The 442,992-nt window shown below is 36.0% G+C and overlaps 3 protein-coding genes, 1 long non-coding RNA gene and 1 other non-coding gene across 5 annotated transcripts; 2 read left to right on the forward strand and 3 right to left on the reverse strand.

Annotated features, from left to right (window-relative positions):
- The first annotated feature begins 24,319 nt into the window (after positions 1-24,319).
- On the forward strand, positions 24,320-223,010 carry LOC150105514 (dual oxidase-like). Its single transcript, XM_090394863.1, has 31 exons — positions 24,320-24,620; positions 90,065-90,157; positions 94,026-94,187; positions 95,837-96,024; positions 108,161-108,365; positions 108,496-108,662; positions 114,298-114,358; positions 114,837-114,933; positions 121,035-121,113; positions 121,220-121,316; positions 127,603-127,775; positions 128,883-129,061; positions 133,587-133,705; positions 135,642-135,776; positions 135,919-136,020; positions 139,548-139,753; positions 141,304-141,489; positions 141,586-141,808; positions 141,902-142,174; positions 145,924-145,966; positions 160,141-160,304; positions 160,424-160,654; positions 163,896-163,989; positions 166,889-166,938; positions 185,936-186,096; positions 189,404-189,524; positions 192,758-192,987; positions 201,059-201,223; positions 203,759-203,914; positions 209,133-209,261; positions 222,311-223,010. The coding sequence occupies exons 1-31, from the start codon at positions 24,542-24,544 to the stop codon at positions 222,434-222,436; spliced, it is 4,494 nt and encodes a 1,497-aa protein (XP_090250989.1). The 5' UTR covers positions 24,320-24,541; the 3' UTR covers positions 222,437-223,010.
- Positions 201,111-428,688, reverse strand: LOC150105515 (uncharacterized). The gene is made up of 5 exons (XR_016548487.1): positions 428,582-428,688; positions 385,471-385,535; positions 351,300-351,432; positions 257,730-257,829; positions 201,111-201,212 (listed from the first exon to the last, which is right to left on the reverse strand). It is a non-coding gene; the product is annotated as an uncharacterized LOC150105515 (long non-coding RNA).
- On the forward strand, positions 304,940-367,229 carry LOC150105516 (dual oxidase maturation factor 2-like). Its single transcript, XM_090394864.1, has 9 exons — positions 304,940-305,030; positions 331,977-332,170; positions 335,631-335,688; positions 342,926-343,060; positions 347,423-347,485; positions 349,980-350,133; positions 362,048-362,259; positions 363,579-363,966; positions 366,728-367,229. Exons 2-9 carry the CDS (start codon positions 332,003-332,005, stop codon positions 366,807-366,809), a joined length of 1,260 nt encoding a protein of 419 aa, XP_090250990.1. The 5' UTR covers positions 304,940-305,030; positions 331,977-332,002; the 3' UTR covers positions 366,810-367,229.
- Positions 320,315-321,411, reverse strand: LOC150105517 (26S proteasome regulatory subunit 10B-like). The gene is given in 3 exon segments (XM_090393906.1): positions 320,315-320,534; positions 320,537-320,691; positions 320,694-321,411. Coding segments are annotated over 3 exon segments (1,047 nt in total). The 3' UTR covers positions 320,315-320,360.
- TRNAD-GUC (transfer RNA aspartic acid (anticodon GUC)) lies at positions 372,107-372,178 on the reverse strand. Its single transcript has one exon. It is a non-coding gene; the product is annotated as a tRNA-Asp (tRNA).
- Positions 428,689-442,992: the final 14,304 nt, after the last annotated feature.

Consider the following 442,992-nt stretch of genomic DNA (forward strand, 5'->3'; position numbering starts at 1 on the left):
TGCCGAGTTTAAACGTGGCCGTACCAGCCATGAAGATGATCCTCGTGAAGAGCGTCCAAAAAGTGAAACAACACCAGAAATCATTGATTATGTGCACGATAGTATTGGATGACCGGCAAGTCAAAGTGAGCGAAACTACTGAGACCATAGGCATTTCAAAATAATGTATAGGATATATTTTGAACGAAGAATTGCAAATGAAAAAGCTTTGCTCAACATGGGTACCATGCTTGCTCACAGCAGATCAAAAACGCACTCGCATGAAAATCTCTGAACAGTGCTTGGATCGTTTTAACAAGAATAAAAGTGATTTTGTGGGTCGATTTATTACTATGGATGAGACTTTGATTCACCATTACACATCATAATCCAAACAGCAGTCAAAACAGTGGACAGAAGGCGGTTGTTCAGCGCCAAAGAAGACAAAGTCGGTTCTATCATCAGGAAAGGTCATGACATCGATGTTTTGGGATGCTAAAGGCATTTTGTTTATTAATTATTTTGAAAAAGGTAAAACAATAACCGGGGAATATTATTCCGATCTTTTGACAGACTAGACGAAAATATTGCAGAAGAAAAAAACCATGTTTCATCAGGACAATGCACCTGCCTACAAAGGTGTTTTGGCAATGGGAAAATTAAGGGATCTGCGCTCTGAATTGTTGGAACATCCACCCTATTCCCCAAATTGGGCTCCCACTGACTTCTGTCTCTTCCCCAAACTAAAACTCTTCTTCGCTGGTCAGTGTTTTTCTTCGAATCAAGAGGTGATTGCAGCTGTAGAGAGGTATTTTGCCTATCTTACTGAGAACCACTACAGGGACGGAATAATGGCGCTGGAGCATCGCTGGAATAAATGTATTAGTCTTAAGGGAGATTATGTTGAAAAAAAAAAACTTTTTGAAATTATAAATTTGTTTTTTCATTGTTAGGTCGAGAACTTTTCAGACCACCGTCGTATTTCACAACCTCTCGCATTTGGGTCAATAAAAAATGTATCTTTCTAAAAAAAAAGTTTCATAGTTACATTTCTGAAACTAAAATTTCATAAAAAAAAAAAATCAGCTAACGCCTATGTTGTTCCCGTATATGGAGTAGGCGGGATCGTTTACCCCTATCTAACCTTAGGAGACTGAGTGGGCAGTTCAATCTCCACTGGTAGCCAATCAGAGAGATAGCTGGCCCAAGGCTATCACTGATTCATCGGTACGCAGTGAAGAAGGCGGCAAGCTAGTGCCGCCATCTCGTGGTCTCTAACCCTAACACAATATTTTTAATGTCTGAAAATAGTGTGGGTTCTACGGTCGAATTTCTTGAGTTTACGAGACGAAAAACCCGAGTTTCCGGGAGAAAAAACTCGCTAGCCCGTGCCAGAGATCGACTAACTCGGGAACCGGCCGAAAAAAGGCTTAGAAAAATTTCCTCTTGTCGGCGACTAGATTTGAACCACCAAATCCTTTCTTCGTGCGGTCAAGCGCTGTAGTATGCAAACGCCACTTCTACTGAGTATATTTTTATTAACACTAAAGCATCTATGTACAATCAAAATAAATATATATACAACTATTTACAATATATACATTTGTGCATAGAATGCTTATTCTAATTGACATTTTGATTTACATTTCTTGAGGCTACTTCTACTGAGGTTATTTGTATCAACAACAGCAGCTGTGTACATTTAAAAATAAATATATATACAGCTATTTACAATTTGTACATAGGCTGCTAATTCTATTAGGCATTTTCATTTACTCGTTACAATATACTTATGACACCTGTTTTACAATCACTGTTTAAATAAGATACAACATCACATGCTCAATTCTATTTTCCTTATTGTCCTATTGAATTGCTTGAGCTGTTATTTTTGTTGGTATATGTTACATAGTGATTTCGGTCTATAAGTTCCATTATCAGATCAGTCTATTCTCATTTATATATATATATACATACATACACACATACATACATATACACATACATATACACCCACACACACATATACATATACATACATATATATGTTAGCATTGCCATTTTCCATATGTACAGTTCGTTTTACATATATCTTCATTTTATATCTTTGTTCACATATTTTGGAAGACTATTTTATTAACTTAATTTAAATGCACATCTTATTCTTAAAATACATACATTGCTTATGTTTTTATTTACATTTATATATGCATATATTTTGGTAGTATCTCTATATCTCATGTAGATTTTATTTTTTTGTAGGCACTCTTATTTTTACAAAAAAGAATTCCATCTTGCTTTAACATTATATTGTTTGCTTAACTTAAGAGGTAAATCTGTAGTTTCTTATATACAAAGTTTTCTGAATTGCAGAATTAGTTACAGGTCTATAAATGGATAATATATCCTATTAACATTTTGGGTTATTATCATGTTATGAACTTATGTTATCTGCATTTCTTACAATTGACATTTCTACTGTCTTTGTGTCTGTATATACAAGAACATATACATATGTCTGGTAGTATATCTTAATCTACATATTTATTACTAGAGTAGTATTGACTTATCTTAAGGAGTAATTTGCTATTTACTTTTCATTTTTTTTTCTTACACAATTAGATATACATATATATATATATATATATATATAACATTCTTATCCCTTATATATAGGCGTACCTATATATTATTATTAATATTTTTATTATTTTTTTAAACTTTTACTTATTTATTTATTTTAATTATTTTATATACATATATACTTTTTTTTAAATTTTTTTATTTTTATTTTATTTTTTTATCAGATTTGATATCTTGTTGTCATTATTCCTCTCGTTGTGGCGAATGAGCCTACGTTAACAGCACCTTTGTCTGGGATTATGCTTTTTGTTCAGATAGTTATCGTTATTGTCTACCACTAACTACGGGGGTTCCATTATCGGTATAAGTTTTATTTTTCCTTCTTCTTCTCCTTCTTCAATTAGGCCGAGTTTCCTCCATTGCTGTGTTGTTATGCTTTTGGTTTGTGTAGTGTTTATGATAATTTCCTTTAAATAATTGTTAATTTTTGCTAGTATGTCTGGTCTGGTGTCTCTTCCGTGTATTTTGTCACATCTATGGGACCATATTGCATACATTGTTATTATTATGATTTCTACTGAGCTACACAGGCTTTACGAAACTAAAATTTAGTTTCATTAAAAATTAAATAACTATGAGGTATTTTGCTTAACGAAAGTATATTTTTTTCATGCAGATTAGCATAATGTACTGAAATTATTTATACTTACATTTATATAATGTATTTATTATTTAAATTATATCTGATTTACATGCGCGACTCCGTTTTTTTAAGTTTATGAACTGAAAAATAGGTTTCTATTTTTTATGTACAGTTCTTATTTTTTATTATATTTTAGTTTTGAAATATTAACTGCCGGAAATTTTCAACGGATGGCGAGGTCACCGGTCTAATATGGAGATACAAATCCCGTAAGAAAACCCTGACATGTCAGTTTTTTTTGTTTTTTTTCCCCTAATGGAATCTTTTTTTTTTTTTTTTCACCCATAGCATGCAATCGAGTCAGAAAACACATGGAATTAACAGCAAACAACAGGAATAAGGCTAGCCATCCCGTTGCGTTGAATGCCCACGCTTAGAATGTCCATGTGGTTTTGGGCATATGCGGATCTAAAACTATGATAATGATGATGATAATAATAACCCAACACCCGAGGAGTTGCAAAATCTATAGCATATTAGTGTCGTGTGTCGAAAAGGATCTCACTGACGTGTTTCTTGAAAAGTTTGAAGTTTTAGTTCCTTGTGAAAAAAAAAAAAAAAAAAAAAAAACCACCGTGCGCGAGATTGTTCCAGAGTAAGAAAGGTAGATAGAATAAAACAGAAGGATGAAACTTACTTTGGTCTGTTTAGAAACTAATATTGACCAATAACTGATCTTGTTTTTAATAACTTATCTTTTTATAACTTTCAGGCTTAGAGTAAAGAAGACAAATGATGGAACCTGTTCATCAGAACAGCGCTGATGAAATAATTTACGATGAAAAAGGAATAAGGCAGAAATAGAATGTCTGTGAGAAATGAGTGTCTATGTATGAGTGTGTTCATATATTTGAAAGAGAGAGAGAGAGAGAGATAAAGGGAAGGAGTGAGGTTTGGAATTATGCCAGAAGTAAACAAAGCTTATGAGGCCAGTATATCGTGTCTATTGATTGCTTATGTTCTTTTTTTAATTGGTCTGCCAGCGAGATGCAAAACTCGAGTTTCCGAGGGGAAAATCCCTGCTACCTCCGTATGCGACAGACTGTCTGTACTATTTCTAATTCACTTTTAGATTTAAAAAAATCCTAATAAAGGTTCTTTCTGTCCTAGAAAGGATTTGAACCCAAGTCTTTCCAACAAAAAGACATCGTCGGTATTGACTAAAGTGAGAGAGAGAGAGAGAGAGAGAGAGAGTCAGTTTTAATCGTATATTTAGACTTTAAAAAGTTCCCCAAAAATAACTGAACATTATATATAACACGACTATTTTTTGGCAACTCTGCACATTTTTTTAAGCATATTCAAGAAGGATAGACACTTCCTTTGATTAATTGATAATATCGGCTATTCAGGTGATTGAATGCCCGAATAGACATCTTCTCTGCTTTGCTACCAACAGAATGAGTAGGTAAATATCGCCACCTTGCGTATGGAGTAGCTTGAAGAAGTATTATATTTGGTTTCTAGAGCAGGATTCTAAGTTTCATACTCAGCCGTCCACGGTATACTGCATGCATTATATGTTTTGAACTGGTTTTGTAGTTGGGTTAACATTATAAAGATGGTCTGTCGAGTGGAAAAAATGTGAGGTCCTAATCTACGACTAAAAAAAAAAAAAAGAAAAAAAAAGGGTTTCAAAGGCTTTTGAGTAGTATCAAGTTAGCTAGTATATATCATCACTGATAAAACGGACGTACCAACGTGTACAACGTACGAAACCGCCTACAGAACATACGTTAAATTATCTTGGTGCTTCCAAACTTAAAAATATTTTCTTGGATCAAAGAAATTACTCATCTGATAAAGAGGCAGTTTATCACCTCGAACATTTGGTATCATTTAGGAGAGAAACTTGCCGATTTGTGAAATTAGTTGTAATAACAAACTGGGGAGGTTTACCACTAGCCGGAATCTGAAGTTTCTTAGACAGATCCCATGTTCGATCGCATGGTTTCCTAGGCATGAAGCATCTCCTTTGTTACTATTTAAGATTCTCCACAAACTCCATCAGTGACTGAATTTTTTCAGACTTGCTCTCCTGAATCTACTGAACCTCGTAAGATTTTATTCTTATATCATTCTAGCAACTAAGGATAAAATACGTGACTGTGCTATGGCATCAGATTCAAAAATAACTTAACGTGCAGTAAGACTCCATTTCGTCTTACTGCACGAAATGGTTAGAATTGAGAGATACAAAACAGTATCTCTCCATTCTAGCCAAACTCGAAATTTTAAATTAGTTGGGGAACGATATTTTGCACAGCTCACAAATATTGTTAGTCAGTGTACAATAATTTGTATTCTTGCTTTCGTTCCTGTTATATACTAGAAATTTACCATACGCGAAGCTCTAGTATATAAAATCGTAAAGATAATAAAATTTTAGGTAACCGGAAAATTTCTCATCCCGTTTAGATTTCTAATTAAAGTGCAAAATTATTAATTATTAATTATTATTAATAGTCGAGAAAGCATGGGAATATAACAAAGATCTGTTATTATATTCCCATGATCAAAAGATAAGTTTTGTCGATTTGGAAAAGGCATATGACAAGGTGCCAAGAGCGAAGTTATTCAATACGCTACAGCTATATGGTGTCAATGGGGCATTATATCAAGCAATACTTAGTCTTTATTTGAGTTGTAAGTCAGCACTTAGAATTGAAGGAAGCACAGGAAGATGGTTTAATGTTAAATCTGGTGTGAGACAAGGATGTACATTATCCCCTCTGTTATTCATTATCTATATGGATCACATTATGGAGGAAAGTGGTATTAAACATGATATCAAAATTGGAGATGTTAATGTCAGCTCTTTGCTTTATGCGGATGATGTTATACTTCTAAATAAATCCGCTACAAGTCTGCAAGATTCTCTGACTAAATTGAATAGCTATTGTAATAGATATGGTATGAAGGTCAGCAATAAAAAGACAAAGACAATGAAAATAGGCAAAATCATTGAAAATGTCAACTGTATTGTGAACGGAGAACCTGTGGAACAAGTAAAACATTTCAGCTACTAAGGCACGATTTTTACTGAAGATGGTAAATTAAATATAGAAATAGACAACAGAATCAACAAAGCTGGTATTGTGGGAAGTCAATTGAATAAATTCATATGGAATAAGAGAGAAATTAGTCGGAACACTAAATTAGCTGTATACAAGACAGTGTTCAAACCAGTTTTAACTTATGGATCTGAGAGCTGGGTCAGAAGTAAAACACTTGAACAAAGACTAGAGACCGCAGATATGAGAGTCCTGAGAAAGATTAGAGGCGTGAACAGATGGCATCAATGGCAATATCATATTAAAAATTAGGATATTAGGAAAGAACTTGACATTGTCAGCATCCAGGAATGCGTTAGCAGAGCTAATCTCAGGTGGTATGGTCACTTAAATAGAATGGGAGAGGAAAGATTAGCAAAACAAGTGTTCTCTGCAGGTTGGCAGGAAAACGACCCAGAGGAAGACCAAGATATAGGTGGATTGATACGGTACAAAGTGCCTTAGAGGATAGAAATATAAGATCTGATAATGTTGTAGTCTTGACAAGTAACAGATTGATTTGGAGGAAAATTGTAGATAGGAAGTTAGTAATGATGTAATTTTTTCATGTAGTACTGTCATATCCTGTACACCCCTTGAGGGCACATGGCAGGAATTTGATGATGATGATAATTATTAATTATTACTTAGTATCATTATATATGCCTATATATATTAACTGACGAGTAGCCAGTTAATTAGGTACAACTACGTAACAGTGAGATCCTCCTCCTCCGTAGCTCAGTCGATTTCGAGGATGCACTTTGGTTGAAAAGACATGGGTTCGAATTCCATCTACGATGCGAAGAGCCTTTGTCAGGTGCATTTCAATTGAAGGTGATTTATCCGGTCTCATATGGAGGTAGCAAGGTTTTTTTCTCCTGGAATCTTGGGTTTTTCATCCCTCAAAACAGGCCAAGCGTCAAAACATGCAATATACAGACATAGGAGACTGCGAGAATAAGGACTGACCATCTTATTCCATCGGATCTGGTTTCGAATACCTGAGTAAGCGTAAAACACAGCACTTAGCAGCGAGTAGATACACTCTTTAGTACTCGGAATATTCTGAACTCGTCGAAGCATGGACTGCATGTGATGACAAAATCGTGTCACATCAATGCTGGCGTATGTATGGGGACCCATTCGCATCGTGTAGTGTGCTCAGATTGAGCTGTGACATATTACTACTGTGAACAGATATCTGCAACAGTAATTCACAGCATCATCCCAGAATGATCCTGCGCTTTATGATATTACTCGTTATTCTGCTGAAAGTGACTATTACCAGATGGATAAACTGTGAGTATGGAGGCATGCATCTGATCAGCAGCAATATTTAGACGAGCTGTCATTCAGATTTCTCTCCATCAGGATCAGGGAACTTAATGAGTATCAAGGAAACATGCCATGTCATCCATGCTAACAGTAGCCGGCACTGTTTCCACCTGGCATGATGAGTTCGTTGAGTCTTACTGGTATGAAACAAACCGGAACCATGACTCGTCAGAATATACAACCTTTTTCCACTCCCCAGATATACACTATCGGTGTTTTGCCCCTATTCGTAGCTACTTGCATTTAGCTTCGAGAACGTGAGCTATAAGGTAGTCTGCACTGTACATTCCATTATACAAGTTATTTTGCACATCACCGTAGAAGACTTGTTACAAGAATCGTGCAATACTACGCTGTAGTATTGCGGTGCTTTGACCGATTGCGGTTTGTCTTTTAGACAGCACGATTCTTGTAACAAGTCTTCGGTTCCCATATTAAGAACCGGGTCCTGCCACAGAATTAGCTGACGGTTTTCTGGTTTGTCGACTGATTCTTAGTACACTCTAGACACCGCTGGGCATTACTTACTGCCAGTGACGTAGCGAGGGTATGAAGCGCCTGTAGCAAGTGTCTAACTTGCGCCTCCCCCTAACCCAAAAATGTTATACGTTTTGCGCCCCAAACCTAGTGGCGCCCGTGGTGGGCGCCTCTTTCGCCACGACCTCGTTACGGCACTACTTACTGCAACTCTTGCACGGTGGACGTTTCCTTGATACTCATTGACACATCTTAGGCTACCCTGGTCAAAGATAAGACTATGCGGTCAGCTCGATGCGAGCTGTTGCCTCATCGTCTCGTTGGCTTTAGAGACCCGTGCACTAAAGCAAGCCTGAACTGCCTTTAACGAGATTAAACAACTAGCCAACGACAAGTGAAATTACTTTTCAGAAATAAAATATTTTTAAATTGGTTAAGTCAGCGATATTTAATATCAACATGTGTTTTTCGGTAAATTTTCACATTGTTGTTTGTTGTTGACAAAAATTTCTGTCAGTATGAGATTCGTTACGTCCCGATTGCTATAGCTTTTTTTGTTTTCTTTCTTCTTCGACAGATGATACATCAAGAAACTCAGTAATGTAAATCACTTCCCTAAATGAAACGACTAAAAACCTGATTTTTTAATAGACCACAAGTTTTTTTTATGATTTCCTATATAATTGCAACCCTATTCCAGCATCGGGGACACAGTAATAATATACACAATAATAATACTTAAAAAAAATCACAGTTCTTCAGGTCACTGACTCCAGCTTTCAGTGAATCATGAAATATCTCCATTTTAAATCCTTGAACATCCATCTTACTATAATCAGGGCCTTATTAATTGTCTGTTCTAGTTAATCACTCTGAAACTCAGCTTCGGTATTAATTCGAGATTTTTGAACCTCATAATGGGACATTTAGTCAACTTGCATGAGCATAAGGCTTCGTTTAGGGTGAAATAAAAGAAACATTGTGCAGAAAAGCACTTTTGAGACAAAATCTCTTTCTAAAAATAAAATATAATAAAGAAATAAAGAAAATAAATAAAAATAAATAATAAAACACAAAGATTTGCAACACTATTATTGGAAAGGAGTATTATCATATATTTTACTACTTATAAAATTAAATAGAATAAAATAAAATTATATGAATAAAAAAACGAACAACGTCTTCTATGAGTGAGGTACAAACCCCGTGTTTTCTAGTTGGGTAACTTAATTGAGATAAGTGAAAAAAAATTTAATTTAAATACTTCAAACATTGAAGCTTACTAACAGGAAGGATCCGCCCATGAACTTGAAAATTTAGAAAGTAATCGAATGCCTAAGAAGATAAAAAAATGTTATTCGACTAATGTAGTTTGCAAAACGTTAATTATAAACTATAACCATAAAATCTTAACTATAAAGCAGAGAAGACATTACTTTTTGCTCATTGCTTATGCATTATACATGAGTTATAAGAGAAAGTCGTCACTACAACGACAATTTCTACGACTACGTCTGTATGTTAATTGATGTCGTTCACCACTCTATTTACAATAGAAATGGGACGAATCACCACGATCACACCAACTGTTTTCGACTATATACAATCGTAGAAATGTCTTTTATTAGCAGACAGTTATGGCCTTGATTCCAGACGTAAATAGAAAAATGCTTTGAAGTCCCCTTAACAGCTTGCCAAAGTTAAAATTGGCCGCGCACAAACCTCAATACAGTTAATTAAACGCACGTGAATAAGAGCAGTTGTGAAAGAACGCACGCAGCCATTGAACTCTCTGGTTTAGAAAAGGCGGGGTTAATTAACCTTCTCTACGTTTGCCGACGTAGCCTTCCCCATTGTATCAGGGTTCGCAAAGTCGACACTTAATTGAGATTGACAAACGACCAAGTGGCGTAAGTTTTGATAGTCAACAAACTAGCATTTGGGACATCATCCTTGCTGAATTAGTTGAAACGTCGCTAAAACAAATAGTAAAACTTCTGCTTCTGTTAAATTTTCATTATTCTTATCTCCATTTTTTCTCCTTGCAATTTACTGTGTTTACTGTTTTTATTTCGTATTTGCCTCATTCCTAATCTTATCTGTTATATTTGTCAAGAAGGAAGAACTTGGAACAAAATTCCGGTTCTTCTATCAAGCAATGAGGAACTAACTTTATCAAATAATGTATCTAGAGGTGTGTTATCTACTAGTTTTGAGAATTGTAATAGATGCGGAATGTTTGGGTGTAAGATCGGACGTGTTGATAACAGTTTCAGTCAAATTATGAAAAATGAATTCGTTTAAATGCAATCGTTGGGCTTTTGCGACTACTGTAATTGGGAAAACTTTTTTTTTTTTTATTACGCCACAAACGTAGTGGAATAACACGTGAAGCTAGTCGCTTGGGAAGTGAATAAAGATTTTAATGCTTGTTCGATGTTTGGTTTGGCAACAAAAGACAGTCATGTGTGTTTGCATTTCTCTTAATACAGGCTCAATGTTTTATGAAGTTTGCGACACGAGTACGTCTCTCTCTCTCTCTCTCTCTCTCACACACACACACACACGCACACACACACACTCTTTTTAAACTGAATAATCTTTTGCGAAATCTGATTTATTTGCAAATTTCAATTTTTGATATTCATCAGATATTAACACCAACTTAATAGCGTCAAGTAGGTAATTTCGATGTGTGTACTGTTTTCTTTCTTTCTTTTCTTTTCTTTTTTTTTTTTGGTCATCATACTCCACCCTGTAGTAATAAACCAAAACACGACGTAATCTAATAATCATCTGAGGCAACACTTTTTTTTTTTCCCTCTAGAGTTCCTCAAGTGAAGTACACGCTTGCACTTATCTTCACACCTAGTTTCGCCATGGCAGCTTATCGGCGCTACCCTCGTTTTCACATCACTGAACTCGGACAATAGACAATCACTCCGTAATAATCACATTTTGCGTGTCCATCAGATAAAAGCGTGCGCCTTCTAGGGAGCTTGTAGACAGAAAACAATTTCTAAATGCAAAATGGTTCTTTACTGTCCGCTCAATCGTCGATAAAATTATAGACATTGGAAAATCAGATAAGAAATATTTCACCTTCCGTTCTTTCAAAATTACCAGCTTATACTAAAATCAGTGTACCTCATAACCACGAACCAGGGCTTCAGGTAAACGAGTTAGGCTTAATTATTATATATACACACACTGAAACCAACCAACAAAACGAAAAATAACTTTTTTTTTTTTTTTTTGTTACGGATAATGTAAGATCTGAAGCAACAATGTCATTAACTGAGCTTAATGGTTAGCCAGGGTTCATATTTTCAAGAACAATACTGTGAACTTCACTTGCTGGATAACTTAATCTCTGTTGCTAGGAAAGAACAGCAAATAATGTTATAAATGAGCAATCTCTTTTCAAAGTAATTTTGTTTTGTTTAATTCGTTTAATTAAAAGGATATAATTTGCTACTTTGCATTGTTGAATATAAAACTGCCACTAGGGTGCTCTCAAAACTATTTTGCAAACTATGATGTCTGAATTTTTCGAGTTAATTTAAATCGTAATGAATAGTAAATTCTATTAAATGCTATTTATTGATCTGTACTTAAATGTCTTCAAATATTTCAGTACATTGTTTTTAGTGTAAGGCAGAGTTACAGTTTTCCAAATCTGTTCTTCCCTGGTTCCCAGCAGATATTCAGTTCCTACAACCCGTTTTGCATTCCTGGAAGGCGGTTCTGCACATCTAAAGCAAGAAAGTAGTATTTCGGCATTGTTTTTTAAAAGGCTTTCCTGAAAAACTACTTATATCAATATCAGATGAATGCGTGATCACGATTCTATACCACCTTTCCACCTTTTTGTTTTATATTTTCTCATTATTTTTGGCAATAAAAACACCATTTTCTCCATCTACAGTTCCAGTTTCTTCTCTCTCATTACGATTAAAATGTATTTCGAACTTGGTGTTCTGCAATGTTGGTACTTGTTACGAATAAAAATAGTGCTCTTAGTAACGAATGCAAAACGACTAGCCGCAATTAATTAAATTTACCAAGAAATTATATACTTTGTTTAATCCTTTATCCAAGTGTAAGCAAACAAAGTTTGCACCTGGATTATTTTCAGGACTGGTGCAACTCGTATATTGAAGCTCACGAGTTCACATCACTTGCCTTAGTATTCCATAATGAAAAAGCACATATCCTTATGGGTATGTATTATGCTATGCATTGTGGGAAGGGTCACTATGCAGAACGGTTTCGACCTTTATTGAGGTCTCATCAGTGGGAGCCAGACCCAGACTAGCTGCCCAATATTTACTTGCTCTTCAGCTTCCGGTTAACTTTAACTACCGCTCTAACGTATGTTCCATGGATTCTTAATCATTTACTAATTTATTTATTTTTACATTCACAGAATCGCATACCGTAAAAAAAAAAAAAAAAAGATGCTTGTACATGTGAAAATTACCGCCTTACTTGTGATCCTCGCTCGCTTAAATTCTAACCTAATTGTCTTTATTTCCTAGCTTTATCTAAATCGTCAAAATAAGCCAGTCTTTACCCGCATAAAAACAATATCTAACGCTGTCTGCGAAACATCACATTGAAATAACTGATACAGCCAGTAAGCTTCACGAAGAATAAACTTCTAGGCCTGTGGAACTATCGAATACTGTAAGAGAAACAAGCCATTCGCTGCTGGCATTACCATTCTAAGTTACATTGATAGCTAATTTTACGTGCAAATTAAAATATATTTGGATCATTCAAATATGTTGTGTTTCTTGATTCTTGAAACCTAGGTAGAGGGAAGCGCGTCAACTTGATTGCTGTATTTTTTTTTTTTTAACCTATTGGGCTTGTACATAAATGATATATGATGCTATTTTCTAGATTTTTTTAAACTTCCTTTTCCTTTATTAAAACTAACACACAAAATAATCTCCCTCCTCAAAAAGTGCATAACAAATATACATCCATCCTTTGAAATGTACATAATGCGCAGTTCAGATTCTACATTTTCTAGCGTCTGCTTTGTTGATTCCTTAAACAGCTTAACTTCGACAGGTCATTCGTAGGTTTAAAATATTAGTGATAGTTTAAATTTTAAACTCTCTCTCTCTCTCTCTCTCTCTCTCTCTCCCTCTCTTTTCCGGAACTGCATGAGGCAATTTGCTAAAAGGTTAAAACTATATAATATGAGAAAATCATGAATAAAGAATTTGTTTACAAACGTAGAAGTTTAAAGTATTTTCATCCAACAAAAATCAAACTCGAATCATTAGTTAAATTATTATTATGAAAGCATTGCTGTTTTTATACGTAAATTATATATTACGCCATTTTCTAGATTATTAAAAATTTTTCGCTACGATAAAAGAGTGGAAGCGAGTTTGGTTTCGTGAGTATGCGCATGTTTACTTGCTTACTGTTCTTGGTAAGATCGTCTGCTGCTTTTTAACGTGCATTTCAGTTCACCGCTGATTTCAGTAAAATGTTGCTGAAAAAATTATTATTTTAAAGTAATTTTTAAGTGATACTTTGCTATAGCTATATAAATGGCAATTTTCTAGATGAATATGGGCTAACAACGAAGATACTGCAGAAAAGAAAAAGACGGTATTTACGCTGCGAATGGTAGCACGCAATATGTAGGTAAGTTGTTATAATTTAGCAATGACAAGCAATTTAAATTTCAGTTATTTAGTTGGAAGCAATTATCGTCACATAAAAAAAAAATAATAAAAGAAAAGAAAACGATTGAGCTGATGTTAGGCACGATAGGCATTCTTTTTACTTCAAAAATAAGTATTCGAGTTAAAATAGTGCCATTCCATTCCTTTTGTTTCTTGAGGTTGTTTATTTTAATGAAACTTATAAATGGGCCATGATCGTTAGGACACTAAGAGAGTAATAAAAAATATCTTCATATCAAAGAAATGTTGTTCTTTCCGATCACTATTAAAATTTCAAGTGCTACTGTTTTAGCATAATATTATTACTTTCTTTTGTGCATCCAGACTAGAATCTTCTCTTGGTTATATTTCTATAACTGTTCATTCAATAATGGATTTGGAAGAGAAGAAAAGTAGCCGTATTCATACTTTCACATAATGTCACTCGACAAGTCATTGGAAAGTAATTATTGGTTTACTTGCGATTATGTAAATGACAGCAAGGGACATTGAAATTAAGATTCTAGAAAATGGAAAAATATGTCAGCTAGATTACTATAAGCATAACAAAACTTTATGAAAAAGCAATGATAGATGTGGAGGAACAGTGTGGGTTTTATTTCATTAATCTTAATAAATATCTTGCATTAGGAAGTACCATAAAATAAAGTGTTATGTGGCTTTTTAATCATTCAGAATTTTCTTCTTGCAGAGCTGATATCTCCATTTTCCTTACTCAACAGATCGTCGGTTAGAATTCCACTATGACACGGATGTCTTTTGAATACCCTTAGTTAGTAAAAAAAGAAAAAAAGAAAAAAGAGTTTCTTTGTCCTGTTGGAGACAAAGCTTTGCTTATTAGAGGATTGAAGTGATTTAAAAGTGACACGTTTGGTTTCTAAAGCATGTTTTTGAATTATCCAACGCTTGACCCACCTACGGTATACAGATGTACGACAGGTTTACAACCTTCCATGAGTGAGATTATCGATTATCATAAAAATATTCAAATTGTTCATATTTTACACACTCTGAATGCTCTCTGAAATAATGTAATGTTTTGCAGTTAAGAACTTAAGAATTAAGAACTTTTAGAATGTTCGCGTTGTTAATTAAATCATTAATTGTCCTGCTGTAAAGAATTTTGATTTGGAAGAGCAAGATACTTTGCTTCTGGCTACTATGGCAACCCAGTACTGCACTAGCATTCCATAAGTAAATTCGAGTACTGATCACAATGATTCAGTATAAAAATTCTTGCTTTGATCACGATCACACTTCCATTCTTTCTGAGCATGCTATTTACCAATCTATGGTAATATGAGTCGGCTATTTTGGACCATTTTTTCTTCCAACATGTTTCAACAGGTGTCGGATACACACTGATCTGGCCTGCACCCTGACATTCTAGTTTATATCTAAGGTGTTATGTCAGGGCAAGATCAAGATTCTCTATAAACCAGTCATATTTTTTACGTCATTTTCCTCATACCATGTCGCAATACCATATTTGCAGTATGACATCGCTCGTTTATGTGTTCTCGAGAACTGCCACAATGTAAGCAAATATTGCATTATCCAGAAGGTGTTTCATATCTGCTGGTGTTTATCCTTGTATGCAGTACACCGAAGGTCCACTATGCAGTATACACTTCGGTATACTGAATATCGGTATATTCGGTATACTATCGAAGTGTACTGTATAGTACACCATATATCAGTACACCGAAGGGAAACTTGAGTATAAGACGCTTCTTATGCATATGTATTTGCCACGCCCACACTTGACCATCGATCAGATAAAGGGTGTACTGTGATTTGCGTTCCATATCAAGGACTTCCAACACAGTAGGGTTCACGTCACAGCATTCTTGATTCCAGTTTAGTCTACGCTGTTTATTTCCATAGTCTGTGTTTGGAGTGCAGCTACTCTTCTGTAGAAAAGTCAGAGTGTGTGTGGTATCACTTTACGTAGTGTCCTATCACTAACCTAAATTGCCTTTAGACTCCTTGAATATCTCCTTGAATGTTACCACATCAGGCTGCCAAGATTTTCGTACTACCTTTCCAATCGTCCTTTGGTCTCTTTTATATTAACTTCCAGCTTTCCAGACGTTTCTTGGTCGAAGGTGTCACACTTCTACTGTAAAGTTGCCGACAGCTGATTTTGGGTGTGATGCAATATTTTAGCCATATCATGAACGAATAGGTCACCGACAGAGCATTCTACGATAGCACGTCTTTTAACCACGCTACCGTTTAGACGTATATATACCTCTACATTTCCATGGATGCGAAGTGCATATTAAAATTGTAATACCATTGATATTACATTGAAATTTGTGATGGATACGAAGCTTTTGAGGGTGCTTATTTGATCTTTAATGGCCGATAAGGTGGTTAAAGCCCGTAAGTTGTTTCCGCATGTTATTGATACTATCCGTGATGATGAGTATTGAAAATTGATGAATATTGCTGGTTGCGAAAACATGGAGATGCTGGCTAAGGATTTGTGGACACTCACGGCTACATTCTAGTGGTGAATTTTCTGTACCATTTTATTTCCGAAAGGCCATTTGCGAGACCGAACAAAAACTGCACCAAGAGAAGTTTGATTATAATCACACAAAACATGAATAAAAAAAAAAAAAAACACGAATCGCAGTGTCTACAGAACCATTCCCCAATAATTATTGGAGGATGGTTTTGTAGAGTGAGATTTGTGTTATTATTATTATTATTATATATATGGAAGAAAGGAAGAAATTCGTGATGCTGGACTACTGGAATCAAAGAAAGCAATCAGCATCGCATTAATATTTAACAGGGTATTCGCTTTCTTCGACCGACCATGACGACGGTTTCTTATAGTTTTATGGCTTACCAAGTTTGCAACTGAACTTAATGCACGCATGTTGTTCCATCAAATGAAAAAAAAAAAAAAAAAAGCTTGCGTTCTAGATCAGCTCATTTATGACCGAGTTAGTTACGGATAAAACGGCTTTAGGAGATTGCCAAATATTCTACATGGTTGGCAGTTCGATAATGTCAATAGTTTCACTACAAATAAATAAATAAATAATAAGAGCTAGAGAGAGAGAGAGAGAGAGAGAGAGAGTTGGCTCGGATAATTTTCATCAGCGTTTGTATATAATGCACATAACGCATATCTCTGAATTGCTGTCCTTTCGGTAAGGAGATATTTAACTGTTACAAATCTTTTTATTTGTAAAATGCCATCTTCAGTATCATGTCTCATTGCCTGCTGTAATAGCATGTACGGATAACACATTTCCATCGTTTAACGACAATGACGTTTGCTAATCGTACACATCACAATTGCAATGTAAATTATGTCACATCGCTGCTTAATAACTGGTTGAAAATATTGAGAATGTTATTATGCCGTTCATATTTACGTCACAATTTGAAGAGCAAAGTATATATATATATATATATATATATATATATATATATATATATATATATATATATATATATATATATATATATATATATATAAACTTTTATATATATATATATATATATATAAACTTTTATATATATATATATATATAAGTTTATTTGATTGTTGGACTCTTGCTGTGTAAACACATCATTCACTAGAATATTATTTGAATATTCGGCACTGATTAATAGTTACGATGTTGTCGTCATGGATTTTCACCGTATTCAAAAAATTTTAATATATGTTCAGTTCCCAAAAATAAGTGAATAAATAAATAAATCAAGCTTCTCACATTGTCGTCGAAGAGAATTTTGGCAACTTGAGCAGTGCTACTAAACACATTACTCGAAGAGCACTGTCTTCCTACTTGATTGTCAACATCTGGAATCAGTATTGCCCTTTAGCGCTCTCGTACCTTTGCTTTCCCGAAACTTCCCCTTCTTGTATTCTTTCCATATTTGTCATATGTCTTTCCCATCAATCTATAATACATATTTCACTGTCGTAAGTTTATTAACGATATTCGCTAAGAATATTAAGAACGATTAATACTGTTCATATTGCGAATGAATGTATATGTATTCTGCTATGACATGAAAAGTTGGCCATTCAGTAACCAGTGCCAGTTACTGAGAAATTATTAGTTTTTCCGGTTTGTTCTATAACTTAAGAATGACAAGTATTTTATTTAAAAAATGATTCAAAATCAGGGAAAAAAAAACAATTTTTATAAAATTAAAAGTTATTCTAGAGAGTTGAAAGGCCCATTTTATACGATGCGAAAGCATCGTAGCTTTTGTATGTCACATTTTTGATAGTGTATACGCACTTTTGAAGGGGAGGGACACTTTTCACCGTCAACAGAACTACATTTAGTTTCGATACACCTATGAATGTTTACAAGCTGATAGAACAATTACGTCTGTAAGCTACAAATTGATATTTCTGTTAAAACAAGTCTGTTTATGATGTAAGTCTATTTTTTCGCCATCCCTTGCGTACATGATATGTTTGTAGCCATCAAGCAGTAGTTGGTAATTAGGTGATTATTCATCCAAGTCACGAGAAGAATTAAGTATAAGCAGGAGGCCGTAAGCAACGTGAAAAATGAATAAACAAGAGGAAAGCTGAAAGATAAATCACGAAAGAACAAACTCTTCTATAATTGTTATCTGAATACGTGAAGAACTTGCGAATTCAGTGCTGAAGACACTGAATTCGCAAGCTGACTAGAGTATTGTCAACTTATACATGTATATCTTCACCAGCTGAAGGAAAAATTAGGCATCTAGGTGGTATGACTTTCATTAACCGATAAAACACTACCATCCTGCTTACTGGAGGCATTAAGTGGCTACTGCTATGTTTCGTTTCCAGATCTCCAGTTTCCCTTCTCCCCTTTTCTTTCTCAACTTCCTCAGCACCTTCAGGAGCCAGTACCTTCAGGATACAGCAGTAAATCTGTATCTGCAGGACGGCCACCAGATATTCCACTGGATATTTGCACAGCTGATTGGGGAAGCTGTCGAGGCCATGTTGGCACAGGAGTTAGGACATATCGATAATTCCCTTGTGTGGGAATTATCGGTAATAGTCCCTCACGTCTTTTGCATGCCCTCGCTCTATACGTTTCTTGGACTAACTCAGCCATGAAAGATAAACATATAAATACCAGTGTAACTGTGGATATAAAAAATGTCCAAAAAAACAACAACAAAAATAACAAAAAATTAAAAATACAACAAAAAAAATTGCAGAAACAACAAAATATATATAAAAAAAATCAAAATAGCACCAACATTTCAACCAACAAAAGACACTTCTAAATCCATTTCACTAACACCTGTGGCTCAATACAAACAGTGATGTACACTACTAATTACAAGCATCAAAACTCGATCTGCTTTTCCTAACCGAATCCCAATTAGTCCTTCGCAAATGCAGTCCATTTCAGCTATTCCATCTTCATCTTGCATGATGCCTTCCATAAAAAGAGAGGAATATACGCTTTTGTCAGGTCAGACATTCGTTGCCAAAAGTTATCAAACCTGGAATCCTTGCTTTGCCATCTGCTCTGGCTCAAGATTGACTTATGTAGCTTTATAGTTTTCTATAAAGTTATAGTTTCTTTATAGTTTCATTTGCTATGCTGCCTCTGTATCTACTCTAAAAGTTGATTTCATTCCGCCTAATTATCCAAAATATGAGATTATATTCCTAGGAAACTTAAACATCAATATCACAAAATAGTTTTTTTTTTTTTTTTTCAACTTCACAAATCAAGCGGATAAGCAAGCCGAATCATTTGCTGTCAGCAAATGATTCGGCTTTCCTATAATATTTTTTTTTATAATTGCCTATAATAACGAATTTCAGGTAATCGTTATTATACTTTAAATCGTAGACCTTTTCTTAATCAGCTCTTCCTCCAAATATACTGTAGACGTATACTCCCTTGGCAAATATGACCATGACCTTATCTGAGTCCTCTTTTCTACAGATCAATCTCGTTCTGATCAATCTCGGCCTCATACCCTATGGCACAACCTCTATTCAAGTTCTAGTTATCTAAAATGTGTATTTTCTCTCTATGATAAAAATGCAGCAGTTAGCAAGCTGAATCATTTGCTGTCAGTCATGATCTATCTCAAGTGGCTCAAGTAAAAAAAAAAAATTCGCACTCAGCCTACACTACAACCCGAAACAAGTTTAAGAAAGTCATCAATAAATCCAAAGAAGACTTCGTAAGGGTCAAATGCAATAAGCATTCCCCTGTTGGAGTAATTTCTGCCCTTCCATATTTCGGTACCTCTCTCTCACCTAAAGACATAGCATACGTCTTGGCATCAGTCTTCTTACAACTCTTGTATAGACAACCCAGGCAAATCACCTCTTACAACACGAGCTGCTCATAGCATACCTCCTCTGATCTTTTGCTAGAAAGAAATCAGAAAAATTTCATTAGTCTTTATGCTGATAAGTTTCCTGATCTATATAGTATCTCGCCAGTTTGTGCTCAAACTTGTGTTCAAGAATTAACACTCATCCTGTATGGCATTATAAACTGTGATACTCATCTAGCGTCTCCCACTGCATGGAAGTAAGCCTTTATCTAGCCTCCCCCTAAATATGGAGATAAAAGTCAGCTATCAAACTATCGTCCCTTTGTCCTAACAAAGGGACGATAGTTTGATACTCTCGAAAGTGATGAAAAAGATCACGTAGTGAATTCGCTTCTTCGCTACCTGGGGTTGTTTAATTAGTGATCATCAATATGGTTTCCACCATTCTCTTTCTACAACAGATCTCGCTAATCTTACCCATCTTTGTATACAGGTCGTGGAAAGAATTGGAAAAACTCACGTGGTCGCTCTTGATATTTCCAAAACAGTTGTTGTTTCTGGCATAGAAGCCTTTTCACCAAGCTACTATCTTATGGTTTCCTTCCGGCTCTTTGAGATTGAATTGCTGATTTCCTCTCTGGTCGTTCACTCCGTGTCATGGTGAATCACTTTCTCTCATCAGATTTCTTTATGAATTCTGGTGTCTCCTGAGTTTTTACTTGTGCCAACGCTGTTCTTCCTATACATCAATGATTTCTCTCTAACTTAAAATATTATCGATAGTTTTGCTGATGACAGTACTCTCCATTCCTCCTTCTTTCGAGAAACCTTTGTGTACTCGAATGATTCAAGCTTCAAGATTGTTCATAAATGATGTCCTAAACACTAATCTCTTCACCATCTCAAATCGAATGAAAATAATCTAGTGGACTTCATTGCCGGCAAACACAGTCCTCTGTTATTATTACCCAGGAAGATTCTTCATTCTTTCTTAGTTTTGATAATGTTCCAATTACCATTAAATTCAGTTCTCGCTTTTTGGAATGACTTTCACATATAGTTTTCCTGTAAACATATGACTTCCATAGCCTTGTCAGCCTTAAAAAAAACTTGGTATTATTTTTCGTTCAAAACACTACTCTCCTGCACACTTTATAAATTCTAGATCGGATCGAGATCTGGGATTTATTGAAATATTGTTCGCACATTTGGGACAGTACACCCAAAACCATTCTAAAATTCTTGATTGTATACAGAAGAGGTCAGACCGCTTAATCAATGATTCCTCTCTCACACAGCCTCCCTCCGATCACTATCTCAAAGATGTTCTGTTTCTGCATTATATTTTCTTATAGGTACTTTCGTGTGTGTGTGTGTGTGTGTGTGTTGCTCAACCGAACTGGTTACTGCCATTCTTCTGCTTCCTCTAATCATGTGAGGACACCAGTAGCCACTGGTGATCATCCATCCATCTATAGGTCAGCTACAAACATATCGAACAAACTTCTCGTCTTCCTCTATTCCATATACTCCTCTGTTCTTTGGAGAAGTCTTTTTTATACTATATCTATTAACGAGTACAATTCCCAACCGTTTACTTGTGAATAGATTGTTTTTCTCTCCTTAACCACTTGCTCTCACATAGCATTGTTATAGATCTTGCGACCTATCGTGTGCGGTGTCAATAAATATAATAAAACAGAAGATGATTTATAACAGCTGCGGCTTGCATTAATTTGCACCCAGTTTGGGTTTGGGTTTGGGAGAATATGTTGAACAAAATTTGTTTTAAAGTGATTCTGATGTTATTAAAATGGTTTGGTTAATCAAGTGGATAGAGTCTCTACTTTCCAAGCTGTGGGTTCGATTTCTTGTGAACTTCTGGGACACCTTCACAGAACTGAGAAAAATTCGATACTAGGTTGGATTTGTAAAGGACACACAGTGCTTAGAGTGATAAAAAATGTCTGGAGCTGAAGAGAAAAGCCAGATAAAATTTTGGATGTAGAAACAACTTATAGTTGCGATACGTTTATATCAAGAGATGCATGGAGTATATTGCATAAAACGATGTAGAAACCTGAAGATTAGTATACATCAGTACAGTTTGAAATTTATAGAGATATTGTAAATCCTGATCATTCACGACATAATTTTAGCTTCAGCTTCACTTAGTCGGATCTGTGCCATGCACTGTTGATAAATAACTTTCACTTTTAACATGCGCGTAGACACGGCGTTAACAATTTTGCAAGAAGGAAGGAATAACCCAGAGTGAAGAGAAGTGTTTAACGCAACTGAAACATTACTGAATACAATATATTTTAATTATGTGATTACTGTTACTTAATGATATTGTCATAATTCTTACCCTTGAAAAAAAAAAAAGGAGTAGGCATCATTCAAACAGTTAAATTGCAGGAGCCGTTTTCTTGTTTCATCAAACGATTTATCCTGTTTAAAGAATATATCTTGGTATATTCTTTATATATTATGTACATGTACATGTACATATACTTGCGCACTTTAATAAAGTCCTGGATTCCAATTACACAATAATAATCTGCTCAGTGACACCGATTATAGTTTGTTACATGAGTCTATTCCGGAATCGGTCTCTGTGAACAAATATTGAGGGAAGAATTAATTTGAAGTATGATATATTTTTGTTTTATAATTTTAATCACGCCTTCGGATGAACACATTCAAGTTTGAAATGTTTTGGAAAAGATCCAAGGAAATTTAACAATCTTGCCATTTACTTTATTCATGTTTCAAAGATAAATTCAATTGATTTGACCGAGCTCTCTACAACTGTGGAACTACTACCATATGAAAACAAGTGTGCTCATATATACGATATCTTTAGAATGAGTTAAAACGTAATAAGTTAAAATTATGTTTTTAGTAATTTCCAATCCCCCCCCCCCCTGGATTGGAAATTACTAGAAACATAATTTTTTACTACTTGAATTATTGATGTTCTCTATCATTGCTAGAGAACTCTTTCTCTAGCAATATCTGCACATTGTAGCTTATTATTGTCTCCTTAAACCATATCTTTAATCGTCGGAGAGGTGGGACAGTTACTCGGAATAGGATTGGAGAGTTAGTACAAGTTCCGCCATCCGCTATCCTACTATATTCCATGGAACATGCAACATCCAGGTTGCATGTTCTGTGAGATGAAAAAACTGTCTTTTCTGTATAGGAATGACTGTTTATAGTTGTCGAACTTTTTGAATAAATGTGAAAACTGATCCAATTATGGATCAGACAAAGTGTACACCAATTGACAAGAAAGTTATTGATAGGAAACTAGTAATGATTTATTAATTGTGTTGAAATGTCATAATATCTGATGAATCTGTTGAGGGTATATACTAGAAAATGATCAAGATCAATTAATAAATTTATTTATTTATTTATATTTTATTTGAAGGGAGCAGATTAATTTTGGACAGAAGGAAATATCTCCGAAAAAGTCTGAAGATTCGGGACTCCCCGAATTTTTAAAAGTTATTTTTAAAGAGTTAAAGAATAGTCTGTTTGTTTAAATTAAATGTAAATTATTCTTTATAATTTTTGTACTTATAAACATTTCAAATATTTTATAATCATAAAATTATAATTAATTATCTAAGCTCTAAGATAATTATCTAAACCTATCTGATCAGCTTAGTATACGTAAAGCATTCACCCCCCCCCCCCCCCCTGTAATCTTGATTTCTTCACGCCAAATATTTCCCATATTGATTCTGATACTGTGTCCCTTTAAGTTTTTTCATTTAGACACACCCACTGCTGTTTGAAACCAACACCTAATACAGTATTTGGTATTCATTTGCTATCTACGATTCTATAATGATAACGTCCTGTAGATGGCGCTGAGAAAACACCGTTTCAAGATTTCATCCTTTTTGATGTAAGAGCGATCGGTGATAATGTAGGTAACTATAGCGCGTTTATCATGAACAGACAAACAACGTATCCCGCGTGTTTCTAAGTATTTCCTCACTGTTTCATATAAACTTAGTCACCGCTGTCAATTTAAACTTTCCGCATAGACATGCGTATTAATGTACATGACGTCACAAACACAAACATCGCTGTATAAGACAAGGCTGAGTAGCCGTCTAGGTCACAGAAATAGTCTGACGTCTAGTCCTGCAGAATAAGCAGAACCCACTGCACGTATACGTACAACGCTCACACCTGTTGAGATATTGGTTAACGTTGGTATCAAGTCCACGCGCTTGTCTGCGTACCTACCTCCCCTGCCTGCGTGCATGAAACTGGTTTTCTCGTGCCGACACAGCGGAATATCCGTGTTTTCGGGGTAGAATTCTTTTTATCGGAGACCCAGCTTTCACGGGTCGTCCGTCAGTTTTCAATATTTTGCTAATATGATGGGGACCTTTCATGGATGGACGATGGTGGCATGGATGTTCGTATACTGCCTACTTCTAGTCAAAGGTGATTCAGGTAAGTCTTATAATTAATGTTTCCATGTTAATGTGTTTGTCTCATTTTCACTCAGTAATATTTTTTTTCTCCGATAATATTTTACAAGAAGTTGGATTCAGTGCCTCAACTGTCCCGATCTTGCTTCCATTACGTGAAATTCTACTAATTTTTGTACCATTCACAACATGGCTGCAGCTTAAGACGATAGATGGCACTGAATGTTTATATATTAATGAGGATTAAACTAACCGAAACTACTATTTCGTTTTGATTTATTTATTATTTTTATGTGATCTTATTAATTTGTCTCAAGCATTGCAGGTTACCCATATATTTTGATTTATAATATGAGCAGTTACTTGTCATTGAGGTTGATTCTAAGAGAAGGTGTTTCTGTTATAGGAGATATTATCTGAGAAAAACAGAAAATATGATTTATGATGGAGAGATGGCTTACGTAATGTCTTCGTAGATACTAGCAAGTTTAGCAAACATTTCAACAAGTCAAATGTTAACAATATTTAATGAGGGCAAAATATGGGCGAAGGTTATGTCGAAAAAGCTATGAAAATTTAGTTGCTAAACGTACCTATTAAGGGTAAAGAGTGTTGGGAATACTGCCTAACATAATTAATATGCGTTCAGACCGGCAGAGTGAAATTAGCCATTGTAATATTTATTAAAACTAAAATAACATTTAGATAATCGATTGCACCAAACCACAATGGATATTAAAAACTACCATTAATTCTTGAAAACCTATTTGCTGACAATTTCTAGGCCGCTCTAACTTTTGCATTTGTCCCTTGGTAAGGGACATTTATAGAATGCTAATAAATTTTCACAAGGCTGACACGTGTTATTTGTATCACAGATTGCTGTGATGAATTCTGGTAAATCAATTTTTTTTTGTACATTTCTAATTAGTTCTTAAAATTTTCAATGAGTTAAACTCCTGTTGTGATGTCAGTTTTTTAAATTACCTATTAATATTGGGTGATCGTAGTGGAAATTGGCAGGAGCTAAGTGAAAGTAAAATTAAGTTAATCATTATCGCTATTAAATTATTTAAATGATTTCATCATAAAATACATCTTATTTGTAATACTATATTGAATACTACCAGGAATTGATTATTATCCTGACTTGACTCATTAAAAGAAAGTTATCGTGGTAGTAATGTCCTATATGTTCCGTAACCTCTTAGAAGCTAAAATAAATAAATAGCCAATTTGTGCAGTCACGATCTCTTCGTGTTAGTGGGGCTTTTCGCTTGTGACAGATGGGTGATTGAAGAATTAGGTAGATAAGATGAATGTAATATAAATCAAAGTTTTGTGTGTGACGTGATCTCTTAATTTTTCAGATGCTTGCCAGGAAGTTTAAAAAAAAAAAAAAAAAACCTTTTGAACACAAACGTTACTAGAATAGCTCCAAGGCTTAACTTTACGCGCACAAAGCCAGAACAGCTGAAAGCGTTATACCATACCTTCAGTGAAAAGGTCATAATCGCAGTCGGTGACTAGTCGTACATCCCAATTTTAATAAAGTATGGCTGTAGTTGAAGTTGTCGATTCTTTAACCATTGATTAGATAAATTGTTACAGCATTGACTCAATTATTGAAAAATAATTTGAATTTTTTAAACTAAAAGGGGAATTAAGTGAAGGTGTTTATTCATTTCATTAGGATGAAGAATTATTCGAAATGACTTAACTGACTCCTTTTTTATGAAGCATTCTTCCCCCCCCCCATCATAAAGATGGAGAGGGTCAAAAAAATTCCTATTTACATACGTGAAAGCTTTTTGCTGTCATTTATTGTATAATCATGGGGGTAAGAGTTGAAAAAGCGTTGGCGCACATGCTAATAACAATGACGTCACAGTTCACACTTGACACGGTTTTTAATGTCATTTAAAAACGCAACAGCAGCAGGTTCAATCCAAAAGGCAGGTTAGGACAAGCAGTTAGAGTAATAGGAGTAAAAAAAAAAAAAAAAAAAAAAAGCTAGTAGAAGGCTCAGCATAAAGTGCCTGCAGTTTGCCGGTTTCTATTGGGGTTACGGTCAGAAAACTACACATTTTTATCTACGAGATTGCGGGCTTGTGTATTAAAGTTCATGGACCGAACACACACAAAAGGGATAAAAATGCAGGAAGGCCATGGGGTATTAAAACACTTCTGTTCTCCTTGCATTAAACATACATTAAAATTGTAATCATATGAATTGTTTATCGAAAAGGTTTCTGCATTCTTTGATTCTTTCTCTATTTATTTATTTTTCTTTTTTTATTATTTTTTTAAAGAAATCATTAGTTTTCTACATGAAAAGGAGACTGCTACTGGATAGCTATGAGAGTTTGCTTTCTATTTCGATCAACAAATATTTACTGTTTACATCAGTTAAGCCTTTTTAAGCATAGAATTTTCAATATGAAATAGCCATGCTTTTTTTTTAAAAAAAAATAGAACAGTTATTTATTAATGGTAAGGCTTCAATATGGCGAAGCACAAATAATAACCCCAAGTAACAAGATTTTTGCCACTTTGAGTCAACATTTGGCAAGTATATGCCAAATTGTTCTCAGGGATTTATGATTTATTCATTCTGATTTAAATTGATTATTCCTTCTAAACAATTAGTAAAATCTGATATCCGATCAGCACTGTTTTTTGTTTTCGCAATTAAACTGATAGTGATTACTCCATCTTTACCCATCTTAACTTCGTAGAGCAATCGCGACATTTGTCTTTCGGTTGGAGGGGATTTGGGTAGGAGTCCCATCCAGGAAGCGGAGACTCTTCATAAGGACTTTTGAAATGAAGGCGAGTTGGCCGATCGCATAAGGAAACGAGTTTTTCCCTTGCAAATGATCCATACTGGTCGGAGAATACAACGAAATTAACAGATAAAATTCACTTGCTTGAATTGCTTCGGTCGTAATTCCATCTAACTAACTCCGACTATTTGGATTGAAGATGAACATTATGCTTCGTTCATACTGTTTACGTTACGTTACGCTTGATCGGCGAGTTATTCGCCATGGAATTGAATAGTGGCATATAAGAACTATGCATATATAGTTCTTAAATGTATATAATTTAGTCGATTTCGACGATTTCCTTTCGCTGGAAAGACCTGGATTCGAATGCCGTCTAGGACGCAAAGAGTATATAAGGGCTTTTCAACCAAAAGTGAGTTAGCCGGTATAATGCGGGAGTGCAGGGCAGTACTTACTCTATTCCAGAGGCGCTAGAGTGTCCCCCCACAGTTTGGGACCCTTACATCGGCTCTAATTTTTCTGGGAGACCAGTTAGCACCTGTGCATAAGTATGGTCCTGCGAAAATTGAGTTTCTTCCCTGCCAGAACGTGGTTATCGGACATTTTACACTGACCAACAGTAGCTGCAGCAGCAGTTCAACCATCTTGTTAAAGCTAAAATTTTTTCTCTACAGAATGGGTATGTGAAATAAGATGTTGGCCAAGAGCGCAAGTTTAATCCTTAGAGATGCGCGTCACAAAATGAAGACCCATAGTCTAGCTCCAGAATTTGGGTTAACGGTATAAGTAACCTCGGTTTTACGTTATATTATAGATGCTTCTGAACATTTATGAACCAAAATTTGCACAGATAGAGAGACCACTTAAAAGTCAGAACCCAGGTTGTTGTGACCCCTGGGCTCTGACTTTTAAGAAGTCCCTCTACTGTGTAAATTTTTAAATTATCTATACCGAGTTCTCTTGAAATGTGATGCACCCATGCTGTGGCTTGGCTAGCTTATATGTAAATCCGGCCCTGGATTTACTTACCATTTGGAGTCTTACGTTGCTGCTTTGCTTTTTCACTATAAATAATTTTAGGGCCAGGTTTTGTATGGTGAGACATCAGTGCAATGGCATAACTGCCGTCTCTCTAAAATGCAGGAACACACAGAGAGAAGAGGCCTATTAAATCTTGTTGCAGGAATGGAAAACTAGAGTATACTAGGCAGTTCAAGAGATTCGATGCAATAAGAGAAATCGAATCTGAATTGAAACTCCCGAAACATTAAACCGTTGTACATAATTTGTTCAGAAGTCATGAATACGTAGCTATGTACGAGTAGGGAGATAACGGATGACGTATAAAACTTTCCTAGGAATCTGCGAAATAGCACTTACTTTCGTATGTTATCATTTTAAGTGTTTTATCGAAACAGTAAAGACGGTTTCTATGTTAAATTGTGGTTTACTATATAACGCTGAGTGATTACTTAACCTCTCACTAATGTTGGTTATACTGCCTGTACTCCGGAATAAATCCTACTTTTTAGTTTTCTAAGAACTGGTCTACTTGCAAGCATCAATTCCTTTGCCAAAAGTTTATTGCGTAGGGAAGGTCATATTAGCAATTTAGCGTAGAGGTCTGACTCCTGAAACCATAATTATCTAGCTAGATTAATCACCCTTCCCTGCCGCAGTATATGAACGCTATACAGGTGTCTATTGTGTCGGAATGAAGCGGGCCCTGCAAGGCCACCAGTCACGGCTACACTGCTAACTTATTAGTCTCCTCTGGCGGACACTTCGGTTACCTTGACGTTTACAGAGGGGGAACTCCCAGTGACGTCATTACCTTCATCTTACTAGTAGGCTACCAATAATGGAACCCGCTCCAATGGGCTGGGTGAGGTGACCGATGAGAAAAACCCGTATATCCGATGCTGTAAAGTGAATAGGAAAATAATCCAATACCGCAATGAATGATCCAGTCGGATTTTCCATTCATTTGTTAATAGTTCACGGAAGTGAACTTTGTAAAGAACAAAAGACATTCTTAGCAATTGATAAATAAAAAATTTACATTAATTTTCATGCTGAACTAAACAGATTCTCATGATTCATTTAAGTTAAAAATAATTCCAAAGTATGCCTTCTAATATTTAGTTTGACAAAACTGCTTTCATAATGGAAAATACAGTATATACATATCTACCTTTTTTAGAAAAAAAGAAAACGACTGTGTTTAGTGCTAATAGCACATTGGTTTAGACCAGCGTTCGTCAACCTTTTTTACACCTACGGACAGGAGAAATATTTCGCGGACCGGCTGACGGCTAAGACAGAAACATAAACTAATGTTGATAATGTAGATAGTATTTTATTTATTAAATCCAATGTTATAAAATTAAAATTTTTAGAACAAGGGTTTAGACAGTATATTAGAAGAGGGAAAAAAATGAAATTTTCAGTTTGATATTTTTGAAGCCCATTAAGTATAAATAAAAATGTTAAACTACAGTAGTATCCTCTGGTAATTATAACACACCTACAGGTTAAGTTGATGGTGAGGGCTATAGATACAGACTTGAACGCCCAGTCAGTTATTTAATGTCGTGGTTATGACGCACAGAGCGCAGTTCCCGTCTGGTGGTTCAACATTGGAAGACTTAAGGAAAAATTAGACAAAATTACAAATGAATTCGTTTCTTCGAATCTATATTAACTGTAGGTTCACAAACATATTTAATCGATATGTTTCTTAAAGATCTATAGTTAGAAGCGCGTTCTATGAGCACATGATATACTTCAGCCTCGAATACCAGATTTTGAGAAGAGGGGTGCCACCATTTCATTTACTTCGTAATGGTCATCAAAATTTAGTCAGTAAAATAAGATTAAGTTGCATTTAAAACTTCTTTTTAATAAACTCATTGGTATGAATTGGGGCTTTAGTTTGACAACATTGCATAAGGCTCCCAAACGTCAGTTATGCACGCTGTAGATTAAGTTATTGACTTTTAAGCGACGACATCTCCAAAATAATGTTAAGACATCTATTCGCTCTTGTATTTTACTTTGTCTAGTGTTTGCAACTTTTGCTGCAAACTCATTCCGGTTCAAGTGCTTGTGGCAAAATGTATCTCCAGGGGAATTTCAATGAGTGACTAATTATTTTGTCACAATTCTAACCTGCTAGCCTAGGGGTCAGCATCCTTTCAAAACAAGCGTCTTTTTTTTTTTATTACAAAATATTTAGAGCACATGCGTAAACATGATTTATATTTCCTTACGTACGAGCTCCAAATAGTTTTTATAAGAACGAAGTAGAAATAAATCACTAAACACACTCACATATCCAAACCGTTATTACGTTGTTTGTTCTGTAAGTGGCTAACAAAGACTGTTGGAAGTTCTGTTGTAAAAGACTATTTTTAAAATCGAATGTAGTTTTTGATCAGTACGCTTTTTCTATTTATTCTCTCAGTTTTCCCTCAGTAGTATGCTCTTCTGAAAACGACGCCACGTCTAAACGGCTCATACTTTAATGTGATAATGTTTTTATTATTTTGGAGGCTTCATTATGCCCCCTACGTTTTATCCTTTTCTGGTGTTTTAAACTTTGCCCATGTATTTTTAATCTCACTTAATTTTAAATTATTTAAGGTTATCGGTTTTTAATTCTTTTTTTTTTTTTTTGTAATTTATTCTTTCATGGTGTTCAGTTTTTTGATTCTAAACAATTTACCGATCATGAATTATCCCAGTTACGTTCCAAATTATAAATTTCAAAGTTATGAAGATAGAAACGCGAAGCATTCCATTCCAGCCTACTCCAAGGTTTGTCTCAAAATACGTCATAATAGTTTCTCATTAAATCGCAGGTAAAAATAAGCACGCTATGTTATATTCATTTGTAATTAGAGGAGCTGCATGAGGAATTTCTCAAATAATATAGAATCTATAATTTTTGATTTTGTCAAATCTTTGCGTCCCTTTCTCCAGTAATTTTTACTCTTTAGGAAAGTCTCCTTCGTTGATCAAAGAAAGATCTAATAGTATTATTCAAAGATCATACGACATATCTTCAATTTTTTTTGGGGGAAAAAAAAAGTATGACACGTATTCCAATTTTATTTTATTCTGAATAGAAAAATTCACATTAATTGCGTAAGTATCTTTATTTTGTTCTGAACTTATTGTTCAGAGACCATATAAAGTTTTAAGTATCTTTGCGACTTTTTTTTTCAATCGGAAATTACATTTATTTATTTTGGATAATATTTATAAAGAATTATAAATCGTGTACAGTTAGAGAAGCCGATTGCCGATCCTTGTACCTGCAAAGATGAGTTCGAGTGTTGCCTAGGGCAAGAAGAACCTTAAGGACTATCTCAGGATAAGTTGGTCACTTTCGGAAACAGCAGAATCTCCCCCCAGAAAAATTGCATTTCTTTTTTTTTCAAACAATCCAGGTCATGCGTAATTAATAGACAAAATTACACTGGTTTATCACTTTCTCGCCATGTTTTTTTTTTTTTTTCTTCATACAGTCATCTGCTTGCATAGTTTGTACTTCTTTCTATAAGAATAGAATTCTAATAAGTGGGTGAGACATACGCAGGCGCAACATTTCCGCAGATTTACCAGCATGGAATTTATTAAGGATAGACGACACTAAGCCGGAACTGGCCATGTGTTGAGATATTTAAATAGCATAAGGAGGAGAAAAAAAAACTTTTGGAAAACTGGCCTATTTTCGAATATTTTAAATTATTTAAGTAGCCATTTTACATTAAAAAAAAACCAGTTTAAACAACTGACATTTAACTAGTGAGAATTTTCATCGATTTTATTAACCAAAATGTTGCGTATTATCATACAGTTCTCTTGTGGTACTACTTAAGCAGAAATTTGAGCGTCTATAATATTAGTGAGAGCTTCCCGTAACCAGTATGTTTTGACAAAGCTTTTTAGTTGGACTTAATTCCCGTCTAGAACACGAAGATCTATCAAGGCTTTTCAGCTGGAGATGATTTTACCGATCTCATACGGAGGTGCAGGTACGATTTTTCTCCTGGAAACTCGATTTTTCATCCCACAACTAGGCAGAGAACAGGCGCAGTTTACACACAAAATAAATGCATAAAACTAATCTCCTTAACTTATAAAAGCCAGTCTGAATAGGATGTGGGCCTTAAGGTCCTGTTTAGGGTGTATAGATTTCTTTAAATTTTTTTTTTTTAAATATAAATTAGACGATAGGTAACAAGGACTATATATATATATATATATATATATATAACAGAGAAAGAAACATTTCTCTTTCGGGTATACAATAGAGAATGCAATAAATGAATTCAAAATTTATAGTTCAGTTTCAGTCTGACTTATCTTTATTGTTGTCGTCAATCCAGAAGAGGGTACCAGTTGAATTTCGCGACAGTTCTTGTTTCTTTGCAGTACTCAAGTTCCAATAAAAGCCTGCTTTTTAGTTTCCGACGGAGGATATACATGAGGGTTTGTGCAGTTTCAGTGATGGATGGGTGCTGGTTATTTCTTGTCTGTTTTAGGTAGAAGCTATAGATGACGGCCTTAGCGCAGATGAAAAGGAAATTGCATGTTCTGTGTCTGTTTTCTTCTGTGTGGACTAAATTCCAGAAGTCTTCTTGGCTGTGTGCGTAGTTACAGGTGCTAGAGGCAGTATTCAGGGCATAGGTGATTATCGCTTTGTTTGTGGGACAGGTTAGATGTGTGTTCCAAGGCTGAAACGTCACAGAATAGACACAGATCCGTTTCTCTTAGCTGAAATTTGTAGAGCTTTGAAGGAGTTGGCAAGATGTTATGCCATAATCTCCACTGTATGTCGGAAACTGGTTTGGCACACTTCGATTTATATGGCGGATTCCACTGAAAACTGAGTGGCATATGCAGCCTTGTAGATGAGAGGGTTAAGGATGAATATAAGAAGGGTGAGGTTGGAGACACTGACGTGAGGAAGTGGTATATTTTCTTGTAGTTGGAGGGAAGAATTGGAAGTGAGGCTTCAGATTGTACAAGATGAAATATCTGCCCCGAGCTGTTTCTAGAAGGAATACGAATTTCCTGAGGTATAGCGATATCTGGATAGGCTTTTATAATGGAGGCTTGCAGCTGTTGATATTGCTTTTCAGTTTTGGGGTTCTTCGTTGGTAGGCTTGTGAATGCTTTCCACTTTAGGGTCTGGGTTAGGAGGTCCCCTATAACTCTTATTCCTGCCCAATTCCATGTAGGGAAAAGAAAGGGCTGGCAAGTTGTCAGACTTGTTATGTTTCTGTTCGAAAACAGTGGTTCTGTAAGTACAGCTGACTCTGATCCAGTAAGTGTGTGACGAAGTCCTGTGTTTTAACACCGCTGTAGAGCATCTTTTGTAAAAATGAGGTAGTTTAGGAGGAGATGGTGCAGGACTGGCCATTCGGAGGATTTTGGAAAGTGTAAGTCCTCTGGTGGATGATTTCGTGATGTAATCGAGGGTGGTTACATAAGTGTGATTGCATTGAAGTGTCTTTAGGAGGAGGATTATCCTGAAGGATCTAATCTAGTGTTCAAGGGAAATCAGGCCTTGACCACCCTTGCTGAGTGGCTTGCAGAGTTGAGGGTATGTTGTCCAGTGAGTTTTGTTCCAGAGGAAACGTTTGATTTCCTTTTGAATGTGGTAGAGAAATTCTTCAGGAGGTGTGAGTACTTTTGAGGGTATGCCATAAGACACTCGCAGCCGTCTGGTTAACTATTAGTACTCTTCCTCTAAGCGAAGACATGGAACGAACGCTGTTCCATTTACTTAGCACCTTTAAAACAGTTGTACAGCTGCGTCCAGTTCAGTGTATTATATATTTTGGTGTTGCCAAGGTGTACACCTAAGTATCTCTGCCCTTCGCTTGACCAGGTACATTCGATCGGAGAATCATTTCTAGACTTTCATCTGCCTGACCACAAGCCCGTGGTTTTTGCAGAATTTAATCTGGCCCCTGAAGCTTGTGCATATTGTCTGTGTGCTTCCTCGGTTACTGTCATTTCCTCATCATTTCTGACTATTACAGTGACGTCATCGGCATATGCTGATAAGGTAATTTTTTGATGTCGTTCTATTATGCTGGTTCGTTTGGAGATGGTGTCGTCTACTCTTTTTAAGAAGGGTTCTATGGACAGTATGTGTGTAATTGTCCGGAGAGGGGGAAATCCTTGCATGATCCCTCGAGAGTATGACAAAGTGCGAGTGAGCCTGTTGTTGATTTTTAATCAGAAGTGTGCATCTCTGTAAAGCAACTGCACTCTTTCAATGATAAGAGGACCATAGCCAAATGCCTTTTAGAACTACATAAAGGTACTCGTGCTCTACCCTGTCGAAAGCCTTCTCCTGATTAAGGTTGACGAGTGCTGGGTTTTCATGTTGGCTGTTTACGATGTGGATGAGATCTCTTATTAAATGGAGGTTATCATGTATTGATCTTCCTGGAGTACGTTTGATATTGGCCAATAACTTCAGGCCCATTATTTACCTGCCTAGACAGATAGCGAGCCTTAAGGACTGATTATACAGAATAGGTATTCTTAGAACAGATGGTCATCTGCATAGAATTTAATTTTTAATAAGAGAAAAGAAAGCGTTGCTAAACTGTAACCTGTATTCTAACTCTACAGGTAAGCTACTCAAGAAAGCGCTTAGACTTAATGAGGTTATCGCAGTTCTAGTGAGATTTCGACAGCCTCTTCTATCCTGCAATAAACCAGACAAGCATAGTTGTGTGGTACCTTATTTGTTCCTCGTCTTATGATTTTTCATAATCTACTGATTGCGCATACACCATTGTGCTTTATGAACCTGATTTGTTTTCAATCTTAATCGAAATGACGCCCTTGACAACTTTGTATTTGTTGGTCATCGAGGAGACCAGACACATGGGCTGTTGCCTTTTTCCCAAACGATAAACGCCTTCCATTTCTTGTTTGGGGCATGACTAACAAGGAGAGAGCGAAACAGCAAAAGATCATTAATGACTTATTGAACACGGGGGGAATGTTGGACAACTAATTTAACAGTGGAAGACAGTATAGCAAATAATAGTGATCTGTTGCTAATGTCATTGACAATGGTATTAGTTCTATAAAATCTGTATTTTGTAGGACTTCTTCTAAGAGTATATGCAATATAATCCACTAACGCCTTTTATTTTTCAAAAGGAGCAGACGAAGCCGTTTAGAACTCGCTCACTTTTGGATTTTGCTAAGGCCGAATACAGCATGGAAGACTGCAGAAATTGGAGAATATGGATTGGATTATAAAATATCAGCGTGAATAAGAGAGTGATTGACTGACAGATATCAAAAAGTGGGTAGTATAATGTATGTGAGTCTACAATGTTTAAGGTTACCAGTGGTGTACTACAAGGATCAGTTCTTGATCCATTGTTATTCGATTTATACCTTTGCATCATCAGCAAATAGCTGTATGTTGCATGTCAAATCTTTCTCAATGTCATTAATGTAACGTAGGGTAATCACGAATGCTGCTGACATGCAGTACTTGCAGAATGGTTTGAATAGGCTGGAATTGTGGACATAGAAAAATGGATGTCAGTTAATGTAAAATCATGCACGTCGGTATGATTAGATATCCAATGTCGTATTATATTGGTAGAATTATGTTAGAAACTGATCAGGCTAGGGGTCTTGGAGTGTTAGTAGATAGAATATTGCAAATACAACTCAGAGGATAATTGCAATCCCGAAACGAACTCTGACATGTAAATATAAGGATGTCGTTTTGCCTCTTTAGAAGGCCTTGATAAGACCTCACTTGGACTACTGCGCATGGTTCTGATCTGGTCTTCTGGTTTTCATGGTGATTCTGATACAGTGGAGAAGGAGAGAGAGCGCAAAGGAGTGTGTTAAAAAAAAATTATATCAGAATTGTGGAATACTTATTATGAGGACAGATTGAGAATTTGTAGGCTGCAAACAGGAGAAAGACGGACGACATGTTTGAGACTTATGAACTCTGAAAGGGTCATACAGGATTTCAGTTCATGGAATTTTTCATTTTACTGAGGATGGGGAAAAGACGAGAAGGCATCCTTGAAAGCTGAAGATGAATAACATCAAAGTGTTGATCTACAGTTTTCTCTCATAGTGGTGCGTAATTGGAATGCATTGCCATTTGTGTGTGTGCAAGGAGCGTGAATGAATTCAAGAACGAGTATGATAGCTGATGTATGGTCCCTGCCCCCCCCCCTCAATGAGTTTGACTCCCTGGACTCCTTAATGTCAGAATTCCATTCTACTAGCATGTTCGAGTCTGTTTTGCAGGTATTAAAGTTTTTAGCTCATTGAATATATTTATATTGTTATGTAGTCTACTTTAAATTACATAACAAGTACGATAGATAGTTTCCTTTCTCGTTACATGTTTCTGTTTAGGATTATTCTTTGTGCTGGGATCAGCAAGTTCCACTCTGTAAGTTAAGGATCCTAGAGGATCTCATCGGTCAACCGGTGTGAACACAAATTTCTGATATTTTCGTTTCATAGAACTTTCTGTTGACACCGTTGGCCAATCACAACGTACGGGACTGATTTCGATCAGTTATTTCCGTCATTCCTTTATCTACTCCATCTAAAGAAGTAATGAACAGAGGGGGTTGGGGAGAGAACTGGTACTAAGTAAACGGAAAGTTAGTCGCACTTCAATCAGCCGCTTGGGCATTGTTTGAGAAACCAAATAGCCCCTTTTAGTTTGTAACCATCCGCCTAATTTTTTGACATACAACTGATTTTAAGGCGAGTTTCGCAAAATGCTTAGGCTTGTTAACAGTTGTCTGTCCATTCTTAAGCAAATTGAATAGTTAAATCCGATAGCCTCAAGAATAGTTGCACTTAAATCACCCGAGATTCTTTCAGTGGTAGTCCGTGTGCCTTGTTACTTCCATCAGCTTGGACATATTAATTCCTACTTGCGAAAGGAGCCTCTACTACATCAGTAGGCCAATGCTTTTTTAGAAACTAAAAACTTTACTTTCAAGCCTCCAACAAGCGGGCAGTGGTCTCGCACTGAACAAAAATTCATCTCCCACCTAAAGACAACCAACATCCATGCTCGCAGATCCTCTGTGGTTAGCATTTTCGCTCTCCAACCAACCAGGCTGGAAAATGTTTTCAAACTTTAGCCATCTTATATATTATAAGAGAAATGGAAGGTTTGTTATGCAACAGAACTGCTTTCAATTATAAAGTTCAAATCCTTCAGCTCAACTTTTTTTTTTTTTTTTGTCTAAAAAAGGCATCACTGTCACATAACACTCTCAAAAATATGAAGCCAGGATTTTTTTTTTTATTTCTAAAAACACATTTTCGTTCTGAAGGTAATAAGTTTACTTAATTATTAGATCCAAGCAGTTAGATTGTTTTAGATTAAGCGATCTTATTCGATGTTTGTTGAATTCCTCATAAATACTTTCGTCTGATTTTGTCTATAATAAAATTTAAGTAAATTATGATAGCTTCAACTTTTGTAAGGATTCCAGATAATTAATGTCAATAAAATCCAATTGGCTGGAGTTCACGAATGAGTACAGGCCGACCAACAAATGAACCAAACGGGTATTTAGGGAATTCGCCTTTAAAAACTGAAATTTTAATTAATTTTGCAGTTGCACATTAAATCTGATTTTCAGTTAAATTATGCAGTACGTACAAAACTCCAAGCTCGCAAAACCAGTTATACATGAAATAAATCCGCTAGCATCTCTTTATACGTTGAATGCCAGTAATTATAAGATTCGTCATTACCATTTACTAATAACGGTTCTTGCAAAGTGTCCACACAAAAATACACGTACAACTTATGGAAGGGTTTTTTCGTTGTTGTTAGAAAGCAAATTATACTTGTCAAGAAATTATATTCTTGTTTGATCCTTTATTCAAGGATTTCGACCGGTTTCGACCTTCATTGAGGTTTCATCAGTGAGATCCAGACCTAGGAAAATACCAAGACTGAATTAATGGAGAAGTCATATTTCCCATATACAAATAAAAAGGTGTATTCACCTTTTTGATTGAAATAATGAGGATCAGAGATAGTTGTAAAAACTTCGGTATTTTCCGGGTCTGGCTCCCAATGATGAGACTTTAACGGTCGAAATCGGTCTGAGTAGTGATCTTCCCTTATTGCACGGCATTACACACTTTTGAAAGGAAGTGTTCTGCATTATGGGATACTAAGGCAATGGATGTGAAGTCTCCAGGACAATATAAGTAGCCTAGTCGTTAAGATAGTTTATGCTCAAACCTTGTTTGCATACGCTTGGATAAAGCATTAAAAGTTTATGCTCAAACCTTGTTTGCATACGCTTGGATAAAGCATTAAAAGTTTATGCTCAAACCTTGTTTGCATACGCTTGGATAAAGCATTAAACAAGAATACAACATTAAAGCCTAATACTTCACATGCAATTCTTTTATATTTTATGCATTTCTTTAAGCATTAACTTTTGTGGCTATTTGAAATTCTTGGATACGCTCCTCTTCTTGATCATGTCTCATTATTCCTTCAGTCATTGCTACACTCTGTAGCGCTCACTAGTAAGCTCCGAAATATAAAGTAACTTGCAGTAGGTGGCGAGTATTGTCAGATGTCTTGTGGAAGAATTTGAAATCCTGCATTTTCTTCTATGAAATATTTATTGATCTTCTAAGAAGGCATAAATTAATGATTCGGCAACCTTGGCGTCACCAACTCTTAATTCTTCCGACATGTGTAGTTAATCTGGGTTCTCCCTTTTTATTAATCCGTTTTCATGGTCTCCCAAGAAACGACACTGTTTTTTGGGGGGCGGAGGGAGTAGGAAGAAATCTTGTATGATCAGCAATATTGATTTTTGCGATATTGATATTCAAAAACAAATTTTTGAATATCAATAATGCAAAAATTTATTATCTAAGAAATGCGTTAAATGAAAAATGGTTTTTGACGCACGCGCTTAATTATAATAGTCTTCTTTATATTTATCTTTCTTTTGCATGTTCCTCTTTCTCGCGTTTTCGTTTTGTTTTCCTGCATCGTTGGTTGCAAACAACCAAGGAAAAACTCGCGTGCCAGCTGCGTTTTTTCATAGTCCAGCAAGTAAGAAAAATTGCGTTTTTAAGAGGCCAATGTCGAACAGTCTTGAACCCAGTTAACTATAACGTTTGAAAAATATCTTAACTGGTAGTTTGCGAAAGCCATCGCTAATCAGTTATCCCCTACTTGTTGCATCAGGCCAAAGCTCTGCGACCTACATTCGTTGATTTAGGCCTATCGGAATGATGCCCAGTAACACCTTCCTTGACTCAATCGTACATCAGCCTAAGGGAGGCGATGAAAAAAAAAAAAAAAAAAAACTGTAGTGGTTCAGATATCCCAATCCAGCTGCCAATATTCATGTTCAGTAAGTTTTTCGAAAAGATAGGACTGAATTCTTAAAAATCAAAATCGCCAGTTATCGAAATTTTTGCATGCAGAAGAATATAAATTTCACTGAAAAGATTCATAATCAGATGCTGTGATTTCTGACCGCTTAATGTGATTGATTTTAGTTTTTGTAGAAATGAGGAGACTTCGACTAAGGTAAATCATATGTAAACTTAACTGAAATAGTTACGTAATATACCATCAGATTTGAGTGTCTTGTAACAGGAATAGATTACATCTGCAGATGTAGAGGATGTTTTGAGATGAAATTATCCTTGACAATTTTTTCAATTTCCAAAAAATTGAGTAAGTTCTTTATCTGGCCATCGTATTCCTTTCCATTATGTATAATTCTTTTGCAGTCTTTTACAGAAGTTTTAAGTCAACTTTTTCAAACCGCATTGTGCAGATGTAACATTGCGCCTTTATCTTTTGACATTGTTGAAGTAAATCGTACTTCTAAAGACTTTAAATATCCGAAGTGTTCCGATCACCCCCCCCCCTCGAATATGGAACCTCCATCTCTCACTGCGCTCTCGGTATCAAACTAGTTAAAGAATGTTGGTATCCCGGATGAAAAAAACGTTTTTCCTCTTCCTTTAACCATCTTCCCTTAACTGAGACGATTCGATCCTATAGTAAAATTAGGTCATTTCTTCACATGGGACGGAAAAATGGTGGGGGACCGAAATTGTGCAGATGGAACAACAAGGAAGTGGCACAAATTTTAGACCTTATGTAACTACAGGTAGATGTGTTTAGTCTCCGAAGAGTGAAGTCATGTATCTTTATGTTAAGGTCTCGAGGTTTGTTGCCCTTTCTTTTTTCTATACAGGTCGCTATCAAGTATGCAGAGGAAGAGGAAATGTTTTTTATTTTTTTTTATTATGAGATCATTGGCATTCAAAAGTAATTAACCTTCGTTACTTACACCTGATTTATTTTTATTTCTTCAAAGTCTTGTAATTATCGGAAACATAAATACATTCGAAAAATCCTTTCTTAAACTTTTCCTTTTTCGAATGGCTAGTACAATCCATGACTAGATATTATTTTAAAATATGCACCTAATTAACATGTAATCTTGTTTCTTTTCATAACGTATGCAGAAACAACTCGGGAAGCATGTGAGTTGTTCTTAATGCATAGTTTCACCAGTTTGCATTGGTTTGGAATTATGGCAGGAGAAACTACGAGACCAGTATAAATTTGTTAATTTCTTGCATTCTTTTAGCCAGTGCTTGATTTTGCACAGTGAAAATCATTGCTGTTAGTAAGCGCCCGAAGGCTCATTTCGTTTGGCAATTAAGTACCTCTTAAATTTATGCGATGCATAATGCTATAACTAATGTTATATTTAAGTTTTTTGTTTCGATAAAGTAAAAACAAGGATTTCCTCCCTCACTACCTAAATTTATAAGAAATACTGAAAATGTATCGATTAGATTTCCAGTTGTCCAGATTCGTTTCACTGTAAGCGACCACGCAAATACTGTATTTGCATATGTTAACCACACGCTTTTCACTACTTCCTATTTCGCTACGTAGTTGTGCAGGTAAAGATGATTATGCTGTCAGTAATTTCGAAACAGAAGTTGCAATAATTATATCACTTTCAGTAACTTTGCTCATGTTTTTTAAATAAAATTAACAAAACTCCTATCAATCGATCCTGGATCTTAATTTGTTCGAAATATTTTTTTTTTCTTCAGGAATTTGATCCCCCCCCCCCATAATCGCAATAGTCGCCTTTTAATTTTTGGATAATTTGTCTTTACATTCGATAATTAGATAAAATTCGCACTACCATATTTTGAAATCATAAGATGAAACGGGTACTGGATTATGTCCATACTTAGGAAGTTTAAATGTAACCTTTTTTTAATCATTCCACATTTTTGAAATGTGGAGTGTTGCTTTTCTTATCATGGAAACATTTGATATTTCTAAGAAAACGGTCTGTTTTTGATGCGACCTTATGTTATAATATCCCCTTTACAATTTCTTTTCAGATCCTCCTTTATTTATTATTATTTTTTTTTTTTTATCTATGCATTTGAGTTGTAACTGACATTCTTCATAATTTTTTTTTTAAATTGAGCAAATTTTGTGTTTTTAACTATTTTTTTTCTTGGTTTCATTTCACATGTATTTATCTGTATTTTTATTATTTCTATTCATGTTTCTCATAGTTAGTATTGGTCAGACTCATGATTTGTGTATTCTTACTTTTGTTTGTTATATGTGCCCTTCGACTGGAAAACACCTAGGTTCCATTCTTGTCGTGACGAGAGAAATCTTTTTTATCTGTTTTTTTTCCTCAATTGAGTTAGCCAATCTCATACGGAGGTAGCAGGTTTTTTTTCTGGAAATTTGGATTTTTCATCCCGCATACAGACAAATCGGCCTTGAGAACACACGCAATTTACAAACAAAAAATCCTAGTGGTGATGGAGAATATTTTCATGTTAACGGCTGCATATCTATTAGTACTTGAATTATTACTTTTGGAGATTATCTTCATTTCTTGCAAGTAATACTGTATCATCTATATATCCAAGATTTAATTTTTTTTTTTTTATTCCGCTTAATTTGTTTCTACATTGTGTTATTATTTCGTCCCTAATTATGTTAAATAAGTATTGACTTAAGAATCGTCTTGTTTTGATTCCTTTCCTTATATCTAAAATTTTTGTATTTGTGAAGTGATATCTTATATACACAAAAAATGAATGGATAATATCTTTTGATTCGATAACTCCTGAAGTTAGTAATTTCAGTCAAAAGTGTAATGTTTGTCAAAAGCTTGTTCAAACACAAATATTTGGTTTGTTATATTTGCTTCATAACAAATAACAGCATCCGCCCATGACTTACGAAATCCCTGTTTATCATTAACTTAGTCTTGATTCTAATTCTTCTATACTTCCAGTACATATTTTAGGATAGCGCACAATGAGTTTATTTTTTTGATCTTGGAAACTTTAAAGAGAAACATTTTAGCTAACGGAAGGTACATTTGGACAGAAGTAACAAAGTAAAACAATTTTTTTTTTTTTTTTTTAAGAATATATGCAATAAAACTAGAACAGAAGAAAGATTTATTACTTTTTTTTTTTTTTGTATACTGTATATAGAGATAGGGTGTTGTAAATCTGTTCTGAGCATTTGAAATGAGCTGAGCTAGAATATAGTGTAGATAACAAGGGGAAGCCAAAAACAAAAGTAGGTATTTCTCTAAAGACTGAGGGCAAATATTAGCAGCTGTAATTTTTTTTTTTTTTTTATATTAGAAACTTCAGTTCTAAGAAGTTCGATCTTTTTCAATCTTTCAGATCGGAGCAGTGCACGTGGTGGAAATATCGAAATATAACAGTTGCTAAAATGAGGATACATAACAATGGAAGTATGAAGAAATATATACAAGTATATAAAGGGGAAAACATTAAGAAATTTAAGATGTCGTCATGGCGGGGAAAAAAGCTTGTCTTTTTCATGAGTCATGACCAATCTGAATTTTAACCATTCTTTATATTGTAGTAGAAAATAATCGTATATTTCGTACTACCATATAAAGCAAAGAACTGTGGGGAAAATGCCATGAAATAGCTGGAGATATTTAAATATCTCCAGCAAAAAACAAATATTTTTGCAATGTTTCTCACATTAGGTCATGTCTCTGGAAGAAAATCTGAAAGATGATTGCACCTATCTCTCTATGAATTATTATTCTAAACACTTGTCTGTCCTCGAAACCATGTCACATGTTTCTATTTTTTAAATTTGCGACACAGGAACGTCAGACAATGACTATTAATTTCTTAAAATAAAAATAAACCAGTAATTTGTTACTCCTCGAACTAACCTGGCTAGATGTCATCCAGGATGCATTCTAACTAGGCTTAAGATCTAATTCCTTTCAAAAGAAGGAGACAATCCACAGCATTGTTCTTTCAAGAAGGAATGACCTTTGTGGAGCGATCTTATCTATTTGCCTGGGCATTATTCGACTTCCTTAGATGCTGTTGTTCGAGGTGACCTTGCTAAAGACAAAAGAGGGCATTTGTTACACCACGTTCATATTATGAGATTTAGGGTTTTTTTTTCTTTAATTACATTGAGTTCTCTTTTTCTTCGTTGAAAATACTACTCTGCAAAGAGGCATATGAAGATAGAACATTGAAATTGTGCTGAAAAAGGACAATTGTATATTATCTTACTCTTCGTCGTCACCATACTGGCAATCGTTCAATGCAATGACCAAGTCTGAGATAAAGCTTCAGTGAAATTCAACCAGGTATGAATTAATTGGTAACTGTATAAAGAACTCGTTTTATTTCTTTTTGACGGGGAAGTGGTAAGAAGTGATGTGTAGGGCATTATAAAGATTTTGTTTTGCATAAGTTATCAAAAATTAGTTGTTGGTCTTGTAAACAGGTGAATCAAAACGTATCTCGACATGAGAATTCTTGCCATTCTGATGTATTGAATCATTGGGGTTACACCCTCCATACAGGCATGCACCCTACATTACTTGAGCTAGTAATGAGCTCGTTAGGGTTCCAGGTGCACTCTTAGGAAGCTAATGCGTGTGCCCTCTTTACTTTGGGTATCATTTTATAAGCTCTCGATTTAGCAATGCTATAGCGCAGAATTAAAATTTTAAACCATAGTTTTACTCATTTTTTTTATTGTATTCTTATTTATTTTTTGTTACATACTCGCTTTGAAAATAAGTGGAAGGGAATCTACATACTTATGTTTACGAAATATAGTACTATTTATTTATAAATAAATAAAACTCTCCGTATTTTACGGAGAGAAGAGAATGAGGATGGCTTAAGTGCTCTTAAACCTAAAGCGGAACAGTGTACTACTGTATAAATTCAGCCGTCAGAATATTGAACTCTTCTTGTGAGTTCCTTTCACACTTTCCTCTTTAACATTGTACTGAATTTACAAATATTCTGTTTACTAAGTTACATCTTGCAATCTACCTATACCGCTCTGAACTTGCTCTACTCTATGCTGTCATCAAATAAGTATAACTGTGCACGAGATCGTTCTGTACTAATATCTCCCAACATCTTTATTCATAGAAAACTATCAATGCACTATATAAGATTACCTGAATAAACTTCAGGTGATAGTTAGCACACCAAATGAAAAGGTTTAAAGCGGGGGGGGGGGGAGTTTGAGGGTACTGAGGTTATAATGGATATATAGCTGCCAATCCCTAACTAAATTTAGATAAGGAAATATGCCGGTTATAATATTGAAAAAAGGTCAGGAAAAACTAGTATGTATAATAAGGATGCGCTTCTAGTTTTTACAGACTGAGAATGTTTTATTCTTCAATTGAGATCAACTAACAGGCTTTCCGGAAAAAAATCAAAAGGTTCATCAATGGACCGAATAAATTTCATGCTATAAATGTCATTTATTAGTAAGTTGCTGTGTCGGCGTGCGCACATACTACCAGGGACGCTTTAATGTTTTTTTAGTTGAAACGCTTGTTTTTCATTACAGAAAACTGACACACTGGTAGCGAATACACGAGGTAAAAGACAACATGCAAGCCTAAAACCCTTCTTTACTTCAACCATAATTCTAACCAGTTCATCCCACCCACATAAAATTTTCTACATATTCGAACTGACTGGTGGATATAATAATCATACCAGCTCATTTAATCTGTTTAGATGGGGAAACAATCGGCTTCCCCAGGATATGCAGCTAGTAGTTCTTAGCGTCGACAGTGCAAAAATATGAACAGCAATAAATAGACATGGAATATATCTAAGGTTCAAATCTTTTGTAATAAAAAAGAATCGATATATATATATATATATATATATATCTAATTTGTGAGATCTCTTGCACATCTCGCTACTATAAGCAGCATCACCCACTTCTCTACATGTCGCCATGGAAAGGTTAGAGAACCTTTTGTCGCACTTCAGATTTTCATGTTGATAGGTTTTAGCATCGAGAGCTTTTCAGCAAATTGCTACCTTGTAGTTTTTCTTCCAACGTTGTGATGGGATTGACGACGTTTCTCTCAGCTGTATACTGCGAGTTGTTGTGATGGAGAATGTTTACTTCTCGGATTTTTTAGAACTTATTTTACCCACCCTCATCTTTGTAATATATATATATATATATATATATATATATATATATAATATTGTACATAAACCACCTTCTCTATAACGACAAACCCTAATTTGCTGATCTTTTATTACTCCTATTCTATGACAAATCTGGCAGTACTGAAACGTTTCGGACTTCAAGATCTATCAGTACCCGAAGTACTGAACTTCATTCGATGGAGTGATAAACTAGTCATTTTTTTTTTCATGCTTGCATAACGCAATTTTCCTTTCTTCTTTTTTAGCATAAAGACCTTATCCCCCTCCCCTCTCCACACGCACTCTTCTCTTGAACTGGACTGACCTCTAGCCTTTCCTGGAATAACCCCATATTTACTCAAGATGTTACTTTTCATTTGTCTATCTACTAGCTTCCCCCCCACACACACACTTTTATTATACAACAGCACTCAATGTCCCTTTTACAGTTAAATTGCTGCGTTGACTGGATATGATAACTATTCAGTTGCTATGACGAAACCTTTCGCTCTTCAAAAAAAGAATATCAACAAATTACTTTTCTCTTGACCCGCGTACACAGGGCATTTATTTGCTATAGCTTCAAGATCTTCCTCTTGAATATTGGGGAATGGGGAAGAGAGTAGGGATCACAGTTAAGATAGATCAGTTTGCTTACACACTGATCTTGGGTTTTTAAAATTTTTTTAAATTTATTTTTTTAAAGTTAGACATCATTATATGATGATCTGCCTTTAGAATCCTACTGCTGGGCGAAGGCCTCTACCAAGATTGGTCTGCATCTTCCATGATGACCCAATTCATCATGGGAGAATGTACTTATTTTTGTATGTATAAATGTTTGGCTACAGAGTGGGTACACTACCATTCGGCCAACGAGGCCTGTGGATGTATAATTTTGCGCGTGCGCACGCACACACACACGTCTGTAAGGCTGAATAAATCCTAAAAAAAACTGAGAAGAGCAAGGCAACATATCCCAGGAGATTAATTTTTTTATAAATTAATACTCATAAATTTTTATTATGCATTATCTGCACTGCAAAATTAGTTTTTAGAATAAAAATTATGTTCTTCATACTTCCCTTAAAATACGGAGAATGGGACAAATTAAGTTTCATAATGGCGCACAAATGTTCTCTGTTAATAGTAAAACTAATTAAATTTTAAACCTGGTGACTAATTTTCATACCTCTTTATATAGTCATTATTACAGGAATAAAAGCTGTTTATCACGTACATCAGCCTTTCATTTTCTTTTGGTTCTTGATTTCTAAATTTTGTTTATGGCATTTATTTTCTTAACCTTATTTCCTGCGAAACATTTTAATTATTCCATACGTTAGCATTCTTCCCTTCTTGAATGATATAATGAAGAACTTCTGAAAGTTCTAGTATACTAAAATATATTACAATTTTTTATATTAATTGTGCTTGCAAGAATTCTGAAATATTACGCTACAGTGTTAAATAATATTTAGAATATTCTCAAATTCACCAGCCGAGCATATGCTCTTATTTTTCAATCTAACCGTGGGATTCGAGCTTTGGTTTCGAATCCCATTTGTTTGATGGATATTTGTGAATGCCCTATAAGGTGGATGATTTCTATAGATCAGTATGAGATCATTACTATTTTGCTTATTAGAATGGTTCCAGGATTATCTAACCCTTACTCTACCCCTGCTGCAAATTGCAACCTTTTGATGGTAATGTTATTAGTATTGTTGTTCAATGATGAACACTGGTCAATCGTAGTTTACTATCCTGTTTTGTGTATCTACCATATACAGAGAATACATTGATGTGGTATTTAAAATAAATTTAAAAAAGTCAGCGCCTCAATACCTACGAAATCTTAAATATTCCTGCGCCATACCTCGCATGCAAATACCACAACTTCTTATCGAAACACTTAAATTGAGATAAACACGGGGGAAAAAAATCTGTCCGTGTGTGCGAGCACGCGGGTGAGCTGCAGGATATGATTAGGTGTTTCACGTACCACACGTTCATTCAGCCTCGCGAAACAGGTCGCGTGGACTATAAAGTGCCAAAGACCTTGGAAAACCTGTCACCGCCTGTAAGGAGATAGTGTCTTGTATTATCCGAGTGCTCACCCCCCCCCCCATTCGACTTACCAGTACATAGTCATTTTTGCTGACGGTAGTTGTGACATCTTGAAGATTGCATTTTATTTGATGTGTATTGGTTTTTAAAAGGCACGGTAATGTGCTGCAGTTCTATAATCGCATTTGCGTGAGATTAATATAAAAACGTATTTTGGATTTGAAGCTTGATTTGGAAACAACCCTCCAATTAAAAACTCGATGTATGAATGGATGCCGAGCAGAATTGCCATAGAATGTGTCAGTCTGGAAACGATATTACTGCTCTTATGCACGTATTCTATCTTGAATGCCGTTTTATTTATTTTTTTGTAGAATGTATTAGAAATTTTTGCAGAACATAATCGCATCTAATATGGTTTTAAAAAAAAATCTATTCGTCACTTATTTTTTTTTCTCTCAAAGTAATATATACTTCCGTAGTGTAGTTGGAAGAACAACGGAACATTACCCCCATCTCGTTGGAAAATACCAGAGTTTGATTCTCGGCATGACAGGAGGAATCTTAATGGACTTTTTTTAAAAAAAAATTATAGCAATGCGAGTTAGCCGATCTCATGCGGAAGTAGCATTCATCCCGCATGCTGCAAATCGGCCACAGAATTCACACAATTTAGACAACCAATACTATCGGTGGACGGGAGATGGCGTTGTGTGTTGGTAGTTAGGTTGTTTTGTGTAGATAGTGGGTTGCGTTGAGTGACCTCTCGTGATTGGGCTTTGAAGGTGTCACGTAATAATGTCACATCTTAAGTTTATTAAGATCTTAATTCTTACTTGACTGACAAATGTGTATTACACAGTGAAGTATACGGACACGGTCGATTGAATACCTTCTTCCAGAATTTTAGAAACAGTCCTGTCTTTCTAACGTTCGGGGTAGTCGTAGGCGCAGAATAACTTCCACCACAGCAAGGTCTCCGTATAATATGCTCGTTAACACATGTATATTATTCGATGGCAGACGTTACTCTCAGCAAAAATTTTGTATAATATTACATTATATGGATGATGATCTCAAAACCGAGAAACTTAGATAGTTGCCATAACTTTGTTTCAGGCTCAGAGCTCCAGCTGGGAGCTTGTAATAAGTCACCCTTGCACACAGTGTACGTAATCAATCTAAATATTTTCTGGCTTCGTGGTATTATTGGTTACCATTGTCACAACACCAATCGCTTCTCTGCCCGATTGAATCAGTGGATTCTGTGTCCTCTTAAGATTTTTGGTTAATAGGACCTTATTAACCAGTCGATCTCTCTCTCCCGTCTATTACAGACGGATTGTGTCTCCTCTTAATGAGGAGTCACGGCGAAATAATGCAGCCGGCACACCACTCCTCTGCTGCATCCCTAATGGAGGTATTCATGACTGTAGTACGTGCGTGTTCACGGAGCCGGTTTGCCTGCTTGCGAGATGAAAAAACCCCAGCTAAACTGGGAAAAAACCCTACTGCTCGCGGCTAACTTGGCTATGGCTGAAGATCCTTGAGCTCCTCACGTCTCCGACGGGAATCGAACATAGGACACTCCGTCCCCCAGGCATATGGTTGCGAAGCGCACAGCCACTAGGCTAACCATGCGGACCGTTAACCAGTAGATATGTCTATTTTTCAGAAAAGTACGGTTTTTGAGTGTGGACGAGAGTCTGCCTTATAATTGAGTTTTTAGCTCACATGACTAACTAAGCCTTGACTGAAAAGACCCAGAAAAGTTCGTTTCCTTGGAGATTAGAACCTAGGTTTCTGCGACCATGTTCTGAAACTCCTGTTTTCGGAGTGGACAATTTTAATTACAGATATTGCCTAAGGCTAAAAGAGCATCATTAACATTAATTCTATACGCTTCGTGTGCTGATCAATCAGTTTTCGTCCTCCAAAGAAAATTCAGTTATTTTTATTATTAGATAAAGTGCTTCCTTCATTATTGATCCAGTGATTCCAAGGTACTCGATATAACCTCAGCAAGGTTGTTCAGTATAGCTTGGTTTAAGCGTATTATAATAGGAGGCTAATTACTATATACGTGCTTAAGTTTTTTTTATTCTAGTAGTCGAGAATTAAAAAAAAAAAAAAAAAAAGTTGAGGGCTTCGTAAAGTAACAAAATTCAGCCTTGTATGTTTTGTTAAATATTTTCATGTCAGGAGGACGTATGCTTACTCGGTTTCCGTAAAGTCGCCTTCAGATGGGTCATTTTTTCCAAAAAAAAAAAGTATTATTAGGACTGTAATAAAGATCTAAGGATAATCGACCTGGTATTTATTTTTGTGTGTGCGCTCTGAAGAATTTTGACCTCAAGGAATAATGAGTATAATTAGAACAAAGTTAATTTGTTATTTTTTAAGAAAAAATAACAGTAGTGCCCTCTAAATCTATAATTATTTGCTGAAAAGTACCTGATATTAAAACACCGAACAATGACAACTCTCGGAAAGCAAGGGCGAAAAAAAAAATCCAACTTCAAATTGGGGCAGTTTAATTTGAGTAACGCCAGACCAAGAAACTATTCTGTGCGTGTTTGTCGGGGGAAGAGAAGACAGAACCTAACGAAGGTTTTCAAAGGGCACATCAAAAGCTTATTGAGAAGAGAAGCAAATATTTTAATTACGCCACTAAAACTGAGGTAGATTAAACTTTACACCTAATTAAGTTGGTCACTTTAAAAAATCGAAATAAAAGTGTGTGTGTGTACGTATATAATAGTGCAGTAGCCGCGGGCCGCTTCCTGGGAAAGATTTTTCGATCAAGCGAATGTAGTTAATTTGAGATCTTTTGATCGATCATTGAATTACCAGCTAGTTTTATTTTTCATATTAATTTGGTTTAATTATGTGTTGATGTTAAACCCATATTTCTGCTTTTAATATTTAAAAATAAAAAATAAAATCGCTGTTGGTAGCCATTAAATTTTTTTTAATAATTTAAAAGAAAGTTACTTTCTGATTAGCTAGTATTCAGCTCCCGTTATGAACCCGGGTGCGAATGTGACCTGTAGATGCAAAACAATTTTCTGCCTACTGTTTCTCTGGAAAGTTAAATACACTGTTTAGTTTTCCTGTAATTTAGGAAATGTACCCCCTAACATCCAAAATACGCGCTTCGATTCTTGGCATTCTAAATTGAATCGCGAATTCCAGAACTTCAGTAGTACGATTATCACAATATTCTTGGTTTATTAATTTTAAAACTAATTGCTGAATGATATAATTAAGACTTGTGATTCGAATAGTTCGGCTTCATTTTGAATAACTTCTGATGGAAATAAAGTTATCTTAATAGACTTTTGGGCTTGGCTAAAGCAATGAAGAATGATTTACTTTTTTTTTTCTTCAATTTTTTTGTAATGTTCAGAAAAGCCATTCGGGTTTTTAAAAAAAAAATCGTAAATTTGAATTGTCTGAAAGGTAAATATTTAATCCCCATATTTCTCACCGAAGATGAATTTGGTTATTTCAAGACTTTCCTTCTGGACTCTGCCTATTTGTGAGCTGAAAAAAATTAAACTTGCAGAGAATACATCCAATTTCTTGACATACTGTGGACTCATAGCCTTTGTACATTGCTTCGATCGCAATTCCATCAACCGTAAACTCTACCTACGCTAATTGCAACTTCCAGCAAAAATATTCACTTTAATACGCCTTCCAAATTTGAATGATTATTTGTTAAAAAAATTATTTGTTTTATACAATTTTTAAATTAAATTCGAATGGTGTAATTATGAAGTTAGGAAAAAAGGTACATGCAAAAAACATTGCATTCTCGTTGCCAATGTCAAGGTATGCAACCTGACTAGGCTTTAATTGAGCAAAAGGAAAATACTAGATAACGTTTTTTTGGAAGGAAAAAAAAAATAAATCGCCATCCCCAAAAGATAACTGCTCTGCATTGTTCGTGGTGTGTGTGTGTGGGGAGGAGACCTTGGAAACTAAAATTTCATCCTGTAAACTTATAAGAATGCGCATCATTAAAAGGCATAGTACACTGGCCTCGGCCTTAGTTGCTTTGGTGTCTTAATTCAAAACAACCAAACATACAGAAAGGGAACTTAAGTTCTTAGATGCTGAAGAGGCGATATTTTGATGAGTTTAGGCAAGAAGGATTCGAGAGTAGAGTAATCCGAAGTAAAGACTCATCTCATTTAGAGATCTAAACATTATCAAAAGTAAAACTTGTGGAAAAGTTTCCCTTACGAAAAAATAAGGGAGGGCTGAATTGTAACCTTGAAATTAACAAGGCTGTCAAATCTCCAATTAAAGAATAGTTTGGAAATGAAAACAAGGCGTCATATCTTGAAGTTTCGGTTATTTATGTAGCGCAAGGTTTGTCAAATGAGAGGCAGAGTTTTGTCATCCGCAAAACTGCGTATTTGATTAGCGAAATGGAGAAGGTCGTTGATAGAAAGAGTACGAGAAAATAGATCTTGTGGAACCTTAAGTATTGGTTCCAAACTGAGGATAAAGATATCTCCACTATTACACATGGGCGCTCAGAAGCTGACCAGCCAGTTTGCCGAAGTCAAGTAGACAATTTGACCTAGACCATGCGAAGTAGTTTGAGGAAATTAGTATCGGTGATTTCTGCACCTCTCTAATTTTTTTAGAACGTATAATTATTAGCGTTGCAAAGTTCAATCGAAACTCGCAGAACAAATAACTTTCGAGAATAGACTCGCAGAACTATATTGTCTTTGGAACGTGCGTGTTTCGTAAATTTAAGTTTAGTTTAATTAATAGGCCTTTGTGCCGAACGATGATTTTTAAAGATATCAGGAGCAACCACTTGGGATCCCCGCAACTCTTCCACAACGTTTTTCCACAGGTTGATTGATATTATATAAAATAAAAATCCCTTCTCGATCGACAGTGGCAGAATCTATGCTGCCAGTCGTTTATTGTAGAGGTTTTCAGGTAGCGGTTTTAATGGTTTTTCCATTACTTTGTTTAACTGTGTTAATCCCCGAATAACTGCTTGTTACTCGGAGATTAACACAGGACGTCGTTCAAGTTGATCAGGTGGCAATATTTGGTTTATGTTTCTATAATAACGTGACAGCAATGCCTCTGTATTAATACCCACTCACATTTAAAGCAACTGTTGAGAGTCCGCATTTTCTAGTTGTCGCGTTCGTGTAGTAAGTTAAGTTTGTTTGTGGAATGTGAATCTTGCGTTGATCTTATATCAGATTGTTTTGAGTTAGTCATTCGAGTTGACTGGCAACTTCATTGTGTTGAGGCGATGTTTCGTTGAATATTCAGAGACGTCATATAAATGACATTCAAAATAATTGAATAACTTTGACTTACTATCGCATTATCTTATTTTTGTATATTATGTTATATTTCTTATCAACCGACCGCGTACCACCTGCGGTACGCGTACAATACTTTGGGAACCCATTCTAGAATCTAGAGCAGTGGTTCTTAACCGGTGGTGAATAGGTTTTCCGCGAGAAGTTCTGGAATTTGTGATTTGTAAATTAATTTTTCAGCACAAATTAATTTAATGATTTAATCGATGTTTAATTAATTGATTAATCAATTATTGATTAATACTAAAAAATCAGCTAAATTACCAATTAATTATTAATTTATACATTACAAAATAACCAAGGTTTTCCGTGAAAATTTCGGGATTTGTAAAGTGTTCCGTAGTCGAAAAAAGCTTGAGAAACACTGATTTAGAGCATCGGTTCCCAACGTGGTACGCGTTGGGAATGTAAACTAATTTCCATTAGTCTACATAAAGATAGGCACTGAACAAAAGTGTTAGTATTTAAAAACGGCTATTTTAAAAACAAGGGGTACAATTTATAGAAATGGGTACAAAAGTGGAAAAAGATTGAACCACTGTTCTAGAAGATTACGTTGTTCTTAGAAAAATTTGGAGTAACCAGAAGAACTAGACTGTTTCACTAATTACTTGTGAAGCCCACTTTGAAGTTGTCTTCACTCGTAATTTGTGAAATATCTTACAAGGTCTGTTTTTGATTTGTCAAAATAACGGGACTTGTTAAGAATTTCAGAGTGTTCTTCCAATATGCGGTTGCGAATTATGCAGTTTCAGTTTGTTCCATTTTCTCATTTTGTCAGTTATGGATATATTTCAGGTGGTTTTTTTTTGTCTTAATTTCTTACTCGTGTAATTTTTTTAAACTCCACCTAGAAACCAACGTTTCTGCGACATTCCTTTAATACCTTCCCCTTTTTTGGAAAGGTCTTTAGCACTCTCTTCCGTACACTACTTCATTAATTTTTAGATATCTTGATAGTAATTAAGTAATTTTTTATTATTACCGCAAACCTCTAGGCGCTCAGGAACTCATTGAGGGAGGCCTCATGTCACCCAAACAAGCTATTATGCCTTATCTTTAATTCATGCAAATATCCACTCACCACCTTCAACGCCAAACTATCGTAATCTCACACCGCTCAGAGAAAACTCTAGCCGTAACCCATTTTTAATTGCATTTATTCTTAACTTCCACGATGTCCTTTCCGCCGAAAAATTGTATCTACCTGTATCCTGTATAAATCTTTCAGGAATGAGGCCTATCATTTCATTTATTTCTCCTGTTTTGTTAGTATATGCAGTCTATTTTCAATCTGTTCTCAAATTCTACATTCCGCAATCCCGATATCATTAACACTTCTTAGCATCCCTTCCACCGTATCTGCATTCGGCTACATTTCTATGAGATTTTTCCGTCCAGTCAGTTTTCAGATAATTAGAAACCCATTATTACTCGTTTGGAGATGTATGCTGTCATCAACTAATCCACTAGGTGTTTGTAACAATGCCCTACCATGTATTTGATCTTTTTATACTCCATCTCGCACTTGGATATCTTCACTCACTGCTTCATGGATTTAACAGTGTGCATTCTTCCCTCTCCTATCATGACTGTTATTCCTACAAATACTGTACCTTCATACTCGATTCCATTTAGCGTATCGTTATCCAATTTTTGTATTATAATCCGTTTATTGATTCAAGATCATCCATAACTAATATCTTAACTATTGGTGTCTTTCTCGGGGGGGGGGGGGGAAGATTATATGAGGATAATTTAGTGAACGTCAGCCTTAGCTAAAAGCTTTTTTCAAGGAGGGAGTGAAAGATTTCCATAAAAAATTAACTAGATAAAATTGTTTATCTAGTTAATTTTCACTTTCTTGCATAAATTATCTGCGAATAAAATGTTGACAGTCTGTTTCAGTGGCGGATTGAGATTTTGGATTTGGGTGGAAATTGAAATATTAGGAAGGGTATTGACTACATATTAGGCTTTTTCTTTATTTTTCAACAATAACATTTAAAACTTAACAATGACTTCATTTGCTATTTAACTGAAATAATTTTTTTCCTCTAATTTCTGAAGCAACAAGTCTTCTCCACGCCTTGTTATACTACTAATTCATTCTGGATTTGCGTCCTCCCCTCCATTTTTTTTTTCCTTCAGATTGTTTGTGTGTACATGATGTAAAAATACACAATGTATTTGAATGAAAGTGCAAGAAAGAGTAAATAGTTTCAGATGTAACCGAAGGCTCTGATTTTTAAAGCGTACGAGTATATCTTGTATTTAAGGTAAGGTGTTCACAAAATGAGTGAAACTTTTGCAAGGAAATTTTAATTCGATTTAACTTCCTTAGACTTATGATTAAATTTTTTTTCTATATAAAAAAAAGCTTAAGGAACAAAAGTTCAAGACGTAGATTTGATCTTATTTATGCCTGCTGTTTACATTTATTCCTGGTGATTTTCATGGCAATCATATTTCGATAAATTAGTCGTGTGGGACTTGTTTAGAAAACAAATCCTTCAATCTTCGATATGTGAAATTGAATATTCTTTTTTGGTGAAATAAAATCCTCTCAAATAGGATCTCGCATTTCTTTTGCAATAATAAGAGGGGGGGGCGGTTTCCACTTCCTACATCGATACATAGTTGTCTTCATCAAAATTTTCAATTGCACCCACAGGTTTTGCGGATTTCTTCTTTATATTAAATTAACCTACAATTTCCTCCTACAGAAATCAAAAGGATTGTTCATCAGTTATTCTGAAATCATATTTGAAATTATAAAACTACTTCAGAAATACTTAATTTAAACAAGTGTACTTTGAGTACAGAAGTTTAAGGAGATTAATTCTTCTAGACAAGATTTTTATTTTAGTATGAAAGAAATAAAAGAACTTTACAACTAAACGTGTTAGTCGTTCTCATATGATGACGTTCTTCTTTCCCGAATTGTTAGGCTGAACATTTAAGTACTTTTCAACTGAAGATGAGTTACCCGATCTAATACGGGAATGACAAGTTTTCCTCCCAGAAAATCGTTTTCTGTATCACAAAAGAAGTAAATGGGACTGGAAATCAATGCAATTAAGACATAATTTATTGGCCTCACTTCATAGCCTTGGTTCTTTTTTTGTGTAATCTGAAAATAAAAACCAAAAACATCTACCTTTTAAAGTGAAAAGTTTTTGAAATCCAACGATCATCCTCAAAGTTATTCATATGCAGTATCTCCTGTGCTATTTGGGTACTGCTTTCTAGTGTAGCTATTGGTGTCCCCCCCCCCCCCGAATCATGGTCTTTTATCGCTTCATTTCTCTTCCGTTTATGTTTCACTTCATCTGTTTGGTGAACAAATATTTGATATTTTAATTCCTCCCTCTCCCCTTCCTCTCGAGTTGCGAATTAAGCCGATTGGAGGACGGGGAACCCCAGCGGTCAAAAAGTGTTTATATATGTACATGCTACAAAGAGAACTAAGCTTTACTATAAAAAATAAAAAAAAATAAAAAAAAATTAAACACACTTATGTGATTTAATAGTTTTATTTCAAAACATTGCAATAAATTTTTCTTTATAATAATATCAAGCATAAAATATTAAAATTGCAACAAAATAAAATATTTTAAGAAAAAAGATATTTAAGTTGGAGTAAAAAGTTAAATACTTTTTTTTTTCTCTAGAATCATCAGTTATTTTCGAAGTATCGATGTTATTTACTACTTCCTGTTCCATATACACGCCATACTGTTTAACCTTTCTTTTGACATCGTACTTCTTAGGTAGTTACTACACTTTAAGAGGAAGATCTTTCTCCCGATGAATTGGAAATAGGAATAGTCGAAAAAAATTTTTAAATAATTTCTACACTTGGAAAAGTTGACACCCTTTCGAAGATCCCCTCTTCCTCTAACATTTTTAAATTTTAATTTTAACATTGTTAAAATTAAACTTTAACATTTTAATTTATTATTAAAGCGTTACAAGTCTCAGCAGAAATTTAATTTCAAACAATATCGATCTATGCAGTAATAAAGTTTTACTGTTTTGATTTTAAAGTTCACTCTTAACTTAATTTTCCGTTCAAAGTACAGATGAGTTGAATGTGTAGGCTTATGTAAATTGCCTAGTTGCTATACGGAAATTCAGTATTTAAGAAATTCCAGTTGTGCTTTCACTTAATAGTTAAAAACAGAAATTGCGAAGCAAAAAGTTAAATCGCCATAGTATACTATTTCCTTAAAGGATGGTAGAACGCGAGGATCAGCTGTATTGTATTTTTTTCGCAGTTAATACGCAAATTTTAAAGCCCTTTCAATAACGGATATTTAAGGCTACTTCGCTGATGAAAGGATCCATTAGTTCTTTAGTTATCGAGGAAAGTGTGCCACTTCCTGACGAGAGCAGACACTCATCCGCCATGCACCAATGTTACGCCCCATAAATACGGAAATACTAAGCATTGAAGATTAGTTTCGGCTCTTTGAGCTGTTAATTATGCGGAAAAATCTCACTTTGACAGCAGCAAGACGAGAGCCAATTAAGTCAACCGAACACATATGACTGTTTAGTTTTGATTCTAGCTTTACCGGAAAACCTATTTAGATAACATTTACCGCTGCGATATTTTCGGTTTGTTGAAAATCACAACTGGAAACGAAACGCGACCAAGAAAAATTGTTAAACAACAAGTTTGAGGGCATTCCACTTAGAAAGAATGGCCTTAAATTTGTTCCAACGTGTATTTTTGATCCTGGCTCTTCGAGTTTCTGTAGGTATTCTTCAGTGTATCGTTGATTAATTGTTACACTGACATTTTTCTCGTATTATGCTCCGTCTCTTTCTGTGAAGATACCAAACACCTACTTAAAAAGATAGCAAACGGATAGTAATGAGATCACTGACCTGAAACTGAGGTAATACGTTTAAAACAATGTAGAGCAAAATGAAAAAATCGAACTAATTCGTGATAATTAAATCTATTTATCATCGTAATCAGAAGTTTTCTATCGGTCTTGTTACTGAATGCGGCGCATTCAGTATTGGAAAACATTGTTCAAAAGATCTGACTTACACATGTCGTCTGTGGGCTCTTTGCTGATGGCATTTCTCCACAGAATAGCGTATACTAATTGCTTTCTGCGGGAAAAGTGTAATAGGTGTGGATATGCCTCTTAGATTACGGTTAGGTGTGATGAGTGTTTGCTGTATTGAAGCCTATGAATTCATATTTTAAACGACCCAACAAGGTTCCCTGACAAACGATTAGTGCGTCCATTCCAGTCAACAACTGACAATATCGAAAATTCTACACCGAGGACTATTGATCTGACTCTCCAGCTGCAGGTATTTGGGATTTTTAGTCGCAGTTCTGATTTAAAAAAAGCATAATTTTGCCAGAGGTGAGGGAGGCAATGTATACGTTGTTTTTCACTAGCTGATTTTTGCAGGTATATGGAAGCTAATGCCAAGCGTATTGAAAATGAAAGGAGCTATATATATTCTGCATTGTTATGCTTTAGTTCATGATTTATCCTCGAAAATTTAGTTTACATTTAGGCCACGTCTCTCAAATACAAGGTGGCCTATGAGTTATGGAACATTTCGTAGACAGGGCCTCCTTTGTGAAGCCGAAAATGGAAGGAATTCACATGATGTAGTTTTTCATAACTAATTTAAAAAAATCTTACGTTAAACTTGTGCAGTTACTTCACAAAGATGGGCGCTTTCTACAGTATGTTCCTCGACCTGTGGGGGCTATCTTGTATAATCCCAAATACGAAAGGTCGTTTGACAACTCATACAGTAATAGCTTGTTATTATGAATATGGCCGTCAATAATCAAAGATTAAAACTGCCAGGATTTGGTTCGACAATTTTTAAGCGTGAAAAAAATATCATTTTATGGTTTCCTACAGTATAGTTGCAAAGTGTAACTATGCTACACAATGACTACTTCAATAATTTAAAAATCATGATGTAGGTCAACCATAGCTTATGACTATCATTCGCCAGTTGAGCGAGCATTTAGTCAGTCATCGTGTATGCCTAATAATACTATTCCTTTTAAAGCCCTTTCGGATCTAGAATTGCCAGTTATTTCAGTATCGTCCTATAGGAAACGGAGGAAAAGCTTTACACAGGAGTATTACAATGTAATAAAAGCCTCCTCGTGAATTCGCACAATTAATTCGATGTCTCTTATTTGGCTGAGATATTTAAACGTGACCAACACGGACTTTCGAATGGAACTAGTCGAATTATTATAAATTGTCTCGATTTCGACGTGATCAGTGGAAATAATGTGCGAAAATGTATTGCTGCTGGAAGTAGCAATAACTGTTCGTCCCTGTTTAGATTTTTATTTAAACAACACATTTTGATAAAGATATTCTTCATTAAATTAAAGTTTTCAAGAGCAAACGATAGGAATTTACTGATTGAAATCTTTACCTGTTAGCAGCTCCACTTTATGCTGAGTGTGATCTTGGAAAATGAAATTTCTATATGGAAAAAGAAAACCGCAAAGCATTGCATTTACAGACGTTCCTAATATAGCACTTTTATTTAAGCAAAATTTCTTTTGAATTAATATTGCTTGTAATAAAAAAAAAAAAAAAATTCACTGACGTAACATTGTTTCACAAATTTGTAGTTAATTTGTTTTACTTCCTTTTGCTTCAAGCTTCTATGACACATGAATAGCCTGAAGAGGGAAAATTTCAATATTTTATCATGTTTCCCGTGTTTGGTTATTATTATTATTATTTTTTTTTTTTTTTTTATCAATGGCATCAATCCAGTAATCTATTAGAAAGATCCATGTGTTCGAACACCATGTAAGATGTAACCAATATAAGAACTTATCTTGGTGAAGGTGAGTTAGTTTGTCTCGTATGGTAGTTGCTTTGGCAGTCTGTTAATCAACTCAGCAAGCCAAACTGCTAAATGTTTGTTGCAGTCAAATTCCTTCTTCGTTCCTCCTATGACAGCAAGAATCGCTCAGTGGGCTCATCCGAACTTACTAAATATTGAATATTAACCGTCAAAGTTACTGTTTAGTTGTGAGAGAGAGGATCGATTCATAATAATAATTACTTGTTTTTTAGGCAATTCTTCCGTTAGTCTCAAAAGTGGGGATAGTTGTGCATGATGGTTTGCAACAAATCGGGCTATATCTCTACTAAAATTATTCGGTTTCATCCGTAGTCGTCTGCGTTTTGATATGTTCGGCCTTTTTTTTTTAACCAACTGTATTATAATTTACCCGAAAGCTCCCCTATTCGAACCCTTTTATAATATATCAATCCTTTTAGAGATTCCCCCCCCCCCGTTGTAAACCGTGATTTTAAACAGCTGTTGTATGATTGTCTCTGTAGTGGAGTCTACAGGAAATGGACATTTTAACCATCGATCAGAAAGGCGTAGCTCCAAACTGAGAAGGAAAAAAAAAACGTGCACTCAAAATAAGGTTAATACCAACTAAACGAAAACTACTCGCCCATCTTTAAATATTTTTAAAGATGACAGGAATATTTACTATTATAGCATATCTCTAACATACAGCACAGAACTTATTTAGGAAATTTTCATTGTATTCTAATACTGTATTAATCTCATACGAGAGTTTGCAAAACCTACAGCGCATCGGTGTAGGTGGTTAAGAAGAAAGAACCTATTGGTATTTCTTGAACAGCTGGAGGTAGATGTCCTTAGAGAAAATAATCTGAAGGAAACTGGTCTCAGCAGATAGGTAGACGAAATGAAAGAGGAAGACGTAAAGTTCGGTATGTTCGAACGACTGTGAATAGATGTGACGAGCACTACACTTGTTTTTGACAAGCTTATAGGAACGAGGAGGAATGATGGAAGCTAGTTCAGCAGAACAGCTCCTATAAACTATTTATAAAAAAAAAAAGAAATAAATAGTCTTGTGAAAGGATCATCAGTTATACGGATTGCATACATTTTGGATAACAAGCAAATTTTTTAGGAAGGTGTATCACTCAAATGTGAGAATAATTAGCATTCTAAGGTTTTAACGGATATGCGACACAGAATTAATAGCTGGACAAGTGAAGTGCCTTGAGTGAAACTAATTACTGCTTTTTAACGGCGTTATTTTCCACTCAAATAGTCACTTCACACTAGCACATAAGCCTCCTAAAAGGTGGCTAATGTGATGTGCTAGTGGCAGGAATGGTGAAATAAGTCGATCCAAAAAAGTTATCTTGCCTAGAGATTAGAGTATTTCAAGGGTAAGGCGAGGTGAAGCGAAACATTGTTTTGTGAGAAATTAAACTCAAGAAATAAGATTTCTAATTATATAAGATAACTTATAAGGTAGTTTGACAGCATTTGGAGAGAGAGAGGCGGGGGGGGGGGGGAAAGTATTAGGACTGTAAGGATTACCTGGTATTCCAGTAGATAGGCACAACTTTTGTTTCAGGTTTTCGCAAATTTTTCTACGTTTCTTCCATCGTGATCATGATAAGCGCAATTGGAAAGGGAAAGCGAATTTAAGTTGAGGACATTGAATATTTGAACTGCAGAAAATCTAGCTTCAGAGATAAATATTGAAATACTCGGGAATGATCATCAGGAGAGCAGTAAAAAGCAAATAAATACAAGACTAACGCTATCATATGTGTATACAATGCACATGAATTGAAATTGTATATAATCTTATTTTGTGATCAGATGACGTTTACAAGTTTTGATGCTTTGATATACCAACAGGAAGCCTAAACTTCTCGTTTGAGAGGAAAAATCTTATATTATGATGGCAATGTAGATATAATAGTTTTAAAATTTAGGCCTCTAGTATAAGCTTAATGTTCTTTTCTGCTTTGGTCCCCGTTTGCTAAATCCAAAAGCCTGAGGGAATTTCTAGTGTGTCATCACCATTAACCGTGTCATAATGTTTATCTTAACCCCCTCCCCTTCCCGCCCACCTCGATGCAACGAAGTTGAAAATTAATGAAATTCTTCCAGCTCTGCAAAAGACTTATTATTTTTTTTTTAATCGCAATTTCATCTTAATGTTTCCTCCTTCAAAACTGTGTCATTTCTGAAGGCGACCTTCCCTTAGGAAAATTAGGAAACCAGGTCAGTGATACAGAATGAGCGGAAAAAATCTCCAGTTCTTTCTCAATTTCCGTTGATATCTGATTGATTTATAGGTGATCTTTTTAAGAAGCGCCCAATGAACAGGTTAGTGAGTACTACAAATCAAATATTCGTGTTACTGTAATATTCATATAACAAGATTGCATAAAAACAAAATTAAGTTTTCATCTGCCTAAACATTTTTCCTAATGGTTGCAAGAATGATTTGGTAATGGCTCGAAATCGAATAAATTCAGAATGGTGTAAAGCACTTGGGATCAGTTCATCTTTTAAGAATAGTTTTATTTTGTTCTTTATGAACAATAGAAATGGATTTTTTTTAAGTGGGAGATTTCGGTTTTATTTTTTTTTTTAGTTGTTCATTCCTTAACTTTTATTCTGTCATATATAAATTGCTTCATTTATAAGCAAGGAAAGTTTCTGAAAACAAATTTCCTATTCCTTCCTTCAAAATTGTGAAAGTGGTGGGTCATGCGTTTTCATGATGGCTTGTCAGAATAGGAGGGGGGGGAGGAGAATGGAGCTAATGATGACAGTCGTTTTGACATACATGCATCTACAGCTTCGGCCGTGGAATATCCCTTATTCCGTAGTGACCCTTGGTGACTGTCTATATCCACTATGACGACCTACATTCCCTCACTCGTAGTTCCTGTGACCCTTAAGAAGATTTGGGGTTGGGTGGTGTAGCGTGCTGTGGCGACCTTTATAAAGAGGGTATCACTTGTAAATAAACTCTTAAATCGTTAGGCCTTTATTTTTTAGTAGACTTGCATAGTGGTGAGGGATGATGCAGCAAATGCTGTTCATTAGTTATTATTATCATAACATAAATTTTGCTTTTTGTATTTGCAGTTATACATGTCTTAAATTTAACATATTAACAATATCTTAGTTGCTTCTACTATTTAAACATGGGATGAAAAATGAGCATACGGAAGACAGAATACACTGTAATATGACAATTTAGGGTGGTTAACTGCTTTTAAACTTTTAAAAACTAAACAATTTTTAACAAGTGACGTAAAGATTTTAAAACAACCTAATATTTAGCAGGTTGACGTGTCTTTCTCGGAACGTTGACACTACCATTGTTTCAAGGATTAATCGTGATAATTGGAGAATCAGCAGTATTAATCTTCATTACACCAATATACATTGAGAATGTGGATATTTTATCTGGTTCTTTCTTAGTATTACCTGCATTTAGAAACAGATTTTTTTTCTATTATTTAGGCAATTATAGACTTATTGCAAGGTGCAAAACTTCATAATATATGCAGGTCTTTACTTGCATAATCCGATATAAGGCACTAAACCCCCTTGTGTGCTCAGGTTATGGCCCTCTGCATAACTTATATCATAATCCTGATTGTATGAGGTCTCATGAGATTGGAATAACATTCTGCTTACGTTTAATCATGTAACGATTACAGAACCAGACTGAAAACGTTGAAACAATGTGGCTAGGATTCATTACTTTAAGCTACTATGATTAGGAAAAAAATATTTCTTAGTTTTTATTGCACTTGTTTATAATACTATCAAGGAATACCCTCCCTCTACCACCTTCTGTTATCAGAATGTTGACAAAAAATTAGTTCACATCGAGGATAAGAGAAATATTAGCGACTTTATAACTGTCATCTATTTCTGGTGTTTATTTGGGTTAATTTGTTAGATTACGGAAGACATTTTCCTTTTGTTATCGTTGGGAACCAATAACATCTCATTTGCTTTTTGACGTCATCCTACGGTATGCGAGTTTTCTGCCTTGGGGGACCGTACTATGTAATTCTAGGATACATTCAATGAAGAATTAGATGAAGTCATTTGCTACTGTCGTTGCAATAGCTTACTGTGACGATTTTCTTTTTCTACTGACCTGTAGTTGCTCTTATTCTACCATATGTGAGGAGTCATTAGACCATGTGGGAAGTTGACATAACTCTGAATACAGCTCTTCTGTGTGACAGCCGACAATACTTTCAAATACAAATAACACATGCATACACGTTAATTACACGCGACTCCCGCGCTGTGATAGCAACAAGACATGTCAGTACATTAGCATTGTTTCATTTGATTGTAAATACTGGTAAGTAGAGCTAGTAGGCCATTTCTCTCTGGCTACTGTTTTTCTCTTCTGTATCATTAATTTTGATTTTTTTTTCTCTCCCTCACTTACAAGTTTTCTGTACGTATATTTAAGGTGTTAATTATACATCTAATGTTGGAATATTCTGTAATTGCTCGGTCTGATATTCTCGCTTAATGCAGAAACTGTTTTTTTTCTTTCTTTTCATTTTCAATTAGAACTAGTAATTTCAGAGATACTTGTCAGGTAAAATAAGCAGTTGGTGCGCGAGTAGTTTTTATACATGTGAAATATGAATTTCATTCGTTTTAAATTGCTCTTATTGTGCGTCTCGCATAATATTAATCAAACGCTTTACTTTTTTTTTCACACTGTTCTACTGTCCGGAATATCAATATTGAAATTCGGAATTGATTTATTAAAATTTGACGAGTTATCTAAATTTTGGTTTCATTTAAGCCATTTCAGTGCAAAATTAATATTCATTGTAAAAAAAAAAAAAATAGTTCGGCTGATATGACAATAACATCACTTTCAGAAAAATGCTACTGCAAAATGTGCCTTTTTATTATATAGGATGATTTCTACTTCTTTCTTGGTCTAGTAAGAGCACAGCCGACTTTAGTGGCGCACAAATATCAGTTTTTGGTGCATGCCATATTTTCTTCATTTCATTAATTCATAAATATATATATAAAATAACTCCCCCCCCCCCCCCACACACACACCCTGGAAAATGTGGACGCTTCACATATTTACGAGAGAATTTGGCAGTTTACTTTCAAGTTTTAAGAATAACTTAACTAGAGAACGCGTTTGCTGAAATCACACGGAGACCCAATCCTTGTTGACTGAGATTCGAGACCATTGTCTTGTAGATGTTTTCTGCAATGCATGAAGACAAGAACCCGTGTCTATACTTTTTATGGAGCAGACTGTGGTACAGACCATCAGCTAGCAAGAGCCAAAGTAAGACTGATTCCCAAGTCAGGCATGTTCCCCTAGACCAGGTGTCAGAGTAATAGGCAAGAAGTCAAGATTGTAATACAGCATACAGCCAAGAACTGTCTCTGCCCAATTCAGATTCAACATGGGGGTCTGATCGAAAGAAGGCAGTTGGAGAAACAAAGATACAGGAACTGAAGAATACAACAGATTACATAGAGAAGTTCAGAAGAACCATCAAGCAGTACAAGGCAATTATTATACTAATAAATGCGAAGAGAAAGTTCCAGATGAGGAAGCCCATTTATAAAATGGGTGTTTCATTTAGTTCGTGATCTACAGCACACACTTAAGCTCAAATTGAATGCCATCAAAGACAGGAATGGAGCAGTTCTAACAGAACTGGAAATGAAAAACAGATCTGAAAGTATACAGCAGAAAAGACAAAGAAAATTTGGTGCCCTTTCACCAGGAAAATTTAGATTTGGAACCTCCTCTACTAACGTATGAGATTGAAAGAGCAGTTAAACAGCCTAATAACGATAAAGCCCCAGGTACAGATGGAATCCCAGCGGAGTTAATTAAGACCACAGGTGATGGAGGAATGAGTGTTTCATAGATTGATTGATTACAAGGATATGAGAGACAGTATCATGGCCTAGAGACTGGAAGTCTGCTTTCATACCACTACACAAGAATGGGGGATATGAAGGATTGCAAGAGCTATAGAACTATTAATCTCTCATGCAAGCAAGATTTTATTAAAGATCATTCTAAATGGGATTGAGGCAGATATGTCTAAGGAACAAACAGGTTTTGGGAAAGGTAAGGAGGATCAGATCCTTTGCCTTTTAGATAGACTACTCTAAAGCTTTTGACTATCTAAGAAACACGTTACCATATGGAGTCTAAATTCTTTATACTTTTCGATTATGAGAAGTAGTAAAAATAATGGGTTTTCCTCAACATACTATCAGGTTGGTAGCTAACTTGTACAGTGAACAAGAAGCCACGGTAAAAACAGGTGTTGGGTTAACTGATTGGCTTCAGGTCGGAAAGGGAGTTAGGCAAGGATGCCTACTTACTTTCTCCTCACTTGTTTAGTATATATGTGGAGGACATCATGCGTGAAGCATTGGATAAGCTCAAGACAGGAATTAGGATGGGTGGTAGGTTGATCAGTAATTTGAGGTATGCTGATAATACAGTAGCTCTGTAATGACAAGGAAGAACTAGGACAAATTCTTCTTCACAAAGTTAACAGAGAACTTCAGCTCAATCATAGCAACACAAAGATTATGGTTCTCAAAGGAAAAGATAGAGAAGCTACTGAAAAACAAGGGTACATCAATGGAGAAAGAATTGAAGTCAGCAAGTTCGAGTACCTGGGATCCATTATTAACATTAATAATAACAATAATGGATCCTATCAGTGGAAATGATCAAAACAGTCAGCTTGTCTAAAATCTGGAATGATTGTTCTCCATAGGAACAAAGTTGAGGATTTTGGATGCGAGACTTTGAACCTAATCAAGTCTGATAGGAAAAGGAATTCTGTGCTTTGAAATGTTATATGATATCCTCAACGGTCTTCTGTAACCTTGTTACAGAAGACCGTTGAGGATATCATATGCTGAAAGGCGAACAAATGGATGGGTGTGAAAGAGGATCGGTAGAACTTTAATCACGTAACCGACCATTATGGATCAAATACGCATCCTCATACGCTTCGCATCCATCATATATTTCAATGTAATATCAATGGTATTACAATTTTAATATGCACTTCGCATCCATGATAACCTTGACGTCTTGGCCGGTAGCATGGTTAGTTAAGGCTCCTTAAGGACACTGACAGAAGAAGGTTGAAATACGTCGGACATTGAAATGATGGAAGGAGGACTTCTGAAAACAGTAATAGAAGGTAAAATTCCTGGAGGAAGAGGTAGATCCAGTGAGATGGATGAATGTCTGGAGCTTCAGAGTTGAAGCCTCTAGAAACGCTTACAATATGACCACCTGGCGAGGACTGGTGTGGCTCATCACCGAGCATCTGAGTGACGAGCCACATCTGATGTCCAACGAATAAGAATGGATGAAATCTGCAGAAATATCCTGGATGACAGGTTCATTTCGCTTTACTATTACTTGAGGATTAAATTTTATTAAACTAGTTCGTTTAACAAAGTATAATTCCTTTCTGATGGACTCCATTCCAAGATCTGTCAGTAGGATGGACAGTTTCGTGGAGAAAATTAAATGTTATCTTAATTTATCAGAAATTTTTGAAATAATCCCCGAATGATATCAAAAATTCTTGTATTACCTTGATAGACTGAGAAATATCTGATTAACATCAGTTTTATATTTAATTTCTAATTTGAACTTATAGTTAATCAAAGTGGCCTTTTTATGGTGTACGTTTCTGTACACCATTAAAAAGAAAAAAAGTTTATCTAGTTGACCGAGTGGATAGTTTATCCGCTATCCAACCAACCGGCTGCGGGTTCGAATCTCGCCGTGGGGACCACGCTAGAATTCCTTTTACGTCGAGACGAGGAAGCATTCTCTCACGAATGCGAGGAAATTTCATTTATTGGAACTTTAAGTAGAAAAATTCAATGTTTAGGTTCTACAACAGGTTTTTGGATTTTGAGTAAAAAAAAAATAATAAACTATCGTGGGTGAATCGCATAACAACAAAACTGAATGCAGCACATAATCCTTATGGGAATATCTTTTTCCCCCATTGCTGCTACTTCGGTACAAGGAATTCTACCTCCCTTCCCCTCTTCACGTATTACAAAAGTGGCCTCTTAATGCTCTCCTGCATTTTGCTACTTATTGCAATGAAACTAATTTTATTTTTCTTGTTTTCTTCATTCTTCTGTTTTAACGGTTGACTTCCTGAAACACGATTGCTACACAGTCAGGCGAGTTCCCACCGATATTCCTTTCCCTCCCCATCCTGTAAGGTCAACAATCTCCTGTATAGTGTAACAGAAAGTAGGTTTGAGCCTACAGGCAGAGAAGCTGTAACCGATCTGGCAGAGACATCAGATGTACTCGCTTCACACAGATGAAAGTAATACTTTTTTTTTCCACGCTACTTGATTCGTGCCATCTGGTGTACGTGAGCGTGCTGGCCATGCCCACTCACGTACCGCAGAAATGCTAATCATGATTCATTTACAATGATCGTTTCCTTTGTCTTCGTTGCGGATTAAAGATAATTTCCACTTGTTTATGGGCTATAATTTTGAGAAATTTTTCCAATACTTTCGTTCCATAGGAACGAGCGAAAGAAACATTTTGAGCAGTAGGTGATTCTCAACATAAATCATTAGTGTGGTCAGTATTAGTGAACATTTAAATTTAGTTGGAATTGACATTCTCTATTTTAGGTTAGCCTCTTGATTAACTGACAGATCACTAGGAACAGTTCCTGACCGCTTCCAGCTTACCACAAGATAAAAGCCTTAATAAAAAATAACTTTACCAAGTAATCAAAGTTCAGTTTAGAAGTTACTTTACTTTAAAAAAAAAAAAAAAAAAAAGTGGATATTAGATCCAGCATTATTTCAAAGCCGAATATAGAAACTATAAAAGTTTCGGCTTTAAAATAATGCTGGATCTAATATCGACTTGATTTTTATAATTTTTGCACCGCCGAACTCTTGGCTCTTTATTTTTTAAAAAATTACTTTACTTTGAATTTTCATTTTTCTACTCTATCCGCTTTTATCCACGACTCGCAAACGATAAGTTTGTGACTTGGCAGGTGAGTAATGAAGGGTTGGATACAGTTGGCGATATTTTACTTTATATATGTGAATGCTTTTGTGGTTTTAAATTTGATTTTTCACGTGTCTCTGACTTCTAGATATTTAATTTTTATTTTCACAACTGTCAGTTTTTACAACAGTGTTGCCTATAAAGTTGAGGAAAGGGGGTTTCGTTTTTTTTATTTATACTTGTAATCGTCGAAGACCTTAATTTTCTCCAAATATTTGTATAATCGGGCTCTTATGATATTCAAAAATGCTGAGATAATTTTTTACAGCATGCCATTCTTATACTTGTGTTTCGGCAGGTGAAAAAATTGGGCAATAAAGTGCTCGGGGTGGATTTTTTTTCTTCAAATGAGGACAATGCTGTGCGCATAGAATCAAATCTATCCTCAACTCATTTTACGAGACTTTTCCTTCAAGCTTTGTTAGCGAGTGACTCAGTTAACAAAATCATTTTAGTTTCCCTTCATAATTAAGGTTAACAGTGTAATTAATAAAAACACGCATCTGTGGATATTTTTCCTGTATCGGATTACGACTTGACCCAAGCGATTTTAGGTATCCCTAATAAACGGAGTTTATTGTTGATAGCTAAACTATACAAGCAAGTGACTTATGATAAGAAAAACTCAACTAAATTCCATTGTTTCCGGTTGATACATAATTGAGTACTAAATAGTTAAGTTGACAAAGTTTTTTATTTAAATAAAATGTGCCCTTCAGCTCAATGAAGCTTTGCTTATAGCAAAGCTTCGTCGATCACTTCTGTAATCAGTACTAGGGCATGTTATCTTGACGTAACTCATTGTTAGAAAGAGAGAGATTGCAGAAATACATTAGTCGTACTAGTAATGTAATTTCTAATCTGTAAATTGTTAATATATTGTTAGTGCAATTTTAGTTCAGTTAATATATATTCTGTAGTGTGAATATGACCCAAATCCATCATTCACAAGAAAATTATTTAAGATTTGCTCTACAACTTCTTTAGCAAGTCTTATCTTAAGATTCGAGACAAAAAAAAAGTCTGCTCTGCTATTTCTTCTGGAATTTCTTGGTATAAATACTTTGAACTACACGTGTAAAGCAAAACTTGCAAACGAAATTGTTACAAAGATAGAGGTGACATCCTATTGTTCAGTAAATGACTTCATAGGAGACGTGGATACTTCACGATGTGTGTATCGCATCAAGACAATTAATTTTTCATCTTGCAGAACTCAAGTTTCATACAATTTCTCATGGTTAATGGCATCTCTATTGTTATAGCTTCTCAGCAAGTCCGATCATAATGGAACTTCTATTGTTACAGGTGAATTGTGAATGATATACATCATTACTGAAATTTCATTGTTGCACATTACACATAACATGTTTACTCACGGTACACACGAATTAGAAGAATACCTAATTCAAAAAGTTGGTCCTTAATGGAACAATTGGAGCAACGGGAACAAACACTTACACAACCGGTCCTAAATGCATTTCAAAGCTGTAAATAAAAAAAAATCTTATGCAGTGATCCTTTCTCTGGGACTTCATCATGGATGACTTGCTCCTTTAATCGCGCGCAGGAAAGATTTTTTTTAAAGACATTACATCATGTATTGCCTACAGCATTTCCTTCTTCTCATAGCATTTCTTACATACTTTACTTTCTTGTGATTAAAGGTGTCAATGAGAAGACCGTTTCTTTGCTCCCATGGCAACATAACTTTTTTCCCAGCAGGCACAGTATCTATTATTATAATGATTATAAATTTTTCCTTGAAGTTGTACAGGTTATGTTTTATCCACATTCCAATACGTATGTTTGCATGTTAATCTTCGGGGATCTGATATATCCGTAATTAATTACGCGAACAGGCATTCTGGAAATATACTGCCGTGTATTAAACAGGGAAAGTAATATTGAATAATTTAGAACTTTAATTATTTTATGCTATTTCCATAGAAGTAGCATCAATTTCCCACAATGAAAGAACCAATGTCTGAGAGACAGCAGCTGGAGAGAATTTAGATATGAATTGTTAATTATATGAACTTTTCTTTTGTACATCAAGAATTTTATGGGAAGTTTTTGGTGCACTACCCCAAATGTGAAAGGAGTAGTTTTAGAATTAGGTCGATTTGTAGAGTTAGCATCTTTCACCTGTTCAATTGTTATCTTGATACCAAATTTTTGAAGACTAAGGAAGCTACAAATTTTATTTTGCTAGGAAAATCTATTGAAACAGATCTGATCTTACCTGTGAGCTGGATGTTATCAAAAGGCTAGGGAAGACTTTTTATTTTTTTTTTAAAGACTACTATATTTTATAGCATTGAAGGCGACTAGACAGAGTTCAAGGTCACTGAAAGGACATCGATGTATATGAGAAAGAACATGGATGGTACACTTCTATTAGTAGAGAAGTCCAAGGGAAAAAAGAAAAAGACGCTACTGCCCAGTTACAAGGGGTGAAAAGTAGACAAAGAACAGTTTGTGCAGTCCTCTCTGTATGCAATAAATGTCATCCTAAATCATTTCCTTTCCATGACATGTCCAGAGGTGGACCTAAGGAAATCTACTTATTTCGAGCGGTGAAATCCGTAATCGAATCACCAAATTAAGTTGACAGTTGCAACCTTTATTTTAGGAAGGACTGATGTGACAGTTGAGCTCATTTTTTTAATTCTTAAAATGGCTGAATATAAACTTCCCTCGATGTATTGAGGTAGATGATGAGAGAGATGAACAGTAGAAGTTGACCTAATGGGTTCTGCAAGGGGTAAGACAACTGTTAATGTTGCCGATTTTTTGTTCGCATTGAATTTTTTTATCAAAATCGGATTTATGTATAAACGATTGTATTGCTACTGTTTGGCTTCTTTGTAGGCTCATAATGAAGGTGCAGTATTATCGCAACTGTTCTAAGCCAGTTGCGATATGCTATTTTTTGACTGCTTTGTCACTCTTGGTAAACCAGCTTTGTATGTTTATTGCGAATGTTGAAGAATGAGGAACGAATACCTTCATTCCAACACGAATTATTTCTGAGCCTTGATCAGAACGAACATTTTTATCTGTATAGTGAAAACCGTAGTCTGACCATGGAGAGGGATAAGTCCGGAGATCTTCCCATTTGAAGCCCTTGTAATGCTAAAGAATACAGAGGAGAAGTAACGTCATTGAATTGGAAAGGATGGATTCAAAAGAGACTTAATGTTGGGCCAGCAGGGCCGTCTGACATTCAGGTAGTTAGACGGATGATGCGTTGATCAGCGAATGAAAAGCTGAGGCGTTGACAAATACCTCGGCTTATCTTTCAGCTTGGTCAGTGGTGCTGGAAAACGGGACCTAGTTGTAGACAGTAAAGAAGATGATTTTGCTTTATCTAAATAATTGGACTACAAGAAACGAAGCTTAAAAGATGTCAGTAATTTTCAAAATTATGGAAGATAGAACATGAGTGATATACAACGGGCCAATGAAACCTGAAATCAGAAGACGCAAATAAGGAAATTAAAGAGGAAAAAAATTAAAAAAATCGGAAAAAAATTGGCAAAATAGCTGCAGAAGTGTTGAAGTCTTAAATTTTTGCTAAGATATTTATTATGATTTAACTATCGTGGTGGATTTTAAGTTACAGCGAGGACGTGAAGTGCCAGGAAATACTCTTAAACGTCTCCCATACAGACAGCATTGTGCTACAATGTGACCTCGTACTTGCCTTCAACACTGTCTCCCTGCAGACACTATCGTAAGTGGCAGCAGGATTATGCGTTAGCTGATCGGGAGTCTCCCATCAGGTTCTGTATCTCGTGTAGGGCAACAGGCCTGCGGAATCTCTTTATTGCCTTGAAGGACTTCACTTGCATCGCATGTTGAAGGAGTTCGGGGAAAAAAGAAGCTGAAATTCCTGCTCTGGAGACCATACATGGCATCATCTGTCATTTCCAGCTTACCAATAAACAATGTAATGTCCTTATTTACTGGAAATTCAATAGTCAGTCATAATGTGAGTGTTTAGTCAGATTCTGGCAATGCAAATAAATTGCATCGGCATAAAATGGATTGAAATAGATTTCATCCGACTAGCTGGGACTATTCTATGATCCTATTTGTAAGTGAAGGAGTCTTCTAGACTTTTTAAGAAGTTTAAGGATAAGACTAGTAGCTAAGAGGTCAAATAACATTTTTGAATTCCTTGTTCTCCTCTGTAAGCGTCTTGAATATTTCTGCTCGTAAAGTAGTACGCATTGGTGTGCTTTGATATTTAACTCTGCTACTACTGACAGCAGTACTACAAGGATGAAATGTGCGGATCCTATTAGAAGAATATTTCGTTCTGGCAGAAGTTTCAGAAACTCTTAGAAACTAAGAAAGCTTACTATTGGATATGGTCGTTGATACTATAATTTGTCAAAAAAAAACTTTTTATGATTATGGTGTATTTTTTTAGAGTATAATTTGCTTAATTGTACTCTTTTTAAACTAACTTTTGTACTAATTTCAAAATAAGAGGCACAAAAAAAAAAAAAAAACGTTTGCAGGGCCGATATAGTAATTGTATGATACGAGTACCTAGAAATATTTTGTTTTGGGGTGAGTTCTTATCGCCTTATGTCATAAATTAAAACGACTTTTTATATAAATAAAATTAGTACTTATACACGTAAAATTAGTACAAGTTCGCGCATAATTCTTCATATGCGTTAGCAGTTTGGGAAATTTCTAGTAGAATAGTTTAGGACTGTTTTAATCACTCATAAAAATTCTTGATTTTTAAATAATTTATTTTTGCAACCTTTTATTTTTTTTTATTTGAAACATTTTTCTCGATAGAACAGAGCATGCATACCTGCTGTAAGCAGGTAATCTAATCATGTATTATAAAATTACTTGCAAAGTAATTTTTTAATAAAAATTTATAGAAGAAAAAATTTATAACTTTTTGTACTCTGAAACGTCCAGCAACTAATAGGTCATAGTGATAAGCAAATTTGTACCGCATGTAAACAAAGCATTCTCTTTAGTTATTTAAAGGTATTATGAAACATAATTACTAAGTCAGCCAACTTCGGTTTCAAGTTCCGCTATATAATAAAATAAATCTTTCCTGTCGTAGATGTTTAAATACTGTTGGTTACATTCTTATTCGTTTGAATGTCTTATTATTATTATACGAGCATCTCCATGGAGTCGGTAGATTCATCGCGGGAGACCCAAACTATCCACACTATCTATGATACCTCTTCTTGAACTCATTGGCAGACGAAGCACTCGCAACTGAGTCTGGCAACGCATTGCATTCATTTACCACTCTGCAAGCGGGAAAAAAAAAAAAAAAAACTAGTCCTCACACCCTTTCTAACCACACTTAATTTCCAGGGATGACCTTTCGTTTTTCCACTACTAGACAACTGTTGAAATATTTCTCCATCAATCCTGTAAAATCCTTTTTGGTAACTTAAATGTTTCTATCATATCCCCCTCCCCCATTTTCGCCTATCAACCAACTTCTGTAATCCACAAATTCTCAATCTTTCCATGTAGGGAAAATTTCTTACATTACTCACGAATTTGGTCACTGGTCTCGGAATCTTTTCTATCATTTCTTAATTTCCAAGGGATCCTGGCGACCAGATCTGAGCACAGTAATCCAGACGTGGACGTATAAACGCCTTATGGAGAAGAATGATAACTTTATCTCAAAGTTAGTGTGTTCTTCAATAACCAAGCAATCCTATGAATCATCTTGAGCTACGAGTTATTCCACGCATGTGGAATAGCTGTTAAAAGCAACGGCACGTATAACTGTCCCTTGGTTGCTTATGTTTTAGGAACAAAGATGATATTGAGAAAGCCTTACCACCTCTAGACATTCTTAAACAAATTCAAAAAATTATATTAAATTGTACATAAATCCTATCCTCTGCATTTTTTAATGTAGCCAAATAAAATATGTTTTTATTTTTATTATATATATATATATATATATATATATATAGAAAAAATGCTTTCCTGTTATGTATGAAAGAAAGGCATTGATTGTTTGAAAGAAGTATCACATTAAATATGCTATCGATGCTGTGTACGTTCGCGACAACAGCAAAAAAAAAAAGGTAGTAACCAAATTTTCGTCCTTATCTACTTTATGAGGAAGGCTTTCGATGTAGTCTCTGACCTTGAATGGGACAATTTTTTTTTTTTCTTCTCCACAATATATTTGATGGAAAGACTGTGGGTTAACTGGATGCAAAATTGACTTCCTTCTTGATTACGAAGTCTTGAGTATTTAGCACCGATTTATTATTCTTGTGATAAATAGCAAGTGTATAAATAAGTTCGATCTAACAATTTGATTTTGTGAAACTTTAAAATTCCATGTAAAGCTAATTTCTTATTAGCTCACTAAGATTGAGCTCGCTCTCTCTCTCTCTCTCTGTGTGCGCGCGCACACACACTACTAGTATTGCAGTGTTTGATAGTAATGTTTCTAAAGATAGGGAAAAAGAAACTATTTTAGAGCTTCAGGCTAATTGCAGTTTATTTTTTTCCACTAAGCAGAATGGAAACCCAAGGGTGTTTACGAGAACGATCCAACAGCAAACAAAGTTTGCATAGAGAAGACTAGACAAGTTTTAGTGTCTTGAGGGTGTGATAATCGTATTTGTTTTTGACATTTCGTTTCATGGACTTATGGGTTACGAATTCTTTCCCAAGGATCAGCCTGTTTTTAAAAATGTTAAGATGTCTGCGGAAAGAAAGCATTTAGAAAGTGATCAGAGAAGCATACAGGAAATTGGTGCTTCCGTGCGAAATGCACCCACTCGCTCTGCTTCGTCAGCATTGGAATTTCTGCAAAAAAAAAAAAAAATTATTATTTTTTTTTTTAAATATAAAACTCGACTTGAGATTAATGGGAAGAAAATATCACTATTTACAGATTAAGCAAAAATCGGACGACTTTGCCAGGTTTAAAACACAGGGCTACTTGCAAGTGTTAGAAAGGTCTAGTTTGCGTTACTATTTATATCAAGTTACAAAAGACTACTTCGAAGGAGGTGCTCTGGTTAAAAGTAAGGAAAACTTGAACATGCTCACCACTAGACAGTTAATCTCTGCAATTCATGAATCACCTCTAATCTGAAATTTTAAATATCATGGCTCTTGCAAGATTTTTTTTCTCTCGAAAACTTGGATAATTCTTAAAGTTGCGAGAACAATCACATAATAAAATTTTAGAGTAGAGGTCGTATTTTGAAGAATTCCCAAACTAAATTTTTGTGTATTTCACTTCGGTCATTACACTGACAAAAAAAATCTAACGCTACTGATATTACAATCTTGTTTTTCTTAACGACAAAATTACCAGTAACATGCAAATACTATTCACAACATCTGTATTGTGAGTCACGACTTGCAAACCTTCGTAATCCGATTTCCAATGGAATGAGGTAATGTTTGTCGAGAACTACGTGAAATACTATTCTATAGACGTGTATGTAATTCTGCTCTTTGGTTCTCCTTTACTTGGATAAATTTCACTTGTAAGAACCATTATCAGATAATAAAAATCTTAAGTAGAGGAATGGTAGTTTGAGGACCGTATTGCTTCTAAAACAGGGAGGGAAGAAAATTAGACTGGTCTCCGAATGATCGGTATGCTACTGTAATAGACGATTAACCACAATCGGAGCATGAAATTACCCTTCTCATTACTATTAATTTCATCCCCTCTGTTTACAGTTCGCTCCATTACAGCTGTCGGATACATTTTATATTGTACAAATAGCTAGCGGTATCATGTACATTGCAAACTGCACCTTGATATATTACTTTAAGATAAACGAGATCGAAGCGTTGTGGTCCATTTAATTTAGCCGAATAAGTAAAATCGAATGTAAATGATATTTTACGCAGTACTATGATTTGAGTGAGTGTATCTGCACACGTTAGCTTCAAACAAGTATTGTGCTAATGGAAAGTGTTGCGGGAATGATTTAATGGTATGTAGAATCATTAAATCATTCTTTATTAAACTAATTGCTCATTCTGCAGTTCCAAATATTCCAACTCCTTATCACATATATTAGATTTTTTTTAGTTTTAGTGTTATATTTTAATGGATTAGTAATAGCCTCCATTTCATAGAGCATACTCAGTCAAGAATTCGGATTATTTTCTGTAATTAAATTTTGGAGAGATAGGATTTGTTCCTTGACGGCAGTTTCAATTGTCCTCATTATTTCGGTTCTAGTACGCACTAAAGACAGTTGTTTTGTGAATTAAGGATTTTTCAAGGGCTAAAAAAAAATTCCTCTCTAAATTGAATTTTTCTATTTTATGTAATTAGGCTTGTTTATTCGGAATCTTGTTTAGATTCCGATTATCGCAAATGGAAATTAAAAAAAGCCTGTTTTGCGAAGAAATTTTTATTTTTTTTTTAAATAAAAAACAATTGAATTTAAAATTATATAAATCAAGTGGTATTCGCATTATTTCAAAGCCGAATGTAGAAACTAATGAAAGTTTCGTACGAAATGTGATCAGAGAGAGCTTACGGGAATACACTCGCCGGTATTTACGCGTTTTCCTAGCGCGGACCTTATAGAAAACATGATCGCTTGAACCGTTGTGCGTCCATATATTCGCTTTCTATTGATCTATTTTGATAGGGTTTCACTGGCCTGACCTGTTTCTAACTGGTTGATTCTCCTCAGAGACCAGGCAGAAGAAAAGTGGAGATGGGAGCAGGTGAAACAAGTGAATATTGCAACTATTAGAAATAATATTAATAGTTTTTCGTTTATGACATAATATATCGAAACGGCAATTAAAATCCATAGTTTTATATAGTGCTACATTTAATTATTTCGTTTACTAATTAAAGTTAAAATATCGGCATTTAAATAAATAAGGTGCACTGAAATCAGTATTTCGAATATTATTTGGAAATTGGCCAGTTCGGCGATTATTGAGCAGTAACATTCACAATATACCAGAGACATGCTGAGAGATTTTTTAATTTCCAAGAATAATGCCACATTATTCCTAAATAGAGCTTCCGTCGGTATAGACCACTGATGGCGAACCTTTTTTACTTAGGTGTGTCAAACATTTTTTTTTTTTTTTTTAAATATTGACGTTGATGTGCCACTTGCATACATGCATTATAAATTTAACTACATAATCATAGATGGTAACTTATACATATCATATTAGGCTATTTATTTAATAGGACATTGATATAAAATCTATTAATTCATATTATACAATTAATTTAATAAAGTGAAATTACAAACTTACATTACATTTAATGACTTTCTGTTGCTGAGTACTGGTAGAAAGTTGCTTTATAGAAGGGCTATAGTGTGTACATTTTAATGCTACACAAGCAGCGCTCAAATCATTGCTCAATCTATTTCTCCCTTTCGATTTGATATTATTTAAGGCAGAAAATAGAGTTTCACAAGAGTATGTAGAAGTTGTTACGCTAAGTTTTTATATTATCATATGACTGCAGAAATTATAATGATTAAGAAAGAAAATGTAAACTTAAAACGCTCGTTGTTTATAGGCTAGTTATGAAATAGAAATAAGCTAACTACAAAATAAAATAAGCTAACTACAAAATAAAATAGGCTACCTATAAAATATAATTCTTTCAATGAACCGAAACCTACCTTCGCCTTAACTGAGAGCGATCTCACACGATTTATCGCAGCTTTTTTCATCAGAATACCAACATCTTTCAACATCCAAGGTGTTTCATCTGAAACCCTCAAGTTAACTCACCTTTAGTTCGACTAAAGGTGAGTTAACTGGTCTCATACAGAGGTGGAGGGTTTTTCTCCGGTAACTCGAGTTTTCATCCCGCAAAACGGTCCTGTGAACACGCATGGCTACAGTCATAAATATACTTACAGCAAGGAAGGTAACGGGAAACCACCTAGCTTCATAATCATCTTCCTGATATAGCAGCGTATTGCTGCCCCACCACCCAATAGGATGAAGGGGAAAAAATTCCTAAATAATATAGTTTAGTATTCGTTTCTTTTCACAAGATCGTCACTCCTCAAGTTCTCAAGTACTTATTAGGGTAAACTTAATTTAGTGGACCTTATTTGCCAGTCAGGTAATAAGGACCATGTTGCTATCTCTAGGTAATTTGCGTATTTACCTAGAGTTCGACATGCAGGATATATAACCTGCATCTTGAGGTGAGGTCATTCTTTACTCTTTTCCTCATACTGTTAAATTGCCATATGTTACTTAATAACAGTAATATTTTATTCTTCTTAATAGCTACATATTCCATTTACCAGACACAAGTCAGTTATGACCTAAGTAGCTTGAGGTTTTTATAAATCTAATTTTAATAAGTTAATATCTTCACGGCTGAAGACATTGTGCAAGTTTTTCCTCAGAAAAACAGTATTGATATACAAATAATAATAATAAAAAACTTTGCACGAAACATGATTCAACTCAATGAAACAACCTTTATGCTTCTACTGAAAACGAAATACTTGCCTTACTGCTTCAGAATGTAGTTTGAAAAGTGCTGCTTCCTTCCCTCACGAAATAGCATTTCTTTGTTTTTAAATATGACAGTTTTCTCCCTGATTCTTGCATGATTCTGAAGTGTTTTTTTTTCTTCTTCCAAATTTGATTTGATGTATGTGTTTAAACATCCATGACAATAACGTACATCATATAAAAAATATTAGCCGTACCAAATAAAATCATTTCATATCTGTTTATACTCACAATTTTGCTTTATATTCTGGAAACAACTTAAGTAAATATTTTTATGAATCCGTGCTTTTTGTAATGGCGTTTGTTCCATAGCGACAGTAATTAATTAGCGCTAGACTGTGTCATAAACACTGAGAGAAGTTAATTTGTGTCATAAACAGAAATTAAGTCCACCATTACTATTGTTATTAGCTTTGCTCTTTTCTACATATCCCCCCCCCCAAAAAAAAAAGTTACATATTTGGTACTTTCTACTCTGCTGTTTAGATCGGAGGACCAACTTTTTGTCAGCTGCTTCTCTAATGCCTCGAAAAATTCTTCCATAGAACCTTGTGCAGGACTATAGGCATAAATGTCTAGTCGCAGACCAGAACTTTTTCCAAGCCTTTCTTTGGCCGGTTCACGAGTTAGTCCATCTTTAGCACGTTGAAATAAGAAATTTTCCTTCCTGGAAACTAGTTTCTAACCCAGCCGCTTAAAAAGAAAATCGTAAGCGCTCGCACTAATTTAGACATATCTACCACCACATCGTGGTTGTACCATTCCAGCAGCGTATCAAACGTAAAATTATTTTATTTTGTTTGAGAATTAAAACGACTCGTGTAACGCTTTTTTTATTCCCAAAGTTGGAGTAGGCAGAGCTCCCTTAATGCTGACTAACCGCTTGAAGAATGTTGAGTAACTGCTATCCATCCTTGAGTTATCAATGATAGAGCTCGAACTATCAATCAATGGAGACTTTCTGGAAAGATTTATGGTATACAAGACAATAAAATATGCCTAATTACTTTTGGACCATGAAATGTGTATATATTGCTTGAAATACTGAGTTCTACTGTTTTTTATTTAAAGCCCAAATTCCCTGAAGAGAGAACTTTGCTTGCCTGTACCAAAGATCAACTAACTTGGAAAGTAGTAGTAAAGCCTAGAAGAGTTCTAGATAATGATTAGAATCGAACCTATAATAGTTTTTCTCCGGATGGTCGAGTGCTGTGCAAGCGCACGACACAGGGCTAAACCAGCGCACAAAACTTTATATTGAATATGATTTCTGAAATACTTGCTTGTTTTAACCATATTTTGAATTACATGGCACATTAAGTTTTTATTGTTGTGACTTATTGGAAAATAATAGTAAATGTGTTTATCTGGTTTTATATGCTACTAGAAAGGTTGCTGCATCCTTTCGTGTACGTGACGTTTTGGCAATTGCTAAGGGTGCTAATGGCAGAATATTTTTCTCAGTTATCGAAATTGTGACCTATCAAAGGCGAGCTACGAATTTGCCAAGGGCGCGAAAAGCTTAGTTAAGCTCTGCTGTGTATATAGCCGTACACGTATTAATACAAGATAATGATTTGGCATTTTCGTGAGATAATTTAACTCAACCTGCAGCTTAAAATATTTTGACTGTTTTTCTAGTAATGATTTCAGACTTCATTCAACCGGAAAGTTACCATTGAATACTTCATATTGGAATTTATGGGAATAGCCGGATAGAAGGTTAGAAATTGGAAGCCCAAAGAAATTCTGGTCTTATCATCGCCGTAGCAATAGATGTGTGAAACAACACCCGTGTTCTTTATTCGAGTTAGTTTGCCCTCTTGTCTTTAATAGTCTTATGTATACTTCGGTTAAGTTGCCCTTTTTTGACGTACAATTTGATGTCTTATTGGTTGCGTAATTACTGGCGAAATATCCCAGAGACATTAGCTGTATGTACAATGTAGTTCTTGAGGTAAAGTCTGATAAATAATAGAATGGACATCACATACTTCCTTAAATACTTATTTAACTTCAGAATGATTTAACATGCTTTACATGAATCCCCATTTTTGTGGTAAGATTGAGCTTCAGAAGCTCGCCAGCAATATGACAGATAATGGGAAAACATTCGGTGACAAAGCCGTTAAAATTTTTACTGGAGATGGGGCGATGCTCATATTGATAATAGTGGATATCAAGGTCTACCAATAAGATCTACGTCAGCTGCTGTCAGAGAATAACAAGGATTCTTATTCCAAACATAGGCTTAGATTTTTCAGAACGGTCTTAAAGTTATGAAAAGCTCGTGGATATTTGTAGCTTACTCTTGTAATCACTGGCAATCCGGATAATCTTTTCTCACTGATATTTGTAACTTCCATCTGCAGAATGACTTTTTTCACTATTCATGACGATCTTATGCTAGTGCTTAAAACCACTTTCCTTGAAGAATTGAATTTTTGGGAAAAAAAATCGCATAATCAGTGTTCCAATGAATCAGAAGTTGCTGAAGTTCTGCTATACAGCGTCCTCTGCCGACTAAAAGATGCACCAGGAAACAGTTCATTACGACAAGCTGCACCTGTCGCAAACTATACATTTACTTTTACACTATCCACATATCAGTAGTGGTGATTTACAGAAATATTGCCAATACTTCCTTTTTTTATTTAAAAGGATCAAAGTGATGGCAATATTTTCTTACACGGCCATTTGGGTAGATATTACTGATGCTCTCTCTCTCCATTTCTAGTTTCTAATAAGGAAAACGAACTGGTTTCCCTAACCAGACACAAACCAATCTGAGAATGATAGCCAGCTAATTAACTCTGTCAATAACACAACCGATCCACTTTGATATGTAGTTGGCTCCTCCGGAAAGAAGCCATCAGTAATGTGTTAAAATTCTTGTGTAAGAAACTATTATCTTTTAATTTCTGGCCTTACAACTATGCCCTCTCTATAAACCTTACTATAATTCTTCTATGATCTACTCTTTCCCCTTTCAATATACCCTATTCCTCATATGGGTCTAAATTCGGAAAAAGGCTAGTTCAGAAGCCTTAAGGTAGCAGCCCTACCACTGAACTATTCCATCGTCAGGCTAGTCCCCTGACATAGAGAACATAATTCTCCTTGTAAGCTGACAGAAAAAGATAATCGGATTGAATCTATAGAAAACGACCCTGGAATGGAAAACGTAAAACAAAAATGGAAACGACAAAATATAATATACACAGCAAACTGGAATGTAAGAGGAATAGCATATAAAGAAATAGAATTAGACCAACTATTAAATGAAAGAAATTTTAAAATGACAGTAATCACTGAAACAAAGAAATTAAAAGGAACTATGAGAACCGAAAAGTTTAATGTGATATACAGTGGAGTTAACAGAGACCAAAGAGCACAAGCAGGAGTATGATTTGGATTCATAACTTCCTTTCAAAACAGTTAAAACATATAAATTATGGAATGATGAAAGAATAATAGAAGCTAGAATAAAAATAGATAGAGGCTATTTAACAATAATTGGTTTATATGCCCCAGAAGAAGGACGAGAACAAGATAATATTGATTTTTATAATCAGTTACAAAACATATATAATAAAATAAATAAAAATGATTACGTAATTTTAGCAGGAGACTTAAATGCAAGAATTGGAAACACGAAAATTAATAATAATATAGGAATACATGGAGAACATACTCTAAACAGGAATGGTAAAAAGTTGATTGACTTTGTAGTTTATAATAACCTAAAAATAATGTCTTCTATAAACATAAAGACATACATAAATATACTTGGGCAGCAAGAGGATGGAAATCAATATTAGATTATTTTATATTAAATGAAAAGACATCAAAATTTTCCCTAGATGTTAGAGTTCACAGAGGATATGAAATAAGCAGTGACCACTACCTTGTTAAAATTTAAAATTACCATCTAAATGGCTACAAGTAACAAGAACAGAAAGAAAAATTGAAACATTTGTTTATAAAACTAGACTATTGAATGACACAAATGCACAATGGCTATATGAACAAAGAATTAACCAATATCTAGATAAAATAAAACGAAATGAAGAAATAGAAATAGAATGGCTTAATATAAAAATGATACTAAATGCAGCAGCAAATGAAAGCTTAGGAAAGACCAAAAAATTCAATAAAAGGGAAAAAAACGGAAGATCTGGGATGATACAATCAAAGAAATAATCAAAAAGAAGCCTATCACAAATGGTTAAGCAGTAAAAGATTAGAAGATGAAATAGAATATAAAAGAATAAGAGCCATAGCTAAAAGAGAAGTCAGAAAAAGACAGAGAATCATGGAACAAATTTGTTTCTAATTTAGAACATGATTCTTATAAAATAAGACCCGATGTATATAAGATTTTGAAACACTTGAACGCAGATACCAAAAAAAAACAACATAAAATTAAACACCGAATTAAAATTAGAAGAATTTCTAAATTACTACACAGAATTGTGGACAGATAAATCTTTTAAAAAAGACACTGGCAAACAATTAATGAAAAGGAAATAACTAAAGAAGATTTAGAAATCAGCCTGAAAGAAACAAGAACCGGAAAATCACCTGGAGAAGATAAGCTAGGTTCAAAACTATATAAATATGCAGGAACAAGATTCAAAGAAAGACTCTTATTATTTTAAAATAAAATTTATTCAACTGGTAACCCCTCCCCCCAATAGAATGGAAAAAAGCAATTGATTCCTACCTTTTAAAAAAAAAGGTAATAGAGATGACCCTAAAAACTATAGAGGTATCAGTATACTGAATTCCTGTTACAAAATATACAGCAGAATTTTAAATAGCAAACTAATGAAATATTCCGAAAACTTTGTTAGAAGTACAGAATGGATTTAGAATAGGACGATCATGTATAGACCCGGCCTTTTGTCTAAAATTAATAATAGAGAAAAGAGATTACAATTTAGAAACACATATTGCATTTATTGACTTTGAAAAAAGCATTCGACAAAGTTAAACATTTTATTTAACATCTTAAAAGAAAGACAAATACCAAATAATATCCTAAAAGCTATCGCAAGTATATATGAAAATAATCAAATACAAATAAGATTAAATCAGGAGCTATCATATACGAGAGAGATAAGCCAAAGGGTCCGACAGGAATGTGTCCTCTCAGCAACTTTTTTTTAATATCTACTTAAATGAAATAATAAAATGGAATAAAAATCTACATCAAGGAATTAAACTTTCTTCTACAGTAAACTTAAACACTCTCCTTTTTGCCGACGACCAAATAATAATTACAAATTCTGAAGATAACTTACAGAAAGTTATTTTAGATCTAAATAAGATATCCAAAGATTATGGTATGATAATATCAACAGAAAAATCAAAAACTATGGCCTTTAAAGGACAAGATCCAGCAAGAACTAAAATAGTAATACATAACAAGAGTCTAGAACAGGTGAATTCATTTAACTACTTAGGATGTATGATCACATATGAAAGGATATAAACGTAAAAATTGCAAAATATTTAAAAATAACAGGTGTAATTAACTCTATATTTAAACCAAACCTAGTTCAAAAACAAATCAGACTAAAGGTATACAATACATTAGCCCTACCAGTCTTAATGTATGGAAGCGAAATCTGGACAATAAAACAAATAGACAAAGATTAATAACAGCAGAAATGAAGTTTATGAGAAAAACTGCAAAGTATACCCTATTTGATCACAAAAGAAAAGAAGAAATTATGAAAGAATTAAACCAAGAACCAGTAATAGAAAAAAATTAAAAAATATAAACATAAATGGATGGAATACGCTCAAAGAATGAAAACAGAAAGATTATCAAAACAAGCTTTAAAGTACAAGCCATTAGGAAAAAGAAAACCAGGATGTCTTAAACGATTCAACGATGACTTCTAAGGTCGGAACAGGCCATGCTAGGCCTAAATCCTTGATACGCATGATGATGAAGAAACTATTGCCAATATATTAGCAAAATATTGTCAACATTTTATGTAAGAAAACATTAACAACTCTTGCAAGGGTTTCTTGACCTTATGAATATACTGGAATCGCTAACGAGATGAAGTCTCCATATATGGAGTCTATCCGGCAATACTTAGCTGAAGTTGTAATGGGGGAAAAGAGGGGAAGAATAAGAAAATTGCAAGTACTGTTATTGAAAGCATTGAAGATGCGTTCACTCTAGAATCTCGCTGTGAAATGCACTCTTCTAGTAATCACCCGGCAATTAAACAGCACGAAATAAACCTTTTAATGTTTGAAAAGTAGAGTCAAAGGAGAATCAATGAGGTAAAACATTGATTACTCAGCTGATTTCTTTGAACCGCATAACGTGTTTTGACTTCAAGACTTATTTGACACAAATACTAAATTTCTACGTTCTAAAGCTATGCAATTAAAAGTGTGAAGTGATTAAATTTTGTAATGAACTTCCTTCTCTTCCTCTTAGCACACCTACATCTCAATTATCGATATAGGTAAACAGGAAAAACCCTGTCTGAAATATCCCTTCCCAAATCTAACAAGCAATGCATGGCTGAATATTTCTATACCGTTATCCTAGATATTCATTAGTTAAGAGGGATTTATTATGTAACACTTTAAAGTAGCATGCAGATAAATATTAATAAATTTGAATATGTGCTAAAAATTTAAAATACCGCTTATTAGTAATCCTATATCAGTTAAGAAGAAAATGGTTATAAAACTGAATGATTTACGAAACTCGCTGTGATTTAGTTAATTTCACGATTGTTCATCCTAATTTTTTTACAAATCTCCACATATTTCTGTGATCAGAAATCAAAAATCAAGATTAACATTGTTTTAAACGATAGGAAGAATTCAAAAACAACTAGTTTTAAAGTTGTTGTTTTTTCCCCATTATTAGCCCATTTTTAGAGCAAAAATATTTCCGTTCTTAAAAAAAAGTCTTGTTATATAATTTTTCATAACGAGAGGTTGCAGAACCATTGCAAAATGTGTGTGCGCTGGTGTCAACAAAAAAGGAATTTAATCTTTTTGAACAGATTAAGGTCGTCATCTTTGGAGAATATGTTATGGGGGAAGACTGTTCCAGACAAGAGATGGATTCAAATGTGGGAGAAGCAGTTTGTTGGATTAGAAATTTAAATTATAAATGAATTTTACTCTAAACGTAGTAGAAATGGGCCAGCTTGGTTGGCCGAGTGGTTAGCGAATCCACCATCGGTATGAATGTATGTCTTTAGGCGGGAAATGAATTTCATCGATCGGTGGGAGACAACCTCCCCGCATCTTGGAGGCTTGAAGTGGCTTGAAAAAAGTTTTATGTAGAAAATAAATACAAAAAAAAAAAAAAAAACACTTAGCCTCACCCACTGTATTATGTACTATTATTCTACAACCTTTCGTGGATGGAAGTTGTATATTAAAAAAAAAAGCAGGTACAAAGTTCTGATGAACAGCGCCATGACATTCACTTTAAAAAAAAGTGAAAAGAGATTCAGTTACTGCTGGCTGGAGAGAATCTGAGAAAGGGGTTGACAATTAACTGCACTGCGATCTTTTTGGACAGTATTAAGAATTTTTAGGTTTGTGGTGTACCACCTAATATTTTACAGCAGTATTCTAAAGTCAGACGGACTTGGATAAGTGAAAAGGAACTAATTAAGCAAAAAAAGATGCCACGTTTTTGAAGATGATACAATAGACGTGATATGTTTGTGTCATTAACGACTAGAGGTAAGTGTCAGTTCAAGAAGAGATAGCTGGTAAGGAGATAATTTTCGATATAATTTTCAAATCGTATTTAAAGCAATTACAATATGTAATTGCTTTGAAAGTGACTAGGTTGGTGTTCCCCCCCCCCCTCTCCATTGACGGATGGTATGGAGATCGACATTTAAGATACTGACTATACTAGATCTTGAAGCTTGGAATATTTGACTGCAAGTTTTGTCGTATGAGTAGAAGAATGGAGTGTTGTCATCAGGAAAAACTATATAGCGTCTGAGGTCAATGAGAGAAGACCTCTTCCTCGTTTATGTCTACGAGGAAGAGAGGGAGAGGAAATAAGATCCCTGATGAACATCTTTGTTAATGGGGAAAACATTTTTCCCCATTATCAAAGAAGAGAGAACGTTTTCCATTACGCGTAGTCAAATCTCAGAAACTGGAAATCCAATTTAAAAAAAAAAATAGAAATCACGCCTTAAGAAGACAGGATTTTGCTGAGAATTTCTATTAACCATGCCCTATCAAATTCCTTTAAAATGAAGCGCAACAACAAAAGTTTCTAAGAAGCTTTCCATGGCATGCGTCCCAAGTGATATTGTTGACGAAAATATCTGCCGTGGATCTTGAATCTGTACTGGCAGTCCCTCCGGTTGATGAAACTAACTGTTAACGTTTCCATTTTTCTTTAGACAGCACTGGTATTGAGAGCAATAAGATAGTTTATGAACATACTTCCTTTTTTGGAAGTTGGCTGCTTATGGCTTTCTTCCATGCTTTGGAAGCATAAGTGAGTATACGTTGTAGAGATGGTTGAGAAGCACATCTCTTAAGTACAATTCGGAAATATCAGGCCCAAAAGAGTTTTGATGTTCAAGGTTCTTAGAATGTGTTTCTGACAGAAGGCTACAGAAGACATGAATTGATGCGTTTGCTGATGCAAGTAGAAGTTGGAACAAAAGAATGATGCCAAGAGATCAGCTTTAAGTATAGTAGCAGTTCTGCCATCTGGATGAGACGCAGGAGCACAGATGGACAGAAATTGCACCCAAAGGTCGGTGCAAGGGATCACTTATAAGCTTAAACTATATAGTAATGCTTTCATAGGCCCTCCACTCTTAAAATATAAAAAAAAACACAGACTTGAAAGCATGAAAAATGATCATTTATTGCCCCTAGACACGAAGCTGCAAAAATCATTACGGTGGTTTTTAAATTTTGTCTCTTGTATAATGCCTATTGTCTATCATATATGCGAGATGTTTCATTGAATAAGCTTTCTGCAGAAGTCAAACTTGGACAACACAGATTTCCTCATCGGTTTCTCGCATTTGGAAAGTTATCCGAAAGATGAATATTGAATGTATTGTTCTTAATGTCTTTTATACCATATTGAAATATTAGAGTGCTCTGATAAATAGAGCTGTTTTTTTAGCTCTAGAAACCACACTCGACACAAGCGTTGAGTGTAGTTTCTAGAGGTGACCTTCCTACTTAAAGGATTTCATGAAATTTGATAGGCGATAGCTAAAAATTTATTAACGGTCGATAGCGTTTAAACTGCATTGGCCTTGCGTATCTGGTTATAAGGGACAGATTTTGACAAACACTATCTTTTTTAATAATGTGCATCACCCACAAAAAAGCTGTAAACCACACTTAGTATCCTGGTTTAGCCGAAGGTTAGATAATCACGAATCCTTCTCAAGAAATCTATTGGCTTGAAAAAGTTCCAAACAAGGAACTTTTCCAAGCCACTTTAGACGTCTCCATTAAGCAGGGTTGGATTCTTAACGTACAGATAATTGTTTGGAGAGCGAATACTCTGCCAACCAGGCATTCTTGTGGGACGGTTGCTAAAATTTCTTACGAAAACAGTTTAAAAGGCTATACAAACTTTCGCATCAGCGTTGTCCATAAGGAATGCAATTCGAAGACGTGTATATCCAATGTGTCTGCTCTTCCAGATCTTTTGTGACGACACATTGCTTCCGCGGGTTATATTTGCATAAGCAGTTCTTCCTTTTATTTAGTATTTAATCATTTGAAAATTTATTTTTCAACCAAAAAATAAACCAGTAAACTCGATTTGGATAATTCGATAGATACGCAGTCTCAGTAGGAAGATTTCATTCTTAGTCGTAGTGTGCAGTAAAAAAAATCTTTCATATTTAATACGTACATAATTTATGAACTTCTCAGTTTAATAAAAATTAATGACGTCAAAAGCCATACTTTGAACCAGTTTTTAAGCATAACTCCATAAAGTGCTTAAAATACAATACAAAGGTCATGATGCTGGGTATCAAAAGAATAAAGGACAAAAAAAGTATGGAGTTTTGTTAAGAAAATATTTGTTTAAATATTTATATTTTTATTTAATTTTTTTTATTCTTTGAATAATCCATATCGTTCATAAATTTTCTTTCAGATTCCGATAAGCTCCAAATGTACACACACACAGAAAAGCAGAGATACGATGGATGGTATAACAACTTAGCACATCCTGACTGGGGATCAGTTGGTAAGTGCAAATTTTTAGTTATTATTGGCCATAGATTGTACTGGAAACTCCTTAAGTAAACAAACAACAACAACAAAAAAAATATTGCCAAGAGTTACCCTAGTTACAAGAATTCAAAGGTTTGTGCGTGTAGTACATATCGTAAGTGAAACACCGATCTCTTTGAGGTACTGCGATGAAAAATTCTACTCTTTATCAAACGTCTGCTAACTAAATGCTACTAAGCGTGAGCCATTATTTCCACAGCATTTTACGGCGTCTTCACAGTACCGCCTCTGAAAAAATATTTTTGGAAATAATGCAATATGATGTTTTGGAAATATTTTTCTTTTGCAGCGATAAGACATGATTTCCGCATTCCATGGGATAGAATGCAGCGATCATTATTTAACGATGGAATGGAACAGTTCTGGGTTTTATTGTTCCAATGAATTGCAACTTTCACAATACGTTCTTTCTTCTTATCCAACGAGAGCATGCTTCGTCTGGGCGAAACTATACATATCCTGATGCGTATACCAAGCTTATAAAAGCTTAGGGAACTGAACACGTGTTCTAATTTGTTTGAATGCCACTTTCATGCCAACTCCTTTCGATCTTGGAAACTGGAATCCGAAACATGGTTTCGAATTCCAGTCACCTTGAGTCATATTGCGAAGGGTTCTTGAAAATTACTTTTGTATCTCGTAGTAGTTCATCCTCGAGAACGCATTTTTGACTACTTGGAATACTTGTTCCGGGATCCCAAGGATTTAGACAACCTGGTAACTCTATTCTAGTAACCAAACATGCAAACTTTCGAGTCCCTTTTGAGGCCTCTCTAATAAATAAGGTGGTCTCTTATAGGGTGAACTTCATGTACCATCTGATATTCACACACACACACACACACACCCCTATATCGGCAAGAGGGACTACTTGGATAGCGAAGCGATTCTCTCTCTCTCTCTCTCTGTCTCTCTCTCTCAAAACCAACCAAAAAGCTACTTCACTATTCGTTTCCTAATGAACTAATTGACACTCCAAAGAGGATATCCATTTAGAAAAATGCTTTCTAAAGAGGATATCCATGAAAGAAACGATTACTTCGTTCAACTCCATTTATAAATAGGACAGTGCTTAGTGTATATTCAGAAAGTTTAGGTGCTAGGATTCTTGACAGATATTTTGTGCTTCATATACAGTTTTATACGCAAAGGTAGCTTTGCTGAAAGTTGCAAATAGGAGCAATGGGCTTCGTATTCTGCAAAGATCTGCTATAGTTTACTATAATCATAATACGGTCAGAATTTAACAAAGCCGTGGTTTCTCGATCGTTTCGGCATTTGCTGTGCATTAACGTAGCAAATGTTGGGGATTTCGATTGAAATTTGGGGAGAATGCGATACAACTGTTTATAAATATCCAACCTGGAGAAAGATGATTTAACCGAGGTTGATGTAGGTTTACACTGAAAGGTACGATTTCTGTTTTTTAGTTAAACGATTGTTAATTTTTACCGTGTTATAAATGAGTGTGAGAATTTCAGTTGCAGTTATGACTGCATTTTTTTTTTCGCTTACAATGATTTTATATTACGCAGACCACATTGACAATAGTACATCATAATTATTTTATGTCGTCTTTATTAGAGAATCATTTTACACGATTTTAAACAAAAATCGCCGTTTCATGTAGTTTCGTCAGAATATCACTCATTTTTTAGCTTTCCTTCCTAGAAAATAGGAATGAAATCATTAAAAACAAGCTTTTAATTTCTTTATGGTAACAGAAATGGGATTACAACGAACTTTTATACAATATTAAAAGCACAACTGTTTTACATATGATCTGAGACCCCGTTTTTAAAATTACTTTAAATGAAATGTTCCGTGCACTGGAGGAGGAGGAGGAAAGCGGCAAGTCCACAAGGCTGCTCTATATGTTGACACATTCTTAAGGAAGGTCAACCAACTCTCCATCTTATGATCTTGGAGATAAACATCACCTGTCTCCCCTGATTAACTCGTACCAGTTTCCAGGCTCTAATTGAAGGAACAGCGATGCACCACGTAGCCCTTACTGGTGGAATATGAAGCAATGGGTGTTGGCAGTGCACGTGTTATGCACATTTAATGTCTGTAAAAGGAATACCGACCTCGTAATTTTCAGGTACTTTCAAATGCAGTCGTTTTTTTTTTTGAGGTAACTACCACATAAAAATGCAGGAATCTAGGTGTCCCCCTTTTCCCTCATGGCTTAATAAATCGCCTGTTCTCAGCTATTTTGACTCCAGCACTTTGATATCATTTATGAAAGTGTTATTAGTCAACATTTCATGTTTAAAACCACATGGACAGAAATAGAAAGTTGATTTTTCTGTATAAAAAGCAATTCAATGTAGTTTAAATTGAAATATTCATTAAAAATATGTGTGTTCTATTGTTTGTCAGGCCTTATGGATTTTCCAGGTTCCTGAAACTTATGAAAAATTATTCGGCACACACGAAATAAGGCAGTGCCTTGACCCGGAGCTAGCCCTGATTACGTTGATACATATTTGGATCTAGGTTTTTTTTCGTATCAAGAATCGCGATTTCTGGTATTCATTCGCCTGACGTTATTCACATTCATCACGCCTACACATTAAAAGCAATGAATATTTGCTGTCATGAAGATATATGGTGCTTATTCGTGCATTCATATAAAAGATGCCTAAACAATCAGATTACACCTAGTTGCGATGTCAGTAAATGTAGTGACTTCACTATATACACCCACACCACGCAACAAGAGGTCAGAATTATTTCTTAAGTAATCTCTCTCTCTCTCTGTGTAACTTACTTCTGTTGATGAATTATTTGAAACGTGCTTGTCGGAAATAAAATTTTAAACGAAATCTGTGGAAATTATCACTGAACTTATTCCTTACGGCTAGATGGAATATGTCTTAGGAATTAAGGATGCATATTAAAATATATTCATAATTTCGTTTCGATTTCAGTGAAATCAGTTTTATTAACAAAATGATTCAAATTAGACACTCGATAGTTGGAATTTAAGAAATTATTTCATTTATTTTATTTCAGTATAGACGAAGTGTAATGTACTTGCACCCGTTAACGTCGTCTACTTGGTTAACACTTCGGACATAAAGGACAAAACTTATTCCTCTTGTGTCTTATAATATCTATTTGGGGTCGGCCTTCTACACGATACGACTTTACTCATAAAGGTTCCTAACGTCACTGACGATAATCGAATCCAGGTCTTTTCGACCAAAGGGCTTCGTCCATACCGATTGAGCTACGGAGGCTCTTTCGTTCGTACAGGACAAAACTGAATGGCATTAATTTTTATTACTACTACTGAAATGTTACGGTGATTTTTCATCTTGTATATATAGGTTAAGTCATTTGTCTTTCGCCTTGGCATTGTCGAAATTTTCTTGTTTGTGGCCAGTGTACTGATACTGCTTTATGAGTGAATAAACCAACAAAAATGAACACTTTTTTTTTAATTTTTTAATAATTAAAAATACAAACGAGCATGTTCTCCTGCAAAATGTCAAGTTCAAATGATAGCCGTTTTGGTTCCCGAATATCCTCGAAATCTTTGTTTATAAAGCAATTAAAGTTTAATGAAAATTCTCATTATTTTTGCCGACATGTGAAATTTCGGGGGGGAAAAAAAATCGATAACCGCGTGTGATTTCCATGTGTTGAAGTTTCATAGTACCTCATGAATGTTTTACGAAGACCATTATAGTTATTATTGCAAAAATATAGCTGCAGGAATTACTTTTTTATAAAATATTAAAGCATTATTTTAAACATAAATGCGAGTTGCTATCTGAAGTATTTGAAACTTTTTTCCTTTTTATGTTCAGAAAGTCAGCTTACCCGAAAGGCTCCACCTTCGTATGCAGATGGTGTGTATATGCTTGCTGGTCAAGATAGGCCAAGTGCTCGAGCAGTCAGTCAAACGTTGATGAAGGGAAAAGACGGAATGGCCTCATTAAGGAACCTCACGGCCGTTTTTGCTTTTTTTGGTAAGTTTCATCCCCTACCCTACCACAATGCTGGCTAGCATTGAGTTCATTGATTTTTGTTAAATGTTGTCACCGAAGTGTTTTTTATTTTATTTTTTCTATAAGTTTTACATGACAGTATAGAATTTGGACCTTCATCATACCTAAATAGCTCAAGAAAAGCGCAAAAGTCATAGTAATCACCTTGTTATTTAGACATATCTTGATATGTAATCGATATTGCTGGTATTCGATTACTGCTAAGAATAATTATTTAATACGTTCAGCACACATTAAAAAAGTGTAATGTTAGTAGAAAAACAATTTCATTTGTATGGATTTATTCCAAATGACCAAGTTATAAAGAGGTCAAAGCGCCAAAACTTAGATTTGTAGTAATAATATAAGTAATCAAAATTGTCGCACTCCAGACGCCTTTCACCACGCGTATTTTTTTTTAAGGGTTATGAAAAGTGTAACAATTGCTGAAAGTACATAATCAACAGACTGAACTTCGAAGCATGTTGCTAAATTTATTGTTATAGTTCGCTTCTAAAATCACCAGTATACGCATTTTCTTCGTTACCACTTCATTTCTTCTAGAACTAGAAGAAATTCTACGTTACGATGCAGTTTTTTGTCGAAATATCTACCGACGAGTTTACTTAAATTATTTCTCCTTAAAATTTATTTCCCATTTAGTGTTGACTTATTCTAGGCTGCATTATGTGATTCTGTGACAAGTCAACCCTCCCATCTCGTTGCTAATTTGCAAATACTGGCCTGTATTTCCTCTGATTTAGTTTTGTTTGGCAGCAAATAATTGCTTAAAAACACCATGTGAGTTACATTTCGGGTCTTGCTCATCGCAGGCTATCGGTAATTCAGATTTGTCATAAAGTTAAGAGCATCTTATTAATAAGTTAATAAAATCCAGACCCTTTACGGGCCAGTACGGGTCTGGATTTTACTGTCCATTAACTGGATCACAGTCCAGTAACAAACGTATCTTTTGTTTGGCTAAAGCCCTTTTCGTTCTATCACTGTATAACAGTGATAAACACATTGCACTGGTTATGTAACAAATTTAATGCAGTGTAGATAATTTAACGAATTTAACAAATTAGAACTTATCTATAACCGCCAATGTTTTTATTATAAAGTAGCCTTTTTTTTTTCTTATTACGATTATTTGGTTAACTAGAACTCAGTCAAGAAAATTGAGTCATTTCATTTACAAGATAATCCATGCTAATGCCAGCAGCTAAATGTACACATCGAATAAATATATAATTTGCATGAGATAGTAATTAATTATCAGACTGTCTCTAGCATCATTTATTACCCACTACAACAAATTGCAAGCTCCACTATTAACTGCACGTAAAATTTGCATTAATAGCGAAACATGCATTTCATGCCAGAGGCACATGCAAAGCAGTGATATTGCACTGAGTCCTAGATTTAAAAGCCATATAATAGCTTAGAGGTAAAGCGGTAAATTACACGCCTGCACAATAATAAAAACATAGTTAGTGAACAGATATTGTAATATGCTTCATTAAAATTAGTCAATAGCAACTTAGTCGTTGCAGGGCATGACTGACGTTACTATTAATAGGTTTTCCATCAGGTTAATGTGATTTATTGTTCATTACATACTTTTGCAGGTCAGGTGGTTGCCTCTGAAATTCTAATGGCTAGTGAATCAGGCTGCCCAATAGAGCTACATAAGATAGAGATCGAAGCCTGCGACGAGATGTACGATAAAAAGTGCAAAGGGGGCAAACAGATGCCCTTTCACCGAGCAATGTACGATTCAAGAACTGGTCAGTCTCCTAACAGTCCAAGAGAACAGGTAAGTACAGCTTTTAATGAATATAATTTTAAGGCTCTATATTAAAAACCTTACTTGGGAAAAGAATTGTGGGTGTCACGCCGGCCCAGACGCCTTCAAGATGCCATTTAAGGTCAACACGTCATCCCTTACACATCCCTTTTATATTAAGCATAAAATAGTTAATTGAAATTCACAGCCAAATTTAATGTATATTTCTTTAAACTAGAAGGCAATAGTTGGTTTATCTTCAAGTATACATCAGTGAAAATGGATTGCACAGAATAATAACAATTTAGATGGCTGTTACAGCTTTAGAATTCCTGGCTGGATTCTGTTCCCTTTTCCCTCTTTAGGCCCATGCCTTTGTACTTAATGGCCGTTAGTTTGACGGTGGCCTGGGGATGTTGCGGCCCCGTCACCTCCTCCTCCGGTGAAAGCATGCAAGGTTATCGACTGAGCCATAACAAAGAATGTAAACGACCTGTCAAGGACACCGCTGTCAGGTTTAGTGAAAGGCATGTCCTGCCCTTCATGCAGTGGACGGCTGGTAAGACAAACAAGAGGAGACAACACTTCCACGATGAGTAGTTAACGGCGGCCTTGATGAACTTAAGAATGTTATGTCGGCCGATGAAATGCTTGTCATGTAAGGAACCGTTTCACTAAATGAGGATTATTTGTTATATTTATGAGTTCTTTTGTTTGTTATATCTTCCACCTTGGACTAGAAATGGAAATAAGTAGCTACGAAATGGTCCTCCAGTTCTCTTAGTACTACGATCTTAATGCATCTATCATATAAGACTTGCTATTGTGGAGAGGAGAGAGGAAAAAAAATTAATAACAAAAAAACTAAATGTTCTGGACTAGTTAAAAGCCTGCTTCTTCATGGTTACTAGTTCACTAGGGAAAGGCCATAATAATACTAATAAATATTATTTGTATGTGGAGTGTGCAATACAGATATACCCTTGGAAATAACCTACCATTAGTCGATTTCGCTTTTTCCATTCCCAATACTCATTTATTCAAAACAAACGTCCAATTAGAATACCGGCAGTAAGAAATGAAGTCATCATGTCGAAACGCTGTGGGCCAACAGTTGTCCTGCGCGATGTACTCCACCCAGCTGTCTCTAAAATGCCCTTGGTCTGTTGGCCCAGATTGATGCTCATCTAAGTAATGTGCTTACCAGATTGGGTGGGGTATTCTTTCGTGACTGGCTTCTACGGTTACGAGCCTACACGAGGAACAGCTGAAATGTAACATCGAAATGAATTTAATTTTCAAAATGAAGTACGTTGTTGGGTTATGCTTTTGTAATAGCAACCGTACAATAGCCACATATATGCAATGCACGTGAATCGAAATCGCGATAAAATTAAATAAGTAATCGTACATTCCTTTATCGCTCAAATATTCGCTTCTCATTTAGAACATTGTCTTAACCTCAATGTTTTTCTGAGCAAAAATGATTTTCTCGTTTACAAGCACTTACTGAAAACACAATTTTTGATGCTGTTTGTGCAAAGTATAATTGTTCTTGTTCGCTGTAAGGCATGAAGGCGATTGAAGAGAGGAATAAGGATACGCAAGCACATGAAGATGTAGATCAAGAGGTGTGCATCACCGTACTCATCTAACGCACTTGGTCTAGCATAACGTTTCTTTCATTGTGACCATTGGCGAATAAAAGTATCACCTGGTTGTTATGCTGCATGACTGCTTTTTATTATGCACCTTCATGTGGTATTATGCTCCCTAGTGGAGCCCTTGCATTTTCAAAATGATCGAGCTGAACTACCAACTGTGACTCGCGATCCGTTTAAGATGGACTACATTTCAGAGTAGCTAACCACGTAATTCATGGGAAACGACCCATAATATGTGTGACTGAGATTATTCGTATTCTGTTCACGAAACAAAACAAATCTTTATTACGTATATCTTATCTTTGTTATCGATTTTTACAAAAAGCAAAACAAATGCAAAACTGATTAAGGATAATGCATTAGCCAGAATGGCAGTGGAAAATCTCCTCAGGACTTGTCAGGAAGGAAAAACCATCAGAATTATAAGAACTGTTAATAAACGATGGATGTTCTTTTGAATATTCACTTCACGTCCAGAATGCCACTGTACTGAACGGGAGAGAGCGCGCATTTTTGTGTTGAGATTTATCTCAGCAACGCATTCGACGTCATTGGTGGATGACATTCCATTATTATGCCATAAACTTGGGATAATTACAGGGTTGGCTTTCCAGTAAATTTAGACATCGGATAGCACGCACGTTACCGCAAGGCTCGTCCTTTTTATTTACGGAAACACGTTGAATGTCTGGTATGGCTCCGAGGAAGAAAGAATGACTGCATTACCTCTTATAAATAAGCATTTTTAGTATTGATGGTTTCTGCCCAAATAGTTCTTTATTATATGCTATTAAATCTTGGTCTTTTGATGTTTCGTTACTACCTCTATTAACAGATTATTCAAGCTTCATCCTTCTTTTGATCCCTTTGGGTAAAAAAAAAAAAAAAAAAAAAAATGGTCTCAATATTACGTCTGAAAAGAAAGGTAATGAGGGATAATCGTCACCGAGAGGAAAGAATGGGGGAGGGGAGATTAATCAAGGCGTGAGTATGTTCAGTCTATTCGAGTCTTACATTCTGCCAATAAAAAAAAAAATTATAAATATTTCTGAATTTCACATTCCTAGTTGATTTCTGCCAATATCTCGATGGACTAAACAGTGTTTCCTAACGTTTCAGGGGTATAAAGAAATGCTTTCACATGATTACTTCTGATAGGAGAGTACGAATAGTCGAGAAACTGCCGTTATAGTCTCGGATGTTTGCCATGTCGCGTATCATTTAAAATATATATTAGTTCGATTGAGTTCGAATATTTTGTGCTTCGTTCAGTTAATTTTCTTTTCCCAATGCAAAATCATTTAAAAATTCTGTTTTGAATAAATTTAAATATTGTGCTTGTCCATTCCACAATTTCTAGTATATCACAATCTCCCCTAACAAATGAGTTAATTTATGATCTCATGAACCGCCTTTATTAATTTTACTCTTAAAAATAAATATCGCCATTAATGGTTAAACGAGCCCCACCTCCCGTAGCTCGGCTTCAACGGAGTCATTTGGTTGGAAAGACCTGCGTTCGAATCCCGTTTATGATCGAATGAACTTTTCTCATGGCTACTCAACGAAAGGTAACTTAGCCGGTCTCGTGTACGGGGGGGGGGGGGGGTTCATCTATCAAAACAGGCCTACTGACACCTCTATAGACATAAAATGCTGTTGGGCAAGGAAGGCAACAGGAAACCATTTTGTTCTATAATCACTATTTCTTCGTAAAATAGCATTGCCAGTCTTCGGACTGACGGATCCAAAATAAATACATGATTAAATAATGGATATAAAGAATTGGTCGACTGCAGAAAAAAAAACAAAAACTTGATACATTTTATCCTGATTGGCTTGAATATATAGCATCTTCGCTCTCCTGCCTAGACTACCTGCCATGATAACGTAGTTTACAACCTTTCGTGGGTGGGATCCACGTAATTATTTTGTTTTTTACCTAGAGAACAAATTTACAGATTACACAAATATACCACATAGCCTTGGCCGGTGAGTGGCTAAAAATAACAGGTCAAGATTATCCAGAAACAAATGCTGACCTAGTATCCGAGTTGAAACAGCAGGGTGGATAATGATAATTCAATTTATATTAATGAGAATCCTCGAGGCTAAATACAGTAACCCAAAATGGTTCTGCATCAGTCGTATAAAATCTGAAATTCGAATTACAGCCACAGTAGCAGTCAGTTACTCTGACCATGCAAGCAAGTTTTTCTTACCGTTATTATGAAAGGTTGAATTATTCATTTGGTTCATGAAATGAATACTCATTGGACCACATCCAAACCTCTAACATTCCGAATAATGTCCGCTAACCACATCTTGAGAAAACTAACTTAACGGTTCAGAGAATGTATCCGGGAGTTCTCTTTATCGGAAACCCGGAGAAAAATAAGTCATTTACCATTCTGTAAATGAAGTTCGATTTGTTTGATAGCTAAGGGGAATGTTTGATATCTACTACGTAAAACATGACCATGTATTTGGGGTGTGGTTCAAGATGAATTGAGACATGTAGGACGAGTTATTTTCATACTTAAAAGAAATTATGGACCGCAGATTCGTAATATAAACCGAAGTCGGGTTTTTTCCTAAAGAAAACAAACGACTTCTATGGCTGAGAGAAGGAAATTGTAACATCACCAGCTTACTAATCGTTATTTTATATAATCTGGATCGTTATCTATAAACATGAACACGTGCACGCAGTCAAAAAAGCGCACTATTTTGTGAATAATCACCGAAAATTATATGGAAATACTCGCAAGATATGATCTTTGTATAAACACTGCAGCTATTGTCATGGCTTAAGAGTGCACGGTATTTAAGTGTTTGCAAAATTACTTATTATAACACGGCCTCCTTTTGTTTTTTTTTTTCTTTATGTAAATCTCGAGCTGACAAATCTCGCTATGGAGAATATATCTTCCCAGAAACATTTCGCATAAATCTCATGAGTAAAAAAAAAAAAAATCGACAATGTTGATTACTGGTATGAATAAAGTCGTAAACAGATATTAAACAGGCCAAATTAACCTGTTATCAACATTATAATATTATCACATTTTATATTTCTCTTTTTAGGTACTTTTTTTACTGTATAATCCATCTAGATCTTGGTCCTCTGGGCCGTTCTCTGTCATCCAGACAGAGAACACTTGTTTTGCTAATCTTTCCTCTCCCATTCTGTTTAAGTGGCCATACCAAAGATTAGCTCTGCTAACAATGAATGCCAAGTTATTTTCTAATATCCCCATTTTTAAAATGATACTGCCATTGATACCATCTTTTCAGTCCCTTAATCTTTTTCAGGACTATCTGCTCCCTCAGGTATTTGATCAAATGTTTTATTTCTAACCCAGCTGTCGGATCCATGAGTTAATTGATTTAAACAGTGTCTTGTATGCAGCTACTTTGGTGTTTTGACTAATTTCTCTTATTCCATATAAATTTACTCGGCTGACTTCCTACCATACCAGTTGCTTATCCTTGTCTATTTTCATATTTAATTTGCTATCTTCTCTAGAAAAAAAAAGTGCCTAAATAGCTGAGGTGTTTCACTTGTTTTATAGGTTCTCCATTCAGGATGCAGTGTTTTCAATGTTTCTGCCTATTCTGTCTTTTTTTAATGCTGATTTTCATGTTGTATTTGACACGGCAGTTATTAAGTTTAGTTCGGGAATCCTACAGACTTGTCCTGGATTTATTTAAAGTATAACATCTGCATAAAGTAAAGAGCTGAGATTAACATCGCCAATTTTCATATCAGATCGAATATCATTTTGCTTCATAATGTGATCCGTATATATGAATAACAGTGGAGATAATGTGCATTCTTGTCGCACACCTGATTTAACATCAAACCTCCTTCAATTCTAATTGCTGACCTACAACTCAGACTAATTATTGCTTGATATAATGCTCCATTAACATCATACAACTGTAGCATATTGAATAGCTTCTCTCTTGGCACCTTGTCATATGCCTTTTTCCAGATCTACAAAACTTAAATACAGATCTTTGTTATATTCCCATGCTTTCTCAACAATTTGTCGTAAAATGAAAATTTGATCCTGACAGCCTCTATTTGACCTGAATCCAACTTGTTCTTCACCAAGTTTTTCTTCCACAATCCTTCTCAACCGTTTCTCAAGTATGCTTGCATAAATCTCATCAAGAACACTTAGCAGGGAAACGACTCTGTAATGATATTCAGCTTTATTTCCCCCCTTTTTATGGAGGAACTATTAGAGCTCTACTCCAATAGTCTGGAATTCGACCCTCTGACTAGACTTTCTTAACTATGTAGTGCAGCTACTGCAAGACTTTTATACAGCCATACTTGAGCAGTTCTGGTCGAATCTCATCTACTCTAGCAGCCTTTCTGCATTTCAGGCTTTTGATGGCTTTTTCTACTTGAAGTATGGATATGTATTCCTGATTGCATGACTGTCGGGTGTTTTTTTTTTACCAAGGTGCTGTCGCTGCTTGATTCATTTAGCAACCTCTCAAAGTAATTATGCCAGACATATAGAATAACTATCACCTCTGATTCCTTTTACATTTTTGAGCTCCATTTCTGAGCTTTTTTTTTCAGTCGCCTTCAGAATATTTCACCGTCCTGATATTTATTTTGTATGTTATTATCTAAGTCTTCCCATGAATTTTGCTCAATTAGTTTCACACATTGTTTAGCTGTCTTACATTTGTCTCTGTATTCTCTAAGAGCACAAGCTGACTTATTTGCCAGGAACTTTTGATATGCTTTCTTCTTTTCCTTCACTGCCTCTTTAACTTCCTGTGTCCACCATGGAGCTCCGATTTTTCCATTCTTGCACACAACCTCTGTGGCTGAATCAATCAGTGTTTTCTTCAGAGCTTGCCACTGAATCTCCAAGGTTTGGTTCCTGTTCTCAAACTCTTTCATTTTTTCTTCAATAATCTTTGTGTATTTTAGTCTACAGTTCACAGTTGAGAGCAGCTCAACTTTTATTCTCTTTAAACATTTCTTACATGTTCTTCTTTTTAATATGAAATTCAATTTTATCATGCTCAAGACTAAATGGTGATCACTTCCAATTTCAAATCCTCTGTAGATTGTGATGTCCTGCACCAGGGAGAAAACATCACTATCAACAATAACATAGTCAATGAGACTTTTCTTATTCCTTGCATCTTCTCTCCATGTGAATTTATGCATATTTTTATGTTGGAACATGATGTTAGTAATAACCAGTCCATGTCCTGAGCACAAATCCAACAGATATTTGCCATTATTATTAGCTTTGCTCTTTTCTCCAAATTTTCCCAAAATATTTTTGTATGTTTGACAATCATTTCCTACTCTGCTATTTAGATCCCTAACAAGGACCAACTTTTCCTTTTTAATTGTCAGTTGTTTTCTCTAAAGCCTCAAAAAAAATTTCTCCATTTCTACCTTAGTAGAACCTTCTGTGGGACTGGACAAATGCCTCATTGTCCAGTCCCTATTTTGATCGTCTTCTGTTCAAGAAGATTATCCTCATAATTAGCATTGAATACTATGGCTACTTCTTTTTCTCTGGTTATTATTCCTCGCATATAACATTGCATTTGTTGCTTAGAAACATCTTACTTGGTTTTGTCTTCTTTGTTTCGGTAACACCTATTATGTCGATCTGGTATTTATCCGATTCCTGTGCTAGTTCCATTTATTTTCCGTTGATACTTCTTATGTTGATTGTGTCAATCATGATCTCTACTGACGTTGAGTGGGACTTGTTCAAGTAACTGAGTTTTCGCTTTTCGTCCTGGTTCCCTGACGAAAACAATGAGTGTCGTGTTTACTGGGCGATGCCTTAGCCAGTGAAATCCTGTCATGTTGTACCATTATTTTTCATTATGGTTTCAGCCAATAAGAATACAGTTTGGTCGGCTAGCTCTGGTCAGTTCTCCGCATTTCTTAAAAGGCTACGTGGTCTTCTCCCAGTTATCCATAATCACTTCCGATTATCCAGAATTCATGTTAGTTAATGCTTATGGAATATTTGCATTGATAGCATATGACGATATTTTGGTAATTAACTAGGGTTCCAATAAAATCTGGAATTCATATGAATAATTTTAAAGGCATTTTATAAAAGTTGAGAATTGTTTGTTTTCTATTTTGTTAAAAGCAGTGCCTCTTTCTAAATTCATCTAAGAAGCCAGCTGGAAGAAATTCTGCGTAATTATTTGACGTTATTACGTTTACAAAGCAGGTATTCCTTTGACGATATCAGGAGTTGAATGAAGCTGATGAGGAATCAGCACCGACTTTGGGGGAGAAGATATATTGCAGTTGTCGTTCTTTTAGTGAAGTATCGCATTTTTAAAATGCATTCTTATCGGATACTTGATCTGTGTTTTTCATTATCCTGGCATCTCCCTAGAATCAAAAGGCAGTGATGCTTTTTTTTTATTCAAAAATCCAGGATTGGTTCTGTTATAGTAAGGAACATTTTTTATAAGGACGTTTCAATTAAAAGTTAGTCATCTAGTCTCGTACAGTAACCGAGAGCATCTTTTGTAATATCATTTCATCTAATATTCAGACTTGGTTGCCCGAGTGGTTAGCGTATCCGCTCTCCAACCAACAGACTGGGTTTGAATTCCCCCAGGGGGCATGGAGTTTGGCTTGAAGTTCCACGTTACGTTTGGTCTATAGAACAGGATTTACAGACAATGTAAAAAGTAAATAATAAAAATACAAAAAAGTTATAAACTTCATTAAAAATATTAAAATATGTGCCAACATTTTCAGAAAAAAGGGGGAGACCTAGTTTTCTATATAATTTGACATTCACAACAGGTCCTGGGTTTTCAACAGTTTTCTTTCCATTAGTAAGAGCGTGGCGGGGAGAGAGAGACTATGTGGACCAATAGACTTTGTTTCGTATAATTAGAGTTCAAATTCCCAACTTTTCTAGTTGAAAATTTGGTTACGCGCACACAAGCTAAGACCACCGCCCATGGCTGACCTGCATTCTTTTCCCTTCCAATGGAATCAAGGTCAGATAGTTGTTGGACCAAATAGCATGTCTAGAAGTCATTTAACCTCAGACATACAACAAAACCCACAACTTTCCCGAACAGCCCTTGAGGCCGAAGGGAGTTTTTCATTTATTCGTCAAGGACGTCCTTTCTATAAATTTATAGGTAATTGTTCCAAATGGACGGACACCAATCTGCGAGGGGAAAAGTGCTTTGGGATTTCCCTTTTGATGCGGAGGGAATGAACTCAAGGTCGCGATGAATCATGCAGTTAGACAAGGATTTAATGGGTAGATTTTTACAGTTGAAAATGCCAGCGGCAATAAGCATAGACGGTCTGAAATCGCACTCATAAGATACGTCGATTAAATTAAACAACATGTATCACAAAGGATTTTATACCACTCCCCATCAACCTACTTAAAGAATAGAAACTATAGATGGGCATTCCTTTCTCTTTACTCCTAGTTGAATTAAAATGAAACAAAAAAAAAATGCTATTAAGGTGGTTGTTTTGCGCATCTCCCCCCCCCCCGAAGCAAAAAAAAAAAACTGTGTACATGCATACTTCACTGCTTTGACATACTTAGTGTTTTGTGTTGGAACTATTCCTGTCATTTAGTACTATGGAAGTCTCAATCAAATCGGGCACCCGAGAAACCGGCTGTCGTATGTAAATAACCGTAATAAAAGCATCTGCACTGAACTGCATTACTAAGTTTTTAATTCGACAAATGGAATGCAGTGCAGCATACAGAAGTAGGTGTACGTAGTGTTCAATGAGAACATGACCCGTTGTCCATATGTGGAAGGAGGAGTGGTGAGCTGTTGACAGGCCTCCCGCCGGTAACATGACTACGTCAAAGGCCGATAAAGATCCCAAAATAGCATTAATGTCCGTAATATTCGAAGATACCGCATTATTAACTTAGAAAAGAAAAGCTGTAATATATAATTTAGACAATATATTTCGGTAACTTGATGTATGCTTGACTACTGAAGTGGCACCTGGTGGAATGCATAGAAACCAAGTACGACTTTGGCCTACATTTCAGTACTGACGACTCTCATTAATCCGTTTGCTCTTGAGAGAGATTAAAGCTCTTTACTACAGAGACATTTTTGGCACCATATATTTATAACGATTATTGAAAAGAATGATCGCATAATTTCCGTCTGACAGCTACGCATTAAGCGGCTACATTTCTTAAACGAATGATAGCAGGACAATCAGGAAGATTAAACACATCAAAAAGATCTGACCTAACGTCTCAATAATTAACCAAGTCTACCTTGTTCCATTTTAAGTGCATTTCTCGTTTCATTATTGCACATAACACGCGCGTACACTCACGAGAAGCATCAGGTCAAAGACGCGCCAACTCGCGAATGTGTAGTCATTGTTGCGAGTCCAATTGCACAAGGAGACGTTTTACATAAACACAAAGTGTCCAGCACACAGAGCAACTTCTTGCTTTTGATGAAAGCGCGTCTAGGGTAGAGGAGGATGCATCATGCTCGTCCTGCATTTTTAGGTAAAATCAACTTTCCGGTTTTCATATCTTTTGTGATATTTTTTGTTGCATAATGAGGTGCGTTTGTGTGTAAATAAAGCTTGTTCTTTAAAGTGTGATCTCGGCAGAATTTCACGATTCCCCACTATTTATCTAAGCATTTAATTTAAAATGTAGGAGATCGATGGATGACTAGGCTACGTTGAGAACTAGGTCTGGGTTGGTTTCTGATAGTTTTTTTTTTCGCGTACTAACTCTGTCAATGAAAATAAATTTAACTTTCCTATGTCATTCAGATAATACCAGGGGGAAAAAAAAAAAAAACCTATTATCACAACCTGAATAGAAAATCCAAAGAGATGAAATTATTCATGGTCTGAGATGCCCAACTCCAATTATCCCACTACTCGATTTCTGTTGCGTTTAGTTCTCTTTTCAGTGACCCCATTCGTTAATACAAGCGTGCATTCCACCTCCTCATTGAAAGTCGATCACGGACACTAGAAGGAATTAGAGTTTCTTGAATGACCACATATCTTCCGTATGTGGTTGTTGCTAGGCCTTCTACATCCCTGCGGGAATATACCAGTTCTAGAGACTGTTCCAGGCTCGCTACTCATTACTCAGGAGTCTGCTCAAGAAGCGTACGCGCGCACACACAATAGGAAACTTTAGTCAATTGATTGACACGTTCTATCCTAGTAGAAAAGAGGTAGAAGCTATTATCGATGGATAATAGTTCCAGGAAAGTTATTTTACTTCTTTAAGATGTCAGATTTTTATTAACAGACTCCAGGATTTTTTGTTTTGTTTTGAAGTTGCTCTGTGAAGAAAACACTTAAGCGAATAATCGCTATAAAAATCATCTTTATTTTAAAGTTAATGTCATCTGTTATTTTTTTTATAAATTCTTCCATTTCTATTATCCATACATTAGGATTGCCTTTGAATTGCACATCCGGTCCTGGAAAAAAGAAAAATCACGTTCTTGAATTCGAAATGAGTCAAATGTTAAAACTTGTACGAGCAACAACATAGCGTGAGCCGCACGTGTCTAACAGGAAGCCTCCGGTATTGTGTATCTGAACCACGTTTTGCGTTGGTGGAAGACAACAATGTCGTTACGTCATACCATATTCAAAGCTATTTAAAATGCTACAAACGATAAAATGCTGTACTTTAAATGTATCAAGTGGTTTTATTTATGTTTACGTTCAACACGTAGAGAGGAATAAATTTTATGCTTATGTGACATTTCAGAAAACGTGTAAATAATTATTCGCTTCACAGAGAACTCATAAACTTGATACATGTCGTGAATATTAAGCATGCATTTTATTATTTTTAGCAAAGGAAGTCATGATACAAACTCCCACTGAGAGCTAGTATAGAATTAGAATCATAATAACATTTACTTTTCCTCAATTTGTCAGTGCGAAACTGTATTTCGAAATCGCGAAGGTCTCCTAAATAACCATATTCTTATCGTTTATTTCTCAATGATTTTTCAAAGAAGTCGGTTTTTATTTAAAAAAAAAAAGGGGGAAAAAACATAAGAGATACAACCGCGTGTTATACCGTCTGAAGTGATCGGATAATAGAGGGTCAGGGAGAGCCTTCGGGCGGCTGCATCTTATCCAGCCTTTATAAAAGGGTCATGGTAAGAGACCATATGCTTAAGGCAGTAATCTTCAAGGAAGGATAGACTATTTACGGATTCCAATTCATCTGAAACAAGTACTCCCACATGTGATCAAGCAGCTGGGCTATTTGTATGTGATTTTTTTTTTCTTTCCCTCTGTTTTATTTCTTAGTTTCTGAAGTGATACTTCTGCCTCATTTTTAATAGTGGTTTTTCTTCCCTGATTATACAAATTCTTTAGACTTTAAGCTGTCATATTTATTCCGAATATAATTGGGAACTACACTGAACTATTTAAAACTACTGAAGTAATTATTTTTTTTTAATTATAGATAAACCAGATGACGAGCTGGGTAGATGCTAGCTTCGTGTACAGTACCAGTGAAGCTTGGGTCAACAGTATGAGAAGTTTCGAGAACGGAACTTTTCGCGCGGGTGCTACTCTAAAATTCCCACCAAAAAATTACGAGAGAGCCCCTCTAATCAACTATCCTCCCGCTCGGTACCTTGGAATGCAAAATCCAGAGAGGATGTATTGTGAGTTTTCCTTTTCCCAAACATTAAGTTATTTAAAGCGAGTATATTTAAATTTGTCTTTAGCGACTGTCAGTTGCTAATTTCCTATTACTATTGTGAACTGCATTTCTTTTTTTTTTTTCCGTTATAGTGCTTGGAGATCCCAGGACCAATCAGAATCCTGCCATTCTTGCATTCGGAGTGGTTTTCTACAGGTGGCATAACCTCCTCGCGCAAAGGGTACAGGAAGAACACCCAACATGGACTGACGAGGAGATCTTCCAAAGAGCTAGAAGATGGGTCATTGCCAGCCTTCAAGTGAGTAAACGTCTTACGCATTTTCACTTTTGTGTTAACTGTGGCACTGAACTTACTTCTGGGTCAAGAAAAGGGCGGATTCAGATTTTTTTTTTGTAGCTCTTCCAGCTGGTTAAATTAGGTCGAAAACGGCGGTATTTATTGGAAATATAACAAGGATCAATTTTTATATTTGAAAACTTGGATCTTTATTCAAGCAGTCAAAAAAAAAAAAAAAAAAATACTTTTCTACTGACTTAAAGCAGAATGAATTTTGCTATAGACATTATTGACACTCGAAGATGACAGCGAATAGATGATGCTAGAAGTATATTAAAACGCTACTATAAATCAAGAAAAAAAATAAATAAAAAACGTGAATATTAAATTCGCAGATGGTCATTCGGCATGGATTTTTTTTTTTTTTTCTTTACTGCATCTAATAACTCCATAGTTCAGTAGCAACGATGCCCTTTGGCTGGAAAGTCCAGGTTCGAATCTGTCTAGGAAAACGATTAATTTAAAAAATACAAAAATGTTTTTTTTTTAGAGTAGGTTTACAGCCGTTTTGTGTTTTATTATTGTGTTGTATTTTTCATATATGGGAGTCGCATAAAAAGTAAAACTACTACATAATTGTAGTAATAATGCCCTGGTGTTGCACTACCTTTTTAGACTTGAACTACGTTCAGGCGCAAACTCAACTGTTTTGCTTACTTGGGAGAAGGAGTAAAAAAACCAAGTTTATAAAATTACTTGGTATCCTTAATATACAGGGTGTTCGGGATAAATTTGACATATTTATAATTATATTTTTCCGTAAGTTACATGTATTAACACACACTTCTCTTCATTTAAAAGTTTGGACCCTTCTTCATTCATATACAAGATGTCAGAAAGGATGGATAGCTGGAACCCACCTGAATCATGGAAGAGAATAACTTGTATCATGATGATTCGTGCCCGCCATCAAAATAAGGATATTACGACTGCTGCCCAATGCTCCCTGAATACAGTAAAAACAATCAGGCATGAACTAGAGACTTGCAATGGTGACTACGAGGATGTAGCAAGAAGAAAGATCCCTAGCAGACGATCTGATTGCGTTCGTACAGCAGAATTCCTCGCAAATCTGCAGGAACAGGTGCTGAAGAACCCTGGCATTGGAATTCGGGCTTTTTTCGTGGAGTTGCTAACTGTAGTCAAGCCCTGGATAACAATGGTAGGCCGTATGTATGGCAGCAGGATTCGGCCCCTTGCCACACCTCTGGGAAAAGTCAAAAATGGTTGTCTGAAAATTTCTACGACTTCACCAGTCCAAATGTTTGGCCTCCAAACTCCCCAGACCTTAACCCCATGGATTATTTTGTATGGGGCGCAGTTGAAAAAGACACCAATCGCACTTCCAGTAATACAAAAGCCCAGTTAATGGATAAAATTAAAACAGTTTTTGCGGCCCTTCCCAGGGAGACTGTAGCATCAGCTTGTTCAAGGTTCCGAAGCAGAATTGAAGCTGTGATCGATGCTAATGGTGGTTATTTTGAGTAAATCTTGTTGATAGTATTGTAATTAACTCTGCCTGTAATGTTTTTTGTCAATTCATTAAATTTAATAGATACAAAGAAGATTTTCTTTTTCCTTACGAAACTGTCAAATTTATCCCGAACACCCTGTATATTATCCCCAAGGTAAAAAAACTTTTGATGTATGTATATATATGTAGAAAATTTTTTACCTTGGGTATAATATATGTTAAAGATACCCAGTTATTTTCAATATAAACTTGGTTTTTTAAAAGGAGTAAAAAACCAGGTTTATATTTAAAATAACTTGGTATGTTTATACACACACACACACACACACACACACGCGCGCGCGATCATAAAAACCGCATCACCTGGTGTAACCATTTTGTTTGGTACTTAAATTTGAATAACTTTGTGAAAAAGGATAACACACAATTTTCACAAATAATGAAGGTAATATAACATTTTTATTTTTGATTAATATTTGGCTCTTTTTTAGTACGTGATGTGACATAATTAAGAAATGACAACAAACTTGACAAATGTGCAAATATTTCAAAATGGAGTGGGCAGTGATATTTTCCTGGAAAAACAAATATCGGTAAATACGCCCGGTATCAAAATTTAGTTCATCTACAGTTTTACTAACATTCAAAGCTAAAAATTCGATTTTTCACTAGTCTAAAAATGGCTATGGCTGGAGAAAATTATTATAATTCTTGGTAACTATTATCAATGCACTCTGTGAAACTTGAGCTGCCACAAGGTGAAAAATATTTTGATCCATAGTATATTTCGTTCGTTGGTCCTCCGCTTGCCTTTTATTACAACTTGGCATCGGCAGGGCATTGACAAAAACCCATTTCCTGACGGATGCAACTGTTCTATACCCTTATAATGGCTTCTTGTGGCATCCGAATTGTTTTTGGCTTCTTGTGTATTTCAGTCTCCACTTGCTACCACAAATTCTCAACGTGGTTAAGATCTGGGCTGTTTTTACCTGGTCACGGTAGTCGCCGAATCGAGTGTTCATTGAGCCTTATTAACCTGCAACAAAAACTCAAGCTTCTTTAATTCTAAACTAAATTCGTATGGTATATTTTAGGGTTACAATAGCATTACTTCACCTTTTTGCCTTATGACAAGGGGCAGAATCATCCCGAAAGATGCAGTTCGTCGTTACAATAAAGTGGTCTCAGAGAGTAGGCAGCAATTCTAAAATTTTCTGGTACACTTGTGCATTCACTGAACCTTTAGTAAAATGCAAGCGAACAAAACCATGATATGAAATGCAGTCCCAGATCATTTTCCTGGCTGAGAATTTTGACTGTTGACATCAGACAGGACAGTCAGGGTTGAATTTTTCCCCTGACCATCTTCGAACTGTCTGCCTTCCGCGACCTGCAGGTTAAACTTTTTCTCGGCACAAAAAAAAAATTACTCTTTTCCCACTGATCCAGGGTGCATTTGGCATGCTCTTTGCACCAATTTAATCGAGCCAGTCTCTCTCTGTCTCTTTTTTTTTTTTTTTTTTTTTTTTTTGTTAACAAGTACTTCTTTTTTAGGGCGCCTGGCTATCAATCTCCGTCGAATGAGTGAGTCTTCTGATAGTTAGATTTCCACAGCTCCCATTTGTTCTTTCCAGTCCCGTTTCAGTTCTCCGGACGATTTTTTGAGGAAGAGCCGCCTTTCAACTTATTCTTGACATAGTGTAAACAGTGGCTTGAATCGCACTTTTCCTGCAAGGTGTCAACTGCACGTAAACTAGCTCTTGTTGTCTGTTTACAGCATAAAAAAAAATTCTGACGTAATAGCTGCAACTACATTATACAGAAACCTGTGGGTTTCTGTATAATGTAGATGATGCAATATAACGAAATATCAAATTATAAACCAATGAAAAGTACCATTTAACTACTAAAAACTATTTATGTAAGGTGGTGCGGTTTCTATGAACGTGTGTGTATATGTGTGTGTGTGTGTGTGTATATATATATATATATATATATATATATATATATCAGGTACGCTCTTAAAAATGCTTCAGTAGATTGAAAGTACATAGAGGCATAGCCTGCTACTCTTAATTCGAAGTACGTTTTGATTGCTTGCACCGTTTGGCTGGCAAGTACAGTTTTAACGAGAATTCCCAATTAGCATTTAAGTACACATTTTATTTTGCATATCGCCCCGATGTTGGTAGAAATGAATATGTACAAAATCTGTTCTAAAAGTTCCGGGGCGATTATTATATTATATAGAAACAGGACAGGCTAGTGTGTTGTTTGTAAGCTTTGATGAATGACCACGAGTGTTTTTGGTGTTACTATATTAGTAATTGATGAACAGTTTGTGTGTCAAGTTTACGTTAAACTCGGGGGGGGGGGAACCACTTTTCAGATGCACGAAACAACTTTCGGGGTATTGCCTTAGGCCACTCAACGACATTAGTGGTTCAAAAAGTTTAAAGATAGTAAGCTTCGATTGAAGATGACTCTCGCTCTGGACGATCATCAACATACAGTCTGCACACATGATTTCGTGGCTCATTTTCGTGAAAAGGTCAACATTTCGCGTATGACTGTTAGAGAGCTAACCTATGGAATAGAAGATCCAGTTGGATCTCGCCACCAAATTTCTTGCAGACGGAAGATTTGGAAATGAGGAGGATAGCTGCAAAGTTTGTGCTGATACTTCTCATTCAGGACGATGAGTTCCTGACCCAAGAGAACATCACAGTTTTACTTAACCCACCAGATTTGCCTCCGGTGACTTTTATTCCTTTAAACTAAAATCTGTAGAAGACGAAGGTTTCAAGAAGTAAATGAAATCAAAGAGAAAGCGACAGAGCAACTCAAAGCCATTCCTTTTAAGTAGTTCTAGAGATCCTTCAAGTAGGAAAAATGCTGGGAATACCACATTGAGGTTGGAAGGGGATGTGTTCTTATAGCTCATAAGCTTTTGTATATAAACTGACGTGGCTAGGCATCTTGGCGTTAATGGTGGATAGAAATTTGAAGTTCAAAGGTCACATAGCATGTAAATACTTACAGGTCAACTGCTATGTTGAAGTGAACCTTGACATGTAAGTATAAAGAAGTCATTTTGCCTCTTTACAAGATCTTCATAAGACCGCATCTGGACCACTGTGCACAGAATTGGTCTCCTGGGTTTCAAGGAATAAAAGTTGTACAGAGAAGAGTTAAAAATTATATAGGGATTATGGAATTTCGATAGAGGGCAGATTGCGAGTATGTGGATTACAGGAGAAACGGGGGGGGGGGGTTGATATGATAGAGGTCTACAAACTTCCGAATGGGTGGTAAAGGATATCGTCGGATGGAATTTTTCGTTTTCCATGGAAGTTAACTTTGTTCGCAGTTAAGAAAGTGGTAAGCTAGATTTTTCTCTTACAGAGAAGTGAGTGGAATAATTTGCGTGGTGAAGTAGTGAGTGTATAATGTAAATTAGTTTAAGGGAAAGTATGACAGCTGGTTTGGGTGATGTGCAGCCTCCCTCGATGAGTTCGAAATCCCGGAACTGTTTTTTGAACAGACCACGTGTATTGTAAAACAGTACTTTTTGGAGTTACCAACAGTACTTTCTCTATTATTGCTATATTTTTATATACGAGTATATACAAGAGTAGAAGAAGTCTGTTAAAGAAAATAAAAAGAAGAAAGGGAAACTGGATCGACATATTCTGAGAGGAAATGGAATCATCAGGGATGCCATCGAAGGAAAAATAGACAGGAAAAAACCCAGAGGAAGAGTAAGGAAAACAGTGCTAGCTGACCTGCTGAATAGAGGCAGGTACACAACCTTGAAAGAGAAGGCTTCAGAACAGAAGAGAGTGGAAGGAAAGTTTTTGCTACTAAAAGAAGAACCTGCTCAATTGCTGAATACTTAAGAAGATATACATAGCATAGCATACGTCTGCAATAACGTTATCAGGATAGTAGCGACGTTAATTCTTAAAATATTTCTTAACAATTAACGTTACAAATCCATTGCTTTTCGCATGCACTTCTTCTGGAAATTGTAGTCTATTTATATTAAATTATAATTTATTCCTGACTTACCGTATAATTTAATAGATGGAAATAATATTTGTTTGGTTTTATTTTCAGAGTATTGTGATGTACGAATATTTGCCAAAACTGCTGGGAGAGGAGCCTATTCCGTATTCAGGTCAGTCTCTTTTTATTTTATAAGGACGATCATTATCAATCATAATCCGTACCACAATGGATAAATTTTGTTATTTTTCGGACTCTTAAGTCACCGAACTTATCTAGTTCAGTGACTGTAACATTTTTATACAGTCACCGCGCGTAATATTTTACTGCACTTTGCTTAGGTTGTAAACACGAATACGTATATTAATACAATTATCACACACGAGTAGTCGACATACACGCATCTTTTAATTGTGTCGTTTTAACACAGGGAAGGGACCGACAAGTAGTCGGACTACTTGCCGTTGCTTTCAGCGAGTTTCTTGTGCTGCTGGCTGGTTTAATAAAACGCCAGGGCGACATTTCTAAGAAAGCAATAAAACTAGAATTGATCTGAATTTGTACATAGCTCACGTGTGCAATTGTGAATTACTAAAATTAATTTAAAATACTGCTTTTTCTTCATTCTAATCGTATTTTTAATAAAATAGGTTATAAAGCAGACCTACATCCCGGAATCTGTCACGTGTTTCAGTCTGCTGCCTTTCGGTTTGGTCATACTCTTATCCCACCAGGTCTATACCGAAGGTAAGTAATAGCTCAACATGCGCTATGGCCTGTTTTGTCGTTGAATATTTATTTATATAAAGTTTGAGTAAAACTGCAAAAGATAGTGTAACAGCTGTATACTTCTACCTCCAGTATCTAGTTCAGGTGGACTTCAATGAAGAACTGCAAAAATACGCACGTTTTCCACTGTTCCAACAAAATGACTTGACGCAATTACGTGTTGTCACTGAGACCTGATAATAACTCTCCTAACTTAAACGAAACTTGATTGCCAAGTTTTAGAAATTGCCTTAATTTAATGGTATCAGTATGTTGATAGTAACGCTCAGCAACGTCGTCAATTATCGGAAGGCAAAACGAAAAGCTTGTACCGCAAAAATTTATGCGCACATTTGCATCATAGCGAGATTTTTGTCTTTCGTCTCAAATCGTTCGTTTCGAGTTAAATTTTCAGAGAGAAAACGATTATCAAACCTTGTCACGCTTCCAAGTTTGCATGCCTTACACGTGAAGGACGCAGTGAGCATGTTACTGTGACCATTAATTGCCTATTTAGTTGTCAACATCGTGGAAGAGCAAAAAGCTTGGCGATTAAACATCGCAATTGAGGAAAACGCGAATCTTGTGAAAGTCAAGGAGACATTTCGCACAGGATGAAGAAATATTTATTTAGCAACGAGAGTTTTCCTTTCTTAAGAATATAGGTTTAGGATAGTAACTGTACAAGCGTTTATATATATAAAAAAAGAGTAGTAAAATGTACAGCACTCTGTAGAATTGAACGTAATTGGCAAATATCAAAGCCCATTTTGATTGTCTGTTATACGAAGTCGGCATTTATCATCGAAATAATATTAATATTTTAACTTGCACGAGTTAGTCTTTTAAGTACTTAATTCTGTTGTAAGGACGTAGAATCCCTATACCAGTGCTGAGCTCATCTCTCGCTGAAAAAAAATTTACCTATAACGCAGTAACTTTAATTTCTAAAATGCTGCATCACTTGTGTGTGTGCGTAAGGCAGAGCAGATTTCACTTCGTCAAATTTAGACATTTATTTTTAGATTTCGAACAATGAAAGTCTATTTTTAAAATTGCCAACATTTTTGAAGCTAAACGTTTCGAATCCTTTACATATGTTTGCAAATACTGTAAGCTTTTTGTGGAATCAAAATTTGTTTTTCCTTGAAGTTTTTCGTCTTGCTATCAGTTAGTTTCAATAGACTACAAGCAAATAAATTGAAGACAATTTTTGATAAAATTTCAACTCTCTCCGATTTATTAAATTACTGTTTTTCCTTGTTAAGGACTTTCAATTATTATTCTGTAATAAGTTATGATTTTTACCCATTTAAATGGATGTGAATTTGTAAAACAACAAAATTCCAGTGAAGTTCCCACTATGACTTCATTAATTTCTGTATCGGAGAAGTTTACGTATACATACTTGCGTGTGCCATGTTGCATGACGCATGCAAAGGGCCACTCTTAGGAGTGTACAGATTTTTTTTTCCCACATGAGGAGGTCGGAGAAATAAGTTAGGAGAAACTTTACCTTGGTAATATGAACAGTGGAACTAAACCAAATTTTTAATCCTTCGCATATGTTAAAAAATACTATACTTTTCTGTCCTTCCAAAATTGGCTTTTGTGATATTTTAAATTACATCCATGACTGTTAACAAAAATTAAATGAAATGCTTGCTTTGTACCCTGCTCTAGAGACCAAACATGGCACTTCTTTCGAGCCATTTCAGGCTTCCAGTAAGCAGAATGGCGGTCTCTTACCATGCGATTAAACTTCTCCGCCACCTAGAAAGTTCACAAATCTATTCCAGCCCACAACCTGTTGGATAAAAGATTCTATTCACTTGGCCAGTCGCATACACGCTGTATGATATGCAAGTACTGAAAATGAAGAAAGGAAACTATTCCCAAAACAAGAATGGCAGCGGCATTGTAGCAAAGATAAGTGGCTGCTGGTTCCAAGAGGTCTGTAAATGAAGGTGACAAAGGGAAATACGGTTACTGGAGAGAATTCGCGTAATCTTTGGTCAAACTAATTTACCGGATATTTAACTCAGGATTGCTACAATCAATTTAGAATGCGAAGAATCTTGTACAGAATGAACTGCAGGAATCGGAAAGTAGGCCCAGTACAAGTCAATCGATCTAAAACGCTGACCATAAAAGAAGGTTACCAATGGCTGAATGTGTCGAGGCAATTAAAACAGCAAGAAGTTCGTGTACTCAAGTTGATTTATTTTGCTTGAGGTAAGAAATCCTTTTCGTCATGCAAGTGAATCTTCAATGAATTTATATTGAACCCTTCTCTGAAACTTGGTACAATGAGTAGATTCTATAAAGAAAAAGTACACAAAAAATTAGTAACCTTACCGATATCAATTATTTGAGAGGGGAGAAGTTGAATTTTAAATCGGCGGAGTGGCCTAAAGCCATCATACTTTTCCCAGCAAAGCGTGAACAGCGCATATGGGAGTATTATCCCTTACAATTTCTTGAGTTAGCAGGTTTTTCTTAAGAAGAACACCTAATAGACATAATGTGCTGGCTTCATGGTTTTAGTTATTCTGAAGGGTGAAATTCCTCTTCGTAAAAGGAACCCGATTTAATATAAATGCATTAGACGTGCGTGTGTTCGCCAAAAGGGAAAAATGCGTTTTTACTTTCTCTTTGTATGCAGCTTTCTTGACTGCGGAAAATCCAGAAAACTGGTTGGAAGCTGTGTTTTATTGTTCGGTGATAAGATGACCTTTGTTTAAAATTGGGATAATTACTTAGGCCTAGATGACCATCTACACATTGTAATACTTGAACTGTGTTTACCTTCAGTGTTAGCTATTTACTATTAAACATAATTTTTATCATGAAATTCATCAAAGGCTGACACATTTCTTTAATTAGTATTAAGAACATTTGAAAACCAAAGGGGGGAAAAAAAAACTTTAAATTAAATTAACCTTTTATCTCAACAAATTTCATCTCAAAATATTTAGAAATAAAATTATTCATTATTTTTTTTTTTTTTTATCTTCAAACATTTTGAAATATCTTCATAAAATGAGTACCTAATTAACCAACTCGTGTATTTTTATAGTGTAGTGCTGACTTTGTTGCGCCCGGACAGGTTCTTTTCTCCTCGCCCTAGTTGAGTACTTGTATGTCATACAAGTATTGTTCTCTACACTTACCAATGATTGGTATTTTCAAGTTGACAAATTCAAACACTGACTTTTTACTTACCCTATGCATCGGCATTTTATTTTCATTTATTACTTTGTTTTTGTATATTAAATTCTCTTCGTAGAAATCTTATACATGTGCGTGAATCTACTTGTGTATAAAATTTCAGCGGGAAGAGAGAGAGAAAAATGATTTAATTCAAAATGTTCGTTTTTGAATAACAGCTAACTTATTCTCACACGAAGATTAAACTTATCCCGCATCCTGAATGGAACGTGAAATTTAAGTCGTACTAATGCTGAAATGGATGCCCCGTCTGTTTTTAACCGGTAGATACATCTCACGAAGGTATTTACAAAATATTAAGAACACAGAAAATTCTGATTACTCAGGTTATGTTGAAAACGAGTTTGTGCATTTCTACTCATATATGGTAGACATTGCAATTTTTTTTGAAATGAAGTATTACCCGCAGTAATACTTTTTTTTTTCTATTTTTTACGTAAATCGGAAACTGCTTCTGGAACTTTTTCAACGTACAGTATTCTCAGACGGTGAACTGGTCTCACACCGAGCAACAAAATGCATCTCCCACCTAAAGACATTTACAAAGACTATTCGGACTTGCAGTTTGCTGGTTAGAGAGCGGCTATACTAACCACTAGATCGGGCAGCTTTAATCAAACGTACTATGCAAGATAATAGTTTACGATATGCTTCTGTCACACCCCGCTGATTTCTTGATCGAACTGGAAGAATGGGAATAAAAATCCTCGCGAACTAATCGTTGTAAGTTGGCTTCGTTCGATAACTACTGAAATAAGTCGATTATTTACTACGTTGGAGGTTTACAAAAAAAAATGAATATCCCCCTCCCCCATCCAACATGGGTTCATTTAATTATAAGTTAACCTCGGAACATCATTTAACAATGATGCTCATGCTTTAATTAGTAATCCTATTCGAACATGCGCTTTCTATGAAGTACATCATAGAAAGCGCATCTCCTTGTTGGAGAGGCTGATCTTCTGGTTCTGTTGGCAGTTAAGTCGGGGAAGCAGAGATAAAAAATCTTCCATCCATTTATATTCAACTGAATGTTTCAATCGAAACATTAATTATTTTTCTGTGTGGATTTAATGACTGATTCGATATCGTGCAACCGTTATATTGCCCCAGTTCTTCAATAACCCCCAAGAAGAAAGTGCAGTAGACTTTGTAGGCAATCTTGTGTTCTTTCATTATAAATGATCGCAATCAGGCTCAAAAGCTAAATGAAGTATCAAGCCATATACCCCCGTACACGGTGTATATGAAAAATAAGGAATAAGCTATGAAGCTGGCAAATAACAGTTGATTGTTAATAGTCCTGTCAGTTTTGAAGATTCCACAGAATTTTCTTTTGGGGCTTTTCACCCTGATTTTGTCAATTTATTGTTACTCTGGATGGAAGAGTGAGTGGTACATTGAAGTGGTACTTCAGCACGAAAATCTTAAATCATAGAACATTGTATGAAACAAATTGGGGAGTTGGGAAGGAGACTATCCAAAAACGCATTCTTTTCTTATTATAAGAAAAGATGCTAATCCTGAATAATCACTTGAAACATTACTATCATCTAGTTTACAATTTCAAATGGAATATATTGTTTCATTACTAACAGATGAAACAGACATCAGACCTGAGCCAGGGAGATAATGTATGAAGTCCAGTAACGATGATAGAAATTTTTATTCCGGGAGTTAATTTTTACAGATTTAGCATATAATAAATTTCTTCTGCTCAATAAAATATATAGGGAAAGGTAACGAACTCAAGTTCGGATTAAGGAAAGATTTTGGAGTGCAACTATGGCATGAAATCTTCACTTGAGAGGTGTTGACTCACTGGGGATACTCTACCTTTATTTTCCTAATATATATTAGGAAGTCTTAGTTCCCTATTCACGATTTGGCCCAAATTAGTACTGACCAAATCCATCTATTAGGAAAATGAGTGGAATGTTCATGTGCATTTTTTTGAACTGATATTTGTTCACAGCTGTCACGTAATAATTTTGTTTAGAAACTTCGCATGGATCTTGCCATCGAATGCTAGCAGAAGAACTCATTAAGCATATAGTCACACGATTCATCCCACGTAATTTGCTGCCGGAGCAAAAGTCACATAGACATCACGACACGGGTGCAAACGTGAACGATGATCTCACATGTTATATCGCATGGTAACTTTTTTTAATGTGCACCGCTGAACCTGTTCGATAGAAACCAAGGCCGGAGCTTATTACTCTTTTAAACCTCATCCGAAGAAATGCTACAGGGATAAGTGCACAAGAAAAGCAGTGCATTTTTAACGCCAAAGGCAATGTAAGCAGGTACAAGTTACTTCCTCCAAGGACAGACTGTCAGTGGACAATTTTACTTCGCTGTGGTGGATTGAGTGATTGATACTGCTCGTCACAAAGGTTATTACGGGTCCCATTTCTTCTTTCAAAACAAGACTTGGTAGGTCTGTAGCACCACATCTGGCGCCTGATTATCACCTCTTTCACAAGGTGAAAGAGGCCCTGAATAAAGGGCACTGGAATTTTGAACCTGCCGATGGAGTATGAGTGAATAAATATCGACCAAAAAAAAAAAAAAAAAAAAGCTGTTCAGGGAACTGTGAGACGGTTTCTTGCTTTGAAGACACTAAACTTAATTTTTTTTTATTTTATTTTAATGACTGGGTTGTGCAAGTTTTTTGTATGTAAAGGTCGATTTAATTCCAGTTAAGTTTCCTTGATATTATCATAAATATCGAAATGTGATTAAATGACGCAGCTCATTACCGAAATGACGATAACAAGCTTGTCTGTACATTTTACTTTGCTTTACTGCATATGCATAACTACAATCTCTTTTAATTATTGCAGGGATGCTCAGTGCAATTTCACCTGGCCCAAGAGCGGTTACAAAGCGGTTAGGTTATGCTCCACCTGGTGGAATTCAGAGGTAATAAAGTGATATAACCGTTGCAAATTGAAAATATTAAGAGAGATTCCTGAAAAACAGTTTCTATATATAAATTATTTTTCCTTTTAATTTTTTTTTTCTCTAGGAAGTGTTGGAGGAATCTGGCGTGGAGGAATTGTTGATGGGAATGGCTTCTCAACTGGCCGAAAGGGAAGATCATGTACTTTGTTCGGACGTTAGAGGTAATTTAATTCTCGAAGTTAATATTGTTTATCTTGCTGTTCTCTTTGAAATAGCGGAATGCAAAATGGCTTGCAGCTTTCCATAATTATTTCATTTAATGTTCCTCAAGAGAAAAAAAAATTTTTTTTTCTGTTTATAAAAAATAACTTTTCAGGTATGTTTACATATAAATATAGTGAATACTCTATGGAAAGGTTGTAGCTTTGTCACGTGCTCAGTAGGAGGGAGGGCACTGTTAGCAGGTAGTCCGTCATTTGCTGTGTTGAGGAGTCAAGGTATCTCGTGCAGTAAAGCCGTTCCAGAAGTGGGTCGGCAAACAGTGAAGTCATTAAGCGGAAGCCTAGTGTTAAAAGGGTTTTCGTTCCCCCCCTCCCCATATTTCGATTTCTTTTTCTTCCTGTGTATTGCTGTTAGTTACTTGACTGTACATTTTTTTTTCCCCTTCAAATCCCTATCTTTGTTTCTATACTGGAGGTCGTGCAAACACTCACATTCTACCATGTCATGAGTGACAGTTGTAGTAGCACCTCCCTGTCTAGAGGGGACCGTTTAGGCATGTCGTGAAAAGGGTGGATTGTATTGAACATCGGAAGCGTTCATTATCAGTGACGTACTGGAGGAAAAAAAAAAAAAAACACCTGGAGGCAGTGAAAGAAACATTGACTCCGGTAGGAAATTAGGGGGGAAAAAACAACGAATTATCTCTTAATTATATGTAAAATGTACACTTATTTACAGCGAAACTACCCAACTTCGCACGGTTATTATTTTGATAGTTGAAATATGATGGTTCTTGAATTTTTGCACTTTACTCCAAATTTTTCGACATTTCGGGGAAAAAAGTTTCTTTATTTTCCCGAAATTTGTGGGGAAATAAGCTTTATGGGGGAAAATCCCCCCCCCCCATAAAGTTAGAAAATTGACAAAATTTTCTAACTTTATGGGGGAAAAAATCACAATGTGACATTTTGAAAACGACAAACGTGTTACCATCTTCCACGCACTTTTTTTTTCCTCCTCTCCATCTTTTGTTCTTGGTGCTGATGAAAAATATTTATTGATCTAAAATAACAGATAAGAAATAAATAGTACCAGTCGGTTCTGCAATTACTGATAATAATGAGCACAAAAAATCGATTTATACAATAGGTTTGAGCTTATTTTGGAGTTGGAAACACAAATTCTCTCCCACTGCAACTTTTGATGCAGTTACAATATAGTTAACCATGAGTGAGGTAATCAAATTTTAGATCGGGCTACAGCAATAATTTCGAATGATTGACATTGCACTTTATGATTTGATTCGGCGAATGCTGACCAACATAGAATTTGCAACCTACGAAATGCAATATCATTGGTCATATTTCGATACATTAAGTGTCTTTTCGGTCGTAAATACGAGAGACCTTTACGACTTGATATAGGAACGTATTGGACAAAATGAATTACTTGCACGCACCATAATGAATATCAATTAACCGTGAAGGATAATTAAGATTATTTATACTCTTCAAGTGGTGCATATAGCATCCATTGGAGGGATGAAAAAAAAACAAACAATTATTTGGGAAAAGCTCTTTGAGATACTCGTTTAATGTATTGGCAAACTTATGATGACAGAAATTGAATTATGATGTGGATTGGGGAAGGGAGAACATTCTATACCAATTATATAAACCTTACCGGCACACACTCAAGGTCTCAAGACTCGAGCATATTAGTACTGTATGCGTGGGGAAAAAATTCCGTAGAATCGGATGGGAACCACCGACCTATGACTTCTGAGATTCAATGCATGTACAAAAACATTTTTTTTGTAATCAGCATGAAAGCACTTCAAAATCATTTGCCATTAAATCTTTGTAAGATAATTTTCTTTGCTTTAGATGGCGCCCCTCGGATGGTTAGGATTAACAACTATCTAGTTGAAGTCGGGATTTTAAGAAGGAACTTACAGGCAAAAAAAGGGGGAAAAAAACTATTATGGTGATGGTAGATAGCATAGTGTGAATAATCTGCTGTATAGATAGTGGGTTGTGTGGCGTAGGGTGCCCTCCTACGATTGAGCCCTTGGATACGATGTTGAAGGTGCAAAAATATATTAAGTTTGGGTGACTAACACAAGTACCCGCCAAGGGGGGGGGGATATGTATAATAATAAACTAAAAGTTTAAAATGCTATGAAATCAGTAATATTAATTGAATTATTTGCTTTCACTCAGACTTGAATCCATCTAGGATGGACGGTATGAACATCGTGAATTGCTTAAATTCATATTTACATCACAACATTACTTGTAATAACTAGCACATGAGTTTACTAATCTGTTTTTATATTTTTGAGGTTGAAAAAAAAAACCTAATCACATTCTTATTAATCTATATTTTTACTTTTTACATGCATATTTATAATGCATAACAATACCAGCATGTTCAAAATTGCTAAATAAATAATCAATTTTCTTATGTACCCCGAAAGGTGGTATAGGATGCCGTGGCAGTACTACATGACTGTCTCCTATTAAATTTCCATCAAATTCTATCGCTTGTTAGCATTCCAGTATTATCAATCGCATATTTCTGTCTTCTAGGGCACCTCTGACCACATCAATCCATCTACATCTTGGGTTTCCTCTGGGTCTTTCCTCCACTAACCTTTATTCTCCTATTCTGTTTAAATGACCAGACCACCTGAGATTAGTTCTGCTCACACATTTCTGAATACAAACAATGTCTAGTTCCTTCCGAATATCTTAATTTTTAATGATTCTGCAATCTATACTATCTGTTCATTTCCCTAATTATTCTCAGATCTGTAAGTTGGTTTAAATACTGTTCTAACCAAGTGTTCTCACCATATATCAGTGCTACTCATTTTCTCTATTTCCATATTTAATTTGTCATCCTTACTAAAAATGTGCCGAAATATTTTACTTCTAGAAGTTTCATGTTCCTGCCTAAATTAATCATGTATACATGCATACAAGTTCAACCGACAATCACGGATATCTGACCAGATCGAATATCTTTCTACTCCAGATGGCCGCCCTGAGCATAAATTGCTGCTTTATTCCAATCCTGTTAAGGTCATGTTTGATATTGTCATTCTACCTCATTTGGGACCTACCTCTTTTTCTAACACCTTCTGGATCACAGAATCTTGGTGACCAACTGTGAATGTCCTGACATTACAATTTAATTAACATCCTCCAATCACAGCTATCTTATTCCTGCTTAAAATTACATATAAGTTCAACGCTTCTACTAATGGTGCTGATAGTCATTCTACACATTTTCAACTCCACCAGAATGTGCTGTGTATCTTATTTATATGCCTTGAAATAATTTATAAACTATAATATCTCTCCGTCTCCTGTTATATAAATTCAGATTGAAGCTAACCAAGAGATTCTCATTATTATCACCATATAATCTTTTACACCCACTGATAAATCTCCTGAATGTATTGGATTATGTTGATATCCGTTAATAACCTTGAATAAAATTTGAACCATAATCACCATTGACCTGACCAGACTTGTATAATGGTATCACAATTTCCTTCTTCCTACAAAGGACGTTTCTTTAAAAATGCAGTCTTCTGGGCTTCAGTAATATGAATCCGAACATAAGTATTAATAATATCGGCTGAAATAATACTCAAATTTTTGTTATAAAACTCTTTTTAAAGGCCACCCGTTCAGATAATATCTTCTTACCGGATCCCTATATTTGCGTCAAAAGAAATTTCGCGTGAACACGTGCAAGTATTTGCAAATCCATGTCTACTTTTCCAATATTTCAATATTATCCTGGTCTTGGATAATGTTTCATATGGAGTCTTCATACGAAGAAATGACTACTTTACCACCTCCACATCAGAAATTATGTGAAAATTTTCAGTTACATATGCAGAAATTATATTATTTGCACTGTATTAACAAAACAATGTTAAATTTCTTTCGTTTTTAAATAATGGTCTAAATTTGTCAGTGAGAACAGACACCGTTTTTACACACACACATACATTATATATATATATATATATATATATATATATATATATATATATATATATATTAAATTAACAGCCTATTTTTTCTACCCATTGCAGGGTGAAGGCCTCTCCCGTTGCGGGAGATTTTGGGTCTACTACTTCCATGGTGACCCGTTCTATATTGGGTGAGGACAATCACAAATATCCATGTCTATATTGGTCTAAATTTGTCAGTGAGAACAGACACCGTTTTTACACACACATTAAATTAACAGCCTATTTTTCTTCCCATTGCAGGGTGAAGGCCTCTCCTTGCTGGAGGTTTTGGGTCTACTACTTCCATGGTGACCCGTTCTATATTGGGTGAGGACAATCACAAATATCCATGCCTATGCGGGATTCGAACCCGCAGCCTCTTGGCTGGAGAGCGGATACGCCAACCACTGGGCCAATCAGGCCGACACACCCACTATACACTTCAGTAGCGCACTCGAGATTTAATCTTAGTGGTGTGTGTGTGTGTGGGGGGGGTCAGTAGACGATTTGAGAATACACATTGCATACGACCTATGACTGAGCATCTGCAGTGATCGCTAATACATGATACCCGTGATCTCCTCTGGCCCGGCTCGGTCCGCCTGAGAACTATGTCGTTCGCCTTGAGTTCACAGCGGCCCTGATTCCTGAGAGCTATAGGGTATTCCCACCTTATGTGACCGCTAATTCATAAGTAGTATAGAAATAGAAGACACGGCACAACATTAAAAAAAAAAAATGAATTTTAATTGGGAAAAGTTGTTGGAAATTTTTTTAGTGTTTTTTCCTTTTTCGTTTTGGGGAACGGGCCCCTCTGGGTGCGCCACTGATACTTAAATTCAAGGTATTTTAAAGCATGAATTTTATTAATACTCTAAAGTTTTTAATTTATAGTATTAATTATAATCAAATGCTTTTTAATATCTTGAGTTTGAACAAAACTCAGGTCTGCCATTTTTCTATCTTGACATGTTTTTGTTGAAATAACATTTTTTTTTTCTTCTTGAAATTGCAATGAAACCCAAAATATTTGCATTCCTTAAATGATATATACATTATTCTGAACGTCAGTAAATAAAATATATTCCTCAGGACTGGCTTTCTTGTTTGCGATGAATCAAACAGTCTTTTAGTTTCTGATCCATTCATATTGGGATTAGTATGTTCACAGCTAACAACTCCCACCCCCAACAAACTTCCATTATATCCTTTCGTTGGCTTGATTACAGAAGAGAGGTATCATCTCTTCCCAAAACCTTTGACGAATTTTTAGCCAGTACGTCTGATTCTTCTCTAGTGAATAGAGAAATAAATTTTTTTTTTTGTGTGTATGTGTCTAGAATAGTGTAACGTATTTTTTTAAAAAAAATTTTATCTCTTCCCATACGAGCTCGAGCTGGAGAACGTTGAATCTCCCTGCCGGTCATTATCAATCCATATGATTCGTATTTGCAAGAGTAGTTAGTAGTCACAGGAGGTATCACTGTTGCTTCAGTAAGTATAAAATAAGCCTTTCGGCGTTATTAATTAGTGCCCTATTTTAAAGCTGGTTACCCAATTATGCCAACTGCCGTCCAGTAAGAGAGACATCTGATGAAGCATTGTTAATCTGAATCGAATCAATGCGTTACGAGGTGACGTGACTAATTTTGCGTTGATCATTTGACCTGTTGCAACGAGACTTGCCAGATGAGAGAAAAGAACTTATTAACTCTTTCTGGAGAAGATTTAATAACCTCGCACAGATTTAGTAACCTTGCACAGTAGATGCAGAGATGCTTCTAATATGTAGAATATAATGTGGGTCATCGGTCACTTCCAGGAATTCAAAATTCGGATCCACTGATGTCAATATATTTGACAGCAGGCCTTTTCTGTCACACCATCTGCTACATTGAGCTGCCTGGGTTTACTCAGTTAAAAGCAATTGCTTTTTTGCCGCAGGTTAGGTCCCACCTGAATAAATCATTGTGTATGTAAAAAAAAAAAAAAAAAAAAAAAAAAAAAAAAAAAACCCTCTCCTGGACGAACAAGAGAACCATCTCTTTAGTTTTTTGAGTTATAGTTTTTAAGACTGTTTCATTTGCGTACCATATCATAGTTGTTTAGACTAATATTACAGTTAAACAGCGCTGTCCTATATTTCCTGTACTTTATTAATTTTAGCGATAATCACTCATATGGTCAATGAGAAACGATATTCCTTGACTACAGCACTATTGTGTTATCATTCTACCAATTTCTCTTTCCAGATAATTTATTCGGTCCTATGGAATTTTCCAGAAGGGACTTAGCAGCTCTAAATATTATGCGCGGACGAGACAATGGACTTCCAGATTATAACACAGTTCGAAGATACTTTCAGTTGCCCGAAGTGAAGAACTGGAGCGACATCAACCCTGAACTTTATGAAAAGAAACCGGAGGTAATAATTTAAGCGTATTTGAGTGATTAGTTTGTGTTATGTTTAGTGCTCGCAGTTTATTCAGTTAATAAATCAATTAACTGGAAAGTGAAAAGCTATAAACAGTGTAGAACTTGTTTGGCGATGGTTAATCACATAGTAATAAACTACTTGTAATGAATGCAGTGCCAAATATTTAATTGCAAATATTCCTAATACGGAAAACATTTAATTTAAAACGGAGCTGTGGGTGTTTGATTAACAGTAAAGTCACGTATTTCTATTAATGTTAACATTTCCACGCTTCGGTTTGTATTAGTGCCATTATCCTGATTTTTCTGCCATTACATGACGTCAAAAAAGAGTCGTACAATGCAATAAATTCGTTTTTTATTATTAACATAATGTTCAAATAAAACTTCGTTTTGTTCCTTGTGTTCTAATAATTATAAAAACGGCAAAGCAATAAAAACGCAATTTCGATAAATAAACAACGACGATATATATTTGTAAAAGAATGTTTCAAGGTAAGATTTATTTAGTTAATAAGTGTGGCTGCTAGTTCAGAAAGAAAAGGGAAAGTGGCTTGGTGAACTGAAAACTTGCCGGAACAAATGATATGCAATTGTAGTCCTAGTTTGCCTGCAATTTGAGCGAAGCTCTGAGAGAGAGCCAACAGCGTGTTGATCTCATTTTATTATGAACAAAGGATATGACACACCTGGGATAAAAATGAAATATTCTTGAGCCAACACGTACTTTTATCTTCTAAATTTCTCTTTTTAAGAATTTAATCGTTTTCAATGGGTCTTAAAAACCCCTAAGTTTTAACATTAAAACTTAATTTATGTATACGTAATTCTGATTTAAATGCTTCTGCAAGCATCGATGTTTTTACATTTCTTTTAAGTAATTTTTAGTTTACAAATGTTAAGAGTAGAGTGGTGTAACGGCAAATTTTCATCCTCACCACCCCCGTCAAACCATTTCATTAAATTGCCCCCCCCCCCCCACACACACACCGTGGGATTTTACGGTATAACAGTTACGCCACTGTAAGAAGATGTTAAGTAACGGAAGTCAACATATTGCTTACACTTGATTCCAATTGTTTATTGCTTCTCATAGCTGTTTGACAGTCTCAGCCAGCTCTACCAAAACATCAACAATATTGATCTGTACATCGGAGGAATGTTAGAGACTAGTAGTGATGGCCAACCAGGGCCACTCTTCCGAAAAATCATTCGGCAACAATTTGAAAGGATCCGAGATGCCGACAGGTTCTGGTTCGAAAATTCTCAGAATGGGTAAGTTTGCAGTCTGAAAGAAATTGAAAAATTATTAACTCCTTAATTTATATTTGATGGTTTATATAATGATAGTACAACTGGATTTCAAATAGCTCTCTTCATTCCAATTCCAGTTTTTATATTGCTGTAAGAAGATTGGATGTTTGTTTTAATATTTTATTGGATATCTGGCGATACGATAAAAATGAACTTGCAGGGTATTATGAGTGATATATTCAATATCTTGGCATGAATTAATAAATGGAAAATACAGACGTAGTGTCGCTTAGGATAGCATGAATACTAGATATTGGTCTAGAATTGTCTGTTCAGAATATTGTCCCGTTTGCCGCAAGTTTGATTGGGGGAGCTTCAATCGCTGTATCTTCTCTTACCGATTCCACAAATGCTCTGACAGGGGTATTCGTTACGTCGCCTACAACGGTGACGAAGCGTTTATTTTTAATGAACGGCATTATTTCTTTTCTTCGAAATGAACATTGAACAATATCTAGCGAAAAGAAGAAAAAAACTCAGTGTAGGAACAGACGTAAAAAAACTATTCTGCAAAGTGATACAGAATTGAAAGCATCATTACTCAAATTTTTTTAAAATTCATACCATTAGTGTTTTTTATTAGAAGGAAAGCAAACTTGAAAATAGCATACCATCATTTGTCAACTGGTCTGTACAGTCTTCAGACCAAAAGTTGGTTAGCGAAATAGTGAGAACGATGCAGATCCTTATATACAGTTCCGCATCCCACTTTGCTGTTAGTTAACAAAAAGCAAAGCAAGCGGAAGGGGGGGGGGGAATTGAGAGATTTTAACGAAAATATATATATATATATATACAACCACCTCATCGAGGAAGGCAAAAAAGTAAGATGCGTACTAACAGACATCTATCATCTTTAATTGATTCGACGTGCGATCACTTATCACTCTTCGTGCAACAACAACAAAAAAAAGTCATGCCCCGATCTCTTATGCACCACACCTTTTTATACATTTTCCAAGAACGATTTCGTCCATATCCCCTTCCCTGCTTCGATCCTTTTGAAAACTATCCTTAGTTAACAACTTTCTCAGTCATATCATCCCTCCTTCGTCTGTTTACCCAACTCTGCAAATTGCATTCTCTCAACCTGCCATCATAGTTAATATTAAAAAAATCCGATACTGCTTTTTTGTTATCTTCCACTGAATTTTTCCTAGAGCTTTCTTCTCTCCTAGAAATCTATGCGCGGCAAACCAGATGTGGTCTAATCAAAACATTGGAATGATCACATCCTTATATTTGTCAACGTTCTTAGTATGACATTTCTTCGTGTCGTTTTTATCACTCCTGAAATATGTCCCTTGAACTTCAGTTCTCTGTTCACCAATATTCTAAGATTCCTTGCTTCCTCCATCTCCTCAAATACAATGCCTCCAATGTGATATACAGCGTTGCATTTCCAAGTTCCAAAGTGTAAAACTTTACATTTATTGGTGTTGAACTGGCATTCCCTACTTGTCCACACACATAGCCAGTCTATTCAAATCGTTCAGGAGTAAAAGTACATCAGTATCATTCCTGGTAGTTTTGACTAACTTTGCATCATCAGCAAATAGTTGAAAATCTTCTTGCAAACCACTCAATATCATCAACAGCCATGACGTGGCATTGTTAAGGATTAATTTAAAATAAAATAAAAACAACCATCCTGTGTCGTCTACCACAAGCCAGCATTTCCTTCCTATAAATTCTTGGGTCACATCAGATGTAAAGAAGTGTTTTAAAAACACTTAATGAACCAAGAAGGACAAAGCATTAAATGTATTTCTGGTATCTGGCTGGATATTTTAACTTCCTTTCATTTCCAACCTTCCGAAAATCTGAGAAGTGGGATGCATTTATGTGTACTTAATTATGCACAAAAATGCATTGAACTTTTTATAAATCTTATCATAATTAAAATGATTATCAACGAAGTGAACGGCTTATTTTAAATAAATTGGGAACACGTTGATTAAATGGAAATTTTGGTGATGAAGAGTCGTCGTTACTTTTCTTGCTCCCACTCATAGTACATTAGTACCAGGGAAAGGGGGGGGGATTAAGGAATTTTTATTATTTTATATTTATTACTTTTGTATTTTTACAGTCCAAAAACCCAGCTCCTGAGACCAAAGCTGGAACATTTTCAAGCCACTACCGACAAGAGGTGGTTGTCTCCCACTGTGTAATAAAAATTCATTGTCCACCGCGACATGTTGGTTGGCGTAGCTGGGGGGGGGGGGTGTCAACGCCCAGGGGACCTTCTCACGTGAGACGCAATTTTATTTTTAGACTACTTTTATTTATGTTAACTTAGCAATTTTTATTACTTAATTAATAATTAGTTTTTAACAACTATACTTACAACTAAAATAAACAGTGTTTTAATTTATTTCCCCTATACGTCATTTATCCTGCGAGCGGTTAGCCTAGTGGCTATGTGCTTCGCAACCATGTCTGGGAAAGGAGTGTCCTAGGTTAGATTCCCATCGATGACGTGAGGAGCTCAAGGATCTTCCTCAGCCATAGCCAAGTTAGTCGATCTTGGGCGTGGACAGCATGGTTCTCCCCCCCCCCCCCGTTCATCTGGGGTTTTTCGTTCCACAAACAGGCCCCCATGAACACACGTGGATTATAGTCATGAATATCGCGAACCGGCTGCATTAATATGCCAGTAACCCCTCATTAGGAGGGCTCAATCAGCGGGACCTCCTTTTATCCTTCTTCCGATAGGAGGCCTGAACTTTGCCTCCTATCCTTCTCGTCCATCCTAGGATAGGAGGAGGAGGAGGATACGTTGTTTTGACTTTTTGTAGTATTTTTGGTGTGCATTGAGAGGGGCAGCAAAAGCTTTAGCTACGCCACTGATTTAGCCAACCAGGCTGGCACATGAAACAAAGCTTCAAATTCCAGGCAACTTAATAGAAAAGTGTAACTTTCTTCACTGCCATTCACAACTAGTAGTGCTTTATTTTTCATGTTTTAACTGTTAAATCGCTGTGTTGTTTAATCTCTCCCATCAGTGGCTGTACCAAAACAGTTTCAGTAAACTAAAATTGATCTTAAACTTAAGATCAAGTGCACAAAACACTGAAATATGAAGGAGATGGAATATAAAGGCCCCAGGATATGCAAAAAAAAGTACCTTCTAGTTTTTATTTTTAGTCAACTTGCAAAGAGAGAAGTTCAGTCTGTTCAATTCAAAGCTTTGCAAATTGGTAATGGTTTACAAAAAATTTCCTAGGATAAAAAAAAAAATGTGACAGTGTGTGAAATTATGGTATTCAGCAGAAGGAAATGCTTCCTTTTTCTTTAGCTTTTATTCTTATTAGATGCAGCGCCATAACAAGGGTGTGGCGAAAGAGGTGCCCGCCATGGGTGCAACTAGGTTTTGGGTGCAAAACATTAAAAATAAATAGATTTAAAAGTCCACTATTTTATATTGTATTTTTAAATTTCAGCAATATGCTGCTTTAGACACACAAATTCTGCAACTCATTTTGATGGGGTTAATAGTAAGCATTTAACATATCGCATTTAGTAAAACTTAACTTGTTACATTTAAATTTTTATCATTTTTGGGTTGGGGTGGGTGCAAGTTAGACACTTGCCCCAGGTGCTTCATACCTTGTTACTGTACTGATTACATGACACTTCCAAGGACTCAGAGAGAGAAAGCACTTTTACAATTATTCATTTACACCACATACTACAGAACCCGACTACCACCATCATCATAAACACAAAACGGCATGTACTGCCCAACACCATCTAGTATTTCATCATCATGCTTGTCCTCAACAAGCATGATGATGATGAACTTAGAAGTTCAGACCGTAGAAGTCATTGTTGAATCTCTTAAGAGGACGGCCTGGTTCTCCCCCCCCCCCCAAACGGTTTGTAATTTAAGGCTTGTTTTGGTAATCTTCCTGTTTTCATTGTATTCTATCCATTTATGTTTAGTATTTTTTGTCTATAAATTGCATGTTCTCAAGGCCCATTTCTCTGTATGCGGGATAAAAAAAAACCCTGAGTTTCTGGGAGATAAACCCTGCTACCTCCGTATGGGATCAGCTAACTCACCTTCAATTGAAAAAAAAAACCATATAGAGAATCCTCTCGTCATGATGAGAATCTAACTTGCTGCTTTTCCAATTGAAGGACGCAACGTACTGTCATTCTTCCAATTGCGCTATGGAGGCGCTTCAGTTTGAATAGCACAAACAGTTCAAATTGCCAGAGTTAAACTAAAAACATTGTGTTTCTTTGAGTCAAATCTCAAGCATACTTAATACTGTACTGGTTTTCATTGTTTGTTATTGGCATCTACAATAACTGCATGCTAAGAGTGGCATTACTGGACTTGGCAAATGCTCCTGAATCACATAAGACTTATCTACTCACATTTTATATATATATATATAATTTTTTTTATTTTATTTTAATTATAAAGTCTGGAGTATTAGCAACTTATAAGTACAACTACATTTTTTTTTTCCAGGATATTTACTAAGGAAGAAATAGATATGATTCGTAGTATTCGACTTTACGACATTCTTGTCAATGCCACTAATATTGGACCTGATGACATACAAAAGAATGTTTTTGTATGGCAGGAAGGTGAGAACATTTTTCTATTAATGTAGATTATCTGGCTGAAGTTATAAGAATTAAACTTTTTTTATTTATTTTTTTAAAATTCTTACTAGGGTTGTACTAAGGGTAATAGGTGGCCAGGCTGGTTTTTCTCTTCAATATTATCTCCAGCTTTATGTTAATGACATCCAGGGGCACGCTGGCCATATGTGTAATGTGGCACCAGGATAGTAAAGGCACCAAACAAGAGTAATTACTTTAAAAAAACAAAACAAAAAAAAAAACGTTTTTTCAAAGTGATTTTTTTTATTTGAGGGGGGGGGATAGGTTCGCCAACTAAAGTTTTGCACACAGGTGCTGGACACTACTGGTGTGCCCCTGATGACATCCAACACTACGTCGGCAAATCAAATGGACTTGACCATACAGCTGGCAACCAACAAACGGCCCAAAATATCTGAAGCATATTTGGATTCCTTCCTTAACTAAAGTAGAATGTAGTAATTTTTTAAAACCAACTTTTGACCATAACACCGTATTTTGTCTTAACTATTAAAATTATTTTATTTAATCTCAAATTGTCTGGGTGCAATGGTGTTGGCTGACAAAGTAGATCTTATAAGTTACAGATGAGTGTGAAGTTAGTAAATAAAAAAAAAAAAAATTCTCAAGCAACTAATAGTTATCAGTATGATCTAGGCTGGTAAAACGTAAAATCACTAATGAGTAGGTCAAAGATTGGTTCTCTCTCTTTTTTAATCAAAGTCAGCAAAGCTTGTGATTTTTCGTAATAAAAGAATCTAAAGGTAATCATTTTTGTACATTAAAATGATCTTATAATTTCTGTATTTTTTTTAAATTGACAATGATAGCAAGTGCTTTTTCTTTGCAATAAAACCTTTATTTCTAGTATCCAAAAAATTATAGTTTTTTTACATACCAAGTGCTGATAAACAAAGAGAACATGAAGCTAGCTGATGCTTAGAGTACTCTTTGTTCCCTTTCTTCTTGACCCAAGTGTTGGGTCGTACAATCTAGCAAGAATTTAACTGATTTTTTTATTTTCTGTTCTCACCATGAGCTGTTCAGGTGAACAGGCTGAGTGATACTACTCTATTTCTGGATCTTTTTCCCCCTCCCTCTCTCTCATGCACATCATATATGCTCAACTACTCATAAGGGAAAAATTAATTCATTTCCAAAGGATTTTAGAGTCCTCTCTCCCAGACTAGGAAAATCTTTACATCATGCTTAGGTGCACATTACAGACAACTGGTATACTTTATTGGTCAATCAAGTAAGCATTATAGGTTAGTAAAAAAAAATCAAAAAAATCCCAGTTTAATAGATATTACATGGCTGCCTCAGATTCCTTAAATCACTAAACTACAGATGGAATGAAATAAGATTTCTGAAAGAGGTGACTAGAGGTACAGAAAGTAATCAGTAGTAAAAACAGTAATGTATACTGCTTAAATATACTTTTTTTTTTTCCTCTACGTTATTTCTAAATTTTGAGCTGAATCTAATACTAATTGACCCCCTGGCCATTAGTTTTTAACAGAGGGAACTTTTGACATTGCACAAGGAGATGAAAATCAGAGAGAAGAAAGATCAGAATAAAAGTGAGGGTGGGGGGGAAGGGTTAGTTACAAGAAGTAGCTTCTAGATGTCCATACATCGCAGTGAACCCAGTAGTGGAGGAACAGAGAATGAGCCACTTTGCTCTAAAGTTTCTAAACTACTGCATGATTTAATGACTGATAACTATGTTACATTTTATATGTGCATTTTTGTTTAATATTAATGTTTAAAATATTGATTTCATGATATTATCTGACTGGTTGCTGTTAGTTGTGAAAATCAGCATTTCTTATTTTAGTTGAGTTGTATCATTTTCAAAAGGTGTTGAACAAAATGTATGATGCTTCATTCTAAGGAGATTAAATTTATCTCCTAGGTGACCCCTGTGAAACAAGCCAACTGGTGAGCTCTGAACTGGAGCCATGCACAATGCTCAATGGATGGGATTACTTCCATGGCAACGAGGTAGCATACATCTACTCCTGCATGGCTTTAGCTTTCATTCCCATCAGTAAGTAAAATAAACTGTTCTGTGTATTTTCTGACAGTATCTCCGTAATTTCAAAATGTACAGAGATATTCATGTTTCATTTATTTTCATAAACGTATCCTACTCTAAACAATGAGTGTTACCAATATTTTTTCTTTTCAAGTATGTGCTGGGATGGGCTATGGTGTTATCAAACTGGAAAACCGTCGCAGGAGGAAGATTAAGCTTCGTCAGATGAATGTCGGAAAACATTGTGAAAAAGTGGGTTAGTATTAATTTTATTATCTAAATAATATGGTTAGTTAACGTAGTTAAATTCAGTTGTTAGTACTGAAATGTACAAACTACTTTTCGATATACTAACATTATTGAGTGACTGTAAAATTCTTTCATATAGGATCTCTGCATATTCAGTATACTTAAGCTTTTAATGCCAAATGTCTTAAGATTTAAGAGAAGCTGTACAGGTCCTGACATTTTGCTGTTGGTGATGGAAGATCGCTTTTGTAAAAAGTCATTCACAGAGCTTATTTAACAAACTCTAATGCCTCATTGATAAAGTGGACAAAGGACTTAAGTGGCTTTAAGCATGCAATTATCCTGCTATAACAATTGAATGCTTTTCATTCCACAAAGAGAGTAGAATTCACTTCTTAGAAATAGGGTGGCAGCCAGTCATCATCTCTGTTGTTGTTGAGACTCAGTGCATTACCAAGGCAAGATAGGTAGCAAATGTTATTCCTAATCCTACATCTAAATGTGAGTTCCACCCAAGAAAGGTTATAAACATTAGTACTGTGTAGAGCTAAGCAGCCTGGAAACAACTTTCCAAGTCACTTCAGGTGGTGGTTTTGCACTAGGTGATGAAATTCGTCTGTTCAAACCCACAGCCTCTTGGTTGGATAAAACACTTATAATCACCACAAATTCTTATCATAATGAGATTCAACAACTTATCTTGCAATAAGTTTTGCATTGTTTCAAGTAAAAAAAAATCAGAATTTTTGGTATATTACTTCTTTGAAAAATTAGTCTTGTGCATTTTAGGAAGAATCTAGTCATCATAATGTCAAACTGATAAATGACCTATTTGACCGAGGACCACCTGTTGTGCAAATTATGAACCATTCTTTTCAGATAAAAATTGTTTTTGATCTGAAGAAAATAATTTGGCAAAGAATTTGTCAAAAGATAATCTTGACTGCAAAAGATAATCTTGACTTGATTGCAATCAAGATATTAAATTCACATTTACAATTAATAAAATTTGCCATTGTATGGCAGCATACAACAAATTTATCTTCAATATGTATAGACTAAATTTATGTATTATACCTAGTTTGGTTTTTGAGTTTTCACATTTTGACTTATTTTAGGAAATAGTGATACATGTAACAAAACAATGGGGATGTTCCTGAAAACAATGTCTGGGCTCCTTCAGATAGTTAGATGATTTTTAAATGTTATTAACTGATTCAGTAGAGAACTTTTTATTTGAAAAATATCGACACCTACAGACTTTCAAAATGATGTACAAATATTTATTGTGATAAATATTTGTACATCATTTGAAAGTCAAATTAAGTGTACAAAATAATGCTAGTGTTTTTTTATGTAATGAAAAATATTAATCCTAAACCAATTAAGGTTTTATTTATTAATATTCTTAGCTCTGTATTCAAAATATTGCTGTCTTGGATTTAAAAAAAAAAAAAAAAAAAAAGCATTAATGATAGTTGATTTAGATTTTAATGAAGCATAATTATTATTATTATTCAAGCCTCCATAGAGTCAAGAGGCTCATTGTGGGAGGTCCTTAGGAAACAGTCTATCATACCACTCTTTGAACTCATTGACCATTCTTGCTCTCACCACTCTATCAGGCAATGCATTCCACAGTTCAACCACCCTCCACACAAAGAAACCACTCCTCACACTCTTGCTCACAGTTTCCTTCCATAACTTCCAGGGATGGCCCCTTGTCATCAATACTTGCAGCTGTTGCACCAAGCAAAAGAACTCTCCAGTGTCCACCCTGTAACTGCCCCTCAACAGTTTAAAAGTCTCAATCGTATCACCTCTCCTTCTATCTATGAAACTATGCAGTCCACATTCCCTCAGCCGATCCTCATAACTAACATTAATTTATCTCCTTCAAATCCTGGGGACCAAATTTGAGAACAATAGTCTAAGTGTGGTCTGATTAGGGTCTTATAAACAGAATGATAACTCTTTTATCTCTGCAGGTCAGCATCCTTCTCAGTATTGCAGCAATCCCCTGGATTACCTTCACCACCTTTTGTAATATGCTCCCTAAATTTCAGTTTTCTATCGATCATAAACCCCCCCCCCCCCCCAGATCTCGTCTCTCCTACTTCCTCCAGTACAGTTCCTCCAATCGAGTATGCAGCCTCCCATCAATTTATCCCGAACTTCATGACTTTACATTTTTCTGCATTAAACTGATAACCCCCCCCCATTCATTCGCTCATCTGTCTAGTTTATTCAAATCCTCCTGTGGGGTGCTGCCACATCTGCACTATTACTGATAACTCTTTCCAGCTTCACATCATCTGCAAACAACTGAATATCCTCCTTGCAATCCATTGACAATGTCATTGATATAAAGGTTGAACAATACAGGTCCCAGGAACCTCCTGCTTCCTTGATATTGTCTCACCATACCCAACTCGCTGATAAGTATCAGAGTTGATACCCATATTTGCTGGCCTGGTTAACCAAGTGGATTGCATATTTTCTCTTGAAATCCATAACCCACTTCTCTGTTGTATCCAGCCATTGGTATGAATGTCTTTAGGCAGCAAATAAATTGCATCACCCAGCTTTGATACCATTACCCTGCTTACTGAAAAATTGAAAAGTCTCTTAAAAAAAACAAAACAAAAAAACTTCATGTTTAGTTCTCTAGAGTAGTTTCTGGATTATGTAATCCTTAGCCGATCCATTATGATACTAAAATGTATTGAAGGACATTAATATTAGTCAATGGGATTCACATTTTTATGTGAATCCACCCTTCTCCTTAAACCAGTACTTTTTTAGTACTGGTGTTAGGGTGAAGCACATTACTTTAATTTGTGATGCCTATCAAAGTATCTGCCTTATTGTTGCCCTGAAAAAACCCCAGTAAGTTAAATTGGAATAAAAAAAGTAATCTGAAATATTAATCTTAACAACTAGAATGAAAGATATTTCATGCTCAAGACATTTGGTCAAAGATTAGCTTTGTTTTTTCTTGTGTGAAATGCAATAAAATGCAACAAGCTTTCATGTATTTTGTACAAGAAAGGTTGCTACTTTTATTTGTAACCTAGATTTTGTTTTAGTGGAATGTGAAAATGTGGGACATATTTATATATAGTAATAGAAACAGCTTATACATTATTTTTTTTGCTCATGATATTCAGATACGACCTTGCCCTCACCTCATGCTGTGAGCCTTTCTGCTAAGCACTACTTCAAAGTACAGTAACATTTGATAACCATAGTATATATGTGCCAACACTAATAAGTTTTCTGTGTTGAGAATTTTTTTTTTCTTACAATGCTAAGAGGAATCACAATATGACAAACAGTCATGTTTGTCATATCAACAGCTTCATTGAAATACTCAATTTGATGCTTACAAGACTCAGTACTTAATATGAGGTACTTCTCCCTATTTTGATAAATGCTTAAATATTTACATTCAGATCTCATGCCAGTTGTTTGAATTCAGTTATAGTGCTTACTTATTTTTCAATATTTGAATTTTATTTATTATTTTGACAGAAGTGAAAGAATGGCTTCACCAGAACCATAAAAGATGTGTCAAAGTGAAGATTGGCCCTGATGAGTCTATTTCTACTGTGAACAGGAAAGGTGAAGTGTTACGGAAAGTTGACTTTGGATCTGTAACAGCTGTGGTAGTTGAAGTTACTGAAGATACGCACAAGAAACCAATGGTACTTGTGAGATCGCCCAGAGATCATGATCTGGTGAGTTTAAATTTTAGTTTAGGAATATGGAAAGATTTAAATTTCTGGAATGAGTATTTTAGATTTTCATTCTGGTAAGTGAGATTTGTAATAAAAAAATCTTGCATTTGTCTCCTATGATCATTTATGAATATAACAGCTTTAACTTTTAACAGTTGTATTAAGCAAAAGAGCACACTATTTTGCAATGTTACATGAATAACCTTTCGTATGCCTGCTTTAATATTCCACTATTTAATGAATAATGTACACGTAGAAAATAAGAGAATAAACAGGTGAAACTATTACATAAAACAAATGGCGTAGTTTAGTAACAGACTATGAATTCACAATATAGCTTCAAGTTTATTGTGAATACTGTCTTGGAAGGTCAGAACTCTTTAGTCTGGAAGTTATTGATTCAGGCCTCCATGGCATCAAAAGACTCATTGTGGGAGGTCCTTCCTAGAAAACAGTCTGTCATACCACTCATTGACCGTTGATGCTCTCCCCGCTCTATCAGGCAATGCATTCCATGGTCCAATCACCCTCCATGCAAAGAAATCGCTCCTCACCCTCTTGCTCACAGCTTCCTTTCATAACTTCCAGGGATGGCCCCTCACTCCTTCCCCCTGTTCCACCAAGCAAAAGACCTTCCCCGGTGTCAACCCTGTAACTACTTCTCAACAGTTTAAGTCTTGATCATATCGCCTTCATATCACTTCTTATATCTACCAAACTCTACAGTCCACAATCCCAGCCGATCCTCATAACCAACACTGTATAGCCCTATCTGCCTCTGTACCCTTTCCACAGTTAATTTACCCCTTCAAATCTTGGGGACCCAAATTTGAGAACAATAGTCAGTGTGGTCTAATCAGGGCTTTATACATTGGAATGACATCTTGCATTGTAAAATTGTTGCACATAATGGGAAGTTCTTTGATAGTGGGAAGTACATAATGGGAAGTGCCTTAATTCTTTAACTGCTGATTCTATATTCTACTGACATTGTCCAATGTGCTGAATTAATTTTTTTTTATACAAACAGTCGACCACCGCCAACCATACATATACAGGCTCAGCACAGCAGGCATGTATTTCCGAGCCCGTAATAATATGTTCTTAGCAGTTAAAGGGTTAATTATATAGAATAAAAAAAACAAATGTTTAGGACTGATCAGCCTTATTTCAAAATAGGTTTGTTTACTAATATTCATAATTTTGAGTTAAAGAAAATTTTGAACTTCAAGAAACAGCTTTTAGAGGTATGAAATCCATGGAAATTTGTATACTTCCTCTTGTCCTTAGATTTCTTTTCATTCATGGAATGCAGCATTAAAACAATGCAGCCCTAAACTCTTCCATAATGCAAGCCCTTTCAGTGTGGCACCATTCAGTAATGTAAAGAGAAGTGTATTAAATAACTTACAAAAATAGAGACCATTATTTTATTTGATAATCCATAGCTTTAAAGCCATTTCGTTTATTAAAACTTGTGTGTTAAAAAACATTAAACAACTAACATATCATTAAACTTTCATTCTTTCTTTTCCTCTCTCTTCCTCTAGGTGTTACAGTTCGATAACATTCAAGCCCAGAAAAAATTTCTTAATAAACTTGAAACATTTCTTCTTGGCCGAAAGAAAACTCTTGAAGTATTGCACACATTCAGAGATATTATGTTAACCAATGCAGAAACTAAAGAAAAGAGACAGAAAAGACTTGAACATTTCTTCAGAGAGGCATATGCCTTGGTAAGCTGTTCCAGGACTTTCTGGAGAATTTAAGCGAGTCGATTAAAAATATTGTAACTTATAACTTGTATTTAATGACTATTGTTCTTGTTCCAGACATTTGGACTCAGACCAGGGGAAAAAAGAAAATTAGAAGATGTGAGCAATGATGTGATAATGGTCATGCGCACTTCACTGTCAAAGAAGGAATTTGCTGAAGCTCTTGGAATGAAGCCAGATTCATTGTTTGTAAAGCAGATGTTTAACTGTGTTGATAAAGATAAGGATGGACGGATTAGTTTTCAGGAGTTTTTGGACACGGTTGTTCTGTTTTCCAGAGGTATGTGCTGATTCTATTTTAAATTGTATTTTTTAGTTCATTTCCCAATTAATGAATCAGACTTAATTACATGCTCTTATTCCACTCCCACAGGTAAGACTGAGGACAAATTACGTATAGTGTTTGATATGTGTGACAATGATGGTAATGGAGTTATAGACAAACTGGAGTTAACCAAGACACTTCGATCTTTGGTTGACATTGCAAAAACAAATTCCTTGACAGAGCAACAAGTGATGGAACTGATCCATGGTATGTTTGCAGCAGTTGGTTTGGAAGACAAAGAGGAGTTGACTTATGATGACTTTAAAGTGATGATGAGAGAATATAAGGGTGACTTCATAGCCATTGGCTTGGACTGTAAAGGTATGTGTAACAATAGGACTTAACATTTTTCATAGTACAAATGAGTCTTGCTATTTTCCTCACTCTGTTTTCCTAGCTAAATAATATTAGCAGTATAGTTTGATTAATGCAGCTATCACAGCTTTGACATTTTTACCGAAATCAAATGTGTGATAGCTCGGTGGTTAAATTCTAAAAGAATAAGCCCCAGGGCCCTTAAAGTAAGGATCATAAATGTGATTCTATTGCTAGATTGTCGCAACATTTTAAAAAAAAATTTATTTATTCTGGTGGAGTTAAAGCCATCAGGCCTTCTCTTCCACACCACCAGAAACATTAAATACAAATAGAAATCCTGTGTTTCTGTGGATTCATTAGACTTCTTTCTCTTCAGTAACTACACAAATTGTCATTACAAACTCATTTTGTATTATCACTGTCATCTGAGCTATTTTTCCGTTTAAAGAAGGTACCAATGTATTTATCCATAGTTGAAATAGTAGGCCTTCATAAACACAAAAATATTACATTTTCTTTGTGCTTCTTACAATCATGAGCTCTGATAAACAAGTGCTAATCTTCTGTTGGTTACTCACTGTTGCCAACCAGAAAAGACAAAATATTGCATGAGTCTGTCAAAATTCCACTACACTATGCTGCAATAATGTTTGCTTGTCAATTTCTGCAAGATAATGCATTACAGGAAGCTTCAAACCTCTCCATCATTTTCATCATGCATTCGTAATCAGGCAATTGTTGATATTGACTTTATATACACATTCAAAACTGTAAACAATTATTGAATAATAACACAATGTAGGCATAATTACCGTAAAGGGAGAAAAGTCACAAAACAAAAAAGTTCCGGGCCTGGTGCATAAAAAAAAGTTCCAGGACAGGGCCCTGGCTGAATTTAACCACTGTGATAGCTGCATTGAACAGTGATCTATGCCTCCCCACCACCATTCCAAGTGCTCTGTGTGAGTATTCAAGAAAAAAAGAATGCACAGAAAAAAAAAGCTTATATGTGAGAAGGTAAGTTGTAGTCCATGGAGCACTAGTTCCTGAATATAAATAGTTCAAACATAATGCAATTTTTTTTATTTGTTCTATTATTTCTTCTTTTACAGGTTAGATCTGATGTTCTGTTATAGCAAATTTGATTTTTGGTGGTGATAGGGCAGTTACTCCTATTCTGTCAGTTGCATATATTCTTTGGCTAGTTTAACTTTTCCAGAAGAAACACCCAGGGTTTTATGGCTACAGAATGAACTTAAGCAAAAATATATATTTTTAAATTTCTTAGTGCCTCATGGCACATAAGGCAGGTATTTGTTTCTTCTAGATATCCAGACAGATATCTAGAAACAGATATCTAGTGTTCCTTAACCCTCTCATCTACAAGGCTGCATATGCCACTCAGGTTTCAGTGGGATCTTCCATATAAATCAAAGTGTGCCAAACCAGATTCTGACATACAGTGGAGAATATAGCATAACATCTTGCCAACTCCTAAGCTCTACAAATTTCAGCTAAGAGAAACGGATCTGGAGGTTTCAGGTACCTTTTGGAACACACATCTGTCCTGCAAACAAAGCGATGATCATGTATGTCCTGAATACTGCCTCTAGCACCTGTAACTATGCACACAGCCAAGAAGACTACTGGAATTTAGTCCACACAGAATATGCAATTTCCTTTTCATCTGTGCTAAGGCTATCATCTACAGCTTCTACATAAAACACACAAGAAATAACCAGAACCCATCCATCACTGAAACTGCACAAACTCTTGTGTACATCCTAAGTCAGAAACTTAAAAAGCAGGCTTTCACTGGAACTTGAGTACTACAAAGAAACAAGAACTGTTGCGAAATTCATAGAGTGGATCCAACTGATACCCTCTTCTGGATTGAAGACGAAATACGCTTAATCTGAAAGATAACTAAGACTGAAACTGAACTGTAATGCTGAATTCATTTATTGTACTCTCTATTGTATACCTGAAAGGAAAATTTTTCTTTCTCTGTAATATATATACTTATAATATGTAAATAGTCCTTGTTACCTATCGTCTAATGTATATTTTAACAAGTTAAATAAATAAATAAATAATAAAATAAAAAAAAAATAGAAATGTGTTTAGATATCTAGAATCTTCTAGATATCTTAACATTTTCTTTTGAAGATGCTTTCAAAAGCAATGTTAAGGCTGTATTAATATACGTTTCATGGATTTCAACCTACAATGGCCTGTTCCAGCCTTAGAAGTCATCATTGAATCTCTTTAGAGGAGATTTGTTGTAGTATGAATCAAAGGCATGGAAACTTAATTAAAAACAGGAAGTCAAACTGAATAGTTTCAAACAAAATGGCTGTAGAATATTAAAAATATTTTGGTTCCACTGCATAACATATGATAGTTTATATAAATTGGCTGAGCAAAAATAAGTATCAGCAATTATTAAACAAATAAAAAAAAAAAAAAAACACTGATTTTTATTACTTAATAATTAGTTTTTAACAACTATACTTACAACTAACATAAACATGTTGGAAGTTTTTTCCCATTTGGTTACACTATAATAAATTTAGTTTAAGCCTTTATCCAAGTGTAAGCAAACAAAGTTTGTGCCTGAAGTATCTTCAGGACTGAGGCAACTCATGGTAAAGGTGGACCAAGCTCTCATCACTACTTGTCTTAGTATCTCCCATAATGCAAAGCCATCTCCTTGCAGACATGTATAATGCTATGCATTAAGGGCCACTACCCAGACCAGTTTCAACCTTTATTGAGGTATCGTCAGTGGGAGCCAGACCCAGAATTGGTGATACTAATGTGGGAGCAATGGAGAAGTCATATTTACCTATGGAAAAAAACTTCCAACATCTTTCTCTAAATCCAGAGTAATTTAATAATAAGGTGAGACATCTTTTGGCAACTCGTTTAGGTAAATGTGACTACTCCATTGGTTCCACCTTGGTATCACCACCTCTGTGTCGGTCTCCCACTGAAGAGACCTCAAAGGTAGAAACCAGTCTGGGTAGTGGTCCTTCCCTTAATGCAAGGAGATGTGCTTTGCATTATGGGAGATAGTAAGACAAGTCGTGATGAGAGCTTGGTCCACCTTTACCATGAGTTGCCTCAGTCCTGAAGATACTTCAGGTGCAAACTTTGTTTGCTTACACTTGGATAAAGGATTAAACTAAATTTATTATAAACATAGCATTTTAATTTATTTCCCTATGTCATTTTGACTTTTTGTAGTATTTTTGGTGTATATTGAGAGGGGAGGCAAACTCGGGAACCGCCCCGGCTGACAAAAGCTCTAGCTACACCACTGAATATATGGCAAGTAGTTGGATAATGATAGAGGAAACCAAAATTATTCTGTAACAGGATAATTATCTTCTGGAATTATATATGATATGTTTTTGCTTATAACTATTTCTGAATAACTAACAGTGAGTGTATGTTAGGTTTATGGTAATATTTAAGGAATATTTGGTTTTAAAAACATAGTTCATTTGCATAATACAGTATCAAGGTAATTACAGAAGCTGCATGACTCGAGGGATTTTTGTTTTGGTAGAAATCATGTTAGTTTGTCAGTAGTTTGAAATTAAGGGCAAATACACAAATGAACAGAACTTTTATAAATGGATTTTAATTTGTCTTAAAGACTATGTAACATTTTAAAAAAATTTATTTAATCTGTCTTACATTTCAACAGATATATATATTTTTTTATTTTATTTTTTCTCTTTTAGGGGCCAAACAGAATTTCCTGGACACATCAACAAATGTTGCAAGGTAAGTGGTGGTTTCATAAAACAATAAAATACCCAGTACAGTACTTTCTGAAAGTAGATTTAATTATATTTTTCCAACCTATGAGCTGTGGGGTTTGAATCTCACTACAGAATGAAAAGACAATTCAGATGATAATCTTCATTCACTTTCACAATGAATCTACCATTCTGCTTACTTTACACAGCTTAAACAGCATTTTGTTTCTGGAGCAAGGTTTCCAGATTATCTAGCATTTAGCCTGCTTCAAGCTTTTGTAGGTTGGATCAAATTTTTATATATAAAAAGTCTCTTATACTGCAACATCAAAATACCAGGATCAGGGAAAGTAGTGCCAACAATCTAAGACTGCATGTGTGGCATATACTATATACTGCATGCTTGGCTTTATATTAATGCCAGGAGTATCTGGAATAAGATAGAGGAATTGGTGGTGCAGATAGCAGCAGCCTGGCCAAAAATTATTGGGATCACTGAGACGTGGTTGACAGAAGAGGATATAATAACAGGAATAGAAGTCGCTGGGTACAGCATTTTTCGGCAGGATAGGAAGGGAAATCATGGTGGTGGAGTACTGCTTATAAGTGGCGATGTATGTCCTCTAAGAATGGAGACTTTGGAAGGCAATGACACTAATGATTTTGAAAGCATATGATGTGAGGTAGAGGTGGGCAAGACATATTTAGTGGGGTATTGCTACAGACCCAGGAGCACAGAGGGTGTGGACCAGGAGATGTTGAGACAGTTGAGTTTGGCAAGTGCAAGAAGAATGATTGTTATGGGAGATTTTAACTGCAATAGTATAAATTGGGGAGAGGAAGATGCATGTAGCAATAAGGGAATGGAATTTCTAAAATTCTAGAAAGCTCTTGCTCCCTCTATTCCATGTCGTAGGCAACATGGAATAGAGGGAGAAAGAGGTTCAACAGTTTTGGATTTGGTTATAGCATCAGAAGAGTTGATAATAACTGAGATGACATCTCTCCCACCAGTTGGAGAGGGTGACCATGTGGTTTTGACTTGGAAAATGAATAGACATGGAGGAGTATCAAAGAGACGGGAATATATGTTGAATTATAAGGCAGGTGATTATAATAGTCTAAGACATCAACTTGGGGAAGTTTCATGGAGGGAGGAATTGGAAGGCCAGGATATCATTAGCGCATGGGAAATCATGAAAGAATATTTATTAGCAGCAATGGTAAGTTGTATACCATTGCTGCTAATAAATATTCTTTCATGAGATTTCCCATGCGCTAATGATATTAGCGCATGGGAAATGCGCTAATATCATTAGCGCATTTCCCATGACTCCAAAAAAGTGTTAAGTGAACAAGAGGACACAATTTCGGGTAAAGTGGATGACAAACAATATTAAACAGAATTGCATGTGAAAAAGAGGCTATGGAGGAGATATAAGGAGATAGGTGAAGAGAAGATGCATGAAGAGTATAAGACACAGGCCAGAAGAGTGACTAGTATGGTAAGGAAGACGAAACTGGAATATGAGAGGAGATTGGCCCTAAGATCCAAAGAAAATCCTAGGGAATTTTTTAGATATGTGGCTAGTAGGAGGAGAAATGACAGTGGAAGAATGATATTGGTGGATAAAAATAGGAATAGAGTGACTGATGCAGAGGACATAGTGGAATTGTTCAATGAACACTTTTTTGGAGTATTTCATCCTGGAGGAGTCGGTGTTAATGCTAGAGGGATAGGGCCGGTTCGAGGTTTAGAGCACAGGAGGAGAGTGTGTTTCAAATACTGAGTGCTCTGGATGTCAGTAAAGCTGTAAGACTGGATGGTATTCAAGAGTTTTGAGAGAATGTGCTAGAGAACTGACAGTGCCTTTGACTTTGCTTTTCAATGAAATTCTGACTTTGGCAAAGGTGCCCATGGAATGGAAGGAAGGTAAGATAATGCCATTGCATAAGGGCAGTAACACACTGTTAGTGTCTAATTATAGGCCAATTTGTGTGTCATCAGTAGTTAGTAAGATCTTGGATAAAGTAGTGAAGGACCGTATACAGCATTGGGCAGATGAGGGTAATGTTATCTGTGAGAGTCGACATGGATTTGTGAAAGGGCACTCTTGTTTTAGCAATATGCTAGCCTTTTATGATAGTTACAAGAGCATTAGATGAGGGAAAGGCATATACTGCCATTTTCTTAGACTTAGCAAAGGCATTTGACAGGGTTCCACATGATAAGCTGATATTTAAGTTGCAGCACATGAGTCTGGATGTCAGATTGGTCAACTAGATTCAGGATTGGCTGTCCGATAGGTATCAGAGTTGTGTATGGTGGAGCAATATCAAAGAGGGCAGAAGGTTACAAGTGGGGTCCCACAGGGCTCAGTACTGGGACCTATATTGTTTAACCTTTATATCAATGACATTGTCAATGGATTGCAAGGGGATATTCAGATGATGCGAAGCTGGAAAGGATTATAAGTAATTGTGCAGAAGCAGCAGCCCTGCAAGAGGATTTGAATAAGCTAGATAGATGGGCAAATGAAATGGGGTGTCGGTTTAATGCAGCAAAATGTAAGGTCTTGAGGTTTGGTAAACATCAATGGGACACTGCATACTCTATGGTAGGAGTTATACTGGAGGAAGTATGGGAGACAAGAGATCTGGGATTGATGATTGATAGAAACCTGAAATTTAGGGGACATATTGCAAAGGTGGTGAAGGTAATACAGAGGATTGCTGCAATAATGAGAAGGACGCTGACCTGCAGAGATAAAACAGTTATCATTCCGTTGTATAAGACTCTGATCAACCACACTTGGACTATTGTTCTCAGATTTGGTCTCCAGGATTTGAAGGGGATAAATTAACTGTGGAAAGGGTACAAAGGCAGATAACAAAGATGGTTTCAGGACTGTATAATGATAGTTATGAGGATTGGCTGAGGGAATGTGGACTGCAGAGTTTGGTGAATAGAAAGAGAATTGAAAATATTTAGACTTTTAAACTGTCGAGAGGTGATTACAGGGTTGACACTGGGGAGTTCTTTTGCTTGGTTGAACAGTGGGAAGGAGTGATGACAAGAGGCCATCCCTGGAAGTTACAAAAGGAAACAGTAAGCAGGAGGGTGAGGAGTGGTTTCTTTGCATGGTCCGTGGTTGAACCATGGAATGGATTGCCTGATGGAGTGGTGAGAGAGAACGGTCAATGAGTTTAAGGAATGATATGATAGACTTTGTTTCTTGGGGGGGGAGGACCTCCCCCTCGATGAGTCCTGATAGACTGTGTTTCTTAGGAAGGACCTCCCACGATGAGTTTTGACTCCATGGAGGCCTGAATAATAATAATAATATAGCTGTCTGTTGTATGATTTACATTTTGTTGAAAAGCACCATTTGTAAATCTAACAGGTGCAGCATTTTAAATTATTTCAGTGGTCTATAACTTTTTTGTAGATTGAGTGCCATTTGAACAAGGCTGTAATGTTGTCAGATTTTTTTTTTTTTTGAGGTTTGTGACTTAAGTTGTTAGATGGAATTGCATGCAGAGGTGTAGTCTTACCTCTTTTTGAATTGATGGACTGTCAGTGAACTTGAATACTGGATATGGTAGACAGCAGGGGTGAATGCTGATCTTGAAATTCATGCTTGCTCTTGTTATCATTCAGGGAGTGAGAGGTGTGATTGAAGTCGGATTAGCAGAATAATGAATTGCTGACTATTTAAAACTATATATTTAGAAATTTATGTACATTTTAATCATAGAAATACAAATCTATCTTTTTCAGTTTAGCTACTTGAATACAAATTCTACCCTAAGGTTCTTTTTTATGAACTGGTCAATAACATCGTCATAAAAAGTTGGTTGTAACTTAATTTTCCCAAGCAACACGCACACTTGTAAAGGCTGGCTAGAGCTAGGTTGACTGCGTATGGCCTGTGTTTAAGCAACAGAGCGAGACGACGTGAAATGGCTATGTGCGTGTATGAAATCAAAGTGCTGCTGCGAGGACTTGGAAGCTCCCACAACCGACCAAGGTAGCTTTGACTAGACGAGCATGCATCGGCCTTCGATACACAACGCAAAGCTCAATTATTGCCGTGCAAGCTTAAGATGTCTTCTGTCTACCAAAATAAAAGCCTAAATGGAATGCTTATAAATGCATGCATTTATTAACAAATAAATATTACTTCTTTCTCAATTAATGAGCTTGCACAGCAAGCACGGAGAATTCGCCGCTGGTAGACAGTCAAGCACTTCTGCATTATTCTACAGTTCTTGATGTTACTTGAAGGATACACTGTACAACATTTTTGGTTAACCACTTGACCAAGGGGGGGGGGGGGGAGTGGTGCTCTTATACTTGCAAGGTTGTGCTTGGATCAGTATTACAGAGAAGTTGCATGCCAATATAAGGACCATGTTTATTACACCTCATTTATTATATTATAATGCACAGTTCTTATCCTACAAATTAGAACTGAAATGCTTATGTAAAGAGGCATCAGATGATGCCGCTATCATTTAATGGATAGTGACAGAACACAGTAGAAAATATTCAAGGAATGCAACTAGGAATATGTGATCGGCACTTGGATGCAAAAAGCCATCAGATACTCGAAATGCAAAAAATGGCTGGAGTAAATAAGAATGTTCAAATATGGAAGTAAAGGACAAACCTTATAGCGGTTGCACTATATAATTCAGAAGGCATGTGGTGAAAGTAGAATTCCAGTTCATTAGAGTAGAGCTCTCATTATACCCATTCATAAAAAAGAAAATAAAACTAAATGTGAAAATTCTAAGGATTTCTATACTGAGTGTTCTAGGTAAAATTTATACAAGCCTATTTGAAGACTAAGAAAAAAACTGAAAGAAAACATGAACAGGAGATGCACACACTATTCAGTCCTGGCAAGAGAGGTTGTCAAGCTTTCACTTTAAGATGGATAGTTGAGAAATCATGGAATATAAAAAGGGTCTGTATTTCAGTTTTGTAAACAAGAAAAAAAACAATATATAAGTTACAAGGGAAATTCCTCAAAATGATATAATGATAAGTAGGGCTGTACTTAAACTTTTTCCTAGGCTGATAGGGCCTGAGGTGCTTTGGAGGCCCCCTTCCTCATTGTTTTTGAGTCCTTACATTGGCCCTGACTTTTTGGGCCCTCCAGCTAAAGCTTCATGGGCCTATGCATAACTATGGCCCTGATAAGGTGTGAATGGAATACCAAGCAGTACCTAGTTCATTGGTAGCCAATCCCAGCTCAGTGATGAATGATTAGTCATTTTGAAGAAACAGAATTGTTGGGAGTTAGACCCTTGCAGAGGTTGCAAACCAATCGCTTTACAACAACTGAAGCTGCTACTGCTGTTGCAGAGCAGGCCATGAATAACAACTTAGGTTCTTGCAGAAAATGCTGTTTCAAGACACATTCATGTGCCTTATGCAACAGTTTGGAAAATTCTACAGAAGATTCTGCATTTCTACCCATTCAAGATATTTGATACAGGAGTTGCACCCACAGAACTTTGAAGGTCGATTGAACATTCACTTTAACATTCTTTGCATGAGTGGAGCGGATGCTGCATGGACACGGGTGATTTTGTGGGGGAGATGAGGTTCACTTTCACCTGAACGGAGCTGTGAATATGCACAATTGCCAGGTATGAGCTACATAAAACCCTTATGCACTCCAACAAATTCCTTTGCACTCATCCAAAGTTACTGTATAGTGTAGTTGACAGTTTTATCACTGGACCATTGTTCTTTGAGGACATTTGCCAGCGGGTCTTGTGGCCTGCTTAGTTATGCTAAGAGATATGATATAAAACAATTTTGTTGTCACAGCTACAGTATCACCTGTGCATGGATTCAGTCATTTTCATGCAGGTTGGAGCCTCTCCACACATTGGTCGATCCATAGAGGAGGTTCTTCAAGAACATTTCATGGAAGCCAGAGTGATCAGCTGTACATTTCCACTGCATGGCTATGTCATTCACTTCATTTGATCCTGTGACTTCTGGCTCAAAGACAGGGTTCATCAGGATCATCCTGATAATTTGCCAGGCTGCATAATACACATGCTGCATTATTATCCACAGCATAATACAGCATGTATGCAACATCAGTCTTGATCAGCTGCATTCTACCATTGAGCTCACTGTGAGAAGGATGCAGTTTGTGGCATACCAGGAAGGGTAGCATATTGAACAGTACGGCCCTGTGAATGGATATGAAGTGAATAAGAATGTGTTATGTTTGTGTTGCTTCCTCCTTCTTACTCTCACACACACACACCAAAAAATTACTACATTCGGTATACCATCCTGTGTCCCTAGTGATGAATTTTGGAACTTTTTTTTCTCCCGAGATATCACTTCTGCATGATGCACAATGTATTCCTGTAAAGTCTCGCAGCATTTGGATCAATGGGTGGCATTCCGCAAGGTCTTAAACAGGGATACTTTAATTTTGATCACCCTGTATACAAATATTTGTGTGTAATCTTTCTCAAGTGGATTGCTTAAAAATGTGCATGTCTTATGATGTATGGTTATAATAAGAATGCACATTTAAGTGTATTTGTAAACACACACACACACACGCACACACACACGCACATATATATATATTCAAAGCATAGCCAAGAAAATTATCTTATACTTGGAAAATTATAAGATAATTTTCACCTTCTCCAATACATTCTCATCCCACTGTAAAGCAGGTGATTAAATCTGTGCACAAGTAGTCCACATGTGGCCTGATTAAAGTCTTATACAAGGGAACCATAACCTCTGCTTCTCATATGTCAATGTCCTCATTATTGTCATAATTCATTGGCATGTTCTGACAATTGTAGCAATGTGACCCCTAAACAAAGTCTGTCCACCATCACTCCAAGATCTCTCATCTCTTCACCTCCCTTAAAATTTCTCCATCAGTTGTATACCCTGCATCCCAACCTTGTCTACCACATTTCAAGACCTTGCACTTTGCAGCATTAAATTGATAGTTCCATTCATTTTCCTGCTCACAGTCTATTCAGATCCTCTTGCAAGGCCACATCTGCTCTACTTCTGATGGTCCTTTCCAACTTTGCATCTCCTATTAAGCCGGTTCCAGTGTTATTAGCATACCAGTTAAACAATAATGGTCCCTAAACAGATCCCTGTGGCACTATACTATTGACCATCCCCTTTTTTTTGGGATACCACTCCTCTATATACAACATGTTGATACCTGTCCGACAGCCAATCAGCTATCCAACTTACTAGTCTGTTAAGTAATCCTGTCTGTTTCAATTTAGCTACTAGCTTTTCATGTGGCAGTCAATCAAAGGCCTTTAAGAAATCCAAATACATCACTGTATATTAGGCTGACCACATGTACCATTTTTGGACAGGACTACCATTTTTTCATATTTCCTGCCCATCCCATCATTTTAATAAAAATGTCAATTTTGTCCCATTTTTAATAAAAACTATAAATATACTTTAATATTGGTCAATCATAAATTATTATTCATAACCTATGATCGTATATCAATATCATGGATAGAGAACAATGCGACTCCATGGTAATTTGTATAACCATGGAGTCGCATTGTTCGATACTAAATATCTATCTACAGTGATTGATTAACAGAAAATAAAAAAATACATGTTGGCAATACTTGCATGTCTCAGATGCACCGTCTGTTCTGCTGTAGCATTAGTTTTTGTTTTGCCTGTATGCCGACCTGTGGCATTTGTTATTCAATGCTGGTGGTTTAAATCTCATATTTTTTAAAGATTTAAGTCTATCCTTGCAATGCCGAAGAGGCAAAACTGCAGTTTTAATGATGATCTCCAGAAAGAATTCAAATTTATTAAAGTAGACAAGCTGCGTATTGATGGAACAAAGAAGTATGCCAACACTGTAATGTCCATTTTTCGATTGCTAATTGAGGCAAAAGCAACATCAACTAACATCTACATAGCCAGAAACATAAGGATGTTGAAAAGACTCTGACTTCAGTTAAAATCATCAGCTCGTTTATGGTGAGACATGATAGTGAAAGCAATAAAATTGCAACAAGTGAAGCTCTTGTTGCTTATCATACTTGGTCCCTACCTGTTTGTCACGGCCAAAGTTTTTGCGCAAATGACTGCTTGTTGACATTGATAAATAAAATTTATGAACCAAAATTTTCTTCAGTACATACCAACTCAGAGCAATAATTAACATTTCATCACCATACATATTGGGCAAAGTAATAGAGGATTTGAATAAAACAAAAAAACATCAGTCAGTTTAGATGCATCAAACAAAAAAAAAGACATCATCAAACTTTTTCCAATTGTTGTGTGACACTTTGCCAAATTGTGGTGTTCAAGATAAAATTATAGACTTTCCTTACCTGTTGAAACATTTGACCTATAGTGTGCTATGTTGAAGGAAGTAAGAGACAAATTGGCCTTACAAAACAAAAGTTGCTTTGTGTGCAGATAACACGAACACTAATTTTGGTGGTTGCAAAAGATTTGGCAAAAATAATCTGTGGCAAAAACTTAACTGAATTGAAGAGGCAGATTATCAGTATCAGTGTGCTGTCGACTGTTTACCAATTGATACTGAATGTTTTGCAGTGAAATATACAAATACTTCAATATATACATAGTCAGAGTTGAAGAACTGAAAAACTTTTGTGACTTTGCAGGAAACAATTATGCTGAATTGTTAGAGCATGGAAATGTAAAGATTTTTTTTTCCTTGGGTCCATCAATTGACAGAATTTTAATTATGTTTTGATGGGCTAAGTTCTTATTTTCTTTCTTAAGAAAAAAATGCCCTGTTATGTCACAAATTGTTTGAAGATTCCTGTTTGAAATTGTGGTTGTTCTTTGCAAGAGATCAAATGTCTGCATTCCAAACATACATTAGCTTAATTGAAAAAGATATTTCGGCTACAGAAGTAGCCATGAGCACTGAAAATCTTGTAAACAATTTAGTTCAGAAAAAGTGAACTGTTTGTAACTACTGATGTCAAAAAAACAACTGAAAATGTTAGTAGATTCAGGAGAAATTAATAAGGCTAAGTTTTTTGAGGTAGTTGAGAATTTCTATGAAACCAGCTTAGAATGTGTCAAGTAGAAGTGCAGTTAAGGAAATACTGAGAAGTTCCAAGTGGGTGCTACTAAGGAAGACACCTGAATGGAAAGAAACACAGGACAGCCTGAATGAGGAACTCGTCACGTGCACAGAAACAGAAGAAACTTGTGTATTTGATCAGTGGACCCTCATAATTGAGGCAGTTGAATATATAGAAGAAAGAAAACATTTCTGTATCTGATAGATGGGTAGGTACAGATTTTTTCTGAAATCAGCAAAAAAATGCCTAGACTTTCAAGACTTTTGTAATATTGAGAATTTATTCTTTATCTTCCAGGAAGTACAGCACCTGTTGAGAGAATATTTTCTCTTGTGAAAATATTCTCAAGTATGTGATCAAAGGAGAAATCTAGATTAAGTGTTGACAATGAGGGCTATGTTAGTTGTAAGACAAAATTGTGTGAGAAGTTTTATGATAAGGTGTTGAAAGACCAAAATTTGCTGCATAAAATCACTTTATCGGAGAAATATTCATGGTACGATCATGGTGAAATACAGTCCCCCTCTGTCTAAATAAATTTTGGTATGGGTTCTGTCACTGAAGAATAATGCTAAGCTCAATATGTTTATGTAATAAAACTTTTTATATAGTCTTTTTCATGAATATAGAATATTACATAACCTCATTCCCATTTTTGTCTCAAGGAAATATGGTCAGCCTACTATATATGCATCTCCTTTATCGAGTGAATTTGTCACCTGTTGTAAAACATAAGCAGACTGCTGAAACATGACTCCCCCTTAACAAACTCATATTGCCCATCATAAAGAATTGTTATCAACCTGCTAATGAATCCAAGTCCTCAACTTCTCTAATACCATAATAACTCCCCTCATATTGGCCTAAAATTTGTAGCCTTAGTTTTATCCCCCACCCCTTTTATAAAGTGGAACAATTTTTTCATTTTCCATTCCTTTGGGACTTGCTCTGTTGCAACATTCATGTTAATGTCACCTTTCGCACAACTATTTAATTCCATAGAGCATTCCCTCAAGATGTGATATAACAACTATTTAATTCCATAGAGCATTCTCTCAAGATGTGATATACTGTCAAATCCCTTTTGCCTTTATATTCAGTTTACTTAAATTCCTCATACTCCCACCTCATTCACTATCAGTCCCTCCTTTGCCATACCTTCTACACTCCAGCTTCTCCTGATGTTGCCATCACTAGGATGAAATACACTGATAAACTGATCATTGAATAATTCATCTATATTCTTTATATTGGATACCAATCTGCCTGTTTCATCAACTAGCATCATCCTTCTATAGTCCTTTTTCCTTATACTTGACACATCAAAAGTGCTCCCCTAGGATTTTTCTTAGCTTAATTGGCTAACTTCTCATATTGAACTTTTGCTGCTTCTACCAACCAAGTTACCTTCCTAACCTGCTCTTTGTGCTCTCAATGCAACTGATTATTATCAACATTCATCTTGTGTGGCTTACACAGTGCCTTCTTACAGATTTCATGTGTAGAGAATGGGTGTGCAAGAGGAGCAGGGATATGGGGAGGCTCAGGGTGGACAAGGGTATACAGCATGAGAAAGGTGGATGCTCCAAGAGGAGGTGAGCATGTGTAGAAAGGAATGGGATGACCAGGGATCAAGAGGAAACGGTTGGAATTGAAAAGGGTTTTAAAATGAAGAAGCAGAAAGGGAAATGGCCCCAGTCGAGCATGGAGAGATCACATTGAGTGAGTGGTATCAGTGGAACTAGCTGTAGATCCAGAAATGAGCTGTTGTATTTGTATACAAATGCTAGAAGTATAAGAAACAAGGCAGATGAAATGGTTGCACTAATTGCTGTTCACCCAAAGATTGTCAGAATAAGTGAGACATGGTTGGATGAGGATGACATCCTGACAGGAATAGAGATGGAAGGGTATGATGTGTTTTGTGAGGACAGAAGGGATAAAAAGGGAGGGGGGAGTGCTATTGATGATAAAGTATTAAGTAGAGATGCAAGAGGGAAATATGCTAGTGGTTTTGAGGCAGTATGGTGTGAGATAGAGGTGAATGGAATCAAAAACTTGGTGGGATGTTTTATAGATCAGGTAATGTGGATGGTGATGATAATGACATGTACAATCAAATTAGCCAAGTAAATAAGAAAAGGGTGATCATTATGGGTGATTTTAATTATGGCAATATAGACTGGAATGAAGAGATTGCAACTAGAAGTAAAGAAAATGAGTTTTTGAGGGATAACTACCTCAGACAGTATGTAACAGAGGGTCTTGGATTTGGTCATCTCATCAGAAGATGTAATTATAAATGAGGTGTCAAATCATCCATCAATTGGTGAGCGTGACCATGAGGTGATTACCTGGGTGGTTGCCAGCAGTGTGAGGACCTCTGTGAGAAAAGGGTATATGTGGAACTACAAGAGGGGTGATTATGAAGAGCTAAGGAGACAGCTTGCGGGGGTAACGTGGAATAAGGAGTTAGCTGGAAAAGAGATCAATGCAGCTTGGGGATTTTCAAAAACTGTTTAGTAGATGCAATGTCTAAATGTATTTCAAGGGTGAGAAGTTTAAATAAGGTGGGTGTGAGATGGATGAATAAAGAGATTAAGCATGCAATACAGAGAAAAAGGGCATTGTGGAGGCAGCATAAGAGAAGTGGAAATGACCAATTCCATGAGGTCTACAAAGACAATGCAAGGAAGGTGACTTGGTTGGTGAGGGTAGCTAAAGAGAGGTATGAACAGCAGGTTTGCTAATGAAGCCAAAAAGAATCCTAAGGAGTTCTTTCGATATGTAGCCAGCAAAAGAAAGAATACTTATGGAAGGATGATATTGATTGGAGAAAATGGTATAAAGACAGCTGATTCAGAATGTGTGGTGGAGATACTTAATGAGCAGTTTATAAAGATCTTTCAATCTTGCGAATGTGACTTCATGGAGGGATTGAGAGCAGTTGATGATGGAGAGGAGAGACTGACTGTAGGTGAGCAAGAGGTGTATGGGGAGTTGAGTAAACTAGATGTTAATAAGGCTGTGGGACTTGATAATATATCACCACATATTCTGAAAGAACGTGCCAGGGAGTTGACATTTGTCTTGACATATTTTTTTTTAATGAGTCTTGCACTCGGTCAAGTTCCTAAGGAGGGCAAGTTTGTGCCACTTCATAAAGGAGGTGATCGAACTCAAGCATCAAACTATAGGCCTATCTGTGTGTCAGGCATTGTTTAAGTTGTTGGAGAAGCTTGTGAGAACTATGATCCAGAGTTGGGTTGATAACAATGGTATTATCTTTGATGGACAGCATGGATTTGCTAAAGGGAGGTCATGTTTTAGTAATCTACTTACTTATTACAATAAAGTGACTGCTTCCTTGGACAGAGGAAAAGGATACAAAGTAATAGCCTTGGATTTCACAAAGGCTTTTGATAGAGTACCTCATGATAGGTTGACAGTCAACCTAGAGCAGATTGGGTTGGATATTAAATTGGTGCATTGGATTGGAGGCTGGCTATCTGATAGGTATCAACAAGTTGTGTATGTGGGGGGAGCGATATCTAGGAAAAGGAAAGTCACTAGTGGAGTGACTCAGGGGTCTGTTTTAGGTCCATTACTGTTTAACTTGTATATTAATGATATAGGTGAAGATTTGGATGGAGATATTCAGTTGTTTGCAGATGATGCAAAGTTGGGATGAACTATGAAGTGTAGTGAAGATGTTGTGGCCTTACAGGAAGACTTGAATAGATTGAGTGATTGGGCACAGAAATGGGGATGTGAATTCAATATTGCAAAATGTAAGGTTTTAAAATTTGGAAAACAAAGATTTGATGAATGTATACTTGGTGAGAATATATTGTTGGAGGTGAGGAAATAAGAGATCTGGGGGGTGATAGTGGATAAGAATCTAAAATTTAGGGGACACATCACCAAAATTGTGAAGACAACACAAAGGCTTCTGGGAATGATGCAGATGACACTGACATGTAGAAGTAGGGAGATTCTTGTTCCGTTGTATAAGGCTTTGATTAGACCACACATGGACTATTGTGCCCAGATTTGGTCACTGGGTTTTCAGAAGGATGAAGAGATGTTGGAAAGGGTTCAAAGGAGACCGACTAAGGTAGTTTCTGACCTCTGGAATGTCGAGTATGAGGAAAGATTGAGAAGATGTAATTTGCAGAGTCTGGTGGACAGGAGGAATAGGGGGAGATATGATAGAGACCTACAAGTTAGTAAGGGGGGCTGTTATAGGATCAATGCTGCAGGAGTTTTACAGAGAACAGTTAAAACTGGTGGTTTGTTGGTTGGAGAAGTAAACACACACTGAATCCACAGGCTTGTTAGTTGGAGAGCAAATACACTAACTACTCAGTCAACTAGGCTAGTTGCTATTTCTGAGTATTTTCAATGTGGTTGTCTGCAATTTATTCACTAATCACAGTAACTTAGACATGTACCCAACACTAAAACTGCACTGTAAAAATAGTTGCTGAAAGTTGACAAAATGTTAATTTGTACACTTTGAGAGGGGAGACTGAAAGTTGTGTATTGTATTGATTTCTGAAAAATATACTATTGTAAGATTGCACTGCAGGAAACTGAGCCTAGAGATTTAGGGGTGAAGTTAAATGAGTAGTTGAAGTTTAGGGGACATGGCAAAGTGTGCAAAATAATGAATCGGCAGCAAAACTTTCTACAACTATCTCTGATCTTGAGTATTTTATAATATGATAAACTATTTCTTTATTTGTGTAGAGAAAATTACTTCAGCATTGAAGTAATTATGGTAGAAATTTAGGTAGTGGCCCTTCCCATAATGTTTTTACATTATGTTGATACTGAGGAACTGATGCGAAGTCAACAGCCTCTATGTACAAGCAGATTAGGTGCAAAGATAGTTCTTATGCAAATTTAGTTTGCTTACACTGGGATAAAAGATTAAAACAAGAATATAATTAAATATAATATATTAACAGTAACTTTATAGCTAATTTAAAAAAATTTTTAGTATGTGTATGTATACAATTTTTGTTTTTCTGATATTCTGAAATGTTTTAATCTTATTTTTTTCAGAATGACTAGTTTTCAAATTAACAGGCCTGCTGAAGAACCTCAAAACTGGTTCACAAGGAAGTGGAATCATGCAGCCACATTTTTGGAAGAATATCGTCAACATATTTTTTATTTGTTTGTGTTTTTTGTGATTACCATAGTACTCTTCTTGGAGAGATTTATGTGTAAGTAATATAAGATCATCAGCAGTGTATGAAGATTACATTTCTGTCAATTGCCTTGCTTTATCTTTTAAAATAGCATTAATACTGATTTTATAAAATTTAAAATCTTCTCTTTGTAGTCTATTGCTATTTCGCAGAACATATGGATTTACGGCATATTATGGGACTTGGAATTGCTATTACCAGAGGATCAGCAGCTTCTCTATCCTTCTGTTATTCCTTGTTGCTGTTGACTATGTGCAGGAACCTCATTACCAAACTACGTGAATTACCTATTCACCAATATGTTCCTTTGGATTCCCACGTGCAGTTTCACAAGGTTGTTGCTCTCACAGCTCTATTTTTTACTTGTAAGCAAATCCTGTCAATCATATTATGCTCTTTTATTTAAAAATTTGATTTACTGCATTTTTGAAACTGACATTATTGTTAGTGCTCTATGTAACTTGCAAGAATTATTGTTGTAACTGTCCAATTTGCTATGCCTATTAAGTGTCTCCTTAAATTTATTGAACATAAATTTGTTTCATCCTTTCCAGATATGCTTAGAGTTTGGTGAGTAAATGATTACTGTTGGTGTATTGATTCAACCATCACCTCTTGATCACATACTTGTTGGAAGTCTCCAGTGTTAGTCTTATTCTGTAACTTCCATCTCCTCATACGATTTTATGAAAATTCTGTACACTAATCCTTTCATCAACCTGTAGAGAAATGTAATCATATTTATTCTGTCTATTCTCAGTTATCTGGATGGATATAAGTAGATATGAGATAGTTTGCATAACTACAAAAGATTAATTACCTGCTTGTCAGTGTGCTTGTTGTTATTGCAGTGGTCTTCCTGAAATTCCTTGTCCATTATGGTCTTTGTTTCGTCTCCACTTCTATAGTGTGTATGATATAATACCTGCTCAAAGTGCAATAACTTCAATTTTGCAACATTGAACTTACAACTTAGCAAGTTTGTTGGTTGAATGGATAGTGTTTCTGTTCTCCAAGTTATAGGCTGTGGATATTGAAATCTCATTGTGCATGAATGTTTGTGAATATCTTCATGAAATCACAATCCTGTTTTGTTATTGGACTAAAGTAATTTGAAATAAGTCCATGTTTGGTTTTTGGAGCAACTTTCATATTTAATCCTCAACCCTCTAACATTAGGCATTTACTATAAGTTTCTGGTCTTTCATGGGTGCAGTTGACATTAGCTGGTATAGAACATTTAAGTCTCCCCCCCCCCTTTAAAGTCCTAGCATAATTACCATCTTTATCATCTATATTAATGATATCTCCTATGGAGGTCGCAAGACATTTTGTATTGAAATTTTTTTTTTCTCTCTCTCTCTCTCTCTCTGTGTTCTAGTGACTTGTTAAATACTGAGCAAAGAACCAGCTTCTTTATGTTCATCCCTCCTTATAACTTCAGGAATGACAATGACTTCTCACTGTCCCTCCAATCTGTGAATAATCCCTTCTGTATGAATGGAGCATAAACCCTCACCAAGATTATAATATAGTAATTCCTGTAGGATTTGAATCAACTAACATTGTGGACAAAAGGTCATTTTTCTAAATTGAATTTGATAAAATGTTAATTTGTACAATTTGCAAGTTGTGTAGGGTATTGATAGGATTGCATTATAGGAAACTGAGCTTAGAGATTTTGGGAGGGAAGGTAAATGAGTAGCTGAAGTTAGGAGACATGGCAGTGTGCAAAATAATGAAACATATGATATGATTGAGACTTTTAAAACTGTTGAGAGGTGGTTACAGGGTTGACACTGGGAAGTTCTTTCGCTTGGTTGATCAGCGGGAAGGAGTGATGACAAGAGGCCATCCCTGGAAGTTACGAAAGGAAACTGTGAGCAAGAGGGTAAGGAGTGGTTTCTTTCTGTGGAGGGTGGTTGAGCCGTGGAATGCATTGCCTGATGGAGTGGTGGGAGCGAGAACGGTCAGTGGGTTTAAGGAGTGGTATGATAAACTTTGTGTTTCTCAGGGGGGGACCTCCCCTCGATGAGTCTTGACAGACTTTATGTCTTAGAAAGGACCTCCCTCGATGAGTCTTTAGACTCCTTGGAGGCCTGAATAATAATATTACTCGGATGTTGAAAGATTGAGAAAAGTCAGAAATGGAAATTCTCTTTATAAGGTTTTGATATGACTGTAGTTAATGTTGTGATCAAATTTGATCACATGTTCTTGGGAATGGTGGGGGGGGGGGTGAGACAATCCAGAGGCTAGTGACGAAGATGGCATCAAATCTGCTTAAGGCTTCATGTGAGTGGAAGAGAGGGGATATTTATTCTATAAACATGGGGAATTTAGAATGTGAAATTGCCTTCTGAATTTGAGTGAAAATAATGGGACTAAATTTTGATTAGAGATTTGGGGGTGATGGTAAACTTCAGTAGACTGAAGTTTAGAAGGCATATTGCTAGTGTTGCAAACGCTGCACATCATCGTACTGCTATAACAAGAAGTACTCTAACATCTGGTCAGACCACACTTGGAATATCTCAAATCTGGTCACCTGGTTTTAAGTGTGATGTGGAGACATTGGAGAGGGTCCAGAGATGAGTGACTAAGACAATATCAGGATTTGGAATGCTGGCTATGGAGAGGGGCTGAAGAGATGTGGATTGCAAAGTTTGTGGACAGAAGGAAAAGAGTTGATATGATATAGACATTTAAGTTAGTGAGAGGATTTTATTGGATTAATCCAGAGGGAATTATAAAAAGAGGAGAAGGCAAGCAGGGAAGTATCAAAGGCCATCCATGGAAATCATGTAAGAGTGTGGTGAAGAGGGGTGAGAAGTAATTTTTTAGATAAAGAATTGTCAGTGAATGGAATGCATCACCAGAATGTGTTGTTAATGCAAGGAGTGTTAAGGATTTTAAAATTCTATATGATAAATATGTTTTCAGTTGAATGAACCTCCCATGATGAGTCTGTCGACTCCATGGAGGATGCAATAATAATAATTAAGAGTGGAATGGTTTGCTGGAAATGTTTTCATTGTCATTGAATGAATTTAAATAGAGATGATAAACATCATGTGAATAATGGTTAGTTGACCTTCTGTAATGAGTGTTGGGAACTCAGACATCCAGTTGATAACATTGAAGTGGTAACTGAAACAGTATTCATATTCCCCATAGATAACCTGGAGAGCTATAACAATGCATCACTTTATTCTGCCTAGTTCAGCATTACCGGAACTACTGCATATTCTGTATTAAATCTTACACAATATCATTAACATAAGTTAGTAACACTAAAAAAAAAGTACTCCCTGCAGCAGAAATGTTGTGTATATCTCTTGATAAAATTAAAAAGCTTTTATGCTAAAAAAAAGTTTTCAAATGTTAGAATGTTTAGATGGTGAGCCACAAAAATCTTCATGGATCTGGTCATGGCTTACCACCTTAGCTCCTTTTTAACAACTCCTTCATTTCCTTGTCAGCTTAATAGGTTACATAGCTGAGATAACATAGGAAATAGTTACATGTAAAGTAGTATGAATTTTGAAATACCAGTTTTGCTTTGATCTAAATCCACAACTAGCTAACTCGCATTTTTTTTTTCAGTAATCCATGTCATAGGCCACTGCATCAATTTCTATCATCTGTCTACGCAGCCAGTAGAACACCTAAAATGCCTTACAAAGGAGGTTCACTTTGAGTAAGTAATCTTACTTTGTTTTATGTATCCTATCCACAAAATGTAACAACCTCTTTGTTCTTAATGTAGTTAATTGTTTCTAGTCATTTAGTGTATATAACTTTTGCTAGTACCTTTAGTGACATACAAAAAAACTTGTATGGTTATATTCATTTTATTAAACTCTTTATTTACCTAAAAACATGAGGTCTCAATACCTTGCTGCAGAACTACTAAGGTATCCGGAGAGTTCATAGAAAAACAGTTAATCGAAAGACAATTCATCGAAAATGCAACTCAGAAAAAAACAATTCACTGAAAATTTTATGATAAAAGTGATCCATTTAGAACAAAAACTGAACCATGCAGAGTGAGATAGCAATTCTACTTTAATAGGAAATAATTATAGAACAGTATGGTTTCTTATTATCAAATCTGGTCACCTGGTTTTAAGTGTGATGTGGAGACATTGGAGAGGAGGATCCAGAGATGAGTGACTAAGACAACATCAGGATTTTGGAATGCTGGCTATGGAGTTATCGGAGAAGAAAGACTATTTCTTGTCCGATAACTGTTTCATGTGTGTTCATGGGACTAATTTGCTTGTTTCTGGGAAGAAAAGCCCAGACACAGGCTCCATTATTATTGTTACTAGTAGTAATGTGCGACTTCAATACAGCAATTATTATGGGATGAATTTTACTCAGATTCGCTATTTGAAATTTTACAAGAAAATGTTGAACCGTCCCAGTTTTCAGTTCATCTATATTTGGGGCAGCAAAGAAATAATGTGTCCAAATTATGTATTACAATAATTCTCTGACTTTGTGGAATTAGTAGAAGTTGTCGGTAAAAGAAGTACTGACAACTTCTAATTCCGCTACAAAAACTGAACCATGCAGACAGCTTCTTGCTATCTGCATGGTTCAGTTTTTCTTCTAAATGGATCACTTTTATCATAACATTTCAAAAAAGTTTCGAAATGATATTAGCAATTCCACTTTAGCAGGATCAATTTAATGAAATTTTAGTTAAAATTTTCAGTGAATTGTTTTTTCGATGAATTGCATTTCCGACAAATTGTTGTTTGAATTTTAATGGAACCAACTGCTAAACCACAGAAACTTACATATTCATTTAGTATAACTGCATTTTTAATAAAAAATGGTAGTTGCAGCTACACCTCTAATTATTAATTCAGAGAACTATTCTTGAAACGTCTGAGACAACCACAACTTTTTTTTAATATTAAGATTTGTAAAATTAGGCATATCTATAGTGCTAATCATTCTAGAAGTGTTGCATTTATGAGTGCAGAAATATAAGGCTGTGGATTATATTGAGGTGCCATACTGCAGGAAGTGAATGAGACTTGGGAGTGATGGTTAACAGTAGACTAGACTAAAGTTTAGAGGGTATATTGTAAATGTTGCAAATACTGCACATTGTAGTGAAAGTACTCTAACATGTAGGGATAAGCAAGTGGTTGCATCACTGTATGAAAGCACTGGTCAGGCCACAGTTGGACTTGGCCACCTGGTTTTTAGCACAATGTGGAAACATTGGAGAGTGTCCAGATATGAGTGACTAAGACAATATCAGGGCTATGGAAAGAGGCTGAAGAAATGTGGATTACAGAGTTTGCCAGACAGGAGGAAAAGAGGTGATATGATAGACATTTAAGTTAGTGAGAGGATTTTATTGGATTAATCCAGATGGGATTATAAAAAGTTGAAGGCGAGAGGCAAAGAACCAGGGGCCCATCCCTGGAAATCATGAGTGTGGTGAAGAGGGATGTGAGGAACAATTTTTTTTTTTTTAGATGAAGAATTGTCAGTGAATGGAATGCATAACCAGAACGTGTTGCTAATGCAAGGAGTATTAAGAATTTTGAGATTCAGTATAATAAACATGTCAGTTGAATGAATCTCCCACGTTGAGTCGGCTGACTCCATGGAGGGTTCAATAATAACAATAATCTTCTATTATTCAAAAAACATAATGAGCAAACAGGTAAGAGGAAAGAAGGAATCTGTCCAGAGATAACATTGTTGTATTAATTTTTGCATCCTTTTGTGTGTAGGATTGATTTAATGAGGGGGGGGGGAGGAACTTATTGACTTTATTATTATTTGACACCTCCAGGGAGTCCAAAGACTAATCGAGGGAGGGCACCTGTTTACAACTGTCTCCCCACTCAATCCGTCAACTAACTGCCACTGCACCAACACCACCTACTGCTGACCACCACTATTTCCACAGACAATCGCCAACATCCATGCCCACGGTGGGATTCGAACCCCACAGCCCTTTGGCTGGAGAGTGGATACGCTAACCACTCGGCCATCGAGGCTGGCCAGACTTGCTATAGATAACTCATAAGCACCAGGTATGGCTTCCTTTAGTTAATGTTAGAATAGCAGGTGTAACTATGGAGCTTTCACGCAGATATTTTTTGTAGTTTATCATAGCAAGTGAGCTTGTGTAATGGTTATTTTCTCTGTTGGAGTTGACTGTATTTAAGTCTTATTGCAGCCAGGGCCATACTTACACTTTGGTGGGTGGGTGGGGTCCCACCTCATTGTTTGAGGCCCTTAAATTGTCCCTACATTTTTGGGTGCACCCCAGCTAGAGCTTCATCTGCCTGTGTATAATGCTGGTCTTGATTGCAGCCATATTGTCAGGTATTCTTTTGTATATATGTTAGATGAATTCTGAAGGCACTGAACATTATTAATCAGTAAAGGAAAAAACTTTATGAAGTCAAAAAGAAATTGCTAATTTGTATACATATATAAAGCTTAAACTAAAAAAACTGGTTCTGTGTCTTAACTCATTTATTTCATAAAATCAGTATTAACTACAGTAGTCACTAGTTAACTAATGTTATTGTATTATATTCCTGTATTTATCTTTCTAGTTCAGACTTCCAACCAACTATAACTTACTGGCTCTTCCAGACGGTTACAGGTAAACTATAGTGATTACTTGCTCTTGTATAGTTTTTATTTGTTTATTAGAGTAATAAACCATAACTAATCATTAAATACCATGCTACTATCAAGGCACTTAAGAACATTTTTAGCTTAACATATTAAATATTATTATGATGTTAATGGAATTATGTAGCAATAAATAATTCTATTATTCAGTATATTACAAATGTTCAAAACTTTTCTCGTATTTTTGTCAACTGCACATTTGCCATTAATACAGACCACAGAGGAAATCTTGAAGATGGCAATAATTGAAAATGAGGATATTCTGGATGTCTGAAGTAATTTTTTCATAAAAAAATTACATGAGGTAATAGAGGCATTACAGAATTTTAATTTCCCACAGAATAGACAAAACTGCTTTTAATTCTAACTTTCAGATATTTGATAGGCAGTTGGTCTCCACCCTCAGTCATCAGTAGTAAAGCTAGTTTCTACCAACAAAATTATAGCAAACTACTAGTTTGCATTCTTAATCCTAACTGGTATTGTCTGAAGCACAGAGACATAGCTAGGGGAGGGGCAGAGGGAGTGGTCCGTCCCGGGCGGCACTTTGAACCGTTTTGAACTTTTGCCGTTAATTCTAAAATGCAGTCTCAAACTCATTTCCAAATATTGTAATACTACTGCAAATTTTTCTCACAATTGCTGTAAGTGTTGCTAGTTGTGAGGAGTTTTTCTAAATAAAATTGATTAAGAATTGCCTACATTACTATGAAATAGACTTCGCCAACAGAAAAGTAGGAAATATAACGTTTTAGAATGTTGAAATTAAAGTTTTACTTCAAAAATAAACAGCGTTTTAATTTATTTCCCTATACGTTGTTTTGACTTGTAGTATTTTTGGCATGTATTGAGAGGGGTGGCAAACTTAGGGACTTCCCCAAGCGGCAAAAGCTCTAGCTACACCACTGCTGAAGCAGCATGTTATGTTTTCTTCTTAGTTGCAGAGTTATTTTTTTTCTTTCAGAATTTCTAGGAGGGGAAAACCCTATTCACCTTGCATCAAAGATCATCTAACTCAAGAAAGTGTTGAAAAAAAGCTTAATGAAAGTGTCTAGTAGTTGATGAGAACTGAACCTATAAACAGCATTGTTTCTGCTGATTTCATATTATCTACGTTACCATGAAGCAACATGGGCACTGCTTTAATAGAACAGTGGTAGATGTCAAGTAATGCAGTTTAATATAGGAAGATGCTATTCAAACCCCAAAATGTGGAATCATGAATGGAGGGTGACTGGTGAGTATAATTCATTGCCTGATGAAAGTGTGGTGATTATGGAAACTAATTTTCACTGTATAATTTAAGGAAATTACAACGTACTAGGATATACATTAAAATAAATTTTAATATATTTCAATATTTCAGCAACGTCACGTTGCCATTTTCAAGAACTTAAGTACAAGACACGTGCATGCAGGCACAACAAAACAGTAAGTGAGGAAGAAGTAAAAAGCTATTATTTCTCCTAAAGTCCTGATGGTGCCCTCTAGTGGGCTATGTTGGTATTCTTGGGCGATTGGGCTGAAGGTCTTCTGATGTAGGTTTCCCAAATTTAAGGAAGTCTCAGGCAGCCAAATTTGTTGAGGTTAGGATCGTTTCTTAGGGCTGAAGTTGATTCCATGAAAAGCCTTCCATATCTGTATTTGCTACGGTGTATTATCATGGCTTTCTTCCAACATATTCTATGGCAGGTATCCAGAGCATGGTCAGCAAGACCAGAGTGACTGTATTGGTGAAAACTGATGTACTCCTTGTGTTCTGAAATTCTGATATTTGCTGTCCTGCCTGTTTTGGCCAAAGTAGGACAGCTTACAGCTGCAAGGGACCTGGTATACACCAGGTAGGTCTAGGGGGGGGGGAGGTTGGTCTTTTGTAGAGCAGATAAGGGATTCCAATTTTTTTTTGATTTCTAACAAGAAGTTATGTTTTTTAAGGATTTTTGTGATTTTTTTCCGAGGTGCCTCGGATGTAGGGTATGGTGATGGATTTAGAGCAATCCTTGTTGTGAGGGGGGGGGAGATTGTGGTTTACTAGTTTCAATATTTTTTGGATTTTTTTGAGGGGGGTAGCCATTGGCTGAGAAAGTATTGAGAATGTGGTTTAGTTCTGTGGTTAGGGCACTGTCATTTGAGCAGATAAATTTAGCCCTGTTGTGTAGTGTCTTAATGACTCCATATTGTTGTGAGGGGAGGGGGATTGTTGGTGAATGTATCTGCCTGTATGGGTGGGTTTTCTATGCTTTCTATATACTGAGAAAACCAAGGTTCCCTCAGGCTGGCAGGTGACTAGTGTGTCTAAGAAAGGAATGCAGTTGTTTTTTTCCTCTTCCAGGGTGAATTTGATTCTAGGGTGTTGGTTGTTTAAGTGTGTTAAGAAGGAGAGGAGTGCATCGGAGCCATGTGGCCAAATAGAAAATACATCATCTACATAGCGAAGCCAAATGGTTGGTTTTTGTGGGGCAGAGTTTAAGGCTTTCTCTTCAAAAGTCTCCATATAAAAGTTGGCCAAGGGTGGGGAGAGTGGAGAACCCATGGCTGTCCCCTCTATTTGTTTGTAGAATTTTCCTTGCCAAGCAAAATAGCCTGAGTTCATTGTGAACTGAAATAGGGCTGTGATATCAGGAGAAAATTTAGCTTGGATTAGCTCTAAGGATTCTTTGAGTGGGACGTTTGTGAATAAGGAGGAGACAACAAAACTGACCATTATGTCAGTGTGTTTGAGTGTAAGGGTTTCTATGCTGGCTTTGAAGTGGGCTGAGTTTTTTTATGTATGAAGGTGTGTTGCCAGTATAGTGTGAGAGCGCTTTAGCCAAATGTTTAGCTAGTTTGTATGTGGGGGAATCAATGCCATCCACTATGGGACGTAATGGCACATTTTCCTTGTGAATTTTTGGGAGTCCATAAATACGGGGGGGGGGGGGGTATAGAGTTATATAGTTTTAATTTGTTAGTGATTTCCACAGGCCAAGAAGTGACCTTCTTAAGGAGCCTGTGGAGTTTTCTAATTTGTGAGATTGTACTCGATAGGGAGGTAATTGGCCCAATCTAACAATAGAGATTTCAGCTTACCTGTGTAATCTTTTTGGTTAAGCAATACTGTGGCATTCCCTTTGTCAGCTTTGGTGATTATTATTTTCTTGTTATTCTTTAATTCTAATAGACATTTAATTTCTTTACTGGGCATGTTGGTTTTAGGTGGTTTAGCTTTGGTCAGAACACAAGCTACATCCAGTCTAATATCATTGGCGACGTGGCTTGGAAGGTGTCTAATACCGTGTTCAATCCGTATCATGATATCCTCAGCAGGTATTCTTCTGGGTGCAATGGTGAAGTTGTGGCCACATGTGAGGGCATTGAGTGCTTCAGGTTTCACACTAAGTGACGACAGGTTAACTACCGTTTCGGTAGGAAGTTGCGGTTTCGAGATCGCATCCTTTTTTAAATTTTTTGATGTGTTGATCTCATACTTTTTTAAATTCATTCTCCGCTGCAGTGCACGAGATGTCGTACAAAATAGACCAAATTTCATGGCTTAAGGTGCTTGAAAGGTCATCTTTGAGTGCCTGTATAGCTGAGTTAGCTTCACTCAGGAAACGGCGAGTGGTGGCAATTTGTTCTCTGAGTAAGGCTTGGCTAAAATATTGAAATATATTAAAATTTATTTTAATGTATATCCTAGTACATTGTAATTTCCTTAAATTATACAGTGAAAATACATAACCAATGTCTAAGCCTTTCCATGAGAATTATGGAAACTAAATGGGTTAAGGCATGATGCAATGATCTTTTTGCAAAAGAGAGAGTATGGACGATCTCCTGTGATGAGAGTCCTCTCACTCAGTGGAGGTCAGATATTAATATCTAGTGTTTGTTGATGATACAAAACTAGGGAGTGTGATAGTTAAGAGATGTAAATGTAAGTGTGTAATAAAGGTGATGTAGAAATCTAGTAGGATCTGAAGACTGATAGGTGAAATCCTACTGAATGTTATATTCAGGCAATGTGATCAAAGAAAAGGAGTAGCAGTAGCATTTAACATCAAACAAGAAAAACTTCTTGATTTGGTTGGCAGTTTCAAGTAATTGCATGGGCAAGTTTCAAAATGGAGAATTGGTCGGTGAAACTTCTATGCCTGTGGTGCCAAAAAGCTCTAAGAAAGAAGAGGAGGAATTTTTCAAGTCCTTAGATAAGGTAGCTAATATAAATGGAAAAGCAGGTCCTTGTTGGAGATCTGGAAGTGTTATAGGAGTATTTTCAGAAAAATTGGGAGAAAAGAGAAAAGCTAGTAATGATAAATGCCTGTTGGATTTCTGTTCAGGATACAGACTATCATCATTAACACTGTCAACATAAAGATGTGCACAGATTTACAAAGAAGGCAGGTCTTACCGACTATATTACCATTGACAGTTGCATCTTCACACTGGTTCAGGATACAAGTGTACAGGAGATTTGAAATTGGAAGTAATCATTGCCTAGTTTTATTCAGAATAAAAATGAATATCATATTGAAAAGAAAAATATTTAAGACAGTGTAAGGTTATGCACATTGTGATGAAATGACTACAAGCTAATATGCTGATGGAAGTGAACTGCAGGATATTAAGGTTAGGGATTTGGGGTGATAATGGGCTGGGAGTTGGTGTGCACACTGCAAAAAAAGTAGATATAATACATCAAAGGATCAGTTTGATGGTGAATGAATTCTCTATATAAAGTTTTTGTTATATCTGGACAATTGCACACGGATTTTGGTCACCAGAAAGGGTAAGGTTTAGTTTTAAGGATGTCTTCAATTTCAACAGTTGTGTGTTGTCTTTTACAGACTGGCGATCATAAGGATGTTTTAAAAGTGGCAAGTATGTTTTGCCTTCTCTTTGATATCAATAGATTGCTGTCTCTTGGATGCTGGTTCTTCCAACCTCTTCAACAAGGACTATCTGCTTATTGACTTGAATGTATAAAATCGATATTTTCAACTGTCGCAATCCAGGTCGAGAGTTAGAAAATTAGAAAGATTGAATGGTAGAGAGTGACGCGAGATTTGGAAGTTGAATTGGATTGGATGAGACAAGAAATGAAATGGTGCGGAATGAAATTAAGAAAATTAGAGTAAAAATGACTAAAACAAATTGTGATGACACGAAAGAGTTAACTAAAGACGAGCGAGTGGCATTGTATGACGACTCCATTATTAAAGGTGTGCTGGATGATAGGATGTACAAGGTATGTTTTCCAGGTGGTAAAATGAGTAGAGTGATTAAGGCAATGGATATGAGGAGGGAGCAAGCAAAGGAGTTGATGGTTTTAATAGGTATGAATGATTTGACAGAGGACAAAGAGCATGCCAGAATGGATATTAGGAGGCTGCTTAGATGGACAAAAGAGAATAGTGTGACAGGAAGGTAGTAAGCATGTTGCCTAGGTATGACTGTGGTGAGATGAGGCGGAGAGTAAGGATTATGAATGATATGTTGGCTGAAATGTGTGAGGAGAGGGGAGTATAGTTTGTTAATGTGTGGAATGAGTTTAAAGGATGAAGTGAACTGTATGGGAGCAATGGACTGCATTTGATTGGTTATGGTGTGAGTCACTTGGAGAGACTGCTGTTTTGAAGGTAGAGAGAATGAATCAGATCAAGTGGGAAGTGATGTGGAAGAGCAGGAGAGTAAGACAAGAGAGATCGAAGAGTTGGTTATGAATGGGGAAGTGAGTGGCATGAGTATAGAAAATGAGAGAATGGGTGTGCAAGAGGAAGAGAAACGGAGGCTCAGGGTGGACAGGGGTACACAGCATGAGAAAGGTGGATGCTCAAGAGGATGTGAGAGAATGTGTAGATAGGAATGGGTTGACCTAGGATCAAAGAGGAAATAGTTGTAATTGAAGAGGGTTCGAAAATGAATAAGCAGAAAGGGAAATGGCCCCAGTCAAGCATGATGAATGAGTGTTGTATTAGTGGAACTAGCTGTAGATCCAGAAATGAGCTGCTGTGTTGGTATACAAATGCTAAAAGTATAAGAAACAAAGCAGATGAAATGGTTGCACTAATTGTCTGTTCACCCAAAGATTGTTGGAATAAGTGAGACATGGTTGGAAGAGGACAACATCCTGACAGGAATAGAGATGGAAGGGTATGATGTGTTTCGTGAGGATAGAAGGGGGGTAAAAAGGGAGGGGGGTAAAAAGGGAGGGGGGGTGCTATTGATGATAGAAAAAGGGTTATCTCCATACAAAGTAGAGATGTAAGAGGGGAAATAGTGCCAGTGGTTTTGAGGCAGTATGATGTGAGATAGAGATGAATGGAATCAAATACTTGGTTGGATGTTGTTATAAACCAGGTAATGACGATGGTGGTGATAATGAAATGTATGATCAAATTAGCCAAGCAAATAACAAAAGGGTGATCATTGTGGGTGATTTTAATTATGGCAATATAGACTGGAATGATGAGATAGCAACTGGAAGTAACGAAAAAGAGTAAGTTTTTGAGGGATAACTACCTCAGAATATGTAACATAGGGCACGCGAGGATTGAGGGTCTTGGATTTGGTCATCTCGGAGGATATAATTATGAGGTGACAAATCATCCACCAATTGGTGAGAGTGACCATGAGGTGATTACCTGGGTGGTTGGCAGCAGTGTGAGGACCTCTGTGAGAAAAGGGTACATGTGCGGAACTACAATGGGGGTGGGGGGGGGTGATTATGAAGAGCTCAGGAGACAGCTTGCGGGTATAGCATGGAATGAGGCGTTAGCTGAAGAAGAGATCAACGCAGCTTGGGGGGATTTTCAAAAACTATCTAGTAGATGCAATGTCTAAATGTATTTCAAGGGTGAGAAGGTTACATAAGGTAGGTGTGAGATGGATGAATAAAGAGATTAAACATGCAATACAGAGAAAAAGGGTATTATGGAGGCAGCATAAGAGAAGTGGAAATAACCAATTCCATGAGGTTTACAAAGACCAGGCAAGGAAGGTGACTTGGTTGGTGAGAGTAGCTAAAGTGAGGTATGAACAGCAGTTAGCTAATGAAGCCAAAAAGAATCCTAAGGAGTTCTTTCGATATGTAGCCAGCAAAAGAAAGAATGATTATGGAAGGCTGACATTGATTGAAGAAAATGGTATAAAGACAGCTGTTGCAGAATGTGTGATGCAGATACTTAATGAGCAGTTCATAATGGTCTTTCAATTTTGTGAATGTAACTTCATGCAGAGATTGAGAGCAGTTGATGATGGGGAGGAGAGACTGACTGTAGGTGAGCAAGAGGTGTATGGGGAGTTGAGTAAACTAGATGTTAATAAGGCTGTGGGACTTGATAATATATCACCACATATTCTGAAAGAACGTGCCAGGGAGTTGACACCTGCCTTGACATATTTTTTTAATGAGTCTTGCACTCGGTCAAGTTCCTAAGGAGGGCAAGATTGTGCCACTTCATAAAGGAGGTGATCGAACTCGAGCATCAAACTATAGGCCTATCTGTGTGTCAGGTGTTGTTTAAGTTGTTGGAGAAGCTTGTGAAAACTAGGATCCAGAATTGGGTTGATAACAATGGCATTATCTTTGATGGACAGCATGGATTTGCTAAAGGGAGGTCATGTTTTAGTAATCTACTTACTTATTACAATAAAGTGACTGCTTCCTTGGACAGAGGAGGATGATACACAATAATATACTTGGATTTTGCAAAGGCTTTTGATAGATTACCTCATGATAAATTGACAGTCAAACTAGAGCAGATGGGAGTTGGATATTAGATTAGTCCATTGGATTGGAGACTGGCTATCTGATGGGTATCAACAAGTTGTGTATGGGGGAGCAATATCTAGGAAAAGGAAAATCACTAGTGGAGTGCCTCAGGGGTCTGTTTTAGGGCCATTACTGTTTAACTTGTATATTAATGATATTAGTGAAGATTTGAATGTAGATATTCGGTTGTTGTTTGCAGATGATGCAAAGTTAGGATGAACCATGAAGCGTAGAGATGTTGTGGCCTTACAAGAAGACTTGAATAAATCAAGTGATTGGGCATGGAAATGGGGATGAGAGTTCAGTGTTGCAAAATTTAAAGTTTTAAAATTTGGAAAAACAAAGATAGGATGCAGAATTTATGCTTGGTGAGAATATATTGTTGGAGGTGGAGGAATAAGAGATCTGGGGATAAGGATCTGAAATTTAGGGGACATATAGCTAAAATTGTGAAGACCATACAAAGGATTCTGGGAATGATGCAGAGGACACTGACTTGTAGAAGTAGGGAGATTCTTGTTCCATTGTATACGGCTCTGATTAGGCCACACATGGACTATTGTGCCCAGATTTGGTCACCTGATTTTCAGAAGGACAAAGATGTTGGACAGGGCCCAAAGGCTAAGACTAAGGTAGTTTCTAGCCTTTGGAATATCAAGTATGAGGGAAGATTGAGAAGATGTAATTTGCAGAGTCTGGTGGACAGGAGGAATAGGGGGAGATATGATAGAGAGACCTATAAGTTAGTAAGGGGTTGTTATAGGATCAATGCTGGAGAAGTTCTACAAAAAATAGTGGGAGATCAGGGGAGAACCGGAGGTCATCCCTGGAAACTGTATAAAGAGGGTGTGAGTAGGGGAGTGAGAGGCAAGTTTTTTCGTGCAGAGTTGTAAATGATTGTAATGCCTTGGCTGAGAGTGTGGTGTCTGCAGAGAGATTGAGTGTGTATGAGACACGGTATGATGAGCTGTGTATGTGAAAAAAGGACCTCCCAGATCAGTCTTTGACTCCATGAGGTCTTGGTAAGAATAATTTCTTTCTCCTTGCATTATCCAAGGAGTGTAGGAGATCCTTAGCTACTGTCTGGTCTTCTTTTTCTATAAATTCGTGATCAAGGTTGTTGCTATCACTATTCCAACCCAGAATATATTATTTCGTGTAATCTCTAGGGATAGTTTTCTTTTCAGCTCCTTTAATCATGTCTATAAATCTGCCATTATTGCTAGGTATAGGTTTTATCCACCTAATAGTGACATCTACTTGTTCAGCAAAGTTCTTCCAGTTTGCCTTATTGAAGTTCCATCTAGGACTTGGGACAGACAATCTAATTGTCTGTCCTATATATGGGAATTCTATGAATTCCCATAGAATATAAGACTGGTCTGTGCTGACTAGTTATTATTATTCCGGGCAACTCCAAGGAGTCGACAGACTCATCGAGGGAGGCCCTAACATGTCAAGAACAACTATTCGACATTCACACAGTATCTATCATACCTCGCCTTGAACTCATTCACAGTCATAGCACCCACAACAGACTCTGGCAGCTTATTCCACTCATTCACCACTCTCCAAGTAAAAAAAAAAACCTAGCTCTAACACCCTGCTAACCTAACCACATTCTTGCCTAGCTTCCATGTATGGTCCCTAGTCCTCCCACCACCAGTCCTATTCTCAAAAATATCTTCTGGATTAATCTTATAGAAACCCTTCAGTAATTTGAATGTCTCAATCATATCACCCCTTTTCTGCCTGTCGACTAATTTTTGCAACCCACAAATCTTCAACCTGTTCTCATAAGGTTCATTCCACAGACCTGCTATCATCTTGGTCACTCGTCTCTGGATCCTCTCCAACTCCTCCCCATCAAGAAGAAATCCTGGCGCCCATATCTGGGCACAGTAGTCTAGATGGGGTCTTATCAAGGCTCGATACAGAGGAACAATAACTTGTGTGAAGGGCCCAAGGACGTTTTTATTTATGCTGAGACTTTGATGATTATCCTTGCCTTTTGTAACCAAGGGTCATCATCCTTGCCTTTTGTAACCAAGGGTCATAATCCTCGGTTACAAAGCAAAGATCTGGAGTATATCCTCTATGCCATCTAGCTGAAAAAAAGGTAGAGATCTTTAGCATCGTGTATATATATATGTATATGTATGTATATATATATTAAGTTAAGGTCCTGGTCTTCCATCCATTTCACCATTACTATCATTTAACCCCATAAATTGTGATGGCTATTAATATCTCCCAACATCACACATGGATATTGTAGATTGGTTAGGGGGGGGGGGGGGGGGAGAATCAGGCCAAGTGGCATTCTGAGGTTTATAGATTCATCAGCTATTTGGATAGTTGCTGAGAATATGTTGTTACTCGTTATCATGAGTTTACAACTCCCAATATCTTCTTTTATGTAGGTTGTAGTTCCATATTTAGGATGATTGAATTGAAACAATTAATCTGAATCCTTGAATTTTTCCTCTAGACTGCAATTGTTCAGCATTTTCAGTATGGATTTCTTGAATAGCTAGAATATCCATTTGAGTGGATTGATAGCATTTTAGAAAGAAATTCGCTTTTTGTTCTAGTCAAGCCTTCAATATTGAGTTGGCATATCTGAAGTGAGCGTTCTATTTGTCTGGTAGAATGAAATAAATTCTTCTCTTTTTTTTGGCCGGGAACTTTAAAGGGGAAGTTTGGCATCATCTTCGCTGTAGATTATTTGGCATTACCCAGGGTGCGTCACATGGAGGCAGTCTGTTATCCCCCCCCCCCTGAATCTATAGAAAATCAGTGAATATATTACTTGTATTCATCAGTTTGCTATGTTTGTATGCAGGGTTAAGAGAGAGATGAAATCTGATCTTTTTGAAGAGTTGAGGGTTGTAAATTTTTCATTACAAAGGCTATTGCAGTATGCAGATGCGAAGTTTTAATGCTAATATTAACCAAATATAATAACATTTACAGTAAAAAAAAAAAAAAGTTTATTCATACACTCGGCCAGTTTTGTGGAAAAAAAGTTTCACATTATGCGTAAATAGAAATATAGTGAATAAAATTAAGCTGAAAAGCAGGTAACGATCACAATGTAAATATTTGAAAAAGGAAAAAAAAAAGACTAATAATGCATTGCACAAATACATTGTGCTACGTAGACTGGTTGGTGGAATTATGTGGTAGATGTTTTATGAGAGAGAACCATACTTGTTGCATTGCTATGCAGTTTTACCATTTCTGCTGACTTTGAACACTCTTAAATGGAAACTAATTTATGGATCACTGTAGTTTGCTGCCACAATAATTCATGTTTGGTCTCTGTTGTATGTGCCACCAATTCTAATTAGTGTTTTTTTCCTTCTCTGTTTCAGAACAGTGGAACTTTTTAAGTATTGTCAACATATTTTTAAAATTCCAATAAGAATTTTTTTGAACAAAATGAAGGATTCTTAAAGGTTTCTCTTTTGTCTTTGCTGCTAGCAAACGTGTTCATGGAATAGTTTGAAGGGGAGGGGGAACCCTTGGAGCACTATGGAACACAATCTGAAGTGTGGCTACATTATGCTGGTATTTTTATCATTTGGCCAGGCTCTACTAACCAACTACAAGAATTTGTAATGCCTAAACAATTTTCATCCTAGGATCGAATTCACTTTTAAATTAGAAAGTAATATATCATTAGCATTTCTAGACATGCTCAGAGGTATCCAAGCAAATCAAACAGTTACTCATTTTATAAGAAGCCAACTAATACTGGACTATACTTGCATGCCACATCCCACTGCCATCTGGTGGAGAAAAAAATCGGCATTATATGAGATGGAGCATATAAAATCTCCAGCAATATAGAAAAAAGAAACTGAGCATGATTATCTCTATTTCATCCTATTCTACCAAAGAAGGTAATAACAGTATGTTTGTCAATAAAATCCTACATTAACTTAAATCCCTCGTTGTTTTGTCAACAAGGGATCTAAGTTGCATTCATCTCTCCCCAAAAAATTTCTAATCTCAGGCCTCCAAAACCTTGTCATCTACCCATTTAAAACTGGTGTTTACAAGTTTAATCTTTAACAGTAGTAATGGTGTTTACAAGATCATCTGTACCTGTTGGTTATGTGATGTTATACAGACAGACAAGTTATGAGAGATATGCATGTCCAAACACTTCAAAGATGTGGGAAGGAAATAAAACACAAATCAGGATTGGTAGAACATACAAAGAAGAAAAACACGAGGTATTGTGGCAGCAAACTACAATGATCCAATTTCTACTCAAGAACATTTACTCAACAGAAATTTATAAAATATCCACAACACTGCAACAAGAAACAAGGCATGATATTACCTCAAGTATAGTCCTTTCTCATAAAACATCTAGCACACATGGAAACTAGTGGTTTGCATAATGCCACCAGCCATCAAGTGTCCACAAACAAGTGTGCATTCCATTATTAGTCTTTTTTTTTTTTTTTCATTTATTTACATTATGGTCATTACCTGTTTTGCAGCTTAATTTTTTCTTTATTTTATTCACTGTTTCTCCTGATGTGAAACTGTTCCCCCCCCCCCTCCCACAAAACTAGTTGAGTGTCAGAATAATTATAGTTAAGGTTTATTCAATGTGGTTTAATACTGGTATTAAAATTTCATCAGGCTATAGTCTTTATTGGAATATTTCATGGCAGAGGGCTGTTCCCGAGAAAAGACAAATGGGGTTAGCAGTTAACCTGGTGACTGTAAATGGGCATTTAGCACATGCTAAAGCAATTTTATAAAGGTTTTATAGGAGGATGAGTGGATGAAAGCACAGTCTTAGGTATTAACAGAAATCCAAAGGGGGGGGTGGGAACCATTCAACAATATAAAGAGTGCATTACCAGATAAGAAATTTAGCAACTTAGTTGCAAAGGAAACTAGCTTTGTAAGCAATGTTTTATATTACATCTGGTCACTTTTCTTGGGAATTGTTTACAAACCTTTGTTGGCTTGTGTCCAAGGTGTGAATAAGATTGGCTATGAATCCACATTGGTGATTTAATTAACTTAAATTTAATTATTGATGGCTAATGACCTTTTCCATTTGTTTTTGATAGGAGTAAGATTATTATGTGACACCTCCAGGGAGTGTAAGGACTCATCGCAGGAAGGCACTCTACTTTAGTAAGCTAAATACATCTCACCCTCTCCATTAATACTTAATTCTCCTACTACGACACTACTATCATCTAAGCCAAGATAACAAAGGGATGATAGTTTTGCTGCCTGACTTATTTCCTTTTTAGAGGAATTTGGATTTAGGTTTATTTTTGCTGATTCCAGATGAGTATGATAGCCTATGTAGAAACATTGAGATGTTCAGCATATTGAAAAATATCAATGTGAAAATAGCAATAGGACTGGATGGCATGTCTGCTTGTGTACTGCATGAATGTGCAAAAGAATTGGCATTGCCCCAGATGAAGTAGTTCAATCCAAGTCTGAGCTCTGTCAAGGTAAGATAGTTTCATTACATAAACATGGCTCCAAGACAGAGGTAGCAAACTACAGACCAATTAATATATCGGGTGGTTGTTAAAGTATTGGAAAAGTTGGGTAGAAGTAAAATCTAACAGTGGGTGGATAGGGATATGATACTCTATAATCAGCATAGTTTTGTGAAGGGTAGGTCTTGTCTTACTACTTTATTCACATTTTATAATAAAGCGACAGCAGAATTGGATAAAGAAAACAGCTACACCACAATACTGCTGGACTTTGCCAAGGCATTTGACAGAATACCACATGGTAAACTCCCAAAAGTTGGACCAAATGGAAATGGATATGAAGCTAGTAGCATGGATGGGGGAAGGATGACAGATACCAGAGAGAAGTATATGGTGGAGTGGAATCTAGAATGAAGGTTATTAGTGGATTATCTGAGGGTTCTGTACTAGGGCTGTTAATCTTTCAATGCATTACCATGATGCAAAACTAAGGAGGGCAATAGTTGATAATGGTGATGCAGGGCAAGTCCTCCCCCCTCTGGGTGTGCCACTGGTGTTAATTCTAGAGTGCAAATTTTGGGTATAATTTGAATGCCAACTAGATTAGAAGACATTGGTGTTTAGACTAATAAGGATTATTCTATTTTTCTGGCAAAAGATCAGAGGTATGCAGGTCATAGGAAAGAGTGAAGTGATTTTAAACTTTCCCACTTGCGACCCCTTTTTGCCCGAGAAATTTTACGTGATCCTGGGTATATAGGTATAAAAATAGGTATACAAATCAAACATTTACTGATAATAAATCATAAAGAAATTTGTTTTAAAACCAATTCTTTGGTATACATATAATTTTACCATTTATATAAAGATTTACAATACAATAGTCTTGAATCTGAGCCGAGCTGTTTCTGGCAGCGTTCGTTGGCATTGCAAACGAACGCTGCCATCATGCCACTTCACAACAAGTGAAGTGGCATGATGGCATGCTCAGTGCAAAGTTTGAATGTTGTGTGTTCAGAACCAATGCTGCAGTGAAGTAGCATGATGCAACACAGGCAAGTGCTGCCAGAAACACCTCGAATTCATTACACGTTTGATTTTGAATTTTTGGTCATTTCGCATTCAGAAACCTTTTACTGTTGCCAAATTTTTCGTGATCTCCCCCACATTTGGTTACATGACTCCATTTGGAGTCACAAATTGCAGTTTAAGAAGCTCTGATCTACACAAAATCTGGAGGCAAATATTGATGCAAAATTCAGCATCATTTTTGGGTGATGTTTAGCATGTTCCAAAACAAAATAGTCTAATAATGTTTTAATGTTCTTATTTAAAAGAACAGAAGGATTAAAGGATCATTTAAGTAAGTTGTCTGCATCTGTTCCCCTCCAAGTTTATTTTCCCTTTTAAGTACAGATGCTAAAGAAATATTTCAGTTAAGGGTTGCATCTGGAGAGAGCAGTGTAAAAGTATTCTTACCATGGAAAAGAATATGTAGAAATCTTTGTCACCTAACTAAGAAAAGATTATGTTGGGGGGGGGATATCCAATATACTGGTTGGTAGACGTATGGTGGTTGCTATTAGATAATTAATAACAGCTAATACTTCATCTCTTCCAGCTTGATATGCTAAATTAGAAAAGGGGGAAAACCAATTTGAGTGATAAAACACTGAAGTCTCCATTTAGGATGAGCTTGCTGTTTTGGTAATTAATACTGTAGAAAAACAACCTTCACAGATTTTTCCAGAAACAAAGAAATCTAATCTGCCTTTGAAAGAATTGAACGTAGAACTATCTCCACTTCAAATGGTAGTAGTCTTTGTTCTTTAGATATCAAGTTAGTGCATTCCACTTTTGCTTTTCCATCCTTCTACCTCGCACACATACAGATTGTACTATCATAGCATTGCACAAAGACTGACTTTCTTTCATTATTCTACTACATCTCTTGCATAGATAATGAAGATAAATTAATCCTACAAAACCTAGAGTAGTTCACTGCATGCCTCTCCTGTTTTTTTCAACACAGATATCACAACAATCCTGAATATCTTGGATAACAACTAGTCATCCGGTTATGATGGTATTCTCCCCACCACTAGTTGTGCTCCAGAAAACATACCCACTATACAAGGGGGTCCTCGACATGTGTCATTTCAACTTTACGGGGGGTAATCCCATAAATAATTTAAAAAAGAAATTTCGACTTGAAGCAGTGCAACGTAAAATTCAAACGTAGCGGGCGAACTTGTTTGTGAATGCGGTGGAAGAATACGCCGTTATGCGGCGTTTGTTTGGGAGAGGTGGCATCGCTTGGGTCCCAGCATATGCTCTATGGGTACTGCGTGCTTTGTTTACATCCACTCACTTTTGTGTTTGTTTTTTTTGCGACTTTTTACCCTTCAATATGGCTCCCAAATGTAAGGCAGACTCTTCTGATGGCAGTGTGTCGAAGGAACGCCATTATATTAGAAGTGAAATTAGACATTATTAAAAGGGAGAAACGCCAATGAACATCGGCCACACATTGAACTTAAGTTGTACCACAGTTGGGACTATTATCAAGGATAAAGTTTGCATCCTTGAACACATGAAAGGATTGGAACTAATGAAATTGAGTGTGATTACGAAAAAAACATAGTAGGCTCATGATTGAGATGGAAAGGCTTCTTGTTCTTTGGCTGGAAGACCAGAATCAATGCCGTATCCCAATTAGCCTCATGTTAATTCAAGAAAAGGTGAAAAGATTGTTTGAGGTAAAGAATTGTTTTCATTTTTTTTTTTTTTTTTTTTTTTTTTTTTTTTTTTTTTTAATCACCTGTACAGAATGTACAGTTTCATTTGTCATTTTGGAGATTGTTCTCATTTTTATGTTTGTTTTTTTTATTAGTTTCATTTTTGTCATTTTTCTGTACTATACAATAATTATGTTCTCCCTTTCATTTTCTTATGGCCTAGTTCTGTTTCTTGATATATATACATATGACTTTAGGGTGTTTTAGGTTAGGTAAGTAACTTAGGCAATGGTAATTCTGACTTGCATCAAAAATTGCCTTATGTCTGTCCGTAGGAACGGATCTCTGATGTAACTTGAGGACCCCCTGTATATCATATTTACCCTCTTTTCATAGTTTGCTAGCATTTTTCATATAGCATGGAAGTAAATTTGTATTCACCCTATCCCAAAAGGGAGATAAATCAGACAAACTATTGCCTTCCACTTTCATTCTCTTGGAAATAATGAGGCTCATCAACCAACTTTTTTTCACCAGATCCACAATAGGCAATGTATATTCCACCACTGTAAATCTATAGCATATCTCATAGCTGATTGTCCACCTTTTGGAGCAAAATATGGTTTGTTAGAATAAGTTTACACATAATCACAGTTGAATGGTTAATTGACTAAAGCCGATTAAAGTGCAGATATTTTGGTATACATGTGTAATAACCTGATTAATATGAAGGGTATTCTTCAAGTGGATGAAGTTTGTGCATTGTGTGTGTGGTGGTGGGGAGGAACTAGAACATCCTTGGAAGATATATAAAAATGCAGCAAAGAGTAGTTTATGTGGTAAATGGAATGTGTATATCATACAAGTGTTATAAATATGTAGCATTAATATCTTTAATGTATAGTATGACTGACAAATGTTAGTAGTTTATTGGATTTCCAGTGTTCCATCAACTTACTACATGAAGTTTGTTAAATTCGGAAATGCCTTATCTAGCTTACTCATATTTACTGAATCTAAAATATTTTTAAAATCTTACTGTATGTTTTTCCCTCTTAGTTATACTATAATTTAATGTGACAAAATATAAGGTTATGCATTTTGGAGTGAAAAGATTAACAGCAGTATACCACATTGGTGGAACTGTACTCCAGGAGATTGAGGCCAGGGACTTGGGAGTGTTGGTGGATAGGGAGATGAAGTTTAGGGGACACATAGCAAAAGTGGCTAAATCAGCTCATCAAATCATTTGGTTGCTGAAAAATACTTTACGAGCAGAGACAAGCAAAGCAAGTTATTGTTCATCTGTACCAAGCCTTGATAAGACCTCATCTCAACTACTGTGCCCAGATTTGGTCACCTAGATTTCTTCTTCTTGATGGGGAAGAGGTGGAGAGGATCTAGAGGCAAGTGACCAAGATGATAGCAGGTCTATGGAATGAACCTTATGAGAACAGGTTGAAGATTTGTTGGTTGCCAAAATTGGTTGATAGGTAGAAAAGGGGAGATATGATTGAGACATTCAAATTGCTGAAGAGTTTCTATAGGATTAATTCAGAGGATATTTTTGAGATCAGGACTGGTGGTGGGAGAACTAGGGGACATCTATGGAAGCTGGGCAAGAGTGTGGTTAGAAAGGGTGTTAGAGCTGGGTTCTTTACTTTTAGAGTGGTGAATGAGTGGAATAAGCTGTCAGTCTGTTGTGGGTGCTATGACAGTGAATAAGTTCAAGGCAAGGTATGATAGATACTGTGAGAATGTCGAATAGTTGTGTGGACATGATTTTTAAGGCCTCCCTGGAATTGCATGTAATAGTAACTTAAAGATTCCAAGAAATTATGCACTTGGTTTAATCCTTTATCCAAGCGTAAGCAAACAAAGTTTGCACATGAAGTCGCTTCACAACTGTGCTATTTGTATATAGAGGCTAATGACTTTACGGGAATCGCATTCGTATCCTATAATGCAATGCAATGTAAAACAAATGCATAACATTATACGTATCCTTACGAATATGTATAATGCTACGCATTATGAGAAGGGCCACTACCCAGACTGGTTTCTACCTTTATTGAGATCTCATCAGTAGGGAGCCAGACCTAAAAGTGATGAAGGTTGAAGTAATGCAGAAGTCATATTTCCATAGGCACGCATTTAAAGTATAACCAAGATCTCTAATCCAGATTATTTTATTATTATTATTATTCAGGCCTCCATGGAGTCGAAAGACTCATCGTGGGAGAGTCTTCCTAAGAAACACAGTATCATTCGTGACACCTCCAAGGAGTCTGAAGACTCATCGTGGGAGGACATCTACTGCACTCTGTCTCCACTACTACACAGAACCCCTACTACCAATCATCTACATCTTAGTAATAAGGTGTGATACCTTTTTGGCTACTTTTATATTGAAATATGACTTCTGCATTACCTCAACCTTTGTATCACTTCTAGGTCTGGCTTCCACTGATGAGACATCAATAAAGGTAGAAACCAGTCTAGGTAGTGGTCCTTTCCATAATGCATAGCATTATACATGTCTGTAAGGATATGTACATTGCATTATGGGATACTAAGGCAACTGATGTGAATTCATTAGCCTCTATATACAAGTAGCCCAATTGTGAAGCAACTTCATGTGCAAACCTTTTTTTGCTTACGCTTGGATAAAGGATGAAACTAAGAAAAGAACATTAGAGGGTATAAAAATATAAGAACATAGATTTATTTTAATAAATCTACTATTAGTATTTTCTTTCTTGTGGTTATATCAGTTGCTTTAATATAATATTTGTTCTAGGTGTTTATCAGAACTCCCCCCCCCCCCATAGATAGTGTATTTAAGATATACTTAACATATACTGAGGCTACATAAGTTTGCCATTATGCATTATTCAGATTATGTGCAGTGATTTAATTTTAAGAGATATTATCAGTAAAGTAATTCTTTGTTCTTAACCTCACTTTTATTTCTAAAACCAGGTATAACCGGAATACTGCTGTTCATCATTGTTTGTGTGATTTATATCTTTGCATATCCTCGCATTCGTCAGAAAGCATACAGCTATTTCTGGTCAACTCACAGCCTCTACGTTCTGCTTTACATCCTGAGTCTGATCCATGGTCTTGCAAAGATAACAGGGGTAAACAAATTTCATTGCCATATTCAATAATTGAATAGTGATTTAACATTGAAATATTTAGATATGCAGAAAATACCCAGACTCGAGCTTCTAATATATGACCTAAATATTCAAAAAGCAATTTTAAATATTCTTAATATTAACATTTGATCTCAAGGGAATCAGAGACGCATCATGGCAGATACCCACTATCACACACAAAGCTCATCCAACTATGCCTTAAACTGATTCAACGCCACATTCACAATGCACCCCCAGGCAATGCATTCCACTCGCCAACCACTCCTTGTAAAGAACTTACTCCTCTGCCCACACCCTCCTTATACAGTTTCCAGGGATAGTCTCTTGTTCTCAAACCCTATTCTATGAAAAATCTCGTCTATGTCAACCTGCTAACAACCCCTAACTTATGTCTCAATCATATCCCCCTACCACCTCCTCATATTCACGAGGCTGTGCAATTTATTTACATTCCCTCAATCTGCTTCCTTGTACTTCACATTCTTAAGACTACTGGCAACCTTTGTGAATCTTTTCTGTACCCTTTCTAACATATCCTTGCCACCATGAAAACCCAGTGACCAATCTGTGCACAATAATCCATATGAGACCTGATCAAGCCCTTATACAATGATATAACTTCTTTATCTGCATATCAGGGTCCTCCACATCATTGCCATTATCCAATGTGATATCTTCACAACTTGTGCAATGTGGCCTCTGAATTTCTGGTCCTTGTCCTCCACCTCTCTTAGATCTCACATCTTCACTACCTCTAAGTTTTCCACCAAGCATATATTTTGCATCTTATCATTGTTTAGCAGATTTCAATCTGCACAATGACCAATCTGACCAATCTGTTCACAATAATCCATATGAGACCTGATCAAGCCCTTATACAATGATATAACTTCTTTATCTGCATATCAGGGTCCTCCACATCATTGCCATTATCCAATGTGATATCTTCACAACTTGTGCAATGTGGCCTCTGAATTTCTGGTCCTTGTCCTCCACCACTCTTAGATCTCACATCTTCACTACCTCTAAGTTTTCCACCAAGCATATATTTTGCATCTTATCATTGTTTAGCAGATTTCAAAACCTTACATTTTGCAACATTGAACTGATATAATAAAATTAGTTTAATCCTTTATCCAAGTGTGAGCAAACAAAGTTTGCGCCTGAAGTATCTTCAGGACTAGGGTAAAGTGATACAACACCAGGGCAACTCGTTGCAAAGGTGGAGTGGCCCTTCCTTTAATGCATAACATTAGACATATCCGCAAGGAGATGTGTTTTGCATTATAGGAGTTACTGAGTTAGGAGTGTTGGTAGCTTTCTCCACCTTTGCAACGAGTTGCCCTGGTGTTGTATCACTTTACCCTAGTCCTGAAGATACTTCAGGCGCAAACTTTGTTTGCTCACACTTGGATAAAGGATTAAACTAATTTTATTATACTCTAACCAAGTGAAAAAATAAACTTTCAATTGAACTGATAGTTCTGCTTACCTGCCCATTCATGCAATCTATTCAAGTTCTCCTGTAAACTATAACATCTGCTTAACTCTGCATTGCTCTCTCCAATTTTGCATCAACTGCAAAATAGCTGCATATCATCAGTTAAACCATTCCCAATATCATTAATACAAAAATTGAACAATGGTCTTCAAACTAACCTCTGCAGCACACCACTAGAGACCTTCCTCTTTCAGAATATTGCACCCCCATATATAACTTTCTGATACCTATCTGACAGCCAGTCATGATCCTTGTCATGGATAACATCTTATCCACTGGATTTCTTCATTTTGTACTAATGTTCATTATGAACAAAACATTTAAATACAGAATTTTATTTTGATTACTCTCTAAAGCGCTAACTTTTGGACAACGGTCATTTATTCCCTTTTTAAAAGCAATTCCATAAAGCAATTTGGGAAAGGGGAAGGCAGTAATAAGAGATTGCCAAGAAAATTTTAATTTTCATTAAAAAATTATCATTAAAATATAAGGGGAAACTTATTTTGAATAACTTAGAGAGGCTAACTCTTATTCATGATGAGCAATGTTTGTATTTCTAAATGCTAGGAAAGAGATGAAGCTTTCTCTGAAGTTAATTATTATTATTATTATTATTATTATTATTATTAAACAAGACCTCATGGAGTCAAAGACTCATCTAGGAGGTCCTTTTATCTCACACACATCTCATCATACCGGGTCTTAAACACATTCAAACTCCCTGCAGACACCACACTCTCAGGCAAGGCATTCCAATCATTCACAACTCTGCACGAAAAAAACCTGCCTCTCACTCCCCTACTCACACCCTCTTTATACAGTTTCCAGGGATGACCTCTGGTTCTCCCCTGATCTCCCACTATTCGCTGTAGAACTTCTCCACCATTGATCCTATAGCAACCCCTTACCAACTTGTAGGTCTCTATCATATCTCCCCTCTTCCTTCTCTCCACTAGTCTCTGCAAATTACATCTTTTCAATCTTTCCTCATACTTGACATTCCAGAGGTCAGAAACTACCTTAGTCAGTCGCCTTTGGACCCTTTCCAACATCTCTTCATCCTTCTGAAAACCAGGTGACCAAATCTGGGCACAATAGTCCATGTGTGGCCTAATCAAAGCCTTATACAATGGAACAAGAATCTCCCTACTTCTACATGTCAGTGTCCTCCTCATCATTCCCAGAAGTCTTTGTGTTGTCTTCACAATTTTGGCGATGTGACCCCTAAATTTTAGATCCTTATCCACTATCACTCCCAGATCTCTTATTTCCTCTACTTCCAACAATATATTTTCACCAAGCATAAATTCTGCATCCCATCTTTGTTTTCCAAATTTTAAAACCTTACATTTTGCAACATTGAACTCACATCCCCATTTGCTTGCCCAATCACTCAATTTATTCAAGTCTTCTTGCAAGGCCACAACATCTTCACTACTCTTTAATATGGCCCAAAGGTTAGTCACCAAAACTTGCACTTGCTGAATTATTTTGTGATGAGTTGCTGTACTTTATTATTTATGATAACAATTACTAGAAAGAAAAAGAAAAATATTTAATAAGAACCAAGCTGAGCATGTGAGAGAGTTGTGAACTCCAAAAATTATCCAAATATCCGATTTTAACTTGAACTAGAAAAGTAAAGAAATAGTTATACAATGCTGCCACATCTAATCACTAATTAGATGAGTAGGTCATATGAGGGCTAGGAATCTATTAACTGTATTTAAGAAAATTTTAATATTAGAATAATCAAATAACTAAACTTTGTGTCCATTTCAGACTCCTCGTTTCTGGATGTTTTTTCTTGGACCTGCTATTGTGTTTACTTTGGACAAAGTGGTCAGTCTTCAGACCAAATACATGGAATTAGACATACTCAACAGTGAACTTCTCCCTTCAGGTATGCATATCAGCTGCTTTTTCTGCAATATTTCAATAATCTGAATGGGGAAAAAAACGATGCAGATGTTCAGTGCTCTGTAAATGACTTAACTATCTTTAACAATATTAAAGTATTATCAAACTCCAATGTATTCTCATGTGATGTATTATCTGCCATCACTCCAATATTGTCAGATCATATTTTGTCAGATCATATATCTTCATATTCCTCTGTCTTTCTGGCCACCTTCCAATTAACTTTAAATTAATTTTTTTCCATTTTGTTTAAGTGACCATACCACCTTAGATTAGCTCTGTTGACATTCTTGAATGCTAACAATGTTAAGTTCCTTCCTAATGTCTTATTTTTAATGATTCTGCCATTGATGCCATCTCTTCCACTTCACCAATCTTTCTCAGAACTCACATATCTGTGATCTCCATTCTTTGATCAACTATTTCTAACCCAGCTCTCAGATCCACAACTTAAAACTGGCTTAAACACAGTCTTGTATGCTGTTAACTTGCTTTGCTAATTCTATTGCCTATTTCCATATTTAATTTGCAATTTTACTAAAAAGTGGGCTACATATGAAATGGTTCACTTGTTTTATGGGTTTTCTGAATTCAGATGAAGTTTTCTATGTTCCTACCTATGTTCATTTTATTAATGATTTTCATGCCACATTTGTTACACTGACAACTGATCCCCCTCCATCACGTGCCATGGAATAAGAAGCTACAAAGAAAGAATGTCAGTCGTGCATGGGAAGTAGTCCAGGATTTTGAGAGAGCAATATCAGACTACATACTCAGGGGAAGGAGGATAACCAGAGTTGGGGATTGAATGGATGAGTAGCAATTCATTTTATTTTTTTTTCTAGGGGGAAAAAAAAAGCCAAATGTGAAGGGAATATAAACAAAGTTGATCAGCATACTCATGAGCAATACAAAGTGCAGGCAAAAAGAGTGACTAGTGTCATAAAGCTAAATTAGATTGAAAGTTGGCTAAGCAGGCCAAAGTAAATCCAAAAGTTTTTGCTATGTAGCAAGTAAGAGAAAGAATGATTATGGAAGGGATAACTTTTAGATGGGAGATGGGTTTCATCATCTAGTGAGAAACCACCACCCCACTTATCAGAAGTCTGAAGTGGGTTGAAAAAGTTCTATGTTTGGTTCCTTAGAGTATGGTTTCCAGTGGTTAACAAATACCAAAAAATATATAATAATCAATAAAAAAAAAAAAAATAGAAAAAATAACCCCCCCCCCACACACACAGTATGAATGTACTATGGGTTCACAAATAAACTTTTCGTGGGTGGGAGCCACATAAACACTGTTGATGATAGGAAAGTGACAGTAGCTCAATTATTTCTTCTGCTTCTAAGTGATAACTTTGCAAAGGTGTATCATCCAAGTGAAGTAACTAACATGAGAATTGAGATGGATGAACTGGATATACTCAGCATAATCAATGTGAATACAGCAGTGGAACTAGGTAATATGTGCAAGAGAACTAGCATCGTCTCTGAAGCTGTTTAATAGAAGTCTCACCTTGAGCAAGGTTCCAAGGGAGTGGAAAGAGGGTAAAATAGTTCTATTACATAAAAGCAGTTCTAAGATGGGAGTAGCAAATTACTAACCAATCAGTATCTCATGAGTGGTGGTTCAGGGCAGTGGCTGTTAGGCATCTATAGTATGTGACAGAGTGAAATCAAGGTAAAAAAAAAAAGATTACTAGTGGAGTGCCTCACAGCTCTATACTAGGACTACTATTTAATTTGTATATTAATGATATAGGGAATGATTTAAGGGGAGATTATCCAGTTTGACGATGCAAAACTGCAAAGAACAATCTTTGATAAAGGTGACGTAAATATCCTGCAGGATAGTTTAAACAAATTGGCAGTATGGATAAGGAACAATGGTTGTCAATTTAATGTTGCAAAATGTACTGTGAGATGAAAATAGTATGTACTTTGTATCATACTGATGGTACTGAATTGAGGCTAGAAATTTGGTGGTGATGGTGGATAGATTTGAAGTTCAGAGGGCATATTGCAAAAAGTTGGCAAAATGGCTCAAAGGGTTAGATGTTGAAAGGAGAGTTTTTATTTTTTCATAAGGCCACCTGAGTTTCTTGAAGATCAGGAGGTGGTGAAGAGGATTCAGAAATGGGTTACCAATCTGGTGAAAGATGTGTGGAATGCTCCCTATGAGGAGAGATTGAAGATGTGTGTGTGGGTTGCAGAATTTAGTTAACAAGTGGAGGAAAGGGGAACATAATAGAAACTTATAAGTTACTGAAGGGATTCTATAAGATTGACAGAAAAGAAATTTTTCCTGCATGACGAGTAGGGACAGAACAAGGGGTCACCCCTGGAAGTTGTGTAAGAGTGTAGCTAATAAGTGGAATGAATTATCAGAGGTAGCTGTGAGTGCTCCAAACAAAATGTTCTGACTTCATGGAGATACCTATATAATAATTTTGTAATGAGTTTAAAAATTCCTGCAATGCTTCTTCTTTAGTAGATGCTTCTGTTAGATCATAGGCACAAATAAGTCACATTATCTAATTCCCATTTTGATGTTTATCCACATCACTACTCAATATTACCTGCCATTCAAGATTATCTTCATGGTTGATGTTGATGCTGAATATAATTCAGGTAATGATGACAAATTTTCTAACAAACCATAAGATGGATCATGTGGTTTGTTAGAAAAATGTTTTTTTTTCCCTTCATTTTGGTGACACTAAAAATGTTGATATGGCACTTTTCCCGATTTCTTCTGCCAGTTCGACTTTCTTTCCATTAATACTGCTTATCTTGAGTTTGAGTTTGTTCCAGTAGCTGATTTCTCACTGATCTGATTTTCCTAGTTCACTGACGAACATTGAGAGATGCCCCAGCTAGCATGAATGTTATTTTTTAAGCCTGTGAAGAATAGTTTTGTTGGCTAAATCCAAAATTGCTAGAGATTCTCATGCATTCATTCAATATCTGGGTAGATGCCTACTAATGGATGCATCACATGAAGGTGAGAATTAGACATTAGGTCAGAAGCCCTGGATGGTCCTCTACATTCCTTAAAATGCTACACAGAGATTTCTTTTCAGTTATCCGTCTTTGACTCTTAAGCAACTGTTAGTACTACAGTGTTTTCAATATCAGTATTTTCAATTTCATTAAATCAATTTTTTTCCCTTTATTTGTAACTGCACTAACCTTACTGTTTATATCCCACAGATGTGACAAAGGTAAAATTTTCCCGTCCTCCCAACTTCAAATATCTCTCGGGTCAGTGGGTGAGACTAAGCTGTACAGCATTTAGACCAAAGGAGTATCACTCTTTAACCCTTACATCAGCACCACATGAAAACTATTTATCTGTGCATGTGAAGGCACAAGGTCCATGGACGTGGAAACTACGTAACTATTTTGATCCTAATAACCTGAATGGTGGAGCTTTGCCAAAGGTAGGTAAGACAAAATGCTTCAAACCTTAGTGTTATATACAGGATCAAGGGATCAAAACAAACTTATTTATTACATTTTTTTTTTTAAATATTTGTTTGAATATCTATTAATCAAAGATGCAAAATGTACAACTGTACCTGTACTGATGTTACTAATGTGCATACATAATATACATGTTTCTTTGATTCTCTGGGAACATTCATTTTTTATCCATTCTGGGTAATTGGTAATCTAGTGTAGAGATCATTAGAATTCTGAAATTTCATAAGATTTTCATGTTAATAAATTGTAACCTTTTTAATTGGCCACTTTAACACTATGGATTTTTAGGTTGTAATGTTGTGACTTAAGCTGTAAGTAGGGTTTAGTTAATCTCAAGAATGTAAATGCCTGAGGTCCTACTCATGTTCATCACATGCCACTAATTCAATATTGGTATGCATATGGATACAAGGGCAGCCCGATACATGTGGATACCGGCACGGGTCTTGCATGAAGCGGCTAAGGAATTATCAGTGCCCTTGACCATGTTGTTTAATCTGAGTCTCAGGTCTGGTTTAGTCCCGAAGGTTTGGAAAGAGGGGAAAATAGTTTCACTGCATAAAGGAGGATCCAAGACTACGGTTGCAAATTACCGACCGATCAGCATATCAGGAGTCGTTGTCAAGGTCTTGGAGAAAGTAGTCAAGGGAAAAATACAGGAATGGATTGATGAAAATGCGATACTGTACAGGGGACAGCATGGCTTTGTGAAGGGTAGATCATGCTTCAGTAACTTGCTCAAGTTTTATAACAAGGTGATGGCTGAACTGGATAAGGGAAATGGGTTTACAGTGATACTGCTGGACCTGGCAAAGGCGTTTGACAGGATACCACATGGAATACTAATCCGTAAACTACAACATATGGGAATGGATATAGGATTGGTGAGATGGATAGGTGGTTGGTTGATGGAGAGATATCAAAGAGTAGTTTATTCAGGAGTAGAGTCCAAAAGACGACCTGTGACTAGTGGTGTGCCACAGGGTTCTGTTCTTGGACCACTGCTGTTTAATCTGTTCATTAACGATATAGGGAAGGATCTAAGTGGAACAATTAATTTGTTCGCTGATGATGCAAAGTTGGGTAGGGCAATAGTGAATGCAGAAGATGTCAGTCTTGCAGCATGATTTAGATAGATTGGAGTTCTGGGCTAAGGAGAATGGATGTCAATTTAATGTGACAAAATGTAAGGTTATGCATTTTGGGATGAAAAGATTAGCAGCAGTATACCACATTGGTGGAACTGTACTCCAAGAGATTGATGAGGCCAGGGACTTGGGAGTGTTGGTGGATAGGGAGATGAAGTTTAGGGGGCACATTGCAAAAGTAGCTAAATCAGCTCATCAACTCACTTGGTTGTTGAAAAATACCTTGACGAGCAGAGACAAGCAAGTTATTGTACCTCTGTACCGAGCCTTGATAAGACCTCATCTCGACTACTGTGCCCAGATTTGGTCACCTTGGTTCCTTCTTGATGGAGAGGATCCAGAGGCGAGTGACTAAGATGATAACAGGTCTATGGAATGAACCATATATATACAGGTTGAAGATTTGTGGGTTGCAGAAACTAGTTGATAGGCGGAGGAGGGGAGATATGATTGAGACATTCAAATTGCTAAAGGGATTCTATAGGATTAATTCAGAGGATATTTTTGAGATCAGGACTGGTGGTGGGAGAACTAGGGGACACCTATGAAAGCTGGGCAAGAGTGTGGTTAGCAGGGGTGTTAGAGCTGGGTTCTTTACTTTTAGAGTGGTAAATGAGTGGAATAAACTGCCAAAGTCTGTTGTGGGTGCTATGATGGTTAATGAGTTCAAGGCAAGGTATGATAGATACTGTGAGAATGTAATTGCATAGTTGTGTGGACATGATGTTTAGGGCCTCCCTCGATGAGTCTAAGGACTCCTGGAGTCGCCCGAAATAATAATAATAATACTTGAACAGCAATGATAAAATGATCAAATACACTTGGAACTTTGTTTTGGAACAAAGAAAAATACACAAGTGCATATTACTTTTAATGCACTTAGTGGCATGCCTTTTAATGAGGGATGGTGTAGAAAGGGGGGGGGGGAGAAATTCTCAAAGTTTCCAGAAGTATGTGACAAAAGAATTGCATTAAATGTTTCTGTAATAACTTTCATTATTATGTTTTTGTATAGTAAAGGTTTTCTTTGCATTCCACAAAAGAAACATTTAGGTTACAAATAAAGGAATGAAGTGTATAGCATTTCTTTTTACTTCATAAATCAAGGTGCTATAGTGTTTCTCCAAGTTTAATTTTTCTTTAAATGTATATTTTCTAAACTCTAGGAACTAATCTGCAACAGCATTCTTTCTTGAACTCAAAGTTGTAAATTAATCCATTTTTTGAAATTACATTAACCATTTTTTATTACATGTATGTATAATTAGTATACTTGTATGACCACAATGAATATTATTTGTAAGTGTCAAAATGTTTAATTACTTAAGCATACATATATAACAAGAATGTAGGTCTTCATGCTTGCCATAATCCATAGTGATGTTCTCAGTTTTAGCAATGTGGCCCCTAAACTTAGTCTATCCATCATTACTCCCAGATCTCTCATTTCTTCCACTCCTTTAGAATTTCCCCATTAATTGTATACACCTACCAAATTTCAAGACCTTGCACTTCATTTCAACATTTAAATAGTGGCTCCACCTACACAGTATGTTGAAATCCTTCTGTAAGGATAGTTGCTCTGCTCCTCAGTTCTTCCCAACTTTGCATAATCTGCAAACAGCAGTCTAGTTAAGCCTGTTCCAAAACAGACCCTGGTAGCACATTGCTAGTGACCTTCCTCTTTTGGGGACCACTCCCCTATACATACTCACTGATGCCTATTAGACATCCAGTCACCTATCCAAACTCAGTCTCTTACCCAGCTCTAGCCATTCTAGTTGAGTTATCAGCTTGTCATCTTGCAATCTATCAAAAGCCTTGGACTTTTCAAAGTATATTCTGTATATGCATCTTCCATATTCAGTGAATTTGTCATCTTGTTGTAATACATAAACAGATTACTAAACATGACCTCTCCTTTACAAACCCATGCTAAGCATTATAGGAATACTGCTGTTATCAAAATAATTCTGAATCCTAGCCATCACAAACCTCTCCCAACAACTTAACTACAAACCTGGAATTGAGATTAGCTTGTAGTGTCATTTTTTTATATCACCATTCTAAAGTGGAGCAACTTTATCCTCTTTTCACTCCTTTGAGACTTGGTCTGTTGCAAGATGCAAGTTAAAAAAAAGTAAGTATTCCAAGGGTGCAATTAATTTTCTGGATTATTCGCTTCCTGACATCCGTGATATGTTAAGTCTTGCTGCTGCCTTTTTTAATATAAAGGTCACTTACTACTTCATACCTCTGTTTATCTACTCAGTCCCCCCTCCTCTCCACCACCACCATACCTCCCACATTCAAGCTCCTCACAATATATTCAGGAGGATGAAATACCTTGATAAACCTCTCATGGAATTCCTCAACTATATTCTTTACAGCAGTTACCAATCTATCATTTTTCAATCACTAACATAATCCTCTCGTGATTATTCTTTCTTCTTCTTGCTACATACTGAAAGAACTCTTTTGGATTTTTTTACCCAACTCCTCTTTACATGCTATAGCACCCATTTATCTATTATTTTCTTCACCTCCATGAACTGATAACTCGGCATAAGAGATCAACGCTAGTCAATACAAATTCTGTTGTACCACTCAAGCTCGCACACTGTTTGCACTTTCACCATGCTCGTACCATCTTCCATCCAGAAAAAACTTACTTCTTATCCACTCACTACCTCCTTTTGCAACTTCTAGGGATGGTGCTTATCCTCCCTAGTTCTACCACATGAAAAATCTTCCTGGTGTTATTTCAATAATCCTTCAATAGCTTAAATGTCTAATTCATATCCCTCCCCCTTGCCTTCTATCCACGAAACTCTGCAGTCTGCATACTCTCAATCAGTCCTCATAACAAAAATTATATCAGACTGTACAATGTTAGTTATCTGTCTCTATACCTGCTTCCATGTTATTTCATTCCATTCAAATCCTGATGACCAGATCTGAGCAAAGAAATCCAAATATGGTCCCATTAAAGCTTAATACAATGAGACCACCACCCTTATCTCTCATGGTCAATGTACTCAATATTGTGGCAAGTCTCTGAGATGTCTTCACAACCTTTGCAATATATCCCCTAAACTTCATATTTCTATCTACATATCACCATCACCTCAAGATATCTTTTTTCCTCCACTGCTTCCAATATAACTCCTTCAAGTGAGTACAAAGCATGCCACCTGTGGATTCCATATTTCAAAACCTTGCTCTCAGTTTCAGTAAATGAACATCCCCATTCATTCGCCTACCTTTCCAGCTTATTTGAATCCTCATGTAGAGCCAAAACATAAGCACTATTACTAATAACCCTAGCTTCACATCTGCAAACAACTGAATATCTCCCCAGTCCCATGACAATATTGACATAAAAATTGAACAGTAATGAATCCTGTGGAACTCCACTTGTAACCTTCCTACTGCCCATCTCCTAAATTTTTCGCTGAGCTACAAGGCAATTTAGTGACTATGACAAATTTAGGAGACAAATGGATGCTGCAACATGGAACAAAAAGTTGGATGGAAAAGAGACAAATGCTTGGCACTGATTAAGAGATATTTTACAGCAACAATGTCTGATATAGTCCAAAGATGAAAAGGCTAAATAAAGTAGGAGTAAAATGGATGATGTTATTAAACATGTAATCTGAAAAGAAGGCTTTATGGTAGGACAAGATGAAGGATAATAATCAGTTACATGAGGAGTACAAAAAATAGGCCAGGAAGGTGACATGGTAAGGACAGCAAAAGTTGCAGTATCAGCAGAATTTGGCCAATCAAGCAGAGATAAATCCTAGGTTCCTTCAATATGGGGCAAGTAGAAGAGTGATTGAGAGAATGATGTTAGTGGATGAAAAATGGTAGAATGATAACACTACTGCTGAGGACATAGTTTGAGTCAGTTCATCCTTTTCTCACAGAAGTTTAGAAAAAAATCTCTTTACAATTACATCTTTTATCATTAGATGTATGACAACTCTCATGTGCCCTCTGTTACATATTACTTAAGACAGTTGTTCTTCAAGAAATTCATTCTCCTTATTTCCCAATGCTTTCTCTTCATTCTAATTAAAATCACCCATATAATGATCATCCCTCTTTTACTTATTAAGCCAATCTGTCTATAAATTTCTCTTCCCTCCACATTCCCTGGCCTAGAGCAACAGCCAACAAAATATCTCATCTTATCAACCTTAAACTCATGCCATACCCACTTCAAAGCCACTGCTCTATTTTCCCCCATTTATCTCTGCCTTGTGCAGATAAAATTCCCATTTTGTCAGCCTCACTACCTTATTACTATTATCATTAACACCAGATCCTCATGGAGTCAAGACTCATCACAGGAGGCAAACCCTGTTACATACAAAGCTGATCAAACCATGCTTTGAATTCATTCAGCATATCTGCATTCATCATGTCAGGCAACCCATTCCACTCTCCAAAGCTGCAAAGAACCTGTGACTTCTGCTTCTGCTCACACCTTCCTTATACAGCTTCTAGCTATGTCCCCCTTGTTTCACCCCCTTATCCCATTCTGTAAAAAAATTTCTTCTGCATTAACCTAGTTACACCCTTTTACTAATTTAAATGTCTCAATTATATCCCCCCCCTCTTGCTCCTATTCACAAGGCTTTGCAAACTGCATTCTCTCAATCTATCCTCATATTCCACATCCCAAAGAGTCTTCTCTTTGGGATGTGGAATATGAGGAATTTCCAATATATTCTCATCATCATGAAACCCAGGGAATCAAATCTGTGCACCATAATCCATATGAAGCCTGATCAAGGCCTTATACAATGGAATCAGTACTTCTTTATTTCTACACGTTAAGGTCCTCTGCATGATTGCCAAAATCTGATGCAGTGTCTTCACAACACTGTGCAATGTGACCTCCAAACTTTAGATCCTTGTCCACTACCACTCCAAGGTCTCTTATCTCAACTTTTTCCAAAATTTCCTTGCTAGGTGTATATTTTGCATCCTGTTGTTGCCTACTAAATTTCAGAATCTTACGCTTGGCAACATTGAACTGACAGTTTCATACTGTTGCCTGCTAATACAATTTATTCAGTTCTTCCTGTAAGGCTACAACATCTACTTGATTCCTCATCACACTCAGAGTTTTGCATCATCTGCAAACAGTTGAATATCACCAGTTATACTCATCCCAATATCATTTAACACACACACACAAATTAAATAAACAACAGTCCCAAAACAGACCTCTCAAGCACACCACTAGTGACTTTTCTCTTTTAAGATAGTGCCCCTCCCTGATACACAACTTATCCAATCCCATGTGCTTCAGTTTAATCACCAACTTGTGTGGCAATCTATCAAAAGCCTTTATAGAAATTTAATTATACCACTATATATATATATCTTTTCCGATACATTTGTCACCTTGTTATAAGTACATAAACAAGCTGGTAAAACATAATTTCCCTTTAACAGACCCATGCTGACAAGTACAAAGAATACCACTTATCAGCCTGCTTTTGCATCCTATCTCTCACTAACCTCTTCAATACCTTTTTACTACAACTCCAGATATGCAGAATGGTCTATAATAATTTGTTGCCTTAGCCTTATCACCCTTGTGTGAAGTGGAACAATTTTACCTTCCTTCCACTATTGCAAGACTCTTAAACAGATAGGTCAAGGCTGATGCTAACTCCTTGAAACATTATTGCTTTTTCTTTCCTCATAAAAACATTGTACCTTCCATGTTTATTTCTGTGAAGATATTATTCAACCATGACCCACTTATTTCAACTACTTCTGTGCAATTAAACTATCAGTACAACAATTTTATCACCCTACCCATGTTGCCCCTTATCTTTGACCTCTCACCACTTGCTCCTTTCTGTGCTCACCTTTATAAACCTTTATCCCATATCACTACATACCCAACTACTCTTATTTTATAGTTATTTATATATACCAATAAAGTGCATGTGTGATAAAAGCTGAGGCAGCTTTGTTATTATTAAAATACTCTGGATTAGAGATAGTTGGACCAACAACTATCTCTGATCCAGAGTATTTTAATAAGGTGTGATGCCTTTTGGGTACTTGTATAAGAAATAATGACTTTGGCATTACTTCAACCTTAGTATCACCTCTTGGTCTGACTCCCACTGAGGAGACCTCAATAAAGGTCGAAACCGGGCTGGGTAGTGACCTTTCCCATAATGCATAGCATTATATACATACCCATAAGGATGTGCTTTGCATTATGGGATACTAAAGCAACTGATGTGAAATCATCAGCTTCTATATACAAGTTGTCCAAGTCCTGAAAATACTTCAGCCACAAACTTTGTTAGCTTACGTTTGGATAAAGGATTAAACCAACTATATAATTTCTTGGTATCTTTAATTTAAACCATCTTGTGCAGCCTCATCCTCGATCACACTGCTAAACTTAACACATAGGAACTTTCACAGAATAGCCTGTTGCTATTCTGTGAAAGTTCCTATGTGTTAAGAATAAAGATGTGATGAGCAAGAAAGTTTATTTTTTAACTTGAAATGAGAAATGACTGGTGAAGTCTACACTGGTTATAGTAGCTCCTGTGATGTCTTCTGACTACAGTGACACCAATAATGATAGTCAGGAATCTTGTATTTATATATAAATACTCAATGTTGTCAAAATACTGCACTATTATTCCTGTTTAACTACCTTATAGTGTACTGACAGTATCACAGAAATTTGTTTGTACAGCTAGAACATATAAAAATTAATATAAAAGTACTGACAGTCAAAATAGTCATTTAAAACTTAGTTTCAAACCTTAAATTACTGTAGATCAATTTACTTCATTTGTGAGAAATTTATAAATCTTTTGTCTTACAGATAAGACTTGAAGGGCCATATGGGGGTGGTAATCAAGACTGGTATAAATTTGAAATTGCTGTCATGATTGGTGGAGGAATTGGAGTAACTCCTTATGCTTCTATCCTTAATGATCTAGTCTTTGGCACCTCGACAAACAGATATTCTGGAGTTGCTTGTAAAAAGGTAAGTAGAAATAACCTTAGGTTAACATTATAATAATTTATAATTGAGATTTATATTCCTAAAGGAAAATAAAAGTGTAAGATGCCAGGAATACTTCTTAAAAATATCTTTAAGATTTAAAAAGAAAAAATTTGTTTCAATGATAAAAAGGCATTAGATAATAAATTATATAATGCTCTTTTTCTCCAAAGAGCACAGGTGGAACTCTATTAACCCTAATTTAAATTCATAGGGTCTTGTAAATGAATTTCTTGTAAAAGATTCACCTTTTCATTTAATCAATGTTTCCCAGGATAAGGATAGCTATTTGTTAATGGTGATGACTGAACTTTTGAAAAGGAGTAGTGGAGCAAGATATCAGCAAATATGAGTGGGCTGCTACTATCATTTGATGCAGATTAACATATCTATACACAGAGTTAGCTTTGCATTATGAACACCCACCTTAATAACATGTTAGTCCTCTGAAATCACAGCTTGCAGATACCTAGGAATAATTCCATAAGTGTCGAACATCCTACATGCGTAACTTGACTCATGTCTGCTGCAGCAACTATCAGTTCATGCTCATTCCATGGAGCAGGATCAGCAGTTCTCACACCCTGTTCTAGCATGTCCCACTGATCCAGACCTCCCAGATATGACTCCTCCATACTCCCCCCCCCCCTCTTGGCCATTCCTCTATCTTAATCCTTTCTTGCACACACATCCCACTCCTAAAACCATCATCTACACTTTTCACGCAGTGTCTCCCCATTTCCCTGTCCATATTATGTTCCTTATCTCTCATTCTCTTCACTTGTGTACTGGAGTCTCCATTCGGAAACTCTAATTTGATATTAATAAGGGAAATTAATACATACATATTCACTATTATAATTAATGTGAATAAATGACTTGTTGGTTTGTCTTTTTATATCTTGTTAACTATTACCATGAAACTGCATAATTGAGGCAGCCCCTTAATTGGCCCACGTGTTGCAATTATCTGGAATCTACTATATTCCTTCTCCCTCCCTCCCCTCAAAAAAAACAAAAAAAAAAAAAACAGTCCATCTGAATTATTTGTACAAGCAAGGTCAATGAGTCTTGCAAGTGAAAGGAGAGTAGGATAGTACCATTGCATAAGGGTAGTGGTAAAATGATTTGAGTTAATTGGCCAATGCAACTAAGCTTATGAGACTAATGTATTATGCTTGTTTATTGCATGTATCCTATTTCCTTGGTGGTATGTTTGTTTTGCAAGATGAAAAACCAGTTGCTAGTAGGAAGACCTTTATTTGTAGGAGACTGGCTAACTCCAGATTCAGTTGAAAAGCCCTCAAAGGTTCATTATATCCTAGAAACAGACTGAAACCCAGATCTTTCCAAATTTTAGACCAGTTCATATTTCTTGTGTGGTTTTTAAGAATGTAGAAAAATTAGTAAGGCTAACATACAGAATTAGCCGGATAAGAATAAGATTTATGGAAACATTTGAGGGGCTGTCTTGTTTCAGCAATCTAGTCAGATTTTATAAGTAACATGGATAGTCAATGAGGGGGAATGTAGACTGATATTTCTGGGTTTTGCAACAGCATTAGAATTACCATATAACTTAATACTTAAAGTTACCAGGAATAAGTGTATCAGGATAATGGATGTCAAAGTAATAGGAGTTTGTTACTCAAATCATTAGAATTAAATCTATAATTATGTAAACCATATTGCAAACATATTATAGAGAGATTGTTTGCTATGTGAAATTGCAAAAGATTATTAGGAACAGTGATGTAGTCCTCGAAGGACTGAATAGGCTAGAAAGGCAAACAAATGTAAATACCAGTTTAATGTGGCTAAAGAGAAGTTTTGAAATTTGGAATCCAGAGATTGCAAGATTGTGTGCTTTCTATAGGTGAAACTATCGAGAGGAATTAGAGGCATGCCATTAACCCATGACTACACTGATGTTCAGAGGATGCACTACAATAAATAAGACGATCAGAAGTTTGTAATTCTGACCTGCAGAGGTAAGGATATGGTGATGACAGTGTTAAAAGATAATCCACATACAGATTATTCTTCATAGATCTGTCTAGTCACCTAGATTTCAAGGTAATGAGGCAATTTTTCTCATTATATCAAATATAATGAGAAAAGTTAATATATCAAATATATCAAAACTGGGAATATATCAAAATATATTATATATTAAAATATATAATATATATCAAAATTAATATATCAAAACTGGGAACTGCTGGCTACAACTAAGAGATGTGGTTGAGGCATAAGTTCTTGAGGTATTTACAAGAGGGACATAGGAAGATTTTCCATAGAGTAGAATAGAGGCATTTCAGAGTTGTGCAAAAATACTTTGCACATACAGAGTAGTGGGTGTATGGTTGGACTGCATTACCTTTGTGGTGCCTGAAAAGACTAGTCTTTATTCCATGGGGAGCCCATAATAAATGTCCAGTCTTGTAATGTGGTTTCTTTTAAATTTTTTTCAGAGATACTGCAGAATTCATTTGATAAAATTTATCTTTTGAACAGGTGTACTTTCTTTGGATCTGTCCATCGCACCGCCATTTCGAGTGGTTCATTGATGTCCTCAGAGATGTTGAAAGGAAGGATGTTACAAATGTACTGGAAGTGCATATATTCATTACTCAGTTCTTCCACAAGTTTGATTTACGGACAACAATGCTGGTAAGCCCATAATTAGATTTGTTTGGATTAATTCAAAGAAATATTTCTACTGGGTCTTTCTTAAGAAAAAGACATTTGCTTTTGTCGTAAATATTTACTGAATTCATGAAGTATAACTATAATAGCCGGAAAATAACTTGCAAACTTTTTCACTGGAACTGTAAGGTTAACATGAGAACAATTGAAATTTAAACTTTACTTTTTGCTTTGAATTCTAATGGTATACTGATGGGGAAGGCCCTCATATTTGCAACATGCACTTCATTGTTTTTTAATTATGTGAGAATCTTATTTTAACCTTACTGTACATTACATTAAAACTGGTTGAATTATTACCAAAATGTTTTTTAAATTTTATTATTATATTTTTTATTACATCTACCACTTAAGTCTGAATCTGATATAATATGTGAAAGTGGCAATGCTTTCTTTTGCAATTACAAATCTTCATTCATAAAACAGAACCAGATAAGATGGCTTGCACAATTCAAATGTCATATGAATTTTGGAAGCTGAGGTCCTTGAAAGTGTATTTATTATTAAATATTTTCAGTATAACACTTTCATTTCTGGCAGAAGGACCATATATTTCCATGTAAAAAAAGAAAAGTCAATCCTGCACGATTCAGTTAAAGCTGCAATAAACCAGTTAATAAACAGTTTGTTACAAGAATTGCAGCCAATAATGAAGACTGTCATTGGCAAGCAGTTCTGGGAAAACTGATTAAATATCAGCATCTACTTATTTTAACCCTTTAACTGCTGATTTTATATTCTACTGACATTGTCCCATGCGCTGAATTAATTTTGCAAAAAATTTATAAATAAAATCAATTAAAATTCTTACTGAAGTAAGACGTCTGGACAGCATCATACATTCTTGATACACTTGTTCACTCACAAAAATGGCAATAATAGTGTTTTATAAAATTTGCATAATCAAGGGGTCTCCACTTGATTAAGCAAATTACGCACATTCATTTATGTAGATTCACCAGGATCTTCCTCATCTGAAATACATAATTCACTTAACTCAGACAATTCTTCTCCCATCTCATTTATTGTTAACAATTCATCAATTTGATCATCAGTAACATAACGTGGATATTTACTGGTAGACGCCATATTGTGAGATCACAGAAATCCCAGCAGTCATGTGGTTTATGCATCGTGCTGCATATTATTATTCGTGACACCTCCAAGGAGTCTGGAGACTCATCGCAGGAGGACACAGTTGTAAGAGCTACTGTACAACTTTTTCTCCACCCGAACCTCGACTATCAATCATCCACATTAACGCCATCTACCGCCCTCCACCACAACTAGTATTTTTTGTCTGTAAATTGCATGGGTTCTGAAGGGCTGATTTGTCTGTATGCGGGATGAAAAATAGAGTTAAATCGATTTTTCACCGATCGAGTTAACTCGATTGTAGCAAGGTCTCCATTTTTTTCGCGCTCGAGTTAACTCGACCGTAGCAGTTAAAGGGTTAAGAGTGCTGCGAATTGAACAGGATTATTTGAAATACGAAATGGTTATGCATAAAATATCAATCTAGTGACTTTCCCTCTTATCACACAGAACTAGTTGGAAGAGAACTACAGTGTTGTCAAAGTTAAGTATTTTTGAAGTCGGCAGCAAAAAAAAAAAAAAGCACTCTTCAAATGTCACAGAACTATAGTCTCAAAAATTATCCACTGCAGCCATTTTTATTCATACGATCTTAACTTCTCTGCCCCATTTCCTTAGGTGAATCATTTCGTCCTTCTGATACAAACTTGAAATGAACATATCACTGAAGCAGTTTTTATTGGTATGAAACATTTATTCCTCATTCATACTGAATTCTCATCCTTTATGTAAGTCTTGGTTCCTAAAATAGCTGTAAACAAACTATCAACACATCCAAAATCCATCTTGAAAGAGCTGAAAGCAGGAAACTTGCATAGATGGTTCTGTTGAAATTCTGTTTTTTTTTTTGTTTTTTTTTTATATAGGTAAGTCTCAAAGTTTCTCTTTTAAAATGCAACATTGATGTTTTTTTGCTAGAAAGAGTAGCAGAATGTTATCCAAAAACTTACCAATTCTAAATGGCATTTCTTCATTTGTTTAGAAGATTTGTATGCCAGAGTCAAGGGGTGAATTTTCGCTTTGCTTGCTGAGCAATCTCATTACTTGAGAAAGAAGTAATATTTATTTGTTAATAAATGCATACATTTATAAGCATTCCATTCAGGCCAGGCTTTTATTTTTGTAGACAGAAGACGTCTTAAGCTTGTGCTACAATAATTGAGCTTTGCATTGTGTATCGAAGGCCGATGCTTGCTTGTCTAGTCAAAGCTACCTTGGCTTGCTTGGTTGTCAGAGCTTCCCGGTCCTCACTACAGCACTGTGATTTCATGCGTGCGCATAGCCATTTCCGCTCCCTTCACGTCGTCTTAAACACAGGCCATATGGAGTCAAAGTAGCTCTAGCCAGTCAGCTTCAGCCAGCATTTACAAGTGTGCATGTTGCTTGGGAAAATTAAGTTACAACCAACTTTTTATGACAATATTATTGACCAGTTCATAAAGAAGAACCGTAGGGTAGAATTTGTATTCAAGTAGCTAAATTGAAAAAGATAGAATATCATTTGTAAAATAAATGTTGTATTTGTATGATTAAATGTAAATAAATTTCTAAATATATAGTTCTAAATGAATTACTGACCATTTTTTAAATGGTCAGTAATTCATTATTCTGCTAATTGATACACACCCTGAATGATAACAAGAGCAAGCATGAATTTCAAGACAAGCATTTGCCTCTGGCCAGAGTTGACTATTGTTCTGCATTCTTTTATTATTATCTTAGGCCTCCAGGGAGTTAAGGACTCATCAAGGGAGACTCTATATCATCCAAACCAGCTGTCATACCTTCCCTTAAATTCATTCACAATAGATGCCCTCACTAAAGGTAAACTATTTCACTAACTCACTACTCTATGGGAGAAAATCTCTCTTATGCCTTTCTCGTCTGCAAATAGACTTAACTTACATGGATGCCCCGGCACATTGCAAAGGTATTTCAGAGAATTGCTGCAATATTGAACAGGACAGTGACCACAAGAGATTAAAAAAAAGGGGGGGGAGAGCAGTCTTTTATTGTATAAAGATGTAATGAGACTACATTTGGATTTCTGTGTTCAAGTGTGAGATTTGAAGAGAATATAATAAGTTTAATTTAATCCTTTATGCCTGAAAGTATCTTCAGGACTGAGCTAAGGTGGTGCAACTTGTAGCAAGAAGTAACCTTGGAGTGGGTACAGAGACAGATAACCAACATTGTACAGATATAATTTTTGTTATGAAGACAGATTAAGGGCATACAGACTGCAGACTTTGGTGGATAGAAAGCAGAGGAATGGAGGGGAATGCGATAGACCTTTTAAGCTGTTGAAGGGGGGGGGAGTCATTATCAGATTACACTGGGGAAACTTTTCATATGGTAGGACAAATGGCCATCCATAGAACTTGCAAAAGGAAGTAGTAAGTAAAAGGGTAAGAAATAAATTTTTTTGCATGGAGAGTGGTAGGAGCATGGAATGCATTGCCTGAGAGGGTGATGAAATTTGCAAACAGTGGATAAGTTCAAAGGGTGGTATGATAAAATTTGTATTGACTAGCATTGACCACCCATAACAAGTCTTCAGTTCATGGTAGTCATGAAAATATTTGGGATCGTGCCCATAGTAGCGCTTACAAAAAAAAATACTCGACTCAGTACAGAAGAGCAATTAGGTTGGATTTTCTACAAACACTTCCATGAGCACTCTAAGAAAACTGCTATCGATAAATGGCAGCTATTCCACACTCTTTGGTGTTCAACTCCAAAGCCACAGAATAAATGTTCTCTTAATTCATTCCTACTGCTGTTGCTTTGAAAATATAATGGTAACAAGCTCCTTCTCCTGAACCTTCTGTCCATTTACTCATGTTCTTACATGCTAAACAACCTCTTGGTTGTTTAGCAGCCTGGATTAGTTTGTTTTGTAATTACCATAACAAAACAAACTAATTGCTTCTTGTGTGCATTGCAAGAAGTTTTTATGTTCTGTGTTGGTTTGAAATTTAGCATAGTCTTCTTGCTATTACAGCAACATAGCTGCAACTGCCTACTTAACATTTAAACAAGTTTTACATATAATGGGATAAAGAACTAGGATTAAGCTAATTAAGCATTAGTACTTGCCAGTACTTAACAATAACTGATGCAGCAAGTAAAGAATGGGTTCCATGTCATATATCAGTTCCAATTTTTCATGTAATGTTGAAAAAATGACATCTTACTTGTTGGACCTTGTTCCACATAACTTGTCCAAAATTCTCAAGGGACGTTTTCTGTTAAAGAAAATGTGTCCTGACTTGATGGATTTAACCAAGCCTCAAAAATGGCTTGAATTACGATAAAGAGCCAAGAGGCTATTTTTCTGGCGGCGTAAATTAAGTTAAGGGAATAATAAATCCCTCATTATTTTAAAACCGGATAAGAAACTCTGAGATCGAAATCTATGAGTTTCATACTGAAGAACTATTGGCGAGTCCAAGCGCAAGTCATCACTTGGGTAGTACAACACTATGGCAACTTGTGTCAAAGGTGGAGCAAGATCCGTCACTATCCTTGATATTTTCTCATAATGTAAAACCGGTCTGGGTAGTGACCTCTCCTCATAATGTAAAACAGTAATACATCTCCTAGGAGCTGCGTTTTACATTATGAGAAAATATTAAGGATAGTGATGGATCTTGCTCCACCTTTGACACGAGTTGCCGTAGTGTTGTATTACCTAAGTGACTTATGCTTGGACCTCATCGATAGTTCTTCGGCATGAAACTCTTGAATTCAATCTCTGAGTTTCATATCTGGCTTTAAAATAATGAGGAATTTATTATTCCCTTAACTTAATAGCTTGTATTGTTTTCAAAAAATAACTTCATAGGTGATGAAGTTATTTTTTTGACCCGTCTATATAAACTTTTAGGACAAATTTTGTACCCCACACACTTGCTAGAGTAAGAATTGGAAAATACATGTATTCCTGATTTTGAATAAAATTTAAGGAACATGGAAATTTAAAATAAATTTACTATTCATGCATTAGTATAAGCTTTATTCTTCATACTTTTCATCATCTATGAAGCTGATACCTCACATTTTTTTTTTTAATTCCCTTCAACAGTATATTTGTGAAAATCACTTCCAAAGAATTTCAAATCGTAGCATGTTTACAGGCCTAAGGGCTATTAATCATTTTGGTCGTCCTGATATGACGTCTTTTTTGAAGTTTGTTCAGCATCAGCATTCCTATGTAAGTACTGTACTTTATTTATTCAGAAACTGAAAATATATTGTCAAAAAAACCTCTGCCTGTGGAGAATATTAAGCTTTTAAAACTGAATTGTAAAATTATAAAGTAACTTTACAGCATAGCAAAAATTATATAGAATTTTATTTAAAAACTCCAGTATATTTCATCTGTTATATAGACTGCATAAGAGAGTGCCCATGCCCCATTAAAAGTATTAATGGATTGTATAATGAACAATTCATTATAAAGAATTTTTCTATGGTGAATTCTTTGTAGGTATTTTTAATCTGTATGAAATGGCACTAGATATTATAGCACATCAATTTTTTTCCATCTTACAAGAAATTATATTCTTTAATTAAAGATGCCAAGAAATTAGATTCTTGGTTTAATCTTTTATCCAAGTGTAACAAAGTTTGCATGTGAAGTATCTTCATAACAAGGCTACTTGTATATAAAGGCTGATTTCACATCAATTTTATGGGATACTAAGAATCATTAGTGTCTTAGTATCCCATAATGCAAAGTACATGCCCCTTTCAGATATGTATAATGCTTTTGGATATGTGTAAGTTTGAAACTGGTCTGGGTAGTGGCTCTTCCTGTAATGCATAGCATTATACACATCCGAAAGGAATGTGCTTTGCATTTTGGGATACTAAGGAAACTGATGTGAAGTCATTAGCCTCTATATACAAGTAGACTGGTCATGAAGACACTCCAGTGCAAACTTTGTTTGCTTACACTTGAATAAAGGATTAAACCAAGAATCTAATTTCTTGGCATCTTTAAATTCATAGTCTAACCAAGTGGTAAATCTTTCAACTTTATATTCTTGTTTTTCTTAATAATTTACCTTAGCATAAGCAACTGAAGCACCTTCATTTTCATTGACTACCTTTTTTGTGACTATAAACCTTCAAAAGGTTGTAAACCTATAGTACACTAGTATGTGGCCTGTGGATGGTAGCAGGAGTGGCCTCTTGTGGGAATGGGTACTGGGGAGAAGGGGGACGACATCAGGTAACACAGAGTCCAGTGGAGTCTAGAGGGGATAATGCTGGGTATAGAAATAATGGCATTTTTATGCTTTATACTAATGCCAGGAGTATTCAGAATAAGGGAGAGGAATTGGTGGCACTGATATCATCAGCCTGGCCAAAGATTATTGGGATCACAGAGACATGGTTGACAGAAGAGGATATAATAACAGGAATAGAAGTTGCTCGGTACAGAATTTTTTGGCAGGATAGGAAGAGAAAGCGTGGTGGAGGAGTACTGCTTATGATAAGTGACGACCTATGTCCTCTAAGAGTGGAAGCTTTGGAAGGCTGTGACACTAATGATTTTGAAAGCATATGGTGTGAGGTGGAGGTGGGCAAGACAGGATATTTAGTGGCATGTTGCTACAGACCAAGGAGCACAGAGAATGTGGACCAGGAGATGTTGAGACAGTTGAGTTTGGAAAGTGCAAGAAGAATGATTGTTATGAGAGATTTTAACTACAGTAATATAAATTGGGGAGAGGAAGATGCATGTAGCAATAAGGGAATGGAATTTCTAGAATTCTTGAGGGACAAATGTTGTAGGCAACATGTAACAGAGGGAACAAGAGGTTCAAGAGTTTTGGATTTGGTTATAGCATCAGAAGAGCTGATAATAACTGAGAGGACATCTCTCCCACCATTTGGAGAGAGTGACCATATGGTTTTGACTTGGAAAATGAATAGACATGCAGGAGTATCAAAGCGATTGGAACGTATGTGGAATCATAAAGCAGGTGATTATAATTCTTAAACATCAACTTGGGGAAGTTTTGTGGAGGGAGGAATTGGAAGGCTGGGATATCATTAGTGCTTGGGAAATTGTGAGGGAATATTTGTTAGCAGCAATAGTAAGCTGTATTCCACGAGTGAAGAGGACACAATTTGGAGTAAAGTGGATGACAAACAATATTAAACAGGAGCTACATGGGAAAAAGAGGCTATGGGGAGACAGGTGAAGAGAAGATGCATAAAGAATAAGACACAGGCCAGAAGAGTGACTAGTATGGTAAAGAAGGCAAAACTGAAATATGAGAAAAGATTGGACCCTTAGATCCAAGGAAAATCCTAGGGGAATTTTTTAGCTATGTGGCCAGTAGGAAGAGAAATGACTGGAAGAATGACATTTGTGGGATAAAAATGGGAATAGAGTGACTGATGCAGAGGACATAATGGAATTGTTCAATGAATACTTTATTAGAGTATTTCATCCTGGAGGAATCAATTTGAATACTAGAGGGATAGGGCAGGTTCGAGGTTTAGAGGTTGCAGGAGGAGAGTGTGTCCACATACTAAGTACTCTGGATGTTAGTAAAGCTGTGGGACTGGATGGTATTTCACCACGAGTTTTGAGAGAATGTGTTACGGAACTGATAGTGCCCTTGACCTGGCTTTTCAATGAAAGTCTGGCAACGGGAAAGGTGCCCATGGAACGGAAGGAAGGTAAGATAGTGACATTGTATAAGGGCAGTAGCAGACTGGAAGTGTCTAATTATAGGCCAGTTTGTGTATCATCAGTAGTTAGTAAGATCTTGGAGAATGTAGTGAGAGACCATATACAGCATTGGGCAGATGAGGGTAATGTTATCAGTGAGTCAACATTGATTTGTGAAGGGGTGCTCTTGTTTTTGCAATATGCTAGCCTTTTATGATAAAGTTACAAAAGCATTAGATGAGGGAAAGGCATATACTGCCATTTTCCTAGACTTAGCAAAGGAATTTGCCAGGGTGCCACATGATATGCTGATATTAAAGTTGCAGCACATGGGTCTGGATCAGATTGGTCAACTGGATTCAGGATTGGCTGTCCGGATAGGTATCAGAGTTGTGTATGGTGGAGCAATATCAAAGAGGCAGAAGGTTACAAGTGGGGTTCCACAGGGCTCAGTACTTGGACCTATATTGTTTAACCTTTATATCAATGACATTGTCCGTGAATTGTAAGGGGATATTTGATTGCTTGCAGATGATGTGAAGCTGGGAAGGGTTATTAGTAATAGTGCAGATGTCGTAACCCTGTAAGAGGATTTGAATTAGCTAGATAGACAGGCAAATGAATGGGGGTATCAGTTCAATGCAGCAAAATGTAAGGTCTTGAGGTTTGGGACACATCAATGGGATGCTGCATACTCTATTGGAGGAGTTAAACTGGAGGAAGTAGGAGAGACAAGAGATCTGGGTTGGATTTACAGAAACCTGAAAATTAGGTGACATATTGTGAAGGTAATGCAGAGAATTGCTGCAATAATGAGGACACTGACCTGCAGAGATAAAATGGTTATCATTCTGTTGTATAAGACTCTGATCAGACCACACTTAGAATATTGTCCTCAGATCTGGTCCCCAGGATTTGAAGGGGATAAATTAACTGTGGAAAGGGTACAAAGGCAGATAACGAAGATGGTGTCAAGACTGTACAATATTAGTTATGATGATCAGCTGAGGGAGTGTTGACTGCAGAGTTTGGTGGATAGGAGGGGTGATATGACTGAAACTTTTAAACTGTTGATAGGTGGTTACAGGGTTGACACTGGAGAGTTCTTTTGCTTGGTCGAACAGCGGGAAAGAGTCATGACAAGGGGTCATCCCTGGAAGTTACGAAAGGAAACTGAGAAAAAGAGTGAGGAGTGGTTTCTTTGCATGTCGGCTGGTTGAACCATGGAATGCATGGCCTGATGGAGTGATGAGAGTGAGAACGGTTAATGCATTTAAGGAGTGGTATGATAGACTTTGTGTTTCCTAGGAGGGACTTCCTTCGAGTCTTGATAACTTGTTTTTTAGAAAGGACCTCCCACGATGAGTCTTTGGCCTCCATGGAGGCCTGAATAATAATAAAAAAAAATCAGGAAACCCTGCTCTAAAGACCAAGCACACTTAAAAAAAATTCCCCCCCCCCCCAAGGTTCTACTAAATGGAGCTGTGGACTGGGCAATGAAATTAATTTCTCTCCTAAAGGCATTTGCAAACATCCATACCCAGAGAAGACTGTACCCCCCACAGCCTGTTCGTTAGCAAGTGGACTCCATAACCACTCAGCCAGCCAGGCTGGCAAATTTATATAATGAGAGTAATTCAAACCACTACAAGGTCTATTGCTTGCATTGTACTAGTAGGTGTCTTTCTAAACATCTGATCCTTACCTTCTACTCATTTTTATCATCACTCAGATTCCTAGCTTTATGTGGCTGTATTGACCAGCTCAAATGTAGACAATATAAGCTTGTGTGGGATCATTTCAAACCTGAAATGACTTCTTCTTGGTGGGAAGGAGGTTGAGAGGATCCAGAGGCGAGTGAACTAGATGACAGCAGGTCTATGGAATGAACCTTATGAGAACAGTTTGAAGATTTTTGGGTTGCAGAAATTGTTTGATAGGCAGAAAAGGGGCGATGTGATTGAGACATTCAAATTGCTGAAGGGTTTCTATAGGATTAATTCGGAGGATATTTTTGAGATCAGGACTGGTGGTGGGAGAACTAGGGGACACCTATGGAAGCTGGGCAAGAGTGTGGTTAGCAGGGGTGTTAGAGCTGGGTTCTTTACTTTTAGAGTGGTGAATGAGTGGAATAAGCTGCCAGAGTCTGTTATGGGTGCTATGACGGTGAACGAGTTCAAGGCAAGGTATGATAGATACTGTGAGAATGTAATCGCATAGTTGTGTGGACATGATGTTTAGGGCCTCTCTCGATGAGTCTAAGTACTCCTTGGAGTCGCCCATAGTAGTAGTAATAATAATAACCTAAAATGCATAACTTTGTATTTGGCAACTTTGAACTAGCATGTGTTTGATCACCAGCCGTAATTCCATCCCATAATTCTTTTATGACCCTACCTAACTTAACATCAGATATTTTTCTTGAAACTCTTTCCAAAATCATTGTTGAAATAATTGAAAAGTTAAAATAAAATTCAGTCCAAAAACAAAGCCCTGCACTACTTAATTGGGTTAATCTTCAGTCTCTTAAACCACTCTTCCATAAAGTACTTTGATACCTGTCAGTCAGCTATCCTCTTACCTACTCAGCGTGGAATATCTGGAATGTTCACATAAAAGTGAACTGTGTTTATTATTATCAAAACATTTCCATGGACAAGAGATTATGAAAAAGTGAGTGGCATGAGTATAGACAGGAAAAGGGTGCTCAGGGTTGACAGAGGAACACAACATGAGAAAGGGTGATGTTCCAAGAGGATGTGAATGCATGTGTACACAAAAAGGGAAGGGGATGACCTGGGATCAAAGGTAAACAATTGGATTTGAAGAAGGTTCTAAGATGAATAATGACTAAAAGAAATAGCAAGAATTAAGCATGGAGAAGTCACAGCAAATAAGTGGTATTAATGAAACCAGCTATAAATCCAGGAATAAGCTGCTGTGTTTGTATACAAATGCTAGAAGTGTAAGAAACAAGGCAAATAAAATGGTTGCATTAATTGAGTCTGTTCACCCAAAAATTGTTGGAATAAGTAAGACATGGTTGGATGAGGATGACATCCTGACAGGAATAGAGATGGAAGGGTATTATGTGTTTTGTGAGGAGAGAAAAGGTAAAAAGGGAGGAGGAGTGCTATTGATGATAAAGAGTTGTGTCTATACAAAGTAGATGCAAGAAAAATAGTGCCAGTGTCAACTATGAAATGTATAGTCAAATTAGCCAAGCAAATAAGAAAAGAGTGACCGTTATGGACGATTTTAATTATGGTAATATAGACTGGAAAGATGAGATAGCAACCGTAAGTAAAGAAAATGAGTTTTTGAGGGAAAACTACCTCAGACAGCATGTAACAGAGGTCACAAAAGAGGATTGAGGATCCTGGATTTGATCATCTCTTCAGAGGATGTAATTATAAATGAGGTGTCAAATCACCCTCCAGTTGGTGAGAGTAACCATGAAGTGATTATGTGAGGAGCTCAGGAGACAGGTTGAAGGTGTAGCATGGAATGAGGAGTTAGCTGAAAGAAGAGATCAATGCAATTTGGGGGATATTCAAGAACGATCTAATAGAAGCAATGTCTAAATGTATTCCAAGGGTCAGAAGATTAAATAAGGTAGGTGGGAAATGGATGAATGAAGAGATTAAACATGTGATACAGAGAAAAAAAGCATTATGGAGGCAGCATAAGAGAAGTGGTAATAACCAATTCCATGAGGATTACAAAGACCGGACAAGGAGGGTGACTTGGTTGTTAAGGTTAGTAAGTGTAGTATGAGCAGCAGTTAGCTAATGAAGCCAAAAAGAATCCTAGGGAGTTCTTTTAATATGTAGCCAGCAAAAAAAAAAAAAAAAAAAAAAAAAAGATTATGGAAGGATGACACTGATTGGAGAAAATGGTATAAGGACGACTGCTGCAAAAGATATAGTGGAGATACTTAATGAGCAGTTCATAAAGGTCTTTCATTCTTGTGGATGTGACATCATGGAGAGATTGAGAGCAGTTGATGGGGAGGAGAGACAGACTGTAAGTGAGCAAGAGATGAATGGGGAATTGAGCAAACTTTATGTTAATAAGGCTGTGGGACTTGATAATATATCACCACATATTCTGAAAGAATGTGCTAGGAAATTGACATCTGCCTTGACTTTTTTTAATGAGTCTTGCACTGGGTCAAGTTCCAAGGGAATGGAAGGAAGATTGTGCCACTTCATTAGGGAGGTGATAGAACTCGAGCATCAAATTATAGGCCTATCTGTGTGTCAGGTGCTGTGGTTAAGTTGTTTGAGAAACTGGTGAGAACTAGGATCCAGAATTGGGTTGACAACAATGGCATTATCTTTGATGAACAGCATGGATTTGTAAAGGGAGGTCATGTTTTAGTAATTTGCTTACTTATTACAATAAGGTGATGGCTGCCTTTGGACAGAGGAGAGGGATACAAAGTAGTATACTTAATATTTTGCAAAGGCTTTTGATAATTACCGCATGATAAGTTGATAATCAAACTAGAGCAGATGGGGTTGGATATTAGATTAGTGCACTGAATTGGAGACTGGCTATCTGATAGGTATCAGGAAATTGTGTGTGTGTGAGCAACATCCCAGAAGGGGAAAGTCAGTAGTGGGTGTTTCTCAGGGGTCTGTTTTATGGCCATTGCTGTTTAACTTGTATGTTAATGATATTGGCAAAGATTTGAATGGAGATATTCAGTTGTTTGTAGATGATGCAAAGTTGGGATGAACTATGAAGAGTAGAGAAGATGCTGTGGCCTTACAAGACAATTTGAATAAATTGAGTGAATGGGAATGGGGATGAAAGGCCAATGTTGCAAAATGCAAGGTTTTAAAATTTGGAAAACAAAGATGGGATGTAGAATTTATGCTTGGTGGACATATACAGGGTGTTCGGGATAAATTTGACATATTTATAATTAATTATATTTTTCCGTAAGTTACATGTATTAACACACACTTCTCTTCATTTAAAAGTTTGGACCCTTCTTCATTCATATACAAGATGTCAGAAAGGATGGATAGCTGGAACCCACCTGAATCATGGAAGAGAATAACTTGTATCATGATGATTCGTGCCCGCCATCAAAATAAGGATATTACGACTGCTGCCCAATGCTCCCTGAATACAGTAAAAACAATCAGGCATGAACTAGAGACTTGCAATGGTGACTACGAGGATGTAGCAAGAAGAAAGATCCCTAGCAGACGATCTGATTGCGTTCGTACAGCAGAATTCCTCGCAAATCTGCAGGAACAGGTGTTGAAGAACCCTGGCATTGGAATTCGGGCTTTGTTCGTGGAGTTGCTAACTGTAGTCAAGCCCTGGATAACAAGGGTAGCCAATGGTAGGCCGTATGTATGGCAGCAGGATTCGGCCCCTTACCACACCTCTGGGAAAAGTCAAAAATGGTTGTCTGAAAATTTCTACGACTTCACCAGTCCAAATGTTTGGCCTCCAAACTCCCCAGACCATAACCCCATGGATTATTTTGTATGGGGCGCAGTTGAAAAAGACACCAATCGCACTTCCAGTAATACAAAAGCCCAGTTAATGGATAAAATTAAAACAGTTTTTGCGGCCCTTCCCAGGGAGACTGTAGCATCAGCTTGTTCGAGGTTCCGAAGCAGAATTGAAGCTGTGATCGATGCTAATGGTTATTTTGAGTAAATCTTGTTGATAGTATTGTAATTAACTCTGCCTGTAATGTTTTTTTGTCAATTCATTAAATTTAATAGATACAAAGAAGATTTTCTTTTTCCTTACGAAACTGTCAAATTTATCCCGAACACCCTGTATTGTTGGAGGTGGAGGAAATATATCCTGGGATGATAGTGGATAGGGATCTGAAAATTAGGGGACACTTTGCCAAAATTGTGAGGACAACACAAAGAATTCTGGGAATGATGCAGAGGCTGCCGACTTGTAGAAGTAAGGAGATTCTTATTCCATTGTATAGGGCTTTGATTAGGCAACACATGGAATACTGTGCACAGATTTGGTCACCTGGTTTCAGATCTCTGAAATGTTGAATATGAGGAAAGGTTTAGAAGATGTAATTTACAGAGTCTAGTGGATAGGAGGAAGAGGGATGATATGATAGACCTAAAAGTTAGTAAAGGGTTTTTATAGGATCAATGTTGGAAAGGTTTTACAGAAAACTGTAGGAGATCAGGGGAGAACCAGAGTTCATCCCCAGAAGCTGTATAAGGGGAGAGAGAAGCAGGTGTTTTACATGCAGAGTTGTGAATGATTGGAACTAACTTTTTCTGCAGCACTTGCTAACTTTTGTTCATTTAATTTTTATATCATTTGGTATGTTGTTTCTTTCAGATGTGTTGTTATAACAAGTCCCCATGGAATTTGTATCTCTGACCCTTATCTTTTTTTCAAGAGATAAAGGGCACTGTATTGATGTAGACTGATCATAGAAACTCCATAACAACCTTAATTCCTAACATATGTGTCATTGTTTCCTTGGCTACCTCCCCATGTCAGTACTTGCTATCACCAACCAATAACAGTGCTGCTATTTCTTTTACATCTTTTGAGGCTATCACTAAATTATTATTGCAACACCTCTATGGAGTTCAGATGACTTGCTGCACAAGACCATGATCTGCAACCTGTGCTACATAATTCACAATCTACACTATACCATTTCATCCCCTACATATTCATTTTTGGCCAATTTGTCTGTTTTTTTCAGAAGGAAAAAAAAAACCCAAACTTCCAGGAGGGGGAAAAATAACCCACCGTCAATATATAAAAATGCTTGTCATGATGACACTTAAACTTCAGTCTTTGCCAGTTGAAGTGTGCATGTCATTAAATCGCCTCCTTAGCACAATTGGAAGAATGACTGTACGCTGCACCCTTCGATTAGAAAAGGTTCAAGTTCGATTCTCGTCGTGACAGGAGGAATCTTTATATGGACTTTTTCGATCGAAGGTGAGTTAGCCGATCTCATACAGGGGGAGGGGGAGAACAGGGTTTTTGAGAGTGACCATGTGGTTTTGACTTGGAAGATGAACAGACATGCAGGTGTATCAAAGAAAAGGGAACGTATGTGGAATTATAAGGTGGGTGATTATAATAGTCTTAGGTGTGTCAACTAGGGGCAGCTCCATGGAGGACAGAATTGGAAGGCCGGGATATCATTAGTGCTTGGGAAATTGTGAAAAAATATTTGTTAACAGCAATAGTAAGCTCTATTCCACTGGTGAAGAAGCAGACACAATTTGTTGTAAAGTGGATGACAAACAATATCAATCAGGAACTGCAGTTGAAAAAAGGGATTATGGAAGCGATAAGGAGAGGGGTGGAGGACAGATACACAAAGAATATAAGATGCAGGCCAGGAGAGTGACTAGAATGGTGAGGAAGGCAAAACTGGAATATGAGAAGAGATTGGCACTAAGATCCAAAAAAAATCCTACAGAATTTTTTAGCTATGTGGCCAGTAGACGGAGAAACGATTGTGGAAGAATGACATTACAGGATAAAAATGGGAATAGCATGACTGATGCAGAGGAAATAGTGGAGTTGTTCAATGAGCACTTTATTGGAGTATTTCATCCTGGAGGAGGTTTTAATACTAGAGGGATAAGGCGGGTTTAGAGGTGCAAGAGGAGTGTGTTCCAAATACTGAGTACTCTGGATAACAGTAAAGCTGTTGGACTGGATGGTATTTCACCATGGGTTTTGAGAGAATGTGCTAAACAACTGAGAGTTCCATTGACCTGGCTTTTCGATAAAAGTCTGGCTGTGGGAAAGGTAACCAGGGAACGGAAGGGAAGGTAAGATAGTGCTGCTGCATAAGGGTGGTAGTGTCTAATTATAGGCCTGTTTGTGTGTCATCAGTAGTTAAGGTCTTTGAGAAATTAGTGAGGGACTATATACAGCATTGGGCAGATGAGGGTAATGTTATCTGTGAGAATAAACATGGATTTGTTAAGGGGTGCTCTTGCTTTAGTAATATGATTGCCTTTTATAATAAAGTGACAAGCAGTTGATGAGGGAAAGCATATACTGCCATTTTTTTGGATTTTGCAAAGGTGGTTGACAGGGTGCCACATGATAAACTGATATTTAACTTGCAGCATATGGGTTTAAATGTCTGGTTCAAATGGATTCAGGATTGGCTGATTGATCGGTATCAGAGAGCTGTGTATGGTGGGACATTATCAAGGAAGCAGAAGGTTACAAGTGGGGTTCCACAGGGCTCAGTACTGGGACCTGTATTGTTCAACCTTTATATAAATAATATTGTCAATGGATTGCAAGGGGACATTCAGTTGTTTGTGGATGATGTGAAGCTGGGAAGGGTTATCAGTAATAGTGCAGATGTGGCAGCCCTGCAAAAGGATTTTGAATAAACTAGACAGATGGACAAATGAATGGGGATATCGGTTCAATGCAGCAAAATGTAAAGTCTTGAGGTTTGGGATCCATCAATGGGAGGATGCATACTTGCTTGGAGGAGCTGTACTGGAGGAGGTAGGGGAGACGAGATCTGGGGGTGATGATTGATAGAAAACTGAAATTCAAGGAGCATATTGTAAAGGTGGTGAGGGTAACTCAGAGGACTGCTGCATACTGAGAAGGACGCTGACCTGCAGAGATAAGAGTTATTCCATTGTATAAGACCCTGATCAGACCAGACTTAGACTATTGTTTTCAGATTTGGTCCCCAGTATTTGAAGGGGATAAATTGACTGTGGAAAGGAAAGGGTATAGAGGCAGATAACAAAGTTGGTTTCAGGACTGTACAATCTGAGTTATGAGGATCGACTGAGGGAATGTGGACTATAGAGTGTGGTAGATAAGAGGTGATATGATCAAGACTTTTAAACTGGTGAAAGGCAGTTACAGGGTCAGGGTAGACATTGGAGAGTCCTTCCTGCCATTCCAATAAGGACACTTATTGGAATGGCAGGAAGGAGTGATGACAAGGTACCATCCTTGGAAGTTACGAAAGGAGGCTGTGTACACGAGGGGTGGTTTCTTTGCGTGGAGGGTGGTTGAACCTTGGAATGCATTCACTGGGAACGGTGAATGGGTTCAAGGAGTGGTATGATAAACTTTGTGTTTCCTAAAAACAATCTCCCACAATGAGTCTTGATTCCATGGAGGCCTGGATAATAATAATGTCATGCCATTTTGGCAACTGCACTATGAAGGCACTTAAATTCAACAGCAATGCCAACTTCACTCCAAAAGTTGGCACTGCTTCCATCACATACCAAGGTTTTCTTTGGTATTCAAGAAAGTTATTCTTGTGCTATTTCCTCCTTCCCATCTATATTCCCAAAATCAGCATTATCTGCTGTGGCTTATCTAATATGAACTATGAATAAGAAACATCAAGGATGAAAGATTGTAAGCAACTGGTAGATTTAAGCAATTTATCGTGTATATCTTCAGCATAAATTATAGATTAAAAAAAAACTTGTATTAAAGGTCATTTTTAAAGTAACAGCTGTCAACATACAAAGAATGAATGTAAACTTGATGGTGAACATAACATCAGATGTATGGCTCATTGTTGCATGATTACTATTGTATCCTGATTCAGAGCTGGTTTAAAGTTAGACTGGTTGGACAAAACATTTCAGAGCGGGGGGGGGGGATGCTATTTGAACTGGGCTGTTGAATTCAATATGTGGCATTTCTGTGAGCTGCTGATAACTGAGTTTTTTTGTTTTTTTTCCTTTAATACAAGAGATCCATATGTGGGAAAACAGTGGACACACAAATTGGAATAAGCTTTTCATATGTCACAAGAAACATCCAGGAATGCCATATTTGAATTCAACAACTATGTTCAAAGAAGCTGCAGCAATGCTAGGTTGTCCAGCTCAGTCAAAAACTAAGTTTCATTTCCCACCAACTTTAGTTGGCTTACATCAGTGACTTGCATGGCTGTGAATTAGGATACGCTGCAATAACAAACCAAGTATCTAATCTCTTGATGTTATGTTCTATATGTGACAGTTGTTATTTCAGAAATCGCTATTAATCCCTTACTATAATTTTATTTAATCTATAATTTATCCAAAAGATGTATGTAATAAGTTGTAGGAAACTGGCTCATTAAACAATTTATTTTTTTCTGGTTCATGCTAGACAAGGCATAATGGATAGCTCACACCACAGAAACCTCAAGTCAAATATTACCTTCCTTTTACTAATTTAATTTGTCTAAACATTCTGATTTTTCCTGTAATTCTCAAGCCTAATTAGACATCAGATTCTAAGCGCCATTTCACATATGTTCTTTCGACCTCTGTCTTGAGTGGACTGAATTCCTTTGTCATTTAATGGTACTCCCATAATTCCAATATGACCAGATTGTCCGGAGGCTTAATGGCTAATTTAGGCATTATATACAAAAAATTATTTGAAAAGATGTTCATTGCATAAACCTAAACATTAAAAATGAAGATCATCACTGCGGACCATTGCCTGTGAACTTTTTTTAAATAATTAATTCTGATAGTTAATTGTTTTATAATTTGATTTGCTCATTTAAAATGCTTTTTTCTTTTTAACAGGTAAGTAAAGTTGGTGTCTTCAGCTGTGGACCTTCTGCACTGACGAAGAGCATAAGTTCCTCGTGCGAGACTGTCAACAAAAGTCGAAAATTACCGTACTTTATCCATCATTATGAAAACTTTTGAAGATTACAACTCAATCTGCCCCTTACTTGGGGTACTGGTGCCATCAGTTTTAAGAGTCAACAGCTTCCTTTGAGTAGCTTCTTGTCACATATTCCAAGATTGTATATAACTGTATATATAGAAAAAAATTCAATCACGCTTTCCTGTGGACAGTGGTTTTTTTTTTAGACAAAAGAAAAACTGACTACTAGTGCCTTCTGTGGAGTGCTCTTATTGATGCAGCAAAGAACAATAAAACAGCAGTGTTGTTGCTCATCAAGAGTGCTGCAAACTGTGAAACTGTACTTATGAAAAAAGTGGATAATAAGCAAACAGGAAGATGATTTCCTACAAATAATTTATTGAATAAATAAAATTCAATAATAGACTATACAACAAGTCTGCATTAGCAGTTCAAAATCAGTGGGTATTTGTGCTGTAGTAAATGTTACCGTGCTATAAAAGGATTGAGTCCACTTGCAACTATTCATTTTTTTTTAGATTTCTCTGCAAAGACCAAATGCCTAACTTATTTAACATTTTATGAAATAAACTGTCATGTACATAAGATTTACTCTTTGAAAAAAAATTTTTATTCAAAAGCAATTTGTTTATTGTATTATTTGCATAATTCTGTTTAAATGTTTATAATTACTTGATACAGAGAAATTAGAAGGTTATGACCTGTTGGAATGTTTAGGATTACAGCTAAAGTAACTGAAAGGTAGGTGCTGAGTGCATCATGTCGATTAAGATGCTTGTGTTTGTTTTATGGGTGGGGAAAAACTATTACTTTTGTGTAGACTCACTAACTTGCCTTCAGTTGATAGGTTCCCATAAAAGTTCCTTATCCCACAGGCAAAATTTGAACTTGAGGCATCCTAGGCGAAGGTGATATTTTTGTGGCTGTAGCAATCAGAAAGATTACTACTACTACTACAGCTGGGATTTAGTACCTTTCAACTGAAAATCATATTTAACAAGAACATAGAAGAGCAAAGCTAAGGTTTGGCATCAAACTATTAAAAAGGAATAACTATCCATAACGGTTTTATAGACAGTAGATGAATTTTATCACCCAGTGTGAGACCATTACTTACTGCAGACTTGAAAGGGCTTTAAAAAAAAAGTTACATGTTTGGTCTTTAGAGCATGGTTTTCTCAGATTATCTAATGCTAATTAGATAATCAGATCAATCATGATACCATATAAGATTTGATATTATACAGTGGTGGCCTGTGAAGTTTTAAGTGGGGATGCTGCCTATACAAAATAATTTTTTAAAAAAATTCTTTTTTTCCTAATCAGTAACCAATTTATTAATAAATAAATGGCAGCACCCCACTTAAAACTTCACGGGCCACCACTGATATTATATAACATGGAAAATAATTTTCTTTGGTGACAAACCTTGAGCCATGGTTAGACTTAATGGCCTTGCTAGTTATCTAATAATCAAATTGAAAGCACTACTGCTGTATTCTTTTTATATTTTTTTTTAAAAGCAAATCCACAAGTGACTGTATACCAACCTGGTACATGGTAGTCACCACCATCTGTTTAAGTCTATACCATTTGCTTCTACTTTGAGATTTTTTTGGAATGGAGATAACCTTTAAAAGTGCTCCTACTTTGACAAGCTCTTCTTTTCATAAGTTTACTGTTGAAGCAACATATCGGCAATCCACCTAAAAATAATGCTTTGATTCTCTTTCATCAGACATTATTCATCATCAGACATCAGAATAAATAGGTTGGGAGTGAAATGGATGTGCAGCCTTATTAAGCTAGAGATCCACAAGAAGAAGATGATGTGGAAAGAATGTCATGAGAATAAGAGTGAGAGGAGTTATGAAATATATAAAGCTCAGGCCAGAAAAGTAAAGAGTATTGTGAGAAAAGCTAAAACGGAGATGAAAAGAAATTGGCCATGCAAGCTAAAGGCAATCCAAAAGAATTTTATCATTATGTCGCAAGCGAAAGAATGAATGTAGATGGTACAAGAGTGTCGGAAGCAAAGGAGATTGTTCAGTTAATGAGTGCTCACTTTGCTAAGATATATCAAACGGGTGCATGGTGCTGCTGCTACATTGGATGAAGAGTTAGAAGTTCATGAAAATGAGATTGAAGAGCTCTTGCATAACCTGCATAAGAATTTGTCAATAGGGACAGATGGAATATCTGCCCATTTGTTAAAGGAATGTTCAGTTGAATTTACTAGGCCTTTCACACATTTGTATAACTTGAATCTCAGCTCAGGAATGATTACACAGGTATGTATGATAGTTCTATAGCACAAGGATGGTGCAAAAACTGATGTGTCAAACTACCGACCTATTAGTATGTTTTAGCAATTTGCTCATATTTTATAAGTGTTATGGCCAAGTTGGATATAGGGAATGGATATGCTATGATAATGTTGGATTTTTCTAAGGCATTTGATAGGATACCACAAGATAGACTGTTTCAATCCCATATTCTCCAGTTTACACAACAATATTGACTTGGATCAGGGGATGGTTGAAAGACATATCAAAAAGTGGTACACAGTGGGTGTGAATCTGCCAGATTTAAGGTAAACAGTGGTGCACCTCAGGCCATTATTGTTCAATCTATACATTAATGACATCAAGTAGGGTCTATCATCAGATTTGCAATTGTTTGATGATGATGCGAAGATGGGCAGGGCAATCAGGGGTGTTGCTTCAACAGTAAACTTATGAAAAGAAGAGCTTGTCAAGGTAGGAGCACTTTTAAAGGTTATCTCCATTCCAAAAAAAATCTCAAAGTAGAAGCAAATGGTATAGACTTAAACAGATGGTGGTGACTACCATGTACCAGGTTGGTACATAGTCACTTGTGGATTTGCTTTTAAAAAAAATATAAAAGAATACAGCAATAATGCTTGCAATTTGATTATTAGATAAATTAAGTCTAATTAGGCCATTAAGTCTAACCATGCCTCAAAGTTATGTCAGATATTCAGCAATTACAAAATGATTTGAATAGACTGGAAATCTGGGCAAACGAAAATGGCTATTAGTTTAATGTTAGTAAGTGTAAAGTTATGCACTTTGGCGTGATTAGACTTCCATTGGCATATTATATTAGCATTTTTTATCTTAAATTCTTCACAAAGCCATGCTGTCCCCCATACAGTATCTCATTTTCATCAATCCATTCCTGTATTTTTCCCTTGACTACTTTCTCCAAGACCTTGACAACAACTCCTGATATGCTGATCGGTCAATAATTTGCAACAGTAGTCTTGGATCCACCTTTGGGACTAAACCAGACCCGAGCCTCAGATTAAACAACATGGTCAAGGGCACTGATAATTCTTTAGCTGCTTCACGTAAGACCCATGCTGGTATACCATCCAATCCCACAGATGTATTCATATTAAGGTTCTGTAATAGACTATTCACCTCCACTTCATTCATCACAATTCTCATATAAACTAATGGTTCCTTCATTCTTTCAGTGTCACCACCTGGATGATATACTCTTTTGCAAAGTGCTCACTCAGTAATTCCACTATATCGACTGATTCAATGACCTCCTTACCATCGGCATTCCTTAAAATCATTCTGCTGTGTACGGTTTTTTTTTGCTTGCAGCATATTTAAATGTTTGGGATTTCTTTAGCTTGCATAGCTAGTTTCCTTTCATAATCCGCTTTTGCTTTTCTCACCACACTTGTTACCCTTCTGGCCTGCACTTTATACTGTTGTGTGCCTGCAATGGTGCCTGTATTGGTGATAAGAATTTAAAGTTCAAAAGTCACATAGCAAAAGTTGCAAATACAACTCAGAGGATAATTGCTATGTTGAAGTGAACTTTGACATGTAAGGATAAGGAAGTAATTTTGCCTCTTTATAAGGCTTTGATAAGAACACACTTGGATTACTGTGTACAGATTTGGTCTCCTGGGTTCTAAGGGGATAAAGAAGTTGTGGAAAGGTTGCAAAGAAGAGTTACAAAGATTATATCTGTATTATGAGGACAGATTGAGAGTATGTGGATTACAGACTGGTTAACAGGAGAAAGAGGGGGTGATATGATAGAGGTCTATAAACTTTTGAATGGATGTTATAGCATTTCAACTGATGAAATTTTTTGTTATATGGAAGGTGGGGAGAGAACACAGGGGACATCCACAGAAGTTAAATTTATTTGCAGTCAAGAAAGGGGTAATAGCTAGATTTTTCTCCTAGAGAGCAGTGAGCGAGTGGAATAATTTGCCCTTATGGGTAGTGAGTGCATCTAGTGTGAATGAATTCAAGGGTAGGCATAATAGCTGGGTTGGATAATTTACAGCCTTCCTTGAGTCCTTGACTCCCTGGAAGTCTCAGATAATTATTCTTGCTCTATTATACTTATTAAAAATGTCTCTGGTATGATTTCTTAATGAACATAAGTTGTAGAAGAGTTGAGATTATAGTTTACTAAGATATTCACAATATATTAAAAATCCTAGATTTTTTTTTCACTGAACATTAAAACTAAATAAACCCATTCAAAAATCAAACTTGTAAGCAATTAACCAAAAGGAAAAAAGCCATGAGATTAATGCTAGCACTTCTAAATATCACCAAAGGAATAGATAAAAGCATGGAAAGCGTTTGTGATTAATATAATTTCTTAGGTCGCTGAATAGAGCTATCACTAAAAAAAAAAACGTGAACCTAAAAGGATATTGCAATTCATGAACCATAATGCCTGAAACTTGGTTAATGGAGGAAGAGTGATGCTGATGATAGAAAATTTGCAACAACAAGAAATGGACATGACAAAAGCAGCACATTAAAGGTTATTTGGTAAGAGATAGATGCCAACAGGATGAATACTGATTTGTATCAAGGCCTATAGTAGACTATAGGCCTGGATACAAAGACTAAACAGCACGTGATAGAGGTAGCCACTGTTTGCATTTGGAACAAAGTGAACCTACAATCTTGACTGGGCAGTGGTTAAATATGTGGAATTGCACAGTAAGCCAGTGATTATGACAATCTTTAGGAAGCAGTTTGGAGTAGCAGTGAGTCATTACAAACAAGAGGAAGTGTATTACCGTTGCATTTGAAGAAAGAAGTGTTGGATTGCATACCCAGGGTCGAGAGGATAAATTGAATGGTTGTGAAGTAGATCAATAGTCATTAAACAGGAGCTTAGAAATAAGTGTGTGGTGTGATAAGAAAATATAAAGAGAAATGATTTATTTCTCTGCCATGGCATTTAAAACTGCAAGGGCTGGATGTTGTTAAGAGATGGATGTTAAGATAGTGCATGGGAGGTGGTTAAGAACTGTTTGCAGGAGGCAATGGCTGACTGTATACCAAGAGTCCGAATAATAAATCAAGTAGGGGTTAAATGGATGAATAACACTATTGAGCTTGAGCTGCAAAAAAAGAAACAATTGTGGAGGGAATTTAAGGAGAAGGGTGACCATCAAGCGCAGGAACAGTATAAAGCTCAGGCCAGGATGGTAACAAGGGTGGCAAGAAAAGCAAAAGCAGATTACAAAAGGAAATTGGCCACGCAGGCTAAAGAGAATCCCAAACAGTTTTTTCAATATGTTGCAAGTAAAAGGAAAATGTTCATGGTAGAATGATCTTAAAAAATGCTGAGGGTAGGGAGGTAACCGAATCAGTTGATATTGTGGAATTACTGAGCGAGCACTTTGCAAGAGTATATCATCCAGGTGGTGACTTTGCAGGAATGGAAGAACCAACAGCTTACTGGAATTGTGATGAATGAAGTAGAGGTAACTAGTCTATTACAGAACCTCAATGTCAATACGTTTGAGTTTAACGAAGTCGTACCAGCCGGGTGCGAACATAAAGGACGTCAGCGAATCTATTAGACTGCAAAAACAGAGGGTGAAAGAGATGATAATCGTGGCAGGAATGAATGATTTGAAAGAGGACAAAATGGAAATGATAGAGGATGTGAGGGAGAAGTTGTTTGAGGTAGCAAAAGAGAAGAGTGAGAGAGTTAGGATGGTGAGTATCTTACCGCGGTATGACAGCGAAGTGTTTAGGAGGGCCATAATTGCAAATGACTTTATGCGTGGGTTATGCATGGAGAGTGGTGTGGAATTTGTGGAATGAGTTCGATGGGCGAAAGGACTTATATAAGATGGATGGGTTACATTTGAATGGAGTTGGTGTACGGAGACTTGAAAGAGTGTTGATGAATGATGTGGAAGTACAGACTCAGGGAAACTAGATTTATTAAGGGGGGGAAGTAGATATGCAGACTTTAGGGGGTCAGTTAAGTGTATGAATGAGTATATTATGCCCAAGCGAGTGCGATGGACAACAAATCATAATGGGATAGTTAGTATAAGGCATCAAAGTAGGGATGGGACAAATGGGCTTCTGCGATTCATGTACACTAATGCCAGGAGTATTAGGAACAAGAAGGAAGAGTTTTTGGCCATGGTTGGCATTTCCAGGCCACAGGTTGTCGGTATTAGTGAAACATGGCTGACAGAAGATGATAAAGCTAGTGGGATTGAATGCGACGGGTATAGCGTGTTCAGGAGTGACAGGGTGAATAAAAAGGTGGAGGATTGTTATTGATGATAGCTGATGAGCTTGGGTTTGGATGGATGATGAGTTTGGATGGTATACCAGCTCGTGTCGTACGTGAAGCGGCCAAAGAATTGTCAGTGCCCTTGACCATTTTGTTTAATTTGAGCCTCAGGACTGGGTCAGTCCCAAGGGGGGTGGAAAGAGGGGAAAATAGTTCCACTGCACAAAGGTGGTTCCAAGGCTACTGTTGAAAATTACTGGCCAATCAGCATAACAGGAATCATTATCAAGGTCTCAGAGAAAATAGTCAAGAGGAAAATACAAGATTGGATAGAAGAAAATGGGATACTGTATCAGGAACAGCATGGTTTTGTGAAGGGTAGGTCATGCCTCGGTAACTTGCTCACGTATTATAACACAGTGACAGCTGAACTGGATAAGGGTAATGGGTTTACAGTGATTCTACTGGACCTTGCTAAGGCCTTTGACAGGATACCACATGGAATTCTAATCAGTAAATTGCAGCATATGGGAATGGACATTGGGTTGGTGAGATGGATAGGAGGGTGGTTGACGAGAGATATCAGAGAGTGGTTTACTCAGGAGTAGAGTCCACAAGACTGCCTGTGACTAGTGGTGTGCCACAAGGATCTGTTCTTGGACCACTGCTGTTTAATTTGTTCCTAAATGATATAGGAAAGGATCTGAGAGGAACAGTTCATTTGTTTGTGGATGATGCGAAGTTGGGTAGAGCAATAGTGAATGCAGATGACGTCAAAATTTTGCAGGATGATTTGGATAGATTGGAGGTCTGGGATAAGGAGAATGGATGTCAATTTAATGTGGCAAAAAGTAAGGTTATGCATTTTGGGGTGAAAAGATTGGCGGCAGTTTACTGCATTGGTAGAACCGTGCTCCAGGAAATTGATGAGGCACGAGATTTAGGAGTGTTGGTGGATAAGGAATTGAAATTTAGGGGACACATTGCAAAAGTGGCCAAATCAGCTCATCAAATCACTTGGTTGCTGAAGAATACGTTGACAAGCAGGTTATTGTTCCTCTGTATCGAGCCTTGATAAGACCCCATCTCGACTACTGTGCTCAGATTTGGTCACCTAGGTTTCTTCTTGATGGGGAGGAGGTGGAGAGGATCCAGAGGCGAGTGACCAAGATGATAGCAGGTCTGTGGAATGAACCGTATGAGAACAGGTTGAGTAATGACTCCCTGGAGTTGCCCGTAATAATAGTAATAAAAAATGTGATCAGTAATCTCATGAACAATATAAAATTCAGGCAAGAAAGATGACCAGAATAGTGAGGAAGGCAAAATCAGATTTTAGAAAAAAGAGGAAATTATTCTATTCTTCGTTTTACTCATGAAATGGAAAAAAGTTTATGGAAGGATAAATATAGATGGCAGAAACATTGACAGAAGTTGTTGAATTGCATAGCCATAACTTGGTGAGGATGCCTCATCCAGGTGAAAGTAATTACAGATGTAACAAGGACTAAAGGAAAAGAGAAGCCAGAGGTGTTCAGGATATTGTAAAATCTTGAGTGCAAATGTGGCCATGAAATATCAGCATGTATGTGTAAGAAGAAAGTGCAAGAGAATTTGGAACTCCTATATCAGCTCTAGCAGGGTACCAAAGAGTGAAGATGTTGGGATACCATCCTATACATAAAGAATGCTTGAAGATGGAGATAACAAATTGCAAACTAACTGATATCACAGAAGTGGTGGTTAAAGGTCAGAATTTGGGAATAGTGGATAAGAATATACTCTTTGTGGAGGGAGAGAAATCAGTTAAATTTTATCAAATTAGGATGGTGGAGCAAAATCAAGAAGGAAAGCTATATCCTTGAATAATACTTTAATTTTTGTGTTGATCTCGGGGATATCTAATTGTATGCTGAGAAAACTAGAAAGGAATCAATAATCAAGGTGATTTAGAAATATAGCAAGATGATTTAAATATTCTTATGAACAAAAGATAATTGCTAGTTCAATGTAGTCAAGTGTGAGGTTACATATGCAGATTGCATTGACAAGATTGTAGTTCAAGAAAATGATGAGATTTAAGATTGTGGATATGAAGGTGAAGTTCAGGAGAATACTCCAAAGACAGGAAAAATATCAGTGCAGAGGCTAACTTAGATGTCAAAAATCACACTAACAATTCAGTTTATAATTTATTATTCCACTTTATAGGCTTGGATATGATCACATCTGGTCTACTGTACATAGTTTGGACACCTGCACCTCAAGGAGATCAGGAAGTAATGATGATTTAGATTGGTCAAAGGTTTACTAAATTGTTCCATACAGGAGTATTTCTGGATTAAAATTTGGTTGATATGTGGAAAAGAGGGATATAATATTAATTACTAAGGGAGGGAGTTATTGGATATATGAAGAAATTTTTCCACACATGAAAAAAAAGGACAGGAGCAACGGAATCATTCCTGGAAGTTTTGCAAAAGTGGTTAATATGCAAAGTTGTGTGTCTTCAACTGATCTACTTTTATATGGAGGTTGTTGGCTTCACATTAATTGCCTTAGTATCCCATAATGCAAAGCACTATTTCACAAATATGGTGATACATTATGACAAGGGTCATAATGCATCACTACCCATACTGTTTTTCAACTTTTATTGAAGTATCTATTAGTAGGAGATAGACCTATGAAAATAGTGAAGGTCAAATCAATGCAGAAGTCATTTTCCATATAAAAAGTGAAATGGTATATTGCCATCTTAAAATAATCTGAGACATGATGTAGGAAGTTTTTTTGCTTGGTTAGAAAGTAAACTATACTACTCATCAATTATATTTTTTATCTGTTATCCAAATGAAATGTAAGCGAACAAACAGTTTTCATGTGCATTATCTTTGCGACTAGGCTATTTGTATATAGACTGTTGAGTTCCAATCAGTCCTCAGTATCCCATAATGCATAGCACACTTCCTTTCACACATTTAGGTTATGCATTATGGGCAGGGTCACTACCGATTTTAATAGGTATGGTGATATACCATTTTGCTATTTGTATATTATTATTATACCCTCTGTGGAGTCAGCAGACTTAGCATGGGAGGTTAATTTAACTGACAACAAATCTATTATACTGAATCTTAAAATCCTTCCTGCATGAACAACATATTACAGAAATTCATTCCATTCACTGATCATTCTCCCAACTATAAAATTGTTCCACACATCCCTCTTCTCCATACTTTTACATAATTTCCAGGGATGGCCCCTGGTTCTTTCCTTTTCATCATGAACTTTTTATAATCCTCTCTGGATTAATCTGATAAAATCCCCTCACCAACTGACATGTCTATCATATTGCCCTTTTTCCTCTTTTCCAAACTACTCTGCAATCTACATTTCTTCAACCTCTCTCTATAGCCAGTATTCCAGAGTACTGATATCATCTTAGTCATTCATCTCTGGACCTGCCTCAAGGTTTCCCCATCACAATGAAATCCTGGTGACCAGATCTGATGCACAATAGTCAGTGTTGTCTGATCAGTGCTTTATACAGTAGCACAACCACTTCCTTATCCCTACATATTAGAATACTCCAGAATGCATCAACTTGCATTAATTAAAACTACAACCCCACTTCTTTGTCCAAGTCAAAAGTCTATTCAAATCTTCCTGAAGGGAATTAACACAGCAATGTTAATTATAATTCTCCCCAACCTTGCATTATCAGCAAACAACTGAAGAAGATCCTAGTCAGTCAACATGATATATCATTTACAAATAAGTTAAACAGCAATGGCCCAAGAACATAACCCTGTGGCACACCACTAGTTACTTTCCCTTTTTTGAGACACTGATCCATTATACAGAACTTGCTGGTATAATTCAGAATCCCAATCACCAATCCATCTAATATACTATCTATTTCCATCTTCTGAAACAGAAGATCTGGTGCTTAGTTTTTTGATAAAAACTAACAGTGCATGGGAGGTACTTGCATCCTCCAATATAAAAATCTATAGCACTAATACAACATTGTAATCAAAGATTTATTGGACAATACCATATCATGCCCTACTACATAAATTCAACCCAAATCTTTTGGATAACTATGTTCTGCTACCATGCAGGAACAGTCCCACATATCTACTTCGAATGCATTGTTAACACCAAATTAATCTGTTCATCTCAGGAAATGGCAACCTTAAACCTACAGTTGTCTCCATACACAAGAACATCTCAATCTTGTGCATACATAGTCAAAAAAAAAAAAATTCCATTTGATTTGCAAGCAACTGCTCTTCATTACCACGAAAGCAGTTATATACAATTTCTTTCAACACCAGTGGCAGCCTGTGAAGCTTTAAGTAGGGGTGCTGCTTATACAAAATAATTTTTAAAAAAATTTTTTTCCTAATCAGTAACAAATTTATTTATTATTAAATTGGTTAGTAATTAGGAAAAAAATTTTTATAGGCAGCACTCCCACTTAAAACTTCACGGGCCACCACTGTTCAACACACAAGACCAGATAGCACAACAATTTCACTGAGAGAAGCAGCTGACCATCTCTTTGCAGCCTTTAAACAAAAGGTGTGAGGAAATGTCCTACATGAGCATCATGACCACAGAAGCAGAACAACACAATAGATCTTTTCCACCAACACTGGAATCCATGGAATCAACTCCTGGGCAGAATAACTGCATCACAATTCACTTTCCAATGTAGAAGTAACATCATTGCTCCCCCCCCCCCCAAAAAAAAAGGGAGAAGAAAGACTTTCCACTATTTAAGTGTGAATAACAATTGTCTGTTACACGTAATATTGCCTTATAGCAATCGTTATTTTTGTGTAAGTTGTATCATATTATATAACTTATTGATATGAAAAGTGTAACAGTGTCTCATAACAATGATTATTCTCATGTTACTTGTAATATTATCTAATCTCAATGAGCATGTAAACTATAAATTATATATTTAGTTTAATCCTTTATTCAAGTGTAAGCAAACAAAGTTTGCACCTGAAGTATCTTCAGGACTGGGGAAACTTGTGGCAAAGGTGGTATAAGTTCTCATTACTTGCCGTAGTATCTCCCATAATGCAAAGCACATCTTCTTGCAGACATGTATGATGCTATGCATTAAGGGAAGGGCACTACCCTGACCAGTTTCTACCTTTATTGAGGTCTCATCAGTGGGAGCCAGACCCAGTGGTGGTGATACCAAGGTGGAAGTAATGGAGAAGTCATATTTACCCTATACGAGTTGCCAAAAGATGTCACACCTTATTAAATTACTTAATAAATAAATTACACCTTAAATTAAATCATTAAATTATAGAGTAATTTAATAATTATGTGCGACACCTTTTGGCAACTTGTATAGGTAAATATGACTTCTCCATTACTTCCACCTTGGTATCACCACCACTGGGTCTGGCTTCTACTGAGGAGACCTCAATAAAGGTCGAAACCAGTGTGGGTAGTGGTCCTTCCCTTAATGCATTGTATTATACATGTCTGCAAGGAGATGTGCTTTGCATTATGGAAGATACTAAGGCCAGTGATGAGAACTTATACCACCTTTACCACGAGTTGCCCCAGTCCTGAAGATACTTCAGGTACAAACTGTTTGCTTACACTTGGAAAAAGGATTAAACTAAATATATAATTTATAGTCTAACCAAGTGTGGAAAAAAACTTCCGAGCATGTAAACCAAAGTTCTCTGCCATCTGGCAGAGAACTTTGGTTCTCTGCCAGATGGCAGTGAACCAAAGCTGGTTTATTGTTGTAAACAAATATTTCCATCCTCTGCAGCTTGTACACCAACTTATGTGGTAATCTATCAAAACACTTTTGCAAAGTCCAAGAATATCACTATATGGTTTCCCCATTATCTAACACTTGCATTTTATGATAAGATAACAAGTAAATTGCTAAAACGAGATCTACCTTTACATATTCATTCTGACCATGATAAAGAATCCAATGTCCCTCAACCCAATCTTGTATTCTGTTCTTAACCGTGCGCTCTCTCTCTCTCCAACATCCTGACTACAACTGCAATTATATACACACTGATCTATAATTACAAACTTCTGTTCTAGAACCATGCTTGTGGAGTGCTACTATTTTACCTTCTTTCCACTCCTTAGGAACCTTATCCACTGCAAGACTTTCATTAAATAAATAACCAGGGCAAGGGCTATGGCTAACTCTGGCCCTTGACATGATTATTCCTTAAGAATACATGGTGATATGTCATCCATTCCCACAGCCTTATTAACATCTAAGCCAATCAACATCTAATACACATCTGATTCTTTCACTTACAATTTTCCTAATACTTGCCTCTCTTCTATATATTGCATGGCATTTTCACCACATTTGGAATTACTGAGACGAGGAAGACAAAAACAGGCGAGATCTTACTACTAAATAAGTACGGGATGTTATATTTAGGCTATAATCCAGAAGTTTATCTTGAGGGGAATACAGTTTCATGTACTTGATGTGGGCACATTTCAAAATGGGGAAATAGACAAACCTTATTTGTGCCTATGGTCCCACAGAAGATTCTCATTAGAAGAATTTTTCATGTTATTAGAACAGGCAGTGGACAAAGAAAATGGAAAAAGTGGGCCTGATTGGAGATTTAAACAATAGAGTAGAAAATTAATCCCACCAGGCATATAGAAAAAATCTGGAAAAAAGGGAAAGCTAATGTGTATTTGATGAATTTCTGCTCAGGAAATGAACTAGTCATTAATAACACCATGTTCCAACATAAAGATGTGCATAAGTTCATGGGGAGAGAGAAGATGCAAGAAATAAAAGCCTCAATGACAAACATCATTGTTCATAGTGATATCTTCATGCTGTTCAAGATACAGAGGTGTACAGGATATGAAATTGGAAGTGACCATTACTTAGTGCTAATCAAAATAAAAATGAATATCACATTGAAAAGAAAGTACGTAAGAAAGTTTTAAAAAGAATTAAAAATGAGCAGCTTTTATAAGTAAATTGTAAACTTCACTATACAAACATGATTGAAGAAAAATGAACAACTGAAAACAAGAACCAAACCATAGTCTCAGTGGCAGACTCTGAAGAAGACATTGATTGATTCAGCTGAGAGGTGAGTGATGAAGTTGTCTGTAAGGATAGAAAAATAAGAATCCCCATTGTGAAGATAAGTTAAAGAAGCAGTTCTGGAAAAGAAAGCATACCAAAAGTTCCTAGAAAATAAGTTGGGACATATCCTAAAAGGAGTGTGCCAGGGAGTTGACATATTTGTTTAATATGAGTCTCAGATTGGGTCAAGTTCCAGAGGAGTGAGAAGAAGGCAAGATTGTACTGCTTAATTAAGGAGGTAACAGAATTCAAGCATCAAATTATATTATAGGCAAATCTGTATCAGATGTTATGGTTAAAGTGGTGGAAAGGCTGGTGAGAAACAGGATTGGGTTGAAAACAATGGTGTTATCTTGGATAGGCAGCATGCATTTGGTAAAGGGAGATCATGTTTTAGTAATTTACTTATTACAATAAGGTGACAGCAGCAATTGGAAGTGGGAGACGGATGCACAGTAGTATACTTAAACTTTGCAAAGGCTTTTGATAGATTACTGCATGATATGTTCATGGTCATACTAGAGTGGATGGGGTTGGATACTGAGAATATGATCTCCTTCCACTTCTCAACAGTCCAATCTCTGTACACTTTTGCCCATTGGAGCCCCTTTTTTTGCATAGCCTTCATCAACAGTTGTTTCTTTTTAATCTGTGGGAAGTCCTCCATGCTTCCAACAATCTTCGATGAAACATTAATCCCACTAGCTGCCAAGTCTAAGTATACAGCAGACAATCTTGGATTCCTTTTGATTTTCCTGACTAGTAAATGATCTTGAGTAAGTGTAGCTCTACGTTTTTTAAAGGTCTCCTTAAACCTCTTGAAAATCACATTAATAGTATCCAAACCAACCCCACACTCATTGGCAGTTTGTCTGTGAGGCATGGATGTGTGCTGAGAAAGAGTACATATTTTTTAATGCAATGCTTTCTTGGAGAAGTATCCATTTTATAGCTATACAAAATAAAACGCTATGAATATCAACTTGTTTAAACTATTAAAAATGCACACCACTAAACATTGTAAAGATGGTTAAAACATGCAGCACTCAACCAAAATAGTGAACTAAAACCGAATCCCAAATAAAATTGCAAACTGAAACAAAAACCACACCAAAACCAAGAACTCAATGAAAATTTGCTTGCTTCTGTATGTCTTGCTTCTTGAAGTAAATACTTTGAAAGATTGTTAAATGAAACCAGCAGTGATAGAACCATACTAGTTTCAAGAGGAATACAAAGAGGTGTGTATGTATATATATATATATATATATATATATATATATATATATATATATTTGGTAAAGGGAGATCATGTTTTAGTAATTTACTTATTACAATAAGGTGACAGCAGCAATTGGAGGTGGGAGACGGATGCACAGTAGTATACTTAGACTTTGCAAAGGCTTTTGATAGATTACTGCATGATATGTTGATATATATATATATATATCATATATTAAATGGAGTAAAACCAGGTTTAAAATTGCTTGGTATCTTTAACATATATATATATATATATATATATATCAATACTTGGGGTAGAAAAAGCTGTCAAAATCTTTAAATGCAGAAAGGCAGCTGGAGCACATGATATTTGACCAAAACTGCTTAAGTATGGAGATAAAGTTTTGCAGTGACTAGAGGGCCTAGTCAGAAGGTAGAATTGCAGTAATAGGGAACTAATAGTTTCCATCTGTGAAGAAAATAAAGCTGAATATGTGAATTTGCACAAGCATGCTTGAAAAGAGGTTGAGAAAGTTTGTGCAAGAGAAACTTGGAGAAGAACACAGGCCAAATAGAGGTTGTCAAGATCAGATTTTAATTTTATAAAAAACAGTTGATAAATCATGGGAATCAAGGAACCGCTTGGTAACGCACTGATTAGATCGTCGGCTTGTCGAGAGCTCCTGAAAAGATTAGTATTGTTTGCTTTTGTTTCTTGGTATGTCTGTACAATTTTTGCGTGTTTTCTGTTATTTTAATTATTATTTTTAAGAAAAGATAGCGCACACATGGCACCGATAAAGAAAAAAATGGGGGCCAGATCGCCATGTTTGTTTAAGAGTATTGATGTAAACGAATTTATGCAATGTGCTGTCTGTGAGATGTATGCCTTGCGAAGAGCGGTGGGAGTCTGGTTAGAAAGTGATAGTGGAGTTAATATGTGTAAAAAGTGTAAAGAGAATGAGGACTTCAAGCGTGTTTCGTGTGTCGAGAGCGATATCGTGAACGATTGTCAGAATGTAGAAAATGGCGGTGTGCTAGAGAATTGCGTGGTAGTGCCAGATAGGTGCGAGAGCGTCGCCGAAAATGTAATTGAAGGTAGAAACACAGAAAGAATGGATGATTTGATCGATAATGAAAATGGTGAGATAAATGCGAGTAGCGAAATTGCCCGTTTGAATGGTGCCATACACAGAGCTAAACGACAACTGGAGCGTATGGAAAAATGTGTGTTGAACGTACCGACAAATAACCGGCGGAAGTCTGCGACGGCAAATAATAGAATGTTTGCAAACGTCAATAAAATGAAGGAGAGAGTGCTGTATGGGGATTCGCTATTAAGAGGCGTAATAATTGAGAATTTAACGAAGTCGTACCAGCCGGGTGCGATCATAAAGGACGTCAGCGAATCTATTCGACTGCAAAAACAGAGGGTGAAAGAGATGATAATCGTGGCAGGAACGAATGATTTGAAACAGGACAAAATGGAAATGATAGAGGATGTGAGGGAGTTGTTTGAGGTAGCAAAAGAGAAGAGTGAGAGAGTTAGGATGGTGAGTATCTTACCGCGGTATGACAGTGAAGTGTTTAGAAGGAGGGCCATAATTGCCAATGACTTTATGCGTGGGTTATGCATGGAGAGTGGTGTGGAATTTGTGGATGTGTGGAATGAGTTCGATGGGCGAAAGGACTTATATAAGATGGATGGATTGCATTTGAATGGAGTTGGTGTACGGAGACTTGAAAGAGTGTTGATGAATGAAGTGGAAGTGGATGTACAGACTCAGGGAAACTAGATTTATTAAGAGGGGGGGAGTAGATATGCTGACTTTAGGGGGGCAGTTAAGTGTATGAATGAGCATATTATGCCCGAGCGAGTACGATGGACAACAAATCAGAATGGGATAGTTAGTATAAGGCATCAAAGTAAGGATGGGACAAATGGGCTTCTGCGATTCATGTACACTAATGCCAGGAGTATTAGGAACAAGAAGGAAGAGTTTTTGGCCATGGTTGGCACTTCCAGGCCAGAGGTTGTCGGTATTAGTGAAACATGGCTGACAGAAGATGATAAAGCTAGTGGGATTGAATGCGACGGGTATAGCGTGTTCAGGAGTGACAGGGTGAATAAAAAGGGGGGAGGAGTGTTATTGATGATTGCTGATGATCTTCAGCCAAGGAGTATAGAAGTTGAACTGCATGATGGGGAAAAAAGCACATTTGAGGCTGTTTGGTGTGAGATACAATCCAGCAGAACAAAATATACAATTGGGTGCTGCTATAGACCGGGTGATGGAGTGGATGGTGGGGATAGTATGCATAAGCAAATAGAAGAAATGAGTGGAAGAAGGGTAATTATTATGGGTGATTTCAATTATGGTAACATTGACTGGAAAGAGGAGAGGGCACATGGGAGGAAGGAATTGGATTTTATGCGGTTATTAAGGGACAACTATCTACGGCAACATGTATTGGAAAATACCAGGGGGCAGAGAGTGCTGGACCTAGTAATTGCAACCAAGAATGTGTCTGTAATGAACATGACCATGATGCCACCAATTGGTGAGAGTGACCATAAAGTCATGACTTGGGAGGTGGCTAAAAGAGTCGAATTTACAATTAAGACAGGGTACATGTGGAATTACCGGGCTGGTAAGTATGACAAGCTTAGGTGTGTGCTTGGCTCAATGCCATGGCATGTAAAACTGCAAGGGCTGGATGTTGATAGTGCATGGGAGGTGGTTAAGAACTGTTTGCAGGAGGCAATGGTTGACTGTATACCAAGAGTCTGAATAATAAATCAATTAGGGGTTAAATGGATGAATAACACTATTAAACTTGAGCTGCAAAAAAAGAAACAATTGTGGAGGAATTTTAAGGAGAAGGGTGACCATCAGGCGCAAGAACAGTATAAAGCTCAGGCCAGGATGGTAACAAGGGTGGTAAGAAAAGCAAAAGCAGATTACGAAAGGAAATTGGCCACGCAGGCTAAAGAGAATCCCAAACAGTTTTTTCAATATGTTGCAAGTAAAAGGAAAAATGCTCATGGTAGAATGATCTTAAAAAATGCTGAGGGTAGGGAGGAAACTGAATCATATGATATTGTGGAATTACTGAGCGAGCACTTTGCAAGAGTATATCACCCAGGTGGTGACTTTGCAGGAATGGAAGAACCAACAGCTTATACTGGAATTGTGATGAATGAAGTAGAGGTAACTAGTCTATTACAGAACCTCAATGTCAATACATCTGTGGGATTGGATGGTATACCAGCTCGTGTCGTACGTGAAGCGGCCAAAGAATTGTCAGTGCCCTTGACCATTTTGTTTAATTTGAGCCTGAGGACTGGGTCAGTCCCAAGGGGGTGGAAAGAGGGGAAAATAGTTCCACTGCACAAAGGTGGTTCCAAGGCTGCTGTTGAAAATTACTGGCCAATCAGCATAACAGGAATCATTATCAAGGTCTTAGAGAAAATAGTCAAGAGGAAAATACAAGATTGGATAGAAGAAAATGGGATACTGTATCGGGGACAGCATGGTTTTGTGAAGGGTAGGTCATGCCTCAGTAACTTGCTCACATATTATAACACAGTGACGGCTGAACTGGATAAGGGTAATGGGTTTACGGTGATTCTACTGGACCTTGCCAAGGCCTTTGACAGGATACCACATGGAATTCTAATCAGTAAATTGGGGCATATGGGGATGGACATAGGGTTGGTGAGATGGATAGGAGGGTGGTTGACGAGAGATATCAGAGAGTGGTTTACTCAGGAGTAGAGTCCACAAGACGGCCTGTGACTAGAGGTGTGCCACAAGGATCTGTTCTTGGACCACTGCTGTTTAATTTGTTCATAAATGATATAGGAAAGGATCTGAGAGGAACAGTTCATTTGTTTGCGGATGATGCGAAGTTGGGTAGGGCAATAGTGAATGCAGATGACGTCAAATTTTTGCAGGATGATTTGGATAGATTGGAGGTCTGGGCTAAGGAGAATGGATGTCAGTTTAATGTGGCAAAATGTAAGGTTATGCATTTTGGGGTGAAAAGATTGGAGGCAGTTTACTGCATTGGTGGAACCGTGCTCCAGGAAATTGATGAAGCACGAGATTTAGGAGTGTTGGTAGATAAGGAATTGAAATTTAGGGGACACATTGCAAAAGTGGCTAAATCAGCTCATCAAATCACTTGGTTGCTGAAGAATACGTTGACAAGCAGAGACAAGCAGGTTATTGTTCCTCTGTATCGAGCCTTGATAAGACCCCATCTAGACTACTGTGCTCAGATTTGGTCACCTAGGTTTCTTCTTGATGGGGAGGAGGTGGAGAGGATCCAGAGGCGAGTGATCAAGATGATAGGCAGGTCTAGAGAATGAACCTTATGAAAACAAGTTGAAGATTTGTGGATTGCAAAAATTGGTTGATAGGCGGAAATGGGGAGATATAATTGAGACATTCAAATTGATGAAGGGTTTCTACAGGATTAATTCAGAAGATATTTTTGAGAACAGGGCTGGTTGTGGGAGGACTAGGGGACATCCATGGAAACTGGGCAAAAGTGTGGTTAGTAAAGGTGTTAGAGCTGGGTTCTTTACTTTTAGAGTAGTGAATGAGTGGAATGCGCTCCCTGAGTCTGTGGTGGATGCTGTGACAGTGAATGAGTTTAAGGCGAGGTATGATAGGTACTGTATGAATGTCAAATAGTTGTGATGAATATGATTTGGGGCCTCCCTCGATGAGTCTAATGACTCCCTGGAGTTGCCCGTAATAATAGTAATATGACAAGGATCTGTATTTAAGCTTTGTAGATCTGGAAAAGGCTATAGTTATATGCAGTAAATAGAACATTATAGATTTGAAGGAAATACAGGAAGATGGTTTTATGAAAAATCAAGGGAAAGACAAGGATGCATATTATCTCCACTCTTAATCATCTATATGGATCACATTATGAAAGATAGTGGCACTAGGCCTAGCAGTGGCACACTCGCGATTTAATCCTGGGGGGGGGGGGGGGCAGCATGAGTTGAGTAGATGATTTCGGAATATACACTACACATTGGATACGACCTATGACTGAACATCGGCAATGATTGCCAATATATGAGACCTGTGATCTCCTCTGCAGCTCGGGCAAACGAAGTAGCACTCTGTCCACCCGAGCACTACTTTGTTCGCCTTGTGTTCACCGCAGCCGTGATTCCCAGGTATTCCCACCTTATGTGACCGCTAATTCATAAGTAGTACAGAAATAGAAGACATAACACAACATAAATTTAAAAAATAATTTTAATTAGGAAAAGATTTTTAGGAAATTTTCTAGTGTTGCTTTTCTTTTTCTGTGGAGGATATCAGGGGTCCCCTTGACCTCTCCCCCCTCTGGGGGTGTCACTGAGGCCTGGTATTATAATTGGAGATGCCAGTCTTAGCTCTCTGCTTTATGCAGATTGATGGTGTGCTCCTAAACAAATCTAGTGCAAGTCTCCAGGATTCTCTAACTAAACTGAATAACAGCTGTAACAAATCTGGCTTGAAAATCAGCAATAAAAAGACCAAAAATTGTGTAACAGGAAGAAACATTGAACACATCAACTGCCTCCTAAATGGAGAGCCTACAGAACTAGTAAAAATATTTCTGCTATTTAGGCACAGCTTTTAGTGAAGATGGCAATTTAAATCTGGAAATAGATAACAGAATAAGCAAAACTGGTATTGTGGATAGCTGGCCTAAATATGGAATAAGAGAGAAATCAGCCAAACACAAAAACCAACAGTAGACAAGATGGTGTTCGAACTAGTTTTAAATTATGGATGTCAGAGTTGGGTTAGAAATAAAGTATGCGATCAAAGATGAGAGACCACAGATATGAGGGTTCTGAGAAAAGCTCACTGATCAGAGGAGTACTTAATGAAAGTGTGACAAAATTGTGTTCCCTGGTTAGGGGAGTGAACTGATGGCATCAATGGCAGAATCATTAAAAATGAAGGCATTAGAAAGGACCTCGACACTGTTAGCATTGAAGAATGTGTAAGAAGAACTAATCTGAGGTGATACAGATGGGAGAAGAAAGTTTATCAAAACAGGTGTTTGGTCTTCCTCTGGCTTCTTTCTTGCTATCTTGGCATCAACGTCTAGGTGGATTGATTCAGTGAGAACTGCCTTAGAAGCACAAAATGTTAGATATAACAACATTGGAGGAATGCTGACAAGTAACTGACTAATTTGGAGGAAAATTATGGATAGGAGATCAATAATAATGTAAACTTTATTGCTAGGATTTTGTGAGAATGTGCAAGGGAACTGGCAATGCCTTTGACCAGGCTCTTTAAGTCTTAGCTCTGGTAGTGTTCCAAGGGTGTGAAAAGAAGGCAAAATAATTCCTTTGCATAAGGGAGGTTCTAAGACTGCAGTACCAAATTATAGACCAAATTATAGACAAAAAGAGAATTCAAGAATGGGAAGATAAAAATATGACACTGTATGAGGGTTACCATGACTTTGTGAAGGGTCAGTCATGCCTTAGTAATTACTAACTTTTTATAACAGAGTAACAGCTAAGTTGGATAAAGGAGATGGCTATACGATTTTGCAAAAGGCATTTGACAGAATACTGCATGGAACACTGTTACAAAAATTAGAACAAATGGGGATGGATGTGACACTGGTTAAATGGATAAAAGGGTGGCTGCTGGACAGATATCAAAAAGTGGTATATGGAGGCGAAAAACAGATGACTAGTGGTGTACAGCAAGGTTCAGTACTGTTTAATTTGTACCTAAATGATATAGGAAATAATCTGAAAGAAAATATTCAGTTATTTGCTGGATGTGAAACTAGGTAATTGTTAATCAAGGTGATGTGGAGAGATTGCAGGATGTAAATAGGTTGTTAGTATGGGCAAAACATAATGGGTGTCAGTTTAATGTGGAGAAATGTAAAGTTATGCATTTTGAGAAAAACAGATTACAAGCCATGTATCACATTGATGACACTGCACCTCCAGGAAATAGACGAAGCTAGATATTTACTGGTGGTAGACAAAAGAATTAAAATTTAGAGGACATATTGTTAAGGTAGTCCATAACATTACTTGGCAATTGAAGAACATATTAACAAGTAGAGATAAGGAAGTTGTTATTCCTCTTTATAAGGCTTTGATATGCCCACATCTGGATTACTGTGCTCAAGTCTGGTCCCCTGGGTTTCTTGAGGATGAGGAAGCAGTGGAGAGGATTCGGAGGCCTGTGACCAAATTGGAGAATGGCCTGTGGAATGTTCCCTGTAAGGATAGATTGAAGGTGTGTGGACTGCAGAGGTTTCTTGATTGGAGAAAAAGAGGAAATATGATAGAAACATTTAAGTTGCTTAAAGGGTTTTATCGGAGAGATGAGGGAAACGTTTCAGCACTTAGTTGGAGGGGCCAGAACAAGAGATCATCCCTGAAAGTTGAATAAAGGTATGGTTAGCAAGGGTGCGAGGACTAATTTTTTGCTTAGAGTTGTGAATGAGTAGAATGGGTTGCCAGAGTCAGTTATGAGTGCTTTGTCTGTTAATGTTCAAAGAGGGGTATGAAAGATTGTGTAGATAGATACTGACTCCATGGAGGTGCCAGTATAATATAATAATATACACTGATTACATGCTCATTCAATAATTCCACTATATCCTTTGTGGCTGTTAGTCTGCTTCCATGACTACTCACAAGTGTCAACCTGACATAATTATTCTTCCTCTTGTTTGCTACATAGTGAAAAAATTTCCTTAAACTAACTTTGGCCTGACCAGCCAATGTCCTCTCATACTACATCATTTCTTTGTTTACTTTACTAAACTTGTCATTTTTCTGGCCTGCACTTTATACTCTTCATGGATCTGATCACCACCAACTGTCATGTACCTCCTCCATAGCATTTTCTTTTCCAACACAGGCTGCTTGATTTCATTGTTCATCCATTTCACTCCTACTCTATTTACTCACTTAACCCTTGGTATGCAGTTATATATTGCTTGCATCAGATACTGCATTGTAAATTTCCATGCACTGTCAACATATTTTCTGCAAGTCATTTACCCACTGTATTGATGCTAGCTGACTACAGAACTTCCCATAATCACCCACTTTATAATTCCACATATATCCCTTTTTGGCAGTAACCTTTGTTTTTCACAAAGGTTATTGCCAAAAAGGAAGGAGTATTCCACTCAAAAAGAAATTTGTACAAGATTATGGTCTTAAGTTACTTTCCAAACAAGAACCTCATGATCACTCTCACCAACTGCAACAGTATCAACACCTCATTAACAATATATCCTGTGACATTATCACCAAATCCAAAACACTAAAGCCTCTAGTTGCTTCAGGCACATGCTATTTAAAGATATTTATTCCCCAGAAATTCAAGAAACTCACATTGCATGGAAATTTCTTTGTTCCCATGAACTATTTCCTCTTTCCATTCTACATTCTTGTATTAGTCTTTCATCAGGATCAATTTCTTTTTACATGCCCATCCACTTTGCTTAAACATTTCATAATTAGTATTCATAAAGAGAAACAGAGGTAGATGGAATGAAAGATAAATAGGAGTGATAATTCAATAGGTTAGCAGTTGGACTATAAATGATGCTGGGAAGCTGCTGCTTATGTAGATTTAACAGAAATGTGGTAAATAATGGATACCATTTCAGCTGCTGAGACAATGGCTGGAGTGGAGGGGAGAGAGAAAAGAGATATCTATTAGCCAAACTGCTATTTTGACATCGAGAAGTATGCGATGCTTTACATCTAATGTCACAGCAATATTCTAAGGTTGGGTGGAGTTAGGATTTGTACAGAGCTAGAAGTGTGACAGTTAAATAGCAACATTTGGAAGATGAGGATATTATAAAAGTTGTGTTTGTCAGACCAGGCTAGAGGTAATTGTTGGTCCAAGAAAAAAAAACCTAGTCTTGACAGAGGAAGGTAAAGGGAAAAGTACTAAAGAGGTCTTTGTTAAAAGGATAAAAGACAGAATCAGAGTGTTTTAGAAGCTTTTGAAGGTGAATAATGAAGGCTCTGTGCTTGGGACATTGTTGTTTAATTTGTATATAAGATATAGGAAATGGCTTAAAGGGAGATATTCAGTTGTTTGCTGATGATGCAAAGTTGGGTAGCGCAATAAAAAAATCAAGCTGATGTTGAAAGGTTGCAGGATGATTTAAATAAGCTGGTAAAATGGGCAAAAGATAATGGATGTCAGTTCAATGTGGAAAAGTGTCAAGTCATGCATTTTGGGATTAAAAGATTACCAGCTGTGTACTACATTGATGGAAAGTACTCCAAGAGATTGATCAGGCTAGGGACTTAGGGGTGTTGGTAGATAGGGAGATGAAGTTCAGAGGACACATTGCTAAGGGGGTCCAAGATTGCACATAGGATTACTTGGTTATTGAGGAACACACTGACATCCAGAGATAAAGAGGTTATTATTCCCCTTTATAAAGCGTTGATATCCACATTTGGATTACTGTGCTCAGGTCTGGTCACCTGGATTCCTTGGAGATGAGGAGGCTGTGGAGAGGGTTCAGAGAAGAGTGACCAAGTTGGTGAGTGATGTAAAAATTGCTCCCTACATTGATTGCAGAGATTGGTTGATAGGCAAAGAAGAGGGGATATGATAGAAACATTTAAATTACTGAAAGGTTTATAGGATTGATGCAGGGGAAATGTTTCAGCTGTGTGATAGTGATGGAAGAACAAGAGGTCATCCCTGGAAATTAAGGAAAAGTGTGGTTAACAAAGGTGTCAGAACAAGGTTTTTTGCTTAGAGGGTGGTGAATGAGTGGAATTCATTGCCTGACTTAGTTGTGAGCTCTTCATCTGTAAATGAATTCAAGAAGAGATATGACAGATATTGTTTTGCTAGTTTGGGTCTCCTGCAATGAGTCTACCGACTCCATGGAGATGCCCGTAATAATAATAGGTTCTCATCTCCTACTGAAGGATGGAATAGAAATCAGTGTTTAAGCTACTGCTTGTAGATCTGGAAGCATACTATGTTTGAGCACTGAAAGGTTTGTCATATGAATAAGAGAAATTGAGTGATATCCTGGATAAGGTTTGAGGAATGATAGAAGGTTTTTTGTGTATATAAGAAAAAGGGTGGATAACATAACAGAGCCTGAGAAAAGTGGGGAGAGAGTTATAAAGGATGGAAGAAGACCATAAGAATGAAAATTTGCTGAAAAGCCCTCTGTTATAGATCTTATCAACTGACTGGGAAATAAAGTGAAACAGCACAGCTTTCTCCAAACTTTCTATGGCATGTGTCCAGATGATATAGGCAAAAAGATCCACATGGATCTTTAGTAGCAGTATAACTGCCAGATAATCAGTGACCACTTGTCACTGATTAGCTGGCAGTTATACTACTACTATAAACTTCACCTAATTCTCTAGGTGATAAAGTTTGCTGTTGATTATCTTCTCTATCTAGAGGTTACAAGGTGAGAGGAACAAGTTGATAGTTTGATGGCAGACTTTTTTTTTTTTTTTTTTTTTTTTTAATGAACATGATTTCAAGCTGTGAAGGGTGGATGCCAGTTGGGAGTAATAGGGTGTAAAAATGACACACTATTAAACGATGTCATTTCTACAACTGGGAGAATACATTCTGGACTAAAAGCCTTTTTTTGGTATCTAGGTTGTTCAAGATTGTTCTTTTGTTGACAGAAGGTCATGAGAGTCATAAAGTGTGCTGTTCCTGATATAGCTGGAAATGATTTGCCTTGATTATTTATGCAGGAGTTAGAAAAGAAGAATGATATCAGATTATTGGTTCTCTTTAGGTGTAATTGCAGTATTGCCACCTGGGTTTCATGGGAGCATGGAAATTGCACTTTGTCAATTTCCATGGTCCAACGTCAATTTTGTCAAAACTTTTCTGACAAAAAAGTGTTGCACCAATGACACTTCTTGGACAAAAAAAATCATGGATTAGATGCTAGATGGGAAATTTTGAATGGAGTGGGAAATGAAGTCCCTCATTCTAACACAGATCATTTCTTCAACACAATCACTGCAAGTGTATAGATTTGGAGCAAGCAGAAACAATCATTTGATCTTGAAAATGAAGTAGAAGTTTTGGAGATCTCACTTCATGTTGTTGTAATGCCAAAGGATGAAGTTAGGAAAGAATGGCTGAGGAAGGAGTATTCCACTCAAAAAGAAATTTGTACAAGATTATGGTCTTAAGTTACTGAGAGATGATGTAATCTCAACAATGTACCTGGAAGGAAAACCAGGACAAACTTAAAGGACAAAGTTTTTCTCGTGTCAATACTTTGAGCAAATACTTTAGCTGCCATTACAGCTTGGTCAGCAGAGATGGAAAGAGGAAGACAGCTTGAAGTTATGGAAATCATGGGTATCAAGGATAATGAAGTCTGTTAGGATAGATGAACTGCAGGGAATCAAAACTTCAAGGCTAAGAAGTCACAGGTGAAAATAATTTTAAGAATTAGGAAAGCAGAGAGAGAGAGAGAGAGTATATATGAAGATTTGGTATCCTCTTGTAAAGAATATCACACTGCACAAAACGCATGTCACCCTTTTTGTAAAAGGAATCATATAGAATGTTATTTGAACAGACAAGGTGTATGATTAGTGTAGCAATCATTTGGTGTTGAGTCAAGAACAGATTTGAATATTGGTGGATAATGGTGTACATCATTTAAACACTAACATAAGTCTATATTTACGATGCAAATGAAATGGATATGGAAGAGATTTTTTTGCGGTAAGGTTTAAATTTTGAGAAATGATTTTTGAGAAAGGTTTGTTGTTTATTTTAAAAACATTGACACTGTGACTGCCATGGTTTCAGAGGTGAAAAAGAGGAGAAGGGGATCATGCAGTCTCTTAGACATTTTGCTCATACAGAGAGCATTGTTTCCATGCTATGACATGGCCTTGAATGCTCCTTTTCCCTCCATGTATGATCCGGTAAATACAAATGACACTGAGATTATGTACCAGTTGACTGGGAAGCCTCCTAATGCATCTCCATGAGGTTTGGTTCCCATGTATCTGGCAGCCACAACAGAATCACTGAAGTTACATGTTGAAATAGTGAATCCCTATTCTGGGGACCAGTTTAATGCTGCTTTTGAGTAAAGCATTTTTTTTAAAAAAATCTTTGGCACTTAACATTAAAAATCAAAAACAGATGTTTAGCCAATTTCTCATTGTATTAATATGTAAAATCTCCAATGCAGATTAGAGATTCCTGCATAGAACTAGGGAGGGGAGAAGGCCATTGCAGTTATCAGGTTTGTAAAGCCAAGCAATGCTTCGTTCTTGAATGAAGAGGTAGTAGTGCTATTACACTACCTTTCTCTGTCAAGAAATGATTCAGTATACTTTATGTAAAACCATCTGCACTGTCGATCGCAGAAGCTATGTGGAGCAGTAGCACAATGCAGTGGATAACAAAACAAAACAGAAGAGTCGCTTGGGTAATGAAAAACATCACAGACTAATTCTAGAATTGTAAAATATTCGAGGAGGCATGTTTCAGAATTTGCACACAGTATGTAAAATGAGGAAAATAAAGTAATTAAATCAGTTTCTGTACGATCAACGCAGCACTAGAATTCTTACAAAATAAATAAATGCCCAAAATTCTAAATCCAAAAAATGAATAAAATATTATAGAAAGTCACAATAAAGAGTTTATTCAAACCACAGTAAAAGCGACTGACATATCAGATGAAATGCAGAAACCCAACAACAAGAACACATTTCTCTACCTCTAACGAACGAAAGCCCTCGCTAGCAACCAACCGCTGTATTCGACAGAAGAGCCATTCTACATTTTCTTCCGTGTCTCATACCCGTCAAGTAACAAATTTAAGCAGTATGATATATCACACTATATTTGACAAAACATATTTCATAATAACAATAATACTACAACGTGTGTTGTCAAAATATTGTTATAGTTAACATATTGGAAGAATAGCGGAACATTGAGCCCTTAGATTGGAAAATACCTGGGTTCGATTCTCGTCGTGACAAGGGGAATCCTCCTATGGGCTTTTTCAGTTGAAGGTGAGTTAGCCGATTTCATACGGTGGTAGCAGAGTTTTTTTCTGTCGGAAACTCAGGTTTTTCATGCCGCGTACAGACAAATCGGCTTTCAGAACACACGCAATTTACAGACAAAAAAATACTGTTGTTGGTAATGATGGGCGATAGATGGCGTTGATGGTAGTAGTGTCGTAGTTGGAGAATAACCACACTCTTTCCCAGCTTCCATAGTTGTCCCACCACCAGTCCTGATCTCAAAAATATCCTCTGAATTAATCTTATAGAAACCCTTCAGTAATTTGAATGTCTCAATAATCATATTACCCCTTTTCCACCTATCAACCAATTTCTGCAACCCACAAATCTTCAACCTTTTCTCATAAGGTTCATTCCATAGACCTGCTATCATCTTGGTCACTCGCCTTTGGATCCTCTCCATCTCCTCCCCATCAAGAAGAAGCTCTGGCGCCCAGATATGGGCACAATAATCAAGATGGGGTCTTATCAAGGCTCGATACAGAAGAATAATAACTTGCTTGTCTCTGCTTGTCAAAGTATTCTTCAGTAACCAAGTGATTTGATGAGCTGATTTAGCCACTTTTTCAATGTGTCCCCTAAACTTCAACTCCCTATCCACCAACACTCCCAAGTCCCTGGCTTCGTCAACGTCCTGGATTACAGTTCCACCAATGTGATATACTGCTGCTAATCTTTTCACCCCAAAATGCATAACCTTACACTTTGCCACATTAAATTGACACCCATTCTCCTTAGCCCAGTCCTCAAATCTATCTAACCTGCAAAAATTTTACATCATGTGCATTCACTATTGCTCTATACAACTTTGCATCATCAGCGAACAAATGAACAGTTCCCGTCAGATCCTTTCCTATATCGTTAATGAACAAATTAAATAGTAGTGGCCCAAGAACAGAACCCTGTGGCACACCACTAGTCACAGGTCGTCTTTTGGACTCTACCCCTGAATAAACTACTCTTTGATATCTCTCCATCAACCACCCTCCTATCCATCTCACCAACCCTATTCCATTCTCATATACTGCAGTTTAACGATGAGAATTCCATGTGGTATCCTGTTAAAGGCCTTAGCAAAGTCCAGCAGTATCACTGTATACCCATTACCTTTATCCAGTTCAGCCGTCACTGTGTTATAAAACGTAAGCAAGTTAGTGAGGCATGATCTACCCTTCACAAAACCATGCTGTCCCCCATACAGTATCCCATTTTCATCTATCCATTCCTGTATTTTTCTCTTGACTACTTTCTCCAAAACCTTGACAACGACTCCTCATATGTTGATCGGTCGGTCAGCAGTCTTGGAACCTCCTTTATGCAGTGGAACTATTTTCCCCTCTTTCCATCCCCTCGGGACTAACCTAAACTCGAGACTTAAATTAAACAAAATGGTCAAGGGCACTGACAATTCTTTAGCCGCTTCACGTAAGACCCGAGCTGGTATACCATCCAATCCCATAGATGTACTCACATTAATGTTTTGTAATACACTATTCACCTCCATTTCGTTCACCTTAATTTCCGTATAAGCTATTGGTTCCTTCATTATCACCACCTGGATGATATACACTTGCAAAGTGCTACTCGTTCAGTAATTCCACTATATCAACTGATTCAGTTACCTCCCTACCATCGGCATTCCTTAAAATCATTCTGCCGTATACATTTTTTCTTTTACTTGCAGCATATCGAAAAAACTGTGGATTCTCTTTAGCTTGCATGGCTAATTTCCTTTCATAATCCGCTTTTTTTTTTTTTTTTTTTTAACCACACGCGTTACTTTTCTGGCCTGTGTTTTATCTGCCTAAAGCAGAGAATACGACTTGAAAAAGCTACTCAATTTCGTAACCGATTCTACACACAATAAATAAATCAAAAGTTTTTATTATAACATAGCAGAGGGGAGAGACGCTTCAAGAAAAGTGTGGATGCTGGATTCAGAAGTGAATGTTTGATTGCAAAAAAAAAAAAAGGACTGAGACGGCCTGGGATGCGAGGAGAGCGTTTGATTCTCTGAGGATTGTAGGATCAGCAGTAATACAGAAGAAAGGACCGAGGAGGGTATCGAGGGGTCCCATCCGACAAGTGGCGTGTAGGAATAGTTACAAATCCAAATGCGATTTATTATTGTTTGTTTATTATTATTATTATGTGACACCAGCAGGGAGTCTCCAAAGAATCATCGAGGGAGAATGTGCGAACACCATCGAACGATTGGTTCCCTTCTAACTACTAACCGCGCTCAAACCTGCTTAACGTTTTGCGAGCCATTAGTAGCAGAGGCTCTACCAATCGACCAACCCTCGCTCGCTTATGATGCCAGAAATATCCGAAATAAGCGGAAACAAAATTGCGCTGATCGAGTTTATTAGCCTCAAAATTTTCCGAATAAGTGAGACATAGTTGGATGAGGATGACATCCTGATAGGAATAGAGATGGGCGGATATGATATTTTTCATAAAGACAGGGAAGAAAACGAGGAGGGGTAGTGTAATGATAGTGGAGGAGTTATACCCATCTCAGGTGGAGGTGCAAAGAGTGACAGTGGTTTTGAGGCAGTATGAGGTAGAAGCGGACAGGATAAAATATTTAGTTGGGTGTTACTATATGGTAATGTGGAGAGCTGAGAGAGGAAATGTATAGGCAAATTAGCCTGGTAAACAAAAGAGTGATTATTATGGATGACTTTAATTATGGCAATAAAGACTGGACTGAAGAGAATGAAATTATGCAGTTTTTGAAAGAAAAAAAAAAACAGACCCTACGTACAAAGAGCACAAAAGGATGACGGGTTTGAAATTTGATCATCTCATAAGATGAAGTTATAAATAGGAGTTTAAATCTTCCACCGACTGGTAAGAGTGTTCGTGAAATGATCACTTGGTCGGCGGCCAGCCATATAATTTCTCCTAGAAAGGGATATACTGTATGTGGAACTATAAGGCTGATAATTATGAAAAGCACCATCAGGGAATGAAGAACTGAATGGAAAGGAGATCAGTGCTGCTTGGGCCTTACTCAAGAATTATCTGGTGGAGGCAATGCCAGAATATATTCCAAACGTCTCAAGAAGTTAAACAGAGTAGATATGAAATGGATGAATGAAGAAGAGGTAAGACACGCAATCTAGAAGTACCAGGGGCGAATGCTGATCTTTGAAATTCACGCTTGCTCTTGTTATCATTCAGGGAGTGAGAGGTGTGATTTAAGTCTGATTAGCGGAATAATGAATTACTGACTATTTAAAATTATATATTTATTATTATTATCATCACGGGCGACTCCAAGGAGTCCTTAGACTCATCGAGGAAGGTCCAAAACATCATGTCCATCAACTATTCGACATTCACACAGTATCTATCATACTTTGACTTGAACTCATTCACTGTCATAGCACCCACTACAGGCTCTGTCAGCTTATTCCACTCATTCACCACTCTAAAAGTAAAAAACATAGCTCTAACACCCTTACTAACCACACTCGTGCCCAGTTTCCATGGATGTCCCCTAGTTTTCCCACCACCAGTTCTGTTCTCAAAAATATCCTCTGAATTAATCCTGTAGAAACCCTTCATCAATTTGAATGTCTCAATTATATCTCCCCATTTCCGCCTATCAACCAATTTTTGCAATCCACAAACCTTCAACCTGTTTTCATAAGGTTCATTCTATAGACCTGCCTATCATCTTGATCACTCGCCTCTGGATCCTCTCAACCTCCTCCCCATCAAGAAGAAACCTAGGTAACCAAATCTGAGCACGCTAGTCGAGATGGGGTCTTATCAAGGCTCGATCAGAGGAACAATAACTTGCTTATCTCTGATCGTCAAATATTCTTCAGCATCCAAGTGATTTGATGAGCTGATTTAGCCACTTTTGCAATGTGTCCCCTAAACTTCATCTGCCTATCCACCAACACTCCCAATTTCCTGATCAATCTCCTGGAGTACAATTCCGCCTGTGTGATATACTGCTGCTAATCTTTTCACCCCAAAATGCATAACCTTATATTTTGCCACATTAAATTCACATCCATTCTCCTCATCCCAGACCTCCAATCTATCCAAATCATCCTGCAAAATTTTGACATCTTCTGCATTCACTATTGCCCTACCCAACTTTGCATCATCAGCGAACAAATGAACCTTTCTTCTCAGATCCTTCCCTATATATCGTTAATGAACAAATTAAACAGCAGTGGTCCAAGAACAGAATCCTGCGGTACACCACTAGTCACAGGCCGTCTTTTGCACTCTACTCCTGAGTAAACTACTCTCTGATATCTCTCCGTCTCACGAACTCTATATCCATTCCTATATGTAGCAGTTTACGGATTTGAATTCTATATCGTATCCTGTTAAAGGCCTTAGCCAGGTCCAGCAGTATCAGCTTATTCCACTCATTCACCACTCTAAAAGTAAAACACTTAGCCCTAACACCCCTACTAACCACACTCTTGACCAGCTTATTTAGAAATTTCTAAATAAGAAATTTGTGTACATAAATTCCAAAAATAATAAAAATACAACATTTATTTTACAAATGATATTCCCTCTTTTTTCAATTTAGCTACTTGAATACAAATTCTACCCTACGGTTGTTCTTTATGAACTGGTCAATAACATCGTCATAAAAGTTGGTGTAACTGAATTTTCCCAAGCAACACGCACACTTGTAAAGGCTGCCTGAAGCTCACTGGCTAGAACTACTTTGACTGTGTATGGCCTCGTGTTTAAGACGACGTGAACGGAGCGGAAATGGCCATGCTCACGCATGAAATCATAGTGCTGCAGCGAGGACCTGGAAGCTCCTACTACCGAGCAAGCCAAGGTAGCTTTGACTAGACGAGCAAGCATCGGCCTTCGATACACAACGCAAAGCCCAATTATTGCCGCGCAAGCTTAAGACGTCTTCTATCTACAAAAATAAAAGTCTAAATGGAATGCTTATAAATGCATGCATTTATTAACAAATAAATTTTACTTCTTTCTCAATTAATGAGCTTGCGCAGCAAGCATGCAGAATTCGCCTCTGAAAAGTATTATCATGGAAGAAGCACAAGATGAGTGACAATCAGTTGCATGAGAAGTACAAAGAGCAGGCAGGGGAGATGCAAGCCTAGTAAGGATAGCAAAAGTGCAGTATCAGCAGAAGTTAGCTAATAAGACTAAAACAGAAAAAAAAAAAAAAAAAATTCAAGGGTGCTTTTTCGATACGCGATCAGTAGGAGAAAGAATAATTATGGAAAGATGATGTTGGTTGCAGAAAATGGTAGAAGGATGACCACTGCAGAGGATATAGTTGAAGTATTTAATGAGCAATTCATAAAAAGGTATTTCATTCTTGTATGACTTCATGCAAAACTTGAATGCGGTGGAAAGGAAGGAGGAACAAGAAAATAAGTCAACTTGATGTTAATAAGGCTGTTGGGCTTGATTACATAACACTAATTTGTTTTGAGAGATTATTCCAGGGAGTTAACAGCTTTTACATACCTTTTTAAGATGAGTTGTACAATGGGCCAAGTTGCAAAGGAATGGAAAGAGGACAAAATCGTTCCGCTTCATAAAGGAAGTGATAAGACTAAAGATTCGAGTCATAAGGCCAATCTGCGTATCTAGAGTGGTTAAAGCGTTAGAGAGGTTGGTCAGAATCAAGATTCGGAACTGGGTTGACAACAGCAGCATTCTCTTTTGATATTTAGCATGAGTTTGCTGAAGGATATCGTGTTGTCGTAATCTGCTTATAACAAGTTGATAAATGCATTGGATAAGGGCGATGTGTACACAGTAGTATATTTAGATTTTGGAAGGGTATTTGATAGATTGTCACATGACAAGCTGGTAATTAAACTGAAACGATGGGATTACACAAAAGATTAGTGCGCTGGATTGGCCGTCTGCTAGATATCAACAAGTTGTGTATGAGGAGCGATATCCCAGAGGCGAAAAGTCATTAGTGGTGTGCCATAAGCGTCCTGGTTTTGCGACTGTTGCTGTTTACTTGTATGTTAATGATATTGGGAGAGGTCTGAATGGTGATATGCAATTGTTTGCGGATGATCAAAGCTGGAAAAGCACTATGAGAAGTAGAGCGGATGTTGTGGCTTTAGAGGAGAACTTGAATGCACAAGTGAGTGTAACAGTTCAGTGTCACAAAGTGTAATGTTTTATAATTTGGGAAGCGAAGATAGGTCGCAGACTGTGTAATTCATGGGAATATCTTAAGAGCACATGAGGGATCTACTGACTGTGGACAAGAATCTAAAATTTCAGAAACACATTGCTAAAATTGCGAGGACAGCACGGTGGATTATGGAAATGAACCAGGTTACTGATATCTTAGAAGTAAGGATGTTATAGTTCCATCGTTTAAGGTTTTAATCAGGCCGCATATGGATTACTGTACACAGTACAGTAATCCATATGCGGCCACTTGGTTTCAAAAGGATGAAGAGATATTGGAAAGAGTCCGAGACGATTAACTAAGGTGATTTTCTGGTCTCTTGAATGTTTAGTAAGAAGACAGATTGAGGAAGTGTAATTTGCAGACTGGTGGATAGAAGTAGGAGGGGAGGATATGATTGAGACTCACGGCGGGAGAACAAGATGTTATACCTGGAAGCTGTGTAAGGAAGGTGTGAGCAAGGGGGATGAGGTGCAGTTTTTTTTCTCTCTTTTTTTTATATGGAGAGTGGTGGGCATTTGAATACATTGCCCGAGAGGGTGGCGAGTACGGAGATGTATTTAAGGCATGGTGTGATTGAATTGGGACATCCTGCGACGAGTCTCGACTCCATGGGGGTCTAATAATAATAATAATTAATATTATTATTATTATTGTTAGAGCTGGACAAATATGAGTAGGTTTTGCTACCTGGAGAGTAACCTCAGATTAAACAAAACTGAATTCTTATTAAGTAAAAAAATAACTTTTTAAACAAATTTTTACAACTTTGAAAACACAGAAGAATACGCGGAATATTCTTTCTAGTGACAAAAATTAATGTAATAAATTATACCCTCCCCCCCCTCCAAAGCAATGCCGTTTTTACTGCTTCACATTCTTATTATTTACTGACTTCTTGGAATGGTGTTCCCACAATAATGGAAGTATTCTTGAAAAATGACACAGCCTCACTAATTATTGGGACCTCCTGTTGACTTATTGGGACATATTAAAAAATGGGAGGGAGAGGTCTTGGGTGAGTACATTTATTATTTTTTTTCATGGGGGGGGAGTAAGATTTTGCATAAACTGTCGAGTCCTGATAATAATAATAATAAGTCATTAATAAGCACTTACGTGTGATTAATTCTTTTATCACGATAATACGATTAGAATCCAAGTTGCTTCAAGACCAAAATAGGCATGGGATGTTCTTTCGTCATCTTTATTCTTTGAACTGAAAAGAAACGTACTATTTAAGTATTGCTTGCAACAGGGTAGAACATATAGCAGACTTGTTTAGAAACAAAACAATTAATCCATAAACCAAGTTATTAACATGTGCAAGCGGTCGGGTTGATATCCAATAAAAATTACACATCACTCTTTATAATAGGTTCTGTTAATAAGAAGCTGATGAAGTCTGATTTATTTATATATATATATAAAGCTCTGTGTTCAATATATCTTGATAAATTCAGTTTTCAGGATTAGGGATAAAGGTAGGAATGAAATTGCAACTTTTTACATATACCCGGATATCTGGCTATTGAAACTAGACATGGAACTTTTCTGACCACTTCTGACTTATGTAAAAAAAAAAAAAAATCCTTAGCCTGTCCATGGTACACAGATGCTATAAGGTTTACAACCTTTCGTGCGTGGGAACAGGGTTGTGAATTGCGTCACTTCTAAGGAGGCACAATTCATGTGGTAAGCTGAAAAATAAGAAAGGGTGCCAAGATTGGCAGCATTTATCTCATAAAAAATAATAAATTAAAAAAATACAACAACATATTTATCCACTTCTTTTAGTTGCCGATATCTTTCAATCCTATAAATGCTCTTTCCGTCTCTCACTATTCCTTGATCTTTACATGTACGTTGCAAATATCAGCTCTTCTAATGTCTTCATTTTTTTTTTAATATAGTTTAACTTTGTGCATCGTTCAATTGCTCTTAAACATCCCATCTCAATGAAGTGCAAGTAAAAAAAGTTAACTTACTAAAATATCCACTTTTAAATTTATATCATTAATAGTAATTGTCACGTGTTTTATGTAAAATTCAATTTTACTTAAACGAACCACTGTAACATAATGTCCCTTTGAAAGCATCGAAGGATTAAGAAAAACGAATGTTTGCGAAAAACATTGACGCTAAACAAACCACACGCTTGACGTTGACGCACTTTCTCGAAGATAAAGTTCCTCCTTTTTCTAGTAGACAATACTAGAAAAAGGAGGAAGCGGACTAATTTCGGCAGCGAATTCCACGATCACCCCCCCCCCCATCTGCGGTCTGAAAAACTAAATTTCAGATTTTTTTTTTTTTTTTTTTTTTTTTTCCGATACTGGATACAACATCATCTTTAAAGGAAAGCTTTATGATGTGGAAAGAATATCATGGCTCTTCGGTCTAAATAACATGTAATTTGAAGAATTACGATGAACGTGAACCACTAACTATGTAAAAACTTTGAATTAAAATTAAGGAGCGTGGTATTCATGGGACATCGATGTACGAGGAACTAAAAACCATATATTGTTTTTCAAAGTGTAACATGACTCCCGTTGAGGTAATTCAATATATTTGCAGCAATAATTCACCGGATATATTTCTGAATACTTAATTGGATTGCAATAGAGAACACAGCGCCTAAAAATTAAAATTTATTAAAACCTAAATTAAGATCATAGTCGCAGTTCACCGATAAATATTTATTGGTGATATTTATAAATAGAAATATTTTGTAAGAAACGTCATCTCGCAGATGTCCTACGTGTTATAGAGGTATTGCATGCATCATTCGGGAGAGGCCATTCGATCTGTAGGCCATGACGTAACATGACGCAACCGAGCTAGCAGCCAATACCAATCTTCTCTCATCTTACAGACGACCTACCTGTAACTGTTGTACTGGGCGCCGCGTGCAAAGGATTAAACTGTTAAAGAGTTTCGTTTTCATCAAAGAAAGACTTAACTATTTTATAACTTATTATACAGCTAGTGATGTTTAGTACCTAATTACCGTACCTAATTAAAAATTCGAATTTTCCATTCTTTATGTTCAGTCATTTGATTTGTATAATTTATACGGAATAACTATGTTTATTGTAATTATTGAGAAATAAATAATATAGTAACAATTTTTTTTCTTGAAGAAAATTGTTACTAGTCTGGATTAACAGAAACTCAGAGAACCCCTAAAATGAATATATGAGTGCAGAAGCACACAAAAGGAATAGGTAGCCACGTGATTCATTTATCGAGGAATCTGCATCTTAGCTAACCATATAAAATTGTTGCTATCCAATTGCTGGTCCAAGGCTTATTTGGATAAAAAGGAATAATGACAGTGCAATTAAGATCTTCGCTAGCAAAATACAGACAAATCGGCCCTTCAGAACACACGCAATTTAAAGACAAAAAATTGCTAGTTGTGGCGGTAGATGGAGATGATTGGTAGTCGAGGTTCGGTGTAGTGGTAGAGACAGTTGTATAGTAGGTGTCCTCCCACGATGAGTCTTCGGACTCCTTGGAGGTGTCACGAATAATAATAATAATAATAATAATATTTATTTTATTATTATTTCTATTACTATTCCTGATTCACAACAAAGCCGCTGTATAGATGAGCAGTGATCTTGAATGGAAAAAGATATACAATTTTTTTTTTCCCCTTCATATCATGTTGAGAATGTAGTTATTCACGACACTAATTTCGTATATTAGTGGTACAGCCATTTTTTGGTAACGAGAACAAAACAAAAGAAAAAAATTGCTGTTTTTTTTTATTTTTATTGCTTGGTTTCTTAATTGTCAAAGTTCGCGTGGTTACATAATTTCATAAAAAAATGCACACTCATACTAGAGACTAGTGGCAAGAAATAAGATCAACGCAGCTATTATTTTCAAATTAAGTTTCAAGAAGCTGAACTCACCAGAACTGATTTAACAGATAGTATGGCAATTTTCGTCATAACTAATCAGCTAAGTAATAAGAATAATAAAAAAAATAACATAGTAAGATAATTTAATATTATGTGTCAATAGAAAATGACACTAAATAGAGTAAAAAAAATAATGAAACCATGAAACGTAAGAAAATATCAATGAACAATCATGAAAAGGTGCGTTTCTAAATAATTCTTGTAGAGCAACATCATTCATTATCGCAATAATTTTACTGTAGACATTATTTTGTTTTCAATAAATAACAAGGTTTTTATTTTGTTTATTTTTTTTTTTTTATAACGGAACTTCCCCTGTATTCATTCCAACCAATAGGCTGAAAATTAAGTTTTACTAATTTATTCATATTGCTGACTCGCTGTGTGTGTGTGTGTGGGGGGGGGGTTCAAAATTCCACGTACAAACTTTGAAGGGAGGTAGAGAACATCAAATCAGCCATATTCACATAGGAAAGCATGACCGGAAACGCCACCGGAAGGTACTAACAGAGATACAGGGACAAAAAGATACAGAAATAACACAAGGCAGTAAGTAGTGTAAAAAACTTTATTAGGCGTAACTGAACAGTTCAATAGTAGTTGGATACATAATATGGTTTCACATCAGGTGCTCAAAGTTACGACCATTAGCAGTGATGCATGCCTGACACCGACGACGCATTGATTGCAGTACATTTTCGAAAATACCTGGAGTTTCCCGAATATTAGCAGCGGCGATGGCGATTCTTGCCACGAGGTCCATGTCAGAGGCAATAGGCGTTTCATACACCATGGCTTTAAGGGTCCCCCCCACAGAAAGAAATCAATGCTCGATAAATCAGGTGAGCGTGGAGGGCATGCGCGGGGTCAACCACACCCAATCCATCGAGCCCCAAAAGGACCTGTCCAAATACTGACGCACAGAAATGCCAAAATGGGCTGGAGCCCCATCGTGTTGGAATCACATCTGCCGACGCACAGTCATTGGAACATTGTTCGGTAAATCCGGCAGAACGTCTTCCAGAAAGGTCTGATACTTCTTGGAGTTCAGTCGGGGTGGTAACAGGTATGGGCCGACTAAACAGTCAGCAACGATACCTGCCCATACATTAATGGCGAAGCGTATTGTGCAGCATGTGATCTCACATGCGTGTGGGTCCTCATGGGCCCACACATGAGCATTGTGGTGATTGAAGACCCCCCTTCGCTGGTAAATGAAGCTTCATCCGTGAACAAAACACAAATTGGAAAATCCGGATCTACAGCAGTTTTCTACAGAAACCACTGCGCGAATTCCACACGTCGAGGATAATCTTCGGCCATCAGTAACTGATGGACGAAGATTATCTGCAATATTTCATCTGCAACGTGGACTCGTTGCAGATGAAATGGATGTAAGGACTCAGAGTGCAAAACGGGCAATACACTGGATTGAGATACTCCTATAGCAGAGGCAACGGCACGTGTGCTTGTCTGGATTATTGTCCATTGCATGCAACACCTCCTCTTCCATGGCGGGATTTCGCGTCGATCGTGGCCGCCCACTATCATACCTGCGATCCCTGAATGATCCATAGTCACACTAATTCTGATGCAAATAGGCAAACATTTTGTGATGCCGTACACGTCTGTTTGGGTACCTTTCGCGATACATTCGCACTGCGGCTCGTCCATTACCGTAAGCGAGGTGCATGTCTGCATTTCAGCGTTCGTAAAACGACGCATATTCTTCATACGACGTCGAAAGGTTGAATGAGGAAGCCCCAATTGCTCACCTGAAGCGCTGGCGAACAGCGACACCTATCTCTTTCGGATGGCGTTTCCGGTCATGCTTTCCTATGTGAATATGGTTGATTTTGATGTTCTCTACCCCCTCCCCCTCAAAGTTTGTACGTGGAATTTTGAACCATCCTGTATATATCTATATTATTCTTTATCTTCGTTTTTGGTTTTATTCCTGTATTATTTCTGCTATTTGATATATATTTCTAGACTCTTATTGGTTCTTCACCTTCAATCCCATACTATTTCGGCTCAATCATCAAGTATTCTATACTAAATAATATTTGGTTTTCAGAAAATTTCAGCATATCCTAAGTATTTGTTTAGATTAATTTTGCCAAAAACTAATACTAAAAATGGTCTAAATGAAACCAGTAGCCTAACAAATTGATAAAGATTCCGAAGACCGGCTTAAAAATGTCGAACTACAAGAGATTTATTATATGCGTATATACAGAACAAAATCAATCTTCACATGCAGTTTTTCGTATTAATGTACGTGCATCTCTAAAACTGGGTTCATCCCCGATCATTTTTCTAACGCATTTGCTACCTCCCACGGTTATTAACTTATCAGATACTATCCAAAAAGTTGCAACCGATCGCTAGAGATTATGAAGCCAGTACATGTAAGTGTATTTCCTAAGTTTTCCGACCCAGTCTGTTTTTTTGGATTAACCAACCGAGTTTCCCAGGACTTCTAGAGCAGTGTTTCTCAAAGTGTGGTACGCGTATCCCCCCCCCCCCCGGGGGAGGGTACGTGAAAGGTCTTTAAGGGTTACGTGGCAATTTTCGGCTATGCATCATTAACGCATGGAATCATTAAGAAAAAAAATTATTTTAAACATATATATTTCTCAATAAATTATATATTATGAATGACTTCTCCTACTCAAATTGTGATAACTGCTTCATGGTTTGCAAAACTTCGCGGGCGATCACTCGTGAATCTTCGTATATGGAGGTACATTGCCACCTGCAACAACGCGAAGAGCGTTGTTGCAGGCTGGCAACTGGAGACTGATAAACAAGTAATTATATGAATCAATTTCGTTCTATTAAAAATAAAGCATATTTTTTTTTGTTTACATGTATATCTAAATTCAAATAAGATAGACATTTACAACGAAATAAAATAAGTATATTTATTTATTATTATTATTTTGATAAGGGGGGATACTTGGCAATAATAAAAATTTAGGAAGGGGGGTACACGGATATCTGAAGTTTGAGAAACACTGTTCTAGAGGGCTCCCTTGCTTCATGCACCGAAAAGTGTCTCCGTTGTGAGTAATGATGGAACAAATCGTTACAAAGCCGAACGAAGTGTCCTTGAACATTACCTCGATCAGCTACTAGTGCAGATTGCTTAATGTAGTTCTTTCTGTATTTGGGATAAATGATAAAGAAGAAAGAAAGAGAAACTGGAGTAAAAAAAAAAAAATCCATCAAAAACTTGTGAAATTATAAGAAACGGAAGAATCCCTCCCGTCTCTGAGAAAATGAGACTGGAAATTAGAAGTGTACTCATTTTTGACCCCTTTTCTTACCAAGTGTCAAAAGGAATCGTTCGCAAGGAATTTGTGCGCTAGTCGTATGACGACGACGAGAGAGAGAGAGAGAGAGAGAGGCCACAGAAATAGATTGCCAATTATATTATCAGGAACGAAATGCGATAGATGATTTGACAACAGATATTACCAAAATCGTCGTCTGATTTCGTCCACTGTGACATGATGAATTTGACTCCATCAAATAATGTACTGACTCCATCATTATAACAGCATAATATTTCGATTATTCAAAACAACACTCGAAATATGTACGTGTGAGAGCGAGGGGATTGCGTTAAAAGTAAACATATAAAATGTTCGATTTTGCGAAAGCATAACACGGTCTGAAATTCGCTGAGAGTGTTTTCGATTTTTTTTTTTTTTTCTGCGAATAAAATCACAAACCCTGTTGGTCCTCACTTTTTTTTTAAATTTCATTATGTGTAAAACATCGGTAAGCTAATGTCATGGTTATCAATTTCCCAACTTTAAAAATATAGCAAGTCAAAGTGTGGAAGCGTAAAGTAAACTGAAGTTAAGAAATAAAACATTTCATGAGAAAGGTCGATTGCACAATAAGCATAACGATTCGCCACAACACTAAGATTTATTTCGGCACTACAGAGAAACTTGAAAAAGAGGAAGTTTGCTTTTGCATGACCTTCTTTCCAAGATTGCACCTTTTACACGAAAGACTGACAATCCTCCCTTGTGAAACAGGAACTACTTGTTTTAAAAAGCTATTCCTAAAGTGATGACATAAAGGTTAAAAGATTCGCGAAAGGAACATCTTTTGGTGTTCATTTCATTTGCTTTATGTCTGTTATTAGGGCTAGTCCGTATGTGACGTCAAGCAAAAAATCATTTTGTACCATAACGAGACTGACGGAAGAAAATGGACTGGGACAAAAGAAACGCTGAACGATGAAAGGCATGAGGTGACATCAAGTTTCCTCCTTCGTAAAATGAAAGGAAGGTATCTTAAAAGTAGCTGACAGCAATTATTAGTGCTTATAAAGTACAGAAGAACACAAATCAAAATGAGATAATGGACAAAAATAAACGGCAGTTCTAAAAAAGCTGCAACAGTGGTCAGTTTATCTTCGGTTGCTGAAGAAAAATAAGATATGAAATGGAGGATTACTACAGTCTTCTGGAATATCAGCATCTTTTATAATATCGTTGCCGTCCCACCATATAAATACAGCTTTACTGGCATTGTGAGAGCTGAATAACAAAACGCACTCTAATTTCAAAAAATTACTGTTGTAGGAAGAGAGTTCATACACCACTATTGTGGTGGCTATATAATTTCTTATTAAAAGCATGCTTTCTTTACTAAAAGAAAGATCAATGGCTTACTCATTAATGTAACGTAGTTGCACCTCCTAGCTTTCTGCAGCAGCTAATCGATTTTATTATTATTGTTTATCAATCTGACTTCATTCTGAAGGAGTAAGAGTGGAGGGAGATGCTTGTCTAAATCGTAGTATATGCAATAAGATATAATCCATTCAGGATTATTATTATCATCACTAGATCTCCACGGAGTCTACAATCATCATGAAAAGTCCACTATCATTCAACAATCGCCTCCATCACTCTCGAGGAATGTATTCCATTCACTCACTAATATCCATGCAAAACAGCTATCTCTTCCCGCATACCCTCCTTGTACTCCTCATATGGAAGATCTTTTGTTCATTCAATGTTTCCACACTGTTAAAAATTTCTACATTAATCTGGTAATAACTCCTTACACACTGAAATCGATGGTGGAAATGTTGAGAATTAACAGTCCGAGAACAAAATGTATGGAAAACTGTAATATTCTTTATATATCATACGTGGAAAAATACAAGAAATTAATGAGCAAACAATATACAGACTAAATTTCACATAACCAATCGATGGCACTATCTGGCAGTAAATGCAAGTTACTGAGGCCTCTCGGAACAACAGATTTAGGGCCTTGTTTGGCCCTAAATCTGTTTAGTTGGCTCCAGAGGTGTCAAGGTAGATTGAATCAGATTTGATAGTGGGATCTGTAATAAGGAACTTTTAGTTCGTTCTAAGTGTTCTCCACTAGTACTGGGTCTATCATTGGTGTTTCCACAAGCCAGATGGGAAATTTGGAGGTATAGAAAGAAGCAGAGAGTTATTTCTGATTATTATTCCTTTGATGGTAGCTTCCATGGGAGAAGTAATAGATCTTATGGTCCCAAAGAGGGTTCTCGTTCTTATGAGAAGCTGTGTGTCCATGAGAGTCGTGTTGTGACTTTGGTTCCAAACTAGCGTACTCGGCAACTGGGACATCAGGTTTAGAGCCACCATGGCTGCTATTCTAAGAGTCAAGGTATTATAACGCCAAGTTATGTTAGCCTCTTCATTATGTTGTTCCTGGCAGATAACTTTAAATTAGTTCTTTTTTTTTTCCCCCCAATGTTTTTGGTATGTCGGTTAAGTGTGACACAAAAGGTAACAAAGGTTACTTTCATGGATTAGAATCCTGTTGCAGAAGTTTATTTTACCCTAAGACGACAATGTGATATGACGCCCTATGCTGCCAATAAATAAACATGCCCTGCGGAGATTCACCAGGTAAGGTGCAGCTCCTCCATCAGGAATAGCCTCTGTTTCGGGGAATGATAGTAGCCTGCACCGCCCCCCCAGATAGGAAGTAGAAATTTCTAACTAATACCGCACCTCGGAGTACAAATGCCAACAATGACATCTTGGACGCTACAAGAAAGGAAAACGGAAATTATGAAAATTTAAAACTACACAAGGACTTTATAATAACCCCGTATATCGCAATCGTATTCCTATTTCTCTTCATATCCACCAGATTTTACAAATTTCCTGCATCTCTAAATCCTTTTCAATATTTCCTCTGAAAACCAGGTAACCAAATCTGTGCACAATCCATATGTGGCCTAAAGCAATGGAACCATCTAGTGAAGAGTTGCCTCATGCGTATCGGTTGCCTAAATCGTACTTTAAGTACGTATTTTTCATAAACCAATTAATATAAGCGGTATCTAGCGGCTGGCACATAAACAAAATGATTGGTCTGTATTGTAGGAAGTTGAGAGGTTACATTGTGATTTTCATGAATTAAGGTCGAAAAAAATCAGGTAAGTTCAGTGTAAATTTTGACTTTATTTATTTAGATGATATTGATCGAATAATAACATTTCACAGTACGTTACTAGAGTTTTTTTGATACTAGACTTGTTATATTATTTTCAATAGTTGTTTTATAAAAATCATTTAACTCTTGTTAAGGTTATGTTAGTTTTTTAAACGAAATGCATAGTTTCCTAAAAAGTACCACTGGAGTGTACTTTTTAGGAATACTGGTACGATTTAGGACATTACATGTACATTTTTATTATTTTGAACAATTTTTCATTATTCTTACAGCAATGCAAAAAAGAAAATACGCTCAATGGACTCCAGAAGGAATGGAAAGGCCATGGAAGCATTCAGAAATAAAAAGTACGGATTTAATGAATGTTGCCGGCGATTTGGTATACCGAAGCCAACATTTAAAAAGGCATCTAGATGGGAAATTAAAGAGAGCTTTGTCAGCACCAAAAAGAAATGGAGTTCTGCAGTATTATCTCCAGCTGTAGAAGATGAACTTGTGAAAATCATATTCTTTACCTTGAATCGTTATTTTATAGCCTAAATATAACAGATATACGACGACTAGCATATCAAATAGCAGTGCAAAATAATATTGAACATAAATGTAATTGGAATACCAAATTGGGGGGTAAAAAATGGTTTTATAGATTCATGCGGAGGCATCCAAATCTTTCTGTTAGACAACCTGAAAACACTTCAATTGCTCGTGCTAAAGGTTTTAATAGGGAAACCGTCGATAATTTTTTTAAGTTATTGTCACAAATAGTTGAAGAACAAAAAACAGATGCTCAAAGGATTCATAATGTTGACGAAAGTGGTTTTTCCACATTTTTTTTTTGGTACTGTGGAAAGATAGTGGGACAGAAAGGTAAGAAAAGAATAGGGAGAGTGGTTAGCAGTGAAAGAGGAACCAACACAACTGTAGTTTGCTGTACCAATGCAGCTGGAATATTTGTTCCACCAATGTTTATTTTTAAAAGGAAGCGGTTGGCGCCACAACTTGGTAAAGGAGCACCGGCAGGTAGCTTGATTGAAGTTGCAGAACATAGATTTATAACAAGCGAATTATTTTTGAAATGGTTACAACACTTTATTGATTTTTATTAAACCAGATGCGAACAGAAAAGGTTATTTTATTTCTCGACGGCCACACAACCCATACAAAAAATTTAGAGGCATTAAATTTGGCACGTGCAAATGGCGTAATCTTTTTACAGTTACCAGGACATACCACGCACAGATTACAGCTCCTGGATGTTGGTATGTTTGCTCCCATGCAAACATGCTATGAACAATCTCCTAACCAGTGGATGGCAAATCATGCAGGCTAAAACATTACTCAGCATGATGTAACTGGAATAATAACTGCATCTTATTATAGAGCTGCATCTGTTGGAAATGCAGTGAATGCTTTTAAAAGTAGCGGATGCTGGACAGTTAATCCTCTCGTTTTTGGTGATGCAGATTTTGCTCCTAGTAATCTTTTAACACTCCATATTATTGGACTTATATAGCTTCCCTTATTAGTACAACCAGGAAACAATTTCCCAGTACATTCGATAAATAGCTGAAGCCTGTAACTATGTAAAACTACAACTATGCAAGGCAAATGGGAATTCAGTTTTCTGAGTAATTTTTTTTTTTTAGTTTTTGGAATTAAAGAAGCTGCGCATACATACATACATACATGGCCGATATGCCAATCCCAAAATGTTATGCTTCTGCTTCCCCAAAACACCGTATCGGTTACAAAAGGCCGAATATAACCTCTATTTTATGATAGACCTTGGTGACAGAATTCATGTTCATTAAAAGGCAAGCCTCCTTTTTGCAGTTTTGATAAATTCGCATGTCATTCCATAATACCGTTTTTAAGTTTATTTATAAAAGTGAATGAACAATAACACATACTGGCCAATGAATTAGAAACAATTATGCAGATATACGTAAACCATTTTGCATATACGCAGAGTATATGCAAAATACTTGGTCACGTGCGTCACCACGTGTTCCAGGCAACTATTTAAGAACGAAGCTGCTGCTCAGTAATCGTCAATAATGTTGATCACAATGGGATAAACATTGGATCATTCAGAGTTCGGTAAATGGCTTATTGTGGGTGCTTGTCTTGGCTGGAGGTTTGGAGCCACGATTTTGAAAACAGAAGAGCCGAACCAGTCGGCTCTGCTGTGTTAAACACTAGGAGTATCTCAAAAAGTGAGATATCCGAGGCATTTAACTAGTGGAAAAATAACCCACATTGCTTGTTTAAGAGGCATAAAACTGTGGCCTTAACAAACACGAGATCACCGTCGTCTGAGAAGGATTGTATGGCCAAACAAAAGTTTCTGTGTGTTCAGCAATTTGACCAAAGCATTTAAAGAAGGCTGTTCCAGACCCATAATCTCACTGAACTATGTACGGGGAATTGAAGAGGATCAGTATTCGCGACTGCCAATAATGATCCTCTTCTACAGATTTTGCGAAGGATCGGAAAGTTCGTCTACAGTGGTGTCAGGAACAACGCGACTGGACATTGGAAAAAAAGGTCACATGATCCGAAGTCACGGTATACCTTGTTCTGTACCGAAGGAAGGGAGAGAGAGTTTGGACGGAACTCCATGAAGCAATAAACCCAACTTGCGTTGTAAACACAAGCTCAAGATTCTGGAGGTGGGGTCATGGCATGGGGCAAGTTCTGTCGGTACGGACCGGGTATGATATTGCTGGAAGGTCGGGTGTCCTCCGACCTTATCTGAACATTGTTGCCAATCAAGTCCATCCTGAAATGTTGACCTTATCCAGCAGGTGGCGGCTGTTTCATGGACGATAATGCGACTTTCCATCGCGCAAGAATTGTTCAACAGTGGTTCAGTGAGCACGACAACGACTTCGACCATGCTCCCTGGCCACCACAAATTCCGGATCTGTATCCCAGCGTTTCCCAATCTGCGGGTCGCGTCCCCCTTGGAGGGGACGTTAGTTTTGTTGGGGGGGGGGGAGCCGTGAAATAATGCAAACAAATTTAAAAAGGTTTTAAGACTAAGTGCGTTCCATGTCAAATGTGTATGTAAGATGCTAAAAATGTAATATTTGCAATATTCGCTGAGTATGTTTTGTATTAAATATAAATACAATAAATATTATACTAATATGTCAGTATTACGATTTTTTTTCGATGGGGGCCGTGAAATATTTTAATTTTTCCGAGGGAGCCTTTACATCCATAAGTTTGGGAAGCACTGGTGTATCCCATTGAAAACATATGGGACATGTTAGAAAAACACATCCCACAGCAAAAGTCTTCTTCCGTCAAATCTGAGGCAGTCAAGGACTGTCTGGTGAATGCCTTGTATGTTGAGATGCAATCCAACACCTTGTGGAATCTATCTCCCCAATTGCATATGTGCTGTAATTTGGGATAAAGGAGTTTCAACATAAATAAATTTCTAATTCGGTGGGCGGTATGTGTGTATGGAATAAAAATTTTAAGTAAGCATGTGGCATATACAGAGGCGTTTTGTAAAGAGAGAATTCAGAAATGATATCACTAAAGGCTTGCACAATAAACAGGTATGTATTCTTTATGGGTGCGGGTCCATATCCTATAGATCTCCGCTGAGCATATTGCCTTCGAATACATATTCGAAGGCAACCAGCCGGCCTGGTTGTCCGAGTGGTTAGAGTATCCGCTCTCTAGCCAAAAGGCTGCGGGTTCGAATCCCGCTGTGGACATGGATGTCTGTGTAGATACTAGTGCTGGTGGTCGGCCGTAGATGGCGTTGGTTTAGATCACATATGGGCAACCCCCGGCCGGCGGACCGGATCCAGCCCTCTACTTTTGATTCGGCCCTAATCTATTTCAGCAAAGTTTGTCTGATTCATGGTGGGAGAAAACATGGTGTGTTCTACTAACCCACATTAAGCTGACGTCATATGACTTGCGCAAAACACACACTGTTTTCTCCAACCAAGGTCTCTTTCTCACTTTGACTAGCGGCGTGTGTGAACGTGTTACAACGTGTCAGTTCGGGACTCGATTTGGTGTTGTGCTTTGTTCAGTGCCTGCATTGATGTTGTGTTCTGTTCAGTGCCTGTGGTGTAGAAGACAGTTTTGTTTGACAGTTCTGAATATCGCTTATAAATATGGGACAATGTCAGGAGTTTTTGCAAAAAAAAAAGAAAAGTAGATGCAGAAAATCGTCAATTTCAAGATAACTGGACGGAGGATTATTATTTTATTCTGAATAAAGGTCTGCCTGTATGTTTGCTGTGCAACGAATCCGTATCCGTCAACAAAGAATACAACTTGAAGAGATACTTCACTTCGAGACATACGGATCACCCAAAAATTGATGGACAACTAGGAAAAGATGAAATACAGAAGTTGAAGAACCTGGATACCCAGCAGCAAATGTTCAACAAGCAAAGAACGCAGCACCACAGCATTGTCAAAGCCAGCTTTGTGGTAAGCGAAAAAATCGCTAAGCATTCTAAGTCATTTGGTGAAGGAGAATTTATCAAAGAATGTCTGCTGGATGTTGCAAGTATAATATGTGCTGAAAAGAAAAAAGACTTCGAGAATATTCGTTTGTCGAGACGTATTGTTGTCCGACGGATAGAAATTCGTTGCTTTGGATGATAGAACAGCTAGCAATATTTATTCGAGGAGTTGATGCGAATTTCAACATTACAGAAGAATTATTGGCGCTTCCGCCGTTAAAAGGAACAACTACCGGTGAAGATATATTTGGGCTTAAATGGAGTTCACTATCTGGCATATGCACTGATGGAGCCCCTGCAATGGTTGGTGCACAGAAGGGATTTATTGGAATAGTTCATGAAAGAGCAATAGAACTACAGATCCATCCGGAAAATTTAACAAATTTTCACTGCATTATCCACCAACAAAATCTGTGTGCAAAATCGATTAAATTCACAAATGTTATGGAAGTTGTAGCAGCCAGTATTAACTTTATTAAGTCGGTGCACTTAATCACCGCCAATTTAAGGAGTATTTGGCAGACCTATTTTCGGATTATGAAGATGTGTCTTATTATTGTGAAGTGAGGTGGTTGAGTAAAGGTAAAATGTTAAAACGATTTTATGATCCGAGACAAGACATTGCAGATTTTAAGGACATACAAGGAAACACAATTAACCAAGTAAAAGATGATGAGTGGGTGTGTGATTTAGCATTCCTTGTAGATGTCACCGGATACCTAAACGAACTGAATTTTAAATTGCAAAAACAAGGACAATTGGTTCATGAACTGCATGGACATGTCAAAGCTTTTTGTAATAAACTAAGATTGTTGGAAAGTCAGATAAGAGCTAAAAATTGTTATCATTTTCCTACTCTAGCAACTCATAAAAATATCCCGTATAATTGTTATGGAGATGAACTGAAGGTACTAATAGAGCAATTTAATACAAAGTTTGCCGACTTCAAAAACAAAAGACTCCACATTCGCTATATTTGCTCGTCCGATTGATGCTGATGTAAATAATGTGCCAGAAAACTTACAGATGGAACTTATTGAGCTTCAGGCGGATTTAGTGCTAAAATCACAATTTAACAACATTGCTTTGACGGATTTTTATAAATTTTATTTGTAATTATATTATTTTATTAAAAGAAAAATATACAAATTTATGCGCCTTTTCAAGAAAAATCATTCGTCTTTTCGGCAGCACATACATGTGTGAACAGTTTTTTTCGAGGATGAAATACAATAAATCAAAAATTAGGACAAGAATAACGGACGAAAACCTCGAAAATTCTATGCGATTATCCTTAAGTAATATTAATGTCAATACTGATAGTCTCGTGGTTGAAGTACAAGGCCAATCTTCACATTAAATTGTTATGTCTTCATTATATTATAAAATTTATGTAGAGCTTTATACCAAAGTATTATATTATAAATAAATGAAATATGAAGTAGCAACTTGTTTTAATACATTGAATATTAATTTATTTTATTTAATAATTTGGTCCGGCACTTGACTCGGAGACAGAATGATAATTTGGCCCCCGAAGTAGGAAAGGCTGCCCATGCCTGATGTAGATGAAGGTTGGTGGAGACTTCTGGAGAGTTATAGAGCAGGTACCCTCCTTCGATGAGTCTTTGGACTCTCTGGAGGTGTTATGTAATAATAATATATTCTACACATTTTATAAGACCTACAACGTTCCATCACTGTGTCTTATAAAATTCCTTTACAGAAAAGAATATGGAGAGTATACGAGTATACTTTCATACGAAGAGAGCTGCACACTTTGAACAGTATTAATGATAGGAAAAGGCTGGAAAATGTTTTATTCCCCATGGAATGCTCCTTGATACGTGATTTGACACGTTTTCTTGGTAGAAAAAATACCCCCTGTTGTCAAAGAAGCATTTTGTTTCTTATTATAACGCAATGCGTTTCATTTGGTTGCAAAAACTATAAATCAGTGATTGAATATTTGATCAGAAGCATCGAAAAACTACCACTGGTTGAAGACTGGCTTTTAACTGTGTAGGATCACGAATTTTCCACCATCACATATTGATGAAGCATCGGACTTCATTTCAGTAGTGAGCAAATTAAGAAAAGAAAAAAAAAACTGCGCTTAAAGTTCAAGAATGCAACCAATCACAAATGCTTACCCATCTTTAAAGAATGTTTAGTGAGAGCAAAACGGGGATTCGCTTCCCAACTTCTGATACTTTTCCAAGCCTTTTAAATGGCAACGCACTCTCGTTATCCAACTGAAGAAAGGTGTGCAAACAGAACACTGTCGGCTAAATTGTATTCACCTTGACCTTAGAATAACCATTTACCTTCGCATTCCTCTCCATAGTCAAATATTTTTCGTGGCTGCAGTTATGTTATTCTCCGTCATGGATTCAATAAAGTATCTATGATTGTCTCCCCCCCCCCTCCCAACCCACCTCTTAAAACCTATGGAGTATACTGAAAACTAACGTTTACATACTTAGCATGAGAACATCGCAAATTACTGCGATGTTTTCAAATTACATGCATGAATGAAATAAATTTCGCAGTTATGGAAAAGATATTGCTTATGTGGAATATTATCATACCTCATAGAAAATTTTTACTTAGACCTAACGAACGTCTTAGTTTCTAAGAAGATAATATCAACGAAAGCTTTTAATTGTTCGAAGTTCATGCACGAAGCTTCTGGAAAAGATCTATCAGTCAATAAAGAAACAAAGCGTATTTCATATAATTAATGATGATTTTTCCTTATTTAGCTAGCGTTTTAATAAATGAAGTTGAAAATATTATATACAATATAGCAATTAAAATAAAGGTCTATCTATATTCCAGTAAAATAATACATTTTCTTTTACTTCCATGTGATACTCTCAATAGAATGACAAAACGCATATACTACACCCTTTTTCCAAAAAGAAACCGAACTTTTGATAGAAAATAAAACACAGGCCAATTATAATTATTCAAATCATTTATTTCAATCAATATACTCTCCCTCAGCTTCGATACAGCGTTTGGCACGGTCAATTAATTCATTAAATGAGTTTTTTATATCGGTTTTTGGGATACTGTTGAGGATCGTGGTTACTGCCGCTTGAACGTTTTCAATGGTGTCGTATTGCTTTCCTTTCATCGGCAAATGAAGTCGGGGGGAGAGAAAGAAGTCGCAGAGTACTAAATCAGGCTACATATTAATTGATCCAATACACAGACTTGGTTTTTTTGCTCAAAAACTCGCAATGTTTGAATGATGAGATGGTGCATTATCGTGCAAAAGTGACCAGCCGCCTGCATCACGATATTCACGCCGTACGCGACGAATTCTCGCTATCAATCGCTTCAGAATTAGAGATAAAACTCACCATTCACCGTTTAGCCAGGCGGAACGGAAATTTTTTGTGGATAATGCCCTTGGAATCGTAGAAACAAATCAGCATTGTCTTTACTTTTGACTTCTCCAAGCGACTTTTTTTCGGATGCCTTCTTCTGGTGGTCTCCATTCAGCACTCTGGAGCTTTGTTTCGGGGGTCATACCCAAAACACCACGTTTCGTCACCAGTAACGATCGTTTCAAGGAAGTAAGTCCTTGCAGTGTTCAATTCGATACATTTTTGGTCGTCGGTCAACTTGTGGGGAACAAATCGCGAATTCAATTTACGAAGACCCAAACTCTCGCTCAAAATGTTGTGCACAGTTGATTTTGGAATCCCCAATTCATCTTCAATCAATCTCATGGACGATTTCGGGTTTTCTTTGATGAAATCACGCACTTTTTGGATGTTAACTTCGCTCAGTCCAGTTTTTGGACAGCCCGACTTTTCGTCGTCCTCAAGCGTCTCAAGATCACTTTGAAATCGCTTAACCACTCGTAAACTTGAGTACGGGATAAGCATTCATTACAGTATGCTTTTTGAAGAATTTGATGCGTTTCGGTAAAACGTTTACTAAATTTAATAAAAAAAAGTCAATCGCAGCTCTATTTGGAAGTCATTTTCCGACCGTTCGTCAAAACACTCTGTCACTATAACTCGGCTTCTAATGAAACAAAATGTCATAAACAGTTGACACAACACTAATGAAGGTTGCCGCTTTCGACAACAAAAAGACAACAGGTGGCGCCGCTAGTTTCTTCTATTTTCGAAAAGTTCGGTTTCTTTTTTGGATAGAGGGTGTATTACGTGTAAAAAAAATGACTTCGTCTTCTTGTCTTAAAAATAACAAAAAGGAAATTAGCATCCAAACTAAAACTTCCGGTTCACTAACCGGATTTCTTTGTTGTAATCAAGGATCCTGGATGTTTGCCAAAATGCTAGAACACGTTTCTTACTAATAGGATTTACCGTTAGATATCTGAATGAAAGTGAAATCATTCCTCTGCATGTACAAGGATATGTCAATTTAAATATAATATAGAATTTAATTATACCATTTGCTACATAAGGAGGAAGTAAGATAAACGATATTCTTAAAAATAATTAAAAGTTCAAGGGAAATTAATTGAAGTTTAGGTGACTAATAGTGAACCATGGGGCAAATTAAAAAAAAAAGATAGTTGTTCTTTCGTTCAAGATAAATATTGCTTCAGGTGGCGTATTGAGGTTTTTACTATGAACGTTTTTTTTTATTCGATGTCTTCATTCTTATGACACATCAAGTTATCAACAATAAACAACACTGCAGCGTCAGAGATCAAGAGGCCATCGGTTTACACGTGTATTGCATTATTTGCATTTGGTTATTATGGATATTCCACTAATTCTTTAGGTAATCAGGATGGGAGTGGGCAACAGACCACACTTATGCTGTGATGTCATTGCGATAAGGAAGTAATTTTTATTTAAAAGCACACTAGAAGTGTTGTCTCTCAATGAGAAAAATCTAATGCATGTTGGATCATCATTGTGCATAATTATTTATGCTGCACTTAATTTCATTTCTAAAAGGAAGTCGTTAATCTTTGCACCTGCTGTATGCGTTAGGAGCTTAATACACTCCTTTAAAGAGGACTGTAATTCGCAGCATGAATTTTGTTCACAAATCACAGGAAAATATTACACAAATGTTCTTTCACTGAAATGGCGAAAGATTGCGTTTCTTCCTCATTACAACATTGAACTCGCCATCTATAAATACTCATTGTGTACTTTATTGTAGTATACGTCAAATATGAGACTTTTTTTTTTCTGCTTCTAACAGACTCATAATATTTAAGTATTCATGCATAATAAAGAGTCTGGATAAAGGTCTTAACGCAACAAAACAGGTAAGAAAATTAAGAAATACAATCGTTGACTGACTGATTTTTCCTTTCAGTCGTTTTCCGACCGTAGGTGACTTTGTAGGCTTTGCCCACAAAGTATTCCTGTTGAGATTTTTTTTTTTTTTTTTTTTAAGGGTAGTTCACCATTGCTTTCCCCAATCCGCCCTCCATTTTATCAAAGCTCAGGACCAGCATATGGCTGGGACGTATTCATGACTGTAATCCATGTGTGTTCAAGGGGCCAGTTTGCCTGTTTTGGGGGAACGAAACGCTCGAGTTTCCAGGTGGAAAAAAACCCTACCTCTGTAGGAGACCGGCTAACTCACCTTTAGTCGAAAGATACCAGATAAAGGTTACTCACGTCACTGACGGAATCGAACCTAGGTCTTTCCGACCAAAAGGCTCCGTCTATGGCTCCGGCCGTATACGGAGCTAGGGAGGCTCTATACAATCGTTCATGGATAAAATTATTGTTAGACTATTTTTTCTTCATTTATTTAAATTTCAAGAATGCATTAAACAAGAAAAATTAGAACAACTCAGAAGATTAAATGACCACCAGGGATGGGGGAATCCACACATTATTTATCACCTTATGTGGTTCCCTTAACTGAAAACAGTTGAATATCTCTCTCTATCTTATTCTCACTGTCTCTGCAGAGTCATATGAAACAATATCATTGGTGTTGTGATGTCATTTAACAAAGATGCAGGAAATGAGTCAGTGGAGGATTTAAGAAATAAGGTCTTGGCTGATGTTGATTTACTATATCATTAGAATTCTTGCAGTATGTGACTCAATTCAATGGGGACCAAGGCAACTATATCTTATACTACCTTACTGAAAACGATTGTATGCTTTTAGTATTGTAAGCTAACGCATTTTACTTTGCTATCATATGTTACGAAGCATAACACTTTTTAGCAATTAAAAAGGAAAAAAAACATCTGCGAAAGGAAAGAACGGTGTTACTGTGGATTTTTCTATGTGAAAAGGCTTCGTATAAATAATTTCGATGCAGAGGATCTTCCTCGAAATACGCAGTTCTTCCTTTGAACCCATTCCAAGGAAATAGGTAGAAATCTTGTAGATGAGGGCAACACTAAACAAGGACTTCAACTGAAAGTGCGTTAGCTGGTCACATACAAAAAGGTAGCAGAGCTTTCACCCCCCCCCCCTAAAAACAACAAAAAACTGGCAGAATATACGAAAACTATCCGATAGGATATGCTATTCTCATGATCTTAGAGATCCTAAAACGGTAACCGGACTCAGGCTTCTTCTGGCTCCTAGCCAGGGAAGTGGATTACTCCTTACCGTAAAACATGTTCCTCATTCATAGTGTTTCCGTGATTTTCACTGAATTATTCCCGTTTCGAGTAGACGTACGCAATTTCCCGGATGTGTCTGCGAATTATGTAATGACTGGAAACGTAAAAATGGATTTATGATTGTAGATCCATTGTAATATCCAGATTGTAATTGCAATCTGGATATTATTTAGTTAATGCTTTCAGTATCCATAACTAAAAGTGCCTTCTGTGGCAAGAGTAAAGAATAAAATTCTGTTTTATTCGCGAAATAAACTATAACACTTGCTTCAGTTCGGTAGATAAACAGCTTGAAGAAGAACAGTATATCACAAGGAAATAATTTGAATAAGCTTTTCGCTGAGCAATAGATGAATAGTAGAATTTCTGCTGACCTAATAAAAAAGAGAAACAAAACTAATTTTTGCATTTTCTCAACCAGTCATAATAATGAACAGCCTGCAATGACGCCTTAAGGCGTCATCGTGGAAGCATATTAAGGAATGTTAACAATAACAACATTCTTGCAGCGGTGCTATCTATAACATAGCTGTAAAAACGTTGAGCTATCTGTTTCAGGCGAAAGACCCGAGTTCAAATCCCGTCTAGAAAGCCGGTCTCATACGGAGGGGGTAGGTATCAGGGATTGTACTCGGGCTTTTCATTCCGCAAAACAAACTGGGCGAAAAATGAATGCAGTTGACAAACACAAACTGCAGGCTCTTAATTCCTTAGGGCTTAATGTCCATCCACCAACGACAATACATCCGTTTTAGCATAAAACCTGTTTTTTGAAAAAGTAGAATACTACAGACTCTTATTTCGATTCAGCTTAATAAAAAATTAAGTAAATTACATTGTTAAACATATTACGCGACATTTGTGATGACAGACAGAAAGTAATTATGAATATTCTCGAAAGCCTAATAGTCTAGTAATCATATAACATACTTCAAAGTTCGGTTTGCATGCTTTGTGTCCTGAAATTTCCTAAAAGTAAAACGAAACAGTAACCAAACTTGATAGGTTTTGCTCTGGTAGTTCAACTTGAGGCAGGTTTGAAACCGGGACCGCTCAATCACATTTTCCAACGGCAATGCCAGATAACACAAATAAGACTTATGAAACCACCCGAATTGCAAAACGGTGGAACGTTCGATGCGATAATTTATAGGACGTACTAGAATCAAAATGAAGTCATTATTGAAGGAACTTGGAAGCATCACTGTTACATAAAACCTTGACAAATTAAGTTATTTCATATACATGCCAAAGACTCATAGAATCTATATTACGACATAATTAAGAATCTTATTAAGACAAGGGAAGGATACACGAAACTAGGATAAAATTTCTAATTTTCACCGGTCAGGCAGTGTAAACCCAGACTAAGCAGGTGTTTCACTCTTTCCTTACTGACTATTCCTGGCTAAAAGGATAAGCCATTTACAGCAATGACCTTTCCATTAAAAGAATGATTCATCTAGTAATTTCTAACCGTGCTATGCTTCTTGAAGGTCATCTATTATTAAATACTGAACTTTTACTCCCCTCCCTTCCAACCGAAACGAAAAATCCTGTTGCCACCTAAGAAACGTAATTGCGAACAAGGAAAACTATGCTATGTGGTTTTCACCTCATATTCATTGCGTTCTGGCTGGAATGTGAAGAGACGCGATATTACAGAAAAAAAAAAAAAAGAAACCAAGGTCATCTGACGTATGAAACATGTCGGTTAAGGACACTTATGAAAGGAGTAGGAGTAGAATTAGGGATTTCCGTTGTGTGGTAGAATTTTGAAAAAGCACGGATGTCATCTGGTATATACAGGGTGTTCGGGATAAATTTGACATATTTATAATTAATTATATTTTTCCGTAAGTTACATGTATTAACACACACTTCTCTTCATTTAAAAGTTTGGACCCTTCTTCATTCATATACAAGATGTCAGAAAGGATGAATAGCTGGAACCCACCTGAATCATGGAAGAGAATAACTTGTATCATGATGATTCGTGCCCGCCATCAAAATAAGGATATTACGACTGCTGCCCAATGCTCCCTGAATACAGTAAAAACAATCAGGCATGAACTAGAGACTTGCAATGGTGACTACGAGGATGTAGCAAGAAGAAAGATCCCTAGCAGACGATCTGATTGCGTTCGTACAGCAGAATTCCTCGCAAATCTGCAGGAACAGGTGTTGAAGAACCCTGGCATTGGAATTCGAGCTTTGTTCTTGGAGTTGCTAACTGTAGTCAAGCCCTGGATAACAAGGGTAGCCAATGGTAGGCCGTATGTATGGCAGCAGGATTCGGCCCCTTGCCACACCTCTGGGAAAAGTCAAAAATGGTTGTCTGAAAATTTCTACGACTTCACCAGTCCAAATGTTTGGCCTCCAAACTCCCCAGACCTTAACCCCATGGATTATTTTGTATGGGGCGCAGTTGAAAAAGACACCAATCGCACTTCCAGTAATACAAAAGCCCAGTTAATGGATAAAATTAAAACAGTTTTTGCGGCCCTTCCCAGGGAGACTGTAGCATCAGCTTGTTCGAGGTTCCGAAGCAGAATTGAAGCTGTGATCGATGCTAATGGTGGTTATTTTGAGTAAATCTTGTTGATAGTATTGTAATTAACTCTGCCTGTAATGTTTTTTTGTCAATTCATTAAATTTAATAGATACAAAGAAGATTTTCTTTTTCCTTACGAAACTGTCAAATTTATCCCGAACACCCTGTATATGTGCGGTATAAGGACTTTTTTCATCTTATGGCAATTCCACACCCACCAGTTGGAAACCCACAACACATTTAATTCCGTGGGTGGTTAGATGATTCGAAATTCGCACTCAACAGATCAAACATGGTACCGTACCTTCAAGCCATTGACACTTACCAAAACATCTGTCATAATAAAAGACAAAAGATAACCAGCAAGCTATACATTCTTAATTTTAAATATTTATTCAATTTAAGAGTTCCTCATTATCATTTCCTTGCGATATCAGCTTCGAAATATTTGAAATCAGTATAATTTTGTTGATAACTAAATCACAACCAAGTTCTCCAAGTTTGTAAATATTTACTTAAGTATAAAGAGCTAATAAGCTTCATTTCGGCAATGAAAACATTACTTAAATTAAGGGGATATTAAATCCCACATAGCCTTAAAACCGAATAAGAAACTCAAAGATTGGAATCAGAGTTTCTTGCCGAATATAGTAAACTATAAAGTATCGGCGACACTAGCGTTAGCAAATGCAAGTGATCCTAGTACGTAGTACAATATCGGACGACTCGTTGCAAAAGGTGGGGGAAGTTCAGATCGCTATTCTTAGGTAATTTCCATAATGTAAAAACATTTCCTAGGAAATGTATGCTGTTATTACATTATGGAGGGAGGTCACTACCCAGACCGGTTTCAGCCTTTTTTGAGGCTTCATCAGTGAGTAGCTAGACCTAATACCAAAGTGTATAGCGAAAAGAACTTATATACTCTGCGAACGAGTTATCCAAACAGGTGCAACTATTAAGTTACTTAAGTATAAAGAGCTAATAAGCTTCATTTCGGCAATGAAAACATTACTTAAATTAAGGGGATATTAAATCCCACATAGCCTTAAAACCGAATTAAGGCTATGTGGGATTTAATATCCCCTTAATTTAAGTAATGTAAATATTTAGTTTTATTAAAAGGATATTTTAAGTCTCCATTGTTATGTAGTGCATTCGTCTATCAGATGAGATGAAGACCTGATGAACGGCAAAAAAATATGAAAAAATAATTTAAGATCAACATGTCATTATATGCTCTTTACTCAATGCCCCAGTTCTTCAGAATTTTATGTATTTTAAATAACTTTTTTAATCTGTCTTTACCATTGATGCCTATTGTTCTTGTGACTGATGATGAAATAAGCACTGTGTTATTAGTTTACTGGATACGTCCCTCATGCAGCAATGAAATATTCCTATAAAGAAGTCAATCGGATAATAATAATACAATCAATCAAATATGTGAGAAACAAAATAATACTTGAAAGCAACAGTGGATGCAGAGACAGGAATATTTTTTTGGAACAGTTTTTTTTCCCTCCTAAACTGAATGTCTCTCTTATGAATTAAGAAATCGTAAGTTCTGGAAGAAAAGATTGGTTGAATGATAAAATTAAAGGCAATGAAGACTTGTATGCGATATATATTCGCATCCGTCTGTGTGTGCGCGCGCGCAGGTCGGTTCGCTTGTTTTGTGGGATGAATGACCTTGCTTCCTGCATATTAGGAAAGGGGGTAGACAAGGAAGAAAGTATTTTTATTGAAAAGTTAAAAATTGCACATTATCAGTCGTTATGAGATTCAGTGATAAAGCAACTGATTATAATCACTTTAGTAAACGAAATACAGGTATAATGAATAATACATATATTCCACACACACACACACACATGCGTGAGAGCAGATGAGAACAGCACTGCGTTCCATAACGAGGAATGTGAATAACTTGTGTGGTCAATATTGAACCTTTCAATTACTGATCGATATTTAAATTCTTGTTGTCCCACTGATATTCATCCACGAGTTACTGACGACCTTAGGAAAATTTCACAAAGTTAAACTTACCAGCAAATATCCGGAATCAAACTCGAAATCTACGAAGGATTTTATCGAAATAGAAAACACATTATATAATTAAGTCGGTGTTAGGGGGGACCAGCGTGTTAAGTCCGTGAATTGCGTGTATCGTTATAGTCAGTTTGCCTGTTTTGTTCTTGTGACTGATGATGAAATAAGCACTGTGTTATTAGTTTACTGGATACGTCCCTCATGCAGCAATGAAATATTCCTATAAAGAACGACAGTCAATCGGATAATAATAATACGATCAATCAAATATGTGAGAAACAAAATAATACTTCTTCCAAGTTTCTAGGAAGAAGAAAACTGCCATCTAGGTATAAGATCTGTAAGAACAGTGGGTATTAAGTTAGAGAGAGAAAGAGCTAAATTGCACTGTTAATAAATATGGATAGGAAGGGACGTACTATCTTCGGGTGGATGGTTTATAATACTGGAAAACAAAAAAAGGACTGTTTAAGAAGTGGGTTGTAAAATAAATAAATAAAAAAACTGGAAAGAAAATTTGAAGTTTTGAAAGGACAGAGAAATGTTCTTAAAGAAATGTATAAAATAGGGAGATTCAGAAAGTGCTAGAACTGAGAGGTTGGTTCAAGCGAAACCAGAGTTTTATTCTCGCCACCTGCTCTCCTTTTTACTCCTCTAACTATCCCTATAAAACTACTAAATTTCTTTTCAACTAATGTAATGCATAATCTCACCTATTACCCAGTTCTTCCTTTCGTCAATAAGAATTATTGAACCACCCAATCCAAGGTAAGACATCATCTATTCTCCATTAACAATGAGTTCGGGATTGGTGCTCAGAGACGACAACAACTGCTAATTCTCGAATAACCGATTCAAAGCAATTTCAACACATATAAAAGAACTTCAATATAAAGCATTTTAACATAGTAGTTTTCTGTGAGGTAGTTTCCACTTCTTCCATCAGCTATACTGGAAACACGAGCGAACTTTCATATTCAAATTTTCGTATTTTGAAAACAGTTTCGTGAACAGAAGCAGATCAAGCGGGTGTCGGAGCTTGCGGCCGCCAGAAGCCCCGAGCTAATTGGAAAACTTAAGAGATCTCTAAGAACTATATAGATATTACGCATTTTGATGATAATGATGAACAGTTTTTACTATTTTTAAAAGAATATAAAGACAAATTCAATACTGGTACACAAGTATACCAGGCTGCAAGAGAAATGTGAATTTTTCAAATGTAGAAATTTTATTAGGGACTCCGTAAAGTTTACCGTCAGGGACCCCCCAGCAGGCTTAATCCGCTCCTAGTCGTGAAATCCTTTGTGGATGTAATTGAGGCTAGTGAGAGCTATGCAGGAATAAACCGTTAATCATTGGAGAAATACTTTTCAGACTTGTTCCTTTGGATTTTTTTTTTTTTTTTTCAGTAAGGCACCTCATCTAATTTAAAAAAAAAAAAAAAAGTCGCTTGACATCATATGTGAAAACGAGCTTGTACTTTCGAGTTATTTTTATGTCATTTCTTTAATTAAACTATCTGCTTCTTTAAGAGAGTCAAAACATACTTAGTACACAAATATTTTTGTCTTAACATTACACCTTTCAAATATAATAATACGCACACGCCTTTGTCGATAACGTTAAAACGACTTTCCTATAAAATACCCAGAAAGAGATTTTTAGCTGTACTTAAATGTAAACGCAAATCCTAAAAACCTAATTTTAATTAGCTTCGAAAATTTAAGTAAATCATTTAACACAATTATTATTATTCGAATCCAAATATGACAATCCATGATCACTTCCGGACGAGTAATAGAACTCGATCGGATCAATACTGCTTCAGAATTCCGTCATGTGGCGAGAACTTAACAAATTTAATTTTCCATTCTTTTTGTCTTACAAATACTGCAACTGGACAATTTGCATTAAAAAAAAAAAAATTATATTGCCCTTGCTACAAGGTGGAAAGAAGAAAAATAATTACATTTAATGTCTTCTTATAATTCCAAAATGACATTGCGTTCTGTTCGAACATGTCATTCATGCAATTAATAATTGGACTATTTACAAATTTATCGCCCCCCCCCCCAAAAAAAAATAGTAGGAACTATAAGACGTTAGTGTATTCCTGTCCATGTGTCTTCTCGGGCAGATTTTTTTTTGTTAAAAAGAAAATAGTTTCTGGGATAAAAACACGTCTAAAAGTGGATAACCTGACTTTGAGTGAAAACAGACAAAATTTGAACGGTTCTGGAAAGGCGAGTGAAGAGTTGCAAGATCTCACAGTCATGGAGTTTTCACGAATTTTAAAACACATTAAAATTAGTTAAGATTTACTAATTAGTTGTGTTGATTTAACTAATTAATATAATGTTTTCCAAAATCAAATTAATGTACGTTACATTGTTCATGGGAAGGCGAAAAGAATATTTATTCGTGCATATATTAGAAAAACTAATAATTTCTTGTTCGAACTATTAATAAGCCCATTTTAATCGCAGAGTAGAAGAAATTATTATATCTACTCAAACAACTTGGGGGGGGGGCATGAAACTCTAAACATTTGTATGGATTAGAAATAGCACAAGACATATGAAGGAACGCGCAGACAACAAAGGATACAATTAGCTATGAAAGCGACCTCGATGCAAAAGAGTACATTTAAAATAAAAAAGACGACCAGTCCTTAAATGGAGAAAGGCTGATATTTTCAATAACGCTATCCAAATATAACTCAGCAAATATAACTACTCTTTGAACTATTAAAAGCGAAATTAGTCATGAAAATATTGCGACGCAATCGAATTATTTTAGTTAAAAAGTTAGTTTCAAAATGTTAAATGAATTGTCCACAGATTTATTTCGGTACAATTTACCTGCTTTTAATCCTTAATAGTTAGGATGTGTGTGAAGATGAATTGCTACCCCCAGCAGCACCCACTCTAGCACGACTTGGTTATTTTTATTCATCTGACAAATCCTAAATGATGAGTGAGTTACATATAAGATAAATAATAACCAGGAAAAATAAGCGGTTTGTATATTTATTGGGCTTGAAATGTTTCTATATTGAATGGCTTGCTTGTTGTGGTACAATTTAGGTTTAGTTTTTATTTATTTATTTTTTTTTTAAGCTATTAACAATATTGGGGGGCTTGGAGAAAGGTTGAAATTTTTTCCACGCGCGCGCACACGCACCACTACCATGAAAAAATACTTCAAAAACTGCATAAACCAGTCTACTAAGTGGGAAATTTATATAACACCTTTCATCGCATATTCTGCAACAAATTCCTTGTTTTGAGAACAACTTAATGTCGAAATCTGAAGCAGGTATGATATTTCGTACCGAATGAGGAATCAGTCTTGTTGCAACACCTACTACGAAAACAATGAAAGTCGCTTTGTTTACAGCACCAAATTATCAGGTGAAGCGAGTAGTTGCATGTAGGGCGACGCTCAGTACAACGTTCCTGCAAGATAACTCTTAAAATTTTCCGACTAACAGGTAAACAACAAAATGAGATAATGTCAAATTCCAAAGTATTTTTTACTTCCTTTCTGATATTTTTGGATGATGAGGGCGCAATACTGTATTTTGTTTCATTCCATAAACAAATAAAAATCTCATCTAGGTGCTATTTTGGTCAGAGCTTTCACAATCAAATAATTTAACTTCCTTTATATTAGAAATAAATACTTTGAAGTTAGTGTTAAAATTTTGACCATACAATTTCGGTACGATCTTACCGTCCAAGAAAGGTTTAAGTTTGGCAATTGAAATATGATTTACTGGATAAATATTCCTTTGAAGATTTGTTTTTTTCTTTTTACGCGCGGAAATCCAACTTTTGAGACCAAACATGAAACCTAGTTCACACCACTTCCAGCCTCCAATAAGCAAGATTATTTTCATCACCTGGTATGAGACCACAATCTAGCACTCAAAGATGTTCACAAACATTCATGCGATAACTGGATTCGAATCCAAAGCTTGTTGGTTGCACACCATCTATTAGGCTACTCATACTACATGAACTAAACCTTCTAATGCACAGCTTCGGTAGTATATTATGTATATATTTCTCTTCTATCCTTTGGCTATTTTGATAGTCGTTTTCAGAAATAAAAAATATTCGCCTTAAAAAAAAAAAAAAAAAACCTTCATGATGCATACTAAGACAATTTGTTTCATGCTTAGCTCAGGTAGTAATATGACTTTGCCTTTCGGCCAAAAAACTAGAAGTATTATTTTGGGTAAATCAAGCGTAACCAATGCATCTCAGACTGCTGCATTTCTGATCGCATTCAACAGCTGAGAATAAAATTTTATATTTTATTCTCAGGTGTTGTCAAGACCGACGTTGTTTATTTATTTATTTTTTTTTTTTAGAAGAAAGATCGACTCTCAGTGGTAAGCAAGGCGAATCCCACTAGAAAAAAAAAAAAAAGGGGATGCTTAGCGAATTTCCTCCGGAGCGCAAACACATCTAAAGCAGATACAGTAATAAAATACTTGTAGAGAGGGGTATAGTGAGGCAATCAAGTTAAGACTATTTGGCACAATTTTCCCAGATAGAAAATAAAAATATCGTATCCGGTTTGAAGAAATACGATTTCCTCACAAACAGTAAAGCAGACCATCTGACTAAGAGAGTTTTTTCTTCTTTTCTTTACGGTTTGTATTCTTATTTGTTGTGAGGTACGTTTGAGCCCTTTTAACATTAGTTCTAAAACGCAAGTTCGAGTTATCGTATCGCTAAACATAGACTTCTGGAAACAAAAGCAATTTCACGCTATTTTTAAATTTTTTTTTTTAAATTTACAACTTATATTATTATCAGCGAGCGAGCGATAGAGGACGGGAAAGTGGGGATTAAATTTAATGTGAAAAAATATCAGATTTAGTATGCAGATAGAGATGGCTAAGTGTTAATGAGAATATGGGTAATTTAGTTAACAACAAATTTAAGAAATCATATTAGAAAACTAGTAAATCAAAAAATAACTAGCTTAGCTAAAATCAGCATCCTTTGTAGGAGGGGAAAACGGCTGTCAAACGGACTGGATTACGGCTGTCAGCTTTCTTGGATGCTAACAGAATAAGAAGGTATTAAGAGAAGACTCACTAATCACGGATTGTACTATGACCAATGATTACCTGTTGAGCTTCACAGAGGAAGGAGAAGAGCTTTAATTGAAATTTAAAAAAGTTAGTTCATGGATTATATAACTGAGATAATCCAGGCTTAACTCAGCACCTGGGCTGAGTCAGGTCCTACTGGAAGAAGATATAGTAAGGATCTAGTAAAGGGGAAAAAATAACTAAACTTTTTTACGGTTATAGTGGAAAATATATGGAATAACTTTCACCAAAATTATGGATACCAACAATTATATAATTCCCTCAGGGAATGCTGTAGACGAAGGGTAAGCCGGTTGGATTAAATGCCTATAAACTCATAACCAAGCGACTAAACCAGTTCTTGGAGAGATGAAGATTAATAACCAATTATTCCTGAAAGTTATTATTGCTAAATTTAGAGTTGTAAGTTGATCAATATACAACTACCACCGTTGAACGTATTGGTGCAGCTATCCAATTTGTAAATTGATATCATTAACTGTATTTGTTTATTACTGCCGTTTAATATCAATGATACCGATTCGCGAGAGCATGGCTGGATGACTAATAGGCAATTAGGATGGAATTTTTTTAAAAATGTGCTTTTTGGTGACTATATAAAAATATTAACAAAGGAAAAAAAAAACAAAAGACGAGTTAAAGTGGAAAGTAGGTTAAGACTCAATAAACCCAAATCAACCTATGGATGGGGGAAATAAAAGAATCTTAAGTTACAGAGTCAGGAAAACTAAATTATAATGGAAGGAATGGTGAGAATGTAAGTGTAAGAGTGACAATGTTATGTAACTGTGTAATGACGGGAATAGGCATCATCGAAATGATTACGAGGAGAGTACGATTTCGACTTTGTGTTCGTCCGGTTCGGACCCATCAAAACATCTTTGCACACGTTTTGATGGGTCCGAACCGGACAAACACAAAGTCTACATGTACAAGGCACTAAAGAAGAATAGAGATCTGCAAGTTGTCCAACTGTTCCATGCAGACTGCAGTCAAAAGTATACAAAAGAACATGCAAGTAAATTATTATGTCTGTACACGAATGCTAGGAGTATCAGAAACAAATGGGTAGAGTTTGTTGCCTTGGTCAATATGTTAGAACCTCAGATCGTAGGCATTAGTGAGACCTGCCTATTAGAATCAGACATACAAACTAGTATCGAGGGTAAAGGTTATAGTATTTTTGGGAAGGATAGACAGAATAGGAGAGGGGGCGGGCTGCTTGCTAATGATATCGGATGACTTGAATCCACTTGGTGTTGAAACCTATGATTGTAATATTAGCAACAGTTTTTCGTATGGCAGTGAGTTGGAAGCCATCTGGATGGCTTCCAACTCACTGATGGATCTGTTGCTGGTGATGAAGAAATGCATCACCAAATAAAGACGATGGGCACGAAAAGAGTAATCATAACGGGGGATTTTAATTATCCAAACACTGATTAGACAGCAGTAAAATATCATGAAAAGAATGAAAAACTGAATTTATTGAGCTGTTACGAGACGACTTTCTCAAGCAGCATGCCACAGAAGGTACTCGAGGTCAAAGAGTGTTAGATTTGATTATAGTGTCAGAGGGCGTTCCAGTTAAAGACGTAACTATTTTGCTTCCGGCTGGTGACAGTGATCGTGCGGTACTCACTTGGGAAGTGACCAAGTTTATGAATGTTCCATTCAGGATTACATTCTGAACTACAAAGTAGGAAATTATAACCAATTGAGGAGTATATATACCGAGTTCAGCGCAATGATATTGGTTACTGAATGGGAAGAATATCGACGGTGCATGAGAAGCATTTTAAAAAATACTTAAATGATGTGATATCACAATGTATCCCTAGAGTTCAAAGAACAAATAGAGTAGGAGTGAAATGGATGTGTAATCTAATCAAGCAAAAGAATCGTAAGAAAAAGATGTGGAAGGAATGTCAGTTAGGATAATTATAAGCAGCAGGCCAGAAAAGGCAACTGTTATACGGAAAGCTAAGTTTGAGCATGAAACGAAACTGGATCTGCAAACTAAAGACAACCCCAAAGAATTCTATCGATATGCTGCAAGTAAAAGAAAGAATGAATATAAAAGAATAATTCTACTGAATGCAGATGAGATTGTTCAACTAATGAGTGCCCATTTTGCTAAAAGCTACCAACCTGGTGTATGCAACATTGAGCTCACTGTTACATCTTCACTGGATGAAAAAACTCAGGTGTGTGAGGAGGTCTTAGAGCTGTTGCACATACTGCATAACAATTCAGCAATAGGGGCTGATGAGATATAAGTACGAGTGCTAAAGACTATTCACTGAACTACTTATTCCTTTGAACAGGCCATATAATTTGAGTCTCAGAACAGAGAAGATTCAGCACGAGTGGAAAGAATGGATGGTAATCCCATTGCACAAAGACCGATGTATCCAAATATCGACCAATCAGTATCTCAGGAGTGGTCAAAAGTTTGGAAAGGTTGGTTAGGACTCTCATTCAGAGATGGATTGACAGAGAATTTCTACTCTGAACAGTATGGATTTACTAATGGAACGTCATGTTTTAGCAACTTGCTCACACTCTATAATAATATTACCATTGAACCAGACAAGAGAATGGATATACCATGATACTTTTGGATTTTGCTAAGGCTTTGATAGAATATAGCATGGAAGGCTGTTGCATAAACTGGAGAAAATAGGCTTGGATTATAAGATATTAGCGTGGTTAAGAGGATGGCTGATTAACATATCAAAAATTCTTCTACAGGGGATGCGCGTCTGCAAAATTTAAAAGGAAACCAGTGGATCAGTTCTTGGTCCACTGTTATTCAATTTTTACATTAATGTTATTGGGAAGAATATGACAGGCGACATACAGTTATTTGCTGATTATGTATTAAAAATAGGTAGAGTAATCAGGAATGCTGCTGATATGCAGTACTTGCAGAATCATTTTAATAGACTGGAATTGTGAACATGGGAAAATAGATGTCAGTAAATGTAAAGTCATTCCACTACGGCGTGATTAGGTAACCAATGTCATATTATATTGGTGGGATTAGGCTAGAAGAAACTGATCAGGCTAGGGATTTTGGAGTGTTAGCAGATAGGAAGTCGAAGTTCAGCGGTCATGTAGCAAGGATTGCAAATACAACTCAAAAGATAATTGCAATGCTGAAACGAACGTTCACATGTAAAGATAAGGAAGTCATTTTGCCTCTTTACGAGGCCTTGATAAGACCTCATTTGAACTATTGTGTGCAGATCTGGTATCCGTTGTAATTCTCATACAGTGGAGAGTGAGAAAGAGAGAGCAAATAAGAATGTTCAAAATGATATCAGGATTAATGGAATACTGATTATGAAGACAGACTGAGAATTTGTAAACTGCCGACACTAGCAAACAGGAGAAAGAGGAATGATTGATTGAGACTTGCAAACTTCTGAAAGGGTCATACAGGATTTTAGTTGATAGAATTTTTTTTTATTTAATGGGGAAAGGACAAGAGAACATCCTTGGAAGCTGAGCATGAATGCCACTAAGAGGGGGGGGGGAAATAAGATCTACACTTTTCTCTTAATAGAGTGGTGCGTGTTTGGAATGGATTGCCACTGGATGTTGTGTGTCTGCGCAAGCAATGTTTATGAATTTAAGAACAAGTATGATAGCTGGTGCGTGTAATATGCGGCCTCTTCGATGAGTTCTTGACTTCCTGGATGTCTCGCTTAATAATAATAATCTTCGTTAATGATATATCCACCTAGACATGGTAAGGAGGCTTGCGCGCACCAGTGATCAAGAGCTATACCATACAAGCGGTAGCTAAGAGCTAATGTTAGGGCCTCTCTAGCTATACAAGTCGAGAGGTAGGTTCCGGACTAAGAGAGAAAGATACCCTGGTCCTTCAGGTTGTATATGTTTGTTTGTGTTGGGGGGGGGCTGAGACTGGTTACCTCAACAAGTCAAAACATTTACTTGGTGTGGTAACCAAGATGACCAGTGTTTTCCAGATAATTACAAATCTGGAAAATTAATCGCACAAAAAAAGCAAAAGATTAGGAATCTCGGACATTTTAAAAGTAACTAGGTGGAATGTAAAAAGTGTACAACGTCAATGGAATTAGTAAAATAACTAAAAAAAGAAATTAAAAAAAAAAGTAACAAAAGATATAGATGGCTATATATCTATGTTATATAGTGGAGCAGAACAACATAGATCTTCGAGTGGATGACCATTTTAGTTGATAATAAATGGGAAAATAGAATGGCAAAAGTACTGTTTTGTAAATGATCGAATTATCGCAGTTACATTACAAACAAGTACAAGCTATTTGAATATCACGGCTATACCCATGAAGAAGATAAAAATTGTTTACAATTATCTTTTCTATGATGAACTACAAAAACAGTTAAATGAAATAAAAATACTGTATGTTAATTAATGGAAGGAGAATAACCCACTCCTAAATGGGTGTTCTTGCAAAACAATTTCCCAATACTGGAAAGAAAAGACTGCTATGATAATATTGCTATAGTTTTCTACTATTTACTCTGCGAGAGGTTTTTCAAGGATGGAAAGACTATCCGTTAAATAAGAATTAAGAGCGTTTATCCACAGTTTGACCACGAATTAATATCCTGATGAAGATGTAAAAAACACAAATGTCCCATTACGATTATATGACAGTTATGTTAATTTTCTTCTTCGAACAAATTAATAAGAGAAAGAAAGAAGAGGTACTATAAATATTTTTAAAAGGTCACTAGGGTTCTGGAAAAAAGTTGAGTACCAGTGTTTTAAAAAAACGAGATTAGAAAATTGCATTCTTTAAGGATCTAGCGACTCTTAGTAACGTAGCACTGATGTCTTTCAGAAGTGCTCGAAGTCACAAATACGGGACTGTTTTCAAACTTACTGCACAAAGAAATATGATGACGCAGCATACGCAAAGGAAGTTTAAAATATCTTAAAAAGGAGAATGTTGACATTAAACATCGATTTCGGTCTTTGTTGTTCCTAAACACACACACACATCAGGTGACTGCTGTAAAGGATTTCTAAAACTGGCTCATCCTGAATTTCTCCTTCAGGACTATCAACAATGCACATTTTTAATTTATGAGGATAGAGTCGATCTAACACGCATGCCATTCGGTTTAATGGATTGTGTAACCGTAATTCCTTTGGGGAAAACTAGTCATATGAGGAAAGCACTATTAGGCAGTACTACAGTAAGTTCGTCAATGTTCAATAGAGTATCTGAAAATAGACTTTTTTAATTATATGATGAGCCAAAGGCTTCAATTCGGCGACATAACTTGTTTAAAAATTAAGGGATATAACATCCCATATTGTTTCTTAGCCGAATAGGAAACTCAAAGAGTTTCATGCCGAATATAGAAACTATATAAAGTTCGGCGATTCCAAGCGTAAGCAAATACCTGGATAGTGTTACAACTAACCCTTTAGAGAGTACAACACTGAGGCAACTCGTGTAAAAGGTGGAGCAAGCTCCTATCACTATTCTTGATATTTACCCATATCAGTGTTGCACTTCCTAAAGGGTCAGTTGTAACACTATCCAGGTATTTGCTTACGCTTGGAATCGCCGAACTTTATATAGTTTCTATATTCGGCATGAAACTCTGAGTTTCCTTTCGGCTAAGAAACAATACGGGATGTTATATCCCTTAATTTTTAGACTTTTTTAACCCAACCGCTTCTGGTTCCATCAGTACGGAGTCAATGTCCTAATACCCATCTGATTGCTACTTAATTATTATTATTATAAAAACCTCCATGGAGTCAAAGACTCATCGTGGGAGGTCCACTGTTATACACACAGTTTATCATACTGTGCCTTAAATATATTCACTGTCTCTGCACACACCACACTCTCTGGCAAAGCATTCCAATCACTCACCACTCTCCATGCAAAAAAACCTGCTCCTTACTCCCATCCTCCTTATAGAGCTTCCAGGAATGACCTTGTTCTCCTGCTATCCTCACCCATTCTGTGCAAAACATCCCCGACATTAATCTGGTAATAACCACTTAGCTTATATGTCTCAATCATATCCCCCCCCCCTCCTCCTTCTATCCACCAATTTCTGCAAATTGCATTTTGTCAATCTGTCTTCATACTCTACATTTCAGAGACCAGTAACCACCTTAGTCAATCGCCTCTTAACTTTTTCCAACGCAATTTCATCTTTTTGTAAACCAGGTGACCAGATCTGTGCACAGTAATCCATATGTGGCCTGATCAAAGCCTTATACAAAGGAACCATAACATCCTTACTTCTACAAGTCAATGTCCTCCGCATCATTCCCATTATCCGCTGTGTTGTCTTCACTATTTTAGTAACATGTCCCCGAAATAATTGCCTAAATCAAACCGGCCCGTGAACGCACGGATCTACAATAATAAAATACATACTTGATCCCACACCAGGAGGGCTCAACTAGTCCTAAGGGACGGTGAGGGAACGGGGTAACCCCCATGCGAATAAATAAATAAATTGGCCTAAATTATATATGTAAATAAACAATTAGATCTGCTTATCTGTTTCATTTCCTTCTTATCCTTTAGTTATTGCGAGTTGCTTTTCTGCAATAGTTCTTCCACTTCAAGACATTTTCCCCTTTTTGAACCTTGAAATATCTCCTTGGTGACGCACTTATCCTAGTAGTGTTTTTTCTAAACCGCAACTTTCATTTCTTGCACGTGTTGTTTTATACTCTACTGCACAATCTAGTTTCACTTCTTCGCTTTAAAAGTAATTCTCTATTAATAATATATCATTAAAAGAGTTGCTTTTTTTTTTATAAAGAAAACTATCAAAAAATAATAAATGTTTCGTATCCTCTACAATAAAACATTTTAATGCTTTACGATTTCATGAACTGGCTCCTATGAGAGGAACAATGTTGCGCTCTTGAGCAAATCGGAATCAATGTGTTTTGCATGATGTCTAGCTATTTAATTTAAATTTGGTTTAAATGTTTATTCAGCAGATGCAAGAAAGAAAGTGAAGGTGGTTTGAGGACTGCTTTTAAAAAATGCGAAAAAAATCGATGCCAATGATGTGTATATGACAATGGATAAGTATGTGACAGTAAAAACGGGACACTTCTGGTTTTGTTGAAATGTGCAAGGAAAACGAAGTTCGTTCTATGCACATTACTGTCTATTACCAATACAAGAATTCAGTTTTTAGCTTTTGACCAACGTAAAAGACTGCTTCAACGATTTCACCTTTCGGATATAAACAGGCTAATTAAATGGTTTTAAGCAGACGGAAGGTCACTCCTAACCACTACCACAGTTGATATTCGAAGTTTTTCTATTAAAGGAATGAAGTTATGATAACTTTATTACCGGAGGATAATGAAGTAACGGATAATAATAATTCATTATTATTATCATTATACATTACAAGGCATATTTATCCTTCTGATGTGAGGAACCTTTATATATGGCAGGCGAGCTACGAGTCTCACGTGGTCATGTGTGAGCAGAACAATTTTCGCTTCGCAGAACACACAGAATTACAGACATGTTACATTTGCCTCATAGCTGTAGTTGCTCTGGCATTAATTACAAACAACTTGTCTTAAGCGAGCATGAAGGGTGCACAAGATTTGGAGTGTGTGGAGAGGAGAACAAAAACCAGTGTTCTTTAAAGAATATGCATAATTATCTTGTTTTGAACTACACATACTGGCAACCGAATTAGAAACTTTTATTCATCAGTGGTTTCCATATAGCCATTGATCTTCAATTCCCTGAACATAGTTCGGCGAGATATGGGTTGGAACAGCCTTCATTAAATTCTTCGATCAATTGCTGCACATAAAAAGTTCTGTTCGTCCGTACAAGCCTTCTCAGAAGACGGCGATCTCATTCCTAACAGACTATCTTAGGACCACAGTTACGCATCGTAGACAAGCAATATAGGGCCTTCTTCCACTGATTAAACACCCGGGATGTCTCACCTTTTGAGAAACCAGTCAGCTCTGCTGTTTTCAAAATCGTAGTTCCAGCCAGACTTGAACCCACAATAAGTCCTTTACGAACTTGGAAAAAAAACAAAAGGAACTTCGAAAGTTCCTTTGTTTATCCAAAGGAACTTGCCTACAGCATTCTTAAATAGTTGCCTAGAACACGTGGCGATGATGCACGTGACCAAGTATTTTGCATATGCACGGCGTAAGTGACCTTTACGTATATCTGCATAGTTTTCTGATTCAGTGGCTGGCATGTGTACTACTCCGACACTTTTTTTCTTTACACTGATTCCAAATGGTGGACAATTAGGAGTCTAAAATGCTCACCGGCTAGTTCCCTTAAATCATATACCCTTTAGGAATCAATAGTAAACTGCAATTAAGTAGAGTGAAACGAAAACGAATATTAATATATCCCTGATGTTTAAAGTTGTACACACACATTTCGACTCAATTTCCCTCGGAATAAAAATGTCGACACAGTGTATGATATGTAGAAACGTTCAAAAATGAACTCATACTATGGACAATGCTAACTGAAAGAAATTACACTAATAGTGGTTATGCCTACCTATTTTACTTGTAGATCCATGAAATAATTCCCAATGAAAATAGGTTTCATTGATCTGCAAGTAAAATCAAAGAAAAATATAAGCATGCTTCTTGCATCTTGTTACGAAAACAAAATTTTCAAATTCGCACACGCCAATAGCATCCCATGGGAGAGATACCAAAATAAACATTTTCCTAATATAACTGCACTGTTTTTTTTTAAACTATGCACGATGTATCTAAAATCTGTCAATAAAATGATCATTTATTTTCCTATTTTTTTTTTAATAGGGCTGGTCTGGTTGGCCGAGTGGTTAGTGTATCTGCTCTCCAGCAGAGAGGCTGTGGGTTTGAATCCCGCCGTGGGCATGGATGTTTGTGATTATTTGTAAAAATACTAGTGTGGTAGATGGCGTTGGTGTAGATGAAGGTAGCTGCTGTTGGTAAAGACGGGGAGCTGTAGAGCAGGTACCCTCCCTGGAAGTGTTATGTAATAATAATAAATAATATAATTTGGAAATCCTACTCTTGAGACTAAACATGAAACTTATTCAGCAGCTTCAGGCCGGTAGCCTCACATCGGACAATGATATTCATCTCCCACCTAAAGAGATTCACAAAACATCAAATACCACGGCAAGATTCGAACTGGTGTACTGCGGGATGGCGAAAGGGGGTATGTAATCCACTCGTCTAATCAAGTTTGCTGTGATGGCGTGCACAGTTTTTTTCTCTTGGAAACTTGGGTGTTTACTTCAGCAATATAGACAACAGCTGGAGAACATAACGCAGTTGAGTTGACAGGTATAATGTACCAGTCTCATGTTTCGTTCACACTGCGCCAGTAAGAAAAATGTCAGAGATCAATTATTATCAACACATCGCTGTTACCTGCATTATCTTTCATTTAAAAAATAATCTAAAAAGTTTTCAGTTTTTTTTTTTTTTCATGGTTATAAAATAACGAAACTGATTTCAGTGTGTAATTTGTATACGATGAGTAATTGCCGCTGGTCGAAACATGTTTTTAATCTCTTATTTCAGGTTGCCTGTTGCTGGTAGCTATAATTAAGAGTGAGAAGAATGTTTTAGAGTGCAGTGGTAGATGAGCCTGACGTTACTTAAATATCGTTACGTTGAATTTTAAGTGAGTAATCGAGACTAGATAATATTAACAATATGCTTTGTATTAAAAATGAACTAAGGAATCAAGTAATATCATCACGAATACTTATTTCTGACTAGCATAAGAAAGTTCAGAAACTGGTTTAAAATAATTTTGTCGTATTTTGAACCAGTTTCTTAACTTTCATATGCCAGTCATAAAAAAATGTGACAACAGTTTCATTAATTTATAGACATATTAATTTTTTGTAATGAAAACCATAAATACGGTAATCTCCATGTTAAAAATCAAATACTTTGGCTGAGATAGACAACGAACAAAGTATTTTACAATTAGTTATGCATTCATAACTAATTGTAGTGATTATATCCAATACCGAATTTCATCAAAATTCGTTCATTAATTTGGGTACTGATCACCAATTACAAAACGATAAACGAAAGGAGCATTAATTGTAAAGAACCCTTAATTTGAATGCAAGCTTCCGAATAAACAAAAAATAAAGTGTTTCATGTTTTTAGCCTGATATTTAAAACTTTGCTAGTTTCGGTCAGATGAATCGAGATATGGACAAGATGGGAAGACAAGATGTAATAGTACGAGTAACATCATGCAATATTTATGCGAGACATTTTAGCAATTCTTGGAGGACAACTAGATACACAGAATCGAATAATTAAGATAAGATAATTTACTATGTGCAAATCATGATATTGCATAATATCGCGATATTATACAACCTTAATTACTACACATCTTAGAAAACAAAAATCCTATTTAAAAAAAAATAAAAATAAAAAAAAAATACTAATACTGAAATCCACCGACTTACCTCTAAACTAATAGCATACGAAATACGGTTCACATTTCTCGTGAAGCACCGAATAACTACGATGTACTAACGCAGTTATTTAACCGGTTAGTAATCCTTCCATAATGTAAAAGATGTACACTGTAAATATTGGCAATACCTCTGAATTTTCTTTGTAATAATAATGACAGAAATAAATAAATAAATTATATATATATTATAATAATGAAGCAACATCATAACGTAGTGTAACATTTCTTTTTTTAAATTTTATTAGGAAAAATACATGTTGAACGTTTGTACAACTTAGAATAATCTGAATATTGAGACGGACATATTCAAAATCACCATGAGGAGAGATGAACTATAAGACGGATGGGTAAATAAATTCCATATTTAGTCTCTGCATCAGAATTTCCGGACTATTATAAACAAGTGAAAAATACCGAAATATATAAACTTTATAAAAATAAAAAAAAAAAAATCCTTAGCCCACCCATTACTAATGGGTTTTGCAAAACCTTTTCGTGAATGGGAATCACAAATAAATAAATAAATGAAAGTGGCATTTATTTTAATATGCAGGAGATGTTTTTTAAACAGGCATGTTATTTGCTAGTAAGCATGCATATCAGGATGCAGACTAAAAATATAGAGAAAGTTTTAATAAGAGAAAATGCTAGCAATTTTGGCATTATCACATTCGATCTCTTTTTTGTATTTCTTATGATAGATGAAATTTGAAGGTATTTCAGAACTAGTTACTTTTTTGCGTAACAAAACTTCTGAAGAAATGGAAATATTTATTTTACACTTGGCACATATGCAGGTTACTGCAAGATCGAAAAACAAAAGGATAGATGACATGCACTTTCGAAAAGTCATTAGCCTATTAGCGCAATAAACTACTGACATTATTTTAAAACTTATCCATAGTGAAATAATGTACTGCATCATAAGTGAATCAGATTTTCATTTGAAAATTAATAAATTATAAAAAGGTGATCTACGACTTAAAATCAATGCTATTTGTATCAAACCACACAAATCTTATGAACAATAAAATGAAAGATCGATAGATTTTTCAAAACAAATAAACAGGATTTAGAACTGAGATAATTCGTAAATTTCCTATATTTAAAATACATTTTAGAGCATTTCGTGAAACCCTAGATACATTTTTTTGGGGAGGGGGGATTAAGTATTGCATGTCAAAATAACATATGATCGGAAAGTTAGAGTATATACATAAGTATGTTGCAAGGTAAATTAACTTAGGAAAATAACTACAATATATAGGTGGATATGGAATTCTATTTATGACTTTATCCTAACAACGTGTTTGAATGAAATATATTTCATTCAAACACGAATAATTATATAAAAAGTATTCATTTTTTAACATTTCCGTTATAAAAAATTACAAACACGTGAAACAGTTATTAAATATATATTACGATAAATACTACCACGATTAAACAAATCGCTGAAGAACCACTGCAACTTAAGATACGAATGATTCCGACATTTAATGGAGAGTTCCGATCGCTGGTTTCAACTATTTAAAGTTGAAATTCAAAACAGTTGGAACGAACGTGTCGTCGATCAGACGCAGCCCTAACGGAGGTCAGGGATATATTCCAATAGATATTCTATTAAAAAATTCCTTTATAATTTTTAGTTATTGAAAACTTAATTATATAATAAATCTGCACTTATCTACGACAATGCAGCAACAAAAATATTTTAAAAAAAAGTGCCACGATGCTGGTTTTAATCTGTGAGACATTGGCAAATATCAGAATGTGTCTGGCTCGGGAGTGTGTGTGTGGGGGGGGGGGAGAATAAGTTAGGAAATTTTCCTATTCATTGCTTTAAAGAAATAAAGTGTGTGTACTGCTGGCGTAATCTATATTTATTTTCAACGTACCGAAGTAACCATATGTTCTGAAATGCATGGAAGATGCTGGACACAATCGTGTTTGAGATTTATCAGCCTTTGAGATGTTTCTTTGGAGGAATGTCTCAGTAACAGCAGCAAGAAAATATTTTACGGAAGAACGATGAATAACACCTGCTGAGATTTTATCACACCATTATTTTTCTATAAGGAAATTGTCTGGAACAAATGAAACCTGTTATTCAACTCGCCCACGATTCACTTGACCACTGCCTCGAAGAAGTTGCATCTGGTGATATTACTACCTCTTCATGCAATAGCATTCATTAAGACCAACTGAACTCCTGTCAGCGGAATCGTGAATTATGCCATTTCGTTCTTGCACATATCGCGGTTACATCTTATATTAAGTAAACAAATATTTTTATTCAAATTGCCTTTGGAAATAGGACTCCGTCATAGCTCTGTATTTCGACGATGCTCTTTGGCTGGGAAGAGCAGAGTTCAAATCTTGTCAAAGACGCGATTAGCCTTCATAATTGATTATGAACAATTTTAGAACTTGAAACCTAACAAAAATCCAGTGATCCCCCCCCCCCCATGCTACCCTTGGACTTATTTTTCAGAGCACTAGTTCACTGTCTCCTGTTGTCAAGTGACGGACTGTGAAGTTATTCAAAATCAATATAAAATACAGCATCAATAAAAAAAACAGACACATTCTTTGACAGAATGATAACTGGATAAAATTCATCCATATGTGTCAATGGATTGGAAAACTTATGTTACCGAAAATAATTTTTTCTTCATTCCCTGATCCTTTTTCTAACAATTATTACCTCGTAGATCATGTTCAAGATGGATTTCTGAGCCATTCTGCAAACAGATAACATCAACTATCATTTGTTTTTCTTCTGAAAAAATTATGTGCAATTTACAATCGTCAAGGTGTATTTGCATCGTTTCAAAACTGGGTCGCACTTAATTATGACTCAAGTACTTTAGATATATATATTTTTTATTGTAATGCAACTGCCGAATCTTTCCCGTATGAGTTAAAAATCAAGATAGAGGCTAAGTAAATTGGCTTCATATACAACTAATGAATGCTCTGATAGGGCAGTTTTAATTCTATCTGTATAGTCTACCATGCAGACAGGAAAGAGGTTTTCGGACCGAGTGATGAATCAATCGACTGTGAGATGCGGTGATTGATTCATTCAATCCAATACCCTTGGAGGGTAATGGATGGCAATGCTGTAGCTAATGAAGTTCTAACTGAGGCTCGGCTATTGCTGTTACCCTCTTGTCATGATCAGAGCTTTAATTGCTCAATAACACCTTATCTCTACACTGTCCTCTACAGATAACGGGGAGGATGAAAAGCATTCTTGCTTCGCCCCTTTAAGCCAGTCCTTATAAGGATTATAAGGACTATGCAGACAGGATTAACCAGCCAAAAGATCATAGCGCATATTCTCAATTGGGTATATTATATAGTGAAACCTGTGGAGTATTCCTAACTAAAAATTCACACGCATACCAGAGTAATTAAACTTTAACGATATGTAGATATTTTGTCTTAAGTATCTTAAGACATCATCAGTACAGTTATTACAAACAATAATAAAACTAGGAATTACATTCAAAAGGAACAGTCAGTGCGCATGCTTACATTAGAATCCCTGGATGCGTACAGTAGCGTGTTTGAGGACTAAAATATTTGGCTGTAAATTAAAATATACCTGATAAATTTATTTTATACAATTGAGGATAATAATTTCCCAGACCTTTTGGGATAGTGCCACAGTCATTACGGTTGGGCCTGTGACGTAAGGCTTCAATACTTTATTTATATAAACGCTCATGTTTATATAAAGATATATGTAGCAGCTGGTGTTTTTCCATTGGATCCTATGGTCAGGGTTTTCAACTCCATGTTGAGCGAGGTCAGATTTGTGCGGTTTGATCAGACAGATGTGGTCTTGGTGTTCGTAAGTAGATGCATCTCTGAACACCAAGACCATATCTGTCTGATCAAACCGCACAAATCTGACCTCGCTCAACATGGAGTTGAAAACCCTGACCATAGGATCCAATGGAAAAACACCAGCTGCTACATAGATCTTTATATAAACATGAGCGTTTATATAAATAAAGTATTGAAGCCTTACGTCACAGGCCCAACCGTAATGACTTAACCGTAATGACTGTGGCACTATCCCAAAAGGTCTGGGAAATTATTATCCTCAATTGTATAAAATAAATTTATCAGGTATATTTTAATTTAATTTTAATTTACAGCCGAATATTTTAGTCCTCGAACACACTCTACTGTACGCATAGTGGTATTCCAATGTAAGCATGAGCACTAAGTATTCCTTTGAATGCAATTCGTAGTGTTATTGTTTGTAACAGTCCGCTCGGTTAGCCTTGTGTCTGTGCGCTTCGCAACCATATGCCTGGGGAAGGAGTGTCCTGGGTTCGATTCCCGTCGGTGACGTGAGGAGCTGAAGGATCTTCATCGGCCTTAGCCGGTCTTGGGCGTAGACAGTAGGGTTTTTTCCTCAGTTTATCCTGGGGTTTTTCATCCAGCAAAGCAGGCAAGCCAGCCTTGAGAACTCAACATTACGGACATAGGATACACAGGGACGTAGGGCTGACCACCTTATCCTGTGAACGGTTTGAGTTCCGATGATTAACTAACCCTCGACACCACAAGGGAAAAGGAGGATGAGATTGTTCGTAATAACTGTACTAATGATGTCTTAAGACGAAATATCTACATATTATTAAAATTTAATTACTGTGGCATACGTGTGAAGTTTTAGTTATCAATTGGGTGTATTCTCTTTCCGGTTTGTCAGCCTTGCGAGATTAAAAACTACTCTTCGGGATGAAAAACCCTGCCATCCCTCTTATGAAACTGGCTAACTCAACTTTAGTCAAACAACCAAAGGCCATCATTATTGCTGACTGAACTATAAGGCAACCGCCGTCGTACATGAAACTGGATGTAAAAATGACATTTACAACTCTGCAAAATAAGCAACTACACAGTGCAGTGATTCCACAAAAGTAAAAGATTTAATGTTTTTCAATAATTTCATAAAGAAAAAAAAATAGGATCTTTCCTAGAAACAATCGCATGGTCAATGCTTATTAATAGGCTAGAATCAAACTGGCCATTTCATACAACGACATAATCGAAGTAATTGTAAAACTACCTTGCATGTTGTTGGGTTATTTCTGAATTACGGGCATTGGAAGTCCATTGTATTATGCCTGTTAATGGCACTGTGTTCTTCTGGCCAGTTTGCCTGCTTTGTGGGATAAAAAACTCTTCTGCATGAGACTGGCAAAATAATCTTCACTTGCAAAGCCTTTATAAAAAAAGGTAATTTGCGTCCCAGAGAGAAATCGAACTCATAAACAAATTTGATATTCTTGGTTCGATGCGTTTTATACATTGTGTCTTGTTCACCATCTAGAAATATATTTCTAGTTGTTACAAAAATGGGATTTTCTTATGACGCAGTAGATCAAGCCGACATGAAGAATGAATTTAAAATTTGTGCGCTTAACTTTGACCACAATTATTTGAAAGCGGCTCGATCGAAGATATATTCCTTTCTGTTCTCAGTTACATTTACTGAGTCTCAATAGAAGCGCTCGCGCTTCTATTCAGACTCAGTAACTGCATCTGGACATATCATGGTGTAATACATGATATGTCCAGATGATAACATATCATGTATTACATGATATGTTATCAGATAAAACGACTATTGTAACAATGTGGACTGCTCTTAAAACTTTCTAGATTGTAATCAATACTCGGTTGTTGTTTTCTCTCCTACAAAAATAACAGTTATGAAAAAAAATGTGTTGCATACTATAGTATTATCTATATAAATAATAAACTTCAAAATTAGCATAATTAAAGTTATGTTACTTTAATTTTAATCTACCATGACTGAGGTCGGCTGTCATTTTGTTTAGGTTTGAAGGAAAACTCAATTTTCATGCGATCCCTATTTACTGATGTCAAAAAGGACCGCCTTTTATACTGGAATGCGTTTAGTTATAATCATTTCCATTTTACTAAATATAGCAGCTGATCCTTCCAGATACTGCATTACGGTTGGCAATCTTGAAATATTGCAACGTGTTTCAAAGTTTTATGTATTATTAGATAAAACCGTCATGTGTAAGATTGCACATAACACATGAAACAAAACATGAAGAGAAAGTTACACTCAGTTCGCCATTTAGTAAATTCTCCTGTTTAATAACTAATTATAGCTGGAATTGCTGCAACAGAACATTATTCACAATGACGTCCGTCCGAATGCAACACTGTTAATGCTAATAGAAAATGGCATCGGTGAACTACCGTATCTGATTACGTACTGCTAGTGTCTAGTAGCGGAAACTCTAATCTAAACACCAGGTGGACATCTCATTAAGCAATATTGTTTTCGGTGATTATCACACCTATACGTTCCCCCCATACTGTCACAGGCGTGGCTACGACAGGATGTCCAACGACAGTGATGCGGCTGATGGTCTTTCCAACTTCCTTTTCTTCTGATTGGCGAATTTCCTACTGGCGTCATTCCAAAACACGACTGTGAGCAGTGCTGACTGCAATATCCGCAAGGAATAAAAGTGGCGGTATCGCAACGACACGTGGTCTATGTGTGCCCTGAAGAAAGAGAAAGTCGCACGTTGAAGACAAGTTGCTAAAAGCAAAATTGGAAGGGTAAGTGCTTTTTCATATTATATACCTGTTTGTATATATGTAACATACAAATGTTTATCAAAGTATTGACAATGCTTTGAAAGATAACAAATTGTCAATGCTTTTTTAATTAAAACGAATTATATTCTACAAGACTTTGTAGAGTTTCTATTTCTTTTAAAGCATTTTAATCAATTTTCGCTATAACAAGGGAAAATAATACGCAAGATGACGAGGATTTGCCATAAAAAACGGAAATCAAAGTCTCAGACTGATTTACTATAGCAAACGAAGTCAAGTTACTTGTAGTTTAAGGAATTTGGATATCCGTCATTTGTATAGTAATCTTTTTATTTATCAAAATTTTGTTGACTAAAATGTTACGATGCTTACTAATCAGCGCATTTCTTGGAAAATCACAATATTTATTTAGTATTATGCTATTTTTGGAAGTTCAATGGGGAATACAAAAGTTAACATAATATACAGGAAATTCACGATTTCGTTATCATATCTTTATTAAAAATTCAATGTGCAAAATCAAATTGGCTATTTTTAAAATGCATTAAGATGAAAATGCTGAAAACTTAAGAGTATTAATTATAAAACGGCTTATTTAAATTTCCCTCGCGTTTAATAATTCGAGGATTGTTTTCGATACGCGTGGATTTTTCCTCACTCCAGCTTTTTTATGTGAAAATCTCTCAATAAAGGCTGTTAGCCTAGCTAAGGATTCAAGCCACTTCACACCTCCAATAAGCAGGGTGGTTATGGTAGTCTCGCGTGAGTAATTGAAGTAAATAGTAAAAGACCTCCCCTCCCCAATCCTATCCCGACATATGCAGGAATTTAGTGCCTCAAGCATGTGGAGAGATTCTATATAATTAAATTCATTAATTTAGTTTTATTTTTAAAAAGAATTAAAATAGCATGAAAATATTTTATGGAATTCAGAATTTTATTTACACTGCTTCTGTTATATTATTAACAAATACTCTTTTGAGAAAATTCTAACATTAATTTCGTCGGTGACGTAATACAAGGGGGAAAGTCCCCCTTCAAACGGACTACTTATTACTCATAGCGTGATATAATTACTTTTGATAAATTACCTTATTTAAATCTTTCCATTGTTGACTATTTGTAGAGTTTAGATGAGTCCCATATTTTTAAGTCTAAGATAATACTTATATTTTTGTAAGTGCCCAGACATAACGGTTACAGGGTCCTCTGAGAGAGAGATTCTTTGCATGGATTCCAGGTATAAAGGACATCAGAAACCATGAATAAACTGCACAAAAGGTGGGAAAAAAAGAAAAAAAAAAGTTCTCAAAATTTTGCACTTAAACGCATGCTTGTTTTAGCCTCCCTTGTTTCTATATGTGAAATCCAATTCACATTGATAAACGCATTATCAACAACAAGATTATTTTCCAGACATTATTATCTTAATTTTATTTTTACTTCCTGTAAGTAGCATATATTTATGATAGTGTTAACATAATCTAATAGAAATAATGGTTTCGTAATTATTGGTTTAGTTTATTATTAGTTCAGCTGAAAATATTAAAGGATACGACAAGATTTTTCACTTTAAAAATGGGACAGTCGAAACAACAATCATGCTCCCCTGCTGAAAGGATCTGAATTCGAATCTCATTTGGAACACGAGGAATATACACGGTCTTTTCCAACTGCAAGCAATTTAACGGATTTCTTACGGGTTGATTCTTCTTGGAATACAGTTTTTCCACCCAGAAAAACCAGCGGGAAAAGAACATGGAGTTAAACAAAAACTGTAAACAGTGTGCCTTGTCGTAATTACAAAAACAACTACTCTTCAAATTGGATTTATTATTTACACAGTTGCATAAGAGGTTTCTCGATGTGCACTTCAAGTAGGGAATGAAAGTGACGATGCACACAGAAATGTTATCACTATAGATCAACGGTAGTGTGCTAATCTGAAATTAAGGCCAAAGAGGAATGAAACATATTGCGAGTGCTGTTCTTATGTATCAATATAAGCTCTTTAAGAGCTTCATGATTTTTTTTTTTTAAGCGAGTTAAAATTAGAGAATATATAGAATAGGGGACCAGGGGAAAGCCCTTGCTATCAAGATGATATTCCCCTGTGGTATTCGGACCACCCCACCATATCTGGTGGGCTTCCCTATCCGCCACCCAGGGGACACGCTCTCTAGAGGTTACTCCGAGAGAGCTTCTTTGCATGGATTCCAGGTAAACGTATAAAGGACATAGACCATGAATAAACTGCACAGAAGGCATTTAATCACGTGCAGGATTTTGTTCAACTCTTAAAAAAAACTTTATACAACGAATAGCATAAAAATCGGCATCTTCATAACTATGTTACAAAGACACAGATATCTAGCACTCGATTAGCAAGCAGCTGATCAGTGGCACTGTGTAGCATTTCTTTTTTATTTGACTTTTGTCCAACTCGTTGGGGAGGGAACACCAGTCAATTGTGCAACACATCTTTAGCTGAAAATCTGTATACTGTATTTGGAGGAGTGGCGAACACTCGAACACAGAATTCGTTATATTCATCACCACGACTAAGAATATTATCCAGTAAAAATTTGATATTTTGTTTAAAACCATGTTGTTAAATGGTAAACGCAGTACACAGAAATATTGGAGCTGAAATGGATGTGCGCCTTTTACACTATGTTAGCAGCATTTCTCTTAAACAAGACTCGAACATAGGAGGAGCAAGCTAGCATTAATAACTTGACATTTTTTTTTTTATGTAAAAATTCCACCCAAGAAAGGTTATAAACATAGTACATTAGTATTAGTGTGAGCAGCAACGGTTACTTAATCCGGAAACCCTGCTCTAGACACAAAAAAAGTGAAACTTCAAGTTTCATATTTGGTCTATGGTCAATTTTCGAATCACTCTCTGCTTCCAGTAATTAGCGGGGGTTATAGCCTCACACCAGTCTAGAAATTCATCTCCTACCTAAAGATATTCACAAATATCCGTGCCCACAGCGGGATTCGAACCATCAGTCTTGGCTGGAAAAACGGGACGCTATCTGCTTGGCCAAAGTATTGCAAAAATTCATCTGTATGCAGATATAGTTGAAACATTTCGCCAGATACTAAGGCTAGTCTGATCCACACAAGTGGATCAGACTAGCCTTAACAGTTTTTTTTCTCTCTAGAAAACTCTATATTTCATCTGCCCAAAAAGCTACCTGGCCTAAAAACACAAGCAATTAACAGCTATAATACATGGTCTCATAGCCTTAAGTTGTTTTGGTCAGAATTTCGACCAACCCAATGCTGCATACTAAACAGCTGAACTGTGACAAAGAGGAATCTAATTTCCATTTGTAACATTTCTCCTGTAGGAAAACTGACTTCGTTCTTTAAGGATCACATTTTTTTATGGATAACTATGGCCAGCCAATCAAAAATTCTCTCTCTTTCTCTCATTCACACACAAATCTCGGCTGCCTATCCATCATACTCTTTAAGCGTGCTTTGAAATAAGATCCGAGATTCGTTTCCTCATTAGAAAATGATTGATATTAAGGAGGCAATCATGGCCATGAGTTTATATTAGTGTGAGTTTGAATTTGCAAGTGCGACTGACTGAATTGAGTAGCATATCCGCTCTTCAAACAAGGCTGCGGTCGATTCCCACTTTTGACATAGATATTTCCGGATTATAAAAGAATAAATAAAAAAATTAGTCCACCCATAATTTTAATTTATTAAAGTCCTACCATCTATTGCGAGTGGAAGACAAAAATAAATTTCTGGGAGACGAAATCCTCTCGCCATCGTTTGAGGCTGGCAAATGCACCTTTAGTTGAAAAAGTGCTCATAAAGATTAAGTCTTAGACGGGATTGAAATGCAAGTTGTCGTTGTAATTGACTTGAAGTTCAGTATACAAGTAAGAGAATTCAGAATGAAACTCTGAAAAGCTTTAATTCGGAGCGAATGAGTTGTTGAACGCTTCCCTGTTTTATTCGAGTATGAAGAGAGCTACAGTTTATATCGAGTTTTAATTTTGAAATATTTCAAAATTAAATCAATTTTGAAAACCAAATTGTTTTCAGTATACAGGTACTCCTCGACTATGAAATGTAGGACTTCCAAACTTTCCCACAATTCTGAATTATTTTTAATAATAATTTTATTTTAAGCTATCAAAATTGGCTTCGTTCGCCCAGTGGTTGGCGTATCTGCTCCAATCAGCTGCAGGTTCGAATCCCGCCATGGAAGTTTTGCAATTGCCTTTAGGTGGGAGATGAATTTCGTCAGATAGTGTGAGACAACCACTCCAACTTACTCGAAGCATGAGGTAGCTTGTTGAAAAATATCACATGTTTGGTCTCTTAGAGCAAGGCTTCCAGTATCAAAAAAATCATTAGCCCACCCCCATGTACGAATGTCTGTTGCTTAAAAAAAAACTTGTGGGTGAGAGCGCCCTTATTGGGATGAGAAACGAAGTTTGCAGAAGCCACTCGAGCTTGTGCCTTTCAAGAATCCGAAGAACATTTTTTTTTTTTTTTTCTTTCCGCCAAAGGAGACCCTTGGTTTACATGGTAATGACACGATTTGCGAAGATGCATCTTAGTGCTATACAGTTCTTAAAAATTCAAAGAGGATGGATGATATGTTAGTCTGTTATCGAGAGATATCCCGTAACAACTCAACAAATTCGTCAGAAAGATGGAACTGTCCACATCGCACCAGTCTTCTACCACCTTACACGTTAGTTTATGCTTATTATACAACGTACAAAAATTAATTAAATTATTTTTTGTACGTTGTACAAAATGTGCATGTATTAGTATACATTATGTTATCCGATTTTTTTCCTGATTGTCATTCATACCAATCACCACTTAATTACTAAGGAAACAGGCGAGCTCTAATACTGGAGATGAGTCAAATTCCGACTTATAAAAATTCGACTAATGAAGGGGTTTATGGAACGGAATATTATCGCAAAGTCAGTGTCCATACGTTCACTGACGAACATAAGTCACGTGATAAGAATGCGCTGTACGTGTGTCGAATATTATTATTCGTGACACCTCCAAGGAGTCCGAAGGCTCATCGCGGGAGGACACCTACAACTGCCTCAACCACTACACCGAACCTCTACTACGAATCATCTCCATCAACGCCATCTACCGCCCACCACCAAAACTAGTATTTTTTGTCTGTAAATTGCGTATGTTCTGAAGGGCCGATTTGTCTGTATGCGGGATGAAAAACCCGAGTTTCCGGGAGGGAAAAACCCCGCTACCTCCGTATGAGATCGGCTAACTCACCTTCGATTGAAATCGTCCAGATAAAGATTCCTCCTGTCACGACGAGAATCGAACTTAGGCCTATTCCAATCGAAGGGCGCGATGTACCGTTGTTCTTCCAATTGCGCTACGGAGGCGCTTTATAAAATATATCGTATTATAAAACTCCAAATATCACATGCTAGGTCTCTTTTAGATTTTGCTTTCCATTCTTATGTGATTGGGAATTCTACATTGGATATTGAAACCGAGTTGCAGTAGTAGTTGGATTCAGTATCCAGACTATTCCCGAAGAACTTCCATTTCGCTAATAACATAAGCTGATTTGGCATACTCTACAACTTGGGTTACTCATGAAAATTACGTTTAGATAATGAAACTATTTATGTTACACAAATGTCACCAACAAGTTCTAGAATTCCTTCCTTTTTTCTAAGAACTTTGTTTTTCCGTGCAGATAAATAATGTATTTGAATGAATTTCCCTTTAATTTCAACCTTGATCTCCAGTGTTTTGATACTGAGAGAAGATAAACGATAAGGACACGCAAGTGCTATTACAACACCCAAGCATCAGTCACAAATCCGCACCAGCAAAAAAGAACACCGTACAATGTAGATATGCATGATATCACAAGCGCCTTGAACGAAGTGCTGTGATTTCCTTTAAGGAGATTAAATGAATAAGTTAAGGGAAAATACCTTGGAGTTCTTCAACCTCGCACACGCACCATATATAAACATTTACGCATAATGATTTCCAGCCTTTGTGTTTCTCCTCAACGTCTTCTTTAAATTTCTTGGCTTTAACAAGTCGGTGTTATCTGCCCGAGAGAAGGAGGTGCCGAAAAAGAGATCAATCACGTCTGTTATCTGAACCCAGGTTTATCAGGCGTTGTTTATGCGTGGGGGAAAAAAAAAGTTAGCCTTTATTCGGAGGTTTGATTTTCCTTCCACAGACAAATCGGTAGGGGAACACGGCAGCTAAGTCACGTAGTATATTCGAGAACACAATCAAATGTTTGGATATCACAAGAACAAACAAAACAGTTTCACTCTTAACAATCAAGTTGATCGAGTAATATTTCCAGGATCTGTCAGAGTCGGCGCAAACTTCTTTGAGGTCTTCTCTGTAAGTTAGTCAAAATTATAAAAATTTAAAAGCAGGGATTGGTTACCAAATGACGGTTCGAATCCAGCTCATTAACTGATTCGATTTCGGTGACAGTGGTACATGATAACCAGGAGATTCTTCTCAGACAATTTTTTAAATTTAATTTTTTTTTCTATCAGTTTTCGCGGCCCAAAGATTAAAATAAGAAAACAGAAATGAGAAAACTTATGGTATAGAAGAGGCTTTATGTTGCAAAACTCACATTGATAAGCCGTGATCGTAGAGTACTGATGCCATAATCATAACGAAGAAGCATTCAGTGCAATAACAAACAGTAGCAATATTTTACGCTAAATAATAATAATAAATATATAAGAAAATATTAAATGCGTTAGGTGCTGATGAAGATAAACAGCACAATCGTTAGGGTTTAAACTTAAACTCTTACTATTTGAGAGACTTCTCATAAATAAAATCTAAAAGACTAAATCCGTATGATAGTCAAAAAGAAAATTAATAAAATAAACGATTAACATATTTCCGATTAATATTATGCACTTATGTAATAGCACACTCGACCGACAACAATGTAAATGCAAGAATTAAGTTTCTTACTACTTTCATTAATGTTAACTTCATTGACATTGTCTAAAATAAATGCGTACTAATGCTGCCTGTTCTGCGGTACAGTTGGTTAATTTTATCTCTTGCCAAATATGTTTTCTTATAGATTTAGAACTAATTTTAGAATGGAAGAAGATGGTCGTCTCCTTTAGCATAACCTCGGCAACCGAGTGGAAGCATCTTCGCTTGTAGGCAACAGGCTGTGGGTCAGAATCCCACTGTGGCATGGATATTTATGTAAATCATCAGGTAGTAGGTGGCGTTCACCGCATTTATTTTAATGTGGGACCACCACTCCACTTTTTCGAGGATGAAGTAAGTGGCTAGAAAACAAAATCCATGTCTGGTTTCTAGAACAAGTTTTCCAGATTATTTAATCCTTAAGCCTACCCACAATGCTAATATTAGGTTTCTTTCGACTTTTCATGGGTAGAATGAAACACAGGCAAAAGGGGGGGGGTCTTTCTTTTGAGTAAAGGCTTCTTTATTATATAGACGAATTTTATTTAATTACAGTAACTTTCAAAAGCCGGTTAAAATTGGAATATGTATATTTTGTAAGCCACATTGAAAATGGAGGTGTGAAGGAAGTTATACGCTGAAGAGCGTGATCATATTACACTTAGTTATGTCATCAGACCAAGAAAATCCGCAGATGGCAACTGCTGTTAAACTTGTTTTAAATTTCCGGTTCTTCTAGTCTTATATTAAATAACTTTCGTTAAAAAAAACAAACTGAAAATTGGAAAAACACCTAAAAAGTCTTTAAATAACCAAAGGAGGAGAAAAATCAAATTAAAGTTGTATTACGAACAGTAATACAATTTATTAGGTTCTAAATAGTGCAATACTAGTTTCGTGATAGAATTTACGATTAATAATGCTTTTTTTCATTCGGGAATACTTCCATATTCTGGAATGAATCCCGAGAGAATGTAAAAAAAGATATGTAACCTCGTGTAACTACACGTTCAAATGCGTTTGGAAGTGTTGTTCTACTCAAGCTTAAGCTTGTGTGCGAGTTATTCTGAGTACGATGTTTTTTTTTTTTTCTTCTGAACGTCGCAGAGAACATTCTATTTCCATGAAGATCATTAAAATAACTTTCGTGGAAAACGTTTCACAATTGCGAGTGGCATGCGGAGCTAAAAATTATTGCATTTTTTTTTTTTTTTTCTTAGCACAGTTCGACAGTATTCAGTAAGTAGCAGGTGTTAAGAAGAGTGAGGAAAGAGACCTGTGAACTTTTATCGCAGAGAGGCATTATCTACGCACACTTTTATCCTGAACCGTAATGAAATAATTCACGGCCAAGGTCGCTTCTGATACCGCAGAAACAATCCAGATGTTGAGAGGTCAAAACAGGTAAAGGTTGGTCGCGTCACGCTGTCGACAAATGCAAGTGTGGGTGGACTAGTACGATGCGTAACATCGAATTAGTCTTGATAACGTCTTGGGACACGTCTGTGAGTCAGTTTCTGAAGAATAACCAACTAGGAAGAAACAGACATTGCTCAGTTAACAGTGGAAATCCCATCTGCGAGTAGGAAATGAATTATAATTAAAACAGGACAGTTTTTATCTATAAAACTCAACATTTATGAAGCGAAATACATTAACAGTAATGCTTATCATTCCTGGAATGAAAACACTGCTTTGTGTTTAGCCCACTTTATCGTGAGCTGGTTTATTTCCACATCGCTGAGCGGTAACTGAGATAAATACAATAACAAAAAACACGCATATGGAGAAACAATGAAAAAAAAAATACATTTTTAAGAAGAATTAATTTTAGACACTTTTTGAGAAGCATCCATTAACATCGCAAACCCTACACTCAATATGGTGATACATTTTTCTTCTATTTGTATATACGAAATATGACTTCTGCATTGATTGATTACAACGATCTTGGATTGATGAGATCACAATAAAGGTCAAAACGATCTGGCTGATGATCCTTCCCATAATGTTTTTAATGCTAAAACATTATGGGATACTGAAGCAATTGATGTGAAGTTAATAGACTAGTCGTAAAGATACTTCACGTGCAAACTTTGTTCGCTTACGCATGGATCAAGTATTGAAATAAATTTCTTGTCAAGTATAATATACCAGTACACTTAATGAATAACGTACTCTTTACAGCAGTCATAGTCCAAACATTACTCTGATGTAAAGAGCGTATTGAGAATTGCTACTGATTCCTACGGTCTACTGTACAATCACGGCAAGCTCAGAAAATCAGCAAGTCGAGACATGCCATTTTTTGGAATACGCAGTAGCCGTTGCATGGAATTATCAAGCAATACAATTTGAGAAATACAGCGTTCTATTTCCTTTCAACAGTTTGTGATGTGGTCTATTGCTTCGTTTTCTGAACACCATCACGTTTCCATCTTTTCAATGGCGCCAGTCACAATTAATCTCGGCCGATCTAATTGAGCTGCAGTGGTTAGTTGGAAACACGACGAAGCAACTAAGTCTACGAGACGGGTGTATTATGTTAAGCCCCTTCCTGTAATGTTAATCCATTTCTAGAAAACCAAATTCCAGCACCGCACACAATTGTTACCATTTCGTTTCTATCTCTTTACTTTATAATCTTGTTATGAAGCTTGGTCTGTCACTGGTATGTAATATTCAAGAAAAGAGATTAGTAATTTTTGAAAATGGTTATTTGTGGCATATTTTACCATACCTGATCAATCTTAATGAAATTTGGTATACGGAATCTTGATTAAAATTTTGAATTTTGGTTTCGAGATTAAAGTGTGTGTGTGTATACATACATACATACATACACACACACACACACACTTTATGGGGAAAGTACGTATATACTTTTAGTAATATACGTACTTTTCATAGTAATTTTCAACCAAGAATCTTTAGAAAATTCATATGACGGAGAATAAGCGGATCTCTTATGGACGTGACAGGGTTTTTTCATTCTACACAACAGTCAAACGCCGGAAAACACATGCAATTAACAGACATAACCTTCGTTATTATTTGCCTCAGCCGTAATTACAACCATTCCGCGCAGGTGCGATATTTTCACTTCGATTGGAAAAACCTAGGACGCGATAATCCTTTATAGGCGTTTTTCATCTGAAAGCGAGTTAACCGGTTTTCATAACGGAAATGGTAGGGTTTTTTCCTTCCGAGAAAGAGACAAACCGCAGAAAATACACCATTTACGGAAAGAGTACTGTGTCAGCTTTATTTAGCCATAATTCCATCCATCCAAAGCGAATCCACCACCTCCTTTCAAGCTGTTCTGAAATGATGACGGACTCGTGTCTCATTAAAAAAACTTCGATGGTTTATTAATCACACACACACAAAAAAAAACTGAATATATTAATTCACTATTCCTGACTGAGACACTCGAAGGATAAAAATAGCAAAAATTAAAGTAATTTGAATAAAAACAATATCAAGCAAGCATTTAAACGTTTTGGTTCCGCCCTAAGCACATTCAAAGCGACTAGATTTTTGTTGATTTAAAAGCAAAATTACAATTTAAAGTTCTAGTTAAATCCTTATTTAAAGCTAATAGGAAAAAAAAAAAAAAAAGCAGGCAGAAAGCTCTGATGCAGAATGCCAGCGCTTTTTTTGAATGTAGTATGAATATGACGGTTTCGCGTGCGCGACTTGACACTTGGTAGCTAAAGTTTATATACGATCATTAATTGATATTCTACATAATTGAACGATCAACTGATCATATAACTTCAGGAGGATCTTTGTTAGAAAATTTCTTTTTATTTTCAAATAAGAAATAACGTAAATAGAAACTTTACTTTCATGTTAATTTTTTAAATTTACTTTCGTAGTGTTTGGCTGACAGTAACCTGATAATGCGATTCATGGAACTAATCGATTTCAATGTGCACGAGTTATTTGGTGCAGTTAAATCAGTATTTGAATCAAATCGCCTCCGTATTCGCTTAAGTCATTCTCAAAAGTGCAAAGAAATGAAAACCGACTAATTGTACACAGCGAAAAATCTTGACGAGCCTTGGAACTTTTATTCACGCAATACTATGTTCCATCTGGATGGGCACAAACTAGTCTTAAACGTACCTACTTACATTGTTTGTTTAATAGCACATTCCTACTTAACTGAAAAGAGAACCTTCAGTTAGAATACTATTACTTGCTTTGATGATTTTAGTTATTTTTTTATTCATCCTGTTTGTTGTTTTAAGTATATGCTCTAAGCACAAGCAGCACTGGTAGTTTAAGAACACGTAATAACACTACCTCGCGAATAATATCTTAGCATTGTATTTCTTTGTTCAATATCTCTGCAACTTTATTTCGCGATTTTTTACATCATTTTTCGACAAAATTTATTTTTCAATATATATATATATATATATATATATATATATATATATATATATTTCAATTTCTCCCGGAAACTGTTTTTTCATCCCGCATACAGACAAATCGGCCCTTCAGAACACACGCAATTTACAGACAAAAAAATACTAGTTGTGGTGGGCGGTTGATGGAGATGATTCGTAGTAGAGGTTCGGTGTAGTTGAGACAGTTGTAGGTGTCCTCCCGCGATGAGTCTTCGGACTCCTTGGAGGTGTCAGGAATAATAATAATAATATTGACTCTTGGCTCTCCAGCCAAGAGGTTGCGGGTTCGAATCCCGTCATGGGTATGGATGGATGTTTGCGATTTGTGAAAATAGTGGTGGTGGTGGTCGGCGCTGGTGTAGATGAAGGTAGTTGCGGTTAGTGGAGACAGAGTTGTAGAGCAGGTGCCCTCCCTCGATGAGTCTTTGGACTTCCTGGAGGTGTGATGTAATAATAACAACAACACACATCATACTGATAAAGGAGAGCTTGAAATATTTCGATTCGGTTGTACTAATGAGCTATGACCTTTTTCCTGACAACAAACGACTGAAATGAAAGCAGCCAAAAAAAAAAAAAAAAAGGTATTACATAAGGCAAATATAAAAACGTATTTCAGTAAATCGTGTAGCGCTATTATAGTATCCTGTACATTCCTTAACGGTACATATCAGGAATTTGTTATTTCAATAAGTGAAGGGAGAGTAGGTTATGCTTAAAGGATTTTTTTTTTAATCCCCTTTTCCTCCTCACAGCTCAAACCACTATCCCCACCCCCTCACCCTCTTTCATCTCATCGAAACGTATAAAATCAGCCTGGCCTTCAAATTTTCCAGAAACATTTGTTTCTCTAAACACAGGTCAGTACATACAATATATACTCACACTACCATATTTTGAAATCAGAATGGATTATATTGACAATATGATTTATATTTATATTCTTTTACATTTTTTAAACTTAAAAAAATTTTTAATCTTAAGTTTTTAGGTTCTGAAAAAAATGTAACATGTTCAAAAACAGTATTCAGTTTGTAACGGAATCATTTTAGATACCCCCCTTTCTACCTTGATACGATTTCCCCAGTGAGTATGACTTCATTTAAGGATAATCTTTCATAATATATATATATATATATATATATATATATATATATATATATATATATATATATATATCTCTTTAATTTCCATATGTCAAATGGTTTTTACTATTTTAAATAAGCGTTTCCTATTGGCTTTCTTGGGAAGTGGGTTAGCTTTACAGAGAGTTGCTCTAGTACTTCACTCTATTTGAAACCTCGTGTGGAAGGAATTGTCAATTATTAACAATAAATTCTCTGTATGTAAATAAAAATACCAAGTGATAAAAATCGGACTTGCCTGTTCAATTAAAGTAAAAGCTATGGATGTTTTTTGGAGTGTTTTCAAGGGAACAGTGCATATTAATTAACTTTGTCATATCTGTCTGTATATCCGCACGAGAGAACGGAGTTTGAATGAACCTTAAAAACGCCTTGAAAAATACTGAACAATTTTCAGTTTTTTTGTTAAACTCCGACAACACGAAGACTAAATTTTACTGCTCCGGTGATGCATGTAATGGAGTAAGATTTTAATCGAATGGATAGGAAACTATCCATTCTCATTTAAGATACGTTATGTAATGAGTTAATAAACAAAAAGGCAAAAAAAGATTAATTCGAAATTCCATTCACTGGACGCAAATTAGTTTCCTAATACGGAAACCTTAGAAGCAAAAACAATTTCAGATACGATGTTTTTATATTATTAATTTGAAAATTCATTTTAATTTATTACTTGGTGAACTTTATAGTTCCTTGCTGGAGTTCTGTTCCTTTAGATTTTCATTTTTTCACTGAAACTGGTAATACGTATGGGAAATAGCAGGTACGAAATTTGGATCAAATTGGTATAGTTGCTTATGTGATTAATCTTCGTGGATTAAGGCCGTAGAGGTACTATTCTACTACATAAATTTCAGGATCATGACAAAAATAAATAAATAAAACTCCCGGAAATGATAGTTAGGAGTCATGATACAATACAATCCGCAATAGTTGACATATTCCACTCCCGTTTTTTTTTTTTAAACATATTCTCCGAAACAAATTACGTTTATCAGTCATGCACAGGTGTAGCCACCTGGGCATACCATACATTACGACTGTCACTTAAAATATTCCAAAATTAAGTTATATAACAAACGTGGCTGTTGCACCTCACCTACCAGAAAAGAGACCGGGTTTAAGATTGTTACTGAGAAAATGCTTTACATGGGAAAAATTATAAGATCTGAAATTAAGAAGAATTAAACAATTAAGGACGTATTCTAGAATAAAAAAAAGACCGAACTTCCATTCGCTACAAATCAGTTCAACACACCATGTGGCAAGATTTGATCTCAATATCATACTTGTGTAAAAACAGCAAAGAATATTTTAATTTTTGTGGCCATTTTAATTTGTACGCGTCGGTCCTTTGTGTCATTACTGTACCGAAGATGACATATACATTATTAGATTACATTTTTGACAGCCAATACTGACGATGCATGACGAAAGACTGTTAATACTCAATCAAGCGACTCGTTTCGCCTATTCTGTTCTGAACTTAATTATCTGGTCATAAGTCTTTCAATATAGTGGATCGCAGTACGATTACCTTATTATTGCATTGTGCAATTCTAAGATGACAACATAAATACTGTGAAACCCCATGTACAATCTTAGTCACACTCCGACAAAATGCGTTATAATTGCAGACATCAGTCTCTTTTAAACAGCGGAAGCTTGAATTTTGATACAGTTTGACGAAGTTCTTTATTCATGTATGATTTTAAACTTTATTTTAATTTCTCAAATCTCCTTTAATAAAGATTGCGACTTTTAGATTTTAAGTAAAATCTAAAATGGGATTTTCATATAAATAAATCTCATGATAAGAAAGGACCAGAAATGGTTAAATGTACGAGTACTTGCTTACTTTATTATTTGGTTCTATGTATGTGTATTCAAAAACACCCATATAAATTTATCATATCAAGTTATAAATAAACATATGCAACACACGCCATAAGTTAAACTAGAAACTGGAAGAAAGTTTGTTTGCTCATATTCATGTATTGGTTTTCAAATTTATGCAGCTGCATTCAATATTAGACTAGCGAAGATTGCTGTTCACGAGTTCTGTGATTAATATACAGTGAAGAACTATATATTAGTCAGTTTCGTGTTATTATTTAAGTGCGAGAGACTAGGACCTAATGAAAACCTCTGAAAAGTCTTTTGCGAAAGTACAATGGTAATTCCAAACTTAAACCTCCAGAAAAAAGTAAAATACGCTTATGGTATTGATTGGTAAGCACGTAAATGCAATTTCGGACACAACTTAGTAAATTTTCGCAATTTTCTGATAAGTATTTTTAGCATCTGATGACAAATGGTTGGTTGAAGTGGCGCCATCTATTTGCAACCATTGTTATTAATACTTGATTTTCTTGTAAACAATGTTTTTTGAATCATTGGCGCTTGTCATATTCATATATAAGTAATCAAATGTTTCAGTTATATTCAACTCTCATCAATTTAATATCTTTACTTCCCGATACTTTCCTTCCTTTCGGGATTTGCAAAAGCCATTTTATTTTAATAGTGTAATCCGAAAAACAACTGAAAATACTGGAGCCTGTTTTTAAGTATTTTAGATACGCATTAAAAAAAAAATGCCTACAATGAAAAAGTCCACATTAAAATTAATATGACAAATGCAATCTTGGCTTTTACCAGGAATGGTTCTCAATATCACATCGTAATAGAAAGACCATATTTATAGAACGGGACATCGGTTTTACTATGCCAACGTCACTTTTTTTTTTTTACAAATGAAATTTATTTTAATTGATTCATATAAATTATACAGGCTTATAATCCAGTTTTGATTCTAACTTCTTGTTATCTGCAACCTTGCGTACAGCTTTCATTAAATTTTTCTCAAAATACTCACGATCAGCACGAATAGCAAACATCCCAGCTTCAGTGCAAACATTACGTAGATCAGCACCATCAGTCAAACCATCAGAAAGTTTTTGACTATTCCTTCTCAATCAACATCCCCATGCTTGGTTATTGGAGCTGCATGGATTTTTAGAATCTCTAAACGTGCCTGTTCATTAGGGAGGGGAATTTCAATTTTTCTGTCAAGTCTGCCTGGCCTTAAAAGTGCAGGATCAAGGGTATCTGGCCATAGGAACACTCCATAAGTGTTCTCTGTATTTCTCTATCTGCTGAAGTTCCTTCTGAAAATCGGCGGCCACCAATAGCATCTATTTCATCCATGAAAATTACACATGGTTGATGGTCTCTTGCATAATTAAACATTTCTCTAATAAGACGTGCACTTTCTCCTTTATACTTATCTACTATAGCACTTGATACTACCTTTAAAAAATTAGCCTCAATCTGACTAGCAACAGCTCGTGCAAGAAGAGTTTTTCCTGTTCCTGGTGGTCCATATAACAGGCATCCTTTAGGTGGAGTAATTCCAACTCTTTGAAATAATTCAGGATTTAGTAAAGGCAGTTCAATTACCTCTCTTAGCTCACGTATTTGTTCACTAAGTCCACCTATCATTGAATATGAAATATTTCCTGGATCTTCATGAGACATGTTATACACAAGTGGATCTACTTCACGTGGTAAGTATCTCATTATTGTTAATGTAGTCATGTCCAGTGCTACACGAGTACCCGACTTCAATTTGGTTTTATCCAGTTGACGACGACATCCAACAACATAACGTGGGCCATTAGTTGCTTTGACAATAAACTTTTCTTCAGTTAGTTGCTTCAAAACTTCCCCAACAATCTGTCCAACGCTTTGCAATGCTTTGAGATCATTTTCAGATTTTTCATACTGCTTATTTAATTCCTTCAGCTGTTCTCGCATCATGCTGTGAATTCCCATTTCTGAAACTTACATATAAGTAATCCTCATCTTCATCACACCTTGGTTTTAGGTGCTTCTTGAACTAACCTTGTTATTGATAAAAATGATTCCTATTTGATGGTATCTAGATGACAAGCCTGTGTTCTCTTTAACATTCTTACAATAAATTCAGCAGAAATCAATAAAAACAACAACACCTAAAGTTGACTATGCTAGTGTTACACTAGAAAAATACGAGCCATAAGTTTAATAGTTTTTTTTTAATTTTTTTTAAAAGTCAGCCAATGAAATCATCTTGGTTCCAATAATTCCAAATTTTTCTTCTTAATAAAATATCAGATATCGAAAATAACTATCACAAACAGCTGCAGGGGGGGGGGGAGAATTCAAATGTAATACGCAGAAGAGCCAGAGATGGTAGAAACCTAATAAACAGAATCGTTTTTACTAGAAAAAACTTCTTGCTAGGCATGACAATAGCTCACACTGCAAATCAACTTTACATGAACCAATCATCTAACGTTTTATTCGTCTATAGCAGAAAATTTCAGACTTTGTTACCAAACATCCTTTTTATATATTATAAATGAGATGATCCTTTTTAAGAAACTTTCAATCTCTCATTATTTCTATACGCATACTTACTAAAATACCAGATTTCTTGACATGTGTACGTAAATACATATTAAAAAATGCATGCAATGCTATGACACAGCAATAATTTGATTATTATTGAAGTTAATATCATGCAACTAATATTATCCTAAATTCCATCAAATCAGAGAGAAATATAACTAACTTTCTTTCAATCGGCTTTCAATTTCTTTGTGTTCTAACAGCTTTTTTCTGTAATCTTGTAATGCTTTATCCTTGGCTGGATCGGCGGGCACAACATTCGCCATGTTTGCTAAATGCCAACGTCACTCTATCACACACTAAGCAAAATATACCAGGAAATTTATAAGTACCAGAAGAAAATCTAACACTTACTTCATGCTGCCAATATACAGAGAACAGCAGACAGATATTCAAATTTAATCTTCTCGCATGTGTTTGTCGAGATCTAACATTGAAAGGGCAACATACTTTACACGGGACTTTCTTAAGCATTTTTAACTTATTAGAATATTTTTGCGATTCATCTGGAACTAATATCAACTACTGCCAAATAAATAGGCGTTCAGAACGATATTCGTACCATTACAACAAAGGTTTGTACGTTTCGGATTTTATCCAAGTTCGGTAAGACGCAACGAACTACAAATTCAAACGGGGTGTGTAGGAAGAGAGGGGGTTATTAAACCGAGTGTAGAGTTTATAATGAAATTTTTACAGGAGATAAAAGCAGTCATATAGTTAATTGACAAACAAGAAGAGTTCATTTAAAATCTAGTAGTACTGAGAAAAATCCCATTTGACTTATCTACCTCGTGCTAAGCTCAGTGTGCTCCCCCTAACCTTCTTATAAATGACATGTACGATAACCGATAAAGAGGAGAGAACTACGGCAGGGATGATGAGTTTATGGAATTCATCGGAAGAGACTAGTAAAGTTAAAATAAATAGTGTCGTAAGATTTTATTTTTTTAATTAACTTGTGTGGTACAGAATTTAAGAGATAAGGAGACGCATCCTTCAAAAATTTTAGAAGAGATAGATCCACATTCAAGAATACTTTCTATCACAGAAAAACACGAAATAGATTTTTTGCTGTACAACTAGGTAAGTCTAACAAACTTTGATTTATTTTTCAGTTGCAAACAATGCTGTTAGGTGCATGTTGCTGGATTTAGTAATAAAGTAGCAGTCAGAAATATTTTTGCGGTTATAAATACAGTATACTCTTATAAAAAGCAGGACTGGCTGAAGGATTTTGATAAAGTCTGAATATGAAATTTACCGAATAATTTCATATGCGGTAAATATGAAATTATTTACCGAAGTTTATTTACATTTCTTTTATTTAAACAAGGAATTTACTTTGGACAATTTTACCGCATAAATATTATCCTATTTATATTAAGAAATCATTGTAGGCCAACAGATATTGCTAAACTATTGCAAGACAGAACTGAATAGAAATTTAGGTTAATAAATTCACTGCGCATCCGTAAACAACAATCTTTGGTTTTGCAGAGTTTTGAATTGATTGAATTTTGAATTCAATTCAGAGGTGATTTCCGTATTTTCTTGGATCTCGACATGTATTATTATTATTATTATTTTGGTGCAGAGGAAGAGAAGAATTACTCCCCTATGCAATGGATTCCCATTTTAATCAGTGTGTGTGTGTATACACTACTACTACTACTCCTTGGCATTACAGTCCATTTATGACCTGGGCCTGTCTCAGGATAGCCTTATATCCTTCACGATTCTGTGTCTTACTCCTCCAGTTCTTTACTCTCATTTTCTTTAAATCATCCTCCACATCGTCATGCCATCTCCTTTTGGTCGTCCTCTGGACCTAGATCCACCTGGTCCAGACATGAAGACCTTTTTTACGGCTCTATCATCTCCCATTCGCTGAACATGTCCTAGCCATCTCAGTCTTCTCACCTTTTATTTCAGTAATAATATCCACTTCATTGAATTTCTCCATTATTTCTTTGTTATTCCTCACTCTCCAAAGTCCATTTTCATTAATTGGGCCAAAGATCTTTCTTAATACCTTTCGTTCCCATATTTATAATTAGTTTTGATCTCTCTGGATCATTGTCCATGCTTCGCAGCCGTACAAAAGCACAGGTTTGAGGATTACTTTATATAGCTGGATTTTATTTTTTATCGAAATCAAATTCGATTTTAATAGTGGCTGAATACTATAATAAACTCTATTTGCAGCAGCTATTCTATAGATAATTTCAACTGACATATCATTACTTTCTGTTATTATTGAACCCAAATATTTGAACTGCTGGACTCGTTCAAAGGTTTCGTCATCTACTGTGAAACTTTGGCTGTTTCCCAAGTTTTGTTTATCTCTGGCAACAATTAAGTATTTTGTTTTAGTTTCGTTTGTTTGTAGTCCCATTTTCCTTGCCTCCTCTCTCTCATTTGTCTATAACCTTCTCTAAGGCTTCTCTCAGTCCTTGCAATACAGTCCACATCATCCGCAAAAGCCAAAAGCTGTAGACTTCTATTCATAATAGTTCCACCTCTGTTTATAATTACATTTCGTATTACTCTTTCAAGGCACAGGTTGAAAAGCATAGTTGATAGTTGATCTCCTTGTCGTAATCCTTTGGTAATCCTGAACTCAGGTGTGAGTTCGCCCTGTATTTGCACTCTACCCATGGTATTTCTGAGTGTCATTTTAACTAATCTTAGCAGTTTAGGTGGAATTTGGAATTCCTTCATGACTTTAAATAGCTTATCTCTATCGATGTTATCATAGGCTTGTTTAAAGTCCACAAACAAATGGTGCAGATTGATATTGAACTCGTAGCATTTCTCCATTATAGTTCGTACTGTAAAAATCTGGTCTGTTGTTGATCTATCATACCTAAAGCCACATTGGTAGTCGCCCAGCGTTTTTTCTATAAAGGGTTCCAATCTAGTTTCCAGTACCCTTGCAAATATTTTGTAAATTACTGCTAACAGTGATATTCCTCTATAATTTTGGCACAGAGACTTGTCATTTTTCTTATGTATAGGAACGATAATAGCAGTGTACCATTCAGTAGGCATAGATTCAGTTTCCCATACCTCTGACAAGCACTTATGTATTTTGATTAATAGTGATTGCCCACCGTATTTTAATAGCTCAACTGGTATTCCATCTTCACCAGGTGCTTTATTATTTTTCATTCTCTTTAGGGTTAATTCCACCTCATTTAATTCTGGTGATTCCTCTGTCTCAGCTTTTCCCATACTTCCCAGGGGTTCGTTAAACTCGTCTTCTTCTGGAACGTCATTTTCCAAGCTTGTTTTGTCCTGAAGAAGATCTTCAAAATATTCTGCCCACTTTCTCAAAATGTCCTCCTTTCCACTGAGCAAGTTTCCCTCATGGTCTCTGCAGAAAGTTGTTCTGGGTTGAAATCCGCCTTTAATTTCCTTTATCTTATTATACATTTTCTTAATTTGTCCTGTATTCTTCAAAATCTCAATTTCATTTAGCCTTGCCTTTTCCCATTCACGTTTCTTTCTTCTACAAATCTTTTTGGCTTGTTTTCGTTTTCTCTATATTTATTCTCATTTGCTCGAGTTTTTCGTCCAAGCATCTTTAGACGAGCTGTATTTCTGTCTTCAACACATTTTCTACATTCCAAATCATACCATTCATTTCTTTTATGATTGTTTCTGAATCCCAGGACTTCTTCAGCCACTTTAGAAATTTTATTCTTGATCCATTCCCATTTTTTATCTATAGTCATATTATTTATATGTTCATCCTCATTTATTTCTTCTCTCAATCGTTCAATATATTTTTGTCTGATTTTTCCGTCTTTTAATTTTTGGATGTCATATCTTGGTGTTCTCTTTCCTCTACCTACTTTATTAATTTTTATCCTTTGTTTGTATTTAATTCTTAACAAGTAATGATCCGTATCACAATCCGCTCCTCTAAAACTTCTTACATCAATGATATCTGTCGCATGTCGTCTATCAATCATCACATGATCTATCTGATTTTCCGTTATTCCATCTGCCGATCTCCAGGTAACTTTATGTACTCTTTTATGGGAAAACAGGTTGTACATATGATCATATTTTTGCTACTTGCAAAATCAATTAGTCTCGTGCCATTTTCATTACTTTTTTCGTATGCTCTTCCAATTGTTGGTCAGAAGGTCTCTTCCTTTTCAATTTTGGCATTCATGTCTCCTAGAATCATTTTTACATCATGTTTCGGTGCCTAATCATGTATCTTCTCCAATAATTCATCTTGTCTTCTTCACAAGAGTCCTCAGTTGATGCGTGTGCACATATAAGTGAAATATTGAATATCTTAAACTTTATTCTCAGTACACAAAGTCGTTCATTAGCTGGTCTAAAATCAAGAACCAAGTGTTTCTATTTTTTATTAACCAAAAATGCGGTGCCAAAAGCTTTTTGATCTCCTCCACTGTAATAAATAGTATGTGTTCTGGTATCAAATATGCCACTTCCTTTCCATCTCACCTCCTGCAATGCTGTTATCTGCACTCTATATCTCTGTAGTTCCTCACACACTCTCTTCAATGTTCCTGGTCTGTTCAGGCTCAAGACATTCCAGCTTCCAAACCAATATTCATAATCCTTTTTCTGTTGTCCAAGTTGTTCCGCGAAGTCCGTCTGGCTAATTTTCCTTTTGATTTTCTTAACAAATGAGTTTTTACAGGACATGGTTGTTAGCCCTGCGCCCAACCTTCCAAGAAGGAACCCGGCTATGCCCCCGGGGTACTGGGTACCCATTTTAGTCGCTTTTACGACATGCATGGGCTACATTGGGACTATTCTTTAACCCTGGTTAAAGAATAGTCCCAATTCACCAAACGGGGTTGTGTATACACTACCAGCTGGTAATAAAATAGTGACTGTCACCCCTTATGACGGAATATTCCCCGTGAAGCAAGTATAGTCTCTTCTGATTACTATATATCTCGTAATTGATGTTTCTTTCCTCCTTAAAATTAAAAAAAAAAAGTTTGAGGTTCAGAGAAGTAGGACTCCGTCGGGGTTTGTAATATGGTGATATGTCAGTTTGAAGGATTCGAATTAACAAGTGTAATCACATCGTTCATTCTAATTTATTGTAACCGGATAGTTAAAAAGTTAAAAGACGTCCAGTCTCTATCATTATGGAAAATAAATGATGTACGGAATTGATCAATTTCATACCATTTACCGCTATCAGTTACTTCACTTCGTTTTAACAAGTGTAATATTTAAGTCTGCAAGTGGATGAATGCATGTGTTTCATCCACTCATCTCAATGCATAATCACAGGTCAACTTTACTTCTGGATATAACTTATAAGTTGACTAACTTCTGGGGTATCTGTTTAATCAAACGTAAATGAAGTTTGCTTTCACAGCGCTAGGTTACCCCGAAGAAAGACCGTTATAAGTTCGATTCTAGTCACTGTTGTTTTTTCTAGTCAAGTTGTCTAGTTTTCTTTCTTCAAAAGGTTAGAGTTAAACGAGTTCTCCCTTCGAAAAATAATAGGCGTTAGAGGATTTTGTTACTTCTAAAATTTATATAAAGTTTGAATGTTAATATTTTCATTTTATAACAAAAGAAAAACTCGTTCTAGAAGAACTCCAACGCTATCTATGGCAGAGAACTCTTACTCATTCACACGTAATCAGAAATAAGTGAAAGTAGACACAAGGAGCTATATTTTCCGTACGAGTAAACTGCTAAATATAAGTAAAACACATGAACCTCCTTTTCTTCATTCCCCAAAGGAAATAGAAGGTACTTTTTTTAGTCCTAACATTTTGGAAATCAATGGGCAGCCAGTCTCCACCGATCAACGGTTTTTTTTCCCCCTCAACTATATGTGCTCGTATATTCGTGACAATTTTTACTCCCTCCTCTGGATGAAAAACTCTACTTTGCTTGTATTAAAGCCAACTCTGGAATCTGCTGACAAAATAAAATAAATGCGTGGGAAAAAGTTCTTCAAGTCGGTGACTGGAATATGTAACGGTTATTTTTCGAAGGGAGAAAAATAACCGATTTATTTTTTAATTTATTATTTATTTAGCGGCTGTGTGTGTTGCGAGTGAGAGCTGTGACAGCATTGAGTTAAAATATTTCATACTTATTTGTGACAAAAAAATCTTAATTTTTACTTCCTTTTACCTATCCCATGCTATTCAAATAATCACGAATGTATAGACGACTAGGAACTTCTGCAGCTGACTTTTCTTAAGTGACGATACTGGTTTGTCTCAGTTCCTAATATTCCAAATCTTTAGAAATATTACATCATAACTACCGCATCCTTGACATAATTCCTCGTGGCTATTTGCATCCAAATAATAAAACTGCTTTCTTTTCTCCGAGAGAGAGAGAGAGAGAGAGAAACAGTACGATGCGGCTCAAGGGAACATTGGCCTCATTTACGACCACAAAGCAATCCAGAGTGGAGAGAGTGTTTCAGGAATTCTTTCAGCTGCACAATGTTGTGCAAGAACTAAATAAACAATAAACAAACAGGTATGGAAATTATCTTAGAGTATTTATAAAGTGCGTATCATATTTGATTTTCCTTGTGGTCTCGTCGCAGTTATTTTATGGTGTTAGCATTAAAGTCTTATTATTAATTATAACAGCAACGGCACTTACTACTATTATTAATATCCGACAATTAATATAAAAAAAATGTGGTCTCCGTCTACTTAAATCAGTCCAATCAAAGGGAGTCAGATGTTTATATATATATATATATATATATATATATATATATATATATATATATGTCATGAACAGAAACTGCAATAAAATAATATACAGTTGGAATACAGTAATTATGACTGAGTCCCTCAATCAACTTAGTAATTAATGTTAATTGCTTCTTTCGCATTCTCTAAATCTAAATCTTCAAAGTCAAAGGAAATTGCACTTCGGCCACCTATTTAATTGTCCGTATAACGAAGGAAATAAAACTTTATTCGTATGAGTCTTGCCCACGAAACGTTATTATTACGAGTAATTCGTTATTGCTAGCAATTTGTATTTATAATAGCAATATTAATTAACGTTATGCATTGTCTCCGTTCTCAGTACCTGTCCGGCCGACACATAAAATACGTAAACTGTTTTTTAAATAAAATTAAGTAGCGAGATGAGTACAATTCAGATTTCACTAAATTCATATGAGCAGCTTCCAATCCAATTTGATTAAAAGCATGTGTTCTATTGTTGAGGTGTAACTTTATCAGCCACCGTTGCGCTTTGAGAGGCAAAATGCAATCAAAAATAATCCGTTTCTTTGCACAGCTATGCAATCGTACAACATTTAGCGTAGTTTCATAAAATGAAGTTGTTGCTTAGTCGAATGGTTTATATCGGTGCAGTACTTTGCATTGCGCAACGACTTAGACTGAAGGATCATCAGTCTAAATTCGTAATTACAAGATGGCATTTAATTGGGAATTTTAGAATATGCTCTTAGCTATTCGTGGGTACTCTTCTGCCAGAATGGCCACCATAAGCGTGTAAAAATACGCGCAGCTGTTAACACCCATACACTTATCCATATTTTACCGAACCAACTTGTTTTTTTTTTTCTTCTTTCATTCCGTTTACTTCTTATTCTTTGAAAGAACTTTTAAAACTTTCAGCTGTTCAAGAAATATATAAAGATCTTACTCAAAGCACTAACTCAAAACGGCATTGATGTGTTATAGTTTCTACAACCTCTTGTGTATGTGGAGGATTATATCAATCCAAACAGACGAACAACAACAATGGGGGGGGGATAATTAACAGCAGACCCTTAAAAACATTTAATATGTACGTCTGCGAAGACTAGTCATCATCGTTAAATGGTCGGTTTACTCTTGGCGCAGGTTCAAAGTCATGATGTGCAGAACTAGTAAGTAGCTTTACCCGAAAACGAGGTCAAAGCTGACCAAAAATTAGACAAGATATAAGAAATTATGAATGTCATACCTGCCGCGATGAAATCGAAGAACATTGTATGCAAAATCACTTACGAAGCAAAACAAAGTTCGATCACTTTAATGAGCATTAAATTCATTTCAATTATTGGTTTGCTTACAAATAAGAAGTTTTGTTGTTTTTTCTGGATCTGTTAATGTAAGTGTTGTGCTAGTGTATTAATTAGTTGTCTAACGCGAATCTTGACTCGCTCGCTCACCGGAAAGCACGATTGTAACCGAAGTTCTGTAACGATGGAATCTGAGGAACGAATCCATTTATTAGTACTGCGAATACCATCTAAGAACAGGAAAATAGTTGTATACGCATAGTGGCAGCTTAGATAGGATAGTTACTACGAGTGTGTGTGTGTGTGTGTGTTATTAATAAACACTGTTGCCACACTCATTTTTTTTTTTTTATAACAGAGAAATGATATCCCAACACAAAATAAAAAAATGCATACTGGTGCAATGCAGCGCAGCTGTAGCAAGTACTGTTCCATGCTATGTAATAGCGCTACGTGTCTTCATTTGGAAAAAACTAATTTTAATAGGTCCTCTAACTAGAAATGTTCTCGTAATGAAAAACAGTACGCAAACTTTAATTTTTTTTTTTTCTTCCTCCCATCGAACAGACAAACTATCAAGAGAACATGCGCAATTAAGAATACAGTACACCAGTGTCACAGCCATTGTTGATTTGGCGTGATCTTAACAATTTGCATAATTTATTATGCAAATATTTTATTTATTATTTTTTTTTTTTAAAGTAGCATCTAAAGCAGACGTTTTGGTTAAGGGATAGAAGGCGTTTAATCAGAACTTTCTCGTCCATTACGAAGGGTAATCGGTTTTCACATTAAATTCTGTAATATATCAAATATCAACAATACTATTGTTGCGCTGCTAAATATTACAAGCAGTGATCCCGTTATGTGTGGGAGTGACAGGAGTATAACTGGTCTTCATAGACTTCGCCAACAAAAGAAATCACGTGAGATAAACTGAAGGACAACATAATTCCAAGAGTTATTTTGGAAATCCGTTTTTGCTTTATTTTTAGTATTAATGGCTAACGTTCAAGTATTTCTTTCCCCGATTCATTTTATGATCATGAGAGGAGGGGGAGGGGTAAATATTTGGGAGTGTTTCCTACGTTAACTGCAAAACTTAAGCTTTTTGATCGAAGAAAAAACACTGTTGATCTTCTAGAGGAAGACAGAAAATTAAAATGTTTTCTGATGAAATACGATAGACAGGTTAAATCACATTACACCCATAAACTAATCAATACAAATAAAATATGTTACGCTCAATATTACACGCAGGGCGAATGTTGAATGCTCTCTACGGAAAGCGACAGTGGCAACTCAGCTGTTAATGGCCGCTGGCTTAACAATGTAGGTTAGGAAATGCCGGGGCTGGTTTTCCAACTTGTAACCGGCTCGTTCAGCTGTAGTGACTACTAGCATTATTTCTTAGAGGTGGGGCAAGGAAGACAACATAAAAAAAACACTTAAGTTCAATGTGTTCTTTATGAAAGTTTTGGTTTCTTTTGGTAAAGTTGTACACAATACGCCTGCGCGTAAAAATACACCATCTGGGCATTTCTATGAGCTCAAGTTGAGACCAGAAAGAGCCGATTGGGCGAAGAATGTTTATTAAAGTCGCGGCCCTTGACCTGTTTCCTGTAATTTGATGGAAAAATTACCTTCAAATCCCGCCCAAAAGTGGGCCAGGTTTCTCCGACGAAGTTGACAACTTAACGGAGAGGCACATACGAGAGTATTTTTGCAGTCCTTTCGCTTTCGCTGTTCCACATTCTCTTCAGTCTGTCGTGCACGCGCGAGCACAGTAGGTTGCTGCGAAAATTTAACGGCATTTTGCATTCAGAAAAAAAGTGACCACATCTTCGGAAGCATTTAGCAAATACCACTTAAATCCACCTACAAGTTAACTTATTTTATCGTCTTTTTTTATGTGCAGTTCCCGAAGACTGAATATCGTGCAATATGCTGAAAGGATGGTTCGATGCTTTCCGTGACGACGGAGGACCTACTCTTTATAGTTTTTCCAACCGGACGCCTGTGATCGGAGATGTGCGGAATATACTCATTTATGTCACCTTTTCGACGCTGTTTTTGGCATTTCTCATTATTTTCCCAGGTATACGTCGAGAGGTAAGTTGAATCATTATGTTAACATTAATTATCATTATTAAGACAACATTCACGACCAAGTGTGGGAATTCAAACGTATTAAGATCTTCAACGAAAATTGGAGTACATAAAATTTACGTAGTTAGCGTGAAAAGAAAATCAGTTTCTTTTCTACCAGAACTTAGCTTATAGCATACATCGCCATTTTGTTTTAATAAAATGTACATATCTTTTCTCCCCTAAGGGTTAGGGTGGGAAATGTGGGCCACTAGGTAACGTGCTACACGAAGAACCTCCAGGAGACGCTTAGAAAAATTCACTAGTACTGTCACGCGCGACGAAAGAGAAATGAACACTGACAACTTGTCCATTCATTCAGTGAGCTCAATATTTGACAACAATGCTTCGACTTCAAGTATTATTTTTGTATACGCACGATTTTGTTGTATCAATTGTTCAAGGGGAAAAACAAAACTGAACGTCTGCCCTATTTGGATATTTTCAAGTCGATATATGCCATGACATGACTGTATGAAATGCAGCTAATTACCCCGGTGACCTACAGGACTTGAAGTATGTTTGTTTTAATATATAAACGCCGTTAACAGGTGTGGTTTTAGGTCTGTCAGCTACCTATTAATCATGTTTTTATAATACAAGTTACATATCAGACATGCCTTGAAGTGTCTTCGATTATTTGACACGTAAATCGATCACTGAAATCTGCGTTAGCAATCTCTCTCGTATCCAAGTATATGCTACAATATCGTGTCTGCTTAACGTTTATCATCCTGAAATATAACTCTTAAATGATCGAATAATGTTAGTTTTTTTCTGCGTTCGTAGCAGCAGTGACAAGCTTGCACCACGAGCTAACAAGATAGCTTGTCCAGAAATTTCTGACATTAAAAATAGATTATTAGGAACACAATACTTGAATTCAGAAACGAACGAATTATGTACCGGAGGGGAGGGGATGGAGAAATGAATGATGCAACAACACAGTGACGTCACAGGATTACTGTTTTCGTTTTATTATTCTGAGCGGTGCTAAGGGCAACATTTTATGTGTGAAGGAAATAATATTTAGAACGACATCACACCCTAATGGATCCCAAGAATTTTTTCTTTCAACAATTTTAATTTCATTTTATTAGACTCGGTACGTCAATCATTTTTAAAAACTTAACATCCACGATGTCTGAATAACGATATGAATAGGGTATATCTTATTTCTAACCACGACTGCATAATTACCGACGTCACAAACGGAATTTACAAAACGTAAATTCTGTCTGTGACGTCGGTAATTATGCAAAAACTTAACCCTTTAATTTTATGCAGTTATGAAGTTTATTTAAAGTGACTTGAATGAAGGACTCGAGCTCGGACAAGTGGACAGATGATGATGATAATAATAATAAATTCATGAAGAAATCTCATCTTAAAAACGTACTGGAACGCCATGCAGAAGTTTTTCTTAAAATGTCCATTATGTGAACACCTAAAATTACTTATAAACCTACCCGAATGATACTTTGAATACAACCCAAACAGCATAAATAACGAGCAGAACACTAAGCACATCATAACCATCAAGCATGTTAATGTAACACAAGCACGCTGCAATTATCAGTAGCCTTTAACTTAAAGCTATTATTATTTCACGAGCACACCAAAATTACCATTCTGCGACTTGTAACAGTCAGTTATGTATGCAAGGCCACGGGCTTAAGATGGTGTGATTTTTTTTTTTTTTTTTTTTTTTTTTTTTTTTTTTTTTTTTTTTTTTTTTACCTTTCATAATATAAACAAACATTTTGCTGGTATGAAGTCTGCTGTCACATGTCATGAATGCTAAGTATTGAAAAATGTGATTAGAATAAGAAATAAGTTTCAAAATTTAGTGCAAATGAATTTCAATTAGCATACATTGTAATTTTCAAATTTAAACACTAAACCTCATTCAATATATGAAATTGCTATTATAATGGCGGATGCATTTTGACACCGACGAAAATCCTTCCTTGATGAAATGTTGCACACAAGTAAACAATTTATTGTTAATTTATTTTCTCAATTGTTAGTCTGGATCAGGTGAAAGTGCCAACACCTATCTTGTTGGTATTTTTTTTTTTTTAACCGGTTCATAAAAGCCAGTTTTATTAATAAAGGGTCAGTAATGGTTTATCCCGTCAGTCAGACCAACTAAGTGAAAAACAAGTGCAATTAACAGACAGTACACTTGCATCGTAACTTGATGCTTCGGCCCCAATTAGAACTGCGCTGTTTTTTCGCTGATCAATGTTTCCGAGGTGCTGGGCACCCAGTAACCTTCTTCGTGTTGGGTTGAAAGACCTCGTTCGATAGTATGCGAAGAATCTTTTATGCAGCTGAGTTAGTCAGGGTTTTTCTCCAAAACAGACAAACCAATCAGAACATGGGAAATATTCACACATAATACCTTGGCCTCCCATTGTCCCCAAACTACTGCTGCCATAATTCGAAACATCATTCTTGAGTTGGAAATGACGTAGACAATCAGCTCTCTGCAAACAGAATGAAAGTGGATTTTTTATTGTTGATTCGGAGTACTTTTATATTTGGAAAAATAAAAATAAACCCATCTCCATATTATGCACAAATGACATTCCCTTTAGTCGTAGAATTAAGTATAATTGCTTGAATTGTATGGAAGGAAAAACGTTTCATGTTCCAAGGAAATCTGCATTAGATTAATTAATTTTCTGAAATCTTAGAAAAAAAATTTTAAACTTGCATTAACAGCTTTCAAGAAAAATTCAAGGAAGGCTGTAGCACATGCTTCCTGTTTATTCCTTCGGGATGTGAATCATCCAAATATAGAAATGTTTATCACAGAGATTTTTACTTTATCACGTGCACTTCGGGAACCTTGTTTCTTGGATTTCTTCCATTATGCCGGTATTCTGAGGCCTTTGAAATGAATCGCATGCTCAAGTATATAACAATTTGCTCATCGGTACTTATTTTTCACTTCAGAGTAGATCGACAAGTTCCTTATCCTGTTTACATGTAAGCATTCAGTTTAGTTAGGGTGTGGGATTTTTTTTTCCTAACCCCAAAGCTACTTTTAGTATGGAGTTTTGCATGCTATTTTAACATGCCCATCGAGCAATGAAAAGAAATGTACAAATGAGAGGAATTTCACCAATTTCGCATTACCCGCAACCTATAAATTACAAATCGATATCAAAAGCAGCTACGTTCGCAGCACGTAAATTTTTATAGGTTTAGTGGCACCCTGTTGATGCTAAAACTAGAATCTGATCTATACATTTTTTTAATTCAAAACTCTCTCAGCAATATCTGAGATGTATACGACATATCTTAATGTTTTGTGCCTTTTCAATTTTTCAGTTTCATTTATCTAAATCATCCAAATGTGAATATTTTAAAAAATATATAAGAACTAATCTCATTTACAATGACTTATTTCCAGAGATTTTCGACCCTCATCTGTATAACGACCAGCCTTTTTGTAGGAGCAGTTATCTTAAGTAAGTTCATTTATTTTCTTAACTTTTTTTCTCTATTCTGAAGTAAAAAAAAAAAAGTAAAATCTAAACTTACTTTCACCAGTTATTTCATTCTAACATATTATAATTTGTAGCAAACCAAAGAGTAAAAGTGAAATGAACTACAATTGAAAAAAGAATCCAAAACTAACCTCGAAATTAAGGATGCAAATTTCCCTTTGCAACTTATTCTTTCTCCTGCATGGATTAATCTGTTACATTAGCTTTTTACGTAAACAACTTTTTTTTTTTAAATTTCTCATCACAATAGAAATATCTTGGTGAGAGATTAAAACACGCTAAATGTATATTCTAGAAGTGGTTATTGAAACCTGTGGGAATAAGGATAATATATGTGGATAGTAGATATACAGAAGAAAAATCACTTCGTTACTGTGAGCAGACTACATCATCTAGATAAACATCTCACTTAAATGTTCTTCCCCCCCCCCATGATGAAACTGAGATCTATCGTAAAGATGTCAGCTGGGTGTTGATGTAGTAGACGAGTAATATAGCTTCTTTCAGGCGAGAGATATATTCTCTAGCAATAGCCGTTCATGCAAGCAGAAAGGAAAACCAGATATTCCGTAACGAATTTTGTTCATGTTTTTTTTTTTTTTCCTTGTTTATCCACTTTCCGGATCACTTCCTGCTTTAACTTAATCCACGCTTCCTTTTTTGTTAATAATAAGGATCACGAGCTTATTGTTTCACGAACAGATTTTCGTGGATATGAGATTGACCATTGCTGTTATTTTATCCTGCATTTAAATAGGCTCCGTTGATTCACAACGCACTTAAAAACTTGCATACAGGACCGAATTATGCGCGGCATATCAGATGAGAATAAATGTGAAAACTTTTTGTAATCTTCCCATTTAGAGTGCTGAACAACTCTGCATTTCAAATTACGTCTTGAACTGTCTGCATCCTATCATAATATCCTGCACATCATGTCAGGAATTTGATTGTGATGACATGTCTGCATCACAAACATGTAAACTCTGCTATCGTAAGAGGAGTCTACTAATTTCAAAACGTTAGTAGGACTAGCTAAGTAGCCCTAGATATATTCCTTGGTCAACAGTCATTAGAATTGGGCGAAAGGCTCTAGAAGTGAATTAACGTAGGTAGGGGTCGAGGTTGGCACTCACCCACCAGAGGAAATGCCAAATCTCTAGTGGCAGGCATCGCTAGGTGACAGACGTTTCATCGCCGGTGTAATACGACCACTCCTCATGGAAGCTTATGGCAAAATACTGAGTTTGGATTCTATAGAAAATCCTGTTTCTTCCAGCTTGCAACTCAAGAAACAAGAGTGATTTCAGAATTACGTCAGACACTATGGTGAGATCCAACGTTTCTTCTTAAAGATACAGTTTTAATACTGTTATTCCGTAAAACAGTCATGGATAGTACAGAATCTAACGGATGCTTTAGGGGGCGTTTCAGGTCAGTTACAGAATAACCCTACCATAATTCTATGATAGTAAAATTATTTGCTAGCTGACCTGGAAAAAGGCAGATCGGTAATATGAGAGCAGGGCCAAGGCCACGATCTGCCCAAGAAATGTGTGAAAATTTCTCTTCTCTTCTCGTGTAAATATTATCTCCTAATTGATATTTAAAACGGCAAACATTAATGATTTACATGCGGAAATACATATGATTTTAGTTGCACCCTCAATGCTCATTTTTCCCCATTCTTCAAACCACACATACTTTTCCTAACAAACTAAAATTTCAGCTTCTTCAAGCACCATTTACCTCGGTATATATCACAGCGACACCATGCCAGTTTTTCCAACTTCGAATTTCATATTTCTGATCTTTGACTAAAATTTTCTCGGTCTCATTCTTTCAGATTAATTTATAGCAATCGCTCAGCTTCGGCCACCCATTCTGAACTTTCCGATTTTCCTTTTTTTAAATGTTTTTTTATGTCCATCTTTCCTAATAGTGAAGTCTTTCTTGGCGATTTTAATGTTCCCAACATCAACTGGCCATTTTTCAACTGCACAGATGCAGTTGAAAAGCAATTAGATGCTCAAACACTGACCATCAGCAGTGGTCGTATACAAATTGTTCATATGCCTATCAGAATACCAGATAGCTCTAACCACTCTGGAGACACTAATCTTTTCCTTACTAGTGATTCTTCTAAGTTGCGAGGGTTTGACTTGACAGGATTGAGCAAACGCAAGAACACGAATCTGATTTCCCATTCAGTTCATATTCGACTTTTCATTTTCTTAAAAAAATGAAAGTAAAAAATACTTCAAATATTGTTTTATTTAATGCGACAAAGAAACATTTGAACATAATTTGTGCATCTCCATGGGCGCATGCTTTCTGTGCCAAGACAATTTGTTAAAAGAGAGAATTTCTCCCTCTTCACCCCATACGAAATTAGAACAATTTCAAAATCTTCCGTTAAATGACAAAACACCTATAAGTTTTGAACGGTAATACAATTCAAAAACTTGAAATATGGCTATTTTTCATTAAACAATATTACAGCCGAGGTATTAAATCAATTTTAATATTGAACTATTAATACATCTTCAATAAAGCGTGCGATCTTGCCTCATACATTCTCCCCCCCCCCGTAAAAAAACTGCTTAAAATCTAGGTCCACAAAGCGCTGGCAAGATGTCTTCAGTAATGTTTGCACCGTGTGCATCCTGTTAAACTTGCGAGTTCGCAAGACGAAAGCCGATTATGCAGATTGTTAGATGGGGAAGAGGATTTAAAAGGAGTGATAATTCCAAAATGTTTACGGCAAGTTCTTTTCAGATAACCTGCATACTGTTAGAGATGCCGTTTCTTTTGATTTATTGAATTCAAAGGGTTCAATGTTTTTTTTTTTGATCTCGTTTTCAACGCGATCAAAAAAAAAAATTATCACCACTACGTACTTGAATTAATACTACGTATTTATTTTTCCTGTTTCCTTGAACAGCAAGTTAATAAAGTTTATTTCTCTAATGCCTAACGTTTGTTTACATTCGCACATGCGTAGAGAAATTGTGATGAGGAAAATTAAAGCATTAAAGTTCATGGAGATCCTTAAAAAAAAAAAAAAAAAAAAAAAAAAAAAACATTTAACCCACTGTAACACTTTTTATCTACTCGTTGGCAGATGTCGCACCCCCATACTTAATCCTTGCTAAATGTGACGAAGTAATATTTCTATCATTTACAGCGACTTCAAAATGTGCTGAAATTCTCCTTTGGGCCTGAGGTATACGTGGCTGGCACCTTTACCCACATAACTGTTATCGAAAGGCAAGCTCTATAGAAAAGACTGGTATGGTGTATCAAGATGTCAGTGAAATCGTGTTTAAAATGTCAGGCAAATGGTGTCAACCTAAAACTTTAGCGATTCATTAAGATAGCACCAGATGGTGCTTTAATCTTGATGAAAAAAAAAATGGCTTAATGACTCACGAGGATTCCAACATGACACTGTTAGCGTGGTCGCTATGACTACCGCACTTCAAACGAATTGGCTACTAGATACATCCGGAAATATTAAAACAAGGTGATTAAGAAGAAAATAAAAGAATTAGAAAATAAAACAGAAGAAAATTAAGACTTGTGTGCAATTAGTTTAGAAATTAGTCATTTCAATTGTTGCAATCGGACAAGTTTTACTGACAGAATTCGATAAATAGCAAATAAACTAAAATGATTAGGTTCAGCTGTCGTGATTAATCAATTGTCACTATACAAGAATGCCATAGCGGAAAAAACACCCCCCCCCCATTTACGATTGTCTCGGATCACTTCTGCATTTTGCTTTTCTAGAGTTCAGTTTATTGTTTCATCAAAAGGGAATGGTAGGAAAATTATAATTTGTGTGTGTGGGGGGGGGGGGGAATTAAGTACCTGCCAGGTCTGTTGTGAATACCTGTGTAATCACAATTCCGAAGATTACGTCACATATCTGTAAGTCGAAGAGATATTGCACGTTACTGATGCGTGCGCCTGGCAGAATGTAATTGCTTTTGACTATTAAAAGCCGTTTGGTAGCATACAAAGCGGAATTTTGAAGAATTTTTTTTTTTTTTAACTTTCCCAGTATTAAGTTCAATAGCATGCAGCTAACTTCGCTTCGTGTATGTCAAAACAGAATGGTTAATCCCACAATACACTGTCTGCCAAAGCGCATTTAAATGGCAGGTTTCTGTTTCTCAGGAGGAAAACCTCTCAGCCCTATGTATAACCGGCTGACTCACCTTCAGTTAGCCTCTGTAAAGATGCCCCCGTCCCAGAAGGCATTCGAGACTCCCCCCCCCATCTAAAGAGCATGTCCATATTGACTGAGTTACAAATGCCTTTTATCAATTTTCAGTATCTGTAATATTTCTAAAGAGAATAAAATAATTCTGTTATTATTCTATTTTTAAAAGTAATTATAAAATTTTTAATGACCGCTTTTTAACAGTGACTAATGAATAAACATCTTGCATTTTGAATGAGCAATAAATGATTTTCCTAATAAGATTTGACAAGATGTAAAGTTAGTTGTCTGTATTTCTTCACTGAAAAATTCAAAGTCCAGAAATAGTTAACTGCCTGAAATTGATCCAATCGTCCTAACTGGGGCAACTGAATATCTATAATACAAAATATTTAACGGTTTGAAATCAATGTTCATAAAGAGCAAATTTTATCGAAAAAGGCCAAATTAGTTTTCTCTTGACTCCTAGTGGCGCATGTTTAAGTATATTGGAAACATCTTGGTGGGAGAGGTATTTCAGATAATGGGATACGTCTCAGATCATCATCCCACCGAACAATCAATCGATTTTTCTATTTTTCGAATATTCAGGAAAGTAAAGCCAAGATAATTATTTCCACCTGACTTCTTGACCACGCCTTTTAACTGCAGATATCAGTTACGACAGATGACGTACTACTATATTGACTCAGGGCTGGCAATGTGTAGGCAGATCTTATGGTAGTATGACAACATATTGCTTCCATAATATATTTTGATCTTCATTAACTATTCATCGTTGAGAACATGCATGCTACTGGTACATGGTAAACTGACAACACCCTTCAGTCCATTACAAGTGACCTATTTGTTATGTTTCTGGACATGAAAAGGACGTTTTGCTACAGGATTTTTAATCTATTTTTCTTTTATAATGAGTGCCGGGAGCAAAAAAAATGTCGAAACATGGGGTTTCGTTGACCTTATTTGTCCAAGCAATTGGGATCTAGTTTATTGTTTAAAGATGATGATAAAGAAATGAGATTTCCTATTCAGGCCAATGATATTGTTTACTCCAGGGGTCTTTCTCTAGCTCTATGGTTCGAATTTTTTTTCCACAAAATTTCAACTCTGTAACAAGTGTTCTGTGCTTTAAAGGATTCAGAACAGGAATTCAACCCTACTTTGATTGCTATAAAAGTATTATTTTTAACAGCAGGCCACAGCACTTAATAGGCATGCATAAGTAGTAGGAGATGCACACTCATTTTTTTTTTTTTTTGTTTTTGAGGGGGGGGGGGGTGAAATATTCAATTGTCCAGGACTGATGCAGTCATCAGTATGGATTATTTCACAGTTCTGTAATGCTTTCTGATTAGAAAATTTCTCTCAAAGATTATCCTATTGTTTTATTTTGTACAGCCGCGTTATCAATGCCTTTGGCCGAATGTGTTGAATTCTTTATTTTCTATAATACTCTGCTTCGCTTCGCTACTTCCTGATGGCTGATCGCAGAAGCTAAATTGAACTAGGTCGGTCACGTGATGCCTCTTGTTTTAAGTTGACAACCGTTACTTGTCTGGCCAGTTCGTAGTTATCGTGTGATCTAAGGGTGGAGATGAGAAACAGAATCGATCTTGATAATGTACCGAGGTATCTTAAGAGGAGGTGAGGAGAAAACTCGTTTGGATTCATTTATTTTTTTAAAATCTACACTGCTGCGCAGTGAATCTGGAATAATCGTGGTAATATAAGCAGTACTACGTTCTTAGTTCAGCGTCCTCAATTCTAGCGGGTAAACGGAAACGACATACACGAAGATTTTCCTTATTTTGCCCTCTCTACTACTTCGCTCCCCTCTTTCCTATGCACGAAGTGAAAGGTCTTTTAATACAGTAGTCACTTAAATTCATTCGCTGAATACTGATTTTGAACTATCAATCTAAACAAAAAGTTAACCTGTTTTTAAGGAAAACTGTTTTTTGCATAACAGGCAACCTTCTCTGAAATTTAAAAAAAAAAAAAATGCTTTCCACAATAGTACTTTGTGCTCTACTAAGGGCAACTAATAATACAATAACTTACTGTCATACATTTAAATGTAAGATTAATTCTTACCGAAAGCACTAGTTAGTATTTTTTTAGCCCTTTTGAGTCCTTTCGATAAATACCAATAACAATAAAACCTTAATATAATTGAAATAGCCTAGAAGCTCTCAAATCGGCGATGTAAAGCTATTAAAATGAAAAGATGTTATGAATCATTTCAAACCCAAATATTTGAAACTTAATTAAAAGTTTCGAAATGATCTGAATACAAGAATGTAATCTTCGACATTGTAGTTGTCTTGATATGAAATTACTTAAAAGATACTCCTGCCCAGCAGGCCGTACGTTCGACTTCAAATCGCACACCGATGAGATTTGACTTACTGAAAATAACTTTTCTTACATAAGATTGCTACAATATTGAAAAAGAGGATCTTAACCTTAAGATTTCTGCCCACATGGTCTCCGAGAACCAACAGTTCGAAACAACTGTTAGGCTAGTGATACTTTAAACATAAGCAGTGATAAAAGCAATTATATGGGCTTCCTTCCTAAAGTAATGCTAATACCAAGGCATCCCCATAACTGAAAGTTATTCTCATAAATACCGAAGTCAATTTCGAATAGTTTTAGTTTCAAACAAGATTCAAAATATCCTTTTATTTAATATCGTAATACATTGTTACACTTACGCTGTTTTTGTATGCAATTCTTGTTACAAGCGTTTTTTTTTTCCCCCTCTGCGTCTTCGCACTTATAAGGCGTGGTTTATTTACTTAACTTTCTATTTTAATTACGTAAGGAGACCATCAGATTTAATAATGTAACTCCACGTTTTCTTTTCTTGACAAATTACTTCCTGCTCGAATTGTTTGTAACACACTACACACTGAATTGTATGTTTTAGTATTTTTTACTCATTAACTTTATTTTTTTCTCTAGTAACTGCTTGCGGAACAGACTGGCACGTTTCTTATGGTTCAATATCTAGTCCTTATCGGGCCTTTTCCAAAGAAAAGATATTTGCTGATATGGGAGTAAGGATAGGACTGAGCAGTGTGAACGTCACTCTTCAGGGTAAAACAAAATTATAGTTTTCAATTAAAATGTTTTAATAAAATATCGTTAAGAAGAAGCTCAAAATATTAACTTTCTTTTTTATAATAAGTCTCTGTTCGTAAATTACGCAACACTTTTGGGGAATGTCGATGAAGTACAGTAAGCCGGCAAAGGTTGGTCGATTGGTAGAGCCTCTGCTGCTAATGGCTCAGTTAAGTAAGTTTGAGCGCGGTTAGTAGTTGGAAGGGGTTAATCGTTCGATGCTGTTAGCACACTTTCCCTCGATGAGTCTTTGGACTCCCTGGAGGTGTCAAATAATAATAAGTAAACCAATGTACAGTAAGCTGGTATTTATACCGCTGCGTTAACAGAGGAATGATTAAATTACAGCGCTTCGTAATTCACGGACGAGCTCTGTGCATTTTACTTGGTTTAGGATGTGTATGTAACTTATTACATCAATCCTGCGTTTTTCTCTTAACCCCCCCCCCCCTCACTTATTACTGAAGAAGGGAAGTTTCTTTTATGTGTGAAGCAATCGTTCTTGGGGAAATTATTCACGATCACCTCTTCAGTCATTTAGAACTTCAAAACTAGAAAAACGACATCCGTGTAGGTCCCCTATTTTCATATGAACAATGAAAAAAGAGAAAAACAATCATTTAAATAGGACTTCGAAACACAAGCACTTGTATAATTGTAAGGAATTTCACCACCACGTTGCGACATGCAGACAGCCACAGAAAAAGCAACTTGTCTTGGAACTACTTTGAATAGAGACCTCACTATTACATTACAAAACTTATTACATAAACATGTTTTATCCAGTCTCAATGACGTTATGTAACATTGGCGGGAGTCCATCGAATTGCTTTCTGATGTTTTAATAAGCATAATTGATATTCGTAGTATTTGGTATTATCAAGATAAGGTCAAAACTTCAGAGCAGTATTAAAAATGAATGTTATGTAACAGAAAAATTCCATGGATTCAAGCTCGTATACTGTATCATTCTTCAACAAATAAATCAGTGATAGAGTATAAATTATTAGCCAGATCAGCAGTGATTGTGAATTCTCAAGCATCAGCAAGATAAATACTCCCCTTGAGGGAAGCAATATACATTTGAACAGCTGGATATTACATATTAAGAGCATAAAAAGAATGAAGCCATCGAAATGATGTGGAATGTATACAAAATTATAGAACTAACCGGTGTTCCTACCTAAAAAGTGTTAGACTGCAATACGTTACTAGTACTATTACTGGATTCGATGAAGAAATATAAACTTTGGTTCAAAAAGTGGTTTATTAGAAAACTTCATAATTTACATCGGGATGTATAAAGTGTAATTAAAAAATACCGACTATATTGTCTGCTGTTCAGTACTTAGCAGTAATTCCACTGTGACTTGATACAATGAGCTCAGCGTTTGCATCATTGCACTGTAATAAGTACAGCCTTTTATTATCTTAAGCATTGGTTAAATCATTAACATTAAGTACTAAAACTTTTCTTCAATTCCAACTTGAATTTTAGAATAAATAAACAGTAAGAGGTGGAACAACAGTCGTGCCATTTTTGGAAATTTCTGCGCAGAGGAAATGGGTGTCGGATTACTTTTATGATTCAAATTAGATCGATTAACGAATTCATTAGCAGTGATGCATCTGTTTTCATGGCAAATTCTTGGATTCGGCTCGCGTTTTCATCCATATTAGATCATTGATGGACATCCTCAATGTTAGATCTCAACGGGCAGTTTTACTTCTGAACTTTAAAACCAAATATTGCAGTTGGTTTGTAGCTTTTCGGATAACAAGTTTCAACATCTGAGGTTTTCGTGGATTTTCTTCCAGTATGAAACATAAGTAGGCATAATTAAAAAAAATAATGTATAAATTATATGAAATTGATTTCATATAAAAATTTTCGCCAGATATTCTCAATATAATTTAAAACTGGAATAAAGCCACAAGCAAACATAACTGAAACGTGATGGTCTGCTACTCTTTCACCTTAAGCTTCAACACCTGCTGCAAAAATGTTGATTGCAATACATCTTTTCGCTGTTTCTTGGTCTTCCAACTGCTCTTTTAGTGCTATTTCTATTTTCCTAATCATTCTGTTAACGTGCTTTTGCTATTCTTTCTTTACTTTCCACTCACAAGACGCATTTTTTTGTATATCTCTTCATTTCTGATTTTATCGACTTTGTTTTTTTTTTAATACTTTTCCTTAAGTTTCATTTCTGTAACAGTTTAACTGTTTGTCCTTCCCAGCCTTCATTTGCCTTATATTATTGTTCTCTTTTCATTTTCTATTATTCCTTCTGAGTTAATCTGAACTCCTAAGCATTTAAAATTCATCACTTGTTATATTTTTTCCGTTTATTTACCTAACTTACACCTGATTGGCCAGCTAATCATGAGTGTTTGTATTTTCTGTTGATATTTCCATATTCTGTTTATGGCAAAGCTATTGAAATACTTATTTGTAAATTCTTCTGTGTCTGCTACTACTGCTTATATCTGCGTAGTAGATCATATTTGTTCTACTTGCAGGTAAAACATGAAGGTAGTGTAGCATCCTTGGCTAACTTAAGCAAGCAGTGTATGAGAACGATTCTCACACAGGAATAACTGTAGACCACCTGATATATTGATTAGTACGATGCAGCAAGGTTTTACAGTTCTTTGTACAAACATTCAATTAGGAATCCGCTCTAATGTAAAATTTCTTTTCAAAGAACCCTGTGTTTAGAGGAGACTGCGTGTCCAGATTGTTTCGTCTCAGAATTGCAAGGAATTTTTAACGAATCATGGTAAGCTAATTGAGGAAGTCTGTTTTTTTCACGGAACCCAGAAAGGGCACAGTCTGGTGGGCAGAATGGATGTCTATTTGAATATATTAATAAGATTGGCATAGTTCTGAGATTGGAGAAATTTAATGAATATGTGAAAGACCCGTAGAAACCATCAGATAGGAAAGTGGATTTGAATTCACCGAGGCTTCGTAGATCAAATGAAGCGAGTTCAATGGACTTGTAGTGTTGAGACAGAGCATCCATCTGGCTAACAGAGAATGATGAGATAAAGAAAGGAAATACAATGAATGTTTTCTCTTCCTGGTGAAAGTGTATCTTATGATGAACAGCATTGATCCTTGTTAAGAACGTCTTGACGTTTTAGATGCAAAAAAAACTTCTAAACCGCAAAAATGTCATGAACGTATTTTTACTAAACTGAAGGCTTGGGTGGGGGGGGGGATGATCTTTTGGAGAAGACAATCGAGATGTTTTATAAAATAGTTCACCCATAGTATCCTCTGTTTGATTGGTGAAATCTCGTGACAAGTAAATTTGCCTGACTCGAAAAGCTAAATTACATCGAAAGAACAATCTTGGAGTAACTTCCAAGTTTTAAACGAATTAAAAGCGAACCAGCATCAACACTAATTAATCCACCAAGCGGACACGAAATTAGATTTATTTTTAACATCTTGAAACTTCAAAGCTTTTGTAGAAAAATTTGTTCTTAATACTGCTCGCCTAAGCCTAAGGAATGTTTAACATCGTTCGGATTTTGAGCATGAATTAACCCGCTGCTCTATATTATGCTTTTATCTTCAAGTTTCCCTTGCTTAATCTTCAATTATATTTTCTTTTCTTTATTCCAATTTTAAGTTAAACCGAGGATGCTTTTGATACCCGAGAGGAAATTTCATACGAAATATTTCACGCAAGAAACAGAACTTGATATAGCTGGGCAGTTCTTTTAAGTTTTAGTGGAGGTCTTTAATTTCTTTAAGGGAACGGAAATACAAAATATTCTCTCCTTGATGCAGATTACAAGCTTTGAAAAAGCGAAAGAGCTTTCCACTAAGTGTAGCATGAGCGCAGGTATAGTTTCAGATAGATGATGTAATACACGCTCTACGATTTAAAATGACACGGGTTCAATTCTCGTCACTAACGTGAGACATTTTCTTCTGAATATGGCTTTTTAAATCGAAAGCTAATTAGCCGGTCTCATATGGAAGGAGCAAGAATTTCCTCCTTTTCATATTGCAAACAGAAAAACGGACTAGAGAACATATACTCAAATAAGACGACAGTTGGGAAGGATCTAATGGATCTGTTAGAGGCGCCTTTAAGTGCTCATCAGTAGTTTTTATAACTGGATTTTATAAGTTCTCGATTCCAGCAATGCGTTATTTTGCAGTGCAATACTTGAAGACACTACGTAATTAAAATAGTTATCAAAAATTAGGAATAGTGTAGTCATCATAAAAAATAATTTCTTATAAATGGCATTCAGTGTAACGAAGAATAAAAAGGTTCTGTGCATATTTGACGTTTTTTTTTTTTTTTTTTTCAGCTGCCTCTATTCATGAAAACAGTGACGAGATAAATTACAACGAAAGGTTTCAGTGGGCCACCCGTAAGTATTTGTTTTCTATATGAATTTCTGCTATTAACAGAAAAACAGAAGCTGCAGAGCGAGATGGTTTATCGAGATCTCCCTAGAGATCTCAATAGCCATTTGTTTTGCATTAATTTGTTTATTCCCCCACCCCTTACATCATTTGGACTTATAGCATGTAAGATTGCATTACAACACACATCTGAAGATCGTTAATATCACAATCGAATTTAGTTTTATTTTCAAGAAAATTAACTTTTGGCGAAATTGAGTGGAGCTCGCGACAGCGGTAATTATTTATTTATTTTTTGTTATCGTTAATGTTAGATCGTGCTGTAACGAATGGCTTCGGAGGCTTCGTACATAAACTTATCTTCTTTTACTGATTTATTACAAACTGTATTTAACTTCTGTCCAAATTTTAACCAAACAAAAGGTACTTTTTTGTTTTATCAGAATGTGTCATCAGGCCAGAGGGCTACACGTGTTGGTTGTTATCCTGACTTATCTCAGCAGCTGTTAAGATAAGTTTTAGAGATAACTGATACAGTTGGTTCATTCTTCAGCTTCACATTCACTAACTTGTTTTCTTTCGTGTTATTAGTTTGAGGACTAGAAAGGTAAACTCGTGTGATCTCAAACTGTGTCTAAGATATAGTATTTTCACCTCTTTTATTTCTAGTTGCGCAAGTAATGAATTACCCACACCAGTGATAGTGACGGAATCAGGTCCTCTATAGCTTCACATACGAACAATTGTGGAGTACCTGAGGTCTTAATTATGTAACTTATCATTAACGGGTACCAGGTACAACTTCTTTTAGTGTAAGTTTTTTTAAAATATATATTAATAATGAATTTTTGTATAAAACTTTTAAGTTAATTAGATTTTTAAAGTGAACGATTATTGGATTATGAGTGAATCTATCCTCATCATAGAGTTGCCTGGATTACTGGGAAGCACTTTTGTTAAACATTGTTACTTCAGCAAAATGTTATGCAAGAATTTTGCTTCCTCAGTTGTTATGGAGACTATAAATTAGTTATAATTGACTGTAAAACGCCATAACGCATGAGTTAAACACTCATTTTTTAATGAATAATCTTAAGTGGGAAGCACTTTTGTCAAACAGTGTTACTTCAGCAAAAAGTTATGCAAGAAATTTTGCTTCCTCAGTTGTTATGGAGACTATAAATTAGTTATAATTGACTGTAAAACGACATAACGCATGAGTTACTTATTTTTTAATGAATAATCTTAAGTGGGAAGTCTGGATGTTTCATTACATCTGCAGCGATCAGCAACTCCCAGACCTGTTAGAGCTAATTTCACGAACAAAAAGTATTAAAGTTCAAATATTCCCATATATTTAATATTGATCCCCCCCCCCAAGAGATTAATGTTATTGAGTTATAAAAATCGGTATTATATAGACTATTTTAAAATTCGAAAACTTATTTGGCTGCCTTCATTTAGCCATATTGGAGCCGTATCAAAGTAACATTTATGACACGAGCATAGCTGAATTTTGCTTTTTCCTCCCACATTTCCGTGTAATAGCTTAGAACTTCGTTGACTAAACTATGGGAGGACGCCGAAACGTGTGCGATTTAGGGCCATTTTTGGAGTTTTTCGGGGATTTATAAAAGGAAAGCCTCTTCCTTTAAGTTGACAAACATAACAATGTGCAACTTTTCACCGAACATTACTACAGCAACATATTTGCGAATATCTACAGGTAACGAGCGACTTAAAGTCGCGAAATAATCGATCAAACCAGATAGACACCTAACTAAAAAATGAAAAATCCATATAGATTTACGAAATAAGAAATAATGTTTAGTGCTGCGCTTCTCGACCATTATAAACTATTTATCAGGTGACAAGTGGGCACTACCTAATGACCTTGCGACCGATGGCGAGCGTTTTCGAAACGCTCTTTGATTTTTTTTAAACTAAATTCAAATATGGTCATCTAGAAACTAGCTGAACAGTTAGGTTATGGTGTTCCAACAAACTGCTTGCCAAATCTCCAATATCGACAAAGATGAATAATTAACAATGTCAAATATCGAGTTGATGTTCTTCCACTCTTCAGATTAAAATGCAAGAACAAGATTAATAATAGTCGTTTTGCTATGGCTAATCATGTTACCAGGCCGAACAGTCTCTAACTAAACTGGTTACTAGACTAATCATCGATTTAAACTTTTGTGCTGGACCTAATTTTTAGAGTAAAACTACTAAATCACTTAGAGAAATCCCCCCCCCCTCCTTTTTTTTTTTTTTTAAGAAAAGAGGAATATTTTGAAATCCATGCTATATTAATTGTTAATTGTAGCTTAAGTTATGGTAGCAATTAACTATTTACTAGTGCTTGTACGTATCTTGTTAATTGTAGCTCCTTTGCAGAACTTATGTTCATTCGACCATACTGCTTTATATAAGCAAATCAGTCTTGATATCATGAATCGAAGCAGGTTATTTATAGTGCCTTTACTTGTCTTTCAGCTACTCAACTGAAAAGAGAATACAAAGATGCTCTTGTTAAAGGATTGCCATTCCCTATTCTAACAGTGGTAGAATATCTGAGTTGCGATTCCGAAGGATTTGTTTGGGGTCCTCAATATCGGCAAGCTGGATATTATGCTTGTATTGTGTTATGGTAAGATATCAGTTTTAATTATACTTTACATAGTTTGGCTTAATATTAAATTAATAAGTAATTTTTTTTTCTGTTGCCTTGTTTGAATCTCATTCTCCCTCCACAACTATTTTTTAATAGAATCTCAAAAGGCTAGAAAACGTGTACGATAATATTTAACGTATGAATGGGAATTTATTTTTGGAAATTAAATGCGCATATGAAACTAAAGCCACACTCTTTAGGTGACGAACTAGCATTAGCGGGGATTAACCTCATTGTTTAAGCACCAATTAGCCACGACAATTGCAAAGATAACTTAGCACTGCACTGGAAAACTTCTCGAGCGAAAACTTGATGCCTTTTGCAAAAGGGCTTAAACTGTTAGAATGTGATGCATCTTTTGTTTTCCCAAAATGAAAAGGATTCGCTTATCACATTCTAACAGTTTAAGCCCTTTTATACTTTTAAAAGTATAAACAGAAACGCATAGATAATGTAACAAGCTACTGAGTGATAAATGGCTTCCAAAGGGGTTCACTTGTGGATCGAGTGAATTTGATGCATCTGCGCAAGCATCTGTAGTTTTGTCCCATTCCGTCTGTCTTGACATATTTTTGTGTAACATCCTAGCTGTTCACATATTCATGTTGCAATCTGTCCCACTAGCAACCTTTTAATGCCCCCCCCCCCGGCCATTTCTGCATTGGGGGGCTTCTTAAGGTAGTAATGTCAATCGTCCACAAGTGACCAATGAGTCAGTGATTGTTCCGGGGGAATGGAGGAAGATATTTGGAAGAAAGTTGTAGTCTATCTTAAGCTAACAAGGGGACCACTGGAAATTGGTTGCTAAGAGGAGTAAGTAGTTTCGCTATTGAAAAGTCATGTTAAAATGATTCGATGATAGTACCCTGTTGTGATACGTGCCCAGGCTTGTTACATCCCAGGTTCTTAAGTCAAGCGCCCACACAAATAAGAAGCTAATCAGTCTCCGTCTTAACGTCAGTCTTATTTTGTTACTGCTATATAAAGTTAGACAGTAATTTCCAGCAGATAATTATCAACTGTTTTTAAGAGTTTGTGAGCTATTCAAAATCTCTAACCTGATTATTCGAAACTAGTATTCGTTACACTAAAATGTTTCCATTGATGATTTATTTTCTTAAATTCCTCTATATAAAACTTACCTTCCGGTTTATTTTGTCTTTTGAAGTCCAATTATCCAATTAGGTCCAATTCGTGGAAATTAGCACAGCCGCCATTTCGAATACCAGAACGCTGTCTAGGAAGGAGGTTATTTCCGTGAAGCGTCCAGTGATTCTGAAAATTTAAAGTAAGCAATGCGTTATACGAAACAACACAGAATAAAACATCCTTTTGTATGAATAAAAGTCATATAAATATTGTTGCAATACCTTTAGTGAGCGCAGAACACCACATGGCATATAGTATCGATATCCGTTACGGTTAAAAGAAAAATAAAAATAACCTAGAATTAACTTCTTTGGAGCTCGTTGAAAAACAGCTAAGTGAACATGAAGGATTAGGGATAGATTCGCAACTAGTGAGACGTGATTGGGATTTCCACTTTCTCCGTTCTCAACGATATGTAATACTTCCCATGCTTTACAGGAAACTGGCATGACAGTTTGTAAGCCTTTCTCTTTTATTTTTTATTTTTTATTAATTTTCATTATTGTAGGCACCGTTTTTATTCGTCAATTTTATGCTAAGTTAGAGTAGTATCGCTCTGTGAGAAGCAATTCACTACAGAGTAATCTTCATGAATATTAGAGAATGAAAGTACGAAGAAGATAGACGTCTCAAACTAGACACTGGCTGTACCATCTACACTGCAAGAAAAAAAAATCTTGCATTATGAGTAATTGTGCTAAGTTCATTTTGGAAAGTGAAATTTGAGGTTCGATTTCGCAGGATTCTGTAATAACAAAAAAAAAAAAAAAAAAAAAATCAGCTAACGCCTATGTTGTTCCCGTATAGGGAGTAGGCGAGGTCGTTTACCCCTATCTAACTTTTGGAGACTGAGTGGGCAGTTCAATCTCCACTGCTAGCCAATCAGAGATATCTCGTGGGCCCAAACCAAATATTTTTAATGTCTGAAAATAGTGTGGGTTCGACGGTAGATTTTCTTGGGTTTACGAGACGAAAAACCCGAGTTTCCGGGAGAAAAAACCCGCTAACCCCTGCCAGAGATCGACTAACCCAGGAACCGGTCGAAAAAAAGGCTTAGAAAAATTTCCTCTAGTCGGCGACTAGATTTGAACCACCAAATTCTTTCTTCATGCAGCCAAGCGCTGTAAAGTGCAAACGCCACTGAATATTTTATTTTCTCAAAAGCATCTATATTCGGATGAACTATTTACATATATACAATAAGTACATGGCATGCTTATTTCAGTTAACAATTTTTATTTACAACATGATAACATGCCCAATATCTATTTTCACCTCGAGTCCTGTGCAATCTTTTGAGCAGTTATTTTGCCATTTTAACATCCATTGAAATATTACAATATTTTTACCTTATCTGAAAATTTATAAGACATATTCTTCCTCTTATGCAAATAGATATATTCATTACTATACAATATTTCTACACTTATATACATTATGTGTTTAGTTTCTATTCCATTATTTTTCCTTTCAGAGTGAATTGTATTGGCTTGTTTTCATGTTTTTTCTTTACGGCGAATCTTTTATTTCCATTATTTGTATGTTTTCTTCATATTCTTCAGAGATAAGGCCTATCTTCCGCCAATGGTGTTTTGTTATCTTTTTTTATTTGTTTATTGTGTCTGTTATGATTTCATTTAGTTGTTTGAGTTTTTGCATTATATCTGGGCCTGTATCTCTTCCATAAATTCTGTCATATCTGTATGTCCAAATGGAGTACATTGTTGTTATAATTATAATTGCTTCGGTTATTGTTATGTTTCCGTCCTTTAGCCAGAATAGTGTGTGTTCTGTGACCGGTTCTTTGTGTTTTATGAATTTCTGAACAGTGTTCCATATTGGAGAGGTATGGGGGCAGTATAACATTATGTGATATAGTGTTTCTGGTTCAGGGCAGAATTAGCATTTGGCTGGTGCTTGGAGTGGAATACCTTTTTTTGCGTACCATAATCTGGTGGGTAGGCAAGCGTGGTGAACCTTGTAATAAAATGTTTTTAATTTAGGGTATATAGGTAATCTGAATGCTTTTTGAATACATTGGATAATTTAATTTTACCTTTTTCCAACTCTCGGTGTTGTGGTGGTGGTATAACTGCTCGCGTGAGAGTGATATGTGCAATTTTTGGTTTCATTTTGAGGAAATCTTTTATTGCTATATGATTATTAATGAATCTGTACCCCTGCGCAACTTCAATGAACATTTTTGGTATTTTGCCATTCGATTGTGGAAGAGAACAAATTATTTGGTGGGGCATTATTCTTTGCATGTAGTGTATGATATATGCACTCCATGTTTTGTGTTCCGAGTAAGCGCTCTCTATGATTTTTGCTCTTGCACTTAGAGTTTTTAAATGTACATTTATTAAACCAAGTCCTCCAGCTTCTATATCATGAAATATTGTACATCTTCGTATGGGTTCGTATTTCGAATCCCAAATATAGAGCTACACAGGCTCGTTTGTAATAACCATTAAAATTAAAATAACGTAATGCATTACATCGTGATTAATAAGAAATTCCTTATTTATGACATGACATTTAATACGAACAGTTATTATCTCCAGTTCATTTTGCCTTCTTAACACTTTATAAGCAGGTTATAATTAGAAAACAAGACCAAATTATACGCCTGAAAAATGCTGAAATTTTCTCTCAAAGCTGCTCGAAAAATAGTTACGATTTCATATTGTCTTCTAAATACAATCGTTTACTTGAATGTGATATAAATTTGTAGTTAATGTCGAATTATGTCTAAGGGATTCCGTAAAGGTTCACATTCGCCAACCTTGGTGACAGTGCGTAGAATCTCCATTTCGCAATTTACCGGCTGAGTTCATATCTTACCATTCCACAATTGTGAGGCCACCTTCCCACTTAGTGTCCCAAGTGTTACAAAGTACCGTTAGCCTACCCACGGTAAAATGGTATACGTTCCACGAATGAACACCTCCATAGCGCAATCGCTTGAACGAAGTGAAAGAAAGAAAAAAATAATTTCGATTGGAAAGATCTGGATTCGAATTTCGTTTAGGATTTGAGGACTTTTCAGGCGAAGGTGTTACTGGTCTCATAAGGAAGCGGCAGAATTGATGCTGTCGAAAACAAGCACAAGGACCACTGGAATACATACGCAAAATAATTGACGTAACACATTAGCTTCTGCCTTAACTGCTGCTTCAGTTGCATTTTCAATTGGTTACGTCCACTATGTAAGTGGCGTAACCAATTTACATGGGACTGCCATGTAAAGTCACCGTAATGAGCAGTTCATAAGTAGCATGGTACTTCATGCGGTGTAGTTCTACTCAGCGCATTATTGAATTTCTATAGTAAATAAAAAGGCAAGATCCATGTCCGTTAAAGAATATGTGACACTAACTTTCAGAAAGATCATGAGGATGGAAATTAGCGGACGATATGGGAAAAAAAACAACAACAGTACAGTAAATCAACAAAAGAAGTAGCCGTGGATCAAAATGTGCTTCTACAAAAAGTACAAGATTTTGCTTCAAAAGTTGCTCGACTATGATGCAGAAAATGACTGACTGATATTTTAACAACAAACAAGCATAAAACTGAACTGATTTTAAGAGAGATGAGGCAATATTTGTGTTCCTTAAATTTAACATAAAAATGTGGAATATGATGTAGCTGTGACTAGCCCCGCAGCATACGTTTTTTACAAGTGATACTGTAATACAAAATTACTACACACCAAAAATGACCCCCCCCCACTGTCACTCAGTGGAGAGTTGTAAAGTAACTTTTTATTTTTTTATTTTCTAGAGTATGAACCTATTCGATAAGCGTCTTCTTTCGTTGTTTCTTTCTCAATTAGTGGCTTCGAATTTGGAAAATAGCAAAACCTGAAACTTATCATCAATGACTTCGCTTGGCTGTTACAAATATCATAAAATGCTGCTTAGAATGAAAATACTTTCCAACTTGATAAATCTGCAGCAACATCGATTTCTTAAGTCGAGAACATATGCAATTATTTCGAAACAAAGTCCGCAATATTATTCTTGAATTATCTGAAACAGCAGGAGTTGTCACTTGGCAGGTTGTGGTTTTCTTTCAATCATTCTTGCAGATAATAATCACAAGTTTGTCGTGAAGCAAAACGCCAAGTTTAGTCACGTTCACTATAGAACAAAGCACTACAGTATCGCAAGAGCCTTCTATATTTTGTAGTAAACGCTCTTCTATTTCGTCAGTGAAAATGAAAATTGTCATAATTTGCGGATCTGAATATTCTTTCACGTGATATATTTCGAAACCACTCATTTTGCATCATACCCGAAGTGTAAGCTGAAATTAAGGAAAAGTTGTAACTGGTTATTTAATACCATGATCCCACCTTAACCCATTACAATATATTCCGGTACAAACTTGTTTTTAAATGGACGGGAAAATTTCAAGGTCACATGTCTTCCCCGCTACATATTATTGTACTGCATTTTCTATAGCTAGGCTGCAAATGTTTCTATAAATAAACATTAATGATTACGTTTGGAAGCAGATTACTTTGCTCAATTGCTTTTGAAAACTAGGAAGGTTTTTAGCCACATAGATTGATGGTTGCAATTGACTTTTTTGATTAACTTTTTTTCATTGTTGAAACCGTGTGATTCTAGTAATACATTCGGAAAGATGACAAAAACTAGGTTAAAACCTTTTCATAGAAATGTTTCTCAACTGAAAGTGAAGTAAACCATTTCATTGAGGTATGGGAAGCGTTTCAAGACATAAACAGTAATGGATAGTGGTGAGATTTTTGTCCTCAGTTTACTAACAAATAAGAAAAAAAAAAAAATCTCGCGGATTATGTTAAGATGAAGAGTTCATCTTAACATAATCCGCGATATTTTTTTTTTTTTTTTTTTAATTTTCACACTTATTTTAATGATAAAATAAGTATGAAAAACAACACATCTAGACTAGGTGATCGTTTGTAGCTAAGAGGAACGACTTTGTAATAAAACAAGGTCGTTTTTTGTGACCTCTTTTTATTACTTTTTTTTTTTTTTAAAATCTTCGTGGATTAGTTTATATTCATTTTGAGGATCAACTGTGTAGCTCAGTGGATGTGGTGTTTACACACCATCGCGCTTGGCCGCACGAAGGAAGACTTGGTTTCGAGTCTAGTCGGCGACTAGAGGAAATTTTTCTAAGCCTTTTTTCGACCGGTTCCCGAGTTAGTCGATCTCTGGCACGGGCAAGCAGGTTTTTCCTCCCGGAAACTCGGGTTTTTCGTCCTGTAAACTCAAGAAAATCGACCGTAGAACCCACATTATTTCAGACATTAAATATATTGTGTTAGGGACCACGAGATGGCGGCACATTTGAGCCGTCTCTCTTCACTGAGTACCGCTTAATTAGTGATAGCCTTGGGCTAGCTATCTCTGATTGGTACCAGTGGAGATTGAACTGCCCGCTCAGTCTCCAAAAGTTAGATAGGGCTAAATGGCCTCGCCTACTCTCCGTATACGGGAATAAAAAGGCGTTAGCTGATTTTTTTTTTTTTTTGAGGATCAACTAATAAACCCGAAAGTCATTAAAGTTCGAAAGCCTTGGAGTCGATCTTTCTCAAAACTGCTTGGATATACACGTATGCCTCTGCAGATTATCAGTATCTGCTTAATCAAGCAATAAACGCAGGCTTAGCACTGTTATTTAGAGTAGATTTATAACATCCGGGAATCCAGTTAGAAGGTCTAACTGGATTCCCGGGTTCAATCTTAAATGAAGGTTTATACAGCTGTATTTGAAGACTTTCACTCTGGGGATGTAACTATCAACGTCATTTTTTTAACTTTATTCATTTCCTATATCACTTTCATACTTTTTTTTAAAAATAATTTTAAACCTTTCGACTATTTTAATAGTATTTTCTCAACAACGAAATTATTACTCTCAGCGAGATTAATATTTTTATAGCCAAAAGGCTCGTTGTGCGATTGTTATTGGCCTTGACAGTAATGTCAAAATATTTATATCAATGATATAATAAAAAAAAAAATTCTTCATTTACCTTTCTAAGAATCCCAGCTAAAAATAAATATTCTCAAAATACTTGTGCATCGAAAGCGTCCAGTTTTTTTTATATTTTTTTATACAAACGTAATTGCAAATAAATCACCAATATCTGTCTGAGAAATATTTTTCTGAAGCTAATTCAAGAAGGGAATTGCTAAAGAACTTTTATGTGACTTCCCACCCACGAAAAGGTTTACTTATCAGCAGCCAAGTTCATTTATATATATATATATATATATATATAAAGCTAGTTGCTTAGTCAGGGTCCTGTTTAACACATAAGCCAAGTAAGCATATATTTCGAGACAAATACAAGAAAACTAAACTTTAATTTTTTTTTTTAAATTTTATTTATCTTAATCTATATTAAGGACTAGCAAATCTACTTTGTCTAAGGCTCAAAATATGGAAAACAGCATTGTTCTCTATGGCAGATTACAGTAACTTGTTCTTAGAGTTACGGCCGAAGCAAATAAGGCTGCTAGGCCCGAGTAATGTCTATTAACGGAATGGATTCTTATGCCGATCTTCCTATTTTGTGAGAAGAGAAAAAAAGGCTTTCACCTCCGTATGTGGACGGATAACTCGCATTCAACTGAAAAGTCCTTATAAAAATTCCTACGACGTATATAGCAAAGATGTATTAAATGTGGTAGCACATTAAACAAAGCATGAAATAAATAGCATCATTCAATGCAAACTTAAAACGGATTTACTTTACATCAAACCATCTTTCCAGATTTTCAAACAAACTAGACTTCAAGGAATAAAAACATAATGGTCTAGAGTAAACAATTAAGCCGAAAATAATTATCAAAAACGGTAATATAAAAACGCCATAGTAAATTCCAAAGGAATAAAACTTCCTTGATGATTTGTTTCCTATTTAAAAAAATATATATATAATCCCCCCCCCCAACAACCAAAAGAAAACTAACCAATACTGAGAGATGGATTCCAAATTCTTCATGACTTTTTTAACCCATTAAAACTTCGATTTTATCGGTTGATATATATATATATATATAACTAATTCGAGGAAGAAACTCTTTTCGAAAGTTTAAGGCTTGAGAAGCTCTTAATACATGTTGATAATGACCCAATCAACTATATTATTATCTCTTATCTTTCAGTTTTTGTACCCGATAATTAAATATCCCAGTAAATGTATATTACATAAGTGACGTGAAAAGCCTGTTAACTAACCGAAAGTAGCTAATTTAAAAAATCGCATTTTTTTTTAAATGTTCATAATGTGGAAGTACTGTAAATAAAGCACTCCAAATCTCCAATTAATATCTGACGCTGATGATTTTGAAAAAAAAAAAAAAAAAAAATCTATATTACTAGACATCGTGTATGTTTTAAATTATAGGCCATTTCTGTCAGCTGAAATATGCTATTTTCTTCGTAAGGCCCAGGTACAGAGGGAAATTTTCTCTCCACAGGCAGTAAACTATTGGAACTCTTCCTCCCTTCCATGATCTATAAGGTTCAGAAACCAACCCCTTAATGCTACTGTAACTGTTCCTACTGTTATATCATTTACGGTTAGAGACGACAAAACGCAATACCAATAACAAAAAAATAATAAACACCTACAATTATGAGTTTTGTGAATCCCTCATTCATCGCGCATTTTCAGAGTTGAGCGAGTCGTTGAAATTCCAACCATTTATTTTCATGTTAGATAGTTTGTAACCTCACATTCGATAGAAAGAAATTAAGTAGATGCACACATTGCCCTCTGCTATCTGAATGGTATGCTTACTGAACCGCTGCAAGAAAGGCTTCAGTGAAGGAAACTGTCAGTACTAATAAAGTGCTGGAACGCATCCAAGGCCAACATGCGTTTGAATACTCACCTTCACCATTAGAATTTTTAAATGCAACTTCTGCAGAGAATCCTTGAGAGGAAAACTATTTGTTTAGAAACAATGGGAAGGTAGACAATCTGGGAACTTTTGGTTTTTGAATTTGACCTTACTGGAGGCCCTTCCACTTTTGATACTTCAACCCCCCGGGACTTGCTCTATGCCTGTTGGACGTGTTTGACGAGGAAGAATTTTAACTCGACCTTCACCTGTTGCATTAGCCTCTATAGCGACCTTCGAATGGTTGTTAATTGTGCGTGTCTGTGATGAATGTCAGACTCGTGACTTGCCCCATTTCCCTATAACGCATTAATTATACTGCCGAATCATGCATATATTTGGAATCTTATAACTCGATGGTGTAAACCAATGGTTTTCATCTTCGATGAATCGAGCTATAATTTTGAAGTTGAAGAACGTGTTTTGGTAGTTAACATTAATGTGCTCATAGTTTCAAATGAAATACAATAGCTATAATGGGATCTCGAGACTATTTTGCTACTACATTCATTCCCAATCTCATCAAATGTTCTTTAAAGTGAACCAGAAGGCATTATTCAAGGGATATATATTCTACCTCTGTAATAAATCAAATATTTGTTATCTCCCAACCACAAGAAATTCCTAAATGTATCTGTGGTTCATATTAATGCATGTCCAAAGTTTAAGAAAGTTGATGTCAGGACATGATCGTCGTTAGCTGGTTACAGACACAGAATACGAGTTTCTCGTTTCGTATTCGGCCTCTATTAATGGAATAAAAAATCGAATAGTTACTGTAGTAACTATTCAATCAGTACTCAGCTTAGTACTGGGGAGAGCCATTCATTACGCTTATTAAAATTCATGCGTGTGAAAAAAGTGTGTAATCCAGTTGTAACTTGAATATCATCTATCCGCTAATTCTTCAGAAGTATTAAACTACAGCCTGTTAAATATAATTAGTAAAAATCAGAGAAACTTAAACTAGTGAAAAACGTTCGAAAAGGTGTTTTTACTTTTCCACTGCAAACATCTACACATCGCATTGTTCACCAATTCAGCTGTTATTTTCAAGTCCCAATTACATTCCGGACCAAAATGGAGGCAGGGAGGTGCATGTGGAAAGAAGATAAAAATAAAATGCTACAGCACTCAACGGATTTGGGCTAGCTGGTTGATTTTTATCAATGTACTTTTGACGCATAAAATTGGAAATGTTTTAATTGAATGCATATTCCCCTCTGAAATGCAATGCTGTTAGGTATTAGAAATAACTAAGTAATGAAGAGCTTCTAAATAACAGCCAGCCTCTTCTTTCCCCAATACTCAGCTTGCTTTTAAGAATGATATATAACAAATATAAGGAAAGTGAATTGTAGTCTTTGTGAATTCATCGACAACAGAGCCTTCCAATGCTCTGACAATCCCGCAATTAGCACTTAAGTTTCACCAATATTCAGTTGTCCGAAAGTGACGGAAATCGTGGAAGTGACAATCACTTCAGCAAGGAGATGACTAGTATTTCTTAAGGTAGTCATCAGCTTTCAGAAGAAAACCTAGTAAGCCTGTACGCGATATCCCCCTCAAGAAAGGGGAATATCGCGTTAGGTGTGTTTGATAATTTACGTCACACCATTTTTCGGATTCGAAAGCCTTCCTATCTGTCATGAAGTGACATCCTGTTATTGTACTAGAATGCTTTTGTAGCCATATTCGGTAACACCGTGACGTCAACAGCAGGCGAGTAGCACGCCCAGTGAAAGTGAAACTATCTTTCGAGCTGGTGATTGTATTGCTGAAAGTTTTTTATTGAATTCAACTCTGTTAGTTTGTGATCCTGCAATAGTTCGCTATTTGCGGCTGAATTTGATGCTTGATGTTATTTTCTGTTATTATTGATAACTTAACCCAGTGTTTCTTAACCTTTTTTGGATTATGCCCCACCTCAACGTCTCAAAGATTCTGATGCCCTCCCCCCCCCTCTAGCATAATAGTCAGCCAAATTCTGAAAAAGTATAATATAAATATGTACATGTACTTTTTCTAATTGCCCCCAAAAATATTCAAATTGCCCCCCCCCCCCTTTGGGGAGTACGCCCCACGTTGAGAAACACTGACTTAACCATTAAGGAAAATAATACTTAGAGAGAAAATATTTACACTAGGTTATACGAAAATTCTCTTCTCTTATAAGAGAAGACGTCAAAATCATTCATTCAGTAAAATAACATCTAAGTTTGAAAGAAATATATGCAAGGCTTCTGAGTTGCGTGCGCATACGCACAAACATACACAAAATCCTCATTACTGTTTATAAACGAATATGATGACATTCATTCACTGAAGCGGGTGAAAATTACCCCGTCGCACGAGGGGGGGGGGTCTGGAAAGTGATCAAATTTCTTCGATGTCAGTAAATATTTAACATTCAAGAAATAACACACCCCATTGCAAGCAGCATTTAAAAGCATTAACTCGCAGCCTGATGGATGGAGACTGAGTATGTTAACCATTCGGTCAAACGTGAGATGTCATTTATAAATATCCTATACATGGTTGACAATTCAGTTTCCCCCACAATAAATGCTCCCCAGAAAGGACACGTTCAAATAATGCAAACCATTGTTTGCATTAGTTTCGAGTCTGCTTAAAATGTATGACGAGTTCTTGCACTAAAGAAAGGAGCGTTTCGATTTTTTTTAAATTACCTTTTTAAGTAATGTAAAGAATTTTACAATGTTGCTGATTATCTGATTTTAGCATCCACTTTTTCAGTTTGACTATCATTATTTAATTTAGATGATTTCATCTGTGACAGAATAATATATATATTTTTTCAATTGCAGGACATCATTCGGTATTTGGCTTTTGATGAACATTCTTCTGTGTGCAGTACCACGGTATGGGGCTTACACTATGATGCTAACGGGTGTTTTACTTCTTCTCACGAATGTTCTCTATGTTCTCTTAATACCGAAACGCCAATTAATAATTCGAATGGAAAATACAACATTTATCTTCCGCTACGGCTGGTGCTTCTGGATCGTTTTGGCAGCAGGTAGGAAATAATCGCCTAATAGTATGTATAATAACCTTTTCACCAATGTGAAAATGTTATTAATGTGACTAATCATAAAACCTGACAATACTTTAAGTCTTTAATAAAAGTTTGATATTTTTCGGATTTTTTTCATCATTTTACATTCTGTTTAAACGGTGACAAGGAGACCGGTACAGAGGCTAAAACGACTGTAAGAAAAATCGAAATCCCCCCCGATGTTCGATATTTAAGTAAATGATAAAAAAGTAGCGTGAATGAATTCAATAACAAGTATGACATCTGTTGCGAATAGTATGACCTCCCTCGATGAGTTCCCGACATTCTTGAAGGTATCTTTTAATACTAATAAAATACAGATGCACAGCCACAGGATTGATTATGTATATTATTATTAGTCACTAAAGTGGTGACAAGTATGATCCTCACTGGGAAACACTTCTATTCGATTTGGCGTCTATCGCAGAGAATTGATCCTGTAATAGTCTTTTTCAGAGAATGTAGGATTATTTTCAATGCACAATTCTCTAACAATAAAACTCCATGAAATGAAATGCATATAGTGAAGCAGCGTTTGGATTTTTTTGGTGGCCATGATCCTTTTGAAACCAGCTTCTACTAAAAGATCTGGGTTTTTGCAAATTGTGACGAGACGTGCATTTTCTGGAAACTGTTGGATGCATCATTTAAAAAATCAGTAAAGATTATTCTTTCTTTTGATCAACTTTTAAGCATTTTCGAAAATTCCAATTTTCTTTAGTTTGTCGTTGTAAGCGATTGTGATAGACGTGTGAAATATCTTCAACTATGTTTCTGTTCAAATTCGTAGTCTTGTGATTTCAAAGGTAACATTCCAAAATGGATATTGTTGTTGGCTGAAGACCGCTTATATTCCATAAACAGAAATATATGCAACTATGTAAAGAACATACCATCTTTCTGCGCCTATTGTATTTGAAATGTTGGGGGAGGGGGATAAGAAATAACTGACTTGAATAAAAAAAAAAAAAGTTCACTTTAAGATTTATCCAACTATTGGAGAATAGAACAGGATCGAGTAAGCTGAGTTAAACAGGGTATAGAATCACCATATGCGATGGGCAGTCGAATTCTTTTTCAGTTTCGTGCCAGCAGTCGGATAATGATAATAATAACCTAATTTATTCAATTATCACTCCGTTTTAGTTATAGATGTCATTATAGAAATATCTGAAGGTTATATTAATGCGAAATTTATCATATTTACTGTTAAGTAAGCAGTTTTAACTGGATTGATTTTTGTGAGAATTTGAACTTAACTCTAATGAACTATTTTTCAGGAATCCTGTCTGTATTGGTTGGTGCTGTTGTTTCTCTCATTGACTGGATTTTTCCCAACAAGTTTTCAACTATTTTTGAAGTTGATTATGACACTCCATATCGATATTTTGTGGGTCAAGACAATACGCCTAGAGGACAGCATACGCCACTAAGCGAAATGGTGCAAAACAGAAAGACTTTTGAACTTAGAGCAATTCCAACAACTAGTGGAAGTTCTGCCGCAGCTACTACTTCCCAGGAAGGTATTGAAAATGCTGCATTCGAAGACGACGAAGCATTTGGAACGATCATCAATGGAAAAAGGGCGGTCAGCTTACATCAGTTTGGTAAGATGACTAAAGTCGAACCAATTACAAAGAGGACACGATTCGGATCTACTACGCAAAAGTAAGCCCGTATTCTCATGAACAGGTGGAATATCTAAATACTGAAATATTTACATATGCTATTAAGGTACTAGTAAAGTTTCACTGTAGTATCAGGTGTGGAGAGAAAAAGTGACGTGCCGACTTATTCGCTTGAGTTAAACTAGTACTTGTAAAAGAATGAAATTAGCTCCATATATTTAGGTACTATTAGACGAAGTCACTACTGGTCACGTCATCAGTCAATGAAAATGCAATGATACAGTGAAACTTAACAAATACCTTCACTAATTCAATTATTATTAGATCACATACAGTAGTTCGACAAAATATTAGCTTGCCAAAAATTCTAAAGTCAATAATATAAGAAATCGTCATCCATTAAAGATAACCTTTTGCCCGGGTTCTGTGCACCTGTTCCATCGCATTATCAGAATTTCATTACTGAGTCTTGCCTTAATATTTCCATTTGGTGTCCCTAAGCAAAAATTGCAATGTTTTGTAGGTCAGTACACCGGCCGCTTATTACAGTATTTCAGCATATTTTACCCGCCTGTGGCAGTTCTCAGTCACCACCTGAAATGATGCTGACTACCAGCATTATAGGAGTACTTTACAACTATCGATAACCATATATGGACAGCTACGTATGAAAGTGTTCATACAAGATATATACACCGACTAAACCAATTGAGTGTTAACTTCAGGTGTAGCCACTTTTACAAACTTTTTTCCATAATATATACATACGTCAGTAATGGGCCGTGCTTGCTAATAACAGCAATCTTAGTGACATGGATTGTGCTACTTTTTTAGCTTATATTTCTAAATACAGATACTAAGGCAACCGCCGACTTCTACCTTAATACTAATAGTTTCACTTTTTCCGAGCATTACGGAATTAAAAGATAGTATCTTCCGTAGAAGATACTGGTTCACATAATACATGAGAGCGAATTAATGATAGAGGAATTAACAATATGAGAAAAAAAAAAGCAAGTCAAGTATTGTAATGGTGAATTTCTCATCAGCGTTCTTGTATTGTTTCATGTGATTGTTTAGAATCGACACTGAAATATAACAAGCTCGGACTCCATGCCTGTATGGGTTTACGAACCATAAGTCAAAATTTTTCAATGCATCTTGGGATGGAATGAGCCTTTCTCATTCCATTGCAGCTTGCTCAAAGTTTCAGTTATCCCATTCTACGATAAGCAGTCTTAAAGAATAGTCTATATTAGAGCTCAAATTGTACCAGGAACGTAACCCCAATTTATAACACTGAACCTATGGAAAATAAGGGTTTGAATTATGAAGACTCGCTTAACGATTTTACAGGGATTAGGTCATAAAAGAGGTAATCTACTGTAAAAAAAAAAATAAATAAATAAAATTATTTACAGCGAATAAGAAAAAAATTCCTTTTTTATTTTTAATCCGAACAGCTATAAATGGCTAAGTAGTTAATTTCTAAAAGCTTATCATATACCCATCCACACAGGTCGTTTATCATGCTAATTCTCTACACCACCCTACATAAATATTTGGTATCGCTTTGCAGAGCAGTTCATTTATTTTAAGATAAATGGAAGGAAGAGGGTGACATCTTTTCAATTTATCCTCCGTGGTTGTCCTGAAAAAGTCCATAAAATTTTTGAACAGAGGAACACCACCACTCTTAAATACAAGTGTTCGGTACAAAGATTATATTCCTTCCATTCTTCGTCGTCTTGCTTTATTGGAAGACCTAAATATTAAGGTCCTAAATATAAATATAAGACCTAAATATAAATATTCTTCATAATCCCGTCCAAAAACTTCGTAGCCTTTTGAGGTCTCCGAAAAAGAGCAACTCTTGCAAGAAATATCGAGGCGCCTATAAAATTTGTCAGACCAGAAGAAATTAAGATTAGAAAAAAGCGAATCGTAGCAATGTGTTCTCAAAATAAGATTGAAAAATGGTTTACGCTCGCATATATTCTCTCTCATTGTAACAATGTTATACTTGGAATAAAATTTTGTCTAATCAGGCAGAATTTATAAATCATAAAGTATATCAGGCAGACCATTTAAAGATAAAAATTGAATCGTTAGGCTACACTTTTAATCATTAAACTCACTTGGTATCCTTGATAAAAGTCAGATATTGATTTTGCAGAAAAGTATGGAAGTCTCAGATCATATGAAATGATGGAACAGCATCGTAACCAAGACGAAGTTACTAGATATTAAGATATCGGATCTTGTCAGTCATTTTATTATTTGGATTTTGTCGTAAATACAATTATTTATATTTTATCTTATGTTATCATATTTATGTTACCTCATTCTGTTCAGTAAATGCAAACTCGCAGCCATCATTTTTAAAATTGCATTTTGAAGTTCAGATTAGTTCTACTTTAGGGCTGTACACATGCTGAATCTGCCGGTCGTAATTTTTTTTTTTTCATTTAAAACATGCGACATTATTAATTTAAAGAATGCTAAGTCTTAGCCAATGGCTGAGACAGCAAACTGTCCCCAAATGTATTAGTGACTAAAATAATTTTTCTACGATTTTTTATATCGCATTTGTCATTGATGGAGGCAATAGGATTTCTGGAACTCTTAGTTTTATATCCCTTAAAAAAAACAGGCATTTTAGACACGACATATAAGATCTGTAACGCAACATTAATCATCATTTTGAGCTACACTACCTTAATAATAGGCAAATAAGATAATTTATCTATAGATATAAAAGTTATTATATAAACCTTTTCTAATTTTCATTTTCTTTTCAGCCAAACTGCCTTTGTCGAATCAACTAGTCCATCTCAGACGCAAGTGAATATTGACATCCATGCTGCTGCTGCTATGTGGTAATATTTAAAATAAACACAAAAATGTCCCAACGAACTGCCGAATGTTCTTACTGGAAAGAGCTAAAATACGATTTCGAACTGTGAAGAAACTATTTATATATTTCATGTTTATCCTCAGCTACCATATGAGAAGACATCATGCATCTCATTGTTTTTATACTCTCATTTTTATGATCTTGGATAGTGTGATAGTCCTAGCAACTGTCGATGTGTTCCTAGACTGCTTCAGCAGTCAACTTTTAACTTATAGTATTAAGGCCTGTCAATATCAGTAGTATAGACGGCCAATAACGAACTATTTTTGTGCATATTTGTAATGTATTGTAAATCCATGTTTTCTTAGTGAAGCCTTACCAACGTTTGTAAAGGATGTAACTAGTCATAGAACAAATGACGTTTGCCAAATCAAATGTGACCATGATGCTCGTTGAGCACTTTAATTTAAATAAAAATAAACTTTTTATATAAGTTTTGTTGTCTTAAGTTTGTATATTGGATTTATGAGTAATTGCAATACCTACTTAGTTTCAACTTTTGAGATAGACGAAACTAGTCATTACAATGGTTGATTCTAATTTAAAAAATGTCAGCGTCAATTTTCAACAACATAACCAAGGCATTTTTAAATACTTTGTTTAGAGAAGAAGCTCTGAAAGACAGATCTTAAATATTTGACCTTTCTCTTGATAATTTCAAGAAATGCTTCTCCCCCCCCCTCCATAACTCGCTACCCAAATTTCCAGGATTTTTATGTCACAGCAGTAAGAAACATAACAAGGAAGCGAAGATTTGGGTCAGCTGTACATGATGACATGGCCTCAACGAAACCCCATTCCCTATCATTTGAAAGACCGAAGTAAAAAAACTTCCTCCTTCGTACCTTATATTTCCATAAAGGGTGAAAACCGGATTTGGTCAGATTTATGTTTAAGTAAACAATAGTCTGATCATAGAATTGCACATATTTGAAGTGCGCAAGAATAAACTAATCTATAAAATATTTACTTTAAACTACACTACAGTAATAAGTTATCTGTAAATGAGAACTGGTTTCCCTCAAGAAATTTCATCCGAGAGAGAAATACGAAGGCAATGAATAACTTAAAAATAAGCGTTGATGGAATGATGTCCTTAATGTTTAGGAAAAGAAACTGAAAGCAAAATTCGAAATCTCGTGTATTGATTTAGGTTACTAGATTATAGACAAAGACTGAGATACTTTCCTCTACCCATAAACATTTACCAACCATCGTCAAGTGTCTTTCTTTAATGCTGATAAATGTAGTAAAAGGTTTAAAGAGATTCATTAATGATTTAAAATGACCCGAAAAAAAAAAAAACGTGATAAACTTTCATAGAAAAGTTTCTAGTAAACATTCTTTTTCTCATTTCTAGGGTTTTAGTTTTTCATCAGCATTATCTACATCATAACTAAGATTTGCAATCAGTGAAAGTTTACCGACTATCAATTCTCATTCGTGTCCTTTCTGGTAGACACTTATTTTTCAAAGGATAGTGTCGGACTATTCTTTGTGAAATACAGTCAAGTACGAACAAGCAGCTTTTTGTAATACCAAACACAAATATTGGTTCAACCCAAAGAGCAATTGAATATCTGAATGCTGTACAGTCTGTTCAACTATATATTATTAATTGAACAGACTATACAGCATTCAGATATAACGTCTAGGTTGTAACTGATCAATCTCTTACCAAGAGATTGATCAGTTTAAATGCCCTTTATAATAATAAAAAATAACTCGGTTATAGTTAAAAAAATTTTTAGGTAGCTCTTAGAGGCACATACTTTCAATATGAGAAAAATTTCGAAGGGTTGAATATTATTACTGTTACAGATCAAACAACCGAACTTAATTCGTAAACGCTGAGGACGCGATACTTATTTCTGAGAGATTTTTTGTAAAATACGTAGTGAAAAAGTGACTCAGCTACTGAGAAGACAGCAGGAGGTTCCAATTTACAGTACTGATGCTATTTTTAATAAGTAATAGCACTGTTACTGCCTCTTTTACAGTACTACTCCGTTTCATAGCGGAATTAGTTCTCTCAATTGACATTAAAACAATGACTGTAACCAAGTTGCCAATCTTCTGCCTCTTTAGTATTTGATTCATGCTTACACACACACACACACACACACATTGTATATATCACACAGAGGAAGGCCTCGTTTTATTTCCCCTATTTACGAAGATTGAAATTAAATATTTCAAAACCAATAGCAAAAAATCAAACATAAGAAACAAAAGCAACATGGTAGCAACATTCGCGATCGTCTTTCGTTTTCTAATGTACGGCATTGTGGATAGAAATTACAAAAGGTTTTTACGTTTTAGTCCACAGTGAACCAATGTGTGACGACTGCTAAAAGTGAGTTTAACTAAATTAGTATTTAAACAAGAAATTAAAATTTATGTTATCTAAACGTAGTACTGATCTGATGCAGTCCTCGGTTTAAAAAAAAATCATAAAATCAATTACAATTGATTTAAAAATAGAAGTGATTCAACGCATCCAATCACGTGTTATTCTGATATAAAGCAGTGAAGTTAACATCTACAGTTTCAGCAAGAGTAATCAATGCAGATATTATAAAGCGTTCACATGCAGGATTATGCAAAAGTGTCGAGAACAACCATATATTTAAGGAGTAAAATAAGAAAAATTTAAAAAGTATTAATGCCGTGGATTGTAGATATGAGTAAAAACGTGTAACTCAAGCAACAACCATAGACAAAGCAAAGATCTTGTTTTTCTTTAAGGCTTATCCATTATACAATATATTTACTTTATAAATAACATAAGACAACAAGTTATAAATTAAACATGTTTGGAAACTATATTCTAAATTTTGTCGAAATCGCTTAAATCATGGGATCTGAAGAAAATACATTTTGGACGTATTTTTTCACTATTTTCAAGGTGATCTAGTGTTTTCATACTGGATTTCACACTTCAAGTTAAAGATCTGTCTTGAAGCGCTATCATTTTGTGGCAAATTGATAATGTTGAGCTTAGAAATCGGAGTTAAATTAGGTTGAATCTGGTCAATAATTCTAAAATAAATTTATGTTCTACGATATTTAACAACTCTCTTCCCCCCCCCAAACACACACTCCGAAGTTAGATGCATCGACTTAGTCAAGTATTTTGGAATACTTGTAAATATACGAGTATAATCGACAATATACAATGTTTCTCCAACTCCAAGCAGCAGTTTATACTAGTCGACTCGGACAGTTAAACTATGGAAATTGTGACTAGATCTCGTTTTAACTAAAACTTGACAATATGAGTACTGATTACCAATTAACAGAACAACTTGTGGTAAATCAGTGGTGTGAGCAACAGACCTTATTTTTGGCCAATTCAATGTGTCCTTATTTTATTGTTTTGCTTTTTGTTGAATAATTAAGTATTGTGGCGATAATTTTGTCGTCACTTTTATACCATGTTCTTAAATGTTAAAATAAATTGGATCTCAACCACCAAAACACCGTTATTTTACATATTTCCTTGAATTAAGGGGAGGCAAAATAATACTTGTTAAGGAGCAGCATATATCTCAACAACGGCTTCGATACAGACTGCATCATATCCAGTTTCTCAACGAGGATAGAACAATTAAGTGTATTAGGCGTTTAGACAACATGGAACTAGATCGTAGATCTAGTTCCATATTCCACAGAATACACTAGTCGTTTCAATGGATCAAAGTATCGTTTTTTAAAAAAAAAAAAAAAAAAAACTTCCACTCCTCTCGTATTATCCTCAAGTTAAGTGTTAAAAATGAGTAAAAAAATTAATATAAACTGATTTTTAGGAAAGTGCTTTTTCAAGCTAACAGTAGAAAATCCATGAAATGATAAAACTGTCAAACTGATGGAATAAATTTAATGAAAACATTAAAATCTATTAAAAGTAAAAACAAATGGTAAATACACTACCAAGTTTTAGTTGTCATTTAAGAAATATCACATATTTAGGGTGTTCGATAAACATTTCTTGCGACTAGAGAAATGGACCAGAGGCCTGCACTATACACGTCCTTCGGGTCCATTAGCAGGTTGCAGACTAGCTGTTTATTCTTAAGTGAAAGGTATGGCGCATATCGATTATATGCATATCGCATACTAGATCTATCAAGTTTATTATTACTTAATGGCTCCAAGGACTCATCACGGGAAGGCATTCTACTCCACTCCGTTACATACATACATCGCAAAGTTTCCCCTACTACTAACAACGCCATCTGCCGACCATCATCACCACCAACAGATTTATTGTGTGTAAACTGCGTGAATTCTGATAACCGATTTGCCTGTACACGGGATGAAAAACCCGAGTTTCTGAAAGAAAAAACTCTGCTACTTCCGCATGAGATTGGAGGTAGCAGGGTTTTTTTTTTTTTTTTTTAAAGAGACTGACTTTAATATTAATACTATTTCAATACCATTTTTTTATATTCTATCTCTGATTTCTGTAATCATGAGATATGTAGAGCACATTGTTTTTATTTTATATTTTAATTTAATAAGAAAAAGTAGAAAACTACTAACGCTGGCAGGGAAGGATAATCCCGGAGCGTGCGACGTTCAAGTTAAGATAGCATGATTAAAAAAATAAAATAAAAAACGATTAAAATAAAATATTACTGTACGAATTTTATTTATATTACTACATTTCTGTACATTTAACTTTTTCTCATACCAAAAGATAAAGAAAATCTAAGTTAAAACTAAATAAGTTGGCTTTGTACGTCAAAGTGCTCTTTGTTTTTTTTTTCTTAAGTTTAAAATTGTCTTTAGTTTTTTTTTAATTTGTAAATTTTAAATTAATCTAAGGCAACGTCTTTTCTTAATTTAAATTTAAGAATATTAGCGAAATCACAATTTGAAATGAAATTGGTTTAGGATTAAATATTTTTTATTTACATGGAATTCAAATACAGTTATTTAATATACTTTATAAGTATAACATACTGATATTTTCAAAAGCTCCAGCGAGTTATAAAAAAGACATCTTTCTCAGTCACATTATTTTAGAGAAATCAAAAATATTACCGTGTGGGGATACACGATTTTTCCATTACGCGACTCACTGCGTCTCAAGACATGTGATAAATCAACTTATGAACATGTGTAATTATCATTTATTAGAAAAGTAGGTAGATGATTCAAATGATGAGATTTAAATTTCTGTAATTTTTGCTTGGTCATAGGAAATAAATAAATATGCATTCGAAAAGAGAAAAAATATAAGAGAAAAAAAAAATTACTCCCCGGCGGGGAATCGAACCCCGGTCTCCCGCGTGACAGGCGGGGATACTAACCACTATACTACCGAGGAACAATCAAAGCGATGTTTTAGTATTTATTTATCTCTAAGACTTTGCCCTTTGGCTTTATTTTTTGCGAGAAAAGTTATTGAATAAAGATAAGATTATTTGTAATGCTTGAAATTAACATAATGCATCTTTCAAATTTTTTTCCGTTTTTTTTTTTTGCAACATACATAAACCGAGAAATTTTATGATTTATTTTACACTGGCAGTGCAGTATTCTCACAGCACAATCATATGTTTCGCATATTTTTTTTTTTTTTAAGTTAAACTTTCTCTTAGACCAATTATTATTATGACACTTCTTTTCAAAGAAATTTTTTCGCTTTTAGCAACTGGGTTTCATCTTTCAGAACATGATGTGTAGGATAGAGCTACAACTGCAACAGTGACTGCTGTCTTTTCAAAAACCCGTAGTTTAAAATGCGAAGCGATCTTTTATTTATTTATTTATTTGTCCTGGTGTTAGAATTACGTAATGTTAGTACAGACCTTAAAAGGATGTAAAAGGTGGTGCTTTCAGGAGAGTTAAGTTACGGCAAAGCGATTAGCCTTCGTTTCTGTAATATATTTCTGCTTTATGCGCAACTTCTAATATGATTAATGGTATTGGGAATTTAACATATATGATAAGTGTTGGCAAGCTCAAGGACATACCTTAAATAGGACGTGAATCACAAAGAAAAATACTAATAACTGAACTATCCATATGCGTTTAGTTATTTCATTCTCAATTCGTAGGTTTGCTAAGCTTCACAGAATCACAAATACCTTCTCTCTCAGGCACACTTCCTCCCCCCCCCCCACACACACATCCAGAATTATTTTACAGGTTATTAAAATTAAGTAAACTATTAATTACGACTTATTTTAATTTTTGTATTCCAAAATCATTTCCTAATAAAGCTGGCACTCATATCGAATAAGCTTTGTATTTTATAATCATATTAACTTTCACGCCTACCTACTACTGCCATGATGATGTTCTGCATGAACTTCAGACCGTGGCAGTCTGAAAAGTATTAGTTCCAGCTTCTGGTGTGTCGTGCATGTGCGTATATTAAAAATTTGAATTATGTGTTATTAATAATCATGATAAATATAACAGAATGTCAAGGGAAAAGAAAAAAAAACACTACTGCTCTTTTAATGATCCATGGTTATTTTTTAAAGGCTTTTAAAATTTTAAGGTTAATGTAAAATTTATATTACTGTTATTATTATTATTATTATACGGGCGACTCCAAGGAGTCCTTAGACTCATCGAGGGAGGCCATAAACCCTAATATCTAAAGGCCCTAATATCTAAAGTTTTTTTGACAAAATTTGAAAGAGGGAGAGTCATTTCATCATATTTAAATTTTTCAAGTAACTTGTATGGCTACAGTCCTTGGTTACACATAAAAATATTGTAAAAACTCACTAACTTATTTTAAATATTTGTATAGACTATGAAGACTATCTGATAATGTATTTTACCCTATTTGTATATATATATATATATATATAAGGAGAATATTTTTATTTGTCTGTAACAAATAATCAGCCCAAAATAAATGTAAAAACCAAAGAAAATGTTGATACTATACTTGAATTGTATATGTATAAATATTATGTATATGTGATGAGAATAATAAACTTTGTCATTGTCAAATAACACAAAAGTTCAGGGGGGGGGAAGCACAAATCGAACAAACGTTTTTAATTTATTATTATTTTTTGTTGATATTTATTATTATTATTATTTTTTTTTTGTAATTATTTATCATACCGATTACCTCATTATATTTCTATTAGTAGTGTACGTGTTATAACTTAAATAAAAAAGTGTAAAACATTTTGGGGTATTTTTTTTTCATTAAAAAATTAAGTGAATGAATACTTCTCGGAATTGAGGTTTTGGCAGGTGGTAACCCTATTAATGAGTGTTTTGTGCGTGCGTGATACTTGACAAACTCTACTCATATTCTAGTAACGTTCGCAGATGTGCTGTGTGATTATAAACAGTTATCAAATGCATAAATTAAATGAACTAGTAAAATTAGCACAATGTATTCCTAACAGAAAAAATAATTTAAATAATTTCAAAATTATTTAAAATGTCTGGAGGGATTCTGAGAGAGAGAGAGAGAGAGAGAGAGGTCATCTACGATTATTAAGGAGATTACTCTTGTCCATATATAATCGAAATTTCATAGGGCGGTTTTGGGTGCACTATCCAATTATGAAAACAAGCTAAGCTAAGGTCGGGGGGGGGGGGGGGTTATAAATAGTTCGGAGTTGAGCAGGAGAGAAATAGTGTTTCAAACGAAAGAATACCGAGTTTTTTTTTTTTTTTTTTTTTTTGAACCTGAAGAAATTATGGATGTAATGTGTTTATGCCAGGATAAGATGGATGCGAAAGTCAGCCCAAGAAGGGAAAACTGATCTAGAGAGATGAAAGATCTTCTTCCAGGAAATAAGCACTGAAATTCTCTAGATTATCTTCACGCCACTTGAGAATGATGAGGAGATCAGTGTTTAAGACATTATGGAAGATCATGAAGGCTGAATTATTTGAGTACTACAAGGTCTCTTGAATGAAGAAGAGGAATGAAGAGTACTGTCATCAGGAAAAGTATGGATTTCAGGTGAAAGGGAGAGGTCATTAAATATAGGAGGATGAATGTGGGCGAGATCAGAAAACACTGGGATATCTTTATTAATAAAGAAAATCTAAAAAGAGAGTAAACCATTCACCATGATATGCGACGAACGATCAGAGGAAGCTAGCATCCCTATTAAAAAAAAAAAAAGGCAGGAGGGAGACCACAAAATAACAGCTTAGTAAGAAGAGTTCGATGCGAGACACGATGAAATGCCTTATACATATCTGAGAAACTATACGAGTTTCTCCAAATATTTCCATTGCCTGTGTCCAAAGGCGGGTAAGGTTAGTAAGTGGTATACTGTAGAACGAGAGCGGCAGAATCTATACTAGTGATCACAAATTAGCTGATGTCTTCAAGTAGCGAATAAGCTGACTATTAAAGACCATCTCCATCAATTTCGACAGTTATGAGACGAAGGCAATGGAACAATACTTTGATGGCTGACTTTTATCTCCCAGCTTGTTTCCATGCTATTTGGTTGCTAGATGATTATTACAGCTTGTATAGTCAATACAGGATGGTGTTATTCGGAAGCACAAGTTTTAGTACAACTGGAGGAATAACATCTGGACCAGAAGAAGAAGAATTAGTAAGACTACTGGGAATTTTTTTTACCAGCACTAATACCATCCTGATTGCATACAGTGCAATCAGGATGGTATTAGTGACTAGTGAGAGAGGTGGAAACAAGAATGGCAAAAGGTATGTACAGCAGTCTTGGTGAAGTGCCAGAAAGCTCGAAATGAAAGGAACTAAGCATTTGTCCCTTACGAAACCTGTTTCGGATTTGTTGATTATTTTCTTCCTCCAATTTCTCTTTTTGACTGTAGTGTGGGCTAAGTGAGAAGCTGTAATTTCGACTTGAGTCTTTGAATATATGTTGAATTTTTATCTAGAATTTCCTTGTCACAATTTTTGAAGAACAAGCGCGAGAGATTTACAGTATGTAGTGGGAATGAAGGCTCTCATTACAGTTTAGATTATTTCAGTTATCTGGTGTTTATCAGTTATCCGCTCTCCCAGTGGAGCAAGTGTTTCCATTGGGAGAGCGGAAATAGCAATCTCACCGTGGAAAAGAGGCATAGAAATCCTAGAGGTCATTCCATTTGTCAGCATTGCACTTCCATAAGGTCAAGAATGAGGAGATCGAGGAGCCTGAGTTGTCAGAGGACAGCAGACATCTAACTGGTTAAGAAAAGGTCCAGAGTGTTAAAAGAATGATAAAGATTATCTGGTATTTTTGTTGGCAAGTGAGCAATTTGTGTTAGACCACGGCTGATAACAAAAATGCGGCTTCTCCTTCAGCTTGATCTGTGGAAATAAGAGGATGCCAGGTTGAGATGTAAACATTAAAATCTCAAAGGAAGATAATCTAACAGTTTGGGCATAATTACCCAAACTGTTATATTATCAGAGAGAATAAATAATCAAAGAAGTCAGTATGATGCAAAGAAAACTATAAAACGAGGATGAAATCCTCAGCCAGGAGAGATCGTAAAGAGGGGATTCCATGTTTAATAGCTTTTGACAAGGAATGCCCGATGTTACAAAAGCACATGTTCCACCCTTCTTATAGAAGACCTCATGCACAATGCATTTGGAATAGCTGAGGTGAACTCTAGGCGCAGAAAAGAAAGGGGGGAATTAGTTTCTGTACTGCTGTTTGTAAACAATTATCAAGAGTGCTGCATATTCCACAACGCAATTTTGATCGATTTCCAAAAAGGAGGAGTAATGGGAAAACGAACTGTGCGTGCTTTACATAAACCCACCACGAGGATAAATCTTTTTTGAGAAGGTTCACAGTTTTTTTTTTCTTCTTTGAATCTACACCACTTCAACTTTCATTTAAAGCAAAAACGAATAAGATCAGCGTAATCAATATCTCAGAATAAGTTAGCTAAATATTTCCAAAATGTGCTTCCATGTGACAAATATAACTGTACTGAACTCTGAGAACTTTCTAGCTTCCGGATAAAATAAAATTTTCATATTTTCATAATTTAGCCGAATCTAAATTATGAAAGTCGCACACACATACACACACACAGTTTATAAAGTTTCAAAAGCACATCACATAAATGTACAGATGTAAATCTTCACCATAGTTGCCTCTATACAAGAATTTTCTAAAAATGGTATAGTATATCTTTTTTCAATTATCATAGTGCTACTTTCCATTATACAACATGTATAATGGAAAATTACAATTAAAAAAATTTAATAAACATGTATAAGTTTATTAAAATCTGGTCTTAATAAGAAAAATACATTGTATTCCATCTTTCCTTTCATTCCTTTGCATTTCTTTGGTTAATTCTTACTGAATGGTCGGAATATTGAAGTTACATTGTAAATGTAACCATTAAAACCATCCCGTCGTTCTAAGTCTAATACATTTGTCGATCGATCCAAACGTGGATGAGAAGTATGTTCGTGGCAAATTTCGAAGTTGTTCGTTGATTATCTGAGAGCGAAACGTTTTTTTTATTTCGTAAAATGATGATTCAAACTTTAATAACTTAATACTGTATTATTATTATTATTATTATTATTATTATTATTATTATTATTATTTTCACATAATTGATACACAGTCAAAACAAGATATCATATAAATAAAAATATGATTGGTGATTCAGAACAATTCAGATTCTACCCAAGAATCTAAGAATAGTCCATCAGGTAGCGTCGTAAAATATGGACTGTTCCAAGTAATGCTGTTTTTTGTAGGTCATATGGGGTCAATTGATTGATTGATTATTATTATTATTATTATTATTATTATTATTATTCAGCGTGGTTAGCCTAGTGGCTATGCGCTTCGTAACCATATGCCTGGGAAAGGAGTGTCCTGGGTTCGATTTCAGTCACCGACCTGAAGAGCTTAAGGATCTTTCTCGGATATAGCCAAGTTAGCCGGTCTTGGGCTAATAAGAAAAATACATTGTATCCAATCTTTCCTTTCATTGAGAAGGAAAAACTCCAGTTTATCAAGTTTTTCCTTCTCAAGGAAAAACCCCGGATTTTCCTTCCACAAACCGGCCCCGTGAATACACGTAGCTACAGCCATAGAATATACCGGGAGGCATAAGGCTAGTCACCTCATCCTAGGGACGGATACGACTTAGAAGAGCTTAAGATAGCTCTGTAACAGGCCAGTAGGCCTAACACATAGAAGGGAGAAGAAGAAGAAGAAGAAGATTATTATTATTTCAAAGAATGATAATATTCATTGAGCATACTCAGCTCGAATGTGATTAGAAATAAGAAGAAAGACGCGTTCACTGTAACTTACGCCAAGTGCTACAGAACTAGTTAATCCAAAATTGAACTTTTTTGAATCCACACAGTAATTTCCAAGAGAAGGCATAAAGTAGAACGACAAGAATATCAAGTGGATGGAACTGGGAGCATGACTTTCGATAAAAACTTTATGTCCCTATTATCATCATGTAAATGTGCTAATAACTGCAACTTACCAACCTCTTAAAGTACATTAAATTCAGAGCTGTATGATAATGAAATTGGAAAGAGATTTATGAAAGTGATGAAAGACGCGCGTCACAAATTACGTACTGTGCAAATGTAGCGGAATAAGAGATTTTGATCGGTTATTTCATCTTAAAGAACCTCTCTTTAAGTTCGCCACTTCCTCAGACATAAATGTCCGAGAAGTGGTTAACATAAAGCGTCTAAATACGTTACATAAAGATATAAGGCACAGAATAATTTTCCGGATAGCCATGCTAGTACTGGCATCCAATAAAAAATTTATCTATCGACTGATATTTCTTTCTTCGTGATTTAATATGTATTAGTTATGAATAAAAAGCATCACAGAAAAAAACAGCGCATACCCATCTCACCAGGAATAATGTGTAGCATACATAATTAGTATACTTCGAGATACTTTTTCCCCCACTGGTGAAGAAGATACATAAGTTCTGCTTTCAGTTATCTGATTGTTTTACTAGAACTAATGTTAATATATTCTATGCTATCAGTAATTTAGCAATACTGCAATAAGCTTAATGACAAAAGATTTCATCATAGCTGGAATTTCCTCTATGTCCCTAGGGAAACTAACTTTTCCCCTCAAATTATTCATCTTATTGAACAATAAGATGATATGAAAACTTAGCTTTTCTTTGTTTGACGAACCGTCTGTTTACGAAAGGAAACTGATAATGTGACTCAGACTATTTCTTTCTTCACAGCAGAAACAGATGAAACGCATATTCTTGTTCACCTCCACCTGAAACTAGGGGACATTCATTACAGCTATACATGAATCTTGTTTCAAGATGGTATATCCTTGACTACATTTAAAGCACGCTCACATAGACACGCTGCAAATAAAAGTAGCCGCTGCTTGCATTGTGATGAAACGAGGTCAATATTTCAAAAGTTAGGTTACAAATGGAAAGGCGGTGTTTGCCACTTCTCTTAGGCCATAGATTCTTAATTATTAGAATAATCGAAAGAATAGAAGTAATTGCCAGTAGACTATCCCTTAATCTTCAGGTCGAGGTAGTTTCGAAACAAGATTTCGTGATGATTGCAGTATAGCGATCTTGAATAATGTGAAGTGTGACAGCCATGTTATTATATGCACTCAGTCTGAAGGCGCAAGAAGAAAACAAAATTATGTTTAGCAAGGCTGGCGGCTAAAGATCGAGCACGGTGATAAAGGCTCAAGTATTAATTCTAGTGGAAGAAAGGGGCTTTCAGGAATTTATGCAGGAGAATTCCTTATTTTCTTGTTTTATTTATCATCATTAGCCGAACAAAGCAATAACCAAAAATGATGTTCATGTGTGTGTGTGTGTGTGTGTGTGTGTGTACGTGCAAACTCATGAAAAAAAAAGAACCACACATTTTGTAGCTTTTTTTTTTTAATGGAAATGCTAACAATCTCCATTTAATCATAAATCATGCGGGTAAATGATAACTTAATACGAAATGCAATATGCCAGCAAAGCCGAACATTTCACATTTCGCACGGGTGTCCGAAATGTTTAAACCCATTGTTTTGAGGAGTGAGGAATAAGTAAATCTGGTCAACAGCCTCATTCTCTACATTTCATCTTACTGGATTAGACTATGTAATATAGAGTTATCAATATATGTGGTAACTGGTTATCGTTACATACACATGGAAGAACGAGATCATTACAGCTACTACCAATGTTACAATGCAAACTGAGTACGGCTAGAATGTCTATAGCATCATAGCTAGTAGCAGTATCGCGTTGTAGTTGTAACTGAACCAATAAAACTTTATGTTCTTGTTTCTGCTATGTACCTTTCCTATAAAAGAGGTTAATAGGGCTATTAATCTTGTAAATAGTGACAATACTTTTGGATATCAATAATAAATAATGTCCGCTACTAAACCATTAGAAAGAAATTGTAAAGAATCGTCGTAAATAAAACACAACTGAGGCAAACGATAAGATGAAATATTGTACAATAAGAGAATGATTTTCTAGAAAAGTTCTTAATTTTAACAAGCGTATATATGTTCTGTCTGATAATCGGATTCTATTTGAATATTACACAATGATTTCCTGAAGTAATTACTTTCAAAATGCATAAGGATTCTTCCCCCATCCATTTCCTTACAGGAAGAACTGTGTCCTTGACTTATTTCCTCCAGACATTATAATTTTTCCAACCTGTAAAAATGCTCGGGGCAATAATAACAGCAAACGAATGGCAATAAAGAAAGTAAGACCAATTATTGAAGGGATTTTCCAAAAACATAGTTAAAGATAGAGCTGACACATCTTTTCACTCTGTAACAATCAGAGAAAAGCTGACTTTATTAAATCCATGGTATCTTTACCTTGAACTGCCTGTAGTCATGTTAAGCAATAATAATACATATAAAGTGAATCGTACAGCTACATGAAAATGCGCAACAATAATTTTATTCATTATACAACTTGTTATTGCAACAAGCACGTAGTCTGATGATATTAAATTCTTCAATTCTATATTTATCTTATAATAGATTAATCTATTAGGGTTTTAAAAACATAAAATGAAATTGAAATAATTTTCACTGTTGCTTGTCGTTTTTAGACACTTTAGTTACCAGACTTCAAGACGGTTGTCGCTCTTATACTAAAGACAGAAATCCTACATGCAGATGCTTATTCTTTGTGGGAAACTCCTAACCTAAATAAGCATAGTTGTAAAAAAACTTCCAAAAAAACTTTCAATCTCAAAATAGGAGATCAACATAAAAAAGGGCATCTTTGTGCCAAAGCATTCAAAATAACTGAGCACTTGCTATATTTATGTTCTATATTCTTATTCATTACACTGTTATCTTTGTCTTAACAATGCGTCAGTTAGTTATGCGAAATATTGGAATAAACTTATTCTTTTTGTTATTGTTGTTAAGTCTGTAGTGTGAATAATAACCACTAATCAACATAATTTTAAATTAACGTAAATTATTTCATTTTTCAAAAGGAAGACTGCATTAGCAAAATGATTCAAACATTAAATAAACTTACAATAAGCTTAGAATATAAAGTTTTTCTGTCTTTTACCACAAACAATCCACTCCTATAATTTTGAAAGATTGAGCTTGCTCTTGATTGATTGTTTCTGCAAAAGCATGTTAGGAATTATGGCCAAAACAAGGCAACGAGACCAGAGAATTGTGTATGTTTTTCTGTCCAGTTTGTCAGTTTTAAGAGATGAACAAGTTGCAGGGAGTAAAATTGCCTCTATCACCAACCTAGATCGGTTAAATCCCATCTAGAACACGAACCTTTATAAGGTTCGTGTCCTAAAACAAACTGCTACGTTGCTTAAGTGGTGATAAGAGCAAGTGGCACATCGAATTCGGTGGTAACAGTAGGAGCTTATTTCAACTCTCCCATTAAAATATGTATACGTTGTATAAGTTATACTAAATGGTAAATTTAGGTAGTTTTTGGTGAGAGATATTAGGGAAAAAATTAGAACGATTAGGGATAAGATGATTATTGGATTACATTCATTCCTTTATTGTTATAATTTTCTTCGGTTATTCGCTGGTAAGGTTTATTTAAAAATATATTGTGATTTTAAAACGAATACACTCAGATTTTTCTCTTTTTTTTTTTGTTTTGTCGATTAACTGAAAATTCCCATTTTTGTGTCTGATTTCTTGGGGAGAGGGGGAATCGCACTTCCCCATATCCATCCCTGAACATACTGGAAGAACAAACAATAGGGAAATCATTCATCTTCAATGACAATCAGCAAACAAATAGGATATAACTGATCTGATGATATATGATATATATAGATATATATATATATATATATACAGGGTGTTCGGGATAAATTTGACATATTTATAATTAATTATATTTTTCCGTAAGTTACATGTATTAACACACACTTCTCTTCATTTAAAAGTTTGGACCCTTCTTCATTCATATACAAGATGTCAGAAAGGATGGATAGCTGGAACCCACCTGAATCATGGAAGAGAATAACTTGTATCATGATGATTCGTGCCCGCCATCAAAATAAGGATATTACGACTGCTGCCCAATGCTCCCTGAATACAGTAAAAACAATCAGGCATGAACTAGAGACTTGCAATGGTGACTACGAGGATGCAGCAAGAAGAAAGATCCCTAGCAGACGATCTGATTGCGTTCGTACAGCAGAATTCCTCGCAAATCTGCAGGAACAGGTGTTGAAGAACCCTGGCATTGGAATTCGGGCTTTGTTCGTGGAGTTGCTAACTGTAGTCAAGCCCTGGATAACAAGGGTAGCCAATGGTAAGCCGTATGTATGGCAGCAGGATTCGGCCCCTTGCCACACCTCTGGGAAAAGTCAAAAATGGTTGTCTGAAAATTTCTACGACTTCACCAGTCCAAATGTTTGGCCTCCAAACTCCCCAGACCTTAACCCCATGGATTATTTTGTATGGGGCGCAGTTGAAAAAGACACCAATCGCACTTCCAGTAATACAAAAGCCCAGTTAATGGATAAAATTAAAACAGTTTTTGCGGCCCTTCCCAGGGAGACTGTAGCATCAGCTTGTTCGAGGTTCCGAAGCAGAATTGAAGCTGTGATCGATGCTAATGGTGGTTATTTTGAGTAAATCTTGTTGATAGTATTGTAATTAACTCTGCCTGTAATGTTTTTTTGTCAATTCATTAAATTTAATAGATACAAAGAAGATTTTCTTTTTCCTTACGAAACTGTCAAATTTATCCCGAACACCCTGTATATATATATTCATATATATATATATATATATATATAAATATATATATATATATAAATATATATATATATATAAATATATATATATATATAAATATATATATATATATAAATATATATATATATATAAAATATATATATATATATATATATATATATATATATATATATATATATATATATATATATATATATATATCACTATCAATACTAGCGATACTGATTTTGTTTGCAAAGAATGTTTTTCTTTTTCTTTTGTTTTAACTATTCTTCCTTTTTGGTAGTATCTGGCTCTGAACAAAAATGACATTTTGTTCTAAAAAACATTAACGACATTAAATATCTCACTAATTGGCCTCATTATAAAAAAAAAACAAGTAGTACTCCATTTCTCTCCCGAAATTATTATTATTTGAGCAACTATTAACTTCTTACAAATCCTTAATCCGTACTAACATAACGTTTGCATATTTGGAGTGGTATCTACCTTAAAATCTTCGACTACTCAGAAAGCCACTAGATTTACTCTACTTCTGATTATACAGCCACCTTTCAGATATCTTTTCCCAGGTACTTTCAGGATTTTTCTCGCCCAAACTGACAGCTATAATTCAATTAGTTTCTTTTAAAGCTGTTAAAAGAAGAAGACATTCATACATCATCCATATGCAAAGCAATTCCAATCATATTGAATCAGTTTTTTTTTAGGTATTCCCAATTTTTAAAATAATCAGTATTTATTTAATGATCTGACAGATATTTAATTCCAATTATAATGCAGTTTTTCTTTGTTAATCTATCCCACAGTACTGGAATATTAAAACTGTAATAATTTTATATCTGAAATGTGCACCCATAAAAAGGTAACTGTGCGTGCACTTCTACAATTTATATTAACAAATTGCTAGCGTTATGACCAGTAATAGTCCATTTTTGACACAGCCAGTGAACAAGTTCTGTAGGTGTCCATAAAAACAAAAACACACAAAAAACCTTGAGTGAAAAAAAAAATTGAAAGAATGGCTAGGGATTAGCTCTATTGTCAAATCATCACGCTTCTATGTGTAGTTATGGGCTTGGATATGTGAAGAGGACATAGTCTCCTGTCTTCTGTTATAATCGTTTCATATTTCTTTGTAAATAGACGTGTAGCAGAATCAAAAGCAAAGAAACAAAAAAAAATGTCATTATTGGATGTTGGTGGTGAGAAGGTATGATGGAGTTTATATTCAATTTGATATTCACGTGTAAAAGGAGTTACATTAACTCCTATATAATTTTGTGCGCATGCATGTAATAAATGTATACAAAAGTAACTATACATATATACATATAAGAGCTGACAGTACAACGGCAGTAACCAATAAGGAAATTAAATTAAAAACAAAAGTAAATGTATTACGATGAAAGCATATACGACTAACATAGCACATTTCACCTTGTTCAATGTAGGTTGTTTAGGAAACTGAGTGCATAATTAATAGCCAACCTTTGCATATGAATGAATAAATAAAAGACCAACAGAGAAGTCTTTTTGTGCGCTATTCTATTTTTTATTGTACTACAGGAAGGCATGTGCATTTAAAACAACATTTTGTCCTACATAGCAATATCCTGTGTTGGGGGCGTACATTTATCATTAATATGTCTCGTTAATTCACTACACATACCCTCTGTGTATGTACCCATTAATTCTTTCACTGTTGGGCTTAAATGCTTGTTACGTTTTTTGGTTGAGAAGAGACTATTCTGTCGTGCTTACTTCTGTTTGTAATCTTAGGCCAACATTATAAATCTCAAGGGAAAAGTTTGAACTATAGTTTCCCCCATTTAATAATTTTCATATCAAAACACAGTTGAGGAGTACTGCCTAAATTGCATAATTTTAAGCAGAAGAATGCCCGTTTTCCGAAAGTGTAGAGGACCTGAATGGTTAAAATGTTTACATAAACGTTCTTTATATCACATTATCAATTATAAGTAGTGGTGTATAATTTTACACGTTTTATCACATTGTATAAAACTGTCGCATAGACCTAGAGCAATAGTTCGGGATCTGTGAATGATGAATGGGTAAAAGAAGCACGTAAAAGTGCCGAATTTTGAAAATGGTATGATTAGAAACCTAGGAAAAACAAACGTCAGTGTTAATATAGATCAGTTCTGTCTGGGTGTTGTTGAAAAACAAGTTTCAATCGTTAATCATTGCTAGCAATTAATAATTATATATATATAATTAATTAATTAGTGACTATACACAATTTTATAGTGGTGTAAGCAGTAATGAGAGAGCGAAAGCGACAGTAGCACTTCTAGTTCACAGAACTTTAGAAAATAAAGTTGCTTATATTTCTTGGAGTGAAAGAATAATATAAATCAGGATTAAATTACGATGCGGTTACCTGTCACTGCAGTGTATGCATCCGGGGAAGATGATGAAGAAAATAATGAAAGCTTTTACTCTTTCCTGCAAGAAATAACGAATAAAGTAATTAAGTCCGACTATCTGGTGGTAATGGAGACTTAAATGCTAGAACTGACAATAGTAAAATTAATTCAGTCATTAGTATTCACGGCGAGTAAACTGTTAATAGAAATAGGAGAAGGCTAATTGATTATGTAGTTTATAATAATTTTAAAAGTGCAAACACATTTTTACTATAAACAGATTTTCATAGATACACTTACTTTGATACATAAATATACGATAGTGCAATCCAAAATTAATCTGGTAGAATACATTTCTGTACAGAAACTGAATGATAAATTAAATAGCTTCAAAAACAATGAATCATCTTGGAGAGGGCGGTATTAACATGGAACAATTCAAATATGCTAATGAAACGCTTAAATCAAAACGTACAGATTTCCCGAATAGAATATGGGAGGGGGGGGTAATTAATGGAATAGTAGCAGAAGGCCATTGTTTTTCCCCAGTTTATAAAAAAGATAACCGCAATGACTATGAAAATTATCGTGAAATAAATCTTCTCAATAATGGTGACAAAATATGTACAAAAGTTATAAAAATAAACAAATAAAAAAACAGACTAGAGAGTCATTATAGTGATAAGATAGATAAGTAACAAAATGGATTCCACAAATGATTCTTTGAAATTACTAATTGAAAATCACAAAGAATTCAAAAAATTAGCATACGTAGCATTTATAAACTACAGGAAAGCCTCTGACTGCATGCACAGAAATCAACTTTTAGAAACACTAGCTGACGATAAAACTCCAAACCAGATAATAGTAGCAATCTAGAATCTTTATCAGTATAACCTCGTAGCAGTCAAATTGGGATTTGAAATATCAAAATGGAAATCAATAAATCAAGGAATCCGACAAAACTGCCATTTATCATCATTATTCTTTAATACACACACACACACACACACACACACACACACACACACACACACACACACACACACACATATATATATATATATATATATATATATCAATGCCATACCGACATTGGAGACTGAGAGTCAATGAAAATATCCCATTACGAAGTGATAGCCATCTTAACACGCCTTTATATGATGATGATCAGGTAATCCTGGCTAATAATGATGATGAATTGCAATATTCTCTGCAACATTTAAACTTCATTGTTGAAAAATTTAATATGGAAATATCAGCTGTAAAAATCAAAATGATAGATTTTGATTTTTACAGGAACCATTTCTAAACAAAACATGTATTGAAAATGCAATGCTTAAACAAAGTGAGCTACTTTACCTATCTTGGTAATAGACTAACTTACAAAAAAAAATTTAAAAAAATTAAAGGATATCAAAACTCTGGGAGTGAAGCCTGGATCATCAGAAAACAAGGTGATTGATCGGTTCAGTTGAAATGAAATTTATGAGAACTGTAGGATATACGTTAGCAGATCGAATGGAAAACAAAGATATAATGAACAAACCAGATTATATGATACCTATAATATAGTATATCTGGCAATATAGACAAAAATGCTTATAGCATGTAAGCAGAATGGACAGGACCAAGATGTCGCGACAGATTCTTCGATACATCCCTACAGGAAAGAGACTGCCAGGAAGACCGGGAAGACTAATCTCAAGCCAAGAGATGACTTAAGACTGATCTTCATTCGCTATTATTAACAATGGAGTCTACTCTTCCGATGACCAATCATACCACTTTCGAAATCGTGCAACATTTACCAATTTTTTTCAAAGATGCCAAACAGAAGCGCAGAAATAATGAAGATTGTATAAATTATTAAAATTCTGATGAATATCATTGCATTAAACAAGTGCTGATATTTGCAAGAAACTATTAAAATATCAGCGCAGTGGTCATTTGTCTACTGCACTGATATTCGTATTATTTACTCATTTTGTTCATTTATTTATTATTTTTTGCTTCATTTATTATTTATTATTTTCGAAAGTCATATTAAGAACTCTTCAGACGTAGATAATTTATTATCATTCACTGCCATCTATTACATTAGCAAAAACAACTCGGAATTGTCGGATTTTTATTTTAGTTTTTAATAAATAATTTTTAAACTGACGGTTCTTTAAGAGTTAATTCGTTTGTTTATTAATTATTTTTTTTACAATGCTTCCAAAATTTATACTAAGCTTTCAAATGTTAGTACTTTTATTATGTTAGTGCTTTTATTCATAAAATTTGTCAATTTTATGGAAAAAAATGAAGTTAAGATTTTGAAAATGAAACAAAATTTATTGCTTTATAGTAAGCAACGCTTTTTCTGTGGTTTATTCGTTGCTGATGAAATATTCTAATCGCAATTATTGCGAGAACATGCACGAAAAAAAAAAAGAAATGAAAAAAAGCAAAAAAACTAATAACATGTTTTCTTTTCTCTTCATATCAACAATTTTCTTCCAAATTCATCTTATTATTTGTGATATTTCCAATACTGTCAATGATGACCAACCAATACATCTAAATTTTGGTCCCCCTATAAGTTTTTTTTTTTTTTTTTGTCCTACCTTCCTTTGTATGAAACACCCGTTGGATAGAAGTATGCAGGAAAAACTTTATAAAAAACTATTTTAAAAAGTCAAGAATATAAAATGATCAACAGTAACATAGAAGAGATCCATTTGGCGTTATTGTATGCACCAAAAATTAAAATTAATCACAGAATATCATCAGCGTAAGTCCTGTGTTGTGGTCATCTCCGAAACCTGATCCATCAAAAAAGAGATGTTTCAAATTACATCTACGATTTGAAGAATTTTCTAGACATTTTTCAATACTAGGATATGCTTAGCTGGTCACAGTTATAATTTGATAGGAAAAAAACAACAACTTAAAACTATCTCCTTTTCCATTCATAATAATACTTTGGTAATTCAGTAATTAAGTGTCCAGTTTCGTGTCTAGCGAACGTTAACCGTGAACAACGTTATTGGCAATAAAATACCACCATGGGATAAATGATCTTTGTACGTTGTATTTATTACTTTGTAATAAATGGTCTGAGGGTTCTCCCCTCTCCCTTGAGAAGAAAGAGAGAGCTCAAAATTTCTGAATAGAGAAAGGCGCTTCTTACCTCTGTATCATTTTTACATTTTTGGAGTTGGTGAAATTCAATGCTATTTAAGCAAGTTTTATTTCCTTCTCCGTTACAAGTAGTATAACTAAAATGATGAAGTTATACTTTCAGTATTCGAGTATACGTATACTAAGAAATACAGGAAGTTAGAGAAAGGACAGGTATTTTGTATGTTGACATACAGCAATGTTTTATTTAAACAGTTCTTTCTGGAGAATTTGAATGAGAACGGAACTAAACGGATTTATGACAATCATTCTGAGACAAGAACAAGACTTACTTCCAAAACCAGCAGAATTCTTAAGAGAGGAGAAAAAAAGAAGAAAGACGGTTCAAATCACCTTATCTTAAGATGAATACACGCAAGACTATGACATGAATTCGAATGACCTCCACTTCCTCTCTTGACGTAACAATTTATCAAGTAAATCTATCCGTTTGTATAGCGGAATGAAAGAGTTCAGTATTTGCATTTTGTCTCTCCAATGATAAATGATGTCACCCGAGCTGAACTGTAGTCGCAACTGTCAAGTAATAGCATTTTTAAACTTTTATCAATCTCCTTCATTCTTCACTCCATTCACTTTCGGTAAGACCTATAATCAATGTAATGACATAAGAAGGCTGCAGAGGACATGCAGATAAATATTAAAGATTCACACGCACGCACGCACAAGTGCATGCGTGCGTGCGTATATGAATACAAAATCATTCAGTGTCAATAATTTTCATACGAAATAAAAATGACTGTAATTAACGATTTTGGACAAAATGTCCAATAGAATCGTTTCTACTTAAAACTGTTTCTTGTAACCCCTGGTTGTGATGATCTCCGAAACCTAATCTCTCCAAAAATAATATTTCAAATTATATCTGATTTGAAGAATTTTCTAGACATTTTTCAATACCAGGCTATGCTTAGCTGGTCATAGTTATAACTTGATAGGGGGAAAAAACAACTTAAAACTATTACTTTTTTTTCTCTCCCTTAGAACAGATAAGCTAAACTAGTCTAAGAACACAGTATACAAAGATGTTTACTGAAGCTTCATGGTCTCAAATGCATCAGCATTATTCTCAAATAACCCAGATTTGTTTCCGCTTGTTTTTTGGTCAGTTTACTTCAATAGAAATTGCAGTCAATGATGCTAATTGTTACAGCTGATAGGCTGAAGTTTTGATTAATAACAACTCAGAAAATTGTTATCACTGTAGCACCTGTGGGTTCTTCATAGAAACGTACTCGGAATTCGAAATCAATTTACATAATTTCGAATAAATAATTCAAATGATACCTGCCAACTGGAGGCTGTCCAATTTCTAATTTGAGAAATCAGGGTTATTTTATTTCAATGCAGGAAAAGTGAAATTTATTTATTCTATCTATTTATTTTATTTATGTTCTTTATCTTATTTTACTTATTTTTTTGAGCCTTGATAATTTCGAAAAATTTTATTTATAAACTTATAGAAACAATAGAACTTAAGTTACTTAAATATAAAGGGCCAATAGGCTTCATTTCGGAGATATAAACATTATTTAAATTAAGGGGATATTAAATTCCACATTGTTTTAAAACCGAATAAGAAACTCAAAGATTGGAATCAGAGAGTTTCATGCCGAATATAGTAAACTATAAAAATATCGGCGATTACTAGTGCGAGCTAATGCAAGTAGTCCTAGTACGTAGTACAATCTCGGGCAACTGGCAGCAAAGGTGGTAAACTTCTGATCGCTATTCTTGGTATTTTCCATAATGTAAAAACACATTTCCTAGGAAATGTATGCTGTTATTACATTATGGTGGGGGGTCACTACCCAGACCGGTTTCAGCCTTATGAATAAGTAAAGCCGTCTCTAAAAATTCGGGCGATCCCTAGGCCACTCAATTGTGGACGAAACTCCGTCCATCTCAGCGTTGGCTCCACTCAGTGATGGCCTTCCACCCATCACCACCACCGAGCAGAACCGCTCATATTCCGAAGAAAAGCATTCACCGACAAAGCCCCTCACCGGGCCGTGCGGGAAAACACTTTCCCCGGAGACTCAAATTGCTCCCTTAAGACAAAAACCTTAAGAGAGTGAACTCATAATACCCCCCCCCTCACACACACACACACACACCAGTTTCAGCCTTTATGAATAAGTAAAGACGTCTCTAAAAATTCGGACGATCCCTAGGCCACTCAACTGTGGGCGAAAGACCGTCCATCTCATCGTTGGCTCCACTCAGTGATGGCCTTCCACCCACCACCACCACCGAGCAGAACCTCTCATATTCCAAAGAAAAGCATTCACTGACAAAGCCCCTCACCAGGCCGTGCCGGAAAACACTTTCCCCGGAGACTCAAATTGCTCCCTTAAGGCAAAACTTTAAGAGAGCGAAACTCATATTAGCAATCTCACCGGTTTCAGCCTTATGAATAAGTAAAGTCGTCTCTAAAAATTCGGACGATCCCTAGGACACTCAATAGTGGGCGAAAGACCGTCCATCTCAGCGTTGGCTCCACTCAGTGATGGCCTTCCATTCACACACGCCACCACCGAGCAGAACCTCTCAAATTCCGAAGAAAAGCATTCACCGACAAAGCCCTCAGCGGGCCGTGCCGGAGAACCCTTTTCCCGGAGACTCAAATTGCTCCCTTAAGGCAAAAACCTTAAGAGAGCGAACTCATAATAGCCCCCCCCCCCCACCGATTTCAGCCTTTATTGAGGCTTCATCAGTGAGCAGCTAGACCAAATTAATACCAAAGGGTATAGCGAAAAGAACTTATATACTCTGCTATACGAGTTGTCAAAAAGGTGCAACCATTAAGTTCTTAAATATAAAGAGCCAATAGGCTTCATTTCGGCGATATAAACATTATTTAAATTAAGGGGATATTAAATCCCACATTGTTTTAAAACCGAATAAGAAACTCAAAGATTGGAATCAGAGAGTTTCATGCCGAATATAGTAAACTATAAAAGTTACTAGGACTACTTGCATTAGCGTGAGCTAATGCAAGTAGTCCTAGTACGTAGTACAATCTCGGGCAACTCGCAGCAAAGGTGATAAAGTTCTGATCGCTATTCTTGGTACCAAGAATAGGTTCTTGGTTCTATTCTTGGTACCAAGAATAGGTTCTTGGTCCTATTCTTGGTACCAAGAATTTAATGTCCCTTTAATTTAAATAATGTTTATATCGCCGAAATGAAGCCTATTGGCTCTTTATATTTAAGTAACTTAATGGTTGCACCTTGAGTGGCCTAGGGATCGTCCGAATTTTTAGAGACAGCTTTACTTATTCATAAAGCTGAAACCGGTGTGTGTGTGTGGGTGGGGGGGGTATTATTAGTTTGCTCGCTTCAGGTTTTTGCCTTAAGGGAGCAATTTGAGTCTCCGGGGAAAGTGTTTTCCCGCATGGTCCGGTGAGGGGCTTTGTCGGTGAATGCTTTTCTTCGGAATATGAGCGGTTCTGCTCGGTGGTGGTGGTGGCGGCGGATGGAAGGCCATCACTGAGTGGAGCCAACGCTGAGATGGACGGTCTTTAACCCACTATTGAGTGGTCTAGGGATCGTCCGAATTTTTAGAGCCGGCTGTAACCGGTCTGGATAGTGACCTCCCACCATAATGTAATAACAGCATACATTTCCTAGGAAATGTGTTTTTACATTATGGAAAATACCAAGAATAGCGATCAGAAGTTTACCACCTTTGCTGCGAGTTGCCCGAGATTGTACTACGTAATAGGACTACTTGCATTAGCTCACGCTAGTAATCGCCGATACTTTTATAGTTTACTACCGGTATATTCGGCTTGAAACTCTCTGATTCCAATCTTTGAGTTTCTTATTCGGTTTTAAAACAATGTGGGATTTAATATCCCCTTAATTTAAATAATAGAACTTAAGATTTTACAAGGCAATCGGTTTTAGTGGTGTGGATTCAGTGTACAATACAAAAATTTAGAACGCTAGATCAAAAATAAACAGAAAAGAATGAAAATATTTCGATATTTGTAAACGGAGTTCGTTAATATATATACTGTTTGGTTCGGTTCTGGGCTGGTGACCATGAAAGACTATTTGATGCCAATATAGTAATACGGCTTTCGAGTATGTGTAGCCTGATACTCAGAGCATAAACTGGCGGCATGACAACACCACTCACTCTACAAGATATAACGAACAATTTAAAAAAATGCATTGCTAAAAATTCAAACAAAACATTACCATCGCTATTCGTTAAATTGACAAAAGTCCAAAAGTTTCACAAGAATATATCACTGATCATCCTTAGTATAAATCTTTTCCCAATGGGTCTCATATCATTTTTTTTTTTTACTTTTTTAAGTAGCGAAGGTCCCAAGGTCGGTAATTACGGTGTCATTTTCTTCTTGCCATTTCTTACAACATCGTTAATTTGACAAAACCCTAATCTGTCAAATAGACAAATGTTTTTCACAGTGGCGTCCTTCAGAAATACCTTTCTTAATAGCTCTTGTCCTGAAAGTTGCACTTTCAGCCGTAAGCTGTGGGAAATATTTTATTTCGCGGGTGACTTTAGTATTTTAATAATTATTAAAATACTAAAGTCACCCGCGAAATAAAATATTATTATTAAATAATTTTAATAATTATTAAAATACTCAAGTCACCGAAATAAAATTCCCACAGCTTACGACGGAAACTGCAACTTTCAGGACATGAATATGTTTTGAAAGACGGTGAATAATTATAATTATTCACCGTCTGTTTTGTCCAAAGAAATATTATTATTATTATTATTATTGCTATTATCAGATCTCCAGGGAGTTAAAAGACTCATCGCCAGATTAGCATAAACATATGTCACTATTTATATTACCTATCATACATGCGGAAGAATAAATGGACGTAAATTTCGATCTAATTCACATAATAGACTGAGAAATGGTATATTAACAAAATGTGTGTGCCACAGTTTGTTTGGCTGACTTGGTCTGCAGGCATGGCATGGATATTGGTGAATGCCTTTAAGTGATAGATGAATGATATTGTCCAGTGTGATGCCACTATACTGACTGAAAAAGTACCGAAATTGGGTACTTCAGATAATCTGGGAATCCATCTAAAGAAAGGTTCCCAGATTATCTAATCCCACCGAACTGATCAGATGAATATATGCAATTAACAAGCCTCCGATTCTGTTAGTTATATTAATAGTTTTATTTCCATTAAAGTCAGTAGAAATATTAATGTAATAGACAGAATCGGATTATGCTTATTAATTGCGTGGGTTCTTCTAGCCAGGTTGTCTGTTTTGAGGAATGAAAAAAAAAAAAAAACTAGTTCCGTTTTTTTTTTAATCAAGGAAACTGACATCTCCATATAAGAAAAAAAAAGAAGAAAAGAAAAAGATATAGAGGAAAAAAACTCTGCTATATCCGTATGAGAGGGGCTAAATCACCTTCAGGTGAAGAAAAAAAAAAGATTTTGCCTCCCAGAGAGGACTCAAATGCATCTCTTTTTAACACGTATGTATCGTCATTACCTGTTGAGCTAAATAAGCTCAATCACTATGAGGAAGTATGGAATGAATATGAATAAAATCGCTTCCCACGTGTCACCGAGGTCTTCTGCATATCTTCAGTCGGAGCTCGAATTTACAAAAAGGTTGTATAAGAAGGTAATTTGAAAAAAGATCCAGATAAAACTTGAACCATATATATGGTTCAAGTATGAACTTCGTGATACACTGTTTTAATTTTGCAACGAGCATCATATAATTAATCTGTAGTACTTACTCTACAAAAGTACTATAATTATCTCTGATTTGCAGCAAAGCGAAGCATATCATTTAAGAAGTTTATAATTATTTGTTATCATTCATGTGAAAACTATGAAGAAATACAACTTCGTGGCGAAATGACTACTCAGGATTCAACACTGGTTTATCTTAAATTCCATTGTAGGTGAAGGTTATCTAACGGTTGTCACAACTAACGTTTCTAAGAGCGTGTCATTTACACTTGAAAAGATAAACATCGTCACCAGCTGCCGCCGCTAAGTCATTTAACCTCATCTAACCTTCAACCTGCGTTATGACATTTTCAGTGTTCTCTGAGCTGGACATCCTTGACCAACTATGTTCGTATATGTATTATGTGTTGAATTAGGTCTAACAAATAACTCATTATGGTGTCGTCATAATTTCCGGCCTTTTCGAACAGAAAATCCCACGTGACAAATATCTTCCACCTGTTCAAAGTAAAGGAACGCCCTGATAATGAAAACCTAGCCCAGTCTACCCTGACCTGACAGGTTACATATAATTTTCTTTTGCACTAGTTGCTTTTTCCATTTCGAAATATGTTTCCTCATGAAAATTCGGATTAAAATTTAATACAGAAAGATTGGAACATCATTTTTAAATAGTTTCATTAAAATTTCACCAACATAACGATTTGATTTCACATCTGGTGTGTAAAATATGAGAAATTCAACCATTCAGACTACTATCATCCGTGTATTTCAAAATTAGCATTATCAGTGGTTTAAATATGAAAGAAATAGCCTACTCGAAATTCTATACAATACAGTGGGCACAAAAATTATACAAGATATATACAGCGTGCAATCTGTTTACTGCTCGTTTTAAAACCAAAGTTAAAACATCAATAAAGTTTAGTAAATATCCAAAATTTCTAAATTAGAAATTTTGGGTAGGATATTTGGATTGGACACCTAAGCTATTAAATTAACTCTTAGCGATTCTCATTCGGGACACTTTATAATGCAGGATGGTGTAAGTTATTAGCAAGATTACCATCTAAGCATAACAATAATTAGGAATTACGACGTGCATGATCTTGTTCTGTCCATTATGTCGGTTAAATATATTCGAGGCTAGTTCCCTGTTTTACTGAAGGGGAAAAGTCCTGCCGGTATGCTTAAGAGAATATAATGACTTTTCTGAAAAGTAATCCAGAAAACTATCTTTTTACATAGATGACAAGAAAACCATCTAAATCCTAACAACGAAGTGACGCCGCTTTACGGAGTTTGCTGGTACTATCATTGTGTGAGTTCATAAATGTTTATCCTTTGCCATGTTTCCAGTTAATTTGAATTACTTTTAATATCATTATTTACGCGGTTAATTAATCCAGGTCAGTTCAAGGGTTCGAAATGTTATCTGCAGGATTCTCATCAGTAAATATAAAATTTTCCGCATTATTTCCTTTTAAAAGCTCTTTTTTAAATTGAGCCTTAATATACCCATGATCTATTAAGAAGAAAACAAAATAGATGACGACAACATCAAAGTATATCGAGGAAGGCAGGCTCCAGATTCTTATTCCAGCATCAGAACCCTCTAATTATAATGGCGAAAGTTTGGAGGAACTATTTTTTCTTTCGCTCTGAGTGCTAAAATTCCTTGCTACACTTAAAACTTCAAGGAAACGTGATCATTAAACTGTATTTAGAAGCATGGGCAAAACATTTTGAAGGCCTTTCAACCAAAGCTGAGTCTAGATAGGAACGAAAGAATTTTTAACAAGATATAGAGAAAACACTTTCTATCCACCATACAGTGAATAACATTAATAAAGGGCAGAAAAGCGCCAGAAAACGCTATTACTAAAGTTCAAAGTGATTTTTACTACCTCTGGTTTTCAATAAACGCAGTAACAGAATCATATAAAGCACCCCGTACCACCTTGCTACACACACACACACACACACACACACACACACACACACACACACACACACACACACACACACACACACACACACACACACACACACACACACACACACACACACGCGCGCACACACACACACACACACACACGCACTATGCTGAAACTAATTGATCCTTAACATAAATCGAAATATATAAAGTATATAATTAGAATAAAAGAAATGTGAAATTATCGCATCGATTACAGAAACAATTTTTTTTTTCGTTGTGCTGAAATAATTGGAGTTCAAGATACTGTTTTTATTTCCTGACCCTGTGTGTGTGTGTGTGTGTGTAAAAGAACTGGGCGGTTTCTGTGGCACATTTTTATTGTTTTATTGTTTTTTTTATAAATCTTTTTTAAAACTGTTATTTCATAATAATTATGAAAATGTGATGAAATAGTTCAATTTATTTTATTTCTTTATGGCAATTCTGCCAACGAATGATAGAAAGCCCGTTTACATATTAGCATCAATGAGGAGGAAAACGTTAAAAGTTACAGGGAAATGGCGCAAACAATTTCTATATTGAACTAATTTTACGAGTTTTCTCTATAAGGAGTTTTTAATTTCATTAGAAGAAATATTTATTCATGTTTTTCTGTACAGATAACAGTATTCATAGTTACCACAAACACTTTTTTATTTTAATGTATTAGGCAGAGAGAAAGAGAGAGAAAATAAATTCATCCTGATATTCTTGAATGAGAGATGAATTTCGAAACAGGAGAAAGCAAACATTAAAAATAAATAAATAAAATAAAAAACAGCACATTTGTCTAGCATCTCACATTTTGTTCCCTCTTTCGTTTTCTCATTACCATAAGTAATGTTAATTACTTATGGTAATGGTAATTAAGTAATGTTAAGGTGATTAAGGTAATTAATTAAAGTAATTAAGTTAAGGTAATAATTAATTAAGGTAATTAAAAACTTAATTAAGGTAATTGAGTTAAGTACCATTAAGTGATAGTAATTACTTAATGATAATGGTAATTACATAAGTAATGGTAAATGGTAGGAAATGAATACAATATACAATAGAATTTTAACATTTGAAACTTCAACTGTGATTTAACTGATTTCGATCAGCGAAAGGAATTACTGGATCAAAGCTGTAAATGTTCACAACACACAAAATTAATTGTGTGTAATAAATTAATTTTTGGTTTCACATTAACTTCCTGAATTTGTTGTGGAATTCTAAAATTTGCATTTCTTAAGTAACAATAAAGTAAATGGCAATTAAAGCAAAAGTTTTTAAACGATGACAATAGCACTGAAGACAAACCAAAGGAAACATATTGCAAACTGCACGATTTAATACTTAATTCCCAACTGTATTAAGTTAATACAGTTGGGAATTAAGTTACTAAGAAACATATATGCTTACTTGTAACTTTCTAGTATGATTTCATTTATGACTTAGGAAGAGGCTAATAAGGTGGTGACGCATAAAAGATTCTCTAGCCGTGATGTTCACTAGTGTGAAATTCCGGGATGAATTTCCGCATTAAGATGAACATGGAGGAAAAATACGCGGAAAGTTCTTTTTTTCTTAATGGAAAAATTGCACGATGAGGGGGAAATATGCGGTGAAATCCAAATGATTTGTGTATATGGGCATGTATGGAGAAATAGTTTTTTTTAAATTTTTTATGTAATATAATAATTCCAAATTGTCATGCTATTTTTGAAGTTTGAGGGATATTTTTTAAGAATTCTAATTTTCTTATCTGAGGCTCTGTGTTGTAAACAACAACACAGAGCCTCGGAAATTCTGAAAGTGATTTTACTGACTACTGTGCTGTTATTTTAATACTGGTTTTGATTTTAATTTCCCAACAAAATGTCATCAAAGCGTTAAATAGTGATGGCGTTAGTGGGAGTGATGAAAAATTTTTCCCAAAATCAATAACTTATGAACAGAAGTTAAATGCAATAAAACACTATGACAAGGCCAACAACAACAACAACAACAGCCACGATACGCCATGCTGTTGATTTAGAAAAGAACACTCTACGACACATTATACGGTACATCTTTAAAGAAGTTCGCAAAAATCGTCATATCAATAATGATATGATATGATGGTGACATGGCAGCAAGCGCAACCAAGGTAATGTCCCCCCCCCCCCCTCAACCAAGCTATAGTTTGTGCTAAGCACAGACTATCTATAGTTTGGTTATTTGAAAGGACTCTATATTATTATGATGAAGATATAGAAATCTAATAAAAAATGAAGACAACATTAATTGATAGAAATTATCACATTTAAAAGCAAAAGTACGCTATAACTGCCGTAAATTTATGTTCCAGAATGCATCCCCCCCACGTTGCATATATTCCTGTGAGAAAACTCTAGTCTTGAATTATACGAGGTCTTCAGGAATGCATCCCTCGCGTAAACTGCGAGATGGTATAATGAATATTTTCATGTAAATGTAAAACACTATTTCAGAAATAAGCTAAAATGCAAAGGATTCAAATAATGAGAGTAAGTTTATCATACATTGCGTAATAAATTTACGCACACAGAAGACAGTTTGTTATATATATAGATGATGCACGGGGGGGGAGGTGTAGCTAAGAAATTCTCACACACCACAGTTATGAGGATACAAAATAAATAAAAAAAAGAATTAAGTAATAAAAAGCTATATGTCATGAATAATGCTAGCGTGTAAATCGCGGCTTGTTCTGACATCAGAAATAACGAATGACTCAATTTTTTTTTTATATTTTCTGCCAGATCACATAAAATGAAGCAATTAGCCACATTCACCATCAGTTTTATATAAGCATTTTATCAACGATACGTGACATTCCCATCAGAATAAATAACCGGGAGTGAGAGCGATCCATCACGAACTGATAACACAAAGCTGACATTTAATGACTTCATTTGTGGAGTGTATACACGAAGAAATAATTTATGATAATATCTGCATTGATACGACAAAAAAGTGAAGGGTAGTTTTATAGCAGGGATCATCATATTAATTTAATAACAGGTGGTTTATTCCAAAGGAGTTTGATTAAAATTTAAGATGCGTGTTACTTTTTTTTTTCTTATCTGCAATCTAGGCCAGGCTTATCCAATAGGGATTCAATCTACGTACACAAGTTTCAGAAAAACCAAAAAGTACCGCTAGCTTTTAAAAGATTCACGTATTAAGGATTTCGAAATTACAATTTCTGCCTAAAGGAGAATTTATAACTGCTCATAACAGAACCAGATGAAGAATGCCATTATAAAGAGTGCTAATAATAATGTAAATTGATCAGTTCAAGAAATACCATGGCAACGTCATCTATGCATTTTCATACTCGTATAAGTTAAATATATATGGAAAAATCACATGATAGCTAACAGCTGGGGTCTGGCAGTTGGGTTGGCAGTGTTTATTAATTGCTTGTGTTCCTGACCACTTTACCGGTCTTGAAGGGCAGAATACCCGAATTTCTGGGCGGAAAAATCATTTCCCTGTGAAATGCCACTCATTTTACTTTAATCGCCTTATAAACTTTCTCGCATCGTAGGTGAAATTCGAATCCAGATTTTTTCAACCAAAGGCAAATATCGAGTCCTCCTTTGGACGACTTTTCCAAAAGTCATCCAAATTGGCTATTGGATAGTTTTTCCCTGCATAGAAGACACTGGGGGTATAGGACATTCTTCCCCACTGGTCCATGTAAACCGCAACTTAAATATTCGTCCGAATATTGTCTATTAATTTTTCTTATTTTACTACATATTATACTGTCTTCTGTATGAGACATATTTGCAGCAACATCATTACTACTACTACTTCCAGTTGTACTTGCTCCAGCATCAATATTTGCCTCAGAATCACGTTTTCGTTTAATAATAAATGTATTCATTGTGTGCTATTATGCGATGTTAGACATCTCACAAACCAAATACACATTAAAAATAGATTGTGTGATATTACGATGTCACACACACACAATCTTTCACCTGCGGAACACTTGTAACCAGTTCGCGGAACACCGGTTAAGAACCACTGCTCTGGAGAGCAGAGTGAGAGACCCATGATTATGAGGAAATACGAGAGAAATCTTTCAGACGAAATATATCTATTTATCACAAAGAACTTGCTTATAAAAATACACTGTTAGTCGACCACTGAATTTCAATATTAAGAAATCTTAATGCAAACAGTGAATCTCAAATTTTCTTTACAGAATTCTATACATTTTTCAAACACATTATATACTCCAATCGAAAGTAATACGGACTGCACTAATTTTTGATGCATGTTAGGCGCTCAAACGAAAACTAACAACTTTTTGTTTGTCAAAATGTTGACAAAAAATTCTTACAGTGGATAATAATACTATCACCTTATTCCGTGGAGGCTACACTTGAAAAAAAAAATATATATATATTGTATATGTAAAGTGTACAATCCAGGGCGACTTTACACTCTTAGGTACTGGAATCTTTCTTCTTTATTAGTATTTTGTTAAGTGTTGCCATTCTGCGATTTTCTAAAAGAATGATACGAAAGTGTAAACAGATTATATGAAGGTCGATTTTAAATGAACTGCTAAACAAACTATTGAAAATAACCATCACAAGCAAAGTTTGCCATCTACAATTTAAAAAAAAAAATCAGTGGGGTCTAGTGGAGTATCTAAAGCATGAAGATTGTTAGTTTTCTTTGACTCTGAAGAAGCTGTGCGTCAGGAATACATTCCTACAGGATAACCTATCAACGATCAGTATTACTTGGTGTTGGTGGAGGTTAAAGGAAATTGTTTACCGAAAACAACTAAAACGTAGTACAAGCAAAAATTCTACTCTACAAATCAGTGTAGTTGCTCCAACTACACTGATGCAGAAACTATATGTCATGGTTTTCAGCCAAGAACATGGTTGTGGACCGTTGTACTTATCCGAGCTGACATCCTGGTTCCAAAAATAAAATTGCAGGTCAAAGGAAGAAGATTCAGCGATCCCGATTGAATTGCAGATAGTACTGAATACGGTCTCCAAGGAAGACAATCACTGGTGTTTCCAACAGCAGTAGAAACACTGGATGGTGTGTAAAGTCAGAGGGAGAGTTACTTTTACAGGAAGAGCAATTAATGCTTTCTAAATAAGTTAAGTCAACATTCTTCCGTCTTCAGTCAGTCCGGAATGTTTCGTCTCGGACCTATAGAAGAAACTCTTCAACATAATAATACTGTGTATTGTGTTGTATTCATGTCAATGAAATCTACGTGGAAAATTATTTTTCTAGAGTTGCAATCATTTTTACAGCTGAAAAATTTGAAACTCGAGAGATATTATTATTATTGTACGGATACCATCAAGTTGAGAGAGTTTGAGATCTTGGACTCAGGTCCGCTTAATCCACCCACCATCTATCATACTAATTTGCGTGTTACCGATTCTTTATAAGTGATAAGATCTGAAAAGCATGATGTTTTCAACATGCACCATGATTCAAAAAGTATATAGACATTTAATTTTTCTCAGATACTGCGAGATAGACAACCAATTTGGCACAAGGCAATAAGCAAAATAACGAAAATGTGAACCGCCTTTCAGTGCGGCGTTTTCGTAAAACCGCAGTATTAGTCATTAATCAGTTTGTGAAGCTGTTCCTAATTACAGGATCGAAGGTCAACTCTGGCTGACGTCAATAAAGGATGAAAACATGATGGTGAAAAGACACCCGAAAAACAGCGAGGCAGACCGCATAAGCTGATGTCGTGAATTAGGAATCTCTCAACCAAGAATTCAAGTTTTCCAAAACTATAGAAGTTTGCGCCAGAAATGCCAGGGGCCTCAAGTGTCCATGGGACTACTGTATGTACGTCAAGCATCATTTCCAAATAATCATGGGGTTCGATGAAGAACTCGTCTGGACTGAACAATAGTCTGAGTGCAGTTAAAATGACGAAACGTGATACACACTTCAAACTAGATGGTTGGGTTTAGATATGGCGGTTGTCATAGACAGTTATTTACCAAATTTATCATATGTATGGTGACAGTGGTGATGTTCGAAAACGAACTGTTGTACTGCCTGGAAAAAATGGACACCGGATATTCTGTGATATTCTTGACAATTCTGTGTTGCATACGATGTGGTGATTCCGTGAAAAGGACCAAGCTGAGTACGAACGCGATGATATACGTACTATACCGTACTGAAGAGGTCTGCGGCTACATGGTTTATTATTATTATTATTATTTAACACCTCCAGGGAGTCCAAAGACTCATCGAGGGAGAGTGTGTCAACAGCATCGAACGATTTCTCCCCTTCCAACTACTAACCGCGCTCAAACTTACTTAACTGAGCCATTAGTAGCAGAGGCTCTACCAATCGACCAACCTTTGGTTTAGGAGAAATCGTAAGTACAAAAGCCACCGTGGAGTACATTTGAACCAACATATTTGTTAATCGTCAGAATGGCAGTTAGGAATGAGATGAACAAATCCAACTTTACCGACTGCGATTTTTGCTGAGGAGTGAACTCAAATATCTATCCGTTTATGAATATTTAAAGTTTATAGCGCTTCTCTTGCGAACACTGCTGCCATCTATTGGTGAAATGCGGAAAGAGAATAACCGATTACGGAAGTGATAGAGAGGAAAGGGGAGGTGAGCCTCCAACTAAAATTAAGAGTACAACTGCTGAACTATAGCTCATACAGGGTTCAAACGCAGCATGAATTATGTTGTACCAAAGATGTTTACATTAAAAGAAGCCAAATCAGATCTACACAACTATCTGACCGTGCCTAAATTTAGGAAAAAGAAGTGGTTGGACAGAGCGATCATAGCTTACCTCCAGGGTCGATCCAAAAGACTGAGGCTGCGGGTTATTCTTAATTACTGCCAAAACAACTAATACTAGTCTGGTGTATTATGTCTGTTAATTAATGTGTTCTTATGACAGGTTTGCTGTATGTGGGGGATGAAAAAATCTGCCACCTAGGTATGTGACGGGTTAACTCAATTTTAGTTGAAAAGCTCTTACAGGCCAGAAGGATGCACTATGTACGTATGTATGTATGGTCGGGGAAAGACCTCGTTTCCAATTACGCTGAGACTTTTAGGCACATTGTATGCGTTTTCAACGTTTATTGATACAGCAATAAACGTTTCCTCTTCATACAAACAGGCAAACCGGCGAGAGAGAGAGAGAGAGAGAGAGAGAGAGAGAGAACATATAAAACTGACATAAAAAATTGTCTCACGATCTGTGTTGTCAAGGTTCTAATTCCAAACTCAGCCCTTCCTGATCAGCCGCTTTAAATCGAAATCGACTGGTCTATACGATCTAGCTACGATTTAGGAAGAGTAAATAGCTTGCCAATCTGTCGATTTATCTGTTCCTTCACTTTGTTTCGCATTTAGAAAACAAGGACAAAATAGCGAAAATTCTGTCAGTCAAGTGACAATGCAGGTTCTCTAAATCCCAAGAGCATAGAGTTGAACGACGGATCATACGAGTAATTAAACATGGAAAACAAAGACGATTCAATGCCACTCTGAATTCCTAGAATCTGAGGACCCAAGTAGTTTGTTGTATTATTTTACGTGATGTAGTTCTATGCGAAGTATTTAGGATATCTACCTAATAGTCCGTGACTGTGAATGCTTGTAGGAGACTGAGTATGAGGGTCGATTGAAATTAAACTTAGAGATGTTTTTCAATCGTTCAATTTTACTACAATTAACCGATCTTCAGCATTTAAGTACAATGATGTGACGATCATCTACTTTCCATGCACTCGCTCATCCATTTATTAAACTTAAACAGCACCCTGTACGAGCTACATTTTTTTTTAAGGAACATTTGGTGTAGCGTGGACCAACTGCTAATGCTCTTATGGAGTATTTTCTCTGTAAGTTTCTCTACATTTAAGAACTATAGAATGAAGGCAATAAAATGTTACAGAACGGAAAAATTATTTAATTTAATTTAATTTTATTATTTATTATTTTATTTTATTTTATTTAAAAATTAAACTGCACACATCCCAATAGCATGTCGGCCCCTGCTTGGTCTTGATTACATTCTCCACGAATCTGTCAGTGTGAATCAGGTATATTGGGTCATCCTTATAGCCACCAGTACATGTGTCGTTGTTAAATGTACTAGTACTTGTTTGAATTGCACCGACATTTCAGTTCATCAAATGTGTTCTACAGAAACAAGAAGTGGACACAGTGCAAGCCAGCCATGTTTTTTAGATTACTTCCTCAAACTATACGCAACAGAATTTGCAGTATGGGATAGTGTAGTGTTGTTGAGACAGATAAGGTTGTTTTAAGAAAGTTTGGATCCCAGTGTGTTTGAAAAATGTGTTCGTATATCTCGGTTCAAATTTAAGATATTATATTCGTCATATTTGGCGATGAAATTAGATCTGAAACTTTTGATATTAAGACGGGATTGAAGCAAGGAGATGTCCTTTTGTTCATCCGTATTTAATTTAGCTTTAGAAAAATGTATGCGAGAAACCTTAAAAGATAACACAAGTAGAACAGTTATATTAGGATATACAGATAGCATATGCCTAGTTGGAGACAATGCTGAAGACATGATAATAATATTCAGAAAACTTAAAAACTTCTGCTGAAAAACTAGGATTAAAAATCAAGCAGGATAAAATTCAATATTCAAAAGTATGTATAAATTACAATAAAGGGGAAAATTATCAGTTTTTTTTTTTCTCTTCTAAATTTAAAATTGTCGCTTCCTTCAAATATCTTGGAACATTGCTTACTCGAGGTAATAAAATCAGAAATACAAGTTGGAATACATGCCTTCAATAGATCTTATCATTCACTGCATCATTTACTATCTTTCTAAATTCTGCAAAGCAGAGTTAAAACAGAAATACAGTCATACCCCGACTTACGTGAATCCGGAGTTACGCGGTTTCTTACATGTACGTATTCCCGTTCCGCTTCACGCTTCACCACTAGTCGTATCTTTCCGGCGCCAGCCGCATTCGCCAGTAATCCAAAAGCTCTAAAAAATAAATCTAAAGCTGGCTTGCCAGTGATTTGGAAGTCAAATTCTAAAGCTTGGGTGACAGCTTTTATTTTTGAAGACTGGTTTGGTCACCACTTCATACCTGAAGTTGAACGTTATTGCCAGTTTAAAAAAATTCCGTTTAAATTATGCTCATTATTGATAATGCACCTGGTCACCCTCCTGCAACTTTAATTGATTTTGATCCACGTGTAAAAGTTGTTTTCTTGCCTCTAAATACAACCAGCTTACTTCAACCGATAGACCAAGGAGTTATCAAAACATTCAAAGCGTACTACACATAGCGTTCGTTTGCAAGTCTGAATGAAGCTATGAGGCAAAATGAGAAACTGTCTGTTAAATAGTTTTGGAAACAGTTTAATGTTTTAGATGCTAAAACATTAAACATTAAAACATTAAGGATTATCGGAGATTCTTAGGGTGAATTTCCCAAAAAACCTTGAATAGCGTCTGGAAAAAACTTTGTCCATCATTTTTTAAATGCGAAACGGAAATGTTGCCAGAAACCGATCAAGTTGCTGAGGCAATAGAAGAAGTTGTCAACTTTGCAAGGCAATTAGATTTAGAAGTCGACAGTGAAGATGTCAGCGAGCTGTTAGACTCACATAACAAGGAGCTTACAATCGACGAGCTCATAGAGATGCATGAGCAAAGTGCTACTGAAGAGACCGAAACCTCAGATTCAGTTCTACCAGAAAAGCACATGACAATTGCAAAATTAACAGAAGGTCTCAGCTTAATTAAGAAAGGTTTACAGATTTTCGAGGACATAGATTCTAACGAGGAACGAATTGTAGCCACAAGGTAAGGAATTAAAAAATCATTGGCTTGCTATGGAGAAATTTTGCGTGACAAGAACTTATTGTTATATGGAGCAGAAACTTGGAGCATAACAGACCAAGGTACAAAAGCGTTGCAGATCTTTGAAAATAAAATCCTCAAAAAGTTTTTGGACTTGTAAGAGATAACACAACAGGTGAAGGGAGAAGACATAATCATGAACTCTGTGATATCTACTGATCTCCACTTCTGTCTGATGAAATCAAATCTTGGACGAGATGGTATGGACATGTGAAAAGAATGGGTGATGATAGAATGGATATACAAGCATTCAAGATGAGACCTGACGCAACTCGACTTAGGGGAAGACTGCTGCAGCACTGGTAGGATAACTTCCAAAAAGACTAAGCTGAGATGGGAATCTTGCACTGGAATGAAAGAGCTCAAGACAGAAAGGAATCAAAGAAGTTGGTACTTGCAACAAAGAACCTTAGAGGTTCAGCAAGATATTCGTTATATCTCATACGGAAATAAAAAACGGTTGCAAGTAATATTACAGCATATCACGATAATAGATTCATTTAAAACATATAAGTGGGAATAATTATTATTTATTAAGAAATAAAATACATACTACCCATATATTACTTAGGTCTTTATCTACATTTCGACGGGGAAAATCAAAAATATCACTGAAGTCAATAGTTTCTGGAATGTTATGTTCAACGTTCGACTCACATTATTTAAACGCATTTGAGTAATATGACTTCTGGGTTAATTTTTTGTCAATTTTAAGTGGGAAGAACTAACGCTCACAGCTTGCATTTGTAATTATCATGAAGTTATTTAACACGGGTAACTGATGTGGAGACTGGGTATCTGACATAGGTGATTGACGCTTCCCACAACAAAGACATCGAAATCTTTCGGGAGGTTCAAACGCATTCATGCTTCATACGCATGAAATTAAATGTGTTGTGTTTACTATTTGCAGATTAGTGCATAATAATATAATTATTTAAATATATAAAGTCTCCTTCATTCAAATCAATACAAAATTCATTTTTAAAAAGATACATATTTAAATGTAAGTGCATGGGCAGCTCCCAGAAGGCCGAAGTCCCCGATGGATGCAAGCAAGCCTGAAGGAAGCATTGCATTATCTAGAATATTGTCTATCTCTCAATCTTCATTCTTACAAGCACTTCGACTAAATTCACGGCGTTCACGCCAGGAGGGAAAAAAAAAAAAACAGCGCTAAATCATTACACATCCGTCACCAAGGGAAACGAGCTTAAGACATTCTGCGGTGCATCGATCATCCCACTCGCCCATCCGATCGGAAAAGGGTGTATCTAGTACGATTCGTCGCTCCATATCACAGAACTTCAACGCCCCATTCAGGATGTCCTTTATACTAGCGTAGTCTACGCTTGTTTCTTTAAGTGAAACTGCTTTTGCTTAGAAACCGAGAGCATACGGTTAGTCACTTAGTTTCCTACCACTAACTGTGAGTGATGCCACGTTTCACCAATATCACAAACGGGCATGACACTGATATGGCATCTTATGATAACTTTCAAAGTCAAGTTCTTCCCATGTGTTAGCCAGTTATACACAGGTACAGAGGGAGGAAGGGTATATTTCTTTTATAGAGCAATAAAGTCTACAAGGGACGACAAAACTGTAGACACGTCATTCTATTTCATATTTCATGAGACGATAGGAATGAAGTATGTTTCATTTCACAACGGAGTGTCCCCATTCTTATTTCAACGTAGTGTAAAGCGTACTGGTTGTTAATTTAATGTGTAATAATTTATTATTGTTATTATATTAAATGAGATTTAGTTAAAACTGCTATATTAATAAAATAGTATTGTTGTGTTTGCGTTTTATTATACGCATGCGATATGAAAATTGCATCACACTGTGTGCTAAATCCAATTACACAAAAAGACATCTCTTACAAAGGATTTAGAGTGATCAGACGTGTGTAGCTTATACCATAATAAGTAATGTAAGTTTATCACCAAGAATTCAGGAAACATTACTCTTTGTTAATTGCGGAACTGCACATGTATTTTGTCTTTTCCAATGAATTTTGCAATCATTTTCCCTCCCTCCCCCCTTCTTTCATATCAGCGATATGAAAGAATCGGTTCTGTGTTTTGGATAGAAAAAACAATGGAAGTATGTGATTTAACAGCAGTTTCTTATGTGCAGCAAAAATATGCGAAATCGGCAAATATAAATATATTTGGGTCTGCTGATGGCAGATGGTGTTTCGATTGACAGCACAGGGAAATTTGTGTTGTCAAGCGAAAGAAAAAGTAATGTTGTTCGAATAATTATATATACTGTATATATAAATTGGCTGTACTTATTGTTAATGCATTAATCTTATTTTAATGCACTGTATTTAGATTTCTATCCTTCAGATATGAAATAACATCAGAAGTCATATAGTTTGGACTTCGCGAGATTGTTATTTATTATTATGTGGGATGTTCATCATCTATATGCGAATTGCATTATGAAAGAAAGTGATATTGAACCTGATATCGGATAAATCGGAATTTTCAAACTGAACGCTTTGCTTTATGTAGACGATGTTGTCTTATAAACTAATCCAGTGCAAGTCTCTAGGATTCTTTAACTAAACTGAATAATAGCTGAAACAAATTTGACATGAAAAGCAGCAATAAAAAGACTAAAAACTATGAAAACAGGCAGGGACAGAGAAAACTTCAGCTGTCTTTTCTATGGAGAACCTATAGAACAAGTAAAATATTTTAGCTATTTTAAGCACAGCTTTTAGTAAAGATCGCAAATTAAATTTGGAAATAGAGAACAGAATAAGCAAAGTTGGTATGACTGGAAGTCAGTTGAATAAATTTATATGGAATAAAAGAAAAATTAGACAAAAAACACCAAACCTTATGTACTGCTAGTTTTAAATTATGGATCTGAGATTTGGGTTAGAAATAAAGCAATTGATCAAAGATGAGACCACGCATGTTAGGGTTCTGAGAAAAATTATGGAAGTGAACATTAATGGAAAAAAGTATATTAGGAAGGGACATGACATTGTTAGCATTCAAGAATATGTGAGCAGGGCTAATCTAAGGTGGAATGGTTACTTAAACAGAATGGGAGAGGAAAGGTTAACAAAACAAGTTTGATGGAAAACAACCCAGAGGAAGACCAAATACTAGGTGGACTGATTCCGTCAGAAGTGCCTTAAAAGACCGAAATGTTAGATAACACAATATTGGAGTGCGGAAAAGTAATAGACTAATTTAGAGGAAAATTGTTGATAGGGGATTAGTAATAATAATGTAAACTTAATCAATTGGTACTGACATAGTAGCTTATACCCCTTGAGGATGCACTTCAGGAAATTAATGATGATGATGATGTGTTGTTGACTATGAGAACAGATTAAGTATCTGTGGGTTGCAGCATATCTGTCAGATAGATGGGGGATGGGTTACATGATAGAAATATAAGTTAGTGATGGTGGGGGGGGGGATTATAGGATAGATATAGGATAAATTTTCAGAAAGGGACAGAATAAAAGGTCATGCATGCAAGTTGAACAAAAATTCAGTGAATAGGGGAATGAAGGGCAGATTTTTTCTGACAGCGATAGTGAGCGAGTGCTAGAGAGAGAGAGAGAGAGAGAGAGAGGGTGGGGGTGAATGCAAATAAGCTGATGTTAAAAAACGGGTGGACCTCCCAAGATGAGTCTCAGACTCCATTGAGATGCCAGTGTTTTAATAATAATAATAATAATAATAATAATAATAATAATAATAAATATATACAAGGGGCACTAGTAATAACATTTATTGTGGGAAAGCAATCCAAATTCACAACTTCTTATCTCTAGTAACAGACTCGTCATTATTGCTATTACCATTAATGCTAATAATATTTGTATCATCTTTTCATAATAATGGTACTGTGCTCTCAATGGTTTTTACGGCTAACACTCTCAGCATTACAATGTAAACATTTTAAACTGGCGGTTAGCATAACGCGATACGAACATCAGTTGTATAAGCATTTCGTCAGTGGCATAGCTAGAGCTTTTGCAGGCGATCCCTGAGTGGGCCGCCCCTCTCAATTCACACCAAAAAAATTACAAAAAGTCAAAACGACGTAGGGGAAAGAAATTATAACACTATGTTTATGCTTATTTTAGTTGTAAGTATAGTTGTTGAAAACTAATTATTAATTAAGTAATAAAATTACTAAGTTAGCATAAATAGAAGAATCGTCGAAAAATAAAATTGTGTCTCACGTGAAAAGTGTCGCCCGGGTCAGACCGCCGCTCGCTCCCCAGCTACGCCACTGCATTTCGTCGTCAGTTGGGGATTAATGGCACTTTCTTCAGTGGTATTTACCGCCAACATATGCGTAATCGGCTGCCACTTTCACTGAAAACATTCTGACTATTTTGAGAGCACAAACATATTCTATGATATCAGTCATTGAACTGTTTTATATTTGTGTTCAATTTTTTAAAAAAGGAGGATTATAATTGCAGTGAGATATGCAGCGGAGTAGACTCGAGTGTCCTCCTGTGATGAGTCCTTGGATTCTTTGGAGTGTCATGCAATAATAATAATAATAATTGCTTTTATTATTAACGTAAACTATTATCCTCTTTATATCTGAATGTAATAAGAGTCTCCTTGGTTCAGCAGGGACGTTTTCTATTTTTGAGAAAGCACTATTTGAAAGGTTTTTTTTGTGTGTCATTGGAGGAGGCCTTTATACCGCTTTGCAACTTAAACTGGCATTTTGTTTCTTAAGAAACTTGAGGTTTTCATCCCAGATCGGCCAGAACACACACACACACACACACACACACACACACACACACACACACACACACACACACACACACACACACACACACACACACACACACACACACACACACACACACAGTACGCAAGGAAATGTCCCATTAGGAACATGAAAGTTAAAAGTTAAATTTTAAAACTTCAAAGACATAGTCTGCTAATTTTTTTAGGTACGTTTCGCAAAATTTGTAAGAGCATTTACAAGAGTCATTTCCCCTTTGATTGTCGAGCGAATGCAAGTTTTGTTTCTACTGGGGGGGGGGGATCATTTTTAGAGGCATAAAGGAACAAAATGTGTTGATATTAAACATATTGCAATAACTGCACTTTTGCTGGAGAGAATTTAATAAAATTTGGTATTTAGGATGGACAGAACATTACGTCCCTCTGATTCAATTTTGGATATTAATCGGAGCGCTTTTATTGGCAAAATAATTCAAACTGTTATTGTTATTAATAAGTCCGCACTGGGTGGAAGGAATCGAATGATTTTTTTTTTTTAAATTTAAGATTTCTATTAAAATTCGTGAATCATTTCACCTGTAGTTTAGATCTGACCACTTGATGTGGCAAAATTAGACAAAACAAAATTATATCTCTAGAAAGTATAAAGCCTTAAAACGGGTTGACCTGCAATGAACGCGTTATAACTTTTGACACAGTTTGATTTCTCAAGAAGCTCCACACCACTCGATAGAGTTCCTTGAACAACGAGACTATCATAGTCACCATCGCATTTCTCGAGAACACAGCTATAATATCGATAAGCGAAACTTCAACTCTGATTAATAGTAATACTGTACTCTACATAAACAATTATAAGAGATGTTAATCCTTAACGTTAGTAAGGAAAATTAGCTTGGATTAGTGGGTGGTATTTTCATTATTAAACTGGTATATAGGAGTATGTGAACAGGGGGGGGTCAAGAAAAAGTAATTTGTCTATTTTTTTCCTTTCTTTTGAAGAATTGGAGATTGTGATATTTTGGGAAAACATCACGAGGAAGGTTGTTCCAGAGGTAGATGGAACGAAAGATGAACGAGAGCAGCAGGTTCGGTGAGTCAGCAGTTCAGCTATAAAAGAATGTTGCTAGCTCTAACTGTAGGTTTAGGAGAAATAGAGGGAAACCTGAAGGCAGCCGAACTGTTTTCTTCTGGATAGCATCAAGAATTTTTAGGGAAGTTTTAGGTGCACCACCATCAAAATGTGAGAACAGTATTTTCATCTGGAACAAATTTATGATTTGCACAGAATTAGTAGCTGAAAATTGAAATGTAACGAGCAAAAAAGAAATCAAGTTTTTTGGAGATGTTAAAGAAGTGACGTGTTTGTGAAAGAAAGGGCTACGAATGAGTGTCAGTCCGAGAAGCAAGATCTAGTCTTGACTGCTGAGATGAGCACTATCCAAGATTGGGGGGGGGGGGGAAGAAAGAACTAGAGCTTTTGCTACGAGGAAAAAAAAAAGACAAGATAAAACTGTATTTTTATTTTTAAATATAATAGTATTACAAAGACTTTTCTTCATGCAAAATGTTCAAGAATGAAATTCCCTGAACTAATTCGTTTTGAATTAAGAAATTAAGCATACACTAAAACCACGATGCACTATAAATCCATACCTGATTAAGGGTTAAAGCGGAGATTAACTAATTAAAGGTTAAAGAGGCGGTTAATAAAGAGATTATATTCTCCATATTCTCCCTGTTACATTTTTTCGTTTAGTGGTGTCTCTAGTTTTTGTAAGAATGATGATGACGCAAATTATGCAACATGAAATTTTACGTCAGAATGAATTCTTGCCTATTTATTTCAAAATTAACTTGAAGATGCACTTGAGTTTACACCAGAGGGTGAGGGATATGTCCTAGTTCAACATAAAACTTTATTACATTTGCTGGCGGCAGTCCGTGATCAAACAGCTTGACAGTGAATGTGATGATGTTTTAAAATAAAAAAAAAATATAAAATTATGCAAAGAAAATAGTGCCGCAATATATTTTTAATGCGCTTCGAACGAAGTTGAAATTTTATTCACCACTTGTATCTAATAACTTGTCCGTTTTGAGTAAATGAGTGAATTTTTGGAGACTTGTCTATATAAAGGAAAAAAAAATTAATTAATGTAAAAAAAAAAATCCACACAAGAAATTTATGGTAAGCAATCTAAAATGTCATCGTATATCACAATATGAGGCGTTCATAATCACTGAATTATATGAGCAAAAGTGATCAAATACTGAGATAAGTAATAAAAAAAAATAAAAAAATAAAAAATACAACGACTAGTAGCGCACTCGGGATTTAATCTTGGGTGGTGCATACACACTATGCATCGCATACGACCTATGACTGAGCATCTGCAATGATCGCTAATTCATAAGTAGTATAGAAATAGAAGACACGACACAACATAAATAAAAAAAAATAATTTTAATTAGGAAAAGTTTTTTGGAAATTTTTCTAGTCTTTTTTTTCCCTTTTTCTTTGAGGGAAGGGCCCCTTGCCCTCCCCCGTTTGGGTGTGCCATTCACAACGACTATCCACAGTGGATGATTGTTTACTACCTTCCCTCTGTACAAATAAAAAATAAATAAATACAAAGTTGTCCAGACATATTATCGTGTTATTTCACTTTTGGTAATTTCCAGTAGGAGAATGAGACATGAAAGCAGTGAATCCGGAAGTTTTTAAAAATATTATAGTTCTAAAGAAAAAGAAAAAAAAAAAAAAACCCTCTAACTTTATGTCATATCACGAACCCTCCCGCACCTGTATGACCTAGTTCGGAGAATGTTTCCCTAACCCTTCTATTACCCTGCGGCTATAGGCTAGCAACAGACCTCCAACGATCGGTTACATAACCTTGAAGGCTTACATTATTCGCTGATTTGGCCATGCCTAGGTGAAGGCTAACTAGAACGATACTGTTCTGTTACACGTGCATAAAGGATCCTTCACATTTGCACGACGGAGAGAGAGTGAACATCATTTATTTTTCTTTTTTCCTACTTTTATTCAGTGTATATATAATTCATCATTAGTTCTTGTGCGTCCATTACGATAATTCTCTCTTTCTTCATGTTGGAGATACCCTATCTTATTTCTACGAAAGAAATACAGGGTGTTTGAAATTAAAGTACCCTATTCAGATCAATCTGTAAAGAGAGAGAATCAGTAGACGAAATACCCGCACGAAATACAAGCTTGGTGGGTATCCTAACCAGATCATGGGGGAAGAGCTTTTGACAACAAGAAAAATTAGTTAAAAAATGACCGATAGAGAAAATATGGCACTGTGAGTGAGGAAAGATCGTGAACTTTGCACACCGCGTGAGCCGTAAGGCACTATACACAAAGAACCGAGACTGGCTCTACAGTCATTCGCGATGGGTCTCATTTTTCCTCAAGATGCCTTGCTTGTGAACTGATTCTATAGGAATGGAGGGGGGGGGGGGATGCTGCAACAGCACTACGCGAGTACAGACGCCTAAAGCCTTTTCAAAAAGGCGCGATAACACTAAATGCATTGCGACGTATCGTAGATTTGAAGAGAAAGGTAGTTTGACAGCCCAACCATGAAGAGAGAGTAAATCTGAAATTCTGCAAACGATTCAAGATATCGCAACTGCAGTGCATGTCATGTGCCGTAGCAAGACAATTAGATGTGCCATGCATAAAGGTATGAAGAACTTTGGATAAAGCATTGCAGTGCTTTACCCAAACACTTAATAACACTTTCTTTCTTTCTTTCGACGGCTAGCTATTTAAATAATAATGACTTTTAATTAATCAATCAAACTTCAGTATTCGTACATACTATTTACTACACACGTGTACCATTATCTACTAATAATTGTCCAGACACCCTTGTTATTTGAAGTTATGGACCATTCCAGGTTTGTTAATAACATAAAAACCGGTGTACAGATAGTAGGAAGCAGTATTTCATCGTAGCAGTTAAACACAGGTGGTATGGCAACACGACGTGAACTCAGTGACTTTTTTGAGAGGTGTCATGGGCTTTCACATTGGTTGTAAGTCCATGCGTGCCATTACCGCTCAAATGGAGCATCCAAAATCAGCGGTTGACGATGTGATGAACGAATGGAGACGTTCTGGTATCACCAATGCAGGCAAACACCCAATTGCCATCGAAAATGACTGGCAGGGTGTTAAAACGGGTGGCACGCAACAACCGACTATAATCGACACAGACCATCCGTGATAAGTTCCAGAGCGCTAGTAACACCATGGTGAGCACTAATACTGTACGAAAAGAACTCCATTTACTGAGTTTCCACGAAAGAGCAGCGGCATACAAGCCAAACATCTTAACAAGGAACAAGGCGGCTTGTCTGGCCTAGTGCAAAGAGCATGTGAAATGTACAACTGACAAGTAGAAAACGGTACTCTGGAGCGATGAATCAAGGTTCGCCTGTTTCCAGTCAGATGGCAGGGTGTGGAGGCAGCCTGGTGAACGCTGGTACCAACAGTGAAGTTTGGTGGTGGAAGAGTAATGGTGTGGGGTGCATTCAGCTGGTTTGGAGTGGGACCACTAGTCGTTGTCCATGGTTCCATGCAGCTCCACACCTTGATATTCTGGATAATCAGGTGCCATCTACACTGGAGTTTTTATGGAATGAATCCGTGTTACTATCAAGACGACAATGCACCCCCATGCCACAAAGCTGCAGCTGTAATGGAATGGTATGAGATGTGTATTAAACGACTGCTCTGGCCTGCACAGAGTCCTGACCTCAACTTCACTGAACACCTGGGACGAATTGGAGCGGCGATTGAGGTCCAGGGCAGCACGTTCTCGATCTGTCGCTGAACTCAGTGCTGCTATCATGGAGAGATGGAGACAAATTCCACCTGATGTATGCTGCATATTGGTGTAAAGATCCCCCTCTCCCCTTAAAGGGTGCAAGAGGTGATCAAAGCCAAAGGTGGACATACCCGATATGAGGATTTTCCTGCTGGTATCAATTGTAAATTATTGCTAAAGTGTCCGGACAATTATTGGTAGACAGCTTAAGTACATACACCCTCTGTCCAAAAAGAAACCGAACTTTTCGAAAATAGAAGAAATTAGCGTTGCCACCTGTTGTATCTTTTTGTTGTCAAAAGCGGCAACCTTCATTAGTGTTGTGTCAACTGTTTATGACATTTGTTTCATTAGAAGCCGAATTATAGTGCCAAGAGTGACAGCATTGTGTTTTAAAGAACGGTCGGTCGTCATGATATTCATGACGTGACCAGGCGTGACGGCGGTTTGGCCAGGCGGAACGAATTCTTTGTAGATAATGCCCTTGGAATCGTAGAAACAAACAAATCAGCATTGTTTATTAATATTATTAATACACATCGATCACGGACGAATTGTAATTTTTACCATTCATTATTAGATTTGATTAACGCGATTCTGATATGCGCGGTAACATCGAGGGATTAATTAACCCCGTTAATAGAGGGATACCTGTGTGTGTGTGTGTGTGTGTGTGTGTGTGTGTGTGTGTGTGTAGAAAGTTTTTTCACCTTGGGTATAATATACGTTAAAGATACCAAAGCTATTTTAGGATTAAAAACCAAGTTTATATATATATAATAGCTTGGCATCTTTAACGTTTATACCCAAGGTAAAAAAACTTTCCACATCTATCTCTCATCCTGAGATTTTTACTTAATAAGGTCAAAGCACCTTATGGCAACTTGTTTTGGTAAAATTTATAAGCTCTGTATTACTTAAACCTTGGTATTTCTAAGCCTGGCTTCCACTGATGAGATCTCAATAAGTCTACCTACTCACTGATGAGACTCCGATGAGGGTTGAAACCGGTGCGGGGCGAATCTGGCTCTGAGATGCTCTACTTGGAGGTAGGTTTTTGCCTGTCTCTGAGTGGGGCCACCGCTGAGATTATGGCTCTGCTTGGTGGTGGGGGTGAGCCTGCCACTGGGTAGAGCCAATGCTGAGAAGTTCTTGGTGACGGGGTGAGCCTGTCACTGAGTGAAACAACGCTGGGTTGGGCGAGCTTTCGGGATCGTCTTATTTTTAGAGCCCGCTTCACCTATACAAAGGTAGAAACCGGTATGGGTAGTGGCCTTGCCTTTAATGGATAGCATCATACATCTCTGCAAGGAAATATGCTTTGCAGTAGGGATAAATACTAAGAATAGTGATTCAGAGCTTATTCCACCTTTACCACGAGTTGCCTCAGACTTGCACTACGTGCAGGCGCAAACTTGAGAAATAGGATTAAAACCAAGTTTATATATACGGTATATAAACTTGGTTTATATACCGTATATAAACTTTACGGTATATAAACTTTACTGATGGGAATGGAAAATGCGCGCACGAGAACACACACACGATATCCAGGAATGTGATGATGCATTACCAAACCGGAAGGTATGTACAAGCGAATTGTGTTTGAAGAAAGTTCTTTTCGTGAAGGAATAAAGTTGCAAACTTGGATAACTTGTAATGTCTCAAAGACAGACCTTCGCTTGTACATGCCTCCTTCCGGTTTGGTAATGCATCATCACATTCCTGGATATCGTGTGTGTGTGTGTGTGTGTGTGTGTTATTAGACGATTTCGCGCGGAGAATTATTGGAAAGGTTGAAGGAGATCGCATAATAACTAATATTGCCAGATGGCTTGGAATCTCACATAGTGTTGTATCCAAGCTCTGGGCGGAATTTCAAACCAATGAAATGTGTTCCAGACTTTTGCTAAGAGGTCGCCCTCGCACTACTACCGAGCATGAAAACAGATTTTTGGTTAAAGCAACAAAACGTAATCGATTCACCATGGAAAGTAGGCCTATATGCCCGAAGTCAAGTAGTCTGTGTCTCTTTATCCACAGTTCGTCATTTTCAGTGGTGTTGGTAGACATAAAAATTGGACAAGACACCAATGGGCTAATTTATTCTTTACTGATGCGAGTCACATTAGTCTTTCCTCCGATTCCAGACGACATTTGATCTGGCGTGAAAGTGGCACTGCTTACCATCGTGGGAATGTTCTTGAAAGGGATAGATACACTGGCAGTGCTGCGGCCATGGTGTGGAAAGGCATTATGCTTAATGGCTTTCCGCACTGAGCTACAAGTGCTGGAAAAAGAGACTATGACTGGTGATCGATATTACAAAAGTTTTTCAACGTCATGTTCGACTGTTCTGCGGTGCTGTAGGCGAAGAATTCATTTTTATGGGTGACAATACCACACTACATCATACACGAGCCGAGTAGATACTTCTGAACACCGAGGATATTACTCGAATCGAGTGGCCAACACACTCTTCAGATCTCGACCCCATAGAACATGTTTAGGATGCAATAGACACACACATTGTTGCTCGAAATTCCCTTCCGGAAAACAAACAAGACCTCATCCTTGTTCAGAAGGAGTGGGTCAGTTTACATCAAGAACTGAATCAATTGGTGCTAAGCATGGTACAACGTTGTGAGAGCTGCATCGAAGTTCGGGGTGGACATATTCCATACTGAAATGTCTCTCCGCAAGTTTTCTGTAAGCACTGCACATTAATTCCTTAGATGAGCCTCCGTAGCTCAGTCAGTATAGACGAAGCCCTTTGATCGGAACCTGGGTTCCGATTCTCGTCGGTCACGTGAGGAACCTTCATCTGGTCTCTTTCGACTAAAGGTGAGTTAGCCAGTCTCATACATAGGTAGGAGATTTTTCACCCAGAAACAAGAGTTTCGTCCCCCAGAACAGGCAAACGAGCCCCGTGAACACACATGGATTACAGTCATGAATACATCCCAACTATATATGCTGGTCCTCAGCCTGGATAAAATTGGGGTGGGGTTCGGGAAAGCACTGGTGAATTACCCTGTAAAAAATCTCACGAACACACGAAATCTCAAGAACACTTTGTGGGCAATGCCTACAAAATCACCTAGGGTAGGAAACGACTGAAAGGAAAAAACCACTACCACTTCCACACGTTAGTTGGCCTCTTAGGGTGGTGGCAAGTAATTTTATTAATAAAGCTCTCGTTTTATTACTGTAATTTTAGATTTTTATTGCATTAAATAAATATACCGAATAAAACATCATAAAACAGACATGTAAATATTAAACATTACAATATGCATACAATAACTATTTTCCCTTTTATTTATTAAAATAATAATAATAAAACAACAACAAAAAAAAAACACGAAGTTATTTCAGTTAAATTGAAACTTTAATGGCTATGGTTTTGAAAGACCATCTCTTTCAAAACCATAGCCATCCAAGTTTCAAGTTTAATTGAAAATAACTTCGTGGGTTTTTTTTTGTTTTTGTTTTATTATTCTTATTTTATGAATATTTAAGCAATTATGAATTGCTTAATTATTCATAATATGCTATGAATATTAATATTTAATCTATGAATGTTTTTAAGCAACTATGAATATTTTCCAAGTGAAAATATTCATAGTTGCTTAAATATTATTATTTAGCGCTTATACCACTAACATCGAAGTAACATTTCATGTAAAAGTATAAACAATCGCCATATTTTAGTAATTATTTTATTAAAGCAAGAATAATTATTATTTATATAATTAATTAAAGAGGCAATTTTAATTAAACAATTACAATATTAATAAATGATAGTATGCTAGGAATTCGGGGAACTCAAAATTTAGAAATGGCGATTGTTTATACTTGTACATGAAATGTTACTTCGATGTTAGTGGTATAAGCGCTAAATATTAATATTTAAGCAAGTATGAATATTTTCACTTGGAGATGGTCTTTCAAAACCACAGCCATCAAAGTTTCAAGTTCAACAGAAAATAACTTCGTGTTTTTTTTTTCCTTTTCTTTCTTTTTTTTTTTTGTTGTATATATTTTATATTTTCTTTATATTTTATATTATATTTTCTTTAATTGCACATGCTCAATCATATTATACTACATAAATTTAAAATTGTGGATTATACACTTTGTCGCTAGATGGTGCCACAATACTATGGATCAGGGTTTCTCAAACTTTTTCTACGACGGAACACTTCACAAATCCTGAAAATTTCAGGGAACACCTTGGTTATTTTGTAATGTATTAATTAATAATTAATTGGTACTTTAGATAATTTTTATTATTACAGTTTAATTTAAATTAATTAACAATTAATTCAACATTAATTAAAGTTTAATTTAATTGACTTAAAGTCAATTAATAAACCATCATTAAATTAATTTGTGCTGCTTTTCATTGACATATCCTATTCTGATCACCAAATATATTTATAATATTATTATAAGTACTTGCGAGTGAATGCAGACTTTTTCTCCTGTGTGCTGGTAGTTTTTCCCTCCTTTTGTACATCCTGGAGATCTTTATAGACTTGAGGTGGATGACTCACTATCTGTTCCGTCACAAACACCTTCAATAAGAGATTTCTTAATGCCAAAATTAAACAAAGTGCCTTGTCTCTTATTCATATTAGAATTTAAATCTGTATTCCTGTTAATTTTAAAAAAATCACGGCACTCCGGTTTCAGAATTACACACTGCAATACGAACTTGCAAAGAAAGTATTCAGTATTATTAGATCTGGGAACAAGATACAGATTTGAGAACGTTGATCTTCAATTTCAGTGGAAATAATTTCTTTATACTTCCTTGATAACTTGGTCACTGACACTTGCAACGCAGATGTTATTTCTTCCAGTTTTGAGAACACGCCGCCCATTGTTGTAATCGGCTTGCAGGCAATTTTTTATGATCGGTTATAAAAGTCGGTATTCTCTTTCCCGATTGTTGAAAGATTTCGATTTATGAAAATTAACGATATTTCATGAATATTTCCATGTTTAAAAATATGCTGCTTGGTCACTGACATTTGCTACACCGATGTCATTTCCTTCAGTTTTGAGAACAGAGAATATGCCACCATTGTTATAATCCGCTTGCAGGCAATTTTTGACCCATCATAAACATCGTTATTCCCTTTCCCAAATGTTGAAATGTTTCGATGTGTGAAAATTAACGATACACAGATGATATTATGGGTTCTGGGTTTGAGCTATTCGGCATATTCGCGAGTATTATTCTCCTCAGAATATTTCTATTATAAAATATTTCTTCATGAAAAATGCTTAGAAAACTAAAATGACAAATTCCAGAACTTCTCGCGGAACACAGTTTGAGAAACCCTGCTACAGAGTATACTATGTACCTAACCGTGAAACCGCTCAATGCGAGAAATTGCCATCCATTTTTAAATGACATCACACTATCGGAAGGAAGCGACCGTAGACTCATTTTCAAGAATTCTTTAGATCTCGGTGTATTTTTCAACTGAGGATTTTATATCTGTAGTGGTTTCATGATATTATATTCAGAATTATCTAATATCAGGAATAAATGTTTGTGGTAAATGCTATAACAATAGTCCTAGAAAAAAAAAAAATCGCGCGAAACGAAATTAGTCAGTGGTTTTAGATGGAAATGTTGGTTCCCTTCCCTAAAATAAGGTATCAACAGCACAACAAGGAGGGCAATAGATTCTCTCTTAGGCTTAAACATAAAAGAAACAGAATATTTTCCGATGTCTTTTTCAAAAATCTCTCTTAGTGGACTGACTCTTATTCCTAGTATTTATTGTGATTATATCACATAGAAGTGATGTGACACAGAGGAGTAGCTGGGAGGGGGGGGGAGAGATCTGCCCTGGGCGGCATTTGAACCTTTTCGAACTTTTGCAGTTAATTATAAAATACAGTTTCGAGAACTCAGTTCAAAATATTGTAATACTACTGGGAATTTTCCTCACAATTGCTGTAAGTGTTGCTAGTTGTGAGAGGAGTTTTTCTAAATAAAATTGATTAAGAATTACCTACATTACTATGAAATAGACTTCGAAAATGTCATCGACGATTCTGCAAACAGAAAAGCAAGAAAAATAGCATTTTAGAATGTTGAAATTAAAGTTTTACTGGAAAAATAAACATAGTGTTTTAATTTATTTCCCTATACGTCGTTTTGACTTTTTGTAGTATTTTTGGGGTGCATTGAGAGAGACGGCAAAAGCTCTAGCTACACCACTGATGTGACATAATCACATCACTTCTATAGAATCTTCTGCTTCCAGAAAACTTGGCATACTGGCATACTCAGGCTCTTATTCTTAGTTAAGTATAAAGAGCTAATAAGCTTCATTTCGGCAATGAAAAATGAAAATAATTTTAGTAATGTTTTCATTGCCGAAATGAAGCTTATTAGCTCTTTATACTTAAGTAACTTAATGATTGCACCTACTTGGAAAACTCGTTCGCAGAGTATATAAGTTCTTTTCGCTATACACTTCGGTATTAGGTCTAGCTACTCACTGATGAAGCCTCAAAAAAGGCTGAAACCGGTCTGGATAGTGACCTCCCTCCATAATGTAATAACAGCATACATTTCCTAGGAAATGTGTTTTTACATTATGGAAAATACCTAAGAATAGCGATCTGAACTTTACTCACCTTTGCAACGAGTTGTCCGAGATTGTACTACGTACTAGGATCACTTGCATTTGCTAACGCTAGTGTTCGCCGATACTTTATAGTTTACTATATTCGGCAAGAAACTCTCTGATTCCAATCTTTGAGTTTCTTATTCGGTTTTAAAACTATGTGGGATCTAATATCCCCTTAATTTTAGTAATGTTTTCATTGCCGAAATGAAGCTTATTAGCTCTTTATACTTAAGTAACTTAATGGTTGCACCTACTTGGAAAACTCGTTCGCAGAGTATATAAGTTCTTTTCGCTATACACTTCGGTATTAGGTCTAGCTACTCACTGATGAAGCCTCAAAAAAGGCTGAAACCAGTGGGGGCTATTATGAGTTCGCTCCCTTGGGGTTTTTGCCTTAAGGGAGCAATTTGAGTCTCCGGCACGGCCCGCTGAGGGGCTTTGTCGGTGAACGATTTTCTTCGGAATTTGAGCGGTTCTGCTCGGTGGTGGCGTGTGGGTGGAAGGCCATCACTGAGTGGAGCCAACGCTGAGATGGACGGTCTTTCGCCCACGATTGAGTGGCCTAGGGATCGTCCGAATTTTTAGAGACGGCTTTACTTACTCATAAGGCTGAAACCGGTGGGGGCTATTATGAGTTCGCTCCCTTAGGGTTTTTGCCTTAAGGGAGCAATTTGAGTCTCCGGGGAAAATGTTCTCCGGCACGGCCCGCTGAGGGGTTTTGTCGGTGAATGATTTTCTTCGGAATTTGAGCGGTTCTGCTCGGTGGTGGCGTGTGGGTGGAAGGCCATCACTGAGTGGGGCCAACGCTGAGATAGACGGTCTTTCGCCTACTATTGAGTGGCCTAGGGATCGTCCGAATTTTTAGAGACGGCTTTACTTACTCATAAGGCTGAAACCGGTGGGGGCTATTATGAGTTCGCTCCCTCAGGGTTTTTGCCTTAAGGGAGCAATTTGAGTCTCTGGGGAAAATGTTCTACGGCACGGCCCGCTGAGGGGTTTTGTCGGTGAATGATTTTCTTCGGAATTTGAGCGGTTCTGCTCGGTGGTGGCGTGTGGGTGGAAGGCCATCACTGAGTGGGGCCAACGCTGAGATAGACGGTCTTTCGCCTACTATTGAGTGGCCTAGGGATCGTCCGAATTTTTAGAGACGGCTTTACTTACTCATAAGGCTGAAACCGGACTGGATAGTGACCTCCCTCCATAATGTAATAACAGCATACATTTCCTAGGAAATGTGTTTTTACATTATGGAAAATACCTAAGAATAGCGATCTGAACTTTACTCACCTTTGCAACGAGTTGCCCGAGATTGTACTACGTACTAGGATCACTTGCATTGGCTAACGCTAGTGTTCGCCGATACTTTATATAGTTTACTATATTCGGCAAGAAACTCTCTGATTCCAATCTTTGAGTTTCTTATTCGGTTTTAAAACTATGTGGGATATAATATCCCCTTAATTTTAGTCTTATTCTTAGTATTCCGTACCGGGGTGCAATGAACCCGGGCGTTACAATTTGGGGGCAGTATAATCGAACACGTTAAAAAATAGGGAATAAATAATACATTGAACTGTTTGTGGAAGGAGGGAGCACAAAAATTTTGCATCCAGGCGGCGCAAACCCACGGAATGGTCCTGGGCATACTTTTTTTCGCTTGCTCTGTAGAAATCTAAACTTCTCTGAAAATACTAGATACAGTCTAGGAAAGAGAGCGCTTCCGTTCATTTACGACTACTTCACTTACGCCACTGTTTCTGATGGTCAGTTCAGTATTGTGTATCTCCTACAGATATTTCGGCGGTCACTGTTGAGCAGCACCAGCATTTATTATGCCCCATTTCTGCTACGCCTACAACACGAGTTGTACTGCAATTCTTCTTTACAGTTCAACTGCAGACTCACCGGACCTGTAACTTCCAGTCGTATTTTATTCCGTTTACCTCCTTTCTGTGGAACAGCTTTCCTCATTGAGTATTTTCCAAGTATACTGAGGAACAAACGGCCACGGCGCCCACCTTAATAAGATGTAGGATCTCCTTTCGGCGTGATGACTGCAGCAATCCTACGGGCATACTTTCCACAAGCGCACGATAGCGATCAATAGAAATTTTGGACTATTCTTCCTGTAGGCATGTAATGAGGTCCTGAATTGTTGTGGGGAAGAGGTCCATTGATTTCATCCAACACTCAAGTTCATCACACAGATATTCAATAGGGGTTGAGATCAGGACTCTATGGAGGCCAGTAAATTGTGGTGATGTTCATGTCCACTAACCACGCAGTTACAACAGCAACCTTATGCCACCATGCATTGTCTTAATGAAAGATACAATGGTCAGTTCCATAGAAACGTCATCACAAAGCAGGAAGCATTGCTTCCTACTTTGTTCAGATACCTCTCAAATTTCAGTGACTATGGCACTACAAACAGAGGTCTAAGATCAAACCAAGAAAAACAGAACCATACCATCACACCGCCACCTCCGAATTTCATAGTAAGGGTTACGCACTCAGGTAAGACACGTTCACTAGCATCTGATAGGTTTTCAGGCATCGAATGGAACATGTATCTGCACAAAAACATTCAGCACCAAGGCTCACATGGATTTTTATAGTGAGACCGCAATATGCCCACAAGTCTCACGTTACCCAAACCAACATGCAGCGTCGTCTTCAGTAGTGCAAGAAGCGTGCTTCTGTGTCCTACTGTGCACGCTCCTTGTACTACTTTACAGCGACAAATCACGCTACACCCTCTGGCTAACAGGTGTGGGTGTCGCCGATATCCACTGAACGCCTCTTACCAGAGTGCATAACCACATCTATGAAATTCGGAGGTTGCGGTGTGATGGTACGTCCTGTTTTTTCTGGTTTGGACTCGGACCTCTGCTTATGGTGCCACGATCACTGAACTCTGAGAGGTATCTGAACAAAGTAGGAAGCAATGCTTTTACTTTGTAGGTGGCGTTTCTACGGAACTGATCATTGTTTCTTCCAGCAAGACAATGTACATGTCATAAGGCTGCTGTAATTGAGTAGTTTGTGGAGACGAAGGTCACCACAATTGACTGCCTCCAAAAAGTTCTGATCTCAATCCTACTGAACATGTGTGGGATGAACTTGAGCGTCGGGTGAAGTCAAGAGACGTCTGCCCCCCACAGTGGACCCAGGACCTCATTTACATGCATACAGGAAGAATTGTCCAAAATTCTCATTGATCGCTATCGTACACTGGAAAGTATGCCAGTAGGATTGCTGCAGTCATCGCAGAGAAAGGAGGTTCTACATCTTATTAAGGTAGGCGTCATGATTGTTTGTTTCTCACACTATGGTGTCCGTTGACTTCTTTCAAAGCAGGTATATCACAGTGGTGTGTTGGAGCCGGCCGACTGTTAAATTTTAAACAATTTTGCGAGCGTTTGTTAAACAGTGTTGAGTGGGACGCTTTAATCCAGAATGGGCAATGGTATTTTTATGATAAGCTTGTATACGGACACAGAAAATCTAGCAGGGAGCGCTCATTTCTGCACTTCTTCCACTTCCCTACGTGGCAGCCTGTGGAGGAATTATGTCCACTAGTAATTTTGCAGGAATACTAATTTTCAACAAATATCCACTTGATTTTGAATAGATCGCTTTTTCTTCTTAAGGTATTGCTCGAAGCTGTCAAATATTTCTGGTTTCTAGAATTTTCGTGAACGTAATAAGGTGATTACTCTAAGAGGATGCGGCACAGACAAAATTAAGCGGATGTTTGCTACTTTTTTATGACTAAAGTATTCTATTTATGGTTTTTAAAAAATGCCATAACTAGTTTACTTTTAGAGTGGTGAATGAGTGGAATGGGTTGCTAGAGTGTGGGGTGGATGCTGTGACAGTGAATGAGTTTAGGGCGAGGTATGATAGATACTATATGAATGTCGAATAGTTGTGATGAATATGATTTGGGGCCTCCCTCGATGAGTCTAAGGTCTCCCTGGAGTTGCCCGTAATAATAATATTCTTGACGACTTCAAAAACCAGTGCAAACATATCACACGCATAATAAATACGCGCATAACAAAAACGGGCGGGGCTTAATATTTTTTCTAATTTAGATCAAAATTGTGGTGGTGGTGATGTGAAATAATAAGAAATAATAATAGTGATTTCGCTTCGATGTGAACGGCAGAATCATTAACACAATATTATTATTATTATAAAAACCTCCATGGAATTAGTACACAGTTTATCAGATGGCGCCTTTAATATGTTCACTGTCTCTGCGCTCAACACTCTTTCGGGCAACACATTCCAATCACTCACCATTCTCCATGCAAAAAAAATCTGCTCCTTATCTCCTTGCTCCCACTCTCCTTATACAGCTTACAGGGATGACCTCTTGTTATCTCCCTATCTTCACCCATTCTATGCAAAACCTCTCTGACATTAATCTGGTAATAACCTCTTATTACCTTTATTATTATTATTATAAAAACCTCCATGGAATTAGTACACAGTTTATCAGATGGCGCCTTTAATATGTTCACTGTCTCTGCGCTCAACACTCTTTCGGGCAACACATTCCAATCACTCACCATTCTCCATGCAAAAAAAATCTGCTCCTTATCTCCTTGCTCCCACTCTCCTTATACAGCTTCTAGGAATGACCTCTTGTTATCTCCCTATCTTCACCCATTCTATGCAAAACCTCTCTGACATTAATCTGGTAATAACCTCTTAACAGCTTATATGTCTCGATCATCCCCCCCTTCTCCTTCTATCCACCAATTTCTGCAAATTGCATTTTCTCAATCTGTCTTCATACTCAACATTCCACTACAAATCACCTTTGTCAATCGTCTTTGGACCTTTTCCAATACATCTTCATATTTTGAAAAACCAGTTGACCAAATCTCTCCATGGTAATCCATATGTGACCTGATCTGTCTTATACAAAGGAACTATAACATCCTTACTTCTACAAGTCATCATTACCATTATCCGCTGTGCTGTCCTAACAATTTTAGCAACATATCCCAGAAATTTTATGTCTCCATAATCACACTCAGATCTCTCATCTCCTCTACCTCTTCCAAGATATTCCCACCAATTGTGTACTCTACATCCCATCTCTGATTCCCAAATTTCAAAACCTTTGTAATATTCATCTGATATCATCATGTATTTATCCATTCAGTCAGTGTATTCAAGTCCTCTTGCAAAGCCACAACATCCACTCTACTCCTAATAGTTCTTCCCAACTTTGCATCATCTGCAAAAAAAAAAAAAAAAACCGCATATTGCCATTCATACCTCTCTTATCATTTACATACAAAATAAATAGAAATCCAGTGAGCTAATCTACTCTTCAGCCCATTCGTTCCAATGTCATGTGGCAATTTATCAATGGCCTTTGCACGATCTTCCGTTAACAAATACATGCTGGCTACCAAAGAGTATTTTTCTGTTGTCTACCCAATCATGGTCCTAACTAACCTCTCTAACAAACAGTTCCTCTTCCTCCTCTCCCACTGCATTCAAGTTCAGCATGACGTCACATTCACAAGAACGAAATACCTTTATAATTGCTCATTAAATATCTCAACGATATCCTCCGCAATGGTTATCATTCCTCCAATCAGTGCCATCCTTCCATAATCATTCTTTCTTCTACTGGCCACCTATCGAAAAAATTCCTTAGGTGTTTTTTTTTTCTTCTTCTCCCTTAACCGCATTGGCTAACTGCCAGCCATACTGCACTTTTGCTACGTTTATTAAGCGAGTCACCTTCTTTGCCTGCTATTTTTACTTTTTATGAAAAAAAAAAAAGCACTGCAATCGTGTTCCAAACTGGTAAGTTCACAGATTTATTGATTGCATTACATTAACATTGTAGTCAAAATTTCAACATAAAATAGATATTATTGACATTGAAATTTCATCTTTCTAAATTAAATTTCTCAAATACTTCACATGCTTGTGTGCATAATGAAAATATTAGAAATGGCGAATTCTAACAAAATACAGCATCAATCATAATAAAACTTACTATATTCTTGTACTGTTTCCTTTATAACATCGTAGATGAAGTATATTTTACATGAAGGTTAGTCCATTTTATTATTCCTACATATTTTAAAATAATAAAGTAATAATACGGGAAAATATAAGGTGACAACAATAAAACTGATAGGGGCGCTAATGTCGCCCAAGAAAAATAAATGAATTTTATCATTCGACGAAAGCGAAAAAAAAAACCAAAACGAAGTACAGTATATTAATATCAAGATAAACTGAGCCTGTGTAGCTCAGTGGATGTGGTATTTGCACACCACACTTCACCACAAGAAGGAAGATTTGCTTTCGAGTCTAGATTTTTTTAAGTATTTTTAGTCGATCTCTGGCACGGGCAAGCTGGTTTTTTCTTCCCGTAAACCTAAGAAAATCGACCGTAGAACCCACACTATTTCAGACATTAAATATATTGTTAGGGACCACGAGATGGCGGCACTTGTTGAGCCATTCTCTTCACTGTGTACTGCTTAATTAGTGATAGCCATGGGTCAGCTATCTCTGATTGGGTATTGAACTGCCCACTCAGTCTCCAAAAGTTAGATAGGGCTAAAACTACCTCGCCTACTCCCTATACGGGAATAAAAAGGCGTAAGCTGATTTTTTTTTTTGATAGAAATACTAATAAATTTCACGCAATCACCGTCAGCAACAGAAGAATTTTTATTTACAAAGTTTATTTATTAATCATCAGAAAATGAAGAGACAAGATAGTCTAGGAAGGAAGAAAGCCAATTAGTGCTGTGAACGTTGAAATGTGCAAGAAAGATGCCCTCAGTAGTTGAGAAGTTGGATTCGGGGAAAAAAAATAATGAAAAATAACCATTTAAAGAAAGGAAATCCAGTTCAGAATGTTAGTTGGTTTATGGAGAATAGGAAAAAGCAGACAAATCTGAGAGTATAGGACAGCGATAATTGTTAACTGAAGATGGCAAAAACAGGAGGTTCCAAGTTGGATACACAAGGCATGGTATATCCGAGACGAAGGTAGTAGTTAGAGCGTTGAGTTTAACAGTACCTGGAGGTTGAAATTTAGGTTTCTGCTATGAAAATATGTGAGGTTTTACAGACTGGTAAGGGGGGGGGAGAACAAATACTGCTGAGGTTAGAACTGGGACCATGCATATTCCTGAAGGATTTGGATAATTCTGTAGTTGACCATATGGGCAACACAGTCCTATGCACTGTCTGTGTCCGTTTTATGATGGCTATTAGTAGTGCTTGATTTTCGCACTTACCTTCATTTTGTAAGTTAATTACAAAATAGTCAACTCCTCGCCATTTTAACATTTTTCTTCCAATTGTTGACATAGGCAATGGCCTTGTTCGTGCTAAGAGTAAAAGTTCCAGCCGGACTGATGATGGGAGGGGGGGATGGAACTTGTTATTAACAGCCACTGTTAATTCAGATCTGTTCATCGGCGAATCATATGTTAATTTTACCAGATGGAAGTGTTGGTTCCATTTCTCCTTTTGTTTGTTGGCTCGATGTGCTGAAACCTGACGATTTTTCTAAGGTTGAAGTTACATTTTCCAAGCAGCTTAATGATGTCCTTTACAGTGTCATCTCCTCTCTTTCTGAATGTAAGTTGTAGATGAAGATACTATATTTTTTTTGGTTTTCTGCTTCAATCGAACCTTGAACTGTGGACATAATGAGGTTACCAAGTTTGGTGGTGCCTTAAACAGAAGATGCATTATCATAAGGAAGCTGATCGTGAATCAGTTCGCGTTTGCTTTCTATTAAGTGTTTTGTTAGAGATAATGTCTGATTAAGACAGTGATAAGGGCTGTTCTAGACTGTCAATGCATTTACCGAGTTTTTTTTTTTTTTTCCATATCTGACGCCCATAGACCTCCCATACCTCATAGGGAGTGAAGCCTTCTACTACAAGAAGTAATAGGGTCATAGATGCCCTTTCCACGCATGGGACAATCAAAAACAACCATGGCGGGATTAGAACCCCCTAGCCTTTTGGCTGGAGAATGGATACGATAACCACTTGGCCAACCATGCCGGCTACCGAGATGTATGAAGCTTAATTGAAGCGAGACACACAAGATATTAAAGGGAAGGGGAGAAAGCTGCTTGAAGTTGGGCAGGAGTTTGCATGCCGATTTATAGACCTTTGTACAGCAATAAGCACCAGTCAATAACAACAAAAATCGCATATAAGATTCTTTTTATTTCAGTGAGGGATCGATCCTTAGTAGCTTTGGTTCATTTGTTCTGGGTGAATGCGCTCTGGTTGAGCATTTGACAGTGCAGTAGGTATTCTGCTCTAGAATAGTCGAGTTAAGTGTGAGGACTAACACATTCTGCCATTAAAGCTGAAGCAAGTTTTTTGAAATACTTACAGATTTATTATTATTATTATGTAGCACCTCCAGGGAGTCCAAAGACTCATCGAGGGAGAGTGTGCCAACAGCATCGAACGATTGATCCCCTTCCAACTACTAATCACTCAAACTTGCTTAACTTTTTGCGAGCCATTAGTAGCAGAGGCTCTACCAATCGACCAACCTTTGCTGGCCTGGAAATTTTTGGCTTCTTAGGGCCTATTAATGTAATTTTATTTGGTACAGAGGAAACTGCTAGAAAAACTGGAGAACACAAGTTCAAAACAACCCATTCTAAACCGCTTTTATCTCGAACATTGGTAAATATTGATAAATGCTTCATTATCATGAGAAATTATTACTGATTTCATTCTTACAGAGAGTAACGAGTGAAACCTTGCCTAAGGCAATTTTAATATAATCAACATATAGTTTTAATGGTACAAAATAAAATGGAAACAACTTAAAAACGTGTCAGATTTTGACAAAGACAAAGAAACAACTTATCTGGTATTCAAATTCCTACCAATATAATAAAATTCTTCTTAAAATACCAAAAGCACTGATCAAAATTACAACTTTATGCAACCTTGAAAGATCTAGTCTTATGCCATAACACATTCCCCAACCTCCAATTTTATCTGGGCTCGGGACTAGCATATGGCTGGAACGTATTCATGACTATAATCTGTGAGTGTTCACGGGGCCAGTTTGCCTGTTCTGGGGGATGAAAAACCAGAGTTTCCAGGTGAAAAAAAACCCCACCCCTACCTTTGTATGAGACCAAATAAACTCACCTGTAGTCGAAAGAGACCAGATAAAGGTTCTTCACAAATCACTGATGGGAATCAAACCCAGGTCTTTCCGACCAAAGGGCTTTGTGTATACTGACTGAGCTATGGAGGCTCTGGTCTCACACCAAACAGTGAAATTCATCTCTCACTTAAACACATTCACACACATGGCAGGATAAACCTGCAGCCTGTTGGTTGAAGAGTGAGTACACTATCCACTCATACAACCAGGCTAGGTAAAAATTATAAAATCACTGTAAACTGCCAATGTTGACAACGGATTGTGTGTGTGTGTGTATGTGTGTGTGTGAGAGAGAGAGAACATGCATATAGCATATAGATAGATGTCAAAAGCAGCAGCACTGTTTGCATGTCATCATACGGAAAGCAATATTTGCACATGTATCAGATACATCATTAAATCAGTTCAATTCAGGTAACATCAAAAAATAAATAAACAAATAATGAGGTACTATATGAAGTAAGGATTCTCATATTCTTTGCATATAAAAATCTTTAAAATAAACATATTTTCTTGACACAGGCTGGCAGTAGTTTACTGCCAGGTTACAATGGATTTTAAGTGAAAAATACTAAATAAAACTAAATAAATTACTAAATAAAACACCTTCACAAAACTAGAACTAATACTCATGGATTAAGATTGAAGTCACATGGGGATGTTGCCAGATTTTACATATAGTTTCATGTCATGCCTGCAAATTGAGAGTACTACTATATGGAATTGGTGCTCAATGGGAGGAAGCCTTTTGAAGTAGTCATGACAGCATATTTGATGCAGTTCATATGATGGTCCACACAACGAATAGTATCAACTTTCTGTTTTCACTATAACGGAAGATGACATGCAGCTGTCAACAGTAGCATCAATCCAAGATTTCAACAGTAGCAAGAATCCAAGATATCTGATGGTACTACATGAAGGTGACACCTTTTTTTTGTGTATATCACATTAGATGACATTGCTTTGGTCTTATAAATTAAACTTCAAAGTAATGAATGAGAATATATGCATATTTAGACTTATGTGTTGGTTATACATAATGATACGAAAGTTCATGGCTTACCAACACAAGAGATAAGAAAGCAAATACTTAGATAGGTTGTACTATCTTAAGTCTAAATACTGACTGATGCTGCCTATGAAAATGAGGACAGTCTTTTTTCAGTTATATACACTACTTCTACTCATTCCTTTAGCAGTGTGCTACCTAAACTGCACTGCAGAGATATTTGTTAAACATCTAGTCTGCTGTCGCTTGACAATGCACAGAGCCGAAAGCTACACAGAAAGTAGATCCTATCAAGCTACTCCTACCATGATGGAAATGAGAAACATTTGAAATCTTCTGAAGCAAAAACTCCAAGAGCCACAGAATGGACTATTATGGATATTTATAAACAAGTTCTGCAGAGAGAATTTTTGAGATATCAAATGTATAAGAAAAGTCTATTCAAATTGTCAGCGATTTTAATGGAGGAATTTTATTGTCAGTCTGGACAGCTGAGCAGCAGCAGCTTGTTTGATTTTGTCAAATTCAACGAATTGCCTGCTGAAATTCTTTATCTTGAAGTTTATGGTGAGCATATGACAAAAACAGCCAAAATGAAAAAATAAAATCCTCACACAATATTTCACCATTATTTTTTTAATATAAAACCATTTGATATCAAAATGAAATCAAACCATTCAACTCAACTGCAGCTGCAGGCAGCAGTTGTAACTGAGCTCTCTGTTTATTTGTGACTTTTTTCCAGATATAATTTGAAAAGCTTCAGGTGATGTTTTTATTGTACTCTGTAATCTTTTTAGACAACAATCCAGTACTGACTTCAGGAACTTCTCCAGCTCAAAATAGCTTTATCACATTTATTTTTTTTCTTAATGACAATTTTGTTTAAAAAATATCCACAAGTTAAGAAGACTAGGGTATGCTGAATACTAATTTCTCTATTGAATTTCTTTTTCTGCTATCATTAAATAGTAGCAAGACAAAGAAAAATTCAAGATATTAAGAAAGAAAGAATGAATGGTAAAATAAGATTCAAAGAGTTACAGAAAACTAGAAGAATGATGAAAATGTGCTATTTAGAAAGATCAATTTTAGGACCACTCTCTAGCTGAAAATATCTTCAGGGATCATCTTTAAATGATGCCAATCTTGAAGAAGTTGAAAAATGTGACACACAGTAATATGCAATGGGAAGTATATCTAAAAAGTTGTCACATCACAGAGAAAGCATTTTCTTAGGAAATTCTGAATTCTTCATTAATATGAAAAATTCCAATTCTTCATTAATAATAAGAATTCGAAATTTAAGTTTCTGTTCTATTGAACAGACACTTTATATTTTAAAAATGTGGTGTTGCTTAAAAATCTTCATCTCATGTCGCACCCAGCTATTAGGTATCCATCTGGATGGTGGTGAATGTGTGAAGATGCTTGTCAATTTCAGACTTAAATGGCTTGAATCATCACATTGATGTAATATCGTGCTGAATGAGGTATTGGTTAAACATGATTCCTGCTATTTCAATCAGGAAATCAGGGTAGATGTTAACAAGCCATTTTGTGAAACAACCTCAAACAACAGAATTGAAGATAAAATCACTGACAATTAAAAGCATCAATAGAAAAGATGCGAAGCAAGCATAGAAACTGACGAAATTCACTGCTTAATGCATACCTTACATGGACATGATTAGATGGTAGTTTGAAATTACAGCCAAATTAACAACTACTATGAGGCTGGAATATTATGTTAATTGTGTATTCTTCTGACAAATGTCTGTTTTGTGAAATAAAAAAGAAGAAAAAAAAAAAAGAAAAGAATTCCTAGGAGGAAAAACCTTGTCACCTCTATATAAGTTACATGAAGAGAACACTAAATAAATTTGACTATGTTATTGTTGTAGCCATGTGTATTCATGGGACCAGTTTGCCTGTTTTGAGGGATGAAAAACCCTCCACCTCCATATGAGACCAGTTAACTCGCCTTTAGTTGAAAGAGACCAGATAAGAGTTCCTCACATCACTGATGGGAATCGAACCTGGGTCTTTCCGACCAAAGGGTTTTGTCTATACTGACTGAGCTACGGAGGCTCCAGTCTTATATCACTAACAGAAAATCTGAGAAATCAGACTTAGCACAGCATAGAATAGATATGGAACACAATATCTTATGGTCTGAAACATGCTTACTTCATCAGTATTGCTATAAATATGAACGTTTGTTTAAACAAAGTGCAGAATGACTGCCTCTCATTATCTAAGATATGGGAGATTTATTCTAATTACATATCATTAAAGTTTTTTTTTTTTTTTAAATATAGTAAATGAATAACTAATATTACAATGTTTCCTTGCTTATACTTTTGCATTGTTTTATGTAGTTTAGGTTGCCAGCGTCATCTTGAGTAGCAGATGCAGTACGCATGCTACTCAGCTAAGTTATTATTTTTTAGTAGACATCAGCAAAATTGCTATATATATTTGGTGGTATTTTGTTTATTTTGACTGTGTAGTTAAAGTGTTATTTTAGTCATCTATTATTAAGTGATACTCTTTTCTGAATCATTTTTCGCTATGGCACCAATATGCACGAGAAGAATGGTGACCAAAACATTGATGTTGCCCAATATCAATGTGTGAGATTTAGTTCAATGTATTTGTTGCTGAGAGTGAATGGTTTGCAGTACGAGAGTGAGAAAGCAGAACCTACTTGTTGGAAATGTTTTTAAATGAATATAAGAAATGTGTTGCGAAAGAATGAAGTGACTGATAATAAGGATATAAGGCAGGATTGTCAAGGTGTAGTTGAGAATGCAGTAGCAGAATTAGTGAGTGATAGTGCACAAAATATGGCTGAGAGTTTGAGGGAAGTGGTTGAAAGTAACGTGGATGATGAGATACTAGCACAAAAAGAAACTGCACACTTACGTGGACTCCTTCACAGGACAAAGCATGAGCACGACCGAATGGCAAGTGGTAAGGAAGGATGGAGCATAAAAGAAAGAGTGAATGGGAAAAGCACAAAAGTGTGAGAGACTGGGAGAAAAGAGACAGTATTGTTTTGGGATTTGATGATAAGAGGTGTACTTAATGAGAAAGTGTTGAAAGCATGTTTTCCAGATGTAAAGATAAGGGATGTTAGTGATACTGTATGCAGAAGAATGGAGCAAACAAGTTTATTGTATTGGCTGGCACAAATGATTTGAAAGGTGATAAATATGAAATGAGGGAAGATATGAAAGAGTTGTTAGTGGAAGTAAAAATGAAGAGCAAGAAAGTAAAGACTGGGAGTATGCTGCCTTGGTATGATAGGATAGAGCTGAGAAGAAGAAGAAGAGCCGTGATTGCCAATGAGTCAATGAATACGTGTGTTGAGGCTTAAGTGCTGTGAAGAATTCATGTTAGAGATTTAATGGAATATTAACAGCACTGAGAAAGGATTAAAAACTAATTTTAATACTTCCAATATTTCGTCTTCCAACAACACACACGCAAATACAATACAGAGTGAAACTAAAGTCCTATCTAGGTGGTGCGCCCTCTATGGGCATTTGCAGGTAGCCTGGGATGTAAAGAGGAATCTCTATTAATTAAAGTTTCCCAAATTTTGGAAAGTTTAATGCAACCGTATTTGTTTAAATTAGGTTGATTCCTGAGTGCAGATGCAGATTCAAAGAATAGTCTTTCTTTTTTGAATTTACTATGGCAGAGCATGGTAGTTTTTTTCCAGGAGATCCTGTGGGAATATCCAAAACATGGTCTGCAAGCTCAGATTGACCATAATCGTGTTTGTAGATGGAAGAACTGTGTTCTTCTAACTGGATGGATGCTGACCTGCCTGTTTGTCAGAAGTAGGCACGTTTACAGGAACAAGGTACTCTATATACACCAGGCACCGAAAAGGGAGGGAGCTGGTCTTTAGTGGAGCGGATAAGGGTAGCAAGTTTACGGTGGGGCTTAAAAGCTGTATGGAGGTTGTACTTATGTAATGATCTGGCTATTTTTTCTGAAGTACCATGGATGTAAGGAATTGGGATGGCATTTCTGAAGTCCTGAAGAGATGGTCAGGGAATGGGGAAGGACTTGATTATTTTTTTATTTCTGTAGTCATTATAGCCATTGGAAAGGAAGGTGTTGTGTATGTGTTTGAGTTCGGTTGAAAGGACAGTTTTACTGGAACAAAGATTGTGGGCCCTATTGGTAAGAGTTAATAATGCCATATTGCTGGGAGGGGTGGTGGTGGTGGTGGTGGGAGAGTTTGTGAATGTATCTGCCTGTATGAGTAGGTTTTCTATATACAGAGAAAGAAAGGTTACCATTAGGAAGGTGTGTTACTAAGGTGTCTAGGAAGGGTAAACTATTGTTATTTTCCTTTTCCATCATAAACTGGATTCTTGGATGTAGACTATTGAGGTGACCGAGGAAGGAATCTAATGTGTCTGGGCGATGAGGCCAAATACAAAACACATCATCTACATATCTTAGCCAGATAGAAGGTTTTAGAGGGGAATAGTCAATGGCTCGTTTTTCAAAATTTTCCATGTAATAATTGGCAAGAGGGGGGTGAGAGGGGGGGGAACCCATGGCAGTTCCCTCTATCTGTTTGTAGATTTTGTTCTTCCAAGAGAAATAACCAGAATTGATGGCAAAGGAAAAGAGCTCTAAGATATCAGAAGGAAAAACATTTTTTAAGAGTGTTAAGGTGTCAATTAGGGGAATATTTGTAAACAAATATTAACATCATCTCTTTGTCCACCCCACTAAACTTGTTCCTGTAAACTTGCCTACTTTGGACAAACAGGCAAGTCAGCATCCATCCAGTTAGAAGAACACAGTTCTTCCATCTGCAAACACGATTATGGTCAATCTGGCCTTGCAGACCATGTTTTGGATACTTCCCACAGGATCTCCTGGAAAAAAAAATGCCATGCTCCACCATAGTAAATTCAAAAAAGAAAGACTATTCTTTGAATCTGCATCTGCACTCAGGAATCAACCTAATTTAAACAAATACGGTTGCATTAAATTTCCCAAAATTTGGGAAACTTTAATTATCAGAGATTCCTCTTTACATCCCAGGCCACCTGCAAATGCCCATAGAGAGCGCACCACATAGATAGGACTTTAGTTTCACTTTGTATTGTATTTGCATGTGTGTTGTTGGAAGACGAAATATTGGAAGTATTAAAATTAGTTTTAATCCTTTCTCAGTGCTGTTAATATTCCATTAAACCTCTAACATGAGTCAATGAATAGATTGTGCAGGAGGAACAGTGTGGTTTATTGATATTGATATATGGAGTGAGTTTGATGGACAAAAGGACTTGTATATGCCTGATGGACTGCATTTGAATGGTTTTGGAGTTAGATATATATGGAGAAAATGTTGTTTAGTGAGAGTGTGGTAGTGCAAAACCAGAAAAACTAGAGATATTAGGGAGGATGAAATCTAGCATGTGTCTGGCCACTCCTGTGATAAATAAGCATGGGCACAGTAATGATTATGCAATGCCAAATGGGATTTCACAGGTCTCCAATTTAACATGTTAACTGCCGCAATACTACTTTTTTTTCCATCTTCACAGGCCACTGGGAATAATAATAAGTTAACCTGTAAAACAGATATGTATCACATGGCTCTAGCAGAAAGTGTACGTGTGATGCACATGGCAGTCGAAGTGTTAAACGGGATGGTAATGACATTACACAAGGGTAACTATGGGTACAAAAGGGACATTGAAATGCATGTACACAAATGCAAGAAGTATCAGGAATAAGGGTGAGGAGTTTTTGGCATTTGTAAGTTCAACTTAGCCAAAAATTATAGGTATTGTTGAGACCTGGCTGACTGAAAATGATATAGTTACAGGGATAGAATGTAAAGGTATTGTATTTTCAGAGAGGATAGAAGGAACAGGACAGGAGGTGGGTAACTGCTGATGATAACTGCTGAATTACAACCAACAAAATTAGAAGTTAAAGAGGATATTTGGTCTGAAGGAGATAGTTCTTTTGAGGCTGCATGGTGCAAGATAGAGGCAAATAGGACAAAATATGTTGTTGAATGCTGCTATAGACCAGGGGTCCACAGGAAGATGTAGATACTATGTATTGGCAAATCAGCACAATGAGTGTAGGCTGAACAATTATTATGGGAGACTTTAACTATTGAAGGGAGGAAATGGGACACAGCAAGATGGAAGTGGGATTATACAGTTGCTAAGGGATAATTACATGAAACAACATGTTGTAGAGGGGGAGGATTGGATCTGATAACAGCATCAAAAGATGCATCCATAACCAACACAGACACTCTGCCTCTGCAAAAGAAGAAAATATTGTGGAGGGAAAAAAAAAAGTGATCAGCATACTCATGAGTAGTACAAAGTGCAAGTAAGAAGAGTGACTAGTATGGTAAAGAAGGCCAAATCAGACTATGAGAGAGAATTAGTCAAACAGGCTAAAGTAAACCCAAAAGAGTTTTTTGTTATGTAGCAAGTAAGAGGACTTTAAACAATGCTCAGGGTAGGAAGGTGACTGAACCAAAAGAAGTAGTTGTGTTGTTGAGTGATCATTTTGCAAAGTTGAGTGATCTCTGTAAAATCATCATCCAGGTGATGATTTTACAGAGATGCATATCAATATTGAGGTAGATGAACAGGAGGTGTTCAGCATAAAAAAAAATATGAATGTGAACACAGCAGTGGGATTGGATGGCATATCAGTCCATGCACTACATGAATGTGCAAGATAACTGGCATTGCCTTTTATGAAGTTGTTCAATCTAAGTCTCAACTCTAGCAGGGTTCCAAGGGACTGGAAAGAGGGTAAAATAGTACCATTGCATTAAGGTGGCTCCAAGACAGAGGTAGCAAACTACAGACCAATTAATATATATCGGGAGTGGTTGTTAAAGTATTGGAAAAGTTGGTGAAAGGTAAAATACAACAGTGGATGGATAGGGATGCAATACTCTATAGTGGGAAGTATGGCTTTGTTAAGGATAGGTCTTGTCTTAGTAACTTATTCACATTTTATAATAAAGTAACAGCAGAACTGGATCAGGGTAATCGCTACACCATGATACTGTTCGACTTTGCCAAGGCATTTGACAGAATACCACATGAAAAACTATTACAAAAACTACAGAGAATGGATAGGGGGATAACTGATGGACAGACACCAGAGAGTAGTATATAGTGACTAGTGGAGTACCTCAGGGTTTGGTACTAGGGCCACTACTCTTTGATTTGTATTTTTAGAGGTACTTGTGGCATAGTATAATTATTAAAAGAACACGTAAGACACACACTAATAACTTTTAATTAATAAAGTTACAAATATTTCATACTAAAACTAATAGTACATCTTTAGTGTCACACAAACAGTTATAGGAATGGAATACAAGTAACGAACATTCGGTGGATCACCTATTAAAATACAATTGTTGCTGCATACTAGGAAATGATAGAAAATAATAATTAATTAATATTTAAAATAATTGGTTTTTTTTTTATTGATTACATAAAATAAAAGTCTCCCAGATCTTCGAGAGAGAGAGAGAGAGAGAGAGAGACCATCATTTCGATTTAAATTCGGTTGGCATAAAATAGCTTCACAACTTTCTCTAAAAAGGCGTTCATATTTGAACCTGCATCTATGAAGGAGAATAGCTTTCTCCCACTGGATATTATGAGTAGTGTTAATACTGTGTTGTGCTAGATCAGACTTCTGAGGTTTGTTGTATATTAAAGACATAGGAAAAGGTTGAAGAGGGGATATTTCAGTTGTTTATTGATGATGCAAAACTGGGGAGAGCAATAGTTGATAAAGGTGATGTACATATTATCATATAAAGGTGATGTACATATTTAAATTATCCTGCAGGATAATTTAAATAAATTGGCACTGCAGACAAAGGATAATGATTGTCAATTTAATGTTGTAAAAAAGTAAGGTTATGCACTTCAGGTTGAAAAGGTTGCATATGGTGTATCATACTGATGGTATTGGTTTGCAGGAAATTGATGAGGCTAGAGACTTGAGGATAATGGTGGATAAAGAGTTAAAGTTCACGAGGTATATTGCAAAAGCTGGTAAAAAAGCTCAACGAATTACTTGATGTTGAAAAACAAGCTAACAAGTAAAGATAAGGAAGTTATTATCCCTCTTTATAAGGTGATGATTTGGCCACATCTTGACTACTGTGCACAGATTTGGTCACCTGGATTTCTTGTGGAGAGGTGGTCGAAAAGATTCAGAGACAAGTGACCAAGATGGTGACAGGTCTGTGGAATACTCCCTACGAGGATAAGTTGAAGGTTTTGGGCTACAAAGTTTAGTTGATAGGCGGAAAAGAGGGGAAAAAATTGATGCAAGTGAAATTTTTCAATATATGACAAATAGTCAAAGAACTAGGGACCATCCATGGAAGCTGTGTAAAAGTGTGGTTAGTAGGAGTGTGCGGACCAGATTTTTTGCATGGAAAGTGGTGAGTGGAACAGATTGCTAGAATTGGTTGCGAGTTCCCCGATGGTGAAGGGATTCAAAGAGAGGTATGATAGGATTTGTGTGTATGTTGGTTGATTTGAGTCTCCTGCGACGAGTCTCTGTAAATAATAATAATAACAATAATGTATCACATCATGCGGTTCTCACTGTTTCAAATCAATTCATGGTTTGTGTTCTACCACATAATTAACTATCATCACCACTGATGATGGCCTATAATATTCAGACTGAAATATATAGCTTTAAATCATTATTATTTATTCATTTCCTTGTGTTTTCATGTAAATTAAAGAAACCTCATGGCACAGGTATCTCTTAAAGAACAATAAACTGAATACCTGAATTTGGAAATATCCAATTAATAAAACAGATTCATATCCTGAGTATTTATTATTAATAAGTTTACTCAGTGTTAGTTAATCAGTGTAATTATGGTATATACAGATGTAACAGTGTGTGTGTAAAATGTTTATGTCTCGCAAGTATTATAAAATTCCTACTCTAAAAGAGCCCATAAAAATATAGAAATAAAAGCATCTCAAAAAATTGCTTCCAACTTTCTCTTTTCAAAATCAAGATTTGAGAAGAACAAACAAACTAAAATCAATTAACTCCTTTAAACTTATTAAGCACTGTTTTTAACTCTCTAAATAGTGAGTCACTGAAATCTAATTAATTCATACCTGTTTTTCTTCAAAAAAAAAAAAAAAACATGCATCATATCTTAAATAAGACTAGGTTTCTTCTTTAATGTCTCCTTTAAATGCATATTAGTTCCTCTTCTGTTTTCTTGGATTTATTTTCCATCTTCTGGAAACCTCTTTTCCTTGAGTACAAAAAAAGGTAATTTCTTCCATTTAAAACATTTAATCAGAACAAGTCTGGGGCAATATATTTTAGAGGATATGTATATTACTCCAGGGAAAAATAAAATAAAGATAAATAATACATATATATATATATATATAAAAGAAATTGGATAAATTAAAAGTCTTTATATTTTGAAAGCCTACACACAGACAGATATCTACATGCTTCATCCCATCATTATAGACCTCAAAAATTGGGTATTATTTCCATACTAGGAGCAACAGCCTGCCAACTCATCACTGACAAGGACAAATTAGCCAAAGAAATTCAACATTTAAGAAACTTTCCTTCAAAATGGCTATAGTGAGCACACCATCTCCAGACTACTCAACAAACATGAGACCAGAGAAATTTCTAATGAAGAAGGCAATAGAGGATTCATCATGCTCCCATATATTAGCCCTGTGTCCATAAAACTAGCAGAAATACTTAAGGAATATAAAATCAAAGTAGTATTTACTCACTTTATCAAGATGAGATAACCACTCAGATCTGCTTATCCCACTTCGATATCTGGGTGTTTTATCGGCTATGGTGCGATTGCTGGTCATCTTACTATGGACAAACAGAAAAATCAATTGAATAATGCATTGAAGAACATGTTCGAGATACTGAATACCATAGAAATGAAGCCTCAGCTTTGTCATCACATGTGTTCTCTTCAGTTGACCCACAAGATGCTTTGCAAATTAGACATAATTTTTTATGGGCTAAATTAGAACTATTATACTGTTGCTATGATACAACAGAAAGAAAAAGATGGGAATCTTTGGAAATAGCATTAAATCCTAAACATTTAAATATTAATCAAAGTAGTATTAATTTGTTTGAATATATCC

This window comes from Typopeltis vanoorti, chromosome 6 (genome assembly GCF_054136105.1).
Source record: "Typopeltis vanoorti isolate ZY-2024b chromosome 6, IOZ_Tvanoo_1.0, whole genome shotgun sequence".
Classification (NCBI taxonomy): domain Eukaryota; kingdom Metazoa; phylum Arthropoda; class Arachnida; order Uropygi; family Thelyphonidae; genus Typopeltis; species Typopeltis vanoorti.

Coding starts and splice junctions, on each gene's coding strand:
- LOC150105514 (XM_090394863.1), top strand. CDS start 24,542: ATGATGGGGACCTTTCATGGATGGACGATGGTGGCATGGATGTTCGTA. Junction 121,114..121,219: donor CCACCTGGTGGAATTCAGAG/GTAATAAAGTGA, acceptor TTTTTTCTCTAG/GAAGTGTTGGAGGAATCTGG. Junction 189,525..192,757: donor CAGTGAACTTCTCCCTTCAG/GTATGCATATCA, acceptor TATATCCCACAG/ATGTGACAAAGGTAAAATTT.
- LOC150105516 (XM_090394864.1), top strand. CDS start 332,003: ATGCTGAAAGGATGGTTCGATGCTTTCCGTGACGACGGAGGACCTACT. Junction 332,171..335,630: donor TCCCAGGTATACGTCGAGAG/GTAAGTTGAATC, acceptor ACTTATTTCCAG/AGATTTTCGACCCTCATCTG. Junction 335,689..342,925: donor TGTAGGAGCAGTTATCTTAA/GTAAGTTCATTT, acceptor TTTTTTCTCTAG/TAACTGCTTGCGGAACAGAC.